Raw genomic sequence first — 570408 nt, 5'->3', positions numbered from 1 at the left:
CTTCTCAGCAGCTCATGGTGCCCAAGCCTGCGTTACTCTGTTTTTGTTTTTGTTTTTTTGTTTTTTTGGTTGGGGGGGTGTCTTTTTTTTGACCCCTGGTTATGCAGAGGTAAAAAAAAATACAGACCCCCCCGAGCAGCACACGCTCAGGCAGTGTGTCTTTGCAGCGCGGAGAACACCGGACTGTGCGGTATGCAGCACTGCAAACGTGTTTGCAGAGCCACATACCGCATGACCGCACTTGTCTGGATGCGCCCATAATGAGTGCTTAAAACCACTTTAAGGTGTTAATTTGTGGAAAGTCCATGGGTTAAGAGCTCCAGGAACTGCCCAAAATTACTGTGTAACAAAGCTCTAAATCTAGTGACAAAAGCCCCTAAGCTAGCGACACTGACCTCCAGCATCAAATCCTCTGTCCACTAGATGGGCAAGGTTCTTTGGGTAAATGTGACATCTTTTTTTAAACCAACTAAATACTTGGAATAAAGGTCTTTGCAAGCTTTCAGGCACAAGCACCCTTCTTCAAGCATAGGGAGACTGCTGTAGAAAAAGACTCCACGAGATGGCAGGAGAGGATCAGGTTTGTCTTCCCCCGCTCCCTTTTTCCTGGTTTTCAGAGAATGCCTTTAGGCTAGCCCATTAACATTTGGGAAGAAAGAAATTCCTGGAAGAAAGCCAGTCATTCAGCAATACTGCAGTACTACCAGCACATGCTTGCAAGGAAGGGAATCCAAGGAGAAGAGCAGAACACAGGGAGTGACTTTGATAATAAAATTCGGTGCTTCTCCAGGTGTCCTACCTATTGCTATAGCAGGAGCAGCTGGGTGCAGGGAGTCCACGATCCTGGTGTTGCAGGTAACACTGAGCCACCCTCACCTCCTTGCTCTGAGGCACTCAGCACCCCCTCCCCTTAGGGCTTGGTTCAGACTCAGCATCTCCCCAAACCCTAACAGGGTTTTGCCAGGGTGCAAAACTTGCTAGTTAGGCCTCCAATTTGGGGATCAGATTCAGCAAAAGATGAGCAAAGAGCAGGCGATTGGGGTGGGGTGGCTCACAGCAGCCTGTAGCAGGAGGGATACCATGGTCTTTCACAGCACTCCCGGTCTCCTGCTCTCTTACCCACTATTTTAATCACTCACTCCACTTTATACTCTGCTCCCTGCTGTCCTTTCACAGCATCTGATGAAGTGAATTCGAGCTCAAGAAGCTGGTACTGGTCAAGCTGGTACTCTCTTTTTATGCATCTTATTTAGTCTCTAAAGATGCATATCTACCCTGCCTTCCAACTGAATTCCTATTCCCATCTGGTGTAGGACTTTGGACCTGTCACTCAGAAGCACCTACTATACCGACCTCTGCCTTGGCTTCTCCTGGGAGCAGCAGGCATGCCACTCCTTGCCTATAGGCCCTACATGTGCATATACAAGGAGGACACTTGGAAGGTTCTTTGCTCAGGCTTCCCTGACTGGCCTATGGGGAGTACAGCTGGCACTCATTTGGTTAGAAGGTGGTACCTAAAGCCCTTCTATAACTCTTAATATCAGAAACCCTTATTTGTTCAGCAGCAGGTTGTCAAAGGCACGTATGACTTCTGATCACCTTTGAAACATCTGTTCCCCTATGCCTAACCTTGGTGATGCCAAGCTACATGCACGTGTGCATGCATGCACGCACACACACACACAGAGCCGGCCTTGGCATTTGGCAGCTGCCCAGGGCACCATGGTCAGGGTGACGCCACACACACACACACACCCCCCCATGAGCAGCCCATGCTCACAGTAGTGCTCTACCCATGCCCTGCCTTAGCCGATCCCAGCCCCAGGCAGGAAGAACAGTGCCAAGCCCACCCCCCTGCTTCCACCCAGTGCTCAGGAGGAACTGGGCTAGGCAGTACAGGTGGCAGCAGTGCCTGTCTGGCATACCATGCCACTCCACCTTCCCGCCGGACTGTGCCCCACACTCCTGCCTGCCTGCCTCTGCCTGCAGCAAAGCCACTGCCTTTGGGGGAAGGAAGTGCCCCCCCAAAATACAAGTTCACCCAGGGCACCATTTTCCCTAAGGCTGGCTCTGCACACACACACACACACACACACACACACACACACACTGAGAATTTGCTGAAAGCTTTTTAGCTTAAAAGTGTTTTGCTTAGAAAATGGACCACTTTTACCATAACCTAAACAAAGGCCCCTTTGGAAAACACAGGTGTTTTCATGAAGTGTTCAGGACCCCTCCGCACCAGGGTATGTGGGTTGCCCACCACAGGCTCCAGGCAATCACTTTCATTGGAGCCTGCCTCTAGAAACATGGTGGTAGCAACATTTGCAAGTTGAGCAGAAGGGAAGTTAATGAACTAATTTGCAAAGGAGGATATTGGCTCCCAATGGTCAAGTTGCTATAGCTATAACTGGGCATTCTTTCAACAGGGCATCCCACTGAGTGTGGGATCTTACCGCTGATCCTTGATCAGAGTTGCAAAATGTTAATATACAGTAACTAAGTTATCAATGTCTCCAGTTCATTTTCAAGTCAGTCTCCCATTCCTCATAGCTTTATGGGGCAAATGCTAGCTTGACTACCTGACCTCATACCTGAGGAGGTTCACTACACCCCAAATCCTTTGCATGGTAAGATGCTTAAGCCACAGGGTAACCCATCCCCTGAAAGAAGAACCATGCAAACCTTTATGGATTTACCAAGAAGACCCCACTGAGGTTTTTCTAATGATTTCTCTGGAGAGCACTTGCCTTCCTATGCAACTGCTTCTACAGAGCAAGGGCAGTTTCCTTTTAGGACGAGGATGCCCTTTGCCAAGGGCTACAACCAGTGTCAGGTGGCTTTTGTCACAGAGGAGGACAAGAATTAATTATCTGAGGGTTCCCCTTGAAAACTTAAGACAGTGGCTTAAACCCTCTCCCAAAAGCCTGGAAAAATGAAGTTACCTGCTCCAGACATTCATAACTGTTAACAGATCCCCATTAGCGGGGACTGAATCCAAGGACTCAATACCGAACTCAGTTCTGGGTTCCCTTCTTCCCGCCCCCAATAAATTTAGGAAAGTCGGAAGGGAATAATTCAAGAATATGGTAGGTAGGACTTTCAGCTTCCAGGGAGTCTTGGAAGCAGTCAAACTCAGATCCTACTCTGATGGTGGAGAAAGGCCAGGCATCACTATTTCCCTCTTTGCCTGAAGTTCACTGCATTTACTGTCCAGGACTGATAGGGTCTCAAACTCATAATGTGCCGTCTTTGACTATGAAGACAAGTGTTGCTTGGGCTGCTCCAGGAGCTTGACCATCCAACCCCACTGTACCGCATCCTTGGGGTTGACTCAGCCCTTGCCACTGGGAATACAGACATTTCCAGTTGGAGAGTCATGTCACCAGGAAGACACCTGGAAGGCACCTTCCCTTCCCCCACCTCTCTGTAGCCTTACCTAGCTTCCTTCGCCCAACTTCACCAGACTGATTAGGGCTTCAGGCCACAGGCCAAGAGTCAGGGGTGTCCCACAGAATTTGGAAGTCTTCCCCTCACCCCCAAGAGTGGATATCACCAGTCCCCATTATTTACCTACACCCCCTTCTTCCAATGGGAAGATCTGCCAGAAGCTAAGTCTGCATGGTGGCTCTAACCATCTTTCACACTGTGCCCAGAAGCACCAGACCTAAAATCTCTCCCACTGCAGAATACCCCCTCTTCCCAGCTAACAGCAAGGATTCAGCACTAGCCCAGGATTCTGTTTTTATTCTTTATTGTGGAAGTCGGATGACTTAAGCCAAGGGGCTGGAACGGCCACATTTTCTGTGTATGAGAACAACTCCTAGGGCAATGGCGGCCAGAGCTACAGCTGCAGCCATAGAGACGAGCCCCACCATCATGCCAGGCTTCTCTGCTGCACCTGCAAGGTAAAATGAGGCCATTAGAACCAAAACCACAAGTTTTTCAGCCAGGGAACATTTGTGGGGGCACCTTACCCTCCGATGTCTCCTCCTGATCTTCTGAGACACCCCGTGGGCCTTGGTCTATGCTTAGGAACAGGGGTCCCACCACAACATCCACTTCCACTTCCTTTTCTGAGGAAAGATCTGGATCAAGGGTGGAAGAGAAACTGGTCAGTAAGTAGCCCAAGACAGGGCATGTTAGTATCCCATGAAATTGTTACTGATTTAAAAAACATTTCTGTTCCACGTGTGGACACAATCATGACTTCACCCAAGTAGAAAAAGTCAGGGAAAGACTCCTCCTAGAATAATGACTGTGATTGAGGCCCTTTCCAGGGACATGAAAGATTCAAATTCAACTCCCTGCTCTGTAACATGCAAGCCAGGGACTTTAATCTGGGTCCCCCACACCCCAGGGATATGTTCTGATTGCTGGGATATTGGTTCTTTCGGAAATTATTATTTTGACTAAGTTTCATCCATGTCAAAAATCAGCAATTAAAAAAAAATAATAAGCATCTCATCCGACAATTCCTCACCAGCTTTACCAGGAGGTCCACGGTATTCATTTAGTCAGGCCCTGGATTTGGGACACAGTCCCTGTGTCATAGGCAGAACTGTATCCAATTAGAAAAAGATTGGGTTGCTCCAATTAATGCCCATGCACTCTGTAGAGCCCTTACCAGGTGTAGGAGACACATCTCTCCTGAACCGCCTTCCTGCCCATCTGTCCAGATGATTGATTCTTCTGGAGTGAACAAGCAGCCCACAGTTTCTAGTCTCACAGCAGCTGCAGATGTCCCTGGTGCCTTCGACTGGAGACCAGCTGGAACAGAAGAAAGAGGAAGATCACCTAAATTAGACTGTGCCTTTCTGGGCTCAGGCAAGGGTCCAAACTCTTGTAAATCAGGCTTTTCAGACTCTACCGTGCCAAACCCTCCCGTGTCTCCCTACATTTAAGTTAGTTAAGAGAACCTTGGCCAAAGGGAACATAAAGAAAAAGAAGAAAGGAATATGTTCCTATCAGCAATGCAATTCCTGTTAATCTGTGGGAATCTTTGCCACCAAGTTTTTTTCCTTCTCCATCCACTCCATGAAAGCATCTTGTTTGTGGGGCAACTAGCTTAAGAAGCAATGTGCCCTCTCGCAGTGCAATTCTTTTGACTGATATCATTCATGAGCTACACGAGACTTACATGCACAGTACACAGTTCACCTCAGATAAATTCTTCATTTCATGCACACAGCCAAGGCATTCAGGAGAGAAAGATTTAGCCCACCTCTAGACACAGTCTATAGGTCAGAGCATCTTTTTTGCAGCATATGCCCATGATTTACAGGCCAGCTACTCACATGTTGCCTGCTTTGTTGAAGGAACAAGCTTTGTTCAAGGGATCTGGGGCTTGTTCAACTGGGGTGACCTTCAGATGGCAGGTAATATAGATCTGGAGGATAAGTGGAAATAGGAGGGTTAGGATTGTCCTAGCAACACCAACATCTGCTTAGTTTGGTTTTAGGGAGGAGGAAAGCAAAACTCACCAAGTTACTGGCATCTCCTGAAAACCTGAACACATCAACCGTGAACCGAAGCATGTCCTGTCTGGGCCTTGGGGTTATGAAAGCTGAGCTAGCATCATCCAATCTTCCATCTACCAGGCAACTAGACACAAGAGAAAGGGGTCAATTGGATGCCCTCCCAAGGGCAGGAATCTAGTCCATTACGTTAGTAAATATCCTCTAAAACAGCATTTCTTAACCCATGGGTCGCAACCCAAAAGTGGGTCGCAAGAATATATGAAAAGGTTACGAACAAACTTTAAAAATGGATCAACAAACTTTAAAAATAGATTCTCCTTTAAAGGAGAAAAATGTGGGAAACTATGGCTTTTCCCTTGCAGGATGTCAGAGTTTCAGCCTTCAAGGGGTTGCTTGGGGCCCCCCCACCCTATCCCATCCCCCTACCCCCTGCTCCATACACTGGGGGGGCTGAAGCCTTTAATGTTTACTAATGGGTTCTGGTACAAAAAAGGTTGAGAAGCACTTCCCTAGGAAACAGACCCCAGGTCTTACCCATTGAAGTCAATAATGGAATAGTGGGGTGAGGCTTCTCTCTCTGGGGTCAGGGAAGCCACACAGCTGTCTACAAACAGCCTCAAACCCATGTGGCTCCCAGTAGTGACTTCAGCTTGGATGTTCAGGACATCCCCTAGCTGGAATCCAGTGAAGGGTCTCTCAGCACTCCAGTCATCTGCAAGGCAAGATCACCATGAATCCTACAGGCAGAAATGTGGGCAGTTTGTTTTAGGCCTCCAGCTCCTGAATTGTTTTTCAAGTTCAGGACTGGTTTGGAGAAAAGCCAGCATTTGGAGACGCAGATGTGTTTAGAGGGAAACTGGGCACATAAGAGTCACAGATGGGATGCAAACTTGTAAGGATGCACTCACAGGGCTCCCAGCTGAAGAAGTGGGCTGGGATGTACTGCAGGGCCCCTGGGCAGCCAGGTCTTCTTCCTGCACACCCTGCAATTCCCGGCTGGCCAACAAGTGTCACTACCCTGCTTTGTAATAGAGCCTAATGCTCCAGCAATACAGAAAGTCCGTTCAAAGCTACAGAGTAATGCATCGTGTCACACCAGGCAAGAAGGCAGAATGACTTCCCACCTACCATTCATGAGGCGCAAAGAGAAAGCCAGCCTCTCCTCTGCAGACACGGTAGAGACGAAAGGAGCCCATGTTGGCTTGATGGCTTTGCTGCTCACATTTTCCTTCCTGGAGAAGGAAATCAGAGCAATTAAAACAAGACCTCACAATGGTGACCAGAGACAAGGCACAGGACTAAGCATGTCTCTTACCTGGGGTAGTGGCACTCAATAGGAATGGTAGTGGGGTTGGTTCGTATGATAACTGCATTGGCTGCAGGGGTGGGATTGTAGCTCAAGACTGTGCGGTAGACCAGAGAGTCTGGAGTCATCTGGAAAGAGACAGATATTAAAAGACTTGCAGCAGAGTCTCCAGAGTTCTAGACCAATTTAATGCAATTTAATAATCACCTTCCCTATTAAGTGCTTTTATCTTTTATAAATGAAACATGTCAAAATGAAGAGTCAAAATGGGAAGGAACTAAGGGGAGTCTAATGGATATAATTCACACCTGCTTTGAGGGAACTTTTATACCAATTTCAACTCCACTCCATATTGGTACTGTGTAAAACACATGTAGGGCACCAAAGCAAGGACTAAGCCTGCTTTAACAAGCCTTAGTGAACATCTGGGTATCTTTGCGATACTAAACCTTGCAAGTCCTGGCCAAGTTTAAAACGTTGGGGTTAATTCAAAGTGAGCAGAGAACCAACATAAGGTCCACGTGCCACTCAAACCCTGTTTCATGAGCGTTGCTGCTCCTTGGGCCCGGTCATGCTCTTATGGCAAGATCCATCCCTCTGCTGGAGAGCAAATATATAGTTACTGAATGACATTATGGTTCACAATGATAGAACAATACTGTACCGAAACATATCAGTGCCTTACAGTCCAAACTGCAAGGACCCACAGCAACCTGATTGTAGCTGGGTCTGCAAATAGTTAGGAACGAAGAGGTAGGAAGTGATTTTGTGTTTTATCAGAGGGAGGGGGAAGGGGAAGCACAGCATATGTCATTTATTTTTTGTTCTTCCTCCTCTTGTGCTAGCAGCAGCATATGTAATTCCCGATCACTCTAAAAGCACCTTGGCAGAAGACGCCCATATCCCAGTGTCTGCTGATGGCACTGAAGTTCACACAAATATTCTGTTCCTGGATAAATTAGTAAATGGTTGCAAAAGGCAGCAAAGAAAAGGAAGTAATTTTACCTTTTCCCCTGTGATTCTCTGTGTATGATTGTGGTGGCAAAGGAAAAAACTTTAGTAAGACAAAGGCCAGACTAACCTTGAAAAGCTAGCCCTAATTCTTGAGTGCCCTTTCTAACAGAGATATAAGTCTGGGGCAAAGTTTTCATAGGAGATGTAACCTTCATTTCCCACCTCATTTCATGATTATTTGTCACCATTAACAGCATGGTACTTACAAAGCAGAACACCCCTTACTAGGCTCTTTGGGGGTAACACAGGAAGGCACAGGCCCTCATTTAACGAGCTTTACTAGAGGACAAAATTAGAATTAAATGGATCCTGATCCTTTAATTCCATGTATCAGAGACTGAGCTAGAAAGCTACTGCTATAAAGTGCCAACAAATGCACAGTTCAAGCAACAGTTGCTCCCATCATCCTAGTACCTTTCTTCTACATGGCATCTCCCAATTAAAGCCCCCTTTTTCTTCTGGAGTTGCTTAGCTCCTTCAGTTTCTCAAGGGTATTTTAACCTTGCTGCAAAAGAGCATTGCCTACCTTGTCCTCCTGCTTTACCTGTTCAGGTGTTTTGTTTTGTGGTTGTGTTCAGAGTTGTCTGTTTAGTTTTGCTAAGAGGTTAAACAATGGATTTGGATAGGATGATCCTGCCTTTGGCAGGGAGTTTAGAAATCAAAGCCCATTATCTGCTTCACTCTTAGATGCCTCACCCACTACAGCACCAGCCTACATGAAGAAAGAGTGCTGTGGAAAGGGCAGAGCAGCAAGGGCTGCAAGGAGTGATAAAATGTTTCCTAACAATTAATGTGAAGCTTTATAGGCTCTGAGTGAAGAGGCACTGTGGATAGGACTGCGAATGCCACAGAACCAGCAGCCACAATGCTGTTTGATTAAGTGTAATGTCCCCTTTGTACTCTGCAGTTGCTTTAGCACTCCAAGTGAGATAGGCTAGTAAGTCACCTGGAGCGGAGCCATATATCAGCACGGTAATATCAGCAGGTAAAGCACAAGCACCCTGGGGTGCTCAACCTCGGAGTCACAGCCCCTCTTTTCCCTCACCCCCAATCAGGTCTCCTGGTCAAACCCCACACTGCACCATCCCATATTGCTATGGTGCCCCAACACAAGAAGGATGCTTTGAGCAGGTAGAGACTAAGAACATCTTCTTGAAACCCACCTACTGAAGATAGACTTGGATGTTCCACCCAAGTGCACAAAATATTGATTTGGAGAGGGAAATCTTCTCCCAAGACAGCTCCCCACAGCCTTCCCTCCACATCCTTGAGAGCTCACCAGGATTCCTTTGCTGCATTGTAAGCTGTATTCCCATTACACTCGCACAGGCTCAGACAGGACATGGAGATCTTCATCTTATCTTCAAGGGATAAGAGATCAGAACAGCCCCACACCACTCGCTGGTCCGTCCCTACCAACCATGGTCATTAATTCATAAGCACTAAGCCACCAGTTTTTTTCAAACACTGCAAAGTACCCAGGAGGTATTGCTGTACTGCCCACAGACATCATGGATTAGTATCTATAAAGCAAAGAAGCCAAAGCTGTTCTCCCCGCTGAGAGGAAAAAGCAATCCTCCAAGTGTGAACTGCTCTGTTATAAGACAAAGCCTTACCTGCACAGTGCTGCCACATTCATGGAGCCCTGCTGAAAAGGTCACGGTGTTGTCCACAGGATTTAGGGATGTGTACTTGCAGGAGACTGGGCCCAGGCTCAGGTCAGCAACATTGATCAGTCTCCCTGTCCCAAACAGATCCCGGTTCACAGTGATCACCATCTGAGCCTCTTGACATTGCACTGACACTGGCTGTGTTGTGGGCAGGCCCCTGGAGTGGTAATCGTACAGGCCAGCCCAGGAGTAGGGCTGCGCAAGAGAAGGCACGCTGGACTGCCGCCAGGAGAAATCAGCTCGGGGCGAGGGTCTCCGGCTCGCTGAGTCACTCCTGGAGAAGTCCCAAGGGTTGTAACAGGCCACCTCAGTGAGCACCCAGCACAGGAGAGCAAACCCCAGGCTACTTCTGGACCCCATCCTACTTTGCCTGACTCCAGCAAACCTGGCACAGAGAGAAGCAGCCGATTGGGAACTCTTTATATGCTGAACCTACAGCAGCTTGCACCAGGTAATTAATGTCCCTCCCCCTAAACCGTGGGTAGCCAGTGCCCAATCACATCCACTGTCCAGCCCCAAGGGCAGGGAATAATGAATGGGAATCAATACCACTGGGGAGTTGGTTCTGGTGCGCAGAGGCTGGACTCTAAGTTGTCCAAAGTAATAAATGTCCTACTCAGCCTGTTCAATAGAATTGTTTAGAAAAGTCAGCAGAAGTTGGAGACACATAGACTGGGACAAACTGCATTGTTTAGGTTAAAAGAACTGTGATAAGAGATTTTCAAGGCTCCTGGTAAAGTCACGGGTTGATATGGCAACAAGTTGAACAAGTCCAGAACTGAGAGCCAGGGGGAGGGGTGTATTGAGACTTATACTCAGCCAGCTTTCCCATCACAGCTGTCACCCTCCCCATCCCCTGGGACCCCAGGATCCAGGATAGTATTGGGTCTCCATCACCCTGATCCTGATGGGCTTTGGGATCTTATTCCACCTATCAGATATCTGAGAGGTGTTTAGGCATTTAAGCAGTACTTAGGTACCTAAGCATGATCCTACTCCACCCTGCTCAAGAACCTGAAAAAATGTTAATGCTAAAGGCTGATAGGTCCTCCTCTTTCATGCTGCTTGTTGCAACTTAGTTTTAAGACATGGCAAAAAAGTGATGAGGCTCAAAAAGAGATTAAACAAATTTGTGGAGGGCAGGCCCGTCAGGGGCTATTAACACAAGAGAGATGTCACCTTGGCTCAAGACATCCCTAAATCTATGACTGCTGGTCCCTGGGAGGGTGTGACGGGGTAGATTACTCAATATATGCCCTGTTTCTTATACTTCTTCTATAAAGCACCCGCTACCCACAATGAGAGATCCATCCAGTTGGCAAGATGGACTTGGTCTGACTGAGTGCACGAGTTCTTCTTTTATAAAATAAATGTGTCAGCAGCTTTTCAGACACTCAAGCAATGTGGGAAAGGATCACACTGTGCCACTGAGATGCCTAATAGGTAGAACAGGATTTGGCCTGTTGTGATCAACAGGGGGAAAGGGACTTAACAGTGGGGGTCTACTACAGGCCACCCAACCAAAGGGAAGAGCTAGACCGGGATTTCTTAAATCAGCTCACAGAGGTAGTTATGTCAAAAGACGTGGTCATCATGGGTGACCTGAACTTTCCAGACATCTGCTGGGAAGAGCAGTCAGCCAGGTCTGACCGCTCATGTAGGTTCCTAGCCGAGATACAGGACCTCCATCTAACTCAGGAGATGCACAGCCCCACCAGGGGAGACGCCTTGTTGGACCTGGTCCTGGCCACAGGCGATGACCTCATGAGGGGTTTGCGGGTGCTCAACCACCTGGGCGACAGCGATCATGGCCTACTGGAATTCACCATCCAGCGCAAGGTGGCAAAGGCCTGCAGCAAGGCAGCAGCCCTGGACTTCTGGAGGGCGGATTTCAATGGGGTAAGGAGAATAGTCGGGGAGGCACTGAGGTCCCGGAGGGGAGGGGAGTTGGGTGTCCAAGAAGAGTGATCGTTCCTTAAGGAGACAATCCTCCAAGCCCAAAGGGAGATAATCCCAACATGGATCAAAGGGGGCAAGAGGGCGCAAAAGCCCCCATGGCTCACCAAAAGCATACGGGAACGTCTCCTAGCTAAAAGGGAGGCGTACACCCAATGGAAGGGAGGGGCCATCCCCAGGGAGGACTACACCTCGGGTGCTCGGGGCTGCAGGGGGGCAGTCAGGAAGGCTAAGGTGGAGATGGGACTGGGACTAACAAGCCGGATCAAGGACAAAAAGAAGTCCTTTTTTAAATACATAGGGGGCAAAAAGAAGGTACCAGGTAACATGGGGCCTCTGCAAGACGCGCCAGGAAATCTGGTTGTCGCACCAGACGACAAGGCTAACCTATTTAACGATTTCTTTGCCTCCATTTTCCTGAGCAGGGACTGAACCAGCCCGCCCCCAGGACCCTCTCAGGACCCAGGGGAGGTGCACCCAGGCCGAGGGTCAGTGAGGACCTAGTCAGGGAACTTCTGGAGGGACTGAACTTGTTTAAATCAGCAGGTCCTGACGATCTCCACCCCAGAGTGCTGGGGGAATTAGCAGAGGTCATTGCGGGACCCCTGGCACAGCTTTACGAGCACTCGTGGTGCGCTGATGTGGTGCCAGAGGACTGGAAAAGGGCCAATGTGGTTCCCATTTTCAAAAAAGGGGGAAGGAGGACCCAGGAAACTATAGGCCAGTTAGTCTTACCTCAATTCTGGGTAAGCAGGGGAGGTTATGCTTAGGGGCAACCAACATGGGTTCATTTGAGGCAGGTCCTGTCAGACCAACCTGGTAGCCTTCTATGACCAGGTCACAAAATCCTTAGACACAGGGGTAGCGGTGGACGTAGTCTTTCTGGACTTTAGGAAGGCCTTCGACACTGTCTCTCACCCCATTCTCATTAAAAAGCTAGGAGACTGTGGTGTTGACACCTACACAGTCAAATGGGTCACTAACTGGCTGGAGGGCCGCACCCAGAAAGTGGTGGTGGATGGGTCCTATTTGACCTGGAGGGATGTGGGCAGTGGGGTCCCCCAGGGCTCGGTCCTCGGACCCGCACTGTTCAACATCTTCATCAGTGACTTGGATGAGGGGGTGAAAAGCACCCTGTTCAAATTTGCTGATGACACTAAGATGTGGGGGGAAGTGAGCATGCTAGAAGGGAGGAATAGGCTGTAATCGGACCTAGACAGGTTACAGGGGTGGGCAAATGAGAACAGGATGGGTTTCAACACTGACAAGTGCAAGGTGCTGCACCTGGGGAGGAAGAACCGGCAGCATACCTACAGGCTGGGAACTCCCTTCTTATCAGTGCAGAGGCAGAAATGGATCTTGGAGTCATTATTGATGCTAAAATGAACATGGGCCAACAGTGTGGGGACATGGTCAAGAAGGCCAACCGCACTTTTTCATGCATCCACAGATGCATCCCAAGCAGGTCCAAGGAGGTGATCCTCCCCCTCTATGCGACACTGGTCAGGCCGCTGTTGGAGTATTGCGTCCAGTACTGGGCGCCGCACTTCAGGAGGGATGTGGACAGCATGGAGAGGGTCCAGAGGAGGGCCACTCACATGATCAGGGGGCAGCAGGGCAGGCCGTACGAGGAGAGGCTCCGGGACCTGAACCTGTTCAGCCTCCACAAGAGAAGGCTGAGGGGGGATCTAGTGGCCATTTACAAACTAGTCAGAGGGAACCAGCAGGCATTGGGGGAGTCCCTGTTCCCTCGAGCACTACCAGGAGTGACAAGAAATAATGGTCACAAGCTGGCAGAAGGTAGATTCAGACTAGACATCAGAAGGTGCGACTTCACAGTCAGGGCGGCTAGGACCTGGAACCAACTTCCAAGAGAAGTGGTGCTGGTTCCTACCCTGGGGGTCTTTAAGAGGAGGTTAGATGAACACCTTGCTGAGGTCGTTTGACCCCAGTACTTTTTCCTGCCATGGCAGGGGGTCAGACTTGATGATCTGCTCAGGTCCCTTCCAACCCTACAAACTATGAAACTATGAAACTATTAAATCAGCCTGCCACAGGGAGAGGGACCTGGTGACATCACTGGTCACCTTCACTGGGTTTGGCCAAGTTGTATTCCAGGTGCTGTTCAGGGGCTTTGATTCCTTGCTTTCATGCCCTCTTCTGTCTCTCTTTTTCCTTCCCCAGCTTATTCCACTGAGATCATTCAAGTCCATGACTAGGAAGGCCCCAAGCAGCCTACCAATAGTACAAGCTTGTCAGATCTCAGAGGGGCCAACAGGCCCACTGTTTGTGCCTTTGCCTCTCCAAAAGGGAGGTTGCAAGTCAGGGTCCGAAGCTGCCTTTTTTTTTAAATCTGTGCTATTCTTCTCTGTTTCTTTGTGCATGTGTTTATTTTGCTCTGTTCTCAAGGAAACAGGATTGGACTATAATAACCAGGAAACAATAGCAGTTCCAGCCCATTCAAACTGCTTTTTATATTCCTCCCTCTCAAAATAGCAGTTTTGTCCATCTTTAAAAGCATGTAAAAGAAGGTCAGCCAAGAGGGTTTCCCCAAAACTCACTACAGCTGATGGGGAAAAAGGACTGAGAGATACTGTTCAAATGAAAGCCTCACTTCACAAGCAAATGGCTTGAAATCGTTTTGCTTTCTTTTTCCCTATCTTCAATGACAAGTTAAAAAGATTCCTAATGGCAGCTTTTACAGTGGGAATAAGCCAGAAATGACACTACACACAATCTCAGCCCACACTTTGCTGTTTCACATTGCAACAGAGGACGCAAGATCTATTAACATCTTCTCTGTTTCTGGGCCTGAGACACCCATTTTTCCCAATACAACAGTTCTCCTTCTGAGTTTTAGGACATTCCTGGAGATTTTTAGGTGATTAGTGACAAAAATACTCTAATTCGGAAGATAAAAATGGAGTTATGTGCTGGAGAAAGAGATCGATGTGTAAAAAAGGATAAGGTTGGAAGGACCTATTGAGACAGAGAATCCACTACCCTTCAGCAGGCAAGCCTGTCACACAAGTCCCTTCATAAAATGGTCATGCACCAACTGAGCTCTCTCAGCATTTACTGCACTGACTTTTCAGACACCACCTTGAAACTCAAAGTGCCATTTGCTCCATGCTCGCACATCTGAGCTTGGGACGTATTTTGTCTGACTAGCGGCTCTTTACAGAATCCACCTGCCACCCATACGCCAGCATCTTGCACAAATCTGTAGTGCAAGCTAACACAAAAGCAGCCTTTGCATTCAACATGGAATGACATCCCAGCTCTGCTGAAGTCAGTGGCAGTCATTTGACGTCAGTGGAGGCAGAATTTCAGCCATAATGTTTAAAGTACTCTGAGATAAAACGATCTATACAGATGTAAACTATTATAGTTATACAGGCATTGATTGGAACATACTGTATCAGGAAGCCTTCTTTATAAGGACTTTATTCTGGAAACAAATTGACTCTAGTATAAGAGAATGTTAATGACTGAGACTCAATCAGTAAATAAGTATCATCCCCTTTATCAGCGAGGAAACAGCATCAGCAAAGTCTTCAACCTGCTGCAAGTATAGGTCCCCCGACTCTCAATAAGGTCACTGCAGAAGTAGTGCATCTCCTCATCTGTAAAGCAGGAACATTAAAGCTTTGTGCATATTTTTTCCAAAGGGGGACAGCTTCCACCTCCTTTTACAGCTGAAGTGAACAAGGCACATAGAGCTTAAGATCTAAAAATAGTCTTTATCTAGCAGAGTCTCCAGGTATGGGTTGTCCTCCTACTCTTCTGAAGAAGCATTTGTTCCATTCTTACTCCCCCTCAGAGAGCATTGCTTGCCCTCAGAATAAGTAGGGTGTGATATCCAGCTTCCTACTGGTAAAGGATAAAGATCTAAACCTCCATTCAGTGACAAGAGAAGGGAAGAGAATTATGACTCTCCCATAGTTCAGTTCAGTCCTCCAAGTGAGACATTTTAGGAGCTGTTGTGGTGCCCGCTTCCTAGAAATGCACATGAAATGGGAAGAGTTTTGAGCAGACAGGCAGGTTAGGCCTTTCATTAAATGCAAGCAGCTGTACATGACTGATCTGAGTCATGAAGCAGGGTTTGAAAGAGGATGGAGCTAGACTGTTCTTGGTGGCAGCAGATGACAGACCAAGGAGCAATGGTCTCAAGTTGCAGCAAGGGAAGTTGAGGTTAGATATGAGGAAGAACTTTTTCACTAGCAATGTAGTAAAACACTGGAACAGGTTACCCAGAGAGGTGGTGGAAGCTCCATCCTTACAGGTTTTGAAGACCTGGCTAGACAAACCTTGGCTGAGATGATCTAGTTGGGAATGGTCCTGTTTTGAGCAGGGGGTTGGACTAGGTGTGAAGTCCTGAGGTCCCTGCCAACCCTCATTTTCTGTGATTCTGTGTGCAGGTGTTTTGCACTTGTCTACTTATTGCAACTCAGGGTGCAATTATTCTACCCAACTAGTTGTACAAACACTTGTGTGGGTGGACACACCTAGTATATGAGGGCTGGTGGCGCTTTAACCCTTACTATGGATGGCTGAGACATCCACTTTTAAGACTGCTAGGCTTGATTTAAGTTACAGCCCATGTGAGGGCAAGAAAGTAGATGTTGCTGGTTGCAGAGGCTGTCATTCCTACTCCCCAGTCTCTTCCCAGTGACTAGCAGAGTCTGACAGGTTCTCATGCCCTGGCTGCAAGAAAGCCTTATACCCTACATACCAATAGTTGTCTGGAAAACTATCACACTTGTGTCTGCACATGAGAACTGCAAACTCCTCACGTCCAGGGTGCATGTTGCTCTGCCTCATTACAAATCCAGCAAGAATAAAAAGGCAGGGAGTGGTTTGCTGAAGGGAGGTAATGTGCTCACGCACCTACTGGGTCCCAAGCCTCAACTGTGGCCCTATAACCTGAACACATCCAAGCAGTGGTGAGTCTCAGTGAAGTTTAAATAGAAGATTCACTCCCTAGTATGTCAGCCTGAACAATTCCCTTATCAGGACAAATGGGGTGATAAGATCAGGTTCTTTTATCATAGTGTCACCCTCATTTTACTCCTAGGAGAAACATCCCCAAAGGAGGTATCCACTTGGAATCCGCTCGCTGCAGGAAGCTTTGCTCATCAGACATTAGGATCACTGGCTTGCTTTCTTTAATGATATCCTTTCTTTCCCTTCAGTTCCATTTACTCAGTGAGGATAAGCAACCCCTTAAGCAAGCATACACATACATGCCCACATGAAAACATCATGGACTGGACCATGCACTCCACTCACCAGGGTGGAAGTGAAAGCTTTGGGTGGAGGAGGCAGTCTCAGACTACTCATTTCAGAAACACTTGGGTGGAAGGTGATTGGAATGAGCACCTCCTGCGTAGGGCCAATATTATTCACATGCCTGCAACATGGACAGGAAGCAAGTTGGTATCAGGTCACATGAACAATCATTCACAGAACCAAAGAAAAGCTTTTCACTACCATACCACATTCATTTCAAGAGTGGTGGAACTCTGGACTTCTCCCCCTCACACTAGTACTTTAGAGGACCACTTGTAAAACATCCCATTTTCCCTTCCCAGCAGGAACAGGCAGGAAAGCACCTCTGGGAAAATAACTTCAGTCGAATTAATTGCATGGCTTTTTTTTTTTGCTGTGCAGGAGCTCTTAAATAGTGTTCCATTGCAGGTATTTTCCCTTTTCTAACACAGGGTTTCTGTTCTCTTCCAAGAAATTGGCCAGAGAAACACCGCAAGAGCAGTTTGGTGATGGACTTGAGGATGAGGGAGATCGGATCCACAGAGGACCAAAACCCACAGTCCTGACTGCTCTGGCTAATCTCTTCTGGACCTGTGCAACCAGCTACGAGTGTTTGGGTGCATGGCCTAGATAGAGGAGTCTGATATTTATGTGAAGCTAATCAATGGGCAATGCAACTTCATCCAAAAAAATGTGAAGAATGTAAGTGAAAGAGCAAAGCAAGGGCAGCTGCTGCAGTCAAGTAGCAAAGGCCAGAAAAAGGAAAGGAAACTAAGGTGGCTGGTAGTAGCAAGGAGAGAGTGCACTTCAGCAGCTAGGACATTAGAACTAGATATGAAATTAATATCATGGGCCTTTTCCTGGGTAAATGAAGCATTTGAAATAAGTCTTTTTGCCAACAAACTAAACATTAATGTGCTCTTGTATAATTTAATGAAAAAGCTGTAGACATAACAGGTCATTTTAGAATGCCAAGCTAAGACCGAGAGCCTAAGTTCACCCTTGCAGACAAGGTTCCTTGGGTGAATTTGATATCTTTTATTAGACCAACCCAAATGGTTGGAGAATAGTTATTAAGCAAGCTTTCGGGTTCAAAAACCCTTTGTCAGCTAAGGAAGCTTCAGCAGTTGGTGTGTGCTCTTCCTGGATGGATAAGTTCACCCTTCAAATTCTTCATGTAGGTGAGGAATTACTATTAGGTGGACAGGGCACATACCTAGGGTAGTACGCAGATCTCTACAGCTCCTCATAGATTCCCAGGAGCCAGACTGTTAGTCACCTCGCTCTCTGTCCCCAGCAGCTGTCTGCAGCAATAGCAAATATCTGCTCATGTGGAGTTCACTGTTACATTCAGAGCCTAGGCTGAGCCTCAGGCATTCACCTGGGTTACAGGGAGCAAGATGACTTGAGGTGCAACAGGTCCTCCTAAGAGGCTACATCTCTTTTCATAGCTGCAGAGGACAGCAAGGCCTGTGCCAGAAACATGACATGCTACTGTGGAGTGCTGGGTCCCAGGCATCTCAGACTGGACACGCCGGGTTACTGTTCACCATAACTTCCACACCCAATTTCCAACCCCCTAGTCAGAGCAACAGAGAGAATAGCATTGCCTTACCTAATACCCTATGTGCTTACATATAAGATGACCCTGAATATAAGCTGCCCACCCCCACACCCCCCCTAATTAGATTCTATATATGGAAACATTATTAATTTGTTATAATTTTCCAGGTGTAGAATGCAAATATTGGAAGTTTGCCTTAACTTTGTCCCCCTTCCACTGTTACAGCAGGGAATAAATCTGGGGGGGGAGGGATCAGGTGCCTCCCTTGTCCTCTGCCCCCTCCCCAACATTTTCCCCCTGCAGCCTCTTCCCCCTGTCCCCCTTAATGTCACACCCTGCTATGTGATCACATGGAAGCAAGGGGTAAATTTGAAAACACTAAAATAAACAAGCCTGTAGTAATTTAATTAATCTAGAATTGGTGCATTTTTACCTTTTTTGAAACAGCTGCCAATTTTAGCAAAGGTACTCTATAAACACATTATTTGAGGTTTATTAACAATCCAAATTTGCTTGCCAATTAAATCCAAAGCTAATTCAATACAATATCCAAAAACTTCAATATACAAGTAACTTACCAATTAAATCCAAAACCAATAAGTGTCAATACTTATAATGAATAATATTCATTTTTATCAGCTTAACAATATACACAGTTAATAATATCCATGTCATAGCAGTTTAACTTGGCAGACAGTCACAGAGATGTCCCCAAGAGTTTTTTTCTTGTCAAGGTATCAACTGTCTTTGTGATCGTGGTCTCTACCTGATCCTTGTGGGGTGATGTGGGCACGCTAGAAGGGAGAAATAGGCTGCAATCGGACCTAGACAGGTTACAGGGGGTGGGCAGATGAGAACAGGATGGGTTTCAACACTGACAAGTGCAAGGTGCTGGAAGAACCAGCAGCACACCTACAGGCTGGGGAAATCCCTTCTTTTCAGTGCAGAGGCAGAAAAGGATCTTGGGAGTCATTATTGATGCCAAAATGAACATGGGCCGACAGTGTGGGGACGCGGTCAGGAACACCAACCGCACCTTGTCGTGCATCCACAGATGCATCTCAAGCAGGTCCAAGGAGGTGATCCTCCCCCTCTATGCGACACTGGTCAGGCCGCAGTTGGAGTACTGCATCCAGTTCTGGGCACCGCACTTCAGGAGGGATGTGGCCAGCATGGAGAGGGTCCAGAGGAGGGCCACTCGCATGATCAGGGGGCAGCAGGACAGGCCCTATGAGGAGAGGCTAAGGGACCTGAACCTGTTCAGCCTCCACAAGAGAAGGCTGAGGGGGGATCTGGTGGCCTATTACAAACTAGTCAGAGGGAACCAGCAGACATTGGGGGAGTCCCTGTTCCCCCGAGCACTACCAGGATTGACAAGAAATAATGGTCACAAGCTGGCAGAGGGTAGATTCAGGCTAGACATCAGGAGGCGCTACTTCACTGTCAGTGTGGCTACTATCTGGAACCAACTTCCAAGTGAAGTGGTGCTGGCTTCTACCCTGGGGGTCTTTAAGTGGAGGTTAGATGAACACCTTGCTGGGGTCGTTTGACCCCGGTACTTTTTCCTGCCCAGGGCAGGGGGTCAGACTTGACGATCTGCTCAGGTCCCTTCTGACCCTACCAACTATGAAACTACCTTGCCAGGTAAGGAAGCTTACGGAAACTTTTTTTTTTTTTTTTTTTAAGGAAAAATTTTCACGTTCCAAGTCAAATCAGCCAAATCAGTTCCAAATCCGTGAGTCATTTAAGAACCAACTGTGGCCCTGTTACCAGCAAGCGTCTCCACCCCCACCTGGGGCTGCAGATGCTTCCAAATCCTTTGGCGGGCATCCTATGTGCACGCCCAAACCCAGGAGCTTGAGTTTTCGATGCCCCCAAGTTTGGCTTGCCCTTGGCCATATGGCGGCAGGAGCAAGCTAGGGAGGAGTCTCCTATTTCCATAAAGTCAGCATGTAGCCAAGATTGTCCCACTGGAAGCTGGCCAGTGAGAAGCTAACTATGAGGGCTCTTGCAGGGAGCTCTGTCTGCAAGCAGACAAGGGTGTACTTTCCACCATACAGTGCCATTTTAATTATATTACCTTGGTCAGGGTGTTTCCCCTACCACCATCATGGTCATGGTATTGCCCCTGCCCACTCCCAGAAACATTAATTTGAAGCATTAATCTAAAAACAAAAAGCTCATGATTTACCACATTGTTCCTTGGGCTGGGCCCCAGCAAAGTCCACAGTATTACAGGCCACGGTGACTCTGTAACTCAGCACTGTTTAATATATGGGTGTACTATAGATACCCCACAACGATCTGGTTGCTAATTAGTCCCCGAGTCATGACTGGAAGCTGGAGTTCTTGTCACGAGTCCTGGGATCCTCCAAAAATTGATATGCAGATGAGGCATGGGGCAGCCTGGTCAGGCTCCATCTCATGGAGGGTGGGGCCACACTAATCATATGCAACAGGCTGACAGAGGGGGTAAAAGAGGGATTCTGTGTGAACTGTTTGGTGCCCTGTCTGGTGATGTTTGGCATACATTTAAAGCTGCTAAAGAAACAGGAGTCACTGGAAAATGGAAAGAAAGGTGCAGCTCAGCTCTGGGAGTGAAATAGAAATCTAAGTGTAGTAAATGTAGTGGCTCACCATGCCAAAAGAGTAGGTGCTGAGGATAGATTTCCATCAGTATGTTTGCCCCATGTGGGCCATATGTGTTTTATTCTCATGCTCAGTGTTGGCTGTATTTAATCAGCTTCATAGTTGGTTTCCATTTCTAAGCACGTGATGCTTTTGACAGCAGTTTAATGATAACCAATGTATTTTATGAGGTTTCCTTGTATGTGACTATAAGATAAGGAGCCTTTTCCCCATGCTGATTGGGAGAAATACTCTTGTCTTATATATGAGTAAATACAGTAGATATTGGAAAACACTTTGAACAGCTGTTCATTAACTGAGCGTTGTCCATCATGTACCATGAATGAGGCAGGGATCCTCTGAGAAAGAAAAAAGCTTTAGTTATGGAAGCTATCATGTGTGGTATCACAATGCCAATGTACGTGGGTAGCCCAGCCAATATTAGATCTGGCATTTTCTAATATAGGAATACTGGACTTCAAAAGCTTAAAGTTGCTTTAATGTAGCTTTCTGTAAAATACGGGCATGAAGAGTGAGGAAGACCAATGGTTAGAGCAATAGTGTAGGACTTGAGAGCCTGGGTTCAAACCCCCGCTTCTTCCACAGATTTCTTATGTGAGCTTAAGGCTGTACTCACAAAAGTACTGCCTATCAGCCCACCATGTCAGAACTGATGACACTCTCAAAAATCACTGCCACCTAATCTTGTGGGTGCTGAAACCCACACCTCCCACATCCCAAGCAAGTGCCCAACCATGCTCGGTTTTCTTTTCCTCCCACAGACCACAAGACAGGACTATAATGATTAACAGAGAGACAGATCATGGCTGACAAACAAGTCAGCGGTAGTGTCTTCTGCTGTCCCATTCACTGGGTATCTAGATTAAAGTAACCTGTTGACAACCAATACAGGATACACTCCAGACTAGAAAGTACACCCAGCACAAGTCCACTGAAGTCAATAATTGCATAGCAGGGTGAAAAAGCCACAAACCTATCCACAAAGACCCTCCAAACCACATGGTTTTCACTACTGACATCAGCTTGTATGCGCTTGACTTCCACTCCCTCAGCTGGAATCCATCAAGCAGCCTGTCACCACTACAGTAATCTGGAAGGCAAGGCAAGCTCACTAAACACTACCGACAAAGAAAGGATACGATTCCCATTTATCCTTTTGCTCTTTGGCAGCTTATAAGAATTAGGAGTAGATGGATATTAGAAGGGAATAAACTGGTAGCCAGTTCTATAGTGTGTGGGACCTGACAACAGCAGGGATACTAAATTTGGTAAGAGGTGAATTTGGTGCATGGAATGGGGCTTGTCTGACATATGAGGCTATGGGGCAGTCAGTCTAGACTACAGTTCAGGAGAAGGGAGCTAAGGCAGTGTCCTAACAGTGTCACCTGATGGCATGCCAGATAGGTGGGGGCAGAGGCGGGTGGGAAGAGAGGAGGGAATGGTTACACTGAGAATCCCCCTGGAACCTTTGCAGTCACCGAGACACCAAAACCCCTGGAGAAGCCTCTCAGAGTCAAGGAACTATCATCTACAGCTCCTTAAGCACAAGGACCCAGTGAGCAGAGAGCTGAAGGGAGGTTGGTGGCTTTTCTGCTTCTATTGTCCTTCCTGGAAGAGTGAGGTGTCCAGGAAAACAAACCCCTTACTATGACTGAATGTGAGGAATAGGGCCCAAGTCTATCACCAATCCATCTGGGCTTGTGCGATTTAAGAGGAAGGACAGCTGTGTTGGTTCACGTTGTGGCTGGGTTGCTGGCAGATGTATAGGATGAGTTCTCACCCTTACCAGAGTATCTGTAGAGATGCCACACTTTCCGAGACTAATTGCTGCTTACTGTATAACACTGGGCAGAAGGCTTTAAATAGCCATATAGCTTGCACATCCCTAGTCTAAGACCCAATGGAAGAACAGAGAACAAAATAACAAAGTATACACATGGGGTGGGAAAGAATATCCTTTACATCATTAAAAAGCATGTCCATTAAAATGACTGCTCCTAAACATCAATTTCCCCACCCAAGCTGTTCATCAATTCATTTGGTGTATGGAAGGGATGGGACTGAGATTTGGGCTTAGAAGTAGCCAGGAAGGGTTTTCAATGGGAAAGCTAACATTTTTAACTCCACAGATGAGTTAGAAAGTTTCCTTCCCCACTCACCTACTTCTGAGTTTTCATTCCAGCGCCCACTCTTGTGAGACATCTTCTGGAAGACTGCCCACTGCTTTCTTGCTTTGAAATTCTTGTACACTGTATGCCTCCCTAAATGCAAACAAGAAGAGGGGGCGGGAGAGGACTTCAAGCTGCCAGAGGTGAAAGGAGAGTGTAGAGAAGGACACTAGAGATCTCGTCCCCGAGCAGCATTGTTCGTGAGGCATGGAACTCCAAATATTTTTTGTTTAATCATTCCACAATGGAGCGATCAGAGCCCGCTGTGCGTGGCAGCCTGCCAGTCTGCCCAGCACCATGCAGGCAGAAACCCACCTCCCAAAATATGAAAGCAAGGCTTTGGTCTCCAGGGCCACACATTCCTATTGACAGGATAAGCACAACTGCTTCACTTGTGCTTCCCCCCCAACAAAAAAAGAAAAAAAATTGAGGGCAACTTGCAAGCAGAGTTTGGCTAGTCGACAAAAGCCTAAAAAACTGAATTTATGAGACAATAAAAATATAGCCCCAGGCTTTGTGGCTGGATAAGGGATTTGCCATCATGCAGCCAACAGGTGAAGCCCAGCAGAGGTTAGTTATACTGTAATGGGTTAGGACAGGGCTCCTCAACATATCCTCTAGGGACTCCTGGTTGGCCTGGAATGGTCTTACAGGCAAAGTGGTCCCACACTTATGAGCCCAACTGCAAAAGGCACCATCTTCTCCATGTCATTTAGGCCCATGCAGTCAGAAGGCTGGGCACAGGCTGAGTCTCAGCTGGTCAGATCCAAACCACGCTGCACCATAACAGAGATACTACCCTAAACTGGAAAGCATCAACCAAAGCCCAGGGTTAGGTATTGGCATGAAAGTTGAATTGTCTCAAGGGGGAAATCAGCTCTGGACAGGGATCTCCAGATGGTTGAGCCACTCCTAGAGAATCCCAGGGGTTGTAGCAGGCACTGAGTTTCCAGTACAAAATGGGGCCTGTGGCCCCATCCTGCCTGACTCCAGCACCCCAGTACAGGGAGCAACTACTGCTTGGGAACACTTTATACCCTGCACCTAGAGCCAACCACACCTGTGCCAGGTAATTAACATCACCCTGTGCCCAGACTCTGAGGGAGGGGGCAATAATGGGTGGGAAGCCATGCCACTGGGAGGCTGCAGTGCATATCAGCCCTCTGGGAAGTTCTGGGCAATTACTGAAGACCATGTAAACGTGGATGATCAAATGAATTGCAGTTTGGTCAGCCACAAGGGTCCAAAGAGATGCACCAGGCACCCCCAAAAAATTATGAGATCAGCATAAAAATATTGGGGGCATGGGAGGGAGGAGGGAATCAAAAGCATAATGTTTGTGTTCTGGTGTTGGAGACTTAGGGGTTCATGTCATCGCATTTTTCTGTGGCTGAAATATTCCAGAAACAGGTTTTCTAACAGATAGTGTTCTGGGGTAATAATCTGATTCCAGCATTAAAGGACCCTAAGAAGAAACCCCCCAAAATAGTGAGAATCAAGATGAAGCAGCAAGAACAGAGGAATCAGCACTCCCTTCTGGCAGGTGCTGTTTTAAAGGAACTTGACAGAAGTCCCTTGCAGTGTACAATGAGCAGTGTTAACCAGTCCGTGGACATTAACCGGTTATTCTGTAGCCCAGAATCTAGGCTACTTATTCTTTAGCACCATCTGCTGGCACCTTACTTACTAACCCAGCGCTGGATTCAAGAAGAACTAAGATGGGACTAAGACAGAATTCAGGTGGATACGTTCAACACTTTGATCCTGGAAACTCCCATTCAGCTGCTCCCTAGCCCTGGAAGCATCAGTTGTTTACTTTAAAATTCCCCAGGCACCTAACATCCTAAAGTTGTGCAGATCCAGAAGCATCTCTGTCTTGACAAGGCTGAAAAGCATGGAATGTGGTTCATGCCGTATCCTGATCAGGATCCTGAAACTAGACTTTCCTCCCACCAAGTCCCCCAACCCACTTGCCCTAGTTGGTATTCTGAAAGCATGCCCAAAGGACTGGGCTCCCTGCAGAAAGAAAGGGGGCTCCATGGCTTTCTTTTCAAACCTGGAGGAGATGATAGTGTAGCCCACTCCTCCATTCACTACCTCAGAGCTTTAAGCACTCAGGTCACAGAAAGCGCAAGTTCAATGCATTCCTCCAAGTCAAGAAGATTTAAATACACATCTCCTGCCTCCCTGAAGCGTGAACAGCCACCAGCCAAGGGGTTGTTCAGAGAAGGGGACACTCTTTCACTGCCTTCTACTGAAGCAGTTTATTTCATGGGGGATGGCAATTCAATATTAACATGTCCCGGAAGAGGGGGATAGCCTAGTGGTTAGGGCATTCTTCTGGGAGGGGTGGAGAACTGGATGGCAAGGACTGTTTTGCATTCTACATGAAACAGTCCTTGGGGAAAAAATGCATAAACTGTCCTTGGAGCAGGGGCTGGAATCCAGTTCTCTTCCGCCTCCTGGACTGCAACACTAACCACTAGGCTAGAGAGCCATGTTTCTTCTTTCCAGCCTACTGTACTTCCTAGTAGAAGAACTTCAACAGCAGGTCCATCGAGTGCCACTTCCCACCCCCCAGCATATGGCCTGGTGGCCAGTCACTCTTCAGGGACAGGAGGGATCAAACCCCTCTAGTGAAAGGAGCTAAATATGGGTCTTCCACATCCTGACCACTTGATTCTTTGATAGACAGGGAGAGATGTGGTAGCACCACCACCACCTCCTGCCTCAGAAGAGGTGACCTATTGAATTTAGACAGACAGGGTACAAGCGCCCACCTTCAGGTGAGCATTCCCTGTGGAGTCTGAATGGATGGAAGTGCCCTAGTGCAACCCCCAAGTAAGGTACTCATAGCATGGGGAGGAAGCCATGAGGCATAACACAGGGACTTGGATTCCACTCCAGGCACCTAAAAGTATCAGGCGTCACAAAACTCAATGTTGCAGCACTGATGTCCTTTTCTGGATCTAGTCCTAAGTGTATATACATACAGCTAGAGAACTCCTTGAACCCCTTCATTGACCAGTTTATCATAAACCAGCTTCCAAGTGTCTCTACATGAGGATGCCAGGCCAAACTAGCCGTGGATTTCTTTGAGGGAGCTAGAGAAGCCCTCTAGGTCCATCCACATCCATCTGCCTCAACAGAGTCCTCTTTGTAGCTCCTCCTCTATTAGAGAAGCAGCAGGATACTCATGAAGACAATATTATAGTGAACCAAGGCAGCTTCCCCCTAGCAGGGGAGTTGTCTCAAAAATGTCCAGAGAATATCTAAAAATATATATATACATCATTTAAATTAATTTCACTATTACTCAGAAACAGGAACCAAAACCACTTTTCAAACCAAGTTCGTCTCCTTCCATGGCTGCAGCTTGGCTTGTAGGGAGATTCTGCATTCTGTGAGTCAGTTATTACAGGAAGGTTCCCATTAACAGAGGGCTAATTAACGTTCCAAGCAGATTAGAGACATAAAGTAGCACATGCCAGAGATAAAGCTGTTGGACTCAGTGTATCAATCCCTTATCACTACTCTAGGCACTGTTTATCAGTGAAACCTTAAGGAGATAAAGGTCTGAACACTAAGAGATGATGCTTACTTCCTAGTAGCTTCTACTCCAGTGACCCAAGCTCCTGCCCTCTTCCAGTTCAGAGTGCACTAGACTCAATGCACCCTTTGTCTGGTTTTTTTCTTCAGGGAGAATGGGACAGAGTAGAAGCTGCCAGATGTTCACATACAAGAATTGAGGGAGCTAGCAGTATTAGGTCAGACAGAGGTTGAAAGACAGCAGTAGCATAACAATTGTAGGGCTCTTGGCCCAATTGCCCACCCCCTAGGTGCTCACCCTGGGGAAGGGAAGCCTAAAAATAGCAGTAGCTGTGCTGCCAGCCTGGCCACCACCAGCAGCCATGCAACTGTAGATGATGCCCTGTGCACCACCAATGCCAAGGGCACTTGGGCATCTGGTTATGACTCTGCAATCACCACCATTAAAATGTCATCTCCTCCTGCAGGGGGGATAAATACTGACTGGTTGCCGCTGCATGAAAGATCCTGTATTCCCATACAGCAGGTGGAAGAGAGAGAGTGCGGAGAGGCTAGAAGAGTTTCAGTTTTGATCTACACTGTGAAAGCTTTTTATAACTTCCTGCTACATTTACTGTGGAGGCCTGATGGGTTTTTTGTTTGTTTGTTTGTTTAAACAAGGTTAAGTAGTTAAAAGCTGACTGAGGGGCAGATTGCAGAAGGGGGGGGGAGGGGGGGAGGAGCCGGGAAGCAAAGTCTAACATCTTAGCCTAGCTCTCAAGAGGCTGAGCACATTGCTGCTTTGTTGGGGGCAGGGGACAGGGATCTACATACAATTTAAAGTTCTCTGGAGATACCATAAAGCTGTCAGTATGCCATGTTTCATGCTATGACAGGTATCAATGCCTGTCCACTTTTACTGACAAAACAAGAAGGGAGCTGGCTAAATTCCACCTTGGAAGTGAGTCATTTTTTCCCTTCCCCTTCCCTGTTTGTTACTGAAGCCGTGCCTGCACAATAAACTTACCACACCAGGCAGCCACTAGTTGACATCGGGAGTGTCTGCAAGTGCATTTATGCTGGCTTAAATTTACTGTGCAGTAAACAGGATTAGGCTGACATCTATATGTGAAGGCATTAAGGTTCATTAATGCTGTGTGTGGACTGATTTGGGACTCAAGTTAGTCCCAAGTCAGTCCACACACACACACAGTGTTACTGCTCAATAAGGCATCTACATGTGTGTTACTGCGCGGTGACTAATCAGACGTAAATTTGATACCTGCATGATGCAGGTATCAAGCTTATGCTCAAGTCAGCTTAAGTCACCATATTTACTGCACAGTATGGGCATACACATGGGCATGCCCGTACTGTGCAGTAATTATAGTTACTGCACAATAAAGGCACACGTTGTTCTTTTAGTGATAGTGGACATGAGCCATCCTGAATTGCTGGGTAGGCCCGTCTAGTAGGCTCCCTCCTACATGAGAAGCAGTAAAGGGCATCATGGCCTGCTTGAGGGTACCACTGTCAGGCACAAGTTTGCTGCATAGGGGTGCACCTTAAGGACAATGAGAGGTATACCATTTGACTGCCAAAGCTTTGCAGCACTTTTCCAGTAGCTCTAAGAGTTGTATGGTAAAGAAAGGCAAATAGAACATCTGTATTTCCACATCTAGTGCTGGTGAAGAAAACTGGACTGTTTCATCCAGTGGCAAGTATAAACACAAGACTGAGACAAGTTGGTTTGTAATGTATACCACTACCAAGCAGCTCATATTTAACTTACTGTAGGAATCTTGAACTGCTGCACCTAGATTCAAAGAAATCTGTTATGTGTGCATGGGCTTACATATCTGCTTCTCTGGGGAGAAAGAAAGGATCGAGTGTCCACTAGCTAAGGTTCTCAAATATAGGAAATTTTCCCTCTTGAGGCAGGCCCTTGCTGTAGGCTGGAGTTATATGGACAGAGGTAGATAGTGGAGTCCTTATACAAAAGAGGACCAAAAGAAGGCAGAGGCAGGCAGAGAGAGAGGCAGGCAGGCCCATTCCCCCTCATCCTCCATGGGGCCATGGCCACCACCTGCTGAAGGGCCACACAGCAACTGGGCAAGCAGCGAGCAGCAGCCCAGGCAGCTGGATACCTGGCCACTGCAGGAGGTGCTGCACCTCCTCCTAAGCCCATTTTGGGGTTTGGTGCTGGGCTGTAGGCAGCTGCCAGGGGCTTGGCAGGGATGGGGCTAGGCATCAGGTGCTATAAAGCTGGCCACCAGGGTCACGATGTTGTTGAGGAACCAGCAGACCTCCTCAGTCACCTCCACCACCCACGTTCCCATAGTGCCCTGCTGTTCCTCAAGCAGTTGCTCCAGGAGGGCAACATGCCTCTCCTCAAGGAGAAGTTGGGCTTGGTCCCTCTTCCGCTCTCAAGTGCCAGGCCTGAGAGTCTGAGCCACTCCTCCAGCACACAGCGACCTGCCTGTCTAGCAGCACTGTATAGCCCTGGGTTCACTGCTAGCCACGGCAGCGCATGCCGAGGGTGCTGGTTGACAATGGCAGTGTCCTTGCAGCCGCATTGCGGCTGGTGGTTCTCTGCTGCATGCAACTGCTGGTCTTGCAGACTAAGAACAGAGCAGCTCTTTGTGAGAGTTTGCAACATCTCAGAGAGAGAATGCATGGTACCAAGGGGCTGGGCACCTTCTGGCCTCAGTTCAGGGGTTGTGCACAGGCAGGCACCCAGGGACCATACCACACATGGTAAAGTGGGCAGTAGGGTCCTTCCACAGGTGGCTGCCAGTTAAGCCCTCCCTCCCCACTCCCACAATGGAGAGAAGGTAGGATACTTGGAAAGTGGCCTTTATTGGACCTCTGTATACAATTTTACATGGGCTATTTAAAGAAAAGGTGGGGGGAGCTGCCCTTTAACCATCCACCACTTGGCTGGGCTGGGGAGGTTGCTCACATACGTGAGGCCTTGTTCCAGGCCTTCGTCCCAGCTCTCTCCCCATTATCTTTGGTGGCAAGGCACATCACCTAGACTCCAACATGTCTCCCAAGTTAGCAGCTCACTTTTTGGAGTTGCCCACATTGGCACTGTCTTTGCAACTCCCCCTCTGGGCTCTTTTAGCTTTCTTCTTCCATAGCCATTGCTACCAAATCCCCACCTTGGTTCCTGGCTTTTGACAACATAACCCCCCTTGCTCCCCCCCAGGTTGGTTTCTCCTTCTCTCTGGAGTATTTCTCAGCTGTTCCCCCCATATTTGCCCTGCAATTCCTACCTTCAGGTCTCTACCCAGGCCTTGTTCTCCTTCCCCCCCCCCCCCATGACTTCTACCATCATCTCCTTCTTAGAACATCATTCTAGTTGATGTTGACTTTGAGGTTGGGCCACATTGGTAACCCGTTTTGCTAAGACCATGCTCCAGCCCCTTGATTTTGGGTATTGCACCCACAGGATGAAATACCACCCCCCCCAAAATAAAAAAATCAAAGGGGCTGGAGAGTAGTCCTGGCAAAACAGGTTACCATTCTCACTTCTTGTCCTAGTCTGGTCTCCTTCACTTCTTACTCAAAACCCTTCCCTCTTGGGTCTCCAACAATTCCACTTGCAGCTGTGTGTCCGGAGGTGATGAGACTCCACCAGATTGTTGTTTGAGGCATTAAGTGACATGGCTACCTGTGAGTGACATTCGGTGATGCAGTGGCGGAGGAATGTGACCTTAATATGCACCATCATGCGGACAGTGCATGATCGCTTATAGCCTAACCAGTCAGGAGTTACCCCTAGAGCGTGACTGGCCAGACCAGCATGCTGAGGCCTCCAGTGTTCCATCAAGGGGGGACCCTGATTGGCTAGGGAGTCTATAAAGGGGACTGCGCGCCTCGGCGTGGGGTCCCCAGACGCTCCCAGACTCCGGTCCTTGGGATCAGATCTAAGAGACAGCCTGATCACCTGTCTTGCCGTCTGGACAGACCCCTAGGCTTCTAGCTAGATTTCTAGCATAGGCTGCTACAGCTTATAGTTAGACCACACGCAATCCGGAACGCCCTGTGTGTTGCCCAACTAGGCATCATACTTGTATTGTTATTACTTTCGGCTGCAGTCAACCTTCACGACTACACCTTACTTGTCACTCGCCACTACCCATCATTCGTTCGTTTTTCTACCTGCACCACGTCGTCTGTGTCCACCTGCTACTGTGAATAGTTCTTGTAACTAGTTCCTGTATTCATCAAGTTACTGCAACTCGTTAATCATCTGGTTGGCTTGTAAGTAAATTTATAAATACCATGTGTCTCAGTATCACGCTCTTTCTCCCTCTCTCTTACACCTGGCATCCCCGAGCATGTCTGGCTTGGTGTCACTACCCAGTGCCCCACTCGACACGCAACTGCGGCCGTTTCCCAAGCACTATCCAGGAATCGTGGCCCACATGGCAACGAGGATGGGATCGCCGAAGGGGCGAGAGAGGAATAATGCCCAAAATTTAAGATCCTCGAAAAGTGAGGAGGACGGGGTTGATTATGTGTCATTAAACTGCCCCTGGAGGGGCCGTCGACGGCCCCTGGTTGAGAGCACCACTGACTTGCAAGATCATGCCTGGTACCACCAAGCCTTAATGGGCCCGATTAAAGGGTACTTTTCTGTAATTGCCGCTGCAAACTCCAAGGGAAGAAGGAATGGGCCGTGGAGAGCCTAACTCCGGCCACGTTTGCCTGCCTAATGTCGAGCCCAGCAGGGAGGTATCGGCCTTATGATAAACCACAAGACGTAATTCCTTTTATAACATCGAAAGAAATCGCCGACAACAAAGATAAAAACCCCAGACAACAATACAGGCGATGCATCAAATATGTAAAACAGAGTAGCGGCCATGCCGCGCCGTCGGACAGATTCAATTGCCCCACTCTCCGTGAGGAGAGCAGAGAGAGTGAAATCCTAACGGAGTTCAGGGAACAATTAGAGGAACAGGGGCGAGAGTCCTCCCGGTGGAAATGTGGAGGAGAAAAATGGAAAAAAGGGAAAGTTATCAATATAATGTTTAGAACAATAACTGAGCTCTTAAGGCTTGCAGCGAACCAAGCCGGTGACATCGAGGCCTTGGCCCAAGATGTCGCCGACAAGAATGCAAAACTTGCAAGGTCAAAGTCTCCAAATGGCGGCGACGCTGAGGAGAAAAATATGGTTGGCGACGAAAAGGCGCGAAAAAACCTAACAGACATTGTGGGTAAAGAAGACGCAGCTCACAAGATGGGAGGGGTAAGTGACATCACCCCAGGAGGGGAGGAGAACACCGGCCCCCTAGCGCCCCCTACCGTCTCACCGGGAAATGTAGGGAATGATGCTTCGGCACCCCCTACGGTGTTAACAAAGGGATCAATCACCGACCCTCTAGCGCCACCTCCCTCACCGCCACCATACAAAATCCCTTCAGCATACCCCAGTCTTCCCCAGAAGGCCAACACCGCGAGTGCCCCCACCTTCCAAGTAAATCCAATCGCCACAGTCAAAACAACGGTGGAGGGAAAGGTAACCCGGACGGCTGCAGTCTACCGGACCCGGACAAGGGGGGAGATGCAAGATTTAATCAGGGAGACAAAAATCAACCCATAGGAGACCCCAGTAATGTGGGCGGGGCGCCTCGTACTAAATCATGGAGGCGAATTACTCGACATGGAGGAGGCCATTACTCTGATGAGACATCCTGTCTGGAGTGGGGGAACATGCACGGACCAAACCCAAATTGCTAACAACTGGGTATGGCCGATACCAATAAGCGCAGTAGTAGTCCCGACCCTTTTAGCACAAATTCACGAGTGGCATGCAAACCCACCATCTCATCCGACACCGTTACAGTTGCTTTATTCCATAGCTGGCACGAGTTACCTGATATGGAACACAGAGGTACAGCCAGCGATGCTAGATGAGCAACAGCGACGAGAGTACTGGCCACACCGTTGGTGCAGGGAACCAGGCAGAGCTCCCGTGGAGGCAGATGCGGTGAAAGCCTGCGCAGAACTATACGAGGGAGACCAAACCCCCTTGCTAAAGGTAACGCTACACACTTTGATAGGGAGCCCCATAGGGAACATCCTTACGGAATTACCAGACCTTACAAGGACCAGCAAAGTGGAAGCGGCCACGGCTAGTCCAATCATACAAGTAGCAGAGGGGCAGGGAAAGACACACCAATCCCCTAGGGCATCTCTAAAGATGTCTCCCAACGTTCAGTGGAAGGAGAGAACCCTGGAAGAAAAAGCTAGATTTGGGTTCCTTCTTAAAAATAGTGGCCTCACACCGATACAACTATGAAGAATAGGAGATCAAGGCCAAAAGGAACTAGCTACCCGTATGGGATTCAAGTACAAAAATTTGGACCCAAACAAGAGGACCCAACAAAAAAACGAGTAGCGGCCGTTGAGGCAGGCACCGGTGGCTGCTTTAGTAGCGACAAGCGCCCGTATATAACTTTAACTATATGGAAACTAAGTAGTCGAGAGGAAATGTCTGTGCGCTTTTTACTAGACACCAGCGCACAAGTTAATGTTATTAAACCCGAAGTCTATCATAAAAAAACGTCAAGAATAATATTTGTACAGGGGCTCCACCTCTGATAAGGTTTAAAGTCAATGGCAAGACCCTATCCGGGACCCTAGGGAGCATATATATCTTAGGGGTCCCCGGAATTAAATCTTTGCGACTACAACAACATCTTATCTCAGCCCTACCATTAGAAATCCTGGAGACGGAGAGGCACCGACCAACCGTTAAGAGCCCGACGTCGTGGCAATACAAGCCGATAGCGACAAAAGAGCATCTACGGGCATCCATTGAAAATCTGCTACAAAGCCTTCAACACCATGGCTGTATAACAGAAGTGAAATCTTCCACTTACCTCTCACCCAGGTGGGGCATACCAAAGCCGGGGAGGCCATCAGAGGCCCGGCTAGTGGTTGATTACCGGCACGCCAACCGCCGATGCGCCTTACTGCAAATGCCTGCAAATCATACGATCACAGAAATCATGCAAGGCATTACAAAGGCCCAGGCAGGGGGTGAATGGTGGGCAGTAATGTTAGATTTAAAAGATATGTTTTATTCAGTCCCAATGATAGACGACCAAGGAATATTAAATATGTGCATCATGGCAAGATATACGGATGGAACGTATGCCCACAAGGGTACCAAAACTCCCCAGCTCTTTCAACTGCTATGATGAATAATAGCATTCAATCTTTCAGAAACATCTATACAGGCACACAAGAAATCAACATCTGGACCTATGTAGACGACGTAGCAATAATGGGACGTCACGGAGGAGCTGTACACCAAGGAGCCACGAACCTAAGGGCCCATCTGTGGAGAGAAGGTTGGAAGATAAACGATGAGAAGTCCATGAACGAACCAGCTAACAGCTTCACGTTCCTGGGAACTCATTTCAAAGGTCAGTACCGTTTGGGCACTACACATAACGTTATGCCTACATCTGCAAAACGACCAAAGACCGAAGCTGATTTTCAAGCCCTGTTGGGACATCTAAATTGGCTCCGAAATTACGTAGCACCTCCACACCTTAAAGCGGTACGGCGTATTCAACAACAGCTCCGGAAAAAAGCCTAGGAATCGAAAGCCATGGACAAATTATGACCAGAGGGCTCTAGAATCAGTACTAACTGAGGTGACTAACACTCGCCTGACGGTACCGTCAGAAAACACTCCTCTAAACATCTATGTAGGGTTCACAGAAGAACACATTTGGGCCACTGCTAGAAACACTGAGACCAAACACCCAGTGTACATGGGCCACCGCACCCTGCAAGAGCATCAGCATAGATATGGGTGCCTAGTGAAGGCCATGTTGGCTACCCAATTGGTAGAATACTTAGCTCCATATATGGGAACTCTGATTGCACCGGGAGGGTCACTCTTAACATCGTTAAACCCTGGCAAGATCCACCCAGAATATCAGGGGACCGCGAAGACATGGTGCGCAGTAGTACTGAGATTTCAATACTACTGGTCAGGGTGGAAAGTTTTAGAGGGAGATTTACCCCTGAGTGAAGACGAAGAGTCCCTCATGCCTAAGTTATATGGGACAACGGAACCAGGTTGGGTGGCATCAGATGGAACCTCAAGAGAAAACGGGGCTTACGGATTTTATTGTAAGCCCGGCCAACTCACTAAAATCTATAACGCACATAACGGTGAATCAGTTCAGGCGTCGGAGCTGAGGGGGTTCCACCTAGCCCTCGAGCACATTCGAGGTTGCCATGATAACACCTTGCCAGTCCCTATAATTGCAATTGATTCCGAGTACATCTATAGAATCATGACTAAAACCACTAGGGCTAAAGAGCATCTACAAATCTGGGAGGACATCAGAGAAACCCTGTCACACCTCGAGACATTACCACTGATAAAACACACCCGGTCGCACCGGGGGGACACAGACCCAGCACATCAGGTCATTGATCAAGCTCTCACACAAGGAGTATTATCAAGATGTACAGAAGCGGTCCAATCAATCCAAATAAGTAATAAGAATAGTCAAGGTACAGTGGATGACCAATTATTCTTAAAGTGGCTTCATGAATTCTGGGGGCATCCCGGTGTTGCCAGAGCCCGAATCCGATGGCAGTTAGATGCGGAGAAGGGGCCTAATATAAAACTTTGGCAAGAAATAGTGCAGGCATGCCCCACCTGCGCTAAAGAAAAACCAAGACAACATAGACATAAATATGGAGCTTTCAACACCGAGTACTTTTCACCGGGAAAAACCTGGCAGATTGATATATTAGGCCCCCTACCAGAGGCGAAAATACCTAACAAGGGCTTAGCTATAGTAGACTTAGGAACAAGACAGCTCCTTGTCCTCCCGATCAGAAAAACAACTGCAGTAAAGGTCCAAGAAAGTTTAATAAATGCATGCGCTCGTTGGCAAGTGCCAGCTGAAATACATTTGGATGGAGGGCCGCCTTTCACCTCTAAAGTTATTGAGTAATTTGTGGCCACATATAATATCAATTGGCATCACCATTTACGATACCATCCCCAATCCAACGGGGTAGTTGAGAGACATATCGGCCTCTATAAGGAGAGCCTACGCCTGGTAGTTATAAAAATTGGATCAAATTCAATGATGAAGTCCTAATCTCGCTAAACAAAGTCAAAGATTTATGGAAGGAAAGACCGGTGGCTACAACACCTACTTGGAAACCTTGTTACAACGAAAAAGAAAGGGTATGGCTAGCAGTACCCACGGCCATAACACCGCGACCGACGCCTCTTCCTGGGACAGTTGAAAAAATAGGAAGTTATCCTAATACTTACTTTATTTCCCTAACAGCAGCCACACCGCCACGCACCCTCCTGGCCCACCATAATTGGTTGAGCCGAAGGAGTTAGGGGGAGGGTTTCCCAATTAATAATCGGGCGTAACATTGTCTATATATACATTTATACTAATTAGGTGATAAGTTTTCTTTTCAGATGAGCATGTATTTTAACAGGCAAGTCATCCCCAGCTTGTTGTCTAGCAGCCTACCTGGGGTCACCAATAGTGCAAGGATGGTGACGACTTACACACCATCCACCTGTTCCTGCTCCTAACTCAAGCAACACCAGAGGCGAGCACTGAGGAGGACCCACTACATCGGAACTCCGTGCTCCGGATGATTGAAATCTGGGCGAATGCCACCGGCCCGCATCCAGAGGGGGTAACCGCTTGCATCCCGAAGCCCGCAGCAATCGAGGACAATGTTCTAGAGGCATATGTTACTCCCCTTAATATCGTAAAATGGTTTTCTGAGGTACGAGGACCATTATGTGGAACCTCTATTTGTAGAGTCAATGGTCCCATACCTTGCCCAGGTTGCCAAATAGCTTCTTTTCCTGACTATACACACGTAAGCAGGAGTAAAATGATGATGTACTACTGGCCGTCAGGTCAAATAACAAAGAAGAACATCTCTAGCCTAAACTGTAGGAGTTTGGGACTAGGGAGTAACAAAGTAGAGCCAATTGATTGTCATCATATCCCCTGGGGGGCTCGAAAGTGGGGCACCGAAGAAGATCAAGTGCAATTCCTACCATGGCAAGCCCGTAGTCTCCAGCCTTCATGGTTCCTTTTCCTTAATAGTACTCCCATGCCAGAGGGAGGGTGGAATGTAAGCAGAGAGGTAAATCTCACTATTTTCGACGGGAAACATCAGCTGCTAAGTGCTTTCTTCCCATTGAGACAAGCAGAAGTGCGGCATTTAGAAAGCCGCAACCTAACACACCCCTACTGTACACCTAGAATCCAGGCCCTTTGGTGTCGTAGAGAGGGGCTGCCAACCAATGCACCCCGAGGACTCATATGGGCATGCAACAACGCTGTACTATATACTGCTCTACCTGCTCACTTTGATGGGGCTTGCTTTATTGCCAGTGTGGAACTCTGCCCACCTCTTGCCACAAACACTTCCAACCCATACACTACCTGGTTCGCACACAGAGGCCAGGGGAAAACGCTCCACCACCACTTGGTCCAGAATGACCTATAGCCAACAAGTAGGCAAACGTTTTGAATGGGTAATGGAAGGGTTGTTCGTTTGGTATGTAGGAATCATGAGAGCCCGGGAGGCCATTGTAAAATTAGCAGAAGAAGTAGAAATAGGCTTCATCGCCAACAATGAAGCTCTATTCCTGCTAAACAAGCAATTACAAGAAACCTCAAAGATGACTATGCAAAAATCGACTTGCCCTCGATGCTATGTTACTTCATAATGGAGGAGTATGCAAATATCTAAGTTTATCTGATGAGTATTGCTGTATTTCAATTCCTAATGTGACCATAGCGCTAACGGCTCAACTGGAGTTAATTAAAAAGGCCGCTAAAGGTGCTAATGCCATAGCAAAAGTAAGTAGTGGTTGGCTCGTGGACCTTTTCTCCAGTTTTGGTTGGAGTTTTTCCTCGTTAGCAATGCGCATACTCACCCCATTATTAACCCTGTTAATACCTCTATTCAGTTGTTTATTGTGTGTTTGTGTAGGATGTTGTGTTGTTGATTCAATCAAAAAGAAAGTCATAACACTATCAGCCTTAGTTTACACTCAAATACCTAATCCTTCCGAAGACGAGGACTTTGAGTGTGCGTCTGTGACCAGTATTAGATAAATTAACGATGTATCCATGTTCGATCATATAACAATCTGGCAGTAGTCAAGGGGGCATGTCCGGAGGTGATGTGACTCCACCACATTGTTGTTTGAGGCGTTAAGTGACATGGCTACCTGTGAGTGACATTCGGTGATGCAGTGGCGGAGGAATGTGACCTTAATATGCACCATCATGGGGACAGTGCGTGATCGCTTATAGCCTAACCAATCAGGAGTTACCCCTAGAGCGTGACTGGCCAGACCAGCATGCTGAGGCCTCCAGTGTTCCATCAAGGGGGGACCCTGATTGGCTAGGGAGTCTATAAAGGGGACTGCGCGCCTCGGCATGGGGTCCCCAGACGCTCCCAGACTCCGGTCCTTGGGATCAGATCTAAGAGACAGCCTGATCACCTGTCTTGCCGTCTGGACAGACCCCTAGGCTTCTAGCTAGATTTCTAGCATAGGCTGCTACAGCTTATAGTTAGACCACACGCAATCCGGAACGCCCTGTGTGTTGCCCAACTAGGCATCATACTTGTATTGTTATTACTTTCGGCTGCAGTCAACCTTCATGACTACACCTTACTTGTCACTCACCGCTACCCATCATTCGTTCGTTTTTCTACCTGCACCACGTCGTCTGTGTCCACCTGCTACTGTAAATAGTTCTTGTAACTAGTTCCTGTATTCATCAAGTTACTGCAACTCGTTAATCATCTGGTTGGCTTGTAAGTAAATTTATAAATACCATGTGTCTCAGTATCACGCTCTTTCTCCCTCTCTCTTACACCTGGCATCCCCGAGCGTGTCTGGCTTGGTGTCACTACCCAGTGCCCCACTTGACACGCAACTGCGGCCGTTTCCCAAGCACTATCCAGGAATCATGGCCCACACTGTGGAGGTAGTCAGTGACCGCAGGCATCTCCACTTCTTACTGGCTGGTAAGCTTCCCAGTCTCTCTTAGTCCCTCTGTTTCTATGTTGTGCCAAGTCTCCAGTTTTCTTCACTTCTGGTCAAGGCACTTCAACATCACTGGCAGGACTTCTTCCCATAAGGGCATAAAGTCTAGGCATGTCAGTCTGACTGCCCTCATGTTATTCCCCAGCAGTGCCATCATCTCCCTGGGTCTCTAGGTTCAAGTGCAGGGGTGGGTCCTCACTCTTTCAGGACTCCTGTGCCTCTATCTTTGTGGCTGCTAACCATCTCTGCACTAGACTCTCAAAACCTCTAGCTCCAGGAGGTCATCTTGGTGTTCTGCCCTGGCTGTCACCAAGTGCTCAGTAAGCTGCGTTTCTAGAAGAGCTGCAGGTTACTTTAATTAATCCACACTCTGCAACTCTCTTCTGCGGGTCCCTGTTGGCTCTTCTAAAAATCAGCTCATGTTCTGATGCAGCTAGCTTTGCTTCCCACTTCTGTCTTTCCTCTTCCACCTTGTTTGCAGAGCTTGGAAAACGCTTCAATCTCTTCCAACAAGGGTGTTCACAGATCGTTTGCATCTCACTTGCAAACTTTCATCTCCCCCGGTACCCTCTGCAACTGCTCCGGCCTTTCCTCACCCTTCTCTTTAAACTTGCACAGCCATTATTCATAGGTCTGCAATCTTCACGTGGTCACAGCTAGAAATTTAGTAAGCAAAGCTTCTTGTGCAAGTCTGAACTGCCTCCAGCTGTTACTCTAACTGAACTCCCCTTGCCCAACCTATCTTCAACAGGGTTTCCAACAATCTGAACAGTTCACAGAGTTATTCTTCCCATTGGCCTCCAACAGCTGCTTCTCTTGTCTGTCAAGCTCCTGTGTTGTAGCTCTGCTTCAGAGTCTAGCAGCTGTGGCTGGAGTGTTGAGAGATTCCTTTGTTGGGCTTCTTGCAGCTCTTTAAGCATGGTTTGGCTCTCATACAAGCCTGATGCATCTTCTCTTATCATTTCTTGCATCTATGCACCCCTCCTTTTCCAGGTCTCCGCCTCATCCTGGAGTACTCTCTTTCTCTTTGTGGGTAATCTTCTGTTTCTCTACAATTTGTATAGTCACTTAGTCATCCACCACCCTGGGGAAGCTTGGCTCCTTTCCCACTTCTAGGCGATCCAGCATTTGGGGGTTCTGGACCTCCTCTGTTCTTGCAATTTAGACATCCATGGCAGTCATTTTTTCCTAGAGCCTGTGCAGCTTCTCCTCCTGCTTCCAGCTTTTCTCCACTTTGGTGGGAGGGTTGCCAACTCTGTTTGAATCTATACTAGGAGATTTCATCACATGATGCAATTACGTTAATTAGTGTGTAGACTTCTCAGCAGGTAGGCAAAATGCACATGTCTTACATTTCAAAAAACCACTGAACTACTGTAAGTCAGACTCAACATTTAATATTTATTTTAATGAATGCTCTATTATTTATCTCCTGGGTGACTCAGCAGTCTCCTGGAGATTTATACCAAATTCCTGGGCTAGTTAAGACCTTGCAAGCTTGCTAGCCGCTGGCTGCAGTCCCTCTTGGACTTTTAGCCCCTCCTGGGCCCTGGCCTCACTCCTGAGCCAGTTGGGACCACCAGACTCCCCAGCCCTGACTGTCTCCATTTAAAGCCCCTCCTTGGGGTAGGCCTTGAGCCTCACAAGCAGAGCTCAAGGATAAGCCAGCAGTGTAACTTTCAGCAACACGCCTACACCATCTGGCAGACACCCAAGTTCTCTCTGGGCTTAACACCTGCTTGCACAAGCCAGCCTCTCTCTCTCCAGGCAAGCTTTCTCCAGTGCCCAAGCCTGCAGTCACTTACCTCATTTCACTGTTGCAGTTGGAGCCCTGCTGCTAGGACCTCCTCTTTCCATGGCTGATGCCTTGGGTTTGTATAGGAAACTTCTGCTCGGTTGCTTCTGAGAAATGTTTTCCCCTTTGGGGTGTGCTCCCCTAACCCCCCCCATCACAGGGATAACCTACCAGGCAATGGGAGCAGAGGTTTTCAGGTACCTCCTGCTTGCTTTTCCCTGGGGTGGTAACATAGTGGGGTTGCCCCTATTAAACACCACATAGGTAGTCCCCCCACACTGGCCAGCCCCAGTAAGGCATGGTTTTAAGTCCAACCTAGAACCAACGAGGCTTCTTGGACCTTCTGGGTGTCACCTATGTAGCCTTCTGAGGTTACTCATTCAGGCATCTCATTTTCTAGTGCCCTGCTACAGCCAGCCAGCCAGCCAGCAAGCTGTCCTTGCCCCCTTGCTACAGATACTGCCAGAAACTGTCAGTGCCTATACATGTGCTACTGCTCATTAGTTAATGCACCATTTATCTGGTACCCGTATGTACTGGTACTAGCAAACAATGTGTTAAACTAGACTAATCTAATCCTCAGTCATTGCCACATGTGTGTAGATGGTGGTACTACTGCGCATTAGACTTGTGTAGCCTGCCTAGGTGTCTACCATGCAAAAGCTATAACTGTGTTGCTATTGATGGGTTAAGAGAAATGTTCTAACTAGTCTTTTCAAACCCCATTGTTATTAAAAATAGAAGACTTGCTAAGGTGGGAGCAGCAATTACAAAATGAAACATTCATTGGAATTTGCAGGAACTAGCTGCCAGAGCGTAAACCTCAGGTTGCCCTCAAGCCTCATCTTACAGGAAATCCAGCAGAGGAAAAATTGCACTCAGAGCATTTATGCCTGGAACAAGCTTCATCTGTGAGAAGTAAATTAGCACCTCTCCAAGACCCAGGGCTATTTTCTTTTCATGAAGTTGACAAGTTCCTGGAAACTCCAGGTGATGTGTGGCAATGGTCAAGTACTCTGTTAGAAGCTCAATACCAAGAATAAACACTTCCAAAAATAGGTGATTGGGTTCAAACTTAGGCTATTTGTTTACACAATATCATTACTGTGGCTAGGTAGGTCAGTCACTTCTGCTCATAGAGAGTTGGGTTCATAATGTTTACCAAGTTGATCCTTGGTGGCACAGGAAGTTTCTGGCATTCCTGGCCAAAGATTGTTTAATTTAATAAGTTAAGTTCAAATAAAAACTGAAGTTTAAAGGGGGAAGGGGTAAGAGAAAAAGGGGTAAGAGAAAGAAAAAAAAATCCGGTCTTAGGGATTCCCCCCCCCCCCCATGAATGAGGGGCAGAAAAGAACTAGCACTATTGCCATTGTCCCGAGAGTCAGAAGTTGCTTTTATTTCCTCTGTCAGCTTGTAACAGTCTGCAGTAGTAGCCTACAAAGCCAGGTCCCATGCTTCTTGTTTTTCAGCACCATCTACTGGCCTGTTATTTAGTCACAGATAGTGAACTGCAAAAGAGATAGAGAAGCGGGAGGGGGGGAGGGGAGAGACTAGGAGCCTTACAAGTCATGCTGCTGTTCTACAGCAGTCTCGCACACGTAGCTCAATAACCACAGCAGGAAATAGCCAATGGGTGGAACATTATCGTCATCATCATGTGCACTAGTTGCATCCTTACTGATTTACAGGCCTGCTGCTCTATTTTCTCCTTCCTAATCAGGTACTGGGGACCAGCAGAGAGTCAGTCCCTGGAAAAAGGAGGAGGTATTCCATCTAGAAAAACTCAGTTTTCAAAGAGAAAAAAAAAAAAGTTGTACCTTAAGTCACCTCAACTACAATTCTTATGGACAATTTCTATTCTACTTCTTTACACACAGTAGAATCCTATTCCACCTTGTTCAGTATCTGAAAACAGAGTGGGGGTGGGGGAGGATGGGGCAGGGAAAAGGGCATGACAGGCAAGTAGAGAGAAATCTTGAAATAGAGTGTGGATATGGTTTATAGAAGGACTGCCCATCCTTCCCCAGCACTGTGCATGCACTCAGCAATGCAGTTACTATACTTGGTGCATTATGGAATTTGTTTTCTGTCCTTTGATTAATCATTTGGCATTTAGAGCACCCCCAACTTTAGCCATAGGACTCAGCAACATTTGACTTCAAAAAAAAGTTTAAAAAACAAAAGGAATGCATGTACAAGATACAACACTAGAAGACTTTCAGAAGTTCATAATTTCTTTCCCATGCCATCCACAAGCCACACTCACTACAAGAGGTTCATACAAAAAGTGGAAATATTAAGGCTGAGCACTGATTGCTTGTCCAACTCAAGTACAGCTACTTAGTACCTGGAAGTATGCTAATCTTACAGCTCCATTATGGTCTACTTGGGGCGAGGGGGAAGACTGAAGAGAAGCACACATGTTCTCTGGCCTTCCATTAACAGTTTCTCATCCTTGAATCACCACAAACCACAGGATTATTTAGCCTTTAGAGAGAGAAAACAAAAGCCAGTCTGATCATGATCTCCTTGGCAAGCTTACACAGAATTAAAAAAAGGTACAGCTACTGTCTCTAAAATGATTACTTTCCAAACACGAAAACAAAAGTTTTAGTTGCAATTAAAACAATTATTGCTACTCGGGACAGAAAGAAAGACCTTTATAGCCTGAACTTATTTACACTTCAAAAAGCATGCATACAAACTTAATGCACCCATCTTGAGTAGACAGACAGACACTGAAGTTACTCTGGAGGGAGAGAGCATACACAGCACATGTTCCTAATTTTGCAGAGTTTTCTAGTCCCCATTCCCTCCTCCCACAACTGAACCAATTCTATGGAGTAGGAAGGTGGCTGTTAAACAGGGTTTATATTATTGCTGACACCACAGTTCTGGAAGTGAGGATTTCTTATCTCCTCCACTCACCATTATGGCATGTTCTTCTGCACCACCCAGTTTCTCTCAGCAAAAGCCATAATCCAAGTAGAAAAGGCTGTTATGTTTGTACAACTTCTCCATCGTCATAACTGTAGTTTGAAAACGTAAGTAGTAAAGTTTTGACATACCCAAATCTACTGGCTGTCATCTTACTATAATAGAGTATTTGGATTGTTAAATTCTTTTTTTCAGGTCTTTTGCTCCATTTAGCCTTTTGCAGGCCAGGATCAAGTATATCCCACATCCTATTATCTGTAATAGAGTGTGTGCCTTTTGTAAACCACCTCCAAACCCAAATGCTGCATCATTATGCAGGGTCAATGTACTCGACTTTAAAACATCAAGTCCCCCTACCCTTTCTATTCCACCCCCTGGCTTACTAAGCTGCATATAAAACATGCAGTAACCAGCTAACCTTCCCACGTCCTATCACCATCCTCTACTACGTAGAGTTAAGACTTTATTAAGGAGTGTTAAAGTTCAAGTTACAAAAGAGGGATCTGGTTTAGCTAATGTATTAATTGCTTTTTCCCCCCCTTGCTTAAAAATAAGCTAGTGGTCATCTCCATCAATGCTCATTCTGCAGTCAGAAGCAAGTTTTTGGAGCCTCCCGCTTTTCAGCCATGCTTCTGTAACTTGGTATAGACCTCTTGAAAGGGGCCAAGGCTGGCAACAAGCAGTTATATATTTCTGCCTTGCTGTACTAAAGGTACCAAGACAACAAATCATTCCAGTAGTACTTAAGACTAGCTATACAGCTCCATGTTTGCATCATTAGATTTGTTACTGCCATTATCTTTATCTTCAAGTGAGTGCTTTCCAGAAAGCAAGCAATTACAAGCCTAATACTTGTGGTCCTGATCAGATTTGGATTCTACTTTCCACTGTTACTACTTGAGTGCTTTGGGTTTGAGAGACAAAACAAAACCCCCCCACCAATGTAGGACTGGTGCAGTCTAGGCCTAGCATGAGAACAAGGTATTGCACTAGCACTAATGTTACAACAGTACAGAGTGGCGAGTCAAAAGCCACCATACTAAGAGATGACAAGTTTCTTCAAAGGCCATATCCCACCCCACTGCAGTAGGGACACCAGCACTATTTCTAGTAAATGCTTCCCTATTCATGAAGTTGGGGTTAGGAAGATGGATCCGATTACTGCCTTGGGTGCTCAAGAATGAGCTAGTGAAAAATTACTCCATACAACCCTATTGAAGAGCAGCCCATGCCTTCCCTGCCCCATCAAGTCAAGTTGAGCTTTCTGTTCAGCTTCACTTCACTCTTTATTATACAGCTCGCAGTCATGAATGGCTCACAAAATGGGGTTGCTGTGGTTTTTTGCAGATGATCAGAGCAGCCAGGACTAGAATGACAGCTCCAGCTAGGGCTGCTAACATTAGTGCCATCCAGGGGTTTTCTTCTGGATCTAGAAGAGACAGAAGAGGCAAGTGGCCCATTAGAACTGGAACCAGGAACTCCTTCACCCGCATCTCTAGTCATAGATTTCCCTACCCTGTGGTGTTTTCCTTGGCTCCATCTCATCCTGAAGACTGTGGATGAAGAGTGGTCCAACCACAAGGTCCACTTCTCTTACCATGTGATCTATAAAAGGAGTAGAGAAATGTTCAAGATATCCAGTCTTCCCAAGCCATTAATTTATGACATACGCGCACTTCACATCTAGCTTGAGCCACGTTCCTTAAGTACACCATCCATCATAAACAGCAACATACTATGCCTGGAAGACACATCTCTCCTGAACTGCCTTCCTGGCCATCTAGATGAGGGGTTCACTCTCCTGGAGTGTCCTAGCAGCCTGCAGCTTCCAGTCTCACAGCAGCTGCAGATATCCCTGGTGCCTTCCACAGGAGACCAGCTAAAGTGGGACAGAGACAGACACTCATCTACAGACCAGGAAGTTTCCTCATCCATCTTAAAACCCATGCCACACACACACACACACACACACACACACACACACACACACACACACACACCATTTGATTCCTTGACTCATTTAAAGCAAAAAGAATAAGCTATTCCGCTTAACTGTTCATCTAGATACATGTGGATAATGAGCAACAGTAAAGCCCTTTAGTATACCCCTTATCCCATCTCCCACAAGCTCCTTAAGAGGCAGAAGGATGGTAATGGACTTAAGCAGCCTTGACCCTGGGCTTTCGGAGAACCTCTGGCCTCAAACTACTCACATGTTCCCTGCTTTGTTGAAGAAACAAGCCTTGTTCAAGAGGTCTGGTGTCTGACCTGCTGGAGTGACCTTCAGATGACAAGTAATATAGATCTGGGGAAGACAGAAGAGTTCAAATAGAATGGCCATGATTGCATTTACTAGTACAAATCCCAGCTTTCCCCTATAAAACTTATGATCAGGCAGTGTTGAAAAGTTTCTCTAGACAGGACTGACTTGTTCAAGGTGAAGTAGTGCCAGCAATAAATTCTCAGGATTTAACATCAACAAGTTACTCCTCAGAATTAGCCCAAAGGAAGAACTACCATTGGATTAAGACACCCTTCACTGAAAACATGGCCATGGCATGGTCTTAGGGTGTAAGTACCAGCAGCACAGTTGAGACATAGTATCAAGATTTAGGACCCCAAAATTGTTACTGTGAAATGTTTAGTTTGCCCCCCCTATCTCTACCTCCCCATCCAGAAGCCAATCCTACTTGCTTGCAGTATAGAGAGGAAATGCTCACCAAGTCCCTGGCATCCCCTGCAAACTTAAACACATTGACCATAAACCGAAGTACATCCTGTCTAGGCCTTGGGGATATGAAGACTGAGGTGGTATCATCTGATCTTCCATCCACCAAACATCTAAAATGCAATGATCATGTGTCATTAGGATTCCCTCCCAAGGGTAGGGCCTAGCCAATTAGGGTCACACTCATCTAGAGAATAGTTACCAGTGCTTACCCATTGAAGTCAATAATGGTATATCGTGGAGAAGAGTTCCTGTCTGAGGTCAGGGTAGCTACACAACTATCCACAAAGAGCCGCAGAGGCACATGATTCCCAGTATTGACTTCAGCTTGGAAGTGCATGATGTCTCCCAGTTGGAATCCATTGGATGGTCTCTCCGCACTCCAATCATCTGGAAGGCAAGCCAACCTCAGCATGAGCACTGGCAGAGAAAGCAAGTGGCTCCTTCTATTAAAAAGAGAAAGAAGCCTAGAAGAAAGAAACTTGTTGCACCAGCATCGCTTTTTTCAGCATCCAGGAGACCTACCATTCATCAAGTGCAAGGAGAATGCCAGCTTCTCCTCTGCCGAGAGAGTGGAGATAAAAGGAACCCAGGTTGGCCTGACTGCTTGGCTGCTTACATTACCCTTCCTGGAAGGGAAAGCCTCAGAGGTTAAAAACAGACTCAAGACCAGTAATACAATAGCATATTCCCACCTCCCCTTCAAGTGCTTCACCTTGGGTAATGACATTCAATTGGAATCACAGCTGGATTGGTTCTTAGTATAACAGAGTTCCTCGCTGGGCTTGGGTTATAATTCAGTTTTGTGCTGTAGACTATGGAATCTGGGATCATCTGGAAGGAGACAGTGGTATCATCCAAAAATAATATTGCAAAGAAGTCTTATATGCCTTCCCCACCCTGCTGGAGGAGTAGAAATCATAGAAAGTTAGGGTTGGGAAGGACCTCAGGAGGTTATCTACTCCAACCCCCTGCTCAAAGCAAGACCATCCCCAACTAGATCATCCCAACTTGAGTGTTCAAGCTCATGCTCACATTGAGCCCAAAGATACCTTGTGTACAATTTCTACAATACCATGTGGCCATTACCCTTCCTGGGCTGATTTTCAGCCATATCAATTGTGATAGACAGTTGCATCATGGGCTTTCCATTGGGTAGAAGACACTGTTTTAAAGGCTTTTTGAACAGGACCTCTGAATTTGAGTTTGAGCTCCAGAATGTTGCCTTTCGAGGAGTTAAGTGTAAAAAAGGCATTGATCTAGAGATGCATTGGTTTTTAACAGTACACAATCATTCAAGAGCAAGAGAATGAAGAAGCTCAAAGCAAGTAGAAGGACTTTGCTCAAGCCTGATGTCAAATCATGACAACACCCCGAGAGAACAGAGTTATTTCCAATTTAAACCCCACCCTTGTCCTATTAAAAGTTTAGCCAGCTCCAAATGCAACAGTAAACCATATTCCTCAAGAGACATTACTCAATGAAATGAAGCTAGAAAATGAAGGTTCAAGGTAAACAGAAAGAGATTAGCTAACAAATACAAGTAGTTTCCTGCTACCCCTCCAGGGACAAGCTTTAATATGAGCCCAGAAAGTAAAGACAAGTTAGTATAGAGACCCCAGGTGGATAAAGGAAGTATCTACACAACAGTTACAGGAGGTGAGGAAATGGGGGCAGAAAGGTGGAGACATCAACCCCAGTGAACAGTACTGAGTAGAGACAAGGAAGGAAGGAAGCTCTCCACCCTGCTCTCTCCTCCCCTTCATTTCACATGTTAGTGATTCCTGGCTGGCTTAGAGCAGTCTCACCTGCAAAGTAGTCCCACACTCATGGAGCCCTGCTGCAAAGGTCACGGTGTGCTCCACAGCATTGACAGCAACATGTTGGCAGGCACCTGGGCCCAGGCTCAGGTCAGCAGCTTTGATCAGCTGCCCTGTCCCAAATAGATCCCTGTGCACAGTTATCACCATCTGAGCCTCCTGACACAGCACCATGACAGGCTGTGGAAGAGACACCACCCTGAGCTGGGAAGCATCAACCCAAGCCCAGGGGTAGAGCTGGGCTTGAGAGGGTATGCTGGACTGCCTCCGAGGAGGGTTAGCTCTGGGTGGGGGTCTCCAGACAGCTGAGTCACTCCTAGAGAAATCCCAGGGGGTGTAGCAGGCTCCCTCATTGAGCACCCAGCACATGAAAACTAACCCTAAGCAGCCTGATAGCCCCATCCTGCCTAACTCCAGCAAACCCAGTACAGGGAGAGGTTTCTGCTTGGGAAACCTTTATACCCTGCAGCCAATCACACCTGTGCTAGGTAATTAATCCCTCTTTCCAAAACTGCAGGCAATTGAGGATCAATTATTCCCACTGACCAGAGCTTGGTGGGGAGGGAATAATGAATGGGAGTCAGTGACACCTGGGAGTCAGTTCTTGTTGGAAAGGGGAAATTTCTGCAGGATCCAAGGCTTGTAATAGTCTAACCAGAATGACCAAATGGAGACAGAATGGTGGAGACACAGCAACAAGGAAGAGATTTCTCCATCTTTCTCTGCCCCTCCTTCCATTTCACAATTCAGTTACAGCCCCTTATCAACAACCAGTTACATTCAGAATGGGATGGATTTAGGGAGCTTCTGTGTGGGAGTGTGTGTGTCAGCAAGCCCAAAAGCACTGTAGGTTGGTTGCAAAGAAAGATTTTTTTTTGGCGATTCCTTAGTTGATCTAATAAAAGGTATCATCTCAGAACCAAGAGTTTTAGAGTTTTGTATTTCTTTCTGTAGGTTGGTAAACCCTGATAACTCAGAAGGAAGGTCCTTTGTAAAGGAGTAGCCTTCATCTCCCTATCCTTTAGTTATCTGTGCAGCAGGGATACAGACACTTGCCCACACATGAAGCATGTGAAGGAACTGTACACATTCAAAGTAGCATTACCTGGAAGCCAAATTGGCTGACCCAAACTGAGCTATGAATTTATTGAGATGCAGGGAAGTTAGAAGGGCTGGCAGGAAAGGGGTCATGCTTTTGTGGGTTGGGCACAGGTTAGGCGGTGGACCAGCACTTTGACTGCCTCTAATAACCAGAGATCCTGGTTTTCTCTGATTAAAAAAAAAAATCCCCAATTTTCAGATTAAAAAAAGTAATCCCAAATCCACATGTTTCTGTGACCAAAAGGAAACACCACTAATATTAGTTGGAGCGCCCTGAGAGTATAAAAGAAGCAGCATGAACCACATGAGGAGGCAGCAAGGGATGTTGGAGAGGAAATGCCCTAAAAGGGCCTACACCAGGATCCCTTCTTCACCCCAGTGGTGTGCAGATGGGTGCATGGGGCTCAGGCTCTGGGAGCTGTGTCAAGGCAGCTCGAGCTTGCATCCCCAGCAAGGGGCCGGCCGGAGCGGTGTGCAGACCGGCACATGGAGAGTCAGCCCTAGGAGCAGGTTGAGGCTGCTCAGGTTAGCCACAGCGTAGACCAGATAGCTGGAGCCCTGGCCAAGGAACTAAAAGAGCCCCGGAGCCTAGAACAGGGCCTGGGAAAGTAAGGCCCAGGCGTAAGGCTGGGTAAACCCAGCCAGCGGCAGCTGGATTTCTGCCCGCCTCCCCAAGAGCTGGGAGGACCCTTGGTGCCCAAAGCAGGGCACAGGGCCAGGAGGGGAGGTCTCGGTGTGAGGCAGACAGCACCGGGGGCCTCTGACTGAGCGGCGGACCCTGAGGCCCGGTCAATGGCTCTTCGGAGAGGACTATGAGTTGCAAGTGAAATTGGGTCCTGTAGGGGAGGCGTTTCTGAACGAAGCCCCCCCCCCGAGGGGAGCCCCGGGTGAAAGGTCCCCTCCCAGCTAGACCCCTAGGAGGGGAGGTACCCCTTGCTAACTGAAATCCAGGGGGAGAGGCGCCTTATCTTCTGTAAAGCTGTGCCTTATATTTTGTAAGACTGTTATCATGATTGTGGATATGTTGTACTATATGTGATGGGATTGATTTAGTTTTATATAATTGGTTCCTCGTTGGTGTGCTGCTTGCTCACACCTTGCCCCCTCCCCCCCCTTCCCTTTTTCTACCTGGTTGTACTCTGCCAATGGTTCCTCTGGGTTCCCTGTGAACTACCTGTTGACCCTAATTTACCTGGTCCACCCATCTGAGTATCCGCCCCCTCGCACGGACATCCTGAGGACTCACCAGTTGCACCAGGCCTCTGTAGGGCGCAGGGTTGAGAAGGCCATCCCCAAAGTGGGCTGCTCATTGGGACAAGCAGTCCCAGGAGGTGGTTCCTAGCTTACCATTTGTAAATATTTATCTGTATACCTGTAGTGTTGTTGAATGATATCACTGGAAATACTTACCAGAAGTTTTCCTTTATTTGTTGGGTGATACCTACCGAGATATTTACCTTTATATACTGGTTAAGGATAGTATATATATTATAATTTAATAAACTGTAACTTAGAAGCATTGGTGTGGAGCTGACTCTATAGATGAAAGAGGGACCCAAGCTTAAGTCACAGGTGTCCCTCTCACAACACTGTTGCCTACCTCATCTATCCCTTCCAGTTGAGGACAGGCACACCCTTGGGTTCTCCCAGGTTCGAGCATCAATTTGACTTGGCTGGCCCACTGCCAGGCTTACCCAAAGTGAGCAAGCAATGACACAAAGCTAATGTATTTCTCAAGGTGTGACCTGCTAAAGTCCAGCTTCATTTATGATATTGTATTAGAAAATGTTCTACAGGAAAGATTGTGAGAATAATAGTCATAGTATCAAAAGTCCTGGCTGTAATACTGGGCTCTCAATGTAGCGTGGAAGACCTTTGGTTTGTGAGTGCCCATTGAACAGTCTCTTCTTCTGGAAGTGGGGAAGTATAGTGTGACCAGTTGTCTTTTATTGTGACAAGGGAGCTTTCATTCTTCCCTCATAACTGAAGCCACATCCCAACCTTCCTTTTAGCAACAAAGCCCACATCACTACATGCTTGGAGGATTCCTCAGCAAATGTCATGTCTAAATCCATCTGAGATGAAGGGACCAGCCAGTTTTGTGGAAATCTCTGGAGCCTCCTAGGGTCCCAGTCTCCTTGTGGCAGCCCTGGCATTGTTGTTGCTACTTTTCCTGTTTCACTCTGGAGGCAATGTCCTCTTCAGTGCATGCCTGCAGGCTTCGCTGGTGGAGGCCATTCCCACGTCCACCTGGTCACTTGGGGCTGAAATGAGAAGAAGCACAATAAGATCTCATCCCATGACTGGGGCCCCAAGCATTATCAGAATGTAAATAATAAATCATGATGGCTATTTGAGGCAGCTTGCAGAATCTTATCATAGATTTCATAGATTATAGAGTCGGAAGGGACCCAATGGATCATCATGTCTGACTCCCTGCCCCTGGCAGGAAAGAGGACCAAAGTCAGACGACCCCAGCCAGGTGATTGTCAAGCCTCCTCTTGAAGACCTCCAAGTTAGGTGATAGCACCACCCCTCTTGGAAGCCCATTCCAGACTCTGGCCACCCTTATTGTAAAAAATTTCTTCCTGATGTCTAACCTAAATCAGGATGTGTTTCAACACTGGCAAGTGCAGGGTGCTGCACCTGGAGAGGAAGAACCAGCAGCAGCCCTACAGGCTGGAGAACTCCCTTCTTGTCAGTGCAGAGGCAGAAAACGATCTTGGAGTCATTATTGAGGCCAATATGAACATGGGCCGACAGTGTGGGGACGCAGTCAGGAAGGCCAACCGTACCTTGTCATGCATCCACAGATGCATCTCAAGCAGGTCCAAGGAGGTGATCCTCCCCCTCTATGCGACACTGGTCAGGCTGCAGTTGGAGTACTGCATCCAGTTCTGGGTGCCGCACTTCAGGAGGGATGTGGACAGCATGGAGAGGGTCCAGAGGAGGGCCACTCGCATGATCAGGGGGTAGCAGGGCAGGCCCTACAAGGAGAGGCTAAGGGACCTGAACCTGTTCAGCCTCCACAAGAGAAGGCCGAGGGGGGATCTAGGGGAGACAGGGGGGACCAGCGGGCATTGGGGGAGTCCCTGTTCCCCCCAGCACTACCAGGAGTGACAAGAAATAATGGTCACAAGCTGGCAGAAGGTAGATTCAAGCTAGACATCAGGAGGCGCTACTTCACTGTCAGGGCGGCTAGGATCTGGAACCAGCTTCCAAGAGAAGTGGTGCTGGTTCCTACCCTGGGGGTCTTTAAGAGGAGGCTGGATGAACTCCTCGCCTGGGTCGTTTGACCCCAGTACTCTTTCCTGCCATGGCAGGGGGTTGGACTTTATGATCTACTCAGGTCCCTTCCAACCCTACAAACTATGAAACTATGAAATCTACTCTCCACTACTCTCTGATCAGTTCTTTATTTAACTGATCAGAGGGCATGTGAGGGGCTTCTGCAATATTACACATGAAGCATTCTCTGTCTAAGGCAGGGGTGTAAAACACATGCCCCACAGACTAGATCCAGTCTGCAAAGCTGCAGGAAGGCTGGAGGGGCTGAGAATATTGCAGTCAGGTGAGCAATAGTGATATTAACCCCCATGGATGCTTGAGCAGACACAGTGGGTTAGAGAGCCATGAGGTTAATGCTGCCGCCACTCACCCAGTTGCTGAACTGTTGGGTATTCCTGGGCACTTGAATTCCTGGGTACCAAATTCAGCAGCAGCAGCAGGACAAACAATGGTGGCATTAATCCTCACAGCTCCCTTAGCTGACATAGCACCTCAGGCAACCGCATCACCAGACATGGTTCTGGAAGGAGCCCCATGGTCCAGATCCAGACCACGGATCTGAATGAGTTTGCTATGCCTGATCTAAGGAAATGTATTGTATTAAGCTTCTTAGGCAGACACATCTAAGGCCGATGTGTTTAATGCAGAGTAGTCTGCCACTTTCTGGACAAGCGAGCAACAGTAGCAATCCAAACTGCACTGAAGGCATGCTTGCTATCTGGGGAGAGAATGGCACTCCACATCTTTTCTTCTATTAGTATGGTCCTGCTCCTTAAAGGAGCAAGATCAATAGTTTCTGATCAAGTCTTGCCTTTCCATTTACTTTCTGAGGAATGTGAAAGTGCCATTGCAGTGGGTTCATGATCAGGAGAAAAGGAATCATAAAGGAAGCCCATAACTTGAAAGAACAACTGAAAACATGGAAAACAAATCAGTGATCTAAAGATGATGTAGAACTACTTTAGCCTTGTCCTAGCTGAGCACTTAAGCACACGCTTAACTTCAAGCACAAGGCCTCATTACAGCATTTAAAGAAGAACCCATAGAAAAATCTGTTCAAATCCTGAGGATGGAATAATATTTAACCATAGGCTATGTAATACAAGTAGATTAGCTATCATGATGGATGTTTCATCTTTAGGCTTCTGGAGAAAGAAATAGTCAAATGGAATAGTCAAATAGCCAAGTAGCAATGAAAAGCCATAACACACATAATGAAGAAAATACCTTTATTTTGGATCCAATATTCTACCTCAGTTCCACGTAGCTTAATTTCAGGGGGCACGTCCACACATGCAGGCATGTGAGCTTGCAGCAGCTCCCATAGAAGCAGTGCAAATTTGAGCTGGGGCTTTTTGGCCCAGTGCACGTGCCCAGACGTGTATTTTGGTGTAGAGCAAATTGTGCCACTTGGGGCAAAATAACTCTGCCTGGCCCCTCCCGGATCTGCCAGGGGAAGCTAGAGGCTGGGGACACCTGTGCTGGCCCTACCAGTATAAAAAGCTGCCCTGGCAAGTAGCTCAGGGCTACTCACTCTCAGGAGCTTCTGGGGCCCAGCCAACTGGTACCTGGGGACACTACCCCTTGTGCCAGCTGGACTGCTGAAGCAGCTCTGAGAGTTCCCTGCATCCTCTACCCACTGCAGAGGTCTGGCAGCGGATGCTGTTGCCTGGCTGTGACCTGCTGTCACCTGCAACAGCATGTAGCCCCAAGGCTGCACGCCTGCCAGACCTGGATGGGAACTGTATGGCCAGTAGAGGCATCTGCACCTCTGGGCTGGCTGCCAGTGAGCTGTGGCAACCCAGTTGCCCTTTGTGCTGCACTACTGCCATGTGTGCCACCACCTGGCCATCTGGGCAGCTATCACTTGAAAGGTGTTCTCAGGGTGGTGGCCTGCTTTGAACTGTCAAAGCATGTCCTCCTGGTCCCATGTGGCCAGGAGGTCAGACACCTCCAGTTGGGTCCTGGGTGCCAGCTCTGAGCAGGCTTCTTTGCCTAGGTCCTACCACTTGGCTCACTAGCAGGAATTCTGGTGTTGCCTACTTAAAAACTGCAAAATCCCTGATAAAGAAATCCTAAAATCACTCTTTAACATATCCTCAAATCCATGTTCTTCCAAAAGTAAAACAAAAGACCACTAGACATGCATATATTATAAAGAGAGAGATTAAATCAGTTGAACAATGTTTTATTGATATATTTACAATTTTAAAACAATTTGGAAGCCTACCAGTTTCATAGTAGGTAGGGTCAGAAGAGACCCGAGCAGATCATCAAGTCCAACCCCCTGCCATGGGCAGGAAAGAATTCTGGGGTAAAATGACCCCGGCGAGGTGTTCATCTAGCCTCCTTTTGATGACCCCCAGGGTAGGAATGAGCACCACTTCCATTGGAAGTTGGTTCCAGATCCTAGCCGACATGACTGTGAAGTAGCGCCTCCTGATATCTAGCCTGAATCTAGTCTCAGTCAACTTGTGGCTGTTATTCCTTGTTACTCCCAGGAGTGCTTGGGGGAACAGGGATTCTCTCATTGCCTGCTGGTCCTCCTTGGCCAGTTTATAGACAGCCACCAGATCCCTTCTCAGCCTTCTCTTGTGGAGGCTGAACAAGTTCAGGTCCCGTAGCCTCTCCTCGTAGGGCCTGCCCTGCTGCCCCCTGATCATGCGAGTGGCCCTTCTCTGAACCCTCTCCATGCTGTCCACATCCCGCCTGAAGTGCGGCGCCCAGAACTGGATGCAGTACTCCAACTGCAGCCTGACCAATGTTGCATAAAAGGGGAGGATCACCTCCTTGTACCTGCTTGAGATGCGTCTGTGGATGCACGACAAGGTATGGTTAGCTTTCCTGACCGCATCCTCACGTTGGCATCCCATGTTCATCTTGGAGTCAATAATGACTCCAAGATCCTTTCTGCCTCTGTGCTGATGAGAAGGGAGTTCCCCAGCCTGTAGGTGTGCTGCTGGTTCTTCCTCCCCAGGTTCAGCACCTTGCACTTGTCAGTATAGAAACCCATCCTCTTCTCATCCACCCACCCCTGTAACCTGTCCAGATCTAGTTGCAGCCTGTCCCTGTCCTCTAGCTTCTCCTCACATCTTAGTGTCATCCACGAATTTGAACAAGGTGCTTTTCACCCCCTCGTCCAAGTCGCTGATGAAGATGTTGAACAGTGCAGGCCCGAGGACTGAGTCCTGGGGAACCCCACTGCCCACATCCCTCCAGGTTGAAAATGACCTGTCCACCACCACTCTCTGGGTGCGGCCCTCCAGCCAATTTGCAACCCATTTGACCGTGTAGGCATCGACACCACAGTCACCTAATTTTTTTATGAGAATGGGGTGAGAGACAGTGTTGAAGGCCTTCCTAAAGTCCAGAAAGACTACATTCACCATGAGCAGAGCAGGGAATGAATACAGGTCCCCCTAAGGAAAAGTCTGTGACACTGAAGCTTCTTTCCCTTCATTGGGTTGCACACAGACCAAGGAATATCGGACTATAGCCACCTGCATGAAAGTTGAAGAGAGGAGCACAGGTTGCAGGAAGGGAGAGTTTAGGGAAGATGGTTGGTCTGCATGTGGCTGGAATGGTAGTTGCAATAGGAGCAAATGGTAAATAGTTGTTTTAATAAAGAGCCAATTTAGTTTTCCAAGCATGGAGTTATTCACTGATGCAAACAGGAACATACTACACGAAGCATAGACAAATGTCAAAATATCAAAGCCAAGTAATTTTTAAATGACCTGTAATTTGGAAGGGCATAATGAATTCTCTGCTTCCCGCACATGAACTTTTTCTCAGTCTTTCTAGGCAACCACGGTCATTTTCAAACCTACCAAATTCAGCCAGCTAAAATGGTAATAGGCTAACATGAGCCTATATAACCTGCCTCAGTTCTGCCCATCCCTATTACTTACTGGCAGCCTCAATTTGCCTGCAGAGAGTTTCCATGCATTCCTGGCAAAGCCACGGGGATTCCTCATTTAATGATGAACAGAGACGGTGGGTTCCTTTTACTCCACATTCTTCACACAGGACCAAAGCCCATTTGCTGGGAAGGAAAACAGATTTCAGTGAAGCCACAGGTCCTCCATGATACCCTGACATCTATTGCACATGAAATTCAAAAACTCCACCCAAATGAAATGATCTCTTATGCTGAAGGCCAACCTAAGGGTGGCTCATCCTTTAAGACCCATTTGAGGTCTTAAAACAAGCATTAAGTGGCCATATCTACACAAGATGCTGACTGCACAGTTGACTACTGGGCAGTAGGGCTGTGCAAAATTTTGCTAGCTGTTACATTTCGACACTGTTTTGACCAATTTTGAGGTCAAAACAGCAAAATCGAAACAAAACAAAAGCCCTCGAAATAGCCTCAAAACAAAATGAGGCTAATCAAGACAGTTTGAGAGTCAAAACTTTTTGACCATAGGCTGGGGATGGGAAGTCAGTCCAGCTGGACTGACCTCCCATCCCCAGCGCAAGTTCCAGTAGGGGGGTAGCGAGGCAGCCCAACTTGGTTCCCCACGTTAGATCATGCCAGGGGTGGAAGGCAGTCCAGCTGGGCTGCTTTCCATCCCCCACAATAGATTGTCGGGATTGGCAGGCAGCTCAGCTGGGTGCGATCTAGCGCAGGGGATGGGGAAGCAGCCTACCTGGGCTGCCTCCCGCCCCCGGTGTGATCTAACACAGGGGATCAGGAAACAGCCCAGCTGAACTGCCTCCCACCCCGGTGATCTAGCATGGGGTTGATAAAGCAGCCCAGCTGGGCTGCCTTCCACCCCCAGCGCGATCTAGCACTGGGGAATGGGAAGTCAGGCCAGCTGGTCTGACTCACCATCCCCAGCGAAACTCAAAACAGCCTCAAAACAGCCTTTCTGTTTTGATGGAACGAAACGAAGCAGCTGTTTTGACTCAAAATGAAATTCGAGACAAAACACTGTTCCGTTGAACCGTCAAAGCTCAAGGCGAAATGGAATGGTGCCGTTTCGCACAGCCCTACTGTGCAGTTAGCATCTTGCGTAGACGTGGCCAGTGAGAGTTAAGAGGTACATGTAACTGTTTAGAAATGGGGAATATGTATATAAATATATATATATATAGAGAGAGAGAGAGATCTATATCTATCCATATATATATATTTGTGGGGAAATCATCTTGATTGAGCATGAACAGTTAAAAACTTGACAGGGAGAAACATCATGAAAAAAATCCATTCTAGGAGACCAGAGAGGCAGCTGCCTGGGGACTCACAGAGCTGGGGGGCCCTGGGCTGGCAAGGAAACAGTTTGCAGGCACTGTGGCTAGCTTGTCTGCCCACCTTCGCAGATATATTGCTGAAATGTAAACTTTCTGCTGCAAATGTGGGTGCAGCAATTAGCTGAAGGAACTCACTGCTATCACTGCCCTTCTCTAATATCGTTTACCATGGCATGCCCAGAAGTTACAGTGTGACACTGGTGGCAGTAAGTGAACTAACCCTTCTTCAGCAGCCCCCATGTATCACTTAAGGTAGCTCCGTGGATCCCAAAGATGAAGAGAAAAGAAAGAAAGCAATGTTGCCAGTTTGGGGGACCGTATCATTGTTTGGCTTTCTGTGTAAAAGCCCCAGCTCTTGGAGTCATGTGAAGATGTCAAAACCTCAGCCTTCATTAAATTAAAAGAAGTTTGCAGACACCATGGTGAGCCACATGGTGAAGCTCACATACTGGCAGATGCACCTTGCCTCTGTGACAACCCCGGGACTGGTAGATAGAGAATCGGGGGGGGGGGGGGGGCATATTTTGTTTGCTTTGCCTGCATTACTCTTATCTGCTATCACTGTGTATCAATAAAATTTGCCTGTTATTGAGTGGAGAAGTTGTAGTCAGTCTGAGGGATTTGGGTCCCCCTGGAACAAGGTATCCAAGTCATAAATCCAGTGCCAACACATGATGGGTAGAAAATATTTACAGATGCAAAGCCCAGTTCTCTAATATCACAAGAAAAAAACAACTGCCAAAATATTATTTTTAAAATATCCTGACATTTTTTCAGCCAATTCCATCATTGGCTAAAAAACAAATAGAGTTTATAGATGGCAATACCGTATACAAGACACAGAGTTTATGGATGGCAATGTTGTATACTAGACATACCACCAATGGCAGCCAGTGGAGTTTTTTACTGGCAGAAAAAAGAATCTGAGAAAAAAATATTTTCTTTAAAGCAAAAAAAAAATTAAAATATCCATAAAATATAGGTAACAGCTTCATATTGTCACAAAAATGGGCCAATAAATTGAAAACAAGCAAATGGATGCCTGCAGTTTCCACCATCTGAGAATCTGCCCCATGCCTTTCAATACACCTGATATAATGAGGCACATGAACTGCTTTACCTTCTGACCCTGAAATGATCTCTTCCATCTGGGCACTGGCAAATCTCCACATTGCAGCTGGGCTCCTGGAGACACAAGTCACTGAAGGCATTTGGCTCAGTCTCCCATGATGGCTTTCTGAAGGAGCAGGTTGGTACAGAACAGTCATAAATAACTCCAGATGCTTCCTCTACAGCTCAAGCCTCTTAAACTGCCAGGCCTAATTCTGATATAGCAAATAGATTGCCAGAAGAGAGCTGCAGATACACCCAAATGCATATTAGCAGGAATGCAGACCACAGGAATTACTGTGCTGAATCAGACCTAATGTCTTGGATCCAATCTTGGAGCACAAGTTGATTCTGAGGAAGGGATGAGGACCAGCCCCATCTACTTACAGTAGATAGATGTGGGATAATGATGCCCTGAGAGAAATCTCCTCCTTGTCTCTAGTAGAGATCAGAGGATAGAGGCCGGTAACAGATTTTAGAGATTATACATCAATCAGATAAAAGCCAGGAGCTGTGATGATTATATTAAACAATAAAGCTCAGGCATCTGAGCTGATTCAGTCAAGGCGAAAACACCTACACTATTGTTGCTCTGTAAGGAAATGAGCCTGAAGACAGATGCACGTGAGTAACTTTATACCCACAGGCCATCCCCACTGAAGTCAAAATGACACACTTCGTTAAGCGTTGGCAGATGGGGCTATTATGGTAAAATCTAATTAAGAACAAGATACATGCAGACAAGGTTCCTTGGGTGACTTTGATATCTTTTATTAGACCAACCTAAATGGTTGGAGAATAGTTATTAAGCAAGCTTTCGGGTTCAAAAACCCTTCGTCAGGCTAAGGAAGCTGCAGCAGTTGGGGTGTGCTCTTCCTGGATGGAATGACAAGTAAAGAAGCCAGGGGCTGGGCTGGGCTGGGCAGTCAGGTGCCAGGCAGATTGTAATGTATCAAAAATCCAATGTCTGTGCAACTCACTCCCCAGCCCTGCCCAGCCCCTGGCTTCTTTACTTGTCATTCCCTCCAGGAAGAGCACACCCCAACTGCTGCAGCTTCCTTAGCCTGACGAAGGGTTTTTGAACCCGAAAGCTTGCTTAATAACTATTCTCCGACCATTTGGGTTGGTCTAATAAAAGATATCAAATTCACCCAAGGAACCTTGTCTGCCTATATCCTTAGACCAACACGGCTACAACCTAAACCCCTGCAACATGGAAGATATCGAATTCAGCCGTCTGAAATGGAAACTGTACAACATGAAAAAGAAAGAAGCCAGACTCAACAGCGACATATATTTTCTAAGCCTTTGCAAGAAACACAACTTCATTCCCCGAGGACTAAACATCTACAATCCCCTGACTAGTACACACAACTCCAAATATGCTGCACAGCTATGCAGAAGAACTTCAGAGAAAATTAGAAATCATCTACTTCACCTACTCTACTCCAAAAGAGACCAACTCAGGAAGGAAATCGTCATACACTACAACAACTTAAAAGATAGAAATCCATGCATGTTCCCTGACAATATACAGCGGATACAAAGAGACTACGAAAAACTTTCTACAGCATTCATCCTACATAAAAAGAAGAAATGGGACAAATTACTCCAAGAACAAGCTCCCCAGCCACAAAACAACCATCAGAGGAACAACACCAACACCTTACGGCCTTCCAACCTCAGACTTGATGAAACTGCAAGCAGCAACCAACCCACAAATATTATCAATCTCTCCACACACACGCTTACCAAAACTGAAAAATCTGTCCTTTCTAAAGGCCTAAATTTCTGTCCAGAAAAATACCCTAATAAAATACTTCAATGTGGAGAACTAGAAGAATTCTTCTGACGCCTGCGCCTCAAAGAATATTTCCACGACCAAACTGAACCCACTCCCAACAACAACTCATCCTCTGACATCATTCAAGAAAAGATCAATGCCAAAAAACCCAAAAAAAATCAGATTGGACACCTTGCAGTGGACGAAACCCTAACCTGGACCGCTACATTGACTGCTTCAGGGAAAGAATGACCAATGAAATAATCAGCAACACGCGCCACCACAACAACCTCTCTCTACCAGAGAAAAAGGCCACAGAATCTCTAAGATCTAACCACCAAATAGTAATAAAACCAGCAGATAAAGGAGGAGCCACAGTCATCCTAAACCGTGAAGACTACATAAAGGAAGCCAACAGACAGCTCTCTGATACCACCTACTACAAAGAACTACAAGAAGATCCGACTCCCCTTTTCACCAAAAAACTCAACAATACCATCAAATCATTTCCACCAAGATTACAAGAAAAACTACAGACCTTGATCCCCCTGCTACCTAACCCAGGGACTTTTTACATGCTCCCTAAAATCCACAAACAAGGGAACCCTGGCAGACCTATCATATCCAACCACGGGACCCTAACTGAGGAAATATCAGGTTTTGTTGAATCCATCCTAAAACTGCTTGTCACCCACAGAGCAAGTTTTGTCCAAGACACCACAGATTTGCTACGGAAACTTAAAAACATAGACCACCTTCCCAGCAACACACTCCTAGCCACCATGGACGTTACCAGCCTATACACCAACATCCCACACCAGGATGGCATCCATGCCTGCCTTACATATCTACAGGAACACGATTACAACCCAGAATACAGACCCAAAGATATCACTGAGCTTATACACTTCATCCTCACACACAACAATTTCACTTTTAATAATCAACACTTCCTCCAGATGATGGGAACAGCTATGGGCACTAAAATGGCCCCACAGTATGCCAACCTTTTTATGAGACACCTGGAAGAAGACTTCCTCAAGAACTGCACCATCAAACCCTTGCTGTACTTACGATATATCGATGACATCATCATCATTTGGACTGAAAACCTGCAATCTCTGATTGAGTTCCACCAGAAATTCAACAGTCACCATCCCTCCATCCAACTTTCTTTAGAATACTCCAGCACCAACATCTCCTTTTTAGACACGATGATCAGTATCCAGAAGGGTAAAATACAGACCACAGTATACAAGAAACCCACAGACCAACAGAACCAGCAATCACCCGAAACACACCCAAAAAGCTGTGATATACAGCCAAGCCCTCAGATACCACCACATCTGTACTGAAGAGAACACCCGGGATTGCCACCTCACCAATCTTAAAAAGGCTTTCACCCAGCAAGGACACTCCTCCAGAGAGGTAGATTGCACGTTTGAAAGAGCCACCCGGATACCACGTGAAGAACTGCTGCAGTACAGAAGAAAAACACCCACAAATCGCACACCGCTGGTTATGACCTATCACCCATCCCTTGAACCTGTATGGAAAATCCTCAAAAAATTGCAACCCATATTAGAAAAAGACCCTATTCTTAAAAAGATCTTCCCAGAGCCACCCATCCTAGCCTTCAGACAAGCACCGAACCTCGCCAACCTCATCACCAGAAGCAAACTTCCTCAAGCCCAGAACACACCAAAAGGATCCAGACCGTGCCATGACAAGAGATGCAAAACCTGCCCCCACATCTCCACCACCCCCACTATTACTACACCCCACAACAGAGCCATCAGCATCCCTGGATTTTACAGTTGCACCTCCGGGAATGTAATATACCTCATCCAATGCACCAAATGCCCTGATGGAAAATATGTAGGAGAGACCAGACAACAACTGCGCACCAGAATGAACGCACACCGGAAATCCATCAAAGACAGAAACACCCAATTACCGGTGGGGCACATTTCTCACAGGAGGGCCACTCTCTCCCCAATCTCTCAGTCCTGATCCTCAAGGGAAACTTACACAACACTTCCCAGAGACGAGCCTATGAGCTCCATTTCATCAACCTGCTGGATACTAGAGATCAGGGACTAAACATAGACATTGGATTTTTGATACATTACAATCTGCCTGGCACCTGACTCCCCAGCCCAGCCCAGCCCAGCCCAGCCCCTGGTTTCTTTACTTGTCATTCCATCCAGGAAGAGCACGCAGCAACTGCTGCAGCTTCCTTAGCCTGACGAAGGGTTTTTGAACCCGAAAGCTTGCTTAATAACTATTCTCCAACCATTTAGGTTGGTCTAATAAAAGATATCAAATTCACCCAAGGAACCTTGTCTACCTATATCCTTAAACCAACACAGCTACAACCTAAACCCCTGGAACAAGATACATTATTCTTAACTGGAAGGAGTGGTGAGAGCAAGAATATAACTGACTAAGGAGTACTGTGTGCCAGGTGCATTAGTGCCTTCTGGCCAAATAATCTTCTCTTCCATCAACTGTATTGGAGAACAAAGAATAATAGGGAAACTCCAGCAAAGTTGCATCTCGGTAATGCAGACTGACTCACTGGGGAAAACTTTTCTTTTCTTTCCCTTGCTCACTCATGCTATGGACAAATTTACCTGGCAACCACTTTATAAAGGGAAGAGAAGCTGCTGCTTCAGACAACTTATCAGTTATCACAGTGGCTCTCAACTGTTTTTTTAGGCTGAAGTTCCCCTTTCACTCTTTTTTTGACTACAGGAAAATAATAATTTGTCTGTTGCAAAGAATTCAGAAAGACCACAACATCTCAGAGTGCTTTTGATACTATGGCTTCCTGTTTGACAACTCAGGGATGTATTTGGTAGCTGTGTTGGTCTGGGACAAAAAGAATGCAAAACTCCAGAACTCTTGGCTCAGAGGTGATACCTTTTATTAGACCAACTAAGAAATCACACAAAAAAAAATATTTTTCTGCAAGCTTTCAGGCACACACACCCTTCAGGCTCAAGGAAAGTTAAAAATGGTAAAACCTCTCCATAGGTAGAAAATAAACTTAATTTTTGTACAGAGGAAGCTGAAAGTGGAAGTCTGTTCCTCTGTGTCCCTGAGATCTAAAATCTCTGCATTTATCTTGTGACCCACGTGTAATCGGTGTTTGCATACTAATTGGAAACAGAAATTGCCTTGGCAATGCCTTGTCACCCCAAAGACCTTTATCCTCAGGTTTCGGCACAGATCCAAGTATCTGGTAGAGCCTGGGTCTCTAAAAGGCATGAGTCATTTTATCTTGGGTTTCTGTTGATTCATATGGAGTGTCCTCTTGCAATCTTTATTCCTGCTCATTTGCCTCTGGGCTGCAAAACTGGGCTCGTGGTGAGTCAGTGAAGTCCTGATTAGCTCGGAACCAATGTAGCTCCTGGCACTTTGCCTAGTGCCTTTCTTTAAAAGAGACTTTAAAGATGACAAGATGAATCTGATATCTTTTATCAGACCAACTTAAATAGTTGGTAACAATTTTCTTAGCAAGCTTTTGGATTTAAGAACCCTTTGTCAGGCTGAGGAAACATCGGCAGTTGGTGTGTGCTCTGTTTGCTAACTGGCTTGCTTGTTCTGTGGGGGTTTTTTTGTCTACTCACTTTTATCAGCAGTCACAAGGCAGTGAGACCTACCTCCTAGGAATATTGATCCCCATCCTCTTCATTTCATCAGGGAATGTGTCCTGATTGTTACAAAAGGGACATTTGAAGCAGAACAATCCAGCACTGAAGGCGTATTTCTGAAAAATGAGTGTGAATTAGATTGCAAGAGGTCTGGTTTTGCCATAGGAGAAAATAAAGCCTAAAGCAAAGAACTGAAGGGATGAGTCCAGGTTAAGCAAAGTGGTTAGCCCTTTGGCACATGCAAATGTTAAACATCTGATTTTTATTTTGCAAGGCCACAAATGAGTAAACTACATAGGAAACTGCAATTTCTAGAATTAAAATTAGGCCTGTACATTCTTGAGCTCACAGCATAGGAAAAAAAAGCCTCAGTTATTCCATTTTGCTAGAGCTGCTTGAAAATATTTATCCATGTGACAAAAATTAAATACAAATTGATTTTTTTTTAATTTGATTGTATCACACTTGTTTTGAATTATTTTCTGAGGGGTTTCATGAAAACAGGGTTTTTTCCAAATGTTTTTGTATCCATCAAAAGTTTTGATAAAAATGATGTTGACCTGCTCTGTGTTTTGCTTTGTTCTTAAATTAATCTGGGGCTTTGTCTCTATGTGTTTGCAGGTCCCAGATGGAGACACCAATGGTACTAATTAACAGAAAAAACTTTTAAAAAAGTTAAACTGACTAATACAGCAAGGAATCCTTGCCAAGGATGATATGAGTGTGAGTGTGTCTGAACTCCTCCAATGACAAAGATGAGAATAAATTAAAGGTCCCTTGAGTTGTATAGACCACAGGATTGGGAGAGGAGTCTCAGAATTGAGATGAGTCCTTTGCATTTGAAGACAACCAAAGGTTCACAAGAGCATCTAATCTGATCCCTCACACACACAGCCCCAAAGCAGCTATGACAAATCCAGGAAGGTAGAAATCCAACTGGAAATTGTTTTGCATGTGATATTCAGTGAAAACTCAAACATTTCTCTGGAGAGCAGACACTTGCCACCTAAATGTATTATATTAAAAACAAAACTGTCAAAACCCTCTTTCAGCAGAAAATTTTCAACTACCTTACAGACAGCTCTCTAAGCAGGACTTGGCAACATGACTGCTAGGTAGGTAATCCAAGCAGTCTCTCCGCTAACACCCTCAACAAACATGGTGTTGTATGGGTAGTGCAACTGCCAAAGATGTTTCCCCGAAACAACCATTGTTGGCACTACCCAAATTTCTCAAAGTTATACTCACCTGTACGCAGGCTCTGTGGAGCCAGCGGTAACAGCATGGGGCCTGAAGAACATCATAGGATGCATAAGTCTCAAGGGAGGAAAAGCAGATCACACAGCTAGCTTCCCCCATTACTTCCTTTCCTGATGGGAGGTTTTGAGTTGGTCCATGCTGATAACAGAATGCTCTGGGAAGGAGCAAATCATTACAGTCTAAATATTAAATGCATCAACTAGTCATAATAAATTACCCCTGCACTCTCCATTCAAATATAAATGAAAGGAAAAACTGAGATAAGATCTACAAGTTCTACATATAATCTGCATGTGTGTTTGTGTGCGTGTGTAGACATACTCCTGGTAGCACTTACCTGTAGGGGTCAAAGTACTGTGATATGAAGCCATGCTTTTGGCCACAGGGGAAATGAAAAGTCCTCTGGCAGTTTCCTATGTCTCCACAACTGGTGGCTGCTCCATATTCACCACACACACAACAGACCTGCAAATTGTCACACGCATGATTAGAGGCCTAGAGACCAGGTCATACAAGGAGAGGCTGAAAGACTTGGGACTGTGGAGAAAAGAAGACTCAGAGGGGACTTGGTGGCAGCCTATAAGCATATCAAGGGCATACATCAGGGCCTGGGGGAGCATCTGTTCACGAAGGCCCCCCAGGGGAGGACAAGAAATAATGGGCACAAACTGATTGAAGATCGCTTCAGACTAGACATAAGAAAAAACTTCTTTACAAGTTGAGGGCCGAGGGTTTGGAACAGGATCCCCCCAGAGGCAGTATAGTCACCCACCCTGGCGATCTTCAAAAAGCGTCTTGATGCCCATCTTGCTGGGGTCATCTGAGCCCAGTAGTCTTTCCTGCCCAAGAGAAAGAGGGCTGGACCTGACGATATGTAAGGTCCCTTTCAGCCCCCTACCAACTATGGAACTATGAACTTGTTCAATATAAACAAGGATTGCAGCACACCCTCCCCAAAAAGGTAAAATCCACAGGCAGCATTTCAAGGGCCTTATTGCTCTTGAATGCACTGATTAGACCCCTATAAACAGGTTTCATGAAGAAAGAATTTTTGGATTGTTAGAAGCTCTAAATCATCTCATCTTTTTTATGGATGGGGCTGATTCTGATCTCACTGACCTTAGTGGGGTTATTCCTGATCTAAAGGAAATCAGAATCAAGTCCTCTGATAAGATGGGAAATCAGCTCATTTTAGAAGATGATCCTTGTTCTAATGGTCACCAAGATGAAGTTTTCAACCTCACCTGCTTAGCAGCACGTTCTACTTCCTTCCTTATGTCAGCAAAGAGGTGGCCATGAAAGCCTTGCCGTTTCTTGCCCTTTCTCTTGAGTTTATTGGCAAAGATCTAAAATATGTGAGAAAGAACACATCAGTCAACCTGTGACTGCCTTCACCCTGCTCTTTGACATGCATTGAGTTAGGATCTGTATTCTTCACACAACAAAATAAGGGTAAAAGCCCATTCTATATCCTTTGTTGTGTTTCCTTTCAACTATCTATCCCAGGAGTCAGCAACATTTGGGGGGAGGGGGGGTGTAACAGGGAGCCTCAACCCTGTTCGCTACAGGGGATGGAGAGGGAATAGTGGGAGCCCCAGGGGAACACAAACATTGAAACCTCGGAATGCTAAGCAGCTAAAGAGGGTTGCAGGGCAGGGGCGGTCCAAACAGCTTGTTAGGCTGAACAGGAATTATACATGTAGACTAACCAAATGTGTGTATGCATGTGTGCATGTATGTGTCTGTCTGTTTGTCTATCTATACATTTTAGTTAATCTATAAAGTGTAAATCTATTCTGACTTCTATATATATATATATATAGCATAATCTTTTGTAAACTAAAGCTCACTTCCTCTTACCCACTCCTAACCAACACACACATAAGTGAGTGCATGATTGCCTCCAGCTCCTTGTGCACTTGCCCCTTAGGTAAATCACACAGGGAACACTGCACACAAATGCTCATCATGCCCGTGCAGCTACAAGGAATTTGTGGACTCTCCTTCACTGGAGATTTTTGTCTGGGATGGTTTAAGAATAAACATCCTGCATTTGTACATGCAATTGGGCTAGATGGCCTTGGAGGTTTCTACCAGTCCTATATGCCTATGATTTTTCTGGCTGCTAGAGGTTCTGCATCCCTGGCATCTTTCTGAGATGGTTGATGGTTGCAGGGTGCATTCTGAGGTGTGCTGTGTAGTATCAGAGAATGAGCGGGGTGACTGAGGCAGGGTAATGCTTGAGTAAATTTATCTCTGAATTTCCTGAACAGATTTCTGTCTCAGTCTGGAAGTTCCTCCTCCAGATATATGCCAAAGTATGACATAATCTTCATACTTGAATGTATGCTTTCCATGGCCAGGGTCACCTAGTAGCAAGAAACAGGTCCCAAAGGATCTTAATGACTTTCAGGCTTAAAGACACCTTCTAAAGGGTGATGGGCCTCTGAATTCTATGGGGGAACTCGATGCGTTTGCATTAACCAATGACATCCCCAGACAAGAAAACTAACTCCAAAATGTCTCACTTACTAGACAATAATGATGGACACAGAAACTGCCTTTTTTCAGCTTCTCCCCAAGTCTATCCACATCATTATCATCCTGAAGGCACAGAACACACACTGCAAGGAACAAAAAGATTGGACTGAGAGTTCAAAGCCACACTTTCTCGCATGGGGAAAAATAACATTACAATGGAGATGGAGCTTATAGCCCTGGCTGTTCTAGGACAATATCTTAAGACAACTGGAGAGCTAGAGTGACTATATTCAGGCTCCAGGTTGGGAAGGACCTGTGTAACAGTGAAGTTCCCTGACTGATAAAGGAACTGAATGGATAGCATTTCAAATACAGTGGTCACATTGCCAGTCCAAGCTGGACATGTGGTGGTGTTAAACGTTATGGGTTGGAAAGAATAGTATTGAAATAAGCAAAAATGCAAATTTTTAAGTCTTAGAGAAGACCTCTAGATAAAGCTGGAGACAAGTCCAGCAGTCAGAGGTAGGTCCTGGTGCTTCCCTGATGGGGTCTGTTACTCAGGTCTAACCTGGGCTTTCACTGAAATGGTAACTTGGCAAAAACACTCAAAAATTCATTTAGTAAACATTTTCAATAAGTCCTAGTGCAAACATTTAGTCATTCCCCCCTCTCCTTCCCTCGGGCACAGTGAAACACCGAGTCCATCAAGGAAAATTTTCATAGATTTCATAGACATTAGGGCTGGAAGGGACCTCAGAAGATCATCGAGTCCAGCCCCCTGCCCAAAGGGCAGGAAGTCAGCTGGGGTCATAGGATCCCAGCAAGATAAGCATCCAGTTTCATCTTGAAGGTGTTCAATGAAGGCGCTTGAACAACCTCCGGTGGCAGGCTGTTCCAGACCTTGGGGGCTCGGACAGTAAAGAAATTCTTCCTTATGTCCAGCCTGAAACGATCTTGTAGTAGTTTGTGACCATTTGACCTCATCGTCCCTTGGGGGGGCTCTGGTGAACAAACGTTCTCCCAGATACTGGTGGTCACCCCTGATAAACTTGTAGGTGGCCATCAGATCACCCCTGAGCCTGCGCTTTTTCAGGCTAAAGAGCCCCAGGGCTCTCAGCCTGTCATCGTAGGGTCTGCTTCCCTGACCTCTGATCATGCGCGTGGCTCTTCTCTGGACTCTCTCAAGCTTCTCCACGTCCTTTTTGAATTGTGGAGCCCAAAACTGGACACAGTACTCCAGCTGCGGCCTCACTAAGGCCAAGTACAGGGGGAGAATGACGTCCCGGGATTTGCTTGAGAAGCATCTATGGATGCAAGCCAGCGTTTTGGTCACTTTACTAGCCGCCGCATCGCATTGCAGGCTCATGTTCATCTTGTGGTCAATGATGACCCCCAAGTCTCTTTCTTCCATAGTACTAGCCAACATAGCACTGCCGAGCCTATAAGGATGCTGTGGGTTTTAATTCCCAAGGTGGAGAACCTTGCATTTATCGGCGTTAAACACCATCAGATTCTCATCTGCCCACTTGCTGAGCCTGTCCAGGTCAGCCTGGATAACCCGCCTGTCTTCTGGTGTGGATGCTTTGCCCCAAAGTTTGGTGTCATCGGCGAACTTGGCCAGTCCACTTCGGACTCCAGTGTCCACATCATTAATGAAGATGTTGAACAGTATGGGTCCAAGGACAGAGCCTTGGGGGACCCCACTGGTCACAGGACACCACGATGAGTGACTTCCATCAATTACTACCCTCTGGGTCTGACCCCGGAGCCAATTTTCCAGCCAGTGGATCATGGAGGACCCAAGGCGACAATTGACCAGTTTCTCCAAGAGTCGATCATGGGACACCAGATCGAAGGCTTTTTTGAAGTCAAGATATATGACATCAATCTCTTCTCCCTTGTCCAGGTGATAGGTCACCTGGTCGTAGAAGGAAATGAGATTGGTCAAGCAAGACCTACCCGCAACAAACCTGTGCTGGCTATCCTTTTAGATGTTGACGTCGGCCAGTCCACTTAGGATGGCCTCTTTAATAAACTTTTCTAAGATCTTCCCCGGGATAGAAGTCAGGCTGATGGGCCTATAGTTAGCCGGATCCACTTTCCTCCCTTTCTTGAAGATAGGCACCACGTTGGCCTTCTTCCAGTCTTCGGGCACTACACCAGAGCGCCAAGAGTTTTCAAAGATCCGTGCTAGAGGCTGGGCTATGATGCTCGCCAGCTCCTTGAGTACCCTGGGGTGAAGATTGTCAGGGCCGGCTGACTTGAAGGTATCCAGCTTCTCAAGATGTTCCTTCACAAAGTCAGCATTAATGGAGGGCAGGGGATCACCCTCACCCAGACTTCCCGGCCCTGTAGCGGGCATGGGCGTCCCATGGGGCTGATGAAAGACTGACGCAAAGTACCTATTTAATAGGTTGGCTTTTTCCTGGGCGTCAGTTGTCAGTTGCCCCATCTGGTTCAGCAGGGGTCCAACGTTGCCCCTGCTTTTCCTCTGGTTCCCCACATATCTGAAAAAGGACTTTTTATTGTCCTTGATGCTCAAAGCTAGCTGGAGTTCAGTTGCAGCCTTGGCTTTCCTGGTCTGCTCCCTACAGGACCGGACCAGTGCAGAATAATCCTCCTTGGAGGTGACTCCCAACCTTTGTAGGCCTTTCTTTTTAGCCTCAGGAGGTCTGCTAGGTCCCTGGAGAGCCAGGGGGGCTGCTGTGCCCTCTTGCTGCCTTTCCTCTGAGATGGAATAGACTTAGTTTGTGCATTGAGGATCGCTCCCTTGAGGAGCAACCGCTCTTCTTGAACTCCCCTCTCCCTGTGGTCACAGTCCCTTAGGGCCTCACTGACAAGCCTCCTGAGCTTGTCAAAGTCAGCTTTCCTGAAGTCAAGGACTTGCGTGTTGCTGACCGACTTGCCAGCTTTTTGGCGGATGGTGAAGGTGATCAGCTCGTGGTCGCTGTCACCCAGCTTCCCATCGATCACTAGGTCGCTGACTAGGTCATCCCCAGTAGCCAGTACCAGGTTGAGCAGCGCTTTGCCTCTCGTTGGCCCATAGACTTCTTGAGTCAGGTAGAGGTCATCCACGCACGAGAGGAAGCTTTGCGACCGCTCAGATTTTGCTGAGCGATCCTCCCACGAGATGTCCGGGTAATTGAAGTCACCCATGACAACCATGGTCCTGGAGCAAGCTGCCTCAGCCAGTTCCTGGGCAAACTCCTGGTCAATATCAGGACTTTGGGTGGGAGGTCTGTAATAGACTCCCACCATTGTGTCCCCTGTGCCGTGTTCCCCACGGATTTTAACCCAGAGGGTCTCCAGCCGTCCACCCTGGTCGCCAATATCAGCTTGCAGGGGTGCGTAGCTTTCCTTAACATAGAGAGCTACACCCCCGCCCCTTTTCTCTACACGATCCCTCCTGTACAGGGTATAGCCATCTATCCCCGTGGTCCAGTCATGGGTGGAGTCCCACCAGGTCTCCGTTATCCCTATGACATCGTAATTGTTTGCACTGAGCAGGAGGATGAGCTCCTCCTGTTTATTCCCCAAGCTCCTGGCATTTGTGTACAGGCAAGCAAGTGCCCCCTGGGGGGCTCCTTCCTTGCCCACAGATTTTACCAGGGCTGGGGCAGGGGTGGGCTCCCTGAAGTGCCGTGATCTGCTGGATTTGCAAGGATTGCTCAGCGGGCCAGCAGTGGCGGTAGTCCCCCTGGCCCCCAACGGGCTTAGTTTAAAGCCCGGTGGAGTAGGTCAGCCAGTCTGGCTGAGAAGAGCCTCCTCCCTAGGGGAGAGAGGTGGAGGCCATCTCTTCCCAGCAGCTCGCTGCCTCTCTCGCCAAAGAGCGGGCTGTGGTCACGAAAGCCAAAGCCTTCCTGACGACACCAGCGCTGCAGTCTTTGGTTGACCACATAGATCCTTCTGTCCCTTCTCAGCCCATAGCCTGAGACTGGGAGGATCGACGAGAACACCACCTGTGCCCCCAGACCCTTTAGCCCTGCTCCCAAATCCCTGTAGCGCCTCATGACCTGGCTGGGAGTGCTCCGAGCAGTGTCATTGGTGCCCACATGAATAAGGAGCATGGGATAGTGGTCTGTGGGTTTAAGGAGCTTTGGGATCCTCTCCGTAATGTCCCGGATGCGGGCCCCTGGGAAGCAGCAGACTTGCTGGGCTAAGGGGTCGGGGTGGCAGATTGGCTCCTCAGTCCCCCTCAGGAGGGAGTCTCCCACAACAAACACCTTATGAAAAGAAAGCTTCTTGCTCCTATCACTCCATCAACCAGGGAAGGAGAATAAGCAGCTGTCAAGAGGATCCATGTCAATTTTTAAGATATGTCCATGTGAAGGAGACAGCGCAGAAAGGAAAACTGAGTCTATTTTCCTCCTACGCCTAAGGGAACAAGCAATTATTGCTTTTTTTCAGTAAGTCTTCTAATGCTGGGATTTACAAGAGTCCAAGAGAACCCTACTTTGTTTGAGAGGTTAATTATCCTTGCAGCATCAATCCGCTAACACTCAAAGCCCAAATATCCCCACAGAACATATTGTTGTCACACTCTATGAAGTGTTTCGTTCCAAATGGCATATTTGCCGTGCCTCACCTAGAGATGGGGGTGGAGTCTCACTGGGATTCTGTCCTGCCATCACAAGTTTTCTAAGCAAAGAGGAAGAGAGTCTTTGTGAGTCATGTCTTGTGCTGAGACCCCCCCTTCGTCTTGTGAAATCTGCATCTCAGAATGAATCATCCCACCATGTGGCTGGATCTTCATCTGGTGCAGACAGACATTGATTTACTGAATTTGATGGAGCTACACTGTTTTGTATCAGATGAGGATCTGACCTGCTGGATTCATCTGGGCTCCACCAGTTTGCACCAGTGGAGGACACAGGCCACTGAATTGCACCAGATGAGGTTCTAACCTTATTTCATGGTAGTTGGACCTTCTCTTTTCCATTGTGCATCTCTGCCTAACACATACCCCTTCTGGTTGTTAGTGTAGGGATGCTCAGCACAATCATTTGAGGACTTCAGCTTCTTTATGAGATCAACCCAACTGGACAGAAGAGCTCATGACAAAGTTGGGTCTTGTATACTGTTGCTCTTAAGCCCGTTGGCTGTATCTAGCAAAACAAAATAAGAGATAAATGAGTCTCTGTGTGAGATGTGGTAACCTATGTGCTGTTGACATGGAGGTATAAGAAACCAATTATATCACACTAGGTCACATGCCAACGTATAGCACAGCTCTTTTGGAGCCAGTGAGAGTTTCCCCTTAACATCAATGAAAGCAGAATTTCATCCATAGGCATAGCCACTGGGTAGATGGAGACTAAGAGAGATACGTTTATCCACTGTAATGAATATCCAAGGGATTTTATGCAAAAAATAATCTAAATAAGAATCCTATTCTTCTTCTAACAAGGAAACAACGTGTGAACTAATGAAAGTTAACTTTTTTTTTTTTTTAAGATTATGCTAAACGCTAACACATTGGGCACATCTACATGTCATCCTACAGTGATGTAGCAATCACGTGGGTCTATACATAATTGTCGGCTATGTCGCCATAGCAGCACACTCCCCAATTATAGCACGCCGCTACGATGACGTAGCAGTGAAATCTAACCATGTGCCATGCACATGGCACAGTAACCACCTGTACTGCACCATGCTTTAGGACTTCCAAAAGGAAGTGCTAAAGCACAGTGCCATAGCAACATCGCCGTACAGTGACATGTAGACGTGCCCATTATTCTTTATGTTTCTCTATGTCACTCTACTTTGCCAGCCAGCCCAGAAGTCACTTTGATAGGGGCATTATATATGTGGAGAACATTGTTCTTATTCTTTGATAGGGAAAAACAAAGCACAGTAAATTACATATGAGTTTCAGCACATATTTCATGTTTGGAGATGCTGGAATGAACTAACGAAGAATCTTCCTTTGAACCTTACTGGCATTAGGAACACAGCAAGTGCTGTTTCAGAACAGCTCATGTCACTAAGCATGACCTAACAAACTGACCTCAGGTAAGCCTTCCTCTTAAATCCCAGTAGCTAGCAGCTAAAAATAAGATGGAGTGCCTGTAGAACGTTATTCAAAAGATGTGGGTTTCCTCCTGGTTTGTGTATGTCACCTTGGGCAAGGTACATTGGTCCAGCTCCTCAAAGGTATGTAGGTACCAACTCCCAGTGGTTTCAGTGAGAATTAGGTCCCTGAGGAGCTTTGAGGATTAGGCCTTCCTTTCTCTGTATCTCGTTTCCCCTTCCACCCTTTGTCTGTTTCGAGCTCTATGTTACTGTGTTTGTACAATGTCCAACACAATGAATACTGTACTCACAGTTAACTTGTAGATGCCACTTTAAAACATATAAAATAACTTATGAAGTGGTATTATTAGCCAGTCTGCAGCCTTCACTTAGCATAAATTAGCCTAAGATCAGGCATGGCTACACTGCCTCCTTTCAGTAGGATCTACCCATAACAGGGGAGAAGGTGGAGACAGTACATTCCATATTATATACACTTACCAGTAAGTTACGTAGTCACAGACACTTCTCACCAAACAATTTTTTATTTTTCAGTAGGAGAAATCCATTTTTAAAATACACCAATAAAGCCAAGCTAAATGGGACTCATTCCCCCACAGCAAATACCACATAATGGGTATGTCTACATGTGCATTTACACCAGCTACAATTTACTCTGCAGTAAGTTACTGTGAGTAACTGGGAATAGGCCAGTGTCTATATGTGCAGGTGTTAAAACTCATTAACGCTGTGTGTGTTCTGAATTGAGACTAAAGTTAGTCTTGAGGCAGTCACATAGTGTTACTGCTCAGTAAGGCATCTACACATATTACTGCACAGTACCTAATTGGGTGAAAATTTGATACCTGCATCATGCAGGTATTAAATTTATGCTCTAGTCAGCATAAGTCACCATATTGACTGTGCAGTACAGGCGTGCATGTGTAGATGCGCGCCCATATTGTGCAGTAATTTCAGTTACTGCGCAGTAAATGCACACATGGAGATGCACCCAGTGTAGCTCAATTATGCTCGTGGAATGTAGTCACATGGGTTTTATAATGAGAGTTACTAGTATTATTGTATCTCTCTATCTGGAGAGTAATCAGTAAAGAGACCTGTCTAAAGATTCATTTAGATAGAGACCAGGACAGTTATTTAGGCATCTATGGGATCACCCATCTAGCCTCTGTCTCTCTCACTGCAGAGAAAGACATAGCTAAAATGGTACCTGAGATGTCTTTTTGGAGAGATCAGCTGAATGGGTAACTGGCTTAGAAGGAAGTTCCTCCAATGGGATGCCTTTGGTGATCTAACCTACAGGAGACAAGAGTTCCTTGCCAAACAAAGGCTTTTTCCAGAATGTTGGCGAGTGCTGGGTTCCGACTGGCTAATGAGGAAACAATGCTATAAAGGGCAAAGTGTGGATAATCCCATAAAACAAGGACCTGTGACTGGTATAATTTGCTCTGTAAACACAGATTTCTAGGAATTGCTCACAACCTAGCTAAAATACATAAAACAAGCTTTTAGCATTTGATGTAGCCAGTTCAATATGTGAGTGTGGTAAAGCACCACAGACTGCTGACCACATCCTCGTGTGTAGCACACCCACGTACCCAGATGAGGATCTGTTAAGTGTCAACGATAAAGCAGTTGTGTAGCTCTGCCACATTAATGATGTGGAGAGGGGAAAATGAAGTATGCAAAAGAAGAAGCAACTGTGCTAGAGGAGAATGGATCTCCCTTAGCAAAGGTAAGCAGAGTGCTAGGGAAAGGGCTATGGATTAGTATGGTTTTGCCATCAAGGGTCTGCAGGATCAGGGTTTAAGCCATGACTCTCCAATCCCCCATGCAGGGAGGGGGCAGCATACACACATGATAATCAACAGCTTGGAATATTAGTCCTGGTAAGTGAATACTGCCTTTAGCTGCCAGATTGTTAATCCCGCTAGAACAGGGATCAGCAACATTTTGAAAGGGGGATGCTACTTTAACAGAGCATAGCTCTGAATGTGCGCCATTTCCAACCCAGCTCACATTACCACCACCACAGCAATTGCTCACCCCCACAGTGCTGGTGCTGCTGCTTCTTCCCACCACTTAGCTGCCAAAGGCCCCACGGCTAAAATGCTGCAGAAGCACTCCGAGCTCCATGGGCCACATCTAGCCCATGGACGGTAGGTTGCCAACCCCTGCATTAGAGAATTCATGCACTGGTTTCTCCCAGTCTTAGGGTTTCAGGATTCCTAAGGACTCGCTTATGCTCTGTCCTGCTCCCACCCACACACATGCCAGACTCCCTGATGAAGACTGGTTAAGGCTCCATTTGAGGAACTCATAAGAGCTGTTTTCCACTATGTTTCCCCCTCTGGCTTGGACACTAACTGTTGGTGTGTTTGCTACATTCTGGTTTGACTCAGTCAGATTAAACACATTTGGGACTGGCAATGACAATATTGCGTGCATGTAGAAGAATAACTGTCAACAGGACAATAAAAAGTGTGTAACGATATCATACAAAGTTTCAAATCAACTGCTCCTGCCAACACCTTGAACAAATAGAAGATCATGTTACTTCTTGTAGCCTTCTCTCTGTGTCCACATCAGATTCCCTATACCTTCTGACAGCCTCAGGCTGTTTTGTGGGTTTAAAACTTTAGAAACTCAGATTGCCATGATGGTGTTTCCAGATAAGCAACTGGCCTCACCGGGATTGGTCCTCCATTGCTAAAATTAAGATCTGGATCTCTTTCTCTCTCTCTCTCTATATATATCTGCATCCAGATAAAGCAGGTAAAGGTAGTATTCACTTACCAGCGCTAATATTCCAAATGGTCAATCGTTGTGGGTGTGTGCTCTCTACCCCTGCACTGAGGATTAGAGAGTCATGGCTTAATACTTGCTGGCAGAGGACTACTCATGGGAGTAAAACGTAAGCAATTGACAAACTGTTTGTAGAAATGGGAGAAGAGGGAAGAATGGTCCCCTAGATAATGTCCCTGAAATCCAGCACATGAGTATAGAATAAAGCCATACTGGGTGCATCTACATGTGCACAGTTACTGCAGTAACTTAGGTTACTGTGCAGTAACTGAAAATTACCACACAGCATGGGTGCATGTCTACATGTACACACCCATACTGCACAGAAACTAGGGTGACTTATGCTGAGTTGGGCATAAATTTGCTACCTGCCTGGTGCAGGTAACAAATATACAGCCACTTAGTTACTATGCAGTAAGACACGTATAGACACCTTACTGCACAATAACATTGTGTGTGCGCTCCAGTTTAGGAGTAACTTTACTCCCAAGTCCAAGTACACACAGCGTTACTGCGCAGTAATACCTGCACATGTAGACACCGATCCAAAAGCCACTTACTCCGCAGTAACTTACTGCACATTAAATACACATGTAGACAAGCCCACTAATCCATGTCCAAAGATTTCCAAAGCCCTTTTCTTAGCAATCTGTTCACCTGGGGTTTGATTCAATTTCTAAATGTCTGCTGTGAAAAGATATTTCCAGCAATGGTAGAGGCTTACGGTAAGGTGGAGACATAGAACAGAAATCAGTTGTCAAATCACATTGATTTTTATGGGCTTTCCCTGTGTACACTGAGACCAGGTACATATGGACTGCTCTCAGAGCTGCTTTTCATATTCATCAGTACCCTCATGTGAGAAGCAGAGAAGTAGCAAGACTTACATCAGTAAGTCTTGCTTATCCAAGGCAGCCTCCTTCATAAAAGGATATCCTAGCAGTCTTGTAAACAGAGGACAAAAGAGCATTCATCTGGATGCATATCAAATTATTAATTTCTTTTATTTCTCACATAATATAGTAGAAATATATGGCCCTTTACAAATACTAGTGAGTGATGGAGAAGAGATGGAAATTCTCTTTCAAGGAATTTATTGTCCATATTCACAGCAGAAGATGCTGTTGTATGTGATTCCACAGTGCTCTTCCACTCTCATGTCCTTGTGCAACAGTAGGATGAGGATTCTGGCTCCGCATTATTCAGATTGCTAACAGGGACCAGTGAAAGACATGACAGGCTTAGCTTGTTCCAGAAGGTCCATGCCATTATTCCATAGAGGTTACAGCAAATCTAAGTATGGAGGCAGGGAGAGGGGTCTCTCTTCTTTGAGGCCTGCCCCACCCCACCCTGCAATATGGAAGCCATCCTCCAACACCATTTCCAGCTCACTCCTCTGCCTTTCCCATCTTGCAAAGACAGGAGCATCCCCATGGAGTACAGAGACACTCTTTGTCATCAGATGCCATCTGTTGCTATAATTATTGCAAACAGCAGGTTACTAAAGAGTCAAATGCTTCTTTGGTTATGGAGCCAGAGCTGTGCATAAAATAAGGTCTCCCAGCCTCTGTCCCCTGACCCAGCTGGGGCCCGAGCCCTGTTTTGGCCAGGTGTTCCTGCCGTGTCCCTGGTCCAACTGTTCCCTCCTCGTCTTCCTCCTGCAGCAAAAGCTGGCTCCCTCCCCCTTCCATCTGGCCAATTCCCCAGCCCATAGAGAGGTGGTATGTTGTGTGGTGTGCCTGGTTTTCAGAGGTTTAAATATAAGGAGAAGACTGATGGAACCACAGCATAAAAGGGTCAGGCTACCTCCAGATCCCAGTATGCAAGCAATGGGCAAGAGCCTTCCCCTATTACCTCTGCCTCCAGGGATCTTGATTCACATGCAGAGGCACCAGCTAGGTGTTCAGACCTTCTCAGAAGGACTTGGATCCTCAGGTCCCTGGTCCCATCTGGGAAGCAGGGAGAAGGGCTCAAATAACCCAGACCCTAACTGAAGTGGGCAGTAAGATCCTGGCACCTAGTCAGGGAAAATTGTCCAGCAGGAAGGCTGCAACTCCTGAATGCCATCAAGGAGAGAAGAGAAAAGTCTTGGGCTTTGGGAAGGAGTTCTGGGGGTAGAGGAGGCTCCTGAAGACCCAGTGAGAGGGGTTGAGTGTCTGGGGGTCTATTGACAGGTCTGGGTGAACCCAGAGAGAGGGGCTGTGGGTAGTGGACCTATAAAGGGGTCTGGGTAAGCCCCAGACAGAGAGGCTGAGCATGAGAGATCTATGGAGGGGCCTGAGAGGGTGGACCCATAGGTGAGAGGGCTGACAGCTGGAGAAATGACCCTCAAAATCTCAACTGGTCCATGCAGGGCCAGGCCCAAGAAGGGTCAAAAGGTTGATATAGACCATTGCAGAGACTGTCAGAGTGGGGGGAGGTCAGAGTGGGCCAAAGTTCCATGCATGGCCACAGCCAGAGAGGAAAGGGTCAAAAGCCATTTGACCCGGGATGAAGATGACTAGAGCAGTGCCATTTGAGTTGAAGGGTTTGAGGAAAAGGGGTTTGAGAAAGAGGGTGTCAGGGCCAGGGGGCCTGGAGGTGAGATCAAGCTAGTCCCAGGGGCCCAGAAGTCTGTATGCCAAGAGGGGCAAAGAATGGGGGGCTGTATGCCAAGAGAGGCTGACATCAGGGGGGTCCCAGGATGGACCAGGAGTTAGATCCAGATGGCCTAGAGAGTTCTCCTGGGTAAGACCTGAAACGGCACCCAACTGGGACTGGTTAGCATGGTGCAGCTGCCTGTGGCAGGACAGCCTGCATGACATCCCACTCATAGACCCCCTCAGGGAAAGTTAAGCAAGGGGTGTCCAAAGCCTCAGCTCCCACTGACTTTTGGGTTACCCTGTGGAGGGGAAAGGCTAAGGGTCCATACCCTAACAAAAAAGGAAGGGGAGAAACCAGAGAGGCCTGGCAGCCCAGGGAGGGGTTACATGAAAGGCCTATAAGGCCTTGAACACAAACCTGCTAGTCATTAGAATAAGACCAGGGCAGCTTTCAACGTTTTAATAACAATTAACCTCAAGGTTTTGCAGGCAAGGGCACAATGGACTGCCCATAGATCAGGGTAAAGGAAACATTTTTTGGTCTCCAGGGGTTTTATGGCCAACCTTGACACGGTACCCTGTGATGCCCCAATCTTAATAATGGGCCAAATGGGAAACCTAGGATTTGAACTTCCTGAGCACTTCCAGAGTTTGGCTCCAGGACACAGTGCCCATTCATTGTAGACTTTGATAGATATACCTGTCAATTGTAGATGACACTCAATTGTCCTGTTCACACTTTACTGGTGCTGTGGTTTCTTGATGACCAGCTGACTGGTCCTGTCTTTGGAAATAGACTCTGATCTTACTCAGGTTTCTGATCTTACCTGCATTTTGCCACCTATAATTAAGGAACCTGCACAGGTTCTGCAGACCTCTCACTGGATCCTTCCGGTATACAGAAGACAGCACAGAAAGGCTGATATTGTGCCTGGCCAGTGTCTGTGAGGAAGGCTTCGTGAGCAGTTTCTCTTTTATCAAGGGTTGAAGTGAAGCATAGCATTCAAGGCTGGAGTAGCTGAGCACAGACCTTGGTTCCTGCACTGGATCAATCTCTAGGACGGTGCACAGGTCCTTTACAGCCTCAGCAGCCTCCAAGGCACTGAGCTCATTTAACTGTTTCCAGAGGTAATTGCTAGCCAGGTGTTTTAGGTGGTAACTCCCAGCTTTGGGGATCTTCTCTTTAATCAAGGGCAAAACATCCAAGAAGCCAAAGACAGTCTCACGGAATTCCCTTCCCATGCCAAGAGTATCCAGGGCTTTAAACAGGATGGGGAAGCTTAGTGACCAGAGGGCAAATCCCACAAGGATGGGCTTGTGGACAGTGCGCAGGTGGCTGAAAAAGGGCTTCATGCCAGTTTCATAGATGAGCCCTTTTTCAATCATGTCAGGCAAAGATTTCAGTGGTTGAATCAAGATGATAAACTTCTTGCTTCCATCTATCACAGCCAGCTGAGTGATTTCACTACCTGTTGGGGATTAAAGACAGAAGAACAATAAAACACAGAGTAAGATCCTGAGCAGGGAATCTCTATGAACTTAAATAAGCTACAAGTCAGGGGAAGCTGATGATCTGTACCACCATCTGTCTACCCCTTGCCTTCACCCAAGCACCCCATCCGTTTCAGACATCTGAGCCTAGCCTGAATTATTCATGGGTCTTTTAACTAATCCTTCCCATGTACACTACCTACTGCATGTCCCTATGCCTCCAAAGTTCAACCAAAGCTTCCCCCTTCCATATTTCATACCAGAATCCCTGAGTGTGCAAAGTATGCTGATACTCAAGCACCTGAGGTGCTTGAAAAGCAGGCATTAGTTCACTCATACATATCACTTCAGAAAGTGAATGGTCTCTCTAAGACATCTTGGGATCATAGATCCACAACCCTGCATGGTCCTGGGGAACATGCACTGGTAGCCTACAGGCTGCCAGGCAGGTTGAATAAACTTAAAGGAATATATTCATGTTCCCCCAGTTCTTCTTGCTCTACCTAACAACTGAGCTACCTGGCTTTGTCAAAGGAAGAGTTGGCACCTTCACAGGACTGTCCATTCTGTGTAAGCAGGGGGCTATCTGTGGAAATTCCCACACTCAACACAGGACTCCAGCTAAATGCTGAGATCTAGCCAACATGGATTTGTGATCGGGATACACATTTCCCTTTGCCAAAAGTAGTTACCAGCTCCTGGGATCTTACGTAGGAGCTTCAGGTCAAAGAACAGCAGTGATCCTTGTCTTGTGTCAAACTCTTCAGGTAGAAGGTCATCGAGAATGACTGGGAGATCCCCCTCATGGCTTTTATAAGAGATATTGCTGGTGTCATCTGGTAGACTAGAGCTCTGGAAAAGGAAAAGGCTATATGATGCCAGGGTAACAGATCTGGAAACCAGATGTGGTATCACTGAAATAGGAGCAAGATATCTGGGGCTGTCCAAGATTACTTCAGGTGGCCCTACCTGGGTGTTTCAGTAAAGACCTAGAGTGACCACCTCAAGGGATGCGAGTGGGTGAGAAAGGAAGGATGCTTCAGTTGAGTACAGTGGTAGTAGCAGCCACTGGAGAACTGTCTCTGTCCTGCCACAGATGTCCTTTGTGACTTTCAACCACCCTGTCTCATTTGCCCATCTGCACAATGGACAACTGTATAGGGGTATTGTGTGGCTAAAGAGTCATCAGATATCTCAGGTCCCACAAGGAGGGATAAATATAACCACCAGACAATGGCAGTTAGTTGCCAAACTCAATTCCAAGGAAGTCCTCACCCAAAGGTTAACTTGGGTGATTTATATCTGAGGTCTAAGCCCTGGGTCTGCCTCACATAGGCATGAGCTTCCATACTACAAAGCTACACCCACGGAACAGTGTCCTCACTAGTGCTGTACTCGGCTCTACGTGTTGCTAAATTGCACTGCCACAGTCCATGTGATCCTATCTTTGTGATGCAGTAAACTGAGCCAAACTATAGTTCTTTCCCAATAAATTGGTGAGAAATTTGTTTGTCCTCCTAACAAAAGGAAGTTGTTTTTTACACAGTGTGTAATTAAAGTGTGGAACTCATTGCCAACTGATACTGTGGATGCTGACAGTTTAGCCAGATTCGACAAGGGATTGGACAGATTCTTGGAGGAAAGGTGCATCAGTAGCTATTAATCATGGGAGTCAGGGGCACAACCTCTGAATCAAAATGTCCTAGACCTTAAATCCTGGAGGCTGCAAGCAAAAGAGGAATAGAGAGAAAAACCTTGGTCATACACAAGTTCACTCTCCTTTTAAGCATTCACTCTCTGCTGCTCTGACACAGGCAACTGGTAAAAGAGAGACCTAGGGTCTGACCCAGTAAGTGGCTGTTCTTATGTTCTCCCCTCAACAAAGGACACAAAATAAAATGCCTTTGCCCCTTAAGTTCAGGCCTCAATTTTTCTCCAGCTTCTCCCTGAAACAATACACTTCTGAAGTCTCTCACTCTCTCAGCTGAGGCCCCTTTTAAATGCTCCCAGATGGAGATCAGTCCAGAGACCCAATTCCCCCTCCCTGCACCTCATTGCCAAGCAGACCTAGCAGCCCCTTCTGGGTCCTGAAAACATCTTATCATCCTGTTACAGCATTCGAGCACACTCACCATTGACTCTTCATCACTGTCATCCTCTTCAGAACTCTCCAAAATGCTAATGAGAGTAACTGCAGTACAGAAAAAGACACATCAGGGTCTGGCTTGTGCTAGAGGGCATGGGCACCCCATCAGTGAACCTGGAGCAAGCCTCCTTGCATTCACCATAGGGTAAGTTCATGTACACAGCTGACAAGCTGTATATTCACACTGTTGCTTACATCTTGTTGACCTGTCTGTATATACATACCCTGGTATCTTTTACTATTGCAAAATTGAAAAAGCACAGAATTTCATCTATAAGTTTCAAATGGCAAAAAAAATATCTTAACCGAACCATATTTTGTTCCCTTTTTGAACAAAGTCACACATTATGGAGCATCTGCCCCTTTACAAAATCAGAACAGTCACTGAATTTCCTACCAGATGTATGTGTCACTGAGTCCACATCTAGTTCAGGAATCCCCTTGTAGCTCTATTGCTACAGAACTGCCGTTTGAAACCCTTGCAAGACCCTGGCAATCTCTGCTTACCTTCTTGAGGGATGTTATTTTCCAGGGGTTCTGTCAAGTCAGCTTCCTTCACTGCACCAGCACTGTTAGCCATCCAGCCAGATCCATTTCCTGTTGAGGAACTGGTCCCTGGTTGTTCCAGGTTGGGCTCTCTGGCCCATTTTTCCCATTTGCCATCATCTGCTTCAGTCTTAATAAACTTTGCAGGGGATGATGGGATTTCTGTGTCTTGTCCTCCTTTCCTCTTTGTGATGGAAGATGAGAAATGGGCCTGAGCAATGAAAGTGGACCATTAAAAGCTCATAGTGTTCTTCCTGAGAATAACATCAGCAGGGGATGTGGGACCAGATCTTTGTGGATGGATAATAATAGGTATTTTCCACAGTTGGAGACACAAAAGAAAAAATGTAGTGATATATTCCAATTTGAGGACTGGGCTGGAATAGACAGCCAGACAGACAGTCAGGTGCAGATGTTCTCTGCTCCTGGACAAAACCCTAGGTGCACAGTGAACTGGTGTTGCTCCATTGGCCTCCACCAAGCACAGAAGGATGCAGCATGGAATCATACCCTCTGCATAGTCAGGGCTTGTCTTCACCAGCTACTTACAGCAGTGTGGATGTAGTTGCACCAGAATATCAAGATTTGCAGACACATGGTGTGACTTCTTACTCCAGTGTAAGTGGCAAATTGCCCAGGAGATCATATTGCTGCTCAAATCAGAATTATTTCTATATGGGACCTGGCTGTGGTATTTGTGTGGGTGCATCTGTATTTCAGCAGTCCTACAGCTGGCTTCCTATGCTTCTTTGTGCCCTGCCCAGACGAGCCTCCCTGTTTAGCTGGGTGGCCTCTGTGGTAACGGTGACTAGATGCCATCTGCTTGTATGAAGCCAATGTACAGCCAAGTTCTGCCTCTTGGTGCTCACTTTTTCTATGAGTCAACCTATCAAGCATAATTAAAGTTTATGGGTCTCCACTTGGCAGGTTGTGGGAGGTCAACCTAATGGAGAACCGCTCATGAATCTCTACACTGTGCTGATGGTAGCCTATGACATATATATTGCCCATATGTCCCTATTTCTCAGTGATGTTCCTACATCTGAACTTGATGGCAGGGTTAGGGATAGATTGGTTGGTCATGAAGGCAAGGCTCTGGTACCCTGCCTCATGCTGGGAAGCTCTCACTCACATGAGTAGGCCCACTGGCTCAAGTGCCCACCAGCAAAAAGAATGGTTGCAAGATCTAAGCTCAAGTGACTGGGAAAAGGATGGCTGAGGAGCCGAAGGGGGCCACGTATTAAAATCATCTGCATTCAAATAAGACAGATCTAGTAAAATGTATAAACCATTTAGATGTCCCTTCCAGCAAATCATTCTTGTTGGCATCTGGCCTTGAATTCCCGCCAGAAGCGCCAGGAAAGTTGCATCCCTCGCCCACCTTCACACACTATTTTGGGATGCCCATGATACCCCCAGTACAAAAGCAAGCCTCACCTCATTGGAAATCTCTGGAGAGCTCATAGGGGACACTTCTAGAAAAGGCAAAAAAAGACATTGGTGATAAATGGGTTGAAAGACTGGGAACAACAGCAGCTGTCTCATAACAACACCCTGCTCTTACATCAGTCCTTTCCTACTAGATCTCAAGACTCTTTGAAAGAGGAGTCAGATGGAGAGACTGGTCACAGAGCAGTGAAAAGACATGGAGGACTAAGCCTTCCCTGTCACACTCCATAAAGAAGGGGTGGGCAATTTTGGGGGGCTGGAGAGCCACTTAAGGAGTTCTGGTGAGCCCACCGGTTCCACAGGCAAGGCGTGTGGGGAGCAGATCCCAGCTCCTCTTCAGGCCCTGGCCCTGTACCATGACTGCCCCATGATCCCAGCCTTGGCCCCAATCCCCACCTGCCCACCCTTTTCCTGGACACTGCTCCTGGCCCACCCGTAGTCCTGTCGTATCTACCCGGCCAAGCACACCCTGCCCACCAGGAGGTCAGCCAGTCTCCAAAGAGACCCTACCCGCCTGCCCACCCACTCCGTCTAGTGCCCCTGGCAATAGTTGTGGGATGGATGGCCCAGGGTGTCTGGGCAGTGGGGCCGGATCCAGCAGCGGTGTCACTACTGGCTGTGGCAGCTGGAAGGAGCTGCTGCTGCTAGGGCTCCTGGGAAGCTGAATCCAGCTGCCACACTGCCTCAGCCCCACCATATGCACTGCCCCAGCCCTGCCACACACACAGGGGCAGCAGAACTGGCAGCACACACCATGGCCCGGGCTGCCCCCACACCTAGGTCAGGCGGGGCCAAGGGACCCACTGTGGGCCAGATAGAATCCCTTGGTGGGATGCAAATGGCCCACAGGCCATATTTTACCCACTTATGAACTGGTCCTTGTAGTTAAGGAGGGACCAAGAGTTGCTGGTGCCTCACACTAGGAAGTACTCTGCCTACTATGCATTCATCCTGGCCTGGTCAGCAAAATGATCCTGCGTGGAGACAACCATGTCCCAGGTGCCTCCCTGGATCACCATGTCTTCCCCCTCAACAGTTGGTGAAATACCTTTTCCCTAAGGATTTGCACCATACCTGAGTTCAGGGTTGACTGGGCTAGAGCACTACCATATGCCCTACCTGGATCAGCATCTCCTCCAATATCCCTAGTGCCTGATGTAGGGAGCATAGCTGGAGAGAGGAGATGGTGTGAGGTGTCCTGAGGGGCAAGCAGTCCTTCTTCATTGCTATCAACAGGGAGATGGGTATGCTGTGGAGGAGATTCTGGAGCATACAGACACTCCAGGCTGAACACCAGTGTGTTCCCATCTTGTTGGGACTCAGTAGATGGACCTGCTGGAAGGGGACACAAGAGGGAGAATCAGGAGCTGAGGAGGTGCACATGATGTGCCACCTGATCCATTTAGTTAGACATGGAGGAGCATAGTATGCCCAGGTGTCTGCTTGCCAAAGTGGTGGGAATGTGGAGATAGGGTTGAGGTAGGGAGGGCATGGAGAGTCCCACTGGGAAACCCTAGGCACATTGTGTAGTCACCTTCAGATGATTACACCAGAGGCAGGCCGTCTTTGATGGTATCTCCTAAGCAGTGAGGGACACAAACGCAACATGAGGAACAAGGCTCTAAAGCTGCAGGCTATGCCACTGGTGCCCAGCATCCCCATGCCCATCACGGTCTCGAAAAGAATTCCCTTCAGCAGGGTCACATCCTGGGTGGTTACACAGGGACCCTACACTCCCCAACCAGCTGTCTCAAGAGCTGTGTATTTATTGCAGGGATGGTGAGCATCTGCCCCAGTACTTCCTGCTGCATAGCTGCACTCCTTTGTTCTCACTCAGAAACCAACATCGAATTCTCATGGGGCCACTGCTCTGAGACCTCATCATGCACATGACCAGGGCTGGTTCTTCCTTGTGGTAGGGCTGCCCATGTGTCACATACACAAGTATGTTGCACTCTCACATCTCTCTAACTTCCCTTCCAACAAAGTGAGCAGGTATGCTTCTCCCACACTAGACACATCTTACAGGGAAACACTCCAGAGGTGGCTACTACTTTCTGGCCATTTTGGAGGCACCCTTTTCCCTGTGCACTTGGGATAGCTGCCCTCTTAGCCTGCACACTGAAGACTGAGCTAACTCCTGCTACAGCTGGGGCTAACATTCAAGTTGGGGCTCTATCGCACTCATGTTATCCAGGGTTGAGGCACAAAGGAAGCAGTCTGTAATAAATATACCTGTGAGTTTTGTGCTCCCCTGGGGAGGGAGCCAAAACTCTGTCCCAATGGGCAATACCAAGTGTTTATTTTACACTGAGCATTAGATTCAGAATAGCCAAAGGAGAGCATCCATGTCTGAAAATTTGATTTAGCCCTTTTTGGATTAGCAAGTCATTCCACAACTAGTAGTGTCTTTGGGCTGCAGACCCAAGAAAGGCCATTTGTGCCCAAAAGCTTGTCTAACATCTCCCTCAACTACACAGTTGATCCAACAAAAGAAGTCACCCAAAAAGCCCTGGCTTCTTACGTATTTCCTGGCCCATCACAAGTACAACAACACTTCAACCCTACTTTTAGATCATAGATCCTTCACTATCATATGATTGGTTACCTGAGGCACATTTCCTGATTGGATAAGTAAAACACTTCTGGAATAAGGAAGATCACTAATAAGAAATCATCCATTATACAGGTCTGTTTTTCAGACAACTAAATGTTATGCTGGAAGTTCAGGACCAATAAGAATTCACAAGTATTTTCATGGGCACCTCACATTTTTCCAAATGCACATGGCTAATGAACTCCCACTGCTCAGTGAACAGAACTCAACATTTGTTTTGGAGGAATTATATATGAATTAGGGTTGTACGAAGCTTTGGTCCCTGATTCGATTCGGTGGAGATTCAGCCTGGTTCGGTGGTCATATCTTTGAATTAGAATCAAATCAGAGGATCCTTTAATTTCTCTGAATCAATTTAGAAAGATTCGGCGATTCGGACATAGACACAGCTTAAAATGTTTTTTCTACATCCCTCTAGATACTGGGTGGCTCATGAATGCTGCAATGCTGGGGCTCATGAAGTGTCCCACAGAAGCACAGGGGGTTCCCCAGCGCGCTCAGCAGCAGACCCGGAAGTGGACCAGACATACTTCTGGTCCACTTCTAGGTCCACTGGGAAGCGTGCTGGGGGACCCCCTAAACCCTTCCAGCTTGGCAACGGTGCCTCCTGGGTCGGAGGGGGGGCATCTGGGGTCCCCCGTGGCCGATTGCAGAGCTGGGGAGGTGTGTGTGTGGGGGGGGGGGCGGGCAGCACACTCCCTGTCATACCCAGAAGTGGACAGGAAGTATTCCCAGTCCACTTCTGGGTTCCCTGCCAAACAGCGCCCCCCCCCCCGCCACGCCCCTGTGGGATGTGCTCCATGCACACCAGCATCGCAGCATTCACAAGACGCGCTGCTACCTCAACGTATGTAGAAAAAACATTTAAAACTGTGTCTATGTCCAAATCACTGATTCTCTGAATCAGTATCGAATCTTTGGATTTGGATTCGGCTGAATCGAATCAAGGAGTGATCCGAATCAACAAATAGAATTACTGTCCCTGACTCAGGTTGAATCCAAATCTGAATCAAATAGGGCCTGTTTTGCACACCCCTAATATGAATAATTTATTTGCCATTCAGCCTATTCTGGAGAATGTGCACCGCAAGCAGACCAAATCATACATTTTGGATAACAGGAAGTGATCATTAGGAAAGATAATATAATGCCAGAAGGAACAATTACACTCATGTAGTCAGAGTTCCTGCACAGCCCAGGCTAGAAAAATTTCCCTAAGAGTCTGCAGGATTGATGCTCATCTTCTATTCAATGGATTTGTCCACCTGCCACCCCATGGTCCAAGCAGCCCTTGAATTACTCTGTATTCTAGAAGTTTTCTATCCCCTTGCTGAAGGTCCTTGCACGTGCACAATCACAGTCCATATCTTGGACAGTGTTCTCCACCCCTCTTCCAATATAATATATGTAGCTGGATAATTATGCTACAGCCCCATCATATAGCAATGGAGTCTACAGACTCACTCTATCCCATCACGACAGTACTCAGGGGTAATTATGGTACCATGTCCACCACAAACACCTCCGAGGCCTATTGGCATGTCAAAGGAAGCTAGTTACCATGGTCCCCCATCACTTGTTCAACGAGGGCCTCGAGTTGGGTTTTGCACTCAGAGAAGTCTCCAATCTGGACATCAGATGCCATTGTCAGGGGTGGCTGTTTCTGGAGTTCCACCAAGGAACGCTTGATGAAGGGGTGCATGTCCATCACCACCTGGTCCGATGCATAGAGGTGCATCTTCTCCACGAGCTGCTCAGCAGCCTCCATCCTCATGAACATGGCTCTCAAGTGTTGCATCTTCCCCTTCAGGTCCTGGTGCTCCTCATGGTGCTGCCTCTCTGCCCTCTTCAACAGCTCCTCCCCCTTCTCCTGGATCAGCTTGACCATCTCCTCTACCTTCTTAAGGATCAGCTCCCGAGTTTCCTTCCACACCTGGTTCAGTTGTTTTTCTTTGTCATGGAGGTTGTTGCAGGCACTTTCATAGTGGCTCTTTTTCTGCTTCAGCTCTTCAGTCATGCTCCACAGCTCCTCCTGCCTCCGCAGGATCTCCGCCTTGATATCACAACACTGACCCCTATGTTCACTATCCAGGAGGGCACAGATGAGGCACTTTGGCTTGCAACAGATGCTGCAGTAGATGCTGTGGAAAAAAGCACAGTTTAGAACACTCATTTGGATTTGGATTTGGTTCCTCCATGTTGTTGGTGGTCTCAAGACACCCTTCCCATAGCCAATTCATGGAAGAAGTGGGGAGGGGGAATGGACAATAAAGACCTAGTGGGAATACCAACATACCAGACTGTGGGTAACTTGGGATGCTCAACCAGGCTGGGCTTCAACAGACTATGCATTTAGAGACCCACGTTACCTCCCTCAAACTCCTACCCACTGGGTTCATCTACACGAGATGCTTTACTGAAGATTCGAGATAATTACTGTGCAAAAAGCATCACTGTCTACATATGCAGATGCTTACTGTGCAGTACTTTGCTCAAATCATGAGTAAATTTGCTACCTGTACAAACAAGTAGCAAATTTACTCCTGATTACTTACTGCACAGTCCAGTAGATGGCCGACTGGGAGCAAATGTGCTCCTGGTCAGCCAGGCAGGGGGTGGGAGATTGTTCACTGTTACCGGGAGCTGCCTGCAGCTTGGGTGGGCTCCACCTCCAGAGTCTGGGTGAAGACAATGTCCCCCTGTCCCGGCAGCATGGATCTCCCAGCCACCAATTCACAATTCCCATCGGAGAGTGGGGGCTAGGAGATCCATATCTCCCAGCCCAAGCTCCATAGTCATGGGGTCTGGGTTGGGAGATTCTATACTGCCCCCTCACTGGGGCTACTAGGCCTTACACCCCTTTGGCCTCAGGTGTCTGATAATGTGCTTGGACCCCTCCCCTTTCCCTCTACAGGGTAACCCACCAGGTCATGGGAGCTGAGGTTATCCAGCGCCCCATCCTCACCTTTCACTGGGAAGGCAATGGTGTAGCATTTCCTGGAGACCATCCTGCCACAGGCAGCCCCACCACACCATCCAGCCTGAGTAGGGTGTAGTTTTAAGTCATTCCCCAGCACCAGGACCCTTCTCCATCCCCATAGCCCCTACCCTGACCACCAGGTGTTCTGGGAGCAGCAGCTCCAGCCAGATGTCCACCCTTCAGCTCCCAATTGTAACTGCCAGCTCTGTTCCTCAGGGTCTGGTCTTATACCCAGGGTGCCTGCTTGCAGTCATGTGACTGCCTAATTAGGCTTCCTTGTACCTGCTGGCTGCTCCACAGCCTGCTCAGTCCTCTTAAAGTGGTAGGCACAACCTGTGCTCTGCCACAGCAGGGCATGTTGTAACTATTCCTGCCACGTATGACTTGAGAAAAAATATCCCGGGTTGGAAACATTACCAAGCAATCTGGGTCTTATGTGTAGTGCAGAACAAGTTACAGGGCTTCCGGACACCCTCAAGAAACTCCCTGAGAGACCCAGCCTGAAGTTCCTTCACATTCCTGGCCTCATGGCTCTCCAACTTCAGGAACTTCTGATGCAACTTAAAGCATGTGAGACACATAAATTCCTCACAGTCTGAGCACCAGAACTCCCCCTCTGTTTTGCAGTTGCCACACCCTAAGCCTATGCCCATGACTATTTTCTGGTAGGTTTTCATCTGGGACTGCAGACTGGTGTACAGCAGGTTGTCCTGGTTTGGGATCCCACCAGGTTGCAAGATAGGAACCCGGCAGATGGGGCACTGGTCAATGGGCTTGTTCTCTTGCAGACAGTCAATGCATAAGGTGTGAAGGCAGGAAAGGAGCTTGAGCTCCCTGGATTCATTCCGGCATCCATCACAGAGCAGAAACTGGAACTCTTCCTCCACCACCTTTAAGGAGAAGAAAGGGATAGAGATACCTGGCATTAATCATACTATGATATTATCCCAATGGGAGATGACCATTGGGCAGGGAGAAAGAGGTGTTACTAGTGCTGCTAGAAGGTCATTTGATGGATACCAAGCAATAGAGACATCTGGAAAGATCCAATGTAGCAAGGCAAAGCTAGCTTGACTGGGGAGTCCAATGGCTGAGGGAAACCCTGGTTGTGAGAGTCTGTAGCTAGTCCTTCCCACCACTGCTTGGGAGGTAGAGGCATGTAAAGAGCATGATGGAGCAGACTACTGGCTGGGCACAGCCATGAGGGTGTAGGACACAGAGGGCATGTCTACACATGCTGATTTAAAGCGCTTTAGCCCAATTTAAGGTGCATTAAAGGTGCATATATACATGTGAAGGCCCTTGATGCACCTTAAAAAATTGCCATTTTTAGGCTATTCATGCCTAAATTTGATATGTGCAAAAGCAGGTATCAAATTTAGGCATGAAGAGCTATAAGTGCATTAATGCACATGTAGATGCATTAAGGCACATTAATGCTGTGTATGGACTGAAGTGGAACTAACTTTAGTCCCATGTCAGTCTGTGCACACAACATTGATGCACTTCAATGCGTGCATGTGCAGATGCGAGCCTAAATTGCTTTAATGCACATTAACCTAAAATGCATATTAGCCCAAATGCATATGTTGACACAACCAGAGCCCTTCCCATCTACACTTCCCCTCTCCCTCTGCCCTAGCTGCCTGCTCACCACATTGTTTCTCCTTTAAGCTGTTTCACATCAGCTACCTCCTCCAGTCTTCATCCCATCCACAGTGCACATGCCCCTTTCTTCATCTCTGCATCATACTGCCTCTTTACTCACAGGGGGCTTTGAGGGGTGACTCCAAGCTGAAAGCCCTATTGCACCCAGCCTCAGGCCATCTCCCTAAAGAACTTCAACACCCCCCCCCATTACTGCAGCATCCAAGTAGGTCACAGGCACTGACTGATTCAAAGGAGAAGAGGTTGATGTCATATATTTAGATTTCAAAAAAGCCTTTGACTTGGTCTCCCATGATGTCCTCATGGTAAAATTGGGTGACTGAAGCCTCAAGAATTTTACAGTCCGATGGCTGAGGAACTGTTTCTGTGGTCAGACCCAGAAAGTGATAGTTGATGGAATTGAGTCAACATGGAGCATGGTGACCAGTGGCGCCCCACAAGGCTCAGTACTCAGATCAGTACTCTTTAATATATTCATAAATGATCTACATTCGGGTGTCAGAAGCGGACTGGCTAAGTTCACAAATGACACCAAATTATGGGGAAGGGCAGTAAGATGAACATGACCCACCAATGCATTGCTGCAGCCAGCAAAGCAAATAAAACTCTGGCTTGCATCTTCTGATGCATCTCAAGCAAGACCCAAGAAGACATCCTCCTGCTTTACTCGGCTTTGGTGAGGCCGCAGCTGGAGTACTGCATCCAATTCTGGGCTCCACAATTTAGACAGGATGTGGAGAAGCTTGAGAAAGTCCAGAGGAGAGCCACGTGCATGATTAGAGGGCAAGAGAGCAGGCCTTATGAGGAGAGGCTGAGAGGAATGGGGCTCTTCAGCCTGGAGAAGTGCAGGCTCAGGTGGGACTTGGTGGCAGCCTGTAAGTATATAAAGGGTGTGCGCTGGGAACTGGGAGAACATGTGTTCACCAGGGTACCCCAAAGGAAGACAAGGTCACAAACTGCTGGAAGACCATTTCAGGCTAGAAATAAGGAAAAACATTTTTACTGTCCGAGTCCCCAGAGTCTGGAATAGACCCCCTAGAAGTGGTGCAAGCACCTACTCTGAATACCTTTAAGAAATGCTTGGGTGTGTATCTTGCTGGGGTGATCTGACCCCAGCTGACTTCCTGATCCTTGGGCAGGGGGCTGGAGCTGATGATCTTGTAAGGTCACTTTCAGCCCTAATGTCTATGAAATCTATAAAAATCTATGAAATCCTCACAGAGCCTCTATCAGGTAGGGAACCATTTGCCCTCTTGTTTGCCAGGGGAACGGAGGCCCAGATCCACCGAATGGCTTGTGCAGAACCACAACTGGTATCTGTGCAAGTCCCAGAAGTGGGGCCAAGTTCTTCTGACACCCCGGCGAGTTCCCAAACCAGCCCTCCTCTCAACGACAGTGCTTTGAAGAAGGCCGCAAGAGGGCCCTGGGGCGTCATTGAGGTAATTTCCTAGTCTGCGCTGCTATCTGCATGCTGGGGAGTTCACAGGGCTGTTGCCCAGTCACTACCTCCCTGCCACCTGGTTGTCTCTGCCTTCCCTGCTCCCTTCCATACTGGCTTCCCCCACACACTTCCTACAGCCATCTCTGCTGCCCAGGGGGCAGCCCTGCCACATCCCCTACCCCCAGTGTAATGGCACATGCTCTAGCCACAGCACCACCCACAGAAGGAAATGAGGCAACCAGGGCCTAGGAGCTGTTCAGCCTCAGATGCAGCTTCTTTCCCCTCCGTCATCTTTGTACATTTAACCTACCCGCTTGATCCTTAACCCCAAGCAAAAGCCTCTAGCAGAAGGTCCGGTCACGGTGACAAACTTACAGGGGTTGAGGAATCCTGGTCAGCCGGAGGCTCCTGGGACGTGGCATCCATGATCTGCACTCGCAGTTTCCTCTGGGGCACCCAGATGCTTTCTGAGCTTGGTTGCAGCTCAGTTTTCTTTCCTCAAAAATGAAAGTAGCTTTGCTTCCGGGTATCAGGCAGAGAGAAGAGTCTGTGCTCTTGCCCTGCCCTCTGGTGATCAACCACAATTTTCATATGTGATGCATCCGGCAGGGGAGGGGAGGATAGTCTGAAATCTTCCAGCCCTCCTGCACACAAAGCTTGTCATGCATTTTTCCTTCTGCCTCCTGGCCTCTCAAAGCACAAGGGAAGCCTGGATCAGCCCTGGATCTCTGTTTATCTTGAACGGCTCATTCAGAGGCTCAATGTGTTGCTCTGATTCTGCTCCAGATCCTGTTGGCAGAAAGTCTTCCTGGTAGAGAAGCAGAACAAGCTCCCCTTGGGGGCTGGTGACAGAGACAGCTCCAAGTGTGGGCAGACTCTACTACATCCTTGGCCAGTTCCCAATTTCCCCAACTGCAATAACCCCCAAGAGATGTTTTTACTAAAGTGGAACAGCAAAACATTTCAGACGTGTCTCTGACAGGGCATGAGGTGAGGGGTCTTGTGTAGGCGGCATAAACTAATGCCCCTTCGTGCAACAGGAAGGATGCAGTAGGGCAGGGCTGGATGCTAGGGGCCAGCTCCCTCCTCTCCAATCTGCTCTCCCAGGAAAGTGTTTCCATGGTCCTGTTTATTTCTGTGGATCCTGGATCCCCTCCTGCTAGCTCTTCTCTGGCCCCAAACTCACCACATTCTGGGTGACTTAAAAGGCAAACATACCCTGCCATGGTCTTGTAGCTGCCAGGAGCTTGGCTGTGAAGACTTGGAAGGGGCCAGGTGTTCAAGCCCATCAGCTAAGTGACTCTAGAGAATTAGACAAGCCATTCCCCATTTGCCACAGCAGTGATGCAGGGTTCCCCATGAAACACTCTGAAGTACTGCAAATGTTACCTCTGCCCCTCCCCAGGACTCTGCTTGACAAAGACCCATACAGTTTGCCCATCTGTCTAATGCCGCTGTTAAATTGTTGCCTTAAGCACCAGTCTGGTCCACCCATTGAGGGAAAAATGCCAGCCCCTGCCCACTGTGTGCTCATAGCCATAAGGAATTGCATAGTACAATGATGCACCTCTATTCTCATCTGTCATGAGATAGCTCCTCCCAATCTTGTCCTACATCAAGTACCTTCAGTACCTTTCTTATGCTGTTGTCTGTTAACCATTGATGAGGCCATTGTCTTTTCAGTTGAGGCTTATAGATAATTTTGATATGTTTCCAGTATGCTGTTATGGTTCTTTTTTCTTTTAAAAACATCTCATGAGCATTCAGAAGCAGTGAAAAGGGCCCATAGGTGGAAGTAATCTCTCTTAGGCTAGGTACAGTATGATAGTACTATTAAACTAGTGGTTCTCAACCTTTTTAGATTCAAGGCATCCCTTGCTACACTCAAGGCACCCCTTCAGAAAATGTCAGTTTTTCATATTCACTCTGCTTTTGATTACAGAAAAATACTAGAGCAATTCTTCTCTTGTAAGTAATTCAGAAAAACCACAACAGACCAGAATGATTTTAACACTCTGGATTCCAATTTGAAATCCCTGGGTTTATCTTGTAAATCAGATCTGCACACCTAACAGTCCTAACGCTGCATGGGCACTTTGTGAAAGATCCCAAGGCACCAAAATAGAAAATCACTGTATGAAACATTTGCAAACATGCCCTGAGGTCAAACGGATTAACTCTTCTTGATTCTGGGCTCTGTTACAGTTGATGGCATTCTCCAACCTTAAGAGCTTATAGTCTGAAGGAACATGTTGTGGCAAGATCAACACCACCCTGAGGCCAGATCTTCATACCTCTTTTGATTTCCATGAAGCAGTGGTTTAAACCAACAGTAGATATGGACCCTCATCTCCAGAGCTCTTTGTAGCTTCGCTGTTTTCACATTGGGTATATCCTCGCTACAAAAAGCTACATAGATCTCGTATCGCATCATATCATGACACCTGTTTCTGCAATCGGAAGACCACCAGAAACCTATAGTAGGGTCAAATGCTCCCTTGGTTATGGAGCCAAAGCTGTATATAAAACAAGGCTTCCCTGCGTCTGTCCCCTGACCCAGCTGGGGCCCTAGCCCTGTTTTGGCCAAGTGTTCCTGTCGTGTCCCTGATCCAACTGTTCCCTCCTCGTCTTCCTCCTGCAGCAAAAGCTGGCTCCCTCCCCCTTCTATCTGGCCAATTCCCCAGCACATAGAGAGGTGGTATGTTATGTGGTGTGCCTGGTTTTCAGGGGTTTAAATATAAGGAGAAGACAGAGGGAACCAGAGCAGAAAAGAGGCAGGCTCCTTCCAGATCCCAGCATGGAAGCAATAGGGTAGGGCAAGTTTAAACTGGTTTCTGACCACTAAAACCGGTTTATGTGTAATGTCTGTCCCTAGCCTTAAAGGTCAACTAAAAGTGCTAGCCCTATATAATAAACACTTTGTTGAATTTTTTTCCATCCCATTTTTACCTCTTTCTCCTGAGAAAATTTGAGGAAGGAAAGAAGAGATGGACATGAAACACAGTGACCATTTTTTCCTGTTTTAGTGCAACCCTAAGCTCCAGTCTTAAACCATTAAAATCTGAGATACAAAAATATGAATGGCTTCCTGGGAATGTTAACTTGGCCACACTGAACAAAGTATACATGTTCTGGCATACCTGTGGCAATTAATATTAAATTAGTTAATTGATTATTAGGCTCAAATACTAATATAAGAGCTTAAGAAAGTTAAGGCATATCTTTAAAAAGCAACACAGAAATAGAAATTAAAACACGATATATTCTTTTTACTCTAGGGAGGTTTTTTTGCATTTCCTGACCCTTTTTAGTCTCTTTACCTAAATACAGTTTAAGAGAGTTGGATTTTTAACACAAAAAGTGATCAAGCCCCAAACAACAGCAGGCTTCCACAGAAAACAATCTTAACCTTAGCCTTGGATGGCTATGGTCTAGTCTGGTGTGCAGCATTTCAGCCACAGCAGGGCTGATACCTGGGCTAACCATGGGCAGCGTGCACAGCCCTTCCGAACAGCATAGGAGTCTATGGCAAAGCAGGAGACAGGAGGCAGAAGCACGGTGAAAGAGCCACCGTCAGTCTGTTGTCCTCCAAACCTCGCAGGACCACGGAAGAGCTGGTCAAGGTGAGTCAGGCCACTGAGCCACACAGCTGAGTTGTTCTGGCCCTGCACATCCTTGCCACCCTAGCACCTCTGGGAAGTGAAGCAAAGAGTTTCTATGTCTTGCTCAGTGTTACAGAAAGTCAGTAGGAGAGTCCAGATTAGAGGCCAGCAGTTCTGCCTGTCAATCCTCCACTCAAATGACCAGTCTCCTGCTCTAATCTGTAATCTGCTCTCTGTATCATCTCATTGTGAAAACACATGAACAGGAAATAAAAGGAAACTCTTTCCTCTTGGTGACTCACTCAGGAACTGGAGGGGAAGGGAAGCAGGGGCACAACAAATAACTGCCGGATCCTACAAGTGACTTCACAGCAGAGGTGCTAATGATTTGAAGCAGGCTTTTGGGGCAGGACAGTCCAGAACTCAAGGCAGAATAAAGAGCACTTCTACACTAGTCTGAACATCGAGATCAAGTACTACTACTCCACGGCTAGCTCCACTTAAACTTGGATTCCTTGGAAGTCAAAGTGTTTTCTGTTTGAGGTGTGGGATTTGGTGCCAGTGTACATCAGCTGTCCCCAAAAACAGCGCCCAGAGACAAGAGCACCTGGTACATCTCGTCTGGCTCAACCAGGTTTTCCCTGAAAACCAAAGCTGCCGGTCTGCTGTCCCTCCACAACAACAGAGCTGGGGGAGTACTGTGGTGCAGGGTGAGGAAGGGACAATGATGCTTGATGCCTTTAGCCCTGTGAAATCCCTCTTCTGATCCAGCAGAGCCTGATTCATGGAGCAAAGAGTTATGCAGAGGGACAGTGACAGTCTGGATTTGTTAACGTATGATTTTTCCAGCAGTGTGTTCAGCTGTTTGGAGGACTGCTTGCCTCCAGCTGTCCTACCTTTCCGCTAAAGAACCAAACAGTCCATTTTACTAATTGAGCTCCTTTGTTGAGAAAGTACTGGGCTCTGAGGAGGCATTTTCAACCCAGTTTCAACTGAAACACTGAATTTTTCAGGCTTGTTAGAAAGACATGCATATCATTTAGCTTCTTAAGTATGCCTTCTTCAAAACTATTTGAGATAATTTCTTGCAATGCCCTACCTCTAAAGGCCATTCCAGCTTCCTCCACAGCTCTTGGCTCTTACCTGCTGAGGAGAAGGTCCAATACTTGCCCTGGAGGTAAGAAAGCCCTGTATGATTTAAAAAAACATGCCGGCATGGGTAAAATCCCTGTGGAGGAGAAATATGTGTTTCTCCACGCTTATGGCTCTGGAGTCCCCCACAGCCTGTGAAACAAAAGACCAAAATCATGACATGAATCATAAAACAAGGAGAGTCCCCACTCTGAAACTCCAATTCAGTTTTGCCTTTTGATAACACAAATAATCGTATAGCACAAATTACTGAAGTGTCATTATTTGATTGCCGGTGTAGAGATGGCACCAATGACAAACTTTGTTAGAACCAGTGATCCTTCTTCACAGTATTACCTTGACATCCTCCCTCCACCATTTCAGTAGCTAACTGTACCCCAGACACAAGCAGATCTTTCCTCTCCCAACCAGAACAGAGCTGGGACGCACTAGCGGGGAGAAACATGTTCAGGGCAGAGGAACCAGCACAAGTCCGCAGTCGCCCTCCTCTGAACCAGTGCCAAACCCCACGTCCACCCAGCACTGGAGGGGGGAGGTCTGTTATCAGAAGTATGTGTCAGTAGAGGAGATAGAAAACTAAGTCTTGACCATGTGGAATCAAACTCGTTTTGTGAAGGAAGAGTGTTAATCCCATGAGTCCAGGCATATCCCAGAGGTAGCAAAGTATTTTGTCTCCCTTTGTCCCTCTTCAAGTTTTACATCTAGATACGATATTTCTTGTCACTTTTAAACTTGCCCTTGCACTGGCTGGAGCCTGATCCAAGCCCAGTCAAGTTAATGGGAACAAGCCATCATTATTACTTGAGAGACAAATATATGTTAATAGTGGGAAATAGTCCCTGGGAGTGATTCAGTGACTTGTGTGCAATGATAGCCAGGGTGGAAAGTTCTAGATAGATAAAAGATGCAAATATGTACATTGACAACAACTATTGGATGTTTTCCCTCTTTTGTGTTTTTAAATAGTCCAGTTATAAAAAGCAATATTAGCAGAGACTAGTGGCAGGGGAAGCAGGGGCACAACAAATAGACTACTGGCATTAAGAGGCAGAGAAACTTCAACACAATGTCTGAGTTTCTTCATTCCTGTATTTCCACGTGCACCGAGGTCCTGGGGCACTGTCCCTGCAGTGTCAGGGCTGCATGCTGAGAAGCACCTCCTCAGTCCCTTTCTCTAGTCATCGTTATCCAACTGACCTCCCACCAGCGCTAACAGACCTTTATGAACAAAAAGACTTGTTTCCTTGGAGCTATGTAGACAGTTCACACGAGTCAATGCAAATCTATACCCTCGGGGTAATGCCCGTTCACAGTCCCCAACAGGCCTCCTTGTTTGTAATGGCTGTAGATAAACAGTTCGTGATACGTGTGTATTTTGGGCCCCCTCAACACACGCAGGCAAAGGCGTGATGGGATCTAATGCATGATTCATGCAATCACACATTATCTTGCATTGCACCATAATGCTGGTGTGCTGGTGTGCAGGGAGCTGGTGTGCAGGGAGCCCTGCACTGGCAAGAAGCAGGCTCCCCCAGCTGGGAGTCCTACGCACCCCAGTTGAGGGGCTTCCAGTCAGAGGGGTGCACCAAACCCCTTGTGGCCAGAGGACTGCCACAGGGGCAATTTGCCTATCCCAGGGGTGTGGGAAAGTGTCCTGGATGGAAGAGCCCCACAGAGGTGATCCACCACCTCAGGAGTGCGGGAAACCCACAGAGCCAGAAAACCACTGCAGTCCTTGGGCCCCAGGGGTTTTCTGCACCTGCAGGGCAGGGCGATCAGCCATGTAGCAATCTTCTGGCCCCAGGGGTTTTCCTTACCCCCAAGGCCTAGGGATCATGGCTGCCAACATTCCTAGGGCTCAGGGGTGCGTGAAACCCCCAGAGCCTAAGGATCATGGCTGAAATGATCCCTAGAGCTTAGAGGTACATGAAACCCCCTGTTGCCATGATCCCTAGTGCTTGGGAGTTTTTCACTGGCCATGGTGTACTCCTCCAGTTGGAAGCCCCATCAGGTGACGGGGCTCTCAGCAGCAGGGGAGACCTGCTACATGTGCAAATAAAAGCGTGATAGCAACCAGCTGTAAAGTTGTTCTCAAGTTTGTACTTTATAAGTTCAAGGTCTGACTTTATAGCTGGTTGGAGCTTTCTATTTTGTGATAACTACTTTGCAGGGGTACCTGGCCTCCAGATAATTGCCCAATTAACCAGTTAATTGTGTAATACTTATAATGTATAGAGGAGGCCTAGGATTAAGAATATTATTTAAGGGGAAATTTAGACTGTCAAGAAAAATGTTAAATTTGAGCCATGGTCTTCCAGACTAAGTAGAGGGGCCATCTTAACCTTGGCTTAAAAATCAAGTCAGGTACAAGATGTTTTTAAGACTCAAATTCCAGCAACATGAGACTTGGGAGGTAATGTTTCCAAACAGTGGGGATGTACAGGGGGTGCACAGGGGTGCATATGCACCCCCTGAGAGCGCTAGTGCACCCCCTGACAGGCTGTGCTCCCTGCTTAGATGATGGACAGGGTGGGGGCAGCTGGGAGTGCCAGTGCCCACCCTGCAAGGCCAGCCGGGGAGTGGGGTAGCCAGGTGAAGTGCCACTGGCACTTCTGGGAGCACCGTGGCCACTTCTGAGAGTGCTGCGGCCGCTTCCAGTCAGCGCAATCGGCCATGGGGGGTCTGCCCCCAGGCAGTGAGATCGGTCACTGACTGGTCGCTGTCGGGCCGTGTGCTCCCCCTGACTAAGATGGCACATTTCCAAACTTCCTTTTCTTTAAGGAAATTCCCTAAAGATTTTGAGTGTTAATCCAAATGATGTTTAAGTACACTTCTGTCTATGTACCCAACTCAGTACATGTACATTCCCCTTTACAGAACGCACACAAACAGGCAAGATGACTCCAAATCTATGACGTGTGGATCCACCTTTCAGGTACGAAGACATGCAGGGTCCTAATGGTAATAGCACAGTGAATCCAACTTGGAGCTCTTTGGCACTTTTTTTGCAAGTTTCAAGTTATAAAACGAGAGAAATTGTTTAGCTTTTTGTGGAGACTCACAAAACTTCAAACTCAATAATGCAAATAAAAATGTTATCAAGTGATTCACAAACACAGGTTATAAAAATAGGACTTTTTATTCTCAGAAAACAGGTATCAGAGTTATGGTTGTAAATATGTATTGGTCAATAAAAAAAACTCTTTCTAAAAAAAAACTCTTTCTAAAAAAAAAGATCTTTCTAATTTAAAAAAACAACCATCCAAAAGGTAGGAGATTCAAAGCCAAATTTACATTTTAAAACAATCTCTGGGGGGTCTATAGCCCCTACAGGCTTTTGGCTACTCTCACAATTTGCTCCCACCTTTTTCTATCAAGGGAATATTATTCTCATTGCTGGGAATGCACATCTGGAGCTCTTAGAACTTGCTCCTACATCCTTTCCTTGCTGCCCGCAAGGCCAACATGATAGAAACGTCCAAGAAAAGCTTAGCTCCTGCCAGTAAACTGCCTACCTTCCTCCTGAATGTAGAAAACATTAGAGCTGCTGTAGAGAGGAGGAGAAGATGGCAGGGATACTTACTAAGTGCCAACAGGAGCTGGCAAAAGAAAAAAGAGCTCCCCGGGAGCCATGGTTGCAAAGCAGCAGCTCCGTAACACTAGAGCAGCCTCAGAAAGGAAAGTACCCAGATGAAAACAAGGGGGAGGAGGTCATGAGTCCAGGAATCTGGGAGGACAGGCGATATAGCCGCAGCAGCAACGAGCCAGCAGCCAGATGGCTGGGAAGCTCAGAGGAGTTGTATTGAGCCGGGAGATACCAGCTGAAGAGGCGCCTCAGGGAACACCAGGCAGAAACTGGGACTGTGGCAAGGAGATGAAGGGCTTGCCGGGGAAGGCAGCTGAACCCCAACTGCAACAACTAGGACTTTTTTTTTTAGTTTCTATTGTTTAAAGGACGTGTTGTGCAGGCGGCTACACAGAATTGCAGACTCTAAAATCAGAACAACAGATGCAGTTTGTCTGACTTAAATGGGAAATACCCCTTTAATTTAATTTGGATTCTCTGGGGAGAAAGGCGTTAGAGAGGATACTGCCCAGAAGGGCTACAGGCCAAGTTCATGGTCAGGTATTCTTGTTTTTTCTGATTTGGTAAGGGAGACTGGAAGGAAAACTTACCTGAATTGGATGTGGCCATCTGATTACCCGGGGATATTGAACTAGTTCAAGATCTTGTGCCCAGAGATATGTGAGGTCCTAGAATAAAGAACAATAATTTAATAAATAACAGGTAATTATTGAAGAGAGCGAGATCTGTGAGTTTCAGTTTATATGTACGACTGAATTCCGAAGTGTCACTATGAAGGGCTACAAGGGAAGTTTGGAGCCATAGGATAAATTGTCCCCATGTCCCGATGTTTAGTGGTATCTATAATTCAATCCTCCTGATAGAAGACTTCTTATATCAAGACGTGGCAGGAGAGAGTCAGGGTCACCATTTAGATATCCCCACATCTGACCGCTGGACATTCAATCTAATCTAGAAGGCTTCGAGCAGTCACACCTTCTTTCAATAGTCCAACAATCCTCACAGCTGCTCATGCTACATCTTCAGCATTTGCAAAGCCAGGCACTTGCTCTCATAATAATGACCCACACTTGATGTACTAATGTGTACCAGCCACCCAATGTTCACATGAGTTCCACCTACCCTAACTACCAGATCTTCCAATTTCCTCTCTCTTCATGGGCCACCTTCCCAATATTAATCAAGAAAACACCTTCAGACCATATGCTCTCTGTATCATCTCTACACAACATTGGCTTGTATCTACCATTCCATTCTATGCCACAAAACACACGACATGTACAACACATTACACATATCTTGCTTCCTTGCTTAACGTGAGCCTGAGACACACTCCCTCCTCCATACTATCAGATATCCACCATGGACCTTCCCCTGTACAAACACCAACTACAGACACAAGCCAGCCTCAGCTAAAGTGTTCTAAGCACCAGCCGCTATCCTTAAACCACCGTAGTGAGACACAAATATCACAGGAACTGGTTTTTCTGTTCAGCAGACTGAAACACAGAGAAGGTAAGTGCACACGTTCACTAAAGGAGTCAGTAACACAATTCAGAATGGAGCCAGAGCCCAGACGCTGTATCACCACCTGAGCCAGGTTCTCTATCCCAATCCCTCTGACACCCCTGTCTACATCTCTGCTCCAACAACATATGGAGAGGGCAGGGAGCTGGAGGTTGGAGAGCCAAAATCCACCAAACTCTGCAAGCCTCTGCACTAGACTCCTTGTTTCCTTCACCATTAGACCCCACTGTCCCCTCCCCGAGTGACCTCCTACCAGACCACCACACCCCCACCACTGCCCTCCCCAGACTCCCACTCTTGAGCCCATTTCAGTAAGGGAGAGGTCTTGAGGGAAGGGGGAACAGGAGCGGAGCAGCACTGGCAGCATCCTCCATTCCTCTGCCCTGTGTGAGGAGGCAGAAAAGGGGAGCAAAGCGACTGATTGCTGCAGCCTCATGGAGATTTCAAAGTGCTCCAGCCAGGGGCCACTGCAGGGGCCATGCAATGTCCTGCAGTTGTTCCCCATTTGAAACAGCCCCAAGCCAGCTATGCTTGGAGACATTTCAAATGTTATGTCTGCCTGCACCTTAAGACTGAGGTGCATTGTGTGATGCATGACTTTATCTGAGTGCTCTCTATCTCGTGCATGTGCTTGTATTTTAGCTGTGTAATATCAAAATGATCCAGAATATGTTCCATACTTCATGAGCTATTCTCTCTGATAATGGGAAGGAGCATTTTAACAGCATACAAGTTTTACACTATGTTTACAAAATTGTCCATAGCTTAACCTGTGAGAGCACATATCAAGTTGTACATGATCTAGATCAAGGATTCGCAGTCAGGGTGCCCCAGGGGACCTTTCAAGGGTGCCACAGAGTGCCACGCAATATTAACACTGTTATGTGTGCCAACACCTGTACATGATTCACAAGATAAATTCAGAGATTTCAAATAGGAATCTATGGAGTCAAAAATATTCTCAGGTGTTGTGGTCTGTGTCCTTTGAAACAGGAGAATTGGTTTACAGGTTGCCCTCACTGTATGTGGTAGATGCGTTCCTGAAAAACTGCTCATCACTCAAATTTGCATAAAGGGAGCCCACTTTAGCAGGTAACAAATAGGAATATATTGTGTGGAATCAGAAAAAAATAAATGCCTTAAACTTTGATCATTTGAGTTATAAGATGACATAACCGCTTTGTGGAGAATTGCTGGCTGTGTACAGTAGAACAGATAAGGGAAAGTGTCTGTTCTTTGTAACTCCTCTGCAACTGCTTCACTCACCGCGGCCTTGAAAATAGCCAAAATTATGTACAACTCTGATTTCCAGGTGCAAGAAGGAGGTTTGTGAACTAACCTCGCCTCCCCCATAAGTTCCCATCCTGATTACAGCAAAGAAATAATGAAGTAATGTTATAGCCTCTTTTTATGCTAATTTCACTGTCGCAGAGCACTGAGGTGCCCTGCTCCCAGAAGGTGGAAACTGCAAGAGAAAGAGCCCTAGCAGGGAATAAGGAGCACAGCTGTGGGTTGCCAGGGCAACGGGAGTCAGCAAACGACCCACACCTGCCAGCAGTCAGCTGGCTGTAAGGGGCAAGGCCTGGCTCTTATAAAGCCCAGGAGCTGAGGCCAGAGAAGCCCCCTGCCAGCAGCCAGAGACAGAGGAGTGCCTGGGGCAATGATGCGAGGAGAAGCCTGACCGCAAGAACAGCTTAAGCTAAGAAAAGGATGGCAGCTCTAGGATGTCTGAGCCATGTGGTTTTAGCCGGGCAGCTTTAAGTTATGTTATCGCCTAGAGGCTTGTGTTTTGCTTTGTTGTTGTTACACCGGTGGTTTGGGTGAGGCTATAAGGGGTTGGAGGAGGCCTCATAGGGGACCCACAGTAACATGGGGATCCCAGCGCCAGTAGGGGCGCAGCTTACGGGGTGCTTAGACCCCAGCCCCAGAGAGGGGGCACTATTGGGAAGCCCCAGTGTGGGCGTGGCGAGCCCCAGAGAGGGGGCACTATTGGAAGCCCTAGTACAGGCATGGCAAGCCCCAGAGAAGGGGACAGCTTACCGGCGAGCCCCAAGAGAGGGTGGCATTATAGGAGAGCCCCGAGAGAGGGCTGTTAGACGGAGAAGGCCCAGTGTGGCCACAGAGAGCCCTAGGAGTGGGCGGTTTGTTTGAGAAGGCCCATAGTGGTCACAGAGGGCCCCAGGAGGGGGCAGCAGTACAGAGAAGGCCCGGAGAGAGGGCAACCTTACAGAGAAGGCCCAGAGTGGGCGCGGAGAGCCCCAGGAGGGGGCAGCATTACTGAGAAGGCCCGAGAGACGGGCGTGTATGTAGAGAGAGAGAGACTGAACAACGTCTATCCCACCTGCGAGGCGTGGGGCGTGGTATAAGGGGTGGTTGGAGCCACACGTAGCCCATAAGGCTAGGGTGCCCAGGAAGCACTCATCGTAGAGTGAGACCCACGAAGAGTCCGGGAGTTCACGGGGTCTGAATCAACACCAAGAAGTGTCCACGAAAACATGAGGCAGCCTCCCAAACTGATTTAAACATCAAAGACGTGGCGGGCGAGAATTAGAGGGTGCCCTTGGGCCGACTTGGCACGGAGGAAGGGGGCCTTAAGGAGGTCACAGCCCTCCTGTAGGACCCTGCCCGTGACATTCACTATATGATCACGTGAGTTGTAAGCGACTGTTAAAAAGTATATAAGCCTCCTGATTTTGCTCTCAGGGGGGAACCCCTTCCAAGTGCTTGGGAAATCCATGTCACTTTGGAGTCCCCCCTACAGCTGTAGTTTCTTTTGAATAAAAGCTTCTGCTGACCTGACCCAAAAGTATGCTGCGTGTGTTTCCACAACAATTCCTGGTGCTGTGACTCGAATCCAGAACACATGCTGAGGAAGGAAGAGAGCAGACTGCTCCCCTCCGAACCCCAAGGCGCCAAACTTGAGAGGTAAGAGACCTAATTCAAAATCTCTATTGGGGTTTTGGAGGAGAACTGCCTGTAGGCTCCCAACTTGGCCGTGGTAACTGAATCTGAACCTTGTTAAAACAGGTCAGTCTGAACCTTACTGCTGGCTAAAATTTTCTGTCTGGTAAAGGATGCAATTTTGTGTCTAGTAACGCACGTTTTATTCAAGGAGAAACTGTTTGAAGCACCTTCATCCAACAGCACATCGGGCTTGTAGTTAATTAACTAAGGCGGTGTGGGGGAGGAGGTCTGGCTGACTGAATGAATGCGAGCGTGTGTGTATTTAGAAAAATGAGCCACTGACCAGGTCTGAGACTAAGGCTGGGTCTAGCTGCCCCGATTCTGCCTAAAAAGGTAGCGTCAAAAGCAAGGGGGCCCAGCTGGAACCTCGTGACCCAGTGGACAGGGCGTCTGAGTAATTTTGTCTTTTCCAAACCCCTTGTCCCAGTAGCTTCTGCCGAGAGCAGAAGTGAAAGGATCCCTCTTGTGTTTCCCTCCCTGCTTCCATTGTATGAGCCGGTGTCGGGTCAGAAGCCTTTTGTCTGGGCGGTGAAAAACTGGGGGGTCAAGGCACTGAGCAGCCCGGACGTCCTAAATAAGCCTCTCCTACGTCTCCCTGTGTGACTAAAAATGAGAACAGGTCAGTCTAAACAAGTTCCTGTCCCCCCTAAGGGGACTGTGGCGTACTTTATGTACACACACTATTCTCCCAAGGCTTGCAAGTACCTGGATAAGTGGAACTGGTATACTAAAGATGATCCCGTAAAGCAATTTCCACAGGAAGGAACATTTGATCAGGATAAAATAGTGCACTGAAGAGGGGCTTTAGAGTCCTGTGGATCCAAAACATCACAAAACCAGTGGGTCGCGTTCTTTTATTGGTATGATGAGATGTCCAAAAGGCGGACAGAATCTCAAACTAAAAAATCTAAAAACACTCTCAAGAAAAATTAAAACAGGAGTTAAAAGCTGTTTGGGAGAAATTGGCCGCTCCCCCAAATTACACGCCGGCCACCGCTCTGATGTATCCAGCATTGCCCGGGGCACCCCCACCGCCGGAGCCAGCAGAGGATATCCTTAACCCTTGTTCGAACCCTGCTCTCCTGGGACTCCCACATCAGCAACAACCGGTTCAACATGAGGCTGCAGCCCAGGCTAGTAACCCATTAGCTGAAGCTCCTTTGGTAAATTCATCCACGGAGCTTAATAGTCCAGACTAATCCACCATATCTGCCACTCAATCATCACCAGTGTGGCAATTTACTCCTGGGTCACAACCCACCACAGGTGTATTTAGAAGAATGAGAATAAGCACGGAAAGATCTCCCATCAATCTTAGATCCCGAGCTGCACAAGTTTACCCCCTAAGGCAAATGCCAGGCATTGGCACCAATGGACAAAATATAGTAACCATGCATGCACCCTGGACTCCAGGTGATCTCTACAATTTAACTCAAATTCCTAAAAATCAGGGAAGACCCAGAAAAATTTCAGGAAGAATTGCAGACTGTTATAAATTGTTATAATCCAACATGGGCTGACATTAATCAGCTCATGCGATCCATTTTGCCCAAGAAAACTATGCTGCATCTGTACGCTGCCTGTACTTAGCCAGATCAAAACCCAAGGACTGGCCAAGACTTTATTGACAAGAGAAATGCTTTAGTTCACGCAGTTCTCACAATTTGCCCAAAAAAGGCAGACTGAACCAAAATAAATACCTGTAAACAAAACAAAAATGAACACCCCAGTGACTATTTGGAACACCTCAAACAGGCATTTAAATGATATTCAGGAATGGATAACCCAGTCAGAAATGCTAAACAAGCAATAGTGGCAGCATTTGTCCAGGGACTTGACCCTAAAATTGCTGAGAAAATTCAAACAACAATTATTGGCTGAGAAACTAAAGATTTGACTAAAGTCCTTGCTGCAGCTAACCATTTTCATAACAAATTGAAACAGTCCAAAGACAATGCCGAGTTTGAGTTAATAGCCTTACAGATTTCTCAGTTGCAAAGTCCAGGTAGAGGAAGGAGATGAAGACAGGGAAGGGGAAGCCTGGATAGATTCAGAGAAAGAGATAGATCCTCGGGCCCACAAAAACCCAGGCTATAGGAACCAATGTCATTATTGCAAGCAAGAAAGACATTGGAAATCAGAATGCCCCAACCGCCCCAGCCAAGGACCCAGCCCCCACCTCCTCTTCCTGTCAGTTTTCCCAGTGTTAAATAGGGTAGCCTGAGGGACAGTGACATCATCGCTCCTTTGCTTGCTACTGACCAATCTAGTCCATTTGTTAAATGCCTTATTTCTGGTAAACCTGTCTCCATCTCTATTAGCCCTTTGTTTGAAAATCATGCCTTTCTTCTTAGCCCCTGTACACCTGTCAACCTTCTTAGAAAGGATTTGCTGTGTAAACTGGGATGTGTGATTTATTGTAGCCCAGATAGTGTTTACCTTGAGGTACCGAAACATAGGGAAACCGAGCTTGTGGCTTTGCTAACCCAGGAGTACTCTGATCCTGACACTTCCTGCTTGCAAGAGGAACTGTTGGCACGAGTACCTCCACAGCTGTGGTCCACCCATGCGAATGAAGTTGGGCACATGCTGAGTGCTGAACCAGTGCGTATCACCCTGAACCCTGCCAAGCCACTCGTGTCCCACAGTACCCCATCTCAAAGGAAGCTGAGGAAGGGATCAAGCCTGTCATTTCCTCACTCCTTGAGCAAGGGATTATTGTCCCAATACGCTCCCCTTGTAACACACCTATCCTACCTGTCAAGAAACCTGGTAAAGATATTTATCGCTTTGTGCAAGACCTTCGAGCTGTAAATGCCGCTGTTTTACCCGCTTTCTCCGTGGTCCCTAACCCTGCCACTATTCTTTCCTGTATCCCTTCAGATGCTTCATATTTCACAGTAGTAGACCTTTGTTCTGCTTTTTTCTCTATCCCCATTCATAAGGATAGCCAGTATCTGTTTGCATTTACTTATCAAAAATTCCAATATACCTGAACAAAACTCCCTCAGGGATATACAGAGTCCCCAACCCTGTTTTCCCAGATCCTGAAAAAGGATTTGGATCCTATCATGTTCAAAGGGAGGTCCACCCTTATTCAGTATATTAATGATCTGCTGTTAGCCTCACCCACTTTGGAGGCCTGTAAGCAAGATACTTTGACACTCCTCACAGCTTTAGCTCAGAAAGGCCACAAGGCCTCAAAATCTAAATTGCAGCTCTCTAAGTCTAAGGTACATTATTTAGGGCATGATATCTCAGCAGGAGAATGACACCTTTCCCCTAGTAAAGTTGAAGCTATCCTCAACATTCCCAAACCTATGACTAGAAAACAGATGAGGGGATTCTTAGGTGCAACGGGTTATTGTAGACAGTGGATCCTGGGTTATGCTGCTTTTGCAAAACCCTTGCAAGCATTTACTCATGATACCACCCTGGAACCCCTCCCTTAGACTCCTGAAGCCGAACAAGCGTTTGTGGCCCTTAAGCAAGCCCTCACTGTTGCTCCCACTGTTGGACTCCCTAAGTATAAACCCTTTACTTTGTTTTGTCATGAACGGGAAGAAATCGCTTTATGAATACTGATTCAGCTGCATGGTGAAAAGCATCACCCAATTGCGTACTACAGCTCTGCCCTTGATCCCCTGGCTGTGGAACTTCCTCCTTGCCTCTGTTCAGTTGCAGCTGCTGCCTTGTTAGTTGAAAAGGCAAATTCTCTAGTTTTGGGACACTCTTTAACCATTGCAGTTCCACATGCTGTGATGGCCCTTCTCCTCAAGGGCAAAACTCAGCACATTTCCAATTCCCGTCTTACTAAATATGAGAAACTTTTACTGTCAGCTGCAAATGTAACCTTAAATTGCTGTTCAATTCTGAATCCTGCGTCACTTCTGCCAATCGCCTCTGATAGTGAGCCTCATAATTGCCTGCCTGTCACAACTCAATTGTTAACCCCTCAAACTAACCTCAAGGACATTCCTATCCCGAACTCTGACCTTGTTTTGTTTGTTGATAGTTCCTGTCTTAAAAATGATGCAGGCAAATTAGTTGCGGGATATGCAGTATGCACTCAGTATGCTGTTTTGGAAGCCTATTCTTTACCCCAAGCTTGTTCTGCTCAAGTTGCTGAACTCATTGCTTTAACACATGCTTGCATTCTTGCAAAAAATCAAACCACAACCATTTATACTGACTCTAAGTATGCTTTTAGTGTTGTTCATGATTTTGGACAAATCTGGAAACAAAGAGAGTTCCTCACTTCATCAGGAACCCAAATCAGTCATAGTTGTTATATAAAAGCGCTCTCAGAAGCTGTTTACTTGCCTTCTGCTATTGCTATTGTTAAATACAAAGCTCATGAGAAACCCTTTAATGACGTCACACAAGGAAATGATCTGGCAGACCGTTCTGCCAGAAGCGTGGCCCTTTCTGGCCCACAGACTCCTAACTCTGTTCTTGTTTGTTTTTCAGCAGACCATTCTCCTTTAGCTAGCCTTTCAAGTCTGGCCCTTCTTCAAAATCAGGCCCCAAAAAAGGAAATAAATAACTGGCTGCATGCAAGATGTTCACTGCACCCCGACTCTCTCTGGCGTTCCCCGGACGGCAGCCTGGTGGCGCCTAGAGAGCTTTTGCCATATCTTGCTCGTTTAACCCACTCTGTGGCCCATACGAGCAAAGGGGGGATGATTGCTACAGAACAAAGAGATTGGTTTGCCCCAAATTTTCCTTCCATGGCACAACAGTACTCTAGCTCCTGTCCCATCTGTTTAGCTCACAATAAGCAGCGGGTAAAAATGACACCCGCAGCCCATCCCCCTCCATGGGGACCGTTTGTAAATCTGCAAATTGATTTTGTGCAGCTACCTAAGTGCTTTTCTTATGAGTACATTCTTGTGGTTATAGATGTTTTCTCTGGATGTGTAGAAGCCTACCCATGTGTACATGCTGATTCCAACACTGTAGCAAAGAAATTGCTCAAAGAATTCATCCCTAGATTTGGATTGCCCCTCACAATAGATAGTGACTGAGGCACCCATTTCACAGAACAAATACTAAAAAACATCTGCCAAGCACTCAACATACAGCAACACCTGCACTGTAGTTATCATCCACAATCAAGTGGTGCTGTAGAATGTAAGAACTCTGATTTGAAAACGCGCATTTGGAAAATTTGTGCTGAAACAGGCCTCAAATGGCCTGATGCGCTGCCCATTGCTCTTATGCACATTAGGAATGCTGTTAACAGAAAACATGGCCTAACCCCTTATGAAATACTCGTGGCATGACCCATGAGGATGACAGCTACACCAGCTGTTGCCCCACACCAAACAGACCTACAATTAACTGATGAAACTGTACTGAATTATTGCAAGGCATTAATGAAGTATGCCAGGTCGGTTCATTCACAGGTCCAAGAAGCCTTACCTCAACCACTGGATGTTCCCTGTCACAACCTCGAACCAGGAGATTGGGTCTACATAAAGGTCTATCAACGAAAAAACGCACTTCAACCCAGATGGAAAGGACCTTTCCAGGTACTTCTCCACCACTAATTCTGCTGTTCGTTGCCAAGGTCACCAAACGTGAACTCACGCCTCACACTGCAAGAAGGTATCACTTCCACTGGACCCCGAAGCAGCTGAATTCCAACCAAGTTGGGATCTTTCCCTGAGGCCAAGGACAAAAACCCTCAGGACCTCACTCAGGCAGGTGAGGAGCATCAGGGTGCAAGTGCTAGTAACCTCTCCCCTGAACCCAACACCTCAGTCCAGCTGGATTCATCAGTTGAAGAACGAAGATATCATCTCTGGCCTCGAAGAAAGCGAATGCTCCCATTCGGAAGATCACCACCTTGATCAAGACCAAGAGCCAACGTTATCAGTCCTTTAGGTAACCTGAGCCCAGAAGACGAAGAAAGACTTTGGCTGCCATCCTGGGTTTGGCTAGTAGTGTTCTTTTTCTTACTAGTGCTGGTTATGTTTGTTGTTGAAATTCTTTGTCCCTCCTGTCTCTAAAATGGCACTGATATCCTTATACATCACACCTGGGTATCTTAGTATCACCCAAGGAGGGTGGGAGAAAAATTTGTACTTGCAGATCTCCCTTACAGTGGCTCAAGCTAGAAATAAAAGTGACTGCTGGATATGCTCTCAGCCCAGCGCACCTACACCAAAGAATCCCAATGATCGGAGTACCAATATCCCTCCAGCAATGGGGAAAAATTAACGGTGGCTTCGTTAGACACTACTTGTTAGCTGCCCATTGGTCCGCTCCTAAGGAATGGAGGGCTGCCCCTGCTAACTAGATAATCTCCCCAAGAGTAGAGGCGCCTTTCTGTTACAGATCCAACGACACCAGAGCTTATAATAAAGCCACACCTGTAGGACACTACCCTCATTGCCTAACTACTCTAGATTATAGCCCTAATAGCACAAGTGGAATCCTGTTGGGTAAAGTACCCTCCCTCAATTGTACAGGATTCATGGTCTACAACTTCTCTAATGAACCTCATGTTGCTCTCATTGCAAACAGATCGGAATTTTACATTCACTCCAATTTTACTTCTTCTAATATATCTCGGTCCAGCAGGATAGCAGCCCAATGTTGTCCGTCCTATACGATGCATGTCAATCGAAAGTGCCAGATATGGCACAACACCTGTTCAGATTTGAGTACCCTTTCTGCCCCAGGCCTTTACTGGCTCCGTGAAACAAGGCTCATAAAATCTTGCCCTAGAATTGAGTGGGGGCATGCACTCTTAGACGTGTTATCCCTAGTTTCGAGATGCATAGTGCAATATATCTGGAACAAATAAAAAATTTCAACCATCACATGAAAAGGGCGGTTAACCCCTTAGCTACCAGAAACACAGGGTTCCATCAATTTGTGAGAACCTTCATACCGTGGCTTGGAATAAGAGAATTGGAATTAGCCATAATTAACATTTCAGCCACAATAGAAGCTATGAGAAATGCCACTGCGGATGCAATTCAGGCTCTGCAAGAAGAGATCTCCCAAATCTCACAAGTAACTATACAACACCGCATAGCCCTAGATTACCTATTGGTATCCCAGGGAGGAGTATGTGCCTTAGTAAACTCCACCTGTTGTGTCTATGTCAATCAGGACATGCGAATAGAAACCGACATTCGTAAAATTTGAAATCAGTTAAGGGTCCTACATCAAGTGGCCTCAAAAAATACTGACTGGGGTCTAGAAGAAATGTAGTCTTGGCTAACCTCCTGGCTCCCAGATTTCGGAGCCCTTGGCAAGAAAATCCTGTATGGAATATTGTTTGTCTTGATCTGACAATGTTTTATGTCTTAGTGCAACTGATCCTCTGCTGTGTGAAAGCCAGCAGGAGAAGCTTTAGCAAGGCAAGAAAACCCATGGCAGAGTCTAGAATAATGGTGTTACAAAAGTGTTAGCAGATTGAAAGAAAACATGAAAGACTGCATGATGAAATAGAGGGGCTCATGAGAATGGAAGTTTAAGGCTAAAGTAAGACTAAATAGTCTCAAAGCGGGGACTGTGGAATCAGAAAAAATAAATGCCTTAAACTTTGATCATTTGAGTTATAAGATGACATAACCACTTTGTGAGGAATTGCTGGCTCTGTACAGTAGAACAGATAAGGGAAAGTGTTTGTTCTTTGTAACTCCTCTGCAACTGCTTTGCTCACAGCGGCCTTGAAGATAGCAAAAAGTATGTACAACTCTGATTTCCAGGTGCAAGAAGCGACTGTTAAAAAGTATATAAGCCTCCTGATTTTGCTCTTGGGGGGAACCCCTTCCAAGTGCTTGGGAAATCCATGTCACTTTGGAGTCCCCCCTACAACTGTAGTTTCTTTTGAATAAAAGCTTCTGCTGACCTGACCCAAAAGTATGCTGCGTGTGTTTCCACGACATTCTGATTTCCTCTCTCTCTTGCCTAGCATGTCCTGTCCAAATTCATTTCCACTCATTTGCCTGGAATTACACAAGTGTTTTCTTTCCTATGACCATACATCCACTACCTGGATGAAAAGGACCATCCTCTTCTCCCTGCTATGCCTTCCCTTTCATTCTAAATGTCCATCCTCCCTTGCCCTTCAAGTCCTTAGTATAATCCTTGAGTTCATTGACTCCATTCCCCAAATTTCAGTTGCTTATTCTGCATCCAGTACCAGTAGATTAACTCTCTTTAACCACTGCTCAAGCAGGATATTGAGGTCCCACACCTGAGTTAATGTCTCAAATCCAGTGAAGACAGGTGGAGCTCTGGGTCTGTGATGATGAGGACTGTGGGGCAAACTCGAGGTCAGAGGACCTTTTGCCAAGTGAGTTGTGGCTGCCCCCTCCACCCAACGCCCCTCTCACAAATGCTCCATGCCCAGGGTGAAAGGGAGCCTGGAAACTAGGGCTGTGCAAGGCTTCAGACAAAGCCTCAGATCCAGAGAAGCTTTGGATGCTTCAGCATCTGAAGCAGCACTGCCAGGTCGAAGCACTGGCCTTGTTCGGCTTCCCAAAGCGGTTCAGAGCTTCTGAAGATACGGCCATAGAGTACAATGGGGAATCAATGAAATATCTGTAACTGTTGTTTTTTGTCCAATTTGGATGAACTTTTCAGGGTGGTAGACTCTGCAAAGAGCATGAAGCCTGCCAAGTTTCAAGAAGATCGGTGCAGGGGTTTTGAGGGAACTGCACCCCAAATTCTTGAAAACAAAACTCCTGTCACACCTATGTGTTACAACACATGGAGGTCAAAACTGCAGCGATGGTAGCTCTTGCTGAGGCCACAAAGCCTGCCAAGTTTCAAGAAGATCGGTGAGGGGGTTTGGGGAAAACTGCACCTCAAGCTGCAGACAAGCAAAACTCGTACCATGGGTGACACTGCGTGTGCTAAGGCGCAGCAGGGTGAAAGCTGCAGGGCTGGTGGCCCTTGCTGAGGCCACGACGCCTGCCAGCTGTGGAGGAGATCGGTGCAGGGGGGTTCTGGGGCCTTGCACCTCTAGCTGCTGACAGACAAAACTCATGTCACGGGTGCTTGTGGGACTGACTGTCTCTGTCTTGGGGTGTGGGAGACACTACTGCAGGCCTGGCTGCTAAGCTACTGTGTTACCAGTTAATCATGATTCACTCAGGTACCAGCTCAATACACAGGACCTAGCTAATGTAGCCCATTAATTGCCATCAATTAGCACCTACAAAACCAGACTAAGGAGAGGAAAGAATCAATACAGACAAGCAACTGCCCCAAGACGGAGACAGTCAGTCCCACAGGTGCATGCACACAGGGGAGAAGCCACGTCAGTGGTCTGAGTGTGGGAGGATTTCATGTACCCCTCCCACCTGGCCCAGCACCATTGCATCCACACAGGGGAGAAGCCATATCATTGCTCTTAGTGTAGGAAGAGCTTTACTTACTCCTCCAGCCTGTGTTGAACACCAGTGCATCTCACAGAGGAGAAGCTACATCGGTGCTCTGAGTATTGAAAAGGCTTCACCCGTCTCTCCCACCTATCCCAGAATCAGCGCATCCACACCCAGCAGCATCCCTAATTCTGCCAGCAGTGCAGGAAGGGCTTGGAGATGTCTGCCTGCTCAGCACCCACCAGGGGCTGCATTTAGACAAGCACCCACATGCTGGTGGACTGCAGAAAGAGTTCCCCCAGGCTTTGTCCCTTGTAGTGTACAGTGGGAGTCCAGAGCCCAGAGGCTGGCCCACAAGGTTTGATTGCGGGGAGGGGTTAAGAGGAAACACCTCAGGCAGAGGTCAGACCCGATGTTGGGGGAGGAGACGAGGAGGAGATGATCTTTGCATCAGCCTCGGAGCCTGCACATTCCCCATCATTCTCTAAAAGTACTCCCAGGGGAAGAAGTGCCTTCACACTAGGGTGCCCTCCCCCCGACAACTGACTTCAAATGACACCCTGGGATTTCCTTGGCTGCCTCCCAGCTTTCATCTTCCTCCTGGTCCAGGGGTTCTGGTATATGAGCCCTGAGTCACAGGGAGGAGTGCATTTATGGCTAGGGAAGCATTCCCTACTCTCCTCCCTGACCTCACCATTCCTCACCACCACATCACCCCTCTTCCGGACCTGCCCATGCCCAGTGGGGTCAGCAAGGAGCTGCTTCTGCCACCCCCAGAGCCTTTTTGGCCTGTTTTGCTTTTCAGCCTCTGCAGAGCTGTGCACCACCGGGTGCGTGCTCTCCCCTGCCCTCCTCCCCTTCGTTGTATTCTCTCTTGTGCATTCCCTGCTACTAAAGCCTCAGAACTGAACAAGCCACCCCTGTGGTAGATCTCTGTGCCCTCTCCCGAGCTGTGCAATGGGAACAGACCTGGGCCCACAACCCTTTCCAGGGCAGATCTCTCTGTGTCTTCCCAGCCCCTTCCCTTTCTAAATGATTCACCATAATCCAGAGGTTGTTGCTAACCCTTGGGAGCAGGAGGTGGTCTGATCTACCCATCCTGCTGCTGCCTGACTGGCTGCTCCCACCCCCTCCTGCCCTCTTCCCACAGCAGGGCCCAGAGCTGGGTGAGCCAGCACCACAGGGTGAGCAAGTCTGGGCAAGCAGCTGGCAACTGCCTCAACAGGTGCCCCAAGCCAGCACCATCTGGCCTGTTCCTGCCCTCACCCACCACAGCCACCCATCTGCACCATGGAGCCAGGTCAGGGAGGTTATATTGCTCATGCCATGTAGGGGCAGGGGGGTGTTATGCCCTCATGCTTCTGCAGTGGGTGCTGGGAGGGTGGGATCTGTGTTCACCTGGGGCAGGTGTGAAGGGAGCCAGGGTAGGTAGGGGTGATACCTCATTGCCCTGCAGGGGGCATCATCATTGCGGGGGGGCACAACTCCACCTGGGGTATGTATGAGGCACACATACAGGAGTGGGGACTGAGTGGTCTTCACTTACCTGGGGCAGGTGTGATAGGGGCTGTAATGGGGCAGAGGTTGCTATACCGGCATTGTCCAGCAGGGAGTGCTTTGGGGGTGCCTGTGCTCACCTGGGGCAGGTGTGAGGTGGGCTGTCATGGGGTAGGGGGATGGGTGGACCCCCATCTCTTCCTCTCTCTCCTTTTACTTGCACTCCCCACCCCTGTGCCCAAAAAAGCCCAAGCCCAACTGGTGATCCCACTCCCTGCAGCCCCAGGGGATCCCTGGGGTGGCTCAGCTCCATCCCAGGGATTCCTCCTGAGCACCAGGATGGATCTCAGCCCCCTGGTAAGACCAGTACAGACTGGGGAGCTTTGCCTGCCTTTATAGTGTGATCCCAGCCTCTGCCTGGGATCCCTGGAGTGTAGATTAACAACCTGTCGCAGCAGCAGGAGGATGAGCACCATGGCCCCCCTGCTTTTCCTGGGGCAGGATCAGGTGCGATGTCTGATGCTGTGTCAGGCTTGTTGCAGTTTGGCTAAGAAGTTTGATGATGGGTTTGTCTGGACTGGTTTGGACAGGGCTGATTCTGACTCAGGCGGCGGCTGGACTGGAGGTGACCTCCGCACGCCCCCTCAGCCCCTCTCTTCTAGGATTTCCATGATGAGAACATCCCCTAGAGCCGTGGCTCCCAACCTTTTTAGACTGCAGACTGGCAAACCATGGACCGAAAGCAGAATCTTTCATAGATATAATTGCATAGACATTAGGAAGGGAAGGGACCTCATAAGACCATTTGGGTCCAGCCCCCTGCCCCAGGGGCAGGAAGTCAGCTAGGGTCAAAGGATCCCAGCAAGATAAATGTTTCTTGAAAGTGTCCAGAGTAGGTGATTGCACCACCTCTGGGGACAGCCTATTCCAGGCCTTGGGGGCTCGGACAGTGAAGAAGATTTTCCTTATGCCACCCTAAAACAGCCTTGCAGAAGTTTGTGACTGTTGGACCTTGACATCCCCTGGGGTGGCGGCAGCGAGCAGGCTGTCAGCAGTGGGGGGCAGGGGGGATGAACATTGACCGGTGGTCGGCAGCAGTGGTGGTGGCTGGCGGTGATCAGGGACTGCCCACAGATGCCGTCAGCAGTGTCAGTGGTGAGGGAAGGGGTGGGAGGTGGCAAGCAGCAATAACCTGCAGACACCACCAGCAGCAGCAGCATCACTTTTCGCAGTGGGTGCACCACCAATCTCAGAGTCCCATAGCTTGCAGACTCTCTTCATGAGGCCTGTTCTCCAGCCCTCTGATCACGTGCATGCCTCTCCGCTTTCCAAGTTTCTCCATGTCCTTCCTAAATTGTGGACCCCAGAATTGGATGCAATACTCCAGCTGCAGCCTCACCGAGGCCAAGTACAGCAGGAGGATGACTTCTGGGGTCTTGCTTGAGATGCATTGGTAGATGGAAACCAGAGTTTTATTTGCTTTGCCAGCTGTGGTATCGCATTGGTGGCTCATGTTCATCTTGTGGTCAGTCATGACCCCCAAGTCTCTTTCTGTCATTTTACTAGTGAGTGTAGCATTGCTGAGCCTATAAGTGTGATGCAGGTTTTTATTCCCAAGGTGGAACACCTTGCATTTGTCTATTTTGAATGCCATCAGGTTTTCATCCTCCCACCTTGCAAGACTGTCAAGATCAGCCTGGATCACCAGCCTATCCCCAAGTGCAGACACTCTTCCCCAAAGTTTGGTGTTGTCAGCGTTGCTTGGCCAGTGCACTTTTGACACCAGTGTCCAGATCGTCTATTAAGACATTAAAGACTACAGGTCCAAGAACAGCACCTTAGGGGATGCCAACCTGAGCAGACCTGGTCTCATTAGTCTCTGCTCATAGGGAAGGCCCTCCGTACCACTGTTCTCTGGACCTACTCAAGTTCTCCTAGATCCTGTTGAATGTGCAGGGACCAGACCTGGGCACAGGATTTGAGGTGTGGGTGCACCGTGGGTTTATAAAGGGGCATTATGATGCTTTCGATCTTGTTCACATTTCCCTTCCTCATCAGCCCTCACATTTTCCATCGTTTTCTTCACAGTGGCTGGGCATGGAGCTGGTACTCTTAGTGCACTCTCTGCAATCACTCCCAGGACTCTTTCCTGTGTGATAACAGTTCACGTGGAGCCCGTCATGGTGTCGGTCGCATTTATACAATTCACAGTCAAATGTGTTCCTGGCCCATTCCACTCAGATCATGATCCCGTGGCCAATAGAGTAGGGAAACTGAGTCATGGGCAACCAGTGCAAAGCCCCACACTTGGGAGGGAATAATTGCACTCACCAATCCAGCCTGAGGAACGCATAGCCAGGTTGTAGCCCTGCAGAGATGACCTGGCAGGAACCAGGGGCCATGAGCTGGATCTGAGCCAGCCGTGTGTTTTGGTGGTAATATAAATCAGGATCTGCCTGAGCAGCATGAGTAGCAGCACCCCTTGCAAACCAAAGGCAAGGATACTCCAGCACTAGGGAGGCCTCCCCTGGAGTCCTGTGTCCAGTTCAGGACCCTGCACTTCCAGAATGAGGTGGACAGCTTGGAAAGAGGCCAGCAAAGAGGGACCCAAAGGATGAGGGGCCTGGGAGGCAGGGGGGGGGGGGGAGAAGCTGGAAGAGCTCAGGTGAGTCTGGAGAAGAGAAGACTGAGTGAGGTTTGACCCCAGTCTTGGGGCAACAACAGAGAAGATAGAGATGGGCATTTCTCTGTAGCTGTCAGGGACAGGAGTAGAAGCAGTGGTCTCCTGCTGCAGCAGGGGGAACTGAGGCTGGGGAGGAGAAGGAATGGGCTGGTAGTGCCCTGCTGGAGCTCCAGGGGGGGTTAAATGAACTCAGGAGATGCCAGGTAAAAACCGTGTCCCTACTACAGGGGAAGATTGGCCCTGCTCCCCATCTCTGCCTCTGCTCACCACCTCCAGCAGTCCAGGAAGGGTGTGCACACATGCCCAACCCATGATGCAGGGCAGTAAGCACCCCCCCCACACACATGCAGGAGGATGGGAATATAAATACAGGCACACCCTGTGCAGAAAGGGATGCATGTGTGCATGCATACACCCCTCGTGCAGGAAGGCACACATGTGCACACCTCTGTGCAGGAGGATGGGCACACCCCACCATGCAGGAGGGCATGCACACACACATACACCCCATGCAGGAAGGCGGACATGGCACACCCACCCTCTCCCCCACAGGTTGCCCTCAGGTGGGCACGACTGGACGGCAGGGCCAAGGGAGGGGAAGGGGAGCTGTGGGAGGGGGCAGGGGTTCGGCACCAGGCTGCCGCCTCCACCTGCTCCTGCTGCCACCTGCAAGCCCCACTGGGCTGGCACCGCCGCCTGCTGCTGGGGAAACAGGCTGGAGAGAAGGAGAAGGGCTCTGTGCTCGTGTGGAGGGGTATGCAAGGGGCAGGGGAGTCCGGGCCTGGGGGAGAGAAGGCGTGTGCTCTGTGTGTGCAAGGGCCGAGGGAGTCCAGGCCTGGGGGAGAGAAGGTGTGCGCTCTGTGTGTGCAAGGGGCAGGGCAGTCCAGCCCTGGAGAAGAGAAGGTGTGTGCTCTGCATGTGCAAGGGCCGAGGGAGTCTGGGCCCAGACAGAGAAGGTGTGTGCTTGGGTGAGGGGAAGCTGGTGTGTGGACGTGGAGCGGACACACTGGAGGAGGGAGCACGGGGGCCCTGTGGTGGGAGGGGTCCGTGCCCTGCCCCCGGGCTCTGGCAGGATGGTGTGAGGCATGCGGCTCCCCTGCTCCCACAGGAGCCCCCAGGCCCCCCTCTGCTCTGGGCCTGGCTGCCCCCTGCCCTCATGGTCTGTGCACAGTTGGCCTGGGGCACCCCCAACCCCACGCTGGGCAGCTGCTGCCTCGTGCCCACCCCCACGGCCGGGGGGCCTCTCCCCTGCTGCCCTGGGGAGGCAGCGCCTAGCAGTGGGGCAGGGCCTCCTGGTCCTGGGCACCACATGGCAGCTCCCCAGCATGGTCCTGGGCTCAGTCCTGCCCCCTGCAAGAGGGGAAGCCCAGCCCTGCAGCCAGCCCCAGCGCCCCTTGGCACCAGCAGCTTTGGGCCCTGGTGCTGCTGCCCGGTGCCACGGCCCCCCCTGACACATGGGTGCTGCCTGGACATGGCACCTGTCCTTGGCCCGAGACATGGCTCTGGTCCAAGCTACATCCAAGGCCATGCGGAAATAGGAGTGGCTCCTGGGACTGGATCCGTAGGGCAGGAGCGGGGGCCGTGTCCTGGCCTGCGGGGCTGGATCCCCTTTTTGCACTTGCTAGGGCTCTGAGCTCCCTGCTGCCCCCACCCCAGGCTCTACCTGCATGAGGCTGGGCTCAAGCAGGGCCCCGAGCGTGCGGGGAAAGCACGTGTGTGACTTGGGTGGGAGCAGACATGGGGAAGCAGGCCCCTGCTCCCTGTGCGTGCTGCTTTGCTGCAGCTGAGGCCAGGTGCCTGGGAACCAGCCTTTCTATGCTGGAGGGTGCTGAGGCTCAGGCAGGGCCGTCCCAGGACTGGCTCTGAGGCTTATCACCTTCCCCTTCCTCCCCACGTGGTTTCAAGTCATGACTGCTAAAATCCTGCACAGCTTCTGGTTGATTTTTACCAAGCCAGGCAAGCAAATACCTCCCATCCTGGGAAAGGAAAAGAAAGAAAAGAGAAATACTTGGCTGCCAGGGATAAACTGAGCAACTCCTCACTTGAAGGATCTCTGACAAGAAGGATCTGGAGGGACACTCTGCATTTCAATATGGATCCAGGAAGAGGCAATTGCCATTTACACCAGCCTAACTTATCTATAAAGGACAAACCAGAGTATGGCACAGGTTCATCCTAGAAAACTGATCCACTTTTTATCTGCAGATCCATTACCTGCACCCATCAGCCTGGCACATGAAGGGCATGCGTCCTCGCAGCCCACCCCCAGGCTCCCCATACACGGTAGCAGGTCTCCTCGACTCCATCTGCCTTGGCACATTTATTCTGTTAGGAACCTGACAGGCTTCAGTGTCCAAAAGGAGGTGAGGGGAGAAAACATCGGGTTTAGAGAAATCCACTTGTGGAAGAGAAGGGCAGGGACATTAGGACATCCACAGAAAGGGGCTGTGGAAAAAGGAGGTGCTGTCCTGCAAACAACTCAGGAACTACGAGCCGTCAGGTGAACAGTGAATAAGTACTTGGCGAATTACAGGCCTCATTCCCGCGATGCACATCCAGGAAAGCAGGCATGGATCTGCTTTCCAGCCCAGCCCACGGGAGCTTCGGGTGGGAGGAGCAGGGGATGCAACAACCCTTCAGTGCTGCTAGATTTTATGGTCTGATCGTGTTGTGGCTGTCTATTCCAGGCAGGCAGGGCTATGAGAAGGGGCCTTAGCACCTGCTGACCGCCCCCCCCCCGCCCTTACCTTCATGTGGCTGAGGATGGGCTGGAGGAGTCCCCCAAGCACAGGACGCTCCGTCTCCATCACAGCCTCCATCTCCCAGCTCCGTCACACCAGGGGATGCAGGAACTGCTGCAATCTCACATCCAAGCCTGAGAAGAGTCACCTGCAGCTGCCACCTCTCAAAAATCTCAGCATCTGTAAAAGAATAAAATAAAGTGCAAATAAAAAGGCAAGCTTCAGGCAGCCAAGACAGTAACTGCGTTCCTCAGCTCTGCATGTGCCTGTGCCAAAGAAAACTCATCTCAGTGGTACTAGTTAGTCCTGCTCCTCCCAGCAGCTCCCAAGAACCCCCCAAAATGCCGAGAGATTTAAAACCGAGCTGTTCCTACCCCCCCCCCCCCCCCCCCGCCCCAACAAAATCCACCACGGGGCAGAACAGATTGTGCCCATGGGCAGGACCTGACCTGCTATTTCAGTTGACACCAACACAGTAAAACAGGAGGCAGGAAGAAAAGCAAAGCCCTGAACGCACCAGACCAGACAGAGAAGCCAAGCACGTCTCAGTGGGATACCACAACCCGAGGGTGCAGAGCTGCTGCCCGCACTGACCCCAGCCCAGCCCCAGGGATGGGCAGGACACATGGGGACCTGCCTGGTGCGGGCAGCACAGCTCTGCCACGGCCGCCTGCCCTCACCCTCCTCGTCCAGCCGAGCCCAGCCCAGCCCAGGGGCACTCGGATGGGGATCCAGGCAGGACATGGGCGGAGGGGGAGAGATATAGATATAGATCTCGGTACCTTGTATACCAAGGCACCTATTTCTACTCCAATATAACACAGTGTCTGTGCCTGTCTGTCCCTGTCCTGGAGCCAGGGGCAGGAGGCTTTTGCAGCAGGCCAGGAGCCATGCAGCCAGGGGTGGGGGAAAGTTTGCAGCCCGGCACACAGAGGATGGAGCAGCCTCCAGCCCCACTATCCCTACAGATCCATGCTGGGAAGGCAGCTCTGCCCTGGGGAGCAGTCTCTGTGCCACAGACACTCCGGGGACTGTTTCCCTGACGGAGTGGGGCAGAGCTGGCTCAGGTGCAAGCCGGGACTGAGAGTCTGTCCTTCCCCAGGAACATCGCCTCCAGCCCAGAGCGGATCCCCCCCCCCCCCCCCCTCCCCTCCCCCTGCCCTGCTGGAGGGTTACAGGCAGCCCAGGCTGTGGAGAGCAACTGTGATTTGCAAAACTTTCTGTTCCTGCATCACGTGGAGTTCAAAGGAAATGTCGTGCCCATGTGCTGATAAAAATTGCTGGGTGTTTAGGTGCCCAAATGCCCTTAAATTCTGGTCCTAATTAAATTAAGTGCTTGAGGGGTGATTTTGAAAGACACATGGTGGGATGTGCCATTGCAATCTGCAAACACATCGACTCTTATTCACGACGTGACTGCCCAGCGCTAACTCCCTGACCGAGTGTTTCCCCTCGAAACGACAGCAACATCACAACACAGAGAAAACTGCCATGTTTGAGTCTTCCCGGGACCAAATGCAGATCACCCGCCTGGTTGGCACCCGCAGAGGAGTGCAACCAGGACCAAGATCTGCTGCCTGCACCAGGAGGGAAACGGAGACTGAGCAGAGCTGTATTGCTTGCATGCCCAGGGCATGAACAGCATAACCCAAGCAGGCCCCTGAGAAGGTGGGCTGGGGGTGCTTTTTGTGTTGTTTTGATTGTTAAATAGAGTAGGTGCACCCGCGATAAAACCCTACCTCCTCCTCCCACTCCTGTTTCCACAGTTTCACACTGGGAGATTTCCCAGTAGATCCATTGTCTAACGCAGAGGCGACCCAGCACTTTCCCATCACCCCATCCATCAGGAGTGATGCACTGGGACTGTCCCATTTTGCAGAGCAGTAGCGTATGGAGATAAACCAGGGCAGGGACATGGACTCCCATTTTTCACACAAAGGTGCCAGTATCAGCATCTATTCTGACCTCCTGCCCAGAACAGGCCAGAAGGAGGAGCACTGAGCTCTGTTTATCCCACCCATATTTTGGCCTTGACTTAAGTAGCATAAGGTCCGTGACAACCTGCTCCTATCTGTGACCCAGGATAAGGCTCTAAATCAAAGTCCTTGCTTATTTTTCTTATTTTCTCCCACCCCATTATCACCACTGCTCGGTGCTCTCTACTCCCCTGACCCACAGCGGCACAGTTGCTGCATTGGCAGTGTTCCCCTACAGACATCTTTGACCAGCACTCAGTTACAACGCTGCCCTCGCGGTTTTACCCGCATAAGGTATGCGGGAAAGGAAAGAGGGAGGCTCAGGGAGAAGACACTTTGCTTTTAAAGCCGGAAGGGAACACTAATCTGGGAAACAAGAGGAGAAAGTTGTGTAGGGCACAACTCCACTCTTGAGGGCATGGAGCAATCTGGGAGGGACAGGTGGAAAAGGATCCTAAATAATGGTCCCGACCTCGTATCTCTGCTGCATCAATAGACACGGAGAGTGCCCCGACCCCCAACGTGTCCCCAGCCAGTCCAAACCATTCTTTCTGGATTGAAACTCCCTTCTCCCTGCATCCATCCGCCTGTCTAATTGGAGCTGTCTCCAAGACTTAGCCATGGGCCCTTGCTCACTCACTCTCCCCTTACCTTTTCCCTGTTGAACTGTCTCCATCTTATTTTTTCCTACTCTGGTGGGAGGTTTTCATTACATGGGTCAAATCCTAGGGACTGAGCTCCTGCACAAACAACCAATCTCTAGTAACAAGATGAAGGCATATCACAAGGAAGAGGAGAATATTTTTTTTAAATGCTACACTGGGGAACTCCCCCCCTCCCGCGTCACCCCTTCCCCCAGCTTTGTGTGGAGAGGAGGGAAGTCCGGGCGAGCTCAGAGGCAGAGCTGCTTCTCCTTTGGCAGGGCAGCAGAAAGAAGCAAGCAGCAGACAAGCCTGCTCAGCATTTGGCTCTTCCTATGGAAAAGGCACATTTCAGGGTTGACCTCAAACCACACGAGAACGCGTAGGGCAACGAGCCCTTTTTGTCCCCAGAACACTATGGTTGGCTTTCTTTCTCTTCCACTCTGCTGGCTTGGCCCAAATGACCCGTCTCAGCCCCATCACCTGCACACCCCGCTGGGCCCGACGCGCTCTACCTGGCAGTCCTCACGGGAGCAGGGAACCCAGGCGCAGATGAGCACGAGAGGAGTTCTTACCTGGACAGACGGCATCACCTCTCCGTAAGGACCCACTGGTGAGCTCAAGAGCTTCAGGCTGCAATGTCCCTGGGCAGGAAGGGGGAACAGGTCCTGGGCGGGGGAGCTCAGACCTGTCACAGTCACACAGGACTCTATATTAGCTGTTACCACACAGGAAAGAGATCTGTCAGTCATTGTGGACAGTTCACTAAAAACATCAGCTCAGTGCTCAGCAGCCATCAGACAGGCAGGGAACTGTAAACAAAATAGGAGGTATCATTGTGCCCCTTTATAAATCCATGGTGCATCCATACTGTGGGACTGCACCTTTGGTGCCTGCCACTTTACAGGCTTAAACCAAGCAGCAAAGAAGCCTGCACGTGGCTGCACTCCCCAATCAGGAGTCACATGGCCAGAAGCGGACTGCCTGATTGGGGAAGAGGTCTCAGCTGCTAGCAATAAGAGCAGGCATGAGCAGGGAAGCTAGCAGTTTGCTGCAAGCAGCTGAAGGGGGAACATTGCCTGGCTGGAGCTGCTGCTCACATAACATCCTTGAAGGTAGAGGGCAGGAGGTATGGGGAATGTATTGGCTCCTGGTCCTGTGAAATAGCTGAAAACCACACTCTGCTAGGGATGGATCGTGTGGTGGGGCTGCCTGTGGCATGGTGGACTCCAGGAAATGCCACACCAGTCATCTCCCTAGTAAGAGGCGAGTATTGTGCCTTGGGTGTGGCAGGGCACTGTTGGTGCCTGTCACTTTAAGGGCTGAGACAAGCAGCCAGCAGGTGTTTGATTGCAGTGGCCATTTTAGATCTCTGGCCGCCTGTATAAACAGAGCAGTTTGCTGCTGGCAAGGCAGACAGAAACATTGCCTGGCTGCAACCTGAATGCTACATCTTGGAGGTAAGGGCAGGAGCTTAAGGAGATGGTTTGGAGGCTCCTGGTCCTGGGCAAGACCTAAAACTACACCCTGCTGGGCGTGGGTAGCCTGGTGTGGCTCCCAGTGGCATAGGAGCCCCCAGGAAATACAAGGCCAGTTACCACCCTGGTGAAAGGTGGGTCAGGGCACCTTAACCCCTAGCCCCTGCAACACTGTGGGTACAAGCGGGGCCAGGCACGGCTATGGCCACCTGAGCCCAACTGGAGAGGGAAGCCCCATAGCCCCAGTAAGGGGGAAGAGATGAGGAGCCCCAATGAAGGGGCTGTTATGGAGCCCCCAGTGAGGTGGGGGGAAACAGAGGTCTGGGAGCCCAGTATGTGTGTGTGTGAATGTATATAGAGTTGTGCCCGGTGAGGGGCGTGGGGCGTAATTAGCCCAGGATTCGGCACAAGGCCGGACCACGCAGAGTAGGAGAACTTGTGAGAACCAAAGGGACTGCATGGTGAGGTCGGTATGTGAGTAGCGAAGCCTGATGGCCCAGATGCTTTGCTAAAGGAGAAGCAGGGTGGTGGAGTGTGGCTCGATAATGGGCAGTATGACAGAGGTCCTGGTGAGAGGGGGTAGAGTGGAAGAGGCCTCCTGTGAGAGGGGAGGTGGTATGAATGTGCATGTGCGTGGAGCCCAACTCTGGACTGAGTTTGCTCCAGTCTCAGGCCAGGAATAATATTAACCTAGATGCCATCTGTGAGGCTTGGGTTGCTGTGTAGGGGAGGAACAGAGCTGCAGATAGTGCCCCTTGGCATTGGGGCAAGAATGGGCAGCCTCCCACCTAACTAACACCATAATTATGTATCATCAAGGCATGGCAGGAGAGGAGGCGGGTTGTTGCCCATAGAAACAGGTGGGTGGGCCAATGACAGACCGACCCTGAGAGAACTCCCTTTTACATAGGGACAGGAAAGGAGCCAGGCACATCTAGTGAGACACCCGAGTCCCATGGGGTGTAAGACCCCAGTGGCCCCAGTGAGGGGGCAGGAGAGTGGCCCCAGTGAGGGGGCAGTACAAGGCCGGATTATGACATGCTGGGGCCCTAAGCTATGTCAAATTTAAGAGGCCCCATAGCATTACCAAAAAAATGTATTATTCTAACAGAAAGGACAATGAAAATAGAAATATTAAAGTTTTTTATATTTGCATATATACATATGTGATGGTACAATAAAAAACTAAGGGTGTGTGTAGATTAAATGAGGGGCATGTGTGCACAACACTTTCAAGTGGGTTAAATGCTTTTGCACTGCTTTAATGGTGTTGTTGTTTGCACATGTCAGCAGAGTATTGTACCTTAATTCCAGCCGCTTCTGCACATTCAGCGGCGTAATGTGCCTTAAATGACTTTGGGGTGCAGCAAACTAAAACACCTCTGAGGAGTTTTAATTTGCTGCCCTACAGCCACAGAGTGAAGCACCAGCCTCTGTGTGGCTCAGGGCCCGTGCAGGCAGCATGGCAGCAGCCCATGAAGGCAGGCTCCACTGAAAAAAAAAAAGTGAGCCTGATCATTTCTCCTCCCCCCACACCTCCCCTCCGGAGCCAGGCTGCCTGCATGAGCTGTGTGGGGACCCAGTCCTTCCCTTCACAGCTGCGGTGCCCCACAGGACCATCTGAGCTGGGTTCCTGTGGGTGGGTGGCACCGCTGTTGCAGAGGGAAGCACCAGCACGCCCCCAGCCCAGGGACCACTCCACCCACTGGCAGCTTGCCCTCCTTGCCCTGCCACCAGAGAGGCAGGTAAGACATAGGTTTACACAACACGTTTTGGGGGCGGGGAGGGTGGTGGTGTTACTTTGCCTTAAACTGAGGCTGTGTTTTTAAAACCTACAGCTTCAATTTAGGGCCCCTCTTTTGTCTACACACACCCTAATACTCTAACTAAAGCATATATCTTGCAATAAGCCTATTTGCATTATGAAATATTGGCAAGTTAAAATCATTATTTCTTAATTACTATTATGAAAGCTTTTTAGCTACAGCAACACAAGAGCAATTACACAGATCCGCACTTACTAAACGGAAGCAGCAATACAACCTGTACTATTTCTGTTTGCACATCACATAACATTTAAAACATTGTCTTTCAAGATTTTTGGAGAGCAAAGTCAATGATGATGTCCTCAAATGATAAGCTATGAAGTTTATCACTTAATGCTTAGTGAAGACAGCTTTTCTTGCAGTGTTGTTGTTCGCAGTTCATTCTTGATCTTTTTCAGCTGCGAAAATGACCTTTCTCCTGAGTAACTTATTACCATTAGACTCAAAAAGAGCCACAATAGTGCTTCTACATTAGGTAAAGCCAAGTGAATCTTATCTTGGATGATGACTTGATAAAGGACATTTATGCCACCAGGACCTGTATCTGAATCATTTTGCTTGATATAAGCATGGAAATGCTTTATTTCTCCAATGAGGTTAACATCAACATCATCAGGATAGTCTTTCATCAGAAGCTTTATATCTTCACATGGCTGTTTTTCTGAGGCATCTAAATCAACCAAAAACAAAAAAAAACTTTGCAAAATGTTCATATATGACTGCTCTTTTGTTCAAGTTTGTTTCAAGTGCATCCATTATAGGAATAAAGGATTTCACTTGAAACTTGTCTTGGAGAAAGCGCTTCATCGGTATTAGGTGCATCACCATCATTGACTTGGGTTTTTTTCCACATTCTTTTCCTTTTATTCACACACTTGTAGTCTACATCAGGCAGATTTTCTTTTGCTTTGAATTCAATTTCATCAACACTTTCTCAGGTTTCTTTCAAGAAGTGAGTGATGCGTAAAGCTTTCTACACGTACTAAGGGCTAAGCCTGTGTGAAGCAGCTAGTTTGTTTCAGATTCGGATTCAGCTGATTTGGGGGACAGCGATTCGATTTGGTGATTCGAATCATTGTCCCGAATTGATTTCAGCTGAATCCAATTCAGAGGTTTGGCTGCTGTTGAATCAATCAAATCTCTGAATCGCGCAGGCCCCATCCTCCACTGGCTCTCCTAGCCCTAGCAATGGCTGCCCTGCCCACCCCAGCTCCTGGCATTTTGAAGAAGAGAAAAAAAAAAAAAAGCTGGGACTCACCAGCTGCTGTCAGGTGGGGGATGATCCCCGCTGCCCTGCACTGCATTGGGGGGCTCTGCCATGAGGCCCCCAACCCCTGCCCACTCTCCCAGCCCCTGACCATGGCTACCACCCCGCCCCAGCTCCATCCCTTTAAAAAAAAAAAAAGCCCTGGTCTTACCGGTTCCTGCCCAGGAGGGGGCAAACCCCAATGCCCCCCACTGCCCTGTACTGTGGGGGGGGGGGGGGGGCTCTGCACAAGCCCCCAGGAGCCCTGAGGCTGTTGCAGCAGCCAGTGAGCCAGGGCTTCTTTTTTTTTTTCTTTTAAAGAACAGGAGCTGGGCCAGGCAGGGCAGCCATGGGGGGCTGGGGGAGTGGGTAGGAGGTCAGGGGGGCTCATGCAGAGCCCCCCACACAGCATGAGGCAGTGGGGGGCAGCAGGAATTGCCCCCCTGCCAAGCAGTAGCCAGTGAGTGGGGCTTTTTTTTAAAGCACTCGGAGCTGGGGCCAGGCAGGGCAGCCATGGGGGAGACTGGGGGAGTGGCCGGGGGGGCACTTGGGGGTCTGAGGGAGCAGGCAGGGGATGGGGCCTGGTGGGGGTCTCCCCATGGTCCCCTTCCCTCTCCTCCAACCCGCCTCCCCTGGCCCCTACTTATCAGCTCTGAGTCCAGGTCCAGCTCCCTGCTGCAGTGGACAGGGACTGCCTAAATTACCAAAGCTCTCCGAATCTTTTCCAAATCAGTTCGGAGAGCTTCAAATCAATTTGGACCTTTTAACTGGTCCCCTGATTTGATTCGGATTTGGAGATTCAGCCACTGAAGCAGGCCAAATTTCCACTGAATCAAATCAGCACCTGAAGCTTCACACAGCCCTACTAAGGGCTATCTGTCTATCCTGTAGGCCTTGTTGGTTTTGTAGAACTGGTCTAACAAACAATTCCAAAGTTCTAGCATGAACACAAACTCTAATTCCTTCATTTTCTCTTGAAGAATGCCAGCTTCTCTCCTTGTATCACCTTTTTCACTGTATTCAGTATGAACATGAGTAAGAGCATCAATAATTGAATTATAAACTTTCAGCTACGGCTGAAGTAGCCTTTGCATGTGCTTCCCACCTAGTGTCAGAGAGATGTTTTCGTACTGTGAAATCAGGACCCAAAAATTATTTGAGCACTGCCCAGTGTTTTGTAGAGACAGAGAAGAATGTGTATTGCACAACACATTTGTTGCACAACAGCAAAAAAATTTACTGCGTCTAGGCAGCAATCAACAGCAGCTTGGCCAACAAGATTCAGTGGATGTCTAGCACATGGAATATATATAGCATATTTATTTTTATTTTTCCCCTGCCAGCCCCCAGCACCTGCCTACTTCCCCAGCCCTCCCCCATGGCTGCCCCACTTACTCTGGCTCCTGGTACTTTAAAAAAAAAAAAAAAGCCCTGGTGCTCATTGGGTGCTGCTGGGCGGGGGGGCGATCCCCCTGCCTCCCACTGCATGGGGGGGCTCTGCTGCGAGCCCCCTGATTTTCCTCCCTCCTCCCCCCACACACACTCCTCCAGCCTCCCCCATGGCTGCCCAGCTGGGGCCAGCTCCAGCCCTTTAAGAAAAAATAATCAAGAAAAGCCCCAAGACTCACTGCTCCTGCAGCAGCTTTGGGGCTTCAGGGACTTGTGCAGAGCCCCCCACATGGCATGGGGAAATGGGGGGCGGCTGGAATCGCCTCCCCCACCAGCAGGAGCAGTGAGTCTGGGGTTTTTTTCTTAAAAGGCCAGAGCTGGCCCGGGCAGGGCACCCGTGGTGGGGCTGGGGAAGTGAGATGGGGAGCTCATGCAGAGGCCCCCATGCAGTGTGCCCCAGTGGGGGGCAGCAGGGATCGCACCCCCTGCCTGGCAGCACCCGCTGAGTTGGGGCTTTTTTTTAACAAGTGCCGGGAGCTGGGGCTGGCGGGACAGCCATTGCCAGGCTAGGAGAGTGGGCGGGGGATGGGCCTGGCCTGGCTGATTCAGAGCTTTGGCAGCAGCTGAATCTCCAAATCAGTTTCAGCTGAATCAAACTAGGACAGTGATTCAAATCACTGTCCCCCAAATCGGCCAAATCTGAAGTGAATACTAGCTGCTTCTCACAGGTCTACAGAGTAGGGTTTGCTGAGGCAGGTCTGAAGGGCTGCACAGGGGCACGCAAAGTATGGTCGCAAGGTTGACCTGAAGGGATTCACACTGGCTGGCCCCAAAAGAGAGTGATAACATTAGTGAGAGGGCATAAATGGGAGGCCCTAGTATGAGTGTGTGAGTGAGAGCCCCAGGGAGGGGGCGTAATGGCCAAGGTAAGTCTATGGATGACTGAGGCTGTATTTGGGCCAGAGGCCAAGTGGTATGGCTCAACAAGCAAGCCAGGGGAAGTAATACTAGGTAGTTTGGGTCAGTGGCCTAGTGATTTGGATGCCATCTGCGAGATATGGGACACGGTGTAAGGAAGGTTGGAGCCATGTATATCATCCTAGGCATCAGGGCATTAAATCGGCAGTCTCCCATAATTTTTACATCAGTTTTTAAACAGCAAGACATGGCAGGCCAGACAAGGCAGAATGCCCTAGAGAGGTGGGCGGGCCAAAAATGAGACCCAGCCCCGAGATGGCCCACTGTCACGCAACTTGAATACTGTGTCCAGTTCTGTTACCATAATTCAGAATAGGATAGGGAAGAACTAGAGAAGGTGCAGAGAAGGGCAACAATGATGATTAGCTTCCATATAAGGAGAGGTTAAACAGCCTAGACCTATTCAATTTACAAAAAAACACTTGAGGGCAGACATGATAAGGGTCTACAAAACACTAAATGTTGAAGAGACTTTAAAACTAACAAAAGGAAGTTATTTTTCACACTGTGTAATTAAAGGGTGGAACTCATTGCCACCAGCTGCTGTGGATGCTGACAGTTTAGCCAGATTCGACAAGGGATTGAACAGATTCTTGGAGGAAAGGTGTGTTGGTAGCTACTGATCACGGAAGTCAGGGGCACAACCTCTGAATCAGAACTTTCTAGACCTTAAATGCTGGAGAGAGGAACAGTGGGGAAAAACCCTGGTCATACACAGTTCACTTTCCCTTTCAGCATCCACTCTCTACTGCTGTGACACAGGAGACTGGACAAGAGGGACCTAGGATCTGACCCAGTAAGTGGTTGTTCTTATGTTCTCATGTTCTCCCCTCAAAGGACACAAAATAAAATGCCTTTGCCCCTTCAGTTCAGACCTCAAAATATCTCCCGCTTCTCCCTGAAACAATACACTTTTGAAGCCTCTCACTAAGGCCCCTTTTTAAATGCTCCCAGATGGGGATGTGCCCAAAAGACCCAATTCCCCCTACCTGCACCTCATTGCCAAGCAGAGCTAGCAATCCCTTCTGGGTCCTGAAAACCTCTTATCATCCTGTTACAGCATTCAAGCACACTCACCATTGACTCTTCATCACTGTCATCCCCTTCAGAATCACTCACAAGAGAAATGATAGTAACTGCAGTACAGAAAAAGACACATCAGGGTCTGACTTGTGTCAGAGGGAGTAGGCACCCTCTCAATAAGAACAGAGAAACCCTATGGTAAATGCAAGGAGGTTAAGTTAATGTACACAGCTACAAGCTGTATATTCACACTGTTACTTATTTCTTGATGAATTGTCTGTATATGCATACCCTGGTGTCTTCTCTACTATTGCAAAATTGAAAAAGCACAAAATTCCATCTCTACATTTCAAGTGGAAAAAAACTATCTTAACCCAACAAATACGTTGTCCAGCCAAAATTGACAATGAATCAAAGCCTTGTTGTAAGGGGATGGAGCTGGTTAGAAGTTGGCCTGCCCACCTGTTTCTGGGCTGTCTGCCTATCTCTCCTGCCATGCCTTGATAATACATTATTATGGTGTTAATTAGGTGGGAGGCTGCCTATTTTTTTGCACTCCAATGCCAGGGGGTGCTATCTACAGCTCCAAAACCTTCCCTATACTGCAGCCTAAGCCTTGCAGATGGCATCTCAGTTCTTAACATCTCCAGCCCCATAGTGGGCCCCATAACCCTCTAGTCTAGACCACAACTAGATCCCTCTTAATCAGTGGCCTACTCTGCCCTCATTCTGGACTCCCTGCACTTTTGCCCCTCTTGGGTGTGCCCCTTCCCCCCCCCGGGACCTTTAGCCTTGCAGGCCCTGGCCTCACCTCCATGGCCAGCTGGGACCCCAGGCCCTTGGCTCTGGGCATCCATCATGGTGGGTCCCTGACCCTTCTGGTCCTGGCCCCAGCACTGACCAGTTGAGGGGGCCTCGAGTCAGGCTTCTGGGCAGCTAGCCCACATTCTCTTACATGGGTCCTCCTTCTCAGGCCCTACTACAGGGTTACCCACCCAGTTGTGGGAGCTGGGGTTATTAAGGCACCGTGACCCACCTTTCACCGGGGTGGTAACTGGCCTGGCACTTCCTGGGGGCTGTCCCAAGAAACAGCCCCACCAGGCCACCCATCCCTGGTAGGGTACAGTTTTAGGTCATGCCCAGTACCAGGAGCCTCCTCCAGACCCATAGCCCCAGCCTATAAACGTCCAAGCTGTTCCTGATCCTCAGCTCTGCTGGCTGGTGTCTCTCTCACAGCTGCCAGCAGCAAACCCTATATATATCCTGAGTCTCAAAATGGCCACCATACTCGAGCACCCGGCTGCTGCCTGCTCCAGCCCTTAAAGTGGAAGGCACCAACAGTGCCCTGCCACACTTGTAAAGAAATGGGAGTGTGTCAGGTGTGTGTGTGTAGGTGGAGGGACCAGGGAGTTCCTGGATTTAGTGAGTGCTCTGTGTGTGGTGTATATATCTTCCAGCAGGTGAGACTGCAGCAGAAGTACTGCATCCAGTTCTGGGCACCACACTTTAACAAGGACGTGGATAAGCTTGAAAGAGTCCAAAGAAGAGCCACCCAAATGATTATAGTCTTAAAAGGCAAGCCATAGAAGGAAAGGCTGAGGGATCTGGGACTCTTCAGCCTGAGGAAAATAAGGCTGAGAGGGGACCTGGTAACAGTTTACCACTACACTGGGGGATTACACCAAGGGCTCAGTAAGAAACTGTTCACCAGAGCACCCAAGGGGAAAACCAGGAGTAATGTCCACAAACACCTGAAAGATTGATTCAGGCTCAACATTAGGAAAAATTTCTTCATAGTCAGGGTGCCCAAACAGTGGAATAAGCTCCCTTCAGAGGTGGTGTAATCACCTACCCTGGAGGAGACTAGACAGTCACCTTGCTGGGGTCACCTGAGCCCCAGTTATCTTTCCTGCTTGGTGCAGGGGGCTGGACCCAATGATCTTCTGAGGTCCCTTCCAGCCTTACAATCTATGGATATTTATATGAATAGGGCCTGGCACATATGAGAGAGGGCCCTTGCTATCACGGGAGACCACTGTGGCTGAGAACAGAACAGCCTTTAATAGCAAATTGAATATTTATATGAGCTTCAAGTCTGTCTGCCTCATACCTCATTCTTACATTATGAGAATGGGTGAGTAGTAGCACTGCATCCACCTCCTATAGCCTTCCCATTATCAGAGCTGACACAGGGGAGTGTAAGACAAAAAGAAAATACATGTGGAGTTTGTGTCATGGTTAATCAGGACGTTACCTTGCTTTTCTGAAGGGCATACAGGACATATCTGGAATCAAGGTGGGGGGTGTGTGCGTGTGTGTAGGAACGGGGATCTTTGTGTGTCTGGCTCTGTCCTAGTCAACAACAAACAAATAAAAAGACCTCACTGTGGGGGCCACCATTATATCTCTATAGTTAAAATTATCCTGCCAATGGATTATGCTATAGAGTTCACCTAGGGCAGCTATCACGCAGTGTATAAATATGAATGGTGGTCACTTCAATACACTTTATAGGGCATAGGTTCAGCATTATGGACAATCACATTTTGTTCCCTTTTGGAACAAAGTCACACATTATGGAGCATCTGCCCTTTTACAAAATCAGAAGAGACACTGAATTTCCTACCAGATGTACGTGTCACTGAGTCCGCATCTAGTTCAGGAATCCCCTTGTAGTTCCATTGCTACAGAACCACCAGCTGAAACCCTTGCTAGACTCTGACAATCTCTGCCTACCTTCTTGAGGGACGTTATTTTCCAGGGGTTCTGCCAAGTCAACTTGCTTCACTGCACCAACACTGTTAGCCATCCAGCCAGATCCATTTCCTGTTGAGGAACTGGTCCCTGGTTGTTCCAGGATATTCTGGTTGCGCTTTCTGGCCCATTTATCCCATTTGCCATCATCTGCTTTAGTCCTGATAAACTTTGCAGGGGACGGTGAGATTTCTGTGTCTTGGCCTCCTCTTCTCTTTGCGATGGAAGGTGAGAAATGGATCTGAACAATGAAAGAGGATCCTTAGCAGCTCATAGCATTCTTCCTGAGAACAATCCCTGCATGTCTGTCCCTAGCCCTGGAGACAAGGGTAGGAGCACAGTGAACTGGTGTTGCTCCATTGGCCTCTACCAAGTAGAGAATGATGCAGTATGGAATCATACCCTCTGCATGGTCAGGGCTTGTCTTCATGGGCAACTTACAGCAGCATGAATGTAGTTGCACCAGAGTAAAAGATTTGAAGATGCGTGTAAGAGGCAAATTGTTCTGGAGATCATATTGTTGCTCAGATCAGGATTATTTCTATATGGGACCTGGCTGTGGTGTTTGTGTGGATACGTCTGTATTTTGGCAGTCATACAGATAGCTTCCTATGCTTCTTTGTGCCATGCCCTGATGGGCCACCCTGTTTAGCTGGGTGACCTCTGTTGCTCTGGGACAACGGTGACTGGATGCAATCTGCCTGTTTGAATCCCTATGTACAGCCAGGTTCTGCCTCTTGGTGCTCATTTTTAATGAGTCAACCTACCTATCAAGCATAATTAAATAGTTTATGGGTTGCCACTTTGCAGGTTGTGGGAGGTCAACCTAATGGAGAACCGCTCATGAACCTCTACACTGTGCTAATGGTAGCCTATGGCATGTAGGCTGACGGTAGCCTATTGCCCATATGTCCCCATTTCTCAGTGATGTTCCTACATCTGAACTTGATGGTGGGATGAAAGATAGATTGGTTGGGCATGAAGAGTTCTGAGGGCAAGGCTCTGGTACCCTGCCTCCTGCTGAGGGCTCTCACTCACATGAGTAGGCCCACTGGCTTAAGTGCCTACCAGCAAAAAGAGTGGTTTTTTCATGGGGAAGGGATGGGTGCAGGAGAGCAAGGGGACCATGAATTAAAATAATCTGCGTTCAAATAAGACTGAGCCAGTAGAGTGTATAAAAATGGGACCTCCTTTCCAGCAAATGATTCTTGTTGGCATCTGGCCTTGAATTCCTGTGAGAAGTGCCAGGAAAGTTGCATCCCCCCACCCTTGCACATTATTTTGAGATGCCCATGACAGCCCCAGTACAAAAGCAAACCTCACCTTCTTGGAACTCTTTTGGGATCTCGTAGGGGCCACTTCTAGAAAGGACAAAAAAAGACAGAAGTGAGAAATGGATTGAAGGACTGGGAACAACAGCAGCTGTCTTATAACACCCTGCTTTTACATCATTCCTTTCCTACTAGATCTTAACACTCTTTCAAAGAGGAGTCAGATGGAGAAACTGGTCACAGAACAGGGAAAAGACACATCCATGGTCACTCAACCAGCTCCTGCTGGGACTGCATGAGACATAGGGGAGCATGGGGCCTCCAGTCTCCCAGTTCCAGGGAAGTTCTGGGAGAGCAGAGCCTGGAAAGAAGTCACTCACCACCTGCCTCACCACCTGCCTCACCTGACCACCTTCCCTTCCCTCCTTGGAGGGAGGGGGGAGCATAGAGCACTGTGGGATGCGGGCAAACTAAACCCTCCCTATCACACTCCATAGAGCAGGGGTGAGCAATTATTTGGGCTGGAGGGCCACTTAAGGAGGTTTGGTGAGCCCACCGGTTCCAGAGACAAGGATGCGTGTGGAGCAGATCACGGCTCTACCCCGGACCCTGGCCCTGCACTGTCTCTGCCCCAAGATCCTTGCCCTGGCCCCAATCCCCACCCATGTATCCCTCTCCTGGAAGCTGCTCCCTGTCTACCCATGGCCCCATCCTATCCACCCGGCCAAGCGCACCCTGCCCATGGGGAGCTCAGCCAGTCTTCAAAGAGACTCTGCCTGCCTGCTCTCCTGCTCTGTCCAGTGCCCCTGGCAGTGGGTGTGGGGTGGATGGGCCAGGGTGTCTCAGCAGTGGGGCCAGGTCTACCAGTGGTGATGCTACTGGCTGTGGCAACTGGAGAGAGGAGCAGCTGGGAAGCTGAATCCAGCTGCCACACTGCAGAGTCCAGCTGAATCCAGCTGCACCCACATACCCAAAGGCAGCAGGACCGGCAGCACATACCATGATCCAGGCTACCTCCACACCTAGGCCAGGCAGGGCCAAGGGACCCACTGTGGGGCCAGATAGAACCCCTTGGTGGGTTGCATATGGCCCACAGGCCATATTTTGCCCACTCCTGAACTAGTCCTTGTAGTTAAGGCGGGACCAAGAAACCATGAGAAATGCAGCAGGCACATCAAATGCTGCTTCCTTTTGGAGGGGCCAGCTGCAAACGGGCCTGTGTTTGTGGGCTCCAGTGTGACATGCCTCCTTTCTGACTCAATGACAGGCAGCAGATTGCTCCGAAACCCATCCTGGTCCTAGACGGGAGGGCATTGGCTGATGATTCAAACCATGAGGTAAAAAATAGAGAGGGGGTGGGAAGGGGATGAAGTGGCTTCTAGAATAACAGAACAGGGGTGTTGGTGGGAGAAGGGATGATCAGCCCTCTAGGGTGTCAGGAAAAAAGAGATCCAGCATATTTGGGGGCAGTAAAGAGGCCCCTGAGTTCAGGGCCTCAGGGAAGTCTGAGCTCCCTGGCCCACAAGGGGATGGGAGGGGATACTGTCTTCCTTCTCCTGTGCTGGTATCATCTGCAGAAAGATGATTAAAGTTGAGGTGAGGGTCTGGAGGGAGCAGGAGATGGATGCAACCCCAAGTGCCATGGAGAGCAGATACCAGCTTGTTTTTCACTATTCTTTGGAGTTGCTGGTGCCTCACACTAGGAAGCCCTCTGCCTATTATGAATTCAACCTGGTCTGGTCACCCAAATGATCCTGCATGGAGACAACTGTGTCCCAGATGCCTCCATGGACAGCCATGGCTTCCACCTCAACATTTAGTGAAATAGCTTTTCCCTAAGGCTTTGCTCCTTACCTGGGTTCACAGTTGATTGGGCTGGAGCACTTTCATGTGCCCTACCTGGATCAGCATCTCCTCCAATATCCCCAGTGCCTGATGTAGGGAGCACAGCTGGAGAACGGAGATGGTGTGAGGTGTCCTGAGGGGCAAGCAGTTCTTCTTCATTGCTATCAGCAGGGAGACGGTTGTGCTTTGGAGGAGATTCTGGAGCATGCACACACTCACAGCTGAACATCAAGGTGTCCCCATCTTGTTGTGGAGCAGATGGACCTGCTGAAGGGGGACACAAGAGGGAGAATCAGGAGCTGAGGGTGTCACCTGGTCCACATAACTTATTTAGATAGGGTAGAGCATAGGATGTGTCTGCTTGCCAAAGTGGTGGGGATGTGGAGAGAGGGTTGAGGTAGGGAGGACATGGAGATTCCCACTGGGAAACCCTAGGCACATTGTGCAGTCACCGTCCAGATGATTACACCAGAGGCCAGCCGTCTTTGATGGTATCTCCTAAGCAGTGAGGGACACAAAAGCAACATGAGGAACAAGTCTCTAAAGCTGCAGGCTATGCCACTGGTGCCCAGCATCCCCATGCCCATCACGGTCTCGAAAAGAATTCCCTTCAGCAGGGTCACATCCTGGGTGGTTACACAGGGACCCTACACTCCCCAACCAGCTGTCTCCAGAACTGTGTATTTATTGCAGGGGTGCTGAGCATCTACCCCAGTACTTCCTACTGCATAGCTGCACTCCTTCGTTCTCACTCAGAAACCACCATCGAATTCTCATGGGGCCACTGCTCTGAGACCTCATTGTGCACGTGACCAGGGCTGGTTCTTCCTTTGTGGTAGGGCTGCCCATATGTCACGTACACAAGTATGTTGCATTCTCACAACTCTCTAAATTCCCTTCCAACAGAGCGGGTGGGTATGAATCGAATCACTGTCCTGATTCAATTTTCCAAATCGCTGAATCAGCCAGGCGCATTCCCCACCTCTAGCCCAGCAAAGGCTGCTCCACCCACCCCAGCTCCTGGCTCTTTGGGAAAAAAAGCTTTGGCTCACTGGGTGCTGCCAGGTGGGGGGCACTCCCTGCTGCCCCCCACTTCATGGGGCGCTCTGCACTCCTTCCTGCTCCCCCAGCCCTCCCATGGGTGCCTCATCTGGGCCAGCTCCGGCCCTTTAAGAAAAGTAACCTGAAACCCCCACCGCACTCACCGCTTCTGCCAGAGGGGGGTGATTCCCCACTGCCTCCTGCTGCCCCGCACCACATGGGGGCTCTGCATGAGCCCCCCAAAGCCCCAAGGCTGCTGCAGGAGTAGGGAGTCCCAGGGTTTTTCTCCATTTTTTTTTTCTTAAAGGGCTGGAGCTGGCATGGGTGGGGCACCCATGGGGGTGTTGGGGGAGCGGGGAGGCTAAGGGGGCTCATGCAGAGCCCCCCATGCAGCATGGGGCAGTAGGGGGCAGCAGGGATCACCCCCCACCCAGCAGCACCCAGTGAGCACCAGGGCTTTTCTTTAAAGGACTGTGAGCTGGGGCTGGTGGGGGCAGCCATGGGGGAGGAGGGGGCTGGGGGAGCGGCTAGGGTTTGGGGGGGAGGGAATGGCAGGTGTCCCCCCAAGGTCCCCTCCCCCAGCCCCTCATCCCCCCCCACCCCTAGTACTTACTAGCTTGGAGTCAGCTGCAGCACCCTGCTGCAGCCACTGGGGACTGCCCAAATCATCAAAGCTCTCAATCTTTTCTGAAGATTCAGAGAGCTTTGAATCAATTCAGACCTTTAAATTGGTCCCTTGATTCGATTTGGATTTGGAGATTTGGCCACTGAATTAGGCCGAATCTCCTCTGAATCGAATCACCATCCAAAGCTTTGCACAGCCTTACTCTATGGTATCCTTTTCTGTCACATGATTAGACATTTCCTGATTGGGTAAATGAAACATTTCTTGAATAAGGAAGATAACTAATAAGGAATCACCCACTATACACGTCTGTTCTTCAGCTCATTAACCATTTTCATGGGCATTTCACATTTTTCCAAATGTGCATGGTTAATGAACGCCTACTCCTCAGTGAACAGAACTCAACATTTGCTTTGCAGGAATAATATGTGAATCATTTATTTGGCATTCAGCCTATTCTAGAGGATGCACACTGCAAGCAGCCCAAGTCACACAGCTTGGACAACAGCAAGTGATCACAAGGAAATATAGTATTAAGCCACAAGGAACAATTACACTCATGTAGTCAGAGTTCCTGCAAAGAACAGGCCAGAAATATTTCCCCGAGAGTCTGCAGGATTGATGCTCATCTTCTATTCAATGGATTTGTTCTCTTGCCACCCCACGGTTCAAGCAGAACTTGAATTACTCTGTATTCTAGAAGTTTTCTATCCCCTTGCTATAGGTCCTTGCATGTGCGCAATCACAGGCCATATCTTGGACAGTGTTCTCCACCCCTCTTCCAATATAATATATGTAGCTGAATAATTATGCTACAGCCCCATCTTATAGCAATGGGGTCTACAGACTCACTCTATCCCATCTTGACAATACTCATGGGGTAATGATGGTACCATGTCCACCACTGACACCTCTGAGGCCTATGGGCCCTGTCAAAGGAAGCTGCTTACCATGTTCCCCCATCACATGTTCAACGAGGGCCTTGAGTTTAGCTTTGCACTCAGAGAAGTCTTCAACCTGGACCTTGGTCCCCATTGCCAGGGGTGGCTGATTCTGGAGCTCCTCCAAGGAATTCTTGATGAAGGGGTGCAAGTCCATTACCTCCTGGTCCGATGCATAGTGGTGCATCTTTTCCACGAGCTGCTCAGCAGCCTCCATTCTCATGAACATGGCTCTCAAGTGTTGCATCTTCCCCTTCAGGTCCTGGTGCCCCTCATGGTGCTGCCTCTCTGCCCTCTTCAACAGCTCCTCCCCCTTCTCCTGGATCAGCTTGACCATCTCCTCTACCTTCTTAAGGATCAGCTCCCGAGTTTCCTTCCACACCTGGTTCAGTTGGTTGTTTTTGCCATGGAGGTTGTTGCAGGCACTTTCATAGTGGCTCTTTTTCTGCTTCAGCTCTTCAGACAAGCTGCACAGCTCCTCCTGCCTCCGCAGGATCTCTGCCTTGATATCACAACACTGATCCCTGTGTTTGCTATCCAGGATGGCACAGGTACAGCACTTTGGCTTGCAACAGATGCTGCAGTAGATGCTGTGAAAAAAAGCACAGTTTAGAACACTCATTTGGATTTGGATTCCTCCATGTTGTTGGTGGTCTCAAGACACCCTTCCTATAGCCAATTCATGGAAGAAGCGGGGAGGGGGAATGGACAAAAAAGACCTGATGGGAAAGCCAACATACCAGGCAGTGGGTAACTTGGGATGCTCAACCAGGCTGGGCTTCAACAGACTCTGCATTTAGAGACCTGCTTTGCCTCCCTCCTACTCCTATCCAGTGGGTGCATCTACCCAAGATGCTTTAGTCATGATTATAGATAATTACTGTGCAATAAGCATCACTGTCCACACTAGCAGATGCTTACTGTGCCATGATTTGCTCAGATCATGACTAAATTTGCTACCTGTACAAACAAATAGCAAATTTACTCCCGATTACTTACTGCATAGTCCAGTAGATGGCCAACTGGGAGCAAATGTGCTCCTGGTCAGCCAGGCAGCAGGGGGTAAGAAGTTACTCTCAGCCCTTGGTTGGTGCCTGCAGCTGGGGTGGGCTCTGCCTCTGCAGCCTGGGTGAGGACAGTGCCCCCTGCCCCAGCAGCATGGAGCTTCCAGCCCCCACTTTGATATTGCCATCAGGGACTGGGGGCTAGGAGATCCATATCTCTCAGCCCAAGCTCCATAGTCATGGGGCCCAGACTGAAAGATTCTTAAGGAGTCCATCCATACGTGCATTGTCGTGGAAGCAGATTTGCTGCTCAGGGTATCAGTCTGCTCCTGCCCCCTGCTAGCTCTGCACTGGCCTCCTGCAGCAGCCAAGGGGCATTTTAGGCTTCCCCTGGGTGCTAGCCCAGGGGCTGGCACAGAGTACTGGACCAAGAGACAGGTGTCTCCTGGCAGGGGCTAGGCCATTGCTCCCTCAGCCCGGGAGCTGCCTGCTGCTGGGGTAGGCTGGGAGATAATAATGGCCTACCTTAACCCTGTAATTGTGATTGTGGAGTGGGGGCTGGGAGCTCCCTGCTGCTAGGGCAGAGGAAAATTGTCCCTGCCTGGGCTCCAGTTGCAGGGCCTGCCCCAGCAGTAGGCAGCTCCCAGGGGCAGGGAACAATTTCCTAGCACCTACCAGGAGACAACTGTGTCCTGGTTTGGTGCATCCTGCCAGTCCCTAGGCTAGCACTCAAAGGCAGTCTAGAGCTCCCCCGCCATGAATAGCAGATCTGTTCCTGTGTCCCTACATGTGTAGATGCCTGCCTGGGATGGGTTGGCTCTTGAGAAAATTGCTCTAGAGTTAACCCACCGCAGAGAATTTGCATATGTAGATATGCCCAATGAAAATCCTTTTCCTCCCCTCTACCCCAGGCACATTTTTTACTAGGAAGACATAACATGGCTACTTAAGAGTCATTCATCTTCGCTACAAATGCTTTAAAAATCTGGTGGGCCTCTTTCCTGATTCACTTTTTCCACTCAATGTGCCTTTACTAAAGCAAATAGGCCTCATGACTTAGCTGGTATAAATTCCAGCAGCTGATCAAGGAAGACTAATATATGCCAGCTGATTGTTGGTTTTACTGTGATTTTTCACCAAGCAATGTCTGTGCAGGTGTGACAGGGGGCTGTCCCGAGGCCAGTTCCAATGTTGGCCTGCCCACCTGTCTAGGGCAGTCCACCCACCTAACTCGCCTGCTATGCCTTTGGTATAATTCTAAAATAGTTGTTTATAAGGTGGGAGGCTGCCCATTTTACTGCCCAGTGCCAAGGATGTAATACACGGCTCGGTATTGGCCCTACACAATGTCCCATGCCTTGCAGGTGGCATCACTAAATGGCTCCAGCCCCACAATGGGCCTCACCCTATGCCCGCTGGCTGTTCTGACCCCAGCTGGATCCCTCCTCCTCAGACAGTATAATCTCCGCCCTCATTCTGGGCTGCAAAACTTTCTAAGCCCTTTTCCTTTTCAGTAGTGGCCCCCTCCGGGACCTTTGGCCAGACAGGCCTTAGCCTCCCTTCTAGGCCAGTCGGGACTCTAGGCCTCTAGCCTCTGGCCATCCCTTGCAGTGGGCACTCTGGCCCTTCAACCAGTCTGGTCCTGGCCGTAGCATGGGCCAGTCAAGGTTATTTTGCTTAGGATATTGAGCTGCTCACCCTCTCTCTTTCATACGGGTCCACCTTCTTGGGCCCCTCCAAACACTGTGCCACATAGTTATTCTGGACCCCTCCTGGGTCCGCTATTTCACTCTCACTTGGCTCACTCACTTTCTACTTAAGCCAGCCTGTGCGCAGACCTTCAGGCCCCATATGCACCCTCCTGTACTATGCAGCCTCCTGTTTTCTCACCTGCCCCCTCACTGGGGACACTACACCGCCCCCACACTGGAGTTACTAGGCCTTACATCCCTTGGTCCTCAGGTGCCCAATGACATGCCTGAACCCCTTGTCTGTCCCCTCTACAGGGTAACCCACCAGGTTGTGGGGGCTGAGGCTTTCTGGAGCCCCATCCTTGCCTTTCAGTGGGTAGGCACTGGTGTGGCATTTCCTGGGGACCACCCCACCATAGGCAGTCCCACCACACCATCCAACCCCAGCAGGGTGTGGTTTTAGGTCATTCCCCAGGACCAGGAACCTCCTCCATCCCCACAGTCCCTACCCTGACCACCGGGTGTTCTGGGAGCAGCAGCTCCAGCCAGGAGACGTTTACCCTTTGGCTCCCCAGTTGCAACTACCAGCTCTGCACCTCAGGGCCTGGTCTTATACCCAGGGTGCCATCTTGCAGTCATGTGACTGCCTAATTTGGCTTCCTCATACGTACTGGCTGCTCCACAGCCTGCTCAAACCTCTTAAAGAGGCAGGCACAACCTGTGCTCTGTCCTCGATTTCAGAAGGGCAGACTTTAACAATGTCAGGAGTCTAGTTAGAAAGACCCTCTGCAACCACCAACTGAAGGATTTGGGGGCTCAGGAGCAATGGTGCCTCCTCAAGGGAGCAACCCTCACTGCTCAAAAAGAGGCCATTCCTATGAGACCAAAGTGGGAAAGGAGCCAAGAGATCCTCTTGGCTCAACAGGGATGTTAGAGAACGTTTCAAAAGGAAAATGGACACATATAGGCAATGAAAAAAAGGATCAGCATCCAGAGAAGAGTTCACTCATATAACCAGGGTCTACAGGTATGAAATACAGAAAGCCAAAGCACACGTGGAGATCAAGCTAGCATCCGAAATTAAGGACAACAAAATGTCCTTCTACATGTACATAGCAGGAAAAAAAAAATTGAGCTCCACTGTGAGACCCCTACTGAATATGGAGGGGCAACCCATGAAAAGGTGGAGCTCCTAATTGGTTACTTCACATCAGTATCCCAGAAAGCTAACAGTAGCTGTGCACCCGTCCAGAGGCCCAGGGAATATGGGGAAGTTAACAGACAACATAAAATCAACCCCGACCAAGTGAGGATCCTCTTAGAACAATTGGACATTTTCAAGTCCGCTGGGCCAGATGACCTACATCCAAGAGTCCTAAAAAACTGGCTGAACTCATAGCAGGTCCTCTGGCAAAGTTATTTGAAAAACTGTGGAACTCAGGAGTGGTCCCAGACAACTGGAAGAGGGCCAATGTAGTACCCATCTTTAAGAAAGGGAGGAGGGATGAGCCTGCAAACTATAGTCCGGTCAGTCTGACTTTGGTCCTGGGAAAAACTTTTGAAAAAAATGTTAAGGAGGTCATCAATCACAAACCAGTAACTGACAGGATATTAAGAAACAACCAGCATGGCTTTGTGGAGGCTAGATCGTGCCTAACAAGCCTGGTATCCTTTCACGACCAGCTAACTAACCAGCTGGACATGGGGCATGAGGTAGATCATTTACCTTGACTTCAATAAGGCCTTTGACTCTGTCTCCCATGAAATTCTCTCAGTTAAACTGGAGGGTACTGGCCTGGACCAGCCTATAGTGAGGTGGGTGGATAACTGGCTCAGAGGCCAGTCCCAGAGAGTTGTGACTGATGGGACAGACTCTTCCTGGAGGATTGTCTCCAGTGGTGTCCTACAGGGATTGGTGCTTGGACCCATGCTTTTTAACATATTTATTAATGACTTGAATGAAGGGGTGGAATACTTCATGATTAAGTTTGCCAACGATACCAAGCTGTGGGGAAATGCGGGCACACCAGAGGATAGGGCAAGGATCCAGGATGACCTGTGTGGAGCCACCCACCTCACTGTGCCTGACCACCTACCAAGGTCTAAGTGCCTCCCCAGGGGCACCACACATCTGGCTGACCCCCTTCCTGGAGCAGACCTGCAAGCCTTGGGGTAGTGCTGCCACCACCCAGGGGTCTGGACTGTTTCCAGACCCTGTACCTCCTGGGGTACACAGGCTTTGTAGTCCTTGAGGGTGCTTGACCCACTGTAAGAACTTGGGGTGCTCCCTTTAGCCTGCAACACAAAAAGTAGCCTCCCTTAGCCAGCCGGACCAAGGGAATACAAAGGCAGGCCCCTATCCCTCTCCCAGTCAGTCCACCACGCCTGGTACAGTGGAGACATTTATTGGTTAAAGAGGGAAGGCTTGGGGAAGGGTACAGGATAGAGATGTATCACAAAATAACCTTAGAGCAAACAGTGTGGCTAGGTAGCCTTTGAACCCACATTTGCATTATAGCAAGCTATATATCTAGATAGGTTTTAGGTAGTTTACTCACAAGTATCATCCAGAGGCTGACTGAGCTTTCATCTCAAGGCAGGCACTTCATGCTGTGTCCAGGAGTTTCAAGAGAGATCCCCATCTCTCTGCCTAGTTAGTTAGTCACATGTTCTCCAATATGGCTCTCTCCCCCACTCCTGGGCAGTCTTAGCTTATATAGGCCTTTGACATCACCTTTCCAGGTGTTGTTTGAGGCCAACCAACTAATTCAAAAAGCATCACTGGTCACCTGGTAAAGTGAGCCCTACCCCCATGCCATGAGGTCAGTTCTAACACAATAGAGAGGTGGAGTTCCCCTCCCCCTTCACCCCCCCCCCCCCCAGTTACCTGCAGGGTCTTGCGTCCGCAGGAGCAGGTTCCCCCTCTCTCATCCCAGGTTACAACTCAGGGTTACATGAAAAGGATGGAAGGAGGGCTGCCTGCCCACCACAGTGACCATGGTAACCAAATTGACAGGTAATAAAACAACAGCACAGAAAAACCTGATAACAGAGTTTGGGAAGAGACTAAGATGGCATTCTGCCACAGACCCGTGCTTTTTTACATATTTATTAATTGTACTCAGCACTGGTCTGTACCTACAGGGAGCAGATCAGGAAAGCCAAGGCTGCATCTGAGCTCCATCTGGCTTCACATATCAAGGATAACAAAAAGTCCTTTTTCATATATGTAAGGAGTTGGAAAAAAGGCAAGGGTAACATTGGACCCCTGCTGAACCAAACAGAACAGCTGATAACCGACCCCCAGGAAAATGCCAATCTGCTTAATGGGTACTTCATGTCGGTCTTTCATCAGTCCAATGGGACTGCCCTGCCTAGCAAGACGTGGGACGGCAATCCAGGCTGACTTGGATAAACTTAGTAAGTAGTGGATACAAACCTGATGACATTCAATACAGATAAATATAAGGTACTCCACCTCGGGGAAAAATCCCTGCAGCATGCTAATAGGCTCAGCAGTGCTATGCTTGCTAGCACCACTGCTGAAAGAGACTTGGGGGTCATGATTGACCACAAGATGAACATGAGCCACCAATGCGATTTCACAGCCAGTAAAGCAAATAAAATTCCGAATTGCATCCATAGATGCTTCTTAAGTAAATCTCAGGATGTCATCCTCCCACTGTACTTGGCCTGGGTGAGGCTGCAGCTGGAGTACTGCATCCAATTCTGGACTCTGCAATTCAAGAAGGATGGTCGAGAAGCTTGAGAGAGTCCAGAGGAGAGCCATATGCATGATCAGAGGGCAAGAGAATAGGCCTTATGAAGAGAGGCTGAGAGCCATGGGAATCTTCAGCCTGGAAAAGTTTAGGCTCAGGGGGGACCTGGTGGCTGCTTATAAGTACATAAGGGGTGTTCATCAGGATCTGGGGGAATGTCTATTCACCAGAGCGCCCCAAGGAGAAACAAAGACCAACAGTCATAAACTCCTCCAAGACCATTTATGGCTGGACACAAGAAAAAATATATTTACTGTCAGAGCCCCCAGGACCTGGAATAGACTCCCTCCAGAAGTTGTGCAGGCACCTACTCTGGACTCATTCAAGAAACGATTGGATGCTTATCTCACTGGGATCCTTTGACCCTGGACTTTAAGAAGGTCTTTGACACTGTCTCTCACCCCATTCTCAAAAAAACTAAGTGACTGTGGCATTGAAGCCTACACAGTCAGATGGGTGGCTGATTGGCTGGACGATTGTACACAGAGAGTGCTGGTGGATGATCATTTTTGACACGGAGGGATGTGGGCAGTGGGGTTCCCCAGGGCTCAGTCCTCGGGCCCATACTGTTCAACACCTTTATCAACGACTTGGACGACGGGGTGGAAAGCACGTTGTCCAGGTTCGCTGATGACACCAAGATGTGGGGCAAGGTGGGCATGCCCGAAGGGAGGGACAGCATCCAGCTAGATCTGGACAGGTTACAGGGATGAGCAGATGAGAATAGGATGGAATTCATTGTGGACAAATGCAGGGTACTACATCTAGGGAGAAGGAACCAGCAGCATACCTATAGACTGAGGAACTCCCTTTTCATCAGCACAGAGTCAGAAAGGGATCTTGGAGTCATTGTTGACTCCAGGTTGAACATGAGCTGCCAATTCGGGGAAGCTGTCAGTAAGGCTAACCGCACCTTGTTATGCATCCACAGATGCATCACAAGCAGGTCCAGGGATGTGATCCTCCCCCTCTATGCAACACTGGTCAGGCCGCAGTTGGAGTACTGTGTCCAGTTTTGGGCACTGCACTTCAAGAGAGATGTGGACAGCATTGAGAGGGTCCAGAGGAGGGCCACTCGTATGATCAGGGGGCAGCAGGGCAGGCCCTACGAGGAGAGACTAGAGGGCCTGAACCTATTCAGCCTCCACAAGAGAAGGCTGAGGGGGGATCTGGTGGCCATCTACAAATTCACCAGGGGGATCAGTAGGGAATAGGAGATGCCCTGTTCCCCCCAGCAACACATGGGGTAACTAGGAATAACGGCCACAAGTTGATAGAGAGCAGGTTCAGGCTAGACATCAGGAGGCATTATTTTATGGTTAGGGCGGCTAGGACCTGGAACCAACTTCCAAGAAAAGTGGCGCTCATTCCTACCTTGGGGGTCTTCAAGAGGAGGCTGGATAGACACCTAACTGCAGTCATATGACCCCAGCATCCATTCTTGCCCAAGGCAGGGGATCGGACTTGATGATCTGTTTAGGTCCCTTCCGATCCTAGCTACTATGATACTATGATACTATGACCCTTGCTGACTTCCTGCCCCTGGGGCAGGGGGCTGAACTTGATGATCTTCGAGGTCCTTTCCAGCCCTAACACGTATGAAATCTAATTACTTGGATGAAGAGTTGGAATGCTCTATGATTAAGTTTGCCAACAATACCAAGCTGTGGGGAAATGCGGGCACACCAGAGGATAGGACAAGGATCCAGGATGCCCTTGACAGACTGGATTTATGGGCTGATCAGAATCAGATGAGGTTCAACAGGGAAAAGTGCTGGGTCCTGCATCTGGGTAAGAAGAACCATCACCATAACTATAGGATAGGTTGCAGCCCACCGGATAGCACAGCTTCTGAATGGGACCTGGGGGTCACAATTTACTGGAAGATGAATATGAGCCAACAGTGTGATGAAGTCGCCAGCAGGGCAAACGCTAGAACTTTAGTGTGCATCAGCCAGTGCATTGCCAGCAGATCCAGAGGGGTGCTTCTCCCTCTCTACTCATCATTGGTTAGACCGAGGCTGGAGTACTGTGCCCTGTTTTGGGCACCGCACTTCAGGAAGGATGCGGATAATCTTGAGAGGGTGCAGAGAAGGGCCACCCTCACGATCAGGGGCCTGGAGGATAGGCCATATGAGGAGAGACTCTGGGAACTAGGCTTGTTCAGTCTGAGTAAAAGGAGGCTCAGAGGTGACTTGATAGCTACCTACAAGTATATCAAGGGGGAGCACCAAGATCTGGGGGAGGAACTCTTTAGAATGAGACCCTTGGGAGGATGAGGACCAATGGACACAAACTAACAGAGGGAGGATTTAGACTGGACATAAGAAAGAACTTCTTCTCTGTCAGGGTAACTAGAACCTGGAACACACTCCTGGCAGAGGTGGTACAGTTGCCATCCTTGGAGGTGTTCAAGAGGAGGCTGGATAAGCACCTCATTGAGCTAGTTTGAGCTCAACCTCCTGCCTACGGCAGGGGACCTGATTTGATGATCTTCCAGGTCCCTTTTGGTCCATTGTTTCTATGATTCTATGTTGCAACTATTCCTGCCATATATGACTGGAGAAAAAGTATCCCAGGTTGGGAATGTTACCTTAGAATCTGAGCCTCGTGCACTTCGCAGAACAAGTTATAGCGCTTCTGGGCACCCTCAAGAAACTCCGCGAGAGATCCGGCCTGAAGATCCTTCACATTCCTGGCCTCATGGCTCTCCTTCTTCAGGACCCTCTGATGGAAATTAAAGCACGTGAGACACATAAACATCTCACAGTCTGAGCACCAGAACTCCCCCTCTGTTTTGCAGTTGCCACACCCTAAGTCTATGCCCATGACTATTTTTTGATAGGTTTTCATCTGGGACTGCAGCCTGGCATACAGTACGTTGTCCTGGTCTGGAATCTCACTAGGTTGCAAGATAGGAGCCTGGCAGATGGGGCACTGGCCCATGGGCTTGTTCTCTTCCAGACAGTCAATGCATAAGGTGTGAAGGCAGGAAAGGAGCTTGGGCTCTCTGGATTGATTCCGGCATCCATCACAGAGCAGAAACTGGAACTCTTCCTCCACCACCTTTAGGGAGAAGAAAGGGACAGAGATACCTGGCATTAATCATACTATGATATTATCCCAATGGGAGATGACCATTGGGCAAGGAGAAAGAGGTGTTGCTAGTGCTGCTAGAAGGTCATTTGATGGATACCAAGCAATAGAAACATCTGGAAAGGCCCAATGTAGCAAGCCAAAGCTAGCTTGACTGGGGAGTCCAGTGGCTGAGGGAAACCCTGGTTGTGAGAGTCTGTAGCTAGTCCTTCCCACCACTGCTTGGGAGGTAGAGGCATGTAAAGAGCATGATGGAGCAGACTACTGGCTGGGCACAAGCATGAGGGTGTAGGACACAGGGCATGTCTACACATGCTGATTTAAAGCATTTTAGCCCAATTTAAGGCAGATTAAAAGTGCACATCTACATGTGCAGGCCCTCAATGCACCTTAAAAATGGCATTTTTAGGCTATTCATGCCTAAGTTTGATATGTGCAAAAGCCGGTATTAAATTTAGGCATGAATAGCTAAAGTGCATTAATGCACATGTAGATGTGTTAAGGCACACTAACACTGCACACAGACTGACTTGGAACTAACTTTACTATGAATAGTGAGGAACTATGAGTAAGCACACACGGAGTTAATGCGCTGTAACACATGCATGCGTAAAAGTGAGACTAAATCACCTTAATGAATGTTAAATTTCGGCATGCCTAAATGCATGTGTAGACATGCCCAGAACCCCTGCCATCTACACTTTCCCTCTCCCTCGCCGCTCGCCACAGGCTCACCACATTGTTTCTCCCCCAAGCTTTCCCAAACAAGCTGCCAGTCCCCAGTCTTCATCCCATCCATAGTGCACAGGCCCCTTTCTTTGTCTCTGCACCATACTGCCTCTTTCCTCACAAGGGGCTCTGAGGGGTGAGTCCGAGCTGAAAGCCCTATCGCACCCAGCCTCAGGCCACCTCCCTAAAGAACTTCCACAGATCCCCCCATTACTACCGCATCCAAGAATGTCTCATGGACACTGATTGATTCATCTTTACAGAGCCCCTATCAGGTAGGGAACCATTTGTCCCATTGTTTGCCAGGGGAACAGAGGCCCAGATATACCGAGTGGCTTGCCCAGAGCCATATCGGCTGTCTGTGGCAGTCACCAGAAGTGGGGCCAAGTTCTCCTGCCTCCTCCCCCTGCCCCGCGAGCTCCCAAAGCAGCCCTCCTCTCAACTACAGAGATTTGAAAAGGGACACAAAAAGGGCCCTGGGGCATCATTGAGGCAATTTCCTAGTCTGCGCTGCTATCTGCATGCTGGAGAGTTCACAGGGCTGTTGCCCAGTCACTACCTCCCTGCCACCTGGTTGTCTCTGCCTTCCCTGCTCCCTTCCATACTGGCTTCCCCCACACACTTCCTACAGCCATCTCTGCTGCCCAGGGGGCAGCCCTGCCACATCCCCTACCCCCAGTGTAATGGCACATGCTCTAGCCACAGCACCACCCACAGAAGGAGATGAGGCAGCCAGGTCCTAGGAGCTGTTCAGCCTCATATACCACTTATTTCCCCTCCGTCATTGTTGTACATTTAATCTACCAGCTTGATCCTTAACCCCAAGCAAGAGCCTCTAGCAGAAGGTCCGGTCACTGCGACAAACTTACAGGGGCTGAGGAATCCTGGTCAGCCGGAGGCTCCTGAGACGTGGCATCCATGATCTGCACTCGCAGTTTCCTCTGGGGCACCCAGATGCTTTCTGAGCTTGGTTGCAGCTCAGTTTTCTTTCCTCAAAAATGAAAGTAGCTTTGCTTCCGGGTATCAGGCAGACAGAGAGAAGAATCTGCGCTCCTGCCCTGCCCTCTGGTGATCAACCCCAGCTTTGATGTGTGATGCATCTGGCAGGGGAGGGGAGGATAGTCTGAAATCTTCCAGCCCTCCTGGGCATAAAGCTTGTCATACATTTTTCCTTCTGCCTCCTGGCCTCTCAAGGCACAAGGGAAGCCTGCACCAGCCCTGGATCTCTGTTTATCTTGAACAGCTCATTCAGAGGCTCAATGTGTTGCTCTGATTCTGCTCCAGATCCTGTTGGCAGAAAGTCTTCCTGGTAGAGAAGCAGAACAAGCTCCCCTTGGGGGCTGGTGACAGAGACAGCTCCAAGTGTGGGCAGACTCTACTACATCCTTGGCCAGTTCCCAATTTCCCCAACTGCAATAACCCCCAAGAGATGTTTTTACTAAGGTGGAACAGCAAAACATTTCAGACGTGTCTCTGACAGGGCATGAGGTGAGGGGTCTTGTGTAGGCGGCATAAACTAATGCCCCTTCGTGCAACAGGAAGGATGCAGTAGGGCAGGGCTGGATGCTAGGGGCCAGCTCCCTCCTCTCCAATCTGCTCTCCCAGGAAAGTGTTTCCATGGTCCTGTTTATTTCTGTGGATCCTGGATCCCCTCCTGCTAGCTCTTCTCTGGCCCCAAACTCACCACATTCTGGGTGACTTAAAAGGCAAACATACCCTGCCATGGTCTTGTAGCTGCCAGGAGCTTGGCTGTGAAGACTTGGAAGGGGCCAGGTGTTCAAGCCCATCAGCTAAGTGACTCTAGAGAATTAGGCAAGCCATTCCCCATTTGCCACAGCAGTGATGCAGGGTTCCCCATGAAACAGTCTGAAGTACTGCAAATGTTACCTCTGCCCCTCCCCAGGACTCTGCTTGACAAAGACCCATACAGTTTGCCCATCTGTCTAATGCCGCTGTTAAATTGTTGCCTTAAGCACCAGTCTGGTACACCCATTGAGGGGAAAATGCCAGCCCCTGCCCACTGTGTGCTCACAGGTATAAGGGACAGCAGGGTACAAGTCACGCATAAATGATATACCTGGTACTTTACACCTCACCTGAGGGCCCAAGAGACAGGGAGGCAATAGAGCTGTGCGCGGATGTATCGGAAGAGGGAGCTCTGCTGCCAGGTCACCATGCTTTTAAGGAACATGTCTACCCATTGCACAGTCAATGAGGCATAATCAGGATAGGCTTTATCTTCCTTTGAAGCATCATGTATAGGCAGAGGACAGACCCAGACTGTCTATCAATCCAGTTGGATAAGTCATTCTGTCACCTACTTACTTGCTTTGAAGGGCAACCAGCACTTATAGCACTTTGGCCTCCTTGATGATGTATCTCCATTCTCGTCTATCATGAGATATAACCTCCCAATCTTGTCCTACATCAAGTACCTTCAGGTTTCTTATGTTGTTGTCTGTCTAACATTGACAAGGCCTACCTCAAGGACCTCTTTTCTGTTGAGGTTTATAGATAATCCATCAATGCTGATCTCGTGAAGGAACACCTTGAGAGGCTGGACACCTTCAAGTTAGCCGGCCCTGACAATCTGCACCTCAGGGTACTCAAGGAGCTGGCTAGCATCATAGCTCAGCCCCTGGCACAGATCTTCAATAACTCCTGGTGCTCTGGTGAAGTACCTGACGATTGGAAGGCCAATGTGGTGCCTATCTTCAAGAAAGGGAGGAAAGTGAATCCAGCAAACTACATCAGCCTGACCTCTATCCCAGAGAAGGTCTTAGAAAAGATTATCAAAGAGGCCATTCTTAATGGACGGGCCGACAGCAACATCCTGAGGGATAGCCAGCATGGGTTTGTTGCAGGTAGGTCATGCTTGACCAATCTCATTTCCTTTTATGACCAGGTGACCTATCACCTGGACAAGGGAGAAGAGATTGATGTTGTATATCTTGACTTTAAAAAAGCCTTCAATCTGGTATCCCACGATCATCTCTTGGCAAAACTGGCCAACTGCGGTCTCGGGTCCACCATGATCCTCTGGCTGAAGAACTGGCTCCGTGGTCGGACCCAGAGGGTGGTGGTTGACAGAAGTCAATAGTCATGGTGCCCTGTGACCAGTGGGGTCCCTCAAGACTGTGTTCTTGGACCCACATTGTTCAACATCTTCATTAATGATGTGGACATTGGAGTCAGAAGTGGACTGGCCAAGTTCTCAGATGATACCAAACTCTGGGGTAAAGCATCCACACCTGAGGACAGGAGGGTGATCCAGGTTGACCTCAACAGGCTCAGGAAATGGGCAGATGTGAACCTGATGGTGTTTAACACCAAAAAATGCAAGGTCCTCCACCTTGGGAAGAAAAACCTGCAGCATGCTTATAGGCTCAGCAGTGCTGCGCTGGCTAGCACTATGGATGAAAGGGACTTGGGGGTCATGACTGACCACAAGATGAACATGAGCCTTCAATGTGATGCTGCGGCTAGTAAAGCAAGCAAAACACTGGCTTGCATCCATAGATGCTTCTCAAGCAAATCCCAGGATGTCATCCTCCCGTTGAACTGGGCCTTGGTGAGGCCGCAGCTGGAGTACTGCGTCCAGTTTTGGGTTCCACAATTCAAAAAGGATGTGGAGAAGTTTGAGAGTGCAGAGAAGAGCCACATGCATGATCAGAGGTCAGGAAAACAGACTGTAACAGGGGGCCTACTCAGGGCCGATCTCTGTGGCCCACCCACCTGTTCTTGGGCCAACCGCCCGCATTCTCACCCCCCACGCCTTGATGGTAATTGATTAATTAGTAGATGTTAGTTGAGCGGGAGGCTGCCCATTTACTGCCCCGATGCCAGGGGGCACTATCTGCAGCTCCTTTCCTCCCCTGCACCGCAGCCCAAGCCTCGCAGATGGCATCTAGATGTTCCTCTAATCACCAGCCCCCCCACTGGGCCCCAGAACCCTACTACTGAACCCACCTGGATTCCCCCCTTCAGGCGGACTCTTCTGCCATCATACCGGGCAGCACAGCTCCCTGAGCTGGTTCCCCTTCGGGTGTGGTCCCCCCCACCGAGACCTTCGGCTCATCTAGCCCTGGCCCACCTCCAGGCCAGTCGGGACTCTAGGCCCTCAGCTCTTGGGCATCCCTCAGGGTGGGCCCCTGGCCCTTTGACCCTTCCGGTCCTGGCCCCAGCATGGGACAGTCAGGGGAAACTCAGACAGGTCCTGAGTCAATGGCCCTTTCCTCTCTCCAAGGGTCCACCCTCTGGGCCCTCCAAAACAAGGGGTAACTCACCTGGTTGTGGGGGCTAGGGGTTAAGGTGCCCCAACCCACCTTTCACCAGGGTGGTAACTGGCCTGGCATTTCCTGGGGGCTCCCGCTCCACTGGGAACCCCACCAGGCCACCCACTCCCAGCAGGGTGCAGTTTTAAATCATACCCAGGACCAGGAGACTCCTAGCCATCCCCTACAGCTCCTCCCTTACCTCCAGTTGTAGCTCTGCAGCCCTCTGGCCAGGCGATGTTGTTGCCTGGCCTCTCACAGCAGAACTGCCTGCTTGTATGGGCAGCCCCTGATTCCAAAAATGGCTGCCCTCACCAGGCACCTGGTGGCTGCCAGCTCCAGGCCCTTGAAGTGACAGGCACACACAGTGCCCTGCCACACAGACCTTACGATGACAGGCTGAGAGCTATGGGACTCTTCAGTCTGGAAAAGCACAGGCTCAGGGGCAATCTGGTGGCCACCTATAAGTTTATAAGCAGTGTCCACCAGGATCTGGGGGGATGTTTGTTCACCAGAGCGCCCCAAGGGATAACAAGATCTAATGGTTATAAACTCCTGCAAGACTGTTTCAGACTGGACATAAGGAAAAACTTCTTTACTGTCTGAGCCCCCAAGGTCTGGAACAGCCTGCCATCAGAGGTTCAAGCACCTACTTTGAACGCCTTCAAGAGAAAATTGGAAGTTTATCTTGCTGGGATCCTATGACCCCAGCTGACTTCCTGCCCCTGGGGAAGGGGGCTGGACTTAATGATCTTCCGAGGTCCCTTCCAGCCTTAATGTCTATGAAATCTATGAAATAATTTTGATTTTTCTTGATTATGCTGTTATGTTCCTTTTTCTTTTAAAAACATCTCATGACCATTCAGCAATAGTGAAAAGGGCCTATAGGCGGGAGACAGATCCCTTAGGTTAGGTACAGCATAATAGTACTATTAAACTAGTGGTTCTCAAACTTTTTAGACTCAAGGCATCCCTTGATACATTTAAGGTGACACCCAGAAAATGTCACCTCTTCACATTCACTCTGCTTTTGATTACAGAAAAATACTAGAGCAGTTCTTCTCTTGTAAAGGATTTGGAAAAACCACAACAGACCAGAATGCTTTTAACACTCTGGATTCCTATTTGAAATCCCTGGGTTTATCTTGTGAGTCATATTTGTGCACCTAATAGTTAGGTGCAAACCAGCTAATATTCGCTTTGGATTCAGCCATTTCAGGAGACAGTAATTCGAATCATCGTCCCAAATCGATTTGACCAAATCACACAGGCCCACTCTCCCAGCCTGGCAACGGCTGCCCCGTCCAGCCCAGCTCTTGGCTTTGGAAAAAAAAAAAAGCCCCAACTCTGGGTGCTGCTGGGCAGGGGGCGATCCCCGCTGCCCACCACTGCCCCATGCTGCATGGGGGGCTCGGCATGAGTCCCCAGAAGCCCCGAGACCACTGCAGGAGCTGGTGAGTCTGGGGTGTTTTTTTCCTTAAAGGGCTGGAGCTAGGTCAGGTGGGGCAGCCATGGGGGGGCTCGGAGAGCAGGTGGAGGTCAGGGGACTCATAGCAGAGCCCACCCATGTAGTGTGGGGCAGTGGGGGGCAGCGGGCACCAGGACCTGGGGTAGGCAGGGCAGCCATTGGGGGGGGGGGGGCTGGGGAAGCAGGCAGGGGATGAGACCTGGCAGGGGTCCCCCCTCGTCCAGCCCCCCCTTCCCTGCCCCCTACTTTCCAGCATGGAGTCTGGGTCCAGCTCCCTGCTGCAGTGGGTGGGGACTGTCTGAATTGCCGAAGCTCTCTGAATCTTTTCCAAATCAATTTAGAGAGCTTTGAATCGATCCAGACCTTTTAATTGGTCCCCTGATTCAATTCAAATTCAGAGATTCGGCCACTGAATCAGGCTGAATCTCCTCCGAATCGAATCAGCACCCAAAGCATCACACAGCCCTACTAATAGTGCTTATACTGCATGGGCACTTTGTGAAAGGACCTCAAGGCACCCTCTTGTGTGCTATGTAGGGTCAGACTCAGTGCATTGGGTCAGAGTCAGTATATATAGACCTAGCATGTGGCACAGGTTTGGAGCTGGTCTGGCGGGTTGGAGCGAGCACATGGCTCTGGGCCCAGCTCACAGGTCAGTCCATGGGCTCCAGGGCCGGCATCAGGCTTGGCTCCCTAGCTGCTGCTATTTGGTTTCTTCAGGGAATTTCTTTTCTGCACTTGTCTGTTAAAAAGAAGGTGCATATTATCACCTTTGCAAACATGCCCTGAGTTCAAATAGATTAACTCTTCATGATTCTGGGCGCTCTTCAGACAGCTAACGGCATTCTCCAACCTTAAGAGCTTATAGTCTGAAGGAACATGTTGTGGGAAGATCAACACCACCCTGAGGCCAGATCCTCATACGTCTGTTGATTTCCATGAAGCATTGGTTTAAACCAACAGCAGATTTGGCTGCTCAGCTCCAGAGCTCTTTGTAGCTGCCCTGTTTTCACAGTGGATATACCCTCTCCAAAGGCTATATAGATCTCATATCACATCGTATCATGGCACCTGTTGCTGTAATCGGAAGACCACCAGAAACCTATAGCAGCAGTCTACAGAAAACAAAATCAGAATGATTACATAGCAAAATGTATTATGCACTTGTTAATAATAAAAACCTAGTTCTTTCCCATCCATTTTATCCAGGGATCTCAAAGTGTTTCACAAAGTGTTATCCTCATTTGCATATAGGGAAATGAGAGAGAGTAGTGTTTTGGTCACCTAACAAACAAATAGGAATAGCTTCCAGCTCATCCACTTACCATAAATGAATGATCAAATCATCACGATCAAATGTCTGACCACATGTAACACGTTTATTGAAAATCAATAATTAATATAAAGACAGATTACAAAATAAATAAATATATGTACAGTTCATGTACACATCCACATCTACACCTAATGAGAGGCATGCAGAACACTTGAAACACAAATTAGAGCAACCACTAATTGCAAACAACCTGTGCATGGAAGGTCAAGAAACTGAAGAGATTCCTTACTATAATACATGCCCATCAGCTGCTTCTCCTATTCTTTCAGTAGAGATTTATGACTCAAAGTGTCTAAAGAATGGTCTTTTTCAATAGGCACCTGCAAATCAGCTTGCATGCAAATATTTGTAGGTAGAAATCCAGATGCATCTTTGCAGCCCCAGATCAAGCAGTTGGATGTGTAACTGCAGTCCTGGAGGTTTGCAAATCCACCTCCCTTGCTGGAAGATAGTGGGTTGTTTGTTGTTTGCATGAATGATAGTTATGGAATTCACCTCACAGGTCATGACACCCCACAGAACAGTGGGCTATTGAGACTATAGTTGCCTCACTTTCCCCAGTCAGGATATATGTCAATTCACTTGCATTAAGGAATACTGTGAATTTCAAGGGAGGGAGAATTGGGTGCCAGTTCTGTACTGGCATTTTCATCTACAAAAATCAGAACTTTGGGTTGAAATACAGCTGAGAATCAGGCCTTTCAACTGGTGATTTCCCTTTTGCAAACTCATTCTCAGACTCAGATTTTAAGGCTTGAAGAGACCTTTAGTTCATCTAGTCTGGCCTCTTCTAGAAAGAGGATCAGGACTTTAATCAAAGCTACCCCAACACTGAGCCCATGAGCTTGTGTTTGACATCACTCTCCCAGAAAGGCCTCCAGTCTTGATCTGAAGGTATCAGGGGATGGGGACCCTACAACTGCCTGTGGACTTAGGAATGATCTCTCTTGTACCCCACCTCCCTCATCAGAGCCTTATGCGAAGGGCATTTTGCTGGGATCTGATTTTCAGTTCCTCATGGCGCTCCCATGCAAGGATTCTTTCCCTGCTCATTTGGGCAATGATCAACATCCCCAGCATGTGAAACAGAAAAGAAACTGCTCGCTAGAACTGAAGGACCTGGGAGCCTTTGTTTTCTCCATAAGCCAGATTCTTCACTTCTTCCACCATCACTTCATCTTTCATATATGCACACACACGTAAAGACACACACACACACACACACACACACACACACACTCTCTCTCTCTCTCTCTTTATCTACGTTGTTTCATTGCCTTGAAGAGCTCCTCCAGCTTCAGGGCAACATTCAGGTCCCCCTTGACTCGCAGTCTCCCACTCATGTAAGCAGTCAGAGGACGGAGTTCACCTAAGAAGAAGGCCTGCAGGTCTTTTTCTGTCATCTCCAGGATTACATCGGGGTTGTGTTCCGGTACTCCGCAGCCAACCTTCCCACTGCCTGTAAAACATGGACATAGGGGAAAGGGAGAGAGAGATCAGAACTTGGGATTTCACATCAAACGCCTTGGAGAACCCTGACGTCATTTTCCATGGTCATATGAAGCACCTTTAACTTGAATGGAAGGTGCTGGCCCTGATCCCTGTGGAAACTTAAGAGTCTTTTCTTCCTTAGCATGGCGAAACTGTGTAGGGAAATGCTAATGTGTCCCTCAAACTTGTCCCTGTTTAGATGGGAAAGGAAGTCCACCTCCTTGTTCTCATTGGTGAGACCACACAGTCCCAATTCACATCTACAGTGCTATGAAGTACTGGACAAAGAGGATCCACAGCCACTAGGACTGAGATTGAGGCTACTCAGGCAGAGTGCTTGGGCCCACAGCCAGGGAGGAGTGTGTTCTCATTGCCGCCCCATAGAGCAGGCTGTGGATTAGACAAGAATCCTCAACTGCATGCTCTGGCATTTTGTTATGCAGACGGGTAGACAGGAAGTTCATTCCTACTCTGAGGAAAGCTCATCATGTGCCAGCAAAGTTGGTTTTGATGGAAAATTGGGGTTTTGGATAAAACACATTTTTCACCAAAAATATCTTCTTTCTGGAAATAATGCTGTATTTTTTTGCATATACTACACCCAAATGTATAATATGCACCTTTTTTTTAAGAGACAGGTGCAGAAAAGAAATTCCCTGAAGAAACCAAATAGCAGCAGCTAGGGAGCCAAGCCTGATGCCGGCCCTGAAGCCCATGGACTGACCTGTGAGCTGGGCCCAGAGCCATGTGCTGGCTCCAGCCCGCCAGACCAGCTCCAAACCTGTGCCACATGCTATGTCTTATATTTATATACTGACTCTGACCCAATGCACTGAGTCTGACCCTACACAGCACACAAGATCTAGGTCCCAGTGTTGGCTCTGACCCAGAGTGCAGAATCCAACCCTGTGCACCACATCCAGGGCTGCCCATTGGGTCTGGGGCCACGTCCTGCCTCCAACCCAGTGTGCTGAGTTGACCTGGCACCTGGCCCAGTCTAGTGCATGAAGCCATGTCATCTAGCTGGAGGCCTCCCTACAGGTCCAGAAGTTTGTTAGTGAGGGAGTGGTGACAATGTTATTTGCTGGAGCTCCCAGAGCTGCAGCAATTAATGCTGTCACCACTTCCCCACTGCCAAATTTCTGGACCCGCAGGGATCCAGTTTTCTCAGATATAAGGTGCACCCCAAATTTCACAAGCTAGTTTTGGTGGGAAAATTGTAGGTTAAATGTAAGAAAATATGGTGATGATTTTGGGGGGATGGGAGTCAAAAATCAACCTACTAAAAACAAAATGTTTTCAACTATAAACCCAAAACAATTTGATTTGGAAATGCTGCTGCAGTGTCCCTGCAGGAATTGTAACTGAGGTGGCTTCATATTTCCATACTCTCAGATAGGCCAGGCTCTCAGTTGGGATTTGTCTCCCATAAAGCACCATGGCAATGCAAAGCACTGTGAGGTGAGACTTTGAACTGCTTCCAACCAGGAAACCTGGTATACAGAATAGAATAGGAATGCAAAACACCTGAACTACAACTACTGTGAGGCACTGTTGCAGTCTTCAAGAATAAACGTCTTGATTTCTCACCGAAAACTCCAAACTTTCCAGCGGGAGCGGAAATGCAGCCAGGTCTAATACTGAGTCCCCTGGTATTTGTGGAAAAATTAGAAAGGACACACATTACCCACCCAGCAGACACTCAAACAAGGGGAGAACCAGTAATAGTGACCTGTAGAGAGATCTATGAAATAGGTGCTCCGGGCTCCACTTGGAAGTAGGATGTTAAACTGGTAGGAAGCTCCAACCTGGCTGACCAAGGACTCAGACAGGAAGAGCTCCACAGTGGACAGCAACTCCTCAGCACCCAGTTTCCTTCTGGTGGTAGCAGCAGTGGTGGTAGTGGTGGTAATGGTAGGAGCAGGTGGTTCCACCTCATTCACTGTCTCCACACTTTCAGCTGAGAACAAAGGTATAAAGGAGGGGGTAAGGAAGGGATGGTTTGGATACAGACTGATCGGGGTGAAGTTAGCTCTCAGCTCAGAAGCTGCATGGATGTAGAAGCTATTGTCTAGCTGAGATCTCCTGAGCAAGTAGAAGGTCTGCTTAGCCAATAACGATTTCTTGGTTGGTGGAAGCATTAGGTGGATTCACTTTCTTTCATTCCTCAACCCCCGTCACTAATAGCTTAAACCAGACTGCAAATAGCTGAACCTGGCACTGCCTGCTGTGGAGACAGGGAGGTTTTTGATGTCACAAATGAGGGAAAACTCTTAAAGATAAACTGACACAGCTAAAATTCTCTAAGAAGTCCCATGGGCTTCACAGATTAACCAGAAACTTGGCATTTCACAATAAAACCCTCTGTCCAGATTCCTAGGCCAATTCCTAGGTCCCGGTTCCTAGGCAGATTCCTAGATCCAGATGATTCAGATGCTTGAAATGTTCATCTAAACTTTAACCTGTGGTTCCCCTCTGCCACGTGGCTTTCTGAGATTCCCATTTTGTACACACAGTTTATGATTAAAAACATATATTCTCTTTTTTTTCTCTGTTGCCAGCACTGCTGAGCCTAAAGGCAGAGATTAGGGGAGCTGAGAACGTTGGGTCTGGAGAAGATGACCGGGTGACATGACACCAGTTTTCAACTATCTGCAAGGTTATCATAAAAAGATAACCATAAAAAGGTTCTGCCTAAGATGAGCAACCACTACAGGAAGTACCTTCCTGAATGTCACATAAGTTGGGCACTGTGACAACCTGCCCAGGGAAACTGTGCTATCTCCTTCACTGGAAGATTTTAAGAGATTGGATAAACATCTGTCAGTGGTGGTTTGGTGACAGGAACACCAGCCCCTTTATCAAAGCTAGATGACCTCTGAGGTCCCTTGCAGGCCTATAAATTATAGGTGCTCTAATAGCCCACTGACCCAGTCCTCATTCAATCTCTTCACCTCATAGTGGTGACCAGAGATACCATCACTCTCTCCCTCTACTCAGCAGAACAATTTCCCCAAAGGATACAGTGGAACCAGATTCATCCCTGGCATAACTTCACTGGTCTCAGGGAAGTTTCTAATAGAAAACCAAGTAAGGACTTCTGAATCTGACCACATGGTAATGAAAGGAATGCAGCTGTGAGCAAAGGGAGAGGCAAGGCTGGTGCTAGTTACCTGTCTCTGGAGCAACATTTGGATTGGCTGCTGTTGCCATACTGTTGCTAAAGAAATGCATGGCCAAATGCTGAATGGTGCTATCCAGCCCCTCCAGTCCAGGGATAGGAGGCATCATGGTCAGAGGTCCTGAGTGACTCTCTTGAGGAGACTGCAGAACTGCCTCCAAGATCAGTTCAACCCGATCCACTTCCAGGCCCCAGGACTTGGTCATATCATTGATTTCAAGCTAAAGAAATCAGGAACAAAGAAAGGAGCATCCAGATCTTAGTAAGAATAGCAACACATTCCAGGAGTAAGTAGATGGGTCTTTTTCCCCACTGAGCTAAGCTGGAGCAAGTTGGATGGAAGGAGAAGGTGTTGTGCAGGTTGCCATCCATTCCCTATCTGAGGACTTCTCTTCTGTCCATTTACCCCCTTCATGCCCTGGCAGCCCCCTGTCTCAGTTTCCCCAGGATGCTTAGCAGACATCCTGACCCCAGACAGCACCCAATGGCACACACACTTTTGGCTGGAGAATTTGGACCGAAATCTTTGGGCTAGCATCCCTTATTTCACAGGTACAGGAACGTCTCCACCAAGATGGTGAAGGGCAGGCTGCAGCCGAGCTCTGAGCCACCAGTGTCACAGCCCAGGAGCTAGGTGAGGGGATTCCTCACCAGGAGCTGGTCTCCAATCCGCAGCTTTTCAGTCTGGATCTCCCTCAGGCTCTTCTTGAGCAAGTTCTTCGTCATGGCGTTCTGAGCTGTCATTCGGGTGGCTGCAATGAGGTCCTTCACCATCATGACGGATAGCGCCGGATCCCACACCCGGAACTGGACATCCGCCCCCATGGAGATCACCGCGCCATCCTTGGAGGTCAGCTGGGAAGAACAGAGGTAGCACGGCTGTCCCCAAGGCCTAGATGCCCATCTCAGGGGGCGTCTCTTACTCTAGGGGTCAGTGGATCAAAAGGATGCTACTCTCTCCATGGTGGGGTAGCACTTTCCACCCAGCTGCTGCTGCTGCTTTTCCCTCCATCTGTCTACTGCCATGTGCATGAATCTCCCCTGTCACCACAGAAGACCCTCACCTCAAATCACCACTGATATCTGGGCCTATCTGCCCTAGCCATTTAAACATGTAATACAAAGATCCTAAACCCTCTTTTCTCCAATACTCCAACCCAGCCTTATGTTTGGAGTTTATAGGGAAAAAGAACAAAGCAAAAATAGAAACTCCCAACAAACAAAAATCCACCCAGAACACCAGAAAATAAAGCACCAGCACATACTATGGTTACATTTCTTTTTCCTTCAGGGGTGGATTCAGGATTCCCCAAAGGGGGTGCAGAAGCAGCAGCCTGCACTGCAGGGGTGGGTGCACCACCTGCACCCAGTCTCCTCCACCCCACCAGTGCAGGCAGACCACACTGCTGGAGCTCTAACTTTTTTAAGCCTGTAAAGCAGATGAAAATCCCTCTTCCCTTCCCCTTCCTGCTCATAGGCCCCTTCCCCTCCTCTCCCCCCCCCCCCCCCAACTCCCCTGCCTGACACTGCTGCTTTGCTGCTTTCTCCACTGTTCATGGGCGAGGAAGCTCCAAAGGCAGCCAGGCTGAGCAGAGGGTAGGATCAGCTGGGGAGGGGACAGTGGCAAGAGGGGAAGGGGAACCCCACCCCTGTCCATCCCTGCTGCCCCTGTCTGCATGCCCAACTGAGTCCAGCCCTCTCACAGGGGACAGGAAGGGCTCCGGTGCTTTCTCGTCCCCAGGGACAGCAGGGGAAAGGCAGATTGGGGGAAGAAGGGGAAGGGAGAGAAAATATTCACTTGCTTTAGGGACTTTAAAAAGTCCCAGGAGGCTCCCATGGTGTAGACCAACCCCAAAGTGGAGTGCAGTTCCACCACTGCACCCCTCTGGACCTGCCTCTAACTGTCATGTCTCATGACACATTTAGGTGCTAACCAGAATCAGAAACTGAACTGCCTGACAGACTGTGCAAAGGGCTCTACTTGTGTCTTTCTCAGCCCCAGCTGCAAGAGGAAGTGCTTGAAATATCCTTGAGGAGTCCATTTGAACAGACTTTCTCGTTTAATTTTCTAGAGCTGAGTAAATACTTGAATGAACCTCCGGGTGCTTATCCAGACCCAAATTCTACCGCATCCCAGAAACACCCAGCCCATGGCATAGGACATGCCCAGGTTGGGGCCCACAGAGCTGCAGCTAACATACTTTGACCACTTCCGCTCACAAGAACGGGCTCATGCCTCTGAGTCATTTTGAAATCCAGTCAGAAGACAAACCTGCTTGGAGCCCAAGATTTAAGCCACAGGGAGAATTTCCAAAACTGAGTTACAATTTTGGGTACTTACTCAAAGACACCACAAAAGGACTATTATTCAGAGGTTATACCAGCAATTTGGGGGGAGGGGTGGAAAATCAAGATTTTTTAAGTTGTCTCTTAATTTGGGCACCCAGAAGGTAAGGTCACCCAGATAACTAATTGCTTATGATAATTTTAGCCTATGATTTCCCCTTAGAACCTGCTGTTATAGGGGAGACTAGCCTGTGATTTCATTATTTTTGCTTTTGATTCACCAGAATGGTTTGTGAGCTGGGCCAGATTTTCCCCATTTGGATATAACTGCAGAGCATGCACACTTGGCAGGCTGTGAATTTGGCTGTGATGCTTCTTCAGGTCTGATTCCTCCCACAAAGCCTCAAAAAATGACCACACACTTCAAAGAAACCTTCCTGGCTTATGATGGCTTTGGCAGTGGACTTACCTTACATGGTGGCACACTGAAAGCTCTAGTCCTTAAGTCCACTCGTTGCCACTGGTCTATGAATGGAAGAAGCAGGACCACGCCAGGCCCTTGGGGGGCCCGGATGCGGCCCAGACGGAAGACGATCATTCGCTCGTAAGCAGGGACTATCTGCAAAGGGAATGTATGTGCTTAAAGCAGAAGGTCTGGAGAAGAAACAAACATGGGGCCTTTGGGGAATATAACAACCCACACAGCTAAAGGAGCTCCTCGCTTATAACTAACAGAAGGCACATGCACTTCTGGTACTGAGAGCCATGGGTTTAATCCCCAAGGAGAACTGTGCTATCTGCATGCATGTGTCTGGTTCATTACATAAAACAAATCAGAATACATCTGATGTCTTTGATGGGCATTTTGCCCCAACAGTGATGCCCTGACTGGGAACAAGGATGGATGGAAGTACAAGTTGCTCACCTGTAAGTTGCACAGAGTTTCCTGATGGGGTGCACTCTGTAAGCACAATCCTACATCTGCTATGTCAAATAAATTCACTCCCAATCCCCAAGGCAGCCCATGATACATGTACATTCCTAGATGGTGTACAGTAGCTGCTGGCCAGTTAAGCTCACCAGCAAAGGCCCCTGCCACACCTTGCTCTATAATGCTCAGATCACATGAACTAGAAATTGGTTCCTCTGGATCCAACCCCCAGCTCTGCCAGCAATTTTCAGTGTCACCCTAGGCCTGTCACCTGCACTGTCTGGGCCTGTCCATACTGCTGCCGTGGCCAGCCCCAGTCCCAGTCCCACTCTCTCCCTCTCAGCTTGCACCAAAGCCTAAGGACTCAGACAGTGTCCCCAAATGAGCTCTGCCCCGAGGGTGCCCCAAGAAGCACTCCCAAGATAAACTGCCCAAAGGGTCTCTAGGTTCATGCTCAGGGACACTAAACTGGCTACTGCTGCTTCATGTCTGGGCTTCAGCATGTGAAAGGGGTGGGGGGGAGCTAGCTTCTCAGCATTGCTTCAGCTCATCACACAGGCAGTTCCTAGGCCCCTCTCATCTGGTTTTCCTCACCCATTAAACAGGGACAAAAGCCTCTACCACAGAGAAGTACAAGAGACTTAATTTGTTATTTTTCCAAAACATTTTCAGGTCTTTAGCTGAAAAGTCATAGATTCATAGATGCTAGGTGCATCGGAAGGGACCTCAACAGATCATCGAGTCTGATCCCCTGCCTGGGCAGGAAAGAGTGCTGGAGTCAGATGACCCCAGGCAGATGCCTATCCAGTCTTCTCTTAAAGACCCCCAAGGTAGGGGAGAGCATCACGTTCCTTGGAATCCCATTCCAAATTTTGGCCATTTTTACCATGAAGACATTTTTCCTGATGTCTAGCCTGAATCTGTTCTCTGTCAGTTTGTGAAAATTGTTCCTTGTTACCCCAAGAGGTGCCCTGGTGAACAGAGCATCTCAGATCCCTTGCTGCGTCCCCCTAATGAATTTGTAGGCAGACACAAGATCACCTCTCAGCCTTCTCTTGCAGAGGCTGAAGAGGTCCGGGTCTCTCAGTCTCTCCTCATAGGGCCTTGCCTGCAGACCCCCTAACCATACAAGTGGTCCTCCTCTGACCCCTCTCAAGGTTATCCACATCCTTCTTAAAGTACAGTGCCCAAAACTGGAAGCAGTTCTCCAGCTGCGGCCTGACCAATGCCACACAGAGGTGAAGTATCACTTCCTTGGTTCTCTTTGTCATGCATCTGCTGATGCATGATAAAGTGCGGTTAGCTTTGCCAATGATTTCGTCACACTGACGACTCGTGTTCATCTTGGAATGCACTATGACTCCGAGATCCTTCCTGCTTCTGTGCTGCTGAGAGGGTCACTTCCCAGCCAGTAGGTGTGCTGGATATTTTTTCACCCTAGGTGCAGCACTCTGCATTTGTCCTTGGTGAACTCCATCCTATTGAGTTCTGCCCACTGTTCCAACCTGTTCACTTCACCCCACAATTTAGTATCCTATAGACAAGCCAGGAACAAGCCTGTATGTGGCAATAGGTACCTTTTGTTCTAGAGCAGAGGGTTAAAGATACAGCTCACAGGCCACATCCAGTCTGCATAGCCATGTCATATGGCCTGTGAGACTCCCCACAGGCCCAGAAATTTGGCTGCAGCTCAAGGGATGGCAGTGCTAAGTAATGTTGCTGTCCCCACGGGCCAGAGGACACAGCTCTGTGCTCTGGATCCGGCCTGCACTACTCATCTAGCCTGCAGAGCTGGATGAGTTTGACACCGCTGCTGTAGAGCAACACCTCACATGAGAAAGACTCTGGCCTCCAGTCCACATCTTGGCTCCAGTCTAAACAGCTGAGTCTCTGGGGCTGAGCAAAGAAAATGCCCGGATTAGGAGATACCACTGTTGTTCCCAGGGGCAGAGTTTTAGGTGACAGGTACATAAGAGAAACGTCAGCAGTGTGCAGCCTAGTAGCAGCACTGGCTGAAAATGCTCTAGGAAGAGAAAATCTCATCACTGCCTTTGCCCAGCAGGCCTCCCCCTGCATTGTGCAGATAGAAGTGAGCTGTCAGAGGCACAGCTGAGGTGCAGGCAGCCAGGGCTTGATCCTAGAGAGTCATAGCCCAGGGATCAGGAACAGGAAAGGGCAGAGAAGCAAGGCTCCCAGCTGGTACCAGGGGCTTAGGGGCAGGTGGCCCAGGAAGCTGAGGTGTGTAAGGGGCATTGGCAGTTTCCCTGTGTATAGCCATGGGCTGAGGGTGTCAAGAATAGGAGGCAGGGATCCAGAGCAGTGGCACTAGCCAGGGGGTCTGAAGCAGACAGGACCAGGACATGGGTGATCAGGGATGCAAGCTTTCTGTTTGCTGTGGAAAAAAGGTGGATTTCCTCCTTCAAAGGAGAAAATCACAGATTTTCCCCTTTAAAGGAGAAAACCGCAGGAACCGATGGGTTCCCCTTGCAGGCTGGCAGCATTCCAGCCTGAAAGAGGTTGCTTGGGTGCGGGGGGAGGCTGATGGGAGGCAGGAGCACCATATGCATCTGCGTGCGCGCACACACATGGCCAGCCTACACCAAGGCAAGGTGGTGGGAGCGGCCCCAGCAGCTAGATGCAGGTAAGTCTATGGAGGGCAGGAGTTGGAGAGCCAGGGCTTAGGGACTGTCTGGGGGGGCTGCATGGGGTATGTGTGTGTGGGGGGGAGGGTGGGGTGTGGAGGGGATGTGTGTGTGGAAGGAGTATGTGGAGATGCAGGGCAGGTGCTACACTGGGGGAAGGTATTTGGGTGCTCGGGATTCAGCGGAGAAGTGGGGTCTGAGGCAGCTCTCAGTGCTGCTAGTGAGACCAGCTGCATGCTGCTGCCAGCGGGGCCTGCCCAGAGACACGTGCCCCTCCAGCAGGGGAAGGGGGGAGTCCTTCAGGGGCAGCTGGGGAACCCCTCTGGCAGGGCTGGGGGGGAGCAGGGGGCTGTGGGTTGGGACTAATGGGCACTGACAGGGATGAGGGACTGCAGGTCTGGAGTGAGGGGCACCGGGGAGTTAGGGGATATGGGTCAGGAGGGGCACCAGTAGGGCTGAGGGGAGGCAGAGGGCTGCGGGTCAGGAGTGAGGGGTACCAGCATCGCTGGGAGTCTGGAAGCAAGAATAGATAGGCAGGAACCAGGAGGAAGCCAGGAAGCCAACAAGCAGGATGCAATGAACAGGAAACTAGGAGCAAACAAGGACCCAGGACTGGCCAAAGAGGCATCTCTCCTGTTTAGTCCACACCCATGCAGGAACCTGGAGCCAGCCTGAAGCAGTAAGGCCACTGGCAGCCAGGCCCACCCAGGTAACCAGGACCAGAGGGTGGACAATTTAGCTTGCCTGCTTTCCTGGCCCCTGCACAAGTTATTCTTTCCCGCTTACCTTCAAAGCAAACCATCCAGAAATGGGGAAGGTGATGACCATCAGCAGAAAGACCAGAAATGTGACAATCCCATGGCAGATCCATGACAGCCAGCCCTGGGAAGAATCTGTAGCAAGAACAGGATGAGCGAGGTGGGAATGAATGTGGAGGAAAACACTAGGCCATAAGACCCCGTTTGCAGCAAGCCATGCAAATCAACAGTGAGCTTTGACTGGAAACCAACAAGACCCACATTGTACATCTCTTTCCTAGCACCAGGATCAAAGATAACAAGAAGTCCTTTTTTAAATACATAGGGAGTATGAAGAAGGCACTGGGTAATGTGGGACCCCTGCAGGACACGCTTGGCAATCTGGCAGTTGCACCAGAGAAAAAAGCTGACCTCTTTAACACATTCTTTGCCTCCATTTTTCTGAGCAGAGACCAGGACATCTCCCCCACTGGGATTCAGGACCGACTCAGGAGAGGCGCCGCCAGGCCTAGCATCAGGGAGGACCTAGTTAGGCAACTTCTGGAGGGGCTGGACATGTTTAAGTCAGCAAGTCCAGATGCTCTCCACCCCAGGGTGCTGAGGGATCTGGCAGGGGTCGTTGCGGGGCCCCTGGTACGGCTTTACGAGCACTTGTGGTGCTCTGGCCAGGTGCCAGAGGACTGGAAAAAAGCCAAAGTGGTCCCCCATTTTCAAAAAAGGGAGGAAGGAGGACCCAGGGAACTACAGGCCTGTTAGTCTTACCTCAGTCCTGGGGAAGCTCTTTGAGAAAATTATCCAGGAGCACATCTGCAAGGGACCAGCAGGGGAGATTATGCTCAGGGGCAATCAACATGGGTTCATTAGGGGCAGGTCCTGTCAGACCAGGGGTGGGCAATTATTTCGGGCGAAGGGCCGCTTACTGAGTTTTGGCAAGCCATTGAGGGCCGCATGACAGGTACCCAGGGGCACACAAATATTAATTTTCTTAATTTTGCGGAGACCCTGCAGGCCAGATAGAATGGCCTGGCGGGCCACATCTTGGCCCCGGGCCACATTTTGCCCACCCCTGTGTCAGACCAACCTGGTTGCCTTTTACAATCAGGTCACAAAATCCTTGAATGCAGGTGTCGCGGTGGACGTAGGCTTTCTGGACCTTAGGAAGGCCTTTGAAACTGTCTCTCACCCCATTCTCATTAAAAAACTAGGTAACTGTGGCATTGATGCCTACACAGTCAGATGGGTGGCAAATTGGCTAGAGGGTTGCACCCAGAGAGTGGTGGTGGACGGGTCATTTTCAACTTGGAGGGATGTGGGCAGTGGGGTCCCTCAGGGCTCGGTCCTCAGGCCCACACTGTTCAACATCTTCATCAGCGACTTGGACAAGGGGGTGAAAAGCACCTTGTTCAAATTTGCAGACGACACTAAGATGTGGGGAGAGGTGGGCATGCTAGAAGGGAGGGACAGGCTACAACTAGATCTGGACAGGTTACAGGGGTGGGCGGATGAGAATAGGATGGGATTCAACACTGACAAGTGCAAGGTGCTGGAAGAACCAGCAGCATACCTACAGGCTGGGAACTCCCTTCTCATTAGTGCAGAGGCAGAAAAGGATCTTGGAGTCATTATTGATGCCAAAATGAACATGGGCCACCTATGTGAGGATGCAGTCAGTAAGGCTAAATGCACCTTGTCATGCATGCACAAATGCATCACAAGCAGGTCCAAGGAGGTGATCCTCCCCCTCTATGCGACACTGGTCAGGCCGCAGTTGGAGTACTGCATCCAGTTCTGGGCACCGCACTTCAGGAGGGATGTGGACAGCATGGAGAGGGTCCAGAGGAGGGCCACTTGCATAGTCAGGGGGCAGCATGGCAGGCCCTACAAGGAGAGGCTACGGGACCTGAACCTGTTCAGCCTCCACAAGAGAAGGCTGAGAGGGGATCTGGGCCATTTAGAAACTTACCAGGGGAACAGCGGGGAATGGGAGAGTCCCTGTTCCCCCGAGCACTACCCGGAGTAACTAGGAATAATGGCCACAAGTTGACTGAGAGTAGGTTCAGGCTGGACATCAGGAGACACTACTTCACAGGGCAGCTAGGATCTGGAACCAACTTCCAAGGGAAGTGGTGCTTGCTCCTACCTTGGGGGTCTAGCTGGGGTCATATGATCCCAGCATTCATTCCTGCCCATGGCAGGGGGTCAGACTTAATGATCTGCTCAGGTCCCTTCCGACCCTACCAACTACGAAACTATAAAACACCCTGGGGGTGTCCATCAGCACTACCCTGGAGAGGGAAGCCAGTACCCAGAATCCACTCCCAGAGACAAGGGTGCCTCCAGAATGTCACCAGCCCCAAAAGCCTGGAGAAGATGAAACTCCACAGACCTCAGCCTGCTAGGTCCCACCAGCATGGATCCCCTGAAACCCAAGGAGTCAGCCCAGATGGCCATGAGTGCAGTGGTGGCACATGGTGTCACCTCCCTTAATTGACATGCCTGTCATTGGCAAAAACCAGAGGTGACATCTTCCACCCACAGCAGCAAACCTCTGGCCACTGCTGCAATGTGTGCTGCCATCACCCAGGGGAGGAACTGGCCAGATACAACTCTGAGCAGTCTAACCTTGACCCCACAGGCTTCCCCCGAGTTACAAGAGGCTGAAACTGGGAAAGCAGCCTTCCAGGGAAAGCAAACACCCGCACACCTCGAAGCATGGAAACAGGGCCATGCTCTGACCTGACTCCTGCCACAGAGCATATATGTCATATACAGTATATGAGAGCAGAATTAGCACAGTCAATAGGTAGGGCCCTCCTCCTTCCCTCCTTTTGCACCCCCCTTCACTCTACACTTTTCCAGCACCCGAATGCCAAAATAATAAGGCCGTATTCTGCTCTCACTCCCCCCCAGTTTCAGCCTCATGCGAACAAGGGGGGACTCAGATACCCAGGAGTTATAATAACCCACATGAATGATGCCGTGGACCCTCATTTCCCATGCCCATCCTCACCTGTTGTATTCTGGTTCTGAGCCACTGGGTCCTGCGCAGGCCCGAAAGAAAAGAAGCCCTTCTGAGATCCATAGAGCCCGATGCTGGACTGCTGGAAGCGGTCAAAGTCTCCCAAGGGAAGGGCTTGGTATCCTGACCGGCTGAACATGGTCCAGGTTACCAGTCAAACCTATCCCTGACCCTGTACAATTACCTCTCCGCCTCTGCAGGGCAGTCAGCATATACCTCAGGTTACTGTCCACAGCTATAGCCAAGGCCTCTGAATCCAGAAGCCTTGTGGCAGGAAAATGCCAGCTCTCAGGACTGCCTCACTCCTGCATCTGCTCTGCCCATCGAGTGCCATTTAAGCCTAGCAGGATAAGTCAATGTCTTCCTCTCTTGTGCCTTAAAATACAAAGAAAAGAATCAGCCTGTAATCCACAAACATCAGCACCCATTCAGTTCAACACATGCCCATAAGCACTGCTTGAGCCTTTGCATTTTGCAAATAGCTGCAGGTTTTCTCTTCCAGTCTTTCCAAACTCTCTCGAGCACAAGGCTGTTTTGCAGCAGAGAAAGGAACCAGGAACCAGCCTCCAATACAAAAGAAAGCTCCTTTAAAAGCAACCCTCCGCATGAGAAACCCATGCACTGATTGACTCTTGCACTGGGCATCCCTTTCAAGCAGTAGATACAGAATCAGCTCCATGCTTGTTTCCAAATTCATGCCCTTACGTACAATTTAGCAGACAGCCAGCGGGGCTCCAGGATGGAAGGACAAAAGCCAGGCATCCAGACTAAAACCAGGCCCAGGGCAATTGTGATGCTTTAGATCAGTGATCATTCCTAATTAATCAGGAGAGATCACAGCCCTACATTACAGGATCCCTCCCCACCACTCCGACCCTTGCTAAGAGCAAATCCGTCCCAGGCCCCGTCAGGCTTTCTTATCCAATATTGTTTCCTCTCTACCCCAGGGGCTGATCCCACTCTAAACCCTCTTCCCCCCTCCCCAAGCAGGGAGGATGGGAGCCTCTGCCTCCTCCCAGGCTGGGATGCAGCTGCTCTCACCCTTCCTGGTTTGCTGTGCTGTCATGTGGCTACCCAGAACGGAAGGAGGAAGAGGAAGGTGCATTGCCTAAAGGAGACTGGTTTCACCAGCTGCAGAATTGCTCCATCTGCCATCTGGAGGACTCTCTGCTACCCTCTCGCTTTGTATGCAGGAGATCCTTGCCTTATATTGCAAATATTTACTGATTTCAGATGCATGCACAGACCTGCACACAGGCATGGGCGAACCAGGCAGCTGCCTGGGGCCGGGTCAGAAAGGGGGCCCTAATTTTTTTTTTTTTAATTACAGTTGTAACAAAAAGTTTTAATATTGTGCGTATAAGGGACTGGCAATGTTATCAATTGAGAATGAACTATTTAAAGACATCAGATATACCGCAGATGTGATAAAGACTTTTGCAACAAGTCTGATTATTATCATCATTATCTCTGGCCTGATGCTAAAAATTTGCCCAGGGCTACAAGGAGTCTAGATATGGCACTGTGCATGCAGGAGGGGTTGTGGGACAACTATACAGCAGCTGTCATGCCAGATATAGAGCGGGCCAGCCACTGCAGGAACCTCAGGGCAATCAAGCGACATTACCCTGCTTTGAGACAGGGAAGCATCTTCCCCATGCAGCACCAGGGAAGCACAGAGAGACTGAGGCCAGGGGGGAAGCTGAACACCTTTGCAGATGTCAGTGAAGGTGGCTCCCCCCAAAAGTGACATGCAGCATGCATCTGTGATGCTGTGACCACCGACACTGAATTCATCCACCCATAGCTGTCACTAGCATTATCTCCCCTGCCAGACCCTGCCAGGCCAGTGTATGTCTGTCCCTCCACAGGCAGTTTCTTTTCACCATCCTGCACCAATTTGCATAGCCCCTGGCACAAAGAGGCCTTACCTCTAACCATTACCATAAATAAATACAAGCCATAGTTTCCAGGGACATCCATTTGCACCCAGATATATAAAGCTGGAACTGTAAAATCCAGAGCCAAGTGCTGCAGTTTGGCCTGAAATCCACCCAATATCAACCTCTCTCACACACATGCTTTGTACCATGTCCCCAAGGGGACTTCAGAAACCCAGATGGGAGCTGCTTCTGGGCTTTCGCTCCCTTATGCCCCTAAGGGTCTGTCCTAGGGGAAGGACAAATATTCCAGTTGACCTTTGGCAGTGTGTATGTGTGTGGGGGGATTGGGTGTATATATATTTTCCAGGTCAACGGGTGTGTTGCTTCTCTTCAAGAAGACTTCTTTGGTGTGATGCCCACAGTATTGAAGCTGGGGATTTGGAAGTGGCTTCTTTCCTATGGGGCTACAGGCAACTTACACCAAGGGCTCAGCCGGTCCCCTTCCCAGTGTCCCCCTCTGTGCCTAAGTGCCCCAGGTCTCATGTTCCTTGCAGAGGTCCCTGTGTAGAAAGCCCCCTTTTCCTCTTGCCTGCATTTGCTCTCCCCTCTTTGGATATGTTTCTCTTTTTCTACCTTTTCTTCCTTCCTCTCTCTTTCACTTTAAGATAAGGAATTGTGTTTTAAAATTTGTATGTGTGCATTTTGTATCTCTCCTTGTAGTTTGGTATTTTTATCTATTTGTGCACCATGGCATTTGTAGCTTATATTTTATACTCTTCACCTTTCATCTTTCAACTAAATGTGTTTTAGTTTCATAAGTAAGTTATACATTGTAACAATGTTAATAAGGGCAGGAATCAAACTGTCCTTCCCTGTATCAGGCTGGCCCCTGAAAGAGCTAGTGAATCAGTGATTGAATGTGTAACACTGTAGCAGCAGACAGCAATTAACACCTGGGACACTGCAGAGCAACGAAGAATTCAATAGAAGACAATGTAACAACCGAGAAATCTCTAAACCTCACTGATCAAGGGCTAGAAGCCCTGGCCTGAGTTAATCAACGCTGGGGACCAACTTTTGGGCTGAATATCTCCAGATCGACCACTCCCAGAGCCCTATTCAAAATTCATCAACAGACTCCCAAACCTGCATGTACATGCGGACGACCCCTGGGGCTGACAAATGCCGTCCAGTAGCCACTGAGCGGGGGGAAGTCCCACGAGGATCAACGACCCCTGGATTGGGCAAACCTGAAAACTGGGGAGTCACCAATGTCTGCCAGGGACAGATAAAAGGCAGTGAAAAGTGACCCTCAGTGGCGCCCTCTTGATCTCCAACTCGACCAGACCTGTCCAGCCAGAAGGACCAGCTGGCGACCCCTTTCTGGAGGATAACACCACACTGAAAGAAGCCTCGACTGGCCATCAACGGCAGACTCCAGCGCTTGTAGGATAGGTATACCTGACTCTGTACCTTGCTAGTGTGTGTGTGTGTGTGTGTGTGTGGACCAGGCCCAAGGTTTATGATTTAACTCATTACAGTGTTTCAATCCGCCTAATAAATCAGAATTTTATGGATCCCGAGTTGGACATTTGTAGCCAACTCCTGCAGGAGTCCCAGGGAAGCAGATAAGCCTCACAGCTCTCAGGCCAGTGCTAGTTAGGAGCCAGCCCTTGGCCCTGCATCTTCATATACTGTGAAGTAGGAATTCGGTAGCACGGGGCAGCGAGGTGCTTATCTCACTGTCCTAGCCCCTGGTTACAGCTTTGTGCCCTTCTGGTTCCCAGGGGCTCCTGCATCTGCAAACAGGCCTTGGGGTGCTCCCAGCAAAGTGGTTCAGACCTCAGGGGATGACAGCAGTGCCTAGACACTACTCACGGGTAGGAAAACTCTTCACAGCTAGCACAGGCAGAGCCTGGGTGCCAGCCAGGGGCTGGGTTCTCTGAACAGCAGACATAAATGTGCCAGCCAGAAAATCAGCCACTCAATGGGGTTGCTGGCAGGCAGGGATTTCTATCTAATGGGTCCTGGGCCGAATGCCCCCGGGGGATGGCTCTGTCAGAGCTTCTGCAGAAGCAGATACAAAGCCATCAATCACGGGATTCCCCTGTAACATGCAAGGACCTGAATACAGAGAAAGGGGTTGGTTCTTGCTCAAACAGGCCCAGCCATTTCCTAATATAACCCCCAGCACAGTGCAAGCATTCACCTTAGCTCTGCTGGGGGTGACCTGGCCCACTGAATCCTCTGTCTCCTGAAGAGCGGACAGTGGTGGAGAGAGATGGGGGAGGTCCAGACAGCGCTGCTGGGGGTGACCTCTGCCAGTGCCTCCCCGTGGTACAGGGGCAAGGCTCCAGAGCACAGGAGAAGGAGGCTTCATGTGGGGTTGGCTTTACTACAGCCACCCCCAGCCTTGCAGCGCCCCATGCTCCCCCGCACACAGGAGGCCTCGGTGATTCAGGGCAGGAGAATGGACGTGGAGAGGCAGATTCCCGGCATCCCCTCAAATGAACCCTGCAGCTCTCCTTGTGCGAGGGCAGGCTGCTGGGCCTGAGGGTATGGGCTGGTGCTCTGCCCTCCTGCCCCTGGGCACAACGGAAAGGTGCAGCAGGGCAGAGCGCGCTGCACGAGCCGCTCTGCCCTGTCTGTGCCATTCACCCTGCTGCAGCTGGCGCGCCGGGCCGGGCCGGGCCGGGGAGGGGAGGGGAGGCAGCCAGCAGCCCACCCCGGGCGCAGGGCAGGGTCACGGCGCGAGAGCCGCGCGGTGCGGGCAGCCGGGGAACCGGGGCCCGCTCGCATTGCTGCCTTCAGCGCCCGTCCCAAGCCTCCGGCCTCCTTCCTGTGGGCACTTTGCCCCCCCCGCCTCTCCGAGCTGGCCCTGGCTCCCCCTCGCCTGCACCCTGCTCCGCAGCGAGGAGGAGGCGGCCAGACGGGGGAGCAGCGCCTGCTCCCAGCTTCCACGTGGGGCCGCATCCATGCATCCGCTCCCCCGGCTTCCTGCTGGCCCGAACCATCCCAGCTCGCGAAGGGATGGCGCCTGGGCGCTGAGCGCGCAGCGCGGCGCGGCCCGGCCCGGCCCGGCCGCCAGCCTTTCCCCGCGCCGCGCCGCCCCGCGGGGAGATGCGAGCGGGCAGCGCCTGCCTCGCCACCGCCCGCAGCCAGCGCCTGCTCTCCCCCGGGCCTGGCAGCAATGGAAACTTCCTCCAGCTCCTCCTCCTCCTGCAGAGAAAGTGAAACCGGGGCGGAAAGGTTTCAGGGAGAGACAAAGCTCTTTGTGCTTGCCGCAGAAACCAGTTGGCCCCCGGAGCCTGAGCGCACAAGCTTGCTAAGCTGCTGCTTTCCAGGTAGGGATCCTGCCTTCAGCTGCTGTTCGGGTTGCTCCCGTGCAGGTGCTCCTCGCTTAACGTCGTAAAACAAACATTGCGCGACTTCAGATGAGTATGTTCTCTAATAGCTCCGAGACGTAATAACGAAACTACGTTAACCAGGACGACGTTACGTGAGGAGTACCTGTATTTGTTTCCCGGGGTCATGATCTGCCAGGTAAACAGAGATGAGGCCCCCAGGGTTGAGAGCTGGGGCACAGGGGGACACAGCATGTGTTGTCCAGAATGGGACAATGTGGCATCAGCTGGCATTGCAAGACCACATCCATATACCATGCCTGCTGGCTGCAAGATAACCTTGCAAATGCTGAGATACAGCAGCCCCCAAATTTCTAGCAAGGGGTGCTTACCTGGGGAGAGGAGGCAAGTGGGCCCTGACACATCTTATTCCCAGTTCCTTTTTTAAAGTTAATCCATGCCCAATTAAAGCTTGTTATTAATTACACATCCTAAAGAGAGAGAATATCATTAGCTATGCATATTTACTAATTTAATATGTAAAACAATATCCCGCTTCAAGTACAGAGCCCTAAATGAAGGTCATATTAGGATGGGATTACAGGGCAAAATACTTCTTGGGCCACCCCAAACTTCCTGTCGATGCCACCAGAGGATTGTCCCAAAGAACCCTGACCACAGTCATGCACAGCCCAAGGCCATGCCAGGCTGCCAGACGACAGCCCCCATGCTAAATATAACGGCTTGTAAATGCAAATACTAGCCTGCGGCAGTGTTTTTGCACGTGCAGCAGGCTCCTCACCAGCTTCACGTTCCTCACCATAACATCAATTATCCAGCACCACCAAGCATGCATTGTCCATGGTGGCTAAGTGAGGCATCAGCTGGCGTCCCAAGATGGCAGTGAAACATTGCCTTGCTGCAACATTGCAGGAGGACTGTAAAGTGCTGCAGCTTAGTAGAATCCCAAATTTATCTTGGGACCCTCATAACCTCTTGGAGAGGTACATAATACTGGAGCTCTTCAGTGTATTTTAGCAAACTACAGCAGCAAGACACTTACAGTGCCCTCATCCCCTTGCTCTACCTGTTAAAGTGTTCCTGGTGTCTTAGGGTGCTGTGCCTGGTAAGTGTGTGAGATGGTTGTTCATGCAGTTTTATTGATAGTTTAGACATACAGGCTAGGAACAGCTGTCGCATTTGTTCCTGGACATGTTATACCTGTGTTTATCCCAGAACAGAAATAGCCCAGGATTGGCATATATACACATTGCTCTTCTAATCAGGATTCTGCGAGCAGCTGAATAATGCACTGCTACTTTTCTGCCATTGATTCAATGATGTAATCCAAGGACAACTGTTCAGATACACTTTGTGATGTCCCAGGATAAATTATGGGTGTGTCTACATGTTACCGTGCTTTAGTAATTCCTTTTAGAAGTACTAAAGCATGGTGCAATATGGGTGGTTACTGTGCTTTGTGCACGATGTATGGTTAGATTTCATTGCTATGGTGCAGGGAAGTGCACCACTATGGCAACGTAGCTGGCAATTATGTGTAGACCCATGTAATTGCTACGTCACTGTAGCACTCCATACGGTGACATGGTACATTACTACATCACCATAAGACGATATGTCGATCCTCCCTATTAGTACTTCTTGTCCCATGAACTTTTTAGGGTTTATCCCAGAACCATGGGAATGGACATCTGAACAATTGCATTTTGTCCCAGGATAAAATGGGGTCTGTGTATAGCCACATTTGTCTTGGATGGTTTAGATAGGGATAATCCCATCATGAGCAGTGGGTTGGACTAGATGACCTCCTCAGTTTGTTTCCAGCCTTACTTCGCTATGATTCTATGAATTATAAGACTCCTGTCACTCAGGTAAGACCCATGATAAGGAAAGCATGAAGCTGTACTGGCATAGGGTGGCTGGAAGCAATGCTCTCCTGCAGCAAGCCAGCATGCATGAGATCCCAAGCTAAAAGTTTGCAACATGTCAGTAAGCAGGTGCAAATGCAAAGTTCAGGAGTAATTACACATCTGCTGTGTACAATTATTATAACTGCCCATCACTCTCTCTCTCTCTCTCTCTCTCTGTCCCAGCCATTATGGAGGAAGAGTTCCAGTTTCTGCTCTGTGAGGGATGCCAGAAAGAATCTAAAAACCCCAAGCTCCTTTCGTGCCTTCACACCTTATGCACTGACTGTCTGCAAGAGAACAAGCCCATTGGCCAATGCCCCATCTGCAAGGCTCCTATCTTGCAAGCCAGAGGGATTCCAGAACAGGACAACCTGCTGTACACCAGCTTGCAGTGGAAGCTGAACATCTATAAGAAGATTGTCACAGGCATCGACTTGGTCTGTGACTGCTGCCAAGAAGAAGCACAGTTCAGGTGTTCTGAGTGCCAGGAGTTTTTCTGCAGTAAGTGCTTTGAGAATCATCAGTGGTTCTTCAAGAAGAACAGCCATGAGATCCAGAAGGTGAGCGAGGTAAGGGTAGGATCTGCTGCACAGTTCCTGGAAGAAGAGAGACGGTCCAGCAACCTCTACTGTTCCAGTCTCACCCATAGGAATCAAAGCCAAATTACAAGGTAATAGCATACAGCCAGCTGTGTTCAGCTTATCCTTTGAGCATGTTGAGTGAAGGGTATTAGGAGGGAGCTCTGAGGCCGAATGACAGGACTGTGTGTCTAAAGGATTTTATACCCTATCCAGGACCAGACGGAGTATCTTGGTGTCCTCAGCGGGTGCATCTACACGTGCCTACTAATGCACTGCAATAAATTCTGGTGCTTATCACACCAGAGTTTATTGCTCCAGACACACTATTTGCACGTGTGACTGGGAGTGCAGCACATTGAGCCAGGTTGGAGTAGCCCCTGCTGGCATGGGGCTCCTGGGGGTCAGCCTGCAAGCCTGGGGCTGCCCCCGCCCCAACAAAATGTGCTGTGGAGGGGCTGGCTGGGGCACAAGGGTGCATCAGTGTGGGGCTAGCCAGCGGGCAGCTTCCCACACTGAAGCAGTCTCCTGCCTCAGCCAGCTGCATCAGCATCTACACATGCACTGCTGCACGTGAAAAAACTCTACAGCATGCTAGTACTTGTATGCACAAGTACTATCCTGTGGCAGGGTTTATTAGGTTCCTGAGACCTAATAGAGCTACATGTGTAGATGCAGAGGTGTTTACTGCAGAGCTAATTAGGCAGCTCCACAGTAAATGTGTCGTGTAGATGTGCCCAGGAGGAATTACTTGAGTCCTGTACCAAGAATATGGCCACCAGATTACACTGTAATAATTGGGCCTAGCAGGCCCACATCACTTGAAAGCTTGCTTGTGGGGAAAATAAATGAAGGATTAGTCCATGTTCAGATGAATGTTAAAGTTACCACAGCTCTGTCGCTGACTCATTGTGGGACCCTGGGCGAGCCATACTCCTTGTCTGTGCCAAGACTCCCTATCTGTAAAGTCAGGCTAGTAATCCCTGTTTCTGCCCACTTCTGCCCTTGCCACAGGGGTCAAGCAGGAATTCCCACCTCTGGCTGTGCTATGACTTCCTCTTCCCTGGGGGGCTGAACCCCTGACTTAGAAAAAGTACTGGAAGGTCCTCCATCATCTAGTTCAATCCTCTGTCTAAGGCAGGACCGTCCCTATCCAAACCATCCTGCATATATCCATAATCTACCTTTTTAGTAAAACTACCAAGTCAACCCTGACATAACACCCTTCTGGCTCTAGAAGCCTGGATTTTACGGCTTCAACTGAGATCAGGCTCAGTTTGGAAGAGGTAGCAGGCTTGTATGTTCAGGCTGGGTTCTTTACGGGTCAAAACAAGGGGGTACACAAAACAGTATATTATTATCCAAGAGCATCCTGGTCTTTCACCCCAAACCATACTTCCCTATATAACTTGGCCACTGCTAAATGCTCTCAACTGCTATGGCAGAATCCTTGTTCCTCAACACCTTTGCTGTAGTTCCACAATTCTCCTTGTGCACATGTTGCATACCGTGCTCAACCCTTTATGGAAAGCCAGTATTGATCATTTGACTGGAGACTGACTTACCTACCTCTAGAACTACTACCTTTGGTCAGCAATTCTGCAGATTGAAGGGACTGCCTCTCTCATTTCAGAGCTCTGTTAATGTTGTTGGCTACAAATGTCCAACTCAGGATCCGTAAAATTCTGGTTTATTAGGCGGATTGAAACACTGTAATGAGTTAAATCATAAACCTTGGGCCTGGTCCCCCCCCCACACACACACAGTAGCAAGCTACAGAGTCTGGTATACCTATCCTACAAGCACTGGAGTCTGCCGTCGATGGCCAGTCGAGGCTTCTTTCAGCGTGGTGTTATCCTCCAGAAGGGGGTTGCTGGCTGGTCCTTCTGGCTGGACAGGTCTGGTTGAGTTGGAGATCAAGAGGGCGCCACTGAGGGTCACTTTTCACTGCCTTTTATCTGTCCCTGGCAGACTTTGGTGACTCCCCAGTTTTCAGGTTTGCCCAATCCAGGGGTCATTGACCCTCGTGGGACTTCCCCCCCACCCCTCAGTGGCTACTGGATGGCATCTGTCAGCCCCAGGGGTCGTCTGCATATACATGCAGGTTTGGGAGTCTGTTGATGAATTTTGAATAGGGCTCTGGGAGTGGTTGATCTGGAGATATTCAGCCCAAAAGTTGGTCCCCGGCATTGATTAACTCAGGCCAGGGCTTCTAGCCCTTGATCAGTGAGGTTTAGAGATTTCCCGGTTGGTACATTGTCTTCTATTGAATTCTTCCCTTGGTTGCTCTGCAGTGTCCCAGGTGTTAATTGGTGTCTGCTGCTACAGTGTTACACATTCAATCACTGATTCACTGGCTCTTTCAGGGGCCAGCCTGATACAGGGAAGGGCAGTTTGATTCCTGCCCTTGTTAACATTGTTACAATGTATAACTTACTAAAACACATTTAGTTGAAAGGTGAGGAGTATAAAATATAAGCTACAAATGCCATGGCGCACAAATAGATAAAAATACCAGACTGCAAGGGGAGATACAAAATGCACACATACAAATTTTAAAACACAATTCCTTATCTTAAAGTGAAAGAGAGAGAGGAAGGAAGAAAAGGTAGAAAAAGAGAAACATATCCAAAGAGGGGAGAGCAAATGCAGGCAAGAGGGAAAGGGGGCTTTCTGCTACAATGTCTAGTGGGTTTATGTATCTTCCCTTTCACGAACCCTGTTTCTTCTGTGGTTTGTAGCATCATAGGTGGTCTTAGGGACAGAATTCAGCAAGATGCCTTCAAATTGAAAAGTTACGGGCAACAAAAGAAACAAGACCAGGCAAAAAGAGCTAAAATCCCACATTCCTGGCTGCATGACTCACATTTGCTATGATGACTCAGGGTTTGTGCATTTGCATCCCAGACAACAGAGAAGGACTCAGACTCATCCTGGACACACGTACACATTGCCCTACAGCAACGTTGTTACTGTTCTATGCTTTAGTACTTCCTTTTGGAAGTGCTAAAGCATGGCACAGTAACCACCTGTACTACATCGGATGCGTAGTGCACAGTTATTTTTAGCAGCTACTTTGTCATAGTGGTGCGCTATAATTGGGGAGTGCACCACTATGATGAAGTAGCTGCTGGTCATGTGTAGACACCCATGGATGCTAATTCGCTGTAGTGCATTGTTACAGTGACATAGCATCACGTGTAGATGCACCCCCTGGGTTGGATTCTGATCTCAGTTGCACCAGTGTAGCTCAGATTAGGATCTAGTGGGATTACAGTGGATCGGAAGCATGCATGGAGCAGGCACTGGAGATTCTCTCCATCTGACTCATTATTTGTATGTGGGTATATCAGTAACTTCAAGCAAGGGCATAAATGAACTAGAGTTAAAACATGGGTGGATAGGAGCTGGGTGTTTTCACTAGCAGGTCATGGGAACCATGCCTCACCACAATAGGTAGCCCTAGCCACTGGGTGTAGAGCAAAATGATGTGGAGAAGCTCGAGAGAGTCCAAAGGAGGGACAAGTGCATTAGTAGAGGCCTAGAGACCAGGTCATATGAGGAGAGACTGTGGGACTGTTTAGCCTGGAGAAGAGAAGACTCAGAGGCAATTTGGTGGCAGCCTATAAGTATATCAAGGGCATACATCAAGGCCTAGGAGAGCATCTGTTCACCAAGACCCCCCAGGGGAGGACAAGAAATAATGGGCACAAACTGCTTGAGAATTGCTTCACGCTAGACATAAGGAAAAACTTTACAAGTTGAGGGCCGAGGGTTTGGAACAGGCTCCCCCCAGAGGTGGTACAGTTATCCACCCTGGTGATCTTCAAAAAGCATCTTGACACCCATCTTGCTGGGGTCATCTGATGTTAGCAGTCTTTCCTGGCCAAGTGCAGGGGGACTGGGCCCAATGATCTGTAAGGTCCCTTCAGGCCCCTAACAACTATGAAACTATGAAAAGGATACCACCGGTCCTGCTGACCTAAATTGTGCCATGTTTGTATTAGCATCTACTGCCAAGGTTGCAACAGACCTCTTTGCTGCTCCTGTGCACTTCTGGATAATGAACACACAAAGCTTTACTGTGATATCGAGAAGGAGATCCAGCGGAGGCAGGAAGAGTTGAGGAGCATGAGTGAAGAGCTGAAGCAAAAGAAGAACTGCTATGAAAGTGCCTACAACAGTCTCCAGAGCAAAGCTGACCAAATGGACCAGGTGTGGAAGGAAACCCAGGAGCTGATCCTTGAGAAGGTAGAGGAGATGGTCAAGCTGATCCGTGATAAGGGAGAGGAGCTGTTGAAGAGGGCAGAGAAGCAGCACCATGAGGGGCACCAGGACCTGAAGGGGAAGGTGCAGCACACGAAAGCCATGCTCATGAAGATGGAGGCTGGCCAGCAGCTGGTGGAGAAGATGCACCTCTATGCATCAGACCAGGAGGTGATGGACATGCACCCCTTCATCAAGAAGTCCCTGGAGGAGCTACAGAAGCAGCCACCCCTGACAACAGCAATCAAGATCCAGGTTGGAGACTTCTCTGAATGCAAAGCTGAACTCCAGGCCCTGGTTGAACAAGTGACTGGGAAACGAGGTAAGCAGCTTCCTCAGACCCGACCCATATGGCTACTGCTAGGTTAGACAGTTGCATAGGGCCAGGCAGGGGCAAAAAGACCTGATGCAATGTCTGATAGACAGTACAGGGCTCTCTCATTGGAACTCTTGCTGTGCCGTGGTAATGACTAATTAATACACCTAGAAGGTTGAGCAGACCTTGTGCGTCTTGGAAGACCCAGAGCCACCTTCTTGAGGTGAGCCCAGTCCTGAGTCACTGCAGCTCAGGGGACCACACTGGGGGTGTCTACATCACAGCAGCAGAGAGCTTGGTGTCATGGCCAAGGCAATAAGCCCCACGCACCCACTCCTGCTCCATGAAAGTGAGGTGACGAAAACACTCTTGAGACCTTCCAACCTACTGGAAAGCCAGGCCTTGTGCCTGGGGCCAGAGGGACTCCACAGCAAGTCCTCATAGGAACTGAGGTATGCAAAGTAGGTAGGTGGGATGGCAAGACTGAACTCCCTGCCATCACAGTGTAGAGGCAGCCTCTGTGATCTGGCAGAAGTCTGGAGGACAGATTCACCACTGATATCAGTTCTACCAGGAATCAGTTTGGCACACTGGCCATGCTACCCTGAGCCCATTTCTCCCCTCCCCCTGTAGATCTGCACTGTAATGACATCTGAGGCTCATGGATGTTGTTTGGCTTGCTGGATTCCTTCAGCAGGCATCTAAACCCCTTTGGCTCCTTCCAAGCCCAACAGCCAGGGTTTTGGCTGAGTAATAATCAGAATGAAAACAAGCCAGGTCTCTCTCTTGGTCACTGCCCAGCCAGACTCCTTGCATGGCTTGGAGAGAATCTGATGGCGTCAACCAGGGAGGGTTTTCCTGGCTGCATCTGAGAGTAGCCCCCAAGCTCAGTGCCTCTGCTCCTTTGCAGATGCTGCCTCCTGTGATGCCCAGGCTGCTGTAGCTACAGAGATGTCTGCTGCTAACAACACGGTGAGAGTCTTTCCAGATGGTGGCCCATCAAAAGGGTTGGGGGGGAAGAGCCAGACTGAAGGAAAATGGCTTCCTGGACAAACTTGTATTTTGATGTACCCCCCCCACCAGATCAGCAGCGCTGTTGCAAGCAGAGGCAGGGGCATGGGGGCACAGTCTGGTGGGAAGGCGGGGCCACCTGTACTGCCCTGCCCTGCCTGGCTATGCCTGAGCAGCAGCTGGAAGTGGGTGGTGGGCTGGGCTCCTCCTGCCTAGGGTGGGGATCGTCCGGAGCAGGATGGGTGCACTGTGCTGCTGTGTGCATGTATACATTTGTGGCACCCCCCTTACACACAGACATGCACTGAGCAGTTGCCCATATTGCCCGCCCCTAAGGCCAGCTCTGGATCTGTCAAGTCAGGTGCTGGGTGTAATTATGGGGCTGATGCTGCGTGGTGCAGTGGTTGAGTGCACAGACCCAACACAAGGTGAGGAATGCTGATGGGAGCAGGGAGCTCACAGGGCACCTGGTCTTGCCTGGATGGGCATGTGTGTCCTACCTGGTGATAGCAGGGAAGTGAGTGGGCCATTGGGCACTTCAGTGCACTGTGCTGCAGCCCAGGTGGGTAGGATTCTCCACTGCCCTGCCCCTGGCAGTAATCCCTGGTAGGTATGAAACCCTCTTAACTCTGCTTAGGGGCTGAGCTCCTGCTTGACACTAATGTAAATGATTGCAGGGGGGTCCCTTGCCTGCACAGACCCACTAGTTCTCCAGCTGCTCCCCTTTCTTTATCTTGCACATTCCCCTCTGCCTTCAGTAACCTTCACTCCTTCCCCTGCCAGTTTCTTTGTTGTTCTTTGTGATCCCCCTCCAGTTCAGCGCCTCACATGGCTCTGCTTCTGCCTTCCCCTGAGTCCTAGTCTCTTCCTATGTAGGGACCAAGAAGGAATAATAAAAAGTAATGGCACATGTGCTATATATATGAAGCAGGTTGGTAATGGAGTTAAGGTCTAGTGAGGAGTGTCTGAAAGAGAGAGAGAGAGAGATCTTTATATCTCTCCAAAGACAGAGGGAGATGAACAAGATATATGTATCTCAAACACTCCTCACTAGACCTTAACTCCATTACCAAGCTGCTTCTTTTGGGCACTGCTCAGCAGGGGATCATGTAGGATACTTACAGTCAATATATCATTAGTAGGTTTCAGAGTTAATATCCCACTGAGATAAATGCCACAGTTTAGACCTCTCAGAGATGTTGTTTCAGGCTGCTTGCACACTCAGGCCACCCACATGATTTATGGGGTGGGGGTGGGTAGCACAGGACTGTCCCGCTCTCCTGCAGTGCCAGCCAGGGACCAGGCTTAATTTGTTCAAAAACCTAGTACACACAAACTCTGATGCGATGCTCCAAAATAAACAAGTTTAAATTTTATAAACCTATTTAATTTAATGAGGATTAAACCCTGTCATGTGTACAGGCACCTTAGGTTCTGCACACAAAACTGCAGACATCTGAGACAGTAGCACAATGCTTCTCTCATCATCCTGCTCCTTTTGTGTCCTGCAGTCCTTGGCATTCCTTTTCAAGCTGCCATTTTCATATGGAACAACCTCCCCACCTGCCAAGAACTTCCCCTTCCCTCTTTCACCTTGCTTCTTGCAACACAGTCCTCTTACCCAATCCCATTCACTGCCCAGCCACTATTTCACCTGATATATCTTCTAAGGGTACTGTAGCCACCTTAGGACAGAAGCCACAGCTAGCTCCATGCTTTGCAAAGCACTGGGGCCCTAACTGTGGTGCTACAGAAGCAACTAAGAACAACCCCTATGATTAGATGGGTTATTCATACAGCAAAATCCTGCCCCTTGCGTGTTGTAAAGAAATAGGAGGCTGTATGGTTTGGTGAATAGAGCCCTGGACTAGAACTTAGAAGAGCCGAGTCATATTACTGGTGTTGGCCTGCTAAGCTACATTGGGAAGTCATTTCCTCTTAGCTCAATTACTGTTTTCCCACTGTAAGATGAGTCTAGTGACCCTGACCTCCCTTATAAAACCCTGTGGAGAGGGGTGCTAGATAACAGTTACACATGCTACAGGTGCTATAAAGCCATGGGTTCAACTGGGACCAAAATGTATTCCTGCCATTTATTGCTGCATAGAATTAAAGGCCATAAAGCGCTGTTGTGTTGAGAGTCAAACTAGGTGACCAGCCAAGGAACTTCACCCCTGTGCCCAACGACAAGGTGCCAGAGAACCCCAGTCCAATTCCCTTTTGAACTGAATCTATTGCCCCGCTGCCCCACCAGGTTAGGCCTCAAGGAGGCTGAGCCCAGGTAGGAACCAGTCACAAGCAGAGTGAATGCTGGGGACTGGTTTTCAAGACTTTTTACTCTCTTTCTAGGAAGAAGCATTCATCCAACCCAGGATGCAGGCAATCCCATTGCCTTTGTTCACCATCACTCTCGGGGAGCCACAGACCGGAGTGGTGAGTTTCCTGTTTTAAGCTGCTCCTCTCTGTTGCTCCATCTAACCATTTACCCTCCCTGTCTCTGCCCTGCTCCCATCGTACTAGCAGGAAGGAGGCCATCAGCCTACAGTACAAATGGACCAAAAGGTAGCGTGAAGTTCCCACAGTGAAGCCCAATCATACTAGCTCACACCAGCTATTTGATTGCTCCCTCCATTTACAGGGCTTTGCCCGCTCAGATAGAATTCACTTCCCCAGCAAGCATATAAATTGTATGAGTAGCACCCAGTGCATTTGGGCCCTGGTCTTGATTGTGGGTCACTTGGATGCTACCCAACTAGCAGTGTTGCCAGACTGGGACCCCACACCGGGGCCTAGCTCCTCAACCCCGAGGGGAAACTACAGAGAAACTGCTAGAGGCCAAGCATCCATATAGCTAAGCCCCAGCTCCATGGTCCCTCCAAGAGCCATAGCAAAGAGGCTGAAAAGGCCTGGAGAATAAGGATGCCCTCCCCAGCAGAGGCATGCTCTTCAGGGCCTTCCCAAAGGGCAGATGCTGAGTAAAACACCAAAGAGAGAGACAGCTCCTGCTGTGGAGAGCTTGGACTCTTGGCGCTGTTCTGCAGTCCAGGCTGCATCCTGTCCACAAAGCCAGGCCACCCTTTGGGCAACCCTTGAGTTGTGGGTAGTGGGGACACTTCCCAGCTATAGCAAGACCTCCCAGGAGGGGATGATACCGAGATTCATCATAGCAGCTCCCTTGGGTCTGTCTTGGGTGGGGAAGTCTTTTTAAAAGGTGCAGTTTACTCTTCTCTTGCCCTTCACACGCAGACAGCACTGCTAGCTCCTGTGGGGTAGGGTAGTGATTGCTACCTTCACTCCCTCCATGCATCTCTCTGCTCCCTCACCCTCTGTAGGCAACACCTGGAAATCTCTGGTAGCTGGAGAATAGCGTGGGAAGGGTTCTGCAGCTGCTAGTCACAGCCAGCCCTTTATAACTTTACCCTGGTGCCCAGGAACTGGAAAAAAATCCAAAAAACAAAGGTCTGAGTATTAACAGGCCCCAAACCTAACCTACAGCCCCTGGACACTATCAGACATTAATTAGTACAGTGCTCCTTCCCCCATCACTTGTTTGCATTGCTCTCCAGGTCCCCTCCATCACCTCACCAGGCAAGAGGAAAATAAACCAGGTTGAAAAGGATAGTCAGACCTCTTCTCCTAAGGTACTGAAGTTGGAGTCTGAGGACAAGTGGCTGGAGTCAATGCCAAGGAAGCTTGACCAAGATTTGCCAGAAAGGGACCCCACACCAGGGCCTAGCTCCTCAACCCTAAAGAGAAACTGCAGAGAAAGAAGCACAACAAAAATAGATGGCTTCCCCAGTTCCTCGGAACATGCATACTCAGAGCCAGGAGATCAAGGTAGGTCAGGATGACCTGGAGTGTTACAGGGTGAGCTGTAGGGATTTCTGAAACCATAGATCCTTGGTCCAGCCAACAAGACATCACCACTGAGGTTCCTGTTTTGGGAGTCATTATTCCTCCCTGCCTTGGACTACTGTGTAAGCATGTGATGCCAAAGTACTCTAGCAGTGTGGAACAAGGAGAGCACAGACACAGGCCTCCTACAATCAAACCCTTTACATCTAAGAAAACAAACAGCAAGAGTCTTTTTCCAAATGGAGATCCCACTTGCCCACCAGCCCTTCCCAAGATGTTGAGTTTTAGTGACACATACCCATGGGTTTTAAGATTCATTTAGTCTATTGTGGCTCTCTATGGATTTTGAAGATCTTTAATGGACCATGCAGGCAGATGCTGTGCAGAGGAGCTCTGGGGGACACTGAAAATGCATTCTCCCAAGAATTTCCATCATCCACTTCAACTTTGTTGGGTATAGAAGCATCCAAGTAAATTGCCTGCTAGAATACAGCAGCCATGCCTCTGGGCAGAGGATGGATTGGATCCATCTCAACCCTAGGATTCCATCAGAAGGAGACAGCTCATGCGCTTAAATATTATGGTTCGATGAAAGACAGAGGCAAAGGAGAAGAGATGCATTTTCAAAGGCAAAGGTAGAGTGTCAGAGGAAGGAGGCCTTTTCCAGGAGGAAGGAGGAGATGATGAGCAGTTCAGAGAGCAAGGCAGTAGGGAAGAAAGGAAGCACATGATACACAGGGCTCTATGAATCCAGAGAATCACAGAGACAATGAATCCTGAAACCCATGGGAACCTGGTGAAGGGCAGTGATGTGATCATGCTCCTGGTTTAGCTTGGGAAGACTTGCAGCAAAGTCACAGCAGGAGCAGAACAAGCCTTGGATGCAGATGGGGGAGGGCAGGTTTGCAGTTCTATGAAGAGATTTCAGTGCCAAGGTTGACTGAGATGCGTATGTACACACCCACACACACGCACACCTGTATACCACGCATACAGATATTGGGTCACATCATCTGACCGACCTGCAGGGTTTTTGGAATAACTCCTTGCATGTGTGCAGGCCAGACATCTCATGCCCTAATCAAAAGAAGTTCATTCCCAGGGAGTCAGAGCAGCCAAATAAAAAATAATCAGATTAAGTTAGGAGCTTGCCTGGGCAAATTCAAATACCTTGCTACAAGTTTCCGTAAGAGATTTTTTTTCAAGCCAGTGCAGGCCAACTGGCTCCTTCACAGCATATCCAAAATCACGAGAAGAGTTTTGGCTGTCTTTCCCGAGCCCTCTCCCATCTGGCCATAAAGAAAAGACCCAACCCCGCTCCCCAATCTGATCTCTTTTCCCAAGAAATCAGGATCCCAAGTCAAGAATCACTGGTCTGCCAACAACATTTAAGAGTCCAGATTTTTCTGGTTAAAACCACAGATAGACTAAGCACAGCCCCAACTATAGATGAACTAGGAGATGTTTAGAGAACAGCAACTGAAAGTAAAGGAGTGGAAAGTGTTGACTGGCATGAAGACAGGAGGGTCTAAATGTGCACAGTCCACCTAGATGGCAATTCCACGACACACCTGAACCATGTTCTTCCAAGAGGGAGGTCTCAGGAGTATAACTAGGAGTGAGGAAGGCAATCCAATGGGAGATGGAAACTCCCAGGCTGTCTGACATATTTCCCTGATATCTCCTGGCAGATTGGGACCTTAGAGATCAGCACAGGGGCTAGAAAGGGGCTCTGCTCAGGCTGCACATGAAAGTCAGCATGAGTGGCAATACAGGAAATTGCCTCTCTGGGAAAGTTCTTGGTGCTGTAGGGAGCTCTAGGGCAGTGGTGCTCAACCTTTATCTCCAAAAGACTGGATGGGAAATGCCTGGTCCCTCCATGGGCAGAATCCAGTCAACGGACCCAATCCAGCAGCTGGGGCAGGTGCAGCAGGTCCCCATCTGGCTGTGCAGCGTGGGGCAGGGGGCAGCTTTGTCTCAATGTAGCTGTGTGGGGAAAGGGTGTAGTCCAGATCCGTGGGAGGGGAGAAAGGGGGCATGGGTTAGCCCAGAACCATCTACACAGAAGGAATGGTGCATGGCCTGGCCCTGATTTGGCTGTGTAGGGAGAGGGTAGTGGCGCAGCTCTGACCCACCATGTAGGCCTTGGCATTTTGGCTGTGGGGAGGGGTGGCAGTATTAACTGCTACTGCTCCCCCAAAGCCACATTTCCCAAACCCCAGGGGAGCCCCACAGGTCACTCCAAGGCACTGCAGGCCGCATTCGACCCGCAGGCCAGAGGTTGAGTACCCCTGCTCTAGGGCAATACACAGGCCTCGACTGTCAGAGTGATCCTCTCCCACTGCTAGGTGCTGGGTGGGCAGGGAGGTACCTAAGCGCTTTGCCAGTTTTTTCTGCCTGTCCTCCCACACTCCCTTTACAAGGCCTTGGTGACTGTCACACACTGCATCTGTTCAGATGGGCGCTTGAATCTCTCTTTTTTTTTGGCAGAAGCAGCCAGCATCATCATAAGCAGCTCTGAAGACACTGATGACGACACAGTGGTGAGTGTAGTGGCAGTCCGCCCTCCTCAGTGAGCAGGCTTGTGCCAAAATGAGCCAGACAAATAGAGGTAGTGAACATCAACCAACTCTTGTGCAGTCAGTGTAACAAATGCCAAGGCAGGCACAGTTGGATAGGTCTCTTCCACCTCTCCAGTGCTGCATTGAGCATGATTGTTCTCCCTGCTTAGTTCAGCGAGGGCTCTAAGGTGATGCACTGAAGTTTTGGTGCATCCTGATGCTTCATATTCATCCAGCATCTATGTGCATTTCCAGACACCTTTAGTTAGACAGCAGCCGTCAGGCATGCCAGACCCTCTTCCAAACACTAGCATGGATTCCAAGGCTTTATCTATTGATTCCTCTCCCTGGATCTCATGCTCAGATATCAGCTACAGGAATCTGCTGGGATTTTTCCCTTAAGCCTATCTGGCCAGATGCCTCATCATCTGCCCTCTCTTTTCTTTCAGTCATTATGGCAGTTTATGCTGCATCACAATTGGGGGGCGGGTGGCTCTTGCCTGTAGCAGTAGCAAAGACAGGTCCTCAGCTTCTACCTGACTGGATAAGAGCCCTGCTAAAACAAAGTTGATTGTGGATTTTCCCTCCGAGGGAAAGATGTGATCTAGCCACACCTTCTCCTTTTCGAGTGTGTGACACCCCATAGCTGATGGCATGAGGTGCTTGGGAGGGCAGTTTCTGAGGCAGTGACTAGGGCAGTGGACTAAGACCCCAAAGCCCCTGGTTTAATCTCCAGCAGCCTGCTGGGTGGCTGTGGGCAAGCCACTTCACCTCCCACACCTCAGCGTGTGGATAAGGATACCAACCTCCTTTGCACAGCACCTAAGCTCTATGGAGAAAAGCGCTATGTAAGAGCCTGGTATGCTCTCAGAAAGCCTCTCTCAGGTGGGCACAGAGTAGAAACAGAGGGCTGTTCGCTATATCAAGTGACAGGCAAGCAGGGTGCAGCCAGCCCAAACACAATGCCAGAGACTGAGTCTAGTGACCCTGGCCTCCCTTATAAAACCCTGTGGCGATGGTGCTAGATAACAGTTACAGATGCTACAGGTGCTATAAAGCCATGGACTCAACTGGGGCCAAAATTTATTGCATAGAATTAAAGGCCACAAAGTGCTGTTGTGTTGAAAGTCAGACTAGGTGACCAGCCAAGGAACTTCACCCCTGTGCCCAGCGACAAGGTACCAGAGAACCCCAGTCCAATTCCCCTTTCAACTGAATCCATTGTGCCCCTGCCCCACCAAGTTAGACCTCAAGAAGGCTGAGCTCAGGTAGGGGCCAGTCACAAGCAGACTACATGCCAAGGACCAGTTTTCATGACTTCTTTGCTCAGTGTAACAAACACCAGGTAGTGGTATAACCTCACCAAAGCCAATGGAGGCACCCAAAGAAACGTTTGGCCCCAGGTGCCCTCACCTCTCAGACACGTCCTCTTCATTGACTATAAGTATAGGATGAGCAGTGCAGATTCCCTCCTCACCCTGCTACCAGACTTAATATTAGACTTTAGGCAGTGGTACTGAATTCATAAATGCTTGAACAAGAATAGTCCGTTCACTGAAGAGAGCATTTATTGAGCACAGCACTGTGCAACTTCCAGTATGCAACAAAGAACAATTGAAGAACTCCACCAAAGCTAAGGCACAACCCAGTAAGACCCAGTGACAGCACATACAACTTAGGCTAACTTAAAATTCAACTTAATAAGCCAAAGAGACAACAGAAAGCCTTGCAGAGATCTTAGGTAATCCTGAGGGTAGAGTGTCTTCTTGTAGCCAGGTATTCAGAAAGTCTTTCTGGAGGGATTTTTCTTTTCTTTGAATTGTGGTGTCTCAGACCAAATCAGCAAAATTAATTCTGAATCCTATCAACTGAGCAGAACTTAACCATTCAAGTCTGTGTGGCACTACAATCAGCAAGTACCCTACCTTCCAGAGTCTTCAGCCTTTGTGCCCTCTTGCCCCCTTTGATCCGTGTAGGGATTACCTCCTTTGGGCTTGGACGATCGTCTCCTTAAGGAATGACCACTCTTCTTGGACACCCAACTCCCCCCCGGGACCTCAGTGTCTCCCCGACTATTCTCCTTACCTCATTGAAATCCGCCCTCCTAAAGTCCAGGGCTGATGCCTTGCTGTAGGCCTTCGCCACCTTGTACCGGATGGTGAATTCCAGCAGGCGACGATCGCTGTCACCCAGGTGGTCGAGCACCCGCAGTCCCCCCATGTGTCAAGCACCCCCCCACAGGTCGAGCACCCGCAGTCCCCCCTACACTTCTCCTTGCATCCCACGTGTATCCCATGTCTCTCAGGAGACTCGTGCATTCATCATCTCTGTCTCTTGCCTCTATGCCTGACGGAGGGTGACTGCGCCCAAAAGCTTGCCAAGAACTTTTTTCCAACTACTCGGTTAGTCTAATAAAAGATAAAAGATAATACATCTACCCAAAGAACCTTGCTTGTCTCTTCTTAGGTATTCCAGTCTCTTGCCCCTTACAGGTTTTACTTTGAAATATAAATGTAGCCCCCTGTCTTCTTCCCCTCCTCAGCCACATCAGGTCATGCACATAACATCTGTCATGTAGCTTCATGACGGAAAGGCCCCACATTTGTGATGACTGTGCCGGGTCTTTGCCAGCAACCCCTAGTTACTAAGGATCTAGTCATCCTCCTCCTTCTGTGGGGCAGCACAGGTTGTCAGCAAACCTTTCAGTTCTCCCAGCTCACGGCCCTTCCTCCAGCCATCGTGGCGAAAGGTGCCCAATTCTCCACTGCACCTCATGTAGTTGCTCACAGCTATGCAAGGCATGATATGGAGGGACTGCATTGTTGCAGGGCCCGTTCATGTCATGCATGTCTGACTACCTGAGGAAGTGGAGAACCTGCACCTATGGTTTCATTAATGTCTGCAGCTGTTTCAGTCTTTTTTTTCTTACAGGTGGTTTGCCCACAAGTCCTTTTCAGATTCATCCTACACCCCACAACCAAACAAAGCTTGGCAGGTGGCACTTCTGAAAGGGCCCTTTCAGATCAATCTGTACAAACGTTCCCCACCCTGGGGGATTAATTGCCTCCTTCGTTGGTGCTGTCTTGCCCTGGTCTGCAAGCAACACTCAGCCCAGCTCCCAAACAAAGCCTCAGCTCCAGAGTCGTATCCAAACATTGCATCTTGCTTGGGCTTTCCAGAGAGAGCAGGAGGGATTAGGAACCCAGCTCCCTCAAAGCCAGGCAGGGCAGCTTGTGGAGCTTGGCCCTAATCCTAGCCTCAAGTGAAAATACAATCATATCCAGCCAGGCAAGAATGACTCCCTCTGGTGCCCCCCAAATGGAATTTTTCTTGTAGCCCGTGCCCCTTGTTACAGCGTTCCCATCAAGTTGTACCACTAAAATTATTTCTCAGTGGTGCTAATATAACAATTAAGTAGTAGAAAGTATCTGGCATGCATGTTCCTCAGTTAGGTTCTTTAAGCTTCACATAAATAGCAGCTGTCAAGTGTATTTCAACATCAAGTTGCCATAAAGCCATGCATTGCTGTGGTTACTGGTAGTATCTATTTTCTGCAAACTTGATTTCTAACTGGTGGTTTCTGTTGATTGTGATTTACACAGGCAAATTCAGGCTGGGATTTTTGTTCTTGGGTCAGAGATTGATCGTGCGAGAAAATGCACTTGAGCAGCTCAGGTATTTTGGAAAATGTGGGGGAAATACATTAGTCCCTGTTCACTGCAATCTGAAATTTTGTCCTCCGCTCATTCAGTCTGATTCAAGTGAGCTGGTCCAGTTATTCTTTCCTTTCCTTTAGTATTACACAGGTATAAAATTGAACTGGTTTCAGTGCACTCTTGAGCTGTACCAACAGACGTGAGAGAGGACCTAAGCCAGGAACTTCAAACTTGCTGCATTCCTTAGCTCTCATAGACTTAAAAATGCCCCCACAGGATTCGTTTGAAGGCAAACCCTGCAGACAGTTTGAAGTTGCGATTATTTGAAGCTGGGAGATTTGCACATGTATTTTAGACATTTCCTTTTCTCTTACTCATTTTTAAGGACACCTCTGACTATAACAGCCTTGTTACTCATACCGCCTGGTCACTGGAGAATAAAAAGAGCCCATAATCACCAACAGACAAGCATCTCCTGTTGAACGAACATAACACTTCTGCTGCGTCAGCAGACTCAGTAGCTTCCTGTCAAGAAACTGATAAAACATCTGAGTTAAAGTTGTTACATCTACAGCAGGGGCAGGCAGTTATTTTGGCTGGAGGGCCACTTACCAAGTTTTGACAAGCTGTCGAGGGCCACATGGGTTACTCCGCCCCTTCACAGGGGCCCCGCCCCTGCTGCCATCTTGTAACTGGCAGTCTCACCCCCTAACGCTTAACCTTTGCCACCAGGAGTCCGTCCCTTTGCCCCCAGAAGTACTGATTTCAGCAAGGGGTTGTGTCATCTTGGAACCAGAAAAATACCAAGTTATATTCTAAAAATTGAACATTATGACAGTCATTAATTTGATTTAAAAAAATATTTTTGTCCTGATTTACATGTATTTGTATAGTGCACATAGAGGTGATTGCACAATAGCTTAAAATGAAGTCTAGCTCTTGTATATTGGGGGGGGGGGCATGGGGAGGTGGGTATAGGTTTGTGGGGAAGTCTGGGTATATGGGGTGTGGGTGTCCCTGCTTTCCCTGCTGGCACAGCCCAGCCCAGCTCCATAGAGCCCCTGCCAGTCCAGTCCCACACTCCTGCTGGCCCTGGCCCCAGGACACTGGTGCAGGTCCTGTGCTCCTAACTGTCACTGTGCTCCTGCACACCCACTCTCTGCCACTGCCCCCCACCCCACCTCCCCTGCCTGCTACTGCTTTTACAACTTTCCTGCCCACAGCCACCATGCTTCAGCACCATATGGTTCCTGGCTGCATGGCCGCGACCACATGACTCAGCAGGAGCTGGCCCAGCCCAGCCCCAAGGCCTGGGACAATTGCCCACGGTCCTCTCCTGCCTCCCCACCGCCCTTATCTGAATTTCCCTCTCTGGTGGAGGGAGGTGGGAACAGCCCTAGGGCCCCAGGCTAGAAGCCTCTTGCTGCTGAGATGCTGGGTTCTGCTGCCGGCTTCCCCTGGGTCCTACTGCCACTGGCTCCTGTCATCTTTGACAGGCAGCCAGGAGCAGATAAATATTCATTTTCTAAATATTTTAGGGGCCCCGCAGGCCAGATAGAATGGCCTGGTAGGCCAGATCCAGCCCATGGGCTGTATTTTGCCTCCCCCTGATCTACAGAGATTTCCATAAGGCTTTCAGTGTCAGACACCCACTGAATTTACTGTAGATGTTCCCCCAGGAGAAGACTACAGCATATTTCAAAGATAAAATTGGTAGCAGAAATGGCCTTGTATGCCCTTAAATGTCACCAATTAAGGATGTTTGAAATGAAATAAGCTAAATTTGGGGTGCAGACACACACCATATTCACTACATAGTAAAGAGGCTTTACTCTATAGTAAATAAAAGTAGAGCGGACAAATGACACCCAGCCTTACACTAATCTACGTCATTCCTCTCCTTACTCTAAAAAAACATGGAGTATACCTGTTGTGTGTCTAGTCTATTTAATCTTGGGACAACCCTTTGCTCAATGCAAGCCATTATAGCCCCTACTGTGGGCAGACAGGTTTAGGGAGGTAGTTGTGCGTTTGCTCTTTACCATGGAATAAATTTACTATGGACTAAAACTCAAGATAAATTACATTACAGTAAGCCTGGTGTGTGTCTGCACCCATGTAATCCGAAGTGGGGGGCAGCAGGAGTCTTTCCATTGACTTTGAGAAACGTTGGAACAGACCCTTGGACATATTATCCTTAGAAATATAAGTTTCTTTGTAACTTTTTAAACCAGCACCAGCAATTATGCAGAACCTATGACAACAAGGCTTCTCTTTAAAGCAAAGGACCACATTTTATCTCTTTAATTTGCAGGAATTATAATAGCAGGGGTGCAGATAAGATTCCATACAAGACTGGGAAAGGATTCATGGCTGATTTTGGGAACTACACCAGCTTTTATTTCTAAGTTCATCTCCTGCCAATATTAAATAGATGGGTTGAGAAGAACCATTTTTATAGGGGAAGGCTGAGGGGATGAGATGGGAGAGTGGCAGATGTAAAATGGCATTTTTGTATGGGATAATCATGCAGGAATATATGATGTTCATTAATTTCCAATAAAAATATTTCCAAAATAAAAAAGGGAATGCTTCCTTTCTCATCCTTTGCCATCTCTGCCTTCCTGGGATGGACTGAAGCTAAGAACGACCTAAATCCAATCCGGTCAAGGAACCGGTGCTAAAAAGGTCAAGGTGCTTACATCACTTCTGCTTCTAATGCTGTTTTTTCCTAGGGAGTCCTCACACCTGCTGGCATATTCTTTTGGAGGTCACATAAAATGACCATGGGGTCACATGCAAACTCTCCTGGCTCTGCTATGAATTTGCTTCACCTTTCAGTCTCTGTTTCCTGACCTGGAGGTGGTCACATACCCTCTCTTCTCTTCCATAGGTGGTGTGAGGATGAATTAAGGCTCATGTCCGTTCAATGCAGTGAACATATGGGGTGTTTCAGTACTCTGAATCTTTCTTTACTGTATGGGGTTCCCTCTGCATCTTTCTTTATTGCTACTCTCCATCTGTCTTTACTGTATGGAGTACCCTTCCAGGTCAGAGTCTGTATTCAGGGACCCACCCCTCACCTGCTTTCATCAAACGACACATGCTGAAAAATCCTTTGGCTCCTTTTGCAACTATTCTGAATATCACTAATCTGAACCCATTGCCATAATGGACATGGCTAAGAATACCCTTCACCATATTATGCTTTTCAGACCCTAACTTAGATAACATAACTTCTGCTGTTTTCACAAAATTATCTCCAGAATTATCTGCCTTATCCCCATTATAGACAATCACTGAGGGGCAGAAACAAAGAAAGAGGTGAAGGTGCAAGCTAGGATCTAGATCAGCTGTTCCTTTTTCAGTCTTCCCAGGCTCTGAGACCCACTCCCCTAGCAAGGAGCTGACAACCTTTAGTTCATACTCCCCTCTCCATGACTATGCTCATATTCCTCCCACCCCCACCTCCAGCCTCCTGGGTATGGGACATTTCACCTTTGCTGATATTCCAACAAAATTATTCAAGGCTGGGGATGCTACAAATCCGTCTTTCCCTGTCTCATCCCGCATGCAGGCAACCCTGGCACTTAGCAAGGATACTATTAGCCTTCTTTCCCTGTGTTCTAGGTAAGCTCAGCTATGAAACTTTATAAAAATATGTACACAGTTAACACAGAAATATTACAACAAACCCCACAGTCTGTTACAAACATGAGCACTGAAAATTGGAGCCCTAGAATCAATACCTCTAGAGGACTGGCTGGTGACAAAGACATCAAATGCTGTGAATTCTGTACCCAGAAATAACCGCTTTTGCCTTCATGAGGTTCATATTATTGATCACTTGGTGAGAGGCAACAATTTCTCAGGATGATATTTTTTATTGGACCAACAGTGTAATTGGGATAAAGTCAGACAAGCTTTGGAATTCTTTGTCAGGTGTCAAAGACCTGGTGAAAAATGTCTTGCATTCAAAGGCTTGTCAAACTTTTTCCAAACTGTAGTTGATCCAATAATAAATATCATCCTAAGAAATTAACTGGGACTAGCGACCCGGATCAAAGATAACAGGATCTGGGACTAGCGACCCGAATCAAAGATAACAAGATCTGGGACTAGCGACCCGGATCAAAGATAACAAGAAGTCCTTTTTTAAATACATAGAGGGTAAAAAGAAGGTACCAAGTAATGTGGGGCCTCTGCAGGACATGCTTGGTAATCTGGTGGTAGCACCAGACGACAAAGCTAATCTCTTTAACAGATTCTTTGCTTCCATTTTTCTGAGCAGGGACAGGGACATCCCCCACACTGGGACCCCGGATAGACCCAGGGGAGGCACACCCAGGCCTAGGGTCAGTGAGGACCGAGTCAGGGAACGTCTGGAGGGACTAGACGTGTTCAAATCAGCAGGTCCTGATGATCTCCACCCCAGAGTGCTGAGGGAATTAGCAGAGGTCAAGCACTCGTGGTACTCTGGCATGGTGCCAGAAGGCTGGAAAAGGGCCAATGTGGTCCCCATTTTCAAAAAAGGGAGGAAAGAGGACCCAGGAAACTATAGGCTCATTAGTCTTACCTCGGTCCTGAGGAAGCTCCTTGAGAAAATTATCCAGGAGCACATCTGCGAGGGGCCAGCAGGGGAGATTATGCTTAGGGGCAATCAACATGGGTTCATTAGAGGCAAGTCCTGTCAGACCAACCTGGTGGCCTTCTATGACCAGGTCACAAAAGTCTTGGACGCAGGTGTTGCGGTGGACATAGCCTTTTTAGACTTCGACACTGTCTCTCACCCCATTCTCATTAAAAAATTAGGCAACTGTGGTGTAGATGCCTACACAGTCAGATGGGTCACTAACTGGCTGGAGGGCCGCACCCAGAGAGTGGTGGTGGACTGGAAATTTTCGACCTGGAGGGATGTGGGCAGTGGGGTGCCCCAGGGCTCAGTCCTAGGGCCTGCACTGTTCAATATCTTCATCGGCAACTAGGAGGAGAGGGTGAAAAGCACCTTGTTCAAGTTTGCAGATGACACTAAGATGTGGGGAGAAGTGGGCATGCTAGAAGAGAGGGACAGGCTACATACAACTAGATCTGGACAGGTTACAGTGGGCAGATGAGAATAGGATGAGTTTCAATACGGACAAGTGCAAGGTGCTGCACCTGGGTTGGAAGAACGAGCAGCATACCTACAGGCTGGGGAGCTCCTTTCTAATCAGCACGGAGGCAGAAAAGGATCTTGGTGTCGCTATTGATGCCAAGATGAACATGGGCCAACAGTGCGGGGACACGGTCAGGAAGACCAACCGCACCTTGTCATGCATCCACAGATGCATTTCAAGTAGGTCCAAGGAGGTGATCCTCCCCCTCTATGCAACACTGGTCAGGCCGCAGTTGGAGTACTGCATCCAGTTCTGGGCGCCGCACTTCAGGAGGGATGTGGACAGCATGGAGAGGGTCCAGAGGAGGGCCACCCACATGATCACGGGACAGCAGGGCAGGCCCAACGAGGAGAGGCTACGGGACCTGAACCTGTTCAGCCTCCACAAGAGAAGGCTGAGAGGGGATCTGGTGGCCATTTACAAACTAGTCAAGGGGGACCAGCAGGCATCGAGAGAGTCCTTGTTCCCCCGAGCACTACCAGGCTTAACAAGGAACAATGGCCATATGTTGACTGAGAGTAGATTCAGGCTAGACATCAGGAGGCGCTACTTCACAGTCAGGGCGGCTAGGATCTGGAACCAACTTCCAATGGAAGTGGTGCTCGCTCCTACCCTGGGGGTCTTGAAAAGGAGGCTAGGCAGCCACCTAGCTGGGGTCATTTGACCCCAGCATCCTTTCCTGCCCATGGCAGGGGGTCAGACTTGATGATCTGCTTAGGTCCCTTCCAACCCTACCAACTATTAAACTATGAAATCCTTGCCTCACATAACTTCTGGCTTATAACAGTCCGCATCACTTTTACACTACAATTACTTGGTATCATTCATCTGGTGAATGATACCAAGGGGAGATCATTCATCTCCCTCCCCTTAACTCCTTTGCACCTAGTTAGCAGCAGCAGGGTTTTTGGCTGTGAGAGGGATGCTGTGATAAGCTTACCTTCCCAGGAAGTAATGTCTTCTGGGTGGTCTCACCAGACTTTTGCCTTTGGGACTTGGCCACCCAGCCAGATTCCTTCAACATCCACCCCTCTCAGGGCAACATTATTCTTCACAAGGATTAAAGGAAAGGTAGCAAGCTAGGAGAGTCTCACGTCCAAAATATTGATGGACCTCTCATCCACATTTGGTTCCTCCTTCCATCTTCTCTCCTAGAAGGCTTTCTCCATCTTCTTTTCAACTAAACCCCCTTCCACTCACTTTTCTGCGTGTTCTCTTTGGCATGTCCCCCTTAAGCAAGCCACTCACCATCTCCAGGTGTGCCGAATGTGGTGAAAATAGCCCTCAGGTCCCCCTTAAATCTTTCTGTGCCAGCACAAGGTTGCTGCACCCAATCGCAGCAGTCCAAGCTGGGAATTTACCATTTCAACCATCCATCCCAAAGTTTGAGGTGAGTTTGGACTCAGATCAGAATCCAGATCACAGGCAGCATTTTCAAAGCCCTGGAAAACCTCAACATCTACATTCTGTTTCCAAAACTGAGTTGGATACTTGGGGTTGGCATGTCAAATGGTATTTGGGGCTCTCAACAGCCTTGAGGAGCTGAGTCTTTGCAAGAATGAAAGAACCTCATTCTTAACGACTTTCAGTGAAACTTGGCCAAAGACTCAGATGCAAACAGGGTGTACGCTCCTAAATCACACAAGTGCTTTTGAAATCTTTAACTCAGAACATTTCATCTTGGGCCTAGCTCTATCTGAAACCTACCTACACAAGCACTTGGCTGACATTAAACAGCTGTTATATAGGAAGACCATTTTGCTGAGCTGTTTTTCTTGCTGACAATGGGCAAGCACACAGAGGAAACGTAGCCCGTTGGGTAGGGGAAACAGGTGCAATAATTGAGTGTTTATGTAAAGCCACTTGTACTTCCTGCCAGGCAAGGGGTTCATGTAGCCTCACTGGTGAAATGCTCACTCAATGATTACCGATTGCTGAAGCAGAAACCACAATTTCCTGTGAGGTAGACTTAGACTTGGCAGGAGGATTCTGGCCTTGTAGGAGACCCAAAGACCCCACCAAGAACCATTCAGTACTACCACCACCCCAACTGGCCACCGGCAGCCCCCCTCTTCAACAGCAATGCTCTGTATTTGTCAACTGCATATAGCTGGGCAAACAGTACCTATGTCTGCCTCCCCAGAGCCCTGGAAGCTAGACAGACACCATGTTTGAGTGGACCAAGCATTATACTTGGACTTGGAGGCCAGAGGAAATTTGCCTGGTGGGTGACCTCAAACAAGTTATTTCACCACTCCATGCTTAGGCTAACCATGTGGGAAATCTGGAAATCTAGGACACCATCTGGGAAATCCAGGACACTGACCCACCACTGCTGTCGCTCTCTCACAAATCGGTGGGGGCAGGGTTACATGCCGGGCAAGCAGCACCGCTCCAACTCCCAGCCAGACTGCACCCCTGCGTTTCCAGGACACCCATTATAATTCTCAACAGACAGCCAGGACCAGCCTCTGAAATCCAGGACTTCCCCAGCTAAACCGGGACACATGGTCACCCTATCCATACTACAGTTCCTACTGTGTGTAAAAGAGTGACATTTTTGCTTCCTGCTTTGAGAACTACAGATGGAGGGTTGTAGATAAGAACTTGGTATGTTATCATCACGCCAAGTGTGCAGGTGGGAGAAGTGAGGCACAAGGAGGCAAACCAAGCCCACAACAGCCCTTGTTGTGTTACCAAGCCCACATCAGAACCTGGATTAGACCCCAGGGGTTCCTGGTTGTGGCTAGTACCCACAGTCCTTCTTCCCTTTCTTGATAGGAACTGCAAGGAGTGGTTTGCTGTAGGCTGACTACACCATAAACTCTGGGATCCTTTTGTAAGAAGGGTCAGCTGTGGCCATCTTATCAAGGCATCACGGCCGTGTCAACTTGCATCCTGCTCTACAGCTGCGGCACATCAGTGGATGCCGTGGGCTCTGATTGGCCTCCACTAATAGCGGTGACCAAACTCTTGCTCAGCACATATGAGGACTTGGTGTGTTCTCTCTGATTTTCATTTCCAGTTCTCCAGAGCACTAGTAAGTAGCCTGAGCTCCCCTTCCCTCCCCCGCCAACTCACTTCTGAAAGCACCGGGTCTGGGCCTGGAGTCACATCCAACAACAGCCTTGGGGCCAGCATGACGGTGCCCTTCAACATGAAAGTGGAGAAAAAAAGTCAGGCAGGATGTGAGAGAGAGCTGTATAGACTTTTTCAGCATTCAACAAATTTCCTTTATTTGGCCAGGAGGTGTCTCTCTTGAACAAGAGGTCAGGCAGTATTGCAAGACTTGATAAAGAATATCTTGCATTCAAAAGCTGTCTAACTTTATCCAAACTACATAGTTGGGCCAATAAAGACATCACTTTAAGAAATCCAAGCCCCTGAAACATTTTTCTTTGGAGTTGCATTTTGCATTATCTCCAGGGATCTAGGTTGTGGACTCCTACATGGGGCCATAAGCCTAGGCATGTGTCTAGTGCACTTCACAGGCTCCCCTGACACCTGTCCCATCTGCAACCAGAGGGAGACCCTCCTTTGTTTGTCCACATCCCTGAGCAGAGTATCACTGGGCAGCATCCGCTAGCTTGTTAGCCAATTCAAGGGCCAGTGGGCACTACCTAGATTTCTCTTCTCAGTGTCCTCCCTTGACATCCTAGTTATCAGCCTTTGACCTGCACTCCCATTCCTGTTTTCTCATAAGTTGTTCTACAGAACTTGTTGTTTGGCCTCCCTCCAGCCATTGAGAGGGATCTTAATTAGGGCTGTATCTCCAGGAACAGGGAAGTGACTGCTGGCAAGGACATGAGTCTGCAGACTCTGCCACACTCAGGGTTGTTCACCACCATATGTGGTGATCATCCTTGAAATCTCCCGGGTGGCTTTTCTACAATTTTCTTGTGATTTCCCAGTTGGTCTAATAAAAGGTATCATTTTGGAACCAAGAGTTCTAGTTTTTTGTATGTTTTCTACCCATGTGCTTTCTCCTTCAGCCCCACGCCTCTGTGGTTGCAGTGGGTGGAGGCTGATGACCACTTAGCTGAGCCTTTTGGATCCTCTGCACTCCTTTGCTGGCTTTTGACTTGCTCTCCAAGGAGGATCTTCCAGTCCAGGTAAGCCTTAGCATACCAAGGCTAGAGAGCATCTGCTGCTCTACCCCCTGTTAGGTGTCATATGAAACAACTAATCGAGCCTTTCACTTTATCTAGCTCACTTAGCACCTAACATAGGGCCCTCTAGAAGTACATAAAAACATAAGAATTACCATTTACCAAGTCAGACCATAGGTCCATCTTGCCAAGTAGCCTCTGTCACACAGTGGCAGAGGGTGCACGCTGAAAGGGAGTGTGAACTGGGTATGACCAGGATTTTTTTCTACTGTTCCTCTCTCATTTGCAGCCTCCAGCATTTCAGGTCTGCAAGTTCTGATACAGAGGCTGTGCCCCTGACTCCTGTGTTCAATCGCTACTGATGCTCCTTTCCTCCAATAATCTGTCCAATCCCATTTTGAATCTAGCTAAGCCCATGCAGGTCAGAGCTTGAACACTACTGACAGCTACTACTAGCTCTCCTTCCTCTCAGATGGCAGGGCCCTCAGGAGCAGATTCTGTACTTGAGCTATTCGTCACCCCTGCGCCCAGCTGTTGGGGTCTAGATGAGTGAGCACAAACTCAGCCTTGGTGGTGATCAGCCACATCAAGTGCCTGGGCCAAAACTGCTGCCTTCTGGAGGCTTATAGTGTTTCTTGGTGAGCACTGACCCACAGTCCCTTAAGCAACAAATAGACCTGTGACACACAGGGCCAGAGAGCAGATGCTGGGGTGGCAGGGTAGTGGGGGCGAGGGGGCTGGGTCTGACCAGTGTTTTTTCCTCTGTTCCCCTCTCACTTACAGCCTCCAGAATTCAAGGTCTAAAAAGTACTAATTCAGAGGCTTTGCCCCTAACTCCCATGCTCAATAGCTATGGATGCCTTTCCTCCAAGGAAGTGTCCAATCCCTTTGTGAATCTGGCTAAACTGTCAGCTTCCACCGCATCTGGTGGCAACTTTAAATGACACGCTGTGTGAATAAGAACTTCCTTTTGTTTGTTTTAAACCTGCTACCTACTAACTTCATGTTGTGACTCCTAGCTCTTATATTGGGATAGACAGTCAATAATAAATCCCTATAGACTTTCTCTCCGCTATTTAGGTTTTTTGCAAACCCGTCTCATATCCTCCCTCAAGCAGCTCTTTTCTAATGTCTTGCATACCACAGACATGTTTAAGATGTACCCAGTGCCAGCAGTGTCTGCGCACAGAGAGATACCGCTCCATGTGGCCCTGTGCAGTGCTCAGTCACTGGGCTGGCTTCTTTCAGTGTTATTTTTCAGGTCTGAAAGTTTGACCCAAGCTCCTCATGAAGCTTGTGGTTCAAATTCGGATTTCAGAAAAATGGGACTCACTTCATGGCCTTGTCCCTCCTCTTCTGTGGGGGGGAGGGTGATTTTGTTATCTCTCTCTCTCCTGCTCAAACCCAGTCATTTACCTATTGCTGACGCTGGATTGCATCATTTACTACCAATATGACAGCACTGTGGAGTGCTTATCCTCACTGAGCCCCGACCAAGGGCAGGCCATCTCCCGCAAAAGCAATAATCTGTTTGAGAAGCTGCATGGTACAGTGAGTCACTCCACTAGCCAGCAGGGATCACAGCTGTTCAAGGTCCCAAAGCAGCTTGTATGCAGGAGAAGTCATATGCTGGATCTTCAGCGGAGGGTAGAAATGGGTTTGTCCATATCAACCACAGAGCCATCTGCTCACTCTGATTACTATTTTAATTACCCATTTTCATTGAAAAACCTGCTTCACACTGAAATTAACTGGATGCAGACTGCCCCAGGGGAGGGCTTCTAATGGTCCGGTTTCTTCCCGAAGTCGCAGAGGTGTAACTCCCGGGAACATGTGGCTGTACTGAATTACTCTGATCTGACTAGGAACAGAACACAGGCCATGGTCACTTGCTTAGTAAGGAAGGATGGTCTGTGGTTGGGCTGGACTGGGACATGAGAGGCATTCCCGACTCTGCTACAGCCTGCCCACGTGACCTTGGGCGAGTCTCTCAGTTCCCTAGCTATATAAGGAGGATATGATCCTACCTTATGTCTTGGGGACTTAGACTGTGCCCTATATGGCTCAAATATTCTCACTCATTATGTGCATGTACAGCCCCTAGCTCAGTGAAGCCTCAATCTACACTGGAGCCCGTTGGCACTGCCTTAAGACAAAAAATAATAAGCTAAAAAAAAAAAAAAGAAGTGGAGGAGTGGAAGGAAATACCTGAAGACTGCAGCTGAGAACGCTTCCTCCACCCAGAACTTCTCTGTGACAAGGGGAAGCTGCATCCTCTTAGGAGTTACAGCAAATGCAAAGTATGAGGCAGGGGAAGCAGAGTGCCCCTGCAGGACCATACCTCTAATCTGAGCCTCAACAAGGGACTTCATCAAAGGTACCTACTCCTTCTTTAACTGAGACAGGCTCTACCTGATGGGCGCTTGCTAATCTCAGCTGGACCCCAGTAAAGTGAAACTCCGACATGTAGGGAGTTTCCACCATGTCGCTGAGATAGGCTGGTACTGTGGGCACAAGGAGGGTGGGCAGAAGTATAATAATATAATTAGAGGATATGGGGTGCTTTCTCTTTGCGTTTTTTGATCATTGAAAATGTTGTAGGGGGAAGAAAGGGCTGAGATGGGAGTGTGTACATAGCCCTGAGGAGCACTGGCACAGCCATGTATGGGGATGCAGGGCTGGGCCAGCAGTGAGGAAAAGGGGGGCTGAAGATTGGGTTTGAGGGATGCTGGCAGGGCTGGGAGCATGGGTTTGAGTGGAAAACCAGAAGGGGTGGGTGGTAAGGGCTGGAGTGCAGCAGCACTCAGACTTGTACTCTCCAGTGGCCAGAGGGAGCTGGGTAGGGACTTACCAGGGCTCAACAGTGGGGAGAAGTGAAACCACAGATGAGTGCATAAAATAACAAATGCTCTAAGGAAAATGGGGAAATGACACCCAGCTGCAGTGAGGCAGGCTGTAACATCACACCTTGGCCAACCCTTGCGACCACACAGTCCCCTCTTTGGAGCACTCGGTCACTGCCAATAACCCAAGTCACAGGACAGAACCAACCACTTCTGCTTCTGCCCAGTGGCTGGAGAACAGAGATGAGGGCAGCCTGACTGTGCAGCCCCTGATAGTTGGGGAAGAGCATCCGAGTGCAACAGAAGGGAAGCTCCAAACGTGGTGAAGCCTTCCACAGCTCATGGGTCACACAAGACCCTGTGGCAACTCCAGGACTTCAAGAATTAAGCCCAGAATCAGGAAGGGAAGGGAAAAGATGGCAGACATGTATTAAAGCATATATTAAACATGTATTAGAGCCCAAGATAAACAACCAGCATGCCCAGCCTAGCCTTCCTGGGGCTGATTAAAATAAATATTGAGCTGAAACCATGAGCTGTTGAGATCAGCAGATAGGCTCATCAGAGATTAATTATTTCTCCCCCTATCGATTTCACTTCTCCATTTCCCGTCTTTGTGGGCACTGAAATCTCGGCAGAGACAAGGACAGATTTAATGACATATATCACAGCCCCCTAATAACCTCAAGGAGTTAATGCGAAGGCCGTTGGCTCATGGGGAGGAAATCATCACCCAGAGAGAGCATGTCACCACAAGAAACAAAGAAATCCACCGCCCCATCCCCTAGGATCTGTGGCTGCCTCTGAAGATAAGCACATTCAGAAGGAGACCATTGTAAAGAGGTGTTCTCATAATCCAAGCTGGGAGTCATGCATAACATGACTGATTTTAATCCACCACTGGTTCTTGAGGAGGATGTCTGCGGGTAGGCTGGGAGGAAGGGGGGTGACACCAGCCTAGAATCAGAAGCGTTTTACCAGTTGGGCTTCATTTGGCCCCACAAGCTGGTTGGAGTGGTAGTGAGCTGATCAGGGATCCAGGGTTCAAAGGGAAACTCTAGGCAAAGATGACAGGGAAAACTGGAATCACATGCCCTACAAACAAGAGCATGTGTCACCAAGACAAACCCAGGTAGCACAGAACAAAGGAGCTGCTGTCCTGTGGGGTTGGGATAGAGGAGGTCACTTCCCAGCCCTCTTACTCACTGCAGATCATCTCACTGGGACTTTGGAGTCACCTCTGATACCAGTGTGCCCAACCCTGCCCCTCTTGGTGCCAACTGGATCATTTCTGCCCCCTTCTAGGCCTGCCACAGCCTTAGTGGTGTGCCAGGTGGGACAACTTGCTCCTGCCAAGGGCAACAGCTCCAGCTGACCCCAAACTGGAGCTCTACACTCAGCCCTGCCTCTGCTCATGCCAGCTGGTCTCCCTCTGCTCCTGCTGGGGCTCCACTCTGGCTCTGATGAAGCCAGTGGTCTTAACTTTGGCCTTGCTAAAGTCACTAAGTCCAACCATGCTCCTACAAAGGCTTTCAGGCCCAATGCTGGTCCTAGAAACATTATCAGCATCAACTCTGCTGTGGCCCATGTCATTCAATGCATGTGCATTAGAGTCAGCACCACTAGGCCCATAAGTAAGGACAGCAGGATCTAGGCCCAAGAGTACTGCCACCAGACACCAGCATGACTGGTGGGGCTAGTGTGAAGATGAACCGGGAACGAACACCTGCCCTCGTGAGTGCCAATGTCTCCTCCCTACCACATCCTCCATCCTGTACTATGGACACACTCTAGGCAGGAGCTGGCTAACACAGTGTGGGTGTGACACAGGCAAGCATGGAAAGATCTTGCCAACCAAAAAGCAAACACACAAAATCTAACCACAGCAAGGCTCACTCACTCAGATGTGAGTACCTGATAACAGGCTATTGCGCCAATAAAAATCACACAGTTGGACTCCTTCTGAGGGACTGGAAAGATCTCCATCACACCAACATCAGAGCACCTTGCCGGCTCTACTGCATAACACTCCCGTGAGGCTGAGCAGTGCTGCTTCTTTCTACAAATGGGAAACTGAGGCACAGAGACACTTTGGCTTCAAGAACTATGCAGGAAACCCAAGGAGAAGCTGAGCATTAAACTCAGATTTCAAGTGCCAGGCTAATGCCCTAACTGCCGTCACTTCTCTTTCATCTTACGTACACAGTGGTAATGTATGGGGAGGCACCTGGGTCACCCCAATCCACTTGCAATCAATTTGTCATTGTAATAGGGCACGGTCACTGCTGGCTGTGCTGGGGTTGAAACCCAACAAGTCTCCTGTGCCTCTGATGTCCACAGAGTGCTTGAAACAATGGAGAGATGAGCCTTGAAGGTGCTAGTGCATTATGGGTAACAATTGGGTACAGCCGCTATAATGGCTTAGGCTGAGCTTTCCAAACTTCTTAGTGGAAATCAGTGGGAGTTTAACATGTAAATCCTTCCCCACACCCCCTTCGGAGCCCAGTCTTAGGGGTTGTACATAATACATGCAGATAGGTAACACTTTCAGAAGTGCCTGTATTCCATTGACTTAGGCTCCTAAACCACTTGGGCAAACCACCTGGGCATTTTTTTTAACTGTTCCCCGAGGGTCTTAAAAGAACCATGGGTGATTTTATAATGAAAGGATGCATACCATGACTCTAATAATGAGGCTTCCCCCTCTGCAGCCAGACAGACCTTAGGACTGCTGTTTAGGATTCACACTGTTCACAGCCTCTTGCTAGGGTTGCCCTCTCTGTGCCAGTTTTCCAGTGTGGGGTCTTCCCTATGTCACAGTTATGCAGGGGTTTGCTGCAGATGATTCTCCAAAGTCTCTGAATACAGACTAGGTATAACTACAGCTGAGGACTAGAAGAGTTTTATTGAAGATCCAGTACCATGATGGGCCACATTTGTGGGCCACTGTAGAAGGTTGGGGGGCACTCTCTCACCTATGCGTTTCCTGAAAGCCAATGGACCTAGACAGCAAAGAACTTACCTCAACACAAGGCAATCCTTAAGCGGTATAGAAAGGAGATAGCAGTGCCAGTGCAACCCCAGGCAATCCTGGAGCAAAAGGGGTCTGGAACGAGTATCCCTCATCGGCCAGATGTTTCCCAAGCCCTGGGTGACTCCTGCTTCCTGTGAATATTCTCCCATATCTGCTGTTCATAGTCACATCTGAGCTACTAAACTGGAATATTCATGAATAGCAGAATTGTGTTTCCTACCCATAATACTCGCACATAAGGGGAAGAGTTAAGGTTACACATTAAAAAAAGGAGGCTGCCAGGTTTCTAAATGCTTAACTAGGCAATCTTAACATTGCATGGATGCAAGATGTTTGCAACAAATAATTTCTAAGAGACATAAATAAAGAGCTAGAGCTGTGCCAGCTGCCGGCACTCTCAGACACAAAGATGACAAGGAATTAGGGGTCAAATCTTCTGCTGGAGTAAATTGGCACAGTTCCTTCTTAAGTCCACAGAGTGACATCAATTTAGAGCAACTGAGTGCCTAGCACTATATTTTTTCTCTCCAAGCAATTTCAGTGAAATATGTGCACAAATTCAAAATGATATTAGAAATAACAGAAGGAGTTGCCCTGGCTCTTCAGAGCAATAAATAGCTTTGTTGAATTAAGCTAATCTCATGAAATGACATATAATATGCTCCTTGGCTGATTGGCTGTTATTAATAATGCATTGCTTAATTTAAACCATTCATAAAATGCCTCCATGCTTGCCCGGAGCAAAGCACTGCAGGAATCTCAGCAAAGAAACAGAATGCTCAGCTCCTCTGTATTTATGAAAATGGATTTTTTTCCAAAAAATAATTAGCGCCAAGGGCTGGATTTTGCGCCAATATACACCTTGTGACTTCAATAAGACTGGGTGGGGAAGGGTGTAAAACAGCCCTGAAGTTGGCCCATGAAAGCCCATAAATGTTTAACTGGATTATGTTTCTAATTAAAATCCAGCTAATGCCCAAATGGAATTCACTACCAAATGCAGTCCTGAGCAGCGGGGATTTCTGCTGCAGGATATTTGGGGAAGCTGAGGCGAATTAGGGAGATGGCAGAACTGGGGGATGTCTTGACTTTCTGGAGGAAGGAAGGAAAGAAATCTTCTTATTTTGGCTTGTCAGGACCTGCAATCAGGGTGCAGAATTCAGTGCGTCTCACTGAGCAGGAGGAAGATCACCCTAAACACCCACTCTGTGTGTGGTCAAGGATTGCATGCTGGTAGCCATAGGGGTCTAAGTGCTTCTGTGCTCTACAGTCCAGGAGACTCAGAACTGTGGGCTTGGCCTGTTTCTTTGTAATGCCCAATGAAGTCTCCCACCATGTCCTGGTAGAAGCTGCAGCCCATTCCTGTTCATCACCCCTTGAGTTCGGTGGAGAAGAATCCTCCACAGAAGGATCAATTTAGGGGTTATAGACCAGCTGTTACAAATTAGTACTGCTTCATGGACTGCAGTGGAGCTATAAAGATTGATGCCAGCCGAATAGCTGGCTCACTGATTTCAGGAGGGCTGCAATAATTTACACCAGCTGGAAATCTGGCCTAGGGGCATGGACAAAGCTACTGTGCTTTATGCCACCTGAAAAAACCCACTCTTAACTTCAACAGAGTAATGCCAATTTGCTGCAGCTGAAGATTCAGCTCAGTGACTCTCAAACAGGTACCATGGTACTCTGGGGTGCCTACGATCCTTTCACTGGTCACAGGGTGTCACACAAGCTTGGTACTGTAAGGCATGCAGATGTGGGTCATAACATAAACCCAGAGGTTTCACATAGCAATCCAAAATGTTAAAAGCATTCTGCCCTGCTGTGCTCGGGTGGGGGGGGGGGGTTGCAATAGAAGAATTGCTGCCTTATTTTTTTGTAGTAAAAAATTGAGTGAAAACTAAGAGCTGGCATTTTCTGAGGGGTGCCTTGCATCTATTGAGAGGTGCCTCAAGTCTAAAAAGGTTGAGAACCACTGATGAAGCTCACAGACTCTCTACTCTGGTCCAATGTGCACCTGTTTTTCATTTAAAGGCATTTTTAATGCTTCTGTAGAAAGAACTCTAGGATGTTTTTCAGAGACGAGACACATGATCAAAGCAAGCTGCAGGATGCCCTTCCTAAAAGACAGATCTGACCAGCATTAGGGAAGTCACTTAAATTGTCATCCTTGGGCCCACTGGGGAGCTTTTCATCTGAGAAGCTCAAGATGCCCCCCAAAGGAGGGCATCCTGATCTTGATTATACAGATGGGGAAACTGAGGCACAGAGAGGCGACATTGAATCATGAACCACAAATAGAAAGTAAGCATCCTATCTCTTGATCTCATGCCTGTTTCATTGGACTTCTCTGGCCACCAATACTTGCCATTTGACCCTTGCATGTTAACAAATAAACACAGGCACATTTTCATTGCAACTGCATTGCATCACAGGTTCCCCTATTGCAATAAAAAATAAAGCAAGGAAAGCCTGACAGCAATTGCACTCTTCATCCACCAGAAGGAGCTTTGGCTATAGGTCTTCCTAGAACTGAAATACAGCCAGGAAAAAAAAAAAGATCAGCATGGAAGAGACACATTAAATAAAGTCCTTATTCACAGACTCAGGTCATCCAAGAGCTACTCACATGGCACATGTCAAGAATCAGGACCTAATTCCCTCTGCACAAAGTCACTGGCAGAGATCTTGAAAAACACTGATGTTGTATCTCAAAGCATAGCTCCTGGCAACTTTACAAGTCAGAAATATGAAGATGTATGCATGAGAAAAGGGATGAAATGATTGTGATAACTCTCAGCTCTTGCATGCCCTAGAACAGCAGTCCCTGATGTTTTCACCAAGCAGGCCAGACAATTGGTGCCAGGTCCATCTGTGGGCCAGATTTGGCCAGTGGACCTAATGCAGCATGCAGGATTGGTGCAGCCAGGTGGCCAATCTGAGCATGGAGTGGGCCTGGCACAGGATGTAATCCTGCTGTGCAGCAGCATCCCACCCTGGGACCCAAGCTGCCTTACAGTTTCATAGTTGGTTGGGTCAGAAGGGACCTGAGCAGATCATCAAGTCCGACCCCCTGCCATGGCAGGAAAAAGTACTGGGGTCAAACGACCCCAGCAAGGTGTTTGTCTAACCTCCTCTTAAAGACCCCCCAGGGTAGGAACCAGCACCACTTCTCTTGGAAGTTGGCTCCAGGTCCTAGCCACCCTAACTGTGAAGTAGCACCTCCTGATGTCTAGTCTGAAAGCAGCAGCAGTTGGAAATTTGTCGGGGGGGGGGGGGGGATTGGCAGTGGTAATTGCCACTGCTCCCCCACCACCAAATTTCCTGACTCTGGGGAGCTCCGTGGGCCCGGTGCCATGGCTCTGTGGGCCAGATTTCACTTAGGGGCTGGGGAGTATGCACCCCTGCTCTAGAACATCCCATGCAAAGCTGCTGAGGATCTAGTCAGATAAAAACATGGTACATACCATCATCCTTACCAATATATACAGCATAAAGATGCTTCTAATATGCTTCCCATTAGCAACAAGTAGAAATTTGCCCCCATGCAGATAATCTGCACCAAACCTTAGCACCACTGACGCGTGTTACAGGTCTGCACATGTGCTCCACACGCAGATAAATTTCACCCAAGAGAACTACAGTTCTTCCACCAGGAGTTCCATGACCATGGAGTTGTACCACCATCCTACAGGCTGGTTTGTACATCCTGTATCCCTCACACTGACATATATCCTTTGACCAATGTGATGGGCTTCGCTCAAGCGAAGACTACAGGATCTGTCTGTAAACCTGTGATGGGTGCACGTGGGTGGAATTCCATTCTTCTTCTGTACACACTGCTTCTTCCAAGAGTGTGCCCACCACTGTGTTTCTTTCTATTTTCTCTATCCCTCATCTTGTGCCCAGTTTACCACCCTTATATCAGCCTCACCCCCCAGAGCACTTAAATGTCTACCAATACCCAATGGATTTTGTCGTCACACCACCCCCGAGAGCTATGGGTGTATCCATTTTACAGTAGGAAAGCTGAGGCACAAAGCAGATTAAGCAAGTTGCCCAAAGTCAGGCAATGGATTCTTCTCCAGAGCCAGAATCTTGGTCTCCTGGGTGCCAGTTCAGTGCCCAACCCTTAGAGCAGGGGGAGCCAACCTGCAGCATACATGCTGCAAGTGGCACAGCCAGCCTGTATGTGTGGCACATGGCAGATGGAGGAGGGGGCAGGCAGCACAGCAGCAGATAGAGCATGGAGCAGAAAGCAGAGCAGCAGATCAGTCAGGGAGCATAGGGCAGGGAGCAGAAAGAAGAGTGGCCCACTGGGCAAGGGAATGGGATGGGGTGGCACTCAGGGAGGATGCCAGGCTAATTTGAGGCGCACATGCCAAAAAGGCTGGCCCCTCCACTGCCTTAGGGCATCCTTCCTACAGCAGCTTTGGTCTTCCTCCCTCCTCCCAACACAACATGCACCTGCTCCAAGCCTCCTGAAATCAATGAATATTCCCATGATCCCCATTGTGTTTTGGATTTGGATCCTTAGCCTATTCTTACCCACTAAGCATCGCAGTTTAAATATCAGCACTATATTATAGCCTCAGAAGGGCATCCCAAGTGGTGGAACATAGGCTTTTCCAGGACCATCTTGTCCAATATCCCGTTCCCTGTATTGGCCAGTGTATAGTGGTTGTGTGATTCTGGGTGTAATAATGAATGAATCCTATTGCTCCCTATTGTGAGCGATGGGAATAAAACACAGATGGAGCGCATGCATGTGCTCTTCTCTATCAGAACATGTGTGCCACCTCTCACAGCCTCTGTTATTGTGAATAACAAGAGTTCAGAGTCTGGGATCACAAAAGGAACAGGCCATCTGAAAGGCAGAATCTTTCAGCCTGTCTCTACTCACTTTGAAATTATTCTCGGAAGAAACAAAGACAATCACAGCATCAAATTGATGGGGATAATGATGACTCTCTTGCAGAGACAGCTCACCCAGCCGATCCATCAGGATGATGAAAGAGGTGCTGAGTTTTCTCCACCCTGGCTCTGATCAAATTCCATGTAGCAGGAGCAGGAGCTGTCTGCTCTCTCCTTTGGTGCAGCTCCAGTGAAGCAGCAGCTGTGAAGGGAGATGTGAGCTTTTATGACATGCAACATGGCTAGGAGAGCTTTCAACTTCTTCCAGGATTAAGTTGTTTTTGTCCTGAAAATAATGAGCGGATCCCTTCATGCCAACAGAACAGTGGGTGACAGGTACATACACAGCTAAAAAGGGCTGTCTGGCACCCTAGAACAGCTGAGAGACGGGAGTTTTGTTGTTTAGCGCTAATGACAAAATGATTTCTTCAGCAGAGAACAAGCCTCGTCTAACAAATGGATGATCAGCCCCTGTTTTGCCTTTCAAATCCCTGCCCAACCTGCAGTTTCTTATGCTAGCAAGCACCACAATGCAATGGGTGCTAGCCATATTAGACAGTTCTGGACTTCATAAGAAGCAGGTTTAGATTGTCTCTGGTGATTAGGGGCAGCTGGAACTATTTGGGCCCAGAGGCAATTAAATAATTAGACTAGTCTTTTCACCACAAAGTTACTTCCCTTGCCTGCTCTTCCAAGTTTATTGCATCTTCTCTGCACTTACACTCCTAGTGAGACCAGCAAAGGCAAGAGGAGTCATTTCTTCTCACAGTCAATGGCAAATAGGTGAATGCAACAACTCCATCAAACCTTCAAGTGTTCCAGGCTGCATTATGTCTGGGTGAACTTCAGGCTAAGAAAAGGCACTTCTCAGAACTACACGTTCATAGTATTGGTGTGATGGCAGGCCTTAGAGGTGTGGTGCTCTATTAAAACCCAGGACATGATCCAAAGCCCAGTACCAGGCTTTCATGAGCCTTCAACAGGTATCAGCCCAAGCTCATAGAGAAAGTTGTTTTCTGAAGCAGAGTTTACGGTCTAAATAGAACAAGAGGGAATCATCATCTTAATGCGAGAGATGAGGGAATAGAGGCCTGCAGCAAGTAAGTGAGTTTCCCAAGGTATCTCAGAGAGTCAGTGGCAAGGCCAAAAACTAAACTGTAATCTCCTGAGTCCTAGCACAACGCCTTGGCCACCAGGGCAACAATACACCTCCCCTCTCAGCATGGCCAGCTTGCCTGGGCTACAAGATGCACTATGATTCACACAGTCTTTGAGAGACGAGTGTGGGAATATGACTGCCCCCCTGCCAAGGATCCTCATCAGACTGAAATCAACTCCATATTCCTGCTTCCTTCAGCTGCCTAGTAATTCTCACATGCATCTTTCCCCCCCAACTATTCCTCTAGCCCCAGCTGATGACGGATGTCTTGGCGGCAGCTTTATGAACTTTAATTTGCATGATCACTCCATATAGGTTTCACCTTTGTGCAGGGTGATTTATTCCTCTGGGAATGGCATGCAAATAAACACGGGGAGGTAGGACACTGTTCCGAGCATCTTAGCACAGCAGCCCCTAGCTGTAGCCAATTCATGCTTGGATTGCATCAGCTTACCTAAAGATGACATTTAAAGCTGAGTTCACTTAAACTGGTGTAGGGGGTGTGCATGTATGTGTGCTCTTATTCCATCTTAAACCATGCTCATTTTGGTTTGGATTCAAGTAGTAGTATCCAGAATTATACCTGGCCCTTGAGATTCTCTAACTGAAGATAGCTCCCCCAGGAAATTTTACTTTCCGCAGATACCTGTTTATTCAGCTTGACTTACTCAGTGTTGTTGCCTGTGGATGAGTGAAGGTTAGAGACTCATGGTTTCAAGCTAAACTGAAATAACCAATTTAAGTGTGTCCAGCAAAGGTCAGCACCAGTTCAACTAAATTGGTTTAAGTAAATCAGGTTAAGTAAACTGGTGCAAATTGCTGGTCACACAGGGCCTTTTGATTAAAGAAGAAAAGAAAGAAGAGATTTTTGAGAGAAATTTCAAGCTGCATTGATTATTCAGCAAAGCACCGTGTGGTACATCACCCCGTGTGTGTCTGTTATGTGCATGTGTGTGTTAGTTAATATTTAATTGTAAAAGCTTCTTCAGAACCGACAGACCCTTTTCAGACAAAATCTTTGTTTTCTTGCATTCGTTGAAATCTTGCCCATTCAAATGTGTGAGAGCATTTCAGCAGGTATTGATCTTATTAGAGACAGCAAACAAAACTAAGTCCTTATTGATCCATGCTGATTCCTCCCCACCCAAATCTGTGGGGCTTGAATATTTTATCTATAGACAGGAATCATCTAGTCCCCTTTATGGGTATAAAAAAAATGAGATGGGACACATCCACACCCAAGCAAGCACACAGACACAAAGCATCTTCCTACCTCTTATCCTACATTTAAATGCTCTCCTGGTGCAGAGAACATTCACACATAGGAATGATAAGCATGGATTAGCATTATGTGTGTACTGGCACCATATACCAAACCTCCCCCCCCCCCCCCCCCAGATTTTCAGCCAGGCTAGGCATTTTCCTTCCCTATATCATTTCTGTCCTTAACACAATAGACAAGAGAGTTCACCACTCTCTTCTGTGACTTGATTCAAACCATGTTTATTTTAAATTCTTTTAAGAGCCATGTGTTTATATGGCAAAGGGTTACAACTTCAAAGGCTATAACCTCTCCTCCCCACAGCTAACCATAGATTTTCTCTTTCTGTCTCTCTCTCTCTCCTTGCTTCATTCAATTACCCAAAAAAAAAAAAGAGAGAGAGAGGGAAAAAGCCCCACCTACTGCAGATCTAACCCCCTGATTTCAGCTGCTGCAGTTGCCTCCAAAATTTCGGGGGGAATCTATTCTGCTAATAAAATCAATTATTTATTGTGGTTAATATAGTTGAAGAACAAGCCAGAGCTGGGCGGGAGCGATGGAGGAAGTATAGAGACTTCGGGAGGACGCACGTGTGTCGGTAAAATTGATCGGGATCGCTTAAGTTCCTACCTAGCCTCAAACCATCAGGAGGCTTTTTTCTATCCCAAGAGTTGAAGCCCTTTAAAAAACAAAAAAACCCCAGAGAAGAGGCTTCATCCCGGAGAATCTATTCCAGCCTTTCCACTTGCACCGAAGTGCTTAAAAGCTATTTGCATTCAATTAGTGCGCAGAAAAATGGATTCACTCAATATGGGATGGGGTGGAGATTGCGGGGGGGGGGGCAGAGGTTGAAAGACAGCTCATGTACGTGGAAACATATTGACGTGATAAATATTACATTGGCTTTGGGGCTGGGGGGCTGGAGCTTTTCCATGCTCAGAAGGCAGGAGGTGGGAGAGGCTGGGCGTGCTCCCTGCTTGCATCCAGGAGGATTTTGTTTTAAGGGTTAGGTGGGGGGGAGGGAGGGAGGGAGGGAGGGGGGCAGAGATTGGGGGAAAGGGGTGGCCGATCCCCAATGCAATCGTGGCCCCTCCAGGCTGGGCATCTCCGAGCTGGCCCCATGCCCGCCGCCTCTCCCAGCGCCAGCCCCGGCAGCAGGAGCAACAGATCCGCCCCAGCTCCGGGGCTTCCCAACTTCAATGCCTAGAGTCCGGACTGGCTTCTCCAGCTGGGGGGTTGCCTGGGAGCTGCCCCCTTAGACACCCCTCCGGATCCCGAGCGGAGAAGGTAAGAGCGGGGCAGAGGCGCCTCTGCAGCATCCGGGCGGGGGCGGCAGCACCACGCGGCGCAAGGCAGCGGGGATCGGGCCCGGGGGGGGGATCGCGGCGCCCCCAAGTCCAGGGGAGTTTGCTGCGGGCTGCGCGCCCGGGCGCGGGGGGATGCGCTGCCTCGCCCGGCTCCGGGGGCGGGATGCGGAGGAGGCGGGCGGCGGCGGCGGCGAGTGTTAAAGGCAACTTCTCCCCAGCCCGGGTAAGCAGCCTCGGTGCGGGGAAGGCGGTCGGGGGGAGAGGAGGGGGTGAAGGGGCAGGTGGGCAACTAGAAAGCCCGCGCCATCAGCTACGGGGGCGGGAGGGAAGGAGAGAAGAGAGGGGAAGTTGAGGAGGAGGCAAGCAAGACGGAAAGAGAGAAGAGGGGGGACCGAGGAGGGGAGGAAAGAAGGAGAGGAGAAGAGGGAAGGAGAGAGGAAGGAAGGAAGAAAGAAAGGGAAGAAAGAAGTAAGGGGGGGGGGAACAGAGGAAGGGAGGAACAAAGGAAGGAAAAGTGGAGAAAAAGAGAGGGGCAGGAGGAAGGAAAGAAGCCAAAGGAGGGAGGGAGGAGAAATGGAGGGAAAAAAGAAAGGAAGAAGGACGGACAAGACGAGAGAGGGGAAGTTGGGAAGAAGGCAAGCGAGGAAGGAAGGAGAAGAAGGGGGAACGGGAAGGGAGGAAGAAGGGGAAGAAAGGAAGGCAGAAAAGCAGGCAGGGAGCCAAAGGAAGGCAGAAAGCAGGAAGGAAACTCCCTAAGCCTGTCTATGCTGGGTGCACGGTTGTGATCTGGGCTCTGGCTGGGGTGGAGACGGTGCCCTCTGGCCTAAGCAAGGAGCTGGACCGTGGGGTCTGCTGGGGTGGGGCAGGGTAGGGCAGGGCAGGGCATGCTTGGTGCCCTGAGCACCAGTGTGTGTGTTATTGCTTTGCAGGAGGACGATGGCCCTGTTGCTCTGCCTGAGCCTCGCGGTGCTGCTGGGGCTGAGCTGGGGCTGCCCAGAGCCATGTGCCTGCATGGACAAGTATGCACACCAGTTTGCTGACTGTGCCTATAAGGAGCTACAGGCAGTGCCCGCAGGGCTGCCCTCCAATGTGACCACACTGAGCCTGTCGGCCAACAAGATCACAGCATTGCAACGGGGCTCCTTTGTGGAGGTGACCCAGGTCACATCACTGTGGCTGGCACACAATGAGATCAGCACCATTGAGCCAGGCACCTTTGCCATCCTCGGGCAGCTCAAGAACCTGGACATCAGCCACAACCAGATCGTGGACTTCCCTTGGCAGGACCTATATAACCTCAGTGCCCTGCAGCTGCTCAAGATGAACAACAACCGCATGGCCCAGCTGCCCAGTGATGCCTTCCAAACACTTAAGGACCTGCGCTCCCTTCGCATCAACAACAACCACTTTGCCTCCATCGCTGAGGGCGCCTTTGATGCGCTCAGCTCCTTGTCCCACCTCCAGATCTACAACAACCCATTCAACTGCACATGTACGCTGCTCTGGCTCAAGGCCTGGATCCAGAACACGCTCATCTCCATCCCTGAGCGTGACTCCATCAGCTGCGCTGCCCCTGAGCCCCTCCGTGGGATGCCCCTGGGCAAAATCCCTGACCTGGCCTGCGTGGCCCCATCAGTGAGGTTGACCTACCACCCCAACCTGGACACCACAGAGCTCTATGATGGCTTCACGCTCACCCTCCAGTGCAGCGTGGCAGGCAGCCCCCCACCTGAGATCCGCTGGAGGATCCAGACTTCCAGCCAAGCGCTGGAGCTCCTGAGCCCCAGTCTAGGGGCACCTGGGAACCAGCTCCCCCCTGCTGGGGCCTCCAAGGAGCGCTTCCAAGTCCTTGGGAATGGGACCCTGGTCATCCCACACCTAAGCAAGCGTGAGGAAGGCACCTACACTTGTGTGGCCACCAATGAGCTTGGAAGCAACCAGACCTCTGTCAATGTAGCAGTAGCAGGTGCCCAGAAGTACCCACTGCACCCCCTGGGTGACCCTGCAACAGGCAAAACATTGCCTGGGGACAGGAAGCCCAGCTCCAAGGGAGCCAAAAACAGCATCCTCAAGCCTGAGGAGAAGACCAAGTCACTGATCCCAACACGGCAAAGCCACCCTGGAGCAGGGAAGGTGCAGATGGGCCCTGGGGAGGAGGAGGAGGAGGTGCCCTTTCAGCTGCCAAACTTCAAAAAGAAGTGTGGGTCCCACCAGGCTACCCAGTATGTCTCCAACCATGCCTTCAACCAGAGTGGGGACTTCAAGCAGCACACCTTCGACCTGGGTGTCATTGCATTGGATGTCTCCGAGCGTGAAGCCAAGGTGCAGCTCACGCCCTTTTATGGGCAGCCTGAGAAGGTCCACCTCCGTGTCCTCTACCTGTGCCAGGAGAGTGCCCAGGGTCATGCCTTGGTGCAGTGGTCCAAGATTGAGGAAGGGGTGAATTCCTACTGGTTCCAGGGCCTAAGCCCTGGCACCAACTACTCGGTGTGCCTGACCTTCCTGGGCGAGGACTGCCAGGTCCAGGTGGTCTTCACTACCAAGAAGGAGATCCCCTCACTCATCATTATTGTGGTGGTCAGCATTTTCCTGCTGGCCCTGGCCACCCTGCCACTCCTGGGTGCCACCTTCTGCCACCTGCTCTCCAAGTACCAAGGGAAGACCTACAAGCTCATCATGAAGCCCCAGAACCCGGACCAGATGGAGAAGCACATGGCGGCCGACTTTGACCCCCGTGCCTCCTATCTGGAATCCGAGAAGAACTACAATTCCAGTGAGGCTGGGGAGGGAGAGGCAGAGGAAGAGGAGGAGGAGGAGGAAGAAAGAGAGGTGGAAGGTGGGGAGAGGGAGCTGGAGCCAGATGGGAGCCTGGTGGCCACGTCCCTCCCTGAATCCCAATCCAAAGCCAACCAGGAGGAGTTCGAGGTGGGCTCCGAATACAGCGACAAGCTGCCACTGGGTGCTGAGGCTGTGAACATCTCCCAGGAGATCAATGGGAACTATCGGCAGCCAGCCCGCTGAGCCCAGCCCAGTCCACCGTCCCCAGCCCTTGCCCCAGCCCGTGCATTGTAACATAGAGTCCCGTACCCGCGGCTCAGTGGGACCTGACCCAGGACTGGCACATCAGAGACATCCTTCCAAGGAGACCTCAGCCAAAAGCTTAGTGAGTTGGGGAGGGGGCAAAAACCCGACAGAGCTGAGACCCGATGCTCCCGAGTGGGATCAGGTCTTCCCCAAACAGCAGGAAGTAAATTGGCTTTTTTGTAACAACTAGACACGCATCAAAACCCGACCTTTTTTAATACACTCTTTGAATACAAGGGAGAGGGGGGTGGTATTTTAAATGGGGGGGTTTTATTTCTACTCTCTTTTTCAACGCTGCCTTTTTGTTTTGAAAGCTGTGTTGGTTTGTTCTTTTTTTATACAACGAAAAGCCCAGTCGATGGACTCAAATGCCCCTTGGTTTTGAAATCAGAGCATCTATTCATCTCAGCCTCGCCCCAGCCCGCGGGGATGCCCATTTCAGGAGGTTGCTCTGCTGGACAGCTCCCTTCCGCCCTCCCCTCCCACTGCCCCGGGCGGCGAGTGCCCAGGTCCGCGGGTGGGCACCCGGGGGAGGAGGCACCTGCCACCAAGACCGGTCCCCATCGCCAGATCGGAGAGACGCCAGGTGAGCCAGCGGGTCATCTGTCCTTACCCAGTGTCCTTGGAGCCGTGCTGTAGACCTCGAGATATGTGTGTGACTTGGAGCTCTCTTGACTTGTGGATGCTTTCGAGATTTAGGCTGGGGTGGGGGGGAAGAAAGGTGGAGGTAGCCCCTACTTCTGCCCTTTGTTGCCCCCCTTTTTTTCTCCCCCAGACCTTGCCGGAGGCACGTGACTCACTGAGATTTCCTAAATGTTTATTCCGTAGGAGTAGAGTGCATTAGAGACCAAAAAAAAAAAAAGATAAAAAAAGATATATATATATGTATGTATGTATGTATGTATGTACCCCTCGATGTGAGTTTGTGATGTTCAAAACCGGACGGGAAGGCTTGGTGAGTTTTTTGCCGTGGAACTGAGATCAATCTTAAATATATTTGCAATTGATGCATCTGTGGATTTTTTTATTAGCAGTATTTTAATTTGTGTGTTTAGGTTCTTTTAGCCTCTGTACTTATTCTTTAAAAAAAAAAGCCACAAATTTCCAAATAAAATCAGCACAACCTTTCCCGAGGTGAGGAAAGAAACGCTATTGTTTAAATACTGTCCAAAAACCACTATAAAATCAAACAAAACTAAACAAGAACCTTATCATCATCATCATTGTTATCATCCTGATCATTACCATTACCGTTATCATTACTATTGCTATTATAATTATTATTATTCCTAAGCGCTTCTGTCTGTGAAGAGTCAATAAAACAGATTTAAAATGGACTTTTCCTCATTATTTATACAGGGGAAATCTTGATTTATATGGATCAAAAACTAGAGGGGAAGGAAAATCAGATCAGTTGGGATTAACATCCTGCAGTATAATTCTCTCCATTTCCCTTGCCTTGATTTAATTTAAAGTGCGGTTGTATTTTCAAAGGCTGTGTTGTTGTTTGTTTATTTTCATGCATTTCTGATCTTCAGGTATTTCATTTCATTTTCTTTTGTATGCGACATTTCCCTTCTCTAAAGGCAGTTGGGGCTTGTCTCCATCACCATCACTATTATTTTTAGAGAATTGCAGAGATGGTTACCGGGGCTGAGGGTTTCCGAAGGGGCTGGGTGCTTTGTTCTGGGCAGGTCGCGGGTGGCTTTGGTTTGTCCGCTCCCGCTAAAAGCCCCCAGGCACATCTGGATGTTGTCCAGGAGCTCTCCAAAACTGTTTGGATTCATTTCAATAAAGAGAGAAAAAGCAAGAGAGAGAGAAAGAAAGATACAAAAAAAAGGAGAAAGAAAGGGAGGCAGAAAGCAAGCAAGCAAGTCAGGGGTACGAATTGCCTGGCAAGAATACCCATCCTAATGCCAACCCTCCACTCGCTTCAAGCGCCAGGAAAGGGAGAAAGTTGTCAAGTCCAGCGGAGCAAGGAGTCGAAGCAGAGGCTGGCCCGCCGGCTCTGGGGAAGCGGAGCAGCATGGGGGTGGCTGCGGGCTGGGGAGAGCCGGGCAGGGTGCGGGGCAGGTGTGACAGCAGCCCTGCAGGTAGGATCTGCACCGGCATGGGTGGGGGACACAGATGGACTCAGGCTTAGGTAGAGATACAGCTGCAGGTATGTGTCCGCATACATACATGCATGTATGTGGCGTGTGTGTGTAGAGGGGTATATGGCCACACACGGGTATATACAGGCTGAGAGAGAGTGCATCTGCTTTACGCAGCCCCGATGTAAGCATCCCAGCGCCCTACAGATGGTTATGTGAAGAATTTGACCGAACGTCAGGAATGTGTCTGCACGTGTGTGTCCTTGCACCCGGGTATCACCCTGCCTGCAAGCACAACACGCACGCACATACTTGGCATATATATATATACACACACACACATATTACCCACACACGTATATAAACACACGCACATATGCACACTTCTATACACACATACATACATATGCACATATAAATATATATGCGCTTCGCCTGAGCAACACCCCCACCCCAGCCCGCCGCTGCACGGGCCCTGTGCAGACGCAGCGACCCCCGCCCCGGATCCCGCCTGCCCCGCCCCGGCCACAGCCAGGGTCCCCCCGCCTCTGGGCAGGCGGCGCCGCGGCCCCGAGCCTGCCAGACCCGGGGGCAGGAGCAGCTGGCTGCCCTGCTAAGGGTGATGCCCTCACGTTGCCCGGCACAAGCCGCCTGCCAACGCTTCCCCCACCACCCCCCTGCCGATCCGATCCAGCAATGACACTCTTCAAAGGGTGCAAAGCTTGCAAATAAAGACTTTTTTTGGCAAATATCTAGTTGCTCTAATAACAGAGATCATCTCTGCCACGAGTTTTGACTCTTCAAAGGAGGCCCTTTATAAACCTCACTTGTCTTACCTGTAACTATTCATCTAATGCACTCACAGGAGGCATTAAAAGCAAAGGCTGTGCTCCCCCATCTGCCCTGCACCCACAGCACAGACCCCCAGAAGTCTGCACCTTCTACAGCTGCCTGCATCCTACAAGACTCTTGTTTGCCTTTGGGGTGTATGTGAGTGTGTGTGTGTGTAGATAGATAGATAGATAGATAGATAGATAGATAGATAGATAGATAGATAGATAGATAGATAGATAGGCACTGAGTCTGAGGGAAGGAGGCAGGAAGAGAGAGAATCACATGTAAGGATGAAAGAAGTAGAAAGAACCTGAAAAATCATGTAGCCCAACCTCGTGCACGAATGAGGTAGTGGTAGATGGAACCGCACAATCATAGAAAAGTAGGGCTGGAAGGTCATTTTTCCTGGACGTTTCTCTGGAGGTCATTTTTTCCTGCTCAAGGCAGGATTGTCCCTATTTAAACCATCACAACCAGTATTTGTCCAACCTGCTCTTTAAAAAGGGTCCCCAGTGGGGACTCCACAGCTTTATACAGTTAAGGTGTATTTATATATATACCCCCTATATGCAGACACACAGGATTTGCTGTTCGTTCCTAAACCACTTCAGATACCTCTCCAGCATTATACCCTATATATATGACCCTGCATGTGCATGTGCACACACATACACACACACACACTCACACTCACTCTTTCTCTCTATACACATGCTCACTTTCTCTCTCTCTCTCTATCCACACACACATATACTGGGCATAGTTTGTGTGTGTGTGTGTGTGTGTGTGTGTGTTGGGTATAATATATATGTGTGTGTGTGTGTGTGTGTGTCACCATCCCCGGAGGTGTTCAAGAGGAGGCTGGACAGGCACCTCGTGGAGCTCGTTTGAGCCCAATTACCTCCTACCTATGGCAGGGGACCAGACTCGATGATCTTACAGGTCCCCTATATAGCAGGGGTAGGCAACCCCTAGCATGAGTGACTGAGCATGGCATGCAAAGGCATTTTGCTTGGCACACGTGTCTCAGGGCAGACAGCGGGGAAGGGGCTGGGGCTGCACTGCTGCAACAAGGATCAGCCCCCTCACACCTGGCACACTACAAGTCAAAGTTGTGGGTGTTTTTGGCACTCTGACCAAAAACGTGGCCAACCACTGATATACAGGGTATAATGGTCTAGTGGCATCTTTATGGAATGGTTTAGGAATAGCAAATCCTCCATCTCTACAGGGGTTAAATTCAATAACCCTTGAGGTCTCCACCAACCATATGATTCTCTTCAGGTCAGTATAGAATCTGGTACATACTAAAACATTCATAGGCTAATTCACACTCACTTTCATAGACTGATGTGATGCATAGATTTTAAGGCCAGAAGGGACCCTTATAATAATCTAGTCTCACCTTCTGCATAATACATGCCAGAGAATTTCAAATACGTATAAAGAAAGGATTCCATATTTCCACAATTTATACACTCACCTTCAGAGAAGAGAGACAAATCTATTCTGTGCACACACAAAAGAGAAAGAATAGTCTGCATTCATTTGAAAAGATAATGCATGCTTTCCTTAAAACTAAGCCATTGGAAATCAGTGAATAAAACAATTGAAACATTTTCAAGAATGTGTATTTTTCACCCTTCAAATACATTGCAGATTTTTTTTCTACATTCAGCCTTTGTTAGCACAAAGTTTTCCTAGACTGCTACGCTGAAAAGAAAGCATACTTGGCAAATAAAAAGAACAGACTTCTGAAAGAAGAAAAAAGAAGGTATTTTTTACTCCAAAATGAAGAGCAATCTCATCCAGACTCTAATTTCCCAGAACTACCAGCATAAATTCATTAAAATCACTGGAGTTCATGATTTTCACCAGTGAAACTGAAACCAGAAATTAGCTCCATATGTTATCTTTGCTTTTAGCTATTAGGATGTTCCTATTTTAAAACATACAAGAAATTCAGCATTCCCATTAGAGATAAATCCCCTTTTGTGAATACATTTTAATTGAGTTTTATGCTTTAAAATATACAAAGAATAAAAAAGACCAGTCATTTCTCCATTTAATTATGGAGTAATAGATTTCTTCCACTAATGCATCTATAGGGAATCTAGTTATGATGAGCTATCTGTAGGAGCTGGATTATGACAAGATTTCCCCCCATTTGGAAGGTATTAATTAGGATCTAGAGTAGAATAGAAACAGCAAGAGGAAATGAAACAATATTACAGAAGATGAAGTTTTGGATCATGCAAAATCATTGCTCCCCTCAAATTCTTAATTTGTTCATGGTTTATATTAAGGATCCATGTATAAATATTTTATAAAGGGTGAATAAATTATGAAGAGATGTTTTACCAAATGGGCAATCAATGGCTATAGATTGTTCGAACAACCCACGGGCTGTTTATAACCATGATTTTAACCATCCACCGCATCTCCTACTGATGTCAGGATAGCCTTCTACAAGACATGCTTGTAACATGCTTATAACATCTACAGATCATTTATAAACCTTTACAAGTGGATCCTTAGGATAAAGTGTGACTGAGGATTTTTACAATCATTTAGCGATTCCACCTCTGCAATCACTTGAAATGAGCACAGAGGCCTCCGTTCACCAAAGCTTAACTTGAAGTTCTCACTGAAAGAAATGGGATGCTTTGTGCTTACGTTTAAATGTGTGTTTCAGTGTTTTGCTCACTCGAGGCCTTAGCTAGATGCTGCATAGATGCATGACACAGACCCTGAGCTGTCCTGTTCATAAAGGACAATTCTGCTGAGAAAGAGCTGCTAAAGGTTGCCAAAAAGCAAAAGCCAAGAACATGGAAGGAAATGCTTTCCAAATCTGACCTGCCGTGCTGGAGGACATGAAGGGGAGCATGACAGAAGAAGAACTAGAGGGCGGTGAAACCAACCATACGCCACACAGTAGGAATGGGCTCTGAGGTAAGAGTGTTGGTGTCACAGGTCAACGGGACAGATTTTCATGTGTAACTCCACTCATTTCTCCCCAACTGGTGCCTCTCTCCTCCCCCAGTGAGATTACCGTCTCACCAGATCACTTACAAACAGTGCTTACTAACTAGTATCATCTGCTGCCCATGGGCTCTGAGCCTCCCTTCCCCTCCTTTCTGACTCCAGAGGCCTTATTGCCAAATGACACCAGGTCCAAGTGACAGCAGCATCAGGTTCAGACATGGCGTCTATGCTACCTGCCTGCGGAGCCTGCAGTTGGTTCTGGGACATGACCCCTGCCCATGCCACACACACCCAAACACAGTAATCTGGCAGTGTAGGCAGGGCAGAGTAGCGCTGGGCATGCACCCTAGTTGTGGGCATGAGTCTGTGCAGAGCCACAGAAAATGAACATGGCTTGTTTCGTGGCAGTGGTCCCAGGCTTGTCACTGAAGCTGTATAGACGTAGCCGATATAACAAACTCTTGGTGCAACTTGGCACAGTGACACCCATTGCCCAGACTAACACTCTGGATCAGTGGCAGGGGGCATCCTTTTTAGCAGGTGTGCCACAAATTAAGCCCTTTGTCCCTCCCCATGTGTTCCTTGCCCAATCTGTTGCTCTATGTTCTGTTCCCTGCCCGCTCTGCTGCTCTACTTTCTGCTCCCAGTCCTGTGTGCTGCCTGTCCTTTCCCTGATCTGCTGCATGCCACACACAGGCTTCTCATGCCACTTCTGGCATATGTGCCATGGGTGTGCCCCCCTGCTCTGGATGGACCATCCACTTCCCTCCACTGCTTGTTCATTTTGCATGGTGTAAGTTCTCCCAGGCATAGGCGGTCTCCAATTGATCCAAAGTTCATTGAGCTCAGTGAAAATCTTTCCAACAAATACAATGGAATTGGGATCAGGTCCCTAACCTATCAGGGCCAAATCCCCAGCAAATGTAAAACAGCATAACCCTACTGATTTCCATGAAGAGGTGACAACTCACACCAGATCAGGATCTGACCCTGCGACAGTCCTATAGAGTCAGGAGCTCACCTCTTCCCTTTTGTGGAGGGGCACCAAGTCTTATTCTGACTGTCCCATGGGTTAATTCTGGTTGGATTTACCCCAGTGCAGTGATGCAATGTCAATAGAATTTCTCCCGATTTACATGGGTATAGGAGGAAAACTGGACACCCGCAAGGTTCCAGCAATAGATGGGAGGCCTCAGGAAAGTATCAGCATTTGGTCGCACCAATACGCTGTGGTACATTTAGCTTCCTTCATAGCTTCTCCTGGCTTTGAGCTGCCCTGTTGTGATCAATAGGAGCATTAACAAACCATAAAATGGCTCGTTGAGTTTCATTGATGAGGGGAAGTGATTGTCCATTGCAGTTTGCCGGGCAGTTTATCTTTCCCTTACAGTGCCAAAAGCAGAGGTGCAGTGAATACAATAGGGCAGTAAACCCTGGTCCCAGATCCCACCTAGTGCTAATTGAGAGAACTTACACAACTTCTTTTCCTGATGAGCTGCACCAAGAGAATGAGGCTTCTATGGACCTCATGCAGGAGAGACAGTCCCATTTGACTCTCCACTGCCTTCTTTAGGCATTTATAGAGTGTCAGTGACCATCCCTTCCTATCACCCTTTCCCTCTTTCCCAGAGAAAACACCCAGCCATTGTCTGATTAATTGCAATTAATGAGCCCTACCTGGGTTGACTTCCAGCACAAGCCACTATCCATAAAATAGCTCCGTGTTTCCCCTCCAAGGTTCTCAGTGGAACTGATCAGAACATTTTGATGACAAACAGGAAATAAATATTGTGAAAACATTTGCTGTTCCCACCCATCCACACATTTTCCTACCAGCTTTAGCACTAAGCCTGACATACTATCACAATACTACAGCTAATAATAATACAGGGTCAAATTCATCCCTGGTGTAAGTCTATTGCTTTTAATGTACTTTGCAGCCCTCTAGCATAGCAGATTGATTTTTATTCAGTGTGTGCAACTTTTCTTGTACCAATGATAAAGTACTGTATATTTTATTTTCCTGAGGCTGGAAGACACAGTACCTCCCCACAGAGAGAAGAATAAGCACTCTCACTGATCAGAGGGAATAGGCAGCTCTAACTCTGTCTCCTCTCCAAGTGATATGCCTGTGTATTAAGGAAATGACATTATAGCATGGACTAAGACACACTTGCCACAACAGTGAACTGGTCTCAGAGCTATAGACTCAGAAGGTGTCCCTTGATTTCATTCCCTGATTTACACCCTCTGTCCCATGCTATTCTGCTCAAACATGCTTTCCTGAGTAGGGCATCTGTCCTCATCTACTTCTCCTCAGTATACAGCCAGGGCTATTAGCCAGACCCATCACGTGCAGAGTTAAACATCCTCTCTGATTTGAAAGCCAAGCTGCAATGCCTGAGCATGGAAGAATGCCAGGTAGAGGGCAAACAGAGGCTTATGTGACTCTCGCACTGCAGTTTATTCGGACAGGCTCTGGGTTAGTGTCCAGATAAAATCCAGGTAACCCATTCCATCCCCTATCTGCATTCATGGGTACCATGAACATAGCCTGACCTATGTGGACCCCGCAAGCACTGATCAGCCCCTGACTTTGGACTGAGCACTCCTCCTCTTAACACTTCCAGCTCCTGGTGGGATGGTCCCTTGTGGATTGAAAGAGAGAGGCTGTCTACCTTGCTTCATCCTCCCTGCAAGGTCACTCCCTCATCTCTCTCTGTTTTGGGTGACATTTTAAGATTACAACATTCATAGGACTGACATCTAAATTTGATAGCCATTTGACTGCATTGGGGTAGCTGAATGGACTGATTCCAGATCGCCATTAAGTGATCTAATTGGGCAATCATTCACAATGTGTTGCACCAGCCAAAAAAAAAAAAAAATCGCACCACAAACACAACCCTGGACTCTCTTTGATTCTCCATTTATGGTGCAGGTGTCCACATTTTCCATTAAGTATCCGGATGCAATTCAGGGAGGACCAAATCTTTCCTAGTAGGTCAAATCCTGGCTGGGGGACTGTAGGATCGCTAACAATGTATTTTTGTGGCAGGTTGCCCAGGCTTCCCTCCATGTTCTTCTTCCATGAAGGGGAGGGAGGGGATCTAATCCAGGGAGACCCTTTTTAGCTTTGCCAAAGAGGGGCTCATTTGCACCACTCAAAGCAGAGAGCACTGGCCTCCTTTAAGATCAGCTGGTTAGAGTCCTGCCTGCCCCTGGGGCTGGGTAATCAGAGAGGGCACAAGGTAAAAGAACATCATCTAGGTGCGATTGGCTGACCTCAGTATCCCAGTAATGGCAGCAGCAGGGAAGAGGCGCTGGGAAAGACACTGACCATGGATGGCAGGAGGAAAGGGCAAAGAATGCTTGTAAAAAGAGAAATCAGAACTAGAAGGATGCACCAGAGAGAAGAGGACAGACAGCCTGGGGGGCGGGGCACCTGATGGATGGACAGTGACTAAGTCAGGGGTAGGCAAAAAGCGGCCCAGGGGCCGGATGCAGCCCGCCAGACCATTCTATCCGGCCCGTGGGACCCCTAAAAAATTTAGAAAATTAACATTTATCTGCCCCTGGCTGCCTATCATGCAGCCCTCGATGGCTTGCCAAAGCTCAGTAAGCGGCCCTCTGCCCAAAATAGTTGCCCACTCCTGGACTAAGTGGTCATGAAGAGAATGATACTAGAAAGGAAATGGGAAACGAGCAGAAAAAAATAGGTCTGTTTTGCCCATACTGCATGAAGTCCTTAGCATCAGGGCAAACTGAGTATAAAACAACCCTGGTCCAAGTGATGGGACTTGGAGCTCCTGTTTTCTGTGAGCTCCTATTCCACCTATTAGGTGTCTAACCGGCACTTTAGGTGTCTAAATTTAATTCTGTTTCATGCAGCTGGAGTCCCTGAAGAACAGTTACTTTTGTAACACTTCCATGTAGTCCTAAAAAGCAGCTATGTCACAGAGTGTGGGAAACCACTGTGCTAGGTGCTATGCGAACATGAACAGAGAGTCCCTGCCCCACACAGCTTACAGTCAATGGAGAGGACAACTGGAGATGGAGACAGACATGTAGGGGAGCACAAGAAACCCAAGGGGCAATGTGGGCTAACACAACAAACAGTGATCACAGTACCCCACCTCCCATCACAGCTATTGTAGGTACTGCAGCAGGGTACAGAATGGTCAGGAAGGACATGGAGTGGGACAATGAAAAGCAACTTGGGTAAAAAACATGAAGGTGCTGGCTGGACAGCGTAACGCACAGGTGACAGAAGCTAGCACCAATGACTGGCTGGATCAGAGTCAACATCTAACATTTCTTTGCAGCAGGTTACTCAAGTCTGAGGCAATAATTAACAACATCTACAAATCAAGACAAACACAATATCATCCTGCTACACTTCATGGAGTCACTTAGAACAGAGCAAGCAGACTGAAAGGCTGCCATTCGGATCTGATAGCGTCTTACCCACACTTTCTACAAATATAAATGACTATGGACAATCAGGACCTATTTATTTGCCTTATAGATTTCCAACATGTTACAAGTACAGGTTGTGCATTAAGAGAACTCCAAGACTTAGAAGTGCAATGTTAGCACCTATATATTAGTATGAACGTAGTGTGAACACAAGTAAGTTGGGATAAAGATCCCTTGACCAGCACAATGGCACCAGTCTAAAGCTGCACCAATTTAAAGCTGTTTTATACGAACAGAACTGCATCCACATTAAGGCAGCTTATTTGACAGAGGTAAAGCAGGACACATCTGTGGTATCAATAACAACTCTGTGATCACAGCTCAGACTACACTTTAAAATTTGGCCAGAATAGGGATGGCAGTTAGGAGTGTGAAATAATCACATGCACCTCCCCACCTCCCCCCCCAAAAATTGACATAGCTGTGCCATCAACAGCTCTACCATATGTACCATTATACCAGCAAGAGATAACTGGGGGAAGTGTGTTGTTTTGTGGTTTTGGCTCTAGGGGGATTGGTGGCTGTAGCTGTATTGGTATAAGGTGAAAAAGCAAACCCTTCCTAGTATAAACTGAGCTTCTGTGAACAATCTGTCCCTCAGGATCCCTTCAATGGCTCCCCAGCTTTGGTTTCTAGAGCAGGCTAATATCAAGGGAATACAGCACCCAGGCTGTGGTCACCAGTCTTGTCAGTGGCACAGGAGTGGTGGATCACAGATATTGATCCAGTGGTGTCTTGTGAATGGACCAGGGAGGGTATGGGCCTAGCTGGGAGCTCTCCATCCATGGCAGTGGGGTCTAGTCCTGATTGACACCGCTGTCTGCCCCCGGGAAACTGCAGGTGAGCCCTGGTACCTCCCTTTTCCTCAGTCTGTTCTATCAGCTTGATTAAAACCCTGCTCTCCAGCCCCTTCTGGGGAATCCTATAAAGTGCTTTGAATCTCAGTCTGATGAAAAGTGCTATAAGAGCGATCTACTATTGTCCTGAATGCCAATAAATTCTACTGATTATGCAAAAGGCCTGACTCTAACTAAGACAATGAATCTCTATCTGCAGGGCACAGGCAGCAATGTTTAAAGCCTCCAGACCACTGAAGTATGTGCATCAGAGTCACCAAGACAGCTGGCACTGTGAATGGGCTTAAAGTTAAACATGTGCATAAAGGGCTTCACTGGGTTGGGGCCCAAGAGCACATGGATCAAATCCTTTTCTGTGTTTATACTGGTGCAACACCAGATTTTGGCCCTGAGTGGCTCAGCCAGCAGAACAACTACAGACATCCTACACACAGGGGAGATGAAGCTCAGATTTACCCAAACATCGTTATCGCTTTTGCTTCGCCAGTTCCCACAGCAACAGAAACTTCACACGGGCATTTGGCTCAAAGAAGCCTTTTCATTTCTAGCGCAGTTTGTTTGTACACTGGCAGGACTCTAGGGCTTGCTATAAGTTACAGAAGGGGCTCTGGCACATGAAATGTGTACCTTTCTATTTAATCCTAGCTAGGCTAGTGAGGATCAGAACAGCAAAAGGTTATTCCTTATGCTTCAGGGCATACAACCGACAATCAGGTGGGGCCAGGAAGGAAGTTCCTAGCACAGCATAGTATAAAACTAGTAAATTAGTTGCATTCTGGAGCACTTGTACTTTTATCCAACATGCTGTGGTGATAGCATTATACACAGATTAGATATCAGGCTATTATTTTGTTACATTTCCCCTCGATCAGCGATGAGCACATTACGGTGAGGCTATAGCAGCTGGTTTGAAACAGCTATTAGCAGAGGAACTCCCTCTTGTTACTTATTTACAATGACTGGCTGTTAAGTACAGATCTTTATAACCTTGGCGTTGATAATATGACGTCTTAGAGGAAACTAGGCCAAGAAGGGATCTCTGGGTCATCCAGGCCAGGCCCCACCCAAAACCAGTTGGAAGCTTTCATCCCAGTATTGAAAGGCCTTTTGAGAACTTCTGGCACCAAATGGCTAGAAACCTGCTTCTAATCTCCAGCCTACATTTATTTGCAGCTCGCTCATACCCAGTTGCTCTTGGGACAACAAACTTCTTTAACAGAGGTTGCCTGCTTGGGGTAGGAAAGCTTTCATCCCCCATGGCATGGGAAACTTGGTCTAATAGACTGCCCCTGTAGCTAACATGGGTAATGGGAACACAGGGAACACTAGAGTGGATCTGACCCATCATCCACTGGCTCCAACCTCTTGTCTGAGGCAGGCCAAGAGCAATTCCTTCAGAGGAAGCAGAAAGCACTCCTGCAGGGACAACTGGGATCACCCGTCTATCAGAAAAATATCTCCCTCCCACTAAGTATGCTTTCTTATACCCTGAACCATGAGGCCATCTCTCTTACATTTTCATTCTTCTGAAATAATTTTCATCGCTTTCATTACTCAGGTCACTACCTAAGCCTTTTTCTTTTTCCCTTTTCTTTTCAATCCTAACAAGATCTTGGCTTCTGTGGTAGCTTGTGGCAAGGAGCTCCACAGGTCAATTGAGATAAAGTGGTTCACTACATCCCAGAAGCCTCCTCCTCAAGAGAAGCTCCCAGAGGGAGTTAAAATAGATCGCAACATAGGGGACTCCGAGACAGGCAGAGATTGAACCATCACTTGGTTTCTCTCAGGGCAAATACTCTACATGGCACAAGGGGCTTAGATGGCCCAAGGAGGTGCCATTTGCATTGCTCCATTTCACCAGATACTGGTCTTGTGGTTATAGGATTTGCCCCTAAGCTTCATCAGCTCTGTAAAAACCAGGACATGGAGTCTGTGGCTGCTGTCCTGATGGGGGGCTAAGCCAACAGCAGAGGCAATAAGAAGGCATCACTGATTTTATATTAGAACCTTTTTGGGGATGTCTACACCACATCCCTAGCCCTTGCTGAGAAGGGCCAGCCATAAGCACATCCCGGTCACCCGCTTTTGCTACATACACCAGACTTAGATACACAGCAGTGCAGCTACTTTAGAAAGTGCCCCACAGGGCCGCCCTGGAGACCTCAGTGTTGGATATGCTCGAGAACGGCCACATTTCTTGGATCAGCGCGTGCAAGTGGGAGGGCACAGGTAGGGCTTACTTGAGAATATCCTTTCCCAAAAGTGCTGGGAACGTGCACTAGACATACCTTCTGTCAACCTTGCGCTAGGAATTCAGACAGGGGAAGGAACATTTCCCCCCCACCCCCCCAACCAGTTCTACTTCATTAAGTGTTCACTGAATGTTTATTTTTCCTTTACATCACAGAGCCTAGAGCATGAAACAGGGAGGCTTTAAGTGGGTTTGTTCAGTTAAAGGACACAGAAATCCAATGAAAGCCTGTTCCCAACTGAAAATCCCAGCTCAAGGCCTCATATTCCTGAATTATAACAGCAAGGTCTTTTTGCCATTTACTGTAGCTTTAAGAGACTCAGAGCTGTCTCACAGGAGAAGGAAGGGGGGGGGGGGGGGCCCAACAATTTGGCATCTTTTTCCATTTAAGTTTCTGGTGTAATTTAAGAAACGGCAGGTCCTTGCTGCTGAAAAATGAGTTTAGTTATGTTTTCAGAATGGGCGTTCTGGGATGCTGTAATTCTATACTCCATAAGCTGCCAGGAAAAAAAAAAAAAATCAGTTGAGGACAAGCAGGGGGCATCATTCATCTGAGGGCTATTTCTTTTATGACTTCTTGCCCCATCCACAAATAAAAAGCTGGGCAAGTTCAAAAATGGGTGCCAGGAATAATGGCACAGCTCTCGTAGGACCAATAGCCAGGAACTTTGCACGAGAACAGCGAAGCGTATTTATTTTGGCAGCGGACGAGTTGTGTGGGATTTTTTTTTAATGACTATTATTAACATTTTTGGAATGCGTGAGTCTGACAGGACCCAGAGCAATGTTTACAGAGTTTGCCTCGAGTTTGTCCTCGAAGACAGAAGGGGAAGCAAGGCTAAGAGGTAAAAAGCTCTGTCTTTTAAGCAACTGCAGCTTTCCTATTTAAATAAGTCTATTAGCATTTCATTTTCTTCTCCTAGATGATTGTTGCCGATGCCATAGGCTTTAAGATCTAATGCTAGCTGCAAACCAGTTTTGCCTCTTAAAACCCATTCCACTGGGAGACAGCGGGATCATTTTGAGTAGCAACAGTCTGGCCACTACATTCATAGCGGCCAGGGTACAGCTGAGAAACATTTGACCGGCTGCTATGTGAATCGAAGAAATCAATTCTTTGTGGTTTTAAAGGCTTGCCCTGCAGAATAGTGATGCTTTATTTATTGGAAACTTGAAGTAATGCCTGTTTGGATTAATAAATAAATAGTAAATCATGGTTATTCAAAGATGCAGGGGAGAGGAATGCAAGGTTGTGTTGGCTGAAACTACGAGGAGGCCTATATTGCTACCTGCAAACTCTCTGGGATGCTCCATAAGACAGCAAAGGAGAGGATTCAGTGTATAGAGTGTTCGAAGAAAGGGTTTTTGGAACAATGGGTTGGAACGGGGCTGGAAACAAAGACTGCACAAGCAAAGACTGGAGATGCAAGTGCCAAGAATAATCTCTCAACACATTCTTAACAACAGACGAGCAAAGCACAGGGCCTCAGCAGTGAGAAGGCAGGAGGAGGGGGGAGAAGGGACTGGAGAACTAGAAACAGATGAGAGAAAAAGAAAGTTTTAAAGCCAGCAGAGCCATATTTCAAAGACTGCTTCCAACACCCCTCACTGCCAGCCTGCTTTCTCTCTCTCCGGTGCACAGGAAATGTCCACATAACCCAAGCGGACTATAAGCCATGACTGGGAATTTGAGCAAAGACATCAATGACTGCCTGCTCTTAGCCCTACTCTGAGAAATGAACAGATTTCCAGCATTGCTTTAAGCCTAACTAGAACCAGATCAGCCAGCAGGCATGAGTGCATTGTTAACTAACACGACTGTCAATTCTAGCGTGAACACATGTACTGAAATGTGACTGACACTTGGTATATGCTTGGAAGATTTGCAGGTACAGCTCCATTAACAAAACCCTCTTGGGAAGCAAAATAATCTCTATAAAAGCACCTTTATGCTGGTATTTGTAGCTATGGTAGGACTTTGATAGCATAGAAATGATGAAGAAAAATCACACACACGTGCTGCATGCAAGTTTGTTGTCTAAACCAGCTCCAAGAATCCAAAGGCAGATGTTACTGTTTGACTGCTTCTGTAATCCCGACTTTAAGACAAAGTCCATTGATGTGCCAAGTAATTTTGTCTCAGTAAAAATTGGAGGATGGCACCCTTTGCTGACCAGAAATTACAAAACTAATCTGACAGTATGCTTCAAATGGCATGGAAAGCTGTGTATGGGGGAGATTCAGATTGAGAAGGTGAGAACAGCTATGGATAAATGTGTCTTTTAAATCACCTTAAAAAGGGAGAGGAGGGGGGAGCTGCTACTGTGAATCTTATGTCTGCCTGATCCTGCAGGACACAAGTGAGCTAAACCTCCTTAACTTTGACTCTGAATGAAACAGGATTAAAATTGCAACAGTTCTGCTGCATTTGAACCAACACAGAATCAGGAAGATCAGAGGTAGAACAAACAGGTTTCGCACGCTGGGCGGCAGCAACAGTGGCCGACCTCCCAGTAGTGGCCAGGCCAGTAGCAGCATCCAGTGTTATTTCACCTCCTCAAAAATTAAAAAATTGATGCTCTGGTCACCCAGACCTAGTTACACAGTTACTGCAGGTGTAACAGTTGCCTCATAGCTGCAGGTGCCGGTATCAATAGAGTTGTTACTTCTGGCTATTGGCAGTAATGATCAACCTTTTCACCCAGCGGGCTGGATGGGCAATACCCAGTCTGTCCTAGGGCTGGATCTGGCTGGATGTCCTGATCTGGCATCTGGAGGGGAGCACAGCAGGTCCCATATGGCTGCCCAGAGGAGGCCGGTGGCAGGCCAGCCCTGACCAGCCACATGGGGGAAGAGGACTTGTTCTGGCCATAACTTGGCCTTTTTGGAGGAGGGAGGGAGGGGGGAAGGGGCATTTACAGCCCCAATCCAGCCATGCCAGGGGAGCGGGTGGGAGGTGCCTAGCCCCACAGCATGAAGGGGGCATGACCCACCCCCAAGCTGGTCATGCAGGGGGGAAATAGCGGCCTTAGGGGAGGGCAAACCAGGCAATTGCCCAGGGCCCCACACTTTATAAAAATAAAAATTAATTACACAGAATATTTGTCTTATCAATATTGTATTAAGATACTTTCATTGCCGTTTCATAGATGAGACAAAGTGAAATTGAAATACAAAATGTCCAACTTGCTTATAGGTGAGGATCCTTATAAGAAAAGTTTGACATTTCAAAATGTTGCTATCCAAAAATCAGGATTAAAAAAAAAAAAAGCATGACTAAAGTCTGAAAAGACTTTATTTGGGGTTGACTGACTCATTTCCTTTTGATTAAAAATGGAATGTATTTTGCTTGGATCGGCACCCTTTTTAATGCAAAACAGAGGGAAAAAAAACACTTGAGCAACCAGTCCTCTTTGCAATGGGTTTTTTTTTCTTTTGTTCTCAATATGTTGAATGAGAACATTTTGAAAACTTCAGATTCCATTTTTTTTTTTAAACAGGAAACAAATTTCAGCTGAATCAATACAATTTCTTGCAACTTTATTTCATCAAAGCAGGAGTTTCTAAACAACATGGTTTCCACAAAAATTCTTTCACTAGTTTTATTCCCTATAAACTCTCTTCTCTGGAGTGTGTGCACCCCAAAGTGTAGAGGGCAGGTGGGCACTAGTAAGGCAATAGGCATTGGACATTATGTCCTGGCACAGAGTGGACTCAGTGAGAGGCAGGCCCCTAAGCATCAGGGGCTGCTCTGGCAGGCAACCACCTCCCCAGTAATCATTCATACTAGTAGCCATAGCTCAGTTGCTTGGGATGTGAGACCTGAGCAAAAGGCATCACACACCAGTTCACGGTTCCCCACAGACCTGCATATTGCTCTGAGTAATGTCTGGTGCAATGCTGCGGGATTGCCCATAGGAAGCATATGAGTTCATCACCAGCCCTTCCAAAATTGTGCTAACCATGTCATCGAGGGCAGTGCACAATAAAGGACACAGATGCAGAAGCTTTGGATCACACTCCAACAGGGACCAAGGAAAAGAGACTAGTAAAAGGGACAGATAACTCCACTCTGGGCTGCAACTTTGGGGATGTGGATTCTAGGCCAATGGTTTTCAACCTGTGGCCTATGGATCCCTGGGGGTCCACAGACTATGTCTAAGGGGTCTGTGAAAGAGGACTACGATCAATCAATAGTATGTGAATACCCACATTTACAATTCAGAGGGTCCTTATCTCCCTTCAAATTTTTTTAGGGATCTGCTAATGAAAAAAAAGATAGAAACCACTGCTCTAGGCCTTTCCTAACTTTGCCACATACTCCCAGTACGCTCTGGGGGAAGTCATTCACCTCCTTTTCCTGGCTCCTTAAAAGCAAAAAATATCAGACTTCCTTCAACTGTCTTGTCTAGTTAGTGTGTTGGCTCTTTGGGGCAATGCCTGATACTTCCTGTGCATCTGTACAGCCCCTAAAACAATAAGATCCTGATCTCAGCTGGTGCCTCTTAGTAGCATTACAGTAATGCAACACCAGAAGCTTGAATGGGAAATCTTGAATGGGATGGGGTTATCTCCCCCTGCCCCCCATGATCAGGATAAAACACAAAATTAATATTAAACACTATAACAGGGTAATAGAGCCAATCTTTTTGGCAAGCATGACACAAATTAAGCCCCATGCCCACCACAAATGCCATTCTAATCTTCATCCCCTGCCCAATCTCTTGCTCTGCTTTCTGCTCTTAGCCCTATTTTCCCTACCCAATCTGCTGCTCTGCTTTCTGCTCCTGGCCCTATGTGTTGCTACACTGCCTGCCTGCTCCCTGATCTGTCCATGCCACAGATTAGCCACCTCTACACCAGGCCATCCTTCCTACTCCAGGTGCTCACATTGGCCAGTGAAATCAGCTCACCTCCCTGCTTGTGAATGATCAGAGTTGCAGCCTGTTCTCAGACCAGTTTGTTAGTAATGTGGAATTGCTGAATGAACCCTGTGAGCAGAAGCTACCTAGCACCCTAGAAGGTGCAACTTTCGCTTTGAGAATCGAAGAGTACAAGGCTCCTATCTATCCACTAGACCAACAGAGGCCAACTTTTTTTTTTTTAGCCCTGCATCCTCCCCAAATGCCACTTTGATCCCCTTCCTCTGCCCCATCTCCTGCTCTGTTTTGTGCTCCCTGCCCAGGCCGCTGCTCTGCTTTCTGCTCCCTACCCTATCTACCACTGTGCTGCCTCCCCCTCTCATCTGCCACATACCACTCACAGAGGCTGTCCATGCCACTTGTGACGCGTGTGTTCACCTGTTGTAGAGTTTAAAGTAGCTGAGAAAGGACCAGGCCTTGCTTCCAGCTACAGCACTGCAACACCAGCACGACTTCACTGAAATAAAAAATATTACTATAGATTGCCCCTAGATCAAGAATTTGGCCAGAGGGACCTGGGTAATATGATGCCACTAGATCATTTGAATTATTTTATAAGGCTTTAAAGCTGTTTAATGGGTTTGTACCCATTGCACTCAGACAGAGGCTTCTGTAGCATAAAGCCAGTGACTCACAACAGCATCATTGTCTGAAGATGATGCATTTTTTGTTTTGTTTTGTTTTTGTCAAGAAGCTGCTGCTTTTAATTTTGAAGAAACAGTTCAAAATAGTAAGATCTCCAGCCATGACAAAGATATTGTAATGCAATCGTACACTGTACATTAGCATCTTCACTTCTGCGTGTAAGAGCAGTCCAGGAAGCTGCGATAATGTGGCCACCCTCTCCGAACAGATCAGAAAATCCACTGAGTACTATGCAACTCCATAACATTAGTGTAAAACATTTCTGTCTTTGACAGATGCACACACAGATTGGAGCCAAGCACCTAACCTCTCTCTAGTGATCAAAACCACTGAACCTTGTGTTTTCCCTCATCCTCTCAGTCTCCCAGTTTGGCAAATCAGTCCTCTCTTTTGCAGTGTCACTTTTCTCCCCTTCCCTGCTTTTGTAAACCACATGGTCATTGTGACATTAGAACACTTATCATTTGCTTTCTTTATTGCCAACACAATCCTCAATTAGACAGTGAGGGCGGGAGAGAGTGAGTAAATTTGGCAAGGGGAAAAAAAAATAAGAAGGAATTCTGCCTCCCCTTCTGAAACTGGTAGAGGCGATTCCAGGCTGCTTTTTGTTTAATCAATGTTAACTATTATTTAGCTCCCCAAAGGCCTTCCCCAGAGATCAGGACCCCATTGTGCTATATGCCATACAAACACAGAGTAGCAATCCATTGTTCACCCCCAAACAATTTACAATCTGAATAGATCCCAAAGAATGAGAGAAAGGAAGTGTCACTGTTACTCTGTTACAGATAGGAACTGGGGGTCCGAAATAAAAAGTGACAAAATATTTTAGAGAGTCAGACATATTTTCATCATTATCATCATCACTAATCCAAAAATGAAACTGCCCAGCGCATGAAAAAGTGAGATTTTTAAATGTTTTCATTCTGAATCAGAACAAAAAGCCAAACTTCCAGCATTTTCAGTGAAACTGTATTTTCACAAACATTTCATGAATGTACTGAAACGCAATACTTCAATTGTCTGGAACATTGCTTTAATTTTGATCTTGATCACTTGGAACATTTACATAAATGTCAGTAAATGTTGAAAGAAAAGCTGCATTTCAAAATGTGTCCGAGAAGGCTGATATGGGATAATTTAAACCTACCCACCTTCACCCCAAGCACAAGGTTTCTTTTAAAAAATTATGTGTTTGGGGTGAAAAAAAATATTAGTTTAATTGAAAAAATTGTTTTCCATTGAACAAAAGTGATTCATTGGAAATGCCCTGACCAGCTGCAATTTTCTCTGTGCTAACGATATGTTATTCATACATCAAGACTTTGTTTAGATCAGGGAATATTTAACATCCTCTTCATCACATTTATAGTTTTAAAAAAATGCTGCAGTGCCATGTGCATGATTTTATTGCCTGCTGCTCCCTGTTATAACTTGGCTAAAGAAAAACCCGAAGGGAAAATGCTGCTTCAGATCAGACTGGAGCAGAGCAGCAGGGATGGCTTGACAAAAATTATGCAAAATAATTAATAGCTTCCTCCATCTCTTTATGCACAGGAGAGGCGATGGGTCTCCTGCTCTGCCTATGCATTGCAGCTTTCTTCGGGATGAGCATCAGCTGCCCAGAGATCTGCACTTGTATAGAAAAAAAAAATGGGCGCCAGCTGGCAGAATGTGCTTACCGGGATCTCCAGGATGTGCCGCTGGGGCTGCCCCGCAGCGTGATAATCCTCACCCTGTCGGCTAACAGGCTCACCGCCCTGCGGAAGAGCTCCTTCATGGAGGTTACAGAGGTGCAGTCCCTTTGGCTGGGGTACAATCACATCAGCACCATTGAGCAAGGCACTTTCGCCATGCTGGCAGATTTGAAAAACATGGATCTTGGACATAACCAGATCGTGGACTTCCCCTGGGAGGATCTGCGCAACGTCAGCGCCCTGCAGATCCTGAAGATGAACAACAATCACATGGCCACATTGCCTTCAGAGGCCTTCCAGGCCCTGAAAGACTTGAGGTCCCTGTGGATCAATGACAACCAGTTCACCACCATTGCTGAAGGGACATTTGATGCCATGACTTCTCTATCACAGCTACAGCTCCACAACAACCCACTCAACTGCTCTTGTAAAGTCTTCTGGCTGAGGAACTGGACTGAGAATACCTCCATTTCCCTTCCAGAGAGGGACTCCATCAGCTGTGCAGCCCCAGACAATCTCAGAGGCATTCCCCTGAGGAAAATCCCTGACCTGCAGTGTGTGCCTCCCTCCGTGCAGCTGACCTACCAGTCCAACTTGGACAACACTGTGCTCTATGACGGGCTCACACTCACCTTGCACTGCAGCGTCACAGGTAGTCCCCAGCCAGAAATCAGCTGGAAAATTCAGACTTCCAACCAACAAACAGAGAAAAATAGGCCCAATATGGAAAGAGATGGGAATGACCTCCCCAGTGGGCACTCCAAGCAGAGCCAAGAGCACTTCCTGACCTTCAAGAACGGTACCCTGACCATCCCCAAGTTCAGCAAGCAAGACGAAGGTACTTACACCTGCCTGGCCACCAATGATGCTGGAACTCGTGAGGTCTCAGTTGACATGGCTTTGGCCAGCTCAGAGAATCCAGCAGAAGACCTGCTTAGAAATCACCCCCAAGCCAGCCAGCACAGAGGCAAAAGCTGCTACCAAGAAGACCCAACTGATTTCTCAAAGTCTGGAGAAAAGCTTGTGATTATTTATCATACCCCTGCAGAGTCAAGGAGCAGTAACAGCGGGACTCCGATTCAGCCCGGTCTCTGGGCTTGCCTGTTTTGTTTCATTTTTCTTCTTTATTGCTAGAAGAAATGCCAAAGAGCCTCGCTCTAGTTCTGTCGCACTTCTGTCACCGTAGTGGATGCATCTACTGAGCTGCTGGGTGCTGTGGGAGGCATTGGTCAAGGACAGGTCCAACAACCAAATTCAGGTCTGACTTCCACACCTTCCTTTGGTGACATTCAGAGGTGGGTATTTGGTTCAGCCTATTGGGTTAAAATAGCCACATGCCAATCCAGGTTCAGGTCCTAAGTTTACCTGCCAGTTCCAGAGCACTCAAATCATCTCTGGTATTAACATGCTGGTTAAGAAATCATGGCAGCATTTGTGGAACAAGCATAACCCATCTTTATACACATTCAGTTTAGAATTCAGCAGATGTTCAGCACTGCAGGACATCTCAGACAGGTCTACAGGATGGTTCAGGTAAACCAAAAACTCTATTTTTCCATTAAGGAGCTGGGGTGAAATCCTGGCTCTGTAGAAGTCAGTAGCAAAACATCCATTGATTTCACAGTCAGTTTTTAACCGCAAGTCCAAGTGCCAATTAAAGATGGTCAGACAGCCAATTAGCCAATCGGGTGTTTTCTTTTATCATGCCAGATGCATATCAATCAGTAGGAGTAAGAGGAGTCATCTATGACTAGAGAGTACTATGCAGTTTTTAGTGTTCATAGACCTACTCAGGAGGAAGGTGCCTCCGAGACCTCCATCATAGGAGGCTTATGATCTACAAGAGAAGGGAAAGATAGAACTGACCTTGCCCACCTTGCAAGCTTCTTCAGCAGATCCCTTCTCCACTGTCCTGTCTCCCTTCCTCCATTGCTGCCCTATACGCCCAGTCTCATAACCAAACAGTCCAGTTCTCATTGGTATTTATTGCAAAAGAGTTCTGTTGCATTTCTAATGAGTCCACTTAGACGACATGAGACAGATACATGGATGGAGCTGTTTTGTACGTGGTACTGGGTACAAACATGTTTGAGCTGGAGCAGAGGCCATGAGCTTCCAGCACAGAGTTTTACACCAAATTGATCATAATTCTTGGCTGGGAGCTGGGGATCTTTTCCATAGTGCTGTTCCCTCAGGAGCAGGCAAAAGGGCTTTGAAGGGGCCCAATCCTATCAGAGTCTGGGTGCCCTCATCTCTTCTCCCCTCGTTCACCCACCAATCCACGCCCAATGCTCATCTCTGAATGGGTGCTAAGCATATGGGCCCTGAAGACCCTACAGGAGGAGAGGCAGGACGAGAAAGAGAAAGAAAAGACAACAACATACAAGAGAAAGTCTGCAAATGAATTGTACTGTTACTCATTCTAACAGGATTTAGCGCACAGTACTGGGGAGACCAGATATACTTTATAGCACACTGACCCAGGAAGCTATAGACAGTTCAATCATCCTGCAGTGGAAGATCAGGTTTTCTCCATATCTCCCACTATCTGAAGGAAGTTTGGAAGCTCCAGATGTTCTACAAAGGCAAACCAGGGTATTCTCTATCTCCCTTACTGTACAGGTGTTTCTCAGATGCTTAAAGCTCTCTTTCTCTGTTTTCTTGCTAGTACCCCTCACCCCCTCCAAAGAGCTATAGCAATATCCTGGTATCCACATTACGTTGTCCTTTTCAGAATTATACAGCTGAAAAGGTACCAATTTAAATAAATATGATTCTACAAAACAAACCTTCCCTCGAGCAGTTATTTATGGGGTAAGAGAACTACATCTCCAAGGAGACTGCAGAACACAATGCCAGCCCCTCGTTGGGGGAATATTTGAGTGGGATCCACATCCGCTGAACTCCCTTGTAGTAAAGCCCTGGTTGTAACATATATCTGAATGGCAATACAAGGTCCTCACTGCTTCACCACCTGCAGATTGCAGCCAAATTACAGGAGGGGAATGCAACTTTCCTGGCAAAGGCCTTGAATTCCTCCAGGGGAAAGAACACATTTCTGAAATAGGGAATTCCCAGTGCCGGTATAACAACAGACAGGCTTATTTCTCAACCTCTCTGTGTAACACCAGGTCAACAGCATATGAAGAAGAGATCACAAACCAGCAACCTCCCACACTATGCACAGCAGGTAGCCATGGCCTGGTCTCCTACCTGCAGTCCAACCTGCACTTGTATCTTCTCCTCTCAGGGTTTCTTTTGGGGTGGTTTTTGTATGGCTTTCCAAGACTGAGTCTATGGGGGTGGCTCTGCAGATCCTAGCCACCCCAAAAGACAAACCCCAAGAGGACAGTATGCTGAAAACTCACCTAGTCCACTCTTTCCAATGTCCCCACAGTGCTGGATGAGCTGGGAGGACCACATCTGGGGACACAGCAAGGCCCCATGGAGGCTCCTAAGAGCATATCTCCTGTTGGAGTGCCAGGGATTCTCCCTTCCCTCAGAAGGGCCCAGGGTGGCAATAGGGGCAACCCTTCACCCCCCAGAAGCAGAGATGGCCCCTGGCAGCCCTGCTGTAGATGTCTGAATGGCTGAACTGCACTCTTTTCCTCTCAACCCCACACAAAGTTGCTTATGAGGGTGGCAGTGAGGGTCTAAGGGCTCTTGGAGCCTGCTACTTCACATGGAACTGTAGGGCTGTGCGAAATGGCACCGTTCCGTTTTGCCTTCAGTTTCGACGGTTCAAAGGAACAGCGTTCAGTTTCAAATTTCATTTCAAGTTGAACCAGCTGTTCCCTTTCATTCTGTCAAAACAGAAAGGCTGTTTCGACATTTCACTGGGGCCGGCCCAGCTGGGCTGCCTTCCGCCCGAGGTGCGATCTAGCACTGGGGATGGGAAGTCAACCCAGCTGGGCTGACTTCCCATCCCCAGCCTACGGTCCAAACTTTTAAACTTTTGACACGTTTCAATTAGCCTTGTTTTGTTTCGAGGCTATTTCGACGGCCTTTGTTTCACTCTGATTTTGCTGTTTCGACCTTGAACATGGTTGAAACAGTGTCAAAATGAAATGGTCAGTGAAATAATCGCACAGCCCTATGGAACTGTTCTGACTTCTGGGAGCTCTGGTAGGAGGCTGCCTACCCAGGTAGACAATGCTACATGGTCGGTCATTACTGATGTAGGCATTTTAGAGAAGCAGGCCAGGTGCTTGTGACCCAGTCTCACCACAGGCTACAACCTCCCTCCAGTCAAGGAGGTGGAAAGGGAAAGAAGGGTGAGGGAGGTGGCTGCCAGTATATCAGAAAACAGAATTCCCTTCCACACCCTGACAAAAGCGTTTGCTCCAAATCAGCAAAAAGCTCAACACTGCAAAACCAACAGCAGAACAAAAAATCCAAGAATACTTATTTTAGAGACAGTTGAAAGGTTCTGCAGGTGAATTCAAAGCCTCTTACATGATGTACGCAGGTAAAAAGAAATAGATGAAACCAGAACAACTTAAAATCAGTTCAAAACCAGAACACCCCTCCCCACAAACTTGACTGAAAATACATCAAAATCTTTTACAAAATGAAAAAATGATGTCAAAATGGATCTGATTTTGCAAAAGCAACCCACATTTTTCAAGCAAACCAACAGTTTCTGATTTCAAAGTTTCAAACAAAAGTTTTTGTTGGAACTCACTAGAAACTTGGGGTTGGGGGGAAAATTGTTGAAATTCATATTGATCGCACAACTTCAGGAGCTGCCTCCAAGGTAAAAAAATTGCAAGGTTAATTAAGAGATGCATGCAGGCATAGAGGCTGTCAGATGGCCAAGGAGAAAAGAGTCTTCCATATACAAGTTTAAGTTGGGCCCCAAGACCCCCCCCCCCCCCCCAAAAAAATTTTTCCAACCAAGATACGATACATTGCACTGTGGGCACTTCATAAGTTACACACAGGGACTGGCTGTAAAGTTTTGGTTACCAGCCATCCCATACCAAGCTGCATGATGTGTACTGACCTCAGGTGTAATTTATGTGACTTACTATGTACAGCCCAGCCCTGTACAAGCAACAGGGACTGCTGCTAGTACACTTGGGTCTACAAAACCACTGAAACTTAGATCACTGAAGCTGCTACTGCTTGTTTTAGATTCATAGATTCATAGATGTTAGGGTCGGAAGGGACCTCAATAGATCATTGAGTCCAACTCCCTGCATAGGCAGGAAAGAGTGCTGGGTCTAGATGACCCCAGCTAGATGCATATCCAACCTCCTCTTGAAGACCCCCAGGGTAGGGGAGAGCACCACCTCCCTTAGGAGCCCATTCCAGACCTTGGCTACTCTAACTGTGAAGAAGTTCTTCCTAGTGTCCAGTCTAAATCTGCTCTCTGCTAGCTTGTGGCCATTATTTCTTGTAACTCCCAGGGGTGCCTTGGTGAATAAAACCTCACCAATTCCCTTCTGTGCCCCCATGATGAACTTATAGGCAGCCACAAGGTCGCCTCTTGCGGAGGCTGAAAAGGTCCAGGTTCTCTAGTCTCTCCTCGTAAGGCTTGGCCTGCAAGCCCTTAACCATACGAGTGGCCCTTCTCTGGACCCTCTCCAGGTTATCCGCATCCCTCTTGAAGTGCGGTGCCCAGAACTGCACGCAGTACTCCAACTGCGGTCTGACCAGCGCCCGATAGAGGGGAAGTATCACCTCCTTGGATCTATTCGTCATGCATCTGCTGATGCACAATAAAGTGCCATTAGCTTTTCTGATGGCTTCGTCACACTGACGACTCATGTCCATCTTGGAGTCCACTAGGACTCCAAGATCCCTTTACACTTCCGTGCCACCCAGCAGTCATTTCCTAGGCAGTAGGTATGCTGGACATTTTTCCTCCCTAGGTGCAGCACTTTGCATTTCTCCTTGTTAAACTGCATTCTGTTGTTTTCTGCCCACTTGTCTAACCTGTCCAGGTCTGCTTGCAGCTCTTCCCTGCCCTCCAGCATGTCCACTTCTCCCCACAGTTGTGTCATCCGCAAACTTGGACAGAGCACACTTCACTCCCTCATCCAAGTCGCTGATGAAGACATTGAAGAGTATCAGTCCAAGGACCGAGCCCTGCGGGACCCCACTGCCCACACCTTCCCAGGTTGAAACCGACCCATCCACTACGACTCTGGGTGCGGCCCTCCAGCCAATTTGCCACCCACCGGACTGTGTAGTCATCCAAGTCACAGCCTCTTAACTTGTTCACCAGTATGGGGTGGGATACCGTATCGAAGGCCTTCCTGAAGTCTAAGTATACGACATCCACCCCTACTCCTGTGTCCAGGCGTTTCGTAACCTGGTCATAAAAAGAGACTAGATTAGTCAGGCACAATCTGCCTGCTATGAACCCGTGCTGGTTTCCCCTCAGCATAATTTGTCCTGCTGGGCTCTCGCAAATGTGAGCCTTGATCATTTTTTCAAAGACTTTGCCAAGGATGGAGGTGAGACTGACTGGCCTATAGTTGCCCAGGTCCTCCTTTCTCCCCTTCTTGAAAATGGGGACCACAATGGCCCTTTTCCAGTCCTCTGGGACTTGGCACGTGCGCCACGAGCATTCAAATATGCCCGCCAGTGGCTGTGCAATAACGTCGGCCAGTGCCTTCAGCACCCTCGGATGGAGCTCATCCGGGCCTGCCGACTTAAACGCATCCAGTTCCTCCAAGTGACTCTGCACCATCTCAGGGTCTACGCATGGTAGTCTGGTGCCTTGCTGCTGCCTCTCTACAACCCCAGTGAGAGACTTGTCCTGCCCCTCTCTTAGGAACACTGAGGCAAAGAACTCATTGAGGAGTTCAGCCTTGTCCCCCCGTCCGTCACCATTTGCTTCTGCCCATTTAGCAGGGATCCTATTCCTCCCTGGGCCTTCCTTTTACTCCCTATATATCTAAAAAACAATTTTTTGTTGTCCTTAACTTGGGATGCCATCCTAAGCTCCATGGTAGCTTTGGCCTGTCTAACTGCCTCCCTACAAGTGCGAGCAGAGGAGGTATCCCTTTGGTAATCTCTCCCTGTTTCCACTTTTTATGTGCCCCCCTTTTGGCCTGTAGGCTGCCCTGGATTTCTCTGGTCAGCCAAGGAAGCCTCCTGGCCCCTTTCCCTCTTTTTCCTCGCATCGGGATCGTCTCCCTTTGTGCCCGAAGGATCATTTCCTTAAGGCACAGCCACCCTTCTTGGGCTCCCATCACTTCAAAACTCCTACTCTGCAGTGCGTCCTTGTTATTCCAACTTCCCCTCCAACTAAGTCCTTTCATCATTGTCACAAGCTAGTTGAGGGGGGAAAACCCTTTCACCACCCTCTCAGACCATCATCAGACCAGCAGACTGGGACAAATCCATCCCACCATCCCAACCTAGCAATGTACACATTAGTTAGACTCCAATATTTATTTCAGGGAACACATTGTTCATTTTTCTACATAGATGGTAGGTCTACACATGCATTAATGCTGGCTTAAATTTACTATGCAGTAAGTTGATGCAGCTGTCAAATAATGCAGGTATCAAATTAAACAGTCAAGTTGGCGTTTGTCTCCATATTTTACTGTGCAGTACAAGTGTGCATGTATATATGTGTGCCCATACTGCACAGTAATTTCAGTTACTGAGCAGTAAGTGTGTACGTGTTGACACAACCAATCTGTAACAGCCACAAAAATATTTGTAGATCAAGAAGACATACTTGAAGGCACTGCCCCTCTTCCAGCTCTAGAAGGAATTATTGTAGAAGGTCAGCCCCAGTGAAAAATAGCTGTAGGAAAGAAAGATGCTTGTGTTTGTTCTAGTACAGGAAGAGGATTATTACAGTTTCTTAAAAACAAAATTTCCATTCCTACATGGGCTGCTTCTTCAATCCAGATCTACAGCTACTCTATCCCAACTTTTCACCTAAAACAATGTTGTAAAAAGGAGACTAATACAAAGAGAGACCATCAGCTCTAGGTCCCCATTGAAAAGGCACAGGTATGGGTACAATAGAACAGGCAAAAAATAGAGCTTGTCTTTAAAAAGACATATTAAATAATCCCCACACTGATGCAATATCCCACATACAAACATTTAAGTTTGGCAACTTTACAGACATTTTGGTAGTGCATTTTTGGTTAGTCTCCAAAAAGGTAAAATGCTCTTTATTTGCCAGGTTTTCTTGTTTAAATCACAGCTTTCCTGCTGCAGGTCATAGGTGATGCATCGGGAGGGACAGGGGGCACATGCCCCCCTAGATTTCTGCACCAACAGCAGGGCACAGAGCATGGGGCTGCAGCCTAGCCAGAGCCAGGGAGTGGTAGGAGTGGGGATGGCAGCAGCAGCTGTGGGGGTGGCAGTGGTAGAGCAATTTCTGTGCCAACTCTGGGGCACAGGGCTGCAGGCTGGCTGGACCCAACTCCTGGCAGCAGCAAGGGTGTCAGTGACAGCACAGAGTTGCACCCTTTCCCCCGCCAGCACTTATATGTCATCTATTGTCACAGGCCGACTGTGAGTGTATCAATTTGGTCACAGGCCAACAGGGTGCTGCGAATATAATCAGCCACTGGGCTGTTCAGCTCAGGATTGAGGAGGCAAAGTTGGAAGCGAAGCAAAGACAAATTTTACTTATAACAGTAAAGGTAAATTTTACTTATAGCAGCAAAAATATATGTTAGCAGCAAAATATGGTTTATACATATAACAGTTAACAAAAAGATTAATAGATAATACAACAATAAGAGATAAGAGTTGGCAGTGATAATAATAACAGACAGACAAATTGACAGAGTTCCCACTTGGTTGGCAACTTATCGACAGTTCTTCAGTGCCAGGTACATGCCAAGTTGTTCCAGCAAAGTCAGGTGTCCCCGATCGACGCTGTCTGAGGGAGCACCAGGGAAGTTCCCTGGTCAGGATCTGATCCTTGCTCACACCAGGAGTCTGGAGTCCAGGCTTGGAACAGCAATGACCGTTCTGTTCCCTCCTTCCTACTGATCACCTGACATGTGTGTTTGTTTTTTTTTAATACCTTATCTTATGCTAATCTGTTGACTTTAGAGCCACTCACAATCTTACTCTACAGTTGTTACTCTATGGGATTGAAAGGTGTTAAAAAAATTATCATAAGAGGTTACTGCCTAAACTTGAGCTTATTCAATAAGCAAATCATATCACATCACTTCGAGGTTTAAGATTAGCATTTACTCCACCTAAGTCCAATTCACCTGGTTACTTCCTCTTCGGAATTTTTTGGAGTGTGTTAATTATACCTTGTGGTCAGGTTTATCATTTTGACTGACCTTTAAGCAAGAACTGTTAGGTCAGCTAAAGTTTGCAGTTCTGTTTTCTAGTTCCACTTCTTGGGGCTCGTGGTAGTCTTATGATTGGTACAGACAGTTAATTTTAATATCGCGGTTATACTTGTGACAAACAGGGTACATTTTGCAGGTTACAATCTTGCAAGCTTTGCCTTAGATAATGTTAACCATTATTCTATTGTCAGATGCCTCCAAGAAGCAGATATTATTTGCTATAATTTGCTCATTAACCCCTCTGGTTCTGGCCATCACAATCTATGCTTCCAGTTATTAGCAATATTAATACATTTCTTTCATAAACATGGAGCCCCATTACACGCAGAACTACTGCATATACCAGACACTTCCATGTCTTGTTCGATTGTTCCATGACAGGACCTTGAAAGTGTCCCGAACTTTTACCAGATAGCAAAGCATGGCCCAATGAATGAAGATAATAGATCAAATTCTGATCAGGGGACACGTAAATGCACAGCCAGCAGAAGTGGCTTGAACCGAGTTGCACTCAGCTTCAGTTTGGCCCACTGTCTCAAAAATATTACTAATACCCATGAATATAGAAACCCAAGGAGATTCATGGTACAAAGTCATTGCAAGACCAGGCAACAATAGAAATCCCCCTTAGGGCAAAGCCTCAAGTCCGCTGAAGATAATGGAAGTCTTGCCACTGATGTTAAGCAGGGCCAAGATTTCCTCTGACCTATGCCCAGTGCTTTCACGAGATCAGAGGTGTCCTGGCTTGGTGGATCTAGGATAGACTACAAAACAGAAGTAGAGACTGTTCCAAGAAACTGCACCTTGGCTTAAATGCCAATCTTATTAAAGACCCTCATGGGTAATGGAAAGTCTCTACAAAGCTTCTAGGGTTTCATGAATGGAGACATCCAATGAATCACACAAGCGGCTGCCATTGGAGGGAAAAACCTCAGAGCCCTGCAGTTTCAGATGTTCAGCAAGCCATTTCATATTGGGGGCAGGGAGGGGAGTCTTCTTTCTAAATAAAGGATATCTATTCCCTCTGCAGCTACTGCCCTTATAGGCTGGTGGAAGAAGCCTCAATTCATGAAGGTCTTGCATGATACAAGCAGGCAACTTTATACATGAGACTCGCAGTAGAAGTATCAAGACCTGACAATGGGTCTCCCATCCTCCTGGTCTGAATTTGCAAAACCCTTCAGAGGCAGGGAGCATACTTCTTTCTCCTCCCCAAGACATTGCAGGGCAGGGAGTTAGGAGGAGTTCTTTCCCATGACTGTCAGGCACCTGTTTCACTCACACATGAAGTCCCTAGTACCAGAGTTGCCATGGAATCATATTACTTTAAAAAATTGTCAGAAAGCTATTGAAACCAAATGCCGATATATCAATTGCATAAATAAATCAATTTGTGCAATACAGTGGCAAAAGTGCCAACTAAAGCAATGTGTGTAAAAATGTTATTCACTTAATTATATCATCTCTGATATATATCTGGAAGATTAATTGAATAGCAATAGCACTGGGGTCCTGACCATGCATTGGGCCCCCACGGCAGTAGATCCCATACAAACATGGAAGGACTATCCAGTGCCCACAGCAACTTACAACATTTAAGAGACCATCAGAAAACTTCTCTCCTCCATACTGTTAGTGTCTTTGTTGTGTAGATGTTTCACACCAACCTAACCACGTAAGGAATACCGTCTCACTCCAAAATGCTATCCTACACATCTCAGATATCTGGCCCATTCCTCTCCACCTGCCGAAGGCCAGATGTGGCGCTCAGACCCAGGAAGCGGTCCATGACAATAATACACACAGCTAAAAATTAAGGCTTTAAAAGACCCCTGTCAAGTGCACAGGACTCTTGTCTATGACCTCAGTGCAATGCTGTTTGTTTGTTTTTTTAATTTATTGTTGAAAATGATTCCATAAGTAAAGCAAAGGGATCCAAAACAGGTGGCAGACACAGGATGCTTTAAAGGAGGGACATTTAAATAGGTCACCTATTAGTGAATATTAGTATTAGTTAATATTCCTGGAGAATATTAGCCATATACACCACAGTACATACTCCCACTCTCCTCTATGGCCCAGACCAGAGAAACGGAGACACCCCAAGACAAAGAACAGCAATTAAAGAGTTAATCTGCATGGTATTGCAAGTTCTTAGTTGCTGCCCAGATAGAGATTACTTTATGCAAGACTCAAAATATAAAATTCCCATGCAGAGGTCAGTCACTGGTTATAACACTAATAGTAATCCAACTCCATACTTCTCTATGAAATATGAACTTTCATTTCTACCCAAGAGAACTTTTACAATCTTTTCTCCAATGCCTGATGAAGGGTGTTTGTGCCTGAAAGCTGGCAATTAAAGAACATTTTTTTGCAAAAATCTTGTTGGTCTAATAAAAGATATCATCTCTACTACAAGTCCCGATTGCCATTTCCTCTAGATCAGTACGGCTACACCTGGATACCATACTTCTCCGACATTCTCCCTTATAAAGGAAACCCGCAGCCTCTTTACAAAAGGAGAGGCAGAGCTTGTTGCATGAGTGATGGCAAGGTGAAGTGAATCCTAAGAGATCACCCAGCAAATGAGCGCTAGAACCAGGAGCAGATTGTCCCTGCCTCTCTGCTCTCACCATGTGAGCACATATTTTTATGGTGTTCTCTGGGGACTATAAGTCAACACCATCCCCCCCCCCCCCCCACCCCAAATTATCCTCCAGTTTATGAGCAGTATTAGGTTGAAGAGTCAAGGGACAAAAACCCAACTCTGAGTCGCACTGGTTTGGCATGGACAGACCTACCCCTCCCAGATCACTGGGTCCACAGCACAGCATTTCACAACAGACCAGGGTGAGGGGGAAAGAAAAGGCTGATGTTATGGGCAGCACCTGAACTGGAACACACCTGGTCCTAGCAGAATGAGATGGCGGGCAGCCTGCAAACCCAACCCGATTCATCTCTTAGATGAAAGAACCAGGGGACTAAGGTTCACACCACCCCTTCAGTCGCATTAGGCAGTGAAGGCTATGTCCTCACTTCTCCACGACAAGACCTTAGTCAGGGTCTCCAAACTATAGATGTTCACCTGCTTATTTTCCAGCAGAAAAAAAAGGGCATGATGAAGGCTTGTAATTGGAAACTGAAGCTAGAGAAACTGAGACTGGAAATTAGGAGTCAAGCTTTAACAGAAAGAGTAATTAACCATTGCAACTACTTACCAAGGGACAGGGGCTATTTTGAGCTAGGCTGAAAAGGTGCCAGTGGTTGAACTGTCTCTCTCTGGCTCTCAGAAGTTACAGGCTGAAAGCAGAAGACACTGCAGAAAGGTCTCTGTGGGTGACCATACTATCCCATCTGGCTTTAAAAATCAGGAGAGCTCCAGCTGGAAAAAAAATCGGCTTTTAACTCCGATTTGCATGGGAAGCCTTCAGCAATAACAAAGTATCTGGGCTCTGAGCTGGCCTTGCAGCACTTCATGGGAGCTGTAACTGGGATGCCTCCTGCTCCCATTGCCTCGGTGTTGGGCTTCCTGGAGAGACTTCCTTTCCCATGATACCACATAATCCTCCCTCCTAGTAAAGGAAAGTGATACATCATTGCAAGGCATTATGGGACATGAAGTTTTTGGTAGGGAACCTAGCACATTGGGCTTCTGATGCTCCCATTGTCCTCAAACTAGTTTCCATGAGGCATTTCAGAGTGTGAACATGTCTGTTTGAAGGCATTCATCTTTGGAGAGTAGATTATTTTTTCCCCCAGCACAAAACCCATTTTTCAGATGGGAAAGCAATTCTGATGAGAAAAAAAAAAAAACCCATGAAGAGCTATACTATAAAGCAAGGGCAGGCAAAATGTGGCCTGCGGGCTGAATGTGGCCCGCCAGGCCATTCTATCTGGCCTGCGGGGCCCCTAAAAAAGTTAGAAATTTAATATTTATCTGCCCCTGGCTGCCTGTCATGCACCCCTTGATGGCTTGCGAAAACTCAGTAAGTGGCCCTCCACCCAAAATAATTGCCCACCTCTGGTATAAACGTTCGCAGTCTTTGAGGCTTTAGGACCGATAGGTTAAGTCCTGTCAGCCCCAAGTGTTGGGCACATGTCACAGTGGCTCCCTCCAGCCTGTCTGAAAGTGTACAATAGTCAGGGGTGGCCAACCGGCAGCACACCTGCCACAAGTGGCATGGGTAGCCTGTCTGTGTGGCATACAGCAGATTCAGGAGGGAGCAGAGAAAAGAGCAGCAGATAGGACAGAGCACAGCAGAGCAGGCAGGAAGCACAGCAGTAGATCTGGTAGGGGAAGGGGACTGGGGTGGCACTTAGGGAGGATGTGGGGCTGAGCTTGTGACTCACCTACCAAAAAGAGGTTGCCTCCCACTGCTATAGAGCAAATATACCCCTGAATGGCTAGTAGCAACTATGGGAGGAGCTGCCTACACACAAGGGCTCTTCCCCTTCTGCTCTACACCCAATGCAGTCCCCTCCATTACCCCCATGTAGCCACCTCAGCTGTTGTAAGAATGTACAAAGACCAAAAACAGACCAGGCACTCTCAAGATAGTAGGAATGAGACATATTTATTATGTCCACCTCAACATGTAAATGAATTTCAACTCTCCGTACTCTACAAATTCTAGCTCAGCTCACTCGCTTGCCCATGTCCCACCAAACAAATAAAAAAAATAGACAAAAAAGAACCACTGGCTTTACTTTTTTTAAAGCATAGGGTGAGGAAGTGGGGTGAGAAAGGCTTCCAGTTTATCCAGACAACCAGAGGCAACAATGCAAATAGGACATGAGAAAAAAAAAAAAAAAACCAGATGTGAAGACTGTAGAGTATCTATATAATGCAGCATCCTGTTGGAGGCAGAGGGGAGGGAATAATTTTAAAGCTTGTACAAATCTGTAAAACCTTAGATCTGTGTGCAAGACCCAGCATGCCTGGGATAAAGTAAAATCCACAGAAAAAAGGCATATGAAAAAACCCAACATTTTTTAAAAAGTATATACATTTTTTTTTAGTTAGTTAATTTTAAGAGGCTCCACATCCTTTTCTTCCTATCGCTCAGGAAAGTCTTCCTAAGCATCTCCTTAGCACTGGGCTTTTCAACCTCTCCCTAGTGGAATAGCTTTTTTTCTAACGGAGATAGACAGACATCTTGACTCCAAGGCAGCCAGGGGAAAAAAAAATGCTGCTAGAGAATGTGTCGTAATGGATTTGGATTTAAAATTAAAAAGCAGAAACTGGTTGAGGAAGAAAAGGGAGTGGAGCTTTTTAAATAGGACCGAGCTCCACTGTGCCAGCTAGTAGGACACCCTTGGCCAATGCCCCTCAGCCCTGTAGCTCTGACTTTCCTCATTGATGTTCTAGCCCCTCCTCCCAGTAACAGAGATACAACAGTGAACAGAAGACTGAAGTCAGGATAAAAATGCTGAGGCCCAGCACACTCACTCCTCTCTCAACCCCAAAAGGCTCCAAGAGGGCTCTAAGCCTCTTCCTACGTATACTGTGAGGGGCAAATATTTCAGACTGGCTTTAAAAACTGCAGGCAATTTGTCCACATCAGCTCCATGTGGCCGTTTGGCAAAAACTTCTCGTCTCAGAGGAAGCCAAGTGGTTGTAGTTCAGTCTTAGTCTACAACTAAAGAGATCTGAGGTCACTGCTGCAGAGCAGTGGATCACATGAAGATAGGAGGAAAGAGGGCAGAAAGTGAAGACTGAGGGCTAAGGTTCCTTCTCAGAGGAAAAGTCCAAATACGAGGGGTGGTTCGCTCTGCAATTCAGAGCTTCATAGGGCTCATCTTGGTCCCATTGGCGGTGGGATCAGAAAGAACAGCCTTTCGGCAAGCTGACAGTGAGGGGTTGTTGAGGAGGGTGTAAGCCAGCCACCACCGGGCTCGGGTCTGCTTGGATTGGGACTGCCTTGAAGTCACCTTCTTGGTGTGTATCAGCTGGATCCCTGCAGAGAAGGAGCACAAAAACATCAGTCAGCTCCCTCCTCCCATGTGTCTCTGGGAGTGGAGGGGTACTCATCTCCTACACCTTCGGGTGTGGAGGGAGGAAAAGCAATGCTCCTGACACCGCATTGGGAGAGGACAGGAGGAGTCTGTAGTCTGGCAGGGCAGAACCAGGAAAGACTCTACATTTATCCCCCCAGGTACTTCATGCCAGAGAGGCAAAGAGCAAGAGCTCAGTATGGTGCAGAAAGTGTATGTATACACCTTGGTGGGAGTTGCTACTGCCCACAGCCTATTGACCTCTCCATCTTCCCTTTGCTCGCCACACCAACAGCTTCTTTGGTGAAAGAATGGGACCAGCCCCAGCCCTCCCCAAGGAGGACAGGCAAAGCACAGACCTGGTGGTGATGGGAGGGGAAAAGGGGGGAAACATGAAAGGACAAGCCCATGAATAAGAGATGGGAAGATTTCCCCACTGGCTTCTTGCAATGCCAGCATGCATGAGAGAGACAGACCAGCAAACATACTCCAAGGCTGTTGCTCCCTCCCAGCCCCATCACAAGGAAATCGCACTTCCCTCAGCTGGCTAGCTGTTTCTTCGCATTCAGGCAATAGCTGGGGGAGGGTGAAGATCTCACCTTCTTCCACATCAGTTGGTTCAATTCTAGTCTGCCCTTTGGGGCTGGGTAATTGGAGGAGTAGGAAGCAAAAGGCTTTCATCACCGGGTGCGATTGGCTGACCTCAATTTTCAAGTAATGACAGTAAGTGCGGTAGCCTAGAGGGAAACAGTCCACATATAAGAGCATGCAGAGGAGCTCATGCATACACGTGTGCATGCTCATGCACACGCACGGCATGCAGTGCTCGGTTTTTGTTTTTTCTTTTGTAGGAGAGGAGAAAAATTAAATTGCTGGGGGAGGTGGGAGGTCACAGAGACCTAATTCAGTCATAGCTACCAGTCTGGATTTACAGTGGTAGCAACTTTATCAAAGCCAGTAGGGCCTTTTTGGATTCACACCAGTGGGATCAGAGAATAGCAACTCATGAGCTTCATACCCTGATCCCCAGCAGGAAAAAAGGAAGTAGAGGATTAAGATTTGTTCTCAGCAGGTTTAATACACATTGAAGGTAGAAACATACCATGACACAGAATGGAGCACGCAGAGATTGGGACCAAACGGGCACCCCCTGTGCATGCTCAGTCTAGTATGTAGCAAGTGCCAAGCACCAAGAGGGCCAGGATCATTACCTCCCTGCTACCCTCTCACTCATACAGGGAGCATTCCCTGAAGAGGCTTGACTGCAGCAAGCTGAAAACCCTGTCCCTTTCCACAATGGTACTCCGATTTTGCCACTGTACACCAGCCATGGAGAAGAGTTCATGCCAAGGTAACAGCATCCAAGTGCTACTTAGCCTCACTAAGAAGGGAGAGGGGAATCCATAAAAGGTTCAAAGAGATTAATATCTTCAATAGTAGATAGTTTTGCAGTTGTGCCTGTGAACTCAAACTATACCCTGCTGTATCCCAGGCACAGCTCCCATGAGACAGCACCTCCCACCCTTGCTTTTTAGAAAACAGCCAACTGGCCACCCAGGTTACTTCATTACCATATTCTCCATCCTGCACCTATTCCCTGAAATGCACAGGGTCATCAGATTAGTTTTAGGCATTTACATTCTGTGCATGATCCAAGAGGCCACCTTGTGACTGGCCAAATTAACCCCATGAGCCACAATCCCTGTGGGTACCCACTAGCTTTGCAGAACTGGGATTAGGAGGAAATCCTCCCATGGAAGGCAATGGAGATTTGTGGAGGAAGCACTGTGCCTTGGCTCCTCAGTGGTGACCGCCTGGTTCAGGGACGTCAACTTGTCCCCCTTACCAGGATCAAAGACCTCGATGGCCCGGTTCAGTAGGCTGATGTCCAGCTGGCAGAAGTGGATGGCATTGTAAAGCCCTGAAATGACCATTCTCCAAATTCCAGCCACGATTCCTGCCAGGACATTGATTGGGAAGAGCAGGTAGGTCAAGATGTAGAGGGCTCGCCTGGGGGCATAAGGCACAGGTGGAAATAAGTTATTTAGATTGGATATCAGGAACATGTTCTTTATGGTGAGGGTTGCCAAAATATGGAATGGGCTTCCAAGGGAGGTGGTGCTTTCCCCTACCTTAAAGGTGTTCAAGAAGAGATTAGACAGGCACCTAGCTGGGGTTATTTAACCCCAGCACTCTTTCCTGCCTAGAGGTCAGACTCGATGATCTACGAGGTCCCTTCTGACCCTAGAAATCTATTAAATCTATGGGGCTCCTGAGGCCAAGGGACCCAACCCAATCCAGCATCATGCCACTTGATCCAGAGAGCGATACCCAGTTAGTCCATGACAGGAGCCCCCTCCTCTTCTTCAACATTTCAGGCAGCCAGATGGCTGAGGTAGGCGACAATGGGAGTTTCTGCCGCTTCTTTTGCCCTCAAATGAGTTTGTAAATCTGCCCGTTAGGGACTAAATAAGATAGCAACATCCCATGTGCCTTCCAAGATATTAGGAGTTGGCTTCTTGGCAACTACTCCAGGTTACAGATTAGCCTTACTACAAAAGTAACCGAAATAAATCCCCTCTGTACTGTCTTATGCAACAGTCGGTCACTGGTCAAAATAGTCCTTTCTGGCCTTAAGATCTAGGAAATACAAAAGCTCTCTAATGGTTCCTCAACTCTAAGCCTGGAGATATGGCATTTTACTGCAGCTCTACCACTAGCTTGGTTTCAATATCCCCATTTTGGTAATGAAAAAGCTGTGGTAAAGCTTGGCCAGGCATTGTACGGGTGAGGTTAAATGACTGGAAGTCTGGGATGGGTATGGCAAACCTAATGGGTTCACAAGGCCAGGAGAGCTTGCATAAATCTGCTAATAATGCAGGATGAATTAAGGTTCCAGAAAAAACTGCAAGTTCACATGTTAGCTTTTGGACAACTGTCAGAAAGACAGGATAAGAGGTGCTCAGCATTCAACTATGCTCAAAGCTACAGCTGGGACTTCAGAGCTCTGTACCAACCATAAATCAACTAGTCTTATGACTGCTGGAGAACCAGGAACAAGGCAGCAGAGCATGTTCACAGCTGAGGTCCTCTCACCTGTTGGTCAGCTCCTTCTGCAGGTGGCATTTTTCAAGGAAGCAAAAGTGAGCAGCCAGGTTCTGCACAATGACAGCAACCACCAGCATCAGACAGAAGGGCCTGGAAGAACAGAAGAACAAACCGTGGAGAGGGCAGATTTCATTCAGCATGTTCCTTATGTCAGTCCCTTAAAGAGCAGATGGCCTGGATGCTTGAAGCCAGATTGTGACGTGGCCTGAAGATGCCTGGGGTTCAGGGGAGATGAAAGGAATCATCCCTTCTGTAACCTTTATAGGGACCTACTACTGTGGATGGTAGTGCTCAATACACCCTTTTAGTGGGGCAAAGACTGGCTTTGCCTTTCTGCTCCCACAGCCCCAAGAGAACATCTGCACCACCCTCTTACCCAGAACTTTGCTTTCCTGGAGATTTCTGGCCAGTTCACTTGCTTGAGTATTATTCTGTAGTACTTTCTCATTTGGAAGAGTATGGATCAGTGTTAAGAGAGCTCCCCAAATCCTGTTCTGCCACCCAATCAACTGCCACAGAAGAGGCCCAGCTTAGTTGGAAGGAGAAGATGAAAATATAGAAATATCATCAGGTCAATGCAGACAGTGATGGGCCCCAAACCAAGCATCCTTGAAACTGCAAGGAGATTCTGATCTGGACCACAGGTGTGCAGCTCAGGCTCATTTCTCAATACAACACTAGTTCGGTTCTGAGAAACCGAGGCAAGACACACAAGCACATACAGAGTGGAAGTAGAAGCATGCCTGTGGTGGCTTTCTTGAGCAGGCATCAAGGCTTGGCTCCCAGAGACCACACTGCGTGACACTAAGGGTGTTTAGCATAACTGGACACAAAGCCAGGTTCTGAGCAAAGAGACCCCCAGGCAGGGGAAACATGACTGGAACAGGAATCTCTTTTCACTTTGGGTCTGTGCCAGCAGCTAGATCAGGGGTGAGCAAAAAATGGCCCGTAGCCTATGTCTGGGCCACCAAGGGATTCTGTCCAGCTTGTGGCAGGTTCCTTGGTCCCATCCAGTACAGACACAGGGGGCAGTCAAGGCCATGGTGCATGCAGATGGCCCCACCACCCCCAGACGTGCAGCAGGACTTGGGCAGTATGGCAGCTGGACTGCACTTCCCAGCAGCACCAGTGACAGTGGCTCCTTCCAGTGCTGCAGCTGCTGGACCCAGCCCCACTCCCCCCGGGGACATCCTGTCCCCTCCACCCCACACTCACCACTGGGGGTGGGACCTGCATGGGGGATGCTCAGCCGGGTGGCTGGGATGGGTCCATGGGTGGGTGTGGATGGATCTCGGGGTGCTGACACTGCCTACATGCCCCTGCGATGGGCATGGGTTTCAGAGGCAGGGGTGTGCCTGGCCCAGGCCCTGTGCTGTCACCGCTCCAAGATCCCAGACAGCATCCTGCCTGCCTGCAGCCCCATCACATCTACCTGGCCATGAGCCATGCCCCAATGGCTCCCAGCCAATTTCTACAGACACCCCAGGATCACAGGGCAGTGACAGCACAGGGCTGCAGCCAAGACAAAGCTCTGGTTCTCTGGGCAGGGAACAGATCACAGCTCTTCCCCAACCCCGTGCTAGCACCACCCCATGATCTTGGGGGCTCCATGGAGACCTGCCAGAAGCCACACAAGCAAGGTGCATGGCCAGGCAGATGGGACGGGGCCACAGGTAGGTGAGGAGCTGCATCCAGGTCCAGGATTTTGGGGCAGTGACATCACAGGGCCTGGTCCCCAAGCATCTCTGCCTGCAGAACCCATGCTCATCACAGGGCTGTGCAGGCAGTGGATCATGGCCCTGCCCTAGGCCCTGGTCCCACACGGTCACTGCCCCACGACCCTGGCCTCACCTGCAACCCCATGCCACAGAGAGTTTTGATGAGCTGTTGAGCAGGGTGGGGAGAGGGATGCTGACCCAGCCTGGAACAACTCAGCAAAACCCACAGGCTCACAGGTCCAAATAATTACCCACCCCTGAGCTAGATGGTTGCCATCTATCTCAAATCCACAGAACAATCCCCAACCATGGCAGATTCAATTTTATTCTGCAATGGAAGGGGCCATATTTACCTGCCCATCATAACACTGCATCTCAACCTGTAGGTGGAACATCACAGCATGACAAAACTAACCTCAGCTCATTTACAGCCCAGCTGCATCAAGGACAAATGCTCTGCCTTGATATTGCTTGCCCAGCTTCTGCAAACATTGTGGCTTAAATAAAAAGTCATCCCATTCTCTATTTCTTAGGTCCCATCCTTCCCTGATGTTGTCCACTGAGCCGGAAGAGCACTCACCACATGTTTTGCAGGATCTTAAAAAGATGCATGTGTGTACCAGACTGCAAAGGAATGACAACAAGGAAAGTGAATCCCGCAGTGCAGATGAAGAAGATCACTTGCTGAAGGATGAGACCTTTGGAGAGACAGGCACAGCATATGATCAGCCATAGCAGAAGGGATGGGGAAAAAAAATGCAAGGAGATGGGCAAGGAAATTTAAATCACACCCCAATGTATTGGCAAAATAACCACCGAGTGTTAAATAAGGCTGGCCGGGAAACAAGAATTCTATTTCATACGAAGCCTCCAGGTCTCTCTCCCAGTGAAGAACAAAAAAGCCATTTCAACTTCCACAAACATGTGTGGCAAAAAGATGCTCCAGGAAAAAAAAATCTAAATCAGTGACCTGTAATTGGGGTGTCAGATTCAAGTCATACATGAGTTCCCTACCCATAGCACTGTCTCATTTTTAAGGGTAGGCTGAAAGTGTATGCCACCAGAAATTTTACCATAACCCCGAGAAGCCTTCCCAAGGAAGTAGGTGGTGAAAACAAGTCTATGTTAGTACAAACACTTTAATTTTGACAAGTCAGTATTTTCTGGATTAAAAAGAAAAAGGAGACTTTGTTTTAAAAAGGCCCCTTGACTGCCTTAATATGAAGGCAAGTGAGGTGGATGGGAGTGATATCTCCTTTACCCCTAGTCCCCGTGTTGCACTGATGTTCCTCAGAACTGCAGGACTCCTGCACCAACACTTCAAGCCCTTCCTCCCTTATTTTTCCTCATGGGGTTGCTCATGTATCTCAGGGAATTAGAGAAGGAAGAGCATCCTCCCTCTTAGTAACTGGAGATCTTCCAGCAGAATGTATTCAAGCTGGGTTCAGAGAGGAGCCTCAAGTGAATTAAGCACCCAGTTCGCATTGAACTTTGATAGGAGTTGGGACTGCCTACATTTTTCAGCCAGTACCCAAGTGATTTAAAACAATTCACATTGTCAATGGGATTTGTGCTTTTAAATGACATGGATGCTTTTGAAAATTGAAAAAAAAAAAAAAAAAAAAAAAAAAAAAAAATTGACTCCAGGCATCACTCCCCTTGACTGATTGGCAAATCCCAGCCTAATCCCTGGGGTGCCTCCAATCTTTTCCCTTGCCACCCAAGTGTTAATTGACTAAGTTGATCTCAATCCTCCAAGAAGACTGCAAGATTGCCATTCCTCCCTTCCCCCCCCCAAAACTACCCACCCCCCACATATGTTTTCGATTATTGGATTTAATTGGGGTTTGGCATTTTCTTGCCACTTGGTTCATTATCCCCATGGAGAAGAGCCATCTCTAGGGCTTGAAACCGATTTCTAATAATCATCATCACACTGAGATAAACAGCATCCCCAGCACCAGCATTTCATTTATCCTGATCTACGAGGCAAGCAGTTGGAGTCCGCTCAACACGTAGCCAATTCATTCAGCTCAAGTGCTTTGCTTTAATGACTTAAAAATAGAGAGTTAAAAAAGCAGGAGTCATGCTCACGGCATCTGGTTGTGTGACACTCACATGTATTGTTATTACAGTAGGCCTAATGCAATCTGTACTAGAATCCCTCCCCACCCCCCAACTCCGATTGCTAAGGCAACACTCAGCACTGAACGATGGTACAAAGAAGTCTTCATTTCTAAAGCTTATGCCAGGTTACTGCTGGGGATAAGATTCCTCCTGTGCTTCTACAAATCAGATACAAAGGCAGAGATGGTACAAGCTTCCAAACCAGATGTCTGCATGGAGGGTTAATTTTGGGTGGTGGGAGAAGAGTTCAGTCTTCCCTCAGCCAAACTACTTAAATCAGAGATTGGCAACCTATAGCTGGCAGAGCCATTTCATCTAGCCCGTGAAGCCAGGGAGCTTCCACAGTGGAAAGCTTTGTCCAGCAGCTGGGAGAAGCAACAGGCACACTATAGAGAGAAGCAGCAACTGCAACTCTGGTCCCAGCCACGTTGGAAGTGGCCTATGCTTGGAGTAAAGTGTCCCTCAACTTCAGGACAACACATTGCCAACCTCGGACTGCAGTGGTCAAGGAGGAGGGCACCAGCTGACCTAGGGCAATCAACCTGTAGAATAAGGTCCCATTTATAAAGGGTTAATAGGATATTTTACCACATCAGAGGGGTGAAATTCCCTGTGTGCTCTGGGCTGGATTTGGCCACAGGGTTCCTCACAAGCTAGACTCAGCTCAGGGCATGGGGTGGCAGCAATTGCAGTGAATGGGGCAAGTACTACGCAAGGCAAGCAAGGGCTGTGTGATACATCCCTCACGCATCCTTGTGTCACTGAGGACTACATCCATCAAGGGCACAGGGCCCCGCATTCTGAGGCAGGCCCTGTCTACCATTGGCCCCGTCCCCAAAAGCCCCTGGCCCACCAGCAGCTGAGCAGGCTGTAAGAGTCTCTGGGGCCCAGATCTGGCCCATAAATCATATGCTGGATACCCCTGTACTACATCATTACTAGATCTGTTGAGCTCTCCAAAAAGGGGTGCTTTTAGCCATTATAAACACTTTCTTCCAATAAACATGCACACTTCTAGGAATGCATGCAACTGGCTTATAACCATTGGCTAGGGCTGAAAATGTTTTGACAAAAATTGGGACAAATGGTGATGTACCTGCACACAGGCGCACACATACGCAGTTTTCCACAAACAGCATTTTTTGGTTGACAAATTATGTGCCTGAAAACTACTGAGGAGCAAGATGTTTCATTTATGATACCATGCTGCAGCATCTCCTGGGAACTTTAGGTCAAGGTCCTCATGTTGCTAATCTCCTCAGCCCTGCATACACCATCTTACCAGGCTGCTCCATCATCTTCTTTCAGAGGGGAGGCAGTTGCCTCATGGATCCTGGGTTGTGGCACATCATGGGATAGGAGATCTGGTGGGGACCTTGGCCCACAGAGAAGGGGGACACAAGAAAACAAACTACAACTCCTTTGAGAGGCCACAACAGGATTTTCACCCTTTTTCTAACCAGCCTCACAGGTCACCATTCAATCCCGACTACAGGGTCATTGCTCTGATAGATCCATCTATGCCCCAAGGCCCAGCCTGAAAACCCATTTTAGTCATATTCGGTTTAGGGCACAATAGGAAGGACCTTGAGGCAAGACGTTCAACCAAAAACTCCAGCCAAACTACATGGCTACCATCTTTGAAACAGTCATATTTGCATGCATGGCCAGGTTTCCAGCAGTGAACAAGCTGGAAACAACCAAAGTGGACAAGTTTTTGTTTCCACACTTGTTTTTAAACAACCAAACTTGTTTATGGCAGGTTTTTCAGCAGTGAGCATCTTGCATGGACTATGGGACAAGTAAACCAGGACAAGTGCATTACATCTAGTTGGGGTCATCTAGACCCAGCACTCTTTCCTGCCTATGCAGGGGGTCGGACTCGATGATCTATTGAGGTCCCTTCCGACCCCAACATCTATGAATCTAATAAACGGGGCACTGCACTGAAGAACTGATGTTCTGTATGCTACTTCATCCATTGCTTTATTTAGCCAGCAAAACATTTAGGCCAGATACAGGATCAGTATGGCTGGCTTTGGTGTAGTGGTCCAGATCTGTAGCTACGTAAAATTAAGGTCCCTCCACTGATTTTCACTGGAAGTATGCTGGATTACACCAACTGGGGATCTGACCCTAAAATCTCTTAACTATCCCCTTAACATTTTTTTTGTGGGTGGAAACAGTCATTCCTGCAGGGAAGAGTGTGTTCTTCTTCTTCCCACTCTTTGACACCTCTTTGGCCTAGTTTCTCTCTGAAAACAAGTTACCCAAGCAGGCAAATGCAGCCTGGAAGCTGGCAAAGCTCATCCAGCAGAAGACGGCCTGTTGAGAAGGGCGGAGCGTCTGGGCAGGATAGAAGACATCCAAGACAGCCCCTCGGTACAGAGCCTTCAGATTGTTCCTGTGACAAGAGAGAGAGACCTAGATAGCCCAGTTCAGTTACACGGCTGAACTCAGGAGGGAAGCATCTGGTTTATATAAGCAGGGATATCCCAATTCAGAAGGCACTTAGGACAAGAGGCCAAAAAGGCAGAGGTAGAATAATAGATTTCCTCCACCTCCCCATATCCTTGCAACTAGGAAAATAGATCATCAGGGGGAATGAGGGGAGGGAGATTTGAAAACCCAGCAAGAGAGAAATAGGCTATCACCTGTGCATCACCAGGGATCTCATCAGCATGGCAAAAGTCAGCAGGAAGCAGATGACCAAGGAGCAGACATAGCACACTGTAGGGGAGCAGACAGAAAAATCAGACATCCAACCTTGAGCAGGACTAGCTACAGGGTCCCTAACCAACCAGCCTAGTCACTAAGTTTTAGGACGTTATTGTTGAGAATCTCATGCTGCTGAGAAGTGCTGAATAGGCAGAATGGGACGAACCCAGGGTCCATCTCTGAATGGGTGTTGCAGCACAGGCAAGGGCATCATGTCATTCCCCAGCACTTGCCCAAGCTAAACCCCACCCCAGTCCATCTAGAGGGAGTATAGTCTTTGGCCCCCTTGCTGGAACGGTCAAAAGGAAGGCAAGGGGGTGCGGGGGGCAGGAATGCTCTGACGCTAATGTCCATCCATTGCAAAAAGGACCATTTTGTAGACAAAGCTCAGACTACGACTTGGGTTAGGCTCCCGATTCCCTGTTTGGCCATCGTTAAAAGGTCTCCACACCTCCGGTTCTCCATCTATCCCCTCTCACTTCATGAGAGTCTAAGGAGGTGCTTGGCTGTACTGAGGAATGAAGATGTAGGCAGGCAGAATAGGCCAGCTCAGGTCATTAGGAGCTCTCTCAGTGACAGCTGCTGATGACTGCTGACCCAGTCCAAATAGGAGTCATCACCCCAGAGGTTTAAAGAGGTCCTGTTTTTGTTATCAACCAGCCATTCTGCTCCCACCCCAACACACGCTTATTGAGACTACAAAGAAAAGAAAAAAACCACTAACAATTAGGAGCTTTTGAAATGTCACTGCAGAAAGCAGCCAGTGTAAGTGTGAAAGGGAACGACAGCCTGTAGAAGTGTATGCGGAAGGAGGGGGTAGGGTGGGCTGGGATGGAGATAGAGACATCAGGGAAACAATCGCAGGCAGAATTTTTAAATGCTGCCCCATTTGGGACGAAGGCAATGCCATTATTCCATGCATGGCTAGGACAGGCTGACTGTACAGGGAAGAGGTGGGCGGGGGGCAACCACACTAGCCGGAGGCGACAGAGCCAACAGCTCATCTGCCTATCATCCTGTCAGGGGCTTTGAATTACCCAGTCGCCCCCCTCCACACCGGGGCTTTGTAGTTCCGCTCACTAGATGCCATCTGCTCAATTCCAGCACATATCAAAGTCCTCCCGAACAATAGCATCTGTAGCACAGAATTGCTGCCTGGGCATAAAAATCTCCCCTCTTCCCCCTCCAAACCCCCCTTCCCTTCTTGGCATTCATCAATGCTCTTAGCTTGCTGGCATGAGACCAGGGCTTAGCATTTCCCTTTCATGTTTCCATCACTCAACCGTTTTCAGAGGCTTCTGGTTTTTTAGAACTTTGCTGGTCAAGAATGGTTTGTGGGTTCCAGCTTTTACATTCCCCCCCCCAGGTCTTTTTTCTATCTAGATTCAGAACTTGAAGAGCCCCTGATTACTACAGTCTCCAAGCACATTCATGTTCCAATCTCCACAATCCCCATGTTATAATTATCTCCACAGCCCCTGGGAAGTTAAGAGACTCTCTCAAGGTCATGTAAGAGTCAGGGGTGGAGGACAGAATGACACTCAGCTCAACCTACCACCTAAGCCTCTGGAATAGCCAAACCTCTCCAAACCTTCTTCCCAGTCAGCCCAGGGTATCAGTACCTAGGATGGTGGTTCTCAACCAGGGTGCCACGGCACCCAGGGGTGCTATGAGATCCTTTGAAGGGTGCCCCATGGTCGGAGGATAAGTGAAGTGTGAGGAGATGAGGAGATAAGTGCAGGCTCGGGCTCAGTCCCTAACTGGCCTTTCCTCAGCCCTCACTACCCAGCCCTATTTATTAAGCACTGTAATAAATAAGTTTTTGAAATGGGATGCCACCTCAATTTACCTAAGTTACAGAGAGGTAACTTGAGACCAAAGAAGGTTGAGAACCACTATCCTACGGATCCCCTGTAATGTATGCTTGTTAGTATAACTGATAACCAGATGGCAAAAAAAATAACGAAGCAGAATTGGTGCCTCCAAGCTGAAAGGAGAGACAACTCTTTGTGGCTTTCAGGGAAAGGTTAAAAAAAGGTGTGGGGCAGGGAGGAGAAGAGACAGGCATTCAGTGGTACAAAGGGCCATTAGACATCCATATTCCACCGACTATAAAATGGGAGTTAGGCATCCATCTCCTAGCTTGGCCTTTGGAAAGCCTTCCTGATGATGCGAATGTTCCTGGCATCTTTCCAGGACACTGAACCAATACTCAAGTTAAACATGTCTACCTTAAGCCTTTCTACAGGTCTATTTAAGGTGTCCAGAAGCCAATAATTCCTCCATAGCCCAACAGCCTCACCTAGAAACAGGCACCCCAGTGAGCTACAGGATGGGCCCTTTAGACCAGTTGCAAGCCCCAGCTCAGGCAGGTTATTTGCAGCCTTCTATTTTTAACATGCTTTGCTGAACTGGGGAATTAAAGCATAATCCAAAGCCCACAACAGTTCATGAACAGACTTCCGACTTCTTGGAATGATGGCAATGAGTTCATCTCAGCACTTACCCAGCCTCCCTAGATAAGCAAATTAGGAGGCTACCCTCAAGCCTTCTGGACCATGATGTATTGGAGAGGTCACCAGGGCCTTCCATAGATATGCCTAGGCAGGAGTATGGAGGAGAAGAGGCTTCCCAGACCTTCCATCCCCCCTTTAGACCATTGAGCGCTAAGGCCAGACCAAGTCCAGATGTTGGGTTACATGTGCATCTGGGAATCGAACCCAGGGGTTTCTACCACTGCACCACAACACTGGGCAGATGAGCAAGGAGAAGTTTAGTAACATGCCCAAGAGCCGAGCCAGAACCCTAGAGTCCCAGCTGCTGTTCTAAGCCCCAGAACAGACCATATTGCACAAAGTGGACCAGCTGATAGGCACCACTCAGCTAAGCAGATGCACTATTACCATGAAGCATTCAGTGTAGCAAATGGTTCTGCTAGTTCAATTCACTTAATCATTAAGCAAGAGAAAACCCACACAAGCAGCTGCTCATCTGCTTACTTTGGGGAGCTGGGATGCTTCACTTGGTCTGGGCCGCCTCACTAAATGAATAGGGAGAGAGCCTTAAAATGTCAGGAGCCCAGAAATTATTTACTATTTTTCAAACCTACGGCCAATTATTAGCATCGCACAGGTCTGCTACCACCGAGACAAATAGCTTGTTTTTAAGGTTCTCAGGGAGCTCCAGGACAGAGAGCATGTATGCGACTTGTGTCGGAAAGAGTGAAAAGGGCGGCATGAAGATCGGTTACCTCTTGCTCTTCGAGGGGGTCACTCCCCTTGGAACCATTTTGAAACAGAGCCTGTAGGAAGCTTACCCTGCCAGGCCAGGGAGATTCAGTCTTGTGCACCAAGAGGACAGGATCACGACTAGATTCGCCACCAGTCTCAAGCTTGACAAGATCAAGATGGGAGCAACTCACCCTCCAGTGACCAGAGGTAGTGTTTGATAGTCTCCAGCTCTTTCTCCATGTCTCCTGGGATGCCACCTGCATTCTCTGAGGGGACAACACCAAACTGAACCAGCAGAACAGTGACATCCTTTGTCATGCCAGCCCTCACTATCTGAATGGTAGGGATGAAGGTCACCAGGAGCAGCACAGCCACCTGCAAGCCAAGAGCTAGGTAAGCACTACATGCAGGATACCTGGAAGGGCACTCATCTCACATGCAGCAGTAACAGATTCCCCCGACTCTTGCTTGGATAAATATTCTCCCAGGACAGTTCATCCTGGAAAGTGCCACACAGTGAAAGCAGCAAGAGGGCAGTGGGCAGAGTCAGAGCCAACAGAAAAGAAGCAGCGACAGTCACCAGTCAAGGATGCAGACCAGGGACCATCTCATGGTGCACTGCACCACCGAGGCCAAAGGACTTCATTCTAGCCTCTTGCTTTCTACCCCAGAAAAAGGCACAGAAAACATACCAGTCCTTGGTCATGGACAAAGACCTGCGCCAGATCTGTCCACTACCATGGCTGGGCTTCGGGGCACCAAAAGGAGCCTTGCTGTAGCTGGGAGGAGACTCCCCTGGTACAAGATAGGCCTCAGCAACAGTTGCATGTGAGCTTGTGTTGCTGTAGGCAGCTTAGGCAGGAGTGAGCCATAGGGGACCAAGCAGCCCATCACAGATCCCAGAGGTCAGTCCTTCTTGCTCTCTAGGGGTCAAGTAACAGACATTCTTCTTGCAATCCCATAGGTGACTTCCTTCGTACAGCCTCAAACCATAGGATGGGCTCAGAAGAATCTGGCAGTGCGATACGGCCATCAGGTCTTGCTTCTCCACCCATGTGAGATACAAAAGCACAAGCACTGGGAACCCAAACATGGATGGACCTGCCAGCCTAGGCCCAGCTGGTGTGTGGCTATGGAGTTACCTGATAAACAGCAATGACAGCCATGGTAACAGAGAGAACCAGCTTCAGTGGGATCTGGAAACCTGCAAGCCCAGAATCACAAGTTTTAGAATAGGGTTTCAAGCCTTATAGCAACAGCATGAAGCATTACCCAAAAGGCATCCCATACCTGCCTTACTGCCTTCATCTGTATCCTGTCCCTCTGCATCCTTCCACCTGTACCTCCATTCCTACATAGTCCCAGGTCACTCTTGCCATCCTTCTGCAGTGGGACCTAACCCCCAGTTCATCCACTGGACCCTCTGGCCCTGTCCATCAAACAATCCATTCAGCTCAGCCTGTTGAGCCCTGGCAAGACTCTTGCTTCTCCCTGAGCTCCTACCCTTAGTTTAGCTTCTACCCATCTTGGGCGTCAGCCCCTTCCACTGGGCTTTAGCCATCTGAGCCTAAGCTTGTCCTGGCATCACCCTCACTGCCATGGCTTAAGCTCTCCCAGCCTTGGGCCAACTTCTCCAGCCCTCTGGGGCCCTGGGCCCAGCACAGCTGCTGTTGCTCTGCCCCAGTATTCAGCCATCCAGGTCTGACCCCAAGCCAGGCTGCCTTCCCAGCCTTGACCCAACTCATCCAGCCCCCTCAGTCCAGCAAGGCGGCTGCACCTCTTCACCAGCCCTCAACCCTCTGGGTCCTTGACCAAGCCAGACTGCTTTCACTGGCTCTCCCAACCTTAGTCTACCACATCTGCACCAGCCCTCTGGGTCCTCAAGCCCAGCCTAGGCTGCCTGTCCCAGAGTGCACCACCAGGTCCCCCATCTTCCCTTACAGCCACAATTCAGTCCTCTGGCATCAAGCTTAAGTTACAACAAATACAAGCAAGCAGTTCCACAACTAAAATCCACCCCATTCTGGGTCACTGCTACACTGCAAGCCATAAGTACCCCTTAGCTCTCTCCTTCCAGCTCTGTGGGACAATTCAGGTACCTGCCAGTCTGTCTCTGCAGCCATCTCCCTCAGGAGCATCTCTTCCTGCAGCATGCAGGGCCAGACTGCCCGCTTGGTCTCAGGCACTGGGCTTATATGCCCCAAAACCCTACCCCTTCTCGTCAATGTGGCTTCCCAGCCATGCACAGGTGTTTCCACTTTGGCTTAGTGGCCAGCTTATCCTCCTCTGCTGCAGCTTAACCCAACTGTTTTCAGCCTTTACTTCTGGGCTGTCTGGATGTCTGCCCTTTAGCTGCAGATGCCAACAGCTGCACAAGTCAACTTTCAGTTTCAACACTGTTGGAGATGTGTAAAGGCCAAGCAGAAGAGCTGGCAATTGGAAGAGAAATACTTAAATCTGGGTCTATTGGTAGTGGTGGTGTTGATTATGTCTTAAGTTGTATTCTTGGAACCCAAACTGAATTGAACAACTACCTGGCAAGCGCTCCTTGGGCATCTTTGTCTTATAGACAGACTCTTATTGGAATTCCCTGGTGAATTTTACCCCCACATTGTTAGTGGGGAGATCTTACAGTCTGACACTGTAGTAGACAGGTATAAGAAGCTGTTGTCCCTCGTGAACTTTGCCTTGCAGTCAACTGATAATTCCCACTGCAGCTAGGTCCTGGATAGTCACTCCAAGTTCTTATCCTTGCTGTCCCTGGTCATTTTCTAGCAGCTAGCCTGTACCCAGATGCTGGCCCCAAAAACAGCAAGCTTGGCCTGCTGCACTCTCCCCTTAAACAGGAGCTTCTGCCTCCTCGTTACACATCCATAGCATCAATCCATCCATAGTTTTACAATCTCTGTCATTCCCCCTTTTCCATAGCCCATCCAAGGATATGCCCTCTTTTTATCCAATTCCCACCCCCCATCTGTGGGTGCAATGGCTGTCAACTGAACCATAAAGCAGAAGGACGGTTCAAGATTTGTCAACACACTTCCCTGTGGTGTGGTTGCCCATCCGTGCTGTGCCAGCAAGAGGAAATCTAGTAGCAGAGCGCTCTTTCAGCACCCTGATTTTCCTCTCAAGGATGACAGTTTGTGCAAAAATCGAGGTGTTGTGCGTGTCTAGTATGGCAGCTGTCACGGCACAGATGCTTGGGAAAAAGAGCCAAGAAACACAGTTGCTTCATGTGGGAGGAAGTCTGGTCGCTGGAAGCCTAATATGTCTATCAGAAGATCTTCTGGTACATACCTTCCTGGGGGGTATAGATATAAGAGTACAAATATGCCTGGACCTTTGACAGGAGACTTGCTTTGACTTTACCAGAGCTGGAAAGGAGAAAATTGCAATAAGCAGAGGGCAAAGAGCATTTGAACAGAAGCATTTCTTGCTTTGTAAGTGTGTGGTAGCCAGCAATAAAATCGCCCACCTCTTAATGACCAGTCCTAGTGATGCTACTATACTCAGCTCTGCCAATACCTCCTTCAGTGCCAGGCTCCCCACATACAGCTGTCCTTGAAGGCTCTTCAGACCTGTAGCCACCCACCCCCTACTATTCCAGGACTCATTCAGTTTAAAGTAACTTTGTTAAGAATTGTGTTTTCAGGCTCAGAAATATTGACAAGGTCTTATTCAGGGTTAAAAAAAAAAAAAAAGGGCACTACTTCTAGCATTAAAAAAAAAAAAAAAAAAAAAAAGGAGTAGGAATATAGGAATGAAAGGGCCTACCAAGGCACTAAGTCCAATCCCCTGCTTTGAAGGTAGCCACATTATACTTCTCAAACAATGAAAAAGTATTTTTAAAAAGCCATCAGTGTCACCCCTGTATAATCTGTTTGAGTGTGTACATGTGTTTGAGGCTGCTAAAGACTGCTTCACCTTGGTGAGTTAAAGGCTTTCAATGTTCTTGCTTTGAATTGTAATAGAAATGTCAGAGCCTCATGGTCCCCCTTTCACCCGCTCCAACCCCAAGCACTGTTTGTGAGGACGTACCAGTTGCTTTTCCACAGCCAGCCAGCCAGCTGGGAAATGGTAGGGCAGAGTTTTATCTAGGGGACGAGGAAGAACCCGGATTTCAGCCTTACCTTTTCCTTTGTGGTTTTTTGGCCAGGATATTCTTCAGGTATCTCTTATAATACCCACTCCCTGCCAGCTGAAAAAGGAAGCAGCACAAGAGTCTATTTGTTTGGATACAGGTCATGGTGAGATGCTAGAAGTTAGTGCTGTGGTTTTCAGAAATCAAGTGGTCTGAGGAGAATTTAAGTGGAGATGCCCCTCACCCCTTTCAATGGGAAGGAAGGATGCCAGCTCTCCAGCAATAGACACTTCTTACTGGTTGTAACTTAGTCCAAGTCCCACCCCCTATTCTCCCCTTCCCATTACAGCCACTTGGCTGGGAATGGGCCAGCTATTGACCCAATGAGGATTCTCCAGCCAGGACAGAGGCAAGTCAGTGTAGGCATAGCCTGTAAAATATCTCCTAGAACAAGGGGGGTGAGTGGGAGGGACCAACACACTATTATTTCCTGGTATTTTCAGCCAACAGGATGGCCCTTGATCACTCCTGTCACCTAGTGAAGGCCAGACCAGGAGCTGTTCAAGTCAAAGCAGCATGGAGTTATAAACCAAGCACCCAGCAGCCTGCACTGGGCTATTGTTGGTTCAGATGATCCAACCCCTACAGTTCACAGTGAGGGTTTCTAGCCAATTAGGTAAATTAGGTTTCTCTTTGGATGGCTCCTGCCTGCCTGCATTTTAGACCAGACCACATGTGAGAGTGCAGTGATATTACAAGCAGTGTCAATGCTTGCAAAAGAACAAAGAGGTGGGAGTGAACATGCTAACCCAGGGAACAAAGCAAAAAGTAGCATGAAAACAAGATATGGGGTTAAGTGAATGAATCTAGAGCAACCAGCCTAGGATGCAAGAAGGATTTCATTTCTATCCTAACTCCCCAAGCCTTCTCCGGTGATGCTTTTTCACCCTCCTAGTGACTTCCTCTTTACTGAAAGGAAAAAGGGCCCAGTAGTTACAGCATCTATGTAAGACCTGGGTTTGAGATCCAGGTCAGGGTCTCCAGTCATCTGGTGGAGACTTAAAAGGGGAAGACTAGGGGTGCTGCATGCAACAAGTGGCTCATGGTCTATCACAGGGATATCCAACCAGTATCCCTGCCACATGCTGCCTCCCTGCAACACAGGCAGCCTGAACCAATCCCTCCACATGAGCTTCCTCATGCCACCAGTGCTGCACATGCAGTATGAGCACCCCACTGACTCCAGGTCAGTAATTCAAGCCACCCTGCTACCCCCGCCCCGTACCACCACTATACAAGCCCTCCCATCACGCTGCTCTGCCTCAAAGATCCTGTCCATCACAGCAGCAGGAGCTACACAGGGAGTGGCAGGAGCTCCAGGACCACACATCAGCTTGTCTCCAATTAGACAGCCCTGTTCATCATAGAGTACCCATCCCCCCCACACAATCAGCCCTCCAAAACTGGGGTGCATTTATAAAGAGAGATGCTGATTTTCTGCCCAAGATAGAAGCACCCCACTTTGATTCATGCTCTGCAGTGCAGCAGCTGTGGTATTATTACTCTTCAGGCAGAGAAGAAAATCAACTGACTTGATGGCTCAGGTGTGAACTATTGCCTCCCCTTTTTAATTGTCATGATGTTTCACTAATTTTTCTGTCTGCTAGCTGCTCCCCGTCTCTTTCCTCCCATTTCACAGCCTAAGCAGGAGAAGGAGAGTGAATCAGCTGAGGATTAGGTTTTGTCCCTACTCTATGCAGCCATAACTCTGAAGAAAAAAAAAAAAAAGAGTCTTCATTCTACTTTTCAAAAAAGATTTTAATTAAAAGGTTTTCAACCTTTTTTCCCATTTGTGGATCTCTAAAAAACAAACAAACAAAATCCAAATGGAGGTGTAGACCACTTTAAATTATAAGTGAGGGTATTCAGATATTTTTGATTGACCATAATCATCTTTCATGGACCCCATAGACAATCTGTGGATCCCCATGGTCCACAGGTTGAAAGCCACTGTTCTAATTCTAAGCCATGTGGACATACTGACAGGGTATGTACACCTTGGCTATGTACTAGTGTCCAAGGCTCAAAAATGTAGTCCGATCGAAATCTATGACTAGAGAGCATTAGTCTCTGGAGAATGGTGCTCCTAGATTTCAGTCCCCAATAGACAAGTGGCTAAGGCACTCAGCTAGGAAACTGCCTTTTCCCAGAGCAGGGTTTGAACTTGACATCTTTGATTTTCCAGCATAGTGCTCTTCACCACCATACCACACCTCAAGCATTAGTTGAGGCTTTCTACACCGGGTTTTGAAAATATCCCATTGGACAACCACTAAGGAAGAAGTACATCAATCTGGGTCCAGGAGGTAGACAGAAAGCCAGGAGGGTACGAGGGCACTGCTAGGCTAGCAGGGAAGGGGCTCCGAGTTGTAGCCTGGAGTCTTCCTCTCACAGCAAGGTAGACCCCATCCCCCTTGCTACCCTCCATCCTTCCCTCCCACCTCCCCTGTCACTACCCTCCATCCTTTCCCAGCCCCTTCCCACCCCCCGAAAAAATCCCCAAAACAACCTACAAGATGGAAAGGGCAGAGGCTCAACTTCAGAAGATGAACAAAGAAGAATCTGCACAATGCCCAACCCATGATATGGCATTTACAATACTGTGCTGGGAAGTCAGAGATGCAGGTTTAATGCCCCTCTTGCCAAGGGGAGGAAGGGGGACTAGAACCTAGGTCTTTGGCTTCACAGTAAGTGCTCTTGTCACTCACCTACTGGGACTAAAACATGGGAGAGCCCAGGTCCTCCACCACCATTTTGCTGCCAATACACATACATGTTGGTTGTCCACCTGCATAGAATTGCTACCTGCACTTAAATGCCAAAAAAATGCCATGTAGAACAGGCACTTAAGTGACTATCAAAAAATTACAATTCCATCCCAAGTTCTCATACCCAAGCTAGTCTGTCCCACATACATAGATCCACTCCCTTCCCCTTCCCCCCCCCCCCGCCTCAAAATCAAAGGTACAAGTTCATAAAGTTTGAGTTGCTACTACTGTATCAATATATAGAGAAAAGTGGAGGTTCCTAACACTTCTCTTGCAGGATTTACAACAACATGCCAGAGTGGATTCAAGAGGAAGCTGTAACACATTACCTCTGTAGCAGCATTTCTCTCCTTTGCAAAACTCCTGATGAGCAGCAGTGGATACCAAAGGCTCAGGACCACAAGGCAGAAGATAACAGGGACATAAGACAGCAGGGAATAATACTTGTAGATCTGCAGAAAATGGGACAGCTGAGAAGTACGATATCCCTACCCACCACTCAATAGGCTCTAACTTATCTAGTAAAGCAGCTCTGCAAGTCTGAGGTCCTCAAGACAGAATGAGCCATAAAAGCAGGCAGGTCTTAATTGTTTCCACCACAGTCCCATAGATCAGTGGTACCCAACCTTTTTGCCCAGTGGGCTGGATTGACTGAGCACTGCCCATCCAGAAGCCAGAACCAGCTCATGGGGCAGACATGGAGAAGGGCAGGGGTTGAGCATTCCTGTCATGGGGAGTTGGGATGTTCAAAAGGCAGAATTGGCCAAGAAAGTCTCTATCCTTTTAACCCAGCTCCCAGAAAAACCAGATAGGCAAACTTTTCTGGCTGTAGGATGGAATAATCCACCCAAGTCAGAGGTAGATGGGGGGTGCTAGGACCTGGCTGCCACCAGTTGTCTATGGCAGCACAGGGAGCATGCACACAGCTAAAGCCCCCCCAGTGACAAGTGCTGCCGAAGCCCCACAGCCACAGGCCTAATCCAGCAGCTACATGGGCCAAATCTGGCCTGAAGGCCACAGGCTGCCAGCCACTAGGTTAGGAGGCTGTAAAGCATTTTAGATGGGAGCCTCACTACAGGTGACCACACCATGCTTTCCATCAAGTGGGATCCAACTTGGGGATAGTTATCCCAGCTTCAGGCACCAGCGATTTATGCCCCACTCCTTTTCTGCCTTCTAGCAGACATCTTCAGCAACTGGCAGGAGTGGGCAAGAAAAATAATTTATTTGCTTTTACCTTGGATGACTGAGGGCAATCCACTTTCTGCCAAATATGGACCACACAGTGGCACCAGGAGAGCAAGCAGCCCATGAGGTACCCAGCTCTGTGCCGGACTGTGGCACATGCAATTAAAGGATAGTAGAAGGCAGGGTAATAGAGCAAAGCCATGATCTTCCAGTACTCTAGAACAAGGGTTGGGGAAGAAAAAACATACAAGGGCACAGCTCTCAGTACAGGCAAGGATTAACAGGCAAAACAATGCGCTTTTGTACTGCATGGCAGGTTAAAAGATGCCAAACCACCCAAAGCTGGGAGTAGACACCCAGTCCAAGCTGATATAAAAAGAACATAGCCACTTAGCCAGCAACTGCAGCTCCCTTCCCTTCCACCATCACCCAAACACATCCCTATTAGCCAACCCCATGCAAGATGCCCCTGAAAGATCTTAGCTAAAATGAGGCAGCAGCACTAAATTTCAGTCTCCACACTAAAAATCAAGGTTCTTGCCTTCCAGATCCAGCTCATTTTGGCTAATTAAACATAGTATGTTTAGAGAAGCTTTTAGGAACAGCAGCCCAAATAATACACCTCAGTCCAAACTCAGGTCTCCACTTGCAACCTGAAATGGCAATTCCCCCAGCTGCTGAAATGCCGCCAAGAGTCCCAACACAGTGGGCCACATTTGGCCTGTGGGCAAGATTTCTGACCCCTGGTCTAGAGAAACACATGGATCAGTTTTCAGAGCACTAAATGTCTACAGTTCAGAGGGGCTAAGTTGTGGCCCATGGGACTTGTCCACATGACCAGACAACCCACACCCTGCTACCCACTACTGAATCTGAGGTCTTTAGCAGTTGCTGAAAACTCAAATACATGGCAAGCAAAGAGGGAGCAGGATGAATGCCTTTACTGTCATTCACCCATTAGGCTCTGGAGCCACACCAACAAACCACAGTCCCGCTACCAAAAGGTGGGTCATCTGGCCTGTGAGAAGACCCATGGGCTGGAACCAGCCTGCAGAGCCACACAAGTTGGATGCCTCAAGTTTAGAGGAAGGTCTACCCTTTCACTTCTCATCAAAATCAGGTTTGCACTGGTATCAGTGAAATAAGGGAGTGATAATTCATTCCCAGAGATAGACAAAGCAGAACATCCCCACAAAGATTGGTCCAATCTGAAGCAATACAGCTTTCCTGCCTGGGTCCTTTCCAAGCTACAGTGTCCTCTAGGAGGCTCAAAATAGTCCTACTTTGATGTAGCAAGACAGCAAACTGGAAAAAAAAAAAAAATCAGTAACATGGTCTTACGGATACTTTTGCAAGATAAAATACAGCATAATTAAGCCAATTTTTGCCCAGGTGAGCCAGGAGGGCTAAACACTTAGCAATATAATTTGGGGAGGGAGGAAAGATGTGCCCCACACACCCCACTCTCAAAGAAAATAATTTGATCAGCATCTGTCACTGAGGAAGAAGTTTAAACCCTGAACTGGAGATCTGTGCTTAACTGGAATGGACTGTGGAAACATCCATAGTTTCCAGAGGGCCTGACTGACTGCTTCAGATTTACCACCACACATCCTGATGGACTCTTGCACAGTAGCAGTTGTATTATTACCTCGATTGTGCTGAGAGGAGTCGGGGATGAAAGGCAGGGGGTCCTTATCCAACACCAAAACACAGAGAGAGGAGAAGAGGATTCCAAACACTGCAACCACCAGCCCTTGGTTTCCCTCTTCCTCCAAGAAATTCACAGGGCTGAAACCATCCAGAAAAGGGAAAGTTTGGATTAGAACAGACAAGGCATTCCCTTACCTGCCCATGGAGCCCCTTCACCTGCTGCACAGGGCACTATGGTTTGGGACCCCACTCCCCACCCCCATCTCCATCTCCAGGAGACAAACCATTAATACCAGGTAACAATTTCCTAATCCTAGCTATTTCAAAGACTTTACTGGGAGGTTAGTAGGTGCACCCATTTCTAATAAACCAGCAGTGCTGAACAACAAGATACATTGGAGCAGACAGGATTAAGTCCTCCCTATGCTCCTTGCTCAGAAATGGAGCTCCAGACTTCGCTGGTCCATGGAAATCCACTATGCTTCTAGGATCTGCCTCAAGTTACTGCTGTAAAGCCAATAAGGGGGTGGATAATTCTTATTTCCACTTTACTATAGGGGTGCAGTAGTGATTTACAAGCATATTTAGAAGATGTATAGTTTCCAACAGAAGTAACAGAGCAAGGATTGGTGAACCAGGTGGAAAGAACAAAAGATGTTCTTGGCATAGTAGGCATTTAAGCAATAACCTGGACCCACTCCATGAATAATGGCAGTTCACTCGCCACCCTTTGGTCTATGTGGCAAGTATCAAGCTCAGCCAAGCACACAGTTTGAAGAGGGCAGACAGAGTGGTATGAGCAAAGGTCTGAGATATAGAAGGATTCCCATGAGAAGGGTCCAGATACTGGTAGAATTAAGTGATACTCCATAACTAGGAGGGGGAATTAGTTCTTCTGGCACTACACACCTCAACCACCGCGCATCAAGGGCACAATGAGGTTCCCTTTGCAGCAACACTGAAGGGGTTTTAATGCCTTTTTAATTATTAAAAAAAAAAAAAAAAAAAAATTAGCCCCAAACCTTCCAGGCAGCCCCTACAAACACAGTGCCCAAAATGGGACTGGCAACCAGGACAAATGGTTCTGACAACTCAAACAGCTATTGTGGTCATCACTGGTAGGTGCTGAAGGACATAAGTTGCCTCATACTTGTGGGTCAACATCCTTTGTGAAGAAATATAAAGAGGTGGTAAAAACACCAGACTGGAGGAGAAGATTCAGAGGTTTGGAGAAGTTCCACAAGCTTATACAAATATTGTCATAACCCAATGATTGTGTGTACGCTTCGGCACTGCAGTATTATTTCCCGCCATCTGGAGCTTTCTTTGCATGGTGCAATTCTCAGTTGCATAGAGAAAACCCCGGTGCAAAGGAGTTCCCACCACCTGTATGTAAATTTGTTTCCCACTATTGGCTGTTTCTAAATTATTCCCACGTGGCAGCTAGTGATTGGCTTGCTAGCCATATAAGAGGCTTGAGCAGTTTCCGCCCAAGTCGGAGATCTCCGAGAATCTCAAGAGGATCCCGAGAACCCCGATTCCGAGAATTCCGGGAGAAATCCGAGAGAATTCCAGCAAGGATTCCACGATTACCTCGTGGATTTCTACGTAAATCTCGGACTGAATGGTGGTTTGATCAGCCATCAAGAGTCTCTCCCCGTCACCGAACGATCCCTGATATATCCCTACCCTGCGCGCTCGTTCAGAGTCACAGCTCGGACTCTCGTATCGGTTCAGAGAGCTCTCGTCATTCGAGTTTTCTTCTATCTACAACTGTAACCAAGCAAGTTTTCCTGCCTGCACCGCGACCATCTACGGTGTAAGTAAAATAATCTTTAATCAACCTCCACGCATCAGTGCCTAATTCTAGTCCACTGTGCCGACTTCCCAGCCCACGTGCCTGGGCTGCTGGCCACAGCCCCTCGGCCCCAACAAATATAAGCACACTTTTTTGTTGTATGTGTCATAACCCAATGATTTTTAGTGCCTCGGCACATTGGAATTTTCCCGCCACATGGAGCTTTCTTTGCACAGTGGATTTCTCAGCTACAGAGAGAAATCCCTGGTGCAAAAGTGTTTCCGCCACGCGTATGCAAATTAGTGTCCCATTATTGGTCAATTCTAAATTATTCCTACGTGGCGGCTAGCAATTGGCTCACTAGCCGTATAAAAGGTTAGAGCAGTTTCCGCCCAAGTTGGAGGACTCCACAACCACCTCGTGGGGAACTCTGAGCGCACTGTGGAGCCTAGCAAACTCCGCGTGTGTCTTGGAGGAGGACATAGGGGCCTGATCAGCTTCTAGCCACTCCCTGTCATAGTGGAAAATTTGACGTATCCCCCATGTGAAGCACTCGTGGAGTCGTGCATCAACAACTCATCTCGGTTCGGTTCGGAAGAGATCTCACCCCTGTGTGTTTGTTTGTGTGCAACTGCAACTCAAGCAAGTTTCCTTCCTGCACTGTGACCATCGGCAGTGTAAGTAAAGCTTTCTTTGTAAAACCAATACGCTTCCGTGCCTACCTCTACTCCGTAGTGGAAAAACCCCACCTGATGGTCCAGGCTACTGGCCATAGCCTTAGACCGCCCTCGGTCCCGATAGTATTAATCCATATTGCAGTGAGGCCTACAACCATTGATCATTAGTTGTTTGAATCCATATTCCAGCAAGGCCAACAACTGCAAACTTGCTAAGCCATGAGAAGCTGACTGGAGAAGACCTCGTCCAGCGCACTCTCTGTACGTAGCCCTAGTGGAGCATTTAATGGCTCAGAGCCCAACGTGCATCCTAGAAAAATTGTGCTTGTAATTTTACTACAAGAAATGGTTAAAAGGAGGAGCTACAGGCCATGTTTTAAAAAACACACACACAGAATACCCAACACCCACAGGTCAGAATTCAAAAACACTCCTGTGGAACTGTGCTTGGTTTCTGTTCTTTGTGAAGAGCTGCAAAGTGAAGTCAGAAACATGAAGGCCATGGTGAGGATTTTCTAACTGCCCATTTGAAGGGGCTAAAGAATGCACATGTACAAACAAATGGAAACTTCACTCATGTGCAACATTAACTGCAATTAGAGGAGTGGAGCGGAGTGGTTGGCACACATGTATTCTGGATGAGCCTCCCTATTATGACATGCCAAACTCTAGGCCATAATGGTACCTCAGCAGTCCAGGTGCTCCACTCCAACAGCCTTTACAGAGCTTCTTTCGTTTCACCAGAAAGGATAGGCCTATTAATATAGCCAGCTGCAAAGAGAAAAAAGGAATTATGCTCACCATTGTGATATCTAATGCCAGGAGGCAATGTTTCTCAAACTTTATAGACTCAAGGCACACCTCAGAAAAAATGCCAGCTCTTAATTTTCACTTGTTTTTTGACTACAGAAAAAAAATAGAGCAGTTCATCAGTTGTACAGAACTCAGACTACAGCAGGGCAGATTTTTTTTTTTTTTTTTAAACAAGACAGATTCCTATTTGAAATCAGAAAGTTTATCTTGCAAATCATGTTGGCACTCAACACTGCATGACACCCTGCAGGACCCATGAAAGCATCTCAAGGCACCCAGTGTCTTGTGAAACCTGATTGACAATCATTGTTTTTTAGGCTACAGAAAGCCAGACTAGATGAACACAGGCCAAGGAACATTACCCAATAATTTCTGAATCAGTTATATGGATGGACAGAGGAGACTTCCTTCAGAGAGCCGAGTAGCCAGCCCTAGCCACACCCAGAGCATACAGAACCTCTACAGGTACTCACCGATATGGGAGCCATGCAGATGTGGTACAGGCTGGAAGGGATGGTAGGACTGCAGTCTGCAACAGCACTAGCAAGCTTACTGGAAGAATACAGAAGAGAAATAAAACCCAATTACCTTTTAAAATATATGAGCTTCATGAAGGAGGAGCAGAGATAGAGGGGCATAAAGGGATCAAATTTACTGTGACTACTTAGATGAGAATTCTGCATTACCAGCCATTCCAGCCTTAGGGGAAGATGCTTCTAATTCCACAGCTATTGTGCCTGCATCAATATATTAGCCATCCAAGTAAAACATGTCTCACACACACACAAAGCTGCCTGTCAGGGTATGGAGGGATGGCATGAAGTATATTTTTCATAAGGTTTTCAAAACCATATCTCACTAATGGGGAAGATGACATATTATAAAAAGCAAGAGGAAGAACCAAGATGAATGGGGTGGGAAGGTTTGATTTTTAAAAGCAAAGCTTTAAAAAAGGTGCTAATCTTTGCCTGGCTTGTCCTAGCAGCACTTAAGGAAGACCGATAACTGCATCCAGTGTATTTACAGGTTTCAGTACCACGCCAAGGAGTTATTTAGGGTAGACCAAAGGTGAAAGAGCTAAGAGCAATAGGATTCAGTTAAATTTAGGGGGAACTCAGGAGATAAGTTGCTTAATAAGTCCTCGGTCTTACATGCATGTCTATTTTGCCCTAAGCACCAGGAGGACAGAACATTGTTTGGCAGTAAAGGAAAGGTGAATAAAGAGGATGATTTGAAAAAAATTTCCAGACCATTATAAAGGTTCAGCAGGAGTTCAGGATGAAGCCTTGGTCCATTTGTCATTCATTTTGATGGAACACTACAGTAGGAACAAAGATGCTTTAAAAATAAGCATCTTCACTTCTTGATACCACATTTCCCATAGGTTCCTTGACAGTGATGTACCAGTTGGAGACCGTGCCTCGTTCCATTGGCATTCACCCTCCATATATACCCGGAACACCCTTAAAATGTCTCCAATAAACAAGAAGCTGCTCACACCTCAGAGTTTGAAACTGGGTGCCTGTACACGAGCACAGAGGCTGCTCCAATGCCCTGTAATTGCAGCACATTGGAGCAGACTCAATTAACTGAGTCTGCTGGAGCGTAGCAATTACCACGCTCCAGCAGCTACCCGTGTCTCATGCATCAGTGTCCCCGTGCTTCCAAACAGCGGCAGGGGCGCTTGAACTAAAGCTTGATGCTAAATCTTGTTGCTGCCGCTTTGCTCTGTATCTTTGGACAAGACACTTAAAACTGGGGCCAACAGAGAGATCAGAGGAACAGGCCTAGCAGCCATCAACCAGCTTTGTCAAACGCCTCCAGGATCTACAGCCTTAAGGGCACCATAAAAACCTATAAGGAGTCTTACTATTGACCAACCTTGCTTTCAGATAGCCAGTCAGGCCACAGTGAGCACCAGTGATCAGAGTTATTTTCTCTACCAATGGAAGTTTGCAGCCTGAAGTTTTCATAAAAGTTTCACATTTGTAGAGAAATGCTGTTCTCAAAACTACCCAAGCCCAAGGGCCCTTCCCTTCCAGGCACCAATGATGCTTTTGCCTATATAGTCTTCTTCACATAGTAATAAGAAAAACTTTCCAAAAGAGGGCATGAAGACTCCTAGAAGGAGGATCTGATGGTCGAGTCCCTGCAGAAGGGGCTCTTGAGACCATGGTTAAAAAGTCCCGCACAACCCGAGGCAAGACACGCATTCCCACTGTGACTCAATTCTCCCCCCGCAATCTGCCTTGTCCACTTGAACTGCAAGTTATTTAAGGTAAATTCCACTTCCGTTTGTGCAGCACAACAGAGCTACTGTGGTTGGGTATACACTATACAAGCAACAGTATCTGGTCCACCTTACCTCCCCCTATTGGCGGCCTCTTCAGCATGGAGCTACTTCTCAGGTCCATGACAGATGGCTCACCATGGTCTTCCACCAAGCTGCTGATCCCCTTGTGCTTCCCAGCCTGAGGCAAGGAGCAAGACCAGCCAGATTGAGAGGCTGTCAAGGATGTCATTTGAGGGACCAGAATCAATCCAACCCCTCCTCTGTCCTCTTCCTCAGCAGGGAGAGTCTAGGGGTTTGGACCTGAATGAGGAGGACATGTCCTCAAGAGCTGGTAAAATACTCAGCAGATGTTAGGAGCTGAAGCTAGCTTCTCTTCAGCTGGTGGCTACAATCTGTCAGCTGGAGGGGAAACACCTTGAAAAGGAAGGAAGACCAGGGGGGAGGAAATAAAGAGGGGAGAGAAAGGAAAAGGGAGAAATAGACCAGATGAGAAAGGAAGGTAGACAGAATAGAAAATAATAACCTTTTAAAACCAAATCCAAGATGCCTCAGTGTTTGGTCGTCCAAGCCTGAGACATCTTGGAAGGATTCCACTTGCAGAGGACCAAGCCCCCCAGCCCTCTGGCCAAGCCACTGTGTAAAATGCTTTTAAATTGAGTCCCTAACAATAACAGTGCCCAACATTGTTAGGTCACTTTTGCAAGTATAAAATGGGAAGTCATCATGCCTGGAGTGTGAGCATCTGCCAGACTCTTGCTCCATCAAGTAGGCCACTAACATTTGAAAGCATACAATCACAAAACAGGTTGCAGGTGACAGAAAACACCCATGTAGTGACAATATGTCCACCTAGCTCATTTTAAAATCAGCAGATCTCAAAAGGGTTTAAACAGGTTCAATATCCCCATTTTAAAAAGAGGTAGAATAACAAGTGCAGGGAGGTGAGTGAAGTGACTTGCACAAGTGTCACGCAGCAAAGCTAGAAACAGAACCCACGTCTCCCAAATTCCAGTGTAATGTCACTTAGTGGAAGAAACAGCCTCCCAACAGGGAATCGGCTAAAATCATTGACTTTCCAAACCCTACTAGCAAGGAGTCTGGAGAAGCATTCAGAAGTCCTGATACTTCCCTGAACCTCCTAGAGAGAGAGAGAGGGGGAGAGATCAGGTTGAACTACTGCTATGGCCACTCTTTACTGGAAAAAAAAAAAAAGAACACCACCTCACACACATATGTACACACATTTTTTTTTTTTAAACTAAAACCCTAATGGAGAAACAGCCCTGTAGTTTTCACTCCAATGTAGGTAGTTAAAGTAAACCCTAAGCTCCATCATACAGATGTAAGAAGGCTTTTTAGGATTTATTAAGGTTTTAATAAAGGGAGACATCCCAATGACTCTTTCAATACAAAAACATGTTGATACAAACAAAAACCAAAAAAGCAGGCTCATTTGAGAGACTGCCAAGGCTTCCCTTTTGCCACAAAGGCAGTTCTGCCCTTGTGAACTAATACTTCAGCTCCCCTGCTTGTTCGAACTCAAGAATGCAGCAGGCATGAGATTAGGATCAATACAACTCCGAGGTTTTAGACCCTCCAGAGTCAAGCAAGTTGTTTTTAGTTTCATCTAAGTTATTCCATCAATTCTTAGCAATCATTCGGCTCCCAGCCAACATTAGATCCATTTCAATTATTTTTCCATGAGCTGCAAGAGGCTACTGAACTTTGGTCAAACATTATTGCAGCTTGAAATTCTAGTCTTTTTAATTTTCTTCTCTCTACTCTGCTAAAAACTTCACCCCTACTTGCAGCCATAGAAATACAGTTTAGCTCTTTGATCCAGTAGGATACAATTAAAACAGACAAAAAAAACAACACACCACACCACTCCCCTACCATCATCCCTACTCATCAGCTTCAGGAAAGCACTAGAAGGCCATAACAGCCTGCCTTGGGCCCAAAGCAATGCTATGGGCTCAAGCCTGCTTCCAGTGCTGGCAGTATCAGGGTGAAAGAGAGGATGTGCACTGTTTTCAAATGTGGCAGAATATTGGAAAGGTCTGTTAGCACATAAACAATCAGATTTTAGCAGGAGCATGCTAAATAAGTGGAACATAGTCACTGAGACTAAGCATATGATGCTCAGTGGGTGACAATGTTAAGGAAGTGCCAGTTGCCATCCTGGAGCCATTGCTGAAGACACCAGCTTCACAATTCACATTACCGTATTCTCTCACACATAAAACACAACTTTTCCAGCTGTTTTAGTTAAGATTTCAGTGCACATGATGATATGGGAGGACCAGGCAAAAGCAAAAAGTAAAGCCTGCACACAATCTGCAAGGAGCAAACCTTGAGCTGGCTCAGCTCCCTAGCTGCTGCTACTCAGAAGAGATCTCTCGCCATTCTACCTTGGGGGGAGGGGAACAAACAAAGGTGTGTATCTGATTCAGGGGCACATCGCGTAGGAGAAAATGTGCTATATGGATGCATGGCAAGAACATACGGGAGTGACCTATAGGTGAAGTGACCTCACTGCGAGGCAGGCTAGTGGCAGTAGTTCATTGCAATGGAAAAATTCTGCACCCTGGCAAAGCAACTGCCTACCTGGCTTTAGTGGCACAGCTCAAGCTACCAAGCATTTCCAGAGAAGGGTGCCTTGAAGTGCTCATGTGAAGAGACATAGCAGAAGGAGCAGCAATGCTCTCTTGCAAGGCAGGACAGTCAGAGCTGGCACACGGTACCATCACTGCCTTAGGCAGCCTTCAGGTGTCCTCTCTCACCTAAGATCACAGGACCAGAGTCCCAACAAGCAGAACCCCAAGCAATGCCAGTACCCCTTACAGTTGGTTTTAACTAACAGCAAGATAACACTGTTAGCATTAATGTTTGGCCCACGTCAGGTCAAAGATCTACCCAGCATAGGTGGCCTCTTGGGCTACTGGTAGGGCGTACCAGTTTCTACAGCCAATGGTGTGCAAGGGAGTGACATATTACATCTCATCTAGCCTCCTTTGTCACCACAGCCAAAAGGATCCATCTGCAGCTGGATGAACTGTAGGAAGAGGAGAAAGGCAGCCTCCAGCACCAACTCTGGAGCCAGGCTTCAACTCAGACCCCTTGATCCACAGGGAAACACCAACTCCAGCTATCCAAGATGGTTATTCTTTTCTTACTGATTGGAAAACTGAGGCACAGAGGTCCCACTGTGTGGCTAACCGCAATCAAGTGTTCCCATTGCAGTTTTAGTTAAGCCTTTTTTTTTTTTTTTTCTTCTAACAAGCACATTTCCAAGTAGGAATAGCAGCAAGGAAGATTTTGGGTGGAGGGGTGGGAAAGAGTAGAGGAGGGAGATATATGCATACATAGAGGAGCTCTTATTTTCCTTAAGCCACAGACAGAAAGTTTCATTTTATGGGAACTGGAACTTGGGAGAATGATAACATATTGGGAACAGCATCACTTCCAACCACGCTGGGTTAGATAGAAAAGGTAAGGGTTAGCACTTACTCGTCTTGCGGCCCCGAAGAATCAATGGGCTCATATATGTACCAGTCATTGCTGGAGAAGTCATCATAAGCGAAGGAGTCCTGGCTGGCCAGGGAGCTATTATTTGCCATCTCCCTCTCGGCCTTCACTAAAGGGAAAGAAAAGAAAGATTTCTTCCTGCTGTTCCTTAGAGACAAAAAGAAACATTATCCACAAATCCTCTTTCAAGCATCTTCTCTGGATCTTTCCAGGGTCCATTCAAGATGTTAATATTAAAGGAGAAAACATTATAGTCTGGGTAGCATACTTTGCTCTCTTTCCCCTTGTAAACTATGGTTGTACACCCCCTTCGACAGCTGATGGACCTAAAGGAGAAAGGGGGAAGGTAAAAAATAGAAATAAAAATTAATCTCTACAAAAGAGACACCTTGATTTGAAATACAGAGATTAAAGAACTCAGACATGGCTTATCAGGGTCCTTTCTCCTCCTTCACTGCACCTACCCAGCCTCAAGATGCTGACAGACTTGGAGCTGGTGTTTAGGCTGCTTAATGGCATTAACACGAATGCTCAGAGGCAGCACAAGGGTCAAGATTAGGCTTCCCGGCAAGATGCAGCTAACCTACAAAAGAAATAAAAGGAGGCCTGTGAAGTAACTGTATGTAGGACTGGGCATTTTAAGCCTCTGACCCACATAGCGCACGGATGTGCCAGTTGCAAACAGTTCCCTCCCAGCTGACGCTGCATTTCCACTGCTTTAAACTTCCCTCAAATAAATGTCCCCAGGCTCCAAAACATCTCAAAGAATTTGAGATCAAAGTAAAGGGGAAGGAGAATAACCTACCTTACTGCCAAAGCTTGCAGAACCACAGAAACGCAGGCCTGGTTGCAAGACCATGGCAGACCCCTTGCTCTGTTCTTCACATTGAATGAAAAACTTATGCAGAGACAAAGCCAGTAGCTGCTCCATGAGGATTAAAAGGACACTGAAGAGATAACAGATATCCAGACAGAGATCTCACTCTCTGCATTACTCTAATAAAGCAATTCCACTCACCTGAGTAAGGTATGACTCCATAGGAATTGGCAGGGGGCAGGGGTGTGGAAATAAGCATTTTGCCCTACCTGAGAAGCCTGACAGACATCAACGTGGAAAAGGAGAGAGAAAGAAAATGAATGTTTTTCCAGAGTTGGGAACATAATTAAGGGGGGGGGGGGGGGAAAGAGGGGGAAAGAGTCTAGTCATGTAAATAAAAGCAGCTTGGATTTCAGAAGGGCTGTGTATATTGCCATCAGTGGGATCTGCAAAAACTCAGCACCCTTATTCAAAAAACTTAAATTTTAGGATCCAGGTTTCAGCATGCTCTTAATATGATCCTTGGACCCCAACTTCTTCCTTGCCCCCACCAGATTTTCAAGGGGTGGGGAGTGGAGGGGAGGAATACTTGACAACTCCCCACCAAAAATGTTGTTTGCCCTTGCCAGCAATAGGCCTCCTAACCCACCACCTCACTTCAGTAGTAATAAATTCAACAAAACAAGCGTTTTCCAATGCATTTCACCACCCTAGTCATCTAAGAGACTCCCCCACCTCCTGGGATCCCATCACCACAGAATCCAAGCACCTCACTCAGTCTTGGATGCATTTCATCCCGATAACATGCCCCAGAGATGGGGAGCGTGAGGGGGACAAAAAAAAAAAAAAAAAAAAAAGGTGAGAAATAGCACCGCCTCATCTCCATTTTAGAGATAACAAAACAGAGGTACTGGCAAGTTATCCAGTTTACCCAAGGTCACAAAGGAGGTCTGTGGAAGAGCAGGGAAATCTGAGAGCATTTAGTTAAAACTAGGATGACACTTATTCACAGACTGGACTTCCACCAAGATTAACTTTAACATCCCCAAGAAGTGTTCTTCTTTTTGTTCTTCTAGCCTGTTCAAAACAAAAAACCAGGACTGGAAATGCTCCAAAGCAGCCAGATCTGAACCTGACCAGGTTCAGACACAAACTTTGGTGAAAAAAAATCAGGGTTACTTAGCAAGGTTCAGATTAAAGCATTATCTCACCCCTGCATCCGCACCCTTGTAACCTAGAAGGTCCCAGATGGGAGTGGAAAGCAGTCTTGAGCACCCTTTAACACCTTTATGCCACCACTCTCCATGAATCTCACCACTGTCTAAACGCCAAGAACCTCGGCTTCCATCCAACGCTTTAACTAGTGCAAACCACTCATGGCAGCCTCACATGCTCTTGTATCAGCGATGGGTACATCCAGCAGCCACGTATTCCACGCCACTGGAGTGTTCTTCTGCTTTAGCAATTCCAAGGGAGCCATTAAACGTTTGCACTTCGGTGACCTTCCATGAAAGTCTCCCCCAGCTGGGAGTGGTCTCCGGGGCAGCTGCTAAAGCTGTTCCAAAGCAATTCCCAAGCAGCTGCTTGATCAATTTGTCTAGGTAGGAGATGGGAAGAGCACTAGATAAATGATGAGGCCAGTAGCTTTGTGTAACACTGATGCTTACACAGCTGGCAGCTAACATTACTATCTATCACTTACTGTGCATGGCTTGACATCGTCAAAGCTCTTCCGAATATTACCCAGCCCAAATGTGTCATATCTCCAAGGGAAGGAAGCCACGTGAGTTCCCCCAGACGAGAAAGTTACCCCAAGCCAGGCTCATCTGGCCATACTCCAGAGTCTAAGCATCAGGCGCAGATTGATGCTCTGCTTAATATAGGTGGGGGCTTCTTCAGGTCTAATTGCTCCCAGACAAGGGATCTAAATGCCACCACACCCCAGCTCCACACTGAAGCTGCTCCTTGGGTCCAGCCTGTTATGGAAACAAGCCTGTATTGCAAATATGCCATATTGCTACTTAGAGAATCCAGACTGGTTTTGAATTGAGCTCTGGTTCCGACCCATGCAGCATTATCCAATGCAATTCAGGGTCCTGTTTCCTAGGTGCTGGCATGTGTCTGGGAGGGTCGGGGGGGGGGGAGGGGGGGGGGAGTTCCCTGTAGAGTGTACTCTAAAAATGGACAAGACTGACAAAGATCGAGGAACACGGAACAGAGATACACAGAGAGACCAGGCAATTTGCTCAGTGGTAAAGAGGGTATCGTGGCAGAACTGGGCATCGAACCACCAGCGGGACATCCCAGTCCAGTCCCATGATCACAAAGCTTTGTCTTCCTTTAATAGAGGCTCTCTCCTACCACATGGCCTCCCTTCATTAGTTAGTAACAAGCCATAAGTATAGCTGAGTGGGGAAATTACCCCGTTCTACAAAAAAAAACATAAGGGGTATGACACTCCCTAATCTGATCAGCGACTTATACTTCAGGTCTCCCACCTCACAGGCCAGCAGTCTGGCCACTATTAGGGGTGTATATATAAAGTTGCTTGTTTTGCCATTTAAAGCACCATATTGCTGTGGCTTAACAGAAGTGCATGGCTTTAAAGCACTTTAAAAATGGCTACAGAACTTCAAATGAATCCTTGTTACATGAAGTATTAAATTGGAAGCACTGCATTTTAGACACAATCCTTGCCTGGGCAGGACTCTCTTGGTCTATCTGGTACCATGTAAACCAGTACAACCTGTTCCATGGTTAGGTTGTCAGCGACTAAACTGACACCCCCACCTGGGTTAGCCTGGGTGAGGAGGGGTGTGCAGACACGCAGCAGTACTAAAAATGAGACCTGTCAAAGGGTGGGTGAGCTCCCCGAGAACCAATGGCCATCTATACCTGGAGAGGATACGGGCAGCACCAGGTCACTCAGTCCGAAGAATCACCAATGATGCAAAGCAACTCGACCAACCCAGGAGGGCTGTTACAGCATCCAAGGTGCTCCAGTCACAGCAGCCTCAGGACCAATTTGACTTAGCAACCTACAGAACTTTAAATAACTTCTGTACGCTAGTCAAATTTCTGACTAGTGAAGCCACCCCAGGAAGCTGTGGGAGCCCCCGGCCTCCTAGCCTGGAAAATGCAGGGAGGGTTCCCCGCCACCAAACATGGCACTTCTGTCATGTTTAAGAGCTCTGTAACTTTATACTGCTATAAAGAACTACTCTAAATTACAGTGCTGCCAAACATGCATGGAGCACTTCTGTCCACTTATTACTAAGCCAGGGGAAGCAATTATCTTTTGATTCCCATCCTTGTCCAGACCGTGATCCAGTCTCCAATGGAAAATGTTAGTTTCAGGAAAAATCAATTTTCCAGGCATCCCTTTGTTTCGCCTGCTTCTAAACCAGCCCCAGGCAACTGTGACCTCACCTTCCAGGAATGTAACACTCAGTAAAAGAAAGGCTCCTAGGAAAGATATGCAATTTGTGACAACACAATAAAAATCTTAATAGCTCTCTGAGGCATCAGAGAGCAGAGGGAGGAGAACACTCTCCCACACACACACCAAACAGTTACACAACCAGAATGGGCCAGGGCAGCTTTTCCTAAGGTGCCTGCATTTAGAAATTGGTTTTCCATGTGTGATTTTTACCATTCTACCAAAATTTGAAGCCAGAACTTCTGATGGTATAAGTCACCCTCTGCAGAATGAGGCCACTTTATACTACAATCTGCCCTTTGACCTTTAAATTAAACACTGTTCAAGTGACAGGCTCTTTTCAAATCCGCTTGGCTTTTGGAGTTACCAGCTGTTCTCCTCACCCCCATCCCCCAGACAGAAGACCCACTACCCTGCCTTCTCCAAGCCTTACCCCATCCATCCCTGCCGAGAAGTCAGTAACATCACCACAATATTGTAGCTCTCTTTGCAGGTTTTAATATGTTGCACCCATTACCATGGCTCTGAACCATCTAGTTGCAGATCTTCCAGTGGAACTAGCCAGCACTTGATACAGCACCTCTTATCCTAAAGGAGTCAAAGGATTGGCAAGCTTGAACCAAATACTAGGAGGGAGATTGCTTTGTCCACTTAAGAGATGGAACATAGCAGCTGCTGAACAGCATGCAGTAATGTTACACAATGCATTAGGACAGGAGATGAAAGATGGTATCATATCCAATCCAAATAGGATATTGAGGAGACAGAGAGCACTGGCTCAATCTACTCCTTGTAAGAAGTTACAATGAACCTTCCAATACGTAATCCATGTGCATATGCCAATTTCTGTCCAAGACAAGCAGAGACACTTGCTTCCTTCAAATGATTCTTGTGTTGCCAGTTATGGAAACTTCATAGCTCACAAAGAAATCTTGCTGTTTTGACCCAAAAGTAGTGCAGGAAGCAAAAACAGTGCAGAGGAGTCTAGATGCGTTGGTCTACTCAGACGTAGAAAACTAACCAGGACCGCAGTGACCCAGGCACAATGCAGAGCTGGAGTTGAGGCCCCCCTAGAAGACACACCAGCAGAAGTCAGAGGCTGCTCTGTTTGTAACAAAATTAAGGAGTTTCCAGTTTACCAGAACTGTGCCTTACCAAAATATCTTGCAGAATCCACATGCCAAATTGTGAGGCCTTGACTTCATGCATCATCGTTATTTTTACTTGCGCACAGCAGCTCCCAGTAGCATGATGGTACAGGGTCAGTAAAGGTCTATGAAGGGATCCTACCTTACAGTGTTATACATCCCAAAGATGTCCCTCATCCAAGTGTGAATCAAGCCCAAGCACACGTAACTTCTGAAGCCTGATACTCTTTCTCTTCTCATTTTCCCTACAGGTAAGAGGTTTCAGTGCTGCTCTCTCTCAGTGGCTGTCTGGAGTGTGTAGTGGATTCTCAGAAAACATTTATGACAAAGAAGCATCTGCTGAAGAGGAGTAGGTGGGGGACATGTAAGACAGTGTCCCATACTATCATGGAGTGGCCTGTCTGTGGCTGGCCCTGGGGACGGGGGCACTGGTGTCCCCACTGTGATCCTGTGGCCAGTCAGATATAGGATACCAGAGCTGAACAACTGTATCATTGCAAGGCAGGCTTCCTTGGGCAATTTACCTACTGCTTCTAGGAGAAAAATCCCTGTCTTACACCCATGTGAACAAAAGCCAGAGATATGGAGACCTGGTGGGTGGCACCTGGGCTACAGCACAGAATCATAGAAAGTGAGGGTTGGAAGGGACCTCAGGAGGTCACATCTAGTCCAACTCCCTGCTTATAGCAGGAACACCCCTAACCACATCATCCCAGCCAGGGCATTGTTGAGCTGGGTCTTAAAAAGCTCAAAGGATGGAGAATCCACCACCTCTCTGGGTCATCTATTCCAATGTTTCACCACCCTCCTAGTGAGAATATTTTTCCCCCATATCCAACCTAAACCTTCCTTGCTGCATAAAGGGCTCAAGCCTGATGCAAAATTAAAGTATCCTGCTTCCAAAGCCAATAGGTGTTATCAGTACTCCAAGCACCTCACAGAGTGGGTAGAAAGAGGCTCTTGTATTACTGGATAGTGGGTCAGATGATGAAATAAAAGATGGGGCTTATATAGGTCCTCTTGAACCTGAAGAGCATTTCCTCTGCAAGAACAAGGAGATTCCCTTGACTGATTTGTGACATACACCAAGCAATTACAGAATTACCCTACCAGGCTTCCATAATATTGCTGAGAGGTCTTGCCCCAATGGACCTGATTAACTTCACTGTGGAGCCGGGCACTGTAGAATCAGTTCCACACTAGGAGATCCAACCAGTCAGCCAGATGTGCATCCAGCACAGCTGAGCTATGCCAGTTTATGAAGATGGAGGAGCAGGCCCAGAGACATTTCCATCAAGGCCCATCTACTTTGGAGCCCTCTTGAGCCATCGCTAGGCTTCTCTCCTCCAAGGACCAGCTGGCTTGGGCACAGCAGTAGCCAACCCTGGCCCTGTGGTCAGACATCAAAGATGGTAGACATTACCTACCCCTCACTTCCAACAGAGCTGGAAGCAGAGAGGAATTTTCTATTATCCAGCTGCACAAAATCCCCGCTCCACCCGAAATCTGATCCCTTTGCTCCTCTAGCTAACCTCTGCCGAGGAAGTCTGGGTCTTTGATCACAGCAGCACCAGCAGAGATTGATGGTCTCAATAAAGCCCCTTCATATTCTTCATTTCCCACTATCTATCACTCCCAGGGGAGCTTTTGCATCTCACCAATATAAACAGAGCAGGGAAGAGCTGAAGGCAGGAGGGGGGACTACCTACCCCCCGCCCCAGCGTAAGGACGGCACACTGCGTGTGGCTTTTAATAAAAATGATAAAGATCACACTCCAGAGCCGTTTGGGGAGCATTTTATTTTTATAAAGGGGATTTCATTTAATTCAATTGAGCTTCTCACGGCAGCAATGAAACACGATGGAAAGCCTGGCTATAGCCAAGCCAAAACACTACAAAGGCATTGCTGCATCTGCCAGAGATGGGTTGGTTCTTTGCCATTTGTTTGGGTCACTGGGTTTGTTTCTTTTGCAAGGATAAGGGGAAAGCAGCTTTTCACATGTGCTATTTGCACAGGTGCCTGTCAACCAAAGCAGCTGCAGACTTAGCAGCAATTAAACACACAACAACCCGTGTAGAAGTTGTGAATCCTCCCACTAGCAGCATCATACAGAGAATAAAGGTAAAGTGAGGCAGGGACTCTGGAGTTCAGTTGTTTACCAGTTACTTGCTCACACAGGGGTGGGGGAAAGCAAGCCGATTCAAGAGATCATTATCCCATAAGCCACTGAATAAAGTTGGCAGCTCACACACGCACTATTTCCAGCCTCCCTGTAGCCGACTGAGTAAGTGCCTTCAAATTAATAGCACCTCTGCCCACCCCACCATGCCCTGGCTGATCCCGTGAGATCGGCATGGATGCACAGCCTTTCTAATCCTCAGGACGCCACAGCACATCAAATGCACCTGGGCAGCAGCACCAGGGTCTGATCTTTCACCCGAGCACAGAGCCCTTTGAAGAGCCCACCCTGGGAAGCTGCCATAGCTCTGGGGGAGCAGGGATACGGCCCGCTGCACAGAGGATGAGGACGTCTGCAGTCATTTTCTGCAGACAAGGTTGCAGGGATGAAACAGAGGATCTGGATGGTCTCATGGGTCCTATCCATCATGAGCTTCTGTAGGGCTCAGGGATGCAGACTCTGATCACAGCACATGCTGGCTGTGCCCACCACCAACACACACCTAGTGTGGTCACCTGCATGCTACCATGGCACTCCTCTCCCCATTCACCCACTCCCAGCCTGGGTTTGCTGGTGTCACCCAAACCTGCATGATGCACAAGATCTGCCCAGCAGTACCACTCCCTCATTGCACCACCTTCCCCTCTGGGACAAGGGCAGGAAAGGAGAGCCTTTTGCTGCCAGGGGGCACCTCTGCATATCTCCATCACTTAACACAGCTCAATTAGAAGCTGCAGTCTCAGTCCTCTTCTGGTTTAGGACAGGCTGTTGATGCCAAGTTCACGCAGCATGCAGAGATCAGCCGTTACAGCACAATTTTCCTGCTATCCCTCCCCGCTCTTGCTCATAAGAGACTTCTCTTACCTTCCTCCCTAACACACAAACAGATCTGACTTCTCATGTTTTCATTCCCCTTGGAGAGGCTATTATGGAGTCGGTATCCCATTGGTCTCTAGTCATTAGCCATAATTGAATGTATCACAACAGCAACAACAGGCTCCATTGTGCTGGGTACAGCACAAGGTCAGGGGCCCATTGTGCTGGTCATTGCACAAATATATAGACAGACACAGCCCCTGCTCTGAAGAGCTGCCAGTCTAAATAGATAAGGCGTCCCAGGGATGGGATGGGATGGGATGTGAAAACACAAAGAGGGCAAGGGACCTGCCCAAAGTCCCACAGCAGGTCAGTGGCAGAGGTGGAACTGGACCCCTGGGTGTCCAAGTCCTAGCCCAGCACCTTGTCCACTGACCCACTCCGCTTCCCAGCATGGAAGCCAGGCTGCTCCAGGATTTGACTATGCTTCAGTGTGATGTTTAACCCCAGAACTGCTGCTTAATCTACCAGCATGCCTGTTGGCTGGAAGGGAATGCCTCCAGCTGTCTCTAAAAGCAGAAAAGACACCTGTCATGCTGCCAGGCAATTCAGGTGCAGCACACCTATATGCTAATGAATGGCACAAGCTCCTAACACACCAACTCCTGTAAAACTTCACTAGCCTTGTTGCCATGATAGCAACCCTCCCCTGCTTCCAACTTAGGGCTCTGCCATTAATAACATGACAGGGTAGCACCCACGTGCTGAGCATCCTGGTTGTCCAGCCCTGAAAGTGTGTGGCACAGAGGAAACCCATGGCCTTTGGTATCCTCAGCCCCTGTTACTTAACATGGGCTGATGAACTAGCAGTGAGAATTGTTTCTTCCTTCCCAACTTCCCCCACCTACCCCAAAGCTGCAGCCTTTCGCACTAGAGGACTTAAGCAACACTGGGGAAAGGACCAGGCTGGGCTAGGAGCAGACTGCAATGGAAACTTGCTTTAATGCCCAGACACCAGCAAAGCACTTTCCAGGTCTTTCCTGGAAACTGTTCACCAGTTACGTGTGAGATCTCATGCATGCACTTGAGGCTGACACACTGCTTCCCCACACCAAGGTCCCATGTCATGGTGGTTTTGTAGAGTGCCACTCCCACACAGCAACAGCATGCCAGCCCCAATTTTCTGACCCTGTGCATCAATGCAATAGATGCACAGCTCTCCCTAGGTATAGAGCACTGCTCAGCCCTCCTCCCAGGTAAGTTTGCTGCTCTGAAGTCTGACAAGGTAACGGTTTTCGAGAACATGGAGCCATTATGAGATCTATTTGGGGCGGGGGGCGATTCACCCAGTCTTAAAGGGGCCCAGTAGTCATAAGTTTCCACCTTTATGGAGTCTCTAAAAACCAAAAAACCAAGGCCCCCACAAATCCTCAGTCACTTGCAAGACAGCCTCAAACAGAAGTACAGGGCAGCAAGAAGAGCAAAGGCAGCTGCTCTGTGACATTCCTTCGCAGGCAGCTTTACAAATGCACCCAGGCTGGATGTGTAAAATACTCTCCATTTACTCCTCTCCTGGGCTTCCTTCCCCTTGAACACAGCCAACAGATAAAGAGTAAAGCCCAACACCAAACTCAATGCATTGATGATGACCACGGTAACCTGGTATCCAAAGGGAACTAGCAGTAACCCTTTGTATCCCCAGTAGTTCTAGCTAGCACCTTTAAAACTGCACAGCCGAACATTTTACTACCAACTTGTTCTAAAGTATAAATTCCCCCCCCACACACATTAGCTGGTTCTTCGCCCCTTGCAAGAACAGAAAAGTTCTCAGGTCTTGCTTAAGAGAGATTCATGATCTTTGTATCAAAAAGAGGCTGAGATAGGAGTTACAGACTTCCCACGCGATTCCTATTAAATCATAGCTGAAATCCCCTCTGATGGAAGCTTTCTGCCAGAAGAAGGCAAGTTCTAAGGAATTCCAAGCAGTACCAGGAAGGAGTGGGGGTGAAGGTATTTCTTGGTCCCAGCCGCTAGGATGTAGCTAGTTATCAACCTCTGTTTAATACTACCAGAATGATCCTTTCAAATCATCATGGACATCTAAGGGCAGTTTATTTTTTCCAGCCACGAGTCTCAGGGAGATGGAGTCTGCTATAAAGCACTCCAATATAAATACAGAATCACTCCTTGGAACTACCTCAGTCACCGCAGCGTAAGTCTGATGAGCGCAAACAGAATTTAGTCTTTTTGAAGAACTATTGTTTGCTGCTTTATAGCCAGCGCATGAGAGAATAAAGTCATGAACATGCTGATTAAGACATAAGCCAGTTAAATAAGATGCATTTTGAAGAGCGATGTGATTTCAAAGAGTTTAATTGTCCATGAAAAACGCCTCCCCCCCACCCCTTCAGGATTTCCCAGTCCTTAATTTTATGTGTGTAAGTAGTCACCCAGAAGTCTACAAATCCACTCACATCAGTAAAGTTAAAAGGACTCACAACTTTGGAAGACCAGCACCCAAGCAAACAAAATGACAACAACAAAAGTCAAACTGTCCATGAAACAAGCACCCACCATTCCCCGCTTCTGCATCCCAGTGTAATCCAGAAAGAAGCTTCTTTCAGGTAGCGTAGTAGTAAGGAGAGTTTTAAAGTGGGAAGCTAAGAAAATAAACTCAAGAGGCTTTTGTGTAATGTCTGTTCCCTTTATGATCATCAGGAACATGGCACTAACGTAAGACTAAGTGCCTTAGGCAAACCTGGAGCGGCTACAATAGAGTTTACAACCTGGAGAAAGAAACATTTTGTTAGTACAGCAGTCCCACAGATTCATTACTCTGAATTGCCCTTAGTGTCCCATCAGGCCAAAGCAAACCAGCAAAGTTCCCCCTACAACAAGGAACAGGAACTTAAGGCAAGCCAGGAAAGTAAAACATTACCTTCTCCAATCAAGTCTCCTGAGATAGCAGCAGATGCACTGAACAGTTTGTCCTCAGCAGCAGGTAGATAATTATCCTGTTAAAGTGCCACTCTCCTTAGGACTGTATAATCGTATCCACTTCCCCTTTTCTCTCTCTTTCTCTCCTACTTTATTTAAAGTTGCCCCAAGAGCTAATTGTCCATGGGGCTGGGAGGCAAGTGCACTCAGCAACTGCTGCTGCTGCAGCTGTTCCTGCGAGTTTCCTAATCTGATCAGAGGATCCCAGCAGAGATGCAGCCATGCAAGCTTAAAGGCAAAGTTCAGCACACCGGAGGGAGAGGGAGAGAGAGAGAGGAGGCTCTCTATTGCTGAGGAACTTTATCCCCTTCCATTGCTAAGAGGGCTTGGCTTAGGGCCATCCCAGGGCTTAGAAAATTAAAAACAACCGGTCTGGCCTTTGATTATCAACTGCATTTCTGGACAGGCAGCAGGGGATGCCACACCCCCCACAACAAATGCTCAACTGGTACCTAATCATATCCTCCCTCCCCAAACTGCTGTGAGCTGTGATGAGTCCCTTGCCCTGATAGCCTTTCAGCCCCTATGGAGCTGGGGGTAGGTGGTTTCGCTCCATAAGAGTAACCAAATGAGCTCCCCTGCAGCAGTAAATGAATTCCAGCTCTATGGGTGTCGGGGGCTCACTTGGCAGTGGGTGTGAATCAGCCACAGCTGCAAATGGGTCACAGAGCCAAGATTTTGGCTTGTGGAGGGGTGCCCAAACTGTGGTACGTGTACTCCCAGGGGTATGTAAGACCTCTCTGGCAGAAATTGTCATGGCAGATTTAATTTTCATTATATAATAATCAACATTTAAGGGGTTAAAATATGCTGGTAGGGTATGTGGGCAGCTGGTATATCTGGAAGCAGGTATGCAATAAGAAAAAGTTTGGGAACCTCAGGGCTAGTATAAATCAGTTGGTTTCAGCTGACCTGTGGCAAGTTGTACAAGCTGGGGAGCTGGCCCAGGGGCTTCTCCTGTGTTTTCCTCCTGATTTACTTTGCCTTGTGGCTTTACTCCAAGTACATTGGGTTGCTCCTGGCCCTCGTGGGCCTGATCCCAACCAGATGGGGGTTGGTAGGGAAAATGGAGAGACCTTTGTGTTTGTTTTCACGTGACCATCTTGCTGGTGCAAGGGACCGATTGGCAGCGCGAGGGAATGATGCTTGTTCTAGTCGCAGGCAGTGCCAACTCAAAACAGCAGTACCACCTCCCCCCTGCCAGTCCACCCACCCAGGCCCTGTCTGCGCTACAGAATGGACCCATGGTTAATTGAACCGAGTGGAGCACCCACGGGTGCCATCCCATACCAGGTGCAAGTCTACTGCAGTTCTGCAGGGCAGAGCTGTGTTTGTGCTGTTCTACACAGTAGTCATCACAGGGCTCTTGACATACTTATCCCACAGATCCTTGCAGTGGTTTCTTAGAGATTTCAGAAAGTTTTTTGGAAGTTTTCACAGAGCCCAGAGCAACTGTAAAAAAAGAAGCCAAGTTGTCTGGGTCCTTTGGAAAACTCTTCCACCTCCCCAGGGAATTTCCCTTTGTTCCTGAGATGCTGGGTCCATTTCTTAGGCCTTCTTCAGAAATAGAGGTGAAGGCAAATTCGCTTTGAAATTCTTCAAAGCAGGTGGTATGGGAGGGAACAGTAGTAGGGAACAGATTCCTGAGACCAGAAGCTCCTGGAGTACATCATTAAAGCAGGTAAATAATTTTTTACCAAGGAGCTTTTTTTTCATTTGCAATTTGTGATGATCCGATTCTCTCTGATGGGCCCAATGCCCTGGCTAGATTACCTCTCCCATGATGCAATGCAGCTTGCACACTTCATGCAACTGAGCTTTGATCAAAACAAAACTAAATACAACTTTATTGGAATGTGGATGAATTTGCTAGATGATATATTAAGTTAAAAAAACACAGCAAATAGACAAATATACTCAAAAGATATTGTTTCATTAGTCCTGTAGTGATGATAGTTAAATGCACATCAGATACTCAGATTCATAATACAAGTACTAGGCTTCTTAAGCATCCTACGCTTCACTATTATTCATTTCCACAGCCAAGTTAAGGTTTTTAACTAGAACTAAAAATGGTCTTTAGGGCTGTGAAATGAAAGGGAGAGATTCCCAGGAATGGCTAACAGACAGCTGAATTGCAGAAGAAAGGATAGCTTGATTGCTGGAACTTGAAAAGATTTGTTAACACCTATAGAGTGAAGAGCAATAAGCAGGAATCAGGTAGATTATAATGAGCCATGAAGTCAATTCACCCCTTCAGCACCGGCTGAATAGAAATATTGCTTCCCCTCTGAGGTGGTTGGCTTTCGAAGTTTAGCTGGAGCAGGAATCAAAGGGAGGAGTGCAATTGCACCCCCGCATCCACACCAGATCCTCTTTTGGGTGGAATGGCTCAGGGATGGCAAACCCATAAGTGACAGGGAAGCGACCAGACAGTTCTTTAGGGCAAGTCCTGTCTCATCCTGTGTATGTACAGAAGAGACAAGATCCTTCAGCACCCAGGGTTGGTGGGGGTGGGAGGCTATTTCTACCATTGGAGACTGAGAAGTTAGGAGGGTGGGTGTGGTGAGGGGAAAGGGAGGGGGATCAAAGTGTTACCTGCCCCAACTTTCTGCACAGGGAAGGGAGCTGCTACTGCTGCCGCTACTCTTGTAAAGGCAGCCAGGCTCCCTGGTGCCCTGTTCACCCCTCCCAAGATCTTCTGTTCTGTGCAGGATTTTCTGCTCTGCCAGTCTTCCCACGGGGTGTCATTCCACTGGCCTCATTCACGGGCTGCCCCCAGATACTCTGCTAGGTGTGGGGTTGTGCCTGTCTGGCTCCTATGGCCAGGCAATGAAGGGCTGCCCTTGCCATGGCAAAGATGCCGGGGGGAGGCGGGGCATTTTGGCACCCCCTCAATAGTTGGCACCAAGGGATGGTGCCCTGCTTGCGCCCCCTAGTTATTTTGCTGATGTACAGCACCTAGCACAGAGCCCAAAGTCCTTCTGTGGGTAAAACTGCCTGCTAAATCAAAGCTCATATCTCCCTGAATAAGGACAGCACAAACACTGGAAGGTTTAGGATTATCCGATGTCTTTTATGAAGCATAGCTGATAATGGCTTCCAGCCCCCTTTTATTTTCAATGAAGTCCCAAGAGTTTTGCCATTCTTTCTGTAGGAGCAAGGAGGATCTACAGCAGGGCTGTCAAAGATACAGCCTAAGAAACCCTTGGGTCAGAGTGCTGCTCTTGGGTCCAGAGTTGACCCAGAAGCTACAGCCGGCACATGCCAGACTGGTCTTGCGCACAGGGCCTGGGATGTGAATCCCACGTGGTGCCTACTCTGGCTGGCCTGGGACCTGTGCTGCACATGGTGCTCCCCCACCCTCTGCCACCTCAGCCACTCCAGGGTAGACCCTGTGTGCAGTGCAGGTCCCCAACTGGCTGCAGTAAGTGCCATGTATAGTGTGCATCCCAGATTGGCCCTGCACAGGTGCTACATGCCATGTAGTCCTGGAGGGCTGGGGTTGCTATTGCATGCTCTGGATCTGACAGGAGGGGTAGGTATATGGACCCGATCTGGCCTACAAGGCTGGCCACACGCCATTCATCCAGCCTGTGGACCAGCCCCGCACGACTTATCCAGATCATAGACCGATGAGTTTGAAACCCTTGATCTACACCATTTGAAAGAGATGCTACTGTCATCTAACTGTCAGCCTAAAAATAAATCAAGAGGTATTGCCTTGCACTATTATCCTCATCTTCTATGCTGCATATGCAATGTATCACTTGCATTTCTTCTTTCTGTGGACTTTTCTTATCAGCAGTTTTTTTCTACACTCTCTTTGTGCTATGTACACAGAGTAATGCCAGACCTAGTGCACATGTAGATCTAGCACAACTAAAAAAAATTATCTTAATGAAGTGTACATTACATTAGATTAAGTGAAAATTGCTCTTTGATGATCGCATAATTAAAGACAGAATGTTAATATATTTGTACAAGGGATGAAAGGAAATTAAACATGACGGTTAATGGTATAAAGGAGAAAGTACCTGCCATATTCACATATTACAGCTCTGTGAGATTTTAATTGGAGCCCTGCAAAACTTTCTGAACAAAGCCTGTTACAGTCATGATTCCAAATCAAATTGTGTGCCCTAACTACTTTGGTCATGAAGAACAGGAGTTATTATTGTCCTAAATAGGGCCCTGAGCCTCTGAAGATTTAACCCGATGCTTAATCAGGTACATGTGAATAGTCTTGTTGATGTAATTTGCACAGGTCCTATATGAAAAGATGAGTGTGATATCTATTATTGCAGCCAACACACCAAAGACTGGACCAGGAACCCACAGGGCTAACAGCATAAACAACTACATCTTGAGCCAACAAGTTTCTTTAGGTAAATGTGATGTCTTTTATTAGACCAGCTAAATAGTTGGAAAAATTGTTCTTTGCAAGCTTTCAGGTACAAACATCGGGCCTGAAACTTGGAAACTTTGAAATGACTGCATCTTGAAGCTGCAGCAACTTGAGGACTGGCTTTGAGCAGGACTTAACAGATGCATGCAGATGAGTGTGGAAAGCAGAAGCATTTGCTTTAAGTCTTTGTTGTAAGTCCAGATTTCCCAAGTGGCCCAGTCACCATCCTTGATCTCAGCCACCTTGAATATTGGGGCCTTGGAAATCTGGTTCCAAATGTTTCATCTTGCTTCCATCACCGGCTTATTTAAAAACCTTGGATGCAGATTGCGTTCACCCAGATAACAATCTGTTTTGGGTGAATCTGGGATCAATTCATGGTCATGGCTGAAAACAACATAGAAACCAACAGTTTTTGGCTGAGGAGTATTGATTTTTTTTCCTTTCCAACAAGCCCCTGAAAACAGAAATACTAAAGAGTGAATAATTCAATGTCCAAATGATGGTGCCACGCCATGCAGTGGTACAAAGAGATTAAAGGGCTTGCCTTCGGTCACGCAGGGAACCTTATGTCTCTCTGGGACTGCATACAAGAAAGAAGGGTGTAGCAGGTGCAGTTAAATCACCTTTGTGCCTCCATTTCTGACCCTCTTGAGGTGCTTGCCAGTCTCAGGCCTATGTGTGTGTTAGCCCCCTGCCTGCCCCATACAGTGTCAGATAGGAAGCCACTTTCACAAGGGGGCCAGGGAGTGTAGTGGCTTGAGCACAGACCAGTGACTCAGGCAAGGCAGTTTCTACTCCCAGCCTGCCTATCTGTCCTCAGGCAGGCTGGGGTTGTCTTCTGTAGGGAAACTATTGATAATAATGGAGATAATAAGGGTGTATGTGTTGGGGGGGGCATGTCAGCACGAATGAGAGATGCCACATAATGAGCACCTAATGCAGTATAATGGCTGTCAGTGGGATGCTGTGGAAAATGAACTAGTAAATGAAATAACCTATTAACTGCCCCCCTCCGCCCCATCATAGATTCATATGTAACCCGGATGCACCCCAAAATGTGCTTCTCCCCCTTCAATTAGAGGGGATAGGTGGTTAGGCAGGAGTGCTGCGGGAGGGGTCTACTGTGCATGCCAGTCCCCCCACCCTCTGATCCTCTGTAGAGGCAGGGTAGGAAAGCTTAACTATTTATAGGTTTATTAATATACAGGTAACCGTATTTACAGATTTACAAGAAAGTATTGGTAAATATATACATTATACAGATCACTCAAATACCCTTATGCTCTATAATCAAAGACCTAAGGGACCACCACCTCAAGAGGACTCGGGTCCCTATGCAGGTAAGCAGCTGTCAGCAACCAGTAAGTACAACAAAGGCAGATTAATACAGGTATCAGCAGGTAAGTTTAGACAAGAACAACAACAAGTAAATACAGGCAAATCTTAAATAGATGACATAACCCGGGTCACATTAAAGGATAACAATACATGAGTAACTATTTACAAAATATGAGGCACAAGTCCCACAACCCCCTCCCCCTCCAGGTACCCACGTGACTGGATCCACTGGGCGTTCCCTAAGATGCCTAACCCTGGCACCTCTCCTACGGGAAAAAAGGCAGGGTTCCAGTAACGTCTCAGCCCCTGATGGCGCCCTCCCCCGGTTACTGATCTCTTGGGACCCCCGTCTCAGGGCTTCCTCCCCTGTGGGGACCCTTTTCCTGGGCACTTACGGATCTGGGGAGCAGACCGGAAGAGGCTCCCAGAGCCACAGGTGCCTTGTTGGGGCCACCCGGGGCCCTGCCTTCTGTCCTCCGTTGGGGCTCGGGCTGCCTTATGCGGGTACCAAAACCTGGGCCTCACCTTCTGCCTTTCATTGGGGCTTGGGTCACCTTGTGTGGGTCCTGAAGTCCAGGCCCCGGGGTACCTCAGCTGTGCCACACTGATGCCTCCTGGGTGCCGAGCCTCACACCAGGGAGGGGGTTGCAAACCCAAGTTACCCAGAGCCACTCCCAGGGTTTGGGACGCCATGGGTAGCAGACACAAGCTGCCATGTGCGGCTCCCAGGGTCGGGCAACTCTGTGTACCACCGCATGCACTGGGGTTCTTGGCTGCATGCCGAGCGAAGCAGACCCAAGCCACCGCATGCGGCTTCCAGGGTCTGGTGGCCCCATGCACTGCTTTGTGCACCAAGTATCCTGGGACCTGAGCTGCCTCCTCTAGCTCCCAGGGTCTGCCCCGTGCACCGTGCTGTGCACGGGCTAGGGCTGTAGCCAAAGCTGCTCGCCGCTCCGGATCCTGCCAAGGGAGTTGTTGGGGGCTCTTCTGGGCTACAGATGCCGCCTGCTGGGCAGCTGTCCCCAGCCTTTCTTAGCCCTCTGCCGCTTCGCTGTCCCTCGATGTATCTGCTGAATGCTGGGCATGCAGCTCCTTTATTTACTGTGGAAGCTCTGCCTCCAAAGACTTGCCAGACCTGCAGGATGCAAGCTTCAGTCAGGTCCGAGAGGCTCTTTGCCCTGCCTCTGTGTAAGGAGCGGGACTGGCCTTGTCCAGCCCTTACCTGTATTGGGCTTGGCCAAGTGACTTTTGCCTGATTCCAGGGGCAGTAGAGTTCTGGTGACATACCAGAGTGGCCAGTTGCCACAGTGGGTGGGGGTGGGGATGAGGAGCAATGCACTGTGGGAATCTGGAGGTCTAACCCGATCCTAGTCATGGAATGCTTGGTGTCCATTGTAACACTGAACTGCTTCATGTAGCGCCAGTTCAAAATGGTATCCAATTTCTCAGGTACACTTTTGAACCTTTGCAAGAGGTTTAAACTGGTCTAAACTGTCTTGTACATCTGTCTGCTCATGTTTTAAGTTGTGTTTAACCAGTCTAAGCTTTACATATGTCCATGTCTTAAGTGAGATGAAGTTCAGCCCCATGCCTCTGTATGTGTTTTCTTCAGCACTAAAGTGATGATAATCTGGATGAAGTAAACCAGTATTTCTTGAGGCATGAATAGAAGATTGGCCAATGCTTAGCTAATAATGAGTGATTGATCTAGATATTAAATTGCAGTAATGTAACTAAGTGATGGTGACTCAGACACCAGCCCTGGGAGCCAGTTTGGGGGGAAGCCAAAAATAGCAGCTCCCACCACTAGTCTCCTGGCCACCATGCTACCATCAATAAAGGCTACCATGCCACCACCCAGGACACAACACTGCCCAGTTACATCCCTGCTAATTAGTTCACAAATATATTAATGCTTAAGCTGAACTGGGTAAGAATGTCAGGAATAGCAATAATGAGAAGGGCACTGGGAGCATATAAAATGGCACTAGTCTGATCATTGCCTTGGTTTTTATACCCTCCATTACAGCCCATGCCCTGCTTGATAATTGGTATACTGCATTCTGACTGCCTTAGGGGTATTTACAGTGAAACATGACCTGGAGCCAACTGAGCCAATGTGTTTTGCTAAGACCAGCTGCGCGCTGCTAACACCAGGCCAAACTCCAGTAAGACTGGTGTGAATCGGAAGCACTGCCATTGTCTTCACTAGTAGACTTGATTGAGAAAGAGTTGACTTTGTGTGGAGTCAGTAGAAATCCACAGCAGAGTTGAGCCAGCTGGAAAATTTTCAGTGAAACAGTTTTCCATTCATTCAAGCAGTGTTGAGAAAACCAAAACTTTTCACAAGAATATGTTGAGTTCAACCAAAGTTTCCCTGGATTTTTTTTTTAACTGGCCTATTTTTATTTCAGCTTTGCATTCCAGGTTTCATTTATTTTTCCTGTTTCTATTACTTTTGTGGTGACATAACTTACATGGATAGTGGTAATATGTAACAGTATGACATCGTACAGGAGGTAAAATGTTCTCTCATTCTGTCTCATCTTTACAATCAATTAAGGACAGCCACTACTTAATCCTGTTTGGAATACCTTCCTTTGTTTTTTAAATCAGGGGTGTCAAATTCATCCCAATCCCTACGCCAGATCCAGACCATAGGGCTCTTCCTGGGCCATATCTGTGGAGCTAGAGGCTGCAACCCAGCAGGTTCAGGAGTGGTGGTGGGAGTCCGGCAATGACAGCAATGGGGAGGCGGCAGCAGAGGTCTGGGGACAGTAATGGCAGGGAGGAGGCAGCAGCTGGCCAAGTGTCTGCAGGGTAAGTGGGATTGTGTCAGCACAGACCTAGCACATCCCCATTGTCACAAACAGCCAGGCCCCAGTGCGGCTTGGGGACCCTACAACAGGACATTGTCCCCAAATTCTGCAGGTAGCCTGGCAGGCTGTACAGAACAGCTCTGCTGGTCATGTTTGACACCCCTGTTCTAGATCAAAGTGTCCCCTGATTGTATTGTAATGAAGCAGTTTGACTAAGTGTCATAATTTCCTAAGAAACAGGAATCCTAAGTATCTAAGAGCTCTACAGTTGAGGTGCAACTGGTTCATAAATGGGAACATGGTAGAGTGTTAGGCATGGGGGATTACATTTTACATGAGGGTGGGATCACTGTGCCAGGGAAAGCTTTCAGATACATAGTACAAGGAACCCTCAAAGGCAGGTCATAAAATGATAGAAAATGAGGGTTGGAAGGGACCTCAGAAGGTTACATCTAGTCCAACCCCCTACTCAAAGCAGGACTGTCCCCAACTAGATCATCCCAGCCAAGGCTTTGTCTAGCTGGGTCTTAAAAACCTATGAGGATGGAGAGTCCACAACCTCTCTGGGTAACCTGTTCCAGTGCTTTACTCCCCTCCTAGTGAGAAAGTTCTTCCTTATATCTAGCCTGAACTTCCCTTGATGCAACTTGAGACCACTGATCCTTGTTCTGTCACCTGCCACCACTGAGAACAGCATAGCTCCTAAACTAGTCAAGCTGCTTTGAGGTCACAGGGTACATACACCCTTTTACACCAGCTGAAGTTATGGCCATTATTATCTCAATGCCTGCCAATTCTGATATGGCCCCAGGAAAGGGTATGAGTAAAAAGGGGAGTGTCCATTGATAACCTGGCCTCTTTTTGCTTTGTGCCCCCATACACACACAACCCCTTCTGGGTTCCCAGGAGGCTGAGTTGTCTGTGGATGCCCACGTTTTCTGGCAACTTAGGGTGGCCAGATGTGAGGGAGGTACCCGGACCCTTCTTCTAGGTATTGAGGTGGGGGGAAGATGAAGGGTTGCAAATGAGTGTCTAGTCAGGACACAGCTGGTTGTTATGTAGTAATGGAGACAATAGATGTGGGAGTGGGGGGCTATCAGCCTAAATTTCCCTTTCAGGGAAAGGCAGGCAAAGCTCTTTGGGCAGATGTGATATCTTTTATAAAATAAAAGGATATAGGCAGGTAAGGTTCTTTGGGTAGATGTGATTTTATAAAAGATACCACATCTACCCAAAGAACCTTGCCTGTCTGTGCCTTGCCTGCCTGCATCCTTAAACCAACACGGCTGCAACCAAAAACCCAGCCTTTCAGGGAAAGTGAGGCACAGGGGGAAACTGAGGCTTGGGAGAAAGTGAGCACAGTTGTTGGTTATGTGTGGAGCAAAGGGTTGGGGGGAGCGTCCAGGAACCCCTGCAGCTCACACATGCCCACCCACCCCAAGTCAGCCCAGTACACCCTGGATCATACGAGCAAATGAAGTTAATGGACCAGCTTTCTGTGCAAGTTCCTTGAAAGCCACAAAGTGGAAAGCTGCAGACACGAGCAGCCCCAGCTCCCCCAGCTTCTCGGAAACCAGGACCAGGGGTCATGGTTTTCCTTTCCCACTCCAGTGTGGCATTCACCACCTCTGGGTGGGCAGCATAGGGGCAAACCCAAACGGTCCCCAGGCAAACCAGCCAGAACTAGATTTAAGAAAATAAGTTCAGTGAGAAGAATTTATTGCAATGTTGAGAGTCCTGGACACACTGGATTCCCATAAGCAGGATCAGGCCCAGCCTTGAACCCAGCCCTACCCCTTTGTCATATGGAGACCTCCTCCAGTTCATAGCATGGTCTGTGTGGGGAAGAGAAGGGTGGTGTTTGCTGGCATTGCCTTGGTTATCTCCCCGAACACAACCTTCCTCCTTCAGCTTTGTTTGCTGGAAGCCAGGCTGCAGGTTTGCATCTAGTTACCTGGTTTCGCTACAAACAAACCGAGTTCAAAGCACCCACTCCTCCTCATGCCCCTCCTGTGGAGCAGGTAAGACAGGACGCTCTCTCCCTCTTTCTTTCTTTCTTTCTTTCTTTCTTTCTTTCTTTCTTTCTCTCTCCTATGCAGCGTGCTCTGCTCTAGCAGCCGGCTGCTTCTTGACTTTCCCAGAATCACCAAAGGTGTGCAAGTGCAAAGCAGCCCCTCAGGGCTGGGGTTTTTTTTTGAAAACCTCCTTTGACTGAAGAGATGTGAAGCTGACATGCCACTGACAGGCAGCTCCAGGCACTTCCCTGCTGCAAAGGAAAAACGCTGTTTAAAGGAAAGGCAGGGTTTGGGGGGAAGCCTGCAGCAACAAGGACTCTGCTCAGAAAGTCCAAATCTGTGGCATTAACTAGAAAGGCTGGCACTGCTGGTCCTGTCATGGGTGGTTTGACCTGTGACTGAACAGGGTCTTGGACATCTGCCAAGAGGGCTGCTTGACACAGCAAAAAGAGGGGCTTGTGCTAGTGTGGGGCAAATTTTTCTGGGTATTTTGTAGAGGAGTTAAACAGAGCTATTGTTAGTGGTTCTCTTATTATTATTGCCCACTCCTTCCCAGGAGAAGGCTGTGCCGATGGCCAACAAGGCCACAGAACCTCGCGTCCCCATGACCCTGCAGAGGTCACGTCTGAAGGCCGAGGAGAAGACCCTGGATTTTGAGTTTGAGGTGGTGAATGTGCAGTTCAATAAAACGGGAAGATATGCCCTGAGGTTGACTGTGGAGAACCTGCTGCTGGAGGGGTCTGGGGCTGGGGTGAAGCTGCGGGTGAATGAGGGAGACGCCCAGTACACCACCGTGGGGACCACCGACATCATTGAACAGAGCAACCCCAATGAGATCTGTTCCTTTGAGAGGAGGAAATTTATCTTCACTCTGCCCAAAGGTGAGAGGTTGCGTGCGAGGGGGAAAGGGAGGAGAGGAAGGGACAGGTCCATACAGTCTCACATAAGTCTAAACTCCCCAACTCAGAGCTTCCCTATTCATCACTGGTTCCTTGACTGTGAAGGATGGGTCTTCATTGACACCCAGGTACTTCTCTGCCAATGCTATATTTGCCCATGAGCAAGCTGGGCTGGATCAGGTTTTGCATAGGGAGGGTTGGATTAGGTTGGGAACTTGAGAAATCCAAGGGACTGTGCGGCTGGACCAGATGTGGGCAGGCAGGATCAACTCTCGAGAGGCAAGCAGTACAATCAGCTCAGGATTTGGCTTGTTGTAACATGTGCTTGTGTGGGTTTTGGGGGCCAGGATTCTGCAAAAATGACAAGAACCACGATGTGCGGCTCCGGATTGAAGCTCTGCAGCTCCGTGGTGCCTCCATGAAGAACAGCCTCCGGGCAGGGGAAGCCTTCTTTGCCATCTATCCTCGTACCAACCAGCCCCGGATCAACCTCTTTGCCAAGAAGGATGAGGATCTGTACCGTTACGACGATATCATGGCGCTGCTGCGGGTGGGCAATGACAAGCTGGCAATGCACTGTGGGAGGTTGGCCTACAGTGTGTGCTTTCATGAGCACCGCCCACCCGTACCAAAGGAAACACATAGTTCATCCCATCACCTTTCACCCCAGCCATCCACAAAGGAAGAGGGGGCAGAAACACCACGGCCATCATCCCCAATGCCCCTGAAGTCACTGGGAACCCCCTTGCAAGGTCACTCACACGTTACTCCAGGAGCATCCACAGACTCTCCTAGACATTTGCCAGCTGTGGACCTCCACACCTCCTCACCAGAGGTAAGAAACCTATGTCTGTGCAGGATGGAAAGAGTGTGCTGCTTCCACAGGGAAAGGATGAGATGCTTCCCACGGTTAAGAAAGGTGGGTAAGGTGGGCAGTAAGAGAAAAGGTGGTCTAAGCACCAGCTATAAGGCACTGAAATGCCTGAATTCAAACTGGGCAGGATCTGCCCAGCCTGCTACCTCTCCAGATGTTTGTCTAGAAAAGGGAATGTGTCACTGATATAACTTATGGTTGTGACCATCATTCTTCTTCCTGTCTACCAGTGATGCTCCAGGACATTTGTTTGCCACATCTCAAGCCACAGGGGTGCTGCATTTCAGTGTGGTTGTATGTGCTGTGGGCTGAAACCCCCTGCTAGCCTGCTCCAGAGAATGCATCACTCATTTCTGACCCTGGCACATCCCTGAGGACCCCACATTTTTCAGTCCTTCTGTGGTCCAGCAGAACCTAGGACTTGACCCTGCTTCTTTGTGAGACAGTGGCAAAGTGAGGTTAGAAGGTGGGATGGTCTTGCAGGTTGAACACTCCTAGACAAGAATAAGCAAGTCCTTTATCTCACCTGTTTCAAATGGTTCTTCTTTAGCTTTGTTTAAGGTGTGGATCAGAATAGGTCTGTCCATCCCATCCCACTTTAGATGGGATGGTCTTCCTGCTCTCACTTGGTCCAGTGCCTGAACCCCACTCTGAAGCCAAGAGTCTCACTCCCCAGTTGTGGCAATTTCCCAGGGCCTTCCATTTACTTCAAGACTGATGGTGATTCCTTTTATGTCCCCATTGTTTCCCTTTCCTTGCACAGTGATAAACCCTCCATGGTTGAGGTAGAGAGGCCATACGCTTTATAATTTCTCTGGGACACCATCTTTTCTTGCAACAAACAGACGGATCTCATTCTCCATCAGCCTTTGTGTTAATACAATGATCTATCCAACTAACCCTTTATTTACTTTCTGATATTGTCAGGTAGAGTCTTCTGTGGAAAAACCCCAGAGAAGCTAGAAGTCTGCTAGGACAGATTGCCCATGAAACCTTGTGTAACAAGGTGCCCTGCCTTTTTAAGGGCCAGGAGGCTTGGGGTTGGCCAGCAGAGCATAAATACCACACTCAGCTAGGAAGTAGCTAGATGTTTCCTATAGGGCTCTGAAAGAGTCAGGGTAGGAGGGGATTAGGCTTTGAAGTGGTTCTTGGTACATGGGGAGGAAGTTGCTTGAAGCAGTAGCTTGGTAGGAGTAGAGGAACTGGTTGCTTCAAAGCCATATTAAAAATTAAACTCTGCCCTGGAAGAGATCAGGCTGGAGCAATGAGTCCTCTCTGATCTGAGGGAACAAGGCAGCTTCTGTGCCTACAGGTAAGGAGCTGATTACACTTCTGCTTATGGAGTGGGGTCCTGGGCTATGGAGAGATGGCGATCCCAAGTGAGATGAAGAATCCCCTCCCCCAGGACCCTGGGGGTCCCATTGGGAAGACCTATGGGTCTGAGATGACAAGAGCTGCCCCAGGGATAGCTGCTGTATGGTGTGCCTTCATTAGAGCGACAGCCCTAACAGAAGCCAAGTTCTTACTCAGCTGAGCACCATGGGCCCCAGCTGGGATGGTGAAAGTGTCATCACTCTACAAGAAAATCCAGTGGGTCAGTACTGTGGCCAATGGCCAGGTCTCAGCTGCTTCATCTCTCTTGAAACTCGATAGAGCCCTGACTCTGGAGGAGTTTGTGTGGGGGATTGTTATCAGAGCTGATACTCTCCCCCAGATATTGCCTGGTCCATGGATGGAGGTGGATAGTAACAGGCCTGCCGTAGGATATGGTGGGCTAGTAGGGAGAAAAACAGGACAGGCCATTCTGTATCACTGCTCCCTCCTGAAATATGGTTTGTTGTCATCTTAGCAGATATCCAAGCTACCTGTTGAGCATGACCAAGACTCCTCCCCAGATCTAGAGGATGATTCAGCAGATGAGGCACTCGCTTCTTCCTCCTCTTCACCAGCTATGCCAAGGCAATTACCAAGCAATGCCAGTTTTCACCTCTCTTCACCAGGATACAGCCCAGATCTGGACTGCCAACCCTTCTCTGAGATGCAGGTTAGTGATGGGTCCACCTTCCTTAGCATCTTGATCCCTGGGTACAATGCCAGGAAGTGCATGCAGTTTGGGAAGACATATGATGTCTCATTCAATCTGCTCTGCTCTCCATGCAGCCTCCATTTGGAGTGGAAAGGTTTTACCTAGAGTCTAGACTGTCTAGTCCATTCAGTGGTGGACCAGGATAGCATGATCCAAGTAATACACTGCCCACAGCAGTGTTCTGGTCTCCTGGGAGACTGGTCCACAGTCTGACATTCCCTGCCAATCTGTTTGTGCATGATGTGAAGCTAGCAGCGTTAGGTTGGGAATGGATTTGCTCTATCTTGGTTCTTTTGCCTACATCCTCCTAACTCAATTCCACCAGCCCACTGTATTGTTTGTACCCTCTCTATGGCAATCTAGGGATGATAGAGATAAAAATGGAGGCCTTGGAAGTCCAGGGGATGAATCCAATATTGGAAGTGAGACAAAATGTGTCTGCTGACCCCTGCATGCTTCCCAGTGACTGGCTTCTGAAGAGAAACCCAGAGAATTCCTTGGCCTCCAGCTAACCTCTGTTATCAATGCTGAGAAATTCCCAACCCAGAGCATGCATTCATGTCTTGCCTACAGAAGTATGTCTGTGAGCCCAGCACTGTCACATGTGAGTGCTTCAAGCAGTGATGTATTCATCTTGGCAACATCTCTGAGGGAGGGAGGGGGGAGATATAGCTGAGGCCTTTGGTCCTGTCTTTATATGATTAGCAATAGCACTATTAATATTCAGAGCTGCTGCTGCTGACTGAGCAGATTCTAGGAACCAAAACTCCCAAGGGCCCCTGACCTCACTCCTTTCCTTGCCCTGTGGAAATTGCAGTCAATGAGGTCTGTGACACCTCCACTTAGGGAGCGCTTGGGCTGGCACCATTTTATGTGGACGTAGGGAAAGAAGTGTGTTTCTGACCACGTATGGATGAAGCTCCCTGTCTGAGCTGACCAGCAGTATATCTGCACTGATTTCTTGCCTCTTTCATTAAAGTGAATGCTTTGGGTGATGCTGCTTTAGAACTGAACTGGGGTGGAAACTGCACATCCTGGCCTCAAGGTGACATTTTTATAATAGATTTCAGTTTGGCCCTTATGAAGGGGTGAATGGAACGGTGGTAAGATTAAAGTAGGAGCCTGTAGAGCATGACTCCCCAAATCATAACAGGACTTTTCTTGTGTGGCTCAGACCCAGGGGAGGCATGAATCACCCTGTTCATATCATCCCACCACCCAAAAATACACAGGGGGATATTTGGAAGCCTGTAATATACACAAAAATCCTTCCCGCTCTTATCACAGCATGGGTCTTCTTCTTTCGTATGACGTTCTAGGATTATAACATTCATAGATTAATACCTAAATTTGATAACCCTTCGACTGCTTCAGGGGTAGTTGCATGGATTGAATTTAGGTCGCCATTGAATGATCTAACTGGGCAAACGCATGGTGGCTTATCCCAATAGAGAGTAGGATTTGCCCCATGAGAACAAGGTTGTGGTTGGTTATTCTGGATTTATTAATTTTATTTTATTTTCTGTTCTGTTCTTTTCTTTTCAAGATAGGATGGGGAAGTTCCAGAAAGGTTTCCCCCATACCTTCTTTCCCTTGATATAGTCATACCCTTGATATAGGTATAGACTTGATATAGACATACCCTTGTGCAGGGAAGTGGGGTGGCGGGGGGCAGAATCGCAGTTACTGGGTGCAAATGAAATTGAGTAGAAGGAGAAGCAAAACTGATCACTCTTTTCTTGAACAATTTAAAGAGAAAGGAATAGGGAAGGCAAACCAACTGCATGAAAAGTAAAGACTGAACTTGGATGTTAAACATTCATTTGGGTTTTGCCCGTTACAGGGTTTATAGGCAGAGACTCTCCCAGTGCTCTTGCATATTGTGGTGTGTGTGGTGGGTGGGGGTGTTGTTTTTATTAAAGCCGACTTCTGGAGTCCTGAGATTCCACGAGGATCTCTGCTCTTGGTTTGTAATAACATATTTTGGCCATTGTGCCTGCAGACAAAAAGCTGGAAAAGTAGGATTCCTGATAACACAAAACTAGAGGGTGAATCAGATAAAAAGTATCATCTTAATATCATGATCTGGGGGAGGGAGATGCCTTACATTTCTGTCTCTTTTTTTTCTTTAACACTGTGGGTGTAATTATGAATCTGATCTTTATCATTTCTTTGGCCCAATCAAGTGCCAGAGCTCTGCTATGCCAGGAGCTGACCAAACAGAAAATGATAATCCTCAAGAGGGTTGCTCCGTCCTGTCTCTCTCTTGCTTTCTGGTCTTTGAACCTGATTCTCAGTGAAACACGGACCTAAAAGGTTGATATAAAGAAACCTAGAATTGAGCATAACTTACACTGACAACGATGATTGATAATGAAAGGGCCCGATTCTCACTTTAAATTCTTGTCCCATATACAAATAGATGGTCCTTATTAAGTGCAAGCAAAGCCCTGGGCTTTATGGGCCAAATCCTGTGAGCTGTCAAGTGCTTCCTCCTGCTGATAACTGAGTGAGCATTTCAGAGGAAGTTTTCAGAATGTGACTAGCTGAGCTTGCCATCCCGTCCCTCCACGAAGTAGAGGCATTTGTCAATGGAGAACAAGAAAGCAAGAACCTCTCCCCTCTTGTAATAAGCAGAGAATTTGCTGGCCGGAAATGATTATTAGTGTGGCCCTGATTGAGTTTGCTCAGCAAACGTCTAGACGTAAACCTTTTCCAACAGGGGAAAGGCAAAGGAAATCAATAGTAATCATCAGCAAGCCAGAGTCATTGTAAGAGGAAAGTTAAGGTATCAGACTGGGCATGGGGAGAGGAAGGGGGGATAGAGAGGGAGTGAAGCATCAGCAAATGCAATTTATAACCTCAGCTCCTGGGCCCCAAGGGGGAATGCAGTGAGCTAGTGCAGCGATAAATCCCGCTGTGCTGATGTCACTCTGGAAACATTTGCCAGGATGGCCTTATTTAAAAACTTAAAAACTAGGGAAGGGGCACGTGTTAACTCTCTCTTCCCTGGTTTAGATTAACCAAGGAAGTTCTCTTTGAGATGCAATGGATACTAGATTTTTTTTTCTACTGCCTGTAAAATTGCCCTGTCCTTGACTGAAATACATTACCTGACACTGAAGACTGTATCTGCAGTCCCTGTTCTGGGTTTTCAGTGAGGCTGCAGCTGGAGTTGTGCCCTAAAAGGTGAGCTGAGATGGTTTGCAAACCATCAAGCTTTCTAGGTCATAATATATGCATGAGAGGTCACCCAGACCTTTGACGCATATGCCTAGGCAGGATTATGGAGGAGCAGAGGCTGCCCAGACCTTCCATCCCCGCTTTAGGCCATTGAGACAGAATCCAAAGGCCAAACTGAGTCCAGGCACATGGTGCCTCCATGGCTGTAGCTATATAAACGTTCAGGAACTGAACCCAGCTCTCCTGTATGGCAGACAAGGATTCCAGCACTGAACCACAGGGGACTCTGGTGAGCTGAGAAGATCCCTAATATAGACCAGTTATTTGGTAATGCCCAGCTGGCATAGCTACTCCTGCAAGGTATGGAAGGCATCCTTTATTTGCGGGGGGAGGAGATGATCTAAAGTAACCTGTTTCTTGGCTAGTAGAACAGTCTCCATGGGACAGCTGCAGCTAATGTGTTAGAGCAGCCTGAAGACTGCTCTAAATTGCACCAGAGAGTCATTTTTGTCTCTCAGCAACCCCCAAGCTGTGCTTCTGGTCATATTTCTCTTCCCCTCCCTCAAATTAGTCACAATGTAGCTGAGAGCTCTGTCCTAGCCATACCTGCCAATGTAGAGTCAGTGTGTCCAGCGTGCTCCAGGAGTATGTTGCAACAGGGGTCAGCTCTATACTATAATAAGGAATATAGTAAACAGCTGTTCTTTCCCAAAGGGCTCTAGACTTAACTGGTTAATGTTGGGAGTTTAATTCCCTGCTCTGCCACGGATGTTCTGCATCATGATGGATAAGTCGCTCAGTAGTTTGTATGGTGGATCTGGCCTCAGTTTTCAAGATCTCCGTCTTGGGCACCCTCCCCCCCACTTAGCTTTCGCTCCCTAAATCTAGCCCTGCCAGCTATCATGGATTATCAGTTTTCTAAAATACCCACCAAGGCCACTGCTTTCACTTGAGCATACCTCTGTTGGGTTATGACTATTCATAACTCCTCTTTAAAAAGCAGGGATGATTGTTATGAACATAGAGACTGTATGTGTGTCCAAAAGTTGTTAGAAATGGTTTAGGGCAGGGGAGTCAGACATGGGCTATGGCCAGCATGGTACCTAGATTCCTGATGGACCCAGGCAAACTTTTAGTATCAGCCCCCCCTTTACCAGAGATGATGATGATAATAATAATAATAATAATAATAATAACAATAACAATTATTATTATTATTATTATTACCATTTTCCAGCCCCCCTTTCTGTCCAGGCCCCAGACGGCTGCCCTGCTACAGGAGGTTGGGCATGGCCAGGGAAGAGGTGTGGCATCCTGCAGGATTTATGGCCCCTTGGTCCCATGATCATCAGTGGCAGAAGGGCAAGCTGTCCCTAAACCCCTGTTGCTGCCAGTGTCACTGGCCCTGCAGGTCTGTATTGTGCCGAGGTTGAATTTGACAGTCCTGGTTTAAGGGGATCCCCAGCAGGAAAGGTCCCTGTTTTCCTACTATACAGACCATGGGGCTTGCTAATAGATAGTTGGTTAGCTGTCCATTACCAGGAAGCTTCAGTTTTATTCTAGTGTTTACAACCCTTTTTCCCTGAGGCCAATGCACTGGGAATTAGGCAGTTCTGCTAGGTCTCTTCCCAAAAGTGCATGTCTCTTACTGTGTTACAGTAGATGAGGAAAGGCTCCGCTGCACTGAAGACTTGGGCCCTCGATTGCTGTTGAGTACCGTTTAGATGTTACTCCATAGGCAGCTTGTATTAATTGTGTAAATCCCTCTGGGAAACATCATTCTAGACTTGTTTGACTTTTCCTTAATTCATGCTGGGAGGTCTAAATTCCAACTGGTTCAGGTAACAAGCGAAACAGTTGATCGTTCCAGTCTACCCCGGGAATCGGAGCTCTGTGTTCATAATGCAGGAGGTGCAGGAATAGGGTAGCAAAGGGGTGCCACATGCCAGATGGGGGACAGCACTGGATAAAGCCCCTGCAGCACATTCACATATGACAAGCATGATTCAAAGCTTTCTGAAGCTAAGAGTCCATCTCTTTCAAGTATACTGGATTTCTCTAATGTGGGCTATTGCTCTTCTAACTCTAACTGCATGCAGGGCTGGATTAACCCTTTAGTGGGCCCTAGGCAAACTAACTTGTAGGCCTCTACTTAATACTGGATATTTATATTACTTTTTTCACTCAGTAATTATGATATGTAAAATAAGAACAACTGGGCCTCTTCTTGATTTAGGGCCCCAGGCATGTACCTAGTTTGCCTACGCGTTAATCCGGCCCTGCCTGCATGGAAGGCCCTTATGGTGCTATGAGAAGCTGAGGTACACACGTATGAGCAGAGATCCAGGGGCTTTCACCTTGGTTTTGTTCTCTGTTTTGGAACTACTGTTATTTATATGACAAGAGATTAGCTCTTCCTCTAGCTCCTCACTGATCATGTTGAATTGGACCAAACAGCTGACAGAATATGCAATAAGGAATACATGTTTTGCTGGCTGGGTAAAGATGGACCAGATGTTTTGCCCCAGGGGCAGAGTAACCCAGATGAGTGAGTGTCAGACCTGAGTTGTACCAGATGGGTGGCCTTAAGTAAGGTAACCTCTGTGCTTGCTTCCCTACTTGTAAAACAAGCCTCCCAGAGGCCCAAGGATGTGAGCATCTGAGTATGCTTAGAGATCTGGTTTTGCCTCAGGTCACTTCTGTTCCTGCTGAATACAAACTTCATTCGCTGTGTGGGTAGGGACTTGGAGGGGTTAAAAATGAGTGCTGGGGAAAGGACAGGCTGTCAGTGATGGAGCGAGGCTATGCCTACCGCATAGAGCTGAGGTGGAAAAAGCTCGGCAGAGTCAGGCTGCTGGTGGTGATTGATGGGGAGTTTATGAATACAGCTTTGCCAGCAATCAACTAATTTCTGAGCAGCCTAGGGAGGAGGGGGCTAGGGAGTGGGTGGGAGCCAGTAGATCAGGGAGCAGCCAAAGCAAAGTGCAGGGTTTGACCACTACATTGTTTAGGCTTGTTAATGGATCTGTGCAGCCTGGCAGTGCAACCTGCAGTAGCAGGGCCTGTATCTCTCCACCTATTGTGCCCTCTATCTGCACCCCTGCACTGTCATCTTGTGCATGCCCCTTAGTACAAACAGATGGAGCTGTGCTATGGCTTCACACAGGCATCTGCCCAGAGCTGATTCCTCATTAGCCAAGAGGCTGGCTGGACATGTGAAGAAGAGGGTTATTATGCAGGTGCATGCTGGACAGGGAATAATAGATGCGAGGCTGAGATCCACCAGGAAGACCAAACCAGTGATAATGATTTTCTTCTCTTGCAGCAGCCTGTACATAATGTATTCCTAGGCACGAGCAGAGAAGCTCAGCAGATTGCTCAAGTGCCTCTCGTGTCTTTCAGGGCAAGACAACTGCAGTGATTTCAATAACGTATTTGTAACTAGAAGTGAGCGCTGGGATTTATGTGTGAAGGCCGGTGTCTACACTGGTGCTTTCAAAATGCTGGTGTGGAATATTCTTGAAAGCTATGATTTGATTAGGCTGGCATAGCTGGGAAGCCAGCAAGCTTCCCTCTACCTGGACAAGTTCTGGGACCCATATCCGATCTGTGCAGGGCAGTTCTGTGTAGTAAATCTGAGCTCTTTGATGAAGGGTTAATATAGCAGCATAGGAAATTAGGGCTGGAAGGGACCTCAGGAGGTCCCATATAGTCCAACCCCCTGCTTAAAGCAGGACCATCCCCAACTAGATCATCCTAGCAAAGGCTTTGTATAGCCAGGTCTTAAAAACCTCCACGGATGGAGAGTCCACAACCTTTCTGGGTAACCTGTTCCAGTGCTTTACTACTCTCCTGGTGAGAAGGTTTTTTCCTAATATCTAAACTAAACTTCCCTTGCTGCACCTCGAGCCCATTGCTCCTTGTTCTGTCATCTGCCACCACTGAGAACAGTCCAGCTCCATTCTCTTTTGAACACGCCCTCAGGTAGTTGAGGGCTGCTATCAAATCTCCTCACAGTCTTTTCTTCTCCCAACTAAATAAGCCCAGTTTCCTCAGCTTCTCCTCAGAAGTCATGTGCCCCGGCCCCTGAGCCATTTTTGTTGTCCTTTATTGGACTCTCTCCTATTTGTCCACATCCTTTCTGTAGCAGGGGGCTCAAAACTGGACACAGTACCCTAGATGTGGCCTCACTAATGCCGAATAGAGAGGAATAATCATTTTCCTCAATCTGCTAGAAACACTTCTATTAATGCAGGCCAGTATGGCATTAGCCTTCTTTGCAACAAGGGCACACTGTTAACCGTGTTATGGGACTTGAGATCTGGGTTCAACTTCTAGTTCTGCCACAGACCCCTTGTGTAACCTTTGACAACTTTCTTAAACTCTGCCTCTAGTTCCTGTCTGATCACAGGAATACTTCCTGTATTTACACCTTGAAGGTCCTTTCGAGGAAGGGGGTGTTTCTTCTGGTGTGTACCTACAGCACTGAGCACCCAGGGGCCAGTTCGCTCTGGGTTGCTTCAAATAACAACGCAGATTGACACCCATGTCTCACCTGGTGCTAGAATCTTGATCCTGAGCTCCCTGGAGACAATGGCAAAACTTTATTGACTTGAGTGCCACAGACACAGGCCCCAACAGTGCCGAAGGAGACCAGTCCTATCTCTTAATACTGGGTCTGGACTCTTTGGACCTGCTATTGGCAGAGAGTATCATTTCACTGTATTTGTCATGGAGGCAGCCCAGGGAAGAAGGAACCACTTGACAGTTCAGTTTCTGCAGAAAGCCTACCAAAGGTGGCTTGTTGCCAGTCCCAAGGGACCTGTTTGTACACTACAGCTTAAGTATGTATTTGTACTGGGGTCAGCTACCTCTGGCCACAAAGCCTGGATGTTGGTGGCATTTTGGCAGCAGAGGGATTCTGCGCCAAGCCACATATGTATTGGCAGCAAGCAGCAGCAGTAGCTGGGTTGAAAGCACTAGTCTGCCACAGCCTGAGCTGAGTTATTTCAACCCGCTGCTCTTAAGAGGTTGCCAACCCCCTGACCTATACAGCCATCCTGTTTCCAGCAGGACACAGGGAATCACAGTTTCCTTGAAGTAAGAGGGGTTTATTTTAGTGCAGCTGCAGGCTATAATAGGCAGGTTCCCACACACCTTGTTCCCACTGTGTCTCTCTAATAGGAACCCTGCAGGGTTAAATGGTGTAATTCATAGACAAAGTAGCTGTATATACTGCAGACAAACATGCCATCAGGCACCACTCGCTATTCTCTGGCATTCTCTGTATTTAAAATAGTAACTTTTACTGGTAGCACCTCTGGCGTGGAAAACCTTGCAGAGTATTGACTCTGAGTGTTCACTGTACCTCAAACCAGGATTTCAAAGTGGCTGAATCCTGACTCTTTTTTTTTTTTTTTTGCCAAAGCTTCACAGCAGTTTAGATCTGCACTGTGGATCCCCCTTGATGTCCTGTTGCAACACCGCAGCACCCCAGCCCTCATCTCTGGTGTCTAGTGAGGTATATAAAGATAAAACAAAAGCAGAGGCCTACTCTAAGGGGCCTGCAGCTTCAAAAGAAAATGGCTCGTCTGGTGGATATAGACTGGGCAAAGCAAGGGAACAACCTACAAGGTCCCTTCTACCTTATCAAATGGGCCACACCTGGGAAACCTGGTTAGAAAATAGTAATCTCTTGACATGTTTAAAATGTGTCTTGCAGCACAGATGGGATGGAAACCTGTTTCCATGTAGTACGTCAGTCATAGCTTGCTATGAGGTGGCAGCATGCAGTCGAAATAAGGTTAAAGCAAATCCTGGGTACTGTTTAACCATGTCAGGGAAAATAATGGAACGGGGTTCCCTTGCACAATGGTTTAATAGTGTCAAGTGACTTCAGTAGTAGAACAGATTTTTTTTTCAGTAGGAAAAAACCTTGGCAATCAACAACTGACTTATTCTTTTTGCATTAAAACTGGATGCACACCCTAGATTTTTTAATTTTTATTTACATATGCAAGTCTTTATCCCATCTGCTAGTTAGCTCTGCTGTGCCTGCTTCTCTCTTAGAGGCCTGAGGAAGTGTTCTGTGATACCTGAACGCTTGGCTAAGTCTATCCCACCCATGCAGCCAGTCCAATAAAAGATATCCCCCACAAAAACTGTTTTCTCTATACTAGAAGAAACCACTATAAATGCTGCTAGAGTTGTAACCAGTAGGTAATGCATAAGGCATTATCTGCTTTGCAGGTCAAAAAGCAGATCAGGAATACATATGGGGTGTTTATAAAGTCCTTGTGCAACTTTAAACTTTGATAACTTTAGATGTACATATGGTAGAAGCAAACTGTAAACGGTGATTCGAAGCATACTTCATTAAGTTTTTTTGGCATAGTGTAAGCTATGAATAGAGTAAGAAGGATCACAAGTGCAATTCATGAAATCACTCAGCAGCAACTGGAAAATGTTTTCTACGAGTTGGAAAATTGGACTGAATGATGCATCATGAAAGATGGCGGTTATGTTGAAGTCTAGAAATTTGAGCTGTATTGTGTTAAAACCTAATGAATTATGCTTTCAATCGCCGTTTGCAGTTTCCTTCTATCATGTGTACATCCAAAGTTATTAACGTTTAAATTTGCACAAGGGCTTTATAAACACCTATTATCTATAATGCACATTATTATGCATATTATCGATATATGCATCTATTATAATAAATCCTTTAGATGCTGAGTGTGAAATCTTCAGATCCTGGAATGTTTCCTCCAGGAGTCACCATTTTCCTTGGATCATAAGGTGTGTTTATGCAGAAGAGAGATCTGGGAGTCTGTTGATCCAGGATTTGGGCAACCAGTTTTCATTGGCTTTCAATGCAAATGGCATGCCTAGCTTTCTTGAAAAACCCCAGCTGTTATTGCAGGCCTGGTTTTAAAGACAGTCTAACTTATTTCCACAATGCTTGTTGCATCTGGTCCTCTCAGATGGCTATAGTATAGGACTATAGCTTGAACCATGGCTTGCTTAACTGGGTCTGCAGCAAGATTCAGAATGAGATCCTGATCCAACCTCTTATACTGTGCACCTATCTATTGCTTTTCCACATGAGCGTTGGTAAAAAATCTGCTGCTAAGTGGTTGAGTGACAGGATAAATGCTGTGGAAAGAGCTGGAGATGGATTGATTCACGTCTGCTGTCTCTGCACTGCTCAAGGATAAAGTGTTTTCTGTGTCTAAAAGCTTCTCTCTGTGGCACCAGGGCTGGGTATGTGACAGGGCGATTAGGGCTCCTTGCTGGGGAGAATTCTCTATTAGCCAGTGATGAATGGAGAGCTGTCTCTCTTCCCCCTCCCTCTGCAGAGTCAAGCTGGTGACTGATTTCCACCCCCTGTGCTTTTATTGTTATCGTTCATCGGGATCATAGTGCCTGCTACACAATGAATCTTGCAGGACACCGGGGCCCCTACTAGCCCCTGCCCATCATGGGTGTCACCAGCCCACCCACAGAGCTTTTGGGATGCAGGGGGGCAGAGGAGGAGAAGAGGTGCCAGAGACAATTCAATTCATTGAGAAGCCCAATGAGGCTGAAAAACAAACAGTGCTGGTAGAGCCCGCCAGAGGCTTTTGGGTGCCATTGAGAGAAATAAACACTGCTCAGCCGAGCGTGGGGCCAGCAATTTGTAGGGCTTTGAATGGCTGTCAGCTGGGTGAGGAGAGCTGTCTTGATAGAGTCATCTGTTGGCACAAAGATGGGCCCAGGTCTGGTCCCACAGGCAGGGGCATGGAGGACCCTCAATGCTGGGGTCCTGAGCAGAGGGATCATTGCCAGACCCAGAGAGATTAGACCCTGATTTGAGGTCTTTGTCATCAGCTGCTCCTACTTGTTCCACTCATGGCTATGGGTGCTCAGATCCTCTGTGGATCAGGCCATTATGGATGGGGAGGGGAGGGCTGCAAGGATACCTTGGGTCTAGGGCACGTGGCAGGAAACCTGACTGCTCATAATGCTGAGCATAAGCCATCTCAGTGCCGCATGCCTCAGTTTCTCCATCTGAGGGGGGAAGAAGGGTTAACAAGAATTTCATGTCTCCTTTGGGTGTTGGAGATCTGATTGATAGATGCTTGGCAAGGCAGAGGCAACTTGCTTTTCATCGTCATTCCCCAAGTGTTCTCCAAAAGAGATGAACGTCTTTGTTTGACAGTGACGGGGAAACTGGGACATGGAGAAGCTGGTAGATCTTAAGACTAGAAGGAATTGTTACAGCTTCCCAGTCTGAAGGGAACTGCAGTCTTACAGAGCAGGTAGCAATAAGGGCTTTCTTGCATGTTATACTTGGCATGTGTTATATAGAGATCATAATAAGTATTAATATGACTTAGGAGGTTCTCTCACCAGGTGTATATTAATGTTTACTGTGATTTCAGCCTGGGGAGCCAGTTGTAGACTCCTGTGTGGTCCTGGGACTGGAACCTGCAGTCAGTGGATTGTTGGTCCTAGCCATGGGACTGCGATTGATCGTATTATCTCTGTGGAGCAGTCCCAGGTTAACCCAACGCATGTTACTCAGTAGGATCGGGAGATACTCCTCTCTTGAAAAGGGTAACTTTGCTACAATACGAGAGCACTTACCATGCGTTATCCTGCTTGAACGCTCAGATGCTAGTATGTTAAGTGCAGTTAACATGCACTATGTGTAACATGTAGCAATGTCGTAACAGATCCAAGAATAGAAGTCACATCCCCAGAGCCCAGGACCCAAATGGCAGCTGTGTTGGAACCTTAGGGGCAAGAATGGCGGAAGCAGGGATGAGTCCTTTGCGCCACGGCCTGTGCCCACTCCACGCCCACAGGCTGCCTCCAGGTCTCGGTTCCCACCTGTTAGGGCAAAACACAAAGACGTAGAAAATTAAGGTTGGAAGGGACCTCAGGACTTCATCTAGTCCCAACCCCCTGCTCAAAGCAGAACCATCCCCAACTAAGTCGTTCCAGCCAAGGCTTTGTCAAGCCAGGCCTTAAAAACCTCTAAGGATGGAGATTTCATAGATTTCATATTTCATAGATTTCATAGACATTAGGGCTGGAAGGGACCTCGGAAGATCATCGAGTCCAGCCCCCCGCCCAAAGGGCAGGACGTCAGCTGGGGTCATAGGATCCCAGCAAGATAAGCATCCAGTTTCATCTTGAAGGTGTTCAATGAAGGCGCTTGAACAACCTCCGGTGGCAGGCTGTTCCAGACCTTGGGGGCTCGGACAGTAAAGAAATTCTTCCTTATGTCCAGCCTGAAACGATCTTGTAGTAGTTTGTGACCATTCGTCCTCGTCATCCCTTGGGGCGCTCTGGTGAACAAACGTTCCCCTAGATACTGGTGGTCACCCCTGATAAACTTGTAGGTGGCCATCAGATCACCCCTGAGCCTGCGCTTTTCCAGGCTAAAGAGCCCCAGGGCTCTCAGCCTGTCATCGTAGGGTCTGCTTCCCTGACCTCTGATCATGCGCGTGGCTCTTCTTTGGACTCTCTCAAGCTTCTCCACATCCTTTTTGAATTGTGGAGCCCAAAACTGGACGCAGTACTCCAGCTGCGGCCTCACTAAGGCCGAGTACAGGGGGAGAATGACGTCCCGGGATTTGCTTGAGAAGCATCTATGGATGCAAGCCAGCGTTTCGGTCGCTTTACTAGCCGCAGCATCGCGTTGCAGGCTCATGTTCATCTTGTGGTCAATGATGACCCCCAAGTCTCTTTCTTCCATAGTGCTAACCAACATAGCACTGCCGAGCCTATAAGGATGCTGCGGGGTTTTCTTCCCAAGGTGGAGAACCTTGTATTTATCGGCGTTGAACACCATCAGATTCTCATCTGCCCACTTGCTGAGCCTGTCCAGGTCAGCCTGGATCATCCGCCTGTCTTCTGGTGTGGATGCTTTGCCCCAAAGTTTGGTGTCATCGGCGAAGAGATACCACCACCTCTCTAGGTAACCTGTTCCAGTGCTTCGCTACCCTCCTAGTGAGAGAGGGTTTTTTTTCCCAATATCCAATTTAAAGCTCCTTTGCTGCAACTTGAGCCCATTGCTCCTTGTTCTGTCATCTGCCACCACTGAGAACAGTCCAGCTCCTCTTTGTAACCACCCTTCAGGTAGTTGAAGGCTGCTATCAAATCCCCCCTCAATTTTCTCTTCTGCAAACTCAATAAACCCAGTACCCTCAGCCTCTCCTCAGAAGTCATGTGCCCCAGCCTCTGATCCATTTTTGTTGCTCTTCGCTGGACTCTCTCCAATTTGTCTACATCCTTTCTGTAGTGGGGGGCCCAAACTAGACACAGGACTCCAGATGTGGCCTCACCAGTGCAGAGTAGAGCGGATTAATTACTTCCCTTGGTGCATGCCCCCACTCCACTCCCTGCCCCCTACTGCTTAGGGCCCAGCGATATCAGACCCTGCCTTTCCAAAAAGAATGCTTTTCCCACAGTAACATTTTTTGTCAAATGGCTGTTTTCATGATTTTCCAGGGTCTTCCCCACAAATGCAGTTCAGCAGAGATTAATGTTGATGGTGAAAAGAGCACTTATCTTTCACCCTCCTCAAGTGGAGAAAGGGGACTAGAAGTAAAAATCAGGAGCAGTTCATCAAGACAAAACAGGCTTTTTTTTTTCAAATAGCATTGACGCATTTCTAAGAGAACTTAATTTAAAAATTGCCAAAATGATTTTTTAGGATACAATTTCCCATGTTTAGCTAAAAGGGCATCATCAAAAACATTATTGGAAGCAGTGGCCTAATTTTTTAAGCTAAATGTGGGTTTATTAAACCCTGCAAGAAGAGCAGAAATCTGTAGGAGAGTGTAAAAAGTTACAAAGTGGGCCTTGGGTCTGATCCAGTGTAGCAAATCCTATTTTCTCATGAGATGATACTAAAGAGAAATTTAGGCTGTCTCCCTTGAAGAATGCTTTAGGGGCGATGCCTAGAAAACTGACAGGGGGAACTGCTAAAAATTCTGTTGCTTGATTCATTTAAGACTGAGAGACTGTATATGAAGGAAAAAAACTTACTTGGGCAGAAATAATACACAGGCCTTTGCCATCTCTAATTCCTGCAATTTAAGTAATGATCTCTCTTTTAAGCGTCAAATGGCTGCTTTCATGAGACAAGCAAATGGGGTTAGAAAGAGAAAATCACTTTCTTTATATAGATGGGGGGAGGAGGTGGGAATTTTTCCAGCATCTCTGACAAATATAGAAAGTGTAAAACTCTCCTAATGGAAAAGACAATGGGAGTGCCAGGCAGCGAGTTGGTTTAATTATTCGACAGGTGAATTGGGATTTTTTTTTCCTGCATAAACGGAATGAAATGAATTCAGCAAATTTTTGCCCAAAGGGATTCCAGGATCATGGCAGCTGCTTTCTCCAGAGAAGTCTGCTTGACATCCTTGAAATTTCAACTTCTCTCAGCATGCTGATAAGGAGTAGAGGGAGAAATGAGAGGTAAAAAGGGAGAAAAAAAAAGCCCCCTCCCCTTAGGCATCCCCCAAAAAACCATGTGATCTCTAATGAGCTCCCGCAGGGGCCCCCCCAGGGAAACAATTTCGATTAAAGAAAACCCCCCCAAAAACCCCGAGTCGAGCCCAAACCGCATGGAAAACTGTAACCGGGTTCAGCAAATGACATTTACAAGGCACGAAAGCTGTATTTTCTCCCTGCGGTGATTGCTGCATTAATGTAACAAAGGGGCGAGGAGGGGAGGGGGAGGCAGGATCAGAGACTAGATGGGGATAAAAATGATAAATAAGACCCTATTCCTCTTGCTTTGCTTCCTGTTTTTGTTTTTTGTTTTTTAACTGTGAGAGCATCTGGGAAGTGCAAGAAATCATAGAAACGTAAAGTAGGTCTGGAAGGGACATCCAGAGGTCATCTAGTCCAACCCCATGCCTAAGGCAGGAACATCCCTGCCCAAACCATCCTATACAATCATAATCTAAACTTTACATAAGACTACCATCGACCCTGACACGACACGAGTACAATACCATTGTTCATCTATAAAATTGCTGCTAGGTTACTTCTTGAAAAGAAAAAATCCCAGTTTCACTGGGGTATCTTGTGCTTTTCAATGCTGTATCAAGCTGCTGCTCTTAACTCGAGTACTTGGCACATTTTGAAACCTTGCAGGATTCTTCCTGTTAGGGTGAGGTTGACAGGTATATTCTTGATGGTTTTCCAAAAGATATACAAGGCAGTCCTCCTTCCCTGGATGCTAGTAGGTAGTTTTCTTGCTCATTTACCCTCATGTCTGCCACTCTAGTGAGCTCTGTACCCAAGATGCCCTGTCCCTCTGCTTCATTCCAGGATCATACTTTAACTCAAAGGTGGGCAAAATGTGGCCCAGGGGCCAGATGCAGCCTGCCAGGCCATTCTATCCAGCCTGTGGGGCCCCTAAAAAATTTAGAAAATTAATATTAATCTGCCCTGGGCTGCCTGTCATGTGGCCCTTGATGGCTTGTCAAAACTTACTAAGCGGCCCTCTGCCCAAAATAATTGCCCACTCCTGCTTTAACTCCTTTCTCCCAGTTTTCTCTACCTCCCATACAGCCTACAACCAATATACAAACTCCCCACCCCCAACCTTTGCCTGCAAGCAGGGTTCCTTACTTAATCTGTCCTTTTGGGCTAATGAGCTTGATGTGCCCTCCGGCATTAACATGGTTGTGATTGTAGAAACTGGGGCCTGCTGTGGTACTGGTGGAAAAAGCTGCTTGCAGCTCAGAGAGGAGTCACCTGGTAGATTAAGTAGTGAACCAAGGACCCAGGAGGGCTGGGTTCTGTTCTGGGCACTGACAGTGACTTAAGGTCTGTTTTTTAGCTAGATGTTTCAGCACATGGCTAGCTATAAGCAGCCACATTGAGGTTAGGATTCGGGCTCTTTTACCTCCTATAGAATTCAATCGGGCAGAGGAGGTGCTTAAGCGGGTATACTGTCTAGCTATCTGCAACAGTACCATACAGAGTGTCCCCTGTACCAGCTGAGGAGACTAGAGGGAGGAGTATGGCACACGGACTAGCAGCAGGTTATCTTGAATTTACTATGGTCTTCAACTCCCCTTCCACCTCCTCATTTGCACCAAATTTGTGTGGTTTATTTTAGTAATATTCTCTGATTGGATATATTCTAATTTTTTGTTTCAGTGAGATTTTGGGGGGCTTGCACTGAGCTTTTCTTGTCTGGACTGGGAAAATGCCAATTAGTTGGGGGTCTATGTCCTTGTGAAAATTACAGTTTTGGGAGAGAGCAATCGGGGCTTATGGTAGAGGTGATATTTTTTATTAGACCAACAAGTTTTTTGCAAAAAAAAGTCTTTAATTGCAAGCTTTTAAGCGCAAACACCCTTCATCAGGCATCGGAGAAAAGATTATAAAAATTTTGGGAGAGAGGGTTTCTTATTTCTTGCCCTCACCATCTGGGAATGCTACTTGCCACATCCCGTTCTGTACTTTGCTGAGCAGGCTAATTGTAATGTCTACAAAGGCTCACTCTGAAACAGGCTTTGGGGGTCTTCTGCTTTAGCCGGACTTCTGCAGCTTAGCATAAGCCTCTTAAAAATGGCCAAAGCTGAGAACAAGTGATTCGGTGGTAAACTCCTTTTCCTCTGCATTCCTGGATTCACGCTCTCAGAGCACCTTTAACTCTCACTTTCATGTCTTGTCTACACAGAACATTATGTTTTTGCTTTTCCATATTTGGTTAAGAAAGACGCAACCTTATTTCAATAGGATTCTAGCTGACTGCATAAATGCAATTCTTATCAAAAGGCAAAACATGGGTTGTTACTTTGAACTCTGTTAAGCTTTCCAAAAAGCAGGTGTTTGCGCTTGGCTTAGCCTAGCATTAATGGCCTTGATAAACAGGTTCTTACTCTACTTTCCCAGGCTACTGCTTATGACTTAAATGCAGGCATATTGATTATGGATTTAAGCTTATTGATTGTACACCTGCTTAAGCATATGTTATTCATAACTTGAATTATGAACCTAGCTTCTGCAAGGTCCACAGTCACGGACCATGTCCACAGCCTACAGCAGTAACCTCTTGGCTTCTAGGATCTCCTTTCAGGGAACATTCGTGGTTACTTTATTCTTGTATTCAATTATCATGAAATGCCATTGCTCTGAAGGGGCAGCAAATAGGAACAAGCATGTAGACTCCTTAATTGTAGCCTTGAAACAACTGCCTTGAAGTCACACTTTAAGGGCTGCATCTTTGGAAAGCGGGGTGGGGGAGAGAAGGGGCGGGGGTTGGGTTGTGTATATAGGTCAGCACTTTCTTCCTGCACATGGGAGATGGGTGGGAGGGAGGAGGGGTTAGAGGAAGAAGCGCATAGATATTGTTTTTAATCTTCCTCTTAACCATAATTGCTTTTCGATGACCCCCTGAGCTTGTTCCGGGAGATGCATTTCCCAGCTAGATTGCTTTCTGTGTTTCACTCATTGGAGACAGGATGGGGCCTGTGTCATCCCAGCCATGCATTAATAGAGCCTCAAATGAGATTTCACAGCTTCAAATCAGATTTCTGAGGCTTTGTTTGCTCTCGGGAGCAGAGGAGAGACCAACACAGGGTCTCTGATCTGCAGGAGAGCTGTGTTGCTCTGTAACCAAGAGCTTGGCATAGACCAGCTCCACGCAGCTGGAAAGCCACTCTCATTATCCAGAGCTGCTCAGTATCCAAAGTAGGTCCCAGATCTCCACTGGCAAGAAGCCTGGGCCTCTGTAATGGGCTGATGCAGTGTTTCAGAGCTAAATATCCCTTGTTGTTCAAGGCAGGTTAGAGCTAGATGTAACTTCTTCAGCTCTGTAAGCTTGAAGGATCCCTTGAATGGGTCCTTTTGCCTAGGGCTGTAAGTTACACACAGCCCGGTTTAAGTGATCAAAAACTCATTTAAACCTGTAACTGAACAGAAGCTCAGTGTACATAAGCCAGTTTCAAAATGGCTAAAACTGATTTAAGATAAACCTGGTTGAATGCAGTATCAGACTTAACTGATCTGGGTCAAACCTGTTTATAAAACTTCTGTCCCAGATCCCTTCCTGGTTCAAGTTAAATCAAAGTATCCCAGCATGCTTTCCAGCCCTGGGTTGTGTTATGCTATCTGCTCCCCCATGCAGAGTCCTGCTGCTCTAACTCTAGACTGCAAATCCCAGAGACCTCGGGGACAGCAGGAAGAGGAAATGAACACACAGCCAGAGAGCCCTGCTCTAGCACCCCCCAGCTGCTGGCCTAAGCTACTGCAGGCATGTGGCTGCATTTTCTAAATCAAAGGGCTGTTTGCTTCTGTTTCAATTTAATCTGTGCTGTTTAGACTAACCCGCAAAGACTGAGTCGATTCAGCCTCGGGCTTTTTGACTGTCTATACCTAGCCTTTGGGGCAGGACACCAAGCAAAAGGGGCTGATTCTCCTTTGCAAGAAGGAGGGTTGGAGACTAGAAAGTTTTGATTCGCAATCTGCACTACACCTGGGGCTGTTCTGTATTGTATCCCCAGCACTCTGCCCATCTAACCAGCTGAGTAGGCCGTAGCTCTCCCTTGGGAAAAATGAGAGTTGATCTAACAGGTAAAATGCCATGAGCAGGCACAGTTCTACTGACTTCAGTAGAGCTATGCCATTTTATAGTAGCCACGAATCTGGCCTCTTACCTCTCCAAGGAGTTAACCTTGTTTCCCTCTGCTCAGCCCAGTTACTGATCAACAACTTGGCCTTGTTATGCCTTTGTCATGGCTTGTGATGCTAGTGTTTAATCCCTGTCTGGTGCCTAATGACTTGTGAAGGAAGATCCTTGTCCACCAATCCTGTCCCCTTTCTGGGCCTGCGATTTTTATCACTGCAGTTTACACAGCAAGTCAATCATTAATGGGAGTTAGAAAGAGCAAGAACCAGGTTATCTTCCTGGGAGTCTCTAGGATCGACCTAGGACTCCAGACCCTGGAGAGGAGAGAAGAAAAGGACATCCTTGATCTTTAGCCCCTGCCAGCACTCCCTGGTGATCAAAGGTGATGGAGCAGATTGACAGGCACAATCCCAAACTTGCTGAAGCTTGTGGAAAGTCTGTTGTAAAGCTGGCTAAAGCTGTCAGAAGGCCTCATGGCTGTGAGCTCACTGTTAGCAGAGAGAAGTAGTTAACCATGTTAGTCCTTCTGCCTGACTCTAGGTAGGATAGATTTGCACCTTTATAGGCTGACTAAATCAGAGCTGTATAGCAGAAGCTTTCATAAGCACAAAGCTTACTTCATCAGATGCTTGAAGGGACTGAAGGAAGCAGAGATACTAAATAAAAAGCAGTGGTTAGAATACAAAGGTTAAGGAAGGGGAGAGGGGAAACGGAGGGGGTGCTGATGAGGGAGGCAAGATGGGTGGGAGAGAGGAAAAACAAAGCAGTTTAACACAGTGAGGGACATAGGGTTTATAAAAACAAATCCAGGCAGTTGCATAAGAATCCATAGTCTAAATTTAGACCATAGTTGATACAATCCAGGCTGTGGATGATTTCTTGTTCTGCAGTTTCCCATTCAAATTAATGGCTAAAGTTTTGTTGGCTAAAAACAGCCACTCGGAGGTCAACAATGATGTCTAGGGAGGTTCAAGTGTCCTGCCACAGGCATGTCTGTCTGTCTGGTACTGATGTCAGATTGTTCCTTCATGCTTACACACAGAGATTGTCCCATTTGTCCAATGTAGAGAGCAGAGGGGCACTGTAAACAGGCGATGGCATATATGACGTTGGCTGAGGTGCAGGTAAAGAATACAGATTATAACATCCAGAGTTCATGTGGTCCAGTGATGATGTGGTCTGTGTTGATAAGGTGGCACAGCTGGCATCTGGGTCCAGATCAATGTCTGGTGCCTTGGTGAGAATAGGAGTTAGGTAGTCTGTTGCTGGGGAGATGCTATTTGAATATGGGGGGTTGTCTGTAAGCCAGGACAGATTTGCCCTCATGGCTGACTTGAGATGGCCGTCACTTTCCAGGAGGGGTTGGAGGTCATTAATGATGTGTCTGAGGTGTCCACTTGAGGACTGCAGTTGACAACCAAACGGATTCCGTTGCCTTCTTCTTGAGGACTGCCCTTGAAAACCCCAAGGTAGAAGTCACCTGGGTTAAGAAGTCTGTCTCATTCCATCCCACAATAGCCACTTGCTGCAGGCATGTAGGTTATGTATGATGTTTTGTGCTGCTTGCCACCGAGGCACAGCAATGAGTCCCTCCTGTATGAGCTATGCCAGGCTAGCTGCACACCTGCCCATCTCTGATTTCTTACATCAGTATGCAGAAGCAGTGCAAATTTTAGCAGGGTATGTGCATGTCTGCCTGTTCAGAGCCTACAGAAGGAGGTGTGGTTGTAGATGGCATGGATGTCCTTGAAGTAGCTTTCATCTAGCTGTCCCAGGTAGGTATTTATAGCAGTGACAGTAACAAGAACAGGAGTTTTAGCTGTTGACTAAATAGGGGGCCTCCTAGGTGATCTTGTGCAGCCTGTGCTGAAGCTGCCATGGCTGTGTTGTTAGTAGTACCCAAGCTAGCTCAGGTAAGTGTACACAGGCTGCCATCACTCCTTTTAAGTGCAGTGGCAATTTATCCGTTTAATCTCCATTCCAACTTCCCATCTTCTGGAGGCCACTGACAGCACTTCCCTACCTTGTAGTGATGTTGTGAGGGCAAAGGTTATAGAAAGGCTGCAGATGGTGTAGTAATAAGGTTCACCAGTGTAAAGTGCAAAGGGCAGCCTACATGCCTGAGACTTCTGCAGTCACCCTGAGATCCATGTTTGTGTTACCTCCACTTGGCAACACAAGGAGGTAACACATTCTGCTCAGTTCACTTTAGATGACCTCCTGAAGCCCCTTCCAGCCCTACTTTCCTATCATCCTTTATGCCAGTGGTGTTGAACCTATGGCCTGTGGGCTGGATCTAGCCCATGGCACAAGTGGATTAGTGGCAAACAGCCCAGCCCAGTACATTCCCTTCCTTGCCCTGCACCCTGCCACTGATCCCCTCCACAGCTCTCTTCCTCCCTCCCTTCCTTCCCTCTGTCATTGGCAGCCAACTCCCTCCCCATATCTCTCCTCTCTTCCCCTACAAGAGAGAAGTGGTGGTATGCAAGCACCTGGTCTGCTGGTCTAAGAGATTGAGGTCTACAGCTTTATATCAGCCAAATGATTCCTGCGTCATTATAAATGAAAGTGGAACAGAGGTCCATAGAGTAAATTCGTGAAGGGGAGAAGGTATCTTTTACCTTCTGGGCTTTGATGTACTATGGTCCTCTGCTGCAAACTTGACCCGTAGTGGGAATTTTTATGATATGTGATTTTAGTATACCAGCTTTCAGGTTGGTATATATAAGTTCTGAAAGGGAAGAGTAGGGCTAAAGTGAATGGTTTCCTGCTTGTGCTTTTTGTAGTTATGAGACTTGCTGGAGGTCTGAATTATACCTTGCAAACTTTAAAAGGAGAAGAGCTCTCAGAACTTGAACAGTGAAGTCCTTTTGTCCAAATGTGGATAAGGTGTTTGACTTAAATGGCAAACAGCAGAACTTCTGAAGGTCTCTTGAGTTGCTGTGATTTCACTCTCTTCCAGTTGTCCCCCCATTTCAAAGCTAAACAAGAAGGGGGTTTTCAGGGTGAGAAAGCAGATTGGTTTTTAATAACGGAAAACAAATTCTTCAATTCTACCGCAAAATAATGACAAACCTATTTTACTCTTAAGGGATCCCAGCCAGCTGGCTAGGATTGCAAGTGTGTTCAAAGAAGTGAATTTCCAATATGCTAGCAGTCTGGCCCTGGCTCAGAGTTGGCAGCTTAGCATGAAGGGAAATAGGTATATGCACCCCATCTGAGCCATCTTTTAGTAGCATTTACCTGCCTCTGCCTTTATCATTGTTTGGCCTGTTATCACACTAGAGCATTCAGTGCTCTAGAACAACAGAGAAGTAGGTCCTCCATAGGTCATCTAGTCTAACCCCTGCCTGAGGCAGGATCCTTCCTATCCCCAAACCATCCTGTACAAAACCATGGTCTACCCTTTTAGCAAAACTACACAGTCAACCCTGACAACAGGTAAAGCAGGGAGACCACAGTGCCCAGCATCCACTGTAAAGGTTGTTAAGATGCACTCAAGAGAACCCAGGCAGAGGGCCATGCCCTCCACTGCAAAGGAAAGCAAACCCCCCCACAGTCCATACCAATCTGACCATGGGGTAAAATTCCTTCCTGACACTAAATAAGGTGATTAGTCTGACCCTGAGTGGAGGGGGGAGACCCTCTAGCCAGGAACCTCTGGGTTTAAGTCCCAGCAGGAGCACTGGCATACTCCATTCAAAATCCCTAGCCTTTGCTGCAGCCAATACCCAATGCCAGAGGTTTTAAAAAAACAGGTTTTAAAAAACAAACAAACCCTGACACATGTAGCATCTGGGAGGAAGGGAAAGGATTCCCTCCAAGGATAATGTGGGTACAGTTTTCTAGGGCTTAGCACCCACAAGAGGGCCAAGCTTTCAAGACATCTTTGCTCTCACACATTCATTTACAAGGCACAAGATTTTTTTCATCAGGGCTGAGCACTGAATACTCCCATTTTTCTGACAATCTGGCCATAGATTTTGGTGCCCTAATGGTAATTGTGCTGTTGGAAATCAAATCCCAAGTGCAATCCTTTTTTGAAATCTCCTGTGAAATTCCCTATGGGGACACAGAGCAGAGAAACAGCTACAAACCAGTAGCTTGGTGTATGTGCCACAGTGCAGAAGTGTGAGCCTCTGGTGCACAACAGCTGATGTTAGTCACCTTGCAGCATGTGCTATTTCTATTGTAGCAGCCAGCAGTAAGGATGCAAATTAGACCAGAAACCTCCTCTGACTCCATCTGTTTGCCAGAGAAAGGTGGACTGTTTTTTTTAAACAGGCTCCCCTTGTTTTATGCTGTCACAAACGGGCTGCTCAGGGCCATTCTCTTGTCTATATTTAGCCTGCATAAAGAGGTCTCCATTTGGTTTTAAGGGAGCCTGGGGAAGCATTGAGTTAGGGAAGTGTACGCTGTATTCAGTCTATCTTCATTCATGGAGCCCACTATTATTTTATGAGGTCCCGGGAGAGGGATAAAACTGGCGTGTTCCAAAGAATCATCCGTAAATCATAGCTGGAGGAAAGCACTGAAGAGCCCCTGCAGCATTAGTGCTTCCCCTGGAAATGAGCAGGTGAGGTTATAGGGCCGAGGGCTGTGTTACAAGTTGTGTGTTACCTGCAGCAGGCTAAATCCTGCTCCATTCAAGTCAGCAGGAATCTTACTAGCAGCTTCTACAATGGCAGGATCCAAATTACAAGAAGCCAAGTGCCAAATTACAAGAAGGGGAATGACTTAGAAGGCTCTTGCAAAGCCAAGGCTTCTGCTTTTGCGATGATGATACCCCCTCCCTCTCTTCCAAAGAAGATCAGAAGAGATTGAATCTGGGATGTCTGAAAGAGTCACTATCTCCTAGCAAACAACAATGGTAAGCTGACCTCTTCTAAACCAGTAAAGGCAAACCTGTGTGGTAGGCATACCACAAATTAGCCCCCCTCCTCCCCAAGTGCCACTCTGATCCCTTTCCCTTAACAGATCTGCTGTTCTGCTTTCTTCTCCTTGTCCTATATGCCACTGTGCTGCCCAACCCCAATCTGCTGTGTGCCACACAGAAGCTGCCCAATGCCCATGCCACTTGTGACAGGCTGCAGGTTGGGCACCCCAATCTAAATGAACCCTCCATTAGGGTGGGTGTTATATTCACAAGTGCCTGTGGAAATGGAGGGGGCAGGACTAGATTCCCACTCAGATTTCCAGCCTGAAAGCAGGTGCCTGAATCTGGATGCTGATTTAGAAAAGTTTTCATGCCCTGGTGACATTTTAAAGGGAATTCTTGCTGTGTGTGATGTGATGTGATGACAGCAATGAGTGCTGCTCCTTGTTCCCTAGCCAAAAGGGTCCATGCTCTCAGCATGCTGACATGCATGTTATAGCCTGACTTTTTCCTGTCCCTGTATGGGTACATGAGGTGCAAAGAACTTTTCCTACACCCATTGCAATTTGTGTCCCTAGATTGTGAAGATGCATGTTCCCAAGCAGGCGGCCTACTGCTGATGCATCATGACCAGGGGAGTTTAATGTTGAGAGTAGGAGGTCAGGTAGGGAAAGGAAGGAGAAGAGATGAGGCCATGGTGCCAGCTCCCTCATACTGACTGGCAGAGTTGATCCGGCCTGGACAAATAACATTCCTGTGCTTGGTCCATCCCTGGTATGTGTGTGGCCTTCTCTCTGCATTGATGTCAGCATGTCAACCTACAGCAGTTATTCAAACTAAATGCCTTGCTCCTGAGGCTATTTATATGGTGTCATCCCAGAGCCAGAAGCAATTTAATCTTGGCCGCATGCTGCCGTAGATAGAGGCCGTGGATGTGTTTGGCTCGGGCATGGAGGAGACTATTGATTCCAGTTTCAAGATGATAAACAAGTGATAGTAAAACAAATTATGATGATTGTTCCTGAACGTCCATCAATCATCCTCCCTGCACTCAGCAACAAGTGGGGCTCCGATGAGCTACTGCGATGCACATAATAAATAATAGCAATCAAGCTTGCTCCCTGGGACAGTCAGGGTTAACACTTGACAGCAGCAACGGGGCATCATCTACAGCCATTTATGCATAGGATAGTCCAAAGCACCTTGCTAACTTCCAGTGGGGCTGGTGCTTCTGAAAAAATTCCCATCTTGTTTTATTACTAGCTTCAAAACATTTGTGAATCCCAGTATGGTCTGATTTGTATGCAGGTGTCTCTGAGAGGCCATTTTTCTTGGTGTACCCATTTCATCCTGCTCCAAACCTCGGAAAGTAATGCTAGAAATCTGACTCTGGAGATAGTTCCTGCTGGTTTGGTGAGCCCTCAAAAGGACACAGACAGAAGTGACAATTTTCACCTGATCCAGCCACAGAAAGTGGTCCATAGCCATGACCAAACACAAGTGCACAGCTGTAGACCACTTCAAAAATGGCCAGTTGTGCAAAAATCTGAACCCTCATTTCATAGCATGCTGTACACATGAGTGCATGTGCCTGGCTTTGATGTGAATGCTGGATGCAAAGCTTTCTGTGGTAGCACCTGCATGGCTGTGAGATCTAGACTTGTGTATGTAGGTTTGGTGATCTGGACTTGTTTTCTACCTTGACAGGGGTCTGACTGGAGGTGGTATGTGTGTAGGGTTTTTTTCATGCCTTTGTCTGTCTGGCATGTGTGGTGGGTGCGGGGAGGTGGGATTACTGGAGCGAGGGATGTGATGGTCTGGGATAGCCTGCTTGTACAGCTGTCAGAAAGCATGTGTGTTATAGGGAGGTGGGGAAGAGGTCTCCACAATGGTGCATGCAGCTGTGGGGGAGTGGGAGGGAGTGATGTGTAATGTCACTGCATGCAGATGGAGTAATATAGGGCAGGATGTGTGACCCAGTAGGGTAATATCTTTTGTCAGGGCTATACCCTATAATTTTCCTCTCCATCACTGTCACCATGAGCTGGTCCTGGCTGGGATGGTAGATGGGGGAGAAGAGGGAAGTGATTATCTGTAGATGGAAATAAGTGCTCCACACCTTGTTTCATTCCCCCCACCCCCCTCCCGCAAGGATAACAATTTTCCTGTTAAATCCACTCTCATTCCCCCCCACCAACCATGTATTTACTCTGCATACACAGCTTCAATTAGTTTTTCCTTTTATTACAAAGCCATTGAATTGTTTCTCTGCCAGCATAATGCTCTTGCCAAGCCAGGCACGCCAGGTACAGAGCTGTGGTTTGCTCTATTAAATTCTTCATTGCTGAACTCAACAACCATGCCCTGATGGGCTGGAAAAAGTGAGCATCATCATAATAGTGCCTGCAACAGCCCCAGCACTTCTGAAGAAGCTCAAAGGTCCATACTGAGGTCAGGGCCCCCGAATAGGCTGGGTGCTGCCCAGGCAGCGTAAGAGTTTGCAGTTAAAACTTCTTGAACACTGAAACTTTTTAAAATGTGCTTCAGGGCAAAAACTCAGTGTGTCCCTATTCACCACACATTCCATGTTTTGCATTCAGATCAAAACCTAATATTATCCACATTAGTGAAAGATCCTCTCATCCCAAAGCAAGGAACGTCTTTGCGTATTCTACAAAACAAATATTAAAGTCCAGATTAAATGAATCAAAGCCGAATATTTTTACTTCATCATGTGAAATGTTTTGATATTGTTGAAGGGAAACAAGTGGGACAAAACTACTTCTTTTGAATTTTTCCCTTGGAGGAAAAAAAAAAGCCCACTGATACATTCCTTCAACAGTTGTGATTTCCCACAACGCTGCATTCTTCTGACCAAAATACGTCAGGCAAAAAATTGGGGTAGGTCTATTTATAGCCCAAAGAGGCACGGCAGCCCCAGGCGGGGAATGAAGCTGCATACTTCTCTGAGTACGAGCCGGGTTTGATGGAGTTCACAGAGCCCTTACTTGTGAGATCTGATGGTGCAGTTGGAGTGTTTGCCAGGTGCAGGGGGATCTTCTTGCTCCTGCAAAGACTACTGGGAAGTCCCATGCACCCTTCAGTTGGTAGTACTGCTCTTTAACTCCTTGCTGCTAGAAACAGCTAAACTAAACCCAGCTTCTCCCCTTCACCATGGCCACCACACAGAGGCATAACAAACCAACTTCTGGCCCTGCGTGGATGGTAGTGGGCAGGACAGTGTTAGCAATTGGACTGGTGTCAGTGGTAGCAATTCTTGTACCCTTGTCAAAATTGAAGCCCAGGGCTGGCACCCCCATTGCCCAGCTCTAGTTACTCTACTGCTACCATGTCTCCTCTGTACAGAGCCTATAGGCCTGCTCCTGTCAGCATCAGTATCACAATGGCAACAGTCTTAGGTCTACAGCAATCATCACTTGCCTACTGCTCCCTTGAATTACTTGGCCAGCTTGAATGAGGGGAGAGGTGTACTATCAATCCCTTTTTACAAGAGGGAGGTTGACACTCCTAGGGCTTCTCTGCAGTGCCAGCCTCAGATGTAGCTGAAGGTTTGTAGACAGGAGTCATGTTAGGGCTGCACACAAATCCCAACCTGTGTTAAGGGTACTTTTAGCCTGAGGTAGCTAGAGGGAGCAGGTTGAATTTTGAGTGCAACAGACACCTGGCGTTGATAATGGAATGGGGATACGGCAGCATGATGTACAAGAGCTCATCAAGACTCAACGTTGCATTGCTGCTCAGGGTGGTTGCTTTCACTCCAGTGAGACTAATGAGACTAGAACTGCTTCTGTGAATTGAAGGGAACTAATGATTTCAATGAAGACATGGTCCTTTGGAAAGTGGTCAGCATCCCAGGGGGAGTCTGTGACAGAGCTAGAACAGAACTCAGGAGCTAGTGTCAGCCACATGAGTGCAAAGGGAGTGGGAGTAGCTACCATTAATACTTGGGGAAGGATGGTCTAAGGCAGGATGGCCAAACTGCAGCATGTCTGCCACAAGTGGCATGGGCAACTGCTGTGTTTGGCATGTGGCAGACTGGGAAGTGGGAGGGAACAGAGCTAAACTTGTGTCATTCTGGGACTTGACTTGTCTTTGGCCACTTTGGTCCAGGGGATGGACCACTGAATCCTCAGCTTGGACAGTAATTCTGTGCTGGTCGGGGTGGGGAGGAATGACCTTAACACCTACAGGCCTGTTAGTTGGGTTTCAATAGCATGAAAAACTTCTAAACAAATTTTGGAAACAGTAATGGAGTCCAATGGAAAATGGGATGAAATGAATCCTAGGTATACAAAGATAGCTAGATGTCTTGGACAGATAACTGATTTCCCAGACAAAGCCAGTTCCCATAGATCTCATCTCTCTGGACTTCAGTAAAGCATTTAATCGGTGGCTACCTGGAGACTAGCAGAGGGACTGACTGTAAGGTGACTAGGAGATGGCTCAAAGGGAGATGGTAAAGGTTATGCTGAAAGGTGGAGCCTCGGGCTAGAGGGAGGTTATTAGTGGAGATCTACAAAGATTGCTTTGGGGACCAAGCACTTCTGTCTAATATTTTCATTAATGAGGTTGGCACGCGAAGTGTCTTGAGGAAACTTTTAGATGACCCCAAGTTCAGAGGCAATGTCAGTACAAGGGAGGGCCAGGGTATCATACTGAGGCCATTTTACAAAGACCTGGTAGGCCTTATCTTCAGTGTTATATACATTTCTGATCATAGAATCATGCAGCCCAAACTGCCTATTTCTGTGTCCATATTATCTTGCAAATTCTCCACTACCTCTACCACCCCAGAGGATTTTTTTAGCATACCTGCCTTTTCTTTTCACTCCCACAGCCATTATGGCCCTTGTATGGTTTGGTTTGCTTTGTTTTTCTGCAGAAATGCAAGCTTGTATTTTCCAGATGATGCAAATTTATTTTCATAATAGAATTGCTAATGGAGTCTGAAGTTGCAGTTGTGGAGGTTGGCTTAAGAACAGACCAAGCCAAATGCCACCTGTGTAGCATAATGAATTCCCACATCCCATTTCCCAGCAAATAGCATTCTGTAAAGGACAGGCACCTAAGAGCTTACCTATATGGGAAGTCATTCCAGAATAAGGTAGAAGGTGGATTTAAAATGCTATTGCCATTCCTGAATAACTCACCTACTCTCCTTTAGGAATAAGGGGAGCTATTATGGCCAGTTTCCCTGTGTAGAAGAGCCCTGCCGGGTGATCAGCTGAAGGAAACCGAAAAAAAATCAATTTTTTTCTTGGTCTAGTAATTTAACATACTGGACAAAAAGTGCAGACACGTGGCATATTTATCCTGAAATAATTAGACTCTACAGTGAGGTAAAAGGTGAATGAATGAATTACTTTCAGTGTCACACTGGTGCAAATCACTGTATCTGTTAAAGTTACCTGTTGGAAAGTGAGAAGTAAACATGCTAGCATAAGTTATGCTGGCACCCTAGTTGTGTGTCTTTTCCCCCCATCAGTTGCAGTCCCAAGCTAACCACTTGCTATTTATGCCTCCTCTACCACACACTGGCCAGGAGCTGTAATCATCTACTCTTAGATCCCCTGGGAGAGCTGGTCATTGTCCACACCCTCCGCAGAATAGAAAATGGGATAAATTAGCATGGAGTAACTGTGCGGTGTCTCCAACCCCTAAGACTCGAGAGCTCTGGGTTCATGTGTCCTTCGTAAAGTCATCTGATATCTCTTCCCCCATCTGCCAAAGGAGGGTAATACCACTTTGTTTTGTGTGACTTGGTCTATTTAGGATCTAAGCTTCTTACATTGGGGATTAATTATAACTTTATGTGCACAGCAAATGTACAATGGTAAATACTGCTGCATACATGTAAATGGGGTTCACATGCACAAATATATATGTGTGTGTGTGTATATATATATATAGGAGAAGGGGTCAGCAACCTTATGCTGACATGAGCTGCCCTTTGCAATGCAGCCCCCACTGGAGGCTGAAAGTCTGTGCCCTGGAGCAGCCTATTGCATGCATTTACCCTCCCTACATATCTCCACCCCCTCTGGAAGGCAGGTGGCACAGCACAGCTCTGTGCCATCCGTTTTTCCACGCCAACTTGGACTGCCTAGGGCCCACAGGCTGAATCCAGCCCATGAAGTTAGCGATCCCTGAATGGGGATCAAATGAAGGGAAGCAATCAAAAGGTTTCCTATTTGTAGTGGAAGAAGTAGGTGTCCCACACCTCTAGGTACATTTGAATTTTTGCAGCTCAGCTTTCCCTCCTCACCCCCCACTGCCCCATCTCTCCCCTCTGTTTTGATAACTGAGAAATTCAAGTCACTCTTTATGAGAAGGCCTGGTCCTTTGCATCATGTTTTTCCCTTTAGGCTGCTTGAAGCTGTGATTGTGGGTGATGAAAAGGTGGCGACCAAGAGAATTCCTTAATTGTCACACACTTTACCGATAACGCTCCACTCATCTCTCCAGCTGCCAACCCCATCTGAGCCTCTCCTGTGAAGTGAGATGCTGGAGGGAGACCCAAAGGAGAGGACCTGAGAAGCATGAGCCAAAGAAGTTTGGCACCAAGGACACGCTGTCAGAGGGGATCTGTGCATTCATTTAGAAAGGATTTCTCAGTGGAGGAAGCGGGTAGTTGCCGGGCCAGAAAATTCTGGCTCAATCCACTGTGGGAGGAGGATCCATTGTTAGATATTGATCCTAATAGCTGAAAATCCTGTTTCCTGCATGCTGTAGTTTTAGCCCAGGGATGTCAAACCTATGGCCCTTGGGCCACATTTCACGTATGGAGCTATTCTGCCTGGCCTATGGGCAAAGACATGTAGATCTTTCAGCACCCAGGGCAGAGATAAGGGGGTCAAGGGGGGATTCTGCTGACTACTGGTGAGCGGGGTGGGAGGTGGGTGGAGGAGGAGTGGGATCTTACCTGCCCCTGCTCTCTATGCTGGGGTGGCAGCTGCTACAGCTCCTGCTGCTGCACCATTGGACTTAGGCTGTTGCAGCCTAAGGGACAGGCTGGCGAGGTACTGGTGCAGCAGCCCAGTGGTACAGGCTCCTCAGGGGCTGCTCTTGGTGCCCTGCTCACATCCTCCCCTCCCCCCCCAATTTCATTTCTAGACACAGGAGCACACCTCCCATAGCAAAGCCCGCTGGGGAGAGAGGGGGGAGCGCCATTCCACTTGCCTCCCTCACCCTCCTCCCCTAAAATAGGCTGCATCTTCCCAGCTCCTATGGCTGGGCTGCCCTGCCATGGCCCTCCCCTGTGTGGAAGGGGTGGTGAGGGCTATGCTGACACAGCCCAAGAAGCCCCAGAGCCACTTAACAGGAGCAACAGCAAGCAGCCTCCTTTGCTTGTGCCTTTATGCTCCTTCCACTTCTGCCATGTGCCCTGCAACTGCCAGGCTCAGATCTGGCCCAGGGCTTCTGTAGATAGATACAGGTCTGGCAAGCAGCCCTGCAGTTTGGATCCAAACCAAGGCATAGGGTGGGTTTGACACACCTGGTTTAAGGGAAGCACAGAATAGAAATCCAGTCCCTTTTTGCCCTGCCACTGACAGTGCATTTGTACCCAGGTCAGCTAGTGTAGGAGGTGCTCAGAAGCACTGGCCTGGGTAAGGTGGCTTGCCTTAGTTTTATACTGCTGCCCAGCATCAAAGTGTCCGAGCACTTCCCACACGAGAGGGGTCATTCTGGAGCAGCATGCTGGTTTGTTCTTGTAGGGTAGACTTTAAACAAAGCTGTGCAGATTTGTTTGTGGTAGGATTGTTCAGCCCCCCACAGATGTGAATATGTTTGTTACTGGAAGGCAGTTTATTTAAACTACTGCACAGGCTGGCTTATTATCATAGGGTTGCTCACGAGTGCTGGGCTCGGCATACTAGAAAGGCGGCTTGTGGACAAAGCTGCTCATTGTGCTCTGTTGCTATAGGGCTGTCCGAGCCATGCCAGTGATGGCTTCTCCTTCAAGTCTGCCGCTCCATGCAGCAGTTCCCATCTTCCCCCGGAGATCTTCCGAGGTGTAGTTGCCTTGCCAAGCTGTGCCGTGTCAGTGATCTCTATGAGCATAAACAGGAAATGCTGCTGTCGTCCAGCAATGGGCCAGACATCAGAGCAGATTTAATTTATTAGAGCATGGAGACTAGAGGAATGAGAAATGCAAATTGACTGGACAACTAGAGCAAGCAGGGATGAGGGTGGTTTGTACTGATGCTTGTCAGAATTCACTAAGGCACATGGAAATTTTCAGTGCTGTTTAGGAAGCCCTGCCAGTTACCTTTAGAGATAACACTTTATCGCAGCCATCTATGGCTTCTTGGTGGCCAGCCCGAGGAGACGGCAGTGATCTGAGGCCTCTGCCCTACCCTGTCATCTGCTAAGTACTTCTATCTTGGTTTTGGCTGGACTAGCAACTCTGAATTATATTGGGGAAATCCTTTTGGCTGTCCTGTTTCCTGGGGTAGGAGCAGCCATGGGAAGGCAGGATGAGGAGTGAAGATAGACACAAATCCCCAGGCCTTCTTGACTTGCAAATGAAGGCAGAAGGCGCTTTCATTAGCACCTCATCTGGTTGTGATTGAATGCAGGCTCCCTTGGGGCCTGAGAAAAGCATCCCTCCTTAAAATCAAAGACAGCTAAATGCTTTTTTCATGTGCATGCCTGAATTGCACCTGGGCTGCCATCTACCCTTATGTGAAGGGCACTATCAAGGTTGGATGTAGAGCCAGATAGGTTTAATCTACAAAAGGAATAGACTTGTGAGATACCAATTTTGTAGCGGTTTCCTGGTAATGTTGGCTATAAAGTCTTGATCCACCATGCTCCAGTGCAATGCAAACAACTAGTAAGATGGGGCAGGAGGAGAGGCTTTCTTCATCAAAAGCTCCTGAGATCTCTTCCAGGAAAGATGCTGAAGTCCATCCTTGACCTCCTTTTGCACAAGGCAAGACTATATTTTCCCTTTTTTACCTCCTAATATCACAGGAAGTCATATTTAAGAAATGTCTGGGATGGGACTGTTGGGTGTCTCTGTTTGTTTGATTCTTTTTCCCTGAACTTGCCTTTGGTTTGAAGGTGAACATGCTTGCTACTTACTGTGCCTGAGAACAGTAGGTTATCTTGGGAAGTGCATTAGAACGTAGACTAATGTTTCCAAAGACAGCAAGTTAACTACTTGCATCTATTTCTAGCTGCCCGTGTTGGGAAGTTCTGGCCATCCTGTCCAGATGTGACTTTAAGAGGAGTGGTATCCAGTTTGGCCAGGAAAAAAACTCCTTTCCTAGTCAAAACTCCTTCATGATCAAGAAAACTGACCTCTATTTCAAAGCCTTGTTTAAGACATTGCCCTTCAGTTGGACAGGATCCCCTAGTGCCATCGGGACAGTAAATCAGATCCAGCTTCAGGAGGAAGACTAAAGACTTCCTGGAATGTTTGCTTGGCAGACCTGCCATCCAGGCCTGATTCAGTTCTTATTGGTTTAGGATTAGTCCCACATGATCAGACTATATGCAGACCAACAGATTACTGCATGGGAAATTCTTCTTTCATGGAATAAATACCATTAATTTGATTTGTCTGTCTCCATAGACATCTCTCTCTCTTCATCTGCTCTGTGTAAAAAGCTGGATGCAGAGAAGCGGAAGATTCTGAACTGATCTGTGCGTTGGAGGCTATTGGACTTTCAGTCTGTAGTCATGAACCCTTCCCTGTTGTGCTCCCTGGGAGAAACTGGTAGCCACTAGCACGAACAGAACCAGCCAGAGTGATCCAAGTCTCCAGTCCTGACCATCTCTTGCTTAACACACAGACAGTGGCAGTGAATTTTGATTAAAGCCACATAGCACTCTGGCTGAGGGCAAAGTTGAAAGGTAACACTTCTGTCACTTGTGATGTGACCCAGTGTTGATGCCTTGATATTAAAGATGTCTCACTGAATGTTAATCAGCTCCATGCCCTACAATTTTTTATCTCACCTTTTTCATGAACCAGCTGAAACACTAGTGCTCCATCTTGGTGGTTGCACAGCATAGGCTGGAATGATAAATCATGGAGTGGATGCAGCATCTACTAGGTTTTGCAGACAAGCTTTCAGATCCCAGCTGAGTACATGTAGCTAAGTTGGAGAAATGCAGCCAGAACCCTGTGTCTAAAGGCCACCAGCTTTTAGTTTGCTTTCCCACTCCTCAGTTCCCACTAGCTGTGATAAGTCAGAGAGAAAAATCTCACTCTTCCCTTTTCATATGATTAGGCTGGAATCCCAGTTCCTGCAGAGTCTCATAAATTTCAAGATTTAGGGTTTGACATGGGGGTATGGCAGGCAGGGAGAGATAGAAGACGGAGAAATGAAGCTTATCGGAGGGTTTAAGATCCTGAGGAGAGCATCTCATTTGTGTATCATAGGAAATAATGATGGGAGGAAGGAGAAGCTGAGATGAAGAGGGTTGTCAAGTCCTCATGGACCCAGATGTAGAACAGGGTTGGATCAATTAGGAGTCTTCATCTACTTTGGGACCTGGTTTTCATGGCTTCACCAGCCTGTTTCATACATTCATAGATTCCAGGGTCGGAAGGAACCTCAGTGGGCCATCTAGTCTGATCCCTGCCCCTGGCAGGCAAGGAAAGGGTCACCAAACCTGGGGTCATGTGAACCCAGCCAGGCGCCTGTCCAGTCTCCTCTTGAAGACCCCCAAGGATGGGGCGAGCACCACCTCCCTTGGAAGCCCATTGCAGATCCTGGCAACCCTGACCATAAAGAACTTTTTTCTAATGTCCAGTCTAAACCTTTTCTCCAGTAGCTTATGGCCATTGTTCCTTGTTATTCCAGGGGGTGCCCTGGCAAACAGATCATTGCCTACTTCATGTTGCTCTCTCCTTATGAATTTGCACGCTGCCACAGGATCCCCTCTCAGCCTCCTCTTGGAGAGGGTGACGAGGTTAAGGTCCCTTAGTCTTTCCTCGTAGGGCCTTCCTTGCAGGCCTTCAGTCAGATGAGTGACTGTTCTTTGGACCCTCTCCAGGTTGTCTGCATCCCACTTGAATTGCGGCATCCAGAACTGGACATAGTACTCCAGCTGCAGCCTGACCAGTGCTGCATAGAGGGGGAGCATCACCTCCCTGGACCTATTTGTGAAGCAGTCTTTCATAATCTACTGTCTTGGGAGAGTTTTAAGGTGCTAAATTTTGACTGCACAATTAAGAAAAGTTCAAACATAGAGTGCATAGGTATGTGCACAGGGTGTTTTTATTGCACAGCATTCTGCACGTTTTGTAGAGAGAGAAAAGCCTGAAAACATGGTGTCTTTTGTTCACCTGAGTGAAGATGATGGCTATCTGAATAACTTACTGCTTCTGAGGTATTGTTACATCCTTGGAGACATTGTGGTCCTCTCTCTGCACCTAACTGTGTTGTAGACCAGACTCCAGAGGGCCTAATCAATTCAGTAAAAATGGCTCAGGCTCCCAGGTGCCTACTTCATGGCTCTGAACCAGTGTTAGAGCAGCTTACAGGACCAGGACTGTGCAGAGATTGCCTTTCTGTCCATCTCCAGAAGCTGAGTTGTAGCTGGGTTTGAAATGATGTCACACAGCTTGGAACTCTCAGTGTCCAATTGCAGCCTTGTTCCTGTTCTACCCATGGTGATGTAATCATGACATCACTGTTGGGGGTGGAACAGTTCTGATCTAGATCTAGAGGTGTCGTCAGTGCTATTGTCTGGGTTGAGGGCATCTCAAGACAGGCTAGTTGTCCAGGGAAGTTCTGGGGGCTCTATCCCTTCAATTCACCCAGTTTGTAGCCAAGCTTCTTGTACTGAGGCACGGGGGCTAGGTGTGTGCTTGAATTATTTTTAGACTGTTCATTTTCAGCCTACCACACCAGAAGAGGAGAGCACTCTGCTTCTCCAGCAGACTGTATCCTGTTCTCCATCACTGTCCCTGCTGGCTGCTGGCTTCTCACCCCTGACCGGCTCCTCCCACTGAAGAAGCGGGGGACAGGAGGAGGCATTTAGACTTCCCTCCACCCCGAGCCAGCCATGCAGGGAATTCCCAAGGTGGAGTATATCCCTCACACGGTCCAGGAATTCCAACTGAAGCTCAAGCTATTGCAGGGTGTCCATAATGGTCCCTTGAATGGAGGGAGGGAGATGGTGTGAGGGTAAAGGGCTTGCCCTAAAAGTCAGAAAGTGAATTTTCTTCGATCTTTTTTATGCACATGGCAGAAATGTAGGCCTTCTCCAGCTGCTCCAAGGGGACTCTGCTTACCTGCCTCTAGGTGAGGGAGCTGCCATCCTGTTCTTGCCCACCCAGGCACTGGCCTCCATCACATTTATTCTCTCTGTTCCCTTTGTACACCTGCACCCCAAATTTTCCCTCTCTTCATCCACGCTCATTTTCCTGTACTCCTAGCCTCAACTGTTTTCTCATACTACCTCCTCATTCCTTTTTCTCTAAATCCACCCTCCCATACTCCCCAAATTATTTCTTTTGTTAGCCATCTCAGCAGAAAAACAAAGCACTGGCTAGGCTATGGAAATTCAGATTCCTTGCCCTGATGAGCAATCCTTTACTCTGGACCTGCTGTGAGTCATGTTAAGAGCACACTGGGGGAGAGGCCAAGTGTCCACAGCTCAGCTTGTTCAGGAATGAGTTCTCCCTCTGTCCCCAGGCAATGTCCATGGGAGTTAGTTGAGAACAGACATCCCTGAATCAATTCTTGCTTGGGACCTGAGCTGGTATGAACTCATTTCTTGCAGCATGAGAGAGATGTAGTCAAAAGGGGATGAAATACATGAGCCCAGCAGGCCTAATGACGTGTCTGTGTCTTTAGGATAGAGCTGCAGATATGGACAGTGGGAGGTGGAAGGTGAATGAGGGTGGGAGAAAAACAAATGCAAATCCCATATTGAAGTTCCTCCTACTTGCACCTACCAGGTATCAGAATCTCCTCCTGAAGGCGATGAATCTGTGCGCACTTCAGAAACTAACAACTGGCACTTGGCGCGCCCCGGAAAAGACTCCATCTCTGTCACTCTACATGGAGCCACCAACCTACCTCCTAACCAGCGGGGCCAAGCACCATGGCCCTATGTGATTGTGTGAGTACCTTGGAGAATATTAATTGTTCTAATTATGGGATCTGTTTCTGCAGCAGAGAATTGGCAAGAGGAAGTGCAGGCCGAAAGTTAGTCTGTTTGGTTTTATTCTGCCACTGAGTAAATGGGCATTTTGGAGGCCTGGCCAGAAAGATGTGTCTCTTAGTTAAAACCATAACATAGTACATCAGGGAGACTGAAGTCTTTTGAGACACTGGGCAAATCCTCTGTGGTCCTTGGACAAGTTGTCAGAAATGATGATGTATGCAGCACATGGGGTAGAATATCTATTTCTAATCTCCCTTGTCTGGAGCCTGGCTGTCATGCCTGTGATTAATGCCATGAAAATGCCAGCAGAAAAAGTGCTGTAGCAGCAGTGTAGAGGAGGGGAGTGAAATGAACCAACTTTGTGAAGGCTGAGGAGTAGCAAATGATGGTGTTCCCTTCATTCAAAGCAGTGTACCATGTAGAGGAGGGACTAGTTTCCACTGGGTAGTCTCTGTTGAAGAATTTGTAGGCCCCTGAAGTGGTGAGAGCCATAGTTCGGAGTCTGTGGCTGCTGTAGGACTGCCCTGGATGGGTTTTGGCCCCATTGATACAGCTAGACATCTGGTGTTTGGGGTGGGTTTGGAAGCTGAAGAAATGGAGGTTGTGTTTGTGTTTTTGCACTGAGTAGGATGCATCAAGGCAATAACCATATTCTGAGGAACAGTGACAATCCCTAGTCTCCAAGGGCTGAGTGTACTATTTTGTCAGCAGATTACCCATTGGAGTGGGAGTAACCTGAGAGGTTTCTGGATTGGGCAAGGGTTTCCTGTTGGGTTGGTTGGTAGAGGATGGCCATTGGGCAAAGAACGGAGCCCCTAGAGCTTCCCATCACCCCATCCCCCATTCTCCTGCCCAAACTGGGGGGGGACACACTGTGCATGGGGAAGCGGGGGCACAGGGAGTGGGGGTGACTGGGCTCAGGAACAAGGAGACTTTCCTGCCATCCTGCATGCTGGTGTCAATCAGGAATAACAACCGTGTGGGTAAAAATGGGCATCATGGGCAGGGAAGCACTGAAGGTGGTGGAGGGGGGAGCTGTGGAACATTGGGGAGACAGCGTTGATGGTGGGAGCGGACAACATGGGCAGGGCGGCAGGTGTGGGGAACCATGGGCAATGAGACTCACAGTGGGAAGCAGGTGGGGGCACCTCTACCAACTAACCATCCTCTACCATACCCTAATGCGGCACTTGGAATTAATATGAAATGTATAAAATACTGTTGAAAAGCCCAGAGGATAGTGCTTATTGGTTTTATATATATAATCATAATAAATAATATAGTATCGTAATAAATAAATAAAGCAGTAGGCTTTAGTGCACAAAACTTCTCTCCTTGTGCATAATAGATGGATCGAGGGACTCAATTAAGCAGCACAAGTTTGGGTGTGTGTAGACTGAAAGGACATGTTGAGTAGTACTGTTATGATCGAACAGGTAAAGCATGAATTCTGATCAGCCCTTAAAGGGAAATAATAACAACCCATTGCTGCTGCTGCTTTCCCCTCTTTCAAAGAAATCATTGCTGTCTATGTAGGACCTATGCAAACAGTGGTTAGTTTGATCCACTGCTGCTTCTTGCATGAGCTATTTGATTAAGACCCCTCTTCCCAGAGCCATTTGGGAATTGTTGGTGTACAAGAAAGATCTTGCTCTGGGACAGCTGTATACAATTCAACATCCTCCAATAGAGGACAAGAAATTGGAGCTTATTGAAGTGAAAGAAGGATGAAATCATCAAAAAAAGATGTGAGGGTTTGATTCTCCACTGACACTGCTATTATGATGGTTTAACTCCATCTTGTCTTTGCATCATTGGTGATTCTTATGATTGAAATAATCTGGCGGTGCTCATCCCAGGTGTGGATGGCCATCAGCTCTTGTGAGCTTATCCACCCTTTGACAGGTTTTTAGCCATGCTGGGTCTCCGTACACCTTTCTCACCTGGCAGACCAGGTCGGGGTGCCAGTTTAGTCTCCAGCAACCTGACCATGAGACAGGTTGCACTGGGCTACATGGTACCAGTGGCATGGTAAATCCTGACCTGATATGAGTAAACCCTGACCTGGCCTGACCACCAATATCAAAGACTGGATGGGATTAAAATTAACTGAGAGTATACAAGGATTGGAAATGACTGGGAAGAATGGAAGAAAGTAATTGCAGTATCAAAGGTGCCCCAACGGTCAGTGCAGCCTCGGGACTGACTGACTGATTGAACTCCATCTTGGCATACATCTACACTGCATCACCAGTGGCCTTGGGGAAGGATGCTCTCAAAATGTGCCCTCCTTACTCAGCCTCATCGTCATGTGCCAAACCTGGAAACACATGAATGAAGTAACTCCTGGGATGTCCCTTTTGGCTGCTGTCAAGCCTGCTGGAGAGAAAGGTCTTGAGAGCACCCACTATGCATTGCCCCAGTATGGCCTCACAGATGTCTGGGTTGGTGCATGTGAGTAGGGATTATTGGAAAGTGGGTAAAGCACTGGGGACATAGTGGAGACTAACCCTTAGAAATCAACTTCCGTAGTGCCATGAAATCCATGCTAAAATATGTGGAGCTTCATGGGCACATTCTGCTGTAGAATTAGGACTACAGAAAAGTAGGGCAGGCAGGGACCTCACAAGGTCATCTGTCTAGTCCACCCCCTGCTCAAAGCAGGATCATCCCTGACTAAAGCATCCCAGCCCAGTCTCTGTCTAACCTGCTTTTGAAAGTTTCCAAGGATGGAGATTCCACCACTTTCCTAGGTAGTATTTTCCAATGGTTGACCACCCTCCTAGTCAGAAAGCTCCTCCTAATCTCCAACTTTAATTTCCCCTGCTGCAGAGAATAGAATTTCTATTTGTCTCAGTAACATGACAGACAAGGGAGATGGGAAAGCCAAGGCTAGACTATCAAGGGGAGTGGTACACCAGGTTTGAAAGAACACTAAGGGGAGCAGGGGGAGAGGATTCCCGTGGTAGGATTGCGGCAGGCAGGATACAGCTGTCTGGGTAGATCACACTAGATGAAGCAATAAGGACCCATTGACATCTACTTCTTAAGTTTATGCAAGCTGTAATGAAGTCTGCTTATTTCCCAGCCCTGAGCAAGCATGTTATGTGTTGGAAAGTTTGTCTAACATCTCTCTCAACTATCTAGTTGGCCCAATAATAGATTTATCAAACAAGTCTTGATTTCTGGGAAAAGGCAGTGCCACTCCCAGTGACCAGCTGTTCCCTATTTTCTCTCCTAGACCTCCAACATTTCCTCTGCAACAGGTTCCTTTGTTCTGTAATCAAACCCAAATGTCCTTCATCTCCAACTTGTCCTTGGCTTGCCATGGACACAGATTTCCTTTTGCCCTTCTGTTTCCAGAATCTCTTTACAACAACCTCATTCCTATTTGCCGCTTAGGTCTGTTCAGTCTGTGGTGCTAGCTCATTTCCCACCAAGTAAAGAACCTCTTTCCATAAGGTCTTTCATTGGGAGGTGTGGGGAGAGAGGCCTGAGATGGAGCAGAACAGGGCACCAGGATAAGGTGGAGAAGGAGGTCCAGTTGCATGAGAGGAGAGGCAGAGATGGCAGCAGGTGAGGTGTAGGAAAGTGGGGAAATGGAGGGGCTGGCTGAAATGAAGGAGGTGGTTATTAAGTAGTGCAGGTCACTGGTGATGACAAGGCACTGCCATGCAGAGTTGCATGTGGTGAGAAGCTGGATGTGCCACAGCATGGCTGGCAAAACAAGTGATTAATCCACTTCACAGGAGCCCAGAGAGCGAGGGGATGGGAGCTCCTGCTCCTTCTACTTCTTCAGGTGGACCCACTTGCTTTTCCTGCTGCCCTCCAATGCCTGCCTATGGGGAGTGAAAGGGGATAGAGCAGGGGTGGGCAAAATGAGGCCTGGGGGCCGGATGCAGCCCACCAGACCATTCTATCCGGCCCGCGGGGCCCCTAAAAAATTTAGAAAATTAATATTAATCTGCCCTGGGCTGCCTGTCATGAGGCCCTCAATGGCTTGCCAAAACTCAGTAAGCAGCCCTCTGCCCAAAATAATTGCCCTCCCCGGGATAGAGCCAAGTAGTGTTTGCTGATAGAAAGCTAACCTGGAAGCTAAAAGGATTGGAAATAGCATTGCCTGTGTGCTTCAGTCAGGGCAGCATGACTGGATTGACCCTTTTCCTGCCACTCCTCTGTCTGATCACCTGAACATCCTTGATGCTCCAATGTGCCATGCAGGATGGATGTAAGTTCAGGACTTCCCTAGTGGTGAATTGTAGCATCTGGCATGTTTGTGCCACAGAGATCATATCGGGTTGATGGTGTGTGGTTACCCAACTGCAGCTTCTTGTCTAGAGCTGTATTTTATCCGTACAGAACAAAAGCACCCCCAGCTGTTATTAGGATCAGTCTTGCTTTTCTGTTTCCTGGGCATGTCCTTTGCCAAGGGCTGATTTAAATCTCCCAGTCCCTTCTGTGTGGTTGGTCAGCATCATCTCCAAGTTACAGGTTGGGGAAACTGAGGCACAAATAATAAGTGAAATCAGTTTAATGAAGTCGACCACAGGCCTGACACTTAGTTCAATGATCCAGCTCCTACCTACACCCTTCCCACGACTGTAAGGAATCTCACATTATATCCTTAATCTTCATTGCACCTGCAATCCAGTTGTAGTCATCTGTACACTCAGCGGTAGCAACAGAGCAAAACCCAAAGGGGTGCAGAGATAGTTTAAAAATTAGTGGACTATTCTACTTCTCTTAATGAGGTTGGGGGGTTCAGTTCCAGGGCCTGAGGCTGTGAGGGGGTGCTGGTTGTGCTGCAGTGCTACTCAGCTGCCAGGATGGGTCACCTGCTTGGGTGAGGGACATCCAGGCTGGGCTCCCTTCCAAGCCCATACTCATCTGCCAGCATGACCCTCTGAAAATGGAGGGCGCTATTTCCAGGGCAAGGAGCGTGAGGCCAGGGGACTGGGGCCATGTCTCCTACATGGCAACTCGCACCTCTTCCTCTGATTGTTTCTGTGATTGTGACATTGCTTTTTGAAGTGGGCTGGAAAACATTCAGACCAGAAGCACAGGAAATGGCTGCTAAAGTGCAGGCTTTTTCTGTGATGGATTTGCCTGGGGGCAGGAGTGACATTTTTTTAAAGCAGTGAAAACAGCAACTCTGAGCAGAACACGAGAGATTAAAACCAGCCACAGAGCCCCTTCATTTCTCCTTCCCCTCCCACCAGTGCAAACTCTGACCTGGGGAGAGGAAACCTCTCATGAATACCGATGCATTACAGATCAGATCCAAAGCTCTTGTAGACTTGAATTAGGATGCTGGAGTGTTTCACACAGCACTGGTAGATTCCAGTTGCATGGCAGGCCCAATTTGCCTTGGCAACGTAAAGGCAATCATATTGCACTTAAATGCTATTGACCCCTGATGTCAGCCTTGGAGCCTGTTCCTAGCACGTGGGGAGCAGCAGGGAGTAAGTAGTCAGCACCAAGGAACGTCTGCTTCTTGGTGACATGGGGAACAGCTTCACAAGAGCAAGAGCCCCATTCTCCAGTGGGGTGACAAGGAATAGGACTCAGTCTTTGCCTACCAGAAGAAGGTGCAATCAAGATTAAGGATATAATGCGAGATTCCTTACAGTTGTGGGAAGGGTGTACTTAGTAGCTGGATCATTGAACTAAGTGTCAGGCCTGTAGTTGACTTCGTTAAATTGATTTCACTTATTATCTGTGCCTCAGTTGCCCCCACCTGTAACTTGGAGATGATGCTGACCAACCACACAGAAAGGACTGGGAGATTTAATCAGCCCTTGGCAAAGGACATGCCCAGGGAATAGAAAGGCAAGACTGATCCTAATAACTGATCCTTCTATCCACCTATAGAGCAAAGGATTTTTTCCTCAGATGGCAAGGAGAATGCCAAGATGACTATATACCATAGGTCCCTTTCTCCATTCTAAATCAGCTGAATGCAACCTGCCCACAATGCATTTTAAATAGACTCTGCACTAGCATTGGTCCCTTTCAGATTTGCTTCCCTTCTTGGGTGAATGTGAAGCTCCTGTCCGAACTGCTGATCACGTCTCTGAGGTCTGCCTTGGTCTTTGGAATCAACTAAACATCCTAGAGGCAGGGATCTTTTTGTAGAGGGTATAGTTTATTGGACCAGTTGTATAGTTGGGAGAAAGAGAGACAAGCTTTTGGCTACTACAGACTCCTTCCTCAAGTCCCTGAGAAGAAAACCATAGCCAGTTTCTTTCTGAAGTGGCTTGTTCCTTGACTGTGGGCACACACTAACCCAATGACCTATAGGCACATTTCTATTTGGTTGTGGACCAGTGACCACCTGCAAGCAGGGAAAGATGTGGACAAGTGTCTGCTAATTGGTCACTTGGCAGAGAGGAGCTTGGGAGCTGAACTCCAGCCTCCAGAGCTGGTACCTACAAATTAGGATATAAGCACATTTGATGGGGCAGCATGGAAGACATTTGTCTGGACTGTCACCCATGCTGCATCTGAGAGCCCTCAGCCTCCCAGCTGCCACCCCAGCTTTCTTTCTCCTGGGCTGTCCTGGGCACCCGCTTGTCCCTGCAGGAAACCAGACTCTGACCTGTTACAGTAGAGGGAACCCAGAGCAGTTCTTCTCAGGTCAGTGGAGTTTGGATTGACCTCAGTATAACCAAAATCACAAGCTGGGTCTTCCAGGCAGCAAGGGCTCACCCCCACACCTTTCAGCCCAACCCACCCATGGTTTTAATCAGCTGATGCAGGAGCACAGTGACAGAAGCTCTCCCTCCACCCCCCACACAGGCTGACGCCTGAGTAGCTCCACGGCAGGAGCTGTTTCTATTTCCATAAACCAATTATATCCAGATAATCTCGGGAGATTTAAACATCAATAACCTAAATGGTAACATGAGGGTGGCTTATGCTTGTTGCTTCTCTCTTTACATTCTGATGCTGCTCCATCACTTCATCACCATGGTAACCCGGGGCAGGAGTTGGGAGGGCTTGGTACAGGGGAGGGAGACGAGGGGACAGGAGCAACTCCATGGATATTGGCACCAGGGCCTGCAAATTACTGATGCAGGACACATCCCGGTGCCTTTTAGTAACCATAGTGAGGAAGCAAAGGCAGAAGGGGATTGATTATTACACACAAGGACGCTTTATTATAAGGAGGGCAAAAAGGGGATTGAAAGGTGGCTTGTATGGTGTGAAATGCAACGTCCCTCAATGGCAAGATGAGGGCCAGGCCAGGTAAGTGCTAGTTGGAAATCTGACTTCAGGGGACCTGGGGGTTTGGGTTCCATCAAAGTTCTTGGGATGCCACCTTGGGCAGCCGTCCAGGGGAAGTACAGTAAAGCTTAACTGGCTCACCTTATGATCCAGGTGGCACTGCCAGCTGGCAGGGGCTAGTGAGATGGAAATGACAGGTGATGGAGAATAATAAAAGAAGCCATTAAAGAGGGGGGCTAACCTCTGGAGCTGGTCAGAGATGCAGTTCTGTAGGGTAAGTGTTGGAGCACACTTCCCCCCACTATCACACTGGAGGGTCTCTACGTTCTTGCCCAGGGGCAGCTGGAGGCTGCTTCAGTCCCGGTGGCCTATTCAATCAGCAGCCCCACTGAGTCCACAAAAGAGAACCTAACATCAAGATTGAGGGTGGTTTCGGTGTGAGGTATGTCACCTCATTCCTCACAGCCCTCTGAACAGCTTTCCAACAGCAGTCACTTGTTGCTGGACTTCCTGGGTTTCACCTATGCCACATCCCATCAGCAGTTCCTTGAGCCATCCATATCCCTGTGAGGCTCCTTGAATGGAAATCTATTCCCTGTCAGTCCTTCCTAAAGAAAAGTGAGTGAGCATCTCTTAGAAAAGTTGCTGTGGTTGGGACTGAGGGGTCAGCATTTGGCTCCATGGTTGGTTGCATCTTTTTCCTCTTGTAGTATGGCATTATCTACTCCATTATGGGTGACCTGTTGATTGTTACCTCTGAACTGGATCACTGCTGTGTACTGCATTCCTATTAGTCTCCTTGCCTGCTTCCATTTGACTCCTGCCCAGAATAATATAATGGAATCCTTTAGCTAAACTCTTTTATATCTGCTGGTTCTAGGTCACACTTTAAGCTTGGTCTTGTCCATGTTTCTGAACCTCTTTAGCCAGAAAGGTGGTCTCTGGTTTTGATCAGATACTTCTGAGTGCTGTATGTCCTTTCCACATTTTGAATGACACTAGAATATCTTGGAGGTGATGAAACAGCATCCCTATGTTCTTCCTTACCTGACTAGGACAAACTCTTGGATTTCTACCTTTGACACATAGCTCACCAGTTCCCATGGCCTGGTGTATCTAGCTCAGGCCTGAGCAGCTGGATCTATCATAGGGAGTTACTGGGCAATGTTACTTCCCAACCTTTTCCAGGCCAAGGCACACTTACATTAAAAAAAAATTCTGTGGCACGCCTATTAAGGCATTCCCCATCCTCATACCTATTGCAGCTCATTGCAGCTCATTGCCGTGGCAATATTTTGTGGCACGCCTACTCATTTCTGACGGCACACTTTTGTGCCACAGCACACTGGTTGGGAAACACTGCTGTAGACAGGTCCTGTTTCTGTGGCAGCTCTGTATACAGATTAAATACAGCATAGGGCCCTATGTGACTCCTTTGAAAGTCCTTTGCTCCTTAATGCCTCTGCAGCAGGGAGGGGTATGTATGGCTAGCATCTACTGTAAATGCAGTATGGAGGATGGATGTACCAACTTTGACCCATTTCACATCTATGCCATTTCGGGCTGAGCTACTAGAATGCTAATGTCCTAGAGAGCCTCCTCTCCTGCAGCTGTAATGCAAGTTCCCACTGAAGACATGAAAACCCTGATCAAGAATGCCAAGCTGTTCTTCCCTAACCTCCTGCTTGCAATTTACAGTTTTTCCTATTTAATTTCAGCTCCACTAAATTTTATTGGCTCAGAACACAAATTGTTCCAGTAACATTTGGTAGGTCATAAAGCAGCCCTAAGAAAAACCATTTAAAGCCCAACAGTGTGTGACCAAGATGTCTGTAGATTGGGGGTGAGCTTTACGTTTATGTGACTGTAGGAGGGGCGGGAACTATTTGGATAACCTTCAACGGAGCTTATAGTACATGAAAGCAAGGCTGACACGATATAGCACAGTTTAGACCAGAGAGGACCAAGCTGCAACATGGGTCCCACAAGTGGTACAGGTAGCCTCTGTGTGTGCCACACACAGATCATGGAGAGCGGGGCAGGAAACACAATGGCATATAAGAGAGAAAGCAAAGTAGCAGATCAATCAGGGAGCACAGGATGGGAAGCAGAAGGTAGAGTAGCAGATCAGGCAGGGATCACAGGGCAAGCAGCAAAAAGTAGAGCAGTCGATTGGATGGGAATGAAATCAGAGTGGTACTTGGAGAGGGTGTGGGCTAATTTGTGGGATGGCTGCCAAAAAAGTTGGCTCCCACTGGGTTAGGTAGAAGGTAGGGGAAATTTACACCTTTGTATACTAACCAAAGTAGATACCTAGGACAAACTTGCATGAGCGGAAGTTCACTTCATCAGAGTGTGTGCATATACGTGTGCGCCTGTATATGTAGGCATCTATCTGTGTGTCTTGCAAGACAATAGAATTGCTCTGAGTGAGACATCAGCTTTTTGAACATCTGTGAGCATGGCTATAGAGTCCAATTCCGGAATGACCATTCCTTTGACACTTATCCCATGTGACGTTTGTATGTAACAGTCCTGAATGTGGTGTGAAGGTCTTCCTGAGGTTTTTACTTTCCTTTGCATGTTGGGCTCTTCTTTCCTCCAAAGCCTTCATTCCATGCTTATAGACTGCTTCCAAGCACTTTAATCCTCATCCATCTTCTCCCAGTCCTTTTAGCAGTACCTATAGATAGGTATAGTTAGATATTTATATGTCATCATAGTCTGCTTTGGCTAGTCTGTAAGGTGCAAATCTCCCCTGCCTTCTACTTGACTTCAGACTAACACAGCTAACTACATCTCTCTCTCCCCACTGAGTTACACCAAGGCCAAGTGCAGGCAGGTGCATCACAAGGATGCAGTCATATTCACACAGCTCTGCCAGTGCATTTCGGCACTGATATTTCAGTCCTGGAGTCCTCGGACACTGCCCTGGTGTTGCTCAGTGCTGGGAGGCATTTCTACCAATGCACTTTGAGTCTGGCTTTTTTCCATCTTTTCATATTGCTCATTAAGGACTAGCTGTTGGGCCCTCCTTATAGTGTTGTTACCTAGAGGGTAACAGGGGAAGGGCTGGAGTCAGCACAGTATTTGCATTTCTGCCTCTGAAAGAGTGCTCTTATCCTGCAGCTGTTCTTTTTGTGAACACAAAGACTAACACTAGTTTCAGCTCACTTCCCCAGGTCTCTGTGTCCCAGGAACAGACGTCCGGCTAAATAAGCCAGATCAGATTCATGCTGTGATGGACTCTTCTCTGTTCTCAAGCCAGTATTATGATCTGAAGCTACAGATTCTGAGCTGTTTTTCTGTGTGCGCCATGCATGCACGCAATTCTCCTGGCCCAGCACACTTGCATGCACACAAGTGCATGCACTTGCCTCTGGCCCAGCACACACAGGTAAATACAAGCACATGTACACACACACACTTTTGCCCCTGGTCCAGCACACATACATATACATGCACATGTGTGTGCTTGCCCCTGGCCCAGCATGTATGCATATGTGCATGTGCATACACATACACACATAAATGTGCGCTTGCTCCTAGCCTAATACACAGTGTCTGTGTGTGTGCCTGCATGTGCACACACATGTATGTGCACGTGGTAGGTCAGAGGGAAGCATGTATGTGTGTGCTTGGTGGGCCAGGGGTAGATGTGTGTATGCACATGTATGTGTGTGTGTGTGTGTGTGTGTGTTTGCCCCTGGCCCAGCACAAAGTGGAAATGACCTTGCAGTACTGCAGCCAGGTGTTTTTTTCCAATTAACCAAACAATGAGGATGGAAGTGACAGGCTCTTTTTCCCTTAAGTGCTGAGGCCTGGAGGACTCGCTCACTGAGGTGCAAGCTGGGGAGAACCCTGCTCTCACTGTTTGGCTGATGAATTTCAATGCCAAGGAAAAAAAAATCCCTCAAGGTCTCTGTTGAATACTGTATTGTGCTTCTGGCCTGATTAATTCTGCTCTGAAAGGTTCCATTGTTTGAAAAGATCCATTGGGTTTCCAAGCAAGGGAGCAACACTTATTTTCAATTGCTGCAGTAGCAAAAGAACTGTTAATCCAATAGGAATCCAAGCCATTGCATTTAGTAGTTGGAAGGAAGCAAAGCCCCTACCATGTGTACAAGCAGAGTTGTGTTACTGTACAGCCAGGACTTTGGACTTCAAATGCACTGATTAGTAGTTCAGAGAAAGGGCAAGAAGAATGAACAAAGAGAAAGTCTCCATGAGGAAGATCACAGTGTGTGCATCAGTAAGATGCAGCAGTCACCCTGTTTGTGCCTACACCACATCTCTTGTGCTCTTGGGCATGGGCAGGCACCCTGCTTCTATTCACAGGTACCGCACTTGCAAAAGCAACCCTGAACTTGCAACAGGCACCAGATTTGCAAAAGCAGCACTGCTCCAGGTGTGCCTTATAAAGCTAATCATAGTTTCAGTGATATTAAGATATTAAGATGCAGCACCTAGGAATCAAAAACATCATAGTTTCAAGATGATTAGGGGCTTACAGGACAAGCCCTATGAGGAGAGACCAAGGAACCTGGACCTCTTCAGCCTCTGCAAGAGAAGTTTGAGAGGTAAACTTGTGGCTGCCTACAAATTCATTAGGGGGACGCAGCAAGGGATCAGAGATGCTCTGTTCACCAGGGCACCTCTTGGGCTAACAAGGAACAATGGTCATAAACTGATGGAGAGCAGATTTAGACAGATATCAGGAAAAACTTCATGGTAAGGGTGACCAACATTTGGAATGGGTTTCCAAGGGAAGTCGTGCTCGCCCCTACCTTGGTGGTCTTTAAGAAAAGGCTGGATAGTCACCTGGCTGGGGTCATCTGACCCCAGTACTCTTTCCTGCCTAGCCAGGGGGTCAGACTTGATGATCTGTTGAGGTCCCTTCTGACCCTAGCATCTATGAATAAGATACATGCATTGCAAGAATGCAGCCCGCACAATTAGCATATGACCAACTGGAGCTTAGACTGCAGATTATTATTTATTTTTTATATTGTGGTGGCACCTAGGAGCTCTACCCATGGCTCAGATCCCCATCGTGTTAGGCATTGTAGAAATATGGATAAAAAAATCATCCCCACCCCCAAAGCAGGATGTATTTCCTGACTAGACAAGGCAGTGTCTCTTATTAACATGCTCAAAAAAAATGAGCAAGAGTTCCCAGAAACCTGAGTAATTTAAAAAATCTTGAGTTTAAAAAAAAAAGAAGAAAGAAATAGGGGCAGGTTATTTTTGTTTGTCTTCCATTTTGAACCTTTAGGTTACACTCAGTGTTTGTTTTCCAAGCTTTTTTCTTGCAATTCTGGAGGGAAGAAATTGCCTTTTTGTTATAAATCAATCTATCAATCAATAAATAAATAAAAATGACCGTGACATTCTCACCTAATCCGCTAACTCCAGAAACGGGGTCTTTAAAAGGGGTAATAGCACGGTGGAAGTTGGCCATCTTGATTGTATTATACCTGATTGGTGTAATACACAGGCAAAACAAGCCATTTCTATGCTGGGGGGAGTGGAGGGGTGGGGGGGTGGCTGGTGTTGGGTTCAAATGTTGGCATGGCAGTAGTGGCAGCTGTGCAAATCTTGCACCCACTCAGAATCAGTGCCCAGGGCTACTGCCCTGTTTGTCCAACCCCAGTTACATTGTAGGTATGATTAGGGTGGCCATTCATCCGGCTTTATAAAGGACAGTCCGGTTTTCTGGTCCTCTGTCCTCTATTGATATGAAACTGGATGCCGTTATGTCCTCTATTTTTCACTGCTCAGCACCCCCTTCCCCCCCGGCGCCGACACCGCCACAGCTGCCTGCGGGAACTCCCCACTTGGCCTGCCGCTGACAACACTGTGGCTGCCTGCGGGATCTCCACACTCACCACTGCCATCCCTCTGCCGCCGACACCACAAACACCGCCTGCGGGAGCTCACCATGCCCCCCAGCCTCAGGAGGCACGCAACGTTCATGGTGGTGGGGGCAGTTGCTGGCTCTATTCTTGAAGTATCCTGATGGCCACCGTAGGTGTGATACTTCTATGAACCACATACACACTGCAGCTATCCTGGGTGGTAAAGCCAGATGAGGTTTCTTAGAACGTGCAAAGCAGTGCTAATGAGCTAGTAGATCCAGCCCTGGATTTCTGCTGTGTGTGTGGCAACGTACTGTATCTCTTTTTATTCTTTAGTGGGAATAATGCACTGGAACTGCCTTGTTTTGCTCCTCTGCAAGGAATGGGCTCCCCGAGAGAAAAATCTCCAGTGCTTAGAGATAATACCTTAGATCGCTGCATAAATATTTACAAGGTAGGGGCCATACACGCCTCGCAAAAAAACAGAATATTGCCAAACAAGGTTTGCTTTTCAAAGCCTTTGTTTGTTGAATAACCCTGGTGCCTCACTTAGCGGGGCTGCCGAGTGGTGTCACGTGAGAGGCTGAATGTTGTATCTTAGGTACTTATACACAATATCTAAGCACCTCTCTGTCTCAAATGCCTTCATCCTCACAACGCTGTGGGGAGGTAGGGCACTGCAGCTGTTCCTCTTGTGTGGATGGAGAACCAAGGCACAGAGATATGAGGCGACTTGGCTGAGGTCTTGCAGGAAATCTGTGATGAAGCAGAGACTGGGAAGTTGGGGTCCCAAATGGGCATCTAACCACTGAACCCTTCTTCCTCTCCTCCAGTGCCGAGAGACATGGCGTGCACAAGTAGAAAGAATTAGGTATTAGTAGGGCTAAGCATTCAAACAGTAGGACTCAGGTCCCAAAAAGTCATGACAGTGGATGAAAAAATCATGAGCTTTTTTAAAATGCATTGTTTTGTTTGCCATTTGATTAGGGGTACAGTATTTGGGTCAAATTTCCAGTCCTGAAGGCTAGAAACACACTTTGGCTTTTCCAGTGAAAGATGAGCTTCTCCCCTGTCTAACCCAGTGATTCTCAACCAGGATGACACAGTATCCTGGGGCGCTTTGGGATCCTTTCGAGGGTGCTAGAGGGTGCCACACAATATTAGCTCTGCTAGGTGTGCAAACTTGATTCACAAGAGCCAATAGTGTGTCCTTGTTGTGAAGAAGGCTAACGGCATACTGGACTGCATCAGTAGGAGCATTTCCAGCAGATCAAGGGAAGTGGTTCTTCCCTTCTAGTTGACACTAGCGCAGCCACATCTGGAGCACTGTGTCTGGTTTTGGGCCCACTATAGAAGGGCTGTGAACAAATTGGAGAGAGCCCAGTGGAGGGCAACAAAGATGTTTAGAAGGCTGGGGACATGACTTCTGAGGAGAGGCTGAGGGAACTGGTCTTATTTAGTTTGAAGAAGAGAAGACTGATAGGGGGATTTAATAGCAGCCTTCAACTACCTGAAGGGGGGGTTACAAAGGGGATGGAGCTGGACTGTTCTCAGTGGTGGCAGGTGACAGAACAAAGAGCAATGGTCTCAAATTGCCCCAAGGGAAGTTTAGATTAGACATGAGGAAAAAAAACCTTTTCACTTGGAGGGTAATAAAGCATTGAAACAGGTTACCCAGAGAGGTTGTGAAATTCCATCCTTGGAGGTTTTTAAGACCCAGCTAGACAAAGCCTTGGCTGGGATGATCTAGTTGGGGCTGGTCCTGCTTTGAGCAGGGGATTGGACTAGATGTGACCTCCTGAGGTCCCTGCCAACCCTCATTTTCTGTGATTCTGTGGTTCTATAAACCAGAGATTTCAGCTGGGAATCCATAGTGTTAAACCATTCTGACCTGCTGTGGTCTTTTTGAGTTCTTTGCAACAGAAGAATTGATGTAGTATTTTTCTGTGGTCAAAATAACAGTGAAAACAAAGAGCTGGCATTTTCGAGGAGCTGCCTCAAGTCTAAAAAGGTTGAAAACCACTGATCTAACTTGTAGGAACTCACAAGCTGGGGCTATAAGAATGAAGAGAGAGGCTAACTATACAGTTACTAACATTACTGCTGGCTGGGAAACAGAAAAGACAAAGCAGAAATGTTGTTTCCTCTTTCCCTTGAAATGTCATTTCCAGTGATGTTTTCAGAACAGCCCTGACTGACATCTTGGGGAATGTCTTTGAAATGATGAGAGGACCAGGGACCCCTTCTCAGCCTGTAGGAAAGGGATGTATGCATATTTTGTGCTTGCTCCCAGAGACTTAACTTTTGTTCTTCCAGCCCTGCTGCAGCTGGGAGTTGCATCAGCTGTGGGGGCTGGCTACTTGCCAGGGCAGGGGGAGCCTGGGATCATGATCCCAGGCTTCCCCTGCACTGGCAATAAGATGTGATAGGATCTGATGCTGGATCCCACAAACATGCCCCCTGGCATGCACATGTGGCATGGCAGGAGGTGCAGTTGTGTGGATTGCACATCAGGTCCTATATCTTACATTTACCTGAACTTCTAGAGGGGCCCATAGATTTCAGTGGAGCTGCATCTGCTTACAGTAGTAGCGAATTCAGTTTAACCTTAAAATAAGTGCCAGGGCCTGTTCCTGAAAACTGTGTGTGGGTCTTCAGACAGCACTGCATGCTGATGAAGACATGGAGAGGGATATGCTGGGAACCAGGTGCCTAAAAGGGATGCAAGTTGTAGCCATATTGGTTTACAAGCAAAAGGAATCAGAACTCATGGCAGAGGTGATATCTTTTATTAGACCAACTAGATATTTGCAACAAAAAAAATATTTATTTGCAGACTTTTGGGTCTACTCGCCCTTCCTCAGGCATAGGAGAATGCAAAAATTATAAAATTCATTTTCACCTAGGAGAAAGTTTACAATCTTTGCATTCTCCTATGCCTGAGGAAGGCTGTGTATGCCAGAAAGCTTGCAAATAAAGACTTTTTTTGCAAATATCTAGTTGGTCTAATAAAAGATATCACCTCTGCCATGAGTTTTGATTCCAGGTGCCTAAAAAGAGCACTGTGAAGGGACATAAAGGTTGCTCCTGTAGGGATTGAGGTTGTTCTTGGGATCCTGGTTGTTGAGGGGAGCACTGAGGGGCAGAGGTTCCCTGGAGCTAGATCCTGAGAGGAGCATTCTCCAGTCAACAGAAAATTCATAGATTTCATAAATTTCATAGACAATCTTGGCAATAGTGTCTGGAATCTGTGACCTTTATAGCAGAGGCATGGGTACAGTGGTCAGCAGGCAATTTTTACATTGCCCGTTGATCTCCATGCTACCCAAGGCGAGAATGAGGGGAGGCTTTGATCCTAACTGAGTATTACTGCTGAGCAGTCATGTGCACCACTGACCTGCAAAACTAGGCACTCTGTTTAGGGGCAGTCGTACCAGCCGGCACAATCTAGGTCACCGTGGCAAGCAAAGTACAGTAGCTTGGGCCCAATCAAGCTGCTTAGGGAGGAACATGGCTCTCGGCCCTTCAGGATGTGCCAGAGTCACTGATTCGGCATGGCATATGCATCCTTGCTGAACCCTGGCGGAGCCTTTGCCAGGGCTTTGTCCAAGCTAATTTTAAGTGACACAAATGATCCAATTTCAACCATTTCCCTCAAAAGACTGTTCCACAGCTGAAAAATCAATCTGTCTTTCAGCAAACGATCCCTGAAACACGCCTAAATTTCCTTATTGGTATGTCCTCATTTCTAAAACACTCTGTCTGTGGTTAGCCCTTAATGCTGCTTGTAGATATTCATCATGTTCTTCTTGTCCCTACCCTGTTCCTCTTCAGTTGTCTTCTAGGAAAGCTGCATGCAGTTATGTCTGCGTGTTTTCCTTCTCATTCAACCCTTAGATCATGGGCTGTCTAGCTGAAGGTCTTTGCTGTGTAGTATGGCCACCCTCCTTATTTAGCAGTGAAGTCCTGGACAGTTATGCTATTGTTACATAGGTTAATAGTATAGAAAAGGCTGAGAGCCATTGCCCTGGATCATGCTGATCACTGTCCTTCCTTTCAGTTTCTTAGCTGTCTTCAGGTTCTGAGGACCTAGGACTAAACATAGCTCCTTCAGCTTTCTCTTGCCAGAACTACATACAGAAGATTTGGACTGTTGCCTCCTGGCTTTTTGGCATCATGCCTCTTGCTACACTGCCCAAAACTGGGCCTTTTAACCCTGCTGCTATCGTTCCTACCCAGCTTGTTGTCTGTGTCCACCCCCAGGTCTTTTCAAGCCTGACGTTTCCCCAAATCCTTCCTCCTCCTGTGTTGTGACTGTAGTAGTGTTGTTGTGCTGTTGAAACTGCGATGGTCCAGGGAATATGTGAGAATCAGGATTTGTTTGGTGATACAGGTTTCGCTCGCCAACCACTGGGGTTAGGTTCCTGAAAGTTTCCGTGGTTGGCAAGACAAAAGGCTTATGGGGAAAATGGTAGGTGGTGGGCTGATGCGCAACCACAGGAAACTGTGGTTACTCAAAACTGTATACTGTGGTAGCCAAAATGGTATATAGAATATTACACGTGGATACTCAAATCCGGGGTTGGCAAAAACGTGGTTGGTGAGGGAAACCTGTATCTTTTACTGGACCAAGTTTACAGCGAGGAGGAGAGATCTGACAAGCTTTCCGGCACAAAGTGCCTTTCCTCAGGTCTGGGAAGGAAGCAGATTCAGCTGAATAACTTTGTTTGAGCCTGTTATGTAACTAGAAGTGGGCATTTAAAGAGAAGGGAGCAGCTTCTGCAGAGCAAGAAGTTATCAGAAGTAGTTACAGACCGACTAGTGAACAGTTGGCATGGATAAAGCTAATGATGTGAAACACGGAGATCATTTAAAAGGGAAATGGGCATTTTCCTAGCAAACCCTCATTCCTCTGTTTCCCAGCCACAGTCCACCCATAGCATGCTGCTAATGATCATGCCTTCCCCTACCAGATTGGCGTTTGCAAAGACTGTACTTCTGGAAGCTTTGCTCTCCACGGGACTCTTGACTTCACAGGCCTGGATTGAGGCTGGCTTTGGAGGTGACAGCCTGGCGCTGTTCTGGAGAAGCAGAAGATGGATCTTACCACAACCCATGGTGTTGGGAGAAGACTTCAAAGCTGCTTTGCTCTTCCTGTTTCATATCCGCCCCCAACCCGTTGATTTCAAAGCACCTCTCCATGTGTTGCCCTGCATTTCACGTCCTGGCCTTTCCCATCCCTTCCGTAGGCAAGTCAATAATGAAGGGGCCCGGAGCTCGTCTTTGCTTCCCCTTCCCATGGCCACGTTGGCTTCATTCGGACTCTGAGCACGTTGCCTTTGCTGCTATCCCCCATGGAGCTCATTATCGAGGGCTGATTTTACTTCTAGCCCTGCCAGAATGGCACAAACATAATGCTAATTCCTACCTTCCAGACCCAGCAGCCTGTTTGTTTCCTGGCTGGGTCTTTATGGTTGTGAGTCTCTATATCCTCCCCCCCACACTCTCCCTGACCTGGCACCATGCTTAGTAAGAACACACATCCCTGCAGTATAGAGACGATCCCACTCTGAATTCCCACTAGAAAGACTCTTTGCTGTGACGTCCAGCTTCAGAGTGGTTAGACTCAAACCAAAAAAGAGGTCTGGAGCTTGCTTCTATAGGGGACCTTGGAGATGATATGTGTTGGTGGGAGGGGAGGGTCTCATCAGGTTTTATTTTGCCTCCGAAACTGGTAAGCCATAAGGATATTTTGTGGTTGGGTTGGTAGAGAGATGCGGGTGGGTTGGTGTTTTGAGACTTGAAACAGCTTGGCTTTGAGTGCGTCATCACAAAGGGTGGCTCTGTGACAATGATATCAGAAGTCTTCGCAGCAACACGATATGCTTGTGGAGAACTTAGTGGTATGGCATGAGCAAGTGTTTAAGAACAAGGCAATCTTACATAAACTTGCCAACTGCATCAACATCTCTGAGCTGATTCAGTATAACTTCATTCTGCTGGAAACGGTAGCCTTATAGGCCTACAGTCTGGCCCTCTATGCAGCTGTCACTGTGTCCTGTATTTGGTGAAGCGCCTAGAATATGTGTGTCATTTTGGCTTTAACTTGGCACTGGGATCTCATCTCTGGCTGTTCATCTGTGGATCTGTCACTACATACATCCCCACCATGGCAGGGGGAAGGGAACGATCCTTCCTTCCATCCTTGGTACAGTGGCTGAGTGTGCTCTCAGGGACAGAGAGCAGGAACAGAGGCTGGGATTAAAGGTACACACAAACCGGTGGCACCTGTCATCCCTGAGTACAGAATTCTGCCTGGACTGACACAACGTTTCATAAAACAATTGGCCACGCTACGCCAGCAGCTACACTTAAGGAAGAAAGTGAAAGCAAAGGGATGCAAGGCAAGGAAAGGAGGGGGTGCAGGGGAGTTGCCTTTCTCCTTTTCTTCCAAGGTAAGCATCCCATTAACACGTTGTGGGAGGGTATGTGTGAACAGGGGACTCCATTAAAACAATCTCTCCAGCCATGTTGGGGGATGGAGGGGAAGATATCCAATAGCTCAGAAGGAAAGGTCATTAAATTTTCATCTGCTGATAGCTTTGAGGGCTGGGGGAGGGGAAGGTAGGGGGGGTGTAAGTGGAGGAGGTTGAAAGAGAATGGAAGGGAATATGAAAGAAGAAATAGCACAGAGCAGCATCTGGGGACTGCTTAGGGATATTTCAAGGACAGACTCTGTCCATTTTGAGAAGAAAACCACCCTAACCCTGTGGCTCCCCTCACCAGGGAAAAGGCAGTGCTGCCTGGGCCACTACCTGTGGCTATAACCAGACACTAGACAGGCCCTTAAATCTGTCTCCCAGCTCATCAGGAATTCAAGCCAAGGCTTTATCCATCCCAGTTATTTGTGCTTTGGTTGCACATAATATTGCAAGTGCTTATTGATTCCTCCTCCCCCACACCCTGCCTGAGCATCTTGCAGTGAATTCAATGTGCATTTGTGCAATTCACGGGCAAAGGAAGAATTGTGGGTAAATTTATCCCATTGACTATCAATAGGATATACCAGACATTTGTTTGGTTTTGGCTTGGTTTTCTTTTGTTGCAAAAGGGACAAGTTTCCACCTACTGAAATGATCGTTCAATTAAGCAGAAACTAGAGGCTGGGCTGCAGCATGGACTGTTTTGTTATGAATGAATGACTGTAGGATTTTCTGGTAGTTCCCATCTGAGGTCCCTGGCAGTGAGAGGTTGTTTGCACAGCTCCAGTCTCTGCTCCCTGTAGCCAAGATGTTCCAGTTATCCCTTGCTAAGAGCAATACTGGCCATTCTCCAGTGAAGGCTCTTAGAAAAGCCTCTGTTAGACACTAAGAAACCTTGTCATCTGCTACAAAGCAACCGATTCACACTTCCGAGACATTTGCATCACAGCCTCTTGATGCAGCCTCAGTCTCTTATGTACCACGTGGTGGCAAGATGTAGTAACAGGGTTAGACACTGTCCTTGTGCTGTCATGTGGGGTGCTCTGTTATCTGAATTAATTCATGGGTAGGCCAGTGACTCGGGAAGTAGGTCAGCCTGCTAAGCACACCTGTCTATTGATATCAGGGTCATGTCCTCATCATTGAGACACCCCTGGGTCCAACCATCTCATAAATGATAGGACTGTGTCATCTGGATTTAAATCCAGGGCCAGATTTGCTGGATTGCCTCTCTCTATAATTAATCAAACCCAGTGTGTACATTCACACAACCCTGATTTTTGGATCAAGACTGAAGCTTCATGACAGACAGGTCTCTAGAAACAATGGGCCAGACCCCATTCCACCAATTAAGCACCAAAGTTCAATCTCCTTCCTGCCTGCTCAAGTGTCTTTAAAGTTTAACATGCCATCATCTTAGCTGTAAGACTAAGTCACAAAAAATCAGTGAGGAGAAGGATCCACACATGTTTTGGCATTGGAATAGGACTTAAGAACCTCTTATGGCAAAGTATGTGCTCTTGGAAAGGATCACCCACCTCCCCCTTAGAGTTGAGGATTAGACAGTTCCCTGCAAGAATATTGTATAAAGGGATTTGTCTTGACTGACTTTTTAGGAAATGAACTGAGGCAAAATGGGGCTCGAGGCTTCTTTCCAAGCTCAGTCTGAGCCATTACAAAAGCAACAGTAATCCAGTTTTGTGTGTAAAGGGTGAGAACCACTGACCTCTGTGGCGCCCACTTGCAAGTACCCAGATTTGCCCAATAACTAGGGACCAACTAAATCACAATGTTGCAATTTTTGTGGAAACCACAAAAACCAGCATTTCCTGTGACTGTGTGCAGAATCACCCGAAAAAAAGATGAAAGCTTATTGGAATACAACGAAAGTGCAGCAATCCCCGCAGCATAGAGCACGTGGTTTGAGAGAGCTACTGGGAGACTGAGCTAGTGACATAGACTCGGTGAAAGCGCCAGCCAGGATAGCAAAAGGATTTTGGAGCCATATTTTAAGAAGCTAGATGCAATGCTGCCATCTGAAGATGAGTAATTGGCCTCTCGGCCAGTCAGCAGTAAGGAGCAGGACCGCTGGGGCGGAAGGGTGGGTTCACTGCGAAACTGGCTCTGCAAGCTGTAAGCAGCTCACAAAAATCCCTTTATCTCACCATGATTTAGGTAGGTCCCTACCAATAACCTCTTCCTAACCCTGGCAACTTCGCCTAAGAAGCATGTGGTCATCCTGGTTTGTAAAGTGTCTAGGCTTAACCCAATTATGGATTAAAAGGCAACTCTCCTTCCATCCCTCTACTCCCATCCCGTCTTCACCATGCATTGCTGGGTCCCCTGGCCTCCCTGGGCTGTGTTAGTAGGCGAGGAGATGGCTTTCCTTTTCTGCTAAGGGCAGTGGCTGCGAGGCAGGGGAGGTACTCCCAAATGGACTCTGTTTCTTGGCGTGTGAGGTTCTCCCATCTGTCTGAAATCTGTTTGGTGCCCTGCGGATCACAGCCTCATCCCTGCCAAGAAAAAGCCATTAAATTGACATCCTTTCCCTTGTCACAAGGGACCTGGAGCCTTTCTCTGTTTAAAGAAATAGATAATCATTTCCAGTCATCAGTTTCCTAGGGCCTTTTTCCAATACACCTGCCAATTAGTCCTCTGCTTTGAAAACCGTGGCTGTTGCAATTAACTGTCTGAGTGCTCTGAGAACATGCATCCAAACCAGGCCCCGGCTGGATTCCCCCTAGGGCTGCATCAGCTTCACGTCCTATTAAAACTTGCTTTGTATCAGGCCAGGCCCATTGATCCAGGTATAGCAAAAGGCAGTGTGTGCGTTTGAGTCCTAGGCTGGATCTCTTTCTATGCACTGTTAAGATCTTTGGGCACTACAGAGGACTGAGGAACACCTTCGGCAACTCTGTATGTGTCCAGAGCAAAGGTTTAGAGGTTTAAGTGGGACCATTTGGGAGATGTAGACAGATGAGGAGCTGGTTGGGCAGCGTGGCTTACAGAGCAGCTGGCTGGCCAGCACCATGGTGAGCTGTGGAGCGGAGCTGAATCAGCAGCATTGCACCTGTCAGTGATGGAGAAGAGAATGAGGAGGCAGGCATAAGAAGCAGGGACATAGCCAGCTGGCTCTGAGAAAGCAAGGCATTGTGGTTCTTTGATGGTGTTGCAACTCTTTGATCCCCGCTCTGGGCCAGATCCATCACTTCACTGCTGTGTCAGTGGGAAAGGGGAGGAAAGAAAGATGGTATGTCAAATCATTGGGCCCGGGGATGCTGCTTTGGTTGATATAGCCTTCCCTACAGCCCACAAAAGCCAGAAGAAAATTGACCTCCATAGGATGACATCAGTGAGGGAGATGAAGTTTAGGAGGTAATCCTATTTTGCTTGGCTTATGTTAGTGTCTCGAGGCCCCATGTAAGGAAGGACCTGATTTGTTGTAGGCGTTGTACAGCCAGACAGGGGAGGATTAAGATTCATTGGGGCACTGGGCCTCCCCACAGCGGGAGCAGTGGCCGGAGTGGGATGTACTGCTCCCCAGCCCTGGGGCAGGAGCTGTGGCCACCCCCACCTGCAGGTCTGCACTGGAGCTAGCGCCGGGGGTGCCAAGCTGCTGCCTGCCAGGCACATGTGGCACAGACTGAGCTCTGGGGCTAGCCCCTCATTCAGCTCAGTCCAGCTGCAGCAGCACCCAACAAATGGCACCCACCAGCAGCCACAGCCCAACGCATTGTACACACCTGGCCCAATCACCAGTTTTGTCCATGCCAAGGCAGGGGCCCGGGGCCCAGCTGGCCCATGCATTAATCCACCAATGCAGCCAGATAGGAACAATCTCCTTTCCCTGCTTCCCTTGAGCAGAGCTGTCAGTAGCATCCATTGCCACCACCTGGTTTCTTTGCTGGATGTTTCCTTTCTACCAGCAGAAGAAGGAGCTGAATCCAGCAAATAAATTTCATGCCATATGTGCTCAGTACTTTGAATGCTGTAGTTGAATTTTTCGACCACCGGGAGCTCACTTCCAGATTGTAACCGGTACCTGAAGTCCCTGCATATGCTTTTAAAGGAGAGAGAAGGAAAGATTAATAGAACTGTTTTGATGATGCTGACCCCATTATGGCATGTGTGAGAAGCTGTCCCTCATGAAGATAAACAGTATAAATGGATACTTGCACAAGGCAGTTTCCTGTAAATGCTCAAAACTTGATTGCAATGGCTCCAACTGGTTATCATTTATGTGGTCTTAAAATTTAACTTGGAGAGTCGTTACCATTTAACCTTCTCTCTCCCTCCACCATCAGATATCGGCCTGCCCTCTCACTGATGCATCAGGATAATTGGCCTCCAGAGTGTAAAGTAGCCTTTAGGATAAAAAGGATATCATTGTTACAGCAATATGCATAACAACCGTGTCAGGGAAGGGCTTTGAGATTATGGCAATGAGGGAGTTGTAAATGCTTGACTAGTTTAAATGAGGAAGTAGGCAAGTCTGATACAGAAAGACAAAGAAGATGCTGCATAATAGCAGGAAGCATTAGGACACTAGCTTGGGTCTTAGGGGTCTCCGGTGTAATTTCTTTCTCTGCCACAGATTATGTGTGTAATCCTGTCACTAAGGTCCAGATCCTCAATGGGATGTAGGCATCCAACTCCCATTGCAATTGCTGGGAGTTAGATGCTTAAATAAGAAGTAAGGACCAGGTCCTGTTCCAGCCAGTTGGTGGCCCAGTGACCCTAAGTTTCTGTGTGCTTCAATTTTGCTTCCTGTAAACTGGAGGAAATGTGATGTATCATATCTCAGATGCAGGCGAGATGTGGCTGGAGCCCCTGGGCTGGTGGAAGGCACTGGGAATCTAGACAGGGAGCAGGCATAGGAAGGGGGGAAGACCTGCCTGCTTCCCTTGACCCCGGCTGATCCAGGCATGGATGGAGCCCTAGAGCTGCTATTGCCCTGTCCAAGCAGGGCAGTCGTGCAGGCTCCTTCTTTCAACACCTGCTTCCTCCTCCCATCCCCATGTCCCCCTCTGGCCATGGGAGCAGACACTGGAAGGAGGACCTTGTGCACTGCTGTTCTCACTGAGCCTAGCTCTCCACACAGTTGTTCCCTACAGCCATGGCTGGAGCAAGGCAGGAGCAGCTCTCTGGCTCCCCCCAAGACTGCCTTAGCCAGGGACAGTGGTGGCAGGGGGCAGGGTCCTCCTTCCAGTGCCTGCTCCTGGACTGTGAGGGACTATGGGCAGTGGCAAGGAGCAGATGCTGGAAAAGGAAACCTACCTGCTGCCTCTGCCCTTACTTAGCCCAGCACCCATTGCTGCTCTCTGCAGCTCACAGTTAGAGCGGGACATGCACAGTCCTGCAGCTGCCCCCATGCTCTGGCCAAGTGGGACAGTGGCAGTGGTGGGTGGCTGTGTCTCCAGCAAGTCCCAGGGCTCCAAGTGCAGTGAGCAGTTGTTCAGGTTGCTGGGCTTTTCTGGGGACAGCAGAAATGATGGCAGAAGAGAGGGTCTGACTGTACCAGCGCACCCTTGTTGGATCTGCCCCTGCCCCTCTGAGACACAGAAGCGGGTTGTGACGATAAATGCATGGGGAACTGTCAGATGCTTAGATATCATAGTCATGGGGCCCTACCACAGTGTTAAATGTATGGCGTAGACTACAACATTAGGCCTGATTTGCTAATTGCCCTCATTGCTGTAAATCAGGAGAACCATGGAATTACAATGGTACAAGTCAAAGCAGAGTCAGAGTCATTATTGCTGTTAAAAAGGTGGTTGGTCCCAAGCCATAGATCATGTTTCTGTATTGACCTTTTAAGCATGCTGCCTAAACCTAGGAAAGTCACTCATTTCTTGGAAACAATCCATGATGCTCAACTTTTTGGCTGATCTCCAGACTCTTTGAACTGACTAGCTCAATAATTGCTCCTGAGGAACAGAAGTAGGCTGGGACCAAGACTGAGGATTTCACCACCTGAGAGGCTTTGATGGTTTAGATCTGACTCAAAACTTTGTGCGTTGGGTGCATCTTTTGGGACACCTGAGATGTTGATGAGACCCTTTGGACCGCTTAGCAAGAACATTCTCTTCTTACTTGGTATATCGGGATTTAAACTTATTTAACCTCCAGATTTCTAGAGTACAAATAAAGCAGGATGGACAATGCTTGGAAAAGTTTTTGTTTTCATTAACCTTTTCTGAGGTGAATTTATTTATTTGGTTTTGGTCCCAAAACTGGAACAGACATATTTTCAATGTAATGCTACCTGTTTTTGGGGATCAGTGTAAAAAAGGTCAGCTTTACAATGTCGCTTCTAAAATATTGCAAGACAAGTAGATCCTTTCCACAAAAAATGTAGCTGAAAACGCAACTTTCCATCCAAAAAAAAGAAGCCCTAAAACAAAAATGTTTGACCAAAAATAATTCTAAGCAGCCATAAATGGAAGTTGACTCCCAGGGGCAGATGTATTTCTGGGTACAGAACCCTACAATCTATGTGTGGGAAAACATTGGCCCATTTTAGTCCACCTGCTTGCAGCCAATGCAGGATTATTCCCTACTGTACATTTACTTGTGCTTGTTCCAGTTGAGAACTGGCCTTTTGCTGTTCCACATGGGGGAAAGCAGGTGAGATCTGTGCACGAACAGTATTTCTTGACCAAATCTTTTGCAAATGGTAGTTCCACAGATTATATAGTTCCTGAGAGCTTTGTTTTTAAATTGTTGTTGTCATTAAGGTAAATTTTAATGATAATGAAGTGGAGGGACTGGGAGCATCACCTACAATTAGGCATAATGCATCTATCAGATACTTTATGTGGCTCCCTTATAATATTAGGGGACCTCACAACATCTGTGGGAGGTAGGGAAGTGGTATTATCTCCATTCTAAAGGTGGGGAACCAAGGTGGAGAAGAATTAAGTGACTTGCCCAAGGTCACATGGGTAGTCTGTGACAGAGCAGGTTCCCTGAACCTGAGGAAGGCTGAAGACTGCACCCCAGTCATTCTTCCTCTCTTATCTGAATCTTGGTATAACTCTTTACTTACCCAGTCACTTAGGCTCTGGCAGTTCCCTGTTACATATCCTCATCCTTGCTATGGTATCAGTATCTATTGTTAACTTAATATGACTCCATTCAACTGAGCCAAGTGTGGACAAATTAAACTGAGAACTGCTGAACTCATTTCTCTGAGGATCTCACAAAGCTTGTCCAAATCTCAGACCACCCCATTGCTGCATGTTGGCCATTTTAGTACTTTCATGAGCATGATCTGGTACAACACGAGGCATCTGTTAGATTAAGCTTTGCCAGCAGCTCTAGCTTGTATTGGCCTTTCTTCTACAGGTGAAATCTCCTTACTTTGATCCTCAGGTAGGGACTGACTCTGAGTGACAGAAAACCACCAGCCAGGAGCCTGTAGTTCAGGCATGACCCCTTTCATTTTGGCAAACAGAAGTTGCTTAGACCTCTGCCCTGCCCTAGGTCTGAAGAAAAGACAAGTAGCCCTAAGCTATTTGCTGGGGAGGATTGATGGAGCAGCACAGTGATCTCTGGACATGTGACACCTTTGGTGCTGACCCAGAGGGGCCTTGCCCAACTAGCAATATGAGGGGATTATCCGAGTGGGCCCTTGTGAGAGATGGAGCTGGAGCCAAGAGGGGAATAAAGGGGGCATTGAAATGCGTTTGCTTCACTGCTCTCATTAAGGAGGCTTAGGGGATTCTAGTCAGAAAGGAGTCTGTTTGTCATTCCAGGCTACCTCGGGTCTTGTGGCTAGATGTTAGCAATTTAGCAGGGATTACCATTGCCTGTGAGGTATTATGCAAACCAAGTACAGCTCCATTGTGCAGACATGAGCAGAGGAGGAAGTCATATCATACAATGTGGTTGCCAGTCTGTGAACCTCTCCTAGCCTGTATCAGCAAAAGTATGAGAATAGCAGTACAAGGTTGTAGTTGTGCAGAGCCTAGCACCCTGTAGTCCTGGTCCACGGCCAGTGCCTCTAGGTGCTAATCACTCAGTCCTAATAGTAATCATGATTAGAAATAGACTGGGCAGGAACATCCTTAACAAGGATTAGATGTTGATCCTTGCATCTTTGCTGGTGGATGGAGGCAGGGGAGTATGAGAGCAGCTGGAAGCAAAGAAGGAGCATGACTAATGCCATTTTTGATCCTTCTCATGCTGAAACATATAGATGATGTGAAATTAAACTAAGTCACTGGCTCTTCTACAAGGGATGGTGTGGGGCTAAATTGTGGCATCGCCTACCAAAAAGGTTGCCCCCCCCCGCCCCCCTATTGCATTAAAAAAGGGGAAGGACATGAAAACTAAATTTACCTCTATCCTAAGATAAAATTGTTGTTCTCCAGCTCCTTTTATGGAGCAAAAAGGCTATAAATTAATGTAATCAATTAAATGTTATGAATTCATCTCTGATACCCACACACTTAATGACCTACTAGAAGGGAAATCTAATTGCATCAAACCTGATGCTGACAATGATCATCCATGTCTCTGCTGACTGTTTCAGCCTTGACCTTGTTTAAGTCTTGGGCATAGCAAATCCCTTTCTCTGGTATTTCAACAATCCTGTTATGCTCAAATGGGAAAGGGAAGTTATTAGAGTGCGGATGTGCTCCGAAAACAGTCCCTTCCAAGAGCTGCTTGCTTTATTTGTTACAAGCACTTTGCTGAGCACATTTTTTCTCCATGAAGTATGTGATTTCAAGCATCTCTGAAGGTTTTTATTGTACAGAACTCCACCGTATGCTCTGTAGAGGGCATATCTATACCATATCCATCATGCACCCATGAGGCATGCTGAGACTCATGCTCTACCCACCTCTTTCTGCACGCTATGTGCCAATCCTGGAAATGAGTTTGTGAAGCCACTGCCCCCTGGAGACAGATCTCAAGAGAAATCTCAGATGATGCCCTCAGTGTGACTTCACTGCCTGGGCTTTCCTATTGGTGCCATGGAGGGGTGGGTAGGTCAGCAGGGTGCACTTGCATGATGCTCCCAGGAGCATTGGGAAAGCTGAATAGAGGTGCCCAGCCCTAGGTCAGCTGTTTTAGCGCTGCAGGACCAGGACCAAGTCGGCCAACATATCCTGCCCACAGTGATCCAGGCCCTGAACTGTGCCCAGTGAGACTGAAGGCAAAATTCAGTGTTGTGCCTTTTACTCCTCAGCAACACAGTTTGGGTTTGAATTGGCAGCTCTGTGGTTTGTGACTTCTTGCTGCCCTCAAACTCAATGCGAGACAGATCTGTTGCAACTTCTTTAGGTGTGAACGGTATGTAGCGATCTGCCATAAAATGCCTCTGTCACTGCACCCTGTTTGGAAAGCAAAGAAAGGGTGACAGTAGTAGAAGACCAGTAGGAAATGGTCTATTGGTTCAGTAGGCAGCACTTTTGCTTTGTGTCAGTACTGGGGTACCAGCCTGGGCTGGGGTGGAGGCTATTTGAGTTAGATTCCCTTAGATGAGATTTATTACCAAGATCTGAATCATAGAATTGTAGAAAATTAGGGTTGGCAGGGACCTCGGGATGGGTCATCTACTATGGTTTTATGGTTCCTATCCAGGTGGCATCAGTGCAAGAAGAGAGCCCTGCTAGTAACTTTCCTTGGGTGGCAATTGCATTCCCTATTATTTTAGATTCCTCCTGTAGTTTTGTTTGGAGAATGTTTTACTACTACTCCTACAGCAAGGCCAGTGTTATTGTGCACCTTTAAATTGCTGCTGTCCTTTACCTTGGAACTGTCTGCATTTTGGTGGCTGAGGAAATGAACCTTATGAATAAACCCTGCTAAATTCATCCACTGAATGGAGGCATGAATTGGGTCCAGAGTCAATACTATGCTTTGGGATCCTTTCTGATGACTAGTACCTCATGTGACTAGTGTCTCTGACTCAGTCATGAGTAGAAATGGCATTCCATCTTCTTCAGCCCTCGGCGAGGTTTATGCTACTTTAGATACATGTGACTCTGATTTTGAGTGATTTTTTTTTCCTCCCCTCCTAGTAAAACCAAATACCAAGCACAGAACAAAAAGGAAGCCCAGGGAGTGACTCATGCCTCCACAGAGCCTACCTACTCTCCAACCTGGGAGGAGAAGGTGACAGTAGAAACGGATGCAGAAGATGCTGGCCACGAAGGTGTGATTTCAGAAGGGAGCTGAATAGTGGGGGTGGGAGAGGCGAATATAAATGAGATGGCCTGATACTTGGGCCACTGACACTTTTCAAAGATGAGGGTAAATGCTAATGCTACCAAGTCAAAATGATCCCAGTACACAGTTGGGGAATGACTTCTCAACGGGCAGAACTATTAAGAATCAGGTCCTTTCAAGCCTATGTATAGGAGTTATAAATCTTTATGATTTAGAACAGAAGTTGATCATAGGAAGGTAATTCTAGCCATGGTCTAGCATTGCAAATGAAGCAGACCATTGTGTTGAGTTTTATACCTTACTCTGAAGCCTCTCACACTAGTTGCTATCAAGGCAGGTACTGGACTTGCATAATTGAAGATCATTGAGAAAGGCTATGGAGTCCCCATCCCTGGAAGCTTTTAAGTGTAGGTTAGACCAGTGGTATGCAATAGGGCTGTGTGAAATTTCAACAAGTGTTTCATTTCGAAGCTGTTTCAACACGTTTTGAGCCCAAAACAGCAAAAACAAAACAAAAGGTTTTGAAACAGCTTTGAAACGAAATGAGGGCACTCAAAATGTTTCAAAAGTTTTGAAGCGTTTCGAGTTTTGAAGAAGCCTGGTGGCAGGAGTTGCGGGAGAGCCAGGGCTGTACACCAAGCAACTCCGCCAGCCCCGCAGACCTGCCCTCCCAGCACTGCTGGACTCCTCCCAGGGTTGCAAGCCCCCAGATCTGCATGCAGGATGACAGGAAGCTGCTGCTGCTGCCTGGGGCCAGCGGCAGCACCAGTCTTCTTGGCACAGGGTGCTGGCTGTGCCCAGTGCCGGTCCCAGGCGGCAGTGGCAGCCTCCTGTCATCCAGCACAGATCCAGGAGCCTGGACCCCCAGGAAGAGTCTGGCACAACCCTACAGCCCTTCTTGGGGTGTGAGCCCCCAGATCTGCGCGTAGGATGACGGGAGGCTGCCACTGCTGGCAAGTGACATGAGTTTTGCTTGTCAGCACCTTGAGGTGCAGTTTCCCAGAAACCCCTGCACCTATATCCTTGTAACTTGGCAGGCTTCATGCCCTCAGAGGGAGCTACCATCCCTGTAAGGTTCATCTGAATTAGTCATGAAATGACAAAGTTATAGGCATTTTCCTGATTCCCCATTATACCCTATGGGCAAAACGCTGAAAAGCGTCAAAACAATGAAATCGTTTTGATGAAAGAAAACTAAACAGTGCTTCAAAACAAAACAAAACGACAAAATGAAACACCGTCCTTTGAAACGGTGAAACAGAAGTCAATTGAAACAGTGCTGATTCACACAGCCCTAGTAGGCAACCTTTTCTGGTTACAGGCCATAGTGACCCACCCCCGTTCAGAGGCAGGTGAGCCTAGTACAGGGGTGGGCAAAATGCAGCCCAGGACTAGATGTGGCCCGCCAGGCCATTCTATCCAGCCCGTGAGGCCCCTAAAAAATTTAGAAAATTAATATTTTTCTGCCCCTGGCTGCCTATCATGCGGCCCTCGATGGCTTGCCAAAACTCAGTAGGAGGCCCTCCGCCCAAAATAATTGCCTGCCCCTGGCCTAGTAGGTGGGCACTGGGACCACCTGCAGCCACTGCTTCTCCTGGGAGGATGCCTGCAGCTGAACCCCTGCATCCTTGGACCAGATCTAGTGATTCTGTGGGCTAGGGTTGCTAAATCCTGGGTTAGACAAACACTTGGCAAGGATGGTTTAGAGAGGGATGATCCTGCCTTGAGCAGGGGGTTGAAGTAGATGACAACATGATTTCCCTTCCAGCCCTGCTTTTCTTTGTGTTTCTGGGCAGCCTTGTTTTGGAGAAGGGTTGCTACAGCCTAGAAATCTATTTGCTCTGGGCTGGGGAGCTAATGATGATACTATTACCTAGCTCTCTTCCAGTGCTTGTTACTAATAGACCCCAGCATACTTTCCAAAGGTGGATTGTCACCCCTGTTATAGAGATGGGGAAACTGAGGCATGGGAAAGTAAACTGATCTGCCTAAGACCATACAGAGAGAGGTACTTAGCAGTGTTAGTCTGAAGTCAGACAGAAGGCAGGGTAGAGATGCACTTTGTAAACTAAAGCAGGGGTGCATAAGTTTTGTGAACCTGAACTCACTTCATCAGCTGCTTTAAAAGTATATGATGAAGTAAACTCGTGCTCACAAAAGCTTATGCATCTCTGATTTAGGTGGCCTGTTATAAGTTGCACCTCTGTCCTGCCTTCTGCCTAAGCTCATACAGCCAGGCAGTGGCAGAGCTGGGAATACAGCCAAGGCACCTAGATCTAGATCTTAGGCTATTCCAGTACATTGATCATTCGAGTGGCACATTGGCAGTAGTTCTGCCAACTCCCCTCAGTCCCAAGAAGGAATAGCCCTGAGACAGCTAGGAAAATAGGTCCTTATCCTGATCTGCAGGATGCCTGGCTTTGGACAGAGCAGTATCAATGCCCTTGAATCCTGACCTGTTGTACGTCTAGTCTGATTGCTTCTCGTTAGTGCTCCACAGCCTTCCTGTTTATTCTGCAGTCATTACCAGTTATTCGCTTCCCCACTGCAGTGCTGGTGGTTAGGTCTTATTTTATTGTTCCTAACTCAGTGTAGTTAAGTATATAATTGTAATAACACTAATGGAATTAGAGTTTGGGATTAAATTAAAGTCAGATGCCTGCAAAATGAATGTGGAGGTCCGTGGAAGCCAATCATGGCATTACATATAATTCCATTAACCCTGTTCATTGCTCAGATGTTGCTCAAACCAAATCAGAGAACATTTGATGTACTTACTATACCTGACTTGTGCTCACAGGAAGGACATGAGGGCAGACACACACACTAAAATAACTTTGAGCTAGATCTTCTGCTGGTGAGAATTAGCATGCTCCGGTACCAGGGGAAATATGTCATTTGGCATCAGCTGAGAGTCTGTGTGTATTTGAACCCATGCCTGTATGTGACTAGACATGAAATAACAGTAGAAAATTATTTCTCTACAGGTTGATGCAGTATCTGAAAGTGGAGGGATATCGCTAAACCTTTATTGGTTTTAAAGCCTCTACATGGGGATGTTTGTATCCCAGCTGTGTTCACTTTCCCAACCCCAAGGGAAATCATTTTCCCTAGACACTAGGTTTTGTAGGTTTTACTAGACTCTTATGCCTTGTTGGCTCAGTGTGGCCATGTTCCCTGACCTGCAGGATCCTGTGTCAAGATCTCAGTTGTTGGAACCAAAATTTGCCGGCTTGGCAAGGAAAAAAATTGTGTAAAACTTTGTAGCTCTTATGATCCTGCATCACATAGATAGCCATTCAAAAGCCCCAATTTTGTTATTAGTTCTTTGTGGGGAAAGTTCTGCATCATGCATGTGCCTGAGGCCAAGGATTTTAAAATGACTGGTCATTATGAGCAACTCAGTTTTTTACCCCAACTGGCAGAAGACTGATAGGGAAAAAGGAGAGAGATTTGAGCATATGACCAGAGAATTCAGTGGATTGCAAGTGGAGAATGAGAATTTCCCACCCGATAGTGGGAATCAGAGCCATAACAAAGAAGAATGGCTAACCTGAAATCTCTTAAAGAGATTTGTTTTTTCATTGGTGGGGGAGACATTGAGCACTTGGCCTCTAGAAAGCATATTCCTGTAAAGTGTTTCACATTAGTCACCAGAAAAAAATAGGTGACAAAAAGTATTAGTGACTTTTGGTAGTGTTGGAGTGATGTAGCCATGATGGTCCAGGAATTATGATGGAGGCAAGAAATGTTGTGCTTAATATTTTTTATACACAGTTGGGGTAGACTTAGACAAGATTTTGCAAATCCAGGCAGCTCCAGTGACTTTTGCATATGTTGCTAACTGCATATAAAATATTACAACAGTCCAACTAGCCTGAAATATGTCCTACTGCCATGTGCTGGTGAGACTCAGAAATGTCCCACTGTGTGTCACAGGGTTTATACTGCAAGCAGCTGATAGCTAGTCTATTTAAGATCAAGTAGTAGGATTTTCTGCTTTGAAACCCCAACTCTGCTGTCTCAGCAAGTCTGAGTGACCCCTGGGTCAGTGCATCCATGCAGTTGAGAGGAATCTGGGTTTGAGGAAAGCATGATCTACATACAAGTTAATCTCACTTAATAGCTAAGACATCAAAAAAATCCCAGGCAGAAGTGCAGAGGAGGAAGAAGGGGGCTTATTCAGGGCCCAATTTAGCAATTGGCCTGTCTTTGGAAAACCATTGCATACCCTTAATTTTGTGCATATTCAGTGGCTTGCTGAATTGTCTGGGTATAACTTCCTGCTCAAATAATTCCCTGTAATGGGCCCTGAGTGAGGTAAGAGTTAAAGTTTCTCCCTGTACATGCAGCCAGTAATTAGTCTGGGGAAAGGATAGCTCAATGGAGATGCGACATAATGAGATGGTGCAGTGGTTTCCAGTCGCTTCCTTATGACAAATGGGTTAGCCTGGTGGATTGCCCATCTCAGTCTCCTGTGGCAATAAGCCATGTTGTGACCCCAAAAGAGATGAAAGTAGTCATGGAGAGGGTTAAACCACCCTTAGCATTAAACCAAGGAAAGGAAGGAAAGAAAAGTGTTGAGAGAGACAGAGAAAGGGAGTGGATTGTGCAAGCGTTGGCTTATCTCTTCTGAGTGAAGTGGCTCTGGCTGCCTCTACGGGGTCTTTTCAACGGCTGTTGCTGTGGTGATGCTGTACTTGTTGATGGGGGAAGCAGAAAGCAAGGCCGCGTTAATGAAGGGAGAAGTGAGATCCCATTCTTTGGGTGTCAGGGCAAACATGATGGACGGGCCTTTCCTCTACTTCAAGTGACTTAACGCACAAAGGAGCCCCGTGTGGGGAAGACAAAACCAGGGGTTAATGAGGCATGTTTCTAGCATGGAGACCAGCCGGGGAGACAAAGCAACGGCCTCACCCCTCCTCAGAGCTATCTAATCAGGTCAGCGAGCTCTCACAATGCTGCCAAGTTGGGCTTGACTTTTGCATTTAGCCTGGTGAATGAGGGCCAGACGGCAGACATTGCATCCTCCAAGTCATTACACAGCTTCACGCTTCCCTGGGCACTGCCGCGGTTATGCATGACCTCCTTAAGAGTAGGCTTTTCCAGTGAAATGGCCTTCTGCCATGGCCACCCAGGATTGGGAGCCCTCAGGTTGTATATCATAAACGTGGCCTGGTCTGGTTAGGATCCAGGAGAAGAGAGCACCTAGGCGCTGCCGGATGGAAATGGGGTCGGTGGTTCAGAACATGTCATTCTTTCCTCCAAGTCCTCGGTGAACCAGTACACCAGCGTGGTGCTGTTGGGGGTGCCAGCTGTCAAGCAGAGCAAAAAACAACCCCAAAATCTTATATCCGTGGGCTCATTCAATTCTGAGGGTTGGGAGCACCACCCTCTACCGCTCACACTTCTTGCTCTACTTCATCCCTTAAAAGGGTTTAACAATTTAGCCCAGAGTGGTGACTGCGTCCCTACCTGGGCTGGACCTAGACTGACCCTAGTAGCATTTGGAGAAACATGCAGGATGAAAAGCTGTCGAGGGATGAAAGGCTCTGAGGTGGTAGAGTCATAATCACATACCGCACTCCAGTGGGATGAACCGGGTGTCAGGAGTAAACTTCTCTATCTTCTGTAGAGATGGCCTGTGTCTAGGTTAAAGCTACCCAGATTACAAGAACCACAATGGGACGTGTAATGACAGCACCAGAGACTTCTGTGTCACTAACTTACTCTGAGTTTGCCACCCTGAGGCAGCCTTACAGGTCCCAGTTCAGGAGACAGCGTGCAAAGTTTGATTGTGGTGTCTCAGCACAGTGCCACTAGGCACCATCTTGGGCAACATGCTTTTTTTCCTGGACAAAAAATTTAAACCTGCACAAGATCCTGAATCCTGCTTTTTTTTTAATTATTTCGAGGCTCTGGGACAGTATTTTTTTTCAAGCTGGGGCTCTCCCAGCCAAGTCAGGATGCTGGGTAGCTTGAGGTGGGTAGCTTAAGGAATTTTATCCAATGGTTAGATTGGTATGGACTGCGGGCAGTTTTGCTTTCCTCTGTAGCAGAGGTTGTGGCCCTCTGCCTGGGATTTCTTGAAGACATATTAACACCCTATTTTAGAAGCAGGATGTTGGCTGCTGTGGTCCCCCAGCTTTACCTGTGGCAGGTTAAGATGGTACATCTTGTGTTGTGTCAAGGTTGACGGTAGTTTTACAAAGAGTTCATAGATTCATAGATTCATAGATGTAGGGTCGGAAGGGACCTTGTAGATCTTCTAGTCCGACCCCCTGCCCGGGGCAGGAGAGAAAACTGGGCCCAAATGACCCCAGCTAGGTAAACGTCGAGCCTCCTCTTAAAGACCTCCAGAGTAGGAGCCAGCACCACTTCCCTTGGAAGTTGGTTCCAGATCCTAGCCGCCCTGACTGTGAAATAGCGCCTCCTGATGTCTAGCCTAAACCTACTCTCTAGCAACTTATGGCCGTTATTCCTTGTTACTCTGGGAGGCGCTCGGGGGAGCAAGGTCTCTCCCAAATCCCGCTGGTCCCCTCTAGTAAGTTTATAGACGGCCACCAGGTCCCCCCTCAGCCTTCTCTTGCGAAGGCTGAACAGGTTCAGGTCCCGTAGCCTCTTCTCATAGGGTCTGCCCTTCTGTCCCCGGATTATGCGGGTGGCCCTCCTCTGGACCCTCTCGATGCTGTCCACATCCCTCCTGAAGTGCGGCGCCCAGAACTGGACGCAGTACTCCAACTGTGGCCTGACCAGTGTCTCATAGAGGGGGAGGATCAGCTCCTTGGCCCTATTTGTGATGCATCTGTGGATGCACGATAGGGTTCGGTTAGCCCTACTGATGGTGTTCTCGCATTGTCGGCCCATGTTCATCTTGGAGTCAGTAATGACTCCAAGATCTCTTTCTGCCACCGTGCTTTCAAGAAGGGAGTTCGTCAGCCTATAGGTATGCTGCTGGTTCATATTTGAGCTTATATTATGGATTTGTATAGGATGGTTTGGATAGGGATGATCCTGCCTCAGGCAGGGGGTTGGACTAGATGACCTCTGGAGGTCCTTTCCAGGCTGACTTCTCTATGAATCTATGCTTCCAGGTATGTTGGGATGTCAGTGTAGCAGGAGTCTGCTACTGCCCAGTCTGCACCTGTTATGTGGCTAAGTAAAGGTCTTTGATTCCACTTCAGCACCTACGGCAGGCGTATCTGCCTCCCCGCCCTGCTGACACCAACTCAGACAAATCTCACGTGGGTTGGAGGTCACTGGCTCTGCACTGCCATGAATCTTTTGGCTTTTTCCTGAGCTACCCAGCAGGAGTCACCTCACCTTCAGCCACTTCACTACCTGTGCAAATGTCCCTTCCACTCCATAGGGTGAGCACAGCCTACTACATGTTTGTATGGGCTTTTACATGGGAGATGGATTTTTTTTTCCCTGTGGCCATAGAGGAGAGGACTAGGAACAACGGGCTCAAGCTGCAGCAGAGGAAATCGAGGCTGGGGATTGGGAGGAACTTTCTAACTATGAGGGTGGTCAAGCACTGAAACAGGCTACCTAGAGACATGGTGCAATCTGCATCCTTGGAAATTTTTATGAACATGTTGGACAGATGCCTGGCTGGATTGGTTTGGTGAAGGAGGATCCTGCCTTGAACAGGAGGCTGGACTAGATGACCTTGTTGAGGTCCCTTCCAGCCCTACTTTCCTATGATCTGACCATGGGGCTTAAAGTACTACATGGGACACAGAATAGCCCCTTGGGACTTGATGACTTCTCTGGGAGGCCATCCCAAAGCCATCCAGGTGGCCAGTTGCTCTTCTGGGTGTTCAAAGATATGATTAGGCAAGGGGGTTGGATTCTCTGTATTCATTTTAATTGCTTGGTGCTTGTCTATTCTGGAGATATGCCCAGATGTTTGATAGAGGGGTTTCGTTTCTCCCTGAACTATTAAGTTCTGGTTCTTTCTAGAGACAGAGAGGCAGATTAGATGGATCAGTGGTGAATCTTGAGTTCTTAAAAAGCAATCTAAGCAGCTATCCAGGGGCTCCTCATTCAGTCTCCTCCAAGAAACCTAGAATATGGACTCTGTTGCTCCTCAATAAGTTTTAACCCACAGTAGGTTGGAGTCATTAGAGCTGTGATGGGAGTTGACACTTCCACCTCTTTGTCTCAGTTTGTACCCACAGGGGAGTCCCCCACAGTGAAGGGAAGGTGGCAGCAGCACTAGTTCTTCTTGGAGATTTCTGTTGGGAGTAGGGGGCTATCTTGAAGGTACTGGCCATGGCTCTGGTGGGGTCCTGATGGTGAAAGCTGATGTGGAAATGTCCAGAATGGACACAGCCCCCAGTGCCCTTGGATACACCCCTTTCTTCCTGACCAATACCACCCATGTCTGAAGCCAGCCTCTGGTTGTGGTGCATGGCAAGTTGAGGAGGGAGCAGAAAGCAGAGCAGCAGATTAGGCAGAAAGCAGAACACAGCAGCAGATCAGACAAAGGAAGGGGATCAGAGTGGCCATCAGGGAGAATGCTAGCTTAAGCCATCATGGTTCTTTGAGTAGATGTGGTATCTTTTATTAGACCAACTGAGTAGTTGGGAAAAAGTTCTTAGCAAGCTTCGTCAAGGGCAACTGCGCCCAAAAGCTTGCTAAGAACTTTTTTCCAACTACTCAGTTGGTCTAATAAAAGATATCACATCTGTCCAAAAAACCTTGCCTGCCTTAGACCAACACAGCTACAACCAAACACCCAGCTTAAGCTGTGGCATGCCTACCAAAAAGGTTGGCCCCACTGTCTTAAGCGATGCTGCCCCCTTCGCCCCTCCAGGGAGTGAGGGTGTTGCAGCTGCTTTACAATGCCCTGCAACCCTATGATCCCAGCAACATTCCTGCTGCCTTCTCCAGCAGTGCTGACAGACGCTGGGCTGAATAAGGCCTCTTGCCTCTGAACACAAGCATTGACTGGAAACATGGACTCATTCTCCGCCAACCATCCCCAACCTCTTAGATCTTCCACTTTGATCGTTTCTTCTTCTCTTTCCTTTCCAGCTGTGACCTTGACCACAGCGGACAAAAACACCAAGGAAGTGTTATCAACCTACCAGATTCCTGTGCGGTATCTCCGACCTTTCCATCACTACCACTTCAAACTGATGCTGGTAAGAAGTGGCCAACCTAATTGGCACCATGAGACACACATTATTTTTTATTTCTTGCTGCCTATCCACCATCTTCTACGTTATAACTTCATAGTTTCTAGGTCTGTGCAAAACACCATCATTTTGTTTTGACATCCATTTCACCATTTCAGTGGGACAGTGTTTCGTTTTGTCATTTCATTTCGTTTCGAAGCGCTATCCCATTTCATTTCATTGAAATTGTTTCGCTGTTTTGATGAGTTTCGACGTTTTGCCCATAGACTATAATGGGGAATCATGAAAATGCCTACAACGTTGTCGTTTCTTGCCTGATTTGGATGAAAATTGCATGGATGGTAGCACCTTCTGAGGGCATAAAGCCTGCCAAGTTTCAAGGAGATAGGCAGAGACATTTCTGGGAAACTGCACCTCAGACTCTTCAAAGCAAAAGTCCTGACACTTGCTGGCAGCGACTGCCTCCTCTCATTTGGTGCCCGGATCTGGGGGCCCACACCCCTGAGAGGGCTGCGGGGCTGTGCCGGACTCCTCCTGTGGGGTGCGGGCCCTGGGATTTGTGCACCAAATGAGAAGAGGCTGCCACTGCTGCCTGGGACCAGTGCTGGGCACAGCCCGCGCTCAGCACCAGAGAAGATTGCTTCTGCCTCCTGGGACTCATCTTATCTAATGCACAGAGCCGGGGGCTCACACCCCTGGGAGGAGTACGGCACAGCCTGGAAGCCTTCCCAGGGGTGCGAACGCCCGGATCTGTGCCCTGGATGAAAGGAGGCTGCCATTGTCTCCTGGGACCGGTGGTGGCAGACAGGCAGAGCCGGCACTGCGCTCTGATCGGCGCCACCAGCCCCACAGAGTGCAGCCCAGTGGTGGGAGACAGACAGAGCTGGCACTGCGCTCCGCCTCCCGCCGAGCTCCATGGGGCTGGTAGAGCTAATGGGAGCGAAGCCCAGCGAGGAGAGCCGTGGCTACACTCTCTGCGGGGCTGAGCTACATGGGGCTGTGGAGCCACTTTTGAAATGTTTCGAATGCCCTCGTTTTGTTTTGAAGCTGTTTCGATGCTTTTTGTTTCTTTTCAGCAAAATTTCGCACAGCCCTAATAGTTACCTTGTGCTACGTTGTTTCTCTGTCTGTCCCCAGGGTTGCTTCTTGTGCTATACTTATATGTAAACTCTTTGGGGAAGGGACCTATTTTGTACAGCACACTCAGGGTCCTTTGAACTACTGTGCCTTTTATAATAAAGTGTTTATGGTATGCCAATCCTTGGGTGCATCCAGTTCCAGATTTACAAGCAACTGGACTTGCCCTGGACTCACCTAGTTTCAGCTGGCCAAGGTCAGATGAAGCCAATCATGTGTAACTGTTGTAATCCACAGTGGGAACTGGGTTGAAATTTTCAAAATCTCACAAGGAGAAGAGTGTGCTAAAGGAAACAAGCAACCAAAGAGCTCCCTGGGCCTCTCTTGAGAGAGAGAGAATGTGGCTTTCCTTTCCTGGAAATGAGTGCATCAGAAAATGGTGAAAAATGATGTCAAGCTGTGAAATGGCCTTTCTCACTCTGTCCCTTGGGAACTGAGAACACAAACCAGACTGAGGTTTGAAACACTTAATGGAAATCTCAGCACTCTGCTGTTTCCTCCAAAGGCTTTCAAAGCCCTTTACGAATACGTAATAATAATACTTTGCTTTCATATAGCAGTTTTCACAGGGGGATCCTAAAGTGCTTTACAAAGGGACATTGGTGTCTTTATCCCCATTTCACAGAAGGAGAAACTGAGGCACAGATAAAAATGTGTTCAGGGTTACACTACAGATCAGAGGTAGAGATGGGAATAGCAGTCCAGTTCCCTATACAGGGGTTGTTATGAAGGGTTTGCTGCAGATCCATGGAAAACTGGTCCTGTGATGCTAGCTCCATTCCAGTTCATGTCCTGAATTAAACACAGCTAAAAATAAAACCAAAAGTCCAAGGTCAAAGGTCATTCTGAGCAGCCCATAGGGCTGGCATGGGGTGTGCCAGTTTCTATAGCCAATGGTACGCTAGCATCACGTCTGGCTGCTTTCAACTTCAGAGCCATAACAACTGTGTGAGCATTTACTGTTGATTGTGGACAACTGTTCTTGAATCCACTTCAGGGCTCCAGCTCCTACCTTTGATGCCATTGTGAGACACCCTAAATGCCCTGGGCCAGTGCTGTTGACCCTAGAGCTCTTCCCTTATCTTATCATTGCAGGGAAGCCCTGGCTGGACTTGTCACAGTGATCTTAAGTACTTATGAACTGGAGAAGAACCAGGGCTGGAGGAAGGTGAATGAGGCAGGAAATGGAAAGTATATAAATAGGAGGGGAGGCAGAGATCAGACAGTGAGAAATGGGTAGAGAGGTAAAGGCTAGGTGAGGGTGGCTGAAAGGAGAAACTGGGCTTTGGAAGGCAGTTAAGGACTGACTAGGGATGACTAAGAAGAAGGCAGAGCTCAACAGTAGAGTGTGAAAGCAGAGACAGAGGGTAGGGGAAGGGTGTGAGGGAGGGGAAAGAAGATGGGAGATTTGTACTTAAAACTCCCAGAGGCATGATACCAGAGTTATTAAGAGGTCCAATTTCATCAAGAGGTGCAGACAGGGTCTACACCTCCACTCCAAACCACAATAACTCAGCTGTTGCCTCCACTGTGCTCCTGGGAGGCCTAGCATGCAAACCTGTTGTTCCTACATCACTTTTACTATTCCCAGTTACACAGACCAAGGCAAGACACTATCTCAGGTCCACATTCATTCAGCAGGGGCAAGATGGTGATGTGTATTGCACCCACATATACAGCCCAGTGTGCGATAGTGACAGCTGTCTGTTGCGTTTGGCATGGCATGCTGTATGTGAAAGAGCTATACATACTGTCATCAAGGGAGTGAAGAGGCAGCAGGACCTGTGGCAGACTCTGCATAGCCAGAAAAAAAAGCAGCTGGTATGGAGGATGCTCCTTATCTCAGCACAGGCTGCAGTTGATACGCATTTCTGTGTAGAGCCACCCAAATGATGGCAGGGTGCTGGGGACAGAGCAGGCATTTCCATTTGTCACATTTATACTAGTCTGTATTTGTATGTATCAACCTGCAAGTTCCATTCAGTTTTGCATGTGCTATTTTGACTGGGAATTATTCTGTACCCTCACTTTTTCCCTGTAGCCTCTATGTTGGGATGGGACCCCTGGAGGAGTCAGGAGAAATCTTTACACATAGCAAAGAGCTAACACTAGAAGTTAGTTGGGAGTTATCAGCCTTGATGGTCTTCTATGCAAATGCATCCACCCAAGAACAGGGGGTTTTGAAACTGCTGTGTGGAAATCATCTGACACACAACTCTGCCTACAAGCTAGACTTTCTTGGACTGGGTCTAGACCATCTCCAGGAACAAGGAGACTGAACAGGAGGCCTGGAAGACCCTGAAAGAGTGCTAACCAAAGTCCCAAAGACTCTTAGTTGGGTAAGGACACCAGAGAGGGGACTGAATGCAGGTGTGCCTTGCTTAGGTCTGTAACTCCCATGCTGTCTATGTGCAAGGTGTCTCTGGTGTAAGAGCTCTTTTGCAATGCCTGTAAGCTCCTTTAATTTAACAGTGATGAGTTTCCTGAAGAGTTACACTACAAACTGGAGTCCCCAGAAGGGTAGATATCAGTAGTGGCTGGAGCTTGAGATTATTAAGATGGGTATCAGCACTGGCTCTGGGACCTAGAGCACCTGGACTGCACATCCCAGGAAAGAGTACTAGGCAGATATTACTCAGGCAAATGTTCCCGAGAAGCCAGGCTTAGGATTTGGCTGGATACTGCCTAGACCTGGTGAGCTTTGAATGCATGTAGGATCCAAGGATTGTGTCTAGCGTAGCAGCCTGGAGACTGTTCATGAGGGGGAGCTCAGTCAGGGCTGCTGCACAGTCAACTCAGTGTTACTTTTCCCTTCATTAAGAGCCATGTATTGCTGTGCCAGCAAGTTTCTTCTTCTGTATTAAAAACATGTGACCTTTAGGCCTGATGCCATTCTCCTGATTTGTATAGTGAGTTGATTTTTTTTATAGAGCACAGTAGGGTGAATGCCTTGATGGGAGTAATAACTATTGGCAGGGGCTGCTATGAAGTGCCTTTGTGTGCTTTGTGGCAGCAGGTTTATACATCAGATGCTTCTCCGCATTTATGTTTCTCATGATTTATTAATGATTTGCATGAGTTATGGTGGAGTTTAGGGAGGAGTAAATCGTGGCCTTACAATTAAAAAAAATGCAGTGATTGATTTGCTAATTATCCACAGCCCTTTTTTTTTTGGTTGTATTTTTTTTTATAGAAGCCGCCTGCATTTTCAAAACGGGGTGCTACTTTGACAGGGAGGGGAGCAGAAGGGAGAGCAGGTTACAGGGATATTGGTTTGTCTTTCCCATGTCCATGAAGGGCTGGAATGGCTAGAGGATGGATGTGAGCAAGGGCGAGCATGGACCACTGCTGCCATTTCTTATACCCCTCTGTGTTCATTGGCAGTTTCTCCCTAGATCTGTCTTCTCTAAAGACTTTCATTTCCAGCTCAGTCTGGATATATTCTGCTATCACTTACTTGTCCATCTGCTCAGACCTGTCCCTGCTTTGTAAAGACTGTTTTTCCTCCTGCTGAAAGTCAGACATTGGGTCTTGATTCCCTTTTTGTCCCTCTCTACGTGGTCAAGAACAAAGCTTTGTCTTATTCCCTGGACCTTGGCACATGTTGTCAATCCTGTGTACCTAACCCCATGCTTGCTCTGGGATGTCCATTGTGTTTAAAGTCTGGGGGTTCATAGCTGCATCTCGGTTACTCCTCCATCCTTCAGGACGCCAAAGGATGAGATAATAGAAACAATTTCAGTACCTTTGGGAACTTCAGTGCCTTCTTGCCAGGCAATTGTTTCTTTGGACTATAGCTCCTGAGAACATACAGTCAGAATTCAAACACAGAAGATACTGAAATAAAGGTGAGTATGGGGTTGCTTGATTATTGTGAGCAATGAGCAGGTGGGGCATGTGGTGGTACCCATGGCTAGGCTAACAAAGATGTATTGCTTATAGCACTGGGAGGACTGGTAGGGCCACTACAATGGGAATCTCTATTCACACATGTACTCTGATAGTGGGGACTTGCAAAGAAGACCACCTATTTGTTAGCTTTGCTCAAGCCAACATGCATGGCACTGAGGTGTGCTGTGCTCAGATCTTTTCTGTGGGTGGATGCCTGGTGTTTTACAGATTGGCAATGAGGACCAGGCAGTGACTGGCACACCAGATTCTCTATGACTAGACAAGGCCTGAGTGGTTTTAGTAAATGACCTCGCCCAAGGTCACAGCTGAAGAGTGGCAGGGTTGGGGGTAATGCTCCAATCTCTCACCTCTCAGTCCTACATCCTAATCATAAGACACCACCTCCAGAAAGACTAGCTTTGCATAAGTGCAGGCCAGTCATTGTGGGTTCATGTTTGACCCTTTCCTTTGGACATTCGAGAGAGCACCATGGTCCCCAAGATCTTTTTGTTTTGTTATACCCTTCCCCCCACCCTCCGATGATCCAATTTTCAGTCCCACAACAGATTTCCCACCACAGGTATTTTAATAATGAGATGTGCAAATACAAGTACCGAGGTGCAGAGTTTTTAGAATGACTAGCAGGAAGCTCCCCGTTAAGAAAGTTTCACCAGAAATGCCATGTGGAACTGAGGCCTGGCAAACTTCATTTCATCCCGGCCAAAAATCAACGCCCAGTCCCCCAGCTAATGCAATTGTGTGTCTTCTTCCTTATTTTTCCCCCTTACAAGGGGATTAGGAAGCCCGTGGCTGATTGTGTTTGGAGAGTATTAAATATTTAAATGCAAAAGCTGAAAGATTTATTATATTGATCTTTCTGGAAAGGCTCTAGGGGACGGTGAGCTTTAATTATCAGCGGCTGCTTTATTGTCAGTTATGGCAGCACTGTGCCACCACAGAGCAATCCAGACTGTTTATGTACACAACGCCTCTTGTTTTATAGTCTGAAACTCATTCCTCCCTGTGGTTTTGTCTTGTCCACGAACAGCCAAAGAAGAAGGACTCCTCTGAGACAACCCTGTATGCTACGGTTGTTCGTAAAAGCAGCCTCATCCCACGTTACGTTGGAATGAACTACACCGGCTTGGAGGTAAGGCTTGTCCTTGGTGAGGGAGAGAGAGAGGTGGGGATCATTTTGGGGAGGGGATAGCCCAAAGTATGAACAACATGTGTGCTTTAGTAGCTATGAGAAACCCTCGTATGAATAGGAGGTCCCATTTGGATAACCAGCTCAAATCTCGAGACTCTATGAACTACCTGGTCTGTCTCATGGTGCTTGGCTTTCTCATGACCCTTTTTCTCAGTAAGACCAAATAATAATAATGATTACTATTTAATAATTCTAGTTCATAATAAAACGATCATTACTACTACTACAGGATGTAGTGGGGTCTAATAGACTGACACCTGGACCAGGACCCAGGAGACATGTTTCTCTATTCAGCTCTGCCACTGGTTTGGTGGGTGACCTTGGGGAAAGCTGCTTTATCTTCCCCCCCTCCCCTGCCTCAATTTCCCCCATCTTTCAGGTGGGAAAAAGATAGTAACCTCCTTTGCAAAGCATTTTGGGATCTACCAATGAAAAGTGCTATGGAGGAGTGGGGATGATAGTGGGGATCACTGTTACTACCAAAGGGACTCCTCTTGAGGGTGGGAAACAGTGTCAGACCATGGAGTTTTCACTAGGATAGCTAACTATACCTAACAGGTGACCTTCAATGGAGGCATCACCATGCTTCTTAACTCCGATTGATCCAGCAGTATCATAAGAACAGGACTCTCCGAGGGACATCACAAACATCATCACCTATCTCTAATATAAATACAGTGGCGGCACATGCACTTCTCTATTAACATATCATGCCAAAACAAAATAAAGCAGAACGCTTCCTTGCACAAGCAGTTCTCCCTCTGGCAAGGAGACAAAGGAAAGCCAATAGTGAGAGTCGTGTCACTTAATGCAGGATCAGTAGGCTCTCAGAGCTTGATAGAAGAGCCTGTATAGACTCTTGATAGAAGAACCAGGACCATCCTTCCTCCCTTCTGATCTTTAGAGTCTCTTTGAATGGTCTGGGGAGCTCCCAGATCCAACTGTTGTTTCATTTGCTTGGCAGACCTGCCTCATCCTACAGCGGATAAGTGAAAGGGTGGATGGCTGTGTTGTACTGGGGTGTGCATCTTGATTACAGATTGACAACACTGAAGTTCCCAATTCACAGCTCAGCCCACAGCACCTCTTGTTGGCTGTGGACTTGATTGCAAGGTCTGTTTGCATTGCTGACAGCAGCAGAAACAGGGCTCGATCGATAAACTGCCAGGAGCTGCAGAGGGATATATCAGAGCATGTGTGGGCCCCTGGGGGTTTATTTCTATCTGAATCATCAAGCAAAAATTGATCATGGCTGCACCCAGCTCATCTATAAAGAGGGTTAATGAGAATTCCCCCAGCTTCCTTTTATGACCAAGATTGGTTCAAGTCAGGAGAGATGCCTCTCCCTGCCATTTCCTCTTGATGGCCTGTGATTTCTCTGGTTTGTCTCCCCTTGTATTAGCAATCAAGGCAAAAGCATTGTTTCCAGAAGACCTTCGAGTCCCCTCTCCACAGATTTTGCAGCCATCCTTCATAGCTATGTTTGAGTAGGGTTTAAAGGCATTAGAGGCTGTAGCTCTGGATTTAGCCCTGCTTGGCTGACCCTGGAAGGATGGAGACATGCTGAGTCAGGGCACTGAGTTTGGAACAGTTTTCTGATGTTTTTTAGCTCTGTTTAGGCTGAGTGGCTAGAGTGTGCTCACTTCAGCTGTGTTACATTTTCATACAAAAATGGCAGCAAGTCAACTCTTTTATAGCATGCATGTGTTAGCGGCGGTGTGATATAGTAAAAGAACAAAAGTAAAGAAGAGAGCACCATATGTGTTTTCATGTGTAAATGGCTGTACCCATTCTCCTTCTCTGTAGGTAGAAAGAGTGTTCAGAAGTATTAACAGTGCAGTTTACTGGAAACAAAGTCATGGCATTTTCCAGCTGCCACGAATCTGCCCACAGTTCAGGTTCTACAGCATTGAAGCACCATGATAGCATTGATAAGGCTTCTTGGAAATTCTATGCTGCTGGAGCCTTTAAAAAAATGAAAGGCAAGCTTTAGAAACTCATCTCTGCTGTGATACCTATCAAACCACTGTTGAATATTATCATAACAGGTGTTGCTGTGACACTGTTACTCTCAGGATCATCTCATCATTTTCTGGTGATCAACAATTATCTATCCTCTTTGGCCAAGCCCTGGTTTATACACAGATTTTGTACCAGTCTAACCATGATGAATTTTTGGCTAGGAGATCTGACTCTTTTTTCAATCACTGTAACATGGCCACTCTAGGATGACAGCCACTCGACTCCTGCCCCCATTCTGGCTCTTCAGGGTACCCTCCCTTCTTCCTTGCCTGCCATTCCTTGATATAATCATTTCTAGTGTGAAAGGGAGGCTGCCTCGGGGTCCCAGAGTGAGCCCAGTTCATCTCCACCTTGCCCCTTGGACACTCAATCCTGGCTCTCCAGCTCCTGTTGTGGTCTCAGTCCACCCCTATAGCCATGCCCATGCCTTGCAGATGTCATCCCAGATCCACGCACCAGCTTGAACAGGCTTCAGCCCTCTTGGCTTTAGCCTGCTGGTTACTCTCGCTGTGGACTGCTAGCCTGGGCCCACTTCTTCTGGCCTGGCTTCTGAGTCGCAATCTGGTCTGGCCCTCGGCCCATCATGTTCTGTTTCAGCCTTTGGACCTCTTTTTCAGCCCTCAGCTTAGGTCCGCCTCTGTGTTGCTGTTGGGGCTCAGGCCCTGGCCCCCTCAGCTGGAGCCCACCCCCATCTCACCCTTGGGGTGCAGGTTCTGCCTTTCTTGGCTAGGGCACACTCCAGATAGGGCTCCAAACCTGCAGCCTCCACTCCTTCCCTCCAGCCACTAGTCACTCCTCCAGTTAACAATGCAAGCAAAATGCTTTAAATAAAACATTCAAAGCTCTCTCTGGGTTACCAGGCCACTGCAGAAGACTCTTCCTCACTCCTCGGCCCTCTCTGAGCCCCTGGGGTACCTGCTTTGGCCCTCAGCTTCCACCCCTGGCTTTGCTTCCCTTGCTGGCAGGAGCTCTCCTCCATGCAGAGTTCAGGGCTGTACCATGCCTCTGGGCCCCTTGTGTCCCCTGCAGGTGTTTCCTTCTCAATCTTTTCTCCCTTAAGCAGGAGCCTCTGGCTCCCTATTACACACTGCTACAATCTTTAGTGTGCGTGTGTTTGTCCCAGTATGACAGTGCCATGTGCCAGTAGGCTTCATTCCATTTCCCAGACAGGAATAGCTGTACCTGTAAAGCACCTTCACCCTGGTAAAGCTGTACCCATTCTTGGGGGTGGCTGCCCTCTTTGAGCTATAGCAGGATATTGAAAGCAACCCAACTTCTGTGTCAGGAGGGCTTTAGATTGTAAGATCCTTGAGGCAGGGGTTGTCTCTTTGTTTCATGTTTGTGCACAGCCTGGCACAAGGGATCATGGCCTGTACTGCAGTACAAAGGAGTAATGATTGATAATATTAATCCTACAGGTTCTCAACCTGCTCCTACTCTGTTTCTCTGCCTCACATGCCAGCACTGAAGGTTTCTCTCAGTGCTCATGTATCTCCAAGTCTTTGCTTCAGACTCTTGCAGGGTCCCTGTGTCCTTCTCTGTTTCTGTGGCTAAGCTGGAGTGGGTGAGGGGTCCCAAGGTTTCTGAGTGCTAAATGAGTGGGTCTGCATCGCACAAATGTTTTTTGACTGCCGTGAGGCCAGCGGGCAGCAGATGGCAAAGCAAACCTGAGCCCATGCCAGAGCAGTTCAGCGCAGGATTATTTCATGCCCTTAACCAGAGCTATCATTGGTACAGTGAGTGATTCCTACTGTGTCTGGCAGTAACTGTAGCTTCTCAGGAGACCTTGTGGAGGGCTTCCGCAGAGAGCTGGCAGTGAGTATGAAAGACATCTCAGTGACCACAGCCGTAGATTAGGAAAGGTGATGTAGCAAAATCTTATCAGTAATTTCCCTGGGTTTTAAACTGTGTCATATGGGATAAAGAGAACCCATGTAGCTACTAAATAGGGAAGAAACAGACAACTCTGCATTAGTATTATTAGTTGAAGCTGAAATCCATGACCTGAATGCCAGGACAGCACCAGTGTCTAGAGTTAGGTGTGGTATACTGCACAGTGTCAAGTAGGTTTCTCACTACCTGCTCTACCCATGCCACCTACCCCTGCCCTGTTGTTCTAGCATGGACCAGCTCAGTCCAGCCCATCTGGCAGCACCCACTGCTGTTCAAGGGCTGGAGCGCCATGCACATGCAGCGATGCCAGCAGACCCCACCTCACCCCCGTATGGTCATTGTCCTGAGTTGGTGACCAAGTGGTGTTTTACCATGAAAAAAAAAAGATGAAGCCATCCCTCTGGCTTTACCAAATGATCATTTATGAAGAAGAGGGTTGTGGAGGCTGGAAAGACAGCAGTTTATAGCTGGCAGTGGGAATTAAAGTACTATTCTCAGATCTGGGGCATGGTTTCTACACAACGAAAGGAGCTGCTTTGTACCTGGGCAGCTCATGTTCCACCAGAGCTTGTTAGTTTTGTCTGCTTTGCCTCATGCTAGATATGCCCATTCCTCTGTGCCAGCCTGGCTACGTTACTGTGTTCCCCATTGTTCTTCCATGGTCATTGCCAGGTCCTGTTACTATTGCTTGGTATTAACCTCCCTCTTCCTTCTGCTTTCAGGTTTTCCTCCATGGAGTGAATGAGCCTCTAGAAAAGTCTCAAGGTCCCCTTATAGCTGTTGCTAGAGTTGTGAACAACTTGAACGCATACAAGTGAGTTAGGGGCCAGAGGAAATGGATACCCAGTGCAGAGACAGAAAAGGATCTTGGAGTCATTATTGATGCCAAAATGAACATGGGCCGACAGCGTGGGGACGCTGTCAGGAAGGCCAACCGCACCTTGTCATCCATCTACAGATGCATCTCGAGCAGGTCCAAGGAGGTGATCCTCCCCCTCTATGCGACACTGGTCAGGCCGCAGTTGGAGTACTGCATCCAGTTGTGGGTGCCGCACTTCAGGAGGGATGTGGACAGCATGGAGAGGGTCCAGAGGAGGGCCACCCGCATGATCAAGGGGCAGCAGGGCAGGTCCTACGAGGAGAGGCTACGGGACCTGAACCTGTTCAGCCTTCACAAGAGAAGGCTGAGGGGGGACCTGGTGGCCACTTACAAACTAGTCAGAGGGGACCAGCAGGCATTGGGGGAGTGCCTGTTCCCCCGAGTGCTACCAGGAGTGACAAGAAATAACGGTCACAAGCTGGCAGAGGGTAGATTCAGGCTAGACATCAGGAGGCGCTACTTCACTGTCAGGGCGGCTAGGATCTGGAACCAACTTCCAAGAGAAGTGGTGCTGGCTCCTACCTTGGGGGTCTTTAAGAGGAGGCTGGATGAACACCTTGCTAGGGTTGTTTGACCCCAGTGCTCTTTCCTGCCATGGCAGGGGGTCGGACTTGATGATCTGTTTAGGTCCCTTCCGACCCTATTAACTATGAAACTATAGCTCAGGAGCAAAAGGGGTCCAGTAGCTGCCAACACAGATGTGAGGATATAGTCCATAGAGCAGTTCAAAGTGGCTAGTACTGTGTCGTACGAAGGGGATCTTGGCTCTGTGTGGAAGCAGCCAGTGTAAGGCACATTCCACGCTGAAAATTGACTATGAAAATGGCTGTGCACCTCCATATTAATGGCCCCTACTTGGTTCGCTCCCAGTAGTGTGAGTTCAAGCCCTGCTCTGGACTCATGCCAAAGGCTGCCCTCATTTGACACAGCTTTAGATGTAAATTCAGGCCAGGGGGTGTAGGGCAGCTGACTGTGCTACTAGCCACATCACCCCCTTGTGTGCTGTTAGGTATAGAAATTCATGTGCCATAACCATGCTAGCCCAGTCAGCTTCTAGGCTCAGGTGGCTACAGCTGAAGTGCATTGTGATGGGAAAGCCTTGCGGGCAGGGGTAGATTACCCATACCTGTAGCATATCTGCTCTGTGGATCATACCAGAGCAAGTAGTGAAGGTCTCTTTGGGTTAGCAGATAGAGCTCTAATGAGATCCAGTGGCTGACAGGTGAAGAAAGGAGGATTTTGACTAGAAATAGGCATCATCTAACAGTGAAGGGACTTAGCTGTTGGGACAATTTAGCACAGCTGTGGTAGCTTGTCCATCCCTAGGAGTTTCTCAGTCCAGCTTGGATGCCTGTGCTCAGGGTCAGCCTATTTTGGACAATTTAAAGAACTCCAAACCCCTATGTGTTGCATTAGATCACAGTGAATAAACACAGGAATTCAATCTCCACCATTGTTGCTTGGCACTTCTGAATTCAGGGACTGACCCTCTGCTCCTGTTCCTTCCCATCACAGAAAGATCATGAGGATGCGGCCCCCTGCCTCTCCTGTGGTTGATCTAACCGCTGTCAGGTTCCCAAACCCATCGCTAGTGGACTTTGATGCTCCTCGAGTCACCAACCGCGGATTCCCACAGGTAAATGTGTAGTGTGTCTGTAAGGGTGCAGGTTCCCATGGGGCCAGGGAAGTGAGCCAGGTGCTACAATCAGAGACAGAAAGCCAAGATGCTTTTCTTTCAAGGAGGGTGTTTATCTGAGCAGATGCTGAAGCCAGCGTTTCATGAAGGTTGCAAACGGAATCAGTGCTGATAACATATTTGCTCCTCCTCTTGTCCCATCTTTGTGTTGGCTATCAGCCTGTTTGCTGCTTTGTGCTTATTCCCACCTCAGCAAACCTATACCTATGACCCCTACCCCCAGGCTGAGCTTCACCTGACAGAGACTAGAATTAAGGGCTGACTAGCAAGAGTATGTATGTAGCTGTTGTAATTCTACTTGCCAGACATCTAGTGTGTTTATAGACGTGCTCCCAGGAGGTGTGGGGGAGAGTGAGTGTGCTTTAATTAGCAAGCCACGCTAATTAAAAGCTCCTGAGCGTCACATGTATTCAGCGTCCCCATGCTGAAAAATGGCCGTGAGGCACTTTGAACTAAAGCTCATTGAACGAGCTACAGTTTAAAGCACCCCACTGCCATTTTTCAACACAGGGAAGCTGGTGCACATGACGCTGGAGGCTGCTGGAGCGCACTAACTTCCATGCTTCAGCAGACTTGCTTAATTGAGTCTGCTCCAATGCTCTGGATTTACAGCACATCGGAGCAGGCTCGCTGCATGTCTGTAGGAGCCCCTAATTTCCATTTCTTTATCAGTGTTAGTAAGGCACAGAATAGAGTGACTCTTGTCTCCCTCTTCCCCTTACCTTTTCTTTTCCCCCTACCATCCCCAAATTATTATTACTGATGAGTTTCTTTCCTTACTGGAGAGGCTAGAGATTGTAATCAGTGCTTCCTCAGAGACACCGAACCTCTACCATCATAGCAGGCCTGAGGTTGCTGCACATTGTTTGCTGGGTGCTTTTCACTTGGCACAGGGAGACAGTGCTGACAAACTATCCATTTTCTCTGTGATTCAAATTCCCCCTTATGCAAAGGACAGGCACAAGATCTATAGATGCCTTCAAAGCAGTGGTTCTCAACCTTTTTTTGTACCAGGACCCATTTGTAAACATTGATGGCCAGCCATGACCCATAGACCCCTGGCCCTGCCGGCACCCCTCAGTCCTGACCCACAGCCCACTGTCCTTGCTGGTGCCCCTCACTCCCAAGCCACAGATCCCTGGCTCTGCTGGTGTCCTCACTCCCAACCCACAGTCTCCTGCCTTCCCCCCAGGCCATACTGGTGCCCCTCAGTCCCAACATGCAACCCCTGCCTCCCTCATGGAGGGGGCCCCCATCTGCCTCTGTCCTGCTTGGGTGGGAGTGCGGTGGCTACAGGGCTCTGGCTCATGTGGGCAGCAGCGGAGTGAGTCTGACCCCTGCATGGGCTGGAGGGAGGAGGAGGGGAGACCTATGGCACCTCCCTGCCCTGGGCTGGAGCTCCTGCAACACATCAGGCAGGCAGCTTGGTCACGGCCCCTTCTGGCCCCCTGAGCAGCGTCTCCTGGGCACCGGCTCCGGTGCCACTGGCCCAGCCACGCAGCTCTCTGCTGCACACCTGGACAGTCCCCAGGCCCTGGCCCTCCAACCCCAACTCCCCATACACTTACCTGCATCCAGCTGCTGAAGTTGCTCCCATGACTTTGCCTGGCTGCATGCGTGTGCACACGCAGACACATGTGCACCCACTGCTTTCAGTCACCCCAAGCAGCTCCTTGCAGGGTGAAATGCTGCCAGCCTGCAAGGGGAAACCCATGCTTTCTCACATTTTTCTGGGACTTGCTTGCAACCTTTTCATATATTTTTGCAACCTACTTTTGGGTTGAGAAACACTGCTTTAGAGCCACATAACTCCACAGAGCCAGGTTTTAAAAAAAATCATTCAACTGCCCTTTAAATGCTAAAATTAACATCTTGGGTTTTTTTAAGATCTCAGCCCTTGGGCGTGCCCTGTTATGACTTGAATAGCTAATATTTTAACGGCATTTGAAAATGCTCAAAGGAGTCAACAGGACATGTCTTCAAACACTCAGCTTGCAAAAAAAGAACTTTCTTTCTTTTTCCTGTTTTTCTTCTCTGTCCAATATATTGGATTTTAATTGTGTTTTAGAACATAATGAGGAGCGAATACATTGTATCGACACATTCCAGGGAGACTACCAATAAAATATTACTTGGGGGAAGCCAGCCAAATGCAAAAGTACCCGCTAGGCGATGAACCATTATAAAAATCACCGGTGCATTTCATTCCATAAAATAATTGGTTTTTCTGCCTCAATTTTTAAAGTTAATTTTATACTGTTAAAAGGGGCTGGTCTTGGCAGCCCAGGGACTGGAAGTCTGTTTATCCAGGGATGCTGTAGAAGGGAAGAAACATAGGCCTGTACTAAGGGGCTGCCGACAGACGTGAAAAAGAAAAAGAATTGTTTTACCAGAAGAAGCGGCACGCTAGTTCAACCCAGCTCCACAGCATCTGCGTCAATTGGGTCTTGTATAGATCTAAAGCCGATTCAGTTTAGCTATTTGATAAAGGTGCCAAAAAAGCCCTGCTGAAGCACCTGATCGATATAGATGTTGGGTGAGCTGACGTGATGACTTCTGGGCATGCGCTGGGCTTGGCTCGGGGGCACAAGTTTAAAGTAAAGTGTTGAAGGGTTTTTTTGTTTTTTTTAACATCTGCAAACAGTCAGCCTGAGTTCAAATCCTTGTTCTGATACAGGCAGGGCGAGCACAGTACAACGTTTGGGTGCTAATTTTAGAGGGGTGCCAAAATGATGGTGAAAACCAGCAGGTGGCAATCTCTGGCCAGGGGCAGGATAGGGTGCTGGTGCCTCCCCACCTCCTGCCCCCCTTTCCAACACTCAGCATCTCTGCCTAGGGCACCAACATTACTAGTTATACTTCTGTACTATGGACTCTGTGTGAGGTCTTGAGCATGCCACTTATATTCTCCCTCTGCTTCACTGACCCTCTGTAAAATGGGGATACTAGCTCTGCCCTGCCTCATAGGGGCAGATGGGAAGAGAAATCTGTTGTGAGGAGAAATATGTTAAAGTCAGGTATTATGGTAACAGCGACCAGATGCGTAGCTTAGATAGAGGAAAGCCATGTGTTTTAGGTGTGATCTATTTTGTGTTTGTGTAATAACAGCAAAAAGTTTTGCCTTGATTTCTCTGCTGGCATGGTCCACTGCATAAGTGACTCTCTGAGATAAAGGCACTGTCCCACTGGGACCTGAACCGACTGCCCCTGATTCATGTTACACAGCCTCTCAGGCATGTGTTTTATTCACTCCCATACTGGACTGAGATCAGTCTACCTCTGGGTGCAGTTCCTAATCCCTTGTGCCCTTCTCTCACTTCTACCTGTCTCCCCGCAGCATGTGTTTAACTTTTTACCTTCAGATATAGCACCTTTTCCACAAACAAAAGCTGTGTTAAAAGTCCTAGTATAGACAGGGTGCAGGTCTTCTAGATGGACTCAGAAGAGGTCTAAATAACATGGTGGTTAAAGCATTCATAACTCCCAGTGAGCACTTATACTGTGACCCTGGACTAGTTAACTGCACCAGTGGCTCACAGAAGAATGAGGCAGTAGCAATTAACTTGGGAGACCTGGGTTCAAGCTCCTGTCCTGCCCAAGACTTTTCTTGTTTTTGGTTACCCACAATTGTACAGGGGATGCTTAGATACCCTGGTAATAAGAGCTATATAGGTGTCTGATTCAGATCCTAGGAAAGCCTAACACAGTTTGGGGCTGTCCAGCTGGCCTGCAAAGGGGTAAATTGTGGCCTCCAGGCTCCACCTCTTACCCCATCACACCAGCTGCAGAAGCAACTGGTTTCTTTGGCCGCCCTCTTCCCTTGGCTTCTCCTTCCTCACCCCAGGGTACAAGGCAATGCATGGCCCAGCCTGCAATGCTGAGGAAGCCGATGGCCCCAAGGTGCCTGAGAGGTGCGGGGCAGCAGGGGAGATATGCCTGGGGAAGCAGGGAGTGCCTGGGTACCAGTGTGTGCATCTCAGCAGGGAGTGGGAGCACAGGGGCATGTGGTGCAACAGGGAGGGCATGTTATGTGCATCTCTGGGGATCCACAGCCCTTGTTGGTCATGCGGGACATGTGGCCCCTGGCTGCTTAGAACAGCCCTGAAGTAGCCAAAGGATCTCCCCATCCAGAGCAATGTTGCTGCTCCCCTTTAATGTACACGAGGCAGCCAAAAATCATTTTCTTCACATTTGTGCAAATAAATGAATCCCTCCATGAGAGTGACCTGAGAACCAGCTCACCAGGGAGGTCTGACAGCCAAGGTCTATAAACCTCTGGCAATCCTGGCTCATAAGGGGAATACTGACAGCCCTTTGCGGGGGGGGTATGGTGCCAGGGGGCACCGAGAGGAGGGTGTGAGCAGAATGCAGTATTGGAAATGATTACATGAAGCCATCTGTTCCGATCAACCCCTCCCTTCCTTCTCTTCTGTTCGCACATGTCACTGTTTGCCTTTGCCCTATGCTTTGGAGAAAGACCATCTTAGAACCGAAGACAGCTTTTGTTTCTCCCTCTCAGCAAGCTGTGCTGATTCTCCCGTCCCACTCTGGGGTTGTTTTGAAGTGGAGGAGGCATCATGGTTTCACTTCCCCCAGGCAGAGCAAGGGTCTGGAAGAAGGGGAGAGAATCTGCCCCAATATGGGGACAAGGGATGATGAAAGAACTACCAAGAATATTCACACTGGAAAACTTATGCCATGAGTTGTGCTTATAATGTTTCCCAACATGCATGCACATGTACACACCATGCATTTCCATCACCAAAACAGAGTTCTCTACCACTTGAGCTGAAATAGATACTCCATTATCTGATAGCAGTAGCAAACTTTTATCCTCTGTGTAGACATGAGGCACATCTATATGTCACCCTATGGCGACATAGCAATGCACTATATTGCCATACGGCATGCTACAGCGACATAGTGATCATGCAGGTCTACACGTGATCGCTAGCTATGTAATTATAGTGGCACACTCCACACTTATAGTGTGCCACTATGGCAACGTAGCTGGGAAATTTAATCATATGCTGCCTACATGTTGCAGTACAGGTGGTTACTGCATCATGCTTAGTACTTCCAAAAGGAAGTACTAAAGCACAGCACCATAGCAATGTCACCGTACAGCAAGGCATAGATGTGCCCATAATGTCCTTAGCAGTATGATGTGCGTTCATCCTGTGAAATAGTGTCACTAGTGCAGCCAGTCAGTAGGGCTTGGATTTCAAATTTGTCATCTTAAACTCTCAAAGCCAAAGTCGCATCAAACTAGCTGTGAGACTCTGGGGTGCTAGACAGTTCCTGTTCACAGCATTCAGCAAATTGATCAGAGTTACAGCCTGTTCACAGACCATTCACAAGCATGGAGGGGAGCTGGTTTCACTGGCTAATGTGAGCTCCTGCAGTAGGAAGGATGGTTTAGGGCAGGGGTGGCTAACTTGTGGCTTGGGCAATGCTAGCAGCGCATGTGGAGAGGGGACAGGCAGCACTGTGGCAGAGAGCAGAAAGCAGAGCAAGTGGGGAGCGCAGAGCTGGCAACAGAAAGCAGAGCAGCAGATCAGGCAGAGGAAGGGGATGGGAGTGGCATTTGGAGAAGGTACAGGCCTAATTTGTGGTACACTTGCCCAAAAGGTTAGCCCCCACTGATCTAGTGATGAATAGGAGTTTTGTACTCAACTCTTGGCTCGGTTACTGGTCTGGTATGTGACTTTCGGTAAGTCACTTAACCTACCTTGTGCCTCAGTTTCCCCATTTGAAAAGTGGAGATAACACTTCCTCTCTTCACAGGAGTGCCTCATATTACTAATCAGGGCTCATGGTAGAGGTGATATCTTTTATTAGACCAACTAGGATTTGCAAAAACATTTCTTTAATGACCAGCTTTCGGGTACAAACACCCTTCATCAGGCATAGGAGAAAAGATTGTAAAAGTTTTCCTGGGTAGAAATGAAAGTTCATATTTCATAGGAGAGTTGAAGGCGCAGTAAAATCATATTATTAACTTGCATGGGGAGCTCAGATGACTGCAGTGATGACAGACAGACATGTAAGCATTTAGATAGAAATGTGTACCTGACTCTGGCTCATCATCACTGTTAAGGCCAGAGGAAGATCCAGGGGGCACGCAGTCGTACCTCTCTGATTTCTGCTCCACCCAAACTTTCAAACCAACTGCCTAGGAGGGGCAGCAGCATTTCTATTCAGTTGACTTCATAGCTCATTATCATCCCCCTGATTCTTACTAGGCTCGCTCAGCTTCACAGGTGCTACTGACCCTTTCTTCTTTTTAATAGACTTGAAGTTCCACTGTTCAAATGATCCTTTCTCCTGAAGTTTTGCTGTCTGTTAGCCTTGCACAGTAATCTCTCTCTTCTATTTCACAGTCATGGAGACTGTTTTTAGCTCTAGCTAAAAGCTTTAACTTAGTTAGGACTGGTAATATTAGCACAGGTGTAGAAATGACTGACAGTGAAATATTGGAAGCACTGTCAAGGTGTTCAAGAAGGCTAGATTTTGTTTCATGAATCTAAGAGAATGTGGTAGTAGACAGCTGTCGATTCTTTGGATCATGGTATACACGTAAGAGGTCTAGTCAGATGCCTGATGAATCCGCTTGTGACTGACAAGTCCAATTTCAGATCAACACAGCTTGTTACAAGTTTCACAGATCCATGTGTTGGTTGTCTGAAGTTTCCAGCATGCTGCTTTCTTCTTTCTTGCTTTGCTTCCATCCTCTGGATCAAAGTTTCTTCATATTGAGCTGCACCCAGTGCCAAATGTTCCCTCCAGGTTGGATGGGATTCTGCATGTTCCTCCCAGCTTTCTACATTGATGTTGAACAACTTCATATCATGTTTGCATACATTGTGGTACTGCCATAGAGAGAGACCCCGCTTTCTAGAGCTGTCTCGAATCTCGGTATACAAAGTATTCTTGGGGATATGGTCTCCCATACCCCACGAATGTATATTTAACTATGATGACCACAGGACTAATGACACAGTTTATTGTATTCTTTTAAACTATATATAACCTAGCAAATACCTAGCAATTTAATGCACATTTCAATAGTTATATCGGCTTTTGCTTTGATCTTAAAATGAATAATATAGCACCAGCCCCCTAGTGTAATAGTCAAGCATCTAATTTATCTTTGTCTGGAAAAAAATATGTGTGTTTTGTACATGATGACATAGTGCACCGTATCCACCTTCTTTTCAAAATCCTAGATCTGCGTATGGCTAAGGCTATGTTTCCACAGGGACACTGCATGCATTACTTAATGCACATTCAATCCCCATGGAAATGCTTTAATTCAGGAGTAAAGCAGGAAGAAGTTGCTGTAGCCCATGCCTAAATAATCCCTAACATAACCCTTATGGCCCCTTTTTCCTCTGGCTCTTGATGCCTACCTCTCTGCAACCATCAAATGCTTGTGAGAGTCTAGGGACACAGGACACTTCCTTCTCACGGAGGTACTAGGGAGGCTCTGAACTGTTCATTTCTAACATTTGATGAAGTAGGTTGTTGCCAGCAAAACCTCATCCCTCTGGTCTGTAAGGTACCACCCTGCCCTACCTCCTGCTTGCCTCTGTCCTTGGTGGCAATGGACCCTGTACTCATTTGGAAAGTGAAGCCAGAACACAATGGGTTTCAAGGGTGGAATCGCTGTAGGTGAAGGCTAGTGGATTTGTTGTCAGTCATGGCCAGCAGTTAGTGGGGAAAGGTTGCCATCCTGCAGAGGTGGGGGATAGGCAGGGACGATTTGCAGACCCCCACTGAAATGAATGTCACCTTTCAGATGCCGTCTTGGGGTTTTTTTTCATGCACTAATTACTATGCACAAGAAGAGTGCTGCCCTTCTATCACTTAACTCCTCGAGAACCGAAGCAGGATGTGCGTAGGCAGGCAGTACTGTTGCTGTGCATGCCGCAAGCTAGTGAGCGTAGCGTCTTGCTTGGCTGTTTATTCAGGTATGAGTCAGGTTTACAAGCTGGAATTATGCCTGTCCTGCTGTGCCAACATACATACCCCTATTCTGATTGCCAGCGTCATCCCCATACCAGACCAGGACACATCTCCTAGGCAGACTGTCATTGCAAGGAGAGAGGGTTGCACTATGTACCAACAAGGAATCAGAGTTAGACTTGCCAAACTCATTTCACTTGTGAGCCAAGTTCTGGGTTTGATTAGAAGTCCCTAGGGGCAAAAGGGTCCTGGATGAACTCTCTGTAATCCCTGAGCCCTTTTGCATTATGAATTGAGCAATCTATCTCTTCCTTCCCCGCTCCTACAAATCTCAGCAGTTCTCTTTCCCCCTCTTTCCAAACTTTGGTCCTAAACACTGTCTTTATGATGATTTTGGCAGAGTTATCCCTTTTGGTGCAGGCTTGTTCCAGGTCTGGAAAAATTTGCACTACCTTGTGCCCACCAAGACCAAATCTACCAACATCTACCTAGTGCTATTTTGTCAGGAGAGTTCTGGCATCTGGCTTCACCCTCTGCTGCAGCCCAGATATCTCGATGGAAAGATTCAGGCTCAACCCAGCCTGTGAACCTCAATAAATTCTTTGATGACCATGGTAGTGTTGGCTTATAACTGCCAAAAACTTATTGCCTGGCTTCAGATTTTTGCTGCAGATTTTGGTATAGTTTGAATGCTTGTTTTGTTTTCTAATGTGGACCTTTCAGTAGACTCACTCCTGAGACATTGAAACCAGGCCATCTCTCTAAGTTTCTCTCACCACCCTGGTGGATAGTGGGATAAGCAGTAGCCTATTTGCTTCTCAGCTGAATTCAAAACCCAGCCCTTTCTGGCTGGACTCAGACTCAGCTTTCTTCAGGCCCACTGTGGACCTGAAAAACCCTCCTGCAGCAGAGGTGGCAGCTGAGTGATCATAGTAGGTCAGGGACTTCAGTGCCACACAGCAGTGAGTAAACCAGGCTGTCAATCAGAAGATGCCTGGCAGAGGACTGTTCATACAGACCATCATACAAAAAGCACTTTGGTTTGGTACCAAAGAGGGGGCTGGGGAGGGGAAAGGCCATACTTTTCCCTGCCCTCTTACACCAGATCACGACGTAAGGCTCAGTGCAATCATCAGCACCTTGTCTCCTTCCTCCTGGGGAACAAAAGTCTGAGCTGTTTTATGGCAAGCTGTAGAGCAATAATGTGCATGTTGTGGATCCCCTATACTCTGCAGGGCACTGGCACAAGGCTGGGGGAGGAGGGCAGTTGCTCTGGCTACAGAGGTTAATGGCTTTCCCTGGGCGAACGTATGTGCTGGCTAATCATACTCGATAATTCTGCCATCCCGGCATGCCATCGCGCCTGTCATTTCCCATTAGCAGCCGCAGACAAGAGCTCCTGATTCACCTTCAGCCGAGCAGCAGGCTGACACATGCCTCTTACTCACTGTTTGCTGGAAAGGCAGGCAGCAGGGATTGGTTTAATGGTTAACCCTTTCTGGCTGGCTGAGAAACCTTCCCCCTTTTATCCCTGACAGGGCTACAAGCCAGGTGACCCCAGTCCTGTGGACTCACAGCTACATAATCTGCACTGGGGGTTAGTTGATGGTAACCTCGGGCCTTAAAAGGTAACTCCCATTTTGGGGAGACCCTGGTAATATACTATGGGAAAAGCTGTCTTTATGCTTAAGTGGCATGAAAATGGGCACTACCCTCATTGGCTAGTATTGTAATACAAACCGACCTCGGTCATCATGCTTCATTTGTACAACAAATCTTGGTTTGGCTCCCTCAGACCTTCTCACTGGAGTGCCTTCATGCCAGAAGATTGAGGCTCCTTCACCTGGGGCCATCATCAGCCCCAGACGCCCTCCTATAGGCTAGTGTTTTCAAAGATACCTGAGGAAATTACGCTCTCTGCTCCTTGGAAAGCCAGTGGGAATTTTTCTCCTAAATCCTACCCTTAACTGTGAACACCCACTGCAGTTCTTGTCCCCTTTAAGTGGGTTGTATATGAGAAGGCTGCTGTATGTTGAGCAGAGTTAAGGTTATTTGAGGGTAGCTGTACTCCATTAACTCTTCTCTTCACATAGCAAGCATCTAATACACAATCCATGGGCATTTCCTTCCTTTCTGAGATGTCTTTGCTGTTGAATCCCACAACAGCTCAATGTTCAATACATCTTTTTTTTCCTAAATTCAGAACTCCTCTTGAGCTCTCTTTCTCCCTTGGGTAAACTTCCAGTCAAACTCCAACATAAAAAAACTTGCAACGCAGCCAGCTTACCTAGAGCGTGTCAAAGCCTTCTCTTTTGGGTCTGGGATTTCTTATTTGGCAGCACTGAAGTGCTGGGAACCACCCCTGCAAAGGCTAAAGGCGCTACCCAGCTGACCTCCCTGGTGTTAGTCATCTCTGATCTCTTTGCCCCATGCCAGCAAATCAGCCTTTGAGCTGCTGTGCTCAAGATGTGCTTACCAGCCCCTCAGCCAAGCAGTTAACCATGGGGCTGGTACAGCCAAAACAATTGGCAGACAGCTTCACTCCCCTCCCCAACCAGTTGTAGTCATCCAGATGACCCTTGGCAGAAGCTGCAGTTGTGACAAAATGTCAGTGTGAATCAGTGCACTGGCTCTGATGTCCCAGTGCAAACTTGGTGGGGTGGGGGGGAGGTGCATATCACAGATTGGGAGGGGGGTGGCTGTCAGGAAGCTCCTGGTTGAATGGTGGCTCTGTTTTGCAAGATCCTGGCTCAGGGTTGTGGAGTGGTTTTGCATGCTTGCTTTTTTTTTTTGTTAAGTGTGCAGTCAGTGATGTAGGTCTGAGATGGCCCCATGAGGCAGGGGGTACGATACCCATTTACCTCTCCCCAGCTATGATCTGAGCTGGCAGAGAGAACGCCAGTGAAATGAGTTAGGGAGTCTTGGCTCCAATTGTGTCTACATCATAAATCCAGTCCTGCAGGCAACAGGAGTGGCACTGCTGGAAATCATTGCAGCAGAACAAGATGCTCCTGTGTTTGAGTAACAACATTGTGCTTGTAACAGACTGGCAGGGTTTGCCTGAAGCACCCTGTCCTGTAAGCAGCGATTGATCCTGTTGGGGAGGGTTTAAATGGGTTGGCTGACTTCTTGAGGCAGATGGTGTATTACCCTGCCTGGACTGGAAGGAGGTGGGAGAGGATCTGGATTGCAGGATGAGCAGTCCTATAAGAGGAACCTTAGATCCAGCCAGGCCTTGAGCAAAGGGTCAAGCTGAAATCTATTTGATAGTTGCATTGCTTGTTAAATACGCTAAATCTCAGGTTGGGGTGAGGTTCAGGTGTTACATTCTGCAGAAGAATCTGTTTGGGAATGGTGCCTTCTTGCTGTGCCCCATGATACATTTTAAATACCATGAGAGAGTACTGGATAAGCGGGGCTTGGATGAGGAATAAGATGGATTACAGTTAAGAAGATGACATTGTGAATCTGTTTGGTGTGTGGGCATCCTGATGGGCCTGTTCCTATGACACTAGTTTCAAAGTCAAAGTTTGTGGGCTTGTGTGAAGTCCTACGCAGGCTACTCACCTACGCATCATGCGTTAGATTTTGGAACCGGCAAATACAAGTGGCTGGTTTCTGCCCAGGCGTCCAGATTCAGCAACAGCCTATTCATTCATGCAGCAGGCTGATCTGCATACTGTCCCTGATGCATGTGGCAGGCTGAGCATGGGGTAATGCTATTAAACAGGAGCGCTGTCAATAATTTCCCGACGACAGGAACGCTGTGTGTATGCTGACCTTTTTGAGAGTCGGCGTGTTCCCTGGAGCAGGCCGGAAAGAGGGGGAGAGCAGTTGCCAGCAGTGATGGACTGATGCCATTTCAAGTGACAGCCAGCAGCTCCAGGGATAAACAGCGTTGCCCACTTCAGCAAGCTTTCAGGAATCATATTGTTGTCATGAAACCACTTCTCCAGCCTGACCTTTGGGAGGTGTGAAAGACAGAGATGCTAGGAATGCACCTAACTTCCCTCTATCCTGAGCCAGGACAAAAAAAAAACAGTCATCCAAGGGCCTCCATGAGAGACAAGCACGATGAAGATCATGTGAGGCTTTGGAGCAAGGTGTCCCCCACTTACCTTAGTCTACATAGCATGCAGGATATATCTCTACCGCCTGCCCAGTGCTCACAGGGAGTTATGCTTTTGAGGGTGTTTCTGTTCCCCCTTACCCATATTAACCCTGTAATGAGGTGGTGAAGCCACTTAGAGGGCACTCCCAAGGTAGAGGTGTCAAGACCAGCAGTAGCAGTATATTTGAGTGGCTCCTCAACCTCATTTCCAGGTTTAGGGTATGCAGGCAGGAACAGATGGGAAGTGCATGCATGGGGATGTCCCTTCCTGAGCACTGTGGGGACATGGTGTAGAAATACTGAGGACAGCAGTTCTGCCCTTTTAGCATCATCATCTATCTGTGTTGCGATACCACCTGTGCTAGGTGCTGTAGAAACCTAGAAGAACGAGACAGCTCCTGCTCCAGAAAGTTTGCAATTGAAGTCATACAGCCAGAACTCAGTCATGGGGCCACTTGAATAGTGCCCCAGAGTGTGTTATCTGCTTTGCAACTGTGCTGTCCCTGGAGCTGTGCCAAGAGGTGCATCCCTTACTCCTACACCAAACATGACAGATCCCACAGACGAGGTAACATAGGTGCCTTAAAATGGCCCAGAACACACACCCTAGCACTGCTTTCCATATAATACATGTATATTGGCCCACAGTCGGGGCTGCCATAAGGCTGCTACATTATCTCATTTGACGCATGCTGAGTGAGAGGAGTGGGTGAGTAGTATTTCTCACAAGTGCTCCCAGGCCTGGCACCGAAACAGTGGAGACAAGCTGTAGGAATCTCTATATTTGAGCTCTCATCCTGGTTGTCCCATTGACTGACCATGTGAGGTGAGACCAATCGCTTCATTTCTGTGCCTCAGTCAATCCAGCTGTAAAACTGGTATAAGGCCTACCTTTCTCACACAGGTGATTGGATAATTAATCGTGCCCGTGGAGTGCATTTGTAAAGGTTCTCAGAGGGTCCGATTTTTTCTTTTACTTGAATCATTATTACACTTAATTAAATTCAAAACTTCATATTAATGCAGAAGCCAAGCTAAAAACTCAAGCACGCAGAAGGCTATGGTGACCTGATAGCACAGCCACCACTTGGAAAGTGGCCATCTGGCACAAGATCCCTGGTCACAGCTCGGGAAGCTGCTAACAGCGATGACAAAACATGTCATCGCCTTCAATTCTGGTTCCCAGCTGAAACAAGGGTGCCGGCCACCTGTCTAGACTTTGGAAGAAAGCACCAGTGATGGCCTGCCTTTTTGGCAGATATGGCACGACTTAAGCCCTGTCCCTTCCCCGAGTGCCACCTTGGACCCTGCCCCCCAGAGTCCTACCTGACTGAGTCTATGCCCTGGGGCAGGGGCACTCCAGCCTCTAGCTGGGAGGATATTACTGTGTCACTGCCACAAGCCAGGTCAACCCTTTCCTAGCCACAGTTTTATATGGTGAGCGAGGATCCAATGCTGCTGTTTCCTGGAGCAGTGCTCCAAAGATCGTTCGTGGAGCAGGAATTGAACCTGGGTTTCCAGAGGCCACAGGTAACACCCTAACTTCCAGAGCAGCCTGTGACTCTAATGAAGGTTGCAGGTAGGACCTTCCTTGTTGGCTGCTCAAAGCAGTGATTTTTCAACCAGGGTGTCACAGCAAGATGCTTTGAGATCCTTTCAAGGGTGCTGAAGGACACCACTCAGTATTAGCACTGGCAGGTGTGCACACATGATTCAAAAGATAAACCCAGAGATTTCACATAGGAATTCATAGTATTAAAAGCATTCTCACCTGTTTGGTCTTTCTGAGTTCTTTGTAACAGATGAATTGGTGTATTATTTTTTCATAATCAAAAAATAACTGAAAGCTAAGAGCTGGCATTTTCCGAGGGGTGCCTTGAATCTAAAAAAGATTGAGAACCACTGGCTTAGAGCCAAGCCAAAACTTTGCATGGTCCCAGTGCAACAAACTCGCCTAATTTCTGCTGGGCTCCAACAGCTCTTTTAAGACACTGTGTGTGTGTAGGGAGAAAGAAGGCAATTTGAGTGCTGTTTGCTGTGAAAGTGTGGTAATCAAAGCAGGAAACAGAGTTTGGATGGAAATTGCTGCAGCCCAGCACACAGCAGAGAGAGCTAAACCCATCTGCTTTTTATTTTATGTTGGTGCAATAGCTTTGGGCTCCAGAATGGAACGCAGCAGGTGAAATGATTAGGAAGTGTGTCTCAGTCTGTGGGTTTTATTTAAAGCCCCAGTAGATGCATCTGTGTTTGTGCTGTGAGCTGGGGAAGATTCATGATGTTCAGTGATGTACCACCATTCCTCTCTTTTTCCATCTTTCTGGGCTGTGATATCAAACCTGCAAGAAGACTGACACTGCCTGGGATGTTGCTGGCATGTTGGTTTTTCACATTGCATTATGTACAATGTGGTTCTTTGCTTTGACAGTTATAAACAGAGTGGGGCTGGATTGAGACTAGATTTAGCTTGGTATTAGGATTCATGGTAGCTCTTGGTTCAGCACGAAGTTGGGGTTTTAAAGTCAATGCAGCTGTTCTCATGCAAGTCTTTGATCTACAAATAATGGCAGTCTCAGGAGCTCAGTTGCTCTCATGAAGTCTTCCACCACCTTAGCCTCTTGGTGGTTCAGACTTAACCAACAGCTGGTGGAGCAAACTGAGTCCAGGGATTTCAATCTGACCTCCTCTGAAAATCAGAGTTGGGCTAGCTGTAGTTAATAGGAGGAGCAGCACATATTAAACTGCAGAGCAGCAGGTTATATAGTGTATGGCTGTTACAGCAGAGTTGTTGCTGCTGCTTGAGATTTAAGCACTCTTTGTCTTGTATTTAATATGTTTGTACATGCAAGTGCATGCACACACAGGGTCCCAGTCCCAAGGAGCTAAAAAAACTCTATAGAACAGGCATTGCAGCCCCTAAGGCCTACCAGCCTGCCTACTAACAACTCACCCCAATGTTGGCAGACCAGGTGTTCACAAGAACAAGCAGAAAGGGTGTTCTAACCAGCTACAGCTGGATGCCTCCAGGAACAGGCTGGCTAGGTGCTGTGCTGCCTTGTACTGTATTGACAAGTAATAGCAGTCACTACCCGTTCTTCCCCTGCCCTGACACAACAGGCAGACTGTGTGTTGCGCTAGTGATAAACAGGGATCCTGGTTTTCTCTGATTAACAAAAAAATCCCCTATTTTCGAATATAAGAAGTAACCCAAAATCCACATTTTCCCATGCTTAAAATGAAACACCACTATCTCTCTCTCTCTCTTTACATATTAGTGGCATTTCGTTGTAATCGTGGAAAAAAGTGGATTTTCAGTTCCTTTTTTTAATCAAAAAAAAAATCCCCAATTTTATCAGAGAAAATCAGGATCCCTGGTGATAAACAACCTTGGGCAACCCCAGAAACAGGCAGACTGGGTGCTTTGCTGCATTGACAAGCAACACCTAGATGCCAGTACAGCTCTTCTAGCAAGTCTTAAGACTTGCTACTTTCTAAATAATAAAAGGGGGAGGAGGGAAATCTCCAGGGGGGTTTCAGTAACATGGCACTAGGGAGTGCTGTAGTGAACTTGGGATCCCTAATGGCTAGCAGCTCGTGGCCACGGCCCTCCCTGGCTTCAGAAGAGGTGCGTACATTATGGGAGCACCAACAGCCGGTTGCTAGATGAGGTGGTGTCCCAGGTTCCACGGCTGACCAGCAACAGGGGTGGGCTGGAGGGGTTCCTGGGGCTCTGACTGGCCCTAGGCAATGCCTGCGAGACTGGTCTATAGGACAGGACAGATGTCCATGGGACATGTGTTGCCTCTGATTCCACCCAAACCCTTTCAGCCCAGTCCTGCTGTGAAGTGGCCCAATGTAGCCCTGTCTGGCATAGGGCGCCAGGCAAAAGCTGCCTCTAGAATTTTTTTTTGTAAAAATATATGTCTTTATAAAGGTTTCACACACACACACCTTCTAGTCACTGTTCATTACCTCCTTAACCCACCAAAAGAGACCCACGTGCCCGTTACAATATACGCACCTGCAGAATGGCGCTCCCACGCACCCTGCTGCAAGGCATCATCTCCCTCAAACCCCTTGTCTCCTAGTCCTGTCCCTGAATATGGGGTTTAAATTCATTCGCTTTTGCTGGAGGACCCACTGCTGCTGTCACTGCTGCCATCCTCATGGCTGTCTTCCGATCTGGTTGTCTGCCTCTAGTTACTCCAGGCCTGCTCTGTTTGCAGGACAGGACAGCGCGCTCAGGCACCCTGCAGCCATGGACCCACCTGCACATGCTGCTTCTATCAGCACAGGGGGAGGTACCTCTACACCTGCTTCCCTAGTCCTCCCAAGAGAGGGACTTGCAGAGGCACCTGACATATCTGAAATTCTGGTCCTGTGACTGGCCAGATGTTGAGACCAGTCCGGCCATGAGCCAAGTGGAGAGTGGGGGGGTAGAGGGGGGCAGAGGGACTTCAGATGTCCTGCTGTCTAGCTGGTGAATTCTTTCTGCTCTGAGGCACCTGCTCCCTTTGACATGCAAACAAGCTAATCCTCCCTCTGCTTGAAGAAGCCACAGCTCTTCCAGATGAACCCTTGCAACGTTAATGGGGCAGCAGGCCCCTGGAGTTAACCCTGTTAGGTCCACCTGCCGTTGTCATGTCTATCCAGCTAGATGATTCACCATTTCTCTCCGCAGCCGCCTCCTTCTCCCCCAACCCCCACAGGAGCCACATCACATCCCTCTCTCTCCTTTGAAGCACAGTGGATCCTGTTAAAGCAGCTTATCTCCTTCAGCATCCATGGCAGGCTGGAAGTGCAGGTGGTCATGTCCAGTCAGAGCCCATTGTCTAGGGGGCAGGAATAGGCTTTCTCCTGGCAGACATGGAAGAAGCCCACGTCATCATCAAGGAATATTGATTGCTTTTACCATGTGTGTGTGTGTGTGTGTGTGTGTGTGTGTGTGTGTGTGTGTGTGTCTGTTGCTTTTCCCCTCCAGTTCAGAAACCAGAAGGGTTTGTGAGGAATTAGCTGAGATGCATATTCCTGAGAGAGAGGGAGAATTAAAAAAAGACACAGAGAGGCACACGCAGGCAGCCAGAATTGAAGCCTTGAGGAAAACAATTTCAAACAACCTGGCTTTTTAAAAAATAAAGCAGAAAGCAGAACGCGGAGCTTGGGAGCTGCGTTGGAGGAGCAGGACCAATCAGAGAAAATGCATGCTTATCTTTCTTGCCCTGGAGAAACACAGCTGGGAAATGCAGCTCCTCTGAAAGTGGGGAAGACAAGGGAGCAAGCTGGGGGCCATGGGTTTTAGTCCATTTCCTTGCTTTGGTTTACATCGGCCAAGGAGAAATCCCTAATGCCTCTAGGCTCTTCCTGGACCCCTTCCCTCCACATTCTGCACAACTAAAACATGGCCAACTTGCCATCTATTCCTAATATGCTGGACCAAGTTCATCCTGAGTGGGATGCAACAGTACTCCACTGTTTGTAGCCCAGGAATGAGGCCATGACTCCTTGTTCCATCATGCACCTGTATCCTGCCATGTCCCACCATCATTCAAATGTGTCCTCGTGGGAATCTCCACTTCTTCCCAGTGCCCAACTCCTGTTGTGGTCACAGTGTATGAGCTCTCATGAGCTTTCTGCCCCCAAAAAGTCTGTGTAGGAGAGCTGATGAGCAGGGCACAGGCCATCAGAGTCCTTCCTTCCTTCACACCAGAAAAATGGGGACCTGTTTCAGGAAAAGAGGAGGCTGGACCCTCCAAGAAGGGAGGCCTGGAGGTCTGGAAGTAGGGAGACCTCAAGACTGAGTTTTCCCTGAGCATCCACATGGGCTTCACTGATACCTTTTCTTTCACTCAGAGGATTAGGATGTAGTGACTCTGCTTTTTCAAACAGGGTTCATTACATTTCCCTAGTGCTCCTAGTTTAAGAGCTTCTCTGTATATGCATTTTGATGTTATCTTCTTCTTTTCCTCTACCAAAGGTCAGCCATCCATCTAATCCCACAGAGAAACCAAGCTGGAACACCTCTTTTCTCTTCCAAGGCAGGGATGGGGCCACCATCTTCTCAGACGATACTGCCCTGGTGATCGAGTACTATCCACACAAACCAAGTGAGTCTTTGGAATTCAACCAGAGACACAGATCCCTTCCACTGGAGCGAGGGGTACAGACAGGTCTAGACTTGGCAAGTTCAGAAACTGAAGCTTAAGCTGGAAGGCACTGGGAGTCTGAAAGAAGGCTGCCTGTCTGAAGATGGCTGTTGTTTGGGAATCCTGGGTGTCTGGTTTTGCTCCTATCTGAAATGGCCTTAAGGTCTTCATGCTACCTATTAATAGTATGCACTTGGTCACCTCTGCCAATGCCTGATTCATGTCAGCAGAAGACTGTTTGAAAGGTGTTAAGTTGGATTTCAGAACTATTATCATGCATTGCGTAGAGTCTCTGGGCCATTGTGCTGCTGGTTGGGCATGATCTTTGCATCATAATGCCACCATTTTGGTAGGCTCAGGGGATAGAGTCCCTGGGCGGTAGCATTGCCAGTTCCTTGGCAGGGGATAGCAGAAAACCCTCATCTCTTCTGTTTTTAAGTATGCTTAATGTGATTGCTTTTCCCAGTGTCAGAAATGGATCCTGAGAACATGTCACAGCCTTTGGGTTACTCTATATTGCCCCTGACCAACCGTGTGTATCGGAAGCTTGTGGCTGAGAGCAACCGGAGTGGGATTCAAGTGGAAAACCTTCTCATCCAGGTAAATGAGACCAATGCCCTGGCACCCTGTTAGAAGGAAGTGTTTGCATAGGGATAAATCAGATAACACCCAGTTTTCTGTTTGACTGTCTGGCTTTGGCCTGTGTAGATGAGAGGCCTCAGAGAGAACAGGGCCAACCAGAAGGAGATCTCATGCACAAGGGAGCCAGGAGGCAGAAGGGAGGAGGTGCATGTATAAAATGATCACAGTCAGGAGAAACATCAAGCTAAGGGGCTTTCTGAGTTCTGTCAACCCACTGGCTTGGATAAGTTGATGCCCTAGGATGGATTTTGTTGGCCTTATTCTTTGTGTTTTTTTCCCCCAGGACACCAACCTGCAGACCACATCTGGTGGTATCCCGACCATTCAAATCAGTTTGCAGCTGGTTGGCTCAGAGGTGAGATAGATAGGGAAGGAACAAAGCAAATGCAGAGACAAGGAGAGTGGGGCTTCATGAGCATAACTGAGGGAAGGAGTTTGCCCTTTATTTCTACAGGGGCCTTCCCTAAGGAGAAAGGGGATTGTTATGGTTAGGGATGAGATCCAAAGCTCAGCACTGTGTCCTCTGGATTGAAGAGCATGTTGGGTCTGACTCCAACTGCCCATGGCCAGGGTTTACTCTTCTTGCTGAGCAGTATTACAATTCACTCCCTTCTTGACTTGTACTCCCAGATATTGCCCTGTCCCCCAACTTGGGACAAAACTGCCCCATTCCCTTAGCAGAAATTGGGGAGGAGGAGAGCAGAGCAATCATGTGGGGTCTGTGCCAATGAAGCTGGCATTGAACAGCATGATGGAAAACAAGCTGCAGAAGTCTGGGTTGCTGCTGTCCTGAAAGCAAGTTACAGCCAGAACAGCCTCAAAATGTATGAGCCCTTCTCTGCCTTTGGTTTGTCTCCCAGAGCATGTAAGGGGAGACAGGGTAGGACAATGTAGATGGGGAGGTTAGAGCTGCTGGGTTTAAGAAGATGGATGGGGTAGAAGGGGAAAAGTGGGGCGACAGAGTAACCTAAATCCCAGGCACCAGCCTTTGGAGAGCATTTCTATAACTGCTGCTGTGCAGCCCACCATGGACAAATCACACCAACACGCACACTTTCCCACTGCATGTCTTGTGTGTACCCTATGTCAATCAGTGCAGGCCATGTGACTTCTGCAGGTGTCTGGCAAAGATGGTTTCACTTCAGGTGAATAGGCTGCACTGAGCAAAGCAACTGAACATTGAAGCCCCATCTCCTCCTTTCCAGTCAGCTGCATGCAGGGGAACTGCTGCAAGTAGCCCCACTCTGCCAGGTGGCCAGGGCTCTGCTCAGGGGGAATAGCTTCTTGCATATCCACAATACTTGCTGCTCTGGTGTTTTCAAGCACAGTTGCTCTCCCATAGTTTCTGCCAGTTCCAGGCTGACCATAGAAAATGAGTTGGAAGTGACATCAGGAGGTTATTTAGTCCAGACCCCTGCCCAAAGCAGGACTATTCCAGCCAAAGCTTTGTTTAGTTAGGTCTTGGAAGACCTCCAAGGGAGGAGCTTCCACCACCTCTCTGGGTAACCTGTTCTCAGAGAGAGTCCTTCCTAATATCCAACCTATTGCTGCTCCTTAGTCTGTCATCTGCCACAATTGAAATGAGAAAGCCAATGCCCAACATGGGGCTTGAACCCAGGACCTTAAGATTAAGAGTCTTATGCTCTACCAACTGAGCTAGCTGGGCTTGTTTAATTACCTGCAGTTTCCACCAACACATTCCAGTCTTGCAAAGCTGCAAGGCTCCTGCCCAGATTTGCTTTGCTGTTTCCTGAAGCTTTGTGCGTATGGTTTGTACTGATAAAAGCAGAGGGTTGACAATGCTCATTGCAAGCAAGCTTCACATGCACATACGTGCATAATTCTGCCAATTGGCCTGGCATCTGCCTTGAATGCCATCCATGATCCAACCCTACTGTACCCAAGCACCTTCCCCTTACTGATGGGATTACTCCCATGCTCCTTACTACTGCAGCTGGTGTTACTATTCCCATTTTACAGGTAGGGAAACAGAGGCACAGATGACTTGTGTGATTCAATCCCTGCTGCACCGGTCTATCAACATCAGAGTTTTGCCAGGGCACCTCACTTGAGACCCTTGAGACTTGTTCTGCTTGTCCTGGGGCCTTGCACTAGCACTACTTGCCACTTGCAATACCTCTCAATTTCAGTCCTGGCCTTCTCCCAGACTCCAGCTCTCTGCTGCCTGCAGGTCCAGCTCCACAGCATCCACTGCTCTTCCTGGGCTGCTTTTGCAACTAGCAGTGTCCTCAGATTGCACGATCATTATTTCTGATGGTGGGCAAGATATCCACTAAGGCCCACAGGTTAACCTCACCTGTGACCTTGTTCACAGGGCTGGAGACTCATTCCATAGGGCCAAGACTGTCCTCACGACCTCCCTGCTAGACCACTTTGCACCCTGTCCCTACAAACATAGCCTGGGGCTTCCTGACTTTGGGGCCCACCGCTCTGCTGCCCCAGGTAAAATCACAGGGAAGAAGTAGCAATCAGGGGCCAGAGTCCTTTTACCCTCCAGGAGCAGAGACTGTCTTCATTGACCCCAAGATCCTTAAATAGCAGGGCTTTGTTTTAGTGATCTGGGAAAGACATTTGCAGGAACTATTGCCTCTAAAATATCAGGTGCACCCAGCACAGCACCCTCATCTTCCCATGCCTTTGTGATGGACCAGCTGAATCCCATCCCTTTATCAGAGTGGGAGTCTTTGATTCATAGATTCACAGATGTTAGGGTCGGAAGGGACCTCAATAGATCATCGAGTCCGACCCCCTGCATAGTCAGGAAAGAGTGCTGGGTCTAGATGACCCCAGCTAGATGGTTATCTAACCTCCTCTTGAAGACCCCCAGGGTAGGGGAGAGCACCACCTCCCTTAGGAGCCCGTTCCAGACCTTGGCCACTTGAACTGTGAAGAAGTTCCTCCTAATGTCCAATCTAAATCTGCTCTCTGCTAGCTTGTGGCCATTGTTTCTTGTAACCCCCGGGGGCGCCTTGGTGAATAAATACTCACCAATTCCCTTCTGTGCCCCCCGTGATGAACACTTGATATGATGCTATATGGATAGTAAAGAACTTGTGGCAGGCCTTAGAAAAGCAGGGGAAAGCAGCTGAACTGAGACAATATTTGCCTTCCTCGTGCATTTGTGGAAACATGCTTTGTGCTATGTAGCTGCCACACCCGAGGCAGGTGTATTTCAATGGCACAGCATTTATAAATGTATGCACCATTTAGGGATTTTTTTATTTTATAAAAGTTAATTGTTGTGGCAAACTTTTTGATTGTCACTCGCGGACATTAAGAGCTTCACAACACCAAGGATGGAAATCTGATCCTCTTGCTCCTAAAGGAGACTCGCCGCTAGTTCTTTGCACCATAGGGCCTATGACACGCAGCTGGACAGTTTGGATTTCAGTCTCTAGAACACGTTAATGTACATACCCACTAGCCCATTTGCTCCAATGATGGCACTGAAATTCTGCACCAGCCTCCCTCTACCCCCCCCCATAATATCCATAAAGTAATTTGGGACAGAACTTAATGCTATTCCTTTTATTTCATTGCGAGCTTTCCCTGGGGAGTTGCACCACGGGGTGATGGCTGGCTGGTGTGGTACTTTGGAGTAATTGCCCAGGGGGTCAGCAAAGAGGGGTCTGTGTGTGATGAATTATTCACAGGGGTGTCACTAAGTGCAGAATTAATCCCTTTCCTTCCAGCTGGCTGCCGCACTAAATTATCACTCCCAGTCATGCGGGAAAATGCTGTGGAATTCATTTAGCTGATTATTGTTTTGATCTGGGAGCTGTAATTTTTTTTTCCCTTTCCTCCTCCCTCCCCCTGCCCTTTCCTCTCCCAGTTTCTCCCCTTCTTGGTAGCACATGGAAGAAGCAAAGGAGTAAACAAAAAACACTAGAGTTAGACCTGGTTCTGGGATTAGGGCCTCCCCCACCCCCGTGCTTCTTCTTTTAAAGGCTTAAAGCAGCAAGAGCAATGCAACATTGCAAATGAATGAATTTTTTGCTCCCAGCATAAAGGAAGGGGAAGGGAGGAGGGTGGGGAGATGTTGGAACCTCTTGGCAGGTTCAGGCAATCTCAGCTTTGATTTCTTTTCTCTGTTAACCCTTCAGAAGCTGTGAGCATGCACCTGAGCTGCCAACTTGGTTGGGGGAGCAGAGGGTGCCAGCAGCCAAAGAGTTAAATGGAATGGAAAAATGATAATAATAGTGCTGCTACAAGTGAGGCGCTGAGCGTTGACAGGGAACAGGCACCGAGCTACTCTGCCCGGTTTCTGGTTTCGTGTTCCCCATAAAACTCAGTCCAGCCCTGCAGCCCTGCCTGCTAGTCCACTAGTCCATTCCTGTCCAGCCCAGCTCTTCTGAGGAGCTCCTATTCTGACCTACAGCTCCCCCTGCACATCTGGGTCCCCACGCAGCTAGGCTTCAGTTCCAACCTGCAATCCCCCCGCTATTCTAATCCAAAACCCTTCCCCTGCATCCAAACCCAGTCCTACCAGTCCGTCCCTGTCCTGAGCTATGCCAATGCACTCTCATTCTGACCTGCGCCTCATCCCTTGCTATTTCAGCATGACGCTGCTGCCTTCCTTTCCCAGCAGACTCTGCTATGGCAGCTCACGTGTGTTTCTCGTGCTATACTGTGCCAGTCTGCCTGGTGGCTTCCTCATGTTGACAAATGTCCCAGAGGGACGAGGAAACTCAGGCCGTCTCTCTCTGATTCCCTTATTGGTATAACAGAACCAAGCCCACTGAAGCTGAAAGGCAACTGTGTTAGCACTCAAGATTCCCCATCTAGCTGCACAGGCAGCTGTCTCCAGCGAGAGCCTGCTTCTCTCAGTGCTGACATGCTGGAGACAATAGCAGACATCAGCCAATTTGCATTTCTCTGGCACTGGGAGCTCAGTGTGGTATTGTGGCCTATCTCTTTGCTGTCCTAGGATGGAAAGGCTGATTGCACTGATCAGTTAGGCTATGATCATGCTTTCAGCTCTCTTTCCTTCCCCCCCCCCCCCCCCCCAAAAGAGCAGGGATGTGCCTCCCAGGAGCTGATCAGAACCTGATGGGCCTGGGTTTTCACATAAGCAGTGGGGGGAAATATTTGGGGGGGGCTGAGCCCCACCTGACCCCCGCCCTTCCCTCCCGTAGGCCAGTGCACATTGGTGCTATACACAGCAGCAGAGGAGTAGCTGCATGCTGAGTGGCATCAAGTGCTGTGGGACAGTGGCACCGTGATGCTGCTGCTGTCACCAGCCACCGCAAAAAGTTTGGGAAGGCCTAAGGCCCGTTAGCTCCGGCCTTCTGCTGCCTGTGGTTTCAGACTTACCAGGTATAGGGCCCGATCCTATAAAGCCCTACTTCCCTTTTAAAAGTGCTTAAGTGCTATCAGCTCCCTTGCAAGGTGGGAGCCAGGGAAAGGAAATAACATATAGTGAGATGACTGACAGCGATAGGCAAGAATTTATTGTGTCATGTTATATGGTTCTGTCAGGGGGCATTAGGCCCTGTAGAGCCCCATCAGGAATGACTTTGGTGTGGGGTGTTATCTTTCAAAAGAAACTCAACTGCTGTGGTGATAGGTGTGTGTTATAAACATTTATTCCCCAACCCAAGCAGGAAGCAGAGTTTTGACTGGCAAAAGAAAGTAGCACCATAGGCGATGTGAACTTTACAAGGGACTTTGCTATGGCCATTGATTGGGAGACCATTTAGACATGCATGGAATGGGAAGCAGTATATAACCCACTGGATAGAGAAGAGCCATCTGCCCATCCCTGAGCCTTTACTGTTAGAGGTGAATGAAACCCCATGGTCAGATTTGAACATTTTCTCTCAAACTCTTAATAAGTTAACCTCAGGAAAAGCCCATCCCTCCCTACTCTCTGCCTCTGCCTTCTACTTTACTCTTCCTTTCGCTTCTTGCTTCTTTACAAATAATCAGGCAGAGCAAGCACAGCTGTAAGTAATGGAACTGCTGAGAGGCCAGGGTTACATGTTGTGGTTTTGCTGTTCACCCCCAGCCACCAGTTCCACACTGAGACCTTGTCCACAGAGAAAGTTGCCCCTGTCTCTACCAATCTGTTCTAATATACCAGTATATCTAAACCAGTGCAAACCGGTGTATGGACACTCCAATACCAGTCTGAGGTTTTTTTTTCCAGTTTAGCTTAAATCAGGGGTGTTCTACCCTTTGGTCCCACAGGCCAGATGAACGGCACGGGGCATTGAGCACTCCTGGATTAAGCTAACCTGAAACAAGCCTCTCCTAAACTAAAACAAAAGCACACAAACATGGTTTAACTGTAACCACTTCTAAATCCATTTCAATTCAACTAGTGCAACTTTTCTGTGTGGACAAGGCCTTACTTTTTGGAGCCATCACCAGTATAGGCATGACCCTCAGACTTCAGTTCCACTCCTTTTACTATCTCCCCAGCCTTCCATAGCACTCCATCTCCTTCCTTACTTACCTTTGCCATGATTTCCCCCTCATTTCTCTCCCCCTTCCCTTCTCTACCCTTTGTTTGCCTAATTTCCACCTATTTACATCCTCCCTGACATCCTGTCACACTTTGAGCTTCTTTCATTCCCTGCAGATCTTAGAACAATAGAGACTCCCTATACCTGAAGATGGGTACTTGTGCTCGAAAACTTGCAAAGACCTTTTTTCTAACTACTCAGCTGGTCTAATAAAAAATATCACATCTACCCAAAGAAGCCTGTCTGCCCACATATGCTAGCACTCAGCTGGGTGGACTTCCCTAAGCCACAAGCACTAGCTCACTGAAATCGCACTAGTGTGCACAGTCTTTTTTTGCATGGGTCCTTCTCTTGCCCTCCTTGTTGGGGCTGATGTCCCAGCCAGTGTGCATGACATCAAAGCTGATTCATGTGTGCAGTGTAATAGAGAATAAGCTTCTGTTCATCTTCTGACTCAGTTAGGAAACCTCTTTGATTCTTCCCTGATTTTGCTTCTCAGATCTAGCCCCTTCTGGCTATCAGCTTGCCTCTCAGAGTACAGCTGCCACAAAGAGACACTTGATGACAAGAGGTCATTCCTCTACTGGAATCCAGGGCCAGCACTTCCTAGTATTCAGTGTCTCCCCATCCCCTCAGGAGACAAAAACAGTGCATTAGAGTAACTCATCCAAATTAACAACAAATAATGGCACCAAGTAACTTCCCCTTCTCCAGGGATCCTTCCTCTCATAACAGTGAAGCCCCTGCCCAACCATTCATAACAAATCACACTCACTTTTCCCATAAGTTTACAGACAAGTTTCACAAGTTTCTTCCTGCAACCAATGGACCAGTGCTTAGCACGGGACTTAAAGGACTGGGATTCAGTTTCCTGCTGTACACAGATTTTCCACCTAACTTCAGGCATGTCACTTTGGAATAACTCCTATTCTACCTTCTTATGCTTTGTTCAGCACTGGCGAGGCCTCACCTGGAGTACTGTGTCCAGTTTTGGGCCCCACACTTCAAGAAGGCTGTGGGCAGATGGGAAAGAGTCTAGTGGAGAATGACAAAAATAGCTAGAGGCCTGGGGAGCATGACTTAGGAGGAAAGGCTGGAAGAATTAGGGTTATTCAGTTTGGACAGGAGAAGACGGGTGGGGGATTTGATAGCAGTCTGCAATACCTAAAGGGTGAGTATAGGGAGGATGGAGATGGGCTTTTATCTGCAGCTGTAGGGGACAGGACCAGGAGCAATGGCCTCAAATTGCAGCTGACAAAATCTAGGATTGAGATTAGGAAGACTTTTCTGACTTTGAGGAAGGTGGTCAGGCATTGGAACAAGCTACACAGAGAAGTTGTGGAATCTCCATCCCTGGCAATTTTCAAGAGCTGGCTGGACAAACCCTTGGCTGGGATGGTTTGGTGAGGGATGATCCTGCCTCTAGCAGAGGGTTGGACTAGATGACCTCATGAGGTCCTTTCCAGGCCTTCTTTCCTACTCTGATCTTGTGAGGCATCTAAATGCGATGCTAAGCAGAGAAGAGGAGAAGGACCCGCTCGGTGTTTGTCTTATTGGCTTTTCAGGGACTCAAATAGGGTTGAACAGGATTCAGCTTCAGTTCTTAAATATCTAAGCACCACTTACTGGTATACACTTAATAAATGGAATAGGATCTGGCTTTCAGCCTCTTAGTTCCTTGTCCCTAAAATGGGAATAGTATCAGGAGGACTGTGTGGATAAATGCATTCATATTTGAGAGGTACTCCAAAGCAACATTAGCAGGGCTCATATAAGTCATGAACCACTTCACTCAGAGACCGTCTGACCATTTCCCTGTGCACCACCCTCCTGCCCTGGCACTGGGGAAGATGCTTTTCCTCCTTGGTGTGCCAGTCACCTAAGTCCTGTCTATAGTAGAGCAGATCCTGACTGCTCTTTACTGCTGGTGTAACTGCACTGAGCTAATTACCCAGAGCTGCAGCTAGCAGATGATGAAGTTAAGGCTTGAGTATTGGTTCTCTCACTTCCTTATCTCTGTGACATGAGCTGGGACAAAGTAACGCTAATAAGTTTGTCTTCAGACCCTCTTATAACAGAGAAGTTCAGGGGGGTTGGACTGGGTGATCTGTAAGGTCCCTTCCAGCCCCTAACATCTATGAAACTGTGAAGTTGCATAGCTCCCTTCAGACTGACACACACACCAAAATACAAGCTTGGGCTATTGTAAGAAATGGAACATCTTTTATTTGCCCCCTTAAAAGACCTGATGGTGGGGTCAGATAGCTAGTTTCATGAGTCCCTCCCTTCCACTCCTCAGCACTGTCTCTCTCCCCTTCCCCACTCTGAACTAATAGCATCTAGCCACTATTTAATGACTCTCTCAAGCCAAATGGCAGGAGAGAAGAGATTCACCAAGCAAATCTTCCTCTTTATGTCTTGCCTCTTCAGAACAGTTTTATGTGGAAAGCTATAAATTTACAGCTCAGCAAGCTTGTTCAATCAGGAACATCTGCATTCGACAAAATACCGGGGGTCTGGCATTCTGCTGGCATAAATTAGTGTAGCTCTACTGACTTCAGCGCTTCTATGCTGTCTTACAACAGGCCAAGATATAACCGCCTTTATATATTGCTTGAATATGTGTACATTGTGGTGGCAGACTAGCCCACCTCAGGGTTTGAATACAGGAATAGTAATTTCAAGAGGTGATTGTGTTCAAAAAGAAGACTCTTACCTCATTTCCACAAAGTACCAGGGTTTTCTAAGTATTTCAGGTGCTCAGGAAACAAAATTTCAGTCCTGAAGGAAAGTCTGACGTTTGATTTCTTCCTAAATCAGGGCAAAACAAAAGAGAGATCTTTGAATGTTTCTTTACATTTAGTTCAGTTCAATGATCAAAAAGGCACTGTCAAAAATGATACACTTTGACCTTATCAAAACAAAACTTGGTAATTTCTCATGGAAAAATTCAGTTAAATTCATATGTTCCAAAAACATCTTTTAATATAGTTAAATCAGTATTTTCTGTTGGGAAACTGTCCTGTCAGAAATTTTCTCAGTCACCTTAACCCCAGTACAGTCTCTGAGTGAAGTGGTTCATGACTTGTATGAGCCCTGCTAATGTTGCTTTGGAGTAGCTCTCAAATATGAATGCATTTATCCACACAATCCTCCTGATACTATTCCCATTTTAGGGACAAGGAACTAAGAGGCTGAAAGCCAGATCCTATTCCATTTATTAAGTATATACCAGTAAGTGGTGCTTAGCTATTTAGGCACTGAAGCTGGATCCTGTTCAACCCTATTTGCACAGTACAGTGCTTTGGTTCAGGATTGATTGAACCAGCATTAGTTCAGTTCCTGACACCCTTAAGAAATGATCCACATGGCTTTTGGAAAAGAAAAGCACATTGAAAATATCAATATCCTTACTGTTGTGATACAACTTATTAAGGAAAATATGCCAATGAGCATAGACAAAGCATTTTGTTTGCTTTGTAATGAATTTATTCACTAATCCAGCACCCGATTTGCGTTTTATTTTGAAATGACTGTCTGGATGCAAGACGGTGGTCTTATGCTGATTGTATTCAGTTGAATCATTTCCTGCCTCTGACACAGACTCCCTCTGTGACCTGGGGTAACTCACTTAAGATGATATTTTTCAAGGCACTCGCTGTTGGCCCACTGCTATTCCAGTGCATAAAAGTGGGAGTTTTATCACTGACTTGAATGGGAGAAGAATTAGACAAACACTGAACATTTCTGACACAACGTCTGTCTTTTTGCAGTTCTCCGAACAGGCCTACATAATGTTGATTCCACTTTCCCCGCCTTTTATCAGTCTGTCTATTTAGAGTACAAGTTCATCCTTTCTTACTGCGTGTCTCATATTAACCCTCTAGGAAGGCTGTGATCTCAGTTGTGGGGGCTGTAGTATTTATTCAGTAGTGCTACTGTACTGCAGTGAGTAAATAATAGTGATCTTGCCGTTCTACAGTGATACAACTAGAAGCAGGGGGGAGGAAGAAATATTATTTTCTTTTTCCAGGATAATTAAAGTCAACAGGCTGGATGCCTCATTGCCTGGATATCCTTAATTTATGCCATTTAAAAAAACATAAAGGCAGATCTTCTACTGATGTAAACTGTCACTGAGCCATTGTGCTGTGACAGTTTATGCTAGCTGAAGATTTACTCCAAAACAATCCAAGAAATGAACCTTCTTTGAATTAGAAATTGGCAGGGAAAAAATCTCGCCATTGTTTTTATCCTGCCTTACCAAGTATACACCTTTTAACCAAGTCTCACGATTTTTCAAATATCAAGGGCTCTGGGCTGATCAGATATATGCATATCTTCATCTCAAAGCCAAATTTAACAGCCACCTTCTGTAACTCCTTTTGAGTGACAAGCATCAAAATGCTGTGCAGGAGGGTGACAGTATTAATTAATCAGAAGATACAAAATCTGGCAAAGAAAAGCCTCTTACAGGAAGGGTAACATCTTTTTTCAGTTTGTATTTGTTTCTGTAGGCCAAGAAGTCTCTCTGGGTAGTTTAATCAAACAAGTGGAGAGGATTTATGCTGAGTGAAATCCTGACCTCAGTGAAGTCAGCAGCAAAACTCCCTTTGCCCTTGACAAATCTAAGGTTTTCACTCTTTGATTGTAATGACAGATACATGCCCACCTCCCCTGGACTGCTCTGAGAATGAAAACCGATGTCTGTCTATCTGTAGTATCAGTGCTTGACTTGGGGTTTTTTTTATCCATCTGTGTTCAGAGTGAGGGAGATTAACTGAGTAAATATTGTCAAAGGAAATGAAATGCCGGTGAATGAATGGGACAGATTCAGGGGCTCCCTCATTCTTCTCTCAGATTTCCACCTGCCATAATCCCAGTGCTGCTGTGCTAGACACCGCCCCCCCTCCTCCCAAACACACCAATGCAGTTATCGCAGTGGAAATTACATAAGAGCGATAGAATTGCTGCTGAATGGGAACGAATTTGGCTGGACTCGCTTTGTTAGATGGCTAATGAGTGGGATAGAGCAGAGCAAAGAGACAGAGAGAGAAGGGGGGAAAAAAATGAATGTCTTTGTTAAAGAGAATTTGTCAGCTTCCGCCTGCGATTCCCTGGGGAGCATTCAGGGAAGAGCTAATTGAATTAAGAACATGTGCACTTCTGCTAGCAAACGCTCTTTATCTCCGTCCAGTGAAGATGGCAGGCAAAGAGATGGGATTCATGGTAATTTCAGCACAGTGGATAGCAGCTGTATCTGCTGGGCCCTTGTAATTGCAAAGGAACATGATAAACTGTTGCATTTTGCATGATCCCATCCCCCGGGGAGGGTGGGTGGAGGGATTGGGGTTGGGGAGGCATTTCCACTTGGCAGTACACTGCCTCCTTTCTTTGATGCCAGAGGAGGTCAAGGCCCTCAGCTTAATGAAATGCACCAGCGCAGAGGACAGCATCTGATGGCGTTAATGAGGCAGCCATTGGTACGGTCGCAAGGGCGCCTTCAGAGCAGCTTGGAAAGTTCCTTGTTCTGTATGTCGTCCCCCTCCTCCCCTGCTGGCAGCGACAGCTTCAGGGAATAGAGGAAGAAAAGGCACTCAGGCCAAAGGCTGCAGACGTGCCTCGCTTTGTTGCCTTCGGAGACGGCTCCTCATTATGGCGCTAACAAGGCAATGCCGGCCACAGTCACGGAACAGGATGGAGCAAGGGCCATTTCGCCACTTCCCATCACGGATGGCAATTTGGAGAGTTAAAGGCACCTGATGACTTGGGCCGAGCTAAATGAGGAGACCATCTGCAAGGTGCACGCCCAATAAAGAGCACACGGGCAATGATGCCTCTTTGGGACAAGATTATTGGAGCAAAGAGTTGCCTGCTTCAGTCTTTCCCTCCTGACAGTCTCTCCTTCCTCATTTAAGAGCTCTCTGCCTTTTTCCCATATTATTGGGCCTCTAGTGAAGGCTGCTGATATCAACCAGAGGACTGAGCCCTGAAATCAGTCCTGTATCAGCAAAGGAGTGACCCCAAAGGTGAAAGAGGGTTATCCATATATCTTTGACTCTCATTAGCACAAGCCCTTAGGGATGTGAACAACAGCTGGATAGGATTTAGGCCTCTAGTCTTGGTGAGGGGGAACCTGCCATTGTCAATGGTCTGAATTGCTGAGGAAGCCACAGGATTGAATGCTCAGAGGTACTTGTGGCCCCTGTGTACCAGCACTGCTACTCAGTGGCCAACCTGGTCCACAGCCTTCCAGTCAGCATGGTGGTCTTTGTCTTCTGCATGGCACATGGTGACATGAGCGCCACATCCAGACAATTCCAAAATGTCCCAGAATGTCTTGGTGTCCTTGTCCAGAGCCTCACTGATTTGGGATAATATTGGGAGAAAATGAGAGGCCAATAGGGAGCCTCTGGCACCAGTTTAGCAACACTACAGCTTCCAAGCTAATCTGTAATTGTCTATAGATCAGCACCAATGTAACAACACTCCTATCTCAGCTCTGCCTCCCTTCCCAATAGATGGGTGACAGAGGCTGACTGACTTGTCTCCCAGATAGAAGGCAGGGGGAAGGGAGATGTGTGGATAGCTCTGGATTGCACATTGGCTCATAGCAGAGAGAGGGCACACAGATCCCCCGGCAGGAAGGAGACTGAAGGGCCTGGTAAGGAGAGGCCGTCAGTAAAAGAGGGTGAAATAGTCCTGGTGAAGAGGGGATGGACAGGCACAGGAGGCCTCTGCTATGGGCAAGGGGTTTGGCCTGCAGGAGCTATGAATGTGATGCCTTATGAGGAAGCCCCTGCTTTTAGACACCATTAGCAGCCATGGCTGCTGTTTATTCCAGTGAAACTGTTCTGACCCTCAAGGTCTAAGATAGCAAAATAAGTTATGGTCACACTCAGCAACCCTTCAGCCTGTAATCTTGAAGAGCCAGGGGCATGGGAGGAACTGTTTGCTGCAGCAAGCAGGGTCCCTGAAGGCCATAAAGAGCAGAGTCCTCAGGTAAACTAGTCCTTGGGAAGGACTAGTTTAGCTAGGCAGAGAGCATGGAGGTTGTAATTAGTTGGGTATATGCTGCAGATCACAACTGTGCCCCTAAGCCCGTTCACAGAAACAGACTGTCCTAACCATGACTCCTCTTCCAAGGCTCCAGCAAGGACTCTGTGGACACCACAGTTTATTTCATTATATCCAACTTCCCTGGCTAATCAGATTAGATAGCAGTCTATAAAACCCAGGCTGGTCAGGGAGGGGAAGGCAGAGCTGAGGAGCTGGAAACAAAGGAAAGAAAAATCACATTACTGCCCCAAATTAGCATCTGACTCAGGCCTTGGTGCTGCTTGCTGAGTGAGCAGTTGGCCTGGCTCCAGCAATCTGAGCCATGTCGATCCTGTCTCAAAGGCTGTTGTACCAGGAGTGCCCATGGGAATGGGTGGCAAAGGGTGGTTGAGCATTATTGAACAAGTGCCTAGGAAACACTTTGAAAACCCGGGCTCTTGGGGCTTAATGCATCCCTCGCAGAAGATAAGCAGAAGTTTCTCATTTGCTCCTAAAGGCTTTAGATCCAGACCACAGATAGGGCATCAGCATCCTGCTACTCTTCCCTGCCCTTCTGTGCCACCCCACTTTGAAGGATAGCAAAACCCTTGCCTGATATGAAATACACCATCCCTTGCCTGGCATCTCAGGGTAGTATTGCTATCCGCACTGGACAGATGGCAAACCTAAGGTGCAACCATGTCAGGTGACTTACCTGCAGTCATAAAGCCAATGTGAAACTGAGTCAGAAGTGTTGGTCCCAACCCCCTGCCATCACCACTAGAACCCATCCACTCCCGACAAATTCCTGATAATTAGGGACCAGTGTGATACTTCAGAGTGGTTGAATGAAATGAGTCCTTCATGACGAGCCACCACAGAACTCCCTGCAGAGACTACTATGGTACCTGATGTTCCCTCTACCAGCCAGTCTGAAGAGGGAAGTCCTAAGCATACAAAAGAAAGGGAAAATCCTGGTTTTTCTCCTTCATTCTCCTCAAAAACCTTTTATCTCATTGTCTGGGAGGATGGTCCCATAGTTAGTGGCATAACTTATGACTTTGCAGGCCTAGGTTCAATTTCCTGTTGCATTGTAGTCACAGGCAAGTAACTTTCTGTGCCTCAGTTCTCCATCTCTGGAATGGGGTTAGTGGTATGTAGCTCACAGGGGTAATGGGAGGATCCATTCAAGACTGTGAGGTGCTTAGATATTGCAGGTAAAGAGGGCTGTGTGTGTACAGAGGCTGTCCCTCCACTGAATATAAGCTAGACTTCATTCCCACATCACCAATTCCCATGGTTTTCTCCCAATACCATGCCTACCTACTTGCCTGAGCCTCCTTTGTTGAGAAGGTGTTTCAGGGATGGGAGCCACATTTCACACACAAATTCAGCCCTCCTGCTCCTTCTCTTAGATTGAGTATACAGTGACAATCATCCAAAGGGTTGCTTTCTGCCCAGACTTCTCTCTCATATAGTCGAAAACTATCGGTCTCACAATGGAACGGACAGAATAGAAGCTGGTTCCCTTTCCCACCACTCTATCCACAACAAGGTTGATGGGATGAAAAAGTAACACAAGTATACTGTGATCAAAGTGGTGGGGCAGGATGTTGAACAAGTCCAGGGACAGATCTGGTGAGAAAGAAGGTTTCAGATATATATAGAATGACTCTGCTTTGAATTCAGAGTCTTAGGGGGCTGCAACCCTGCCATAATATAGCACAATTGTTACAGCATTATCCTCATTGTACCAATCGGAAATGATGACTACAGAGGTGAAGTGCAAGTCTATCAGAGCCATGATTTAGACCCAAATCTTCCCAAGTTTTGCTGTCTTGTGCCTTGGTCACCCCAGGAGCCCTCCCTCCTCTCTTGTTGTCTAGCCCTCATCAGGCCTGATTTTCCAAGCCACTTCTCATTGATTCCTGCTGGGCTTGCCATTGCTGCACCTCTGAAATCAGGTCCATGGTGTCTGCAATTTTCAACTTGGAAAGACAAAGAAGAGCAGACTTTCCACAGCCTAATTTTTATGATCCCATGTCTGATTTATGTGTACAATTATCACTGCTGGGTGCCCATCACAGTACTGGAACATATAAGTTAAGTACAGAATTGTTCACTTACTGCTGCAGGGAGCTAGGAGCTTTTGTCAAATGGAAAATCAGGTGCTCAGGTCTTCAATTCTAGGAAACAGATATGGTGTAGACCAGGGTCATTCAGAATCTAACCCTGTAGGTTTAGTCAGCTCCAAGGCATTGCATACATCCAAGATCTCAGGCTTTGTCCATCTAAGTTGAATTGTTTTTCTTTGCAGAGACCAGATGTATTTTTAACTCCATCCAATACCAGCACCCTTCCTAGCCTGAATTCCTCAGTCTTGGAGAAGCTTGGGAACATCAAGGAGCCCTGGACGCAAGCTTCCCTGATGCAACTGGAAGAGGTAGGAATTTCTCTCTACTGGTTACTGCACAGGAATCTGGATACCAAAGACATTGCACTGGTGTTTTATTGGCCAAAAAGGTCTTCTCAGATATGGTTTGAGTTTGGATGCAGAGAGGTCTGAACTTCTGGCCCACTAAGGAGATCATAAAATGACAGATTTCTCTTCCCTAGAGATCCAGTTGGAAGTTAATTGCCCCCCCTTTCCTTTTTCTGTCTAAAGTATAAATGACTTCCACACCAGTGAAAGCACAAGTAGCTATAGTTTGCACTGACATAATCCCCCTTTTCATGGGATCTCACGGCATTTTAAAAAGGCGGAGAAATAGCCTTATCCCTAATCTGGAGGTAGGGAAACCTGAGGGCTCCTATACACATGCAGGGATCTGGCTCCAATGTGCTGGAAATCCAAAACATTGGAGAAGATTCAATTAATCAAGTCTGCTGGAGTGCAGAAATTAATGCGCTCCAGCAGAATCTAGTGTCACGTGTATTGGTGTCACCATGCTGAAAAATGGCAGCAGAGCACTTTGAACTAAAGTTCGTTCTACAAGCTTTAATTCAGAGCGCCCTGCTGCCATTTTTGTGCATGGGGGATGCTGATACATGTGATGCTCAGGGGCTTTTAATTAGTGTGGCTTGCTAATGAAAGCACCACCCCCATACCTTCCGGAACATGTGTAAAAATGCCCTGAGATGCTGGCACTTGACCCTTGGCCATGCAATAGCAGACTTGGGAGTAGACCACTGGTCTCTGGGCTCCAAATACCATGTGCTACATCCATTGGAGAATAGTGCTTCTTCCTCTGTAGCACCCTGTACCTGTGACTTTGAATCTCAGTGTTTTCCACTGAGCAGGGTCTTGTTTGCTTTGTTCTCTAGCTGAAGGACCTTCCTTTCTGGGCCATAATGGTTAGTTATGATGTTTCTTGGCTCTTAGTGCTGGTCACCACCAGAGGCAGAATACTACATAAAATGGGCCTTGGGTCTGAGCCAACTGGGAAGTTTGCATTCTTTGGAGGGACAAACGTTTCCTCTTCATCAGGTTTGATCCACTTGGAGCCATTAGATATGTGTGATTTTTCCCAGATCTAGCCCAGGATGAATCAGGGAGTTGCTCTGGGAACCCATAAGATGTATGGGAATAGGATGCCCGGCTACCAGAGTGTTCCTGGCTTCCATGTGCCAGCCTGTGTAGGAGCAGAATGGCCCAGGTGCCACCATGGAGAGACAAGGCACAGGAAAGAGGGGGAGGGAGTCATCCAGAAAGTACAATGTGCCTAGTTGGTTGGGTGCAGATGGAACCCAGTGAAATCCTGGGCACTTGATGTCGTCGTAACATGAAAGCTCTGGCAAAGGGTGAAGCTCCAGCCATGACTGGGCACTGAAGCTTTATTTTACCATAATCTTGTGTGACCTTGGGCAAACCACTTAGCCTCTCCGTTCCTCAGTTTACCTTCTGTACAGTGAGGATAATACCACTGTCCTCCCTCAAGCGGGTTTTGGAAGTATAAATATGTTAAATACAGAGGGGAACTCAAGTCCAGCAGCGATGGAGTCCATGATAGGAAGATCTCGGATCCTTGTGGTTCTGAGACTCAAGGATAAAGTTTCTCCTGGTGTCCAAGGGGATTGGGTGGAAGAAGGATACTCTCAGTAGCTTGTGTTGTAGTAAACAACGAGGACCGAGAGATGCAAGTTCGCTCCTTGGGCTGGCGTTCTCTCCGGTGATGAGGGCACTGCTAAAACTGTGCGGTCCTTCCATGGAGAGAGAAAAAGGAAATCCAGTTTATTTCACTCCTTGGCCAACCAGTTACACCTCAGCAATCAAGAGGTTCCCGTCCAGTCTTCCCCCATGGGTTGGCATCTGCAATACATGGGATTGGTGGGGGCAAGGCAGTACATCAACAGGTATTGTACCAGCCCGTATGAGGAAGAAGGACCATGAAAAATACAAGATTTGGGTGAGCTTGCCTAGAGTCAGAAGGAACATGAATGCCAGCCCAGCTGGCGATCAGTAGTTATCATTTGTGTTATGGTACCACCAGGAGGTCAGCACTTCCGCTGCTATACAAAATCAACAATGAGAAGATCCCCAGGGAACTTATGGTCGAAGATGATGGGCAACAAGCAGAGGTAACAAAGAGAGGGTAGAAGCCTATTATAAGATGTAAAACCAAAGTCCTGAGCTCTTGGGTCACCAAAAATCTCTAAGCACTTTTCATAAGAGCTAGACTGTTAACGTCCTGGCAACATCCCCTCATGGGTCCAAACCTTTGATGCTGATTCAACGGTGTGCTCTGCTCTTCTTCACTTTCCATCCTAAATGCCTGTCCTGACAGACCTAAAAAGTTACCATGTTCCTCCCAAGAGGTGGCTGCCTTTCAGCATCAGGAGAAACATGATCTATAGGCAATCTGCAGAGCACTCCAGCTCCTAAATATGGTGGGTTAGGATCATTGTTTTCTCCCACCATAGGAGCAGGTGTAGCAGAAGCAATGACTATGGCTGGGGACTGGGTGCAATGCTGAACAATACACAAAGGTAGGGGTGATAGCTCTGCCTATCTGCAGGAGTGGGGCTGAGCGTGCAGTCCAACATGGAAGTCTCAAGGGGCTGAGAATAGCACAACACATGCCATTGACTGCCAGAGTGGTGGCTGGGAGGCAGGGTGGGTGACCCAGAGATTATGAAGTAATCATCACTTGCAATAATTTATTCACTGTCCCCTGGATCTGGGACAAGGATTTATGCTGATGGTGCTTTGGAGCTGTGGTGACTGGTTGCTTCATCTCGCATGCCACCGCTTGTGCAGCACCCATCCTTTGGGCAGTGCCAAGCCCCCGCCCCATCAGCTTGGTTGTGGGGCAGGTCGTAGAGAGTGATCGCACTGATTGCCTTGAGTGCCAGAAGCCCACAGGCAAGTTTAGAGCCCTTAAATAACCCTGGTGTAGGTATAAAACTCTATCCATGTTATGCCCCTAATTCGGCCCTACCTAGGGCATATGCCATCACCTCCTCCACTGCACAACAAGCCTGTTGGACAAAGAGCTCTGCAGCTCAATAAATGAGGTGAGTTACAGGGGGTAAAATGGCCTCACAGAGCCCTCCACTGGGCCTGGTTTTTAAATATTCTCCAGCCCATCAATAATCCATGGAGCTAAACTCTGCTTAAATGTTGAAGTGTCTGGGTGAGTTGTCAGGAGCTGTAGCTTGCTAACAAGGCCTTCCCTGCAGGGAAGAAAACAAGGACCTCAGCTCTTTATTTACCATTAGTTTGGGCATTTTTACACTGTGCATCACTAATACAGAGTTCCTGTGGGTAGGCGGCTTAGCCTGGGATCTGAGCTACGAGGTGTTAAAGGGTGTACTTGGTAGCTGTGTTGGTCTGAGACAAAAAGACATGCAAAAAACTAGAACTCTTGGTTCCAAAATGATACCTTTTATTAGACCAACTGGAAAATGGCAATAAAATTGTCCTTTTCTGCAAGCTTTTGGGAATCAAAGTCCCTTCGTCAGGCTCTGGGAAAAGTGTAGATGGTACAAGATGGTAAAAAGTCCCCATAGGTCGGAAATAAACTTCATTTTTGCACAGAGGGAGCTGAAGATGGAAGTCTGTCCCTCTGGGAAGTTTTTTTGCCTCCCTACCTACCATCTGACACCTCCAGGGAAGGAGTTTCTACCTGATCAACACATCAAAGAGCTACTCAACACAGCTCACAAAGACACTCTCATGGACCCAGAGGGACAGACTTCCATCTTCAGCTCCCTCTGTGCAAAAATGAAGTGTATTTCCGACCTATGGGGACTTTTTACCATCTTGTACCATCTACACTTTTCCCAGAGCCTGATGAAGGGACTTTGATTCCCAAAAGCTTGCAGAAAAGGACAATTTTATTGCCATTTTCCAGTTGGTCTAATAAAAGGTATCATTTTGGAACCAAGAGTTCTAGTTTTTTGTATGACGAGGTGTTAAACACTTTCTGTCATGAAGTTGTTGGTGATGCGAACTAAGCACAATTTTCTGTGACACTCCTGGATCACAGGCACCACCGGACTTGGTTCAGCCCCAGATCCTTTTAGCCTGACCCCAGCAACAGCCAGGACCAGCCAGTTCATGGGAAGTTTTAAGACCTCACAGCAGGACATGTGGGATGAACTGACCCACGCCTGCTGTAATAGATAGAGATGAGTTGAAGGTCTGAGTCAAGAGCTTCTCTAGTCCTTCGAAAAATGGCTTCACTCTTAATTGTGATCACTCTGGATGCTCTTACTACCTACCAGTATGGCCAATCTCTTTCTTGACTCCTGCTACTAGATGTGAGACTGAGTCCTTGTGTCGTCCCAAAGACAACAAGACTCAAGAAGCCTCTCCCAACCAATTCAAATTGGCTCTATCAATCTACCAGTACCACTGCTCTGTGGTACATAGGAACAGGTTTACAGTGGTAGTTAGGGTTGGCCTTCCTGAGCCATACTTCTCCACTTACTTTGTACATTTTAACCTATACCAAAGCTGTATGAGCTGTGCTTCTTATCTCTCAAGTGAGGCACTAAGATATCTCCCAGGTTTGCTTGGGAAGGAATTGGCCTGTGGACTCCTTACCTGTCTCTTCTTCTGGGCTCATGAGCAGTGAAAAGGGGAAGGGATATGGAAGAGGTCAACGTCAGGAACAGGGAATTGTGGGATTGCCACTGGTGGACTTGTGCTGAAGGTCAGCTGATTTCCAAAAACATTGGAGAAAGGCAAGGGGTAGGAGGCTAGTGACAGCTGGGTTGACCTCACACTTGCAAACTCAGCAGAGCTTGCCCTCACTGAGAACAAGGCCCCATTATGCAAAGTGCTGCACACATGCATAGAGAGAGAGAGATTCCCTACCCCAAGGCCCTGGTAACCTAGCTATACAATGGGTGAGAGAAAGGAAATATTAAACCTTAGCATGAGAAGAACATATTAATGACTCTTTTTAGCATGAGACTACTGGGCCATTAGGCATCAGTGGGAGTATCTACATTGTAAGGTACAAGGAAAATGTGCATTAGCCTGTCTACAGTTTTTAGTGACGTTTAATGCATATAGCTTATTTTAATGTGCATTAACTAAATAGCACAGTTTTCAGTGACACTTTGATGTGCAATAAAATAGGTCAACTCCCATTAAAGCACACATGTAGATCTGCCCAGCTATATTTAGTTGACTCTTGGATTTTTCTATTCACTGGCACAGCACAGTGAAATATCAATATGTAGGTTTGTTCACACGTATATTCAGTTCAGGCACTTGCCCTTCCTCTAATATTTACCGTTCTGCTGTGAAGTGTGAAGCCAAACATCCTCTAGTCAGAATGAAAGAAACTGGGTCAAACCCACAGGGCCCCCCAGAAAACAAGGAAAAGACATCACAGATCTAGACCTTTGAAAAACATTTCTCAGTGTTTGCTGGGGAGGTTTGAGTGGCAGAGGAAAACATAAGCAGACAGCCTGGTGCCTTTTGAATCAGCAGCTGAAGCGAAACCTGGAGAGGAAAAAGCTCCTCTGTACAAGTCTTATTTGTTAAAATATAAAAAGACAGGACTTTTCAAACAGGATCAGATCAGAGAGCTCTCATCCAAGAGAATTCCATCTCCGACTGTGGATATTCCAGAGGAAGGCATGAGAGGTGAAATCATCTATCCCCATATAAGGTCTCATCCTGATCTCCAGTAGCTCAAGACTGGTTTAAACCCCAAACCTGAGACTGAATATGCCTTCAAACACGAGTTCTTTATAGCCTTATTATTCACCTAAGCATCTGATCTCTTTTTGAATCCCAGTCATTTGCTTGGCCTCAGTGCCCTCCTGTTGCAGTGAGTTCCACAATCTGATCACACTTCGCATGAAAAAGTTTTTCCTTTGATTGGTTTTGTATTTCCCACCCTCTAGTTCTCACAGCTTGTTCCCTTGCTCTTGTCTTACAAACCAGAAAGAACCAAAGTCCCTGGTTTTCGTGGCATCACTCTGAATTTTACTAGCTTCTTTCACATCCTCTCTCCTTTGTCAGGTAACAGTCCCAAACTTTTCATTTTCATCCAACAGTGTTTCCAGACCCTCAGCCATTCTCATAGCATTTCTCTGTGAACCCATCAAGGTGTACAATAGCCTTTTGGAGATGAGCTGATGAGAGATGCACACCATATTCTAAGTGAGGCCACACCACTCATTCAAACAATGGCTTTCTAATATTGATACCATTACTATCTTTCCCGTTCCATCTTCCTCCCAATATCATGGAAGCTTTTTATTGACTACAGCTATGCCACGAGCAAAAGACTTCTTTGACCTGCCTATCTTGATGGCCAGGTGCTTCTCCTGAACTGTTGCACCACAGTAAGGTGTATGAGAAGACTAAACTTTCCTTTCCAATGTGCATTAATTTGAATTTGTTAACTTCAGGTTTCATTTTCCAGCATATTGCCCAGTCATCTGCACTGTTTAGATCTCTCTGAAGCCCTCAGAGCCATGTGCAAATGTTACTACTTCACCCTCCTTTTCAAATAATTAAATACAATAATAACATGTGAACCGGTATGATATCACAAGGCTCCCACTGTTAACTTTCTGCCTTTCCTTTGCTTTGTGTTTGATTGTCAGGTTTTGCACCATGATAATACTTTACCCCTCATCTGGGGTCCTCAGGACTGTTTAGCTTCTTTAGTAACTTCTTCTGTGGGACACTGCTGAAGGCCTTTTGGAAGTCCATCACAGCATCCAGTGAAGCAGCTTGCAGGACCAAGTAGGAGGTACTGTGGGTGATGGGAAGTGGGACTGAAGAGAACTTGAGTTACAGCACATGATGAAGGGATGGGCTGAGTGACAGTGACTGAAGCTGGAGGTCAGTTGGGTGATGGTAAATGAGGAGAAAAGTGATCAAAGTGATGGGTACTGAGAGCGGAAGTGGCTCACAGGACAACATCATGCAATACATCTACTGAACATCTCTGCAAACCTCTGCTCCTGGGGTCGCCACCAGCACAGCCAGCTGCTGGATGAGTGTGTGTTAGTGGCCACATTTGCTAATGGATTTAGCATTTTGGTCATAGAAAGACACTGGCCAGAAGTGTGTCACAGCAGGAGCTGTCGGGGAGTGAGGGCTTTGGAAAAAATGAACCACTTTCAGGTGCCTAAATGGGAAAAGAACCTGTCTAAAAACCTGGTCTGACAATGTGTAGATGTCCAGATTTGATCTAATTGTTCAATCCCAAATCCATTTAGTAAATTCTTTCCCATTACTGCTGCATTATGCTTTAGACCCCAAGGCACCTTACCGCACATACCTTTCAGCTCCATAAAATCTCAGGCTGCTTTCCCCCTCCAACCTTTTGTATTGATAAATTGTGCCACTGGATGAATAAAACCACCCCTTGCTGTAGTAATGCTTCGCATACTCTCTCCATCTGGTTTAAAAAAATAACGTCATTAAATTTCAACCATGGTTATTAAGTAGCTGAGGGTTGGGGGGAAGAAACAGTTTACAAGGTTGTATTTAAATGCACTAGATGTATGCAAAGCAGGGGATCATAAAATCACTTAAGGATAGGTTTACAAATCCATGTGTGCAAATATCACAATTGCAAATAGAGTCATTGTGTATGCAGATGGCTTGATCTGAATTTCCTTGCCTGTGTCCACAATCATGCTAATTACACACATGCACTACTCTCCAGATCTGGCTAAGGAAGGAAGAGCTGAAAGGCAAAAGATGAAAGGGGTGGGTGGGGGGAGAAGAACATGATGATATTGGTGTGTATGCATGCATCTCGATGTGTGTATGTGGTCACCATTGAGCCTCTGCCTCTGTCTCCTGTAGTGTCTGTGTGCCATAACAGTATGCATATCGACTACAGAATGTGTGCTTAGTAGACAGCTTGTGTCTTGTGTTTGTGTGTATGCCCAGTACAGTTTGTATGTGTGTTGCTTCAGTATACATGCCATTTTGGTGTCTCCTATTAGTTTGTGCATGTGTGTGTTATATACTGTGTGTGCTTGTGTGTGTGTATGATGTTGGTGTGCCTAGTACAATTTAGGCATTGATTTTGTGTGGGTTTGTGCACCTGTCCCGCACATTGTGCACACATATACATGTTGTGTTACTACATAGATGTGTGCAGATTTCCTGATGACATAAATTGCTATGTAAATCTACTTCCCTGCACTCTTTCAAAACTCCTAAATTATCAGCTGACTGAATTCAGACTTTAAAACATTCATTTTTTCTTTCCCTTCCCACTTGCAATTCTCGTGGAAAGCAGGAACAAAGCTGACAATTTAAAAAAAGAAAAAAAAAAGAAAAAGGATTGGAAAGACCTATTTTTCTTCAAGCCATTTCTATTCCTGCCATTCTATTCAGCTTTATGGCTTTCACCTTTTGTTACAGCTATCACCGTTGTATACATAACCTAATAGAAATACATAATAAAAAACACAATGACTCAGTAGGTGGATATTGCTGCCCTAACTAAGTCGATGTAAGTGCATTTCACTGATCATTCCAGCACCAGATGTGTTGCTAGCGGGAAGAGGGATCAGAGTTCAGGGCAATAGTAGATGCTTCTCTACATCTCTTAGGTTGGGCTTGAGATCTAGTGAGAATAGGCTCTCCCACCAGGCTTCCTAGGTGTTCAGCTGTCATAGCTGAGGCTAAAACTGCTCTAGGATGGGAAAAGAGGCTGTTTCAAAGTGGAGAAGGATGTGAAGGGAGGAAGAATGGTAGAGCAGGCAAAGTCCAAGTCCCAGTGGGGCAGCAGGAGGGAGCAAGAGCAAAGGTACAGGCCAAAGTGAGGGTGTTAATTGTATTGTCCTGCATGGTGACAGGGATGCAACTGAACAAATTCCCGTACTGCAGTCCTTTTATGACCTACGGTGTTCCCCTATTGTAGCCACAGGGCCTCCACACTCAGAGCCAGCCAAAGTCCTGACTGGCAGCAGCTCCCATGTTCAACTAGATGTAGGCCTGAACCCAAAGTTCATTGCAGTCATAGAAAGACTATCATCAGGCAGCAGATCATGCCCTTCCCCAAGGACAGCCCCTTCTATCTAAGGATCTCAAATCTGTTTACAGAAGGAAACTGAGAGGGCCTAGACAAACAACAGGTTCATAGCAGTGTAGCTTAAAATGTTTTTGTATGTCCATGGGCGCATCTACACATGCACTTAATGCAATGCAATAAACTCCAGAGCATACTTAGAGAGGTGGTGGCACCTCCATCCTTGGAGGTTGTTAAGGCCCAGCTCAACAAAGCCCTAGCTGGAGATGGTCCTGCTTGGACTAGATGACCTCCTGAAGTCCCTTCTAACCCTAATTTTCTATGATAGTATATTGTGCCGGTGTTTATTGCTCCCAAGTGCCACGTTTATATGTGCGGGTGGGACTAGAGCACATTGAGCCAGGTCAGAGCAACCGCAGCTGGCAGGGGGCCCAGGGGGCCAGCCTGCCAGCCCAAGGTTGCTCTGACCCAGCTCAACATGCTGTGGAGGGGCTGGCTGGGGCATAGTGTGGGGCTAGCCAGCAGGCAGCCCCCACCCTGAAGCAGCCTTGTGCCCCAGCCAGCCTTGTCAGCCTCTGCATATGTGTCACAGTGCATTTGTGTTAACAAGTGCTAACCTATGGTAGCGTTTCTTAATTTACTGCAGCCTAATAGGGCCACATGTGTAGACACTGAGATCTTACTGTGGAACCAAATAGGCAACTCCACAGTAAATATCTCGTGTAGATGCGCCCAGGGTGAATAACACCACACCGAATCTCAGAGTATCTGTAGACAATAGACAACTGTCATCATGGCCTTCACTAGGTGGCAGGAGCGTGGGTAACAGCCTATTTGCCTATAGCAAACAGTTATTCTGGGATGTACCATGGGCAGACAACGCATATAACTACGTAGTTCTACACTAGATACAAGTAAGGTACACGGGTATAGGGCTGCACTTCATGTGTCTACTCCTTTTGTAAAACAGTGTAAGGGCTAATTACACCAATGTACACGTCATGTTTTACCATTGGTTAGTCAGTCTTGTTCATCATTTCCCTCTGCCATTTTGGTCCTCTTCATCAGCTAATGAGCCCATGCAGATCTGCGAGGAGAATGCCAGAGTCAAATCCCACATTGAACTAAATAACCCTATTGAGGACAAAGGAGCTACACGTTTTTACACCAACAGACAATTTTTCCCCCCGCATCCTGCTCTGAAATGATGTCTCCTATCAAAAGTGCGTGACTTGTTTGCATCAAGCCTTAGCATGGCTGTGCAATTGTAAATTCGATCCATTCAGGGCTTGCAGTCTGTTCCGTGTATTTTTATCTGTGGCTTTGCTTTTTTATTTTTTTGCAAAGCAAATGCCTGGAGCAAAATACAATCCATCTAGTTTTGCAGCAGCCACCACTCCCTCTGTAAATAAATGGAAAGAAGAAGGGAAACAGCTACAATGTAGTCTGTTGGGAGTCGGATTGACAGCCTGGCTTTGCTTTGTATCTGGAATTTATTTTGCAAATTTAGTGTGGGGGGAAAAACGTCACCATTTTTGCAAAAACATTGTGCCTTCCTTCAAACAGCATGAGTCTGCCCTGAGGCCAAACCCATAGGTTTCTGGGCTTTTTCTAAGTGACGGTATCTATTTTTGTTCCTCTCCCTTTCCTCCCCCTCCCCACCATTGCACAGAAAAGTGATGGGTAGCAGTTTGTTTCCAACCTGTGAAAACTTGATTCTCTCTCCTTTTTTTTTTTCACCTGAAGTGAGAATTATTTTCACTCCACTTCAATTATAACATAAGGGCTTTCAAGAGGTTTCTAGGTCCCCAGGCACACTTGCTGGGTTTGTCATTTTAACTACCTACAGCTCTTCCTTTTAAACACCCCTGTGCGTCTCAATATAAACAGTTTTCTGACAGTGCCAAGAATCAGGACTGACACCCTGATAATAGAACAGAATGTATATAAGATAATATAGGAGTATCTACAGTCCCGTTGACAACCCAGCTGTCAAAGAGTGTTTGAATCAAGGGGACCTGAAAACGGGGCTGTCATAGAGAAACATGCACCTGATCGTAGCAGTGAACTCATTTACCCATTCAGACCTGGGCAGGAGGTGCAGGTAGGAACAACTCCCATGAGCATGGATGACTCAATGGCAGGTTTAGAAACCTGGTTAGGATTATTGCTTTATTTAGATGCATATTAGAAGGTGAGGAGAGGAGACAGGAATAAGACAAATATGGAAGCAGTATATAGATTGTAGCCGTGTTCATCTAAGGACATAGGCAGACAAGGTTTCTTGGGTAACTCTGATATCTTTTATTAGACCAACTCAAATAGTTGGAAAAAATTCGTTCCAACTATTTGAGTTGGTCTAATAAAAGATATCAGATTTACCCATGAAGCAGTACATACACACACACATACACAGACAGAGAAAACCCATGGGTAAAATACACTGTAGTGAGCAGACCCTCAGTGCAGAGGCTTACCAAGCGGTTTCTCTACCTTGGGCAGTGGCAACTATGGTGGTTGGGTTGAAGGCAGCTTCTGCTGCTATTTTTGTACCCCTTTAAAACTGGCGCCCATGGCTTGTGCCTTAGTCGCCCCCTCCTCATTATACGGCTGCCTCAGCTAGTGGAAATCCATCATTGTCCACCAGTTGTGGACTGGGCCAGAACAGCCCAGTTGTCACCCTGATTAAAAACAATGCCATGGGCCCAAACAGTGCGCTCCCATAGCATAGAGGTATGGCAAGATCAGGGCCTGAGGTTATCATTTGAAATTCCATCCCAGAAAACATCCCCCGCTGCCTGACTTAATCGAAGGATCCTGGCAAGGCGCCCATTGGGGGAAACAAACCATGTTGGCTCTGCTGGCAGTGCTCCGTCCCATTGTAATACTGGTGGGTGGGAGGGGGGAATCCATTCTGTCAAATCTGCCTGTCTCTGGGCCGCCTCACTGAATAGATTTGTGACAGGCTCAGGAGCTCTCATACCAGGAGATGAATAATTTAGACAGTTGTGTTTAAAGATTCAGTGGAGTTTTTCTAGCCCCTTCCAACTGCTGTAGTTTTATTTATTTTTAAAGGATTTTCTCCTCCAGGCTCCAATTCCTTTGTTCTGTTCCCCTGGTCATTCTGAGCTGACGGTTCTTGGCTTTACCAACCAAGGTGCACCTTGCAGGGATGTGGGGGGAAGTATAAATTAAACAACCACCATCCATTTCCCCCAGTGGTATTTCTTCCCCACTACTGTTTCCTTCCCATGCATTTGATCAGATACAGACCCCCACACCAAGGGGAAGAAATAGATGCGGGGCTCCTGAGGCAACTCTCAGAGACCATAAAAGCTAAAGAGGTGGTAGTCATGGGGGACCTAAACTACCCGGACATCTGCTGGGAGACACAGACAGCAAAGTCCCACCATTCACGCAGGTTTCTAACCTGTGTACAGGACCTCCACCTGACACAGGAGGTGCATGGTCCCACTAGGGGGAATGCCATACTGGATCTGGTATTGGCAACAGGGGATGACATGATAGGGGACCTCCAGATCGGTAGCCATTTGGGAGACAGTGATCACCTAATAATAGAATTCAACATAAGACGGCGAGTGGGTAAGGTAACTAGTAGGGTGAAAGTGCTAGACTTTAGGAAAGCTGATCTCAATGAACTCAGGCGATTAGTCAAGGACGCACTGCAGAGTAGGAGTTTTGAAGGGATGGGAGCCCAAGAAGGGTGGCTGTGCCTTAAGGAAACGATCCTTCGGGCACAAAGCAAGACGATCCCCGAGCGAGGCAAAAGAGGGAAAGGGGCCAGGAGGCTTCCATGGCTGACCAGAGAAATCCAGGGCAGCCTACGGGACAAAAGGGGAGCACATAAAAAGTGGAAACAGGGTGAGATCACTAAAGATGAATATACCTCCTCTGCTCGTGCTTGTAGGGAGGCAGTTAGACGGGCCAAAGCTACCATGGAGCTGAGGATGGCGACCCAAGTAAAAGACAACAAGAAATTGTTTTTTAGATATATTGAGAGTAAAAGGAAGGCCCAGGGAGGAATAGGACTCCTGCTAAATGGGCAGAAACAATTGGTGACGGACGGGGGGACAAGGCTGAACTCCTCAACGAGTTCTTTGCCTCAGTGTTCCTAAGCGAGGGACACGACAAGTCTCTCACTGGGGTTGTAGAGAGGCAGCAGCAAGGCGCCAGACTTCCATACGTAGATCCTGAGATGGTGCAGAGTCACTTGGAAGAACTGGATGCCTTTAAGTCGGCAGGCCCGGATGAGCTCCATCCGAGGGTGCTGAAGGCACTGGCCGACGTCATTGCAGAGCCACTGGCGGGAATATTCGAACGTTTGTGGCGCATGGGCCAAGTCCCGGAGGACTGGAAAAGGGCTAACGTGGTCCCCATTTTCAAAAAGGGGAGGAAGGAGGACCCGGGCAACTATAGGCCGGTCAGTCTCACCTCCATCCTTGGTAAAGTCTTTGAAAAAATTATCAAGGCTCACATTTGTGAGAGCCCAGCAGGGCAAATTATGCTGAGGGGAAACCAGCACGGGTTCGTGGCAGGCAGATCGTGCCTGACCAATCTAGTCTCTTTCTATGACCAGGTTACGAAATGCCTGGACACAGGAGGAGGGGTGGATGTCGTATACTTAGACTTCAGGAAGGCCTTCGATATGGTATCCCACCCCATACTGGTGAACAAGCTAAGAGGCTGTGACTTGGATGACTACACAGTCCAGTGGGTGGCGAATTGGCTAGAGGGTCACACCCAGAGAGTCGGGGTGGATGGGTCGGTCTCGACCTGGAAGGGTGTGGGGAGTGGGGTCCCGCAGGGCTCAGTCCTTGGACGGATACTCTTTAATGTCTTCATCAGCGACTTGGACGAGGGAGTGAAATGCACTCTGTCCAAGTTTGCAGATGACACAAAGCTATGGGGAGAAGTGGACACGCCGGAGGGCAGGGAACAGCTGCAGGCAGACCTGGATAGGCTGGACAAGTGGGCAGAAAACAACAGGATGCAGTTCAACAAGGAGAAATGCAAAGTCCTGCACCTAGGGAGGAAAAATGTCCAGCACACCTACTGCCTAGGGAATGACCTGCTGGGTGGCACAGAGGTGGAAAGGGATCTTGGAGTCCTAGTGGACTCCAAGATGAACATGAGTCGGCAGTGCGACAAAGCCATCAAAAAAGCCAATGGCACTTTATCGTGCATCAGCAGATGCATGACGAATAGGTCCAAGGAGGTGATACTTCCCCTCTATCGGGCGCTGGTCAGACCGCAGTTGGAGTACTGCGTGCAATTCTGGGCGCCGCAATTCAAGAAGGATGCGGATAACCTGGAGAGGGTCCAGAGAAGGGCAACTCGTATGGTCAAGGGCCTGCAGACCAAGCCCTACGAGGAGAGACTAGAGAAACTGGACCTTTTCAAACTGGACCTTTTCAGCCTCCGCAAGAGAAGGTTGAGAGGCGACCTTGTGGCTGCCTTTAAGTTCATCAAGGGGGCACAGAAGGGAATTGGTGAGTATTTATTCACCAAGGCGCCCCCGGGGGTTACAAGAAACAATGGCCACGAGCTAGCAGAGAGCAGATTTAGATTGGACATTAGGAAGAACTTCTTCAGAGTTCGAGTGGCCAAGGTCTGGAATGGGCTCCCAAGGGAGGTGGTGCTCTCCCCTACCCTGGGGGTCTTCAAGAGGAGGTTAGATGAGCATCTAGCTGGGGTCATCTAGACCCAGCACTCTTTTCTGCTTATGCAGGGGGTTGGACTCGATGATCTATTGAGGTCCCTTCCAACCCTAACATCTATGAATCTATGAATCTATGCCTTGTGATCTGGGAAACAAACCTTGGCCCAAACATATGGAGCACTCCTGGGTGGTGTTACGGGAAAACTGTGGGCGATATGGGGCATGCACGGAGTTCAGGGTCAGATCCTAAATGCAGATACCAGGAATTAAACTAAGCTGACTCCGTGTATCTCATTGCAGCTAGGAACCCAGTCACTTCCATGCTGTGTAGTTGCACCATGCAGAAAAGCCACCCATCTGCTGTACAGACTTACAGTCACCAGTGATCTATTAGCAGGAAAAGTGCTCCTGCCATATGGGCTGTGTGGCAGACCATAATGAGGCCTGACACCCCCTTGGTGCAGCACTGCTGCCCAGGTCTTTTTGGGGCTGGTGCAGTCAGAACTGGCATGCTGGTAACGGGGACAGGGCATCAAGGCCAAGTGCATTCCATAGCTTAGCGAGGATGCTGGATGATGCTTCTGTCTGTAGCGGTCACAGTACCATCTAGTGGCCAACAATAGCATGTCTCAGAGGTGGAGTCCTCAAAGTAAAACCCAGGTTTCCAATTTGGAAAAGTAACCAAAGAAGGAGACATTTCCACGCCCTATAGCACAACAATTGTTGCTCTAGAATTACCAAGGAGAGGCTGAGAGGGGAATATCCCTAGGTTCTCATACATGCAGAGCCGGGTGCTGGCTTTTGAAGGTGCAGTAAAGCGGAAACTGCAGTTTGCAGAGGAATTTTTGCTGACTCAGCCAGAATGCCATCTAGGGCACCAAGGCAGGGCATTGTGAAGCTGCATGTGTCCTGCTAGAGTCATCTATTAGGAGACAGGCAGTGGCACCAGGGCTGGGCATACCCCATCCTAGCTGAGCAAGCCCTGTGTACTGCCCTTACTTTGTCCAGCCTGACTAGCCCTCAGAGGGAGGAGAGAAGGGACTCTGAGCCATCGTCTTCCTCCTGAGGTATTGTCAGCCATAAGCAGGCACACAGGTGATGGATGAACCCCCTGGGTTCACAGGGATGGTGCTCAAAAGCACAAACATTTGTTAGTGGCTTATGGCATGTCTGTGGAGTTGAGGTTGGAAATGTCATGAATGCAGGTCTTCCCAGGGGTCTCCAGGCCAATGCTCCATGGACAGCCTACGCAATGTGTGTTAGCTCTTCTTCTACCCATCAGAACCTAGGAGTGAAGCTGAGCTCAGAAAATGGAAACAGGAAACTATCTGGATTTGATTTGATTTGTTCTGGCCAATGTTTCCTGGGAAAACACAGTTCTTCTGATTGCGGACATGTGTGTGAGTAGGAGGGAGAGGATCAGAGGATGGTTCCCTAGATCCCAGCTCTCCAGCAAAGCTGGATCTGGATCCAGCTTCACATCTTGCCCTGGTCAAGACCTGCATGCAGGAAGCCCTTTGCAGTGTATCAGTAAACACAGCTTTATTAAACCTGCCAGCTTGTGGCTGACCCAGTCCCCATTATGCAGACTGGACCCAGATCCCATGAAAGTACAGTTGTCAAAGTTTTCTTTCCCTTTGATGGACTGTTTTTCCTTGGGGTGGGGGGTGTTGGTTGTAGCCGTGTTGGTCTAAGGACATAGGCAGGCAAGGTTCTTTGGGTAGATGTGATATTTTTTATTAGACCAACTAAATCGTCCAAAATACCTTTCATAGATGAGCCTATGAACTTCACTTCATAAATCTACTGGATACAACAAATCATGGACTGAATATAGACATTGGATTTATGACACATTGCAACCTGTGTGTGCTTCATTGGTTTGCTTCTCTGGAACTGAGATCCAGCCTGCCAAGCAACTGGAGAGACCTTTTAGGGCCAGGCTGACCTAGGCATGTAACCATGAGTGTCTACACAGCACCTATTTTGGGTGGTGCTGATCTGAGTCTACATGCCCTAGTATGCATGCAGTCACATAGCAGGGGAGCCCTGAGCTGCCACACTGCCTGTCTTGTCCTGGGCCACCACAGCCCCCGATATGTTCAGGCAGGAGCTGAATCATAATTCTCACTTGGAAGAGTGGGATCCATGTGAACCCCGGAAAGATATGTGGTCTCTGGTGGCTGAAGGCGTTTTTTTTGCCAACATAGCTGTACTACTTCCCCAGATGAGAGAAAGCGGGCCAGCGACGCTGCCTTATGTTGACAGGCCTGTGTCCAGACAGAAGGCTTTGCTAGCCTAGTTACCTCCACTAGTTGCGGTCTTTGAACACCCTTACTCAATCCAGCCATAGCAGCAGTTTTGTAGTAAAGATGCTACCCTGAATCCCAAGGCTGGGCACAGTGACGATGGCCCAGAGCTGGGTAGCATTTCCTGACTAAAATTTTTTTTTTCACCAGAACTTTTGGGATCAATTGAAACTTTTCATGTGTGTGTGTCAATTTTTTTTTTCTTTTTGGTAAAAAGAAAACAAGCTCCTAAAAATAATTCAACGTGGTGAAATGATTCTATTTGAAGTATTCATGCCAAAATGGTTCTCTTTTGATTAACTTTTTTTTTTTTTTGCCCAAATGTGCTTCCCTTTTATTAAGAACAGGTTTTTAAAAGAACTCCAAAATACAAAAAAAAAAGAAAGAAATGTTTTGTTTTGAGTAGAACAGTATAGGGGGGTTTCACCCCCACGTGATTTTTTTCTGATTTTTCAGTTTACCAGAACTGCTCATTTGGGATCAATAGGAACAAATATTTTTCTCCCTTTGGTTATTCAGGACTTCCAGTGAACCAGAAAATCACTTATTTGCGCAGCTCTGTTTAGGAGAGATCTTGGACCAGGGGAGCAGAAAGGAATGACAGGAGATGAGGAATATTGAACTACATGAAAGGGAAGACTGCCCCACTCAGTCTGTGCATTTTCAGGCTACAAGATCTAACTGTATTTAAGAGACTACCTTTTTCCTAGATCTACTGAGAGGCACTGACTATCAGGAAGTCAGAGAGGTTGTTCTCTTTCAGGTGGTTACTTAAAAAGGCCTCATTCCTTTTGGATTTATTTGCCTCTAGGGTAATATCTACATGGTAGAGGTACTGTGCCTCTCAAGCATGCCTCACACCTCCATGGGAGCTACTTCCTAACCCAGACACAGTATAGCCATAGCTGACCTAATTAGCCCTGGAAAGGGGTGGGGGTCAGAGGGGTGGGTAATTGGCCCACTCCACAATGCTAAATTAACCCACCCGAAGTACTGTATAAATATGGTTCTGCCGCTTCTGGTTTAGCAGTCAGTCCATGCCTCCTGGAAGATAACACCATGGGACATAGAGACTTTGCTGTGAAGATGGGACCTAAAACACAAAAGATCTCCTATGTTCTCTTTCCAGCTCTCCAGAGGCTTTTCTTGGGATTCACAAGATCATAGCAGTGAGGGGGATCTGCCAGGTGCTCTCAGTTTTGCATCCATATAGCCCCTGTGAGCAGGTATGGATGCATAGGTGCAACCTTGGTAAATGGGATTAATTGCATTTGGTTAAAAGCTAAGAGATTTGGATTCTCTCTCCCTTCTTTGGGTGTCTGACAGGCTGAAGCTGAGTTCTCACCCCCAGGAGGGGCAAGTAATTATCTCTTTTCCTCTCCCTGGCAGAGAAGCTGATCCTCTTGTTTGTCTCAATCCTAGATGAAGGAGACTTGGATTTCCCTGGCACATCCATTGTGCAGGATTAAACAGTTTAATAAAAAGGGCCTATAAATCAATTAATGCAAATCCAGCCAATATTTATGGCTGTGTTTCACTTCTCAAAGAGATTAAGCATTTGGCAATTTATTTCACTTTTCTTCTTTTTTTTTTACTTGAGTGATGATTAACCATGAGCAAAAAACCTCTGTGCTGAGCTCTGAGTCAAAGGAAGGGAGGGGGGGGGAAAGTGTTGTTAAAGAAACCACACATTTGAGCTGATTGGAAAAAAATGCACCTTGCACACCATATTATATTTGGATGGTTAGGCAGTATGTCACAAGGAAGAACCACCAGGGTGTTGCCAGTGGAGTTCAGAGAAGGACCTAAAGAGCTGAAATGGTTCCCCAAGCCTGTCAGGTGTGCTATATTGGCCTGGAGACTTTATTGCATCAGTAAGTGGCTCTGTGCCAGTAATGGAGTGTTACTCTGCTAATTCACCCTAGTAAGCAGACCAGGTTAGTTCCAATCTAGATGAATTCAAAGCTGGGATTTCCTTGCAAGGCAAGAGAGGGCTACAAAGGGAGACAGTAAAAGGCAAAAAATATGTAAGAACTAGCCAGGCCTGTAAGGAACTTGGGTCAAAATCTGCCTTAAAGCCTTGTTACTGCAGTTAGGATTACAGGCAAGCTCCAGGAAGGGGACAGGTTTTGGGACAATACTCCATTGTATGTGTTGTAGTGGGGTTGGGGAAATAGTGCAGGGTCTTGGCCCTGCTCTGGGCTGTCTTGCATTGGCATAACAGCTTCTCAGTATGAAATGTGGCACCAATTCAAGGCTCGGCAAGTGGGGCTTGCAAGACAAATGGCTACAAAGCAGGAATAACTTGCATAGTATGGAGCAGTGTTGATGCCGCTGTGACTTTTCATCCTGAGCTGCACCTGGTTGTTTGGCTAACACACGGTCTCAGCAGCATGAACTTCTGGACTATGACGGAAGGGGGCCCCACGCCGGTAAAGATGAACTAGCAATCCTTTCAGCACGCTATTCGCACCATCTCTTCTAGATAGAGGAAGCATGAATTTAGTCCTATATCTCTCAAATATAGCATTCCCAGGCAGCTTGGTAAACCCTCATTGCCAGGTAGCCACAAATATGCGCCCACACTCATGCAAATACACTTGCTCCCTGGTACTGAAAGACAAAAGAAGATCTGTGTAACTAATTTAAGAAGTTGATAGAAATTATTTTGCAAGAAAGATACCATGAAACAGGCAGTATCTCTGTCAGCATAAAGGAGTGCACTGGCTATCCACAGACAGACTGCAGGAGGCTTTCTGTTGGACAGGTGAACAGATCAGCAGTATAACTGGAGGACAAAGAAAAGACATTTCTAAATTAGTAGAGAAGGAGAAGTAGCGGGGACCAACCAGGATAGCTAGTACAGGAGGGAGAGTGGGTTTGTGGTTCATGATGCAGAAACTGGGCTTGGGAAATCTGGGTTCAGTTTTAGGCTGTGCCGTAGACTTTCTGTGTGACCTGGAGTAGGTCCCATTGCCCCAGCTGTAAAATGGAGAAATTTCAACTCACAGTAGTGTGGAAGGGGTAAGATAAATCCATTACCAGCTGGCAGAAGGTAGTGCAGGGAGGTACCTTAGAGACTAGCTGACATAAGCTTTCATAGGCAGCAACCTCCTTCAGATGACTACAAATTCATAGCATCTGATGAAGGAGCTTGTTGCCCATGAAAGCTCAAGCCTAATCAAATTAACATAGCCAGTACCAACTAGGAAGTAAATCTGAGGTCCACAGATGGAATGCACTAGGAGATGAAAGCATTTCATGATTCATTCCCTCTATTAAGGGCATATTAATGGCCAATTTATAAATTGTTATTAGATGATGAATAGATGTCTTAACAAGTGATATAAACTATTGTTTTAAGCAACATACTGACCTACGGGACTGCCTATAACAATAGATCTATAGATCTGTCATGCCTTCTCCCCAGTTTGCTGGCTGTGCTCATCATGACCATTTATAACACATACTGCTCATGTCCATAACACACATATCACATCTATTAATCATTTATTAGCCCTTTGTAAGCTCTCTATAAATGGAACCTTCATCTAAAGGGTGGTCATTAATATGCCGTGTTCTCTGTAACAAACCAGATCAAAGCTTTGCTGTTCCTTCCTGCGGTACTGACAACCCTGCTTCTTGCTCTCGCATCTTATAATGGTAATGACTTAGCCCAGCCAGGCCTCAAGATTTATCTGGTCAAATTCATCCTTGCTGTAATCCCTTTGAAACCACAGATTCAGACATCTTAAGTTCAGAGGAGACAGCTGTGATCCCCTAAGGTGACCTGCTCAAATGACTGGCATAGGCCACACCTGATAATTCCTTCATCAAACCCACAGTATCTCCTTCAGAAAGAGAGCCAGGCTTTACAGATTTCAGCAGCTGGAGAAGGTACCGTGTCCTGAAGAAAGCTGTTGTGATGGCTAGTGCCCCGCACTATTAAAAACATGCGTTGTCAGTCTAGCCTGAATGCGTCTAGCTATTACCAGGAATTCCTTCCCTACATAGGCACTTGCAGGCTCTGATCAAGTTACTTCTTAACTATCTCTTTGATCCTTTTAGTTCAACAGTGTTTGTACTGGGGGTGAATTTAGCCCCATTGTGCCCAGTTCTGAGTGGGGAGTTGTAATTCTCTGTTACTTCTCTGTTACTTTCCATGCAGCAAACAAACGTGCCAACCACAGGACTGGGAGCATCACTAGAGGAGTCAGGTGGAGAACGGGAAGTGGGTATAAGCAGAAAAAAAATGATCAGCACCGCTGAGGTGGGGAAGAACGATTTGTGGCAGATTCATGTGCTTTTTGAACAAGAGCAGTGCACACATTTCATTACCATGCATGTGGGAGGAGGGGCTCTTTATGTGATTTTCTTTTTTTTTTTACCACCTTCTGTTCTGCATTATTCCTTATTGTTCATTGAGAATGAAAATTGCCCCCTTTTCTTGTGTCCAGGGCAGTTGAAGGAAATGAAGGCATTGTCTCTGACTGAGAGGCACTTGCTGAGCAGACAATAGGCGCTGATGCATTTCATGGCCGTGAATAGCGCCATCAGATATGGCTCTCTGAAGTGCTCCGCATTACAGTCTTAATCCCCTATTAATATCTCCCCGCCCGTGTCTGCCTGAAGGCTAGTTATTACTGAGCTGCAATTTTCAGGCCTCTTTTGCTAGTTCCCCACCAAAGTGGCATTTAAGAGCGTGGCTCCCAGCCTTGGGCAGTGATGGAGAAGGCTCAAACCAAATAGAGACGCTGTCTCCTAGGGAGAGAAAGGGGCTTATTTCAATGGGCACAAAGGGGCAGGGATGTAGGAGCAGCAGTATTCAGTGGGGGCTGATGGCTTTTACACAAGCAAACTCTCCAAATAGATAGAGGAGGGAGTGATGGCATGGATGGACCCTGCTTTGAATCTGGGGTTATGTGCCCTACCTCTGAACACATCTGAAGGAGGTATCTGGCCTCTGACATGACTGGTCAGTGGAGGATCTCCACACTCTCAGCTTCCTTACTGGGGACTCTGGTGCCTGCCTCTGCAGCCCAGATTTCAGTAAGATGACTTTCATGAGCGGGGCCTGTGGGATTACACTCTGTCTCCATGTAGCTACTGAGTGCTCACAGAAGTGTGGCCCGTGGGGATATGTGCTGCCCACAGTGGGAAGACCTGGGGAAGTGTACAGATGCTCGCAGCTACTGTGGATTTCTCTGCAGATCTTTGGGACATTAGCAGGATTGGAGAGCTTTGCCCCACCAGGTTCACCCCACAGACTTTTCACAGAGGATGGTAGAAATTATCCCCTAGCGCCTGACATGCTCTGGGACCCTTTGGAATAAGACACCACAGTCACCTAAATGACTCTTACTGTTCAATACTGTAGTAGGCTTCCTGTGCTCTCCAGTGATGTCTAATGAATTTGTCCTCTTTAGAGAGTGAGTAGTGCAGTAGGGGTCAGCCTTTTTGGCAGGAGTGCCACAAATTGCTGTGGCTCTTTCCTGCCAGGGGCAGGGGGTCAGACACGATGATCCATTGTGGTTCCTTCTGACTCTATAATCTGTGAATTAGCCCCACATCCTCCCCAAGTGCCACTGTAACCCCCTTTCCCTGCCTGATCTGTTGCTCTGCTTTCTGTCCCCTGCCCTGTCACTGTGCTGCCTGCTCCTACCCAGATCCATCACATACCAAACACAGAGGCTGTCCATGCCACTTGCTTTACATGAATTGCCTTAGCGGCCCTACTCTTGGGCAACATCATTAAGGATTTTGTGCAGCCAAGAGCAGGGGTGAGCTGAGATCTCAGGGTGCAAGTCTCTGTGGTAGGTGTGAATGGGTGAAACTGTATTGAAGTCCATGGAGTAGTACCCATTTGCTGCTGCTGAGGACCTAGCACTGAGAGATGAGGGAATCACAGGCAAAGGTAAATGTCTCTAATGCAAAACTTCTGTTTGCATTAGGGGGAAGGAAATCCTGCTTCCACTGACATCAGTGGGAGCTTTACCAGGTGGAGCCAGGGTTTCATCCCAGATGCCATTACTATGTGTTGGCTATTCAGTGATGTGCGTACAATGAGTGTGATGGGTCTCGGGCCAACTTCCAGTAGACAAGACTCCATCATTTCCCATCACACTGCCATAGTTGGCACCTGGTTGAAAGAAGAGAACAGTCCCTGGAGACAGATTTCTCCTTTGACTTTGAGAGCCCCTTTTGCAAGGCTCACAAGCAATGTACACCAGTCTGTGATGTGGCTCAATTGTTTCAACTCCCTACAGCTTGAAATTCCCATATACAGCTGGTGGTTCAAGGCTACAAGGTGCTGGGTAACCTCTGAGATGCCAAGCACCTCAATACCCAGCATAATCATTGGAGAGAGAATTTACCTGCCACCTTCTTCAATGCTCCCAGGATTGAGTCCTTAACAAAACTTCCATTCCAGCCCTTCAGACATGACTACAAGTTGTGCCCAAAGCTACCGTTGTGCGAGTAACCCTCAGTGAACAAGGGACATCATTAATAAATCCTAGATTTGCTGGTAACTTTATGAGGCAAGACAACCTTTTCTAGTGCTAATTAACTGACAAACAAAAGAAGCTTGTTAGTTGTTTGCTGTTTGCCATTGTCATTATCAAGCCCAAATTATTTTGAGCTAATTAGGAGAATCAGCCAAGCAGGAGGGGAACGGCACTCTTGTTCTACCGCTACCACTGGCAGAGCTAGGGGTGAGAAGCTGCCACAGCCGGGCACGGCTGATTGTTGTAAATTGAAAGGAGAGAGGGGGTGAGATGTCGTGGGTTTCTTGGATCCCTAGCCAGGAGAACACAGTGCTATTTACTCTCCTCACTGGACAAAGCGTAAGGAACATATTATTGACAGCTCTGCGCTCCCTAATGAAATGGAGGTGGGAGGTTTGTCAGTAAATAAAGTCAATAAATAAGCAAATGTTAGAATGGACGTGGATGTGGAGCCATCAATAAACTGCTGCAGTATGTAAGGCCAGAAAGATCATTACTTCAGTGCCCATCATCAGAAATGATGGGTAGGGTAGAGTTTTATGCCTCTGCAGGCGATCGTTTCTCGACTCCTGGATGAGACAGATGCTTAGCGGGGCACTTTAAAAACTCCAGATGCAAGAGTCTGAGATGTATTTAACAATTCGTTTCTAAATTAATGTAATGAGATCCGGGGTCAGGATTTCAGAATGCAGTGATGTGTTTCAGATAAACTGATCCTCAAAACATTGTGCTCATCCTGCAGGTTGGCAGTGCAGCTAGCTCTCCTGAGGACATCAGTAGCCTTGCAGTATTTCTCTGTAGACTCCTTAAGCTTCCAACTCCTGGAGTCCTGTGATAATAAGCTTATATGGGAGTGGTGGGGTGGAAAAACTCCCATCTCCCCCCAGCACTGTAGGCCACCTCCTCACATTTGAATCTCAAGGCTTTCATCTTCTGAGCCTTTGGACAGTGATACTGAAACTGCATTATGGAGAAACCACAATGCCTCGGGTTCCTGGAGGAGCTCCCATTCTAAGAGTGAAACTCTACACCAGCATTAATGAATTAATTGTTACAGAATTGCTGAGTGATGGGAGCCCATAGGGAGGGAAATGGGCACAGAAAGAGTCAGTGATTTATCCAAGCCCATACAAATGGTCACTAACCTTAGGAATCAAGAATCTGAACTCTGACATTGGTCTCACGTCACTCTCCTCTGCTGATGTCACTCTAGAGCCTAACTGATGACACAGGTATAAATCTGGAAGGAGTGTGAATTCACACTGAGACCAGGTATCGTAATTTGGCCCACAGGATCTAAAAGTCTTAAAGCTGGATTTGAGCAATATTGACTACTCCTAAAATCAGAAAGTCACTAGACAAACCTCCAAAAGTCACTAGATGTTGCTTGTTAGGCCCTCTAATGCCATCAAAGAGGTAACTAGGCAGTTTACCAAGTATTACGCGTAATAAAATGATACAGGCTCCTTAATACTTAATGTTTTGTCACTAGGAACATCCAAGAGTCACACAAATTGCTAATTTGGAAATGCTAGAGGAGAATCATTGTGCCTCCAAACCTGCAGTTGGATTTGTGCAGATACAATCCATACAGACACAAGAGCTCACTGCAGGCTCTGTTCCCTGGTTGGCATATCAGTGTGCCCCTTGATTAAACCCCTTCTTCTAGTGCCTGCTTCCAAAGGGAGGGCAAGGTTTCCGATAGACTCAGATACTGCTGTGAGTAGCCAGCAGAAATCATGCCTAGATACAGGCATGATTGGAGTTCTGTGCAAATGTGTGATAGGAGAATAATTGCTCAGTTCATTAATGCAGGTGCCCTTGTGGCTTAAAGCATGGGGCTGGTAGCCCGGTGACTTGGGCTTCTATTTCTGACTGCTACCGATACATTAAGGAGATATTAGAAATGGGGTAGGGGGGAAAAGGAAGAAATGAATGGAGCATGCACTAGTGCACTTGCTTTGATCCCTTCTCCAGTCCAAGTTTAAAACCAAATGGCTGGCAGTGGCAGCTGCATTTCTAATCAGGTGGTGTTGAGGGAGTCAGTTGACTTCATGGCTCATTATCATCTACCTGATGCCTACTAAACTCTTCATCCCACAAGTGTTAACAACCCTCTCTTCTTTTTAATGATTGTGATGTTCCACCCTTCAAGCTAGCCTTTGTTCTGCTATTTTCCTGTCTGTTTGTTGCTCCTGGTAACGAAGCACCCCCTTTTCACAGTCCGGCAGATTATTTTTAACTCAGTATAATAAAGCTGTATTTGTTTTTTGCTTCAATCTTAAACTGAATAATACACCCACCCCCAGCCTATTAGTAAAGATTCTAGTTTATTCCTAATGAGAGAAAAGTGTGCTGTGTTGCATGGGATGATGCACCTCACCATTTGCACCCCACTTTTCAAAATCTTAGATCTGCACATGCTTAGAGATCTCGCATCCATCCTCTGTTCCTTTGTTCCTCTGTGACTGGCTGGCTTTGTCATTGACTTTCCTGCCTTCCAAGGGAGTTGAGTTTTAATTCATTACTGTGTATAAAGACTTGTGAGATCTTCCAATGAAAAGCACTCCTGGAAAATCATTGGTAGTTAATAGGCATTGCAAAGCCTTGAAACCATCCTATCTTACCTTTCCCTCATTCTTAGTCATAGAGACCACTTCCACATAAGATCTATAAGATTTATCATGCAACAGTTGCCTTGCATCATGCTGTTCCAAAACACTTCCTAAATCAGTTGGAGTCCCTTTTGCTTCTGAGTCGGACAGTTGGCCATGAAGTTAAAAGCTAGCCTCTCTTCTCCTATTCCCAGCAGCTTTGTCTATAAGATTCTGGATGGTGCAAAGTTAGTAGCCTCTACATAAGCTCTCCTGAGCGTTGGTTGACGTCATACAAAAGCAATCCAGGGGACTTCTTTTTTCTCTCTCTTGGTCTTTGATGGGCTGCCTTTATCATCGGTATTATTATTTGTGTTGTTATTCCTCTATAATTATTGTCAAAGATCCGCGTCTTTGAGACAAATCCGATTTATTTGCCACTGATGCCAGTCTTTGAGTATGCCTGGTTGGAGGCCACTGGGAAGTCATGCCGGCTGCTTTCAAGTCATCCCAGTGTTTTTAGTTGTTTCAAAATGTAAAGGCGGGGGGAGCGCATCAGCAACGTACAGCCCAGACAGAAAGAATTGTGTTCTGCGCTGGCTGGAATTGCTGCTTTCTGAGCCTTATCTTGAGGGAACAGACAGAGGACTAGGACACTGAGAAGTCAGCCGGCTCTGCAGAGAGCTTGTTGGCTCCGGGAGTTTACCATTGTAATCTGGAGGCTTTTATTTGCTTGTTAAATAGGATATCAGCACACGGCAGCTGGGGCTGGAGCAGAATAGCGATGACAATCTGTACTTCCCAAAATTGCTGTCCTGAACAGGAGAGAAGCTCAGACCCAGTGTCTCTATTAAATCGAACTCGGCTCAGATTAAATGCTTTTCAATACAATCCAATTAACTCTCAAATTGAATAGTAATGCTTCTGCTAATATACCCGCTTAGCACACTTTTTCTCCTTTTGCAGCTTGCAGTTCCAATGTAATCAGGGCTGTAGATCATGGCACATGGAAAGCAAGTTCAACCTTGGTTTAATCAGATAAAGTGCCTGTTAATTGTAGCCTCGCACCAGCTGAAATACAGCCCGACCTATAGAAAAAGGGAGGGCTGGTGGGAGGATATGTCTTTATGTGCCTAGAGATGGGCTTTGCATTAGAGCCAGTCAAAAAGGAACCATTATTTTTCATGGGAATTTTTTTTCCCCTTCCATATTTTCCATTAATCTGTTTTAACTTGGCAGCACGGTAGAATTCAGTATACTTCAGATTGCTGAAAACTATTTTCAGGGGGTTTCTTTCAGAATAAAACCTTCTAGTCTTTGAAAAATATTTCTTTTTTTCATAGCAAAAACACATTTCAACCAAGACAAATTTTTTCCCGGAAAATGTTCCTTTTGGAGCAAAAGCCATTTTTAATCAAGGAAATGCTTTGCCCCACTCTGATGCATGGAATTGGGTATTGCATTCCTCCAGTAAGGTGGAATGAGAAGCTGGGAACTACTTCAATCTACCTACTTGATCTTCACCAGTGAACGGAGGGGAGTTGGACTGTGGGGTTGTCCTCACATACCTGGGTGAAGCAGAGAATTGTTGTCATCCATGTAGTGATGGTTTTGAGGTCTGAATGGGCCGACAGATTATCTAGACTAGGCATTGGCAATCTACGGCCCTCAGGCCAGATCTGGCTTGTGGAGCCATTCTGTCTGACCCACAGAGCTGGCATCTCAGTGGCATTTTGGTAGCAAGAGGTTTCACCCACACAGCAGGTAGGTGGTAGGGGAACGTGTGGCAGCAGCCAGATCAGAAAGGCTAGCTTGCCCCATCTCATACCAAGGCTGGTAATTTAAGCCTGCTGCTCTTGAAGTGTATCTGACACCTGATCTAAACTGCATTTCTATATAAAATATGACATAGATTTTTTTTCATCGCCGCTCTGGTACTGAGCCCCAAAGTTTGCCATTGGATAAGTCCCGTCTTTCAGGATGCCCCCCTATCTTGACTAGAAGGCATCAAGAATCCACCACTTCCTTTTTATAGGCAGATAACCTGAGTTGCACAAAGATTAAGGGTCTAATCCAGGGATGTCAAACTCATCTGGCCCCATGGGCCAAATGAGGTTTGCTGGGCCAGACTGGGACTGACCCCCTGTGCCTCACTGTGCACACACAGCACATGGTGCCAGCATGCAAGTTCGATCGAGGGTGTGCACTGTATGCAGCGCCCCACCAGACTGGCCCTGCATGCTGACTCCTGTACAACCCAGTCTAGACCAGCCCCAGAGCCAGCTTACAGGGCCAGTTCAGCAGGGTGCTGCATGCAGCATGTGCCCCGAACCGACCCTCTGTGCTGTGTGCAGGGCATATGGCAGTAAGTCCAGCCCATGCACTGCATGCAGCATGCATGACCAGGGCTAGCACTGGCATGTGGAGTCGGTCCAGTGACCTATAGGCAGATCATATGGCTCTGTGGGCCAAATCTGGGTCATGCGCCATATGTTTGACACCCCTAGTCTAATCCAAACTCCACTGACATTTGAAGCTGCAGCTTTCTAGATCTGCAGTCAGCAATTTTTGCTACCTTGGGGAGAGTTAATGACCTAACCCTGGCCACAGGCTGCAAATCTCCACTTCCTGGAATTCCCAAGCTGCTTGCACTTACCCTCATTACAGATGCCCAGCCCCTCTGCAGCAAGGGTAAGTGCAGGCATGAGAGAGAAGCAGGGAGGGCTGCGGAGTGGGAATCTGTGGAGATGGGTAGCTTGGCACCGCTGCCTTTTTCCTAGTCCCCCAGGCCAAATCCATCTCACGGGCTATAGGTTGCTGAACTCTGATCCAGCCTAAACACATACAGGGAGTCTGTGACAGATGACAAATCCACTGAGATGCAGTCCCATGCATTAACACAAGACTGTCCTTGGTTGTGGCTCTGCCAATCAGCTAGTCCCCCCTCCACCCATCTCTTGTCTTTCTCCAGTTGATGTATTTGGAACTATTTCTTTTCCTCTTTTGCAGTACTAGGGAATGGTAGCTTTTATATGGGGAAATTTCTCTTTTATGTACTGGGGAGATTTTAGAAACCAGAAGAGGCACTAATTATTCCATGGTTCTTTTGGAAATGTTTACACAGAAAGGGGACAGAAATGAGGGAAATTTGCCTCTGATCTTCCTAAACTGCTGCAGCAATTTTTCTTAGATATGCAAATCTGGGTTTATCCCATCGTCACAACAATGAAGGAGACTGGCTTAATGATTGTACAAAGGAGGTGTGTATTGTTAATGGATTCTGTAGCTTGCTATGCTGCTAATACACAGTCTAGAGCTTGAGTTCAATACGCTTCTGTTGGCTGGTGAAATGGGGAGGCAGGTTTCAACTTCACTCCCTTATAGCCATGTGGCCACAGCAGAATCAGTGGGCATGTGTTCCATAGCAAAAAGGTAAATAGGGAGGCCTTGGTGTTTGCACAGTTGCTGGAAGTGTATTGGCAGAGCTGTGTGCAAGCCATGTTGCAGTAGGTCCAGCCCATGCACCGCATGCAGCATGCATGACCAGAGCTGGCACCAGCATGTGGAGTAGGTCCAGTGACCCATAAGCAGATCATACAGCTCTGTGGGCTGGATCTGGGCCATGGGCCATATGTCAAGATGCAGGTGTGTTGTCAGAGTTGAAAGAGAGCATTTTGTATGCACCTGCCCACACCCTGCAGAGGTCTTGTTACCCATCAAAGATGAGATGGCCAGGAGTGTGAGTGATCTCCCTGAGATCTCCTTCCCCTTGTTGCCACTGGATCCCTGAGACGAGATTAGGAACCCTCTTTGTGTCACGTGGGGCAGGAGAGGGATTCTGAGGGACACTGCACCACCCAGGTCTGCACGCACGCGCTGCTTCATTGCTGCTACATCAGGAATTACTTTTCCAGTCCGCCTGCACCAGCGTGCTGGGGAATGCGAGGCCAGCCGCTGGAACGGTAAGGCCTGGGGGCAAGAGGAAGGATGCTGCAATGGCAGCACTGATGGGAGGCAGTCTGTGGGAAGCAGATTCCATCTCCTCCCCAGCAAACCCATCAAGGCCAGACCCTGCCACCAGAGCATTAGCTGGGAATTGATGTCCCTGGGGGCCTGTCAGTCCTGGCAAAAGCCTTTTAAGGTGCAAATCAGCTCAACTCCCTGCTCCCTCTCCACCCCCTCCCCCTCAGCCAGCCCTATCTCTCTGAGCAATTACAGTGCATTCACTTTAATCATGCAGCAGTCATGACTAAAGATGAGGATTAGTGGGAGAGGAGGAACAAAGATGAGGTTCCCCCAACAAAGCGAACCAGCTGGAACAAAGCAGGCCAAGGAGGTCAGGCTTTTGACAAGTACTGGGGTGCGTGGTATTTACCTCTGATGCTGGTGGGAGTTCCCACAGATCAAAGCAGGGGCCCTTGGGGCCAAGTCTTCATGCCTATTCCCAGCCTAACTAGTTAGGTTGGGTCTGGGAAGAGGAAGGAAACTCCCAGGCCACTAAGGGCTTTGTTACATGGTAATTTTAGGTGGCTCTTGGAGCTCTGAATCCCTGGGTTGTCCACACATTCACAACTGAAACTTGTTTTAAGCATACTTTAGGTGACTTAAAGTCCAGGGCAGGTTTATCTATATTACCCTGCTCATGTTATGCTAATGTGTGCAGTTAGCGTGGTAGAGGAGATATCTTTTATTAAACCAACTAAACAGTTGCAAACAATTTTTTTTTCTTTATTTGCAAGCTTTGGGGCACACAAACCCTTCCTCAGGCATAGGAGAATGCAAAAATTGTAAAATTTCTCCTGGGTAGAAATAAAAATTCATATTGTACAGGAAAGCTGGAGGGTGGCATAAGTTCTCCTAGCTGGAAAACGTTGTTTTAGCTTGGATAAAAGTTGGAGCAGTCTAATATGTGGCTACTCTAGGCTATGTTAGTGTAACACCCCATCCACCCCGCTCCTTCGCCAGCTTGGATCAGCCCACAACTCCTCCAGATCACGCCTGCCATCATCTGTCCCCCAACCCCACCAGCAACCCAGATCCTTGCTCATCCCTTCCCCACCCTCCACTGCCACCAGTCTTTCAGCTGGGCTCAACCCAGAGAGCCCTTGTGGCTCAGCAGCTACAGCAGCAGCTGGGCAGGTAGGTTCCCTTTCCCTGCCTGCTCCCCTGGAACAGCGCCGGCAGCCACAAATGAGCTGGGGGACGCGGGTGAGCCACGAGGGCTGCGGTTCGGGGGGGGGGGGTCCCCAAGAGTAGGGGGGGCAGAGGGGAGCTCAGAATGGGAGGGGAGAGGGTGAGGGAATTCTTGCCTTTCAGTCCTCAAGGCCCCCGGTGCCTGAACATGATTTCTCCAAACTCAAGCTAGCACTAACACCCATCCACATTTCAGAAGCTTAAAAATACAGTGTGTAACAAAGCCCTTAGTCACAGTACTGTGCCATGGGCATGACTGATGCCCTGGGAAACTGACAGAAATACAACCATTGACTATCTTGGGTATTCAGCTGGGCCCAGCAGAGGCCTTTTCAGCATCTCTCCGCACCCCTGACATGCCCCACCACAGGGAGGAGAAACAGGATCCGTGCAGCACTGTCATATCCTCTGTTCTATCCCTACCTGCCCCCTGCTGCCCTGCACAGATAGAGTACCCCTGCAAATCCTGCCTTCCACCCTCCCACCCATTCTTCTGGAGCTCCTGCAGCTGAAGGAGGAGGACTGAGGTATTCCTAGCAGCAGCGGCATATGTTTTGCTCACCTAAGTGAGTTTTTTTCTTCTTTTCATTAATGGAGCAACTCATTCCAATGGATCAGGATAATCAGCCAGTCTTGGGTTTCTAACCAGGCCACTCAGTTCAATTACTGAAGTATAAATGATGTTGAGAACTTTGCCCCAGGAGGAAAGGGGCTTATGTGGTGATCAGCATGGGAGACTGTAGTTGTCACTGTGCGCACATCATGCCTGGTCTTTAGCCACCTACTACATCATCCTTATCCTTTCCTGGGGGAGCCCTAATTGCCAGCAGCTACAGTGAGACACGGGTCTAACAAGGTGGTAGTTCACTCCTAGGACGGTGAACCAGAGTCACCTGCCAGTCTCCATAGGAAAAAGGTTGCTTCATAGCCAGCAAATCAAAAGCTGGGGAATCTGATTGTTCTGCAATTCAGAGTACCCAATGCTACCATTGCCGTCAATTAAGGCTTTTCCTCTGTGACCATCCTGCCCTATGGCAGGTATGGGTTATGCCAGCGTGCACGCATGTTGCCAGCATCTGATGCAGTGTGTAGATGTAGCCAGGATAAATTGCATAGTGTTAGCCTTAGAAATCTGTCTCTCTCTCTCTCTCTCTCTCTTTCATGACATTCCAGAAAACCAGAGGGGACAAGGGGTCATCCTTATTGACTAGGTTGTGCTCCCCAAATGATTGCAGTAGGATTCTTTGGGGGGCATGTGGGACAGGTAATGAGGGCCTGTAATTAAAGGCCATGAATACATGACCACAAGATTTATAGATTCTCTTCTATCAATAAGCTCCAGCAACAAAGATGGGGAACAGAGATCACTGCATCACAGCATGTCCGAGAGGGGCCATTATTTACAATGCATGCTCATTGATTGCATGCTTAGACAGCCCCACTGCTATATCCTAGGCTCTTCCCACACAATAATGCAAAGAAATAACACGCTGAACTCCTCAAGCTATCAGTATCCTTCCTGAAACCAAGTCCCCCAAACACTAGTGGGTAGGACATTGTTTACCATCAGCCCACTGACTAGCCAGCCGCCCTCAGAAAGATGGATGAGAATAACACATGAGGGCTATGCATAGGATGAATCCCTCTATCACTCACAGCCGCAGCTGGGATGTGCGCGCTCACATTTTTATGCATGTTAAAGGAAAAACTAAACTAGGAATCAAGGGGAAGGGCTGAGGCAGACAGTTGTGAGAGAGACTTTTAAGCCAGAACTTCTAGCTTAACAAATGCTGTGGACCTCAAATCTTTGGCCCACTATTAAAAGTGGGACTGTTTTGCTATTTGAGGTGTGTGCCCCTAGACATACACAGACAGAGCCAGTTAGGAATTTATCTTCACTAGGCTGGACTCAGATTCCCTTCCCCAGTGGCAGGGAAGCGATAACCTCTTATCATTGCCCTTCTTGCTAGGAGCTCATGTACAGCATTGTTCCCTCTCTTCTGTGCTGCCTCCCTCTCCACTGATGTCTTTATCTTGCTGAGCCGTATTGATACAAAAGCCATTCAACCCTTCTCTGCCAGTCTTTATCTCTCTCTGTTACATCTCACTCAACTTCTGTCACCCTTCCCTCAGTTCTCAGGCATCCCTTCTCACCCATCCCAGCAAGAAGTGGACAGTAAATCACCTTTCTTTCTCAACGGGAACTCCAAGCTAAGCTGTACGTGCTTTTTGATCTCTCCCGGTTCCTGTCTGTTGTCCCAGGTAACCGGGAACCTTTCAGACCGGGTTTCAGTCAGCTTGCTGAAGGGATCAGCCAAAAGTGAACAAGTCCACCGGAAATTTCTCACCTGTGCCTTTGTCAGTGGGGTATTTTGTCATGAAATTTTGATGGTGATGGCAGCTTGAAAGCAAAATTGAAACTAGAAGAAAGATTCCCCCTTTCTGAACCATCTTCTGTTTCTTATATGCTGGACTTTCAGAGGGTCGCACGTCAAAACCTCCCCCTTTCTGTTTCATTGTCTCCAGCTTTTGCTTTGGCTTTTGCTAATGCTTGGAGAAGTTACATGGTTCATTTCTGAAGTTACCCCATCCTGCACAGGGAAAAATCAAAAGCGTTTTGCAAGGTCTTGGGAGAGTATAATCTAGGCACTGAGTCAGACATTACAGTAGCTGTAAGTACATGGAGTGATATGCAGCCTTATTCAAAGGGCCAGCATGGGATCGGTGCACCAGTTTCATCTCATTTAAGCCCTCCATGGGTGTCCTCAGTGCTTGGGTATACAACTTGTATCAACACTCTGCAGAGGGCTGAATTGCACCCAGATGGGAGAAGATGTGATTGCTTGGACGACTGAAGCTTGCGTACCATGTTGGGGAGGACTAATGTGCAATCATGGCACAGCAGAACGGACATAGAGACTCAGGCATGATCCATGGCTCATTAAAATCAATAAAGAGACTTGCATCAACTCTGATGGACTTGAGGTCGTCCTCTTGGTGAGGAATATGGAGTGGCACAAAAAGGAGGCCAGGTCCTCATGCAAGGAATCTGGGAGCAGCAAGAGAGGAGGAGGAGGGATGTTTTAACTGCCAGGTTGCCTCTTGGGGCCATTTCAGTCTGTCTCAGGGTTGGGACAAGCAGATGCAGTCTGCAGATATTGGTGCTATCTGGGAGGTCAGCTGCAGACAGCCCAGGCGCTTATAAATGCTGCACAGCCTCCTGTGGAGGCTGATATGGCCCACATGGCCCCCTGCGGTGGTTAACACTGCCTTCTTTCTTCACAGTTGGGAGATGAATAGATTCCATCATTTGAAACTAATCGGATACATCAAAGTGTCTCCAAGCAATTTGTAAAATAAATAAATAAGCCAGCCTAAGCAAATATGGAGGAGGAAAAAACATCATGTTTGAGTGGATGAAAGACTGTAAATCCACATATGGAATTGCTAAAAGGGAGAGGGAGCTTCTGAGACTTGTAAATTAAATTTGGAAGGGGGGTGGGGGGAACCGCCAGGAAAGGCAAAGATTTAATAATTACAGATGTGAATTTACAGCCTTGCATCTATGCTCTGCTGTGACAAAATATTGGACAGTAAGCACGAGACTGCAGAGTAAAGGGAGCTCAAATAACCTTAACTCTGCCTGCTTCACCCTGCCACTTCCCAGCTGAATTCTTCTGATACCTTCCCAGTCGCATAGGACATTTGTACATGCCACGGGGGTTTAATTCTCCCTAAATTGAAGCAGTGGGTCTTTAAAAACACTTCTTCAGTTTAGGGTGAAGTAAACCCCTATGGTGTGTACACAAGGGTCGGGCCTGAGCCTTACCTGCCTCTCTGGTGGTGGGCAAGGGGAGGGCAAGCTGCTGGCGGGAGGAGTGGTCCTCAGCTGTGGACAGATCTGGTGCTTCCCTCCGTGGTGGCACCCGCCTGCAAGCACCCAGCCAAAGTGGTCCCAGAGGGCAGTGCAGCTGTGGAGGGAAGCACTGGGTACCTGGGCAGGTCAGGCAGGCAGGCTCCAGGGAGAAAAACAAAAAAAGATAAGGCTCGCCACTTTTTTTTCCCTTCAGTGGAGCCTGTTTGTCCAGGCTGCCGCCAGGCTGTCTGCACAGGCTGCCTGCACAGCCCCTGAGCTGCACAGGGCCCGGTGCTTCCCTCCATGGCAAACTAAACCACCTTGGAAATGTTTTATTTTGCTCCGTCCCAAAGTCATTTAACGCGCCCCAAAGTTATTCAATGTGCATTGCCTGACATGCATAAACAGCTGCACCTCTAAAGTGAATTACACCGCCAACTCATGCAAACAGCCGTGCCATTAAAACTCATTATGCCGCTGACACGTGCAAACAGCTGCATCATTAAAGCAGTGCAAAAGGGCACTAAGCCGCTTTAAATGCCAATTTTGTGGTGTGTACAAATGGCTATAGTGCCCATCTACCAGGACCACGTAAAAACTCTTATTCAATATGTGGCAGATGATTAAGTGCTGAAACAGATTACTACAGGAAATGGTAGCTTCTCCATCACTTGGTGTCTTCAAGATTGAGTGCCTTTTTGGAAGAGAGCTCATAGTTCTTCAGCTCAGAGCAGGCATGACTGGATGATGTTCCAGTTCCATATACAAGAGGGCAGATTACATGAGCTAAAGGTCCTTTATCTTTCTGATTCAGACCAAATACTTATCTCCTGTCACCCTACTGTAGCCAGGGGACTGTCCTGTTTTTACATTCTCTACTCAGATGAGGCTTCTAAGCGTAAGCACAATAGAATAACAGTGTAGTACAAACACATGTCAGAGGTTTGTGTTGGACTGGGAAGACTTTGTGGGTGAATTCCTGGCTAACATCAAACTTAAAGTTCCCATTGATTTCATTGTGGCCAGGACCCCACCCCTTCTCATTTGATGAGTGGATGTAAGGCTGCTGAGCTCTAATAGGTCTCTGTATTGGCCACTGTGCAGCCAGGTATAATGAAGGCAGACCACCCCTGGAGTAAGAATCTCAGGCTTTGTGCTGCTTATCCTGGGCTCCTGTCCTTGGCTGTGTGTGTAGTCACTCATCCCTAGATCACTGCAGTGCTGCACAACTCCCCTGGGTATGAATTTACAGGAGTTGCAAGGCTAAAAGCTCACCTGTCCTTTTAAAAGTGCAAGTGGTTCTTGTCAGGCACATTGTGGGGTGGAGAGAGGTGAAAGGGGGCAGCAGCACTGCACCACTGAACGGCAAACGGGTTACACAACCCCCTGGGGCAGTCACACATATACGCACATGCGTGCTCATACACACACACTTTCAGAGGCTAAGTCTATCCCTGCCTGTCAGTCCCAGCTTCATCAACTGGTGGGTTTCATGTGCCATTCACAATAAATCACCCACTGGAATAAATGCTGCCTTGTACCAAGGGGGCTTCACGCAGCTCGAGCCGAGTACCTAGAGCACGGTTCTCCCAGCTCACATCCACCAAGGGCATGGTTCTCTTATTTGCTTTATACCAAAGCAGCCCAGTCTGCTAACAGTGTTTCAGCCTCTCCCAGGTCCCTGCAGTGGACAGCAGGCCCAAAGCATATAACAAGGTTATACTGAGGTGCAGAAGCAGCCACAGGAGCCCAGACTGCATTAGGAGCAGGACTAATTGCATTGTAGCCTAATTCAGACATATGAATCTGTCAGAACTGCCATGGATGGAGGATGGGAAACAGACACGGACAGCAGATAGACTCCCCAGATACATTGTGCCTGACCTCCCCTGCACCCTAACCATATATTACTCTAATCGGTACTTTATTATAGGGGGATCTATTTGTATTAAAGCCTAGTGCTTTGGACCATTGATGTGATAATGCTAACACTGAGAGAGCAAGGCTGGCTTTGGAAGGGAACTGGGCTGCAGACAGTCTGAAGTCACTGCCTGGCTTTGCCACTGATTCCCTCTGATATTTTGGCCACATTTTTGCATCCAAGCAAGGAATCTCTCGTGTCACATGACTGTACAGCATCCAGCACAACAGGTGCCCTGATCTCACCTGGGGGTGCTGCACTTTGGTGCTTTTTCTGTGGTGGTAATAAGGGCAGTAGTGATCAGATCTATTTCCTTGATCCAATGCCTGCAAAGCTGAATTCTCCAGGCTGTGTGATGGGTTGGGTTGGGTTGGGTTGGGTTGGGTTGGGTTGGGTTAGAAGGAGCAAAGGCTTCTTCTACCTGCTTGGCTGGGTGGAAAGGGCACTTTGAATGAGCTGTATTTTCTTCAGGAGAACAGACGCTGTTTAGGCATCAGAGCAGTGCATGCTTAGAGCAGCACCATCCTGATGGAGGGTCCCAGCCCCTTGAGCTCCTTGGATTCTGATCCCTGTGCCAGAGCAGACCCGTGTGTTCCCAGTATAAAGGTCAGACCCTGATCCAGCTCCCATTAAATCCTGTCATGGATCCCAGATGTAGTTAGACTGGATACAGAGGGTAAAGAGTGGGGAGGACTCGGGAGTGCTGTTTTGTTACACGCCAACCCTCTGTTGCTCACTAGAACGCAGAGGACAGGTCCTGTCTTAGTGACAGGACCATGTTGCGCAGGTTGTGCTACAAGCTCCCCCTGCCCCTCTCTCTCTGCCTTCCCTATGGTCTCTGCCTGGCAGCACTGTTGTTCCCACAACTTGCAGACATGCATAGTAGTGTCCCAAAAATTCTGCCCTCATTGCACCTACACACTGTACTTGGGGTGGAGACTTTCCCTGCCTCCATCTTGTGCAGAGGAGTCTTTCCTTCCGTAGCCCAGACCTCCATGTTCTGCCCAGGACCTCTTCCTCAAATCCCACTTGATTTCCTTTCCAAGATCCTGTCTTTCCTGCCCAGTTCCACCCTTCCCACTTCATACTTACCTTCTTCATTGGGTGACTTGCGATTTTTAATGATAACTGCAAGGATCTTTCTGGACATCCGCCTGCCATCCGAATCCTGTTGTCCCACCAGCCCTGTGATGCCAAGCCTGACTGCTTTGCACACTGCATAGAAACCCCAGGGCCATGCCTTCTCGTTTCTGCAGGGGCTGTTGTCTCCCAGATAGCTTCAGCCCAAGGCAGCAAGGATTTTTGTAGCTGAGGAAAAGGAAGTTGCCCCACTCTTGGTTCATTGCTGGCTTACTTCATGGAGAGTGACTCAGAAGGAGTCCCAAGTCTGGGTTTCTCTAGAGCAGCAATCAAAGCCTTGCCTTTTCTCAGAACAATGCATAGACCTTGTTATGAGCATGCCTCTGGCTGTTAATGCCTCTGATTTCCACAGGTGTGTACTTGGTAGCCGTGTTGGTCTGAGACAAAAAGACATACAAAAACCTAGAACTCTTGGTTCCAAAATGATACCTTTTACTAGATCAACTGGAAAATGGCAAGAAAATTGTCCACATGCATTAGCACCCCCACCCCGCTTAGGGCTGTTAAGGGAAGCTGTCAGCTTTGTTCTCTTCTCTGATACCATCCATTAGCATTCTGGCTCCTTTCAACCTCTTCCAGGGAGAATGGCCATTTTCCTCACACTGTTAGGTTCCCCTGACCTCAGACTAAAAGGGAGAATGTCTGTCTCTTATTAGAGAATCTTTTGTTTTCCCAGTTCCTGTAGATGCTGAACACGTGGCCCTAAGTACTGGCTGGTCCCAGAATGTATAAACCCTCTGCCTTTGGTGGGATGCAACTCCATCTCTGCACAAGCAAGCAAATCACTATAAGACTTGCTGGCTAGTGTATGCACCCTTTCTGTACCTGAGCCACAAAAGACAGGGTTATTTTGCTGCCCTCTTCAGAGCCTGCTGCTTCAGCTGAAATGGTTACATCACTTTAGGTTCTCAGTTCAGTCCCTGGTGTAGGCCTTTACATATGTGAGGACTCTCTTGGGGTTTGAGGAACTGTAAGTCTCATGCTGGGGACAAGCTGCCTGTCTAAGAGGTGGTATCTAAGCCCTCCTCTGCCCATGGTGGCCTCCATTGTCAGCACATCACTTCAACCATAACCCAGAGCATCTATTTACTGTGTTGGGGATGGCATCCTCTGCACAGTAGCCCTTACTGCTCACCTGACCAAGCCCACTAGTTTCCTTCCATCTTGATATAATTCTCACTTCTGCCCTTATCTGCTGAGCAGAAGGCAGCAGTACTGTAATAAATCGAATGATAAGATTATTCCTCCCTTCTTCCATTGTGCTTCCCACTGGTGTGATGTTATAGGAGCCAAAGAAGGAACAGAGCTCAAGGACATGAAGGGCCAGAGTACCTGTGAATGCTTAGCCTGGTTAGATACTTCTGCCTTGCAGAGGTGTTTCAGGGAAAGCCTAAATCTATGGGCAGTTGTGCTTGTCCACAGCTTTGGTTCTCCTTCCCTTGCCCAGAAGCATGCAGTGGGGCCTATGGTGTAATGGTTAGCGCTCTGGACTTTGAATCCAGTGATCTGAAATCAAATCTCAGTAGAACTGCAGCCTTTAACACTGAGGGGGAATTTGATAACAATCTTCAAATTCCTGAAGGGCAAGTAGAGAGAGGATGGAGATGGGCTTTTCTCTGTGGGTGTAGGGGACAGGACTAGGAGCAAAGGCCTCAAGCTGCAGCAGGGGAAATTTAGGTTGAAGATTAGGAGGAATTTTCTGATTCTGGGGGTGGTCAAGCCCTGGAACAGGCTACCTGGGGAAGCTGTGAACTTTCCATCCTTGGCAGTTTTTAAGAGCAGATTGGGCAAACATTCGGCTGGGGTGGTTTAGTCAGGGATGCTCCTGCCTTGAGCAGGGGGTTGGACTAGATGACCTTGTGAGGGTCTTTCCAGTCTTACTTTCCTCTGATCCTTTAGCCCAGCTCCACAAAAAGTTCTCCTTGGTGCATACACATTTCTGTACCAAGCATGCAGTGTCAGAGTCAAAGTAGAGTAGGATGATGAAAGCAGGCAGGTTCATGGAAGGCAATCACCTTGGCTTTTATTTCTTTTTCTAGATGGCCCCCATTGAAACTCAGCGCAAGAAGTCCTATCTCAATCTGCCATTGGTAAGTAAGCATCCAGAAGGATGCTTCACATGACTAACTCTTAGGCTAGTGGTTTTGGTTTATTATTCAGATCAGGCCTTTCCCTGGGGAATTTAGGAAAGTGCAGCATCTGGTAGGAGTTTCCTCATAGACATTGGCAGAGAACAAGACCACAATGACAGCACTGTAAGAATGGCCGGACTTGATTAGATTTGCTTTCTAGCCACATCCTAAACCTTGCTATACAGGTTCTGCCTTCAGTCTCATTTAGTCTCATGTCCCCCATCCTGTCATGCTAAATTGGATCTCTGTCTCCATTATGGCACCTCCAGCATTACTGAGTCAAACTTTGGTCCACTTGGTTTCTCTCCTCACTTTTCACCCATCTGATCTCGTGTCCTACTTCCTGTCATACTACCACTTCACTGCTGGGTTTTGTGCCCTCGTGTTAGCAGTCACAGTATGGGGGTTATGATCTGGCCAGTAACGGGCCCAGATTAAAGAAATTCATAGACTTAGAGTAATCCATGACACAAAGCCCTGCTTCCCCCTTGCTGCCCAGTACCAAGGGATCCTCTCCCCCCCAGAGAGGCAGGTTCAGTGGCATGGGGCCACCTACCCTGCCATGGACAGCTATAGGGTCTCCTCATCTCAGTGGAAGCTGAATGGGGTTAGTGTTTGAGTGGGTGATATAGCTTTCATGGAGAGACTACTACTGGACAGGGGTAATGGTAGCAGCAGTCTTCTTCCTGCCCGGAGCAGTGTTGTGGTTGTGGTGCATGGGGCAATATACTCCTCTCTTGGCCGTGGTTTCAGCCTCTCTGCACACTGAGGCAAATATCACAGTAACAGCCACACAGGTCACATTTTCAGGCATTTCTTAGGAAACATGAGGGTTAGAATCATCCTTTTCTTTTTTAAATGAGAGCTGAGATAATCATATGACTCCAGGAGCTGGGGCTTCAAGCACAGGTCCTTTAGGGCGTACACATGTATCCAGCTTGCATTGGGTTCACAAGCCTCTTACCCTCAGAGATGGCCCCTTGAGAGACCTAATGGCAAGTATAGAGGTTTGCTCTGCCTCTGCTGATGCTAGGCATACTCTGTCCTCCACCGGGGTTTTCACTCCAGGACCTTTCACCAGCATTTAAGGGCAAAGGCAAAGTAAATAACAACCTGTCTTCTCCTGGCCTTGCCCTGGCCCTGGCCCGGGCTCATGGAGAAGAAGTTACAGCCTGGTACATTATTGATGGGGTGGCTAATTGTGCACTGTGTACAGCACAGTGGCTGTTTGATTAAAAATTCATGGTATGGCCTAAGGTATCAATGATCTCTTAGTTGCTCCAGATCTGAATGTTTCTTAACAAATATCGGAGGAGATCTGAGTCAAGGGACATCACAACTTTAAGCCAGAACAATGCTCCTTAGGACCTCTCTGAGCTCAAGTCCACCTCACAGGCCCTGGCTCCTCACAACGGTACAATGCGGCTATGCTATTCAGGGGAGAGGTGAATCTCCTTTATCTTTGTGGGGATGGCTCCAAGGCTGAGTTGGAGTTGGGGAGCAGGTTGGCTAATAGGCCATGAGTCAGTGTATTTGTGTACAGCTGCAAATCCAGCCAGGCAAAAAGAGGAAGAGCTCAGCATCAGAATCCAAGATGAATGTAACCCCTCACACCCACCGTGATGGATCCCTAATGCTGAAGTTTCCTGTGGCACCATACATTTTGGATTACTCGACTTCTGCCTGGAGAAAAATTGTGTGGAAATCAAGCACTCCCTCAGTGGAGGGATGCCTTGCAAAGAAAGCAGGGAGACTAGTTCTGGAGAAATGCAAGTCAGCCCCCAACTAGTTCCTGATGGAGCATTAATGATGACTATACAGCCTGGAAATATGAACTCCCTGAATGCAGAGAGAATTCCTATTGTCCAGACGGAGGCAATAACTAGTGAGGACTAGCAGATGTCATTGGCTGAGGTTTTATGTGTCTGAGCTACAACACCAGCTCCTTTCTGTTTAAGCATAATCATTTGGGCAAGCTCATCTATCAGCGAGTGCAATAAAACAGGAAATGCTTCTTATCTCATGAAATGCATGAACAGCAAGCAGCATCACGCAGCCTTTCTTGGGCCTACTGGCATAGACAAGAGGAGGGCACAACCGCTTTTTTGATATGCCCTGTGAGGATCTGGACAGCAAATACCATGATGGAGACATCTCTGGCCATGCTCAGTGAGTAGCAGATTTACAAAGATGGGGCCCAGCCTATAGAGATGTTCTTGGCTCATAGCTGATGTCAGTGGGATCCTACTCAGTGAGTGCATCTACATGAGACGCTAACAGTGCAATAGACTAATTCTATTGCACATGAGCGTGGCACAAAACAACCATGCTAATGTGTGAGAGAATTAGTCTACTGCACATTAGTATCACTTAAGTGTGCCCCAGCACTAATGCGTAGTAGTGCCGATTACGATGAATTGTTTAGTACCTGTGACTACAGGTACTAAACTTAATGTGCTGTAATTATGGCACATTAATGAACATGTAGGCACACCCACTGTAGGCTGAGCTACAGAGAAATATTGGACTCCATATAAGTGAACGGAAGAGTGATCCACTGCCCCAGCTGCATAAGTTCTTGCTACAGCACACTGCAGTGGGATCTGGGAGATCAAGAGCTTCATGAATTCAGTTCCCCTCCCCACTCAGTTCCTCTGAACATCCAAGTCAGAGTCCAGTCACTAAAATGGCCAGCTGAAGGACATCTCATACAAACACACATGCCACAGCTCAGCATCTGCAGTGCATTACTGGAACACCCCTCCAAGACAAATGTGGTCTCCCCTTGATGGAGTTTGCCTGGCCAGTACAGGTCTTCTGCTCTCCCAGCTGCCTGCTGCCCAAAGGGTTGGAGGTTAGAGCACTGTTGGACAGTACTGCTGTGAGTTATGAGCTCCTGCTAGATGTAAATGGGCTCGCTGGCCTCACCTTCTGCCTCTGTAACAAGTGCACGCTAATTCTCTGATCTCTTACAGAGCATCTTAAGGCATAAACCATCAGTGTTTGGCATGTGCCTTGATGATCTGGAGTAGAAGGCATCGCGGAAGGACAAAGCAGGCTTATACTGAAGGATAATATAATGTGAGCCAGGGCACAATGATGCTGCATCATCCTCCTTCTTGTAACAGACACTGTCACAATGGGCCCCCCTCAATTGAATGAATGACTCCCTGCTATGGCCAGCCCCAAGTGTCAGGACCATACACTTACATCTCCTTTTCAAATGAAAGCTAAGATTCTTATCTCATCACGTGACTCCAGGGGCTGAGGCTTGGAGAGGAATACCAGATATCCTGAGGATCTGCAGCAGGGCTGTTCATCCCACAGACTTAACACACACAGCCTGTGAAAATCTGGGGTGTCCTGTAGATTTTCTGGTGAGGCAGCCTCTCCTTGGAGGCCAGTAGGAAGCACTGCTAATTCTGGGAGCAAGCGGAAAGATGTGCGTCTCTCCCGCCTCATCACTCTCCATGCAGTGAACAAGTAGGTGACAACAGGCATTGGAGTGAGCAGCAATGAGAGAGTTACCTGCAACTCAGCCACATCGCCACCAAGGAGAAAGCAAGGAGGTTCATCATGTAGAATCCTTTTGCTTTGGGAGGGTTTTAAATGCTGCCAGTTTGGGGCCCAGACCCAGCAAATCTGCAGCCAGGACCAAGGCAAGGTCATAGCAGAGATATGATAAAGGGACAGGATCTGAGCTGCAGAGACTCCTTTAGAACTTAATTGAGTCTTTGAAACATAAGCTGCGCATGTAGCGGGGGGAAAAAGCTGAGGCAGCCATAGGAAAGCAAAAGATCCCAGAACTCGGCCTCCAAGATCCAACGGATGGAAATGAGTCTTCACAAGTGTGAGGGGAGCGATAACTTTACTCTCCAGGCCCTGCAGTAACCTCCTCCAAATTGCCTTGCACTTATCTCCAGCTCCCAGCAGCTGAGAACTTACACAGCAAGTGAATGTCAGGCCCAGGGACAAAGGAGGAAAGCAGCAGGTTGAAATGATCTGGGGAGTATGACGAAGTGCAAGGGGAGAAGGGAAAGATGAGGGGGAAGGGAAGCAGAAATCAGAGACCAAGGGATATAGGGTGACAGAGATCCGAGACATCAGGGTTGGGAAGAGGGGACTGGGGGAGCATAAGATCAGAGTGGATCTGGCAGAGCGGAGATGGAGGGAGGGCAGAGATCAGATGCAGGCCTAGGGGAAGCAGTAATCAGAAAAGAATCTGAACTTATTCCTCTGCTGGCAGAAGCAATGTGACTGCCCTAAACAGAGGCATGTCAGCCTGTCCACCTATCTGTGGTGAGTTCAGCCGCCCTCCTAGGACAGGGGGCTGCAGGCAGAGGGGCTAGGGAAGGAAGGTTGAAAGGATGCTGGATTTCGGGAAAGGGGCTTCTGGTGCAAGGATTCAGCACGTCAGCTGCCAGTCAGGCCCAAGCCAGGTGAGCCAAGGTGTGTGTCCAGATGTGTTGCCCTTTCCCTGTTCTCCCTGAGAAGCCCTTCCTGCTTTTGAAGCAGAGCTTGCAAGCATCAGAGCCAGCTCCCAGCTGCTGCCAAGGTAGGGAACAGACGGAGGTGATTATTCAGTCAGCTGTCTGGCACCGTCTCACAGGGGGCTTGCCAAGAGGAACAGAAAACTTCCCACCTCCACCAGCACGTGTGAAATTGGTGAGGGGGAAGGAGGTAGGAGAGAGAGGAGCAGGGTGAACTGCTAGCCTCCTGACATCACAGGCTGACTCGGAGCTAGCAAGACGTGGGGGCTGAGGCTGCTTTTAGCTCTTTGGGATCATGCAGTTGGCAAGGCCAAAGGAGAATCTTTCTTCATTGGAACAGGTTTGGTTGTGGAAAGACCAAGCAAAGAGCAGATCAAGTCAAGCCTACTGTTATTCCTAGCATGCTGCAAGATGACCATGACCACAGCCACAATCCTAAACACATGGAGCAAAAAGCCATTGAGCCAGGCAGAGGCAAAGACATTCCCATGCATCTCCAGAATTAGGTGCAGCAGTCCTGTATCAGCGTGATGGGTGGCTTTGTAACACCTTCAATGGATTTCCTGGATTGGACAGGTCGCCCCAGATGATTTAACATTTAGATCTCAAGAACTGCGATGCTAGACTACAGCACAGAGAAGTCTGGGGTCTGTGGTAGTCCATGGTAGAGAAGTTTGTGGTAGTCTGGTCCAGCCAGCTCTATAAGTTGCAGTGCTGGGTTGTGAAGGAAACCTTGGTGATGGCTTCACAGTGAAAAACCTGGGGTGACTTGGCTGTGGTGGATGGACAGGAGAGATGCACTTTGGAGATCAGGCATGTTGCCATCCCAATGGGCCATAGCATGATTTGCTTTAAAGAAGCTTGTGATTCCAGGTGGCTGGCTATTGCAGCTCAGGTGGCCATCTCTGCATGCCTGGAAACTGCCTTATGGCACTGACAGTGGTAACTCATTCCATGACCTAGCTATGCCTGGGGACCTGCACAACCCGCAAGGGTCACTGGAGGGCTCTGGTGATCCTGCTGCCTGCCAGTGTGCAGAGAATGAGACGCTGTGTATTCACCCTGGCAGCCTGACACAAGGAGCTGGGCATGGACCCAGGGCAGTCTACTTGATGGATTGTTAACCATGTTCTAAATAGGTTTTGGAGCTTCGAACTTCAGTGAGGTCTAAAGAAGCTCAGGCTTGAGCAGACTGACAAGGGCCACAAATGGGACTGAATTTAGTTTGGAATCCAGGCAGATTTTCTCATTGACTTTTAACACTTCCAAGCCTGGCCCAGAGACTGGCGGTTCCTAGAAATAGAGAAGTGTGGAGGAGACAACTGGGGGAATCCAGTTTAAAAGTTATATCGTGATTTTCCTACCATGTGAGTAATAGAGACAAGCAATATTAGTAGGAGCAGACATGAAGTGTTGTAGATTTTTATTTGTTCACTCATCCCTGTTTCTAACCCTTTTCTTCTCTTTAAAACAAGATTAGTCCTACCAAGCTGATCTCTTTCCTATAAATGTTGCTGCAAGCTCAAAGTTGGCTCAGAAATTAAGCTTTATAAACCAGCCCAAGAAAATCCCAGTCAAAATACAACCAAATAGAAATATAACATTCCTGTTTCCAAAGGTCGCATCCATGAAGCAAAAAAAACATTCTCCTGCCTTGTTTCCACTCCAGAGGTTGCAAAACTGAGCTAATTCTAGAGCACCTGCAGATTAAATTGGCTAGAACCAGCTACGAAAGTGTTCAATGACTGCTTCATTTAATTTTCAGTGGCCCTAGTACATAGAAGAGAGGAAGAGAATAAGTGACAAGATAAGCATTGCTCGAAGGGGGAATAAGCACAAAGAAATGTAAAATGCCAGCAACTATAAGCTGGCACTCCTGTGTCCCCCCAATTGACCATTCCCTTTTAAACCAGCTGAAAATCTGACCCTGATGGGATTTCTTTCTTTAACAGAGCGGTGCCCCCTTAGCAAACTGTCCTGTCCAAGACGCACAGCCACATGGCTTTGTAGCAGATCTGAGGAGCCCTCAACATTTTTTTCCCCAAAAAATGATGTCAAGCCTGGCTGTTTCAATTTGGCTGCACCTGAATAGAAACAGCCTGTGGGCCTGGCGTCCAAGAGTCCAGCATTGCAGGTGCTCATGACCTTTGTTCATTGGGAAGCTGTCTGAATGAGTACGTGGATGCCTGGCTTTGTGGCTCACCCTTTCCTTCCCCACTCCCGTCTCTGCCGGGGCAGTAAGGATGTGCCCTCTACCCAAGATGGCACTAAGGCTGGAGATCGCTCGGAGAGCCTTAGCAGCCCTGTTGCTAAGAGGAGCTGTTTGTTGTAGTAACAGCAGCACAGACTCCAGCCCAACTCCTCCTGCCAGCAGAAAGCTTCTCAAAGACTTCTGGCTCCCCCCCAGCTGCAGGCTGCCAGCTCCCCTGTAAGTGTGCCATCCTCTGCAGCCTCGATGCAGGGCAGGGAGGGGTGTCAGAGCCCCCCATGGTTGGGAAAGAAAAGAAGAGGGAGACTGATCTGCCTCTCAGCACTGGCCTCTGCAGAGCGCAGTGGGTGTGGATGTTTGCAGTGCCCAGCCTCCTGGCAACGAACTGGTTAGCATGGATGGAGGGACCTTGCAGAGCTGGGTGATGCCAGGTTATCTCTGGAACCCAGAGACTTTCCAGGCACCAACAGCAGCAGCCTGAAGGAGCCAGCCACACGGTTCGGGCTGAGCTGGTAGGAGCAAGGGCAAATACAGGCAGCAGATGGCTTGGTACTACAGGCCGTTCTCCTCAACTGTGAGTATCCAGGGCTGCAGACAGGGAGGGGGAACAGTAACCATCCGTGTGTGTGTGTGTGTGTGTAGTGAGCAGTGCCAGATGCAGGTCAGGGGCTGAGCACATGCCACTAGCAATCAAACTGACCTAGCTCAGCTTGGCCTATGACTTCATGGGCGCATCTACACAAGATGCTTAATGCACCGTAGCCTAACAGCACTGCACAGTAGCGCATCACAGCATGGGCAGTCTTCTTCTTCTTTGGTATGACATTTTAAGATTACAACATTCATAGATTCATATCTAAATGTGATAAGTGTTCGACTGCTTCAGGGGTAGCTGCATGGATTGATTTTAGATTGCCATTAAACGGTTTAATCAGGCGATCATTCACAAGGCGATGCACTGTCTGAAAAATCACACCACAATCACAACCCGGATCTGGGCACAATCGCAGCACGGACAGTGCTAATTTGCTAGTGCACAGTATTATTAGCAAAGGCACTAAAAAGACATTTGCCAGCACTTCTGTGCAGTAACTCTAGTTACTACACATGTAGTTAGTCCTTTATTAAGCAAGTACTAAATTAAATGCGCAGTAACTATGGGACATTAGCGAACATGTAGACACGCGCTGTGTCAACTCTGACCCATCCCTGGGTCCCATTCAGTACTTTGTGCCATCAGTGAGTGGGCATTTAATGCCAGCTGATGCAGTGCCCCTCAAAGCAGAGAAGATGCATGAATCAGCAATCAGGAACATAAGAAGAACACTGCAGGGAGGCTGCTGGCCACACAGAGACCTTGCAGTTCTCTTTATTATCCATTTCCCAAGCTCACTTTTGCTGCTGATTGCTATCCCCTCTTTCCTGGTGTGAATTCAACATTGCAGCTTCATTGCTGAGCCCTCCATCGCACAGACTCACATGTTGGACCCACTTTCCAGGAGTAGGAATGCAACATAATCAAATGTTGCCTCCCCTCAGCTAAATACACTTGTACAGCCTTGGCCCTAAGAGCATCCCAGCAAAGGATAAATCATTTTGGATAACTGAGGTTTCAGGGAGCCAGGCACATGTTTTTTGTTCATGCCTATACACTGGGGCACATTACCCTACTGGGGTCATGGTGAATGAAAGATAACCAAAGTTCAAGGGCTGGCACTGGATGTCATGCACTGAAGTTAAGGAAACAGAGGCTTTAATAACCGTGAAGAAGCAAGAGGGGGTAGGTTTGGAGATATCCTTTACTGGATGAACCGCATAGTTGGAAGGGATATTCTTCAGTTCTTGCTTCTTGCATATTTCCTGGACCATCCAGGCTGCGGAAATATTGTTACCCTACTAATTAATAGTTGAGAGGACAGAACTGGGAGCTCTGTCATTCTGCTAACATCAGTAAATTTAGGTTTGGTCTGTAACATAGGGCCCAGCCTTTTCTTGCTCCCATTCCTGCCTCTTCAAGATCTCTATGAGGCCCCCACCTTGCAATGTGGTGACCTTCTGTATGCTCCCTTGCAGCTTTTCCAAGGTGAACTGTCCCCCTCAGACCTGGATGCCTTTGCTGAGCCATTGCCTGATAGCCAGATACACCCATATGAGAAGGTGGAAAAACCTGTCATCAACGATGAGGACAATTACAGTAGGTATGGGCAGCAGTGTCCCAGCTCAGCCTGGAAATCTCTTCATACTTAGGAACCTTTCCCCAACTCCCCCACGATCCTACTTGGACCAGGATACTCATGTCACTTGATCTTATCACTGTTGTGGTTGCTGTTGTCCCCATTACGTGTTATCAATGTGTAGTTATTGTTGAAGTCTCGGGAACTGGCGTGCTGGCAAAAGTCACAACCAGGAGTTCCCAACACCAAAGTCTTAACCAGGGGATCCTAAAGAACGACCATGGGCTCGATTAAGTGGCAAAGATTCAGCCATGCTTATTGTCTACAAGCACAGCCCTAACATGTTTTGGCCTAAAAATACATCTGATGAAGAGTTAAGGCATTTGTACCTGTGACAAGGTGGTCAGCATAGCACCACGCAGGCTCCCCTAGGCTGCTACAAAGTTCCCCTGATTTCCAATTTTCCCTTTATACAGTGATCAAAACAAACTATGTACCGTCTGTATCTTGAATATCTCAAACCATCCTGTACCATGGGCTTGTTTCACATCCTGACCTGGGTATTCCTGTTCCAGCCTTATCGTCCTGGTATTGGACTGTCCTGAACTTTATACGGCCATCTTTCTCTCCCATCTTTTGGTAGGAATGCACATATGGCCAACATGCCAAGTTTTTTTTACGAGCAGTTCATGCATCAGTCAGGTTTGCTGGTCAGGCCTACTCTGGCCAATGCTTTAGCAAAGTGCTTGTGTGAGCAGCATGCATACTGATCAATGCTCCAGTGAGGCCTACATTCCCAAGCCGAGGGGTAATGGCAGCATATGAGTTGCCAGGCTGGATTAGACCTTGACTCCTGTGCCAGAAGCTCCAGAGGATGGTGTTATGACTCACAGGGTTGGAAGAAGAGCTATCTGGTCCAAAGCCCTGCATGAATGCCACTTTTCAGTCCTCCCTGTCAATTATCCAGCGTCTTCTTGAAAACCTCCAAGCATGGTTCTCCCACAACTTCCCTGGGCCATCTGTTTTACTGCCTCCAGGATTTTTTTCCTAACACCCAATGTAAATCTGCTTCGTTGTAACTTAAAGCCATTGCCTTGCATCCCAACCTCCACAGCAGAGGAGAAAAGCCATTTTCTCTCTTCCTAATGGCAGTCCTTCAGATATCTGAATACTACTGCATCTCCTTTCCTCCAAGCTGAATATACCCAGTTCCTCATACGTCTTGCCTTTCAAACTGCTTTATCATTCTTTTTGCCCATCTCTGGACCCACAATTTCTCCACAACCTTAAAATGGGGAGCCCAGAACTGTGCACAATGAGAACCACCCGCCTTGGGAAATTACGGAAGAAGTCAGCTGCGGGGCAAGTTCCCTTCTGAATCTCATGCTCCCTTCATTTCCGTCTTGTGACTGTTTCTTCCTGACAGCAGGAGATGCTCAGGCTGATTCAAGCCCTCTATGCCATGGGCAGTGTCTGTAGATGCGTCTACATGAGACGTTTACTGCAAAGCTGACTAATTAGCTCCACAGTAAATATCTCAGCATCTACATGTGTAAATACAAGTACTGTTCTACTGCAGAGTTGTTTAGTGCATAGCAACACACGTGTAGATGCTGACACAGCTGGCTAGGGCATGAGGGTGCTTCAGTGTGGGGCCTGCCTGCTGGCTAGCTGTATAGTGCAGCACCCTCATGTCCCCACCAGCCTCTCCGCAGCACATTGAGCTGAGTCAGAGCATCCCAGGGCTGCTCTAACCTGGCTCAACGTGCTTCTGTCCCAAGCGTGTGTTCAAACGTGGCACCCAGGAACAATACACTCCGAGACGATATGAGCTGAAGTTTATTGCTTTGCATTAATTGCACATGTAGATGTGCCCTGCATCACTACTTTTAGCATAGGGACCACACCTCCCAGGTGATTGGGATTGGACTGGGTTTCTAGGATTCTCCCAGCTAGTTCATAGACCCAATCTGAGAAAGTCGTGTTGCCTCTTGCCACCCCCTGCCCAGTTCTCTTCCCTGCCCCCGATGCCTCAGCCCTGTCAGTTCTGCAGTGCCCCCTCCAACTGCAGTGTGACCCCCAGCTGCATAGGTAACACTCTCCTACACCAGCCCACCCTTTGCCTGCTGTGTCCTCCAAGGTTTCACTGTCCTTGAGATGGGGATTTTGTTCTATGTTGATCAAAATAGCCCAATCAGGGAGAGACCAAAGGAGGTGCCTTCTCCAGTTACTTCTTGTTCTGATGGATTTGTGAGAGGTCAAGGCAGGTGACTACCAACCTGACCTGTTGCTTTCTATTCTGTAGACCCCAGAACATCACCAAGGAAGACCAAGATCAGGTAAGTGCCTGAGGAACGGCGATGCCTGGTTCCACTCCTAGAAGGACAGCGAGGGTGAGAGGCCAGGGAGGGCCAGGGTCATGAACGTAAAGAGAGTACTCTGTGGAGGCTGCTGACCACAAAAATGGATCTTGCGATCCTCTCCTGTATCTGTCCCCTGGGCTTGTTCACACTGTTAGGTGCCACCACCCATTGCTGGCCTGGATTCAGCACTGCAGCCTCGGTGGTGAGCACTGCATTTTGAAGAGTTACATGCTGAGACCTCTTTCCAGGTGTGGGGATTCGGTGTGATATAATTTGGGTTCACCCATACCTAATTGTGCTTTTAGAGCCTGGAGCCTCAGAGCATCCCGGACAGGAGTAAATCATCTTGGAAAGATGAGGTTTCAGAGAGTCAAACATGTGCTCCATGCTCGTGCCTAGAGATTTGGAAACAAGACCACCCCCCCCCACCCCCCCCGCTTTGGGTTACAGTGAATCCGAGATAGCCAGGTTTCAGATAACTGGGGCTTTAATATTAAAATGCTTTAATAACCTCCTGAAGGGAACGTATGTTCTACATCCCAGCTGTGTGACCAGTGGAGCATTGCCTGTTGTGTCTAAGAGTTATCCTTGATAAATTAGACACCTACAAATCATATGTAAATAGCTCGTTTGCATATGGCATATGATGTAAATTGATGGCCATTCTGTTTTCCCGTAGTGAACAGGAGCACAAGGCAGTGCATTCACCCAGCACTGATCAAAAAAGGGGCAGGTGTGCTATTTAGCTAGGTTCTTCTATGACTCAACCCTGTGATGTCTGAGGCTCTCACAGCACTCCTGGGAGGCAAAGTGGTATTGCCTCTGTTTAACTGATAGAAAACTGAGTTACAGAGCAGCGAAGTAGCTTTCTTAAGGTCACAAAGAGTGTGTGGCTGAGCTAGAGACACCCTGGCCTGAGGAAAGCTATCACACATGATGCATACCCTCCTGGCATCAACATTTCATGCCTTCTCTTCCAGCATGCATGTGCCAAGTCATGCTGGTGCTTGTGAATCCATGAGGAACAGGGTGTCAGGTTAAAACTCAAGGGGCTGTCAGGGAGTACAGTTAGCACAAATGGGAATTTGCCAGGACATTGGTACGGACCCCTCTAGTTGGCATTGAGAGTGTCTGGTGGGATCTTTGGTGACTCCAAGTGCTCATGGGCTTTGGTGTGCATCTCTGCCGAGACGCAGCGTAAGGACCAAAGGGGCCCTGTGAAATGCCAGAGCAGCTGGCCTCATTGGGAACGTAGTGCTGCTTTTAAAACAAGTGTCCTCGTGAGAGAGACAGGGTGATGAGGGGAGCCTCAGAGAGCTGTGCTGGAGGCTTGGTTCGAAGTTATGGGCCAGCTGGAGTAAATATACTGATGCTCACATCAGCTGCAGCTCCAGGTCCTGCCCCCTCCAGATCTTTGGAAGCACCCTACCTTGCAGTGTGGTGACCTTCTACCTGCTCCCTTGCAGTTCCCCGCAAGGGATACCTCCCTCCCGCCTGCTGATGCTGTTGCCAAGATTCTGCCTCTTAACCAGAAATTTGCTTACAAGATGACAGAAGACCGGGGCGTTGGCAGCGATGAGGCCATCAGTAGGTATGGACAGCCGCATCTCACCTCAGGTTGGAAAGCTTTTCACACTTAAGGTCCCTTCCCTGGCTGCTCCATTATTGGCCAACAGCCTCCAGGGCTCGGAGGAGTGTTGCCAAGTAGGAATCGCCAGGCTGGATGGACTCTGGGCCCAGTGTCGTGTGTCTGCCAGTGGCCAGTGCTGGAGCTCTAGAGGATGGTGTGAGAGCCATCCCCTCTAGGAAATCATGGAAAAAGTCACCCATAGGGCAAGTTTCCCCCTGAACCTACTCTCCCTTCATATGAATGTTCCTCATGGTAAGGAGGCCTCCTTGCTGACTCCAGCTCCCTGTATCATAGGCACTGTCTGCACTGCCTTCCCAATGCACCTGTCCTGCATCCGCTTATAATCCCCCAGGTTAGGACAACGTTCTCCAGTCCTGATCTGCTCTGCTGAGCCAAGGGAGTCAGCTGTATGGAAGTGGGCACATCCAAGCTGCTGGACTGTATCCTGGTGTCCACCAATGACAAACCACTGCATTAGCATTAGGGACCGCATCTCCCAGGTGATGGAGTGTGGGCTGGGTCTCTCCCAGCATCCCAGCTAGTGTGTAGGCCTAACCCAGGGAAGTCATGTTGCCTTTTGTCACCATCTGCCCAGCTCTCTTGCACCCTCTAGAAGTCCAGCAATGCTGCCTCCAATAGTAGAGTGCTTTCCCTGACCCCAGCATGGGTAGCACCCTCCTACTTCTGAGCTGGGTCACACTGGGGCACCCATCTAGCCCAGCCCACCCCTCAACCTCTGTATTCTCCAAGGTCTGCACTATCTTTGAGATACATGCTTTGTGTTGGGTTGCTCTAAATAGCCTAAGACCAGCCTGTCCTCCACTCCCCTCCCCTCCCCAGGGCACCGGGAGACCAAGGAAGGGGACTTCACCAGTTATTTCTTGCTCTGACAGACTTGTGAGTGGCTAAGAAAGGTGACTCCAACCATGACCTTTTGCTTTCTGTTTTGTAGACCCCGGGATGTCATCACGCACCAACAGGATCAGGTGAGTGTCTGAGAAATGGGGATGCTTGTTTCTTTACCTAGAAGGGCTGTGGTGGTAAGAAGCCAGGGAGGCCAAAGGAAAAGCTGGAAATAAGGGCAAATGGGCCTTACATAGATTTCATAGATTTCATAGACATTAGGGCTGGAAGGGACCACGGAAGATCATCGAGTCCAGCCCCCTGCCCAAAGGGCAGGAAGTCAGCTGGGGTCATAGGATCCCAGCAAGATGAGCATCCAGTTTCATCTTGAAGGTGTTCAATGAAGGCGCTTGAACCACCTCCGGTGGCAGGATGTTCCAGACCTTGGGGGCTCGGACAGTAAAGAAATTCTTCCTTATGTCCAGCCTGAAACGGTCTTGTAGTAGTTTATGACCATTCGACCTAGTCGTCATCCCTTGGGGCGCTCTGGTGAACAAGCATTCCCCCAGATACTGGTGGTCACCCCTGATAAACTTATAGGTGGCCATCAGATCACCCCTGAGCCTGCGCTTTTCCAGGCTAAAAAGCCCCAGGGCTCTCAGCCTGTCATCGTAGGGTCTGCTTCCCTGACCTCTGATCATGCGCGTGGCTCTTCTCTGGACTCTCTCAAGCTTCTCCACATCCTTTTTGAATTGTGGAGCCCAAAACTGGACGCAGTACTCCAGCTGCGGCCTCACTAAGGCCGAGTACAAGGGGAGAATGACGTCCCGGGATTTGCTGGAGGAGCATCTATGGATGCAAGCCAGCGTTTTGGTCGCTTTACAGACCTGGTACAGCCCAGCTCTCACTGATCAAACCAGGGAAGGGGTGAGATGGGCCTGGGAAAAGTTCCCCCCTGTGGGTTGGACCTCTTGAGGTCCCTTCCAGTCCCACTTCTCTATGATTTTATGAAATGAGCTGCCTGACCACATGGGGCTGGGACAGCAATGTGGGCCCAAACCCAGTAAGAAAATTGCTGGGCTTCTGCGGTGCCTAGTTGCATGGATTGGCAGGAGTCCTGTTCCTTATTTATGACTACTGGCTGCTTTGAGTTGAGCTGGAATGAGCATTTACAACCCAAATAGCCTGGCTGTCATCCAGTTGCCGGGCCCTCTTCCATGTTGTGTTGCTTTTGCCTGATTGTTGCAGGGAGGGTTCAGTGAACTGAATGGAATATTATAATTCACCAGGACAGCCCTGAAAATAGGACAGCGTTCTGTCGATAACCTAGACGAGGGTTGTCCAGCTGGTAACCCTTGGGCTGCATGCGGCCAGCAAGGGGTTAACATGTAGCCATCAAGCTCCCACCCAGCTGCTGAAGTCCCCAGGCTCCCACCTGGCCACTGCTGCCCCTTTCACTCCAGCTGCAGCAGCTAGGGTCTTGGAGCTCCCCCTCTCTTCCTGCCCACCCCAGCCTGACCAGGGGAGCTAGCTGTCTGGAACAGCTGTGCTGTGTGGTCTCATGGGAGAGCCCACAGGGACCTGTATGGGAGTGAGGATGCCCAGTGGGGTGGAGAAGTGCCAGCCCACCCATGCACTTGGTGCAGCCTTGGGGACCCATGGCCCCTACTAAAGCAGCCCCTACAGTGTGTACCTCCTGTTGGTGCAGCTCATGGGGTGTGAGACCCTGCAGATGCTTAGAAACTGGACAGCCCTGACCTAGAACGAATTAGCTTGACAGCAGGCAGGGTTGGGCTGTTGTTGAAATGAAGGCCTGAAGTTTCATGTCGGGGCTTGGTCCAAACCTTACGGAGTTAAGTGAGGTTTTTCTACTGACTTTAGCAGGCTTTTTTATCAGCCTTTCAGAACAGCTAGTGCAATATACCTGCTGCCCCGCATATGGATGCCAATAAATAACCTACGAGAGCAAGGGATGGGATAGACCAGTGGCACTGCCTACAGGAAGCATATGAGTTCATCACCAGCCCTTCCTAAAATTGTAGTAACCTTGTCATAGACAATGGTGCACAAAAAAGGACACAGATGTGGAAGCTTTGGATCTCACTCCAACGGGGACCAAGGAAAAGAGACTAATAAATGAGAGGGGTAACCCCACTCTGGGCTGGGATTCACGAGATGTGGATCTAGGCCAGTGATTTTCAACCTATAGACCACAGACCCCTGGGTGTCCACAGGCTATGTCTAATGGGTCCACAAAAGATAACTATGATCAATCAAAGGTATGTGAATACCCACATTTACAATTCAAAGGGCTCTGCACCTCCATTTGAAATATTGTAGGGCTCTGCAAATGAAAAAAGGTTGAAAACGGCTGGAAAAGATAAAGTGTCTCGGCATTTACAATGAAATGCTTCTCTCTGCTGGAAAAACATAGGAATTGCAGGATCATCCTTCAGGACTGATCAGGAAGGGAATTTTGTTGAGCTACCATGAACCAGGATGTTTTGTTGCTTCACGCACATTCATGCTTTTGCAAGATTTTTCTTTTCCCCTCTGAAATGGACTAAACAAAAAACAAAGAAAAGAAATTTCTCTTGAAACGCCCTTCTGAAAAACAAATGTATTTGGGGTTGATTGGAAGAGTTTTCTCTGATTGTTTCCACTGACCTCAGGTGAAATGAAATGAAAGGTCATTTTGAAATGGAAAGTTGAGATGCTCCATTCCAGAGAAGTGGAAATGGTGCCCTTTGACCTGGCAGATTTGCTTTTTTTTTCAGTTATTTATGTTGCAACAACCACCTCTCATTGCAATCACTACCTTTCCTCAAAATGTTTTGCTTTTGATCAGTCAAACTTTCTGATGGAAATTGTTCCACCGGACATTTATTTTCACCAGCTTTTGATTGCATGGCTGCTGTCCCAGTCAACCAAGTATATCATCTGATACAGGTCAGCGAGGGCTTACAGAGGCTGGTGGAATTGTGTCTCAAGGAAAGTGGGTGTTGTTCAGAGGAAAGGGTAATGGTCTAAAGGCGCATCCTGCTCTTGTAAGCCTCATTGCCCCAGGACAAAAGATTTCCCTATTTTAGAAGAGCAACCAGTGAATGTGGTATTGTGCCTTATTTTGGATTTGGGGAAGTGGGAAGTAACTGAAGAGTCAGGGAAGAAAGAGGAGTAACAGAAAAGTCAAAATAGCTAGTCTGGCTCTGAGCCGGCTGTATAGGCTTGAGTTTGACTGTCTTTGGTAGGGCAGATCTCAACTTGGGAAAAGAAAAGTCTCTTGCACCATTTTTCAGTTGGGGGCAAGGGAGATCCCCTTAAGTTGTCAGTTGTGGTAAGGGATTGAAGCTGTAGCAAAGCTGGTTTAGTTTGGAGAGCAGGAAAAAACTTCTTCACTGTTAGAACTGTGAGGCAGTGGAATCAACTGCCTAGGGGATTTGTGGACTCCTCATCACTGGCGATGTTCAAGAAGAGGTTGGGCAGCCACTGATCAGGGATGATCCAGGCATCGCTATACCTACCTTTTACTGTGGGTGTTTTCCATGCCTCTGGGCTTTGCTGGTTGCCTCGTGGGGCTGAGAGGGAATTTCCACCCCCTCTCCTCCCTGCTGCTACATGTGTCCGGGTCTTCTTAAGACTTCCTCAAAGGCATTGGGTGTTGGCTGCAGCCCAGGCTGAGGATTTTAGCTGGGGTGTGCCAGTGCACCTGCTGGGACTTCAGCCTGGAGGGTCTTGGCTAGAGGGTCTTGTCTCTCCCCTCAGGGTCAGACCACTTTTCAGATCTGAGGTCATGAAGGAATTTTACCCTGTAGTCAGATTGGTATGGACTGTGAGGGATGTTGCCTTCCTTTGTAGTGGGGGACATGTTCCTCTTCCAGGGATCTTTTGAATGTATATTAACAACCTGTACAGGATATTGGCTACTGTGGTCCCCCTGCTTTATCTGTGGCAGGTTAGGGTCTTAAGTCTGGTTTTGAGTGAGGGCTGACTAATTCTGCTAATAGATTGAATGATGGATATGTATAGGATGGTTTGAATAAGGATAATCCTGCCTCAGTCAGGGGGTTGGACTAGATGACCTGTGAAGATCCCTTCCAGCCCTACTTCTCTCTGATTCTATGAACCCAGGGGTCGGTATTTGTTTAGCCGGGGTCCCATCCAGGGGTAGAAGATGCTGCATCTGACTCCAGACTAACACAGCCACCTAGCTGTCTGTGGGACATGACAGAGATGCAAACAGGCATAAGGAATAGCCAGGGATCAAAGAAACTGGGAGGTGATCGGGAGAAGGGGGTTTAGGGTAAAAGCACTTCCAGTGACATCAGCAAGTGACGTCTGAACAATATGGCCAGAACTCAAGTTCATTAGGGCAGTATAGACAGAGTTGGGGTTAAAGTGCAGGGGTCTTACCCAGCTCAGACCAGCAAACCTCTTTTGGCCAACCTGGGAGGAAGCAGCACATTCAACTAATCCCGTGCAGGCCTGGCCGGGTGATGCATGAAGCCCAGGCCACAGCTGATCCGATACCTCCAGCTGCAGATTGCACATTGCCATGGGCTGGCATGGGGGCCACGCAGCAGCCAGAGCACAACAGTGAGAGGCAGCATTTCAAAATCACCATTGCCTGAAGCCGTCAAGGGAGCTAAGATGGGTTTCAGGCCCCAAGGCACCCGGTCACCTGGGTCTGCCATGACATAACCCATGTCTCAGCCAACAGGGCTGTGGAGGTGGCACTAGAGACAACCCTTGGGCCCCTCCATGAGGTTCAGTGCAGCCTGAAGGCCCCCTTGCTCTACCTACAGCAGGGAGGTTAAACTCACCCAGCCCCACAGGCCACAGGGCTCCGCAGGAGCTGGATCTAGACCCACCTGTCAGCAGGGCAAGCAGTGACAGTGACAGTCAATGGCATCAGGGAGCTTCAGGGGTTACTACAGCATTCACTCACCCTCGCTGCCAACACACATCCCAACTATGGCTCCATACCCTTGATTGCACTGGTAGTCCCCAGCCCCACTCACCCTGCCCCCAAATTCCTAGCCCTTTTAGGACCTTCACAGGCCATCTGTTTGACACCCCTGCCCTACTGAAAGGCTCTAGCAGATTTAATGGAAAATCCCAACCCTTTGAATGAGTATTTTTCTAACACTCCCATGGGGAATCCCTTGCTGCAGGTAGAACTCTACTGGGTGGGTGGTCATCAACCCTGCAGAAAAACACCTATTTGCTATGAAATGTTGGGGGTTTTATAGACCTCTCTTGGCTTCTCCGCTGTTCATAAGGGGACTTCTTCCTAAGGGACCCCCTGGAGTAATACTTTTTAAGGCATGTTTGGGGTCTGTGAGTGTTGCTTCCATGTAGATGTCCTCACAGAGAGTGGGTAAAAGATCTACTGCTGTCAACCAGTCATTTGCTTCTTCATAAGGGACCTCCCTGGAATAGTACTGTGTGCTGCAGTGTAAGCCGGGGGAGGAGAGTTGCAATACTTGGCAGCGTCTCTGGAATGTGAGCCCCAGCTAGGCTAACCCAGTCGACCGAGAGCTAATCAGTCCCCCATGCATGACGTGCATCCATGGGGTTGGCATGCCCCCCTTGAAGGAGAGGAACTCATGCTTTCCAGCCTATCCTCTCCCTTGTTTTAAAACAAACAGGCCTCCCCCAAGGCTCTGCAACCCAGGCTAAGGCAGCAGCCACCTCGAAGGACAGCACCAAGGCCAAGTGCCTGCGAATTCAGCAGTGTTGGCAGAGGCAGATCTGTCATGGACATTTCTCCCTGAGGCCCTGAGAAGTGCAGCTGTGGCAGCTGATAGAAGGGCTTGCAGATCGGCCGCTTCCTCCTTCCGACCAAGCCCCAACTACCTGCAGACCCTGCTGCTTGCCTGACAACTGGGTACAGACTGTTGCTTCACACCACATTTCATCAAACTCTTTCACCAGAACAAATGCAGGGACCTTCCAAGATGATCAATATTTAGCTTTTGAGGCCAGAAGCAACCATTATGCCTGTTTTTGCTGAGCTCCTGTCACAGAACCTCACCTGGGACTGCCTGAAGCAAGTCTCCAGAATCAGCTGGAGCCACTGCATACAGTGAATTGCCTAGTGTTCAAACAAGCCTACTTTACCCAAAGACCCAGGCTGGTCTGTATCACTGCCCCATCCTTGTCATTAGTTACCACTCTGCTGGTTTTGTTTGATGGGGCTATGGCTGGGGTAAGCAGCCAAGATTAAGGGAGATGCTTCCCATGTACTGCATGCATTGTTCCCATGGAGAAGGCCTTTGGAGTCTGATCCTCAGTGGAATTATTCCTGAGTTTCAGTGGCTGGGATCAGACTTAGATTTTCCCCTTGCACTACATTTTGCCATAATGACAGAACAAGGAACAAGAACACATTACAGAACAAGGAACAATGGTTTCAAGTTGCAGCAAGGGAAGTTTAGCTTGGTTACCAGGAAAAACATTCTCACTAGGAGGATAGTAAAGCACTGGAACAGGTACCCAGAGAGGTGGTGGATTCTCCACCCTTGGAGATTTTTAAGGCCTGGCTCGACAAAACCCTAGCTGGAATGATCTAGGTGGGGATGGTCCTTCTTTGAGCAGGGGGTTGAACAGGATGATCTCCTGAGGTCTCTTCCAGCCTTATTTTTCTATAATTCTATAATGTATATCAGGGCCTAGACCCACTATACATTCACACAGATTGGGGAAAAGCAGTTTTCATGTGCAGATATGGTAGGTATACTCCTCAAAGCAGATGTGGTGATATTTGAGGGCCTGGCTGTAATTTACAGCTTCTTGATGTGTTTGACATGGTTTCCGGTTTTGTGGAGGTGCGTATGCCTGCTACCTGCCTACAACATGGCAGAAGGAATGTGCCTGAGAGGCTGTACTGAGTGAAAGCCAAATGGCAGTGTCTTGGGGATGCCATGCTCATCCCTGCAATGTGCCACAGCCTCAGATTTAGTGCCCACCAAGACCTCTGAGATTTAGGTCACATTCAAACTCACCAGCAGAAAAGCTGTGGGTGGACACTCTTTTAAGACTTGGTATCATGTTTTTGGTCTGCAAGTGAGTGTTGCTTCCATCTAGAAATCCCCATAGAGAGTGAATAAGATATCTCCTACTATTGCCAGCCAGTCATAGATAGCTCCCATGGTACCCATCTGCATTTCAGCAACAGCTGGAGCAGGGCTCTAGTCGTAAGAATATCCTGGGCTTCTTCCAGTAACTGCCTCTGTTTTGCATCACTGGAGGGTTATTACTAAGCTTCTCTGCCCATCCTTAATAATGCTTCTAATCCAGGGGTAAGTGGGTATTTAAACTCCTTCTCCAGAAGGCAGGGTTTGCAAGAATGGGCCAATGCACTCCAAGCATTCAACTCCTCCCAGGATTCCTTTTCTCTGCTGCCATGTTGCTATCATCCTGTACCACCCCAGTGGACTGTGAGTCGTGTCCCCCAGACTGCCCCTAGCTCTTTTGGGTGCATTGGTCTTGGACCTGCATGGACACATTACAGCAGGTCTCTCTGCCTGTGCATGGCTGGGTGGGTGACCAGGAGCCCTGTGAAAAGTAGCAGTGCAACAGGTGTGTTCCCCTTGGAGGTATCAGGGAATCACAAGGATGCTGGGACCCAAAACACAAGGAAGTGTAATTAGTATAGTGGGAAGCCGTGCTGGAGGAAGAGCACTGGGTGGTATCAAACAGTTAATCTCTCTCTGCATGGCTGAAGCATTTGGCAAGCAGCCTCTTCTCTCCTCCAACTCTGACCTTGGTGAGAGTGCACATGCTACTCTTGGCTAACTCCACTGGTCTTGTTTTGGTAAAAGCCATTCCTCAGATAGGGCTCTGAGCCCGCCCTTGCCCTTACTGCAAACCAAGGCAAGGTTATCGCCTCCCCTGAAAAAGCTGCTGTGCATGCACAGGTTGGAGGTTGGGGAGAGAATTTGGACTGTTTTCTCACCCATGTCTTCTTAAAGGAGCACCAGGGGCCAGATGCTGTTCCCACTGAGCAGCTCCCACTGCTGGTGTTACTCTGGAATTACGCTAGCAAGAGGCATCCTTTCAGCTCCAGTCCCTCAGGTGCCTCAGAGTTTAATATATCAACTCTCTGTACCCTCATTTAGCCATGCTGGGCATGTCTACACACGCATTAATGCCAGCTTAAATTTACTGCACAGTAAATTACTGCACAGTGAACAGGAATAGGCCAGCATCTACACATGGAAGCATTAAGGCACATTAATTCTGTTTGTGGACTGACTTGGGATTAAAGTTAGTCCCAAGTCAGTCCACATACACAGTGTTACTGTGCAGTGAGACATCTACATGTGCGTTACTGCTCAGTAAGTCATTGGGCATAAATTTGATACCTGCATGACTCAGGTATCAAATTTATGCTCAAGTCGCCATATTTACTGCACAGTATGGGCATACATGTGTAGATGCACACCCACAGTGCGCAGTAATTTTGGTTACTGTGCAGTAAATGTACACGTGTAGATGGACCCACCGTTGCTCTTCCGTGGTTCCTTCATGCTCTTTGCTGTGTTTTTTTATAGTTTCATTCCAAAGCGAAAAAACCTTTTCATTTTATTGCACACAGGTGAGGGAGGAAGGTGAAGTGGGGTCTGTGTGCCCTCGTTTAGCCAAAAGCTCAGTGATGTTAGCAGCCTTGCTGCTTTTGGGCAACCTTGCTGTGCCTAATTTGACTTGAGCTTATCTCCAACACCCACCAGAGCTCCTTTACTACCAGGCTTTGGCTATTCCATTATTTTGAGTATTCCTGCTATTCCTTCCTGGACCTGAGAAGCCTTTCCCTTGTGTTGAAACTGATAAACTTTCTGTAAAGACTTTTTGCTTTCAACAAATTGGCATTTTTTACAGTGAAAAAACATTTCAATGACCCCTACCCCAACAGCCAACTCTGCCAATAACCTGTGTCTGAGATAGCGCATGTCTTTCTGAATGAACCAGTGATGACCTCAAGTGATGAAAAATCAATAGCTTCTGCAGGTCAGTTGTGCCAGTGATCAATGACCCCAGGGTTCAAATTTTGCACCTTCTTTCTAGCCTGAATCTCTCTAGCTTTGGCTTTCAACCACTGGATCTCATTATGATAAAGAGCCCTCTGCTCCCAGAAACCCTCTTCCCATGGAGGTATCATGACAGGCTCACTTAACAGAGCTAGAAGGGCTTTAAGTACAGCCTGCTTTGGTGTGAGGCCTCTCATTGCAGTGTGAAGGCAAACCATTTGTGGGCCACATTGGACCACTCATCAGAGCAGCCCCTGTGGGGCTGGGGAAAAGGAATCGATGGGGAAGAGCCTGTTCTGTGATGTGTTCAGAGCACAAAGCACTACAGAGGGACTATCTGCTAATTTATTAAGTGCTGTATGGCCGTATCGACATGATTGGTGGAGGGATGCAGTGGTTGGTACCCTTGACACTCATTCCCAAAGGCAGTCAGGAGAAGGAAGGGCAAGGCCAGAGATGAAGCCAGGAGAGGAATATGTTGTGGGCTGCCCACTAGATCTGAGATGGCCCTTCCTAAGCCAATGTCTTGCTGGGAGCCTTTGAGGGCTGGAGCTGGGTGTGAGGATGCCATCCCTGCCATGGCACAAGCTTGAAAAATCAGAGCCCAAGCATTGCCATGTTCTCAGGGCTGGTCCTGTTGCTCATATGATGACGGGTTAAGAGCTTCAAGGAAAGGTGCATGAAGGGTCACTGGCAGATGCACAGAGCATGAGGAATTAGGATATAGGAGTGGAACATGGGTCCTGGAACAGCTGATCCAGGACCCTCTTGCCAAGCTAATAAACACAGCTATGGTGTTTGTCCTGACTGCAATTTTGATATGGAGTGCATTACACTAGTGAGGGGCTCACTGGGACCTGCTCATGCCAGGTGGGGATAGGGGGAGGATGGTGGGGGGCAGAAAGTGATGACTGACCCCAGAGGAAGGGTGTGAAATGAGATGGGGCTGTTTGGCTGTGGGCTTTGCTGCCAGGATGCTTCTGGGCAACTCTGCCAAGCAAGGCTGGGAGTAACCGACTCTTGTCCTAACATGATGTGAAGGGGAAGGGTGCCGTTTGTGGTGTCCTTGGTGGCATGAGGCATGAAGATTATGACCAGGGGGTGAGGTTCATTGCTTGTGCTGAGACAGAGGCCTGTGGTTAGGCATTGTCAGTCCAGCCCTCTTCAACAGCTCGGGGCTTGCACTAAGGATGTAAAGCAACAGAACTAAACCTGAGCAGGCCGCACAACTGAGCTAAACCCAGGAGTGAGCAGGAGCAGCTGTCCCCTAGACTTCCACATGTCACCTGGAAGGAAGCCCAGAGGCTGAGGTCTCTTGGGGACAGTGTCCCTGAGATCTCCAGCTCAAGCAGAGGTAGGAAGTGTACAGCAGCTGGAGATCTCTCTGACCCAAGAGTGGCAGATACAATGGGGAGAAGAGTGCAGTGATGACACGCCTATAAGTCAAGAGGTTTGGCTCTTGTCCCTGTGGGTTGATTTCTTGATTCTTCCCCTTCTGAAACATAGGAACAGTCATCATGACCCAGCCACAGGGCTTGGAGATCTCTGGATGGAAGCATCGTATGTTAATATACTACCATGCAGGCCATGTCTCCCAGGTACTGTGGCTGTTGGTGCCCTATGGATGTTGGATGGACGGCTGGGACATGGTGATGCTTACCAGAGTCTTCAAGGTGTCATCGCAGTCCATGTGCCCACCTATGACCTTGCCCAGTGAGTGCCCACCCATGACCTTGCCCAGTGAGTCCCTTTTGAGCAGGTGGCATGAGTTTTAGCCCAGAAGTCTTGGTGCCTAGGATGGATGGTCAGAGGATGGAGAAGGCCTCTTGCTAAGCATGTGCGTTTAAGTTGGGGATTGGCCAGTGAACCTCCATGACCTGTATCAGATGCTACCTTGTCCCTGGCAGGAGCCAGACACCTACCGCTTGGCCCTGACGAGGATGGCGGATGACATCCTGTCCCTGCGTAGGCACGTTGTCAACCTGGAAACCGAGAACAGCAACCTACGCCGCAACCTCAACATGCACAAGGACCTAGGCCGCACCCTGCTGGATGATGTCGACATCGATGTCATGACCAAGGCAGAGATCGTGGACAGGATTGGTGAGGCCCCACAGCTGCCCCCTCCACCTCTGGGTGTTGCAGAGGGGGGAGGGAGCTGCCAGGAGGAAGGAGTGGGCAGTGCGTGTCTGCCTACAGACAGAAAGCAAAGGGTGGGGAGCCTTGGATAGAGCCAGACATATTGGGGAAATGCCCCACCTCACCCTGCAGAGCCCACCAAGTATGATCAGTCCATGTGTCCTCCTGTTCCAGCCCTGCCTCTCTCCCCGCAGCCCTGCCAATGCCCATCGTGCCCAGCCTGCCCTATGCCCTGCTATTTCTCTGCCATCCCTTGGCAAGCAGCTTCACCCCCCACCTCTTCGTGGACTGTTTGCTGCCTCAGGTATGAATATGCATTGCTTGGCACTGACTGAATTATGTGGTCTCTTGCAGTGGGTCTCAAGCAGAAGCTGGCTGCTGAGACGATGGAAATAAGGAAGTTGAAGGACCGAGTCCAGCAGCTGCAGAATGAACTGATCCGGGTAAGGGCACTGGGGGCTTGGCTCTGCCCTGTAGGGAAAGAGCTGTGAGTATACCCAGACCTTTGCAAACCCACCTCAAGAGTGAGCAGAAGTGATGTCCAGAGCAATGGGGCACCAGCAGGGATCAGAGATGTGGTTAGGGACCTGCCAGGGACCTCCAACTGCCAAGGACCTCCAGCTAGAAGCAAGAGAAGATGGGATTTGGCCCAAGGGCTGTAGGTGGCAGCCCTATGCATGAGACTTAGTGTGGAATCAGGAGAACTGGGGAGATGCTGGATTACCTGATGCAGGGGGGTGAGGCCAAGCCCCAGGGGGAGTATGAGGAGGCACATGGTGAAATGATGGAAGCAGCAGGAGCAGATGTCAAATTTAGCAGCAACACTTGAACTGGCTGGAGTGTTGTGAGGAGGTCGTATGGACAGGAACTCACTTGGCAGGGGGGTGCAGGGAGGGCAGGAGTCAGTGCACAGAGGAAGGAGGAAGTGGCTTTGCAGAGCTGGGCATTAGGAGCAGTGTGGTCCTGATTAGATGTGGGAATGAGAGTGGGCAGCTCAGAGCCAAAGGCCACTTCAGGGGGAGACAACATGGTGCTCAGGCACCTCAACCCAGGAGCTTCCCCAAGGAAGGGCAGCTTGGCACCAAGAAGTTAATATGGAAGCAAAGATGTCCCAGGCCATTACACAGTCATACTGTGCTCCAGATCAGGGCTGGGGCCAAAGTCCCCTCTCTCTCCAAAATGATCAGGGGAGGCTGAGGCAGCTGTGCCCAGTGGTAAGCAATATTGCGGAGCTTTGGGCTTTCAGTCCAGGTGAATCCCCTCTACGACTCAACGGCCCCCTCAGAGACTGCTTAGCAAGACAGGGAGACCCACAGGGTCAGTCTGGGTCCCTCTACCTCTGTAGAGATTCCCTGCATCTTCAGATACCATCATCTGCAGGATCTGATAGTTTGCCTTCTCCTCTCTCTCCAACCAGAAAAATGACATGGAAAAGGACCTGCTGACACTGCAGCGAGCCCACCAGCAGCAGCAGGCAGTGCTAAGGAAGTATAATGAGAAAATTGCCAAGATAAAAGCCCTGGAAGAAACTGTGCGGCAACAGGAGAAGGTGGGCAGCTCTACAAGGCAAGGTGCAGGGCAGAGGACACCTGGCTGGGCAACCCTGCTCCTTCTTGGGCTTATCCTCCCCCTGTTATGGTGTGCTCTGTATTCAAAATGAACACCCCATCCACTGGGGAAGCTTTTGCAGTGAGCCACAGGTAGACAAAACTCCTAGCTGGCACCTCTGCAGGTGCCCTTTCTGTGAGCCTTATTCCAGTTGGTGTGTTTAGGTGGCCTGATGCAGTGCACAGATCTCTCTGGCTCTAAATGCACCCACCTTGCATATCACACACAGGCAGAGGGGCACAGATGCCATCAAGGGGCCTGTGGTGGATACATTGCTCCAATCTCATGCTCCATCAGAAGCCAACATCACACAGGTGGCACTTGGCTTCTCAGCTCCTGCGCTGGAATCCAGCAACGGGAGAGGAGCCCCAGCAGCAAGGTGGCTGTTCTGCACAGTGATGTGGTTCACTCCCTCCTGCACCTGGGAATGGGATCCTGGGATCCCACGGACTGTGCACACACCCATCCCAAACCTGTAGGCAGCAGGTGCTCTCACTCCAGTGCCCAGGTCCTTTAATGCTAGCTTTACTGAATAGCTGCTCAGCTTCTACAAGCCTATGCTCCAGCCAGTCTGGGGGACCCTGGCATCGAAATGACAGGGGTCTCCTGAATACCAGGCATCACATTTGGTTTAGAACTGCATTCCCTGACAAGACACACAGCCAGCTTGCCCAGTACCCACCAGTATTCTGGTGTCTCTTCAAGGTCTCCTTGTGTGTGGATATGAGACACTCCCACCAGCTCTGTAGTAGTGGAGCAAACTGAGCAGAAGGGGAAGCCAACAACAGGACCACAGATTCAGACTTTGTTTGGATGAGGATTGAAGGTGTGATGGCTCTGGGTGTTGGCTACAGCCAAGGCTGGAGACTTTGACTAGTGTGTGCCAATGTTTCTGCTGGGACCAAAGCTGGAGGTTTCTGGCTAGTGGGTCTTGCCCCTCTGCTCAGGGTCAGACCAATTGCTATATTTGGAGACAGGAAGGAATTTTACCCCATGGTTAGACTGGTATGGACTATGGGGGTTTTGCCGCCTTTTGTAGTATGGCCCTCGGCCTGGGATCTCTTGAGCATATATTGAGAACATTTCATAGAAGCAGGATGTTTTCTGCTGTGGTTCCTCTACTTCACCTATGGCAGGGTAGGGTGTTATGTCTGTGTTGTGTCAGGGTTGACAGTAGTTTGATGTAGAATTTAGAGTATGGTTTGTATGGCATGATTTGGATAGAAATGATCCTGCCTCAGGCAGCGGGGTGGATTAGATGACCTCTGGAGGTCCCTTCCAGCCCAACTTCCCTATGATTTTTCCCTATAATTCTATGACCTTGTCTAGCAGTTACTAAACACAAAGACCTTTTCTCTTACCCTCCCTCCCACAAGAATCAGGTATACAAAGCTATAGCATTCTTGTTTGATAGGGATATGAGATCTGGACATTTCATAATAATAAACAGCTCAGAAGTAAAGCACTGAAAAGGTTGTATGAGCCAGTAAAGGATCTTGCCAGGGAAAGAGCAAGCTCTGAGATGAAGTTTTGAGCATAGTAGATGCAGTGAAATCCCAAGAATTTCAGCAGGCAGTCCTTGTGCTTAGGCTGATGAAGGTCAGACCAGATAAATATCTCTGGGAAGGCCGTTTCTCTGCTGTTTGACCTCAGGACTGATAAGCTGGAAAGAGAGCGCTGAGCAAGACCTTAGAGATCTTAATGTAAATGAACAACAATGAGAAGGATGTCTGTAGCAAGAAGAGGTAGAGGCAAACTGTGGGAGTGGCCTAGGGGCTCTATGGCTGGGGGCAGCATGTGTTACTAAGGCCCCATGGTGTTCAATACATGCAGACCTTGGCTACCCGCTGATCTCAAACTCAGCCCGGTCAGGGTGTGTTTGGGCCAGTGTGCTACTCTAGACTTGTAAAGCACTGGAACCAGTTAGCCACCCAATGCTAGCAGCACACCTCCTGCTCTGGGCCTGATGAGGCCCAAGCTGTTGGCTTACCCTGGGTGGCTTGGGTCAAAGAGACTTTAATGCATACTTGTTGTGTCCCCCCCAACTAACGCTCCAACCACAGGTGATTGAGAAGATGGAGCGGCTGCTGGAGGGGAAGTTGGCTGAGGCAACCAAGAATGCCGAGAGGCCTTCGGGTAAGAGCATCCCTCTTTCGCAGGGCCCAAGAGGGAGTTGGGATGTGCTGCAGGAACCAGGCCTGTGAGGAAAGACTGACCACTGAGAGGATAAGAACAAGTTGCAGCTTGAGACAGGCACCACAGAGACCCTGTGCAGCAGCCAGTCAGAAAGGGCCACATGCTGCCAGCAGCCTTCCTCTGCTTAGCACCTGACCTGGAGGTGGGAGTCAGGCGCTCCTCACCATGACAGCGGACCTAGAGAAAGAGAAAGGGAATCCAAATCCCCCATGAATGACCAAATCCTACAGCCAGTAGCTCCCTGGAAGGTCCACTGCCCTCTCCATGGACAGCCTCTGATTCTGGTGGAGTTGGGTAGGAAGGACAAGAGGATGTCATTCCAAGGCCTAGCAAAAACCTAGTGGCCCACCCGTCTAGTGTGGTTCATGTAGCCAAATGCTGTAGCCAGAAGGTGCTATGAACAGCACTGCACTCAGTTACCATGGGCTCCCCAGCACACACAACCAGGTGCCTGCTTACAGCTGAATCAGCTATGGAGTGGCCTGTGCCAGGAGTCAAGGGTGAGGTTCAATGTCATCCCTCTGGAACCATAGCGAGATGCCTAACAGTACAGAGTAGAGCACACCTCTCCTTGCCTTTTGAGCTGCCTCTCCTCTTCCTCCCCTTCCAGGCAAGACCTTCTCCAAGGGACTCTACACAACACTGCTCACCGAGAACTTGAGGTTGCAGGAGGAGCTGGGGAGATCCCATTACTGCTCCTCCCCCATCATCCTGCAGCAGCAGTCCTTGCCGGTGAGATGCGTGCATGCAGGGCTATGCCACCCCCAGGGTGGGTTTGGAGCCTGGTGCCCTGGGAGCAAGCAGTGGCAGTTCATTGCACATACCTGGCAGATTGGTTGCTCTTAAGAGCTGTAAGTGCCTTTGGGGCTTGGCTGACATGTTTGTACAGCACCTAGCATGTTAGGGTAGTGTGTTTCAACAGCAGCTTCCATACACTGCTGCAGTACAGCATGGTATTGTGTTGTTATGCATTAGCAGAGCTATTTTTTGCTTCAGCCACCAAAAACTAGGTGCCTGTTTGCTGTCTCAGTCTGGGGTTTTGTTGAGGGAAATTCATGGCTGTGGTGTGCAGGAGGGGTTGGCGTGGATGGTCATGTGGGCAAGCATTTGTGACTCGACTGTCTGAGAACCCAGGGGACTGAATACGATGACATGGGGTAGCTCCTTCCAGTCCCATGCTATCTTTTCAGCTGCTCTTACTAAGCTGCATTTCTGTTTAGCAGGACATATACGACCACTCGGAGAGGTTATCCCTGCTGGCCAAGCTGGAGAAGGCTCAGACTCATATTCATGTCCTGGAAAGCCAAGTAAGCCCTTTCCCAGACACTACTGGCCAACCTCATGCCTTCTCACTCAGGGCATGCTCCTTGGCCATGAATGAGCATGACATTGCTGGATGGTGACCTGCTCCTTAGCCATCCCCCAAGTTCTGGTGCTTCCCTTGTGGAGATGACATACTATGATCACCGCTTGAGTCTACGAGTGGAACATCAGTTTGCCTCAGTCCAGAAGGGTGGCCTAGACACAGACCACAGCCCTTTCCAGAGACAGGAGGAGAGCATGGTTTGTTATGTTTGGTCATTGGCACAGTTGGTTCTTCCAGCTGGCCCTCTGGGTAATAAGTCACTGTTCAGTTGGGAAAGGGAGGGAGTCCCACAGTCAAGGTTAAAGGTTCATGTGAGCCTAGGTGGCCCAACAGACTTGCATGTTTAATGCACACCAGATTTTCAGCCAAGAAGGGAGCAGCGTGGCCAGCATTGCACCTGCAGCTGCCTTTGACTTTGAGTCCATCAGCCCATATGACTACATACCCAGTTACTGCTGGGTCCACTTAAAGAAGCCTTCAGCACCAGTCTGAAGCATGGCTCAAAATCAGTCCTCTGAAGTTGTAGTGAGGTGTCCTAACACCGCAGCCACTTCATGCCCACCCCACAGTCATGGACCAGCTGCAACAAAGACCAGCCTCACCCTTGGGCCACACTGCTGAGGCTTACTGCATGGCATTGGTCATGCAAACAGATATGGTTGGGTTTTGACGTAGCCCAACCCTGTGCCTAGCCTCTTGGGCAACATCAGGGCCTGGGTGCAGATGTACCCACCAGGCAGGGACATCTGTACATAGTCACAGGCTTTTCCCCCCATCAGGCAGCACCAAATCATTTGGGACTAGAGAAGAAGATTGTAGTCAGGAGGAGGGCAGGTCCCTAAATGAGCAGGCATCTGCTTAGCAGTGCATTGATTGAATCCAAGGACCTCAGAGCAGTGTACCATCCCTCCCAAGCAGATGCTGCCTCCCTCACACCAGCAGGGTTGACAGCATGTGGATAGAAACAAGCCAGGTGTAGAACATAGGACCTCAGATGAGATTATGTGGGAGGGAGCTGGCATGAGGGGCCCTGCTTTGTTTCCCAATGACCCATGCATTAGTGAGCTAGAAAAACAGCTACAGTTAAGGCCACTCAAGAACCAACTCAAGCAGTCCTAGTTTGATAGAGAAGAAATGGGCTATGCTGATGCCATGCCCTGAACGTCTGTTCTCTCTGTCCCAGCTGGAGCAGTCTGCAAGGACGTGGGGACGAGAGAAGCAAGAACTCAACAACCAGCTGATGGAGCTAGAGCATGGCTTCAGGCACTTGCCCTCCCCTGTCCCGCGTGACTTTCAAGTGGTGAGTGACATGCCCGCAAATTACCAGGGACTCACACACACACCTTTGACACTAGCCCTGACTCACCTGGCTAGCATAGGAGCCCTGGTTCTGATCTTGGAAAACAACCATCCAGCTGCTTTTAGCCAAAAATTGATGCCTGAGACAGGAAACCTTCAAGGTACTGATCGGGGCCATCTTGAGGGCATAAGAAATACCTCAGGGAATGTCTCTACCACTAACTTCAGGGTCTGCATTAGCTTGTGAGCATGCTCCCTCCACCCTCTCTCAGGAGGGGAAGAGGGGGAGGACTAACCAAAGGAGGAGGAAAAGGGACACAAGCAGAGCTACTGGGTTGACTCCAGCCATGCGACACCACAGAAGTTGCTTCTTAGCACAAATTCTTGGTGCTTAAATAGGTGATCAGACTTAATCTCTGATTCTCCTCCATGCTCATTCCCTGGGTAATTGTTTTTCCTCTAGAGACTCATGCATTTATTGGAAGGCAGCAACCGTCTCCCTTAGCCCCCTTACCTTGAGGCTCCATCTCTCTTCAGCCAGGGGACCCCTTTCTCTGAGCTGCCCGATTCCTCCCCCTTACTGCAGAAGGGTGAAAATGAATGGTTGGGTGGGTTGTGGGTTCATTCTCTTCTCCTGTGGGCTGCTCTTGACTACGGCCCTGGGGTTCATAACTCCTCTGGTGTGTCACTGAGCAGCTTTTGGAAATCACCTCATCATCTACTCCTCCCTGTGAAGACATGGCTGTTAGAGCATGAGTGCCAGTCTCTGGTGGTATTTACACTGGCCCTTGGGAAGCATGTTGGATACAAAGGACTTTGAAACAGAGCCATGTCATGGTTGAAAAGGGGTGGGGAGACAGAGGGGTAGACATTCAGGAACATGCCCCCATATTGACTCTCTTTTCCTTCACAGAAGACTTCATCAGACCCCACAACGCATCACAAACGGCATCAGACACTCGACCCTCTGCCCTAACACCTCTTGTGAGATTGACCTGTTGGTCTCACAAATGAAAGACTATGAGGTTTTCCAGCCGGTCTCCAGCAGGCCGACCCCTCTGGGTCTTCTGGAGAGTTTTATTAAATGCTTAACACCTACCCTCCATGTGCTGTTCCTGTGCACTGGACAGCCATAAGGGTCCCTGTTGGAGCCCAGGGAGATGCTTACATTGCCCAGAAGTAGAGACAGAATCCTGTCCATGAAGCCTAGATCCGACCCAAGCCAAGAGTCAGTGATAAGTGCTGTAGAGCAGCTACTTTGACAGGGAATGAGACACCAGCAGAGAAGCCCTTGCCCCCTTAGGTCACCTTTCTCCTGTCCATCTTACATAATCGCTTCCAAGCATCTTCCCAGCTCCAGAGCTCAAGGTACAGACACATGCAACTTCTTGCTCTGGAGGCTCCCATTTCAATCCCCAGTGGTAGCTGAAGTGGCAACCCTCATGCTGCCACTTCTGTTCCTGCAGCCTGCTGCTAGCTGAGTAGATAAGGCTCAGTAATAGGTGCCTCCTGCCCTTCTCTGAGCTTAGATGCTACCTGTGCCTTGCTTAGTGCAGGCCCTGCTATAGGAAAGCGCCCCATGGATGCTCCCCCTCCCCCTTCTCCTGGGACCTTTACTGGTTTGTAAACCTAGCAGAATACCAGTGCTTCAAAGGAGAAGCTGAGGCAGGAATGAGCTGAAGAGCTTTTAAAATCATCACTAAAAGATAATGGCAACCTGTAGGGTTGCCATCTGTCAACTTGTACTGTGGCTAGTGTAGGGGATAGGATTAGGAGCAATGGTCTTGAGCTGTACGAGAAGAAATTTAGTTTGGAGATGGGCCATAAGAGACAGGACTGAAAGCAATGGCCTCAAGCTTCAGAAGGGGAAATTTAGGTTGGAGAGTAGGAAGAATTTCCTGACCATGAGGGTGATCAAGCATTGGGACAGGCTGCCTAGAGAAGTTGTGGAATCTCTATCCCTGGCAGTTTTTCAAGAGCAAGTTGGACGGGCACTGGGCTGGGATGGTTTAGTCAGGGATTATCCAGGAGCAGGGAGCTGGACTAGATGAGGTTGTAAGATCTCTTCCAGCCCTACCTTCCTAGGATCCTGTGATCCTAAAGGTGCATCAGTCATAGTCTTTCCCATACTCCTGCTCCGACGTGGAGGAACATTTCAAGCTGTAGCCATAAGGGAGAGTTAAGGGTAGGGATTAAAGAAATAGACAAAAGAATAGACTTGTCAGTGACATGGCAGTCACAGGGGCTAAGGAAGAGAAGCAGGCAACCAAGGTAAAGTCTGGTGTACAGGTTGGTTCCATCACCAGCAAACAGACCTGGAAGGCAGCTTTGGGACACGTGTCCTGGAGATTGCCCAGTGTGATCACTGGAGTCCAGTAGAAAAGAGCTGCCTGGTGCTTGATTTGTATGTGAAGTCACCACAATTCACATATGAACTAGAGATGCTGGCATTTGAAGAAAAAAAAAAAAAAAAGAAGGTTGGGGGAATCCTTCTTGTGGGGTGTGGAGCACGAGCACATCCTATGTCACACGAAATATTCTACAGCTTCTCCAACATCCCAGAGATAAAGAGAAATGCTAACTCGCCCTGAACACAGTTCTGGCAATCACCCCTAGCTGTCCCACCTCCTGTCAAACATTGCAGGGCAGAAAAGACAACCGTTGAAACAACCCAAGACTTGTTTCTCCACAGCTAAAGATGTCGTTCCCCCAACAACACACCAAGTATAGTGCTAATTTCTTAACTTGAGTCCCGTGAATTTTAATAGTCACCCATGACAACATGAGCCCCTTTGAAATGGAACTGATAAGGCAAGTGCTGTCCATTTGAACGTGATGGTAGGAAGTTCAGTGGATGTTTCAGTGGTTCTGACCGGTGTCATGATAGCAATTTCAGAAGCTGGGAACAAGCAGTAATAAATGTCTCCTTATTGCTGGGCCTTCAGAACTGGAGTTATAACTGATCACAGCTTGTACAACCACAATGATCTCTCAGGAGTAAGATTTAATGTAATACCTACCTACTACATCAGGCAGTCATAAAATTTCATCCCCAATAGCATGCAACTACAGTCTGTAAAGCTACCGTCACAGCTGCTGAAGGGAATTACAAGTCCATTGAAGTCAGGGGATCAGGGTGTTACCAGGAGAATTTTTGCTCTGATTTCTACCACTTGGGCTGCATAGCAGCAATAGAAACACCGCACATTGTTGCTTTAAGCTAGGTCAGGGCATAATGGACACACCATGGTCCAACTGAATCTGGTAGCAGAATAAAAGACAGCAGGCTCTGATTGCCACAGCTGACACTCTGGAGAAAAACTTGTCATCTAATTACCTCCTTTCTGGGAGGTAACTGGAAACTGGCCACATTTGAGCAAAATTAGCATGAGGCTTGCAAATCGCAGTGACCAGGAGCCAAGTCTGGTCTCAGTTTCCTGTAAACAAAAGTGTGTGACCTTGCATTGGAATCCCTCAGTTCACCATCTGTAAAATGGGGATAACTATAATGACTGACTACCAGGAGGGCCTGTGAGACTGAATTCATGAATGGTTCAACCATGCTTTGAACACCTCAGGCCCGGGGTGGGCACCAGAGCTGCTGCTGTGTCCTGCTACAGATTGCCACAGGACTGGGTTGTGCTTCAGGCAAGTGACAGTATCTCCCTCACCTATTGCCCCAGCCTAGTCACAGAATTGGTCAGGGCAGCTGCTGCTCCATTCACGGATGGGCGCTGAGAGGCCGTAACGTCAGGTATATTGGCTTGTCAGGGATTAGGATGAGGTCAAACTTGGTCCCAATCTCCAATCCTCTCTTGGTTTCTATCTTGAAGTTCTCCAACATCTGAAAAACCAGAGACAAATCGATGGTGAGCAGAGCTGCAGGTTCATGTAGGGAGGTGGCTACAGTCTCATCTGTACAAACTTCCAGCTCTGATAGCCATCTCCTGGCCTGCGCTGGAAGAGCAAAAGTTCCCCCAAGTGAAACAGCATCAGATGGGTGGACACTGGCCTTCCAGCACACAACACCTAGTCCTGTGTGTCTAATTATTTCATGCCACTTTTTTAACCTGTGTCTTCCCCTGGAAGGACCTCTGTTGCCTATTTCCCCCAGTGCAGGAGCTTGCAGGGCTGAGGAAGCGGTCCAGAATTCACTGAGCTCCAAACACACTATGATAGAAAGACCAAGGAGAGTCTGAACCTGGTCCTGCAGTGATGAGGGAAGACCTCCTGGGGAGAGGGCAAATGGCAGCAACTCCCTTATGAAACGACCTTAATTCTGGGCTGCAGCTAAGGGAAGCCCTGTTAAGCCTGGGACTGGATGTTTGTTCCAGGTCCCTCTATATATCCCCATCAGCTGGGTGTTTGCTCTCTACCCCCACATGCTGGTTTAGGCTAGGCAAGATGCACCCATGTCACTGCATCAGTTGGGGATGATTTTTGTGCCATTCTGGTTTTGCCTTTACTTGTTTTCTTGCATTGTGCTATAAAATAAATCCTCTCTGAGCTGACTGAAAATGAGCTGAATGCCTAACTTGGGAAGGCTGCATTGTAAAGCCCCATTTCACTGGGTGAAGGGGCTCATTGGCCAAAAGGAACTTCATGACGCGAGGCTCATTTTGTAGGATCCTAATTTGTCCAATTGAATATTACTCCTATAATAAGACTGGGGCAGCTGTGGGCTGGATCTGCTCCATCCAGCCCCTGGGACTCCCAGTGGACTGGGGAATTTGGGGGCAGGGCTAGCTAGGGAGGTACTACTGCCGAATCCAGGGCTAAGGGCAGTAGCATAACCAAGGTGATGTAAGAAGGGCACCAGCCCCAGGAACCAACTTAGAGGGGTTACCAGTATGCCCCACCCACCCCTAAAAGTTTCTCAGAGTCCCACAAAACCCAACCGTGGGGAGCCAGACAGGCACAGCCAGGCAGGGATAGTGCCATGCCCAGCAGCATATCTGGCTGGGGGTGGAAGCACATCCCTTCCCTCAAGGGGCTTTGCCATGGGAGGCTCAGCCCTGCTGCCAGGGATGGGAGGCTGGTGGGGCTCCAGGGCCCCCCCCAGTGCTGTGTGCCCCCAGTGACAGCAGCCTCGCCCATGCTGCTAAACCAACAGCAGCAACAGCTGCCAATGAAGTGAGGAAAGCCCTGGCAGAAAAGTCTCTCTTCTACCCCGCAGTGGTCAATATAACCCCCCCCCCCCCCCCCACACACACACACACACACACACATACACACACACTTATTCCTCCCCCAGGCGCTGAAAAAGCTTGCAATGCCTCTGGCCATGGGACCTTGTTGGACAAGGCCATCAACAGTGAACACAGCCTCCCTTGCCCCACAGCCACGTGGCTCACTTGTTTCTACCAGTCACTGGCCCCATTGCACCAGCCATTCATCCCACAGATCTGGCCTGCAGAGCCAGAGCCAGCCCTGGGGTGTGAGACAAGTCTGACATCCTGAAGGTAGAGTCCTTGCGTGGCCTCCTACTCTAGTATCCAAGTACCTCATGGCTCCTAGTGGATGCATCCTCCCATCACCCCCAGGAGCTTGGGAAGTGCTACAGTCCTGGTTATGCAGATAGACAACTGGATCCTAGAGATCCAGATTCCCAGTGGCGTTTAAGCCCCTAAATCCTCCTGATGTCAGTGGGACTTAGGCACCTGGATACTGCTGAGGAGCAGTAACACACAGGAGTCTGTGATGGAGCAGAGAGTTGAGCTTAGACTCGGCTTCCTTTCATCTCACTATTTATATCAAAACCTCAAAGTGAGGCACAGACCCTTGAGAAGAGAAGGCTGGGACATTTTCTGCCCTGTAGAAAATTCCAAGTTTTCACAGAAAAAAATCATCCTGGTTAGGAACAAAAGGGAAAAAATATAACTTTTTCCCCCCACTGGACAGAAATACTCAAAAGTTCTGTTGCAACAATAAAAAAAATGAAGTTTTCCTGCTGGAAAACGGTTGATTCCCTCCTCCCCCTTGCCACCAGAAAAGGCCATTTTTTATTGGAGATTCATTCTGACAGGTAATTCCCCAACTGGCTTGTATGATTATTTCCATTTTACAGATGAGGAAGTTGAGTCATGGGGAAAATAAATCAATCAACAGCACCAATGAACAGAGCTGGGACTAGAAGCCCAGGTCTCCAGGCTCAAAAACTAAGACGCTTTTTAGTGGGCCACACTACTTCTGGCACAGAGAAATAACCCTTTTACCTAGTATAAATGTGGCAATGATCTTATAGAAAATTTCAAATGACCTCACACAAATGTTGCAAAACCACTATTTTTCAGCCTTTCTTGACACCAGGCACCCCTCGTTAAATTCAAGGCACCCCTCAGAAAGTGCCAGCTATTAGTTTTTACTCAGGTTTTGAATATGGAAAAACAATAGAACAATTATTGTTGCCAAGAACTCAGAAAGCAACAGGTCAGGATGGTTTTGACACTCTGGATTCTTATTTGAAATCTATGGATTTATCTCACGAATCATATGTATGTGTTTGCAGGGGTGTAGGTTGTAGCCGTGTTGGTCTAAGGACATAGGCAGACAAGGGTCCTTGGGTGAATCTGATATCTTTTATAAGACCAACCCAAATAGTTGGAGAATAGTTATTAAGCAAGCTTTCGAGTTCAAAAACCCTTCGCCATGTATGTGTTTGCACACTTGACAGGGCTAATATTGCATGTTATCTTGTGACACCATTAAAAGGATCTCACGGGGCATGTCTACACATGCATTTACTCGCAGTAAGCGTTTTTTTGACCAGTGTCTACACGTAGGTGTTACAGCGCAGTAGCGCTGTGTGCGCTCCGACGTGGGAGTAAAGTTACTCCCAAGTTGAAGCATACACACACTGTTACTGTGCAGTAAGGTGTCTACCTGTGCCTTACTGTGCAGTAACTAAGCAGGTGTAAATTTGCTACCTGCATCATGCAGGTAGCATATCTATGCCCAACTTGGCGTAAGTTGCTATAGTTACTGTGCAGTATGGGCATGCACATGTAGACACATGCCCCTACTGCACAGTAACTTCTGGCACAGTAACTTTTGGCACCTAAGTTACTGTGCAGTAACTGTGCACGTGTAGATGCACGTACACTGTGCTAAACTTCTGCAAACTCTGAATGGAAAGCCTGCAGCCTCTCACAACCCAGGGTAACTATGGGGAGCTTTGTGTATCTGATGCACCTGTGGTAACTTGCAGCCCCACCTGTGTGAATGGTCTACCATGTAACCCTTCCTTGCTCAAACCATGCACCCAGCTGAGTTCCAAGGACTTGGGTCCCACTGTTTTCCCAAATGAACTGCAGCCACCCACACTCCTTCCTTGTCATCTGCCTGGGGTACAGCTCAGGAATGAAATGGAGGATGTTATTTTTGGGGTTCAGCCAAGTAAGGAAGGAGCCAGACTCACATGAATCAAGAAGAGCTGCATCTCCAGCTCAGCAATCCTGCGACCAAGACACTGGCGTGGTCCAAAGCCAAAGCCCAGCCCCTTGAAGTATTTTGTTTCCATCATCAGCCATCGCTCCGGGTTGAACTGCTCTGGCTTGACGAAAAACTTGGGGTCACGGCCCATTGCATATATCCCTACCTGCACCAGCGTCTGCAGGGGAGAGGGAAAGGTTAAAAGCATGCTAGCAGCAGCACTTCTCTAGCATCCCTCATGGCAGCTATGCCAGAGTTCATCGCTGTGGTGGAGTTTCTCTGCATTCACAGTGATGTGGCCTCACAGCAGGACCAAATCAGGCTTATTGGTACCACCCCAAACAGGGACATCCAGGCAGGGCTCAGGTGTGGGGCATTCCCTCATGGCAGTGATCACGTAAGAAAGCCTATTGACCTTCGTGGACCTGCTGATGAAAGTGAGTACTCATCATACTACAAGCTCTGACCCAGTCCCCACTGACCAGCCTAAGGTAAGTTTGTTTGACCATTGGGGTTGTTTTAAAACAATGCTTAAGCAGAGTCTTCAGGTTTAGAAATGTGTTGGGATCTTTGAGAGACCAGATCTTTGCTACATGTAAGGGCCGTCTCTCTACCCGACTTCTTCCCTCTTAAAACGTATGAAACATTAGCAAAAGCTCACCCAGTAATGCAAGCAATGGGAATGCCACTGGCTAGATGGAGCAGTCCCAAGGCAATGCTTACCTTGGCAGGGATACGGTAATCCTGGAGGACCATTTCTTGCATTGTGTATCTCTGAAGGGTTATGGCCACTGGATGGAGCCTGGCAAGGAGAGGGAGTCAGGATGAAATTTACTCATTATTCATGTACGGTAGACATCACCTAGATGAATGAACTTGTACACAGCCAGCGCTGTTAAAGGGACAGGTTCCTGCCTTAAGTGTCTGGACACCACCTCAAAAGACCACCATCTATCTCTGTTCCCTGCACTACATACAACATATTGGCTATGCATTTGATCAAGCTATGAGAACTTCTCACGAGTCCTCTAAGTGCATCTCCCTTCACCGTGATAGAGCGAATTCTGGTTTCAAGCAGATTCCACCAGTGCAAACGTTGATGCCACTGATTGCTGGAGCCAAGCTCACAAGAAAGGGTTAAAAAGAATAGCACCATTAATATTTGTTGTTGTTTGTTCTTTTGCAGCCCAACACTGGTATAACTCACTACAATTACCCCCCAAAAGTTCAAGTAGGAAATAGCACTGGTGTAGGTGCTCTGTGCCTGCTTCTCCACTGCAGTAGCTGTCTTCTCAAAGCAAAGGAGCTAGTACTGGTTCCTCTGTCATCTGGTGGGCAGGTACTGTAATAGCACTTACTGTATCACTTAATCCAATAATCTGATCACCTCTCCACTCTGGACACCATCATAACTTGTACACACGTGTAAGGAATACAGAGTTAAGGCGCAGTGTTCCCAGGCCCAGTGTGCAGTGGACTGTTAATTTTTTTTAAGAGGATCAGCTACTAGAGGGAAATATTTTTCCCCACTGGTACAAAGTCCCAGCTCCTCTGCTCAGATGCTGAGAAGTGCTGTAGGACCCTAATACTGGGTTGGATTTCTATAGAGAGAGGGAAGGGAAGCATTTGCACAGTGAAGGGGTTGTTCTTGCTCACTGCAAAGATGGAGGGATGGGGGAACTGAATGGGACATCCTGGAAGGAAATCCAACTTACCGGAGAGTCTCCTTGATGGCAGCTTTGAGCAGTTTGACAGATTTCAGCATCTTCAGCATGTCCCCCTGGGCTGCCTGCTTGGCTGCAAAGATCTCAGTCCGCAGCTGCTCCTGCACACCTGGAGAGCGAGCCAGCTCGAACATGGCCCACTGGAGGGTCATGGAGGTCTGCAATGGGATAGGGGAAAGCCCTAGAGCTAAGAAATGGCTGGACTTTTATCCCAGCCCTGCCACCCTCTAGATGACCCCAAACAAGTCACTTCACCTGCCTATGCCTCAGTTTCCCTGGTACACAAGGGAGTTGTGTAGCTAAGGTCACATTGAACGCTTACACAAAAGGATCCATAGAAATGATCTGGTAAATGCCAGAGCTCTCAGGAGTGAGGTTCCCCTGTCAAAGGTGCCATAAAACTCCACATCCTATGTACCCAGCCGTAGACAGCAACCCCGCCCTGCAAAGCCATTCTCAGCCTCCCCTGCTCCTACATCATGGGCATTACTCACTGAAGATCATTATAGAAAGATTAGCCAGGGGCACTTAGGATATCAGAGGGGGAAGCCACTTCAAGTGTGGCAACACACACACACACACACACACACGCACACAGAGCCATGGAGTATCTAAGACAGCTTCCATCAGCACCCCTTAGCGAAATGCCAGGTCCATCACGACCAAGGATCCTGGTGTTCTCTGTTTATAAGTATCAATTGAACACTAGGGCTGTGTGAAATGGCACTGTTCTGTTTCGACTTGTGTTTCGACATTTCAACAGAACAGCATTTGGTTTCAAATTTCTTTTCAATTCTAAGCTGCTATTTTGTTTTGTTTCATCAAAACAGTTTTGCTGTTTCGATGTTTTGTCTGTAGGCTATAATGGGGAAGCGTGAAACAGCCTATAACCTTGTCATTTCTGGGCTTATTTGGATGAAACTTGCAATAATGGTAGCCCTTTCTGAGGGCATGAAGCCTGCCAAGTTTCAACGAGATAGGTGCAGGGGTTTGGGGGGAACTGCACCCCAAGCTGCGGACAAGCAAAACTCGTGACATGGGTGACACTGTGTGTTAAGGCAGAGCGGGGTGAAAGCTGCAGGCCGGCTAGCCCCTGCTGCAGCCATGAAGCCTGCCAGCTGTGGAGCAGATCGGTGCAGGGGTTCGGGGTTCTGGGGCCCTGCACCTCTAGCTGCCAACAGGCAAAATTCGTGTCATGGGTGGGTGACACTGTGTGTGTGTTAAGGTGCGCCCTCACTCAGCTGACCCCAAGGGAGAAAGCCGGGCAGTTCAAACAATGCTGCCTTCTTTACAGTTTTTCCACCCTCCCCCAGAGCACTGGGATTGGAAGGGACCTCAGGGAAGGATGACAGTCACTGGCCAGCTACACAGTCAATATGAGAGCAGTCCTTCCCCCTCCTTACTTCAGTTTCTGTTTCCCTGCAGGCAAGCCCTGCAGGCATGAAATTTTCAAAACGTTTCGACTTCCCTCATTTTGTTTCAAAGCTGTTTTGAAGCTCTCTGTTTCATTTTGATGTTGCTGTTTTGAGCTTGAAATGAGTCGAAACAGCGTCAAAATGAAACTGCAGGTGAAATTTCGCACAGCCCTATTGAACACAATGCTTTATTACAATTTTACAATTTTTAAGCAACTTGGAAGCCTAGCAGTGCCTCAGTCACTATAATAAAATAAATTCTAAGTACCTATAAATGTTGGTATTTGATTTGGGGTTTTTCATCATGGAAAATCAGAGCTCCCCCTGCCCCCTTAGCTCACTAGGATGCAGGTCCAGGCCCCTCACTCTCAAGCCACAGCCCCCAAGACCTGCCAGTGGCCCTCACTCCCTACCCACAGCCCCCGCCCCCCCAACCCTGCTGAAGAGGGCCCCCAGCTGCCAGGACTATGGGGTCAGGGACCCAGGTCTGCAGCCTCCTGCCCCACACAGTAGTGCCCGATTCCCAGGGAAAGCCCATGGTGGGGGAGGGTGTAGGCTGCCCGCTGTGGGCTTGGGTGATGGGGTGCTGGCTCCCTGCTGCTGTGTGCATTCCCAGGATGGGGAATGGGGGGACGTGGCCCCCAGATTTGTGCTCAGAGCAAGTGTGGGCTGCGGGTTCTCCCCCCCCACCACTGCCCTCCCCCCAGGGCCTCCACAGCCCAGCAGGCAGGACCCAGTGCAGCAGGGCAGAGCAGGGCCAGATGGAGAAGCTCAGTGCCACCACTGGGAGCCCCACACTGCCCTGGTAAGGCACCCCCTGCCCAGCAGCAGCAAGGGGCACAACCCTACACTGCCAGTACTGCTGGGTGGGCAGGGGGTGCTTTGCCATGGCAGCGCAAGGCTCCCAGCAGCCGCACCAAGTTTCCCGCCATGCTCTGCCCCGCTGTGCCAGGTCCCGCCTGCTGGGCCATGGAGACCCCAGGGAGAGGCAGCAGGGCAGGGAGCCCAAGCCCACAGTGGACAGCCTGCCCCCACCCCATGCACAAATCTGGGGGGCACGTGCCCCCCCTGCAAGCCCCTGGGAGTGAACACAGTGGTGGGGAGCCAGCTCCACTCTCTGCCCCTCAGACGAGCTATCCGTGGCTCAAGCTACAACTCTGCCAGCCTGCAGAGAGCTCTTTGCAAAGTGGAAAATCTGCATGTTTCTCCATTAAAATGAAAAATCCACATTTTTCTCAGTTAAAAGGGAAAATCCGCAGTTTTTCCCCATTTTTCTGTGGGATCCCTGATCATAACTATGAATACTTTACCCTGACAGCAATGAAGCTGCCTCACCCTCAAAGCCCAGCCTTACCGTGTCCACCCCACCTGCCATCATCTCTGTCACACTGGCCTTGATGTCATCAATGGGCAGCTTGTCCTGCATTAAAAGTGTGGACAGGATGCCAGTGTACTCCTTGGCGCTCTTCCGTTGCAGCCGGAGATCTCGGTAGACGTTCTGGATGCATTTGTCAGCTGGAGATACAGACATGATGGGGGGGATACCAGGCACAAAGGTACAGGTTCAGCACCTAACTGGAAACCTCCAAGAGCTGAGCCCACACTTCATACCAGGCACAGAGCGAAAAGGTTCAACTTTCCTTCCTAAGACCAGGTAGGAGCTCAAAGCCTAGGTCCTTTATCCTCTTGAGAAAGCTATGGTGTCAGGGGCAGGGGGGATGGACATAGGACCTCCTCAGACCCACACAATTTATGTGGCTCTTTGATTTGGGGTCACCATTGGGACTCAGCACTGGGTTCTCCCAACTGGCCAAGTGCCTGGCTGGAATCTGAGCAGCCCTGAGTTCACACAGAGCAGGTGGAGTATCCTGCACTCTCCTGGCATCCTGCATCTTTTTTATAACATCCTCAACTATTACACCAATGCTGGGCTGTATGTTTGCTCCTCTGGTGTAAGGGCAGACAACACTGGTGTAAATGTGTCATGTTCAGACCCATGGACAAAGAAGTTACCATCCTAGCTCTAGTAATAGGCGCTTGGTACAGGACACCCTGGTCCTCCTGGTTCTGCTCCAGATCACGGTGACAGGGAACCCTAGCAGCTCCTCCAGCACAGCTATCCCTGCTATCCACCACCTAGCAAACCCTGTCAATGCCTTGGAGCTGCCAGGCTAGTCAGCAGGAGCAAGCACCTTTCCAGAGCCACCCTCTGCTAGGCCTAGCAGGAGGTAGGCTCATTGCAAATCCATCTCCTTTCCTCCAGGATGCCCTCAAGTTTCTTCGGCTCAGGAGTCAAACTACCAGGTTTGAGACCTGACCTCAGATCTTCTGCACAGCAGCCTGAAATGCTCACATTTTATCCACCAGCGTCTCCCTCAGATGGCAGGGGCTAGTGAGGCAGTGAGCAAGAACTCTCACCTTGCATGAAAATTACATCCCAGGCCTTCACGTGGTCCTGCCAGGTCTTGGAATTGATCCAGTGGAACAGCTTGACTGGGATGTAGAGCATGGGCGAGGTGGTGTGGAACATCATGCTCACCGCATCGATGAATCGCTGGGCCTCAGGGTCAACAAAGTCCTGCAGGAGCCCCAAGCGCTCTCCATACAGGACATGGCACACTGCTGCAGAAGCAAGAGAAACAGTCCAAAGGGGGTGGGGAGATGAGGGGTTGAATCTGGGCTCACACCCACCCTCAAAGCCCCTGTTCTCTCATACCTGAGCTACGTAGAGGCCTCTCTCTGCTCATCCCCAGCCCACCCCGCCCCTATGGGAACCCCACAGCCAGACGCCAGCTCACTCACACTCCAGAGCGAAGCGGAACAGCTCGTTAGTGAAGTCGGCCGTCCACTTCCCCCGGCCACTCTTCTCAATCTGGACCCTGACCCTCCGGACAAAGTCCTCTCCCACTTCATTCAGGAGGGGCACGAAGTTGTCCATCACCTGTGGGGACAGGACCTCCTTGTTCAGGATCAGGCGGTCGAAGCGCCAAGCCTCCCCATTCCTGGAAAACAAAGGGAAAAGCATCCAGGTGGTTCTGTCCTCTGGGAATGTTTTGATCCCTTTAATGTCAGGAATAACACAAACCAATTCCTCCATGTGCCCTCTCCCATCAAAGTGCACCATAGTGCTCTCTTTGTTCAGCCCAGCCCACTCCTCACTTATGAAGCCATGCAGAACAATGCCCTCTGGTTCTCCCCCCGATGCTTGCCCAGCTGCCATGCTTCAGCGGGCCTGCTCCCATGGGGATTCCTTTTCTGACCCTCAAAGTCATGCACACTAGGCCAACCCACCAGTTTCTTGTTGGTTATACTAGCAACTGGGAGCCATGTTGCATCAACCCTACATGGTGGGGACTGAGAAATATTTTCAGTTGTGTCAAGCTAAAACAGGATCCAGATAAGAGCCCAGCCCTGTCCTTCCACTGTTAGAAAACCTCAACAAAGCCTCAAGGATGAGTCAACCCCATTTGCCCCCTGCTGTTGCTCTGGAGGCACAAAGGTGCTTCCAATCACCACGTGAAGGTGAGCTCAGCTGCCAGTGTCCTCAGTAGGGGACGTTCCTCCCCTACTATTTCTCTATTTCCTAAACCTCAAGGAGGCTTGGTCCTTTCATAAGTATCATGAACCAAGCTTCAGAAGAGGAGACACTGCATAATGGGCCCAGACATGTCTCTTGTACCTGGTAGCAACCACAAAAATGTCCAGGCTCAGGACCAGTGCTTAAGGTTGGGACCTTCTCTACCTGATGTCTACCAACATATCAATTTGGTGGCTACTGAATTAGGATTGTGGCTGCTTCCAATTGTTATATTTGAAGTGGGAGTGATGTACCCCTCTCATGTCCACAGAAAAAATCAGCAAGTTGCATGGGAAAAAATAACGTACATGACCCATCAAAAATCATTGTCAGTCTGGGCTCCCCTGAATCCCTAAGTTCACAATAAGATGTGCTGTGGGTGGCATTGTTTGTGCTCAAAGGAAAGCAAACCCTTACTCACTTGAGAAGCACACCATACGACTTGTTGCGGTGGTCTCGGTAGGCCACCCAGGGGGACACGGTGAACCTCTCTGGGAACATGCCTTCTGATTTAAAGAGAGTGGCAGCATCTTCAGGGTTAATGATATTCACGCTCTCATAGATGCCAAGCTTCTCCCTGCAAAGTTCAACAGGACATCAGGATGCTCAGACAAGAAAACAGCCTAGAAGAAAACTGGGATCACCCGTCTTTTCAGGTGATCAGTGATAACACTGGAACAATGCAGTCACTGTCAATGCCCCCCATGCCCCGATACCTCAGGAGTCTCCACAAATAGGCTACGGAGGATGTTGTGGCAGCAACATCCTTTCATGCATAGTTTGAGCACACAAAGCAAGAGTCATGAGTGTGTTAATGGTATAGACCAGTGGTTTTCAACCTTTTTCATTTGTGGACCCCTAAAAAATTTTGCATGAAGGTGAAGACCCTTTTGAATTGTAAGTGTGAGTATTCACAGACTTTTGATTGATCGTGATCATCTTTTGTGGACCCCTTGGACATAGTCTGTGGACCCCCATGGAAAATGGACCACTTAAGCTGAATACCTAGAGTCCAATGGGCATTTATGCTTGGGAAAAAAAAAACTTCAGAATTGGGTCCACATAGACTGAACTAAACCCAGTCTAACAGACATAAAAGGCAGGGGGTCAAATTCATCCCTGGTGTAAATCCAATGAAGTTACTCCAGGGCTGAATTTGGCCCAGTGAGGTTTTCTTACAACACAAACCCAGGGTAAGACACCAGAGGTGGCATAACCTCAGCACAAAAATAAAGCCCTATCCCTAAGCTGCTGCCATCATCCAAATGCCACGATACCTGTGGAGCCCACAGTGCTTCACTAGGTCAGGATCCAGCACACAGCCTGGCCCTGGGTATAGTAGGGGTAGGTGTCTGTGTTTATAACTCTGGGGTAATTAAGAGCCAGGCAGGGAGGGAGGACATGTCAGCAGTCCTAGACACATAAAACTTCATAGAGACAAGGATAGTCATAGACATAAGACACCAGCAGAGACTCCCTTTCACCACCACACCTCCATGATCCTGTACAGACACTGCTGCAGGACTTTTTGTGCCTAACCCTATTATATCACTGTAGCCCCGATTGACTGCATCTGAAAACCAGGACCCCTTAATGCTAGGTACTGTACATACCAACAGCAACAGAGTCCCTACATGTTGTTGAAGCAGACAGAGGGTAAATGGTGGAACAGTAGCAGAGAGAGAAGGCAAGTGATTTGCCCAGGGTTGCCCTGAGGCTCCATAGCAGAGCTGGGAATAAAAGCAAGGTCAGTGCTTTCTCCACCCCTCACTAGTGCCGAAGCTGGGTCTGTGTGGGATGGAAGTGCATCTGAAATTCAATAAGATTTGTCCACTTGGCATGCTCAACTCCCAGCCTTGCATTATGTCCATTAGACCATGCTGCCTCTCAATGCCCTGCCAACACACTTCGCAACACCCAGCTTTTCCTTCACAACATTGGGCTAGTTTTTGGGGGGACATTCGGAGCCACAGGGGGAGAGAATGGCAGAGACCAGAAGGGGTGACCCCCTGGCTTCTTACCTGTAAATGGGTCCAAACTTCTGAAACTGCCGGGCCATGATGTTGTGGACATTGTGGAAGCCACCTTCCTGCCAGAAGTGGTAGAGGTTGAACCAGCCAGTTTTCCAGTTGCCTGGGACTTCATTAAAAGGCCTGGCCCCCTTCCTTTGAAAAGAGGGGGAGTACAGCTCCCCCTTGACTGCATGAGCCCTGCGGTAGCCAGGAAATTGGGAGGAAGCAGGAGAGAGCATCCCAGGGTTCCCTGGAGCCAGCCAGCGGGAGCTACTCCTGGCTAACATGGCCAGACGAGGAAGGGAACAAGTGCACCACCTCGTTGGGGAAAAGTCCTCTGGACTCACCCCAGCTCCAAGAGCATTGCTCTTATACTAACAGAGTCCCTGTCAAGGATAGGAGCTAACTCACAACAGGCTGCTGTTGCCTTGCTCTCATACCCGCCTCCCAATCACTCACTGCCTACTGTAATGGCAGGGAAAGGTCAATGCAACATCTCCATAGGCATGCAGGAATGAACTGGGAGGAGGGGAACGAAGTAGGAGAAGCCGGGCAGCCGCATGTAAAAGCCTTGAAATACTTCAAATCCTGGCAGCTGCTCCATTCCCCATAAGCTGAGTCAGGTGGTTCCTTCTCTCCATTGCAAGAAGGGAGGGGGGGAATGGACCTTTATTTAATAATCTAAAGGGGCATCCGATGCCTTACCTTTACATTATACACAAAGCAAATGTTTACCCAGCCTGGGAGCGCATCCCTCCAAGGCTTGATCTGGTCTGTGCCTTGAGCACCAGAGATTATAGATAGGGGCTGCCTTTGACCCCGACCTCTGCCTACCCTGGTGTCAATGACCCTATTGACTGCTCCACACTAAAGCAAGCAGATCTGCAGTGGATCCCATGTTCTGCTGCTATAGAAATGAAGCAGCCACTCCCTGAGCATGTGTGTGATACTAGTTAAGAAAAGCCTGTGTTTTGGGGGTACTTCTGCTTATTGGAAGTGCCTGAGAAAAACATATCCTATCACCTTGATTCAGCTATTTCTAAATTAATACACAATAGTGTATAGGGTATATTAATTGACACCAGTTGAGGGCACAGCTCTCTATATATCTGTGAAACGGGGGCTACTTCATTTCACAGTGGAAAAATTGCTCACTAAGATACAGGCAAAGAAGATATATAATGCATTTACTCTGAGGCTATGTCTATATTGTAATTTGATGGTGGGATTGCAGCTAATGTGGACATATCTAAGCTAGCATTAAAGGAGCTGTGAGACAGACTGTGGGGAACTACAGAAGGATGTGGCAGCATTGTGTGAATGGGCAACTAAATGGCAGATGAAATTCAGTGTAGATAAGTGTGAAGTGGTGCACCTGGACAAAAATAGCCCCAGATATACCTACATTAAGATAGGCTCTACATTAGCTGTTACCACACAAGGAACAGATCTGGGAATCATTGTGGATAGCTCACTACAAACATCTGCTCAGTGTTCAGCAGCCATCAAAAGGCAAACAAAAAGTTAGGGATTATTAAGAAGAAGGGAATTGTATTGTATTAAGAAGGAGGGAACAAAACAGAAAGTATCATTATTACCATTTATAACTCCATGGTGCATCCACACTTTCAATGCTGTGCCCAGTTCTGGTGTCCACCACAGCTCACAAAAGATAGAGAAGAATGAGAAAAGGTCCAGAGAAGGACTCCAAGGATGATTAGTGATGTGGAGGGCTCTGTATAAGGAGAGACTAAAGTGGCCTATCCAGTTTAGCAGAGATGTTTGAGGGGGGTCATAATAATGGTTTACAAAATATTAAATGATGAAGAGAAAGTAAATAGGGAGTTCTTCTTATCTCTCACAAGCCAAGAACTCTGGGTCACAAAATGAAACTAGTAGGCAGCATATTTAAAACTAACAAAAAAAAGTTTTTTTCATATCAGGTGTAATTAAAGTATGGAATTTGTTGCCACCAGATAGTGTGGAAGCTGACTTTAGCCAGATTCAGAAAGGCATTGAATACATTCTTAGATTAAAGGGGCATCAACACAGCAGCTGTTGAGCAGAGGTGTTGGGGACACAGGCTCTGAATCAGAATTTCCTAGACATTAAATGCTGGAGGCTACAAGTGAGAGAGGAATAGTCAGGGGAGAATTCAGTCATACCCAATTCACACTTGCTTTCAGCATCAATTTGGGGAACCAATAGCAACTTGGCCATGGTAAGGGTTGCCAAAATATGGAATGGGCTTCCAAGGGAGGTGGTGCTTCCCCTACCTTGGAGGTATTCAAGAGGAGATTAGACAGGCATCTGGCTGGGGTTACTTAACCCCAGTGCTCTTTCCTGCCTGGAGCAGAGGGTCAGACTCGATGATCTACCAGGTCTCTTCTGACTCTAGAAATCTATGAATCTATGCCAGCATAGGCTACTCATACCCTCCTGGTACCCTCCAGAAGTACTCAGAGGCTGAAGATGCCTGAGAATGGAATAGTTGCTTGCTGAGCTATGCTGCTCTCAGAGTTAGAGGTTTGCCATGCACAACTGGTAATGCACTTTCAAAATAATTAACTAATGGCCATTCTTTCCAGAAGTAAATGTGAATAACCGACCCTTCAAGACCATCATCCATGTCAGGAACTTCCCAGGCAACTATGACGAGTTCCCAGAAGAATGTCAAGGATGTTTCCATTTTGTATCCTGAAAAGCCCTGCAACAGGAGTGTCTGCCATAACAAGCCTCCTTGAAAAAAGCAGTTTAAGGTAAGGGGAAAACATTTAACAAGACTCCAAAAAAACAACGCAGCAGGGTAATAAAATTGAAACTGTAATGATGATAAAAGTCTTTCGTCTCTACCAGCCAGGGGCATCACTAATGGTGACTGTAACTAGGATGGTGGCAGTATACATTGCAGGAGCTACAGCCAGAGGTGTGCTGCTGTGAAGGGAGACATCCCTCCTTTATTTTTTTTTTATTTTTTGCAGCCCTCACATGTTGAGTGGCCTTTTAAATACCAGTTTTCAATGACAAAAAGGAGGTGAAATCTCCCCACCCTCATTGCAGCAGTGAACCTCTGCACGCTGCTTTACCTTGCCAGAGCCAAAGCTACTGCAGAGAAAATGCAGGGGGCAAGGGATGGGAGGCTGAGGCACCCCCTAGCTCCATTCTGGTGCCCTCTTTTAGGTTGTGCCTGGGGCTCATGGCTGGCTAGCCTACTCATCATTACAGTACTGCTTCCAGACCAGGTATTCTCAGTAGTGGGGACACAACCACCATGCCCTTTCCACAAAAGGGGCCTGTCTGGACCCCTGTTTTATAGGTTAAGAGCTGCTTTGGGAGAGATCCAATACAAAAAAAGAGAGATCTCGGTACAACACAGATGAAAACCTGCTGCTCATTTGCTGCTGCTCTGCTGCGTGGAGACCATAGGAATTTGCACACATGCATTTACGCTGGCTTAAATTTACAGCGCAGTGAGCAGGAGTAGGCCAGCATCTACATGTGCAGGCATTAAAGCACAGTAACACTGTGTGTGGACTGACTTCAGACTAAAGTTAGTCCCAAGTCAGTACACACACACACACATACACACACACACACACACAGTGTTACTGTGCAGTAAGGCATCTACATGTGTGTTACTGCGCAGTAACTAATCAGGTGTAAATTTGATACCTGCTTGATGATACCTGCTGGTATCAAATTTACGCTCAAGTCTGAGTAAGTTGCTATATTTACTGTGCAGTAAGGGCATGCACGTGTAGACACATGCTTGTATTGCACAGTAATTTTAGTTACTGCGCAGTAAATGTGCACGTGTAGACATACCCACAGACATGCACTCCTGCAGTCCCTCCATCCCGTATGTTGCTTTACAGCCCTGCGTGTACCTGGAACAGAATTTCTCATCATCTCTGTCCCAACACTCTCCAAGTGCCCATCCCATGAGAAGGGGAACAAGTCGCTGCATCCCTTTGCTTTTAACAGGAAGGATCAAGGAGCTGTCACATCATCCAGGCCAAAGAGCAGGTCACTGCAGAGTGACCCTTCTCAAAGCTATTCCCAGCTTACTCTCAGTCCCTAACATCTCCACCAGCTCTTGAAGTCTTGTACTTCATTGCTAAAGACTTTACGTCAGTGCCATCTAGTGAAACAAGCCAGTAACATCAACAGTGCTTTTCAGTACGCACAACATGCTTCAGTACAGGTGATTCATAAACCACCAGTGTGATCTCTCTGCTTACGCTGCACTGGAGAGCTGACAGCCAGCTAGTTAGTTTTATATAGGTGCCATGTGCTTTGCATGGATTGGCAATACATTAGCACAGTGACACCTACCCTTCTGGCCCTGCAGACTGGACACAAGGTGTGGGGTCAATCTGCAGCTGCCTAGATTCCACACAGGGTCAGTCCATGGGCTGCATCGCCTGCCACCCACTGCCATGATCCAGCACCCACTTACCAGGTCCAGCCCCAATCTGTCCTATGCCTACTGGATCTAACCCCATGCCACCTGCCAGTCTGGCTGCAGGCAAGATCATGACATGGCTCTAGAAGTGGGATCTGGCCCATGGGCTCAGCAATTCCCTCTCTTGTCCCTCCTTTGCCAGCATTGCCAGAGTACTGGACTGTAATAAGATGGCCCATCTCATTACAATTATAGGGACATGGTTAAGATTGCTCAAGGAACAGCCATCCTTACTGCAAGTGCTCCTGGAAGTTCTTGTTATCCTTTGCATTTATGCAGAGTAGAGTGATGACCCTCTGCACCGACTTCCCTGGTGCTTTGCTCTGGAAGCTGGACCCTGGGAATGCTGCAGCCTCCATGTACCACTTTTTATACCCCAACACCACATTTGAGTGAGATGTTCATTTCTTTTGTTTGACAACAGCTGTTGGCTTTGCTTGCATGTGCCAGTGTGATGAAAAGAGACAGTTAAATGAACAGGAAATTGTGGCTGGCAAGGCTGCTCTCTCATAAAGAATATGAAAAATGTCTTCCAGCTGCCTTCATCTGATCTTCCTATTTTGTTCTTTCATGCTACTCTTTTGCACTGAACCCCCACCCCTCCCCGCCAGCATATATCACCCTCTTTCAAAGATGGAAAGATGTAGAGCACAGACAGATCCTAGTAAACCTGCTTCCCCCTCTACTAACTAATTATCATATCAACATCACTCATATCCACAATTTCAAATTTCTGTTCGGGAGCATGGCAGAAGTGAGAGAGGAGAGGAATTTTTCTAGGACATACAATAGAAAATTCTTGCCCCACATAATGTCTTGTATTGGACCAATGTATAGTTCGGAGAGTTGTTGGACAAACTTTTGGCCATCAAGTGCCCTTGCTCAGGTCAAATAAAAGATATCACAGAAAATCCCTGCCTCTCCTACATTTCTTGGACTGTCACAGCTACAACACTCCATCCCTACTAAGTTATTTTAGCTCTAGACCAGGGGTGGGCAATTATTTTGGGCAGAGGGCCGCTTACCCAGTTTTGGCAGGCTGTTGAGGGCCGCGTGGGTAGCCCCGCTCCTTGATGGGTGCCCCGCCCCCCAGTCACCATCTTGGGACCAATGTCCCAATGTCTTGGGACCCATGTCCCAGGGCCAGGACCGGTGGGGCCCAAAGCGAGAACAGGCTGGCAGCGGTTTGTGGAGCCAGGCTGGGCTGCACCAGCAGGGAGAGGGGGGAGCTGGCCCGGCTCCATAGAGCCCCTGCCACCCGGGACCCTGCGCTCCTGCCGCCCTGCTCTGGGCCCCACCGGCACTGGCCCTGGGACACCGGTGCAGGCCCTGTGCTCTGGCTGCCTCCCCGCCCACTCACTGAGCTAATAAGTCCTGCTTCCCAGCACAGCTAATTAGCCTGCCTACACTAAGACAGCAAATACTATCTGGAATTGGGAAGTGGTGTGGGTCTCTTCCTGCCCTGGAGATCTGGACCACCCATAACATCCTGGATTTTGCTGCACCAAAATTCATTGCTTCAGGTAAGGCGGGTCTCTCCTGCTTATTTAGATTCAGCTCTAGGCATATACTGGTGTCCTGGGTTATGTCACCCTTAAATCTAGCTGAGTCTAGAAGCAAAAATGCCACACATCCGGCTATTCTGGCACTCTGAGCATGTTAGGTAATCCACTGAGTCAGAGCACAAGAAGAAAAAGTCATTCTCTCCTTTGCTTCCCTGTAATGAAGATACTGCAACAGCACCTGTATCCCTCACCACTGATTACAGCCTGAAGCTGACAGGAGATGATCACACAACCCAAAGGATGTAGCACGGTTAGGGCTGCCAGGGTCTGGAATGGGGTCCCAAGGGAGGTGGTGCTCTCCCCTATCTTGGGGGTCTTCAAGAGGAAGTTGGATAGACATCTGGCTGGGGTATTATGATCCTAGCACTCGCTCCTGCCCAGGGCAGGGGGTCGGACTTGATGACCTGTTCAGGTCCCTTCCAACCCTAGAAACTATGAAACAGAAGAAAAATGAGCAACTCTCTGAATGTATCTAAACCAGTAAAGGACCAGGGGCTCAGGAATGAACCCTTGGACCAGGCATCTGCCAGGCAAATAGATCGGCCAATCATTATTATGCTGCATATTGGTTATATGAAAAGGTATCAGATCTTAGTACCATGATGTTATGTACAGCAGCTCTTTCAGGAGGAGATGAAGTCTTGAAGTCTAAGGTTAGAGATTCCAGCTCATCCCTAGCTAGCACTCCCCTCTGTATCTCTGCAGGTTCGAGTATGATTATTCAAACTCTGATGCCTCCAGGCAGAGCCTGCACTGACATGTTGATGAACTCAGGGACCCCACTGTGCATACAACAGAGCTTCAGCAGGTGATGGGCTGTTCACAGGGGCTTTACAGCCTGCATTCGGCCCATGTGCTCTAAGTTGAGCACTACTGATTTAGGTACCTTGTGCTGTGGACAGAAAAACAAATTGCACCGAGCTAGAAAAGGGCACATGAGCTACACAGTGGTAATTGTTTCATGTGTTTGATTTATCCAGTATTAAGTAGATTGCAAAATCACAAAGGTTTAGCTTCATTTAATTCAGGGATAAACTACCCCCATTCAGTTTTCACTTACGACAGGATGGAACAGACACACAAAACACTTACCATAGAGCTGCAGACCCATGGCAAGTCTGTGCACCCCCCTCCTCCCCAACATACTTTTTAACCCAGTATAATGATTTAGTCTATCCAAGCTCTAGTCAGGGGTTAAGGGATGTAATTGTATGTACCCTCTGTCAAACAATTGGATTACAAATGTTAATGTAATTTATGGCCTTGAGATTTCTATTTTGTATCACATTGTTTTTCTGGGTTCCTGCTGGGAATTTCCTATGTTGATTCTGGGTGTAACAGCCCTTTTTAAAAGGTAAATAGGAAACTGCTAAAAAGATGTAAAGTTGTCTTGTTGCTTGACATCAAATGCCTACGAAGTGCCTAACTCTGCACAATGGCAGTTTGGGTGTGGGGCTGTTTGGAAGAGATGGCTTTTGGGAGGAGCAGCTCCCCAGAGAGGTGGAAGGGAGGCAGGAGGAGTGGGGAGAGAAAGGTCACAGTGGGTTGGGACCACACACTGGAGACAAGTAACTGGAAAGCAGTAATGTGTTTCTTTAAATCCCCAACCATCACCTTAATTGCCCATTTCAATGGTGCTGTACCCATTCCACCAGCTTGGCATTTGTCTCTTTGGGCTTGATTTTTTCTTCAGTCCACATGCAAGACCATTTTACTGAGGACAAAGCCTTCTGACTCAAGGGGGTTCCAAGTACCTTCATGACCACAAAGAAGGCCCTGAAGTTCATACATCATGGCTGGTTCAGTTTCAGTTCTCCTTATTTGGTGAAAGTTAGTGTTGTGCAAAGTACTGTACAAAACACAAGTGTAAACGGCAGTCCCTGGCCCCTGTAGAGGATAACCAAAGGAAGCCCTGGGAGGGCCAGAGTCAGGTTTGGGATGTAATATGAAGGATGAAAGAGGTTGTTTGGTACAGTGGGATTTGAAGGCCCATTCAACTATGGGACAGCCAGGAGGAAAAGAAAAGAGAACAGGCATGGAAAAAGGAAGCTGCCATAGACCTTAAATACCAAGAAATGAAGTTTAAATGTGACAAAGCAGGCAAAGGGACACTTGAGTAGTGAATCCCAGTGTAGGAGGAGAAGATAAATGGTCAGCTTAAAGGGGAAGAAACAACTATGGTGGTACGATTTTGGGAGTGGGACGGGCCAGGAAGGAGGGGGTGGTGATGAGGGCCTGAACAGAGAGGAAAGAGCAGATCTTCACAATGCAGTACAGAAAAAAGCTGCTAGATTCAATCCCAGCCTGGATGGGCAGGGGGAAGTCACAGATGATACATCAGGCTGCAAAAAATGAGGGACGGGCAAAGAAAAATCATAGCTGAGGGAGGGTGGGATTCAGAAAACAGAGGAACAGAGCAGAGAACCCCCATGGACAGAACAGGGAACACATTGGATCATTTTCCTCTTCTCCCTGCCAAAGTTTGTAAGCTCCCAGACAGTGAAAACAGTATGGGGGGAAGAGTTTAAGGAGGAAGTCAAAGGAAATGGGCACACGGTGAACCCCCCATAGGCCTAGAACCTCATGAGACAGAAGTACAGGTATCACATGAGGAAGAAGGCAGTCAAGAAGGAAATACAGCCCATTACCTCTGGTGGTCTCATTATTTCATGTCTTCCAACTTCTTAAGGGATCCTAATTAGTGGCCAGTGCACCATCAAGACTTAAACTGAGCAACAATTGTAACCAGACAGTCAGTTTCTCACATGCCACCAGGGCTGGATTAACACATAGGCAAACTAGGCACGTGCTTAGGACCCCGGTCCTTCCCTCTGCAGTGGTGGCACCCCTGGTAGGTGACTAGCAGGCCAGGGGCTGCCCCAACTCGGAAGTAGTACCCAGCTCAATCCAACTCTTCCCCAAGCCCTCCCACACGCATGTGTGGATATCTCTCTCTGTCTCAAGTAGGGGCCCACAAATTTGCCTAGGGCCCACTAAAGGGTTAATCCAGCCCTGCTTGCCCCAGAATAGCTGAGATAATCATGAAAGAAGTGGACAAGGTTCCTTGGGTGAATCTGATATCTTTTATTAGACCAACTCAAATGGTTGGAGAACAGTTATTAAGCAAGCTTACGGGTAACTATTCTCCAACCATTTGGGTTGGTCTAATAAAAGATATCAGATTCACCCAAGGAACCTTGTCTGCCAATGTCCTGAGACCAACATGGCTACAACCCACACCCCTGCAGCATGAAAGAAGTGAGCATTAAAGTCTACATGGGTAAATGAACCTGGGTTGGTTTTCCAACTGATTCATCTGACTGATGAACAGGTAAAGCACAACAGATGAAGCAGATTTCTCCTAGCTCCTGTGAAGCCCCACCTTAGCATCCCAAGAAGAAGTACACTGGGAAGGTATTGGGATGAGCCCCATCACAGCCAGTGTCTGTTTACACACATCCATGCCTCTTCTAGCACCAGGAGAGATATTCCAGAATGACTTGCTTTTTCCTGTGGAAATGGTGTCATTGGCACAGCGCAGCAGGAGGTGACCAGAATCAGTGACTTGGCTCAGATGTCACAGTAGTACAGAAAAGGAATCAAAACAAGCCACCAAACCAAACATCCCCTTTTCCCAGCAAGGAAATCGCATAGGAGAAAAGCAAATGAAAATATTCTGAAATGTTCTGTAAACAGTAGTTATCAGAACATTGTCAACAGTGACAATGAATAAAGCAAAGAAGGATGAAGCCTTAATGCTAATAAGAGCTATACTAGCTTTGATGCTAATATCTATACTAGCAACCTGGTGGGAATAACACTAAAGCCAATAGAGATAACAGTCATACCAATAATAATACTGAAACATAAAAACAGAATGAATATTTAGTAGTATTTCCCATATCAGCCAAGAAGAGTAGCTTACACACCCTCTGCCTTCTCCGGGACATGTCTGAACTCCGTGCTCCTCTGTGGGGGTGAAAGGGGCCTGTCTTTGAGGGGGTTCCCACCCCATCACAACCTCTCCCCAGCCTGGAGAAGCAAGCAAGCCAGACCCTGAGTTAACTTCTCAGATGGCTAGCCCCACACTTCACTGTGCCTTCGGGGCTGGCCCACTGACAAAGCACAGGAAAATCCCAGCAGCATCATGGGCCTACCCCAGCTGCAGAGACCTAGTGGCCTGCAGTGGGGTCTCCCCAGGGTAGGACTGAGAACTGAACTCAAGAAAGCCCCAGCCTCTGTGAAAAGGGCTGCGCCTCAATCCTGGAAAGTGGGTTTATGGTGTCAGGGCATGTCTCTAGGTCCACACTGAGACATCTACACTGCAAGCCTAGGTGTGCACAGAGCAACCAGGACTTATTTCCCAGCAGTGTGTCCTATCTTGCTCAGGAGCTAGTACAGACAGTCTTCCATCTGGCAGAGATGTAATTGGGTAGAGAGGATGTTAGACAGTCCAAAGTAGGAGGCTGCTCCCTGCTTCCCTGTCTAGTTTTGGTTCCCCAGATCTGCCAACTTCCTCTTCACACTCTGTTGAACCTGGTAGACCTTCCTTGCTGAGATGGGACAGAAATACAACATTGGAGAGCCTGGACTGGAATATTGTTTGAGAAGAAACATACCTCAGCCCCAGCCCTTACACCCTGAATCAAAGAGAAAAACTCTCCTAGCCCCACAGACTAGAGTTGAGGCCACAGGTGGATTGTGCCAGGGTTATTCTGGTCACGAAGTGAGAGGATGACCCCTTCTCTCTCCTTGTTTTCTAATGAGCTACCAAAAACTCTCAGGCTGCAGGGACAACATGAAAGAAGGGAGACCTGCAGAGAAAGAAGAGAGGACACAACTTCACCTTCTCCCCTCTCTGAAATGTATCCCCTGCCTTCCTTAGTACACACCCAACCAGTCACTTGAGAAGCATCACTAAATGGAGCGTAGGGTCTCACTGCACTCAGCCAGCAAGCTGCAAGCAGCTCCCACCTGAGACATGGAACAGCAGAGTCCACCTGAAGACAGAAAAAGTCACACCCTGATTTCAGACATGAGCTTCTCTGCAGGGAACGCAAGATACATACCCAGCAGGAATCAGTAAGTCAGCAGGGCTGGCTCACACCTGCCTGAGATGTGAGCTCCAGCACATCAGGCCAGGGGTTGGGAACAGGGGAGAGGGAAGAATGGAGAGGTCCTGTGGACCTCCATCTCCACCTCTACTCACCTCCTTCCCTCCCCTCACCCACTCTCTGTGTGTGCACTGACACAGGAACCTCTGAAACACTGAACTTCACACTGTATAGACCGCCCCCACACCCAGATCCTCACCTGCTTCCTCCTCCAACTTAAATTAATGGGCCTTTTATCACAGAGCTGTCACATAGTTTCCAAGAGCTGCTTTTGAAAATGAGGAAGCACAGCCATTGACTCCTCAGTGACCTCTCCAGAATCATACGCTGGAAGTCTGTTATTTGCTGAGGCTTTGAAGCACTCCCACATCGCTAGGAGCAATGGCTGGAAGAAAGCTCAGGAGGCAGAGATGGCTGCATTGGAAAACTGGCACAAAAAAAAATAAAAAAAAAAGTTCCTGAAAAAGAACAAACGTAACATCCTAAAGACCTTAAAGAACATCACTATAAATATAGATCATTCTTGATCAATAGTTCAAAAGCTTCTCCCTCCCCAGCAACCCAGCAAAACCCATTATTCAGCTTCTGGTATTCGTTAAAAAGTCAACGGGACTATTTCTACCCTTAGACTTAGGTATTTGAGTAACTTGCTGAATCTAGTTCATTTATGAGAGATATGTGAAGGAAGCAGCCTGAGCTAATCGCTCCGCAGCTCTTGGAGCATGCTGGAATGGGCTGGCCTCCCCCACCCCTGTGAGCTGCTGGAGCTAGGAGCCTGTGGGTCACCGTGCCCCTTTGCTAAGTCTTCGTATTAAGAGACATGCGAGAGCTGCGTAGAGACAGTGGCTAGAGAACACGTTTCTCTCCTGAAGGCTCATGTGCCTAAGTCCATTGTGGCAGATGTGCCACAGCTGTACATTTTTCACAATCATTTACCATGGCTTTGGCAGTCTAGGACTGGAACAGCAAGGTCTGTGGGCCAGGAAAGAGGCCTCTTAAGAGCTGTGTGTGGGTAGTCAGAGCTGGGAGGGGGCCATAGGTCAGTGTCTGAGGGGCATTGGCAGAGCTGGGTGGGAGGGCAGGCTTGAATGAATGAAAAGTCCTCCAGACCTTCTTCTTTGCCAATCCCTCTCAGTCAAGGACGACTGTCTTCTATGATTGTCTCCCATGTGTGTCTGAAGATGGCTGATGAGGCCTATCTGGGATCAACAAACTGTACTGCAGCTCAGACATGTCTTTCCATGTGGGGTGGGTGGCGCTGGATTCTCGATTTGTACCAGTTCATGATGAGGAGCTTCCAGACCTCACAATCCTGCTCCTGTCATCATGAGCTAGTCACCAAAGAGCTTAGGGAATGTGCTGAAAAAGCTGTTTTCATGGAAGATGCCTGTGCATGACTTCTTTTATCATGGAGAACTGCTGCACATCAGCTTCCACATGGCTCTTGACAGAGCTGGACCTTGATCCAATGGCAAGGAGACCAAGATAACTGGGGGTCTTGTTCCTCTGTAGCTTTGCTGCCGTTGAGATTGAACCATGGCTGGGAGTTGGGCAGGCTTATTGTAGTGGTGACCTGTACTCTGCATGCCACAGCACTGGCAATGGATATATGTGGCTTTTCAGGAGGGAAAGCACTGCCAGCTGCTGTCCTGGCCGTGCTGCCACTGCTTGGTGATGTGACTGCTTATTTATCAGAGTGAACCCTGCTTATTTCACAGCTAAGCTTCCCCGAAGGTCATTCCACCATTCACCACTTGTGGATGTGCTGGGTAGCAGTACAGCTCTGCCCCACAGCCTCCAGACTATTAATTATATGTATTAACTGAGCCACATAGACCAATTCACCCAGCGCTCGCCCACTCAGTCTAGTCCTCAATTCTTTGGTTTGCTGAAACAGCTCCTGTGGGTTGTGCCACAGGAAAGAAGAGGGAAAGTGAGTTGCAAGGAGCCAACTGCATGGCCACCTACTGATTCACTTCTCCATAGACTCTACCTCAGAACCCATGAGAGAATGAGTTTGCTCAAACCCCCCCAAGGAACAGGGAAAAGGCTGCTCCTGTTGCAGCCTGTGCATGTGCCTCTCAGGAAAGGTCACTCCCGCTTCCCATCCATGGGGCCACTTAACTGGTAAAAACACCAGGCAAATGAAAGAAGGATATAGGAGGAAGTGGAAAATGGGACCAAATGCTAGAAAAATAACCCTCCCTCTTTCCTCTCTCAGCTTAGCAAGCCCATTATTTCCAGTTTTCCATAGTGGAAAGTCAGCAGATAACTAGGCATCCTACATTTGGAGGAGCTGCTTCTCAACTATTGTTTCAGGGAGGCGCTCTGGTGCTTCGGGGCAGCTGGAGGCTCTCTCCTCAGAGATACAGATGGCTTGCTCTTTGCAATGCTTTTCATTTCATTTTGGAGCCAAAAGAATTGTTGACTATCAAGGCAGGCAAACCAAACATCTGAGAAAGCGTTCTTCTTGCTAGCCCAGCCGATCTGGCTGGGGTGTGTGTTCCTTTCATTAGCATTCATTCTCTGAGTTTCTGCACCCCGGTCCTTGTCAGATGTCACAGACTCATAGAAAATGAGGGTTGGAAGGGACCTCAGGAGGTCACATCTAGTCCAACCTCCTGCTCAAAGCAAGACGAGCCCCAATTAGATCATCCCACCCAAGGCTTTGTCTAGCTGGGTCTTAAAAACTGAGACGGATGGAGCTTCCACCACCTCTCTGGGAAACTTGTTCCAGTGTTTTACTGACCTTCTAGTGAGAAAGTTTTTCCTAATATCTAATTTAAATTTTGTACTTTCTGCTTTCCACCTCACTCGTCACTGAGGGTCCCTGAATCTCTATTTTTGTAGACCTTTTCTAGTTCCGCTCAAGGTTGCGGGGGACAAAAAAAGTTGACAGGAAATTCTGAGCTGCCCCTGCTTTCTGCTCTATTTCCCCTGCCAAAAGCTCAGAGGGGAAATTAGTGGTCACACCTCCTGCACACTGCATCAGTGCACATAAAATTCAAAAACTACATGTGTTGAGGGGGAGGGAGAGTTGGGTCCCTGACTGAAAGTGAGATGCAAAGGGGTAGGTGGTGCAGGGAGGCGTTTTGTCACCTTACAAGGTCGGCACCCCCAGGGACAGGTGCACACTAGACCGTTTTGCTCCATGACTAGCCCTAATACTGGTTCCTGTGGAAATCCTAGCATAGACCGGACTTCAGCATTTCCACCCCCCTGGCATCTTCCTCTGCTCAATGAGGGTTTACGTGATATCACATCTAGAAAATAGTGGTTAGCATGCTGTCTGCACAGAGGTTTTGCAAGTATTACTGCTGGGGTAGCCGAGTTTCTGATAACTACAATGAAGAAAGGCTTCTGTGGGCCAAAATCTGCTTATTTCCACTTCTACTTGCTTGTAATTCATACAACCCTTCCTGGACGAGATCCTCAGCTTGTATAATTTGGTGCATCTTCCCAACTGAAATACAGCTAGGCTGATTTAAGTCAGCTAAGAATCTGGTCTTTCATGGCCAAACTAGGAAGGAGATGCCCTAAAACCCAACTAAGAAGCTGTAGAAATGCAGGACCACACTCAACCACACAGACAGGGTTAGGGCACTCACAAAATGCATTCATCACGGCTTTCCTTCTAAAAGGCAGCCGCTCAGAAAAGAGTGATGGTGCCAGTGCCTACTTTTTATGTATAATACTCACCCTCAACATGGGAGACTGGGGTTCTAGCCAGAGGGGTTACAAACCCACATTTCCCATGTCCCAGGAGAGTGCCCCAGCCATCAAACTGGCAGAGGCGCTGTCCACTCATCCTGCTGAAGGTGGGTCACTCTGCAGAAAAGAAATACAGCTTCTTAGGCCAAAAAGAGAAAGAGTGCACAAGGAGGAGTCTGGCTCTGTAGTCTGTTGGGAGACCTACCCTTCTGGGAGGAGGAAGGCCCTGGTTCCAGCCACTTATCCCAGATGCCTTTCTGTTTTTATCCAGTGTCTCATTACATACAATGCATACACAGTCCTGGGAGCCAGGACCAGCCCCCAGGTCTCCCCCCTTCTCTGGGCTGAGTGCCCAAACCACTAAGATAAATAATCAGGCTTCCTCCTGTGCTCTGTGTGGTTCCTGGGGAGCTCCAGCTTGAGTTAGCCCATCAATGCCCATGGCCTGAGGCCCCATGCGCTGAACGAGACTCCAAGAGGCTTTGGCTGCCACATTGTGGGCCAGGTCCCTGAAAGTTAAGCATTGTAGCAAATAATGTGTAGGCATCCAATCCTAGTTGGGATCTAGGCTTTCCCATACAGCTGGAACCAAGTTCTAAGCCTTCCTATACCCCCTGGGAAGAGTTGTGCCAGATATGCCCTGCTCTGGATCAGGCTAGCACTGGGCACACATTTGCTGCAAAACAGGGGCCCCATAGCACTCCCCTGTTGAAAAAAAAAAAAAAAAGCAGAAAACCCTTCTGCTTTCTTTGGCATTTCACCTTTCATGTCACCATATCTGGTTTTCTTAATCTCCTTGTGCCTTATAATCTGTTTTGCTTGCTAAAGCTGCCTCAGCTAAGCCATGGGAGGTAGTGTATTGAGAACAAGCCTGGACCTAATGGAGCTGTATATTTTAGGTCACCTATCAACTTGACAGCAGCCTGAGATTCAGATGTGAACTGAGTGCCAGAGGCCCATCTCTGCTGAATGTTGAGGAGAGTTTGGTCCCTATCTATATCTGGATCAGACTGTGTACCTCTTCACCCTGTAACCAATGGATGAGGTCCAGCTCCTTATTACACCTGGGAGTTTAATAGGTACTCTACCCATGTCACTGATGGCACAAGACCCACTATGGGCAAGAGCTGACATTTCCTGTTCCACTTTAAGGCAACATCCATGGCTTTGCTATCACACTTTATTTACATGCCAATGCTTCGTTACAAGATCAAGGGATGGAAAAAAATATTTACTGCTGATTTATAGCCAGACACTGGAGTAGCTAGTGAGGTATTAAAGATGTAGTCTATGTGTGCGGCCGACTGCAGCTCAGATTGGAACCAGACATGCCTGTAGACGCGCAGGGCTGCTGCTCTGATGCGCTGTAATTACAGCATGTTGGAGCAGATTCAATTAATCAAGCCTGCTGGAGGGTGCTAATTAGTGTGCTCCACCAACCTCCATGTTTCCTGTATTCAGCATCCCTGCACTTCATAATGGTGATACGGGTGCTTTAACTAAAGCTTCGAACGAGCTTTAGTTAAAACACCCCCACCACCATTTTGAAGTGCAAGATGCTGAATACAAAACACTACAGGTGCTTTAATTAGAGCAGCTCTCCAAGCCTCTCTAATTAAAGTGCCCCTCCCCGCCCCCCAGCACATGTGAAGATGCAGAGAGGTCCCATGATTCTGGTGACTGAACCAAATATCTATATTGCAGGATATTTTTAAGAACAGGTTAAGCCAAGATCTGTTAGGGTTGGTTCAGGTGTAGCTGATCCTGATGGGACAAGGTGGGGTGGAATAAAAGAACTACAGATCCTACCAGCCCGATTTCCTAGGAGTCTATGAGGCCTCTTTTCACTTGAGGCAGATCATCTCTGAGCTGGAAGTCTCTCCAAGAAGCCGTAATTCTGAGCTCCCAAGAGTAGGAGCAAAAACAAGCAAAGGTTTTTTGGTTGTAGCCATGTTGGCCTAAGGAGCTAGGCAGACAAGGTTCTTTGGGTAGATGTGATATCTTTTATTAGACCAACTGAGTAGTTGGAACAAAAGTTCTTTGCAAGCTTTCAGGCACAAGCACCCTTCTTTGGGCATAGGAGCACTTGAAAACCACCAGTAAGCCAATTTGGCTGGCCAAACCAGGCAGACAAGTGCAGTCAAAAGGACCCAGACTACATAAGCAGAGGAAACGAATTCATCTCTCATCAGAAAGGAAAAGGGAAGTTCCTAGTAAATAGATGGAATAAATAATGACAAAAAATCCCCAGGTAAATGAATTCTCATTTCACTCCAGGTGACTGTCCTGAAATTTACACAAAGGATTTTAATACATGCAAAGCAAGCTGCCTGCGCTTAGCTGGAAGCTGTGGGTAGATCTTATCACTGTTAAGAGGCATTCTGACTAAACTGAAGCCACAGCCCATGATCCTACTCTCAGAGAAAGCTGCATCAAGAGCGATGTCCTTGCAGCCTCTCCCCTGCACGATCCTACAAATTTCAGGTGAACTGGCATTACTCTGCAGTATCACAGGTAGCGAGAGAACTGGGATCAGTGCTTTCCCCCATCTGATCCTGGTTCACCAAAAGTGGCTGGGCCAAAAAGAGTCATTAGTTTGCTCTGGCTGTTTATACCCGGACAGTGAAACAGGGCTGCTGTAATCCTGTCTGAGCTGCAGTTAGAGATGCTTTGCTTCAAAGGAGCATGACGGCGCCTGTGAACCTGGCCTGCTTATTTTCCGGCATAAATAGAGATAAATATAGAAAGGAGTTCTAAGGCTTTGGACAGAGAAACAAGCACAAGGCATAAACTTGGAGCAAATGACCTCACAGCAGCTGTACACAAATGAGTAGGTTGGGAGGAAATGGCCCTAGGTCCATGCAAGGCTAAATACAGCCCTTCAGCGGGCAGATTTACAGCTAATCAAAGGGCTACTGCTTGTACTCACAGCTTTTTAAATGGGTCTGTGGGTTAGTCTGTTCATAGCTCCCCTCATTGCTCCCGAATTCAAGGTTTTGAGTTGCCCAATGACGCCTTGGTGTCCCTCAGGCAGCTGACAACCCTTTTGGCATGAAGGAATCCTTAGCTGAAAGACAAGCAGCTTCACACTATGTTAGGAGGAGGCCGTGCCAAGCCTACACAGTATATCTTTGGTTATGCTAAACCAGCAGAGGCCAACTTTTTTTGACAGGTGTGCCTAAATTAGCCCTGCACGCTCCCTGAGTGCCATTCTGATCCCTTTCCCTTAACTGATCTGCTGCTCTGCTTTCTGCTCCCTGTCCCCTCCCTGATAAGCCACGTACCCCACACACAGAGGCTAGCTGTGCCACTTGTGGCATGTGTGCCAGACTGGCCACACATGTTAATTAACCCTTTTAGAACACATTCACTGAAAAGCTCTTTGATAGCTGAATTCATTCAGATAAAGGAAACATGAGGTCCAGGTCATGTCTCCTAACATAACTTTGGTTTAGGTTCTCTTGCAATGATCGCCAGACTGATTTTTGTGCATTTTCAATATAGTGTAACACATTGCCTAAGCCCCAGCTTATTGCACATGTCTGGGTAACTAACAACAATGAACAATGTCAGTTCAAAAGGGCGGTAACAGATATGCCATTCAAATAACTGAGGACATACTGTAGCCTTTGGAGAAGTCCTGAGGCTGCTCTGATCCCAATCATCCTGCTGCTCTGGAATCAGGGGAAGTACAAAAACCACCTTAAAATAACTTAAGACCACATTTTTTTTCACATCTACGTCAAGCAGAGCTCTGTACACTCCATAGCTGAGGATCTGATGTACTGTATCAGGCCTCTGTGCAAGACGGAGCTTGGGGTAGTGTGGAAGGATCTCCTGACCATCTGGCATTTCCTTTAAGGCAAAGCACAGTCTGACCTTAAGAATGCAAGGCAGTGGAGAACCATCAAACATGCCAATTGGAAAAACAGTTTTCAAACCCAGTTGGCTGGTATGGGATGGAGAGAGAGATCCAGAGGCCAGCTGTAAAACATGAGCTAGTTGCTTTCAAACACCAGAGTTTGTAAATGGCTACTCAAACCCACCTTCCTGCATTGAATCATTTGTGTTTCAGCACTTCAGAAATCCCATCTAACTTTCCCATGTACCTCAGCTAGAAACTGCTGGGTGCCATCTCAGAAGCGGCTCTGTCATAGCAAAAGGCGCCGTGATATTTCTTAGCCTATTTGATCTGGTGCGGGTGTCATGGTTTGACTTTCCCGCAACATGCACTTTGCTTTAAACCAAGAAGCCCACCTCTAAATTCTAAAGTCGTTGTGCTTTGTTTCCCAAGCAAAACCTGTGTTGGGGATTATTCAGACTCAATGCACATGGCTGGTGTTATTCTGACTGTGAATTAAGTATCACCAAAACCATAACGCAACAACCATAGGTGCCAACTTCGTTTTTTGCTGGTAGATGCTTGCAGATGAAAAACAAACCCCCCAAACCAGCACTTTGCTTTTAACTCAGTGTGTTCCCATTCTGAGCCCCATACAAGCCCAGGAGAGGCAGTACATTATTTCTACTGAGCTCTGCAACATCTGTAAAGACCAGACACTTCAGTGGGACTTTTTTGGTGCTTTTATCTTATAGCTGATTGAATCAGCTTTAGCTAGAAGTGCCAAAAATCCCCATTGAAGTGCCCAATTTTTACAGATGCTGCAGAGCTGGGCTGAAGTAACGTGCTGCTGCTTCCAGTAAAGTGCATGGCAGTGGGTGGGAGGTAGCATCTGCAAGCATGGCTCTGTGAGTGCCAAGCAACCACTAATTTTTTTGTAGGTGCTTGATCCCTGAAATACCCACCAGAGTCAGGGTCTATGGCCTGAACCCTGGGAATGACTGCTTTGAATTACCACATCATCAGATTCCAGGCGCTGTATCTTGCCCTACTGAGACTGAGTTATTCACTGGTGTAAGCATCTTTGGATGCCAATGAGCCACCTCAGGGGAGAGGAAAGTGAAATTAAATTAGTGCTGAAATGATGGAAGGATGTTCTTAAATGAAAAATGTATCTATTATACTACAGGAATATCCCAACCATGCTGACAGCAAGTTTGAAAGTGTGGAAGCCTTCATCTGAATAGCAATCCAGAACTGGGGAGGGAGATGTAAAAGCATGTGTAGCAAAAGTCACCTGGCATGCCACAAGAAAGAGCACCTCAGAAATAGGCTGAACCCCAGAACCTGTCCACTATTGACATGGTACTCCTTGCCCTTAAGCTTTGGTTGCTTGGATGGAGCGCAGATCAGAATCACCCTAGCTTGATCCACTGAGATGGACAAACTAAACTAGGGACATGTTGAGATGAGAAGCAAATATCAAACCTGAAAACAATCCAAAATGAAAAGTTCTATAGAAGAAGCTGGCAGATTCCCATGAAATATGGTTCTGTATAGTTAAGATCATAGGAGTGCCACACTGGATCAGACCAACTAGTAACCTATCTCCAACAACAGGAAGTCAGAGCCGCTTTTAAAGGAGGGCATATGAACGGGGCATGTCTAGAGTGATCCATCCTCTGTCATACCCTCCCTGTCCTCAGCTGTCATTGCTTTAGGGATTTTAGAGGATACACTCCTGATTTACCTCTGGTTTCTAACTGACAGCTGTCATCCTAGCATGAAATCTTCTTTTTGATACTGACCGCTCTCTTCTCCCAACACATCTCTGATCTCACCACCCACCAAGCTTAGCTGGAATGAGCTAGGACTCATCCCTGCCCAAGGGATATAGGGGTCATACTGACACATACAGCTCACTCCACTCCCACACCCTTAAATCCACACAGTGTGAGACCACAAAGCCAGCAGCCAGATAGTTCAACCAATGATTTAGCTGTTTCATCAGGAAGTAACCCAGAGGGAAGACAGACACAGACAGGATTAGACTGAGGTCATGGCAACAGCTGTTGATTATGAATTCTTTTAGGAAATGAGCATTTGTGGGAAGGCAAGCAGGAATAAAAAGAAAATTACCGTGAGAGAGAGAGAACTTGCTAATAAAAATTAAAAAGCCAGTTCCCATCTCATGCCTGATATCTTCCATTCCTATAAAGCCACTGTCCAACTATGATGATATCACAGTCCATTAGTATAAGAATGATGTTGTTCTGCTTCTTCTTGCAATGTGTACGGGCAACCAAAGAAGGAGCCCCAGGGTGCTAAACTCTGAATAGACACAGAAAAAGGCCCCATCTCAAACAGCTTTCAATGGAAACTGATGAGCCAGGCATGGGTTCTGCTTCGAACTAAACCCACCGCCTTCCACCCTGGGTGGCAGATGCACATCTTTGATCCACCTTCCCTAAAAAGTAGAATAATGTGTCATTAAAACAAAAAACCACCGCCAAAAATCCCCCACTAAAACTAGAGGTTCTGCTGCCCACACTTCTTTATCCTGAGGAGAGGATGGAAGAACAAATGCTTGACAGATGATAGTCATGTTGCTTTTTCTTGAATGCAAGGGCTTCCCCTAGGCCTGGATCAAAGATAGAGGAAGGATGCTTAGTGTAAGGCAACAACCTCTGGGAACCAAAATCGAGTACTCTCCACAGATCTGAAGCCTCCTACAGACATACTCACCTAGAAGAGTGTGGCACAGCTACCTTACTGCAACGCTATGGGCACACTGATTAACTGTACTGAGAAGCAGAATTCATTAGCCTGCAGAGAACAGCAGGCATCTCACCACAGTTGTGCCTGGGATGTCCAGGGGCAAGTGGGCAGCCAGAGAAACCCAGGTCACTTCAGACCCACCTGCACCCCCTGTTGGTTAGGAACCCTTGTTATTGTGAATGGGAGTTGTACATGCATCTTGTACATCTCATAGATGAGGAGTTGATTTTCCCTATTTGGGACAAAACACATTACTGGGACTCTAGGGAAAGAGAGAGAGACAGTCCCAAAATTCAGGGCTGTCCCAGAAAATTTGGGGCAGTTGGTTGCCTTAGCCAGATGCCCCTCTCACTCTTACCTGCTAAGGTGCTGAATGCTGCATTTACCTACAGCTCAGTGGAAATTACTGCCTACATTTAAAAGCATCCAAGAAGTTATTTCCAGTGTGTTTCTTCCAAACAAATTCTCCCCGGTCATCCATGATACGGAAAGTAAAATAGGCAAAATTAAAGGCATGTTACAGGCAATTATCAATATGAATCTGTCCAGTTACCAATCACCCTGACAGCTGCACTGAGCAGGTCACTGAACATGAGAGGGATACTTCTGAGAACAGCTAGCACTATTTAACTGTGAGAAGGGGCTGAGGGACAGCCAAATTTTTCTAAATAACTGGCACATTAATCTTACATTCCCAGAAAAACCCTGGAAAGCCTATCTCCATACCCTTGAAGACAGCATAGTAGAGAGCACTATAGAGAGTGATATCATCACGGGCAGCTTCCCAGTCTAACTCATGGTGCTTCATAGAAAGCACCACGAGTTAGACCAATGCTTCCAATCCAACAGGTGTTTGCTCTTGGGTCAAGAGGGTGAGGGATTGAAGGCCAGTTTGAAGCCAATCCAGCGCAGACATGCAGCTTCTCTCCCCTAGCCTGCCCTCTCACTCCCAGCTCTGGTGCTATCTGCACAATGGGAATGGGAGAGAAGGGAGCTTGAGCCAGGGTTTGTCCAGTCCATGGTAGAATGGCAGGGAAAAGGGCTGCCAAGCCTCCAGGATTGCCCTGGAGTCTCCAGGAATTAGTTTTTAAATCTCCAGGAGACTGCTGAGTCACACAAGAGATAAATGATAGGGTAGTCATTAAAATAACTAGTAAATGTTGAATCCAATGTATACAATACTTCAGTGGGTTTTTTAATGTAATAGCCTTGTGCATTTGCCTTCCTGACATAATAACTCATTCATGTCATGATATCATATGATGAAACTTCCAGGACTAGATTCAAATTAGATTCTGTGGTCGGACCCAGAGGGTGGTGGTTGACAGAAGTCAATCGTCATGGTGTCCTGTGACCAGTGGGGTCCCCCAGGGCTCTGTCCTTGGACCCATATTGTTCAACATCTTCATTAATGATGTGGGCATTGGACTCAGAAGCGGACTGGCCAAGTTCACCGATGACACCAAACTTTGGGGCAAAGCATCCACACCTGAGGACAGGAGGGCGGTCCAGGCTGACCTGGACAGGCTCAGCAAATGGGCGGACAAGAACCTGATGGTGTTTAACACTGAAAAATGCAAGGTTCTCCACCTTGGGAGGAAAAACCTGCAGCATCCTTATAGGCTCAGCAGTGCTATGCTGACTAGCACTACGGATGAGAGGGACTTGGGGGTCATCATTGACCACAAGATGAACATAAGCCTGCAATGCGATGCTGCAGCTAGTAAAGTGACCAAAGCGCTGCCTTGCATCCGTAGATGCTTCTCAAGCAAATCCCAGGATGTCATTCTCCCCTTGTACTGAGCCTTGGTGAGGCCGCAGCTGGAGTACTGCGTCCGGTTTTGGGCTCCACAATTCAAAAAGGATATGGAAAAGCTTGAGAGAGTCCAGAGAAGAGCCACGCGCATGATCAGAGGTCAGGGAAGCAGACCTTATGACAACAGGCTGAGAGCTATAGGGCTCTTTAGCCTGGAAAAGCGCAGGCTCAGGGGTGATCTGATGGCCACCTATAAGTTTATCTGGGTGACCACCAGTATCTGGGGGAACATTTGTTCACCAGAGCACCCCAAGGGATGACGAGGTTGAATGGTTATAAACTACTGCAAGACCGTTTCAGGCTTGACATAAGGAAGATTTTCCTTACTGTCTGAGCCCCCAAGGTCTGGAATAGCCTGCCATTGGAGGTGGTTCAAGCACCTACATTGAACACCTTCAAGAAAAAATTGGATGCTTATCTTGCTGGGATCCTATGACCCTAGCTGACTTCCTGCCTTCGGGCAAGGGGTGGACTCAATGATCTTCGGAGGTCCCTTCCAGCCCAAATGTCTGTGAAATCTATGAAATCTATGAAATAGAGTTGGCAACCCTGGGGTGGGGTGGGGTGGGGTGGGGTGGGGCGGTGAATTTGGAAACTGATGAGATTTTGGCTCCCCCTGCACCTCCAGGCTGCCCTGGGTGTGGGGGGAGCCCTGAAGGGTAGATGATATGGCTCTGCAGGCTGGGTCCAGCACACAGGCTGTGTTTTGGTCACTCCCAAATTAAATCATGCGTGGAGAAAAAAAAAAATTTTAGGCCAGCCCATGCAGCCTCATCTAACTGAGAAATGAACAGTTTGCAGGAAAAGGAGAGGATATTACAAAAAAAATGATAAAAAAGAAAGGAAAGGAAGGGAGGAATGACTACCCAAAAAGGAGGAGGAAAAGGAAGTTTAATTTTTGCTTATTTTAACTTGAGCTAAGGAAGATACTTCTCATGCAACAGAGTTCCCAGGGATCATCTCATTTATAGTAAGCAATTCCCGTTCCTCACAGGCAGAAGGTGGGTGGCCTCCATCACAACACGCAACTGTCTCCATCAGTCAGGAGGGGCATGGGAACTCACACATATGCAGGGACATCCTAACCACTATGGGTCAACGTCGGAGGAATCTAAACCAGCGTCATTCACACATCCTTCCTTCCCCCTTGGCGTACAGGTCATAGTCATTTAGGCATATCTGATTCTCAGTTAGTAAGTCAAAGTCAGAATGAAAAAAAAAAAATCACTGGAAACTAAAGGCCTCTAAGCAGATGCATTGAAACTTATGCCTTCTGGCCAGCACTCCACAGGCAGTACAGTAAGTTAAGCCTCAGATTCTTGTCTGGGTCTGTCAGCCAGACAGAGAGGGGATGGGCAAGGAGGTATGAGTTACACGCTGATAAGTATGTAGACATGAGTTTTAGAGGAGTTACTGGTGTGGAGTTACCACACTCATTTAGACTTTCCTGTAAACCTGACTTTCATAGGCATCAGGGCTGGAAGGGACCTCGGGAGATCATTGAGTCCAGCCCCCTGCCCCAAGGGCAGGAAAGTCAGCTAGGTTCATAGATGCATAGATATTAGGGTCGGAAGGGACCTCAATAGATCATTGAGTCTGACCCCCTGCATAGGCAGGAAAGAGTGCTCGGTTCAGATGACCCCAGCCAGATGCCTATCTAACCTCCTCTTGAAGACCCCCAGGGTAGGGGAGAGCACCACCTCCCTTGGGAGCCCGTTCCAGATTTTGGCCACTCTAATGGTGAAGAAGTTCTTCCTAATGTCCAGTCTAAATCTGCTCTCTGCTAGCTTATGGCCATTATTTCAGCGGTGCCTTGGTGCTAAGAGCGTCACCAATTCCCTTCTGCACCCCCATGATGAATTTATAGGCAGCTACAAGGTCACCTCTCAACCTTCTCTTGCAGAGGCTGAAGAGATCCAGGTGCCCTAGTCTCTCCTCGTAGGGCCTGGCCTGCAAGCCCTTAACCATACGAGTGGCCCTTCTCTGGACCCTCTCCAGGTTACCCACATCCCTCTTAAACTGTGGCGCTCAAAACTGGACGCAATACTCCAACTGCAGTCTGACCAGTGCCCAGTAGAGGGGGAGTATCATCTCCTTGGTTCTTTGTCGTGCATCTGCTGATGCACGATAAAGTGCCGTTAGCTTTGACAATGACTTCATCACACTGCCGACTCACATTCATCTTGGAGTCCACTAGGACTACGTCAAAGGATCCCAGCAAGATAAGTGTCCAAATACTTCTTAAAGGAGTCCAGAGTAGGTGCTTGCACATCCTCTGGAGGGAGTCTATTCCAGGTCTTGGGGCCTCGGATAGAAAAGAAGTTTTTCATAGCACTGCCGAGCCTTTAAGCATGCTGTGGGCTTTACTTCCCCCAAGGTGGTGTTCCCAACATTTGTCAGTATTGAATGGCTTGTATCTGCCCACTTTTTCAGCCTATCCAAGTCAGCCTGGATCACCAGCCTATCCTCAGGTGTGGACACTCTACCCCAAAGTCATCGGCAAACTTGACCAGTCCACTTCTGACACCACTATCCACATCATTGATAAAGATGTTAAAGAGAGCAGGTCCAAGGACGGAGCTTTGGAGGACACCACTGGTCACAGAGTGCCATGATGATTCACTTCTGTCAACCAGGCAGATCTTAACAGGCTCATGAAATGGGTGGATGAGAACCTGATGGTGTTTAACACCAAAAAATGCAAGGTTCTCCACCTTGGGAGGAAAAACCTGCAGCATGCTTACAGGCTTGGCAGTGCTACGCTGGTTAGCAGTACAGATGAAAGGGACTTGGGGGTCATGATTGACCACAAGATGAACATAAGCCTTCAGTGTGATACTGTGGCTAGCAAAGTAAGCAAAACACTGGCTTGAATCCATAGATGCTTCTCAAGCAAATCCTGGGACATCATTCTCTCACTGTACTCAACCTTGGTGAGGCCGCAGCTGGAGTACTGCATCCAGTTTTGGGCTCCACAATTCAGAAAGGATGTGGAGAAGCTTGAGAGAGTGCAGAGGAGAGCCACGTGCATGATCAGAGGTCAGGAAAACACACCTTATGATGAGAAGATGAGAGCCACGGGACTTCAGCCTGGAAAAGCACAGGGTCAGGAGCAATCTGGAGGCCACCTATAAGTTTATCAGGCGTGTTCATCAGGATCTGGGGGAATGTCTGTTTACCAGAGTGCCCCAAGGGATGACAAAATCGAACGGTCACAAACTCCACTGCAACTGATTCAGGCTAGACATAAGGAAGAACTTCTTTACTATCCTTGGATCCCTCCCAGAAATAGATGGGATTAAAGTGATCATCTGGTATGGGGTGTGGAAGGAATCCTCCCCAACTCCTAGGGCATTTTATAATAGGAAAATAAAACTGGAAGGGACATCCCACCAAGTCCAGTCTCCTACAATCACAGGCAGCATTCATGTAATAACCACATCCATTTTAGGAGGGAATCCCAGGGCAGGGTCACTTTCTCATTACGATTAGGGCGGAAAATATCCTTCTTAGTTAGTCTCCCTTGACTTCAGGGACCAAGAGATGTGAGAGTGTCTGGGTCCCCGACCTCCTGCCCTACCAGTTGAAATGGGTCCAAGCCAAGATACTGGCTCTTATATCACTCCTGGGCCTGGACAAGTTCAGGACTGGTCCACCTCTAAACTCTGCTTCTCAAGCCCATCTCCAGAGAAACTGGGTATCTGCATCCTAATTGCCATTTCCTGCTCAGGCCAGAACATTGTCACCCTGGGCTAGGAAATATCCCAACTCCTGGACTTTGAGGCTAATTTCCGTTGGGCTGCCACACTTCACTTTGTGCCACTTGAGGAAGTACACCATTTCCAGGGCTTGCACTATTCAGCTTTGAAACTGCAGAGCACGCAGTACCATCCCTTTGCATGGACAAGATGAGCAACCTCTATCCAAGTCTCTGCTTTATTTGTGAGCTGGGGTGCCAGAACAAGGCACAATGGCACACAGAGCTGGTAGATAGTTGATACCAATTCTGTAAGACACTGGGTCTCCAGCTTTCTTGTTCGTTACAGTTAGACCAGATCCTAAAAGAGAGATCACCGCATAGACCATTGCCTGAGGCTTCTCCTGTTACCCAGGCATTCTAATGGCATCACACACGACCTTGGATACTGAAGCTATGTGAGTACGCCTGTCTATCCATGCATACATAGATCCTCTGTTTGCCCTTTTCTAATCCTATAGACTAGCAGGGGCCAACTTTTTTGGCATGAATGCCACAAATTAGCCCTGCTCCCTCCCCCTACAATGATCCCCGTCTTCTGCCCAGTCTGCTGCTCTGCTTTCTACTCCCTGCCCAATCTCCTCCTCTGCTTTCTGCCCTATCTGCTGCTGCACTGCCTGTCTCCTCCCTGATCTGCTGCATGCCATACAGAGCCTGCCTGTGCTACCTGTGGCATTTGTGCCCAAGTTGGCCGCCCCCACTAGGCCAACCCCAACAAACCACCATCCTATAGACCAGCTTTACTCAACCTGTGGGTTATGACCCAAAAGTGAGTCACAAAAATATATAGAAGGGTTGCAAACAAACTTAAAAGTGGATTAACAAACTTTAAAAATGGATTCTCCTTTAAAGAAGAAAAATGTGGACAATCATGGCTTTCCCCTTGCAGGCCAGCAGAGCTCCAGCCTACAAGGGGCTGCTTAGGCCCCCCCATGCCCCACACACTGGGGGAGTGGGGGCCTGGAGCAGGGGGAGGGGGGGGCAGTGGGTCAGGAGTGAGGGGCACCGGCAGGGTCAGGGGGCTGTTTTCTACTTAAACTATTTAGTGAGTTGGCCATCAATGTTTACAAATGGGTCCGGGTACAAAAAAAATGTTGAGAACCACTGCTATAGGCACTAAGATGGTTTCCATTAGGCATTAGCTTGCAAGTTCTTTGGGGCATAGACCATTTTTTTCCTCTGCGTCGCGAAAAATGCATCACCAGCATCAGCTGAGTGGTCCACAAAAGCTGCTGTGAAAACTAAGGGGAGAGCTACACTAGAAATTGTGCCAATGCAGCAAGACAGGTTGCAGGCGGGGAGGAGGTTTTGCATACAAGGATGCCAACAAAATTCCTAGCCTACCAGCAGTGCGAAAGTGTTTTTTTGCTGCTTGAGTTTAATTTTGCTCACCAAACTGGCAGACGTTACATCAGCAAAAGCACTTCTACACTGTTAGAAACTGAACCTGAACTCAGACTGTTCTGATGGTATCATTATATCTGCTAAAAAAAACAAAAAACAAACAAACAAACAAACAAACAAAAACTTACCTTCAGATCCAGTCTACACTGAAAATCTCCCAATCAGTCTCACATACCCACCTAACAGGAGATTACTAATACTTAGGCACCAAGGGAAATGTTTACATGGAGAAATTACTCAGAACAGCAACCTCACAAACTGTTCTGAACTGCCTCCCCATGCAAACAGTCTTATTTTGGAACAAATGTGTTTGCATAGGAAGTTATTCTGAAATACCTAATCCATGTTGCATTCACACCTTCTCTTGTGTCCAGAACAACTTCCTGATGCGGATGCACTGTAAGAGATGACTCCTGTATTCAACCCTTTGCATACATTACCTAGCAGATATTCAATGTGCAGTAGCCTTTTGAAACAGGTAAACATTCTTCTTCCTTATGTACAGACAAAAAGACTGCTATGATAAGGCAATGTTACTCACAGGTGGCTATAGGCATTTAAAAGAGGCCATAGTTCCTTTGTGAACCACGTCTCAGAGAAACAGGACTCCGGCCAAATATGCGATATACATCCGTATTTCACACCCTAAAGGCTCATTAAACAATGACATCTACAGAAACCTTTCCTCTCCTTCCTTGTCTGGCTTGCCGAACATCTGTCACACATTGCACCATACAGGAAACAGGAATACACATTACTTTGTCACTTCCTGTATCAGTCACAGGGAAAAAGACAACAGCAGCAAAGCAACTGGCTTTGAGGTTCTTGAGAAAATACACAATGACCCACAAGTATGACATACCAAGGGCCTTACTACATGTGAAACAGGATGGGCATCATCAAATCAGGTTATACCTTGGCTCAGATCCAGGTGTAACTCAGACCCAGGCTCACCTGTGCCCTATTAATTAGTGACATCAGCAAGACCAAAATGTGACAATTGAGGCCACAGGAAACAGGGTGAGTTACAAGCATGAAATTCATGCTCTTTTGATTGCCTGCCATGTCTCATGGCCAGCTGCTAAACTTGTGTTAGATATTTTGGAGTACTAGGAGCAACAGCTGTGCACCATGCTGGGCTGTTTGCCAGAAGCTTTCAGTGATGCTCTGTCAATGGTCCTTATCACCTAATCAGCTCTCGATCATTAAATAATTTACCCCTCCAAGGTAGGGAAGTATTGCCCAGTGTTCCCATTTTACAGGTGGGGAAACTGAGGCACAGATCAGCAAGATGACTCTCAGGGTCGTGCAAGGGGTGGATTGGACACCTGGGAACTGAACCTGGTTCTCTTGAGTTCTGGTTTAGACCTTCAGCCTCAAGGACTTGCAGCCCTTTGCACCTAACTGGTTACTGACATGTCCATTGTTGCTGGAATGGATTGTAAAGGCCTGAGGCCTGCTTCGCTGGGCTCAAGAAGGGAGCCTTGTATAGTCAGCTGCAGTCATGGATAGAGGTAGATGAGACAGGAGGCTTGTTGGGCTGCTGTGGCCCTGCTGGAGGGGAAAGGAAAGACTGAGGTAGACCAGGTCCATGGGTTCCAGGACTTTGCAGACTGTGCCAAAACTAAGCCTGAGATTGCAGGAGTGCATCCAGCCCTCAACATAACCAGGTTCTGTGGTCCTCACAAAAGAGAGAGGTAGTTAGCCATGTCAGCCTGAAGTCAAGCAGAAGGCGGGATAGATTTGCACTTTATAGACTAAATACATCAGAGATGCATCAACTTTTATAGACAGCCACCTAATCGCATCAGATGCTCTGATTTAGTCTATAAAGGTACAAATCTACCCTGCCTCTGCCTCACAAAATAGTCAAAGGTTCCTATAGTAGCAATAGGCCATCTTTGCAGTAGCCCATCTTTGCAGCTTTCCAGGTGAGGGATGCAAGCACCTGGCAAACATTAGTAGACACTCATGGGAAGGTCCCGTGGTCTTCTCATCCCCGTTCAACCAACGGGATATGGGGCACAGGGCAAGGAATGACATACCCAGGATCAGAGGCAGGGCTAGGAATAGAACCTGCCTCCAGCCCAGTGATAACTTTGTGTCACAAGGGTTAGTTCCAAAGTGACGAGGTGAGAAATAACGCCCCCCCTCCCCCTTTGTGGTCCCCATCAACATTTGTCCAAGGTAAGAAAGAGACAACAAGCTTCACACAGGAACTGCTATATTTGTTCTTCTGCTGCAATCAAGTTACTGAAATCAAGTCTCAGGATAGCTGCAGCGGAACAATTGAACCACCGCATATTTTTCCTCCTCCCTGGTCTGACTTTGTCTGTTACTTCTTAAGGAAAAATGAAGTAGCCCATGACCCTATTGTACCTTCCATTAGTTTTTTGTAGGCATAAGAAATACGTGTAGTGGAAAAGGTGGATAAGAACCAAGATTTACCTTGAGCTACAATAGTGGTTCTCAACCTTTTTTAGACTTGTGGAGGCCCCCTTGGAAAATGCCAGCTCTCAGCTTTCACTTATTTTTTGACTACTGAAAAATAATGAAGCAATTCTTCTGTTGCAGAGAACTCAGGAAAACCACAAAAGGGCAAAATGTTTCTCTTATTTGAAGTCTCTGGGTTTCTCTTCCAATGTCATATGTAGGTGTTTGCACACTTCACGAGGCTAATGTTAGGCAGCAACCTGTGGCACCTGTAAAAGCATCTCCAGCACCTCAGGCAAGCAGGAGTCTCAAATCCTATGCAGGGCCCCATGCGTGCTGCAGCAGGGAAAATTGCTGCCAAACCCCACCTCACTGCATTTTTATGCTTTGGCTCCTTACTTGAGACAAGAACTTTGAAAATGGGAACTGAGCCTAAGCAGGGGCAATGCTATCACCTGGATCCCATAGGCAGTCTCAAAGGAGAGGTCTGAGCAGCATGCCCCCCCCCCTTGTCTGCAAGAGCTGTTAACTCTGCAACAAAAAGGCATCCTTTTAACAACTCACTTCACCACTGCCACAACAACTGCAGCCTTCAGTGCAGAGCCTGGTAACAGAAATATCCTGATTGAACTACCCCCCTCACCCCCCACCAAAAAAAAGAACAACTCTCCCACAGGTTCCCAGGGGGCAAAACATCCACATTTCTTCTAGCTGCTGCCAAAACCTCCTGCATACGCCTCCGGCAGCCTACTGGAAAAGAAAAGTGCGTGAAATGCATGGAGTTCACTATCAGAATGGATAGTGCTGCACATTGCTCTCTCAGTTGAATTACTGCTAGTCATACCATTGCTCCAGGTTTTTATTTCAATACAGATGCCCCCTCATTTCTAGGCTTCTCCACCAGCAGACTGCAGGGGGGGCAGGCAGTATTGCAAGCCTTAAGATTGCTCAAGGGCACACACAAGCCTGATGAAGAGAGCTCCACTGCCCCCACTAATTTCAGTGGGCATTGAAGACTAAAATGAACATATAGCTCTGCACAGAGCTGAACACCCAGCCCTTGGGCTTCCTTCTTGCTGCAGAGAAAGGTACAAGCTCCCCCCACACATCCAACCACATATCACATGATGAGACCATATCCATGCTCCCCTCTGCACTCACCTTTCCCCTCAAATTGGCCTCCTCACAGAACTGAAATAATAGCAAAGTGCAAACCACAGCTGGTCTAGAGATACATGCTCGTAAGCATAAGGAAACCAAGGCTGTACTTACCCACACCTATAATTTGAGCATGGGCAGTCTAAAGGCTGCATTTACCCTATACCTGCAATCAAACCATGGCCACATTGGGTAAAATTGTAGCATAGATACGTAGCATTGGTTTAATGGTGTTCATGGGGCTTTGTAGCCTTGCTGCATAATGTAAGGGTATAGGCTATTATAGAAATCTATTTAGGTCCCTGTTGCAAGCTTAGGTCTCGGCTGCTACAAGTGCACTCTGTAAGTAGGCATATAGGATTGAAACAGGTCCCTTGAATCAGAGTCCAGTGCCTTGCAATCGCAGGCATTTATGCCATAGAAATGAGTGAAGTCAGCCAACAGCTGGTTGGTGAAGTGCTATTAAAGGGGGTTCCAGACTATGTGGCACAGATCCTTGGTGTTATAATAAGCTAACAAGTTTTGCCCTGTTTTGTGCAACTCCTTAGCTGGACCTCTTAGGCCCCAGCACACTGAAACCTCTAGCAAGAGGATCTGCTTTGCTGTTCCTGAACTGCAGGCTATGGTTAGATGATACCTATAAAGCAGAAATCTGCAATTCAGGAACTTTTTTTAATCCTGGACCAACCCCACACCCAGTGTAATTTAGCTGTAGTTGTGCCAGGGATGGATTTGAACCCACTGTCACGAGGGAGAACAGGGCTGGAGGACTGCAAATAATAGAAAAGAGCCATAAATAACGTGGGTTTTTTTATTTTTTGCTTCATTCATGTTGTTCCTCGGAGAAAACTGAGCCCTGTACAGAGGATGGATGGATGTGTGTGGGTGAGAGGATGCCAGTGTCACAGAGGACACCTGGTACAGCCCCAACTACGGCATGTTAGCTCAAGCTAAAGCAATTCACACTTTCCAGCACTCAGAGTTCCCAGTTCCGGCCCTTGTGTCTCCACGAGCTCCTATACCGTGCAGGGAGGCTACTCTGGTGCAATGTAATTACAGCATTAATATCCAGAGCCAGATTAACACATAGGCAAACTAGGCACATGCCCAGGGCCCTGCACTGCAAGGGACCCTGGGGCTTATCTCCACGACCGCAGCACAAATGGCCCCATCTGCCTCCCTTCCCTTCAATTCCCCGCCTCACCGCCACTGTGGCTGCTTCCTACTAGTGGCTCTGAGCCCCGCTCCCTGCAGATGGCAGCGCCGAGGGAGGATCTCAACCAACTTGGGGCCCACAAATTTGTTTGCCTAATGCCCACTAATTAATCATGTCTGCTGGAGTGTGGTAATTACTGCGCTCCAGCAGACTCCAGCATCATGTGCATCAGCATCCCCACACTGAAAAATAGAAGTGGGGTGCTTTAAACTAAAGCTTGTTCCACAAGTTTTAGTTCAAAGTGCTCCACTGCCATTTTTCAGTGCGGGGACACTGATACATATGATGCTCCGGGCACTTTTAATTACCATGGCTTTCCATAATGGGCTAATTAAAGTGCATCCCCCCCCCCCAGCCCACCTCCTGGAGCACGTCTATAAACGCCCCAAGAGAGCAGCTGCCACACTAGCACACAGCCTATGCTTCACCTAAGCCCTCCAACAGGTACTGTGGTCCAGTGGTAGACACTAGAGATTCAATGGGACTGAGGCGGTAGGCAGGGCTTGGCACTGGCTCTGAGTCCTGAGGCAAATTCTGCTCTTAACCAATCTCAGTCCCAGCTGGGTACTTCTACACGTTCATTAATGTGCCTTAAATACTGCGCATTTAGTTTAGTACTTGTTTAATAAAGTACTAACTAAATGCCCAGTACCTAAAGTTACTGCTCAGTAGCGCCTGTACATGGTTATTTAGCAATGCTTTCTGTGTATTAGCCTAATAACACTGCGCACTAGGCCATTAGCATGGGTTGTGCTGTGATGCACTACTAGTTAGGCTAATGCACAGTAAGTGTCTCATTTGACATACCCACTGGTTGTGTCTACACGTGCACATTTACTGCGCAGGAACCTAAATTTTTGCACAGTAACCTAAATTATTGCACAGTACAGGTGCACTTCTACACATGCACACCCATACTGCGCAGTAATTATGGTGACTTACACTGACTTGAGCATAAATTTGCTACCTGCATCATACAGGTAGCAAATTTACATCTGGCTAGTTACTGCTCAGTAATGCACATGTAGACAAGTTACTGTGCAGTTACACTGTGTGTGTAGACTGACTTGGGACTAACTTTATTCCCAAGTCAGTCCAAACACAGCATTATTGCGCTTTAATGCCTGCACGTGTAGACGCCAGCCTAAATCTACTTATTGTGCAGCAAACTTACTGCGCAGTAAATGTGTGTGTAGACATGGCCACTGAGATGCAGATGGTTTAGGCCCCAGAGTTCAGATGCTTCTAAAGCAGTAGTGTAACTAGGGGGAGTGGGGTAGAGCCCCAGGCACTGACTTCGTGGAGATCTGCAAAAATAGCCATGGACACAGCATCAGCACCTCGTGCCAATGCCATCAGCACCATGGTAGCCAGTGCTTCCCCGAGCATTGTGTGACTGCCCTGTGCATGGAGCTACACTGCTGTGTGTGCAGAACTACTGCTACTGGATGGCACCCTGAGGGAGATGGGGTATAATGTGATGGTTCAGGCACTAATCGTTGGGGTACTTGGACCTGAGCAACGAGGGCATCCTGCAAGCCTGGAGAGTACCTAAGAACTGATGACGTGCTTCCTAGTGTCTGATGGCACCTGATAGTCAAGACAAATCTATGCTGAACATCATCAAGGGCCACCACAAGTGTGAAGATACCCAAAGAATAGCCACCAGAAGTGGGAGTCAACAGGATGGCCTGACCCTTGCCCCCCCCCCCCAGCCACACCATTGCTTTACAAAGATTAGACTGTTGATTCCTTTGAATATTCCCCCACCCAAGCTACTGCTCACCGCATGCTAAAACCATAATCTAAAAATATCTTCCAACTTCCTACCAAGGTGATTACTATATACAAGCTCCTGTTTCTCTTTCCTCCAAAGCATCACACTGAAACTTCTTAACCTATTTGCCCCAGGCTGACACTGAGCTACATGCCTAACTGCACATCTTAGATTGCATTATGTTAACACCAGCTATGGACCCACATAGCTACCATGGGCAAAGTCCTATATAGCCTTCCAACTCTACAAAGCCAAATAAAATTACCTTAATTTTTTACATCTTCTAATTAAGCTTACAAAAAACACACAGTGAATCTAACTCAAGGGTCCTTAATTACTGTTAGCCAGCTGATTAGATGGGCTGGCAGAGAAGGGCACAGGGATGAAATGTTTAGTGTGTGATAAAACAGTTGCATTTATATCTTTGTCATGCATTAACTAAGTACAGGCACCAGTCAGAGTTAATTGGATTTCTTATAAACAAAGAAATAATTCATCAGGGATTTCCTAGATAAGCATGCAGGTGTACTCTATCTACCTACTTTGATATATGAACCAATTAATTGTTTTCTTTTGCTAACCCTTCCTTTAAACCTTTTTCTAAAAAAAATAAAATAAAATTGGAAGCCATTTTATGCGAGTTCTTATTGTTTAGCTATGATCCACAAGGTCTTTGAAACTCTCTGCTTGTTATATTTTTTTGGCAGCCCAACAGAGCCTAATACTATCTTACTTTGGTGCTTGCAACCTTTTAGGAAAGGACCGGGAGGTAGTGGAACTTGCTTAGAAGATGAGATCTTGTTAAACTAGGGAGGAGGAGAAGGAGGGGAAACATGGGGAGGGAGACAGAGGCCTGCTTGAAGCGGACGCCTAGTTGAGACAAAGTTATGCAGAATCCTTAACAATTAAGTCAGGGGCACAGGGACTCTAGTGTTATCTAACAGTCAGTGCCAGTATCCTGGTCAAACTGCTCCCTTCCTCCCTAAATCCTCACTGCCTTTTCAAATGGACCCTGTATTCTTCCTTCATCACAGGTGTTCATCTGTTGCAAGGCCACAGTTATTTAATGACAGCTGCACTTCACACCAAAACTGGCTGCATTTCAGCCTGCTCCTATACACAGTAGATAAAGCACACCAGAAGCCTCCCAAATAAAAGGCACTAGAGACATGCAAATGACTATAATTACTATAAATATTACTGGGCAGCTCCCCTCTAGGCATAAATTACCGTAACTCCATTGGCCCCAAAAGTCTTGGCTCCCAGTGGAAAAGTGCCAGTTGACACCAAACAGGCTGTACGGCATCAGGTCATGCATCCAGTATTCAGTCTTTGTTGTCTCCTGCCAGTAAGACTCAGGCTCATAACAGTCTCCTGAATCTAAGCAGATAAGGACCAATTCTGAACCCCAGCAGACAACCCCAGATCTCTGCAAGGCTCAATGACACTGGAAGCCCTGTCCCCAGCACCAGAGCAAGTGTACCTTTTTCTGAAGTAGCAGGCTGACAGCACCATAAGCGGATTAATGAACGGGGGCACCTGCTTTGTTGCGGATGAAACCAGTGGCCATGCTGGCCATGTGTGACGTGGAGGGATGTGGCTGCCAGGTGCTGCAGCAGCCGGTCTAAGCTGTGGAGGGCTGAGGGGCCACCCCCAGAGCTCTGTCCATGCCACGTGCACCCAGCGGGCAGTTGCTCCGCACCCCCGGTGCCGGCTCCAATGCAGACCTGCAGGCAGGGTGGCCGCAGCTCCTGCCCCGAGCCCAGTAGGCCAGCACATCCTGCTCTGACCGCTGCTCCTGCTGCACCGGCCAGGGATGGGGCCCACGGTTGTGGGGCAGAGCGCAAGTCAAGGGGGGCCCCAGGCCACGGGAAGAGCCCCTGGGCCCCAGTGAATCTTAATCGATCCCTGGACAGCACACATTTCTTTTTTCTCTCCTATCCAGGAAAAATCCTTTTTCTGGAGACTGAAGTTGCTCTTACAACAGGATATTGCAATAGATCTTGGAAATGGCTAATATATTTCACTGGGACACCTCCTCAATGAGGGCAGGAAACAAAAGGTGCCCCTTTCTCACACAGGTGTGAAACCAAGCTAACCCTCAGTACAAACAGCTTCCTCCAAGTCTTCCAATCCTGGATGACACATGACCAAAAGAAGGATTGTATTAACTGACTGTGCTATAGCATTACACCTGGTATATCACAGTTGACTCATTGCCATATCACCAGTTTCTTGCAGAGGCGAGAGTTTCTGGCACAGGCTGAATCAATCTGACTCAAAAGTGTGCCAGGGTCTTTTTTTAAATGCACCTGATGACTTCAGTGCTCTCACTGATGCACACATTCACCATTTCCCCTGGCCCTGTGTGATGACTATTACTATTAGGGTTTATTACTACACCACCCCTTTCAAGGAGGAGCACATGCAGGTGAAACTTGCCCCAGGTCAGGCTCACAGCTAAGATCAGCACTCCTGGCTGACCAGTTCAAGGAGAGAGAAAAAGTGCCTCTTTCTTGCCAGTTCCCAGCACAGGCTAAAACAGTTTTAAGGACTGCAGCAGCTTCTGCCCTTGTATCAGCAGCCCCTAAAGTGCTTTGCTGGGTGTAATCCTCAGCCTACCTCCAAAGACCCCTTGAACCCAGTCATTGTGAATGCTTTTAGGATAGATCTCACTACTTCTTCATCAGAACACCTGGCTCTAGAGGCCTGTTTCACACTGGTATCAAAGGGAAGAACCTCTGGTCCAGCACTGGTCTCTCTTCTAATTGGTCTCTTGCTAATTAAACAATTATCATAATGAAAAAGGTTTATTCCCTAGGGCATGCCTCTATCTATACCTGCAGGGGGAAGGAATCATTGCTTCTGGAATGGACTGAGCACTTTTTGGCCATTGATCTCAAAATACTTTTGAGAAGGCAGGCACCCATCACTACAGCCATTTTACAGACAGGGAAATCAAAGCACCGACAGAGGAAATGAGATGCCCAAGACCTAGTAGATTCTGCCCAGAATAGAGCCCCTCAGAAGAATCATACCACTGTCCTTGAAAAAGGAAGACATTCCCCGCAAACCTACATTTCCCTCCCTGTCAGCGCATATATCTTTGCCTCCGGGCTGTCTAGCAGGTCAGCTTCATGAGGGGGGGATGGAGAGGACTTTGGACAATGCCTAGTCTCTTTAGAGTCTGAAGTTAGAAGAGGTCTGCACATACCTAAATCTTCCAACCCCTGAGCAGGCACCCTAACCACTCAGCCACTCTGCTTGTTTCCTCCTTTATTTCGCATGAACCTGAACTATCCTATTCTGCCACAGGTGGAAACAAAGACCCTGGGCCAGTAGTGGCAGCAGCTGCCTTTCTTGTGCCCCTCTTAAGGGGGAAGCCAGGACTGGTGCCCAGGTTGTCCCATGCTTGTACAGCTTTCCAGCCACTAGCATAAAAGCCAAAAAAAAAAAGCCATTTGTATAGCTCCAGAAGTGCCGATTAAACGCATAAAGTTAAATAGGATTTCCTTGGTATATTTATACAGAACCAAGCCCAGGAGGCCTCTCCGTGTTTCTCTACCAAATGAGACACATCTTATATGGATGCCACGCTTTCTTTAAGAAGTTCCACAAAGACTTTAAAAGAAAACTAGTAAGTTAGTTTGTGATGATGCTAGCAACCCAAGTGATGACCTTAAGCAACTCAAACTTCTTGGGTATAGATTTGATGTGCAGCTACACACACACCTCAAAAAACACCACTGGGGTCAGCAAAAGTTGAATGCACATACTCCCACAAACAGTGTTTTAACCATAAAGCACCTTTAAACAGCCTTGCACATATTGCTGTCCTCAGGGTGCAAACCCCTTACAATTCCTGCCTTTGTTCAAAGAATATGAGCAAGTTATTTTCAATAGATTTTAATCTCCCAATGGACTGATTTTGGTTTTGGGTCTGATTGTTTTATAAACTTGAATTCATTCCTCCCCACGCCACATTTCCCCTGCTTTCTTTTTAATTTGTTTCAAGCAAAAGAAACTTGGTCTAAGATGAGATCATGTCTGGTTTCATTATTATGGCAGTTTTTAAATTGTATTTTGTTTTAAAAGGCATTTTCTATATCACAGTGAACACATAAGTGGCAGGGCTTTGATTTTACAAAAGGACCTAATTGAGCTTTAAAGCTCAATGCTGGCATCTGATCACACAGATGCAGTGCCAGGATCACAACCCTAAAAGTGATACAAGGAAATCAGCCATTATCTTGCAGTATTGCAGTTGATCTCAGTCTCTGTTCCAGTTCTTTGGTGGAGCCCTATTGCGAGATTGCTACAGCACATCTGTGCACTAGGCTTCTTCAAGTCCTCTGCATAGGGCAATCAGTTCTGAAATACTGAATTTCAGGAGGAAAGTTTTGAACAAAATAAACACAACATTACATTTCCCCCTCTTGTTTCAATCTGCACAGGAGAGGATCCCCCCAGTGACAAACTAGACAGAAAGCTCTCCAGTTCTTGTCTGCACACATTCTTGGGGCTAAATTTTCTCTGATGCCACCCCAGGAAGATCTGGGGAGATGCAGGAGCATCACTGGAAGCAATCTTTGCTTCCATTCTGCTGAGTCTTGAGACCTCCCTAAAGGTGCTTTCTGAGATGGAGTGAAATGGATGAAACGAAAATGACTTAAAGATGTTTCAACCCATAGGGCTGATCGCCATCAGGAAAAAGGTACCTTTTAAATTGGCATTAGCTTTAACCCATTTTAACTATAAGGGTCTAGATGTAGACAGGTAAGCTATTAACATGTTTTAACTGAGGGGGTGTTAACAATTTTGGCTTTTCCTCTTACCTGGCCTTCCTTGTGCAAGTGCTGGAGCAGCCAACTAGGGGCCGTACTCTTCTTGACCTGCTGCTCACAAACAGGGAAGAATTGGTGGGGAATGTAGTAGTGGATGTAGCAACTTGGGAAGCAGTGAACATGGGATGATTATTGAGTTCAGGATCCTGAGGAAAGGAAGGATGGGGAGCAGCAGCTGAAGGACCCTGGACTTCAGGAAAGCAGACTTCGACTCTCTCAGGGAACTCATGGGCAGGATCCCCTGGGAAGCCAGACTGAGGGGGAGAGGAGTCCAGGAGAGCTGGCTGTACTTCACAGAAGCCTTACTGAAAGTGCAGGAGCAAACCATCCTAATGCACAGGAAGACTAGCTGGTTTTCTGCCATACTTGCTTGGCTTAGCGGGAAACTCTTCAGTAAACTAAATCACAAAAAGGAAGCTTATAGGAAGTGGAAACTTGGACAAATAAGTAGGGAATATAAGAGCATTGCTCGGGCATGCAGGGATGAAGTCAGGAAAGGGCAATTGGAATTGCAACTAGCAAGGGATGTGAAGGATAACAAAAAGGGTTTCTACAAGTATGTCAGAAACAAGAGGGGGATCAGGGAAAGTGCGAGTCCATTACTGAATGGGGGAGGCAACTTTGTGACCAAGGATATAGAAAAGGCTGACATGCTCAATGCATTTTTTGCCTCAGTCTTCATAGGCAAGGCCAGTTCCCAAACTAGTGCACCAGGCAGTACAGTTTGGAGAGGAGGTGAGCAGCCCTCAGCAGTGAAAAAACAGGTTAGGGACTACTTAGAAAAGCTGGATGTGTACAAGTCCATGGGGCCGGATGGGATGCACCTGAGAGTCCTGAGGGAGTTGGCTGATGAGACTACAGAGCCATTAGACATCATCTTTGAAAACTCATGGCGATCAGGAGAGGTCCCGGATGATTGGAAAAGGGCAAACACAATGCCTGTATTTAAGAAGTGGAAGAAGGAGGAGCCAAGGAACTACAGACCAGTCAGCCTCACCTCAGTCCCTGGAAAAATCATGGAGCAGATCCTCTAGGATCCATTTCTAAGCACTTGGAGGAAAAGAAGGAGATTAGGAACAGTCAGCAGGGATTCACCAGGGGCAAGTCATGCCTGACCATCCTGATTGCCTTCTGTGATGAGGTGACTGGCTCTGTGGATGAGGGGAGACCAGTAGATGTGGTGTACCTTGATTTTAGCAAGGCTTTTGATACAGACTACCACAACATTCTTGCAGGCAAGCTAAGGAAGTATGGGCTGGATGAATGGACTATGAGGTAGATAGAAAACTGGTTAGAACATCAGGTTCAGAAAGTAGTAATCAATGACTCGATGTCTAGTTGGCAGCCAGTATCAAGTGGAGTGCCCCAGGGGTCGGTTCTGGGGCCAGTTTAGTTCAATGTCCTCATCAATAATCTGGAAGATGGCATTGAGTGCACCCTCAGCAAGTCTGCAGATGACACCAAGCTGGGAGGAGTAGTAGATATGCTGGAGGATAGGGCTAGGATTCAGATTGACTGAAACAAATTGAAGGATTGGGCCAAAAGAAATCCCATGAGGTTCAACAAGGACACATGCAAAGTCCTGCACTTAGGACAAAACAATTCTATGCACCGGTACAGGCTGGGGGCTGGCTGGCTGGGCGGCAGCTCTGCAGAAAAGGACCTGGGGTTATAGTGGACAAAAAGCTGAACATGGGCCAGCAGTGTGACCTTGTTGCCAAGAAAGCCGATGACATACTGGGCTGCACTGGTAGGTGTGTTGCCAGCAGGTCAAGGTAAGTGAGTATTCCCCTCTATTCAGCACTGGTAAGGCCACATCTGGAGTACTGTGTTCGGTTTTAGGCCCCCCACTAGAGAAAGGATGTGGACAAATTGGAGAGAGTTCAGCAGAGGGCAACAAAAATGGCTTGTAGACTGGGGCACATGACTTA

At 48.0% G+C, this 570408-nt stretch overlaps 12 protein-coding genes and 1 non-coding gene across 29 annotated transcripts; 4 read left to right on the top strand and 9 right to left on the bottom strand.

Moving 5' to 3' along the window:
• Positions 1–3737: 3737 nt before the first annotated feature.
• Positions 3738–10042, bottom strand: LOC102576539 (zona pellucida sperm-binding protein 3). Its single transcript, XM_006269136.4, has 9 exons — positions 9417–10042; positions 6796–6914; positions 6609–6712; positions 6015–6192; positions 5484–5604; positions 5298–5389; positions 4628–4770; positions 3978–4088; positions 3738–3901 (listed from the first exon to the last, which is right to left on the bottom strand). The coding sequence occupies exons 1-9, from the start codon at positions 9828–9830 to the stop codon at positions 3774–3776; spliced, it is 1410 nt and encodes a 469-aa protein (XP_006269198.1). The 5' UTR covers positions 9831–10042; the 3' UTR covers positions 3738–3773.
• A 34651-nt stretch (positions 10043–44693) lies between these two features.
• Positions 44694–48436, bottom strand: LOC102570815 (zona pellucida sperm-binding protein 3). Its single transcript, XM_006273162.4, has 9 exons — positions 47975–48436; positions 46882–47000; positions 46692–46795; positions 46379–46556; positions 46159–46279; positions 45652–45743; positions 45175–45317; positions 44954–45043; positions 44694–44867 (listed from the first exon to the last, which is right to left on the bottom strand). The coding sequence occupies exons 1-9, from the start codon at positions 48386–48388 to the stop codon at positions 44743–44745; spliced, it is 1386 nt and encodes a 461-aa protein (XP_006273224.3). The 5' UTR covers positions 48389–48436; the 3' UTR covers positions 44694–44742.
• Positions 48437–50704: 2268 nt separating this feature from the next.
• LOC132244017 (PHD finger protein 7-like) lies at positions 50705–64290 on the bottom strand. The gene is made up of 4 exons (XM_059714900.1): positions 64193–64290; positions 58752–58868; positions 56287–56420; positions 50705–51351 (listed from the first exon to the last, which is right to left on the bottom strand). The coding sequence occupies exons 1-4, from the start codon at positions 64222–64224 to the stop codon at positions 51266–51268; spliced, it is 369 nt and encodes a 122-aa protein (XP_059570883.1). The 5' UTR covers positions 64225–64290; the 3' UTR covers positions 50705–51265.
• Positions 64291–65776: 1486 nt separating this feature from the next.
• LOC102570511 (PHD finger protein 7) lies at positions 65777–72558 on the bottom strand. The gene is made up of 4 exons (XM_006273161.4): positions 72510–72558; positions 67976–68067; positions 66688–66789; positions 65777–65908 (listed from the first exon to the last, which is right to left on the bottom strand). The coding sequence occupies exons 1-4, from the start codon at positions 72550–72552 to the stop codon at positions 65777–65779; spliced, it is 369 nt and encodes a 122-aa protein (XP_006273223.3). The 5' UTR covers positions 72553–72558.
• A 5192-nt stretch (positions 72559–77750) lies between these two features.
• On the bottom strand, positions 77751–153166 carry LOC106737998 (protein PML-like). Of its 4 annotated transcripts, none has more exons than XM_059714897.1 (9): positions 152990–153166; positions 150889–151361; positions 89157–89737; positions 86099–86314; positions 84968–85005; positions 83492–83741; positions 82971–83029; positions 81531–81690; positions 77751–80816 (listed from the first exon to the last, which is right to left on the bottom strand). In XM_059714897.1, the coding sequence occupies exons 1-9, from the start codon at positions 153038–153040 to the stop codon at positions 80068–80070; spliced, it is 2577 nt and encodes an 858-aa protein (XP_059570880.1). In that variant the 5' UTR covers positions 153041–153166; the 3' UTR covers positions 77751–80067. The 4 variants fall into 4 exon arrangements, with proteins under 4 accessions (XP_059570880.1, XP_059570881.1, XP_059570879.1 ...); XM_059714898.1 differs by lacking the exons at positions 150889–151361; positions 152990–153166 and adding exons at positions 90994–91466; positions 94061–94379 and having other exon boundaries at positions 86099–86311; XM_059714896.1 differs by lacking the exons at positions 150889–151361; positions 152990–153166 and adding exons at positions 90994–91466; positions 94061–94378.
• A 6053-nt stretch (positions 153167–159219) lies between these two features.
• STOML1 (stomatin like 1) lies at positions 159220–174801 on the bottom strand. Of its 3 annotated transcripts, none has more exons than XM_059714894.1 (8): positions 174548–174801; positions 173498–173881; positions 170516–170622; positions 166626–166775; positions 164522–164725; positions 163863–164091; positions 162422–162649; positions 159220–160657 (listed from the first exon to the last, which is right to left on the bottom strand). In XM_059714894.1, exons 2-8 carry the CDS (start codon positions 173643–173645, stop codon positions 160455–160457), a joined length of 1269 nt encoding a protein of 422 aa, XP_059570877.1. In that variant the 5' UTR covers positions 173646–173881; positions 174548–174801; the 3' UTR covers positions 159220–160454. The 3 variants fall into 3 exon arrangements, with proteins under 3 accessions (XP_059570877.1, XP_059570876.1, XP_059570878.1); XM_059714893.1 differs by lacking the exon at positions 174548–174801 and adding an exon at positions 174216–174541; XM_059714895.1 differs by lacking the exon at positions 174548–174801 and having other exon boundaries at positions 173498–173637; positions 173723–173805.
• Positions 174802–178256: 3455 nt separating this feature from the next.
• LOC102575005 (protein PML) lies at positions 178257–199491 on the top strand. 7 transcript variants are annotated; one of them, XM_019477651.2, is made up of 8 exons: positions 178410–178733; positions 180848–181334; positions 185250–185830; positions 186735–186796; positions 189185–189268; positions 190402–190672; positions 193181–193233; positions 196854–199491. In XM_019477651.2, the coding sequence occupies exons 1-8, from the start codon at positions 178580–178582 to the stop codon at positions 196893–196895; spliced, it is 1734 nt and encodes a 577-aa protein (XP_019333196.1). In that variant the 5' UTR covers positions 178410–178579; the 3' UTR covers positions 196896–199491. The 7 variants fall into 7 exon arrangements, with proteins under 7 accessions (XP_019333202.1, XP_019333200.1, XP_019333201.1 ...); XM_019477652.2 differs by having other exon boundaries at positions 193181–193301; positions 197293–197375; XM_006273176.4 differs by having other exon boundaries at positions 178414–178733; positions 197293–199491.
• Positions 199492–219888: 20397 nt separating this feature from the next.
• LOC102569886 (immunoglobulin superfamily containing leucine-rich repeat protein 2) lies at positions 219889–225111 on the top strand. 3 transcript variants are annotated; one of them, XM_059714891.1, is made up of 3 exons: positions 219889–219981; positions 220480–220670; positions 221620–225111. In XM_059714891.1, exon 3 carries the CDS (start codon positions 221627–221629, stop codon positions 223709–223711), a length of 2085 nt encoding a protein of 694 aa, XP_059570874.1. In that variant the 5' UTR covers positions 219889–219981; positions 220480–220670; positions 221620–221626; the 3' UTR covers positions 223712–225111. The 3 variants fall into 3 exon arrangements, with proteins under 3 accessions (XP_059570874.1, XP_019333264.1, XP_006273221.1); XM_019477719.2 differs by lacking the exon at positions 219889–219981 and having other exon boundaries at positions 220428–220670; XM_006273159.4 differs by lacking the exons at positions 219889–219981; positions 220480–220670 and adding an exon at positions 220838–220913.
• Positions 225112–237778: 12667 nt separating this feature from the next.
• On the top strand, positions 237779–247325 carry LOC102569651 (immunoglobulin superfamily containing leucine-rich repeat protein). Of its 2 annotated transcripts, none has more exons than XM_006273157.4 (2): positions 237779–238118; positions 244398–247325. In XM_006273157.4, exons 1-2 carry the CDS (start codon positions 238058–238060, stop codon positions 245669–245671), a joined length of 1335 nt encoding a protein of 444 aa, XP_006273219.3. In that variant the 5' UTR covers positions 237779–238057; the 3' UTR covers positions 245672–247325. The 2 variants fall into 2 exon arrangements, with proteins under 2 accessions (XP_006273219.3, XP_019333265.1); XM_019477720.2 differs by lacking the exon at positions 237779–238118 and adding an exon at positions 238157–239526.
• Positions 247326–258394: 11069 nt separating this feature from the next.
• Positions 258395–303427, bottom strand: STRA6 (signaling receptor and transporter of retinol STRA6). Of its 2 annotated transcripts, XM_019477876.2 has the most exons (19): positions 302932–303427; positions 292058–292176; positions 291576–291702; positions 286246–286324; positions 285645–285730; positions 282483–282622; positions 280881–281047; positions 279973–280095; positions 276865–276932; positions 276032–276108; positions 273877–273938; positions 272926–273109; positions 269441–269516; positions 269057–269190; positions 265240–265357; positions 262930–263031; positions 261680–261843; positions 260433–260570; positions 258395–259796 (listed from the first exon to the last, which is right to left on the bottom strand). In XM_019477876.2, exons 2-19 carry the CDS (start codon positions 292110–292112, stop codon positions 259618–259620), a joined length of 2079 nt encoding a protein of 692 aa, XP_019333421.1. In that variant the 5' UTR covers positions 292113–292176; positions 302932–303427; the 3' UTR covers positions 258395–259617. The 2 variants fall into 2 exon arrangements, with proteins under 2 accessions (XP_019333421.1, XP_006273218.2); XM_006273156.4 differs by lacking the exon at positions 292058–292176 and having other exon boundaries at positions 302932–303425.
• Positions 303428–314129: 10702 nt separating this feature from the next.
• Positions 314130–513538, top strand: CCDC33 (coiled-coil domain containing 33). The gene is made up of 26 exons (XM_019477767.2): positions 314130–314454; positions 314820–315307; positions 317196–317390; positions 354081–354244; positions 383888–384021; positions 393078–393187; positions 399258–399359; positions 404057–404148; positions 405730–405850; positions 423961–424090; positions 424596–424729; positions 425055–425126; positions 440615–440740; positions 481001–481051; positions 489866–489990; positions 492272–492305; positions 493796–493920; positions 494912–494945; positions 505739–505934; positions 506325–506413; positions 507388–507519; positions 509642–509714; positions 510385–510506; positions 510998–511081; positions 512324–512440; positions 513353–513538. Exons 1-26 carry the CDS (start codon positions 314145–314147, stop codon positions 513413–513415), a joined length of 3423 nt encoding a protein of 1140 aa, XP_019333312.1. The 5' UTR covers positions 314130–314144; the 3' UTR covers positions 513416–513538.
• Positions 426365–426437, bottom strand: TRNAK-CUU (transfer RNA lysine (anticodon CUU)). The gene has a single exon. It is a non-coding gene; the product is annotated as a tRNA-Lys (tRNA).
• Positions 513539–515423: 1885 nt separating the features above from the next.
• Positions 515424–529113, bottom strand: LOC102569028 (cholesterol side-chain cleavage enzyme, mitochondrial). 2 transcript variants are annotated; one of them, XM_019477766.2, is made up of 9 exons: positions 528608–529113; positions 527008–527163; positions 525812–526011; positions 525428–525628; positions 524364–524524; positions 521586–521752; positions 520594–520672; positions 519857–520048; positions 515424–516283 (listed from the first exon to the last, which is right to left on the bottom strand). In XM_019477766.2, exons 1-9 carry the CDS (start codon positions 528883–528885, stop codon positions 516161–516163), a joined length of 1557 nt encoding a protein of 518 aa, XP_019333311.1. In that variant the 5' UTR covers positions 528886–529113; the 3' UTR covers positions 515424–516160. The 2 variants fall into 2 exon arrangements, with proteins under 2 accessions (XP_019333311.1, XP_006273217.2); XM_006273155.4 differs by having other exon boundaries at positions 525428–525631; positions 528608–529111.
• Between the last annotated feature and the right edge of the window lie 41295 nt (positions 529114–570408).

The sequence above is a fragment of the Alligator mississippiensis genome, chromosome 11 (assembly GCF_030867095.1).
Source record: "Alligator mississippiensis isolate rAllMis1 chromosome 11, rAllMis1, whole genome shotgun sequence".
NCBI classification, from domain to species: domain Eukaryota; kingdom Metazoa; phylum Chordata; order Crocodylia; family Alligatoridae; genus Alligator; species Alligator mississippiensis.
This window is presented reverse-complemented; position numbering and strand designations above follow the sequence as displayed.

Excerpts from the sequence above, each read along its gene's own strand:
- LOC102576539 (XM_006269136.4), bottom strand. The coding sequence starts at position 9,830 with ATGGGGTCCAGAAGTAGCCTGGGGTTTGCTCTCCTGTGCTGGGTGCTC. Across the intron at positions 6,193-6,608 it reads CTCTTTGCGCCTCATGAATG|ATGACTGGAGTGCTGAGAGA; the intron begins GTAGGTGGGAAG and ends CTTGCCTTGCAG. Across the intron at positions 4,771-5,297 it reads TTCAACAAAGCAGGCAACAT|CTGGTCTCCAGTCGAAGGCA; the intron begins GTGAGTAGCTGG and ends CTTCTGTTCCAG.
- LOC102570815 (XM_006273162.4), bottom strand. The coding sequence starts at position 48,388 with ATGGGGCTATCAGGCTGCTTAGGGTTAGTTTTCATGTGCTGGGTGCTC. Across the intron at positions 46,796-46,881 it reads ATTGAATGTCATTACCCAAG|GAAGGGTAATGTAAGCAGCC; the intron begins GTGAAGCACTTG and ends TTTCCCTTCCAG. Across the intron at positions 46,280-46,378 it reads ACCATTATTGACTTCAATGG|ATGTTTGGTGGATGGAAGAT; the intron begins GTAAGCACTGGT and ends ATTGCATTTTAG.
- LOC132244017 (XM_059714900.1), bottom strand. The coding sequence starts at position 64,224 with ATGAAGAGGATGGGGATCAATATTCCTAGGAG. Across the intron at positions 58,869-64,192 it reads GGGATCAATATTCCTAGGAG|AAAGCCATCATGGGAGACTG; the intron begins GTAGGTCTCACT and ends CTGCTCCTTCAG. Across the intron at positions 51,352-56,286 it reads CAGGCAAATTGAGGCTGCCA|CCCCAAGTGACCAGGTGGAC; the intron begins GTAAGTAATAGG and ends TTCTCATTTCAG.
- LOC102570511 (XM_006273161.4), bottom strand. The coding sequence starts at position 72,552 with ATGGCAGGACAGAATCCCAGTGAGACTCCACCCCCATCTCTAG. Across the intron at positions 68,068-72,509 it reads GACTCCACCCCCATCTCTAG|TGTGTGTTCTGTGCCTTCAG; the intron begins GTGAGGCACGGC and ends TGTTCCTTGCAG. Across the intron at positions 65,909-66,687 it reads TAGAACGTGCTGCTAAGCAG|GTCTGTTGTGTGTGTGGTGA; the intron begins GTGAGGTTGAAA and ends GACAATTTGCAG.
- LOC106737998 (XM_059714897.1), bottom strand. The coding sequence starts at position 153,040 with ATGGATGCCACGTCTCAGGAGCCTCCGGCTGACCAGGATTCCTCAGCC. Across the intron at positions 89,738-150,888 it reads CACGAGGCTCAGATTCTAAG|CATCTACTGCAGCATCTGTT; the intron begins GTAACATTCCCA and ends TTTTTTCCACAG. Across the intron at positions 83,742-84,967 it reads CTCCAGAGATTTCCAATGAG|GCCCATTTCTCATCTTCCAT; the intron begins GTGAGGCTTGCT and ends TTCATTGCTCAG.
- STOML1 (XM_059714894.1), bottom strand. The coding sequence starts at position 173,645 with ATGTTCAGCCGGTCAGGATACCAAGCCCTTCCCTTGGGAGACTTTGAC. Across the intron at positions 166,776-170,515 it reads CTGGATGGTTTGCTTTGAAG|ATAGTCCCTGCTTACGAGCG; the intron begins GTAAGCGGGAAA and ends TTCCCTTTGCAG. Across the intron at positions 160,658-162,421 it reads TTTCATAGATCTCTCTACAG|GCAGTGGGAAGGTTGGCTGC; the intron begins GTCACTATTACT and ends CATGTTTTACAG.
- LOC102575005 (XM_006273176.4), top strand. The coding sequence starts at position 178,580 with ATGGAAACTTCCTCCAGCTCCTCCTCCTCCTGCAGAGAAAGTGAAACC. Across the intron at positions 181,335-185,249 it reads AATCAAAGCCAAATTACAAG|CATCTACTGCCAAGGTTGCA; the intron begins GTAATAGCATAC and ends TGTTTGTATTAG. Across the intron at positions 189,269-190,401 it reads GGGAGCCACAGACCGGAGTG|GTCCCCTCCATCACCTCACC; the intron begins GTGAGTTTCCTG and ends ATTGCTCTCCAG.
- LOC102569886 (XM_059714891.1), top strand. The coding sequence starts at position 221,627 with ATGGCCCTGTTGCTCTGCCTGAGCCTCGCGGTGCTGCTGGGGCTGAGC.
- LOC102569651 (XM_006273157.4), top strand. The coding sequence starts at position 238,058 with ATGTTTACAGAGTTTGCCTCGAGTTTGTCCTCGAAGACAGAAGGGGAA. Across the intron at positions 238,119-244,397 it reads AGGGGAAGCAAGGCTAAGAG|GAGAGGCGATGGGTCTCCTG; the intron begins GTAAAAAGCTCT and ends CTTTATGCACAG.
- STRA6 (XM_019477876.2), bottom strand. The coding sequence starts at position 292,112 with ATGCCATTAAGCAGCCTAAACACCAGCTCCAAGTCTGTCAGCATCTTG. Across the intron at positions 282,623-285,644 it reads GGAGCACCTGGACTGCTGAG|CCCTGTGAATTTCTTGGAGG; the intron begins GTACCATTATGG and ends GGATGGTTTCAG. Across the intron at positions 265,358-269,056 it reads GGCTGCATTTGCCTGCTTGG|GTCTCATCCTTCAGCAAGTG; the intron begins GTAACTTGTTTT and ends GTCTCTCCAAAG.
- CCDC33 (XM_019477767.2), top strand. The coding sequence starts at position 314,145 with ATGGCCAACAAGGCCACAGAACCTCGCGTCCCCATGACCCTGCAGAGG. Across the intron at positions 315,308-317,195 it reads TCCACACCTCCTCACCAGAG|CAGATATCCAAGCTACCTGT; the intron begins GTAAGAAACCTA and ends TTGTCATCTTAG. Across the intron at positions 505,935-506,324 it reads AGAGATCGTGGACAGGATTG|TGGGTCTCAAGCAGAAGCTG; the intron begins GTGAGGCCCCAC and ends GGTCTCTTGCAG.
- LOC102569028 (XM_006273155.4), bottom strand. The coding sequence starts at position 528,885 with ATGTTAGCCAGGAGTAGCTCCCGCTGGCTGGCTCCAGGGAACCCTGGG. Across the intron at positions 526,012-527,007 it reads TCGTATGGTGTGCTTCTCAA|GAATGGGGAGGCTTGGCGCT; the intron begins GTGAGTAAGGGT and ends TTTGTTTTCCAG. Across the intron at positions 525,632-525,811 it reads GTTCCGCTTCGCTCTGGAGT|CAGTGTGCCATGTCCTGTAT; the intron begins GTGAGTGAGCTG and ends TTGCTTCTGCAG.